At 44.4% G+C, this 563135-nt stretch overlaps 2 protein-coding genes across 6 annotated transcripts; one reads left to right on the top strand and one right to left on the bottom strand.

The window, feature by feature from the left end:
• The first annotated feature begins 27257 nt into the window (after positions 1–27257).
• Positions 27258–138246, top strand: LOC148508846 (very-long-chain enoyl-CoA reductase-like). 5 transcript variants are annotated; one of them, XM_088443956.1, is made up of 14 exons: positions 27258–27280; positions 28082–28172; positions 98633–98683; positions 106629–106680; positions 108234–108278; positions 115302–115405; positions 118790–118905; positions 118998–119103; positions 124279–124351; positions 124440–124483; positions 126373–126430; positions 130937–131025; positions 131895–131940; positions 137952–138246. In XM_088443956.1, the coding sequence occupies exons 2-14, from the start codon at positions 28170–28172 to the stop codon at positions 138077–138079; spliced, it is 915 nt and encodes a 304-aa protein (XP_088300082.1). In that variant the 5' UTR covers positions 27258–27280; positions 28082–28169; the 3' UTR covers positions 138080–138246. The 5 variants fall into 5 exon arrangements, with proteins under 5 accessions (XP_088300082.1, XP_088300085.1, XP_088300083.1 ...); XM_088443959.1 differs by lacking the exons at positions 27258–27280; positions 28082–28172 and adding an exon at positions 29341–29361; XM_088443955.1 differs by lacking the exons at positions 27258–27280; positions 28082–28172 and adding an exon at positions 71152–71193.
• Positions 138247–188424: 50178 nt separating this feature from the next.
• On the bottom strand, positions 188425–551863 carry ABCA4 (ATP binding cassette subfamily A member 4). The gene is made up of 52 exons (XM_088443970.1): positions 551799–551863; positions 511074–511165; positions 493508–493601; positions 490728–490869; positions 487428–487567; positions 480673–480800; positions 463710–463907; positions 427978–428067; positions 425798–426038; positions 425296–425435; positions 422859–422975; positions 400567–400764; positions 383421–383626; positions 379152–379328; positions 376934–377156; positions 371607–371828; positions 364941–365145; positions 343052–343135; positions 341328–341393; positions 331027–331227; positions 315131–315308; positions 309435–309566; positions 297404–297543; positions 290122–290259; positions 289747–289940; positions 289029–289113; positions 287337–287542; positions 285457–285505; positions 284190–284273; positions 278798–279000; positions 278124–278248; positions 269753–269851; positions 269216–269408; positions 266974–267068; positions 265635–265667; positions 264952–265057; positions 264790–264864; positions 262847–263016; positions 247121–247298; positions 246392–246507; positions 242762–242909; positions 239564–239687; positions 235806–235935; positions 212977–213097; positions 210565–210627; positions 207275–207381; positions 198986–199127; positions 195666–195800; positions 192130–192233; positions 191465–191557; positions 189920–190169; positions 188425–189390 (listed from the first exon to the last, which is right to left on the bottom strand). Exons 2-52 carry the CDS (start codon positions 511137–511139, stop codon positions 189274–189276), a joined length of 7071 nt encoding a protein of 2356 aa, XP_088300096.1. The 5' UTR covers positions 511140–511165; positions 551799–551863; the 3' UTR covers positions 188425–189273.
• Between the last annotated feature and the right edge of the window lie 11272 nt (positions 551864–563135).

Here is a 563135-nt window from a genome sequence, read left to right as displayed (position 1 = left end):
ATGTATGTGTATATAGGTATTTATGTGTTGCAAAACAACACATAAATACCTTTATCCCAGGTCACACATGGCGTCAGGTTCCTTTGCCCTCTTCCGGTCCAAGAAAGAGACTATGGACTAGGTCTCGCGAGACCCTGATGTCATGCAGTAGCTGCTGCTCATCAGGGTCAGTTTTACAATGCGGTGGGTGGAGCTGCAGCTCCAGGCTTCCCCATGAAAATAGGCCCACATTATACACTACAGGTTGCTTCCCGTCCGGGATTAACAGCGTGACTGTCATTAGCATCTCTAGAATCTTATGAAAGGGTACGGGGGGTGCTGGCACTGTCAGAAAGTGCACCTGCCTAGACACCCACCCTGCCCAACTCCCTGTGGAGTAGGGGAGGGGATAACGTCTGCTGTTTGAGAGAAGACACAGAGCTCAGGTCCCATCTCCATGGGCAGCGCTGTGGTTAGTTCCTGGCAGGAAGTTCCCGGCTGATGCTCGGCTGACTGGAACAGCTGGTCTGCAGCACTCCATATTGGAGTCTTTGGAGCGGAGATTGGGGACTGCCCTCCACTTACCCTAAGTGCCTGGTTGTGGTGGCAAGAGAGGTGTCATTCATACAGTCAAGCTGGGATACTGCAGTGCAGGATCTGATCAGCCGGTGTACATTGCCAGCATAGCATAAGACAGGTGTATTCCCTGTATAGCACGCTGCACAACACACTGCAACCCCTGCACAGAGCTCTGCAATCCTCAGGCTGGCTTGTTTTCCTTGTAATGTTGATATTCTGTAGAATAATAAAAAAAGGTAAATGGTTCCCACACTGTCTCCGATAGCAGCGTAGTAGAGTCTCTGCAATTTTTTCACAGAGCCCCTAGGTCAAATGTTTCCGCACATGCCAATTATGTGCCCTTTAGACAGCCCACTTGCCCCCAGATCTCCTTACAAACCCTGTATAATGCCTATGAGACCCCCACATGCTCTCAGACTTCACCATACGCCATTTATATGACTATCAGATCAAGTGTCAGCCAGCACACCCTCATCCCGCCCACCCTGCTGCTGCCTCTGCTGGTGCTCAGTGTCTGATGTTCTGATGCAGCCAGCACCCTGTGAGCTGCTGTGCTGCAGAGAAGACTGAAATGTCTCAAGTAGTCCCTCCCATCCCAAAGCCCATCCCCCTTCCTGCTCCTCTACCCAGATGCCTTTCTCTATTCTACTCGTCTCATTCCTAACCTCAGGCCTGTGCAATGTTATAGTGCAGTCATGTGGGGAGGAAGTGTAGTGAAATAGTGTGGGGATGTATCATAGTGATGTAGTGTGGCAGGGGGGGTTTCTGAGTACCCAGAACCCCCCCTGTCCGCCGATCAATAAGAATACTGTAGTGCGGACCGCACTGTGCGTTCCGCACTACACAGTAACAAGCACACCGCCGCTGGGTAGTACACAGGGGCTGGCTGGCAAATTTCAGCCTGGGGGGCAAACACAAGCAAGTGGCCCCGGCTTTTCTATCAGCACACTGTGAAGCATTCCGGAACTTGGCCCTGATAGAGTAATGCCATCTACATATGGCATTACCCTAAAGTAGCCTATGGGGTACAATTTAGCAAATTCTTCTACAGCAAGGTGCTCCGGATCTGATAGCCGCGCATGTACAGTGTTGTGCACTGTGGACCCAAACCAGGAAGCAGTGTGATAGTATTACACTATGACACTGCTTCCAGCTCTTTAACAGGACAGGCTCTTATTGGAGCACATCTTCTGGCAAGAGACGTTTAGTAAATGTAGGTGAATATATTAATATACATATTACAAATTTGCCAAAAAATATTTATCACATCCAATTTAAAAATGTGGATTGTGATAAATATGCCCCTTAATAACAGAAAATTGTGCTTACCTGCTCTCCTTAGGTTCAGTTTTGTGGCGTTGAACGCGATTGATCCTCCATCCATCCACACTAAGGGCCATAAACAATTAGCTGCGAAAAAAGCAAAAACTTAACGTCGGAGAAGTTTTTGCAAAATTTGCGTGTTTTGGTGCGATATTTTCGTGTATTTTTTTCTATGCACGCTCCCATTTTTCGCACTACAAAGACATGAAAATGCATTTCCACGACAAACTAGCGAAAAGTACAGGTGAATTTGGGGAAATCGGTCTGTACCCCACAAAAAGCCTAAATGACATAGTAAATCAATATATAAGTGTATTAGTGACCCTAAGAAAAGTATTTGGGGTTCTTAAACTGAGTTAAATGGCTGTTTTATGCATATTTGTATAACATTGGAAAAATGAAAAAACACAAGTTTTTTGGGCCAAAATAAATACTGCACTTAAATTAGGTATACAGTACATGAAAACGGGTGCAAGTGTATTTTGTGTCCTAAAGTTGCGTGGAAAAATACACCTGGTGCAGCCACCTACAATGTTTAAAATATATGTCCCATCCATAGAGCCCCCCAAAATATCTGACCTTTTACTTGAAATCCATTTTCCAATACTTTTAATATTTCACCCCAAAATTATGTAATTATTGGCCAAATTAAAAAATAATTTTTGCCTAAGTTGCCATTAAGGACATAGGGGTCCCCACATTTTTAACCAAATATAGGGATTTTGCACATTTTTTCACCTGTCCTGAGAGGGTGAAAACAGTTAGCATTTTTTTGTCTATGGAGTTTTTCCACATGAAAAAACTTTGGCAATAGGATTGCACGATACGCAGTTTTGTGCGAAAACTTTGCACCTGTGAACACTTATAGCCAAAACACGGCTTTTCGTGGCTAATTGGATATGGACTTAATTCTGATTGCAGCCACCAGCCATGCTGTAAGGGGAAAAGGGCACACATGCGGGGAGGGAGCATAGGCACATGTGCGTAAAGAGGGCAGAGGCACAGATGGGAAGGGTTGTGTAGCAGTAATTTATCAGACAATAATGAAAGACTGAAGGGGAAAAGTTGACAGTGGGAGAGACGGCAGAGGGAGAGCGGACAGTGATTGACACTGCAGGGGAAAAAGGGACAGTGAGGGAGACAGCAAGGGAAAAAGGGACAGTGAGAGACGGCAGGGGATAAGGGGACAGGGGGAGATACTGCAGGGGAAAAAGGGACAGTGAGAGATGGCAGGGGATAAGGGGACAGGGGGAGATACTGCAGGGGATAAAGGGACAGGGGGAGATACTGCAGGGGAGAAAGGGACGGGGACATACTGCAGGGGAGAAAGGGACAGCGGGAGATACTGCAGGGGAGAAGGGGACAGAGGGAGATACTGCAGGGGATAAGGGGACAGAGGGAGATACTGCAGGGGAGAAAGGGACAGGGGGAGATACTGCAGGGGAGAAGGGGACAGGGGGAGATACTGCAGGGGAGAAGGGGACAGGGGGACATACTGCAGGGGAGAAAGGGACAGGGGGAGATACTGCAGGGGAGAAGGGGACGGGGAGATACTGCAGGGGAGAAGGGGACAGGGGGAGATACTGCAGGGGAGAAGGGGACAGGGGGAGATACTGCAGTGGAGAAGGGGACAGGGGGAGATACTGCAGGGGAGAAACAGACAGGGGGAGATACTGCAGGGGAGAAAGGGACAGGGGGAGATACTGCAGGGGAGAAAGGGACAGGGGGAGATACTGCAGGGGAGAAGGGGACAGGGGGAGATACTGCAGGGGAGAAAGGGACGGGGAGATACTGCAGGGGATAAGGGGACAGGGGGAGATACTGCACGGGAGAAAGGGACAGGGGGAGATACTGCAGGGGATAAGGGGACAGGGGGAGATACTGCAGGGGAGAAGGTGACAGTAAGACAGATTGCAGAGGAGAAAGGGACAGAGAGACTACAAAGGAAAGGGAGTACCTCTGTGGTGTGGTGTGCTCCGCAGCTACAGTGCCAGCCTTCTTCTGTGCCGTGCCAATGAAAGCAGGGACTCGGAGGAAGGAAGAGAAGAGAGGAAGAGAGCTGGGGGCGGGGCTACTGCAGAGCCGAGGAAGTGGTGCTGATCTGGTGGGGGGCTGGGGGAAACATGTCTGTGACAGGGGTTTCCTCCCAGGGCAGGTTCTTCCATCATAATCCAGCCCTTCTGCAGTCACTGATCAGAGGAGCAGTTTGTAGTTTAAATCCCCGGCCACACTCCATCTGCTTCTGTCCTAAACACTTGTAACTACTGAACCCCCCTGACGGCCCCGTCTGTATAAGCCGGCCCCTTCTCAGCCTAACTTCACTGTTCCACAGCCGACACTGACAGCCAGGAGGCAGATGGGGGAACTTTCCCGGCTGTCAGGCATAGTACACAGACAGCGCTGCTGCGGCCCTAGTTCTGCACAATTGTACTGGCCTGGGGGGCAGATGGCACCCTGCCCCCCGGCCCAGCCCGCCACTGGTAGTACACTTGTACTACCCGGCGGCGGTGTGCTTGTTTTAGCAGCCAATGAGAGTCAGACAGACTCTCATTGGCTGCTGCGCCCACTGCCGGAGCAGGCCTGGAGCTCATTCATGAGCTCCACCTTCCGGCTCCTGCAGTGGGTGATGGGAGAGACGTCACAATGTCTCTCCCATAGTGCAGAGCTGGCCGGGAGGACGGAGGAGCGGACAGCGGTAGGCACTGGGATTCAGGTAAGTTTTTTTTTTGTGTCTTTGTCCTATATATGTAAGGGGCACAGCATAGGGGGGACTACTATTGGGGGCACTGTATAAGAGGCACTACTGGGGGCACTGTATTAGGGGAACTCCTGGGGGCACTGCATAGGGGGACCACTACTGGGGCACTGCATATGGGGCACTGTATAAGGAGCACTACTGAGGGCACTGCATAGGGGGGCACTGTATATGGAACACTACTAGGGGCATTGTATAAGGGGCATTATTGGGAGACCACTACTGGGGGGAGGGGGGTCTTTAATAAATCATGCTGGCTGTATTTATTTGCCTGCTGCATTCATGTTTTTAGTGATAGAGGGGTGTGTGTGTGTGTCTGTCTGTGTCAGTCAGTGTGTGTGTACCTCGTCATAGGCTGAGTAGTATATTTTACAGTAGTCCTAAATCCTGTGTAAGTTGTTTCTATCTATATATTTATTTATTTGTATCTAGATTAGGGATGTGCAGGCTCGGATAGGTTCGAGTTTGCACGTTGAGTTCGGATTTTTCCCTCCAAAAAAACGGAACTCAGAAAGAGGCAAAACGTCATCTTACATGGACGAACATCATCATTCCTGGACTTTTGTCCAGCATTTATTGTTAAATGCTGATAGGCAATATTATATTGTGGAATCAGCAACATTTTTTATAATAAATTGTTTTATATATTCAAATACCACAGTCTATATGTTATGTTAATAACTATATCACTAGCGCTACTTGTTTTATTTCATGTGATTTTGTACCCACACCGGAGCAATGATGAATTGCTGCGGTGTTAAGTATCCCCCACAGCAAGGTTGAATACGAGATTGAATATGATTTTAAATAGGCTCCAGGGGCACAGATGGAAAAGTGGGCAAAGGCACAAATGACAGAGGGGCAGTTGTACAAGCTGCATAGGGACAGCTGGGGAAAATGCATAAGGACAGCCGGGGATGGTGCAAAGGAACAGCTGGGAAAGGTGCAGAGGAGCAGCTGAGGAAAGTGGAAGAGACACAGGTGGGGAAAGTGACAGAGGGACAACTGTGAAAGTTAGCAGAGGGACAGTGGAGGAAGGTGGCAGAGGGACAGCTGTGGCAGGTGGCAGAGGGACAGCCGTAGAAGAGCGCAGAAGGACAACCATGGAAGGTGACAGGGCAGCTGAGAAAGGGGACAGAGGGACAGCCGGAGAAGTCGGACAGAAGGACAGCTGAAAAAGGTGGCAGAGGTACAGCTGGTGAAGGGGACAAAGGGAAAGCCAGGGAGAGGGGCAAAGGGACAGCCAGGGTAGACGGAAAGAGGGAAGACTGATGAAGGGGCAGAAGCACTGCTGGTAAGTGGGAGGATTAGAGCTAGGGGTGGGGTGATATGGGGAGGAAGGAAGTACAGCTGGTCTGGGGGCCCCTCAGAGATGAGGTCCCACCAGGGCCGGTGCAATGTTGTCAGACGCCCTATGCAAAGTTACAAAATACAGCCCCTGCTCCATTACCCCAACATGCATAACCTTACTGCAATTTTTAGCACATGCACGTCCCCTTACTGCATCTCCACACCCACCCAGCCCCCATTTCAGCTCCCTAGTCATACACAGTCCCAAGTCTGGCAAAAAGATGTGTACTCCATCTCCATGGGATGCTCATCATCAGTTGCAATAACATAAAGTAGCTACTGCAACAGCTTCCACATCTGAATCACCCCCTTAATGTCATAGTGATTTGTTCTATTTTAATAGAAATCAAGAGCTTGGTAAATTTAAAACTCTAAAATATATATTAGTTAAAAAAAAATAGATATTGCCCATTAATCAGTTGTATACTGTACACTCCAGTGATTTTTATTTGTTAGTTTTGAAATATATAATTCACACCACAGACACATCTCCAGCATCCTCCTTCCCTCATACCCGTTCACATCCTCTCCTCCATCATCCTCCTTCCCTCATACCTCGGCCACATCCTCTCCTCCATCATCCTCCTTCCCTCATACCTCGGCCATATCCTCTCCTCCACCATCCTCCTTCCCTCATACCCCGGCCATATCCTCTCCTCCACCATCCTCCTTCCCTCATACCCCGGCCATATCCTCTCCATCATCATCCTCCTTCCCTCATACCCGGCCACATCCTATCCTCCATCATCCTCCTTCCCTCATACCTCGGCCACATCCTCTCCTCCACCATCCTCCTTCCCTCATACCTCGGCCACATCCTCTCCTCCGTCATCCTCCTTCCCTCATACCACGGACACATCCTCTCCTCATCATCTTCCTTCCCTCATACCTCGGCCACATCCTCTCCTCCATCATCCTCCTTCCCTCATACCACGGACACATCCTCTCCTCCATCATCCTCCTTCCCTCATACCACGGACACATCCTCTCCTCCATCATCCTCCTTCCCTCATACCACGGACACATCCTCTCCTCCATCATCCTCCTTCCCTCATACCTCGGCCATATCCTCTCCTCCACCATCCTCCTACCCTCATACCACGGCCATATCCTCTCCTCCATCATCCTCCTTCCCTCATACCACGGCCACATCCTCTCCTCCATCATCCTCCTTCCCTCATACCCGGCCACATCCTCTCCTCCATCATCCTCCTTCCCTCATACCCCGGCCATATCCTCTCCTCCATCATCCTCCTTCCCTCATACCTCGCCATATCCTCTCCTCCATCATCCTCCTTCCCTCATACCCCGGCCATATCCTCTCCTCCATCATCCTCCTTCCCTCATACCTCGGCCATATCCTCTCCTCCATCATCCTCCTTCCCTCATACCCGGCCACATCCTCTCCTCATCATCTTCCTTCCCTCATACCTTGGGCACATCCTCTCCTCCTTCATACTCCTTTCATAACCCAGCCATATTCTATCCTCCTTCATACTCCTTCCCTCACACTACGGCCACATCTTCTCCTCCATCATCCTCATTCCCTCATACCTCGGCCACATCCTCTCCTCCAACGTCCTCCTTCCCTCGTACCCCAGTCACATCCTCATATATATATATATATATATACATATATATATATATATATATATATATATGCACACATAATACAACAACCGGCACTCCGCCAAAATATCCAAACCCTGCCTTGGTGCCCTTCCCGGGGGGGGGGGAACTGGGTCCTCCGTAGAATATAGATGATGAAGATAGCGGCACTCACAGGACTTTCAATCCGGTTTAAATCATGAAATACTTTCTTTTATTAGAGATTTTCCTCAGGGGACACCCAGACAGTACCCTCCTACACTTCCAGCACCCAGACAGTCCACTCCTACACTGGCAGCACCCAGACACTTTACTCATATAATACCAATACACAAACACCCCCTTCATACACTACCTGCACCCATACACCCCCTCCTATACTGATAGCACCCAGACACCCTACTCATACAATACCAATACACAGACACCCCCTCCTACACTACCTGCCCCCATACACCCTCTCCTGCACTGCCAGCACTCAGACAGCCCCCTCCTCCACTGCCAGCACCCAGACAGACCCCTACTACACTGCCAGCACCCAGACACCCTACTCATATAATACCAATACACAGACACCCCCCTCATACACTACCTGCACCCATACACCCCCCTCCTACACTGCCAGCACCCAGACAGCCCCCTCCTACACTGCCAGCACCCAGACAGTCCCCTCCTACACTTCCAGCACCCACACAGCCCCTCCTACCCTTCCAGCACCCAGAGAGTCCCCTCCTACACTTCCAGCACCCATACAGTCCCCTCCTACACTGGCAGCAGCCAGACACTTTACTCATACAATACCAATACACAGACACCCCCTTCATACACTACCTGCACCCATACACCCCCTCCTATACTGCCAGCATCCAGACACCCTACTCATAGAATACCAATACACAGACACCCCCTCCTACACTACCTGCCCCCATAAACCCTCTCCTCCACTGCCAGCACCCAGACTGCACCCTCCTCCACTGCCAGCACCCAGACAGTTCCCTCCCACACTGCTAGCACCCATACACCCTACTCATACAATACCAATACACAGACACCCCCCTCATACACTACCTCCACCCTTGCACCCCCTCCTACACTGCCAGCATCCAGACAGCCCCCTCCTACACTGCTAGCACCCATACAGCCCCCTGCTACATTGCCAGCACCCAGACAGCCCCCTCCTACACTGCCAGCACCCAGACAGCCCCCTCCAACACTGCCAGCACCCAGACAGCCCCCTGCTACATTGCCAGCACCCAGACAGCCCCCTCCTACACTGCCAGCACCCATACACCCCTCCTACACTGCCAGCACCCAGACAGCCCCCTCCTACACTGCTAGCACCCAGACAGCCCCCTCCTACACTGCCAGCACCCATACACCCCTCCTACACTGCCAGCACCCAGACAGCCCCCTCCTACACTGCTAGCACCCAGACAGCCCCCTCCTACACTGCCAGCACCCATACACCCCTCCTACACTGCCAGCACCCAGACAGCCCCCTCCTACACTGCCAGCACCCATATATGCCCCCTACATTGCCAGCACCCAGACAGCCGCCTCCTACACTGCCAGCACCCAGACACCATATTCATACAGTACACTACCAACAAAATGACATCCTGTCCCCTACACCCCCACTCACCGCCTGTTGCTGATCTGGTGTTCCGACTGCAGTGTGCAGCTCCATGGTGCTCATTGCTCCCACCTCTCCATCCAGAGCAGAGGAACTAAGAAGCAGGTGACAGGTCCCGCCTTGGGTGTAACAGGTGGGCAGAGGAGCCGATAGAGCAGGTAGGGGCATGCACTTAAGCATGTCCACAGTCCCATGGCCCGCCCCATCTTCCCCTGCTGACTGTAACAACCACGAGTCAGCCCAGCGCTCTTTCGGCAGGAGTCAGGCCCTGCTGCTGATTGCACGGGAGATGCTGCATGCCATTGTTGAGGACGGGGGAGCCCGATGCTGCTGTCGCTGAGGGGGCGGTGGGGCGCACTACTGCCGGCACTAAGGATGCGGGGGGGCCCACTGATGCAGAGACTGAGGATGCGAGGCCCGCTGCTGAGGACGCGGGGTAGGGGGCGCGCTACTGTCGGCTGTACGGATGTGAGGGGGCCCGCTGGTGAGGTGGGGGGGTGCGCTACTGCGGGCGCTAGATGTGGAGTGGCCCGCTGATGCATACACTGAGGATGCAGGGGCCCACTGCTGCCATTGACGCTGATGATGGAGTCCCAATGATGCCGCCGTTTTGGACGGGACAGGCCCACTGCTGCCAGAACTGACGAGGGGGGGGTGCTCGCTACTGCTGGTGATGAGGTCTGGGGCTTCCTTGTCACTTTGCGCCCCATTCAATATGCTGCCCGTAACCCCTGATTGTGGCCCTGCCGATAGAACCAGTCTGCTCCTGCATGTCCCCGCCCCCTGGTTAAAGTGGGCGGAGTTACAAAGCAGGAGGGCCCACCGGGGATTTACCCGACTCCTCGGTGGCCCAGTCCGTGCCTGTCTACGATGCAGTCAGGAGGCGTCTATTTACACCAGACGCCGCCTGCTACATTTGCATATGAGTTGTACGGTATTGCACAACCACAGGGAATACCATACAACTCTGAATCAAGGCCATAGTACACCGCCAAACTGCCCCTGCTTGCCCGGGAGAACTTCTCTGCAGCGCTGATCGCACTCCCTGCAGCCGCACACAATAGGCCCTTGATAAATTTCAGCTCCAGGTCCATGTGAACCTTAATCTGGCACTAGATAGTTATGAACTACTTGGGGCAATACTGAATTTTAATATATGTACAGTAAAATAGGTCTAATCACAGTTAGAGGGGCCCTTTCCCTCTTTTGGAATTACTATGATCCTGGCCTCTAAATCCTGTTGTGAGACATGATTACCATTCAGGACACTGTTGCACAAGGCAGTTAGATGAGCGACAAGTATATTTTGGAAAGTTTTAAAAGATACTACTGAAAGGGTGTCCGGACAATGCTAGGTTTGATTTCATATTTTTGATGGTATGCTCTTCTTCCTTCTCCATTTTTCCTGTACATAGCTCCTCCATCATATCTTGACACAATTACATTATCAGGAAAACTGCTGGGTAGCCTCCCTGGCTGAGTGGAGAGCTTGAGTGTTGCTCTGTATTTTATAACAGTTAATAAATTCCCAGTGATGTGTGTGGGGTCATGTGTCAATATGCCTAAGGGTCAGGGGAAGGTTAATGGCAAGAATGTTGTCTTGTGACATTTTGGCCCTCCAAACATGTTAGCAGCTGCGATAGTTGTAGCATGGTAATGCAGCACGGGACATCACGCGTCCTGCGTGCATTACTGATCTGAGCTGCGTCCTTAGACACAGCATTGGATCATCTGCCTGTCCCTCGAACGACAGAGTGACCATGGGGTCATGCAAACTGGCCATTACAGATGCCCAAAAGAGGCCAGGAAATCTCCATCTGCTGACGGTGATCCTGGCCTCTTTCCACCCCCTAACAGTGGCAACATGCCACTTGTTTGGAAAACGGAGGCCGTTGCTGCCCCTTCCCCACCCACAAACGGCAGCAGACTGTCATTCACTGACAGTCTGGTGCCGCTCTGCGTACAATCATGCAGGACCCGTTATAAATAAGCGCAAAACGGGTCCTGCGCATGCGCTGATCTGCAATAATAGGAAATGTTACCTGCACTGCTAAATCAGCCCCTAAGTTAAAATTGGAAGCCAGGATCTTATCTGTTTTGTTATTTTTTTTCCTAAAAAGTTTGGTTGAACCATTTAACCACTTACCTGGCATTAATGCATGGGATGCGACCGCAACCAACTGGGCTTTACCTGACATGGCCGCATCCCATGCATCTATGCCGACCGCTGTGTTCCCCGTATGTTATGGAGGTAATCTGTTCTGCACATGTGCATAATGGATGTCCTTTACTGTGCCGGTCCCCCAGAAGGAATGTTGTGGTATGCAACCACCGACATCACTTCCGAAATTTCACCCAAGAATATTGTGCGAACCCCACTCTGGGGTGTATGTGCCATAATAAAAGTGCGCCCCAGAGTGGGGCAAATATGCTGATCTCTGTGTGTGCAGAGATCAGCTGCAGCAGAGGAGACTGAGGATCAGTCCACCCTGCCCAATGCTCCGCTGTGCTCAGCTTTAAAATGAGAGGGCAATCGTATGGCACAGGGGGAGAAGGTAATGAGGGGGGTATCTTTTGGCATTAAGAGGGTAAGTTAGGTGGTGTGTTTTGCCCCACAAAAATTATGTTTGGCTGGTGGAGGGCATATATTAAAAATAATGCAGTCACCATCCCGGTTACCGGCGCCGGAATCCCGACAGCAGTTAAAATCCCTGCTCCAGGATCCTGACAGTAAATATTAGGGTTGGGGTTAGGCACTAGGGGGAGGGTTAGGGTTAGACTGCGGGGAGGGGGGGGTTTGGATAGGCTGTAGGAAAGGTGGGTTAGGGGGAGGGTTAGAGTTAGGCTATTTACCTTCAGGCGTCAGGACTCTGACTGTCGGGATGCCACTGTCGGTATTCTGACCCCCGGGATCCCGTACCCAACTCTACAAATACATGGGGGACATTGACATTGGGGGTGAGGTCTCTACCATTGGGATCTATTATCATTAGGATGGCTAGGGGCAATACTCCTGGGAATCTATTGCCACAGGGGTGCTATTTCCACTGGGGATTGGAAAGTGATTTTACAATGGGGCCTATACCCTCCCCTCAGAATGTAAGCTCTCACGAGCAGGGCCCTCTTTCCTCACGTGCTTCTTCTTGCCTTACTTTTACTTTCATTTACAATGGTGCCTAAAACTGCTTACTGACACCCTGCTGCTTATTTAGGTGTTATGCAGCATTGTTTATAAATCATGTACTTGTCCTGCATTGTCTGTACTGTTAATAACTGTTGTCTTGTGTGCTCATTTGTTTTTGTACTTTGTAAGGCGCTGCGGAACCCTTGTGGCGCCATATAAATAAAGGATAATAATAATAATATAGACACGTGGGTATTTTTTTTTTTTTCATAAAATATTTCATTATTTATTTAAATGTTTTTGTTTTGTTTTTTTAAATACATTCAAAACTTTATTTAATAATAAAAACATGACAATTTCTGACTGTTTTTTTGGGGAAAAATGTAATCAGTTAAGTTGTTAAGGGATTTTCTGATTTGGCTGTCAATAAGATGTCCAGTTTCCCCTTTGCTAATTTTAGTTTGTCATATTCCCTTTTGGATGTGGAAATAATGTCTACCTATTATAGACAGTTCAGACTTTGTATATTTAGCTTCAGAGATTTATGGGCCATCTAATTGCAATGTTGGGAAAAAGCATGACTTTTGAAGGTTGGAACTTAAAATAATAGTTTAACACACTGGTATCAACTTCAGGGATCAGGGGAGAAAGGGGTGGTGTTGATCGGTATGAAGGTATAGATACACAGCAGTGGCATCCCCTAGACCTCAGACCCACGGAAGGAGCAGGCTAAATGCCTAGGGTGTCTAATGCTGATCATATCAACCTTATGATGGTTATATGACATACTGTTAGAACCAAAGAAGAGATATGTCCCCAGTGTATGGTAGCCTCCTAATTGATGAATGATGTAAATTATTTGAGATGAACAGTTATTATCCAAGGGCAGTGGTTCCCAAACTTTCCTGAATAACGGTGCCCTAGAGTATCAGCATTTTTTTCACGGCACCCCTAAGCCAAAAGTTTGTTATTGAGATTCAGAAAAATTATTAAGTAACTTGTGCTTACCTGTCATCCTAAGCTTCAGTTGTGTGATGGTGGACAGTGTGGTGCTAATGTTTGACCAAATATTTTATGTTTTTTTCTCTTACATTGACCATAAATAATTTGATTTGATGCTGGACCACCAACCTGAGGCACCCCTGCAAGTTTCCCGAGGCACCCCAGCGTGCCAATGCACCCAGTTTGGGAACAACTGGCCTAGGGGTAAGGTAATATGGTGGGGAATGTATGCGGACTGTATGAGGCATAATGACATTTACAAGTATGCTAAGTAACATGACAGAACAGTTAGAGTAATAACACAATACAGTAACTTATCTCCCCACATTCAATCTACACACATGGCATATTTGATCCTATCCATTGATCCATTGAGCACACTAAGAAATACATGAAGAAAACACATGAAAATAAAGAGGTAAGCCGCCATGAATCTTATTATGCATTATGCTGGATCAGATTACAATACTACTTTATTGATGAAATAATCTTAATAAATCAACATGACATCATTATAGGTGTATAAACATACTATAGATAATATGGAATCCATTCTTGTGGTTAAATGATGGAGAACCAGCTACATCTTGAAAACAACGTCAAAAGAATCCCCCTTTATTAAGAGAGGATAACAGAAAGCAGATGTAACAAAAAGTTCTAATTCAAAACGGGCCTAAGAATATATTTCCTTTGTCTATTGGACCACAGTTAAAGCAATATGCAATATGTCTGAACCACATATTGCATATTGCATACACTGGAGTGTGATAATTAATTACTCTATTTATGGTATATGAACATCTGTGGAAATCAGCAGATGATTATAGGTCACTTAATGAAAACACATAGTACTGGTTTATCTGCTTTTCTTTACACAGATAATGTGTTTATTTTATTCTATGCTGGCTGCAGGGGATGCTGGTACAATATACACTAGTATCAAGCACTAGTATGTTTAGTGATATACAAATTATTCACGAATTGACGTATCATTTTTCTAAACTATACTATGGATGCCTTATATAAAATTATTTCCTGTGTATATAGACTGTAAAGACTGCTGCTTTAATCATTAAGTATTGAGACTTGAATACTTTATCAATATTTGCTGTATTAGCGCCTATACATTTTTATATCTGTCTATTTTCATGTTGTTTGTCTTAGTATTGACTTATTATTTTTAAACATAATTGAATAAGTTAGATTTTACATTAACTAATAAGTGTGCCCCCCAAAAAGATGATAATTCTTTTCTTCTCTTTTCCCCCTTGTGATTATAGTATAATATGTATTGTCAGAGACCCGTCACCAGTATCCCTGATGTGGGGGTGCAACTGCTATAGACAGAGCACCGTAATACAAATACCTTACTTACCAAACCGCCACCACCAATGGAAACGATTTAAAGAGGCCACCGGTCCTTTATTACCCCAATAATTGCACTGACTCGGCAACAAAATTCCCACGCAGTTAATCTGTTGCCTCCTGTTTCTAACAATTAACACAGTTATTGCATAACCTCTCCCCAATTGCGCAGACTCGGCGTCCCAGACGACCCCACAGTTCGCTGAGACCAACCCTCTGCTTCCCGTACTTAACAATAGATGTAGCGTCACCCTAGCAGACTAATAGTCTCTTCAAAGACTAGGTTTCGGAGCATATATGAAATAAACTAATAAAAAATACTTTGTTTACAAAAGGAGTACAATGCCTAAAAAGAATGTTACAAAGAAAATAATGGTTACAAAGGTACGTACATGTATAGCAATATAAAATAAAAAGGAATGCTTACAAATTAACACTCAGCTAATTTGCCTGGAAGGGACAGTAAGAAAATGCAAGGACTGCAATGTACCATTGACCCCTCAGTTTTAACCCAGAACCCCGGACTTCAATCCTTTTTATAAGAAGAGCATCATACCTAAGGTGATGTCATACCAGTCGTCTCTGATTGGTGGATTAGCTAATTGAAGGACAGGAACCTCCCAGCTAGCTTCTAAATCCCTTTAAACTTAAAGCAGAATAATCCTTAATAACTTCCCCTGCAAGCGGATTACCTAAAATATGGGGTGTTCATATTACTGGTCCTTATTTTATCTATTATAGGAGTGTAGAGATGATGTGTTTGTGATGGTGCATTCTTGAGATATCTCATATCTTTAAAACTGTATGTCTCAGTGACTTGTGAATCGCACACAACCTGGATGTTGATTCCAGTTGTGTATATGATTTTCTAACCTTACTGCTGTCACTGATACATCAATTTTATCTCATAAACCATCTGAAATATGACTGATCCTTGATCCGGCCATATCTCATCACACCTGAATGTCAGCCTGGTTACTCTTTGTTTTACACCACCTATGGTGCTTGCTTCCTATAGCCACAACCACAAAGGGCTGAGCAATCTACATGTCCTGATGACACCGTTATCATAATTGAATGACCACACAGATGGGCTCTAAGGTAGACAAATCTGTTGAGTATGTCCTGACTTCGTTACCTGAGCTATTCCGACAGACGTTAACCAAGAGGCCTTCCTGCCCTGTACACTTCAAAAGACTAATTATCATGTGACAGTCATATGTTACACCTAACAATTCTTAAAATTAAGCTGTGGCTCCGAAATGTGCAAATAGGCCCTTTCAGGAACATAAAGAGATAGGTTCCACTTGCATGTCAAATGGTTAGCTTTCCATCTTTCCTGCCTTTCATTAACCTGTAACAGGACTCAAAGGATAAATGACCTAATAAGGACAGTCAGCTCTCCTGCCCTCACATTTAGAAAAACAGTTATTCTATGGCTTTTAATTACCAATCTGTTATGACATGAAAACTATAATTCGCACTATGCGCCCTATTGCTATATTCCTCACATGTATTAATACCCTTTTGAGGTAAAAATATGTCCCAGTGTATGGGATACACATGCGCTGTAGAAGAAGGGGTGGAGTGATATGGCTGGGAGGGAGTGACTTGGTTCCTGTCAGAGGGTCTGGTTATAGTGAGGTATATAACAGCTGTCAGCAGCAGCTGACAAGTACTCAGGAGTTCCCTTCCTTGGTTGCTCAACCCCCCTGTGCCCTGCTAGGCACAGGGGGATGGAGCTGGAGAGGTAGCCTACTAGTGGGAGCAGCGCGACTCACCCTGCAGGAGAGGCGGCTGACTGGGATGCTGTATGCCAGAGCTGGTGACTGGGAGTCAGAATAGGGAGGCCAGTGTGATGCTGTCAGTGGGTCTCCTTCAGCTGCCTGCAGGTTCCGTTGAGCAGAGGTACAGTAGTAGTGAGCAGCTAGTCGCAGACTACAGTCAGGCAGCTGATCAGCTGCTACAAGAAAGTGTATATCAGCTGTCAGAGGAGGAGGCCAGAGTTCCCAACCAGGTGAGGAGGCAGCTTAATGGGAGCCACAAGAGCAGTTAAAGTATCCACAACAGTGAACCCTACCTGCAGTGGGTAACATTATACACTGCTCTAACACAGCTACTAGCAGCAGCAGCAGAAAAGAGGAGAGCTGGGAAGGAGCAAGGCACATAGAGGGCTGCTGAGTTCATATCACAGTGAACAGACACTACAAAATACTGTTTATGAGAGCTGTCCTAAATAAAACAAAAGTATATGTTATGCAGCTGGATAGGTTACAGTATAGTAAGAAAAATTAACTTATTGTAGCTGCAGCCAACGAACAGGAGGCTCTATAGTCTATAGACTCTGGATTTTTATTCTTGCTAATTCCACATACTTGGAAGTGATAACATAATCCTATGCAGTTTCTCCCTAGGGGATCGGTATGATTTACCGCTGGCGCATGTCCGGCGGTTCAAATCCCGACGCCGAAGGTCCAGCAGCAGTGAAGATCCCGACAGCAGCTAAGGTAAGTACTAACTAACCTAACCCCCCCTAACCATAACCCTCCCTTAGGGGTGCCTAGCCGTAATCTCCCCTCCCCCAAGTTCCTAACCCTAACCCCCCCTTTCCCGCAGCCTAAACCTAAGTCTCCCGGGGGGGAGCCTAACCCTAACCCCCCTTCCACTAGCCTAACCCTTCCGGGGGTGGTGCCAAACCCTAAGTCCCCCCGGTAGCCCCTAACCTAACCCTCCCCCCCTCGTGGCTCTCCACACCCGGCTTACCTTTGATCGGGATCCTGGGCGTCGGGCTCCCAGCATAGGTAAAATGACAGGCGTCGGGATTTCGGCGCCTGTCATTAGACCCTTGCCGAGATTAGACAGTCCGGATGCCGACGGCATTTAGACCGCATTTAGACCGTCGGCATCCCGACTACATACTCTCCCTAGGATATGACAGAGACTAAATACAAATGGTAACATGGTACACTGCTGCATATATTCTCTACTGCTTATAACGTAAGAGGCAGGAGCATCCAAGATACCACTTATTTTATGCTGCTGGAGTGTTAAGCAAATTAACATTACAGAAGACTTTGGGACTCATCCTGTACTGTAAGAGTATTGAACAATTAATATAGCAAAGTTAGTCATTGTTTCTGTCATTAATGACCTGTGGTACATCTTTGTTCAGTTACATTTTCATATAGTCATGTATAAATTGGTGTACTTTACATTTCCATGTAACACTGTTATGTATGAATTAACTCATTTGTTCACTTCCCTATAAAAGTGATAAAATACCTTAAAAGTGAGTATGTACTTAACCCAGACAACGGTATGAAGCAGCGAAGATCAAAGATCCTAAGTAAGATGGTAATGGAAGTGATGACCAAAAGATACTGTGCATATAACTCCCAGCCATACATACAATACTGATGTAATAGGGTTTTCCTAAGTAGGCCTATACTACTTATTTATACTTGGGTGGAGGCACTGATTTAAAGGAGGTACACCACTTAGTGGAAGGTAAATTTTGGGTACATTAGACTATAAGGGAGTAAGTAACCTGGTGTCCCTGTTAGAGAGTAAAGGGGGGTTACAATAGTTTCAATTTAATGAACTGCACCTCAGAAATTGTAAGGGAACTCCTTGGAAAAAAATAAATATACGTGTGCATGGCAAAAATCTAGAGAAATTGTACGCGATGCAAGACGTTCATGAACTGGAAGTTTCATGATTTGTATCTGTTATGATAGACAGTTCAAAACATAAGGCCATAAAGTTAGTTCCTGTCCTTGTTCGGTACTTTGTGCCAGGTGTAGTTATCATGGGGAAAATTATTCTGATTTATTTACTGATCTCCAGGGAGAATCTTCTCACCTGACTACGGGTTTGTTTATTGAAGTTCTGAAGACATACTGTACAAGCTGACAAATAAAATAATAGCTTTATCTGCAAATAATAGGAACACCAACACTGAAGAAGTCGACCGTGGAGGGAAAAAGACAATGTTTTTGTAAAACTAAAATCCCATGTAAAAAAGATAATTTTTGGAATCGAGTGTGTTGCTCACATTTTACACCACAATATTTAAAGTGCTAGTGACGTGTTACCAGTTGAAGTAGAAACAATTGTATGCAAGATATATACACATACTAATAGAAGTTCAGGATGAGCGCGCCCCTTGTTAGGAAATAATGTGGTGTCACTTTTAAACAAAGTAAAAAACTTATTATCACAGTCTCAAGTTCTTAGTTGCAAGATCTTTCTGGTTCCAATACTTGATGTAGAATGTGAGAGCACACTGTGACCACTTCTTGGGTAAGGAGAATCCCGTAAAGAAAAAACAGAAATCCCATATAGTGTAGTACTGTTGTCAATTTAATAACAAAAAATCACATTTAAAAACAACAATCAAACATCACAAAAAAAATACCCCAGATGAACGGGGTGCCTGTGTACTGTGTAGGGCCTTATGGAGCAAGGCACACTTTTAGGGTTTGAGCAGAGGCACCGAGAGGGGGGGGAGCGGGTACAGATTACCCGGGCCTGGGCTTCCTGAGGGGCCCAGCGGGGGTCCGTGTCCAATGCCCTTCCCTCATAGCAGCCCAGCACACAGCGTGTGCTGAGCTTCAGTGGGAGACTGCTTGTGGCTGCTGAGCAGCAGCCACAGCAGTCTCCTATGCCTGTGGGGGGGAGCAATCACACTGATCGCGTCCCCCCTGGCTTTGAGCCGGGCTGAGGGGGCTCAGAGCGCCACCCCTTCCCCAGCATGCAGCGGTGCTGCAAAACCTTTTTTTTTTATTTTTTCGGGTTGGGCGTGGCCACGCCTCCTGCGATTAGGCCACGTCCCCTGTTACCCGGGCCCGCCGCTGCTCTTGGCGGGCCTGGGTATGAGAAGGGTAGATGGTATGCCCGTGTAAACTCCTTCAATCCCTGTTGGAGTGTGTTCCACAATGGACCCAAACGGATATTCAGTGATCATCTCCACCCTGTTTCGGCTAACAGAAGCCTTTGTCAAAGTGTGTCACACACACACCTTGACAAAGGCTACTATTAGCCGAAACGTGTTGGTGGAGACGATCACTGAATAACCATTTGGGTCCATTGGGGAACACACTCCAAAGGGGATAGAAAATAAATACTTTTTCCTACCTGTTCCTACCTTACCGTAGCTGGAATAATTGCTGCTCATGTACCACTTCTATTCAGAGAAGCAGCGCATGCAGAGCACTGATTACAGCTGCGCTAATTGAATATATAATATATAGGGGTGAGCGGGTTCGGATTTCTGAAATCCGAAACCCCCCGATCCGAGGCCGATCCGAGTCAGGCTCGACTTTTCCCGCCTGACTCGGATCTGAAATCGAGGCAAAACGTCATCATCCCGCCTTCCGGGTCTCGCGGGTTTTGGATCCTATCTAAGGTACCCGCGTCGGCGCCATTTTCTCACTCGGCTGTGGACAGTGAAGAGGGTGGGTGGGAGTTAGGGCTGGCTGGGCTGTGTAGTGTAGTGCAGAGTAGTGTTGTGCTGTGCTGCGCTGTGCTGCTGTTGTCCATAGGGGCTGTGTCCACTACTTCAAAGTCCATAGGGGCTGGCTGTGCTGTGCTGCTGTTGTCCATAGGGGCTGTGTCCACTACTTCAAAGTCCATAGGGGCTGGCTGGACTGTGTTGTGCAGTCAGTTCTCCATAGGGGCTGTGTCCACTCCAAAGTCCTGTGCAGTGTCCCAGTCCTAAAGGGGTGCTGTAGTGTTGTCCAGGGGGTGCTCTGTCCGTCAGGGGTGCTCCCCCCAAGTGCTAAAAAAAAAAAAAAAAAAAAATATATATTTCTGTGTTTGTGAATTGTGTGCACAGTAGCCGCACGTGCATCAACAAAGTAGTGCCAAACGTGCGCCTGTGTCATAAGTAAAGGGCCGGCTGGCTTGACCGTTAAAGGGTGCTGTAACCCCCAAAGTACATTCCAAACCAAATAAAAAAATATTTTCTGTGTTTGTGAATTGTGTGCGCAGTAGCCGCACGTGCATCAACAAAGTAGTGCCAAGCGTGCGCCTGTGTCATAAGTAAAGGGCCGGCTGGCTTGACCGTTAAAGGGTGCTGTAACCCCTAAAGTACACTCCAAACCAAATAAAAAAATATTTTCTGTGTTTGTGAATTGTGTGCGCAGTAGCCGCACATGCATCAACAAAGTAGTGCCAAGCATGCGCCTGTGTCATAAGTAAAGGGCCGGCTGGCTTGACCATTAAAGGGTGCTGTAACCCCCAAAGTACACTCCAAACTAAATAAAAAAATATTTTCTGTGTTTGTGAATTGTGTGCGCAGTAGCCGCACGTGCATCAACAAAGTAGTGCCAAGCGTGCGCCTGTGTCATAAGTAAAGGGCCGGCTGGCTTGACCGTTAAAGGGTGCTGTAACCCCCAAAGTACACTCCAAACCAAATAAAAAAATATTTTCTGTGTTTGTGAATTGAGTGCACTGTGGCTGCACGTGCATCAACAAAGTAGTGCCAAGCGTGCGCCTGTGTCATAAGTAAAGGGCCGGCTGGCTTGACCGTTAAAGGGTGCTGTAACCCCTAAAGTACACTCCAAACCAAATAAAAAAATATTTTCTGTGTTTGTGAATTGTGTGCGCAGTAGCCGCACATGCATCAACAAAGTAGTGCCAAGCATGCGCCTGTGTCATAAATAAAGGGCCGGCTGGCTTGACCATTAAAGGGTGCTGTAACCCCCAAAGTACACTCCAAACCAAATAAAAAAATATTTTCTGTGCTTGTGAATTGTGTGCGCAGCAGCCGCACGTGCATCAACAAAGTAGTGCCAAGCGTGCGCCTGTGTCATAAGTAAAGGGCCGGCTGGCTTGACCATTAAAGGGTGCTGTAACCCCCAAAGTACACTCCAAACCAAATAAAAAAATATTTTCTGTGTTTGTGAATTGAGTGCACTGTGGCTGCACGTGCATCAACAAAGGAGCAGCACCAAGCGTGTGCCTGTGTCCCATAAGTAAAGAGCCGGCTGGCTCATTTCTTAAAGGGTGGTGTAACCCACAAAGTGCACTACTCTCCAGCAAAAATAAAAAAATATTTTCTGTGTTTGTGTGCGCCTTAGCCGCACGTATATATCAATATAACATAAATGGAGGACCAAACTTTCTCCAATAAAAATAAAATAGGGAAAGATCAAGAACCACTTCCTCCTAGTGCTGTTGCTGCTGCTGGGAGTTGTTCATCATCCCAGAGAGGAAGTAGAAACATCACTACTTTTACTAAACAATTGACCCTCCAACAGTCCCTAGCGAAGAGGATGAAGTACGACAGCAGTCATCCTGAAGCAAAACGTATAACTGAGGCCTTGACTGCTATGTTGGTGTTAGACGTGCGTCCGGTATCCGCCATTAGTGCAGTGGGATTTAGACAATTGATGGAGGTAGTGTGTCCCCGGTTCCAAATCCCGTCTAGATTCCACCTGCTTCCTCAAAGCAGCAGCGACAAGCGTGCGTCTGTCTGTTAAAGGGTGGTGTAACCCTCAAAGTGCGCTCCACAAACAATAAAAAAATCCTTCTTTTTTTTTCTCTTTGTGAAATGTGTGGGCTGTAGCCGCACCTGCATCCTTAAAGCAGCAGCGACAAGCGTGCGTCTGTCTGTTAAAGGGTGGTGTAACCCTCAAAGTGCGCTCCACAAACAATAAAAAAATCCTTCTTTTTTTTTCTCTTTGTGAAATGTGTGGGCTGTAGCCGCACCTGCATCCTTAAAGCAGCAGCGACAAGCGTGCGTCTGTCTGTTAAAGGATTACATCGGTGACAGCATCCAAGTAGGCATGTCAGACAGTCCGTACCTGTACTGGCAGGAAAAAGAAGCAATTTGGAGGTCCCTGTACAAACTGGCTCTATTTTACCTGAGTTGCCCCCCCTCCAGTGTGTACTCCGAAAGAGTGTTTAGTGCAGCTGGAAACCTTGTCAGCGAAAGGCGTAGGAGGTTGCTTCCACAAAATGTGGAGAAGATGATGTTCATAAAATGAATTATCAACTCTTCCAGGGAGACCAGCCTCCAGAACGTACAGAGGGACCTGTGGTTGTGGATTCCAGCGGGGACGAATTAATACTCTGTGAGGATGAGGATGTACACAACACTGAAGAGGGTGAGGAATCGGTGGATGAGGAGGATGAGGACGACATCTTGCCTCCGTAGAGCCAGTTTGTGCAGGGACAGATTAATTGCCAGCTTGTTTTGTGGGGGCCCAAACGAACCAATCATTTCAGCCACAGTCGTGTGGCAGACCCTGGCGCTGAAATGTTTGGTTTGTTAAAGTGTGCATGTCCTGGTTATACAACATAAGGGTGGGTGGGAGGGCCCAAGGACAATTCCATCTTGCACCTCTTTTTTTTCTTTGAATTATGTACTGTTTGGGGCCTAGTTTTTCAAACTGCCATCCTGTCTGCCACTGCAGTGTCACTCCTAGATGGACCACGTGTTTGTGCCGCCCACTCGTATCTCTTAGCATAGTCATCCAGCTACCTCGGTGCAACCTTTTGGATATAAAAACACTATTGTGAGGTGTTCAGAATAGACTGGAAATGAGTGGAAATGAAGGTTATTGAGGTTAATAATAGCATAGGAGCAGAAAAATACACAAATTCTGTGATTTTAGCTGTTTTTATGCTTTTTTTAAAAAAAATACAGATACAAAACCCAGAACCCAAAACACGGAAGGGTGGTTTTGGCAAAACCAATCCAGATCCAAAACACGAAGAAAGATCCAGATCCAAAACCAAAACACAAAAAGTGGCCGGTGCACACCCCTAATTAATATATTTTTTTTAACAGTACTAATCTATGCTCTGCCCGCCGATGCATGCTGCTGCTGATGGGAAGTGTCTCCCCTCTATTACCTGGTTTCACTTATAAGTGCTTCTTCAATTGTTAAGATTACTTATAAGTGCCACCGGGGAATAGAGGGGAGACGCTTTCTATCAGCAGCAGCATGCAGCAACGGGCAGAACACACAAGTCGGAGCCGGAGGACAGAGCCAGAGGGGAGACCTGGGGGACGCAGCGGAATGGAGACCCGCAGGATGCAACCAGAGGATGGTTGATATCTCCTGTGTTAAGTGTGTCAATGACTACCAATAAAACAGTAATTAAAGAAAAAGTCCTTAAAACCGTTAGCTTGGTGTTGATGAATAGGCCCATAAATCTTAAGTGGAACGTGTGTTACGGCTGCCGACACTTGAGACTCCTGGAGGGGCAGGCCTACTGGGCACAATAAACTGGGGTGGTCTTAGGAATGACCTTTCCATGAAACTCAGTAGCACAGGATAAAAGTAAAATAGAATTTCTTCACATAAAGTCTCAAACAGCACAGAGGTTCACATATGCAATAATATGTGTAGGAGAGAATCCCCAAATATATATAAGCAGTCTTTAGCATATAAGAACTAACGTGGTAGGGAACCCCGAGTCCAGAATGAGGCTAACACCTCAGGATGACATTAAGGACCTTTTCCAGGGTGGAACCCTGTAGTAATGGAAATCCGGAGCAGAGCGTGCCCTGCAGAATAGTATAGTTCCAGGACAGGGCCGTGCCCTGCGGTGCAGTGAGAGCCTTGTGGAGTAGTGAAGTCGGAGCAGGGTTAAGCCCTGTAAAACCATGAGATTCCAGGACAGGGTTGATCGCTGCAGCGTGGCTAGAGTTCGGAGCGAGGTTGAGCCCCGTGATGCAGAGAGGATTATAGCGGGGTTGAGCCCCATGATGCGGAGAAGATTGTAGTGGAGTTGAGCCCCAGGAGGCGGAGAAGATTGTAGCGGGGTTGAGCCCCAGGAGGCAGAGAAGATTGTAGCGGGGTTGAGCCCCATGATGCGGAGAAGATTGTAGCAGGGTTGGGCCCTGTAGTGTGGCTAGGGTTCGGAGCGGGGTTGAGCCCCGTAATGCAGAGATGACACTGTAATGGTGCAGTTGACAACTGTAACAAGGATGAGTTCAATATCCACAGGAACGAAAAGACAACAAGTAAGTGCAGCAAAATGATGAAAGTACAATGATGGAACAAAAAGCAACACTTAAACAATAGGAATGCTGGGCTCTGTAGTGCAGCAAATAACTGGCATCAGAAGTTCATCGGGAATATAACAAAGTCCACAGCAATCCACAGGCACAGCGGTGATCTTGCAGGAGTCCAAGAAAAGACCTGAAAGCAACGTTACACAGACACTGAGACACAGTTAAGCTGGCCACACTAGACCAACTTTCATCCAACCATCCAACTAGTTGATTGGTTGGAATGAAAATCTGGTAAGGAATGGGAGTAAATGATGATCAGCAAGTTGCTCCTAAATGCCATAAAATATATGAAAATGGTTGTTCAGACAAGTTTGTTAAATGTTTGATCTAAACAATTTGTTCAAACAACAGTTTTTGTCCATTTTCCGGTGTTTGGGAGCAAATTGCTGATTGTCATTTGCTTTCATACTTTACCAGATTTTCATTCCAACCAATCAACTAGTTGGCTGGTTGGATGTAAGTTGGTCTAGTGTGTGGCCAGTTTTAGTAACAGGCTTTATACTAGAGGTCTGTGATCCATAGGAAGTTTCAGAACATATGATCCAAATGGAATCAGGTTTGAAATAATGAGCAATCTAGGAATCCCACAACCTGACGAGACCTGGGAAACAGATGATCACTTTAACACTCTATCCCCTGAATGAGAAGCATGCCAGCAAGCAGGATAGCTCCTCCAACGACCACAATGGAACTTTGGCAAAATAAGTTTATCTTTATGTACTGAAATAGTCGCAGTCCTGACAACGTGTATTTTCACTTATGAAGTCACTATGGACAGACAAGAGAAACAGATTAGAGATTAATACAGTAGAAGCCAGTCTAGTAGTGAACACTCATTTTGCACAACTATCCTATGTGCAGTTTTACCACAAGATTCCTAAGAACAAAAAATTGCTGCAACAAATCTATGGTTCATGTAAATACTCCTACTCTGAAAACAAAAATGAAAGCGAGGGAACATCATCATGTACAGCATAATGTGTGCTTTTAAAAATATTTATTTGTTCAGTAGATTTTTTTTTGTGAATATGCTTATAGTAAGGCTAATTTGTGAACTTGAAATGTGCTTAAAATGTCCAAACATGACCAAATTATTTGTACAGCAATATAATTCCCATTTTATAGGGTTTATAGGGTGTGGTGCGAGTCCCTGGAAATGCATCCCATTGTTTTTAATTTTTGAAATACAGCACACTATATACTGTATATGACAGTGATTTTCAACCTTTTTTAAAATAAGGCACACTACACAAGATATTAAAATTGCCAAGACACACCATCCGGCGATTTGGCGTGCACGACCTATGAAAAAAAACACACTACATTGGCCCCCGCAGGAAAAAAACAAACAATCACATTTTTGGGCCCCACAGAAATAAAGCAATCACATTGGCCCCCACAGAAATAAAGCAACACATTGGCCCCCACAGAAATAAAGCAATCACATTGGCCCCCACATAACTAAAACAATCACACTGGCCCCCACATAACTAAAACAATCACACTGGCCCCCACAAAAGTAAAGCAATCAAATTGGCCCCCACAAAAGTAAAGCAATCAAATTGGCCCCCACAGAAATAAAGCAATCACATTGGCCACCACAGAGAAAAAAAACACATTGCTCCCCAGCTGAAAAAAAAAGCAGATTGGCTGACCTCCCCCCGGGCTGGAAACACTGGCTCGGTCACAAACACACGGTGGGCTGGAAGCGCTGGCTCTGGCACAGGGCAGACAGGAAGTGCTGGCTCTCTCACTGGTGCGGAGCAGGCAGGAATCGCCGGGCTGGTCACTGGCGCAGGTCGGGCAGGAAGCCATTGCTCTCTCACTGGTGCGGAGCAGGCAGGAATCGCCGGGCTGGTCACTGGCGCAGGTCGGGCAGGAAGCCATGGCTCTGTTACTGGCGCGGGCAGGAAGCCATGGCTCGGTCATTACTGCAGACAGGCGGGCTTGCAGGAGGCAACACGGCGTGCGTGACAAGTGATGTCACGCCGCCGCGTCTAGGCAGGTGATGGGGCCAGAGGAGCTCAGCAGCAGTCCGGATCACAAATTACTGTATTATGTGCCTGGCGGCTCTGACCGCCGCCACGGCACACTTCACAACTGCCCACGGCACACTAGTGTGCCGCGGCACACCGGTTGAAAACTGCTGGTATATGAAATAGAGCTAAGGCCTACCAACGCATAGCCTGCTCATGCTGACAAACTTGACTCTTCACTATTGCAGACAAGCTACAGTATGTCAGCATAAATGACTTTATCTAGTCCCAAATAAGGACTACATTATCACAGAGCTTCCCCATATACCTCAACAGGATGTCTTTTCAATTTTCTCACTCTCATCCTTAAGGCCAAACAATGCTGCCCACAGGAGCTAGTCAACTATTTTAAAACTTGCCAACCCACCATGAACACAAAGAATGCCTCCAGATGTTACAGAAGGGAGCAAATCAATTGATGAATAGGATTCAGCAGCCCCTGCTACCAAGGAAGATAATGCAACCATTATCTAATACATGAGAAGTATAATACCTGGTACACATTAGGAAGTAATTGCATGCCACCACTCTGTATGTACACGTGTCACAACATCTATCTGTGCACATTACGCAAAGCAGAAATAGCAAGAACTGCACCCCATGACAACACCTCAGTTCTTCCTACCTCTGCTCCTCTTGGGTGTACGGTTCTGGGACAGCTGTCTCCACCTTTTTTCCCAAATGCTGCACTGTTTGCAGTGGCGTCCTTACCCGACATCGCACCTGGTGCGGGTCGGGAGGACTGCCACCCTTCACTGCACTCGGCGCAGCCGCTTGCCGGAAAACCAGGGGGCGTGGCTTAATGGGTGGGCGAGGCCTCGCGGGAGGAGGCATAACCCCCACGGGCCGTACCCCCGTTTTTTTTACACCGGGGCTGCTGGAGATGCAGGCTGCCCCCGGGGACCAACCTGTTTGAGTGTTGGCTCCCTCACCGTGCTAGGAGCCGAGTGCTGCACGTTATGCAGCACCCGGCTCCTGTCACCGAGGGGGAGCTAGCACTTTGGTGTCACCCCTCAGCTGGTGACACCCGGTGCGGCCTGCATCCCCCGCACCCCCTTTGTGATGCCAGTGACTGTTTGCATCTGTCTCTAATTTTGAATATTCACCTCACCTCCCCATCTATCTCTCTTTGCCATCCTCCTTTGTGTGTCTGTTGCATTTACCCTCACACAACACCCACTTTTCCCCTGTGACCCACACAACCCACTGCTCCTTTTTCCCTGCTCCTTCTCTTACCTTTTTTTTTAATTCCTGTTTTTTTACCCCTCAATTTCCCCCTCCTCCTCTTTGGCTGAAGTTGCTGGAGTCCTACTGGCTGGTGGTCAGACCCAACGTGGGCGAATAGAGACGTAACCTTGTCCAACTGCACATAACTGACCCCGGGGATGGCAAGTAATCAGCAACTTCTTATTTTCATTCTTTTTTTTTTTTCAATTGGAAATTGTTGATACATTATGGATCCTATTCATCAAGATCAAGTCAGTAGCAGCAGAAACACTGATGGGGTTTTTAGACACTACAGATTTATTAAAGGGTAAAAAGCATCTTTGTTTTTACTATTTGAAAACAAAATTATAAGTTTGTACCATGAACTTTTTTCAAACTGTTTTTTATTTTCACTTTACTGGAAATTAAGGCCCTGATTCAGAGCCGGACGCTCTGACAGAGCGCTCACTCTGCTCTAAATCAGGGCCGTCCTTCTTAATTTTTAGAGTGACCTCCTGGCCGCTCGTGTAGCTGTGGGTGACCACCCACAGCTATAGCGAGCGGCCAGGAAGATGGTCGCGATGGTCAAGACCATCGCGACCATCGGGCTTGCGACGAGACCCTTGTGGTAGGGTCTCGTTGCCACAAGCTCTGGAGTGCTTTCGGCTCTATCAGAGCCGAGAGCACTCCCAGTGACATCACTTGTGATGTCAGTGGGGCCGGACCCAGATGGTAGGTGTTCCCATGGGAACACCTCCATCTGGGCAGCCACGCCCCCGGCATGCCCACCAAAGGGGGCGTGCTGTCACTCACCATCGACAGCACACTCCCTTTGATACGAGACCCGGAGTGTCGGCTTGCCCGTCGCTATCCGGGTCTCGCGCATGCGCACGACGGAGCCGGCTCCGTCGTGTGCATGCGCACTGGGACAACATCGACCCGCTTGCGAGAAAATTCATATATATATATAAAGGAAACAGACAGTGAGGTATTAAAATGTGTTAAAGGAAAATGTGTTATACTGCGGTGCCCTGAAGCAGATCAGCAAAGCAATCTAGGGGGACCCACACCCCAAAAATGAACCAAAGCTGCACTACACAGTCTAAATATTAGCAGGACTTACCTATTTCTTCTTACCTGTATTTCTTCTTTGTGTATATATTAATGGTCTCCACAGGTAGCACCTCCAATTATATATATATGTCCAGAATGTGCAGTCTGAGATCCATTTTCATTGTAAACTAATTCGTGCATTGATTTGCACACCTGGGAAGCCTGAGCCACTTCCCACTCAGACTAGCACTTCTACTACATTGGTTACAGCATGGAGTCTGGCAATGTAATATGCACACCAGTCAGGGCACAATATAGGTAAGTCCTGCAAATATTTAGACTGTGTAGTGCAGCTTTGGTTCATTTTTGGGGTGTGGGTCCCCCTAGATTGCTTTGCTGATCTGCTTTTGTATTTACTGCAAAATGTATTTATTTATATATAATCAGTTAATTTGGAGTTGTGCACCTGTATTTCTTCTTTGTGTATATATTAATGGTCTCCACAGGTAGCACCTCCAATTATATATATATATGTCCAGAATGTGCAGTCTGAGATCCATTTTCTTTGTAGAATTTAAATTTAGTCAGCTTCCTGGCCATTTTAATAATGCCAGTTTAAGTGCCCCATACATCTGCCTGCCGTTTCGCTGATTCCCTGATGTGACCGGAACCTCCTTGGTAAAATTCTATGATCGGTGATCCTTTGGGGAATCACTGAAATGCTTCATGTTAAAAATCCCTGATTTGCTGATCACTAACATATTTTGGTCGGGATTGTCAAATCAGGGAAATCCAACTTGTTGGATTTCACTGATACCCCAACCCCAGTATCTGGGGATTGGGGAATTGCTATTAGAGACTATGGGGTAAATTTACTAAGAATCGAGATAGGTCGAGATGACCATCTCGGGTGATTTATTCATTTTTTTCCTGCTTGCAAATTTACTAAAGGCAAAGTCGGGTGAGTTAGAGAGAGATTTCTCTCATCTCACTCGTAAAACTTGGGTGAGATAGCACTCTCGAATCAAATCACCATCGGGCCAAATCGGAAGTACTTTTCACCTAAAACATACATCTCTCAAATTTACCAAGAATCAGGATGACAAGCTCGGGAGAGATAGGAGCAAGCTCTCTGTCAAAATCACTTTCCAAACTCTCAACCCCCTGAGCTGCGAGATAGTCAGAAACATACACAAATCGTTGTGATTTGTGTATGTTTATTTCTGTAAATGGTTAAAATAGGGTTAATTTTAGAGAAAAAATTACGTGAGCTCCCCCCCAAAATACTAACCAGCCCCGGACTTGCCAGCCAGTCCTGATTCTTAAAATTACAGGGAATAAAATGTGTAGGGTTCCACTGTAAATTTAAGAACCAGCACCAGGCAGCAGGGACAGAGCTGGTTTTAAATATAGGGATAAAAATATTGGCGTGACGTTACCCCTATACTTAAAACCAGCCCTGGACCCTTTCTATAAGGGGGTTGATGCCACAGCCAGGGGTACCCTTTCACCGGGCCCCCCAGCCACAGCATCAGTCCTGACCGCTAGTCAGCCCAGGCCAGGGATCCCTGGGGAGTTGGGGACCCCTCCAATAAAGGTGTCCTCTCCAGGGTACCCTTGGCCTAGGCTGATAGCCCGGGGCTATCCCCGGCACCCTAGGGCGATGGGTGCCGGGTTGATAGTGTATGTGTAGTGTAAAAGAAATGGTTAAATATTGTCTTAGCATGCCTCCCCCCGCATGCTGGTATTTGGAGAACAACAATTACCAGCATGCGGGGCATTACGGGCCCGCTGGCACTTGTAGTTCCAGAACCAAAGCAATACGTAAATAACACAACATACACCGTGACAGTAAAATTTTATTATAACAGACATGCACACTCACACTCACTATCACACATACTCAACTAGTATCAGAAATAATCCATAGGGGTACCTATAAAAAAAAATCCATACTCACCTCTCCTATGCATGGTTCACGTCCTCTTCTCCAAGTAGGCATCCAAAGGGTTAAAACAAAAAAAGGGTGTTCCTGAATCCAAACACACTGAGCAAAGCTATGTGTTTCCACATAGCTTTACTCCACGCGAATGACCGGGGCACACGTGGGCCCCATCATTGAAGGAGCCACCAGCTAATCAGCGGGCATCTCTGTCGGAGCAGCTCGCTAATTGGCTGTGTGCGGTCAACATGTCTCCCCATAGACTTCTATGGGGAGAATTATCCATTGAAGTCTATGCAGGGAACCGCCACATTGTATCTACTGCTGTAACCACAAGGGTGACCTCAATTAACCTTGTGGTTACAGCAGTAGATACAATGTCGCGGGAACTGTCAGTCGGAGCCAATCAGCGGCCACTCTACAATTAGCAGCCGCTGATTGGCTGGCGGGGCATGCAAACCCCGGGCAGTCCTGTCAGCTGGCATTCATGAGGATTAATTTTTTTGTTTTGCCGGGGATGCTACGGAGACCAGCGCCAGACTCAATTCTTAGGGGTAAAATTACTAAGAATCGAGTCTTTGAGAGTTTGCAAACTCTGGAGAGTTTGGGCATTTTTCCCCGCTCGCAAATTTACTAATGTAAAACTCAGGAGAAAGATTTCCTTTGCTATGGGAAACTACTGGAGAGTTAGCACTCTCTTCAATTCACCATCGGCAAATCTCGAGAACCTTTTCACTAGTGAAGATAGGATCTGGAACTTACCAAGCAGAGAGTTTCTAAACTCTCATGAGATGGGAAAACTCTCCAGTAAAAACTTGTGAAATAAATACACCTGCCTGTGATCTGCGAGTTTGGCAGAAAAAATACACAGATCACTGTGATCCATGTATGTTTTTTCCTGTAAAGAGAAAAAAAAGTTTAAAAGTTTAAAAAGAAATGACATAGGGCCCCCTCAAAAGACTAACCAGCCCCGGACTTGCCAGCCAGTCCTGGTTCTTAAAATGACAGGGAACAAAATGTGTAGGGTTCCACAGTAATTTAAGAACCAACACCAGGCAGCAGGGCCAGACCTGGTTTTAAATATAGGGAGAAAAAATTGGCGTGAGGTTCCCCTTATATTTACAACCAGCTCCGGACCCTTTCTAACGGGGGACTGATGACACAGCCAGGGGAGCCCTTTCACCGGGCCCCCCAGCTGCAGCATCAGCCGTACCACTAGTCAGCCCAGGCCAGGGATCCCTGGGGAGTTGGGGACCCTCCCAATAAATGGGTACCCCTCTCCAGGGCACCCCTGGCCTAGGCTGGTAGCCCGGGGCTATCCCCACCACCCCTGGGTGGCAGGTTGATAGTGTGTGCAGTGTATATAAATTTCAATTATTCACATTGTCTTTACAGTGGAACTACAGGTCCCAGCAAGCCTCCCTCGCATGCTGGTACTTGGAGAACCACAAGTACCAGCATGCGGGGCATTAAGAAGGGGCCACTAGTACGTGTAGTTCACCTGTAAAGAAATGTGTAAAAAAACACAAGACACACACCGTGAAAATAAAGTTTTATTACATCCATACATACACACATACCTGCTGCCAGATGTTCACGTCCCCTTCTCAACGTAAAGTATCCTATGGAAGTACCTGAAAAAAAGATCCAATATTCACCATTTGTCCCATGATGTCCTCCGCAGAAATCCAATAAGGTCCACAGACACACTGTAACTGCATGCTTCAGCATGTTGTTACAGTACGCTAATGACAGTTCATGGAGAATGAGCTATCATTATTGCCGGGACACGAGCCAATCATCGGCGGCTTCCATTAGCGGCCGCTCATTGGCTGGGACCCACATGGACCTCAAAGGAGGAGCCACTCATTGGCTAAGTCCACGTGGGTCCCAGCCAATGAGCGGCCTCTAATGTTAAGCCGCAGCTGATTGGCTCATGGCCCGGCACTAATGATAGCTCATTCTCCATGAACTGTCATTAGCATACTGTAACAACATGCTGTAGCATATAGTTATAGTGTGTCCATGGCCCTTATTGGATTTCTGCTGATAGCCCAGGGCTATCCCCACCACCCCTGGCGGTGGGTTGATAATGTAATGTGGTGTGTAAAAAATAGAATTAACAACATTGGGCCTGATTCAGAGCCGCTCGTTCGCTCCGAGCGATGTTTGCCCAACTGCGCATGCGTACGGATCGTAATACGCATGCGCGAACCAGTCAGTGCGGCCGAAAATCGTTTGTTCGCTAAATAGCGAATGCCTGCTAATATGAGTGACAGGAGGAGGCGTATGTGGGTGGTAACAGGGGAAGGTGCATGAAAACGGGGAGTGGAGATCAGAACGCAGGCGTGCTTAAAGGTCAAAACGGGCGTTTTATGGGTGTGCATAATTAATACAGCAGCGTCACTGACCACGTCACTGGGTTATTTTATAGTCAGAACTGCTCGCAAATTTGTGGTAGGAAAAACCAACCACAAGAATAGCGAGCAGTTCATACGCTGGTCGATGTACTCGATTAATCTAATAAATAGCGGACATGACGTAGGATGCGAGCGGCCAGGGGGCGTAGTTATCCAAAAAGCGACCGCAAGTTTTGTTCGCTCGTTCAGACATAGAGGCGTGAACAGACTGCAAAGAGCGAACGGATCATTTGAATAGCCACCCCTTTTTTTGGAACGAACAACCACAAATAGCGACCAGCTCTGAATCAGGGCCATTGTCTTTACAGTCGAACTGCAGGTCCCAGCAAGCCTCCCCTGCATGCTGGTACTTGGAGAACTACAAGTACCAGCATGCGGGGCATTAAGAAGGGGCCACTAGTACGTGTAGTTCACCTGTAAAGAAATGTGTAAAAAAACACAAGACACACACCGTGAAAATAAAGTTTTATTACATCCATACATACACACATACCTGCTGCCAGATGTTCACGTCCCCTTCTCAATGTAAAGTATCCTATGGAAGTACCTGAAAAAAAGTTCCAATACTCACCATTTGTCCCATGATGTCCTCCGCAGAAATCCAATAAGGTCCACAGACACACTGTAACTGCATGCTTCAGCATGTTGTTACAGTACGCTAATGACAGTTCATGGAGAATGAGCTATCATTATTGCCGGGACACGAGCTAATCATCGGCAGCTTCCATTAGCGGCCGCTCATTGGCTGGGACCCACATGGACCTCAAAGGAGGAGCCGCCCATTGGTTAATTGTCATTAGTGTACTGTAACAACATGTTGTAGCATATAGTTACAGTGTGTCCATGGCCCTTACTGGATTTCTGTTGATAACCCAGGGCTATCCCCGCCACCCCTGGCGGTGGGTGGTGGGTTGATAGTGTAATGTGGTGTATAAAAAATAGAATTAACAACATTGTCTTTACAGTCGAACTGCAGGTCCCAGCAAGCCTCCCCTGCATGCAGGTACTTGGAGAACCACAAGTACCAGCATGCGGGGCATTAAGGGCCCGCTGGTACCTGTAGTTCACCTGTAAAGAAATGTGTAAGAAAACAAAAAACACACACACCGTGAAAGTACAGTTTTATTACATACATACATACATACATACATACACACACTCACCTACATTACCAGGAGTGGTCCCCATTTCCAAAGTAGGCATCCAAGGTCTTCTTAAAACAATCAAACGAAAATCGCGATCCACGCTGCAGATACCAACCAGGATGGTTGATATCTCCCAAATGAAATGCTCAGATGCGGTATCTGAGCGTTCATTGGCTGAGAGAGGTGAGTCCCCGCCTCTCTCAGCCAATGAATGGCTCCTCCATTGAAGTCAATGGTGGGAACCGCATGATAAACTTTAGTAACCTGCAGCTTTCCATTGACTTCAATGGAGGAGCCGTTCATTGGCTGAGAGAGTCGGTCGACTTTAGCAAAACAAATAATGGTAAATTCCCTATTTTTATTAAAAAAGTGAAAAGTACTTCCGATTTGAGCCGATGGTGATATCATTGCTATTGTTCAAAACGGACGAATTTGCGGCATTAAACCACCCAATTTCAACCTGAAAAATTAAGAAATCACCTGACTTTAATGATAGTAAATTCCCGATTTGCAAAAAAGTGATATTATCACCCAAGAATGCAAATCGGGACAAACACGAATCTTAGTAAATTTACCCCCTGTAGACATTGTCGACCTTTTTACTGTCTATCTATAGTCCGGAACCCGTGAAAAATGAGCAGCCAGAAGCTGTAAGATAAGTGGTCTTCAATCAATGACACTACTTTTATCAGTGCCTCTGGCTCTTAAGTGTAATGGAACTACAAAGCACAGCTTGTTCTGCCAGAGTTCAAGCTAGAACTTGTCATTCCAAAATAACTGCAGAGCCATAGGTTGCACTGATATGCTGCCAGCCACATTATATACGTGGAGCATAGTGTATAAGATGGGCCGCTGTTCATGCACTATGGGCCAGTGCTGTGTGCTTGCCTCCAGGCTAAAATGTGCAAGCCAGCTCCTGTCTGTTAATGTATGCAAATGTCTCCATTTAGTTTTGTGAAAGGTAAACACTTTCATAACAAATAGTAACATTTGTGCTTTAATATATATTGACCTTCATCATGTCTCTTTTTGTGACATAAAAAGCACAGCTGCTTAGTGTGACTTATTGATATCTGTTCAAGGATTGGATTATGCTTTGAATAAAGGGAAAATGTCAAATGTCAGGAAATCGTGGCATACAAATTAACACTGCTGACTCTGCTGCAATGGGATATGTAGAGAGAGAAAATGTATTTTGAAGGAAAAGCATCTACAGTATGTTTATCAGCAATATTTATTTAGTACTTTATTTGTTCAAATGTGTCTAGTTCAGGGGAATGCCTCCTCACATAGCTTCCATTCATCTTTTCAAGACCTCTATCTGGCCAAGTCTTACTGGCATCAGACTATTCCTGCTGCAAAAATGTTAGACCTAAATCCTTTGAATCCTTTGCCACTAGTCTATGCCCAAAAGCCATTAAACTGTAATAGGACTGTCAAGTGCCAGGGCTGATGCAAGGTTTCTAGGTGCACTTACTTTGTAAAGCTACAGAATACCGCCCCCCCTGCACCCCCAATACTCTCCTCACAAACCATTACATACACATCCACTCCTGTTCATGCCCTGCCCCCCTTGTTGTAAACAGTCCCTAGCAGTGATGGCTCATTTATGTGAGGGGGGCTGCCCATGTACTGCAGTCCGAGCAGTGGTCCGACCTCTGTTCTCTTTGGCGCCTGCCAATCGCATTGCGAATGAGCAATGCATCTGGCAGGGCTTGCGACCGGTGCATGCGCACAAATGCCGGATTCTGGGGACTGCATCGACTGCAGCCCCTAGAAATCGGATAGGGTCACGGAAAGGCAGAGGAGTGGCTTCCCATTGGAAGTGCTCTCTCTGCTAATCGCAGTCCGGACTGACAGTCCCAGGGGCAGAAAACGCCTCTCCCTAGGGTTGCCTCTCTGGCTCTGATTAGCAGATAGCTCTTCTAATAGGAAGCCACTACCAAGACTCTCTGTCTCACTGGGGTGCCAATTTCACTAGGGGGGCTGCCCCTAGGTAAAATATGCCAATGGCCACAAGTCAGAATTGTGGCTGCGAAAAAGATGTTCATGCACACTAAAAAAATGCAACTTGCAGCTGAAAAAAGTTGCAAATTCCCCGAGCCGGTCTTGGGGCCTGATTCAGAGCCGGACGCTCTGACCAGAGCGCTCGCTCTGAATCAGGGCCCTCCTCCATTAAAATGGAGCGTCCTCCTGGACGCTCGTATAGCTGTGGGTCACCACCCACAGCATATACGAGCGTGCAAAAAGATGGTCGCGATGGTCTTGACCATTGCGACCATCGGACTTGCGAGGGAAACCCTGCGGTCGGGTTTCCCAACCACAAGCCCTGGAGTGATTTTGGCTCTATCAGAGCCAAAATCACTCCCACTGACATCACTAGTGATGTCAGTGGGGCCGGCTTCAGACGGTAAGCGTTCCCATGGGAACACCTCCGTCTGGCAGGCACGCCCCCGGCACGCCCACCAAAGGGGGCGTGCTGTCAATCAACATCGACAGCACGCCCCCTTTGGTGCGAGACCCCGAGCGATGGAAAGCCCGTCGCTCGCCGGGTCTCGCGCATGCGCACGACGGAGCTCCCTCCGTCGTGCGCATGCGCAGTGGGGAACATCGACCCACTTGCGAGCGTACTGCCGCTCGCGAGTGGGTCTGAATGACCCCCTTGGATCCCACTTGGAATTGCAATGTTCGGGTGGGAACCGGACCAGCTCATCTCTACTGATAATAAAGCAGGAAGGAGTTGGTATCAGCAGGTGAAGGCTCTGTAGGCACATGCAGACCTAGGGGGTTCCGCATAAAATTGTAAATTTTATGCGGAGAGATGAAATTGTAAAAAATAAATTACCAACCAATCACTCCTAGTAACTATCAATTCATAAACACAGCCTGCAAAATGTAAATTGGAAGCTGAATGATTAGTACTTTATCTCTTACAATTTTATCTCTCTCCCAGCTTTGATAAATACCCCCCTATTCTATTGTCCATCATTGTAATGTACTTTACCTTTATTGCTCTTTTCAATTATTGTCATGTTTGGGGTCCGGTGGTCCTTTAAAATACCTGAATGAGTTCCGCACAAATCTAGCGAAATAATTTTTTAAATCAATATAAAGTTCTCTTATTATGGTAAATAGAGCTTATATTTTTTCATACTTGAAGAGAAAATTCAAATAGGCAAAAGGTGGGGCGAGTTACCATAGCAATGGCATAGAAACTCTGGCAATGGCAGCTGAACTCGCTTGCTTGTAGCCCGTTCTCACCCCGTAAATACAGCATATACCCACACTTGCGGACACAACTAAGATGCTCATAATTAAATTGACACCTTATAGTATTTAGAACCTTATATGTAAATTATAGTTTTCCTCTGTTAGCAATTTTTAAATAAAAACAATGAAACAATTCAATTACATAAAAGCTACAGTATGAAGCCAGTGATACTGTACCAAGCGTACATTTACTGTGCAGTGCTTTTCAAAGCCAACATGTCTTTGGCAGTTTTGTCTGCAAGATTAAATTGGGCAAAAATAACACATTAGTTTGTATTTATCATTATAGCTTGTTTAAATTCAGCAATCGAATCAGCGTAAAACACATTGAAAGCTGCATACAATTTCGGCCCTACTCCACCACATATTTTTTCGGGGAGGGATCCTCCAGATTCTTCTCTATCTGCCCCCACTGACGCCTGTGCATGCACAATACACTCACTAGATCCGATTCTGGAAGCAAAACGATATCACTTTGCTTATATAAATAAATAACACTGGCGCTGACAGGGTGGTCTCTCTAAGCAGCTGCTAAAAAAGGGATAGTCAGTCCCTTAGATGAACCAGAAATTTAAATGTAAATGTCTATTTTTTATCTTAAATAGTGCCTTTTTATACTATTTTTATTATTATTTTTATTGTCAATTTTCTTTATATATAATATTCATACTTGCAAGTAACAATTATAGGTTAAATGTGATTTAGTGTCATTTTATGTGATTCATGTGTTTTTGGTATTACCCAAATAAATGATTCAAAGATTTAGCGCTGCTTTTTACATTTAAATCACTTTGCTTATAGCCATTTGCAAGGACAGGGCTTTTTAGGTAATGCGGTTGATGACAATTATGCCCCTATGTCTGGCTCCACTTCTAACAATCTGCATTATCCACCTATGACTACGGAAGACAGTCAGTAGGATTTCGGCATTCAATCCCTTGGTGACAAGGGGGAAACCAACTTGTGAGCAGTGAGTGACACAGGGGTAGTGGTGCATGAAGGACCCCATGTCCAGCATTAATATAACATTGCGCTATGGCTGCAAAACACAATCACATACAGATGTCTCCTCATATGTTGATGTTCAAGTTGCGGCAAACAAGAACATGATAAACCTGCCGGTCAGTCGTTCAATTTATCTGCTAATGGATAGGCCCTGAACGATGACAGATGCGCACTCCCGCGGCCGATAAATTTTATCTTTCGTGTCTCCAACATGTTGGTCAAATATTAGAAATATCTAGGAGAAGATGGAGACCTGCGCTAAGATTAATATATGGCTGTATATGCTCAGTGCTTGCTGCGGACCTCCCTGGGAATACCCACCCCAAATACATGCAAGATTGTATCAATTATTGATGGAGGTCGGCGCTACACTTGGTGTGGTATGTAAGACTAACACAGTGGGTAAAGATGGAAATAGGTATTCTATTGGTACAATTGGGGGTCACAGTGCCCCTATAATGAGTACTTAGTGCAAAGTTTGTAAATCACAGTGTGAATAACTTGGATTCGGGACGGGGTATAGTATGAGATGGTAGGGGGGTGTATATCAGCTGGAGTACAGAATCAGTCAATGATACTACCTAAGGTAGTGCAACGTAGTGAGATGCAGCTGTAGTAGCATCCACCACAGCTCTTCTATGTCTGTGAGTCAGTGTGAAGTCTTAATACGCAGGGTGTCCAAGTCTGTGTCTGGCGGGACGGCGTCCCGTATCCCCCAGGTGCACAAAATTTACCCTCGGCGTCCTTGTCTATTCACCTCCAGGTGAACGGCGTCCTCTTCTCCCGTCTGGGATCCTCCAGGCCTTAGTTCCGCTATGTTGGGCAGCGTGTGTCTGGATACATATTTAAAACCATCACCTGGCCCAAATCGACCGGGGTGTAATGTCACAGCCCGGAGACCCTATTACTGTGTCTCCAGGGCCAAAGCATTCTCACCCCAAGCCGGTCAGACCAAGCTGGGGATCTCAGGGGAGGTGGGGACCCCATAAAAAAGGTGCCCCCCCTCTCCTGAACCCCAGGCTTGGTCTGAAGCCCGGGGCTCTTCCCCGCATCCCTTAAGTGGTGGATACGGGGGTAATAAAGTGTTAATTAGTATTAAACTATTGTACTTTACAGTGGAACTACAGGTGCCTGCATGCCTGCCCTTTGGCACTTGTGGAATTACAAAATAATTAACCCTTAAAATAAAATAAAAAACAAGCAGCCTGCCCATATTTCACTGATATGTGCAGCCTGCTTGTTTGGGAGAGAAATACACCATCAATCAAAACGATCCTGTTAAAACCGGGAGCTTGGTAAATACCTGATTTTTAAAGTGAAAAAAAACGGCCTTTTTTGATCGATCCTATGAAAAACGGGACTGGTCGGGACCAACACGAATCTTAGTAAATTTACCCCAATGTATTATCTTTAGCAGCTGGCACTCATTTTAATAAATGTAATGATGAGAGACAATAAGAATGTGTCCGGCTACTTGCCTAACCATTTTGTAAAGTTTTCTTTAAAACAAAAGAAAAAAACAAAAGAAAAATCGCATACACAAAAAGTTTGTGTAAAGAAATAAACACTGCACAATAATACAAGAATTATGACAAACTCCAGTGAGAACAGTCTTTATTGCAGTCTTTCACACCACAAAGTGGCAATAAATCCAATATTTTCTGTACGACTCATCTGTTTGTAAAAACTGCATCTGACACAGTTTAGACACTTTGGATGTCAGCACACAGGAAAGTGGAACACTAGCAAAATGCAGCAGTAGAGTGGCATGGAAGAAAGAACTATTTAAAAGAAACCATAGCCTCACTTAGAATGTATGCTGCTAGTGCAATAAAGTAATACCACTCAGCAATAATATTCCCTTGAGTTGCCCCTTAAAGGGATATAGCTAGTTATATTGTAAGATAAACAAATTGGATGTTTCATTTCATGCAGAAGTGCTTATGACACCACAACCTTCTTGCACCAGCTTAACAAGAGCCTCACATCCCTACTCTTTGCTATTGTAGATGACAATTCCACTATGTAACTCTGAAGTCTCCAATTTCACGCTTTCCTCCTCTCCTCACATTCTGGGGCCTATTCATGATCCCTTATTGGCCTGTTATACATGCTTAAACACCTAATATTAATTTCTTAGTTTGCCTAATTTCTAACTATCCACAAGTAATACAGGTTGAGTCTCCCATATCTAATTATTTCGAAATACAGAAGTTATTTAGCATGACTGAAATAGTAAAACCTTTGTTTTTTGATTGTTCAATGTACACAAACTTTGTTTAAGGCACAAATTATTAAAACTATTGTATAAAATTACCTTCAGGCTTTGTGTATAAGGAGTATATGAAACATAAATTAATTTCATGTATGTACATAAACTGTGTTTGAGCCACAAAAGTACTGAAAATATTGTATAAAATGACCTGAAGGCTGTGTGTGTATAAGGTGTATATAAAATATAAATGCATTCTGTGTTTAGATTTGGATCCCATTCCCAAGATATTTCATTGTGGTATGCAAATATTCCAAAATACGGAATATTCCGATATCCAAAATACCCCTGGTCCCAAGCATTTTCGATATGGGAGCTTCAATCTGTATTATTTATTTATGTATTACCAGTTATTTATATGGGATGCAGTCATGTCACAATCCCGACGGCAGAATGCTGGCTAGGGATTATTGCTAGGTATCGAAATACCGACGCCTATCATAATCCCGACGCCGGAATCTAGAACGACGCGGGACAGAATACGGTAAGTACGGTCCACGCATCCTTATAGCCGCGGGGGGAGGGTTAGGTTTAGGGCACCTCGGGGGGGATTTAGGGTTAGGCACCCCCACGGGAGGGTTAGGGTTAGGCACCCCCACTGGAGGGTTAGGGTTAGGCTAGGGGAATGGGGGTTAGGATTAGGCACCCCGGCTGGGAGTGTTAGGTTTAGGGTGCGGGGAGGCGGCCTTAGGTTTAGGCACCCCAGGGGGGAGGTTAGGGTTATGCACTAAGTGGGGAGGTTAGGGTTAGGCACCCCTAAAGGAGGATTAGGGGGAAGAGGGGAGGGTTAGGTAGTTTACTCACCTCCGTCGGGATCTGCGCTGTTCGGCCTGCCGACGTCGGGATTTCGACCGCCGGGCTTTCGTCCAGTGGTCATTCATACCGATCCCATTTATATAGCGTACACATATGCACACTACTGGGGCCATTGTATAAGGGGCACTACTGGGGGCACTGCATAGGGGGACCACTATTGGGGGCACTGTATCAGGGGCACTACTGAGGGCACTGCATAGGGGGACCACTACTGGGGCACTGTATAAAGGGCATTACTGAGGGCGCTGCACGAGGGAACCACTACTGGGGGCACTACATAAGGGGCACTACTGGGGGCACTGCATAAGGGGCACTACTGAGGGCACTGTATAAGGGGCACTACTGAGGGCACCACATAGGGGGACTACTACTGGGGGCACTGTATAAGGGACACTACTGAGGGCTCTGCATAGGGGGACCACTACTGGGGGCACTGTATAAGGGGCACTGAGCGCACTGTATATGGGGCACTACTGTGGGCACTGTATAAGAGGCACTACTGGGGGCACTACATAAGGGGCATTACGGCACTCTATAAGGGACACTACTGAGGGCTCTGCTTAGGGGGACCATTACTGGGGGCACTGTGTAAGGGGCACTACTGGGGGGAGGGTGGTCTTTAATAAATCATGATGGCTGTATTTATTTGCCTGCTGCATTCATGTTTTTTTTAGTGATAGAGGTGTGTCTGTCTTTGTGTGTTCTCTGTCATAAGCTGGGTGATATATTTTACTGTAGTGGTCCTAAATCCTGTATAAGATGTTTCTATTTATATATTTATTTGTGGCTAGATGTTTTTTTATTGGTTTGGTAACCAAGGATTTGGAAACCCCCCTTTAAAAATCCTGTGTTTGCCACTGGCACAAGGAATGTAAGTATCAGACCGGCGGACGGCATGCATATCTTAATCCCGAAGCGGGAATCCAGAACGACGCCAGCAAGAATGAGGTAAGTCCGGGGCGCCCTTAGCTCTTAGCCACGGGGGTGTGTGTGTTAGGTTTAGGTAGCGTAGTGGGGTTAAGGCTATGTTTTGGGGGGGAGGTTAGGGTTAGGCACCCCTAAGGGGGTGGGTTAGGGTTAGGCACCACTGGGGAGAGGGTTAGGTTTAGGCACGAAGGGGTTGACTTTGGTTTAGGCACTAACGGATAGGGTTAGGGCTAGGGTCCGGGGTGGGGAGGTTTAGGACACTAGAAGGGAGGGTTACGGTTAGGGGGAGAAGGGGAATGGCAAGTATACTTACCTGACCCCTATCGAGATACCAACCATCAGGATGCCGCCATCAGTATTTTGACAGGAGGCATCCCGACAGCCGGTATTACATACCGATTCTGCGCACACATATTCTGCAGCGCTATACAGAGAATATTTGTCCATTCACAGCAGTCCCTGCCACAGTGGAGCTTACAGTCTATATTCTTTACCGCATGTACACGCACATACTTACACACTAGGGTTAATTTTTGTTGGGAGCCAGTTACCCTACCAGTATATTTTTGGAGTGTGGGAGGAAACCGGAGTTCCCAGAGGAAACCCACACAAGCACAGGTAGAATATACAAACTCCACACAGTTAGGGATATGGTGGGAATGAAACCCACAAAGTGCATTAAATGCCCTGGGTGTATTACTTGTGGATACTTAGAAAATAGAACGTGTCAGTACATTTATTATCCTCATTAAGGTAGACATGTTCAAATACAGCATATCTTAACAGACACTAGTATATGTGTCATTATCTACATTTGCTGTCCTTGTGGTGTTTTGTATGTGGAGAAGACCACAAGGCAGTTTAAGGAGAGAATGGCACTCCATAGATCGGCCATCAGATTGGCTTTGGAGGGTAGGGAACAAGATCAGCCTATGGCACGTCACTTTAAAATCTTTAAGTACAATCTAGCTGCTCTCCGCTATAATATTATAGATCATGTCCCCAAATCCATCAGGGGCGGAGACAGGGCAAATAAATTGCTCAGATTGGAAAATAGACACATTCATTGCCTGAATATTATCTCTCCTGGTGGCTTGAATGAAAATTTCAGATTTAATTGCTATTTGTAATGCCCGGGCTTATGCATTCAATCTCATTAATTGCTATAAGTAACAAAAAAAGTGGGAACGCCTACCGTCTGGGGCCAGCCCCACTGACATCACTAGTGATGTCAGTGGGAGTGCTTTTGGCTCTGATAGAGCCAAAAGCACTCCAGGGCTTGCGGCAGCGAGACCCTACGCAAGGGTCTTGTCGCAAGCCCGATGGTCGCGATGGTCTTGACCATCGCGACCATCATTTTGGCCGCTCGCTATAGCTGTGGGTGGTCAGCTAAAGCCATGGAGGCCGCTCCAAAAAGTAGGAGGGACGGCTCTGATTCAGGGCCAGTATCCAATGCTCAAGCAGTATTTAAGAAAGGAGTGAATTATTTATGTATTATTTAAAGATAGTGATAGTGATAAAAAAGCACACAAAGATGTATATGACAAAAACTACAAACAAGATTCAGTAACACACTAGTAGGGTATGTATACATATATTCAAGCATTTTGGGTAAACAAACTGAGGACACAATATATATATTTTTTGCTCTGTCTAACTACAATCAGATTGGTACAGCAACACCCATGTTTTGACAGTGCCATATCAGCAATTGAAAATTTGTCCTATGAAAATTGTGTCTCATATTAGATATGTACATAAAATCCATATAAACCATTACAGTTGTACAATACAGATGTAAACTAGTAATTATGTAGAAACTAAATAAAGAACAAGAAATCTGGCAAGGGAAAATCCTAACCTTGAAAACATAATCCTATGGAAGCAATACATTCTGTATACAGCTTATAGTATGTACTATGGGCCTGATTCAGAGCCAGTCGCTATTAGCGCTCGCTCGTTCAGAAAAAGGGGGTGGCTATTCAAATGAACCGTTCGCTCTTTGCGGTCTGTTGCCGCCTCTATGTCTGAATGAGCGAACAAAACATGCGGTCGTTTTTTTATAAAAACGCCCCCTGGCCGCTCGCTTCCTACGTCATGTCCGCTATTTATTAGATTAATCGAGTACATCGACCAGCGTATGAACTGCTCGCTATTCTTGTGGTTGGTTTTTCCTACCACAATCTTGCGAGCAGTTCTGGCTATAAAATAACCCAGTGACGTGGTCAATGACGCTGCTGTTTTAATTATGCACACCCTTAAAACGCCCGTTTTGACCTTTAAGCACGCCTGCGTTCTGATCTCCACTCCCCGTTTTCAAGCACCTTCCCCTGTTACCACCCACATACGCCTCCTCCTGTCACTCATATTAGCAGGCATTCGCTAATTAGCGAACAAACGATTTTCGGCCGCACTGACTGGTTCGCGCATGCGTATTACGATCCGTACGCATGCGCAGTTGTGCAAACATCGCTCGGAACGAACGAGCGGCCGCTTACGAGCGGCTCTGAATCAGGCCCTATGTGTGTGCCTATCTCTCCCATTGTTCCCTTGTGACATTTATGTACTAAATACTAGACAACCTCAGCATTTCAATTAATATATAGTGTTTATGTCAATCAACGTCTTACTGCTAATCAGAGCCGGATTTAGGGCCTGATTCAGAGCCGCTCGTAAGCGGCCGCTCGTTCGCTCTGAGCGATGTTCGCACAACTGCGCATGCGTATGGGTCGTAATGTGCATGCGCAAACCAGTCATTGCAGTCGGAAATCGTGCGCTCGCAAAATAGCAAGGGGCTGCTAATTTGATTGACAGAGAGTGGAGATCCGAACGCAGGCGTGCCTAATGGTAAAAAGGGCGTTTAATGGGAGTGCATAAATAGTAAAGGAGTGTCATCGACCACGTCACTTGGTTGTCTTTTAGCCTGAACTGCTCGCAGTGATTGCGGTAGGAAAATCCTACCACAAGTACTGCGAGCAGTTCTGATGCCTTTCGATGTTCCCGATTAATCTAGTAAATACCGGAGATGACGTGTGTTGTGAACGGCAAAGGGGCGTCTTTACAAAATAGCGAGCGCATTTTTCGCTCGCTCGCTCAGACATAGAGGCATCAACAAACCGCAAAGAGCGGCCGGCCCCTTTTTTGGAACGATCGTCCGCAAATAGCGTCCGGGTCTGAATCAGGCCCTTAGACCTCATGAGGCCCTAGGCAAGATACAAGTTTTGGGGCCCCCCTCCTTCAAACAATCCATAGCACTATATTTTAATTTCTGATTCATGCCCCTATACAACACCCTGAAGAAAAGGTCTGCTGCGGCCTTGAAACGTCGGCTATGTATGCATGGGTTGGGTACGGGATGCCTGTGCTCAGATTCCTGACACCGGCATCCCGACAAAGTTAGGATAGCGATACCTGCCGGTAAGTATCCTAACCCTCCCTCCCTGCAGCCTAAACCTAACCCTCCCCATCACAGCCTTACCCTAACCTTCCATCTCCAGCAGCCTAACCCATCTCAGCACAGAACCCCCCTCCTCTCACAGCCCCCCTCTTTCCTCACATCACTGACCCATCTCCCCTCTTAGCACACACCCGCTCTTTCACTGACCCCTCTCAGCACAGACCCCCCCCCTCATAATACAAAATCCCTCTCTCCTCACATCACTGACCCCTCTCAGCACAGGCCCCCGTTTCCTCGCATCACTGACCCTACAGCACAGTACCCTCTCCCCTCACAACACAGACCCCCACTTTCCTCACATCACTGACCCCTCTCAGCACAGACACCCCATCACAGCACAACACTCCCTCCCCTCACAACACAAACCCCCTTTTTCCTTACATCACTGACCTCTCTAAGCACAGACCCCCCTCCTCTCACATCACTGACCCCTCTCAGCACAGATACCCTCTTTACTCACATCACTGACCTCTCTCCCATCAGCACAGACCTCTCCTATCCCTCACAGCGCATACCCCCTCTTTCCTCACATTATTGCCCCCCCTCCCCTCACATCACTAACCCCTCCCCCTCTAAGCACAGCCCCCTCACAGCCCAGATTACTCTACCCTCCCCTTCCCTCACCTCTCACAGCACAGCACATTTCTCCCTTCCACGCTAGCACCAGCAAACTTACCTGCTGGCCGGGGTCCATGAACATTATTTGCGCCTCGGACCTGTCCTGCATGGGTCCTTGCGCTCCGGCTCTAAGTAAGTACTGTTACTGTATAACTGCGACATTATTATTATTATTATTATTACCAGTTATTTATATAGCGCACACATATTCCGCAGCGCTTTACAAAGAATATTTGGCCATTCACATCAGTCCCTGCCCCAGTGGAGCTTACAATCTATATTCCCTAACACATGCTCACACACTAGGGTTAATATTTTCTGTGTGCCAATTAACCTACCAGTATATTTTTGGAGTGTGGGAGGAAACCGGAGCACCCGGAGGAAACCCACGCAAGCACAGGGAGAATATACAAACTCCGCACAGTTAGGGCCATGGTGGGAATTGAACCCATGACCTCAGTGCTGTGAGGCAGTAATGCTAACCATGACATGACTTGATGATGTCACGTTGCCCTCACGGAGCAGTGCTCCTAGTTAGGGATGGGGATGTTCTCAGCCGGCGGCATATCCTGTGGACCGGCCCTGTCCTGAAACTCCGCCTCTTCCTCCCCCACCTGGTAGGGGCAGGCTCTCAACGTGCTACTGCTGTGTGTCATCTCATCGGCCGCTGCCAGCAGCAGCAGCTGAAAATGCAGGTTCTCTCCAGGGTCGGATTCCGGGGGGCCCCTAGCTGTAAATCCGGCCCTGCTGCTAATTATGTACTGTGATAGCTGTTACAGATGTAAATCCAATTATGGACAAAGATGGAGTTTGAAGCCTGGTTATATGTAACTGCAGTTCACCTGTCATAGTGCACCACATAAGCGTTCTTCTCACCGTAGGCTTTCCATGATGGCATACACATGCGCGTACTAATATGTTCACAATGTCTGATGACTGATGGATACCCATACAGGCAGTGGCGTAACTAAGGCAGGGCGAGCAGGGTGCATGCCCTGGGCGCCGTGGGACCGGCGGCGCGGGGGGGCGCCGCCGGCCATGGTCCGGCCCGCCCCGCCCCAGTTAGCCACCAGTGTAGCGCCGACCGCAGTGAGTGCGGTCAGTGCTACACATTTACACAGGACCGGCGCTAGGCTTCCAGCGCCGGTCCTGTGCTGCACACCTGAGCCCGTTCCCTCCCCCTGAGCGCTTGCCCAATAGCGCCAGGAGGCGGGCTCAGGCTGTGCATAACACACGCATCGCCGCCAGCGCTGGCGGCGATGCGTGTGTTAAACAGCAGCCAATGAGAGTCGTATAGACTCTCATTGACTGCTGCAGCACCCACTGCAAGAGCCGGGCTTCCATCCGGCTCCTGCAGTGGGTAATGGGACAGATGTCATGACATCATGACGTCTCTTCCATTATGCTGAGCGCGCCAGCCCGGGAGGACTGGCGGGCGGCGGCGGCGGGAGAGGTGTCGCGGTCCGGAGCAGCAGCGTGGATTCAGGTAAGTATGTTTTAATATATTAAAAAAAAAAAAAAAACCTGTCAGCACTACTGGGGGCACAACGGGGGAGGGGGGTGGTTACTACTGGGGGGACCTCTACTGGGGTGGGGACACAATGGGGGGGTGGCTACTACTGGGGGCACCATTATTGGGAGGACCTCTACTGGGGGGGCAATTACTGGGGGCACCATTATTGGGAGGACCTCTACTGGGGGGCTATTACAGGGGGCACTTAATCGGGAGGGGGAACCTCAACTGGGGACCACTACTTGGGGGGGGACTACTACTGGGGGCATTATAAAAGGGGCCTACTACTAGGGGCACTGCACTGGGGGGACCACAACTGGGGGCAATAACAGGAAGGACCACTACAGGGACCACTGGATAGGGGGGTCACTACTGGGGCCCTGCATCAGGGGGACCACTACTGGGGGCACTGCATGGGAGGGGGGGGGACTACTGCTGGGGACACTATATAAGGGGCTTACTGCTAGGGGCACTGCGGGGACCACTACAGGGGGCACTAGATAGGGGGGGATCACTACTGGGTGCCTGCATAAGGGGGACCACTACTGGGAAAACTGCGTGGGGGGGGACTACTGCTGGGGGCACTATATAAAGGGCACTGCATGGGGGGGACTACTACTGGGGGCACTATATAAAGGGCACTGCATAAGGGGATACCACTACTGGGTGCACTGCATTGTGGGGACTGCTACTGGGGGCACTGCATAAGGGGGAACACTACATAGGGCACTGCATTGGGGGGGCCACTACTGGGGGCACTGAGTAAGGGGAACTAATTGGGGGCTGTATAAGGGGTACCATTACTGGGGATACTGTATAAGGGGCACTACTATGGGCCTGCATAAGAGGGACCACAACTGCATACTGGGGGTACTGTATAAGGGGTACTACTGGGGTTAAGGTGCATATGGATAGGAATGTTCACGTGAAAATAAAGGGGTGTGTCATGTTGACACGCCCCATTTTTAAGTGACCACGCCCTTTTTCCGTGCGCGCCTTCGGTGCGCACACATATCGGGATGTTGGGGGGGGCTCCCTTTTCAAATTTGCCCTGGGCTCCACATACCCTAGTTACGCCACTGCATACAGGCAATCAATTCACCAATCTGCACATTGCCAAATGAGATTAAATTACAAAATACATTTTTCAATTCATGATAAGGAGGATGAAGACCTTCAAGGGTACTGTGAAAGAAGGTGCTAATTCTCTCTGATTTAGCACTGACTTTAGGTTTATAATACGGAAGCAAATATAGTATTGACCATTTGATAACTATTTGTAGTTACCAACTCCTGAATAAATCAATTGCAAATGTAGTTCCCAGGTCATCATATCTGTTTAAAATATCACAAGGACAATTGTAATTATATCAAGGAATATTGCAGACCGCATCAGGCAGTCTAAGGAAGTGAACTGCAATGCATGAAACACGTCAGTTTTGGACACTTCACAGATATTATGGGGGAAATGTAACAGCCTCCTAGATGCAGGCATCAGCGTGATATGGGGGAAATTTAACAGCCTCCTAGATGCAGGCATCAGCGTGATATGGGGGAAATGTAACAGCCTCCTAGATGCAGGCATCAGCGTGATATGGGGGAAATGTAACAGCCTCCTAGATGCAGGCATCAGCGTGATATGGGAGAAATGTAACAGCCTCCTAGATGCAGGCATCAGCGTGATATGGGGGAAATGTAACAGCCTCCTAGATGCAGGCATCAGCGTGATATGGGGAAAATGTAACAGCCTCCTAGATGCAGGCATCAGCGTGATATGGGGGAAATGTAACAGCCTCCTAGATGCAGGCATCAGCGTGATATGGGGAAAATGTAACAGCCTCCTAGATGCAGGCATCAGCGTGATATGGGGGAAATGTAACAGCCTAGATGCAAGCATCAGCGTGATATGGGGGAAATGTAACAGCCTCCTAGATGCAGGCATCAGCGTGATATGGGGGAAATGTAACAGCCTCCTAGATGCAGGAATCAGCATGATTCCAGCGAGTCTTTAAAGCAACAATAATTTGCCCCCAATACTCCATGTTGCCTCATGGAACATATTGTTTCATAAAATACATATGCCATCTAAACTCCATACCATGCTATGTATAAACACACACTGTCATCAGGGCCGGTGCAAGGTTTCTTGGCACCCTAGGCAGAGCATCAGCCTAGCTTAGCTTTTGCACATGCTCATTATCTGAGCATACACAATGTAAATTCCCACAACATATGCTAAACAGGTGTACATTTAACACCGCATAAGCACAATAGTTCATACTGAATATTGGATTGATCATGAAATTATGATCTATCCGATGTTCAATGCAACTTCTGTAATAATATTATTCCACATCATGTGTGAGCTGCTCCAGAAAGTGCCTGACTGTAGTTTGGGCTGAATATACCACAAATGTTTATAAATACCTCAGGTCACCTGTGTATTTTCAAAGAGGGGGAGAGGAGAAGAGGTCGGACGCTGGTACTTGCCTGCAATGCTGAACCAGTCAGGCATGTTAAACATGAATAGAGCAGGGGAAAAGTACGGGGGCAGCAGCTGGCTATATAATCCGCTTCTTCAGCCAGTACTAAGTAGCAAAAGGATGTCTCTTTCAGACACTTCTTCAATTTTTGTGCTGGCAACCTCAGTCACCTCAATGGCACCCCTCAGGAGCCGGCGCACTTAGGCAGCTGCCTAATGGTAGCATCTGCCCTTACTGTCATCCATTTTGCTTCTCATAACGCCATAGCGTAAATGCAGCTATATTAATAATTAGTTTCACTGCTCCAGTATCAACCTCAACAGCAAAACTCCATTAAATTAACAAGCTATCATGTTCCAAAGCAGCACTTGTGTGTCCAGTCTGTGCAGGCCATATTGTCCTTACCTCAGTGTAATTTACAATGTCCCCATAGGCAGTCACATACAGACCAGATTCATCACTACAATACAATAGCATTAACCCCTAGCAACATTAACCCATGCGATTGATATTAGATTAGCCACATAGCTTTGCTGCTAACAAAATCACACTAAAAACAATCTCTATGATTAACTATATTGCACTACATTGCATCAAGCACTTTACAATATATGTACTTTAAACAGACTGACAGTTTAAACTGTAATTATCAGTGACATGTGGTGAGGTAAATGGCTGAGGAGGCACTGGCTAGTATCAGTGCCAGACTTACACATACATATATGAACCCAAGGGTACATGTGGGCATTATACAAAGGTGCAGCAGTATATAGTGCTGGAAATTTGGTGTGTTTTGATCAGGGATGCATGGAGAAGGTAGACAGGAGAGGCAGTGCCTCACCTGCCATACACTTTTTACTCCAGAGTTTTGACTATATACAATTACATTACATATTTCTTATTTTTATAGTCAAAATTTTTGAGTAAACCTAAGTAATGACAGGAATTGTTCTGCTAAGCTGCTTCACCTGACCACACATAACTGATAATTTTTGGATAGGTTGGCGGGGAGGTCGACATCATTAAGCCTTTCAAACAGCCCACTTCACTTGGGATTGGGTGGCAGCGGCGGCAGCAGTGGGTCACCTCTGGGAGACTAGCCTACTTTTCTGGGTATCTGGGAAAGCCATCTGAGATTTGGGAGTCTCCCAGAAATTCTAGGAGAGTAGACAAGTATGACTATAATATATAATAAGACACAGACACCATTACATAATCCTTACCCTAGTAAACATTTAAATAGATAAGCTAACACAAAGCATGATGGATGAGGAGCACTCTGTCACTGCTTCCATCCTCGGTGCAGACAGGTAAGCTGAGCAGGTGGTCTCTAGGACCTGTCAGAGCTCAGTGAGAGGTCTAACCTCTTTCATTTGCTACTGCACATTAGCGATCCCTCGTTCCATCCTTCATTACCAACAACGGCACCGCATTTGATATTGTCTGGTTGGCTGTGCAGTACAGCCGACCGGACGATATCGCATGCGATCCGCACAATCTATCGTTCCAATACGTGTCGGAACGATAGATTGTTCAATGGATCACATAGTATGTATTCAGCTTAAATCACATGCAGTATGGTGGCTGAAATGTTATGAAATAGTAGACTTTTAACAGGTACTTTTAATTAAATTAATAAATAACAGAAGACACTTTTAATAATGATTCTCGATAGAGCAATCTACTTATTTTTAGTCTGTAACTGGACTGAGCAACTCAGAAGACTACACAGCCCAGCATCAAAATTGCGTAAAGTGTTCATATAAAAGACCAAAAACTAAAAAAAATGGGTTTTTGAATTCAAGATCAAGGTTTGGTGGTCCTCCTGCCCAAATATTATATAATTTACATCTTTCCATAAAATAATTGAAAGTCTTCTGACCTCCTGACAAGCCCTTAGATTGGGATGTAGTCAGGAAGCTGGCGGTCGAAATGCCGACCGACGACTTCCCATCACTGAAAGCCCGGCATGGGACTAAAGATAGGCGTCTAAATACAGACACCTATCATTAGCCCCATGCCGAAATCCCGACGCCCGGCATACCGAACATAGGTAAGCCGGGCATCTGGAGCTTTTGGCCATGGGGGGGTTAGGTATAGGGACTCTCGAGGGGACTTAGGGTTAGGCATCCCCCCGGGAGGGTTAGGCACCACCGATGGAGGTAAGGGTCAGGCACACCCCCGAGGGTGTTAGGTTTCGGCGCCCCTGGGGGGAGGTTAGGCTCTAAGGGGGGAGGTTAGGCACCACTAAGGGGGGGTTAGGGGAGGGAGAGGGGTAGGGATAGCCTACTTACCTCCCCTGTCGTGATCTCCATCTGCCGGCCTTGAGGCGTCGGGATTTCAACCGACGCCTCAAGGCCGCCCCTTAGATTTATATTTGCAGTAACAGAAGTAACTAAGCCATGTCTGCTTTTATGTACTTGAGAAGTCACTCTGGTAGAGTGCTACAATTTAGCTGGTCGCACCCATGAGTTCATGCATGCCAATGAGCCACTGGGGCGCACAGAGAGCAGATTAGGACTCAACTGTGCCCTAGGCAACATACTGAGTTGGCTCTTTGTCTTAAAAATTCAAAACATAAAAATGGATTTGGGCAATATTGGTCACCCAATATCCACTGGTCTCTAGACAAGAGACTAAAGCTGGCCATACACGGGACGATTTTTAACACAATTTTGGCAGTTTCTACAGGTTGGACAGACCAATCGTTTGCAAATAGTTGTATTATGAGTCTTCTGTGACCCCGATGCGCGTCCCCGCCATCGTCTAGTTGGATCGCAAATGGTTTTGCAGAGAGATCTCAACTGATCGTGTACGATGTGATACACTTCTATGCATCTTATCTTATGATCTTAATGATCAATCGTACACCATTTGACCACATCTTATGAAGTATTTCATGGGAAATCGTACAACTGATCTTACCAACTTTGAATCTCACCGTGTATGGGGGCCTTTAGTTGACTAATGGTTGATCCGATTATGTACTTACACACACACACACATTCACACATGCACACACACGAACATAAGGCACCTAGAAGGACAACAAAAACAGTAATGGCACTTTTAAGTAGATTACCTTTTTGTATGGATAGATTTATCACTAGAACTAAGAAAAAGAAGCAGAGAAAGGGAGTGCGTTCTCCTTCTGTAGTCTCCTAAAACTGTCTGTGATTAGAAGCCATGAGCGTAACTACCATAGGTGCAAGGGGTGCAGCTGCTATGGGGCCCAGAGCTAAGGGGGCCCATATTCCTTGTCAAAGTTACGTGTTATATACATTTTTCCCCACTGGGTGGTACATAGGGGCCCTTACAAACTTTTGCTATGGAGCCATCAAATACCTTGTTATGTCCTTGGACTAGGACAGTGCTGTTTAGCGGCAGCAGATAGGTAACTTCGTGCTGACATAACGGGCCCATTTAGCCTGCCCTTATATGTGCTTGTTTATAGTTTTTAATTTTCCTTTAATTTGTTATAGAATATCATACCTCCCAACTGTCCCGCTTCTGGCTGGACAGTCCCGATATTCAGGTACTGTTCCGCCGACCCACCCGCGGGCCGCAGTGTCTCACAGTGGGGGGAAGTTGGGGGAAATGAATCTCACCACTGCTCTGCAGAGCAGAGCAATGGGTGAATAGATGCCGCGCACATGTGCACGGCATCACTTCACTATTCAGAGAGAGCCCTGGGGGCAGCCCAGCATCTCCGTGGATGCTGGTCTCGCCCCCCCCGAAGTGATGTCACCAGGCCTTGCCCTTCACTGTGAGGCCACGACCCCTTTCGGGCAGTACAGATTCTGAATTTTCAAAAGTTGGGAGGTATGGAATATTGTTTTTGGTCTAACAATAGCTATATGTTGTTTTCTGTATTATTGAAATTTATTTATTTACCAACAAAATAGGCAGGGCCCCTGAATACGGGGAGGGGGCACAGGGAAGACAGGCTGGCGGGACTGGGGGGGCGCAGGAAAGGCTGGCTGGTTATGGGTAGGGGGCACAGGGAAGGCAGGCTGGCTGAACTGGGGGGAGTGCAGGAAAGGCTGGCTGGATATGGGTAGGGGGCACAGGGAAGGCAGGCTGGCTGGACCGGGGGGGGCACAGGAAAGGCTGACTGAACATGGGGAGGGGGCACAGGGTAGTCAGGCTGGTTGGCTGGACTAGGAGGGGGGGCACAGGAAAGACTAGCTGGACTGGGGGAGGAGCAAGGCAGGGAAGGCTGGCTGGCTGAATGTCTGAGCGCAGGAAAGACTGGCTGGCTGGACTGGGGGGAACAGAGCTGGCTGGACTAGAGAAGGGGGGGGCACAGGGCTGGGTCAACATACCTGCATTCCCCTTAGAGAGATTGTGCCTGGCTAGCTGCGGCGAGGAATGCACAGGGCGGCTGGCAGGTGCCAGGGAGAAAGCATTAGCGCTGTGAAATTCAACTATGGAGTCGGACTGGAGCCGTCCACCAGCATCCGCGCCACTGCAGCATCTGAACTACGCAGCCGACCGCGAGCCAATCACAGCTCGCGGAACGGCAGCCAATCAGGAGCGGCCGCTCCTGATTGGCTGATAAGGAGCTGCTGCTCCTGATTGGCTGCCGTTCTGCGAGCCAGTCATAGCTCACGGATGGCTCCAGTGGGTACTGCATAGTTGAAATTCCACAGCCGTCAGCGCTGATGCTTTCTCCCTGCCCCCTGCCAGCCGCTCTGTGCATTCTTTGCCGCTGTCAGCCGGGCCCCCTCTGTCTCCGGGCCCGGTACTAGAGTCCCTGTAGTCCCCCCCTGATGGCGGCCCTGCTCTAGAGTGTTGGTTTGCTCCTAATTTTTAATTTGGGAATGCAGGAATCTGAAACATGTGCTTCAGAGATGTCACAGGGAATTGTTAGGCTCTCTTGTCAGTTGTTCTTAATTCTTAACACAAAATGGTTCCTTTAACTGTATGTAGCTAACAGGTACACATTCCAAGCCAAAGTGTAGCACAATCCAAAATAATTAAAGCGTGTAAGTTTCTTAATTTACAACATGGCCTTGGACAGCAAAGAGAGTAAAGGCAATCCTACCTAGGAGGATTCAAATAGAAAAGCTTAATAACCATTTTGTGGACACTGGGGTACAATGCTGAGAGCTACTCATAAATGGTGCTGTAACCAATAGCAGCCAATCAGATTCTAAAACATGTCTTGTACAACATCCTAGAAAATGAAAGTCCAATCTGGCTGGTTGAAATGAAAATCAGGTAATATATGGGAGCAAATGACAAACGACCATTTGCTCACAAACACTGGAAAACAGACAAAAATGGTCGTTCAGACAAATTGGTTAACTTAAAACACACGAATTTAACCAATTTGAACAATTGTTTTTTGTCCGTTTTCCAGTGTTTAAAACCATATGATCGACTGTCATTTGCTTCCATACATTGCCAGGTTTTCATTCCAACCAGCCAGGTTGGACAGATATCTGACAGATAATTGTATAGTGTATGCCCAGCATTAGGAGTAACAGACCCTTTTTGCAGATTTACCTTTGCACCAGTTGCCACAAATGTTCCATTTTTGTTCCTACATGTTCTAGGCATTAAATAATGAGAACAACTTCTGTTCTTTCATTATAATTTTGTTTTATTAGATACAACTGTAACAAGTATAAAATAATGTATAAATGTGCAAATGTAGTCTTATACGGTGAGCTCTTTCTAATTTCATAATGCAATGTTCTCCTAATGGTGCCCACACTCTAGGTGATCTGGTAACGATGCGATATCCTGTCCGATTTCTCCCCTGACAGCTCCCCGGCAGTCGTGGGCACGATTTGGTGTTAAAGACTATCCAAATTGACCCACGATCTATCATGCCTCCAATACTATTCCAGTGCATCGTGACTGAGATTTTCAGATCTTGCCTGCAGTAGGCAAGATCTGAAGATGCGATGTACGAAAAGCGGGGACGCACATTGGCAACGTAATCGTGAGTGGAGACTTACGATTAGGACATATTTTACACGATCTGTCGTCCCGATGCGTCAGAATCGGGCAGATCGTGTAAAATATTGCCTAGCGTGTGGGCAGGGGCTGGCTGGCAACTTTTAGCCTGGGGGGCAAATGCATGCAGGCGGCCCTGGCAGAGGAGTAGCATGTAGCCAGTGTGCCCGAAGAACGTGCGTGCTACGGCGCCGCCCCCCCTCAAGTGTTTCAGGGAGGAGGCGGGTCCATATGGGATTAATGTAAGGTAAAAATAAAGATTAGGGGCAGCCCCCTGTCGTAGTGCCCATATGCAGTGCCCCCGTGTGCCACAGGAGAGAACACCCTTATGCAGGCCTCCAGTAGTGATCCCTCCCTATGCAGTGCCCCTTGTGCCCCCAGTAGTAAAGCCCCTTATATAGTGCCCCCAGTAGTGGTCCCCCCTGTGCAGTGCCCCTTGTGCCCCCAGTAGTAAGCCCCTTATATAGTGCCCCCAATAGTGGTACCCCCTATGCAGTGCCCCCAGTAGCAGTCCACCCCCCATGCAGTGCCCCCAATAGTGGTAACCCTTATGCAATGCCCCTTAAATAGTGGCCCCAGTTGTAGTCTCCCCCCTATGCAGTACCCCCAGTATTGCCCTTTATATAGAGCCCCCAGCAGTGGTCCCTCGATGCAGTGCCCCCAGTGGTAGTCCCCTCCCCCTATGTAGTGCCCCTAGTAGTAGTCCCCTCCCTCCTATGCAGTGCCCCTAGTAGTAGTCCCCTCCCCTTGTAGTGCCCCTAGTAGTATTCCCCCCCTTGTAGTGCCCCCAGTAGTAGTAGTAGTACCCCCTTGTAGTGCCCCCAGTAGTAGCCCGCCCTTGTAGTGCCCCCAGTAGTAGTAGTCCCCCCCTTGTAGTGCCCCCAGTAGTAGTAGTCCCCCCCTTGTAGTGCCCCCAGTAGTAGTAGTTCCCCCCCCCTGGTAGTGCCCCCAGTAGTAATCCACCCCCCTGGTAGTGCCCCCAGTAGTAATCCCCCCCTGGTAGTGCTCCCATAGTAATCCCCCCTGGTAGTGCCCCCAGTAGTCCCCCCCCCCAGTAGAGAGAAACTTAATAAAAAAAAAAAACACTTACCTGAAACCCCCGCTCCTGGTCCCGACGCTTCTACCGCCTCCTCCGGCCGCTTTGCATTATGGGAGAGTAGTCATCATGACGACGTCTCTCCCATTACCCACTGCAGGAGCCGGAAGATGGCTCCCGCAGTGGGAGCAGCAACAGCCGATGAGAGTCTGACAGACTCTCAGCGGCTGCTGATTACAGCAAATACACAGCTGCCGGCTCCAGCGGCTGTGTGTTTGTGCTGTGTAGCGCTGACCGAACTCCGTCCGGTCAGCGCTACACACGCAGTGCAGTCTGTGTCACAGTGACACAGACTGCCCGCGGCCCGCATGACGCTGCGGCCCGGGGGGCACATGGCACCCTGCCCCCCGGCCCAGCCCGCCACTGTGTGTGGGCACCTTTAGTCTCACTTGTCCTATGAGAGGACATGTAGAAGAACTTGGATGATGTCTCCACTAGGGCTGTAGAAAGCTGGCCTGGGCCCAGGTGGAGGAGGTGGGCATGGCCTAATAGTGGGTGGTGTGGCCATGCCCCTTCAAAAAAATATAACTTTATCTGCACGCTGTGTAATGGGGCGCTGTGAGCCACTAAGCCCGGCGCCAATCCAGGGCGGGCACGATCAGTGTGATCGCTCCCCTCCATACGCAGAGACTGCTTCTGCTGCTCAGCAGCATGTGCTGGGCTGCTGACAGGTAAGACGGAGGGACAGGGGCATATCTATCATGGGTGCAGCGTGTGCTGGGCTGCTGACAGGTAAGAGGGAGGGGCAGGGGCATATCTATAATGGGTGCAGCGTGTGCTGGGCTGCTGACAGGTAAGAGGGAGGGGCAGGGGCATATCTATAATGGGTGCAGCGTGTGCTGGGCTGCTGACAGGTAAGAGGGAGGGGCAGGGGCATATCTATCATGGGTGCAGCGTGTGCTGGGCTGCTGACAGGTAAGACGGAGGGACAGGGGCATATCTATCATGGGTGCAGCGTGTGCTGAGCTGCTGACAGGTAAGAGGGAGGGGCAGGGGCATATCTATAATGGGTGCAGTGTGTGCTGGGCTGCTGACATTTAAGAGGGAGGGGCAGGGGCATATCTATAATGGGTGCAGCGTGTGCTGGGCTGCTGACAGGTAAGAGGGAGGGGCAGGGGCATATCTATCATGGGTGCAACGTGTGCTGGGCTGCTGACAGGTAAAAGGGAGGGGCAGGGGCATATCTATAATGGGTGCAGCGTGTGCTGGGCTGCTGACAGGTAAGAGGGAGGGGCAGGGGCATATCTATAATGGGTGCAGCGTGTGCTGGGCTGCTGACAGGTAAGAGGGAGGGGCAGGGGCATATCTATCATGGGTGCAGCGTGTGCTGGGCTGCTGACAGGTAAGACGGAGGGACAGGGGCATATCTATCATGGGTGCAGCGTGTGCTGAGCTGCTGACAGGTAAGAGGGAGGGGCAGGGGCATATCTATAATGGGTGCAGTGTGTGCTGGGCTGCTGACAGGTAAGAGGGAGGGGCAGGGGCATATCTATAATGGGTGCAGCGTGTGCTGGGCTGCTGACAGGTAAGAGGGAGGGGCAGGGGCATATCTATCATGGGTGCAACGTGTGCTGGGCTGCTGACAGGTAAAAGGGAGGGGCAGGGGCATATCTATAATGGGTGCAGCGTGTGCTGGGCTGCTGACAGGTAAGAGGGAGGGGCAGGGGCATATCTGTAATGGGTGCAGCGTGTGCTGGGCTGCTGGGACAGGGGCATATCTATCATGGGTGCAGTGTGTGCTGGGCTGCTGACAGGTAAAAGGGAGGGGCAGGGGCATATCTATAATGGGTGCAGCGTGTGCTGGGCTGCTGACAGGTAAGAGGGAGGGGCAGGGGCATATCTGTAATGGGTGCAGCGTGTGCTGGGCTGCTGGGACAGGGGCATATCTATCATGGGTGCAGCGTGTGCTGGGCTGCTGACAGGTAAGAGGGAGGGGGCAACAAGCCCAGGCCCGGGTAATTAGTACCCGCTTCCCCCCTCTCTGTGCCGCTGGTCTCCACCATCTCTCAGATAAGTGTGGTAACTCTGCTGGATTTTCTTGCCAATGATAAAGAGAAATTGAATTTGGTAACTGGAAGATAAATTACCAAAGCTGGTGGATTTTCCACTGAAATATATACTGTATAATAACAATAACACAAAGCCTAGCAGAAAGAAATATGCCTTGTACCCAATACTCATTATTGGGTTTTAATACTATGATTGATGCAAGTTGATACAAGACTTATAGTAACTTCCGTACTCTGCTCTAGTCTTCAGATGCTTATTTTATTCATTTTTGGAAAATAAAGCTCTAGTTATAGGTGACGTGCATCCCATGCCCAAAGTCTCTGTGTTTATAGTGGAACCATATCTAGCACTGGCGTTTGGTTGAACAAGTACATTTTCTTTTATAAATAAAATAATTAAAAAAGCATTGTGACACACAGAATGACATGCCTTAGATGATTTTACTGCCCAAAACATTTCCCCAAGATCTTCATGTCCACGTCCCCAGCTTCTCTGTTCTTCCAGAAGCCGCCTTAACTCTCTTCTACTCATGTTCAGTAGTCAAAATTCAAATTTAAAACGTCCAAGGCCAGAATTCAGCAGCAAGTTCAGGTACTGAAGAAACGCCACTGATGGTCCTGTGCTCTGGTGTTTTATACCTATATGATGTCCTAATGGATCAGAACCGTAACTAGACTTTTTGGTGCCCTGTGCCAGAAAGAGCATTGGCGCCCCCCCTCCCATTTTTCAAATATGGACATAAGATAACAGTACTGCGGCAACCAGCTAAAAGTCTGATTATGGTGAATAGGGGAGAGGAGGTCTACTATCAAACTCAAAAACTGTAATATATGCTTATATTGCCAGCAGAAGCTAGCAGGAAAGTTATTATGTGTGTTATTATTTTAATATGTTTTTTATTATAACATCTTAGCACACTGTACACTCTCTGATGCTTTCTGTTAGGCCTTCATTCACAGACACATACATACAGTACAGTATATCTTTATTTGTTGACTGAACAGTTTCTAGTGACTAATAGAAGCTGAAGCAAAAATAATTGTCTCTATTCCTAAACAGAAGGTCTTAATATTCCCCTCCGCAGTTCCACATGTCTTCCCATTCTTTCCATTTGCATGAGAATGGATAATTAAGCCAATATCAGTGCTGAAAAGATTAGAATATCAGCTGTGAGAAAAAGTCATCATAAAGAACCATATCACATGTAATGAAGGATTTTCCTGTATACATGACTGCCTCCAGGGGCATATCTATAATGCGGTGCACATGGGCCCCTGGGCCACAACACACACCCATATTTTCTAGTACTTACCTCTCCGAAGTCCGCCATTTTCCCAGCATTCTGCGCATGTGCAGTGGGGTAATCACTGGGAAAATAGAAGCCACGCCACTTTCCCAGTGACCTGCGAATGCAGAGTAGACTCTGGGCACGCACTAGTGCCCAGAGTCTACTGCTGCAGTCAGTCCGCTGCTGGCCACCGAGGAGAGAGGAGGGGGCCCCAGGCGGGGAATGCACATGGACCCCCTCCTCTCTTAATATGCCCCTGACTGCCTTGTTACATTATCATACCGATGAATGAAGGGGCTTACTGGGGAACAGAGCTCCAGCTCGTATATATAAATAATTATTGGAAAGAAATTGTAATTTACACCTCTAAGAGCAGTTGTGAAATGTGCTACTGAACTTGTAAATTAACACATATTTTTGGAACTCATGAATACAGTGTGATAATTATGCATACATTACTGCACATTTGTGTTATATTAATAGATGACATTCACAGAACTATACAGTATATTCCAGTTCCTTATATTTTGTTTAATGTGTGTATGTTCAAAGTGAACATTTTGAATGCACAGACATTTGCCAGCACATACAGACATTACAGCATAAAATACAGGGTATTTCGGAATGGGTAAGATATACCGCCGGCGGTTCGATTCCCGTCAGCGGCAGCCCGACAGGAGCAGAGTGCGACGCAGCGGAAGCCCGACAGCGCTGGAAATCCCGATCGTGGATAGGTAAGTATCCACTAACCTAACCCTCCTTAGGGGTGCCTAACCCTAACTTCCCCCCAAGTGCCTAACCCTAATCCCCCCTCTAAGTGCCTAACCCTAACCACCCCCTTCCCCGCTGCCTAAACCTAAGTCCCTCGGGGGGTACCTAACCCTAAGTCCCCCCCGGGGGTGCCTAACCCTAACCCTCCCGGAGGGGTGCCCAACCCTAAGTCCCCCCCCGGGAGCCCTAAACCTAACCCTCCCCCCCCCCCGCGGCTGTCCGCTCGCGTCGCCCGGCATCACTACGAACGTGATGCCGGGCGCCGGTCTCCCGGCGTCGGGGGAAATGCGGGCGTCTACATCTAGACGCCCGGCATTTCACCCTTGCCGGGATAAGACAGTCGGGAAGCCGGCTGCCGGTATATAGGCAGTCGGCTTTCCGATTGCTTCCCGGTATTTCACACGCTATTGGCCCCAAAGTTTTAAAGTAAGTGATGTAATTTAGTGAAATGTGACACAGTCATACCTTGGTCTATGAGAAATATGAGGAAGTCATAACAAGTGTTGAAAGTGTTCGCCATTAGCATCCAGGCCAGTTGTTCACACATGTGCGAAGTGAGGGCCAGCTGTCAACCCCCCCTAGTCAGCAGCGTAGTCCAAAATTCTAACAGGGGAACCACACCAACTGCCAGTGAGGATATAACCAGTGAGGATATAACCAGTGAGGATGCCAGTGAGAATATAACCAGTGAGGATGGCAGTTGGTGTGGTTCCCCTGTTTGAATTTTGGAATGTGCTGCAGCCCCACCTCTGGAGCCATCATTGCTAGTCAGTAGGAAGTCCTGCTTCTGACAGTGGTGTTGTGTAGTGTGGCGTCCACATTTATCATGTCTGTGTGTGTTGATAGAAAACATTCAGCAGGAAATTGAGACTGTGACTCCCAATATGTTGTTTAAAACCTTCCATAACATGGGGCGATGCGTTCAAGCTGGCCTGGATGCTAATGGCGAACACTTTCAACACTTGCTATGATTTCCTCATGTTTCTCATAGAACAAGGTATGACTGTGTCACATTTCACTAAATTACGTCAATTACTTTAAAAGTTATAAGAAAAACATTCTGTATTATTGACTTTAGTTCATCTTTTACTGAGCATCCTAACTAAGTTTTGCTTACTTAATGTTGCTGACTGTCAGTACATTTACTTGAGTCAGTAAAATTAGCAAAATTTAACCTGTAGGTAAGACAAAATCTGAAGTCATATGTATCATCATTAAAAGAAATTTCAGCTTTGGGATAGTCCTCCCTCCCAGACCTGCAGTTTGTGACTATGGAGAGAAGAGAGCTTTCAGAACGTTAGGACTCAGCTCTTCATGGACAGATGTTTGTGAGCATATACTGGCACCTGACTGGATGGTCAAAGCTCCTGTCCAATCAAGTATCACATTCATAACACACTTCAGGAATTCTCTTTGTGATCACAGCTGAGGTTGGCATTGATTACGCAGTAACTTTGGATGTACCAGAAAATTTCTACACAATGGAGTGCCAACATATACGACAGTTGTGTCTGATAATGGTGGAACTCTTAACCAACCATCAATTTATTTTATTGTGTTCGTTTTTGAAACCCTTACTACCCTAATGAAGTTAATTTGAGTTTTTAAGAAATGTACAATATATAGTAGCATGTAAGTATATGTGTATAACACGAGTTTGAAAAAATACTTCAGATGTTGCAGCTTTGATTAAGCAGGAATAAGTGTCATTCCCTATCAGAGACAGCCAGGTCATGTTTTCCTGTTTTTATTATTCATAGAAGGAAGGTAAGTGGCTCCGTTATTCTGGGCTGTATGATCTAAAGGGATTTCCAGGGCAGTAAGTTTGTTTACTATATACATTAATAAATTTATTGTGGTGCAATTCAAAGATGGTCTTCAAAACATAGTGGTGCTCTTCCTTGGAAGTGCCATTTCGAACTAAAAGCATGCCGCGGTTTGCGTACAGTTGAAAAAAATCTCCCACAATGTACTGTGTGATTCTGGAGTGGACTGCACATTATAGAAAACTTAGGATACAGAACCACCTACTGCCTCTCCAGTGTAGCTTCCTAATTAGTACTTAGCCTGTAGCACTTGTTAATAGAATGACCATCGCTTCTTCCCCATCTATGGTGCCATCAGCACTTTACGTCGATGGCAGGAAGTCATCAACAGCTAACCAAGGGCTCCCTTGCTGTGAAAGTGGTCAATCAGTGAAGGGCAGGAGAGAGAATGATGGTAGTAGGCCAATCGGGGGAGGGGGGGGGGGGGGGCATTGGGTGCAACGATGCAGCACAATGGGGGTAGGGTGGGGACTAAGAAGCTCATTCAGACCTGCTTGCAGGATGCGGCCGCTTTCTGGTAAAAAGGTCACGGATATTTAAATTCCACGCTCGCACTGCGTGGCGTAAGGACGCCCTCTATGTCTTAGCGAGCTACAGCACTGAGCGCTCCCTAGTGTCTAAAGACGCCCCCTTTCCCCTCACAACACACGTCATCTCCTGGAATTGTTGGATTAATCGGTAACATCGAGAGCCATCGGAGCTGCTCGCAGCCCTTGAGGTAGCCTTACCCCGCCGCAAGCACTGCGATCAGTGCTGGCTGAAATACATGCAGGTGACGTGTACAGTGATGCTACTTTGCTAATTATGCACGCCCTTTAAACAGCGTTTTGTCGGCCTGACACGCCTGCGTCCGCAACACCAATCCCCCGTTTACAAGCACCTTCCCCTGTTACCACCCACAAACGGCACTATCTGTCACTCAAAGTAGCGGGAAGTCTGTGAACTACGAATGCACGATTCCCCATCGCTGAGACTGGCTTGCGCATGCGCACTGCGAATTATACGCATGCGCACTGAGCAACAATCGCCCGGCAGCGAGCGATCGCACCTTAGCGAATGGCTCTGAATCAGGTCCTAAGCTCCATGCACTGACACCAGTGGGGGAAAAAAAAACATTGCCAACATCTCTGCCTTTGATTGTGGAGAAACATTGGAACTCACTCTGCCATTAAAAAATCAGTGACCATCAGTGGCAAGCCATCGATGGATGCTTACGGGTGAGGCACATCCATAGCTTGTTATACTCCAACAAGACAAACCTATTACCACTTAGGGCTCTATTTACTAGAATCCGCATTTGTAATGCAGATAGTAGTGTGATATTATCGACTGAATTCGCATTGCGAATTCAGGCAATACCACAGGGATTTACTACAAATCCCTTGCAGGGACAGAGCTTGCGATAAAGCTCTGTCCCTGCGAATCCCCTCCGCACACTAGTCACGGTATTTTCGCAAAAAATACAGTGACAAAGTGCCTGCGCATGAGCCGACCGTCGCTGCTACCCCCCGGCGCTAAGCCCCGCCTCCGTTGTTAAGCCCCGCCCCGCGATCGCAGACCCCCCTCCCTTAGTAGCACTTACCTGCAGTCATCGGTGCTCCGGTGATGTCTTCCATGCCTCCGGTCAGGTGATATCACATACTGCACTGGGACCCGATCACCTGATGACCGGGCCACAGTGCACCATGGGAGACCAGCTGACCGGAGGGAGAACATCACCGGAGCCCCGACCACCGATCCCTGGAGTCAGGTAAGTAATTTTTTTTTTTACTTTTTTTAGCAGAGATCAGCTTGCTGTCTGTTTAGACCACACAGCTGATCACTGGGACCGGCTCCGGGCTCTGCTCTCCCCGTTAGAGCAGAGTAGGACTCCGGTAACCGGGGGAGATCCTGGATATCACAGGGCTTTCCCCGGTATTTTTTCACAATTTATTTTTAGTAACTTTGGTTGGATCACATTTCCCATTACAATTATGGGAAATGCGATCTGATTACTAAAAAAAAGTGATACTTAGGGGTTGGAGTAGAATTTTATGAATTATACTCCAATTGCCCTATAGTAACTATAGGTGAGACTAAAATAATGTGAAAAGGGTGTGACAACACCCTTTTTCACTTTATTTTAGTAAAAATAATGTTAATAAATAGAGCCCTTAAAGAGAAACTTTTCTATTTTTCTCCTATAATATTGCTCAGTTTATTCTCATTGATGACTGACATGAATCATGATGGTGGTGGTCATAAATAACATGTGGCAACTTTTTTTTAATAAAGTTCTATATATCATCCCTTGGAATACACCTAAAAATGTGAAGTGTAACAGTGAAGAGCAAAATAGATCCTATTAAATGTATAGGACGAGGATCAGCAGTCACAGGTCTATTGTAGCCTGCGCTGAAACAGGGGTCAATGTAATTAAATGCGTTGCCGAGCATCGCTACGCACATATCAGCCATTTATGGTAGAATATACTTCACAGTTTTCCTACATCTCTACGGGATGCGAGGCAAAAAGTGCACTGATGATGGCCGCAATGTACTGTCCATGTTTTTCACTGCGCAGTGAACGTTTTGTGCTTCATATATCAAATATTCTGCATTTTTTAGGATTTTTTTTTTTTTTTTAATAAGCTTTTATATTTATTGGGATGAGGACGACAATGCAAAAGTATGTTGAACATAGGGGAGCAATTTTTTGCAGCTGTGCATGCTCCAAAGCCCACTGCACACGTGCAGCGATTGGTTAGCAACGGCGGGTCACAGAGAGGATTTATTTGCAAAATAAGTGATCGGTAGTCAGCGTTTGGGGGAGGATATGAGGGGTATCTAGAAACACACAGATGGCTTGCTCAGAGTTCAATGTGTAACCGATCTTTTAGATGTTACACGTAAGCGTCAGATGGGCGACGCCAGATGTGGGCGTCTCTGTGCACAAGACAGTGGCTGGGTCATTACGGGATTGCAGCTGTGATGGGTATTGCATGCATCTCTGAATCAGGCCAATAGATAAAACAATTGGATAAAGGGCCTGATTCACTACCGCACGCAACTGCTAATACACACGCAATCTGCCGATTGTTTTGCACTGCGCATGTGTACGCATCGCACTGCGCATGCTCGAACCGGCCACTGCGATCGGGACTGTGATCGTATCGGCTACACAGACCCATCACAGATTGATTGACAGGAAGTGCTGTTGGTGAATGGTAACGGGGGGGGGGGGGTTGGGGAAACGCAAGCATGCCAGTGCGTTCACACGCCGTAGCAGGGGCATGCACAAATTAGCCACTGTGATGCCATATGCAGTCTGAGGTCTCATAGTGTGCATGGAAGTTAGCAATTTCTGAGTAAGGTCTGGGCTTGTGCATGTGTGCGTATGGGTCCGATGTTACAGATTATTTCGCTATGTTGCTAAAGCAGGGCTTGACAAAACCAGGGGGCCAGATTTGGCTGCCTGGCGACCAGATTTGGTGCCGCAGCTGCACCCGCCGCTAGTGTAGTGCAGACCGCGATCCACGCTACACAGTTTACAAACACAGCCGACAGCGACGGCTGTGTGTTTGTTATAGCAGCCAATGAGAGACAGACTCTCATTGGCTGCTGCGTCCACGGAGTGAGCCAACTGGAGCTCACTCATGAGCTCCGCCTGCAGCAGGTGATGGGAGAGACGTCATGACGTCTCTCCCATAGTGCAGCAGAAGAGCGGGCCGGGAATTGGAGCGGACAGCGGCGGTGACATCAGGAGCGGGGATTCAGGTAAGTTGTGTGGGGTTTTTTTGTGTGTAAGGGGCACTGCATAGGGGGGGTGACTGCTACTGGGCCACTGTACATGGGGGGCCCTACTAGGGGCAATGCATAGTGGGACTACTATGGGGGGGAACTACTGGGGGCACTGTATGGGGGGGCTACTACTGGGTGGACTACTACCATGGTAAAGCAATGGATAGGGGGGACCACTTCTGGGGGCACTATATAAGGGGCACTACATAGGGGGACCACTACTGGGAGCACTGTATATAGGGACCATTACTGGGGGCACTGCATAGGGGGGTGGCCGCTACTGGGGCACTGTATGAAGTGGGGGTGCTACTAGGGCACTGTATAGGGGGGGCCGCTACTAGGGGCAATGCATAGTGGGATTACTACTGGGGGCACTGCATAGGGGGACTACTACTGGGGGCACTGTATAAGGGGGACTACTACTGGGGGCAATGCATAGGGGGGACTACTACTGGGGGCAATGCATAGGGGGGACCACTTCTGAGGGAAATGGTAATGGGGCACTGCATGGGGGGCCCCAAAGCATATTCTTGCACCTCGGCCCACCACTCTCTAGTTCGGCCACTGCTGGCGGTGGCTTTGCTTGCCCGAGGTTTTTTGGCTGCGGAGGGGTTGTCTTCCTGGGGTTTGGTTGCCTGGAGAGGGGGGGTTAGCTGCTCAGTAATTTGGCTGTGGGAGGGTGATTTACCTGGGGTACCCCGTTAGTGGTGTGGCCATGGGGGTTGGTTGCCCAGGGCGTAAGTGCTCAGTAATAATGCCCTGGGGGAAGGGGGGGGGGGTCTGGCTCCTTCACTTTCATCCTGGCTCCTAGATTTTAGAAACATTTGTCAAGCCCTGTGCTAAAGTTTATGAATGTAAGGGGTAGTGGGCGTCCTTATGTTAGTCTGTGATCACAATGCGAATGCAATAATTTGCATATCACCGCTGATATTGCTTTGCGTGCGTATTAGAGAATAGCGATCCTTGCTGAATCAGGCGAAAGGAAACAGCAGACAAAATAATAACTTTGACATAGGTAAGCCCAATTAAAATATTTGTAAAATCTTCCAATAATAATTTGGCCTCATATCACAAGCTCCTATGAAAGCAGCTGTGAATTTAGAGCCGCAAAGACACTGGTACGGCGTTTGTGGAGGAGGCTTCCAAACCATTCTATTCTGACAAGGAAGAATAACTTGTTTATAAAAGGGACAGAGGAGGAGGGCAGAGATTAATCCAATATTGGAGGATACATTTCTTAGCTACTGCTAACACTATGGTAAGGATTTTTCTACTACCCCAAGAACACCTAAGTGAAGGAGAGAGAACCCTCAAAATAGCCCACTCAAGGGAGAGAGGAGCGTATGCTACCAGGTAAGTATGAGCAAACATTGGTACCTGGAGCAAAGTCCCTCAAACAGTGATAAAGTGATGCATTCAGCTGACCATACCATACTCCTGAGTCAGAGAAACCCATTACAAATAACCCCCTACAAAACTTATTTACACTCTATACGTAGTTGCCTATACTGTGGTCAGGGGCGTTCCTAGAGAGGAGGGGGCCCGTGTGCAGTCTCCGTCACAGCCCCCTCCTCTCCGTCCGGCAGCACACTGAGCGTTGCGGCCATTTTCCAGACATTTTTTGCAGACACCTGCGCCAACATGGGACTCTGGAGAGGTAAGTAAAATATGGGTGCAGGGTGTGCGGTGCGGGCCCCACCTGGACCCAGGGGCCCGTGTGCCTTGCACACCCTGCACCCATTATAAATATGCCCCTGATTGTGGTACATAAGTATGCTGACATTTTAAATGCCTCAAGAGAAAGTTCAGGGAATGTATCACACCACTAAGAAAGTACTGTCATGACCTTAGAAAATTCAAATACCTGTCTAAGTAAACTATGATGTAGGAATATAGCACGATTAGCTGTAAGGGGCCGGCTTAATACTGGAGATGAGTGATTCGGCTTTGCTGAAAAACAAACACACCCGAACTTTGGGGTTCCCAGTTGAATCGAGTCCCGGCTCAGATCATTTTGGGCATTCGAGTCGAACTGAGACTTGACTTGGATCTCTTGCCAAGTTTGGAACTCGGATTTAAAGACTGGATCTTTTGTGTTTTGGTTGGATTGCATTTAAATCCATCCCTCGTGATTTCAGGTGCTGTGAGGTGGTCAAAATTGATTGGAAGTGACTGTTATTGATGTTAATAATTCTATAGGAACAAAAACAGGTCCAAGTTACATGATTTTAGCTGTTTTTATCACTTTTACAGAAATCCAAAACCAAACCAAAACAGTTGAAGGTAGTTTTGCCAAAACCAAAACACGACGATGATTTAAAACCAAAACTTGGGGGTCTGCCCACATCTCTACCTAATACCTGACCAATTCATTAGACCAATCAGCAGGAGTTAGGTGACCTATCCAATGTTGAACATAATGCAATGTGTGGTGAACTGCAAAAAGATAGCTTGAGGAAGGCCAATGTTAGTCAGGATGCTGTCAGCCATCAAAGAGTTACATATGGCAGTGCCTACAAATTGACGTATAGAAGTGATCCCTCCAGCAGCCCAACTAATGTTGGAAGGGGGATGTAGTCAGCATCCCGGTGTGCGGGATCCCGACGGTCTAAACACCGGTGCCAGAATCCCGACAGCGTTGGGCTCCCGGCACCAGTATCCCGACCGCCGGCAACCCGGAGGTAAGTATCGGGGGTTAGGGGAGGTTTAGGGGTAAGGCACTAGGGGGAGGGTTAGGTTTAGGGTGCGGGGAGGGGGAGGTTAGGTTTAGGCACTAGGGGGGAGGTTAGGTTTAGGCATCGGGGAGGGTTAGGGCAGGGGTTAGGGTTAGTTGTAGTATACTTACCTACCACTGTCAGGATCTCCACTGTTGGGATGCCGCTGGTCAGAATAGTGACAATGGCATCCCGAAGTGAAGATCCACACCGCCGAGATCGCATGCCCAACCCGTTGGAAGGTAGGGTTTTTTCAGGCTTTCTTGATAGGACATGAAATATCCTGCTTCTTGGGGTACATACATCCACAATATATGCAGTATTGGTGAAGGTTTGAGAACAATACTCTAACAAACCCCTTTGCTGTACATTAATTTTGTAAAATGTTAAATGAAACTTGGAGTTTACTTAAGAGCAGCATATTCGTAGTATGGTTGTCACGTGACAGTCATAAAAAGAAAAGCTCCGTAGTAACACGGGTGGTGGTGTATTTTAGAGGTGCAGTTAATCCAGCATATTCCTTACAAAGAACTATCAATCAGGCTCCCCAAGCTGGCTCAGTTCCCGTCCAGAGCTTGCTCGGATAAGCTATGTTATCCTCCCGGGATGAGGTGCAGTGCTGCTGATGCTCATCACTTTCCCACACAGAACACGGGGCTGCTGCTATATAACCTCAGGCTTCTCCTAGCCAGGATTCCCCTTGCTCCTGTGCCTGGATTGGCTGCATGCTCCTCGGGCTGTGTGCTGTGTACACACCGGCTGGATATGTATGGCTTCCTGGCGAGGACTCCTCACAGAGCAATCATGAGCAGCAGAATCAGTTTCTTTGAGGTAAGTGCCAGAATCTGCAAAACACATCCTCTATATACGCTGTGCTATCCTGTATGCTTCCTATCTGCACTCAGCATATACTTGTATACTTTTCATTGCATACATAAATACCCTGTATACAGTATGTGAGCTGCATGTACACATCACATACTACAGGAACATAACAGTTCCCTAACGAGTGCATGAAAGTTTTTGCTGCATTTAGTCTGTCAGTGTTTTTACTTTTAGCAAATACTCTTCCTCCTCTCTGGGTTCTGCAGCTGTGCAGTAAATCCCTGTATTTTATAAATAAGTCATGCTTCAAATATAGTCTGTATATGATTCTGTATGGTACAAGTTTACATTGCAAATGTTCCAGGACAGTAGCAACCATCCCTGTGATGGGTTACATATTATTACTGCACTGCCACCGGTTATGTTACTTGATTCTTCTGTCCATTTGGAAGCTGTGCAAAGAAGAGACCACAGTTGCTGCAGATCATCTTGCAATAAATTTTAGTAGCTTCAGTAAATACATTCCAGGATGATCTTCAGTAGGTCTATCCATGCAAGATTACTTATTTCACTTTAAAGGGCCTATTTATTAATGTCTGCAATTTGGTACGTTAATTCACATCTAATACTGCTTTTATTTGCAGTGATTATAAATTAATTAGCATCACTATTTATCAGTGAAGCCATGCAATGACTTTCCCCCATTAAAAGCTTCTTTATCGGTTGCCTATTGCAAATGTTTGTACTGGGCATGCGCACAGTAAAGCTGCCGGAGTGGAATCCCAAGATCCTTCTCCGGCAATACAGTAGCACATGGGCTTCAGCGGCATTAGCTAATTTATTATTTTAGGAGATCAGTACATTTCCCAAGAATGCTTTTTTTTTTGGTGGTGGTGGGTGGTAGGGGAAGGGGAGTGGACATTAATAAATAACCCCCATTTACACTGTGTATCTCTGAGTCTAGTCACACTGCTGTTATACAGAAATGTGGTGTTAAATGTGTGAATGAATATTATAAAAAGTAGAAAGCACATCGCTTATAGCAAATCAGTGGTGCAATAAAGATACAAGGGTCTATTTACTAAGCAGTGTTAGGAGACAGAGTGAAAAGTGATAAGAAAGTGATAAGGTGCCAGCCAATCAGCTCCCAACTGTCATCTCACAGGCTTTGTTTGAAAAATAACAGTTGGGAGCTGATTGGCTGGCACCTTATCACTTTCTTATCACTTTTCACTCTGTCTCCTAACACTGCTTAGTAAATAGACCCGTAAGAGGCCCATTTATCAATAAATATTTGTGGCTTATTAGGTGTTTTTGGGGGGTAACCGCAAATATTTAGTATCCCACGAATGTATGACAGAGGGGCCGCAGCAGGTATCTCCTAAATTCAGTGGTCTCTTTAACCGGTGTACCTGCTCAAAAAAGTGCTCTGGGACATGAGTCTGCAGTGTCTCATCTAAAGAGGAAGGTTCCCTTTACTTGCCAAACAAGGGGAAAGCTACAAAGCTCTCAGTGGCAAGAGTCATCAGGATCCCTTTGCCCAAAAAGATAGGGGGGCCTAGAATATTTTGGATAAGAATCTCTAACATACTTGGCTATTATTGGAATAATCCTCCCCACTTCCTAGTGAAATAGGACGGGAAAGCGATGATGCGATTCAAGTGAATTGCATTATCACGGCCTCTGCATTATGGCGCAATTCACAGAACTTCACTAAAGGGGGCAGGGCCATAATGACGTAATTCGTCCCGCACCCCACTGTGACCACCTACATGTCCTTTGCGAAAAAAACATTCTTGGAGGGTAGAAAAGTAATTTAGGCATCTATCATGGTCTACAAACTCCTTCATTGTAAATCTATGGAGGGTCCTATAACCCCAGCTTTAGCTGCAATCTTCCCCAGGAACTATGCAGCTCTATAATGTTCTTGGAAAGTTTCTATAAATCTGAGGCCACAACTCCTTTCAATTGCTGCTGTTTGTATGTTAAATATGTAATTCCTATGTGCATCCAATTATGTCATACTACACTCGCGTAATTGTTTGTCTTGTTTCTGTTTCTATGTATGTAAGAGGCATAAGCTTTCACTAGCAGAGCGAGGCCTAATATATTTGTGTTTTAATTATCTCACTGACTGCTAATTTCCTTGCTTCCTAAAAGATGTGGTTCTTAGGTGTGATTTACCATTTGCTATGCTGATGTAACAGTTTTGTGAGGAAGAAATGGCAGAAATCCAGTCAGTTAGTTTTTCTTTTCTCTTTACATGTATAAATCCTTCCAAGGATGCCACTTTATTGCCAAGTTTTTCTGCAACACATGTGTATGCCTCAGACAGAAAACGTCAATAGAATGCAGTATATTTCTATATACCTAGGAGAGGCTTGCACGGATACTGGCTGAGAATGCGGGCAGTTGTAATTCACCAATATCTGGAAAGCCACTGTTTGGCTTAGGCTAATGGTGCACAATTTTCAAAGACTAAAATATGCAGTTATCCAAAACACCCATGTGACAGGTGTTATAACGGTTACAGATCAGGGACCTTATTTAGATTTAGGAGTTAGTGCAATTTTACACCTTAGCAAAACTATGTTGAACTGCAGGTGGAGCAGATACATTAAATACGTAAACAGATTTATAGTTAGGAGTTGGGGCTTGTCCTAGCTCAATGGTAAATGAATATGGGACCACTTTGTCAACAATGTACTGTATCAAACCTAACGAGCGGAGAAGTGGAAAAGTGGATAATCTACCCATAGCAACTTATCACCTTCTACGTATTGTTTTTTCTACTTCAGGGTCCATAGGGTATCCACAGGATACCTTGGGGTATAGGTGTGACGTCAGTCGCAGGGCACCAAAGAGTTAAGCTTTCAGCCTCCCAGGATGCACTAGGTCCCCCTCCTATACCCCGCCCCCGGGCCAAGGCACCTCAGTTTAGTTTGGTGCCCGGCCGGCGTCGGGTGCACCTGTCGGAGTGGGGGCTAGAAGAGCCCCTGAAGCTTTCTTCAGTGCAGCTGTGGCTGCACATCTGGATGTACAGCATGGACAGTCAGTCCTGACGTCCATGCTGTCTTCCCTACACGCCCGCTGGTACCAGAACGCCGGTACCGATCCGGGGATGCTGGTGAGCATCTGGGGTCACAGCTAGCGGTGACCCCAGATGTTCCGGACCATGGCCGGATCCAAGGGGGACAAAGGTAAGCAGCGGGGTCCCGCGGTGGGTCCCCGCTGGTCACATGGTCCTAAGTCCCCAGGCAGGGGGCTCCCTGGGGACTGGCTGCAGCGTGGAGCCAGGTACTGAACCTGCGCTTTCCACTACCCCCTGGGACAGCGGACCGCAGCAGAGCGGTAGCGCTGCGGCGTCCCAGGGGTTAAATGCATGCCAGGGGAGCGCGCCTTCCCTGTCTCACAGCCGGCGCCTCCCCCGCTGCACACAGCCCTCTCTGCACTGTGCTGACTGGCCCTGTGTCAGCGCTCCTCCCCCAGGCCAGCTTCTCTCTGCTCCTCGGCGGCCATCTTCTCTGCAACGCATGGTGAACGCTGCTGGAAGTCTGGAAGGAAGCATCGTGGTCTGGGTCCCCCCGCATACCTCTCCTCCGCTGTGGCTCAGGTCTGTGTATGCAGCGCTGTGTCCTACCAGGCCCTGTGTCTGTGTAGTTGAGTGATCAGCGCTGTTAGTGCAGGAATTGTTATTTCTCTGCATTGTATGTGACTGTGCTAGCGCTGCCTGTAACTTTTCTTCTCTAAACTGTCAGCTTTATTACTGTCCCTGTTCTTTCTGCTAAAGCCCTTGCGGTGCGGTGCTGCAGGGTGGTCTCTCGCCTATTTAATACTTAATTGGTGAGAGAGGTCACATACGTGGTGCCATCATGTCTGAAAGTGATTTTCCCCTCCGGCTACAGTGTACCACGTGCAAAGTACCGTTAGCGGAGGGGGAGGGTAGCGCGGAGGGCCTTTGCCGGCAGTGTTTGTCCATGGCGCGGCCTATTACGGTTACAGCACCGGTACAGGAGCCGCCCTGGGCTTGTTTCGCTCAGGCGTTAACAGCTTTAGTGGGCCAGTTAGCTCCGCAGCCCGCGTTTACTCCGATGGGTTTGTCCCAGCAGTCTGTGGTGTCGTCACCCATGCAGGGGTTCCCACGACAATTGGTGGTACCCCACAGTCTCCCTATTTCCCCGCTCCCGGGTTCTCAGGAGCCAGCGTGGGTTAACTCCCTGACGAGTTCTGTACAGCACTTGTCGGATGTGTTGCAAGGGGAGTCTGTGATGCGGCCTCATAAAAGGCCGGTGGCGTCTCTGTCCGCTCCTTATGAGGATGACGAAGGGACGTCTGATGATGGTGAGATTCTGGATCCTTACGATCAGGAACCTCTCCATACTAAGGACGCTGATGCTAAGTCCAAAGTATATATTCCTGGACTTATTCGGGCGGTCCGCACAGCCTTGGTGATTGAGGACGAAGTTCCCCCAGCGGCTAAATCTAAGTATGCCTTTTTCAAAGATGTGAAGGGCGATGCCACAGTCTTTCCTCTTTCGGGTCAGTTGGTGGACCATTTAGAGGAGGCGTGGAAACAACCTGGCAAAAGATACCAGCCGCAGAGACGCCTGGCGGTGGCTTATCCGTTCGCGGATAATTATTTTGCTAAGTGGGAATCCCCTCCACAGGTGGATTCTCACGTGACCCGTCTTGTCCGTAGTGCCACATTGCCGATGCCATCCATGTCCTCCCTTAAGGATGCTACGGACCGCAAGGTAGAAATCTGCCTGAAGTCCGCTTATTCCCTTGCAGGGGGGGCAGCACGGCCGGCTATGGCCATTTGCTGGGTTGCCAGAGCGATGGAGCGCTGGGCGGATTCATTAGAGGCTTCTTTTGAATCCGACTGTCCGGCCGAACAGGCAGAGTTGATTGGCAATCTCCGTGATTCGGCCACCTACATCAACGAGGCGGCTCTAGACATTAGTACTCTGGTGTCTAGAATTTCTTCAGCAGCGGTAGCTGCTCGTCGCACCTTGTGGCTGCGATCCTGGAAGGCGGACGCAGATTCCAAGAAAGGTCTGGAAGCGTTGCCGTTTACCGGAGAAGTTCTCTTCGGTCCGGATCTGGATAAGATTGTGGCCACGCTGGCGGCAGCCAAATCTGCTTGTCTTCCGTCGGCCGCTGCTCCTTCTGGTTCTGGACCATCGTCCTTTCGGTCATCTAGGGCCCAGGGCAGGCCCAAACCACAGTCGTTTCCTCGACAGGCTGGCCCTAAGAAATCGGTCAAGCCCCGGAAACAGGCATGGAGTACCAGACGTCCGGCCCCCAAGCCAGATGACAAGCCTGCGGCCTGACGGTCCGGGTCTCCCCTTGGGGGATCCCAGGGTGGGAGGCCGCCTGCTGCAGTTCTCCCGGTGTTGGTCGTTTACTACGACAGACACTTGGGTTCTGGAGGTGGTCTCCCACGGGTACGCCCTCTCCTTCCGGCACAGACCCCCGGCTCGATTCTTCACCACGGGTCTACCATCAGACCGGAACAAGGCTACGGAGCTGCGGAAGGTATTGCACACTATGCTCCAGGCTGGAGTTATAGTGTCTGTTCCATTCTCCCAGAGGGGCCAGGGTTTCTATTCAAATCTATTTTTGGTACAGAAACCCAATGGGTCATATCGTCCGATTCTCAACCTCAAAACACTCAACAAGTCTTTGCGGGTCCCGAAGTTTCGGATGGAGACCCTACGGTCCATCATTCTGGCGCTGGAACCTGGGGACTACATGGTGTCATTGGACATACAGGACGCTTACCTGCATGTCCCTATTCTTTTGCGCCATCAAGAGTTCCTTCGGTTTGCAATCCGCAGCGACCACTTCCAGTTTCGGGCGTTACCTTTTGGCCTGGCGACAGCACCACGTGTTTTCACCAAGGTGATGGCGGTCATGGCGGCTTCTCTGCGACTGCAGGGAGTCCGCATGTTGCCGTACTTGGACGACCTGTTATTGGTGGCAGGATCTCCAGAGCTCCTGTTACACCACTTGGACCTGACCATTGCACTGCTGCAACGGCACGGCTGGCTAATCAACTGGCAGAAGTCCACTCTAATCCCGTCTCGGAGGATTCTGCATCTTGGAGCCTTATTGGACTCGGGACAGCAAAGGATCTTCGTGACGGAGGACAAGATCTCTGCTTTACAGTCAAGGGTGCGCAGTTGTCTGCACAGCCACCGGGTGTCCTTACACTCGGCGATGAGGTTACTGGGCTCCATGGTGTCGGTGTTCGACATGGTGGAATACGCCCAGTTTCACTCCAGACCTCTGCAGCACCTGTCCAAGTGGAACGGGCTGCCTCAGTCTCTGAAGTTCCAGACGATTGTGCTCACCCCGGAGGTTCGCCTGTCCCTTGCGTGGTGGTTAAAGACGACCCACCTCAACAAGGGACGTCCGTTCTGGGTTCCAAATTGGGTCCTGTTGACAACGGACGCCAGTCTTCGGGGCTGGGGAGCAGTTTCGGGTCCACACTTGTTCCAGGGCAGGTGGACGCCGACAGAAGCGGAGCTTCCAATAAATATCTTGGAACTCCGTGCTGTCTTCAATGCTCTCCTGCAGGCACAGCGGTTTCTCCAGGGTCACCCGGTGCAGGTCCAGTCGGACAACGCTACCACCGTGGCCTACATAAACAGGCAAGGAGGAACTCGCAGTCGGGCGGCTCTCGTAGAGGTCTCTCGGATCCTGGTTTGGGCGGAGCGCAATCTTCCGGCCATATCAGCGGTCTTCATCCCGGGAGTGCTAAATTGGGAGGCGGACTTTCTAAGTCGCCAGGACGTTCATCCAGGGGAATGGTCCCTGCACCCGGACGTTTTTCAACTACTGGTGGACAGGTGGGGTCTTCCAGAAATCGACCTCATGGCGTCCCGGCACAACAACAAGTTGCCGGTGTACGGGTCTCGCACAAGAGACGAAGGGGCGTCTCTGGTGGATGCTCTGTCCGTCCGGTGGACGTTCAGGTTCGCATACCTGTTCCCTCCGGTCTCCCTTCTTCCACGGGTATTCCGGAAATTCAAACAGGAAGGAGGGACGCTCCTGTTGATAGCTCCCGCGTGGCCCAGACGGCACTGGTTCTCAGACCTTCAGGGTCTGTCCGTGGACAGTCCTCTGCGGTTGCCGCTACGACCGGACCTTCTGTCTCAGGGTCCTTGTCTTCACCCGGACCTGACTCGGCTGTCTTTGACGGCGTGGCTGTTGAGACGGCCATGCTGAGGTCCCGGGGGTTTTCCAGCTCTGTGGTGCGTACCATGTTACGAGCTCGGAAACCGTCTTCCGCGAGGATATACCATCGCGTGTGGCATACGTTCTTCCAGTGGTGTCGACCGAGAGGTTATGCACCGCGGGAGTTTCGTCTGTCTCGGATTCTCGCCTTCCTGCAAGCGGGACTAGATCATGGGCTTCGGCCCTATCGGTACAGGTTTCGGCCCTATCTGTCTGGTTTCACCGTAGGATTGCTACAATCCCGGATGTGCGCACCTTTATGCAAGGTGTTCTCCGTATTCAGCCGCCCTTTGTTCCACCTGTGGCGCCTTGGGATTTGGCTGTGGTCCTGAGGGCTCTCCAAGGACCGCCGTTTGAACCACTGGGCTCAGTGGATATTAAATGGTTAACAGCTAAGACTGTTTTCCTTCTTGCCATTGCTTCGGCCAGACGTGTTTCTGAGTTAGGGGCTCTTTCTTGTAGACCCCCTTTCTTGGTTTTTCATGGGAACAGGGCAGTGCTCCGCACTCGGCCCGAGTTTCTTCCCAAAGTTGTTTCCCAGTTTCATGTTAACGAGGAAATAGTTGTTCCGGCCTTTAACTCACCGGGTCTTTCCGTGGGTGAGGCCTCTTTGGATGTTGTGCGGGCCTTAAGGACTTATGTTGACCGCACTTCTTCGTTTAGGAAGTTCGGACGCTTTGTTTGTCCTCTATGGCTTCCGTAAAAAGGGTTGGCCTGCTTCAAAGCAAACTTTGGCAGCCTGGATCCGTATGGCTATTTCTGAAGCTTATCTTCATGAAGGCCTACCGGTCCCTCCTTCTCTGAAGGCTCATTCCACTAGGTCTGTGGGTCCTTCGTGGGCAGCTCGACGTGGTGCCTCGGCAGTTCAGATCTGCAAGGCTGCTACGTGGTCTTCTGTCCATACCTTCGTGAGGTATTACAGGTTTGACACCTTCGCCTCTCAGGATGCTTCCTTCGGGCGGTGGATTCTCCTTTCTGCACAGGAGCGTCCCCACCCTTAAAGGATACTGCTTTGGACATCCCCAAGGTATCCTGTGGATACCCTATGGACCCTGAAGTAGAAAATATGAGATATGGTAAGAACTTACCCTTGTTATCTCTATTTCTACGAAGTCCATAGGGTTCCACAGGACTCCCGCCCTGTCGCACCTGTGCTGCAGATGGGCTTTGCTCTGGTCACCGGTTTTTCCGTCTCCCTCTGGTGAGAATGTGATTCTTGTATGTGTCCAGATCTTTGTTCTCTCTCTTCCTTCTCCTCCTCCGGCCTATGGCTTGGTAACTAACTGAGGTGCCTTGGCCCGGGGGCGGGGTATAGGAGAGGGACCTAGTGCATCCTGGGAGGCTGAAAGCTTAACTCTTTGGTGCCCTGCGACTGACGTCACACCTATACCCCAAGGTATCCTGTGGAACCTTATGGACTTCGTAGAAATAGAGATAACAAGGGTAAGTTCTTTCCATATCTCATATTATATAATGTACTTGATTAGTGTTCACTATAGGTCCAGCGCTGGACCTAGAAAAAGGGCACATCTGGCTCACGCGCGTCCAAAAAGGGGGCGTGGACAAGGAAAGGGGGTGTGTTTTTAAGGCACATCCCCTTTTCATCACTCTTGGGGGCGTGCCCCGGCACTTACGGACATGCCCCCAAGCGTTGCTGTCAGTGTGAATGGATGCTAGGTGCATGCACCCGGCATCCATTCCCCGACGGTGACCGCTACACCCGCTGGACACTGCGACCCCTGGGTGGGGACGGCACCTTTAGGCTGTTCCAGGTGGCGGGGGTGCTTTTTGCCCTTTAGAAATAGGGCCGAGTGCGGTGCCCCACTAAAACAGCCTAGCGGGAACGCTAGCTAGAAGATGATTGGTTGCCATGGGTAACTACACTTTTCCACTCTTTGGAAGGTATCTTACATATCCCCCGTAGTCATCCGTTAAAAATAATTTGCTACTGCTACATTGCGTGTAAATACAAAATTATTTTAGTTATATTTAAAAACTCTCTTGCCAGGACAGTGGCTCAGATAAGAGCCCATTTCAACGAAAAGTAAAAAGTAAAGTTCGAGCTTACACTATCACTTTACCGCCAAGTTTGAACCCTCCTTGTGTATTGCCAGGGACAGTTTCGCTTGGTGCGGGGCTGGCTAACTCTCTGGTTGTCTTCCCTGCCTTACACCTCCGGGGGCATGGCCCGAATAGGGCCTCAATGAGTACGCAGCTGTTGCTATTCATGCATATCTCTATTGCACAGCAGTCACTATCAGGGCCTGGTGTGAAAAGCAGACTGCAGTGCAGAGAAGCAGCCAATAACAGGTGACCTACAGGCAAGACACCGGAGGAGAGGTGGGTAGGAAAGAACAAACTGTAGCAGTACTGTAGGAGATTAATAGAATGGAGGAAGAGGGGGTGTTGGTAGGGGATAAAGTCATGGAGACTGCTTTTGTGATCGAAAACAGAGATATCTTTTATTGATGCTTCTGTACCCTCATAATATCTACCCTCCATTCTTAAATAATGTGTCAGTCCTAAGAAACTTCACTTCAAAATTATTATAATAAATGGGTCCCTAAGTGTAATGGTGCATTAAGGAGGATCAGGAAGGAGTCACAGCTATTTGAAAGATATAGCATTTACTAATGTTAATTATAATTTTCTTAAACTTTAAATTTAGTATTTCATTGCTACTATAATTATCGTAACTTAATTAGCTGTTCTTCTAATAGAACCTCCACACCTAACAGTTTTAGTTCCCAGTACTGCTATAATGAAAATAAGAAACTCATTAAGTCAAGCTTACATATTGGCAATGATTGTTGCACAAGGCCCCCCATATGCAGAGACAGACTTTGCATGCAGTCTACTTTTAGACAATGATATAGAAAATGTAGGAGTCAACTCCATATCTATAGCGTACTTGCTCACGTATTAATACTCCCCTCCGAGAGATCCCATAGCGTAGGTAGAATGAGGTTGAAGTGGTGGCTTCAGAAGGTATACTCCCCGCTGTGCAATGCTGCAATTTGAGTCAGGGTTCAATGGGGGGACGGGGCTATAATTGGGAAATTGAATTCACAGCAAAATTGTATCACCAAACCCCTGGAATCCGTGGAAGCTGGTCTACCCTCCCTGAAGCTGGGGATAAATCCGCAATATTGAAAGTGAATCTATCTGATGTTCCGAGAGGGCAGGCAAGCATGATCTATAGGAGCAAGACAAAAAGTCAGTGGACCACACAAAGTGTCGGTGTGTCCTGGCTGCCCTCACTTTGGGCACCAGTTCTTTTAGATTGTGACCTGTATCTTGAAAAGGGTGGTGCTAGTAAGGGGAAGGGGGTTTTTTCTTAAGGAATTGTTAAATGACTATTAGTGAACAGGGGAATTGGCCTTGAAGAGCTTTAAGTCTTAGGGTCAAACAAAATCTAGTTGTGAGACAATTCTTAAATGCAATTCGAGACTTTTCTGTCTCGTGTTGCGGTTTGCGACACTGCACATGTGTGAGTTTTGAGAATCTGCATCTTTTTTTTGTAACTAAGTCTGGCGTGAGACTCTGCTGTTAGGAGGGTGAGATGGGGCTGGAATAGGAGTGGAATCGCGGTAAGTGAGCGTGAATGCCACTGCAATAAGGGCATCCTATTCTGAGTTGTTGGGAACTTGGCCAAATCTGTCTTTCCATGGAATTGGGTGTTCAGAGCGGTAACATTGCAAGACTGCGGAACTTGTGGGAGTGTCGTGGACGTCTATCTAATGCTCTGTGTGAGTCGTGGGTACAGTGATGGGAAGTCTGTCTCTGACACATCTTTTGCACCTAGCATGGGGCTGGTTGAAGTGGCGATTCTAATGATGATGATTGTAGTGGCTGCGTAAAAGATATTCTCGCATTAGCGCAACATAGTAAATCTGGCTTCTGCAGCTGCCCTCACCTACTTCGTATTCCACTCAGATTCAGCCCCTTAAAGTGTATTTTGCAGATTCATGCAGATGCATTTAATACTCTATGCTGAGCATTTAAACATATGTGGTACGTAATATAACCACACATATGCACCATTTTTGTGACGCTACTTGGTTTTTGCAACAGACTTTTAATTCAAATAAGACTATTGGGCATATGTATCACAATCTGCATCTTTAATGGGATATGTGATAAATCTTTTTTTTTGCATAAAATCGCAAAGTGAATATGAATATTTTCACGGAAATTGACTAAAATCCTCTTGACAGGAGACGGCTTCCGATAAGAGCCTGCCCTGGCAAAGAGCTGGAAGCAGTGTTATGGTGTAATGCAATCACACTGCTCCCTGGTTCAGGTCCCTGGTACACGGAGGCTCCCCTTCCAAACAGGCCCCATCTGGGCCAAGCTCTGGAGTGCTTCGCTTGGTAAATCTGACAGCATGACATCCCGCACAGGAACCTATGAGGGCTGCCGATGCTGACGGAAATGGAGGGACGGCATCATATATTGGTGATATCTGCTTCCTACATTCGGAGGATCCTTAATATTTGCGGGTATCCCCGGAAAACAGGGAATCTCTTGCAAATATTATTTGATTAATTGGGCCCCTAAATGATATAACAGGCAGGGTAAATTCAATTTATGGATTTCGAATCTGTTGTATATATTTAATAATTACCACTTTGCTGTAAGTGGATGAAAACTTATCTTTTTTTCAGCAACTACTAATACAGAGCCACTTGCAAGGCATGACCAGATAACAGCGGGAGCTATGGTGAAAACTAGGCCAAAACTGTTATGACAAGTGTTAGTGTAAATGATAAATACAGAATGTAGCCCTGACATCCCTAAAAGGAAAAGCAAGATAATGTATGTAGACCAGAGTTTCTGTAAAATGTTCGGTAGAATGTGCTACAGTTGTAGCCAGTATGAAACATACACAGCAATGTATCTTATGCACAGAAGAATACACACCCTCCAACTACACGGTTTTGGTGTAATTTGGCTTAGCTCCCTATCATCTAACAATTGGAGGGACAGAACACGTTTGGACGGGATGGGTGCGAGATGCCGAGGTTCGGGATCCCGGCGGTCATAATCCTGACGTCGACATCGCGATAGGGTTAGCATATCTATACTTTGTTGGTCGGTATCCTAACCCTCCCCCTCTCCCTTCCCTAACCCTCCCTCCCCAGTGCCTAACCCTTACCTCCCCCCCTAGTGCCTAAATCTAACCTCCCCCTCCCCGCACCCTAAACGCCAACCCTCCCCCGCTACTTACCTTCGGGATTCCCGCGGTCGGAATGCCGGTGCCGGGATTTAACCGCATCCTGTTTGGACACATATCACCCATTTTAGCTCTGTAATATAATTTCATTGTCTTTATATAATAAATAGTAGGTTGTGTTTTGCATTCAGTTCTATCCAAGCGGCAGTTTTGATCCTATTACTTGGCCAAAGTGATCAGCAAAAGGAATACTGTCCAGTATGGACTATATGCCATGCCCCTTACAAAATAAAAATAGAAAACAGCAGTGTGATCCACACTGGGGCGCTGAGTGCTCCTCTGTCAGTGACATATCCAGGGGGGGCAATCAGTCTGTGTATGTGTGGTGTGTGTGGGGTAACTGGTACCCGTCCTCCCCCCTTTCAGCACCCGTTACTTGTTAGCACATTCATAAAATGACCAGATGACCACACACAGGTTAATAGGAGTTGACATATGATCCAACATGCAGATATTAATCCAGTTGATGTTGAACAGATTATTGAAGCCTTGCACACTGCAATACTGGCCTACATATTTAACATACACAAATATATACAGGGGGACTTTATTAATGATCTTTTTTCTAAGCAGTGGTCCTTATTAAAAATACCTTTACAGATGAGCTATGCTGATAAGCTGTCACGTCTTCTGTCTAATGGCACTAGCTGCATTCCCTTGCTATCCATGGTGGTGGCCATTAACAGGGTTGGAGTCAGGTATCTCTTCTATTCAGGCAAGCGTTCAATTTTGATAACTAAACTAGGCTCCATAATACTCAATATGCATGGATGTTAGGACGTGTCCATGTTCTCGTCCACTCCTAGGTAAACACAGCTGGAAAAAGTCATAGATATTAACTGTGCAATGTGCAAAAGGGCTTTCAGTAGATGTCTGATTAATCACTAATAGAACAGGCTATAGGGTCTATAGAATAAGCACTGTAGTCCTGTCACTTTATTAATCCATAAAAAGGTAAGATCCTTTTCTTCGTTCCTCTCAGCAGCTCGTCTGGTGCAATGTACGACAGTGGTTCTGTTTCAAATATTACAATGCCATAATAGCATAATTTTCTAATATAGTATAGCACCCTTCACTATAAGATAATTAAGTCAGATTATTAGCATTGTTGTTTTTGTCTTGTCAGTGTATAAGGTGATACTGTACAGCCTGCCATATGCTATAACTTTATTTAGATGTACTCGATTGATCTTGATCCTAGCATTTGTTCTGGTTATAATGGGCTCAGTTTTAAATTTAAATCCCTGATAAGCCATCCAACCCTCTCTGTGATGTTTTTATCGCAGTGACTCAGCCATTCCAATTTGGAAATTAGTAGTTGTTTCCGTAGTACGGAAACGGTGTCAGCATCAGCTTCTGAAAAATCCCCAAATCCCTGAAAGCTGACACTGTGTTCTGGGGATTTCATGGCGCTGCTGGAGCCTCTCAACCTGTATTAAAAAAATAGTGAGAAAAACACACAAGTATCTTTTAGAGGTGAGAAAATCACATAGGTATCTTTTAAAGGTGAGAAAAACACATAAGTATCTTTTAGAGGTAAATGCATGTTTTTTAAATTAACATACTTAAATTAACATCAATTGGTAATTTAGGGTAAGATTTATCAAAGCTTGCAGAGAAATACAGTGGGGAGAGATAAAGGTGTCTATGAACTAAGGGCCTGTTTCAGACCCACTCGCGAGCGGCTGTCCGCTCGCAAGTGGGTCGATGGTCTGCTCTGAGCATGCGCACGATGGAGGGAGCTCCGTCGTGCGCATGCGCCAGACGCGACGAGCGAAGGACTTTCCTTCGCTCGTTGTGTCTGATCAAAGGGGGCTTGCTGTCGATGTTGATTGACAGCACGCCCCCTTTGGTGGGCGTGCTGGGGGCGTGCCTCCCTGACGGGGGCGTTCCCAAGGGAACGCCTACCGTCAGAAGCCGGCCCACTGACATCACTAGTGATGTCAGAGGGAGTGATTTTGGCTATGATAGAGCCAAAATCAGTCCGGGCCTTGCGGTTGAAAACCTCAACCGCAAGCTCCGGCTCACAGTGGCGATGGTCGCGATGGTCAAGACCATCGCGGCCATCAAACTGCACGCTCGTATAGGCTGTGGGTGGTGACCCACAGCTATACGAGCGTCCAGGAGGACGCTCCATAATTATGGAGGGCGGCCCTCATTCAGAGCGTGCGCTCTGCTCAGAGCGTACGGCTCTGAATGAGGGCCTAAGCCTTGGAGAGAGATAAAGTGGACGGAGATAAAGTACCAACCAATCAGCTCCTAACTGTCCTTATTCAAACACACCCTGTAAAATGACAGAAGCTAATTGGTTGGTACATTATTTTGCTCCAAGCTTTGATAAATCTCCCTCATGATTTGTAGAAATAGCAAATATCACAGTTTGTTTCTAAAATTTCTACTTATGTGATAGTAAATTCATTCAACCTCCATGAAATGAGTGACATGATAGTCAGGATTCACCTATAGCTTACTTTCCTATGGACTTCAATGCAACTTGACATTCAGCCAGGTATTCCTCTACTACTCACCTGTGTGTCAGGAAAGGACAACCTTTAGTCCATCAAAACATTAGTGTGACCCATCCACTCATGTGATATTATTAGTGAGAGAACTGGGCTGCATGTGACAGGCATTGGGGGAGATGTATCAATTCTTTGAGAGAGATAAAATGGAGAAGTTGCCCTTAGCAACCAATCAGTTTGTAACTGTCATTTGACAGACTGTGTTGGATAAATGACAGTAAAGCTGGGTACACACTGACAGATATATTGCTAATTCCGTTGAAGCACCATGGACCTTGGAACAAATATCTGAATAAAGTAAGAGTAGATAAGTTTATTCATACACAAAGTGACCGGGGATGTAGTCGACATCCCTGCAAACCTGGCGGTTTCGATCCTGACTGCAGGTATCAGGGTTAGGGTTAAAGGTTAGGTTTAGGGCAGGCTGCGGCAGAGGGGGGGTTAGGCAGCCGGAGGGGAGGGTTAGAGTTAAGCTGGCCACACATCTAAAGATTATCTGTCCAACCAGCCAACTTGTTGATTGGTTGGAATGAAAATCTGGTAAGGTATGAAAGCAAATGACAATCAGCAATTTGCTCCCAAACGCTGGAAAATGGACCAAAACTGTTGTTTGAACAAATTGTTTAGATCAAACATTTAACAAACTTGTCTGACTGACCATTTTCATCTGTTTTCTGGCATTTAGGAGCAAATTGCTGATCATCAGTTACTCCCATACGTTACCAGATTTTCATTCCAACCAATCAACAAGTTGGATGGTTGGATGTAAGTTGGTCTAGTGTGTGGCCAGCTTTAGGCTGCGGGAAAGGTGGGGTAGGGTTAGGGTAAAGGTTAGATACCTACCTCCATGCGTCGGAATTTCCATCATCGGGATTCTGGTGTCGGGATTCTGACCGCTTTCTTTGTGTGTGCTGGGATCTCTTACCCAACCCCCTGATTTAGCTATATCACTTTTAAGCATGGATTATGTTATTCACACTATTGCAAGTATTAAGTATCCACCTCTTTTACAATTTCTATCATGAAATCAAAATGGATTTTTTGTGAATTCCTACCACTAATCAGCACAAAATGCTCTGAAACATCAAATTAAAGAAAAAAAAGTAAACATTTTTATTATTACAAATAAAAAAAACCAGAATGATAGATTGCATATGTATGGATATCCTTTGTTTTATATACTTGGTAGAAGCGCCTTCAGCTGCAATTACAGTTTTAAGGGGCTAATTCAGCAAGGAATGGAATTACAAGGCTACTTGCATCCTTGCACGTATGCAAATGCAGCAGGAGGTGTATGACAGACCCCTGCTTCATTTGTGATCCCAGCACTGCAACCAGCGTAGCAGGCTGGGATAACCATTGCGACCATTTCCGGAAATGCCTGCCGTCCCTGCCCCACAACGCCCATTAAATGCCTCTGCCTGTCAATTAGGCAGACGCATAGCAGGGCCTGCGTGCGATCACGCAGCACCCGTTCTGAACATGCGCAGAACGGGTCCTGCGCATAGACAGATTCCCAATAGTCGGTAATCTGCGTTCAGCCCCTGTCTGAAAGACTCTCCTGTGTGGGGGACCATTGCGCACATGACTACTGCGGCAGAAGACAGACGCACAGCAACGAACGGATCAATCATGAGGGAGGTGACGTCATGACAACTAGGGCTTAAAAACCACATTAAACATGGCCACCATACAATCTCCCTGAGGAAGGCGATCAAGTCGACACGCGTTGGAGCACATCCACTGACTATAAACTACAATGGACGTAAGAACAAACTAAAGTCTCCTCGCCACGAGGCACTCGGCGAGTCGAGCGTGCAGTGTAGCCTCCGGAACCCGTTTTCACCAGGCAAATCGTGGGCACCCGGAAGCATAAGTATCACTGCGGGGACCCGGCCAGCAAGCTGACAGCAAGTCCAGGCAGCGGTCCAGGCACATCCAGGTGACCCGAAGACCGCAAGAAGACAGCACACGGAATACCAGGTGAGGTCTCACCAGAAGTGTACACAAGTATCGATACTCATTTATTATTATCAGCCTTTTTCAACATGACGCCACCCCATGGTCCACATGAAATATAGTGGAGGTGAGGGACGCCCACCTACCACACAGGTTAAAATCTAGGGAGACCTACTCACCCCAGACTGTTTGAACATATCTACCCCCCTTTATTTAGAAGGGAGATAATGACAGGCATATCCTGACACCATTTCCCTACATAGGAATAAGAACACTTGTGGCTAGAGAGCTACCACACAGCCCCATACAAACATAACTAAACTCTGGAGCATTGTGGCTCCCAATCTGAATAAAAGATGTATGCACCATAAAAATTATTTGCCTATTTATTCCTAATATTTTGAATTTATTCAGCAACACCACTCTCTATTCAGGCGCAAATCCTATTATTGTCTTTTATGTCATTGTAAGGAGGTGGGGACCTCAGTTTAAATGTTTTTGCTGCCACCTGGCAGTGAGCGCTAAGCACCCTGTTATTTTAGAAATACGCACAGCAGAGACTTCTCTCCTCATCACATACCAAAATGGAGTCACCATTTGAAATGGATTTTATTTAATCGCCTTGAAATGAATTACTTAAAACTAACTCATATTGGGGCAGATGTATTACGCTCTGGAAAGTGATAATTGGAAAGTGATAAACCACCAGCCACTCAGCTCCTAACTGTCATGTTACAGTAAGGGTTAAATTTACTAAGATTCGAGTTTGGTCGATTTTTTTTTTTATCGCGATTTGCATCTCCGAATCTCAGGTGAGTTTCCCGTTTTTCATCTCGCAAACTTACTAAGACGTGAGTTTAGCTAATACGAGGGTCTGGATGCAGGTGCAATCATTTGTTACCAATCCTTTGATTAATTTTGTTCCTCTGACGCCTGAATGGGCTATATTTGGTGTTCTTCCTGACCATATTCGCACCTCTGCGGGAGGAAAACGTCTATTATTAGCTATGAGTGCAGCAGCTTGCAAAACAATCCGACACATATGGATAGATTCACAGCCACACCACTTGCTCTTTTCAAAGCAAATATGCACCATCTCTTTAGAATGTGATGGGTGGAAGTGATGTTGGAAAGAGAGGTCAAGATAGAAAGATTGTTCTTTATGTGGGAGAGCTATGTGGTTACTCTTTCAGGAGCTCTCCGTCTTCAGCTTCATAGAGCATTGCAGAATTCTTCCTGGTATTTATTGCAATGTGCAGCGGGAGATCCTCCAATTAGACTAGATACCTGATTTGGTTTCCTTATAGAGGAATTTCTTTTTAGTGTTTGGCGAGGGAGGGGGGGGGGGACATGGGTAGCCCATCCTTTTTCTGTTTATTAAAATATTTGAACTACAGGCTGTGGCACACAGTTCTGAAATGAAAACTCCTTATTTATTTTCTTTGCATTTCTTTTTTCATATGTATTGTTTATTCTTTCAATATGTTGGTTACTGGATGGTTAATTCCATATGATCTAATGTGACCATATTATACTAAGTAATAATTATTTGTATATTGCCTTGAGAGGTTCAGATATTATTCTCCTTTTGTATATGTGTAATCAGTGCTCGAAGTGGGAATTTAGAGGTGGGGGTATGGAGATTTAATTTTTTTCCCCCTTTGGGCCCCTGCTTCCATATCACCCCATTGTACTTCTCACCCTCCCCCACACACACTTCTCCCTGCCTGCTAACCTCTCTCACACCCTGCCAGTAGCGCACGCAGGGGGGATTTCTGAGTACCTAGAAACCCCTCCCTGCCCTCCAAGCCATCGCCACAGCTGGCTGTTTTCTGGGGGTTTATTTGAGATGGAGATCTTTGTATCCATCTCTTCAGAGACGGGCTCCTAACGGGCTTTGCTAGTGACAGCTCTGAACGGGCTGTGTTAGTGATAGGAGCTGCTGCGCATGTGCGGCTGCTCCTCTTAGCCACAGCCATGAGGGAATCTCTGTGTAACTCCTCCCAGCAAGTTCCCATGGACCTCTGCTCCGGTGGCACTGTGACTGCACTGTACTCCTCCGATGCTCCTGTCTGCTACATGGCTGCAGACCATATTAAACACTGTAGGCATATTATTATTAAGCACTGTGTGTTAGGGACAGCAGGTATAGGGCTGGCTACTGAGTCACATTAAATAGGACTTTGTACATGAAGTGCTAAATGTAGATGCTGCCTAGCAGAACCCAAACGGAAGCAGAGCAGAGGGTGTTTCAGTTTTATATGTGTTTATCTCTCCCTCTGACTCCCCATTCGTGCCTCTGCCACCTCCCCACACACAACTAGAGATGAGCGGTTCGGATTCTGTGGAATCCGAACCGCTCCGAACATTGGGGATCCGAGTCCACCCGAACCCTGTTCGGGTGTTCACCGCCTGACTCGGATCCCCGTTCGGGGCCGAACGGCGGCCGCCTGATGTCGGATTCTCACTAGAGAATCCGACATCAGGTCTCCTCGCGTGTAGGGCAGAGCGCAGTGATAGCGCTCTGCCCTACACAGACACAGACACACAGCCGCCAGCGGCAGCTGTGTGTTTGTTACAGCAGCCAATGAGAGTCACACAGACTCTCATTGGCTGCTGCACGGAGGGAGCCGGCTGGAGCTCACACATGAGCTCCGTCTTCCGGCTCCCTCCTCAGCGTGTGACAGAGCGGATGGCGCGGGAGCGGGGAATCAGGTAAGTTTTATTTTTTTTATTTTTTTACTTGTCAAAGGTCCGGGGGCGCTACTGGGAGGGGGTCTGCTACTGGGGGGGGCTATACTACTTGGGGGGGCCATACTACAGAGGGGCCTGCTACTGGGGGGGGGGGCTATACTACTGGGGGGGGTCTGCACTACTGGGGGGGGATCTGCTACTGGGGGGGGCAATACTACTGGGGGGGCCATACTCCAGGGGGGCCTGCTACTGGGGGGGCTATACTACTGGGGGGGGTCTGCTACTGGGGGGGCCATACTACTGGGGGGGATCTGCACTATTGGGGGGCCATACTACAGAGGGGCCTGCTACTGGGGGGGGGCTATACTACTGGGGGGGTCTGCACTACTGGGGGGGTCTGCTACTGGGCGGGGCTATACTACTGGGGGGGCCATACTACAGAGGGGCCTGCTACTGGGGGGGGGCTATACTACTGGGGGGGGTCTGCTACTGGGGGGGCCATACTACTGAGGGGCCTGCTACTGGGGGGGGCCATACTACTGGGGGGCTTACTACTGGGGGGGCTGCTACTGGGGCAGCCTACTACAGGGGGGCCATACTACAGGGGGGGCCCATACTACAGGGGGGGCTACTACTGGGGCAGCCTACTACTGGGGGGGCCTGCTACTGGGGCAGCCTACTACTGGGGGAGCCATACTACTGGGGGGGCATACTACTGGGTGGCATGCTAATGGGGGGCATACTACTGGGGGGGCCTGCTAATGGGGGGCATACTACTGGGGGGGGCCTGCTAATGGGGGGCATACTACTGGGGGGCATTCTACTGGGGGCACTGCATAGTGGACCCTACTACTAAGGGGACTGCATAGGGGGCACCACTGCTGGGGGACATTGTGTAAGGGACACCGCTACTGTGGGCATTGTGTAAAAGGGTCACTACTGTGGGCATTGTGTAAAAGGGGCACTACTGTGTGTCGTAACATAAATAAGAGACACTACTTTATGGTGTAATGTGAATCAGGCCCTATGTGCGGTGTAATGCTAATAAGATTGTGCACTGTGACTCCTAGGGCCGTAGCCCACTTTGTAAACAAGTACTATGACTCTGCTGGCCGTACCCCACTGGGTGGGTGCCCTACTTTTCATTTCTGCCACTGCTGTGTGGCAATGTGTCATAGATGTGCTTTATACTGTGGTGTCTGTGTCGTTGTGCCGCTGCTTTGTCGCTTAGTAACCAGTCAGCTCACTGCAACCTTTGGCCAATAATGTTGAAAACAATATTATAAGCTGTGATATGGTCTAAATTGACTGGAAATTAATGTTATTGAGGTTAATAATACTCTAGGAAGAAAAAAAAGACCAATTTATGTGATTTTAGCTTTTTTTTGTCAATTTTTGTAAAAAAATCCAAATCCAAATCCAAAGCCAGTCACCGCAGTTTGGCAAATCCAAATCCAAAGCCGGACGACGAATTAGAACCAAATCCAAATCCGGCAAAAATGGTCCGGCGCACATCCCTACACACAACACACACTTTGTATATGTGTATGTATGTTTTATGTGCACATCCCTGTCCAACTGGGGGGGTCTCACTCTGTCTCTTCTTGTCTGCCCTCCATCCACCAGTGGTTTGTGTTTCTCTTACTCCTTCTTTGTGTATGTATTTTGCCCTTTCATATCACCTATACCCCATATGTACATGTAATGGAGCTTTCTTTTGGTCAGAATTCCATCCTTGTGCTCCAAACATGCCTTTCTGATAGGTGCAAATTACATTTATTAAAAAAATTGACAAATATTTGATAGGGTTGGGTACCGGATGCCGGCATTTGGGATCCCTCGGGTCAGAATCCTGAAGCCAGCATCCCGTCAGTGTTAGGATACAGACACTTGTAAGTCAGTAATCTAATCCTCCCCCTCCCCCTACCTTAACCCTCCCTCCCCGATGCCTGATCCTAACCTCTCCCTCTAGTGCCTAAACCTAACCTCCCCCTCCCCGCACCAAAAACCTAATCCTCCCCCTAGTGCCTAACTCTAACAACTAACGCTAACCCTCCCCCCAACTCCGCTACTTGCCTTCGGGATTCTGGCGGTCGGGATTCTGAGCGCCGGAAACCCCACAGTCGTGATATTGACCGCATCCCATTTGAAAGCCTTTATTCAATTTAAAAAATCATTATTCAACAATAATACAAATTTTTTAAATATTTTACTCTGTTACTACCATCTGTAGATGGCAATGTCATAACAGTTATTGGGTGGTACAAGTACCGCTGCAATATTTGTTAAATAGGCTTCTCCATTCAAGCATCTGGAAACCCCCCTCTGGAAATCCTGCGTTTGCCCCTGCCTGCCCTTCTCACTTACTGATTCCCTCTCTTTCACCCCCTACAATACTAACTGACTGCCTCCCTCTGTCTGCCCCTCTCTCACACCCTCCCCTATCTCTAATTCCCTCTGACCTGCGCTGCTGGAATGGAGCCACTGGGAGCCTCGGTTCTTCGTTGCTGCTGGCACTGATGCGTGCCAATGAGCAGCTGCATTTAGCAGCTTTTCATTGGCTGGTGGCCGCGAGCCCTGTGATTGGCTGGCGGCCGCGATCCCGGCTATTGGCTGGCGGCTGCGAGCCTTGTGATTGGCTGGTGGCCGCGAGCCTCATGATTGGCTGGCGGCTGCGAGCCTCGTGATTGGCTGGCAGCCCCCCAGTGCGTGGTGCTTCTAGTGCAGCCGGGACCCGGTACTTTGTCCCGGCTACATGCCAGCGCCTCTGCTGCCCCAATCGAGATGTGTCCCCTGCGGGACACATCTCTACACATTGTCGCCGCTGTTCCAGCGCTGGGATGCCATGCTGGATCCCAGCGCTGGTACATTCTCCTCTGCATCTAAAATTAAGTGGGGCCGGGAAGTGGCGGTATGTCATCCCGCCGTATACCACCCCACTTCGACCACTGTGTGTAATCCATAATACTCAGCCAACTATGTAAATCCATGTTCAGTCATAATTGTATTTTTGATGTTCAACGCTTTGCGCTCTTCCCCGCATCTCTGCCGCTGATTGGCTCTGGCTCCTGACTCACTGACCAGCCCACGTGAGAACTGTCAGGAGCCATAGCCAATCAGCAGCTGCTCTACAGTTAGCAGCCGCTGATTGGCTGCCGGCTCCTGACAGTTCACAGTGATCAGCCAGGAGCCAGGTAGCGGTGTATGTGGTCACACACATACACCGCTAATGTAAGTATATGGATCAAGTGCCGGTTTGTTATTTTGCCAATACCCCTGGATGCTACGGAGACCAGCGCGAGGATGGAGGTGAGTATAAGATCTTTTTTTCAGGTACTCCAAACGGGATCTACGGGGACAAGTGGACGTGAACATCTGGCAGTTGGTAAGTATGTGTGAGTGAGGTAGGTATGTAATAAAGCCCTACTATATACGGTGTGTGTGTTCTGTCTTTTTTTAACTATTTATTTTACAGTGGGGGTACAGGTGCCGGCCGCCTGCTGGCACTTGTAGTTTCACAAGTTCCAAAGGGCAGGCATGCTGGCACCTGTAGTTCCACTGTAAAATACAAGAGTTTTCTACTATTGTACACATTATTATCCCCGTACCCACAACCCTCGGGCTTCAGACCTAGCCTGGGGTTTCGGGAGAGGGGGGGGGGCTTTTTTGGGGGGGGTCCCCACCTACCCTGAGATCCCCGGCTTTGCCTGACCGGCTTGGGGTGAGAATGCTTTGGCCATGGAGACCTGGTAATAGGGTCTCCTGGCTGTGGCATTAAACCCCGGTCGGTTTGGGTCTGGTGCTGGTTTTAAATATAGGGGGACACTTGCTGGGATTAAACAGTCGGGATGCTGACAGTCGGCATTTAGACTGTCGGCATCCCGACTGCATCCCGTTTTTTTGCCATCTTTCTGGTGTTCAGGGTGATTTCACCACTTTTCCATGCAGCTCCCCCGAGTTGCGCAATGTAGAATTACCGCGTTGGTGCCGCGTTATGCGCATGCTGAAAATAGGTTACGATATGAGCATTAAATTGACTAGTGGTAAAATCTTAACCTAATGCGGTTATTTGAATTCTCCCCTATACTGTATGTAGATCTGTGTAACTGTAGAAATGAGCCAGGTGACTGTGACGAGGGTCTTGCCATACTTTCAATTGACAAAAGTGGTGGAGAATAAGGATTTGGACGACATAGTCAGAAACCTTGTCTCACCTTAAGCTGGAAAAGTGATTATTTTTTGGTTTGAGGGGGTGAGGGTCATTCAATTTGCTAGGGGCGCTCATAAATACGGCACTGCATGTACTAATAGGCAAATGCTTTTCAGCTGCTACAGGGCATGTGCAAGTTATGTTGATGATGATGTCTTGTGAAATACTTGGCGCATATGTTGCCAATTTGGAGACCTCTCTTTTAAAGTCCTGTCATTGCTCACATCGATCTAGGGTGTAACCTATTACGGTGTCATATTATCTTGGCCGTACACCACTTATTATTGTTTATTTTTGTGCTATGGAATCGTGAGAATTTTTTTTTTAATAACGTGATTTTTTATTTTATTTTGTAAACTGCCCTTACATGTATATTGGTGATAACCACAAAGATCCCAGGCCCTCTCCCAGAGTAACTCCAACAGCGACTCCCGAAGAACCACTTACAGGGCATATTTAAAAATGACAGAAAAAACTTAGTAAATGACTGGGGCGGTAATTATCTCATGGGTTGAATAAAAAAACAATTATAAGAGCCTCATTGTGTGTATGGAATACACAATCAGATTCCCATAGCTTTTCTGACTCACATGTAGCATGCAGTCGCACCCCTCCCTAAGCATACACAGCAACAGTCATCATTATCAGCCTGTGCTGGGTGCAGAAGATCCCACTGAAGGATGAGTAGCATTGCCCACCGCATGCCCATTTCCACATTATATCATATGCAAATGCCCATTTGCAGGCCATTAACATCCTTTCACCCATGTGTGCGACTCAGAATACCACTGTACATACACAAAGTTGTGTATGTTCTCTACAAGTAACTAGGGCGCATGCACAGAGCAGATATTTGCAACTGCGGCCACTAGTTCTGCAACTCAGAATCAGGCCCCATATGTAGTCGTCTTAAATGGAACCCAAGTCGAGGTTAAGAAACTCAGCTCAGAATACATCTTATCTCAGTGTGCACTTTCACATGAAAAAAGACAAGTTGTACAATTAATTAGGTGTACGTGTAAAAAAAATAAATGTTTTCAATGCCATTTATAGTCTTCCATGTCAGTTAGCCATGCACAATGGAAGAAGCATAGAATGTGAACGCGTGAGATGAAACATTTCCAGAAAATTAAGAAATTCGAGTTGCAAAAAGTTTTCTTTTATAGTAATCTGATACACAAACAGGGCGTATTAGGAGATAAGGGGACCCGTGTTCATTCCATGTCCGGGGCCCCATCCTCTCTACCCGGCGACCGGCAACAGACTGATGCATTTGTTCGCCGACCGCAGCATTAGTAGACTCTGGGCACTGGAGTGTGACCAGAGTCTACTGCGTATGCGCAGGTCATCGGGGCACTGGCAGGGCCGCCATTTTCCTGGCGATTTCCTCACTGCGTATGCGCAAAACTGCAGAAAAATTTCAGCGGCGGCCATTTTCTGGTTTGTGCAGGGCTGACGTGGGACCTCGGAGAGGTAAGTATTAGATAATATGGGTGTAGGTTGGGCAGTGCGGGCCCCCCCTGAACTGCACATCCTGCACCTATTAGAGATACGCCCCTGTCCCCAAAGCACATTATGCATGTTCTGCAAACTTTTCGTTCAACTAACGTGCAAACTTGGGGCTTGATTCAGAGTTGGGAATAGAGTGAGATGTCTCTCTCAACTGATCATCTTGGTGAAACCATGCTGCACTGCAGGTGGGGCAGATTTAAAATGTGCAGAGAAATTTAGATTTGGGAGGAGTGTTTCCAAACTGACATCTAAATTGTAGAGTAATAATAAAGCTGTGCAGTATTTCTGGGCTACATGCAAAAGCAGCCAGTATTTACCCTACATGCTAAAAAAATTATGTATTTACACCCCTTGCATTGCAATATGGTTTGTCCAGGTACACAGTTACGTGCTATCTCTCTCTCTATTCCCATCTCTGAATCAGGCCCTTAGTACATTTCTGTCATGTTGCCATCTGGTGGCAGACACATGAATTACAGGAAATTTAAATGTCTCATTGTTAAATATTTGTTTGATGCTTGTAGATCTAGAACTGGCTCTATTAGTTGCCCATAGCAACCAGTCAGCTTCTACCTATCATTTTATAGAATGTACTTGATAAATGATAGGTAGATGCTGATTGGTTGCTATGGCAACTTCTCCAATAGTCGACTTCTTTAGGAGACTTGATACTGTACATCTCCCCCTAAATTATCACTCCACTGGTTCTTCTATCTATAGGCTCTGTGGGTGCTTGAGCGCCCCCAATATTTGTGCTGCCCACAGTCATGTCTATGTGTAGAATTTTGGTGGATGTAATGAGCACACCTCCAATAAATTACAAAAGGGGGCTCTGATGGCTATAGATAAACCCAACACTGTAGTTAATTGCTTTTAGCCCTGGGTATATGTTTTTATCCTATGGACTTGGAGATAACTGGTCATCTAAAGACATTAAACACCTTTTCAATTAATATTTTACAGAAAAAAAAATTGTAACAAAAAAATAATTTTCTTGGCTACTTTAAAAATTCAAATTAGAATGGCCTCCAGATTCAGCTGAGTGGCTTCTAAAATCGACATTTTATTCACTATTTAAATAAAGAATTATTTATATTTTTTCCCGCAGAATGTCAGAAAGACAGGAAAGTTTGGTTTTGTCACCATGCACTCTTATGAGGAGGCATTCAGAGACGCTGCCCATAATGCTGGGTGAGGGGAAAGTCTCTGAAGCGAAAGGGTTCATTACAATAGACTTGATCAAGAAATGTATTATTACTGGTGTAGGCAGCATGCATGCTCTGATGGTGCCTACACACATAGCGATGTGTTCGCGATCCGACATCGTGCACGATTTCACTTGAAAACTGTCCTCGGCAGCTCTGCACATGATTTGGTGTTTGCAGTGTCCACTCTTCAAACGATCTATCGTGCATCCAGACTTTTCTCCAGTGCATTGGGTCCCAGATCGGCAGATCTGACAATGCGATGTACCACCAGCGCATCGCATCGTGATCGTGAGTGGGGACTCACGATTTACTCACGATTTGGGTATATTTACACGATCTGCCTTTCCGATGTGTTGGAATCTGCCAGATCGTGTAAAATATCGCTATGTGTGTAGGCACCTTGAGACCATCAAAACTCCCAAGTTAAGCGCCCCATACATCTGCTGGCTGTTTCAACGATTAACAGATGAGCCCGAAACTGCCAATCCACCAGTCACTCAGTGGCCATCAATAATCGCAAATCTGCCTGGGAATCTGTTAAATTCTTCATGTTAAAAATCCCCGATTTCATGATCACATCATATATTGGTCGGGATAGGCAAATCAGTGAAATCCAACATGTTGGATTTCACCAAAGCCCCGACCCTGGCGTCTGGGAATCGGGGAATTACCCCATTCCATCACAGATGTATGAGGGCCTTAAGTTTAGTTATTACTTCAAGATGTCGTTCATATCTTTGTGTTTTTACTTTACTGTTTTCTTATTAAATAATTATTTAGTCATTATTTATGTGTTTACATATAATTTATGTTATTAGTGGCAAGCAACCATGCAAATATTTATGTCTCACTATCATTTCAGGTGGAAATTCTAGACTGCAGAACAAAGCAACAGTTATGCTTTCTAGATAAGGTAAGAGTCTTGGTAATTGCTAAATGAAAATTGCTGACAAAGGTGCAAGTTTGTAAAAGGTGAGTGAACTAAATGCAACAATTAAATCAACAATTATATTACGAGTAACTTTATTAACAGCACCACCAAATAATGGTGGACAACACTGATGGAAGCACTAAGGGGTCAATCCTATAAGGTGCGAATTGCGAGGTGCGAGTTGCTATTTTCACTTCGAATTTGCATAGCGAATTAATTTTGAAATCCAATCAGCAACTCGCACTGAATCAGTCAGACTGAATTCGCAACTTTCCACTCGCACCTCCCTGAGGGTGAGAGATGGAAAGGAAAACTTTATTTGAAGGTTAAAATGTCGTGGCACTCTGCTGAACCCATTGGACACCCCCCCTAATGACTAATTATGCTGGGCATACACTATACAATTATCTCTCAAATATCTGTCCAATCTGACTGGTTGGAATGAAAATCTGGTAATGTATGGGAGCAAATGACAATCGAACATTTGTTCACAAACACTGGACATTCAGCCAAATTGGTTAAATAAAACAAGTTTATCCAATTTGTATAATCGTTTTTGTCTGTTTTCCAGTGTTTAAAACCATGTAATCGATTGTCATTTGCTCCCATACATTACCAGATTTTCATTCCAACCAGCCAGATTGGACAGATATCTGACAGATAATTGTATAGTGTATGCCCAGCATTAGGTATTTGGAAGTTTCCAATTAGCTTAATTAGTCCATTAATTACATATAATTTTTTGGGGTAAAAAAAATGTCCTCAAATTACCCCAAAATCAACTATTTTTTAGTTTAGGCACCCCCAATTTAATTACAATAACTTTTTAGTTGAACAATAATTGTTTTATAATTTTTCAAGGTGCCCTATAAGTACTCCAAAATCACCCTTTTTCCTCCTTTATTTTGCATTTTTTGTTTAATTTGTTTCAATTAATTAAATGAAAAACTTTGTTTTTTATAATTTTCTTGCATTTAAAAAAAAAAACACAAATCAGCCATTTGACACCATTTAAAAACCTACGGTACCTTCCTAATGCCCAAAAACAGCCTTCTATACGGTCCTGCTAACAAAATTATCAATTTTGGGGGGTCCATATGGTCTCCCCACATTTTCATGCATTTCTCTCAAATCTCATTTGGCAGTCAATTCGCACCCCTTCACTGCGAGTAGTGCAAATAGGCATTTTTAATTGTATTGGAGAATTCTCTGCGAAGTCTGCGAGTTTCAAGAAACAAACTAGCTACTCACAATGCGCACCTAATAGGATTGACCCCTACATCTCTGAAAAATGTGAAGGTAATGCTGGGCTACAGGGGGTAAATTTACTAAGAATCGTGTTTGGCCGAGTTTGCAATCTCACGTGAGTTTAGCCTGTTTTTCCGACTCGCAAATTTACTAAGGGCAAACACATGTGTACTCGCTGGAAACAGACATCAAAACTCGCATGAGTTTACAAAACACAACCAAATACACCATCAGCCAAACTCGCAAGTACTTTCCATAGGAAACCATACAACTCGCAAATTTACCAAGAATCGAGTTTTGAAACTCACATGAGAAATTACCAAACTCTCAGCAACATAGACTTTTCAAATAGACGACCTCCTGAGGTGAGTGTTTGCGTGAGTTTGGATGTGTTTGCATGTGTTCACAGGTGTTTCAAGCTGCAATTAGTGCGAAAACAATGATGATGTTTTTTAAAGGTGCTAAATAAGCTGCATTGATTTGTGTGAAGCAAAAATGTCAATATATACTACCATTGGTATTCATTGCATGTGGCTGGGATTTCATGACCTCCTGCACAAGGACCATGTTCTACTCCACAGAAAAATTCACATAGCGTCCCATCTTGGTGTTGCCCCTCTGCCTGTGCGCCTCATTACTGTTGCCTGTACTGCCCTATAGGGACTCTTGAGATGCAACCTCCTCCACCTCACTCTCTCCCTGCTTCTCCTCTGCCCTGGACATATTCCTTCCCCCTCCCTATACAAATACAAAACACACAGAAAAAATTGACAAACTAAAACAAACCTCCTCTCCTACTATCCACACACATGCCACACACAAAACACACTGACAGGACACAAGAAAAAAAACACAAGAGAAGGCAGAAAAATGAGACAAACAGATATATGACAAGACAAGAAATAAGTACAAAAATATTTCCACATGCCAACCAGCAATCTATTCCAGTAGCCAAAAACTCTCCTACACCACTAAACACACTCCTCACTTTCCCTCTGCAACCTCCAACCAACAAAACCCTCAAAGGTTGGGCTGTTTGTAGTGTTTTTATATGCTTAGGCAGTGTGTACATGATGTGACTGCTTCAATCAGAACATGTTTCTAGGATGATGCATTCATTCTCCTGTGTGTTTTCTAAACACAACCATTCTCCTGTGTGTTTTCTAAACACAACCATTCTCCTGTGTGTTTTCTAAACACAACCATTCTCCTGTGTGTTTTATATAATCGCATCCTTTGCCTAAAACTCACACAACAAAACACGTTTGCATTCACCATCGAAGAACACGATTCTGCAAAACTCACTTCTTGGTAAATTTGCGAGTTTGGTCTGGGAAAATGAGTTTAATCTCGACCAAACACGATTCTTAGTAAATTTATCCCCAAGAGAGGCAAAAATGTAAGGACTGGTTGGTCCACAATGACATATCACAGTCTGCCCCAGATCCTGAGACACATTCTCTTTTCAGAAAATCGAGGTGCTACAGATGCATGAGATGCACCACATATAGGTATATTGAGACGGGCAATTATGTAGTCCATCCTCATTCGGGCAAACATATTCCCATCAAGCATATCCTAAGCTGCAACAACAAATTTGTTGTTTCTATGATAAGATGTCCTTGTAGTTTAGTGTACATAGGCAAGACTTCATGTCTCTTCAAAGAAAGGATGGCACAGCACCAGACAGACAAGCACTCAGTGGTAAGGACATCGATCAACTGGTGTCACACCATTTTAAAGAGCACAGAAATTCATTGACATCACTTACCTGCAAAGACATAAACCATGTCCCAGCAACAAGAAGAGGAGATAATGATAGAAAATTACTGCAATTAGAGGCAACCTAGATCTACACCATGAACACTGTAGCTCCTTTTGGACTGAACTTGGTCTCTAGCCTGCTTTTTTCAGACCCTCTGGGGGCACTGCTGTTGATATCAGTGGGTGAAACTGATAACATCACCTCTGCGGTGCTCATCAGCCCATTTGGAGCATTGCCCAATGTGGTTAAGATGTGCTGCTATATAAAGCTATGTCTATTCACTTATAGCATTATATTCTTGATAAAAGTGGTCAGCCTGAAACATTGAACTAGTAGTGCCCTTTCTCCATTTTATCTCTCACAAAGGTTTAATACAGTACATCTCTCCTAAAGTCTTTAGATGCATCTTACATGCATGGCCATTTCTCAGCCCCATAACAGGGCACCGGTGTGTCTTGTGCCGCACCCAGAGCGGTGCCTATAACGTCATAACCTCATGTCCCAGGAGGTGGGTGGGTGGATGCTACTACACCAGTTAACTAGGGTTCTGCGCAGGCCATTGTAAGGATGGTCCGAGCAGCAGTACAGATTCCACCGCGCTGTGGGAGATGTCATGACTTCTCTCCCCACACAGTATGGGAGCCAAAAAGATGTAGCAGGGCTTGCGGCAACAGGTGAGTATGGCCGATACCACTCCGGCATCCCGCCTTGTGCGATGGCACTGGCCGCAGTGTCTTCCTTGTGGCCCTGCCAGTTCTATATTATTAATTGAATAAATTAATGTCATCATATTTCATCATACTGAGCCAATCACATATTCCTTACAGTTATAAAATGTTGTATATATAGTATATATATATTATACTATTTTTAATATTAAAACTGATATCAACCAATGGCATCTATCAAGGTGTGGGGTATATTAGGCAAGCACGTGAACAGTCAGTTCTTGAAGTTGATTTGTAGGAACAGGAAAAAATAGGCAAGTGCAAGGATCTGAGCGACTTTGACAAGGGCCAAATTGTGATGGCTAGATGACTAGGTCAGAGCATGTCCAAAATAGCAGGTCTTATGGGGTGTTCCCAGTATGTAGCGGTTAGCACCTATCAAAAGTTGTCCAGGGGAGGACAACCGGTGAACCAGTGACATGGTCATAGGTGCCCAAGACTCGTTGATGCATATGTTAGTCAGATGCTGGAGCTGTGGGGCCGCAATGGTGCCACCCCTCGGTGACCTGCCCCCTGGGCCATGGCACTGTTCACACCCCCACCCCTACAGCCCTAAATAGAGGTTAATGTTTGCTGTGGCCAAGGAGAGAATGATCTAGCTACATTTCAGAGTTGATCTCCTAGTGCACCACCAGGCATACTTACCCTTTCTCTTAATTGTGAGCATGTACTGTATATTATATTATGTAAGTAATTGTAAGGCCTCATACAGACATTTTTGTTTTAAATCACAGAAATGAAATACTGCAGGCTAGGGATCAGATGATCTCCATGATATGTTATGCGTTGTGTCCAGTGCCGCCGCCCTCATATGTAGGCTGCAGGGTGCCATTTCAGGTACCCCAAAAGCTAAAAACAGGTGTCACCCAAGCAGGGAAGGTGCTGCCCCATCAGCCTTGCTCCCTGGGCAGTGGCACTGCTCGCACTCCCCTAGTTACCCCCATTATCAGTTGCTTTTGATCATTCACTCATACTTCCCTAGCTACTGCCCTGGTTGTGTCTACATAGATCTCATTGACCTTTACAGCGCTGACATGAACACAAGAAAAGTACAGATGTGCATTTGTTTCAAATCAGCCTTTCATAAATTCTTAAAAGAAAATATACAGTCTCGATGACATTAAGATAACTATAAATGTAAAAGGTAGGTGTAGACACTTTCTATTTGTACAAGTGTGCCTAATTGTCTACAGCACCATACACCCCCATATTTCGGTGCAGGGAATCACTCTGCACCTACCTTTTCTGCCAAAAATAATTTGGAAGCTCCAAAAGACATTGCATTGAAAGTATAAGATAAATTGGATGACTGACATATATTGAATATTTGTAAGATCCATATCCTATTATGGGGAGAAAAATACTGTGTGACCCCCACTAAACAAGAAACGCCCCCTGGAATGCCCCTTGCATCTCACTTAAATAATCTGTTCCTGGGGGCGTGGCTTGGACGAGCTAGTGATAGGAAGCTGACTCCATAGCTCCTAGGCCCAAACATCCGTCACACTTATCCTGGATCATTTGCCTGTACCCTTACACTGGCATACTGTTGTCAACTTGCTTCTCCACATTCCGGGAGTCCCTCGGCCTGCCAATCTTCATTGATTGCTGTGATAAAGGCGCTGACAGTTTCCTCCCGCAGTCTCCATCTTGGATCCGACTTTGACGTCTAATGCGGCTCCTGAGTCCAGCGCTGGCTACATCTGTCTCCCGGTCCGTGTCCTGGGTAGGTGGATAGGTGGCAAATCCTGACCCTGTCAAACTACAGCTCTCTGTAGGTTATTACAGTCCTGCAACTCCCGGCCCCGGCCGCCATCTTGGAGTGCTGCTCTGTGTCAGTAACAGTCTCTGGGCTAAAGGGATCATCTCCTGGAAGTTTTGTATTACCCTAATCTCCTGATTTTATATCTATCTATTACCTCCTTCTGTGGCTATACTATCTCTGAATAATATGGGTCGTCTATTCAATGCTATTGTTGATTCCGAAAAGAGGTTCGAGGCTTGACTGGTGAACCTACATGATATGTTGTCTCCTCCATGTTATGACTTACCGTATACCGAGACTCGGCTAGCTGATATGGAAACATGCATTACCACTCTGGAGGGTGGTTATACTCCTGTTGTTGATAGTTCATCCGTCTTCAAGTTTTGGAGAATGATATATCCGACATTATCCGATGCCATTGTTGGTTGCTTTGTTAATATTTTATCTCCCTCTCTGATCTTTGACTCTGTAGGCCTCATTTTGTCTACAAAGGCTCAATATATGGATCTATCCTCCATAGAGGTCACAATTACATCCAAGGTCGGTGATTTCTCAGTCCCTGGGTACTTCGATTCTGTGTTGCCTCTCCAAAAAGCCCATCTTTTTTCTTTGCAGGTTGTGCCGAAGATTCTGGATCTATCATTTCAGTATTATATGTTATTTGTTTGTTTTTGGGTGGGCGGGTCTGAGACTCTTTTTTTTTTATTGTCTTGCGTGAGCCCGAGGGTTGGCCTGACTAGTACTCTGGAGTTCAACGTATTTATCACACTTTTGATGCCTTTTATGTATATTTTTACTTTTCCGCACTAATATATAAATATATATCCTGATTTTCCAAATGTTCCTATTTCTCATGTTACAAGTGTACTTTATTTTGCTTCAATGTGGGAGGCCTGACTTATGGTCACTTAGCCTACTGCCCCTGTCAAGTATCCTGTGCAATTATTTTGGTATTTAGATAGATTAGAATAGTTAGTAGTGGATTAGGGGATCCAAGTATACCTAGATTGGGGTTAGGTTATACAGGGCCAGGGGTTAAGGGGAGGGTTGATTTGGGATTTTCTGGGGGGGGGGGGGGTTATGTATTATTTTAAGCTTGTTTCAATTTATATGTTGGCAGATATGGACATTTTTTTTGTTTATTTTTTAATATTTTACTGTATTTATTTTATCCTGTTATGTGGTATTTTTTGAAGATTACATAATGTCTAGATATTATGTCTGCTCATATAGCCTACTTTATATAGTTTTAGATCACGTGGGCCCAGATGGCAGCTATGGGTCCGCATTGCAATATCCGTATGGGTTGAGATAGCTATGGTCTATATTTTTGTTATTTATCATGACTTATGTTTTCTCTATATGTATCACTTGATTTGATTATCATCCTGTGATCTATCTTGAACTGAGATATATTTTATGTCTCCTGTTATTATTATTCTGCAATTATTTTTAGTTTTGTTTGGGTGTGTTTCAAAAACTGAATAAAAATTATAAGATTAAAAAAATAATCTGTTCCTGCATGAAGGCTGATCCATCTAGTTCCTCCAATCAAAAGGCACAAGAGGCCATTATCTTGCCCGCACGTCAATATGCCTCTCTGTAAATATGGATACATTTTGCACAATAACAAGAGCATTTCCACTTTGGTCTTTATTTTCACCTCTTACTAAATTACTTTTGTTATCTTTTGTCTGCTTAGCAACCACTTACTGTATATCTAGTGTTCACTCTAGCTCCGACGGCAGGCAGGGCGCCGGAGCTAGAGAGGGCACCCTTGTGTGCCCGAAAAGGGGCGTGGCCATTGAAAAAGGGGCGTGTCTGTAAGACGCGTCCCCTTTTCGTCACTCTTAGGGGCGTGCCCGGCACTTACGGACACGCCGGGCAGCCCCCAAGCGCTGCTGACAGGGAGAGTAGATGCTGGGCGCATGCGCCCGGCATCTACTCTCCGGCGGTGACCGGGTCACCACACATTTCTCCACCCACGGGACACAGCAATCCACGATTGAAGACAGCACCAGCAGGCTTCTGGAGGGCAGGGTGCTTTTTGCCCTCCAGAAGGAGGGCAGGGCGCCGTGCCCCGCTAAAACAGCCTAGCGGGAATGCTACATATCAATCTTTTAACTATCACAATATTTAAAATAGACTGTAAAACTGTAAAACCTATTTAAGTTTGGATATACTATGTCCATTTAAAAACAATAAACTTGTCTGGACAAGCCTTAAATATTAATAAAATGGTTGTACAACTCTTTAAAATACGATTATCACTCTAGACAGCATTTTAGTGTGACTGCGGGAATCGACCTGCAGTTCTGTAGAAGGCGGCGTTTTATTGGTTATGACTGTCATTTGAATTGCAAGTTGATTGCTTTTGATCACTAAGATGTTATTGTTAATTCACTCTTCATTTTTACGTAGGTAGAACCACATCTTACAGTTAATGACGTCAAATTGATGTTACACAAATGTTGTAAGTACGACTCTTTGTTAATACTGTATTTGTTTTAAGACTTGGTTGTTTTATGACAGTAACCATTTAGGGAAGATACATTCATTTCAGTCTCCATGTAGTTTTCATTTCTAAATTTGTTAAGAGTGACATGTACACCAATAAATGAGATAAACAGGATACCCATACAGGATGGCCACATTCACGTTACATTTTGACACACAGGGCCGTATTCAATTGCCAGCAAAAAGCCGAGATCATTTCATCATTTCGCCAGTTGCAGACTTTCTGCCCAATTCAATTGTATTGACTTTTCACCTAAGCAGAAAGTCAATGCATTCAGATAGGCGAAAAAGATTCGCCTCTGAATGGAGTCGGAAAAAAGTGCAATTTTGGGCTTCTGAGGTGCAACCTTGCGGGAACCCCCGTGCAGTGTTAGGACAGTCCCCCAAAGGTAATCTGCATCAAAAAAAAGTTTTTCAAAATATTTAGAACACCCCAAAAAGTACTTTCGTTTTGGGGGCGAAAAAGTTCAAACTTGGGGGACAAACTTAAAAACTAGCAAAATAGACTCCAGGGGGTCCACAAGTATGCCCCTGGTGTTTTTTACTTTGCAGGTGGTTGCGGAAGGTGGATGTTTAATGATTTTTAAAACTTTACTTTGGCAATTTTAAAATATGCTAGCCCCCATTTTCATGTACCCCAAATTTGCTGGGACTACTTATTTTCACCATAAAATACTGCAAAATGCTATTTTTCACCACTTATGCAAAGACGCAAAATAGCAGCTATTGAGAGCATTTAAGAACCCCAAATACCTTCAGCAGGACTATTCAGGGGTACCTATAGTGATCCTCCAAGTCAATGCATCTTTTGGAGGGTGTCAGGCTGATTCCCAGTTTTTGACAGCACTTTTCGCAAGTCCAAGTTTCACCGGGTCCCGTTTTCGCATCCTTTACAATTGAATAGGGCGGAAAGCGTGGACGAGCGAGAAAATGAAACCAGCGATGTAGGCGGAAAGTCCAACAGGAGAAAAGTCCGGGACTTTTCGCCGGCAATTGAGTATGCCCCTAAGTTTGTTTCTGCTTTTAAAAACAAAATGTGGAATACCTGAAGTTTTGCTTTAAATATTCAGAAATGTAACTAAATTTACTACTGTCTCATCTTACCATTTGAAGTAGCTGCATATCCAGGATTTCGGGCAATAAAGTTTATTTTCTGGGTTTGCAATATAAATCATTCCATCAGTAAAATGACGTATCTGCAGACCAAAGTGATGTCAGACAAGCATTTGTGCATGCTGCATTTTCTAGCCCACATATGGACTCACTATAGTAAACAGGGACTACAGCAATAGAGTGCTCTTGTGTGCTCGTGGAGGTGAAGATTCCACTGATTACATCAGTATCTGAGCTGTAGAACACTGCATTATATTTTTAGCAGAGAAAAGCACAATTCTGATATGCTTATCTGCCATCAATGTTAGTTTTACAAGAATGCACCACATTGTAAATAAGTCTCACTTCTCTTTGCGTTAGCAATTTGTTCACTAAGGCCTGTTTCTACTCTTGCAGATCCTCAGTGGTATCCGGCACGACAATCAATACGGTTAGACCCAAGTATGTCTGGGATTATTGAGAGCTTTAAATCTGTAATATAACTCAGTACATTCTAAAATATTGAAGATAGGGGGAAAAAATAAGGACACCTCAATTGCTAGAGCTTAATCCATACATCAGTTTTGTGTATAAAATTGTGGGTATTTTTTGAACGTCTGCAACGTATGAGTTTCTCTTATGATATTTTAATGAATACAATTTTAGTAGCTTGTATATTGCATATTAGCACTCTTTCAGATGCATTGTTTTCTATTTCATTTTGTTCACTAATGGGTTCCTTGAGAGTTGGGTGTCCATTTTTTTGCTTAAAATATATATTTCCATACTGTGCATATGTCCGCACCCAAATTTTTGCGTTTTATTGACTTGCAAATTTTGCACGTGGCAAGGAGGAGGAGGGGTAGGTTCGGGCAAGTTGTTGGACATGTTTATATAATTATGATGCATCCCCATATAGGACTATTAGGAGGTAAATCTCTCATGGGCGCTGAAGGGCTACTACAATGATTTGCAGTGATGATAATGACTCTTAGTATTAGCTAGCGCTGCTTCTGATAGGCTGTTTGTGTGTTGACCTCTACAACTGCAATACTTATATCACAAGTGTAGCTACTACTGCAGGAAAGAAGAAAACAACAGTTAAGGCAGTGTCTGTATATTTATACATTTTATATAGGAAATGTTACTTTCACGTTTACTAGTAACAATCTTAACATCTTTCTTATGTACATGGAATTTCATTACATTATTATACTGATTACAAATAAGTTATTGCAGCTTTAGCTTTTACTGCTAACACTGAAGAGGATATTTAGTTTCAGTTAAAGGTGATATCCACCTAAAACATGTTTTTCTAAGTTGCCATCTCTCCCCACCTTGCAGAGACATATCACTATAGCAAAATTAGGGAGCAATCCTTACTCTGCTCATCTGGGCATGTGCGAGGACTGAAGCAAACACAATGCAGCTTGAAGTGGGGTTCCACTGTATATGTGCTGGGTATACCAGTCTTGCAGAACTGGGAGTACCAGAGTGGATGGTCCAACACTGCCGGGACCCACCTCACCACTGGGCGTCATGGCATCCACATGGGCTTCCCCAGTGGTATATCTACCATTGCCACTACGGTGTCCGGAGAGGGTGGGCACATCTCAGGGATGTTGGAATACCGAGGATGGGATGTCCATTATTCAGCTACTGAGAGGGTGGATATATATGTGATAATATGGGCTCTCCCTTCCCACCCACGACTATTTTAAAATAAGGTTTTGAGTATCATAAAAAGTATTCTTGATTCTGAAGCTAATTTATGTCAATAAAATAAAACGCTAAATGAATCAGCACTGCATGGTGTTACTGTACAGCGGCTGGACCGGTAGCTGAAGGGCAGCTAAAGAGCCTCACATTTCTACTTCAGGGTCCATAGGGTATCCACAGGATACCTTGGGGTATAGGTGTAACGTCAGTCATCGGGCACCAAAGAGTTAAGCTTTCAGCCTCCCAGGATGCACTAGGTCCCCCTCCTATACCCCGCCCCCGAGCCAAGGCACCTCAGTTTAGTTTGGTGCCCGGCCGGAGTCGGGAGCACCGGTCGGAGTGGGGGCTAGAAGAGCCCCTGAAGCTTTCTTCTATGCAGCTGTGGCTGCACATCTGGATGTACAGCATGGACAGTCAGTCCTGACGTCCATGCTGTCTTCCCTACACCCCCGCCGGTACCAGAACGCCGGTACCGATCCGGGGATGCTGGTGAGCATCTGGGGTCACAGCTAGCGGTGACCCCAGATGTTCCGGACCATGGCCAGATTCAAGGGGGACAAAGGTAAGCAGCGGGGTCCCGCGGTGGGTCCCCGTTGATCACATGGTCCTGAGTCCCCAGGCAGGGGGCTCCCTGGGGACTGGCTGCAGCGTGGAGCCAGGCAACCAACCTGCGCTTCCACTACCCCCTGGGACAGCGGACCGCAGCAGAGCGGTAGCGCTGCGGCGTCCCAGGGGTTAAATGCATGCCAGGGGAGCGCGCCTTCCCTGTCTCACAGCCGGCGCCTCCCCCGCTGCACACAGCCCTCTCTGCACGCTGCCGACTGGTCCTGTGGCAGCGCTCCTCCCCCAGGCCAGCCTCCTCTCTGCTCCTCGGCGGCCATCTTCCTCTGAACGCATGGTGAACGCTGCTGGAAGCCTGGACGGAAGCATCGTGGTCTGGGTCCCCCCGCATACCTCTCCTCCGATTTGGGTCAGGACTGTGTATGCTGCGCTGTGCCCTACCAGGCCCTGTGTCTGCGTAGTTGATTGATCAGCGCTGTTAGTGCAGGAATTGATATTTCTTTGCATTGTATGTGACTGTGCTAGCGCTGCTGCCTGTAACTTTTCTTCTAAACTGTCAGCTTTATTACTATCCCTGTTCTTTCTGCTAAGCCCTTGCGGTGCGGTGCTGCAGGGTGGTCTCTCGCCTATTTGATATATAATTGGTGAGAGGGGTCACATACTTGGTGCCATCATGTCTGAAAGTGATTTTCCTCTCCGGCTACAGTGTACTACGTGTAAAGTACCGTTAGCGGAGGGGGAGGGTAGCGCGGAGGGCCTCTGCCGGCAGTGTTTGTCCATGGCGCGGCCTCTTACGGTTACAGCACCGGTACAGGAGCCGCCCTGGGCTTGTTTCGCTCAGGCGCTTATAACCTTAGTGGGCCAGTTAGCTCCGCAACCCGCGTTTACACCGATGGGTTTGTCCCAGCAGTCAGTGGTGTCGTCACCCATGCAGGGTTTCCCACGACAATTGGTGGTACCCCACAGTCTCCCTATTTCCCCGCTCCCGGTTTCTCAGGAGCCGGCATGGGTTAACTCCCTGACGAGTTCTGTACAGCACTTGTCGGATGTGTTGCAAGGGGAGTCTGTGATCCGGCCACGTAAACGGCCGGTGGCGTCTCTGTCGGCTCCTTATGAGGATGACGAGGGGATGTCTGATGATGGGGAGATTCTGGATCCTTACGATCAGGAACCTCTCCATACTAAGGACGCTGACGCTAAGTCCAAGGTATATATTCCTGGACTTATTCAGGCAGTCCGCACAGCCTTGGTGATTGAGGACGAAGTTCCCCCAGCGGCTAAATCTAAGTACGCCTTTTTTAAAGATGTGAAGGGCGATGCCACAGTCTTTCCTCTTTCAGGTCAGTTAGTGGACCATTTAGAGGAGGCGTGGAAACAGCCTGGCAAAAGATACCAGCCGCAGAGGCGCCTGGCGGTGGCTTATCCGTTCGCGGATAATTATTTTGCAAAGTGGGAATCCCCTCCACAGGTGGATTCTCACGTGAACCGTCTTGTCCGTAGTGCCACATTGCCGATGCCATCCATGTCCTCCCTTAAGGATGCTACGGACCGCAAGGTGGAGATCTGCCTGAAGTCCGCTTATTCCCTTGCGGGGGGGCAGCACGACCGGCTATGGCCATTTGCTGGGTTGCCCGAGCGTTGGAGCGCTGGGCGGATTCATTAGAGGCATCTTTTGATTCTGACTGTCCGACCGAACAGGCGGAGTTGATTGGTAATCTCCGTGATTCGGCCACTTATATCAACGAGGCGGCCTTAGACATTAGTACTCTGGTGTCTAGAATTTCTTCAGTAGCGGTGGCTGCTCGTCGCACCTTGTGGCTGCGATCCTGGAAGGCGGACGCAGATTCCAAAAGGGGTCTGGAGGCGTTGCCATTTACCGGAGAAGTTCTCTTCGGTCCGGATCTGGATAAGATTGTGGCCACGCTGGCGGCAGCCAAATCGGCTTGTCTCCCGTCGGCCGCTGCTCCTTCTGGTTCTGGACCATCGTCCTTTCAGTCATCTAGGGCCCAGGGCAGGCCCAGACCACAGTCTTTTCCTCGACAGGCTGGCCCTAAGAAATCGGCCAAGCCCCGGAAGCAGGCATGGAGTACCAGACGTCCGGCCCCCAAGCCAGATGACAAGCCTGCGGCCAGACGGTCCGGGCCTCCCTTTGGGGGATCCCAAAGTGGGAGGCCGCCTGCTGCAGTTCGCCCAGTGTTGGTCGGTCACTACGACAGACACTTGGGTTCTCGAGGTGGTCTCCCACGGGTACGCCCTCTCCTTCCGGCACAGACCCCGGCTCGATTCTTCACCACGGGTCTACCATCAGACCGGAACAAGGCTACGGAGCTGCGGAAGGTATTGCACACTATGCTCCAGGCTGGAGTTATAGTGCCTGTTCCATTCTCCCAGAGGGGCCAGGGTTTCTATTCAAATCTTTTTTTGGTACAGAAACCCAATGGGTCGTATCGTCCGATTCTCAACCTCAAAGCTCTCAACAGGTCTTTGCGGGTACCGAAGTTTCGGATGGAGACCCTACGGTCCATCATTCTGGCGCTGGAACCTGGGGACTACATGGTGTCATTGGACATACAGGACGCTTACCTGCATGTCCCTACTCTTTTGCGCCATCAACAGTTCCTCAGGTTTGCAATCCGCAGCGACCACTTCCAGTTTCGGGCGTTACCTTTTGTCCTGGCGACAGCACCACGTGTGTTCACCAAGGTGATGGCGGTCATGGCGGCTTCTCTGCGGCTGCAGGGAGTCCGCATGTTGCCGTACTTGGACGACCTTTTATTAGTGGCAGGATCTCCAGAGCTCCTTCTACGCCACTTGGGCCTGACCATTGCGCTACTGCAAAGGCACGGCTGGATAATCAACTGGCAGAAGTCCACTCTAATCCCGTCTCGGAGGATTCTGCACCTCGGAGCCTTATTGGACTCGGAACAGCAGAGGATCTTCGTGACGGAGGAAAAGATCTCTGCTTTACCGTCGAGGGTGCGCAGTTGTCTGCTCAGTCGCCGGGTGTCTCTACACTCGGCGATGAGGTTACTGGGCTCCATGGTGTCGGTGTTCGACATGGTGGAATATGCCCAGTTTCACTCCAGACCTCTGCAGCACCTGATTCTGTCCAAGTGGAACGGGCTGCCGCAGTCTCTGAAGTCCCAGACAATTGTGCTCACCCCGGAGGTTCGCCTGTCCCTTGCCTGGTGGTTACAGACGACCAATCTCAGCGGGGGACGTCCGTTCTGGGTTCCAAATTGGGTCCTGTTGACAACGGACGCCAGTCTTCGGCGCTGGGGAGCAGTTTCGGGTCCACACTTGTTCCAGGGCAGGTGGACGCCGACAGAAGCGGAGCTTCCAATCAATATCTTGGAACTCCGTGCGGTCTTCAATACGAAGGGGCGTCTCTGGTGGATGCTCTGTCCGTCCGGTGGACGTTCCGGTTCGCATACCTGTTCCCTCCGGTCTCCCTTCTTCCACGGGTAATCCGGAAATTCAAACAGGAAGGAGGGACGCTCCTGTTGATAGCTCCCGCGTGGCCCAGACGGCACTGGTTCTCAGACCTTCAGGGTCTGTCCGTGGACAGTCCTCTGCGGTTGCCGCTACGACCGGACCTTCTGTCTCAGGGTCCTTGCCTTCACCCGAACCTGACTCGGCTGTCTTTGACGGCGTGGCTGTTGAGACGGCCATGCTGAGGTCCCGGGGGTTTTCCAGCTCTGTAGTGCGTACCATGTTGCGAGCTCTGAAACCGTCTTCCGCGAGGATATACCATCGCGTGTGGCATACGTTCTTCCAGTGGTGTCGACCGAGAGGTTATGCACCGCGGGAGTTTCGTCTGTCTCGGATTCTCGCCTTCCTACAAGCGGGACTAGATCATGGGCTTCGCCTTGCTTCTTTGAAGGTACAGGTTTCGGCCCTGTCTGTCTGGTTTCACCGTAGGATTGCTACAATCCCGGATGTGCGCACCTTTATGCAAGGTGTTCTCCGCATTCAGCCGCCCTTTGTTCCACCTGTGGCGCCTTGGGATTTGGCTGTGGTCCTGAGGGCTCTCCAAGGACCGCCGTTTGAACCACTGGGCTCAGTGGATCTTAAATGGCTGACAGCTAAGACTGTTTTCCTTCTGGCTATTGCTTCGGCCAGACGTGTTTCTGATTTAGGGGCTCTTTCTTGTAGACCCCCTTTCTTGGTTTTTCATGGGAACAGGGCAGTGCTCCGCACTCGGCCCGAGTTTCTTCCCAAAGTTGTTTCCCAGTTTCATGTTAACGAGGAAATCGTTGTTCCGGCCTTTAACTCACCGGGTCTTTCCGTGGATGAGGCCTCTTTGGATGTTGTGCGAGCCTTAAGGACTTATGTTGACCGCACTTCTTCGTTTAGGAAGTCGGACGCTTTGTTTGTCCTCTATGGCTTCCGTAAAAAGGGTTGGCCTGCCTCAAAGCAAACTTTGGCAGCCTGGATCCGTATGGCTATATCTGAAGCTTATCTTCATGAAGGCCTACCGGTTCCTCCTTCTCTGAAGGCTCATTCCACTAGGTCTGTGGGTCCTTCGTGGGCATCTCGACGTGGTGCCTCTGCAGTCCAGATCTGCAAGGCTGCTACGTGGTCCTCTGTCCATACCTTCGTGAGGTATTACAGGTTTGACACCTTCGCCTCTCAGGATGCTTCCTTCGGGCGGCGGATTCTCCTTTCTGCACAGGAGCGTCCCCACCCTTAAAGGATACTGCTTTGGGACATCCCCAAGGTATCCTGTGGATACCCTATGGACCCTGAAGTAGAAAATATGACATATGGTAAGAACTTACCCTTGTTATCTCTATTTCTACGAAGTCCATAGGGTTCCACGGGACTCCCGCCCTGTCGCACCTGTGCTGCAGATGGGCTTTGCTCTGGTCACCGGTTTTTCTGTCTCCCTCTGGTGAGAATGTGATTCTTGTGTGTGTCCAGATCTTTTTTCTCTCTCTTCCTTCTCCTCCTCCGGCCTATGGCTTGGTAACTAACTGAGGTGCCTTGGCTCGGGGGAGGGGTATAGGAGGGGGACCTAGTGCATCCTGGGAGGCTGAAAGCTTAACTCTTTGGTGCCCGATGACTGACATCACACCTATACCCCAAGGTATCCTGTGGAACCCTATGGACTTCGTAGAAATAGAGATAACAAGGGTAAGTTCTTACCATATCTCATATTTTCCTGCTCCTGCATTTACAGATCATTTCTCGTTTTTGCTATAGAGGGCAGGTCACTAAAGGATGAAGAAATCCTGCAGGATCTTCCAGTTGGCACAACAGCTACCTTATATTTTAGAGACTTGGGTCCTCAGATTGGATGGACTATGGTAATCTATCACTGAATCTCCTTTTCTGCATATTTCAGTTACTAAGCACATGATTAGGATTGGGAATCAGCTTTGACTCCTATGAATTAGGTGTTGCATTACCCATTAATTTCTTGTCTAACGATTAAATATATTTATTAAACATAAATTACTTTATTCTCTTAGAAAATATCTTGGGGGCTTCCACTTTATTCTCCTGTTAAATTGCTATGAACTTGGTGTTCAAGAATATGAAAATTTTGCAAACTCTCAGAATTTGGTTTATTTTAATGCTGGGCATACACGGCCAGATAAAATGTCTGTCAGACCGACAGACATTTTATCTGTCCGGCTGCCAGGCGCAGATGTCGCCGGCATACACTGTGAGATTTCTCTGTGTATCAGCCCGACATCTGCGCTCCGCCCCCGGGGGAGGAGACATTTCCCTGTTCCTTCCGTAGGAAGGAACACAGGAAATGTCTGTCTGTCGGCCGCGCTGGGCATACACTGCCCGATGCGGCCGACAGTTTACCGGAAAATATCGCATCGGACGGGCATGCTGGACAATCCGGCATGCCCGACCGAGCAATATTTAACCCTCGGTCGCCCCCCCCACACGCTACAATTATCGGGGCGATCCGCCGATATCAGGCGGATCGCCCCGATAATTGTAGCGTGTATGGCCAGCATAAGTAGCGTTGTTTTGTTTACTTTTAAAATGAGGACATACTGTATTTACAAATGGATAAAAGGTCAAATATGTATCATTGTTTGATATATTCACTTTCAATGCACTTTCCCCAGTTTAGTGAATGCAATGACTATTACATCTAAATGGCAAGTTCTTTTATATGAAAGGGCTAGTTATAATAATAATTCCTAATGTGTGAACTTATTTTGGCAGGTGACAGTGCTTTTAGAGTATTCGAAATAATAAAAACAGACACTCCTTATCTAAGAAAACATATATTCTTCATTTCAAGTACCATTTAGGGGTTGATAGGAACGATTTGTCAAAGCTAACCATCATTGGTGAATTATACCAATAGATTTAAAACGGCAACAGAAATAACTTATAAACAAGCCTGGTTTAGCAATTATTCCTATTGTTGTGTTAAAACTATTGGTCAAAGCAACCCGGAATTTATGATTACAAATATTTGATGAAGTAATTACTAGATTTTGTAGAATAATACCACTTAACTGTTTTAAATAGTCTTTCTTATAAATTATGAAGATTGAGTTGCTCAGTTACAAACTAACAGCAATACAAAGAAGGCGTGGTGATCCAGAGAATGTATAATGCAGTCAGTGTCATGTTACAGGACAGACTGTATACACTTAGGGGTATATATACTAAAGTGAGAATTTTTAGAAGTGGAGATGTTGCCCATAGCAACCAATCAGATTCTAGCTTTTATCTTCTAGAAGGTGCTAGATAAATGATAAGTAGAAACTGATTGGTTGCTATGGGCAACATCTCCACTTCTAAAAACCTGCACTTTAGTAAATATACCCCTTATGGGTAAATTTGGTTGATTTTAATCGATTTTGTGTACATTTAATAATATTTAAGAGTCAATATAAAAAATTGTCTGTTAGTAAATGTGCCATTTAGCCTCGAAACACAACATCGATTTAGATTGATTTTAAATAGATGGAAATCAATTAAAATTGACCTTTAGTAATATTACTAAATTAACCAAATCTCTCTAGCACCTGAATCTCACCTGTGATACAAAAACCCTGCTACTGTTAATAAAAGAAGAAAATTGCTAACCCCACAAAAATATTACATAAATATAAAAAACTGCACTGGAAATAAAATCAGCCACCAATTGACACAGTATGTGTAGTTTATTACTTGAAAGTATTTATATCACATACTAAAATAACTATCATAAAAAGCAAGTGATTCAGTAACAGTAATTCTATTCAATAATCATGTAACCACATAATCACCAAAAAAAGATACATAATAGTAACAATAAACCTCACATATATATTGGCTAGTGCTTAGATCCTGTAAAAAGAAAGGATAAAAATTATGTCTGTATATAAGCTTGAAAAAGTCCAAAGGTTTGGATGAAACGCGTTGCTGCCCATAAAGAATTAAGTGTGTGTCCTATTGATTGGTGGAGGCTCATTACCACCATTAGCGAGATTGAAGGATCTGTGACCGCCAAAGGATTCCGCCTTACTAACAGAATAGGTGGGTCTTGCTATGTCTCTTAACTACGGACAAACTGAGGACCACAGTGGTAATATCCAACAGTCCCCTCACAGAGCCGTCGTGACCCTGTGGTGGAAGCAAGCCACAAGGAGATTGAGCACTAGATCGGATGAAAATCTGACAGCCGCTAAAGTTCAAATAAGCAGTGGATTAAAATACTGGCTTACAGCACTGACGGGATCTAATTATTGCGGTCCATGGTAACCTACAGTGCAAACTAAAGGCAAGTAAATCTATGACATTGTATATGGGAACTTTTCAATCAGTTTACCTTTGAATTGACATTCTGGAAAAGTACTTTCCCTTAACGTTGGACATTTCCCAAGATTTACTCTATTCCTTCATGTGCCTCCCAGCTGGACACATTTATATACAGAGATCATTTTTATCCTTTCGTTTTGCAGGATCTAAGCACTAGCCTATAGAAATGTGAGCTTTAGTAAATTTACCCCTCGGAGTTGGACATTAGCGCCATGTAAATACGTTGGCAAACAACTTATGCCCAAATTGTCAGTTTAACATAGACTTGTGAGAACAAAAACAGGTTGGAGGTACTTTCTCAAAGTGCACCAAAATGCATAAAACATTGGATAAAAAAAAGCAAAGGTGTAAATGTTACTGATATAGTAACATAAATTAATAAAAATCAGGTTTAAATGGTCAGTGAAAAGGATGTTGTTATTCTATCTAAAGTAAGCATTTTCGTTTCAGGGGTTCTTTGCCAACACTGTTTATAAGCTTACCCGCTCCTCTACCTTTACCCTTTCCCATATATTTTAACGGATAAGGCACTAGATTTGTTTTCTCCTTTTTCTATATTACCTGTGGAAACACGTCCATCACAGAGGATTCACTCGCAAAGTGAGTGACCGTCAGCGTTTGGGGCAGGTAATGGGGGGTGGTTAGGCAAATGCAAGCATGTCAGGACAGTTTAAACACTGTTTCATGGGCGTGCATAGATTAGCCATTGCGATCTCCATGAGAGATCGCAGCTGTGATTGCATTATTGTCCAGATCTGAATCAGGTCCAATGTTCATTTGAGTCCCTCACTGCACCTACATACAGATACAGGCAATACAGTGTACTATTTATTTTAGCTCAGTATTTTGTCATTTAGCTCATGTCATTTTCATAAATTTCTTGTAACATACTTTTTGCCCTTCTTTTCCAGGTTTTTCTAGTAGAATCTACAGGGCCACTTTTTGTATACTTTTTATTCTACTTCCGAATGCCTTTTTTCTATGGATTAGCCAAGGCTTTTACGTCAAGTCCGCACTCTGTTGTTCAGTAAGTTTCGGGTTCCCACACTACTCCATTTTATTTAGATTCAGAGCTCCAAAGTGTTGCTTTTGGCTTGCTGAAAATACTTTCTTCTACAGCTTAGCATGCTGCTGCCATTCGTTCCACTATATCAAAAGGTTGATCGAAACAATATTTGTTCATCGATTTTCACATGGGACAATGCCACTGAAGAGTATTGTGAAGGTAAGTGCATTCGGTACCTTGCAAGCATGTAGGTATATGTTCAGAGTAGATCACTCATAGACAAACCCAACTCTGCAGAGAGCAACATAACTTTAGTGTTCTGTACATCTTAACCAGTCGTAGTTGATGCCTGTCTGATGTCCTCACAGAGCACTAAATAGTGTCATGAGGTGTCATAGGATGCATATGTTATTACTGTATTTAGTATTATATCATTTGAAAACTTTCATAAGGTAGTTCATGGTCTTGATCTCTTTAGGAGAGAGGACTCTTTAACTGGACTCCCATGTTGCTTACTGTAACGGAGCCTCACATCAGTTGTTGAAATAGTCCAGTGTTTACGGTACATTAGCACTGTTCCACTGAACTGCTGCAGACGCGATGGATGTTTAGGGTACTCTAAAAATCTCGATTTGATTTCAAATGTGGCATTTGTGTTCAGTCATCTACCAGCTGGTTATTCTAAATTAAAAATGATTACATCTATGGTATGTGCATTTCATGTTGACAGCAGTTGGAGATGACAGTGCTATAGGATAGTTGTGTTTCCTCCCACCTCCCACATGTTCATCTCACAAATATAAATCAGGTAAATGTTTACAAAGTCAGTAGGAAAGCATAAGGTGGTTCCATGGAGTGTCATCACACCAAGCACACGGTGGTTCCATGGAGTGTCAACACACCAAGCACACGGTGGTTCCATGAAGTGTCATCACACCAAGCACACGGTGGTGCCATGGAGTGTCATCACACCAAGCACACGGTGGTTCCATGGAGTGTCATCACACCAAGCACATGGTGTTTCCATGGAGTGTCATCACACCAAGCACACGGTGGTTCCATTGAGTGTTATCACAGCAAAACAGACAAATCTCAGGTGCACAACTCCAAATTATTGATAATATATAAATGCAATAAAATTTTGCAATCAATAGATGTTTTTAGCATAATCTTGGCCAAGGTTATGGGCCAACCCACCATATCCAGGTAACCTCTTTAGGGTAGGTCCCTAACATACTAGGATTCAAATCCAGAGCGCAGGACACCCCCAAACTGGCCCAGCTAAGCTGCCCCAGGGCACCGCTATAGTAAGAAAAGTGCAGTGTAAAAGAAATAGTTAAGCTGCATATAAAGAATGAAAATAAAAAGTGAGGTACATGTATAATAAACAAACAGTGAAGGGTTAAAATGTGTTATAAAATAAAAATGTGTTATAATGCGGTGCCCTGAAACAGATCAACCAAAGCAATCCAGGAGGACCCACGCCCCAAAAATGAACCAAAGTTACACTACAGTATATTACTTGTAGGACTTATCTAGAATTGTGCCTATTACCAGTGTGCATATACATTACAAGACTCCATGCTTTTAAACCAATAAGGTAGGGGTGCTAATCCAGACTGAGGGCGTCTCCTTTCCCTCAGGTGTGCAATAAAGCACATTAAATGGAGTATATGGGATGGGAAAGATTCCTGGACTGCACACCCTGAAATATATATATATATATATATATATATATATATATATATATATATATATATATAATGGGAGGTGCTACCTGATGAGATTGAAAGCTGGCACAAAAACAGACAAATCTCAGGAGCACAACTCCAAATTATTGATAATATATAAATGCAATAACATTTTGCAATCAATAGAGGTTTTTAGCATAATCTTGGCCAAGGTTATGGGCCTACCCACCACATCCAGGTAACTAGGTTATTAGGGACCGTGTCTGTGTCTGTGCGTTCATTGGCTGAGAGAGGACAGGCCCCGCCTCTCAGCTAAGGAACGGCTCCCTCCATTGAAGTCAATGGTGGGAGCCGCAGGATAAACTTTAGTAACCCTGCGGCTCCCACCATTGAGTACAATGGAGGAGCCGTTCATTGGCTGAGAGGCGGGGCCTGACCCAGGGCCGGTGCCAGGTTTCTTGGCACCCTAGGCATTTCTTCAGCCTTACGCCTCCCCCACCCCCACCCTCAATAGCTACAGACGCCCTTATACAGTGTCCCCAGTAGTGGCCCCCTTATGCAGTGCCCCTAGTAGTGGTCCCACCTATGCAGTGCCCGCAGTAGTCCCCCCAGCAGTTCCCATTGTAGTAGTAGTAGTAGTCCCCCGATCAGACAGACAAACACACACGAAAAAAAAAAAAACTCCACTCACCTTAATCCCCGCTCTGGCATCTGCTCCTCCATCTGGCGTCCTCCCGGGCCGGCCCGCTTTGCATGATGGGAGAGACGTCATGACATCTCTCCCATTACCCACTGCGGGAGCTGGAAAATGGAGCTCATGAGTGAGCTCCAGCCCGGCTCCGGCAGTGGGCGCAGTAGCCGATGAGAGTCTGTCTGACTCTCATCGGCTGCTAAAACAAACACACAGCTGCCGTCACCGGTGGCTGTGTGTTTGTTCCTAGTAGTGTAGTGCGGACTGCACTTATGTGTGGTCCACACTACCGCCCTGCAGTGGCCGGTGCTCTTAGGCAGCTGCCTAAGTTTGCCTAGTGGTAGCGCAGGCCCTGGCCTGACCTCTCTCAGCCAATGAATGCACAGACACTGAGCTTCAAAGGATGAAGCCGCATCTGTGCGCTTCATTCGGGAAGGAATAATCATTCTGGTTAGAATGATTATTCCTTAAAGCGATGGTCGGGTTTCTCGTTTTATTTTTTTAACCCATGGATGTCTACTGGAGAAGGGGACCACTGGAGGTAAGATAGGTGAGTATTGTGTGAGTGTGTGTATGTATGTATGTATGTATGTATTAAAGTTATACTTTGTAAGGTGTGCGTGTGTTTCTTGCAACCTTTCTTTACAGGTGAACTACAAGTCCCAGTGGGCCCGTAATGCCACTCATGCTGGTACTTGTGGTTCTCCTAGTACCAGCATGCGGGGGAGGCTTGCTGAGACCTGCAGTTCTACTGGAAAGACAATGTTTATTTATATCTCTTTTTACACCACACCTACACAATCAACCCGCCACCCACCGCCCAGGGGTGGCGGGGATAACCCCGGGCTATCAGCCCAGGATAGGGATGCCCTGGCGAGGGAGACCCCTTTTTTGAAGGGGTCTCCAACTGCCCAGGGATCCCTGGCCTGGGCTGACTAACGGTCAGGGCTGATGCTGCGGCTGGGGGGCCCGGTGATAGGGCTCCCCTGGCTGTGGCATCAGCCCCCCTTTAGAAAGGGTTCAGGGCTGGTCCTGGATCTTACAGGGGAACCCTACGCAAATTTTTCCCTGTAAATCCAGAACCAGCTCTGCTTCCCATAGCCCAGTGCTGGTTGTACTAAGTACAGTGAGACCCTACATAATTTTTTCCCTGTACTTAGTCAACCAGAACTGGGTTGGCAAAGTCCGGGGCTGGTTGTGTTTTGGGGAGTGACCTCACGTTTTTTTTTTTTTTTTTTTACTCGTTACAACACTTTTTACAGCCAGATACAGGCACTGATGTCTGCATGTATCTGTGTGACAACGAACTGCTCATGTTGAAAGTGAAAGCATGAAGCAGTTCGTTGTGTCGGGGATTTGCAGTCTGTTTTGAAGGGTGATTTGCCGTTCGATTTGGATATGAACTTGCCAAATCGAACAGCAAATCACTCTTCAAAACCGACTCAAATCGAATTTGTTTTGCAAATCGCAAAACAAATCGACTCATAGTAAATGCAGTGAAAAAACGGTTTTGAGTCGATTTGAGAAGTGCTAAATCACTCCTCAAATCGTGCTGCAAATCGACCTTTAGTAAATTTACCCCTAAATCTCTCTATACATTTTTTTTACTTTGCACCCTGAATCCCCTTAATTTATAGGTGCCTCTATCTCGTACTTGCTAACTCTCCCTGAATGTCAGTAACACTGCCTGAAATAGTGGTGATTCCCCTGACTTCCTGTAGAGTCTAGCAATCTCCCTGAGGCTGGACTGGCATGTGATTAAAGGGATTTATTGCTACAAAGGGGATGGAGGGAAGTGTATTACTACAGAGGTATTGGAAAGAATCTGTTACTGCAGAGGTCATGGTGCGAGTTGTGTTATTACAGAGGTTATGGGGGCAATATATTACTACAGAGGAGTTGGAGGGAATGTGTTGCTACAGAGCTGTTGGAGAATGTGTTGCTACAGAATTGATGGATGGAATGTGTTACCACAGAGGTGATGCGTGGGTTCTGTTACTACAAAGGTGATGTAATACTACAGAGGTGATAATACAACACTCCAAGGGGTATATTTACTAAAATGTTGGTTTTTAGAAGTAGAGGTGTTGCCCATAGCAACCAATCAGATTATATATAATTTATCTAGCACAGTGATTCCCAACCTCGGTCCTCAAGGCACACTAACAGTCCTGGTTTTAGTGATATCCATGCTTAAGCACAGATGGTTAAATCAAAATAACTAAGGTACTAATTAAATCACCTGTGCTCAACTATGGCTATCTTTAAAACCTGGACTGTTAGTGTGCCCTGAGGACCGTGGTTGGCAACCCCTGATCTAGCACCTTCTAGAAGACAATAGCTAAAATCTAATTGGTTTCTATGGGCGACATCTCCACTTCTCAAAACTCGCACTTACATACATCTAGCCTCCTTGCACACTAAACAGCCCTTGTAGTCACGCCATGCCGTGGCGTGACTCAGTAGCGCTGAGCGTCTTTTCATGCAACTTTTTACCTTCAAATGCATTTCAGTCGCACAGCAATGCAAATAGATAGCACATGCAGCTTCTGCTGATTAAAATGATATACAGCATGCCTACAGTATATTCTGTGTGTGACTGCGGGTGTATCTGCATGCGAAATGCTACATTACAGTGTCAGTGGCTGTGACACTGTAATGTAGCCTTTCATATGCAGATACACCATCGCTGTGCAAATAAAACGCATTTTAAGGTAAAAAGTCGCATGAAAAGACGCTCGGCACTACCGAGATGCACGGAGCTCCCGCGTTATGTGTATCGCACGGAGAATAGATGTATGTGGACACATCTGTACCACTGAGTCTGGGGAGCAGAAGATGCAGCTGCCCCGCTCCATTCCTCCATTTCTGTAAGGGAAGGTAGTATAAAAATTAGCTGAAGTACATGGGTGTCACCAGGTTTAGTTTACACACTGTAGTTTGGTGTTGGACCACATGCTCTATGGAAACCTAAAATTTGTTTTAGAATATAACTGTCATATTGTTTTACAGAACTGCTTCTACTACTGGGGATTTGCAGCTTGGCTTGCGTACTATATTAATCATCCTCTATACACTCCACCCAGTAAGTCTGAGCAATACAATATTTGGAATAAAGTTTTTCAGTACAGTCTTTAAAATCCTTAATTTGTCTTTGCTTTAATGTTTTACAGCTTATGGAAAAAAGCAGATTAGCTTATCTATGATCATGTTCCTGGTGGGTATTATGTATGCTTTATAAATATACAGAGGGGTTAGATGACTTCCACAGGTTTTTTTTTTACAATAATACACTGTGCCAGTTTATAAGACTTGTCTATGCCGTTGAGTAAGGATACCATAATTGGACTCCAGGTATAGAAGTACCTATATACATACAGAACCAGTCAATGACCAGCATTGGTATTGCTATCATTTTATGTACATCGTATTCATTATTTGTGTGAGTGCACTCTGATGCCTATGTATATATGTGAGGTTACAGGGATCAGATCCTTAAAGGCCTCTGTTCGGGCTCGGAAGTGCAATGGAGGCGATAGCATGTCCACCCTGGCATACCGTGACCATGCACCATAACAATGTTCAGCACGACCAGTTATCTATAGTGGCCATGCCCCCCAATATCTGCAACTGCTAGATGTCTTGGCAGCCCTGACAGTGATTGATAGCGGGCACCCCTGTAATGCTGTCCCTCAACTAGGGATACCACTCCACTCTTCTTCCAGTTTAGAGCCTCCTCCTCACAGTATGAGGGGTCTATTTACTAAGCTTTTTTAGGAGATAAAGTGAACGGTGATAAGGTACCAGCCAATCAGCTCCTAACTGCCATGTCACAGGCTGTGTTTGAAAAATGACAGTTAGGAACTGATTGGCTGGTACCTTATCACCGTTCACTTTATTTCCTAACAAAGCTTAGTAAATAGACCCCTAAGTGTCCGCATGGCCAACTGCTTGTGCAGCTCAGCGCTGCCAGTGTGATCTGGGATCTGGGATCTGTCTGTGGGAGCAGCACAGTGTCCGATGCACCTTCTGTCTGGAGCTCTCATTGTTGCTGGTCACTCCCAAAGTTATCCTCACTCTCAGGGGACAGAGGGACCCAGCAGCTGGCATCAAGCCCTGGTCAGCATGTGTTTTGTTTGTATTTTGTATTGGTGGCCATGAGCTTATAAATATAAGCATGTAGTTGCACGATCATGACACAGACCAATTGTTACTGTGAATGTTAGGGACCCAAAGGTTAGTCGCATTATATTGTAGTACTAGTATTTTGGACCCACCAGTTGCCGGGATGCTAGGTATTGTCTCTGGGCCTGAATTAATTACTGATCGCAACTGCGATTACGCACGCAATCGGTTGATTGTTGTGTTCTGCGCATGCATCGCAGTGTTGGAACTAGCCACTGCAATCGGGACTGCGATCGCAGAGACTACACAGACCCATCGCAGAGTGATTGACAGGAAGTGCCGTTTGTGGGTGGTGATGGGGGGGGTGGTCGGGGAGATGCAGGTGTGCCAGTGCTTTCGCACGCTGTTTCAGGGACGTGCATACAATTTCCACTGCGATAGCCTACGCAGTGTGAGGTCTCATAGCGTGCGTGATTGTTAGCAGTTTCTGAGTAAGGTCAGGGCTTGTGCAAGTGTGTGTAAAGCAGCGATGGTACTCGATTGTACCGATGGTTTCGCTATTCTGCTAAGTATTACGGATGTGTGTAAGGTAAAGTGGGCGTCCTTATGTAGTGCTGAGTTTACATTGCAATCGCAACAGAGTAGCATACTATCGCAGTTGAACTGCGTCCGTACGCAATATTGCGATCCGTAGTGAATCAGGCCCTCTGTCCTCACTCTTCCAGCGCCTTCCCATGTCTCTCCTCTGTCTCTCCCTATCCTCCTTACCCCCATTCACCTTCCTATCTCCCTCTACAGCTTTTCCCTTGAGAGAGCCTTGGGGGGTGCTCCTGCTGGCTCTCACTGCTAGATAATGAAAACGCAAGCCTCTTATACAGTATAGTAGATCCTACTTTCTATATTTATCATGTACCTTAGTAAGTATTGCTTCTAATACTGTATACCTTGTACACTGTTAATTAGTTTTCTCTTTATTTTCAGATGTGTGAAACTGGCAATTTCTCCATCCATGTAGCACTGAGTAATCTGAGACTAGACGGTACTTACCTTTTGAGATTTACTCCATTTGGTTGAAGAGGCGAGTTGCTTGGTATGCTGATTGCAATTAGAGTACCCATTTGTTTCACCCCTGTCTGTTTGCCCCTCCTCTATAGAATGTAAGCGCTCATGAGCAGGGCCCTCTTTCCTCATGTGCTTCTCCTTCCCTTACTCATACAATCGTCTACTCCTAACTCCCCACAAGGGCACCTAACTCTTCGTTGCTTACACCCTGCTGCTTGTTGAGTGTTATAATCGCTAATATGTCCTTGTCCTGCATTCTTTCGTACTGTAAGTCACTCTTCATGTACTATGTAAGGTGATGCGAAACCCTAGTGGTGCCATATCAATAAAGGATAATAATGATAAAAATAATATAGACAGGACTTGATTTATGGGAAGGCAACATAGACTTGGCCCCTAGAGTTACAGAATTAAGGGGTGCCACATGGCCGGCGGTTCAAATCCCGACAGCGGAAGCCCGGCAGTGAAGATCCCGACAGGTAAGTATTTTTTCTATTTACTAACCTCCCCCCTAACCCTCCCTTAGGGGTTCCTATCCTCCCCCCAAGTGCCTAGCCCTAACCCCCCTCTAAGTGCCTAAGCCTAATTCCCCCTTCCCCGCAGCCTAACCCTAAGTCTCCTGAGGGGGGGGGAGCCTAACCCTAACCTCCCCCTTGGGGTGCCTAACCCTACCCCCCCCCTTCCCCTAGCCTAACCCTAACCTCCCGGGGGGGTGCCTAACTCTAAGTCCCCCCCCCGGGAGCCCCTAACCTATGCGCTGCTGTCCGCACCCTGCGCCCAGCTTACCTCCGATCGGTAAGCCGGGTGTCGGGCTCCCGGCGTAGATCTAATGACAGGCGTCAGGATTTCGACGCCTGTTATTAGACACTTGCCGGGATTAGACAGTCGGGATGCCGACGGTCGGCATTTAGACCGTCGGCATACCGTCTGAATGCCCCTTGGTTAATCATACTGTTAATCTTTTTTTAGTGTATGCTGTCAGAATAAAAAAAAGTGTATGATCAATTTAATAACTGGTACAGTTGTAAAATATTATATATAATGTATTTATTTTATACATGTGTCATACAATGTGTGACACGATAGAGGTTGGGCCAATGGGTACTGTAGTGTTTGGTACAAGACATGGAACCAGCAAAATCGATATAGAGGGCAAAAATGTAAATTTGTGACGTTCATCTAATTGTTCCTTGTTCTTGTAAGTGCAGCCTAATCAAGTCAAAAAGAACGAGTGACATACTTTTATTGAGTGTATTGCTTTGTTAAAATGGCTTTGCAGCCTTCGCTTCACAGTGTTTTTCTACTGTCCAGGCTCTTCATGCTATTTTTATCAGGGAAACCATCTAAATAACTTATACATACATCAAAGTTCTCCTGGCAGTAGAAGTCTCACATAGGAGCTAGTTCTAAGGAACCAAGGATATCTGAACAGTAGATTACTGTACATGATGTGTTCTATCATATGAAAATAAACATAGCTTTTACGTTTCATACTCTTGGGTTAGTACATATATTTGTATTGCATTTTATTATTATTAAATTACGCTGAAAGAAATTTATGATTGTATAATAACTTAGCCACACTGCAGTTCTTATGTTGGAATTTTTTAGGATGTTTTCTGCCCATTTTACCGGTACACGCATCCATTCATGCAGTAAAATGAGAAGCACATGTAGTATAAGTTACAGGGCCAGGTTGTCCATTGCTTCCACAGCAATGCTCTTTTTACATAGCAGGATGACATGTTCTGATGGAGAGAGTGCATGTAGGGAACCAAGCTTTGTTGTCCGCTGTGCTACTTGGATGCCCAACATGACTTCATTGTTACACATCACCTGAGGTGGCGATGATCAGCTGCACGCCATTCACTTGCAGTGAAAGCACACGCATAAGCAAATGTATGCAAAACAACAGAATCTCTGTTATTAACCGTTAGAGAGAAAAGTGTTGCCTACCATGGGGCTGTTTTAGTGTTGCATGGCGCTGTGACCGCTTTAGCGTCTTTGGCTGTAGTTGCATCTGCGACTTTATGCTAATGCTAGTATCAGCCCTTCCCTCGGGGTACAAGCGTGCGTCTGACTGTGCAAGGACTGAAACGCTACCATCAGACGCACCATAGAAACTTGGACCTGCCCTATGCTAGGTCAGATTCACCGTCAGAGTATGGCCTCCAATGTAAGTGATTATGTTTCTGAGTTCACAGCCAATTCTACCACACGCCATCGCCACTCCCATAGCACACCCATAAGACGGCACATCTCTGAATAGCCGCCCCCCAGTCACCACCCAATATCTTTCCAATACATTTCTCAGGCCACGTCTCAACCACAACTGTACCTCTGTGTGTACACATCATGAGACGCATGTGCTGTGAGAATTCAGACATCTGCGCAGTTGAAAATCATCGACCATTTGCATGAATATCGGCATTGCGTGCGACTCAGAATCAGGCCCAATGTGAACTATGCTCTAGGACTATACAGTCTAATGAAGGACAGCTGATGCTCCTGTAGGGACCAAGCGAACCACTTCATATACTGCCACCCTGGTGCTGATACACAAAGGGATGCTGCCTGACGCCACCCACACTCCACCCACATATGGCCGCAGCCTGTAAATCAGGCTGCAGCATCCGGGCACTGTGAGCAAACTCGCAGAAGGAGATCTGCACATGTGCAGTATGGCTAAGGTATGGGATCCCGGTGGTCAGGATGCCGTGGTCAGAATACCGACAGCGGCATCCCGACAGTGATAATCTCGACAGCACTAGGTAAGAAACCTAACACTAACCCTAACCTCCCCCCTAGTGCCTAAACATAACCTCCCCCTCCCCTCCCCGCACCCTAAACCTAATCCTCCCCCCTTAGTGCCTACCCCTAACCCCTGTAACGTACCTTCGGGTTGCCGGTGGTCGGGATTCCGGCGCCGGTATTGTGACCATCATCATCCCGCACCCCGGGATGCCGACTACATCCCATGCAGTACAGATGCTGTGCAACTGCAGATCTTCTAACATTGGAGTTGAACCATCAGGTTAGCGTAGAACTTTGAATCAGCCCCATAGATAGTATGGTGGTAAAAGAAGGAACACAATAAATTATATGCATTTATGCACTTGCAGTTAATTTATAGATTACAATTTAGGACACTTCTGTGGCTTCTGATTTCTGTGGCTGTCCTGCCGGGTTGGGTATGAAATCCCGGCTGCCGGGATGCCGCTGGTCACACAGCGGCATCCCAACAGCCAGAATCCCGACACCCATAGGAACAAACGGTAAATGTTTTCCTAACTCCTACCCTAACCCTCCCTCCCCGGTGCCTAACCCTAACCACCCCACCCTTAGTGCCTAAGCCTAACCTCTCCCTCCCCGCACCCTAAACATAACACCCCCTCCCCGGTGCCTAAACCTATCCTCCCCCTAGTGCCTAAACCTAACCTCCCCTTCCCCACACCTAATCCTAACACTCCCTCCCCGGTGGCTAAACCTAACCCCGCACCTTCCCCTAACACCCCGATAGTTACCTTCGAGGTGCCCATACTGGTGCCAGGATTCCAGCCTGCCGATACCAGTGGGACTTGTCACTTTTTATAACAATTCTCCAACAGGTGCACTGCCACTCCAATAACTCCAGTAGAATCAGGGTAGGTCCATATGACATGTTTCCATAGTGGAATTGTACACTGGAGGGCCTGGTTCAGACTTGCATGCTGTTCCGTAGGTGTACAGATCTACTTAACAGACTGCTCTTGCGTCTAGTTCTGAAATGCAATTTAGAGTCACTGGTGGCTGAACGGGTGTTCTTGTGCTGCAACAGATTTGCACGTAGGATAAGTGTGTCATGGGCTGGGTTATCCAGAGGTGACCATATCTGGAGATCCGGCCAACTGCAGCCGAATCTCCAGCATCAAGGATAAGACTGGTGCAAATGTGTGTTGTTGATGATGACAACTACTTTCACCAATGGGTGGATAAGGATGGTGTGGCAGTATAGATTGGGTTGACTGAATATAGGCGGAAATCATTTCCCAATGTACAAAGTGGACGAAATTGCGGCCTCTGTACGTGCAATTCTGAAATTGACCCTGGAGTATACAAATGTAGGATATGAAATAAAGACATGTTCCAATTAATCTCATGACTTTAAGGTGTTAATGAGCCTCCAACAAGCAGTAATAAAGGGTGGTTCACAAGGTAAAGTAGGCAAAATGTATTTCCTTTCATGGACATGGACAGTCCTAGCACTGATCACAGTTCCACAAAGCATCTGTATAGATACAATGAAAGAGTGGAATAGAGGTGAGCACAGCGGCCCAATAGGCACATTTGTGCACAATAAGTATACTCTGTACGGCCACACTTTACCTGATTTATACGTGACATCCACTGTTTCTCTAGTGTGTATCTGTTTGTATCCATTCTTAGGATGGCAGTGAATGGGTAATTGGTATAAATGATATCTCACTTGTTTTTGGACTCTTAGGTTCCAAATCTCGGAGGTATCCTTTCCCAACACAAAATCCTTTCACTTGGCTGTTTTTCTTTGTGTCATGTCCTAATTACACCTATGAGGTAGGTATTTGCAACTCATCACGCAAACGGAAAATGGAAGTGTAATTTCCTGCATGGAAGATATGTATAATAACAAGATTGTCCTCTAGTTGTCCCCAGTGTGTAGGAGGCAGCCATTTTGTTTAGTTGAACCAATTTGAAACTGTAAACTAATACCATACTAATTATACTAATTGATAAGCTCTATTTGCATACTAGTTGAGCCAATAAGATGGATGCCTTTGCTTAGTGCCATTGAGCGAATTAATAAGCTGCATTCTCAGGAATATTGGGGGTCTATTTACTAAGCCTTGGATGGAGATAAAGTGGACGGAGATAAAGTTCCAGCCAACCAGCTACTGTCTGTGACACGGCAGTTAGGAGCTAATTGGCTTGTACTTTTAGCTCTGTTCACTTTATTGCCATCCAAGGCTTAGTAAATAGACCCCCAAGGTTTAGGCAATGAAGTTTCCACTGTGTGCGCTTTAAATGAAGATCGTTGTAAAATAAACTTTTGATTTTTGTCATACTTCCAACCTATTATTGATTTCACCATGTTAAAGCCTCATTTGCATGCACTGACTATTGACTAATGATAGCCTTAATGGGGACAAAGTGGCTGATGTTCTAATTCATTATTCTGTAAGTGTAAGCAAAGTCACCTTTATTTCTAATAGTCTTTTTCTTATTGAATACTTTATTATATAAAACAGTCACTGTATTATCTAATTTAAGATATAAATACATGTTATTTAGGTATCAGATACAATAGTGTTGGGCCTTCATTGCCTCCATATGAGGGAGTGTTAATAGCTAATATTTAAACATGTATACTTTGCTTTGATGGTGTGTAACATTCTACAATGTAATATCATTATGGTGCCTTCTAGGTGGGAAGCTGGATTAGTTTCACGGTGATGACCCAGTGTTTCCCAGGTAAGAATTAGTTCCCAGAACTCAAACTTTGCTCGGTTTCATTAATGTCTATATCCTGACCCAAATACCAACTCTTTCTACTTCAGGGTCCATAGGGTATCCACAGGATACCTTGGTGTGACGTCAGTCGCAGGGCACCAAAGAGTTAAGCTTTCAGCCTCCCAGGATGCACTAGGTCCCCCTCCTATACCCCGCCCCCGGGCCAAGGCACCTCAGTTTAGTTTGGTGCCCGGCCGGAGTCGGGTGCACCTGTTGGAGTGGAGGCTAGAAGAGCCCCTGAAGCTTTCTTCAGTGCAGCTGTGGCTGCACATATGGATGTACAGCATGGACAGTCAGTCCTGACGTCCATGCTGTCTTCCCTACACCCCCGCCGGTACCAGAACGCCGGTACCGATCCGGGGATGCTGGTGAGCATCTGGGGTCACAGCTAGCGGTGACCCCAGATGTTCCGGACCATGGCCGGATCCAAGGGGGACAAAGGTAAGCAGCGGGGTCCCGCGGTGGGTCCCCGCTGGTCACATGGTCCTAAGTCCCCAGGCAGGGGGCTCCCTGGGGACTGGCTGCAGCGTGGAGCCAGGTACTGAACCTGCGCTTTCCACTACCCCCTGGGACAGCGGACCGCAGCAGAGCGGTAGCGCTGCGGCGTCCCAGGGGTTAAATGCATGCCAGGGGAGCGCGCCTTCCCTGTCTCACAGCCGGCGCCTCCCCCGCTGCACACAGCCCTCTCTGCACTGTGCTGACTGGTCCTGTGTCAGCGCTCCTCCCCCAGGCCAGCTTCTCTCTGCTCCTCGGCGGCCATCTTCTCTGCAACGCATGGTGAACGCTGCTGGAAGTCTGGAAGGAAGCATCGTGGTCTGGGTCCCCCCGCATACCTCTCCTCCGCTGTGGCTCAGGTCTGTGTATGCAGCGCTGTGTCCTACCAGGCCCTGTGTCTGTGTAGTTGAGTGATCAGCGCTGTTAGTGCAGGAATTGTTATTTCTCTGCATTGTATGTGACTGTGCTAGCGCTGCCTGTAACTTTTCTTCTCTAAACTGTCAGCTTTATTACTGTCCCTGTTCTTTCTGCTAAAGCCCTTGCGGTGCGGTGCTGCAGGGTGGTCTCTCGCCTATTTAATACTTAATTGGTGAGAGAGGTCACATACGTGGTGCCATCATGTCTGAAAGTGATTTTCCCCTCCGGCTACAGTGTACCACGTGCAAAGTACCGTTAGCGGAGGGGGAGGGTAGCGCGGAGGGCCTTTGCCGGCAGTGTTTGTCCATGGCGCGGCCTATTACGGTTACAGCACCGGTACAGGAGCCGCCCTGGGCTTGTTTCGCTCAGGCGTTAACAGCTTTAGTGGGCCAGTTAGCTCCGCAGCCCGCGTTTACTCCGATGGGTTTGTCCCAGCAGTCTGTGGTGTCGTCACCCATGCAGGGGTTCCCACGACAATTGGTGGTACCCCACAGTCTCCCTATTTCCCCGCTCCCGGGTTCTCAGGAGCCAGCGTGGGTTAACTCCCTGACGAGTTCTGTACAGCACTTGTCGGATGTGTTGCAAGGGGAGTCTGTGATGCGGCCTCATAAAAGGCCGGTGGCGTCTCTGTCCGCTCCTTATGAGGATGACGAAGGGACGTCTGATGATGGTGAGATTCTGGATCCTTATGATCAGGAACCTCTCCATACTAAGGACGCTGATGCTAAGTCCAAAGTATATATTCCTGGACTTATTCGGGCGGTCCGCACAGCCTTGGTGATTGAGGACGAAGTTCCCCCAGCGGCTAAATCTAAGTATGCCTTTTTCAAAGATGTGAAGGGCGATGCCACAGTCTTTCCTCTTTTGGGTCAGTTGGTGGACCATTTAGAGGAGGCGTGGAAACAACCTGGCAAAAGATACCAGCTGCAGAGACGCCTGGCGGTGGCTTATCCGTTCGCGGATAATTATTTTTCCAAGTGGGAATCCTCTCCACAGGTGGATTCTCACGTGACCCGTCTTGTCCGTAGTGCCACATTGCCGATGCCATCCATGTCCTCCCTTAAGGATGCTACAGACCGCAAGGTAGAAATCTGCCTGAAGTCCGCTTATTCCCTTGCAGGGGGGGCAGCACGGCCGGCTATGGCCATTTGCTGGGTTGCCAGAGCGATGGAGCGCTGGGCGGATTCATTAGAGGCTTCTTTTGAATCCGACTGTCCGGCCGAACAGGCGGAGTTGATTGGCAATCTCCGTGATTCGGCCACCTACATCAACGAGGCGGCTCTAGACATTAGTACTCTGGTGTCTAGAATTTCTTCAGCAGCGGTAGCTGCTCGTCGCACCTTGTGGCTGCGATCCTGGAAGGCGGACGCAGATTCCAAGAAAGGTCTGGAAGCGTTGCCGTTTACCGGAGAAGTTCTCTTCGGTCCGGATCTGGATAAGATTGTGGCCACGCTGGCGGCAGCCAAATCTGCTTGTCTCCCGTCGGCCACTGCTCCTTCTGGTTCTGGACCATCGTCCTTTCGGTCATCTAGGGCCCAGGGCAGGCCCAAACCACAGTCGTTTCCTAGACAGGCTGGCCCTAAGAAATCGGTCAAGCCCCGGAAACAGGCATGGAGTACCAGACGTCCGGCCCCCAAGCCAGATGACAAGCCTGCGGCCTGATGGTCCGGGTCTCCCCTTGGGGGATCCCAGGGTGGGAGGCCGCCTGCTGCAGTTCTCCCGGTGTTGGTCGTTCACTACGACAGACACTTGGGTTCTGGAGGTGGTCTCCCACGGGTACGCCCTCTCCTTCCGGCACAGACCCCCGGCTCGATTCTTCACCACGGGTCTACCATCAGACCGGAACAAGGCTACGGAGCTGCGGAAGGTATTGCACACTATGCTCCAGGCTGGAGTTATAGTGCCTGTTCCATTCTCCCAGAGGGGCCAGGGTTTCTATTCAAATCTATTTTTGGTACAGAAGCCCAATGGGTCATATCGTCCGATTCTCAACCTCAAAGCACTCAACAAGTCTTTGCGGGTCCCGAAGTTTCGGATGGAGACCCTACGGTCCATCATTCTGGCGCTGGAACCTGGGGACTACATGGTGTCATTGGACATACAGGACGCTTACCTGCATGTCCCTATTCTTTTGCGCCATCAAGAGTTCCTTCGGTTTGCAATCCGCAGCGACCACTTCCAGTTTCGGGCGTTACCTTTTGTCCTGGCGACAGCACCACGTGTTTTCACCAAGGTGAGGGCGGTCATGGCGGCTTCTCTGCGGCTGCAAGGAGTCCGCATGTTGCCGTACTTGGATGACCTGTTATTGGTGGCAGGATCTCCAGAGCTCCTGTTACACCACTTGGACCTGACCATTACACTGCTGCAACGGCACGGCTGGCTAATCAACTGGCAGAAGTCCACTCTAATCCCGTCTCGGAGGATTCTGCATCTTGGAGCGTTATTGGACTCGGGACAGCAAAGGATCTTCGTGACGGAGGACAAGATCTCTGCTTTACAGTCAAGGGTGCGCAGTTGTCTGCACAGCCGCCGGGTGTCCTTACACTCGGCGATGAGGTTACTGGGCTCCATAGTGTCGGTGTTCGACATGGTGGAATACGCCCAGTTTCACTCCAGACCTCTGCAGCACCTGATCCTGTCCAAGTGGAACGGGCTGCCTCAGTCTCTGAAGTTCCAGACGATTGTGCTCACCCCGGAGGTTCGCCTGTCTCTTGCGTGGTGGTTAAAGACGACCCACCTCAGCAAGGGACGTCCGTTCTGGGTTCCAAATTGGGTCCTGTTGACAACGGACGCCAGTCTTCGGGGCTGGGGAGCAGTTTCGGGTCCACACTTGTTCCAGGGCAGGTGGACGCCGACAGAAGCGGAGCTTCCAATAAATATCTTGGAACTCCGTGCGGTCTTCAATGCTCTCCTGCAGGCACAGCGTTTTCTCCAGGGTCACCCGGTGCAGGTCCAGTCGGACAATGCTACCACCGTGGCCTACATAAACCGGCAAGGAGGAACTCGCAGTCGGGCGGCTCTCGTAGAGGTCTCTCGGATCCTGGTTTGGGCGGAGCGCAATCTTCCGGCCATATCAGCGGTCTTCATCCCGGGAGTGCTAAATTGGGAGGCGGACTTTCTAAGTCGCCAGGACGTTCATCCAGGGGAATGGTCCCTGCACCCGGACATTTTTCAACTACTGGTGGACAGGTGGGGTCTTCCAGAAATCTACCTCATGGCGTCCCGGCACAACAACAAGTTGCCGGTGTACGGGTCTCGCACAAGAGACGAAGGGGCGTCTCTGGTGGATGCTCTGTCCGTCCGGTGGACGTTCAGGTTCGCATACCTGTTCCCTCCGGTCTCCCTTCTTCCACGGGTAATCCGGAAATTCAAACAGGAAGGAGGGACGCTCCTGTTGATAGCTCCCGCGTGGCCCAGACGGCACTGGTTCTCAGACCTTCAGGGTCTGTCCGTGGACAGTCCTCTGCGGTTGCCGCTACGACCGGACCTTCTGTCTCAGGGTCCTTGTCTTCACCCGGACCTGACTCGGCTGTCTTTGACGGCGTGACCGTTGAGACGGCCATGCTGAGATCCCGGGGGTTTTCCAGCTCTGTGGTGCGTACCATGTTACGAGCTCGGAAACCGTCTTCTGCGAGGATATACCGTCGCGTGTGGCATACGTTCTTCCAGTGGTGTCGACCGAGAGGTTATGCACCGCGGGAGTTTCGTCTGTCTCGGATTCTCGCCTTCCTGCAAGCGGGACTAGATCATGGGCTTCGCCTTGCTTCTTTGAAGGTACAGGTTTCGGCTCTATTTGTCTGGTTTCACCGTAGGATTGCTACAATCCCGGATGTGCGCACCTTTATGCAAGGTGTTCTCCGTATTCAGCCGCCCTTTGTTCCACCTGTGGCGCCTTGGGATTTGGCTGTGGTCCTGAGGGCTCTCCAAGGACCGCCGTTTGAACCACTGGGCTCAGTGGATATTAAATGGCTAACAGCTAAGACTGTTTTCCTTCTGGCCGTTGCTTCGGCCAGACGTGTTTCTGAGTTAGGGGCTCTTTCTTGTAGACCCCCTTTTCTTGGTTTTTCATGGGAACAGGGCAGTGCTCCGCACTCGGCCCGAGTTTCTTCCCAAAGTTGTTTCCCAGTTTCATGTTAACGAGGAAATAGTTGTTCCGGCCTTTAACTCACCGGGTCTTTCCGTGGGTGAGGCCTCTTTGGATGTTGTGCGGGCCTTAAGGACTTATGTTGACCGCACTTCTTCGTTTAGGAAGTCGGACGCTTTGTTTTTCCTCTATGGCTTCTGTAAAAAGGGTTGGCCTGCTTCAAAGCAAACTTTGGCAGCCTGGATCCGTATGGCTATTTCTGAAGCTTATCTTCATGAAGGCCTACCGGTCCCTCCTTCTCTGAAGGCTCATTCCACTAGGTCTGTGGGTCCTTCGTGGGCAGCTCGACGTGGTGCCTCGGCAGTTCAGATCTGCAAGGCTGCTACGTGGTCTTCTGTCCATACCTTCGTGAGGTATTACAGGTTTGACACCTTCGCCTCTCAGGATGCTTCCTTCGGGCGGCGGATTCTCCTTTCTGCACAGGAGCGTCCCCACCCTTAAAGGATACTGTTTTGGGACATCCCCAAGGTATCCTGTGGATACCCTATGGACCCTGAAGTAGAAAATATGAGATATGGTAAGAACTTACCCTTGTTATCTCTATTTGTACGAAGTCCATAGGGTTCCACAGGACTCCCGCCCTGTCGCACCTGTGCTGCAGATGGGCTTTGCTCTGGTCACCGGTTTTTCCGTCTCCCTCTGGTGAGAATGTGATTCTTGTATGTGTCCAGTTCTTTGTTCTCTCTCTTCCTTCTCCTCCTCCGGCCTATGGCTTGGTAACTAACTGAGGTGCCTTGGCCCGGGGGCGGGGTATAGGAGAGGGACCTAGTGCATCCTGGGAGGCTGAAAGCTTAACTCTTTGGTGCCCTGCGACTGACGTCACACCAAGGTATCCTGTGGAACCCTATGGACTTCGTAGAAATAGAGATAACAAGGGTAAGTTCTTACCATATCTCATATTGTTTTCTCGTCACAGTTGGACTATTTACCTTGATTGGTTTCATTCAGATGACAATTTGGGCAAGAGAGAAACATTACCGATATATCAGGGACTTCAAAGAATATCCGAGACTACGTATGTCAATCATCCCCTTTCTGCTGTGAAGACAGACAGCCAGCAAAAAGAACATTTGTATTACATTTTCTTATTTGATACTGCGCATAATATGTAAGAAGTATAAAAGTAATCAAAGGAAAGTATTACATTTTTAAAATATATTTTGTATGGCTCTTTCTGCAAATTTCAGCTGCCGGATCTTCCATTGTTTGAAAATGCAGCATTTATAAATTATTAAAATAACATCAAACACTTTTTAAAGGGGTCCAAGAATTCCTGATTGTAGTGACATGTGCCATTGCTTGCACTAACTCGCCTGAATGTGTGACCCATTTTGGGATTTGCTGCGTACCTTGGCTGAGTTAATAGAAACTTGTCTGATTGCTTGGTGTAAAAGACGTGTTTGAGATCAGATCATTTACAGGTTAATTCAGCCAAAAAGTCAATTTGAATCTGCGACCAGACAAATGTTCCTCATACATTGCTCACGTCTGCGCTAAAGCCCCTTATAGCAACAGTACACATTAGCCGTGGTGTCTGCTACACCTACGTTCCAGATTTCTGAATTTAATTTGATATATATTGGTCGTTTGGTTTCTTAGTAAAAAAAAAAAAAAAAGTTACTAAAGATATATCTTTATTTGACATTTTTAATTAGAGTTTAAGGAGCACAATCATCAAAATTGTAATCACTGCTTAAAGTAATTTAGAGCCAGTAATAAATACACCTGGAAGGTGCAATGTTGCACTTTCACAAATTCCATTCTATGGGATTGATTCAGAGATGGACACAGTTCACATTGCTGCTGCATCATTGCTAACTCCTGACAGCATTATAGAACCGAGTGCTATCAAGGCCGACAGCCGTAGCCTGCCAAACGGGAAACTGCGTGCGACAACACAGGGTCTATACTACATACGCGCAGAACGGGTCCTGCACAGGAGCCCTACTATTGGAGATCTATGGAATCAGGTTTGCGCACATCTCTGAATGAGGCCCTATGTTCCGAGGTAAGGGTGGTCTAGGAGTGTTTTCAGGAAATAATGGGCCGGTGCAGAAGAAAGTTGATCGTTCCCCGCCCCCCCACTTATGCATTGTCTCCTAACATTGCAGTCACATGTAATTCAGTATAGAGATTTAGGGGTCTATTTACTAAGCAATGTTAAGAGACAAAGTGAAAAATTATAAGGTACCAGCCAATCAGCTCCCAACTGTAATTTTTCAAACACAGCCTGTGAGATGGCAGCTAGGAGCTGATTGGCTGGCACCTTATCACTTTTCACTCTGTCTCCTATCACAGCTTAGTAAATAGACCCCTTAGAAAGAAAGCAACCCTGGAAATCAGAGCTACATTGCATTTATACATCTGGTCAGTGTGGGCCTGATTCAGCATGGATCGCAACTTCAACAGCGTACGCAGACCGATCTATGGTGCCTGCTGCGCATGCATATTCATTTTGCATGCTTGAGTTAGCATTGCAATCATTTTGCAATCACTCAAGCAGAAGAAAAGCCATTGCAGAGTGAGTGACAGGCTGTGAGCGTTTGGGGGTGGTGACGGGGGAGTGGTCAGAGAAACGCAGGTGTGTCTGTCCGTTTGAACACCATCTCCTGGGTGTGCATAAATTAGCCACTGAGATACATACGCAGCTTGAGTACTCACTGCGTTCAACAAGACTTGCAGTTTCTGCGGCAGTTCAGACCTGCTGTAATTCTTTGTGAGGGTCCGATGTTACTCAATGTTACTGATGTATACGCAGGACTACAATGTATTACGGATGTGAGATAGCAGTCTTTCTAATGGAAGAAACTGGCACGTCAGTTAGTGACAATAAATCAGTTAATTATAAATATGCCACATCTCCAAAATCACATAAATGAGTCACATCTCAGAGCCAAAATAATATATGTATGTTTATGTGAAATGCTACTAATATTTTATAACACCTCACAGCAAGGGTTGGGTACTGGATGCCGGAGTTCGGGATCCCGGCGGTTAGAATCCTGACGCCGTCATCCTGACAGGTTTAGGGTAAGTATCCTAACCATACCCCTAACTCTTCCTCCCCGCAGCCCAAACCTAACCCTGCCAAAATAGTGCCTAACCCTCCCCCTAGTGCCTAACCCCACCCCTAACCCCAATACTTAAAGCCAGGTTGCCTGCAGTCAGGATACTGGCGCCGGGATTCTGACTGGTGTGGGGACTCCAGTGCCGATATTCTGAGTGCCATCATTCCGATATCTGGTATTTAAACTACATCCCCACAGCAATGCCCCCAGCAGGGGTGTATCTAGGGGTCCGAGCACCCTTGGCAAACCAAGGGACTAGTGCCACCCTCCAATGACAGCTTCTACTGGAAAAAAAGCTCACACACACTGGGGGTAGTTTAATTCACACACCTGTAGAAATAGGGAGAATATATTTTTCCCCCTACGCCTACCCCTCTATATCTTTTATAGAACTTACTCTATTGCAACCCACTATTTATTTATGCAAAAAAAAAACACAGGAAAAGATTGAAAACAATGCGTCAGAAACAAATGAAATGCATTATGGGTTAAGTAATTTACATATATTCAAATAGGGCTGTCTATACTGCATTTATGCTTTTTAACAACTCCACCTTATAATTCACTAGGATAATAGCCCACAATGATCCTTTCCTAAATCTGTGAGGATCATGGCAAATCCCTCAAACTGAGGAAAGATAAATTTACTATACACTGGGGGTAGTTCAATTTACACGCCTGTAGAAATAGGGAGACAATATATATATATATATATATATTTATATATAAATAAATATATATATTTTTATATTTTTTCCAGTTATACTGTTTATTAATTTCTATATGTCAACAACACAGGAAAAGAGGGCATCAATAACAAACAAGATGCATTGTGGACAAGATCATTTGAATATATGCAAATTACTTTGCTAATAGAGTCTTGTGATTGATGTGGCACTCTTTTCTTGCATGATTGACATATGGGAATCAGTGAATATTAATTACATCATTTTAAAATTAATTAATTATGAACCTGCGAGGTTCTTCCAGCAGGTGCGGGATTTTTTGGCTATTCAAACAGCTGCCGTTTTTTTCTTTTTTTACGCGCCGTGAAGTTTTTTTTTTACGCACCTCCACAGCAAGTGTGATTTTTCCTAAAATCTGTAATTTTAGGAAAAATCACCGGGACTTGCTCTGGCACCCCGGTGGTACCCCTTACTGAGGATTAATTAAGCAATTGGCAGTTACCAATTAGCTTAATTAGTCCTTAATTGCTTACCTTCCATAGAGGTGTCTTCTTCATTCAGCGTCGGAAGCTGGGTCTTCAGCAGCAGGATGAGTATGTCAGTGTGTGTGAGTGTTTATTACTGTTTGTAAGTGTGAATGAGTGTGTGTGTGAGACCCTCCGTTTGTGTGCCCCCCCCCCTAGTGTCTGTGTGGCCCCACCGGAATGGGCGCAGGGAGAACTACATCTCCCAGCAGCCCTTGCCCCTCCAACCAGCCCCTGGAGCCTCCCAGGAGCCCCCTCTCCAGTGAGAAGATAGAGGGGAGGCCACTGGGAGCCGCAGAGACCCCCGGGCAGGTAAGTACTAAATTATTATTTTTTTTACATGGTGCAGGGTTTCCAGAGCTGAAAACCCTGCGACCACTTCTTTTTAATTGGATACCTCGGGTACCCGGAGCGCGCATTCCTGTGGTATTCCAAAATTGGGCGCCCAATTGAAACCATTGATGGTCTGCTACTGATGATTGATGTTTTTGCCGTCAAAGCAGAGATTCAATGGTTCTTCCGCTATCAATGGCACAGATGCAGCAATGCTTTTTTTTCATACCCTGATTCTGGGGAAACTGAGCTTAGCCCCATGTCTGATGTGCTGCTAAACCCCAGCCTTTCCCTAATTGGCTTGCTGCCCAGCTGGCCAAAGATCAGGGATGTCCATTGATGGGTGAAACCATTGATGGTTTCCAGTCAGTGATTTTATGCCATCGATGCTAAACACCAATGGCATCATCGAAGGAGAACATCAATGTAAACCTTCGATGACCATCCCTAGAATGTGAGGAAAAGCTGGAGGAGCCCAAAATTGGCACCAAAAAAATGGGAGAATAGGCCAAGAGCCTCTTGGGGAGCAGGGGCAGAAGGAGATTTCCTACCCAGAGTGTCCCCAGTGACCAGGGGAAGAAGGAAAGATTTCTCCAGGAGAGAATGTTGTGATCAGCTCTGATGAGATCATAAATGTGGTGGAAAAGTGATGACTGTTCCTGGGAGATGACTGGAAGGTGGCGGCTAGTGCATTGAAAAATGGTCCATTCAGTGGGCATGTTATGGGATAGTCACGGGCGTATCAATGCAAGCAGCTGCATTCACAGACGCAGGCTGAGGAGGCTATGGTTAGACAGAGAAATTGCACCTGCCATAGGGCTGGTGCAGTTTCAATGACGCGACAGATTTTGGCATATAAGGACGCACCAATCGGTATTACAGCGTGCACGGATGCTAAAAGTGAGTGTCTTAAGGGCAGATTCAATTAATGTGTATTTTTCCTCGCAGTTACAGGAGCTGCAAGGAAAAATCCATGTTAAATTCACCCACTGGGGCTTAACGTGCAGAGTAAGCCATAGATTCAGAAACTTAGGGCCTGATTCAGACCTGCATGCAAATGCAATCGCAGCTGCAATATCTCAAGGATCGCAATAACGATAAAATGCAAATGACTTGCCCACCGTACAGTGCTAAGAGACTCTCCCACTCAAAGAATCTCATATCCGCTGCTTATGCACAAAGCCGGAAACATTGAAGGCAGATCCGACGGCCATCATCCTTCTGAGTAAGTCTAAGGGACATATTCAATTGGGCGCAAGGTTTAGCGAGGAAAAAACCTTGCACCCAATTTTGGATTACTGCGAGTATGCGCGCTCCCGATACCCACGGTATCCACTTAAAAAAATAATAATAATTCTGCACTTACCTGCCCGGTGGTCTCCGTGGCTCCTGGTGGCCTTCCCTCTATCTTTTCACTGGAGAGGGGGCTGCTGGGAGGCTACAGGGGATGGTGGGAGGGTCAAGGGCTGCTGGAAGATGTAGTTCTCCCAGCGCCCATTCCGGGGGGCACATAGACACTGGGGGGGCACACACACCGTGGGTCACTCACACACAACATTCATACACACACACACTCAAGGACTCCATACATCAGCAATTGATTGCAGCAATCGTGCAATTTGCAATCGATTGTGTATAAAAATCATTCCCTTTTTCAATCGATTGTGGCAATTCTGCAATCTGCAATCGATTGAAAAAGGGAAAGATTTTTATACACAATCGATTGCAAATTGCACGATTGCTGCAATCAATTGCTGATGTATGGGGGCCTTTACTCACACACACTTACAAACACTAACAAACACTCACACACACTGACATACTCACCATGCTGCAGAAGACCCGGCTTCCGACGCTGGATGAAGAAGAAGATGCAGAAGACAGCGCTGCAGAAGGTAAGTAATTATGGACTAATTAAGCTACAGTAATTGGAAACTTCCAATTGCTTAATTAGTCCTTAATTAGGGGGGCACTGGGGTCCCAGAGCAAGTTCTGCTGATTTTGCCTAAAATTAACGATTTTAGGAAAAATCACGCTTGCTCTGAGGTGCGAGAATAAAAAGCTCCCAGAGCACAAAAATAGAAAAAATGTTCACCTAACTGAGTAGCAAAAATCCCTCACCTGCAGGAAAACCTCTCAGGTGCGGGATTGTTGCTTTTCTCGCCCCCAATTGAATATGCCCATAAGCTGTCACAGACACAGCCGGTCCCCAGACACTCAGAAGCTTTCCTGCTGCCAGCAAGAGCGCAGTGGCTAATTTATGCACTAGTGACACGGTCAGACGCACATTTTCTAACCACCTCCATTATCTCCCTAAAATACTGACTACATGTCACTTACTGTGCAAGCGATTCCTCTGTGTGCGTGATCGCAAAACGATTGCTGCACATGCGCAGTATGGCTTTCACGCATGCGCAATGCCTAACAATTGCTGAAACTGCTTAAATATCTGCATTACATGCGGATCTGAATCAGGCCCTTAATCCAATACCTATGCTATACCGTGTGTTACATCTGGGTTTACCATGCGGGGAAATTAATTTGTAATTGAATAGCTTCAGACATTAAACCCAGAGCTTTACCTGTGCGGTAAACACCACGGGCAATTGAATTTGCCCCTTAGTCCTTTCACATTCTGCTGCACGGATGAACACAAGGGAAGGAGTCTGTAGCAGCATTTTACATAAACTTGCAGATGGGCGACAGCCAATACATGCTGCGTGTGCTTTTGCGTGTGACTCAAGATCAATCAACATCGATCGATATTGTGTTTCTGGGGCTAAATCACACATTTGTTAATTCTTAAAAAAACAAATCAAAAATTGTCTGTTAGTAAATTTGTGATTCAGCCCCAAAAACACAACATCGATGTTGATCGATATTAAATCAATCAAAATCGACCTTTAGTAAACATACCCGAAGGTGGGATGTATTACAAGTGTAAAACTTTAAATACACACCAGAAGACTCAGGTAAAGGAGTGTTACATGTGAATTTGCACTCCTCGCATCAGAGAAGTTTGTCTAAGTGCAAAGTAAGTGTAGACTTTAGCTGACTCTAATTTCTTTAGTTAATACTGAGCACAAGGCATCCCAATATTACAGTATATTGTTGGAGTATTCTTGTGTTCCTCTTTTTAATTAATTCTTCCTGTCTCAAAGGCCTCTTAGTTTCAATATAGTGCTAACAAGCATAAATACTTCTTATTCTTATTATTATGATGATGATTAATTAGCTGATAGTTTCATGGTATCCTAGCCAGCTATGTGAATGAATGGATTGATCATAACTATCATAAAGTGAGACATGCCTGCTGTGCAGGACTATTGTAGATAAACTATGGGCTTGGACACAAGGGGGCTTGTGTAATAGGGGGAAATGTTACCTGCCCTCTTTTTGTAACCTTAGTAACATGACAATGCCTTATACTTCAAAGCATAAAACTTAAAAAAAATACTTTATGATCATATTGTCTCTTAGCCCAGGTGAAAAAAAAAATACTTGTTACTATAATACATTAAATCATAGCTACTGTGAAAAAAACCACCTTAAAACAATTGCATTTCTCTTTTTGCATCTCTACAACCAGTATTATAATTATAACGTGCAGCTGAATAAAAAGATATTGTGGCTTTTGTAAAAGTAGGCACAGTCAGACAACTACACTACCCTTCAGGGCCGGTGCAAGGTTTCCCAGCACCCTAGACAAAACCAGCCTACCGCCCCCCCCCCCCCACCTCCATTTATACCCCTAGGGATCGGACATCACTAGACAAGGGTCGGGCTGTGCCGTCAGCATTACACAGCTGGTGAGCGAGGGGGCTGTATCAACGCAAATGATTTGTCAGTGTCAGCGCTGTTGGGATTGTGACCAGCCAGCCCAGAGCAGGGGAAAAGAGCGAGCAGCGGCTGCGGCTATTAGGACCTGCGGTGCTCCGATCATCACGGTGCCTTCATCTGTACATTACATGAAAACACTCAGGTAGCCTCACAGGGAATCAGTATGAATGACCGCCGGCCCTATATATAAACAGACCATGGTCCGGCACTCCTTCTGTGCTGTGTGCCTTCACTGAAAAGTACATGACGTCCTGATGAAAATGTGATTAACACATTGAAACTTTGACCTGTAAATACGCTGCAAAGAGATGTATTTATTGTCTGGAGTGCCGCACTTATGACTACTAAATATATATATATATATATATATATATATACATACATAAAAAATGTCATACAAAATCGGCACTCACTCTTCAAACTGTAATTACTTTGAATACAGGGAATGTTAGTTCCAAAATATTGCAGTAATAATAACTACTTCACGGTCTTCCCATCTGGCCAGTCCCTACACTGACTCTCAGATAGATACATACATACATACATAATATATATATATATATATATATAACACATTCAAAGCTATAGCACCCAGATGCCTTATACTTATACATCTTGTGGTCACCACCCGCAATAGTGCTGCTATCACCAGCAGTAATCTGTGCTGGTCCCGTTATACTGTAGTATGTGCATGGTTTCGACACTGACAGACTTCCCTGTGCATTGCTTTGGGAAGAAGTTCAGGATGCTCATCATCAAAAAGTTAATGCAAACAATGCCTATATTTTTATATATTTTATGCCATTTTTTACATTTAGATCCAATGCGCATGCGGGAACTCGGCTCCCCACAGACTGGCCCGCAAAGCAATACAAAATTAGCCTTATCACAGCAAACTATTAAATAGATAAATAATAACTAGACTCCCAAATGTTGAGTAGTTTGCAGTTAATTTATATTCTCCTCCCAAAATGGGTTGATCAGATGATTCATGAACACTCACTTCAGTGGTAGAGAACAATAGAGGTAGATTTAGCATTTAACATTTTAAATCATTGCAAATGTGAAAATGCCCATTCAGGTAACAGTTTTTTTGTGTGTTTTAGTGTAATGACAGTCTGTCTTTATCATCAAGTTACACGTTTTATAGGTTGGGTTCAGTTACATGAAATAAAGCCATGTAGTGCATTTCATCACTAAATACATCATTATATTGTTATGCTTCCTTAGTGATATGCTTAGATGTGTTTTAGGATTCATACAGTATGCAAGGGTGCTGAAACAAACACAACCCTAGTTTACAAGTTAATCAAATCCTTTTAATTGTCCTCACTTTTACAGAGTGTGAGGCACATTTACTAAGTCTCCATGCAGTATATTGTACTATGAGCCTGATTCAGACTGTACGCTATGCCAGAGTGATTATCAGCCGTCTCTGTGCTGGCCAAGCCCCCTGACCGAGTGACCAGCGCCCGGAAGAACAGCAGTACCAGGATCATCCTCAGGATGCTCCGTGGGGCTGTATAGGCTGCGGTGTCCATGGTTGGAGCATCCTGAAGACGCTCCAGGTGGCACTGCAGCTGCGATTGTGGCTGCTGGGTAATTGACAGTTAATGGCCATTTGGGGGAGGTAACGGGGTGTGCCGCAAAAACGCAAATGTATCGGGTGTGACACTGCCCGCACCTGTAATCCTGTATGCACAAACATGGCTCCAGGCGGCCATTCTGTGTGACCATAGAGATACTTCAGGGGCCGATTATCTAAGGATCTGCATATGTGGCTGCTATTAGTATGGACTTGCGATGGCACCTGTGGCCTCTTAATACAAATCCTGGCAGCTGTGACATTAGCATATATTGGCATATCCTCTGCGTACACATGGGCAGCAGAGGCGGCATTAGCGTACATTTCTGAATCAGGCCCAATGTACGTAATAAGTATTTCTATATAACTGCTTTATATATTACTGAGCACTATAGGCAACGTTGAAATTGAAGCAAAGCAAACACTTGTCACTGAGAGTATGTACAGGTGGAATCCATGATTTCTTGCACTATTAGTGCATGCACAGGTATCTACATGGGAAGCTGAATGTGTAATATTTACACCTGTATAAAAACATGTGATGATTATACAGTAGCTGCTTCTATACAGGTGTTGATGTTTCAATAATATAAAATACGGGCATTGAAATGCAAAATGGGAGGTAAATAAGATAAAGTAAATATGTAAATAATGTTTTCTTATTATCTATATTGTTGAATGCCTTTATATTTACCCCACATATAAGGGTGATATTTCTCCTTTCAAGTGCAGTGAATGTACAGTATTAGCAGATAATGAATCCGTGTGCAGCTCATGTTCCCATTCAAGCAAAAGGAACAGAATTGAATTGACAAGAGAATGATTAGTACAGAACCAAGAGGTAGGTGCAAAAAGCTTTGTAAAACCAAATCTCTGTTAGAGGTCATTGTATAGTCCCACAAACAAAAGCCAAATCTTTTATCAGAGTATTATGAACATTGGGCCTGATACATTACGGATTACCGCGGTGCGCATGCAAGAATTAGCATTGCGATGGCACTGCGTTCACCTACACAGACAGGAATCCAGCGCAGAGTGAGTGACAGGCTGTGAGCGTTTGCCGGTGGTGACGGGAGTGGTTGGAGAAACGCAGGCGTGTCTGTCCGTTTGACCGCAGTTACATGGACGTGCATAAATTAGCCACTGCGACGGCATACGCAGCTTGAGTACTCATTGCGTGCGACGAGGTTAGCAATTTCTGAGTACGGTCAGACCTGTTGTAATTGTGCGCGAGGGGCCGATGTTCCCGATGTATACACAGGACTGCAAGGTATTACGGAAGTGAGATAGTAGGTAGTAGGTGGCAGTGGGCGTCACTATGCTGACTGTGCGACAGCATTCATTAGCATACTTTTGCAGCTGATCTGCTTGCATAATCGCAGCTGCGATCGCAATAGCAATCCGTAATGAATCAGGTCCATTATCTGATAGTAAAGCTGGGTACACACAAAGGGCCTGATTCAGAGCCGCTCGTAAGCGGCCGCTCGTTCGCTCCGAGCGATGTTTGCCCAACTGCGCATGCGTACGGATCGTTATACGCATGCGCGAACCAGTCAGTGCGGTTGAAATTCATGTGCTCGCAAAATAGCGAATGCCTGATAATTTGAGTGACAGAATGAGGCGTATGTGGGTGGTAACAGGGGAAGGTGCTTGAAAACGGGGAGTGGAGATCCTAACGCAGGCGTGCTTAAAGGTCAAAACGGGCGTTTTATGGGTGTGCATAATTAAAACAGCAGCGTCATTGACCACGTCACTGGGTTATTTTAAAGCCAGAACTGCTCGCAAGATTGTGGTAGCAAAAACCAACCACAAGAATAGCGAGCAGTTCATACGCTGGTCCATGTACTCGATTAATCTAATAAATAGCGGACATGACGTAGGATGCGAGCCGCCAGGGGGCGTATTTATCCAAAAAACGACCGCAAGTTTTGTTCGCTAGTTCAGACCTAGAGGCGTGAACAGACCGCAAAGTGCGAACGGTTAATTTGAATAGCCACCCCTATTTTCTGGACGAGCGAGAACTAATTGCGTCCGGCTCTGAATCAGGCCCAAAGATTTTCTGTCCAACCAGCCAACTAGTTGTTTGATTGGAATGAAAATCTGGTAACGGATGGGAGTAACTGATGATCAGCAATTTGCTCCTAAATGGCAGAAAACAGATGAAAATGGCGTCAGACAAGTTTGTTAAATGTTAGATCTAAACAATTTGTTCAAACAACAGTTTTTGTCCATTTTCTGGCGTTTGGGAACAAATTGCTGATTGTCATTTGCTTTCATACCTTACCAGATTTTCATTCCAACCAATCAACTAGTTGGATGGTTGGACAGAAAATCTTTACGTGTGTATGCAGCTTAATGCTGTACTATGGAAGGGCTGAGGAATAGTGCTATTATACTGGGATGGGTATTGCTGTAATGTGGAGGAGGGGGTGTAATGCTGTAGTATAGAAGCGCTGAGGAATAGTGCTATTATACTGGGATGGGTATTGCTGTAATGTGGGGGAGGTTGTGTAATGCTGTAGTATAGAAGCGCTGAGGAATAGTGCTGTTATACTGGGATGGGTATTGCTGTAATGTGGGGGAGGTGGTGTAATGCTGTAGTATAGAAGCGCTGAGGAATAGTGCTGTTATACTGGGATGGGTATTGCTGTGATGTGGAGGAGGTGGTGTAATGCTGTACTATGGGAGGGCTGAGGAATAGTGCTGTTATACTGGAATGGGTATTGCTGTAATGTGGAGGAGGGGGTGTAATGCTGTAGTATAGAAGCGCTGAGGAATAGTGCTGTTATACTGGGATGGGTATTGCTGTAATGTGGGGGAGGGGGTGTAATGCTGTACTATGGAAGGGCTGAGGAATAGTGCTATTATACTGGGATGGGTATTGCTGTAATGTGGAGGAGGTGGTGTAATGCTGTACTATGGGAGGGCTGAGGAATAGTGCTGTTATACTGGGATGGGTATTGCTGTAATGTGGAGGAGGGGGTGTAATGCTGTACTATGGAAGGGCTGAGGAATAGTGTGGTTATACTGGGATGGGTATTGCTGTAATGTGGAGGAGATGGTGTAATGCTGTACTATGGAAGGGCTGAGGAATAGTGCTGTTATACTGGGATGGGTATTGCTGTAATGTGGAGGAGGGGGTGTAATGCTGTACTATGGAAAGGCTGAGGAATAGTGCTGTTATACTGGAATGGGTATTGCTGTAATGTGGAGGAGGTGGTGTACTGCTGTAGTATAGAAGCGCTGAGGAATAGTGCTGTTATACTGGGATGGGTATTGCTGTAATGTGGGGGAGGTGGTGTAATGCTGTACTATGGAATGGCTGAGGAATAGTGCGGTTATAATGGAATGGGTATTGCTGTAATGTGGAGGAGGGGGTGTAATGCTGTACTATGGAAGGGCTGAGGAATAGTGCGGTTATACTGGAATGGGTATTGCTGTAATGTGGAGGAGGGGGTGTAATGCTGTGCTATGGAAGGGCTGAGGAATAGTGCTGTTATACTGGAATGGGTATTGCTGTAATGTGGAGGAGGGGGTGTAATGCTGTACTATGGAAGGGCTGAGGAATAGTGCGGTTATACTGGAATGGGTATTGCTGTAATGTGGGGGAGGGGGTGTAATGCTGTGCTATGGAAGGGCTGAGGAATAGTGCTGTTATACTGGAATGGGTATTGCTGTAATGTGGGGGAGGTGGTGTAATGCTGTACTATGGAAGGGCTGAGGAATAGTGCTGTTATACTGGGATGGGTATTGCTGTAATGTGGAGGAGGTGGTGTACTGCTGTAGTATAGAAGCGCTGAGGAATAGTGCTGTTATACTGGGATGGGTATTGCTGTAATGTGGGGGAGGTGGTGTAATGCTGTACTATGGAATGGCTGAGGAATAGTGCGGTTATAATGGAATGGGTATTGCTGTAATGTGGAGGAGGGAGTGTAATGCTGTACTATGGAAGGGCTGAGGAATAGTGCGGTTATACTGGAATGGGTATTGCTGTAATGTGGAGGAGGGGGTGTAATGCTGTGCTATGGAAGGGCTGAGGAATAGTGCTGTTATACTGGAATGGGTATTGCTGTAATGTGGAGGAGGGGGTGTAATGCTGTACTATGGAAGGGCTGAGGAATAGTGCGGTTATACTGGAATGGGTATTGCTGTAATGTGGGGGAGGGGGTGTAATGCTGTGCTATGGAAGGGCTGAGGAATAGTGCTGTTATACTGGAATGGGTATTGCTGTAATGTGGGGGAGGTGGTGTAATGCTGTACTATGGAAGGGCTGAGGAATAGTGCTGTTCTACTGGGATGGGTATTGCTGTAATGTGGAGGAGGTGGTTTTATGCTGTACTATGGGAGGGCTGAGGAATAGTGCTGTTATACTGGGATGCGTATTGCTGTAATGTGGAGGAGGTGGTGTAATTGCTCTACTATGGAAGTGCTGAGGAATAGTGCTGTTATACTGGGATGGGTATTGCTGTAATGTGGGGGAGGTGGTGTAATGCTGTAGTATAGAAGCGCTGAGGAATAGTGCTGTTATACTGGGATGGGTATTGCTGTAATGTGGGGGAGGTGGTGTAATGCTGTAGTATAGAAGCGCTGAGGAATAGTGCTGTTATACTGGGATGGGTATTGCTGTAATGTGGAAGACGGGGTGTAATGCTGTACTATGGAAGGGCTGAGGAATAGTGCTATTATACTGGGATGGGTATTGCTGTAATGTGGAGGAGGTGGTATAATGCTGTTCTATTGGAGGGCTCAGGAATAGTGCTGTTATACTGGGATGGGTATTGCTGTAATGTGGAGGAGGTGGTATAATGCTGTAGTATAGAAGCGCTGTGGAATAGTGCTGTTATACTGGGATGGGTATTGCTGTAATGTGGGGGAGGTGGTGTAATGCTGTACTATGGAATGGCTGAGGAATAGTGCGGTTATAATGGAATGGGTATTGCTGTAATGTGGAGGAGGGGGTGTAATGCTTTACTATGGAAGGGCTGATGAATAGTGCGGTTATACTGGAATGGGTATTGCTGTAATGTGGAGGAGGGGGTGTAATGCTGTGCTATGGAAGGGCTGAGGAATAGTGCTGTTATACTGGAATGGGTATTGCTGTAATGTGGAGGAGGGGGTGTAATGCTGTACTATGGAAGGGCTGAGGAATAGTGCGGTTATACTGGAATCGGTATTGCTGTAATGTGGGGGAGGGGGTGTAATGCTGTGCTATGGAAGGGCTGAGGAATAGTGCTGTTATACTGGAATGGGTATTGCTGTAATGTGGGGGAGGTGGTGTAATGCTGTACTATGGAAGGGCTGAGGAATAGTGCTGTTATACTGGGATGGGTATTGCTGTAATGTGGAGGAGGTGGTGTAATGCTGTACTATGGGAGGGCTGAGGAATAGTGCTGTTATACTGGGATGCGTATTGCTGTAATGTGGAGGAGGTGGTGTAATTGCTGTACTATGGAAGGGCTGAGGAATAGTGCTGTTATACTGGGATGGGTATTGCTGTAATGTGGGGGAGGTGGTGTAATGCTGTAGTATAGAAGCGCTGAGGAATAGTGCTGTTACACTGGGATGGGTATTGCTGTAATGTGGGGAAGGTGGTGTAATGCTGTAGTATAGAAGCGCTGAGGAATAGTGCTGTTATACTGGGATGGGTATTGCTGTAATGTGGAGGAGGGGGGTGTAATGCTGTACTATGGAAGGGCTGAGGAATAGTGCTATTATACTGGGATGGGTATTGCTGTAATGTGGAGGAGGTGGTGTAATGCTGTGCTATGGAAGGGCTGAGGAATAGTGCTGTTATACTGGAATGGAATGGGTATTGCTGTAATGTGGAGGAGGGGGTGTAATGCTGTACTATGGAAGGGCTGAGGAATAGTGCGGTTATACTGGAATGGGTATTGCTGTAATGTGGAGGAGGGGGTGTAATGCTGTGCTATGGAAGGGCTGAGGAATAGTGCTGTTATACTGGAATGGGTATTGCTGTAATGTGGAGGAGGGGGTGTAATGCTGTACTATGGAAGGGCTGAGGAATAGTGCGGTTATACTGGAATGGGTATTGCTGTAATGTGGGGGAGGGGGTGTAATGCTGTGCTATGGAATGGCTGAGGAATAGTGCTGTTATACTGGGATGGGTATTGCTGTAATGTGGGGGAGGTGGTGTAATGCTGTGCTATGGAAGGGCTGAGGAATAGTGCTGTTATACTGGGATTGGTATTGCTGTAATGTGGAGGAGGTGGTGTAATGCTGTACTATGGGAGGGCTGAGGAATAGTGCTGTTATACTGGGATGCGTATTGCTGTAATGTGGAGGAGGGGGTGTAATTGCTCTACTATGGAAGGGCTGAGGAATAGTGCTGTTATACTGGGATGGGTATTGCTGTAATGTGGGGGAGGTGGTGTAATGCTGTAGTATAGAAGCGCTGAGGAATAGTGCTGTTATACTGGGATGGGTATTGCTGTAATGTGGGGGAGGTGGTGTAATGCTGTAGTATAGAAGCGCTGAGGAATAGTGCTGTTATACTGGGATGGGTATTGCTGTAATTTGGAGGAGGGGGTGTAATGCTGTACTATGGAAGGGCTGAGGAATAGTGCTATTATACTGGGATGGGTATTGCTGTAATATGGAGGAGGTGGTATAATGCTGTTCTATTGGAGGGCTGAGGAATAGTGCTGTTATACTGGGATGGGCATTGCTGTAATGTGGAGGAGGTGGTATAATGCTGTTCTATTGGAGGGCTGAGGAATAGTGCTGTTATACTGGAATGGGTATTGCTGTAATGTGGAGGAGGTGGTGTAATGCTGTAGTATAGAAGCGCTGAGGAATAGTGCTGTTATACTGGGATGGGTATTGCTGTAATGTGGGGGAGGTGGTGTATAGCTGTACTATGGAATGGCTGAGGAATAGTGCGGTTATAATGGAATGGGTATTGCTGTAATGTGGAGGAGGGGGTGTAATCCTGTACTATGGAAGGGCTGATGAATAGTGCGGTTATACTGGAATGGGTATTGCTGTAATGTGGAGGAAGGGGTGTAATGCTGTGCTATGGAAGGGCTGAGGAATAGTGCTGTTATACTGGAATGGGTATTGCTGTAATGTGGAGGAGGGGGTGTAATGCTGTACTATGGAAGGGTTGAGGAATAGTGCGGTTATACTGGAATCGGTATGCTGTAATGTGGGGGAGGGGGTGTAATGCTGTACTATGGGAGGGCTGAGGAATAGTGCTGTTATACTGGGATGGGTATTGCTGTAATGTGGGGGAGGTGGTGTAATGCTGTAGTATAGAAGCGCTGAGGAATAGTGCTGTTATACTGGGATGGGTATTGCTGTAATGTGGGGAAGGTGGTGTAATGCTGTAGTATAGAAGCGCTGAGGAATAGTGCTGTTATACTGGGATGGGTATTGCTGTAATGTGGAGGAGGGGGTGTAATGCTGTACTATGGAACGGCTGAGGAATAGTGCTATTATACTGGGATGGGTATTGCTGTAATGTGGAGGAGGTGGTGTAATGCTGTGCTATGGAAGGGCTGAGGAATAGTGCTGTTATACTGGAATGGGTATTGCTGTAATGTGGAGGAGGGGGTGTAATGCTGTACTATGGAAGGGCTGAGGAATAGTGCGGTTATACTGGAATGGGTATTGCTGTAATGTGGAGGAGGGGGTGTAATGCTGTGCTATGGAAGGGCTGAGGAATAGTGCTGTTATACTGGAATGGGTATTGCTGTAATGTGGAGGAGGGGGTGTAATGCTGTACTATGGAAGGGCTGAGGAATAGTGCGGTTATACTGGAATGGGTATTGCTGTAATGTGGGGGAGGGGGTGTAATGCTGTGCTATGGAAGGGCTGAGGAATAGTGCTGTTATACTGGAATGGGTATTGCTGTAATGTGGGGGAGGTGGTGTAATGCTGTACCATGGAAGGGCTGAGGAATAGTGCTGTTATACTGGGATGGGTATTGCTGTAATGTGGAGGAGGTGGTGTAATGCTGTACTATGGGAGGGCTGAGGAATAGTGCTGTTATACTGGGATGCGTATTGCTGTAATGTGGAGGAGGGGGTGTAATTGCTCTACTATGGAAGGGCTGAGGAATAGTGCTGTTATACTGGGATGGGTATTGCTGTAATGTGGGGGAGGTGGTGTAATGCTGTAGTATAGAAGCGCTGAGGAATAGTGCTGTTATACTGGGATGGGTATTGCTGTAATGTGGGGGAGGTGGTGTAATGCTGTAGTATAGAAGCGCTGAGGAATAGTGCTGTATATACTGGGATGGGTATTGCTGTAATGTGGAGGAGGGGGTGCAATGCTGTACTATGGAAGGGCTGAGGAATAGTGCTATTATACTGGGATGGGTATTGCTGTAATGTGGAGGAGGTGGTATAATGCTGTTCTATTGGAGGGCTGAGGAATAGTGCTGTTATACTGGGATGGGTATTGCTGTAATGTGGAGGAGGTGGTATAATGCTGTTCTATTGGAGGGCTGAGGAATAGTGCTGTTATACTGGAATGGGTATTGCTGTAATGTGGAGGAGGTGGTGTAATGCTGTAGTATAGAAGCGCTGAGGAATAGTGCTGTTATACTGGGATGGGTATTGCTGTAATGTGGGGGAGGTGGTGTAAAGCTGTACTATGAAATGGCTGAGGAATAGTGCGGTTATAATGGAATGGGTATTGCTGTAATGTGGAGGAGGGGGTGTAATGCTGTAGTATAGAAGCGCTGAGGAATAGTGCTGTTATACTGGGATGGGTATTGCTGTAATGTGGATGAGGGGGTGTAATGCTGTGCTATGGAAGGGCTGAGGAATAGTGCTGTTATACTGGAATGGGTATTGCTGTAATGTGGAGGAGGTGGTGTAATGCTGTACTATGGAAGGGCTGAGGAATAGTGCGGTTATACTGGAATGGGTATTGCTGTAATGTGGAGGAGGGGGTGTAATGGTGTACTATGGAAGGGCTGAGGAGTAGTGCGGTTATACTGGAATGGGTATTGCTGTAATGTGGGGGAGGTGGTGTAATGTTGTACTATGGAAGGGCTGAGGAATAGTGCTGTTATACTGGGATGGGTATTGCTGTAATGTGGAGGAGGTGGTGTAATGCTGTACTATGGAAGGGCTGAGGAATTGTGCTGTTATACTGGAATGGGTATTGCTGTAATGTGGAGGAGGGGGTGTAATGCTGTGCTATGGAAGGGCTGAGAAATAGTGCGGTTATACTGGGATGGGTATTGCTGTAATGTGGAGGAGGGGGTGTAATGCTGTACTATGGAAGGGCTGAGGAATAGTGCTGTTATACTGGAATGGGTATTGCTGTAATGTGGGGGAGGTGGTGTAATGCTGTGCTATGGAAGGGCTGAGGAATAGTGCGGTTATACTGGAATGGGTATTGCTGTAATGTGGAGGAGGGGGTGTAATGCTGTGCTATGGAAGGGTTGAGGAATAGTGCGGTTATACTGGAATGGGTATTGCTGTAATGTGGAGGGGGGGTGTAATGCTGTGCTATGGAAGGGCTGAGGAATAGTGCGGTTATACTGGAATGGGTATTGCTGTAATGTGGAGGAGGGGGTGTAATGCTGTGCTATGGAAGGGCTGAGGAATAGTGTGGTTATACTGGGATGGGTATTGCTGTAATGTGGGGGAGGTGGTGTAATGATGTACTATGGAAGGGCTGAGGAATAGTGCTGTTATACTGGAATGGGTATTGCTGTAATGTGGAGGAGGGGGTGTAATGCTGTACTATGGAAGGGCTGAGGAATAGTGCGGTTATACTGGAATGGGTATTGCTGTAATGTGGAGTCGGGGGTGTAATGCTGTACTATGGAAGGGCTGAGGAATAGTGCTATTATACTGGAATGGGTATTGCTGTAATGTGGAGGAGGTGGTGTAATGCTGTAGTATAGAAGCGCTGAGGAATAGTGCTGTTATACTGGGATGGGTATTGCTGTAATGTGGAGGAGGTGGTGTAATGCTGTGCTATGGAAGGGCTGAGGAATAGTGCTGTTATACTGGAATGGGTATTGCTGTAATGTGGAGGAGGGGGTGTAATGCTGTACTATGGAAGGGCTGAGGAATAGTGCGGTTATACTGGAATGGGTATTGCTGTAATGTGGAGGAGGGGGTGTAATGCTGTACTATGGAAGGGCTGAGGAATAGTGCTGTTATACTAGAATGGGTATTGCTGTAATGTGGAGGAGGTGGTGTAATGCTGTAGTATAGAAGCGCTGAGGAATAGTGCTGTTATACTGGGATGGGTATTGCTGTAATGTGGAGGAGGGGGTGTAATGCTGTGCTATGGAAGGGCTGAGGAATAGTGCTGTTATACTGGAATGGGTATTGCTGTAATGTGGAGGAGGGGGTGTAATGCTGTACTATGGAAGGGCTGAGGAATAGTGCGGTTATACTGGAATGGGTATTACTGTAATGTGGAGGAGGGGGTGTAATGCTGTACTATGCAAGGGCTGAGGAATAGTACGGTTATACTGGGATGGGTATTGCTGTAATGTGGAGGAGGGGGTGTAATGCTGTACTATGGAAGGGCTGAGGAATAGTGCGGTTATACTGGAATGGGTATTGCTGTAATGTGGAGGAGAGGGTGTAATGCTGTGCTATGGAAGGGCTGAGGAATAGTGCTGTTATACTGGGATGGGTATTGCTGTAATGTGGGGGAGGTGGTGTAATGCTGTACTATGGAAGGGCTGAGGAATAGTGCGGTTATACTGGAATGGGTATTGCTGTAATGTGGAGGAGGGGGTGTAATGCTGTGCTATGGAAGGGCTGAGGAATAGTGCGGTTATACTGGAATGGGTATTGCTGTAATGTGGAGGAGGGGGTGTAATGCTGTACTATGGAAGGGCTGAGGAATAGTGCGGTTATACTGGAATGGGTATTGCTGTAATGTGGAGGAGGGGGTGTAATGCTGTGCTATGGAAAGGCTGAGGAATAGTGCTGTTATACTGGAATGGGTATTGCTGTAATGTGGAGGAGGGGGTGTAATGCTGTACTATGGAAGGGCTGAGGAATAGTGCACTTATACTGGAATGGGTATTGCTGTAATGTGGAGGAGGTGGTGTAATGCTGTACTATGGAAGGGCTGAGGAATAGTGCTGTTATACTGGAATGGGTATTGCTGTAATGTGGAGGAGGTGGTGTAATGCTGTAGTATAGAAGCGCTGAGGAATAGTGCTGTTATTCTGGGATGGGTATTGCTGTAATGTGGATGAGGGGGTGTAATGCTGTGCTATGGAAGGGCTGAGGAATAGTGCTGTTATACTGGAATGGGTATTGCTGTAATGTGGAGGAGGTGGTGTAATGCTGTTCTATGGAATGGCTGAGGAATAGTGCGGTTATACTGGAATGGGTATTGCTGTAATGTGGAGGAGGGGGTGTAATGCTGTACTATGGAAGTGCTGAGGAATAGTGCGGTTATACTGGAATGGGTATTGCTGTAATGTGGAGGAGGGGGTGTAATGCTGTACTATGGAAGGGCTGAGGAATAGTGCTGTTATACTGGAATGGGTATTGCTGTAATGTGGAGGAGGTGGTGTAATGCTGTAGTATAGAAGCGCTGAGGAATAGTGCTGTTATACTGGGATGGGTATTGCTGTAATGTGGAGGAGGTGGTGTAATGCTGTGCTATGGAAGGGCTGAGGAATAGTGCTGTTATACTGGAATGGGTATTGCTGTAATGTGGAGGAGGGGGTGTAATGCTGTACTATGGAAGGGCTGAGGAATAGTGCGGTTATACTGGAATGGGTATTGCTGTAATGTGGAGGAGGGGGTGTAATGCTGTGCTATGGAAGGGCTGAGGAATAGTGCTGTTATACTAGAATGGGTATTGCTGTAATGTGGAGGAGGTGGTATAATGCTGTAGTATAGAAGCGCTGAGGAATAGTGCTGTTATACTGGGATGGGTATTGCTGTAATGTGGTTGAGGGGGTGTAATGCTGTGCTATGGAAGGGCTGAGGAATAATGCTGTTATACTCGAATGGGTATTGCTGTAATGTGGAGGAGGGGGTGTAATGCTGTACTATGGAAGGGCTGAGGAATAGTGCGGTTATACTGGAATGGGTATTACTGTAATGTGGAGGAGGGGGTGTAATGCTGTACTATGGAAGGGCTGAGGAATAGTGCGGTTATACTGGAATGGGTATTGCTGTAATGTGGAGGAGAGGGTGTAATGCTGTGCTATGGAAGGGCTGAGTAATAGTGCTGTTATACTGGGATGGGTATTTCTGTAATGTGGGGGAGGTGGTGTAATGCTGTACTATGGAAGGGCTGAGGAATAGTGCGGTTATACTGGAATGGGTATTGCTGTAATGTGGGGGAGGGGGTGTAATGCTGTGCTATGGAAGGGCTGAGGAATAGTGCGGTTATACTGGAATGGGTATTGCTGTAATGTGGAGGAGGGGGTGTTATGCTGGACTATGGAAGGGCTGAGGAATAGTGCGGTTATACTGGAATGGGTATTGCTGTAATGTGGAGGTGGGGGTGTAATGCTGTGCTATGGAAGGGCTGAGGAATAGTGCTGTTATACTGGAATGGGTATTGCTGTAATGTGGAGGAGGGGGTGTAATGCTGTACTATGGAAGGGCTGAGGAATAGTGCAGTTATACTGGAATGGGTATTGCTGTAATGTGGAGGAGGGGGTGTAATGCTGTACTATGGAAGGGCTGAGGAATAGTGCTGTTATACTGGAATGGGTATTGCTGTAATGTGGAGGAGGTGGTGTAATGCTGTAGTATAGAAGCGCTGAGGAATAGTGCTGTTATTCTGGGATGGGTATTGCTGTAATGTGGATGAGGGGGTGTAATGCTGTGCTATGGAAGGGCTGAGGAATAGTGCTGTTATACTGGAATGGGTATTGCTGTAATGTGGAGGAGGTGGTGTAAAGCTGTACTATGGAAGGGCTGAGGAATAGTGCGGTTATACTGGAATGGGTATTGCTGTAATGTGGAGGAGGGGGTGTAATGGTGTACTATGGAAGGGCTGAGGAGTAGTGCGGTTATACTGGAATGGGTATTGCTGTAATGTGGGGGAGGTGGTGTAATGTTGTACTATGGAAGGGCTGAGGAATAGTGCTGTTATACTGGGATGGGTATTGCTGTAATGTGGAGGAGGTGGTGTAATGCTGTACTATGGAAGGGCTGAGGAATTGTGCTGTTATACTGGAATGGGTATTGCTGTAATGTGGAGGAGGGGGTGTAATGCTGTGCTATGGAAGGGCTGAGAAATAGTGCGGTTATACTGGGATGGGTATTGCTGTAATGTGGAGGAGGGGGTGTAATGCTGTACTATGGAAGGGCTGAGGAATAGTGCTGTTATACTGGAATGGGTATTGCTGTAATGTGGGGGAGGTGGTGTAATGCTGTGCTATGGAAGGGCTGAGGAATAGTGCGGTTATACTGGAATGGGTATTGCTGTAATGTGGAGGAGGGGGTGTAATGCTGTGCTATGGAAGGGCTGAGGAATAGTGCGGTTATACTGGAATGGGTATTGCTGTAATGTGGAGGGGGGGTGTAATGCTGTGCTATGGAAGGGCTGAGGAATAGTGCGGTTATACTGGAATGGGTATTGCTGTAATGTGGAGGAGGGGGTGTAATGCTGTGCTATGGAAGGGCTGAGGAATAGTGTGGTTATACTGGGATGGGTATTGCTGTAATGTGGGGGAGGTGGTGTAATGATGTACTATGGAAGGGCTGAGGAATAGTGCTGTTATACTGGAATGGGTATTGCTGTAATGTGGAGGAGGGGGTGTAATGCTGTTCTATGGAATGGCTGAGGAATAGTGCGGTTATACTGGAATGGGTATTGCTGTAATGTGGAGGAGGGGGTGTAATGCTGTACTATGGAAGTGCTGAGGAATAGTGCGGTTATACTGGAATGGGTATTGCTGTAATGTGGAGGAGGGGGTGTAATGCTGTACTATGGAAGGGCTGAGGAATAGTGCTGTTATACTGGAATGGGTATTGCTGTAATGTGGAGGAGGTGTTGTAATGCTGTAGTATAGAAGCGCTGAGGAATAGTGCTGTTATACTGGGATGGGTATTGCTGTAATGTGGAGGAGGTGGTGTAATGCTGTGCTATGGAAGGGCTGAGGAATAGTGCTGTTATACTGGAATGGGTATTGCTGTAATGTGGGGGAGGTGGTGTAATGATGTACTATGGAAGGGCTGAGGAATAGTGCTGTTATACTGGAATGGGTATTGCTGTAATGTGGAGGAGGTGGTGTAATGCTGTTCTATGGAATGGCTGAGGAATAGTGCGGTTATACTGGAATGGGTATTGCTGTAATGTGGAGGAGGGGGTGTAATGCTGTACTATGGAAGTGCTGAGGAATAGTGCGGTTATACTGGAATGGGTATTGCTGTAATGTGGAGGAGGGGGTGTAATGCTGTACTATGGAAGGGCTGAGGAATAGTGCTGTTATACTGGAATGGGTATTGCTGTAATGTGGAGGAGGTGGTGTAATGCTGTAGTATAGAAGCGCTGAGGAATAGTGCTGTTATACTGGGATGGGTATTGCTGTAATGTGGAGGAGGTGGTGTAATGCTGTGCTATGGAAGGGCTGAGGAATAGTGCTGTTATACTGGAATGGGTATTGCTGTAATGTGGAGGAGGGGGTGTAATGCTGTACTATGGAAGGGCTGAGGAATAGTGCGGTTATACTGGAATGGGTATTGCTGTAATGTGGAGGAGGGGGTGTAATGCTGTGCTATGGAAGGGCTGAGGAATAGTGCTGTTATACTAGAATGGGTATTGCTGTAATGTGGAGGAGGTGGTGTAATGCTGTAGTATAGAAGCGCTGAGGAATAGTGCTGTTATACTGGGATGGGTATTGCTGTAATGTGGTTGAGGGGGTGTAATGCTGTGCTATGGAAGGGCTGAGGAATAGTGCTGTTATACTCGAATGGGTATTGCTGTAATGTGGAGGAGGGGGTGTAATGCTGTACTATGGAAGGGCTGAGGAATAGTGCGGTTATACTGGAATGGGTATTACTGTAATGTGGAGGAGGGGGTGTAATGCTGTACTATGGAAGGGCTGAGGAATAGTGCGGTTATACTGGAATGGGTATTGCTGTAATGTGGAGGAGAGGGTGTAATGCTGTGCTATGGAAGGGCTGAGTAATAGTGCTGTTATACTGGGATGGGTATTTCTGTAATGTGGGGGAGGTGGTGTAATGCTGTACTATGGAAGGGCTGAGGAATAGTGCGGTTATACTGGAATGGGTATTGCTGTAATGTGGGGGAGGGGGTGTAATGCTGTGCTATGGAAGGGCTGAGGAATAGTGCGGTTATACTGGAATGGGTATTGCTGTAATGTGGAGGAGGGGGTGTTATGCTGGACTATGGAAGGGCTGAGGAATAGTGCGGTTATACTGGAATGGGTATTGCTGTAATGTGGAGGTGGGGGTGTAATGCTGTGCTATGGAAGGGCTGAGGAATAGTGCTGTTATACTGGAATGGGTATTGCTGTAATGTGGAGGAGGGGGTGTAATGCTGTACTATGGAAGGGCTGAGGAATAGTGCAGTTATACTGGAATGGGTATTGCTGTAATGTGGAGGAGGGGGTGTAATGCTGTACTATGGAAGGGCTGAGGAATAGTGCTGTTATACTGGAATGGGTATTGCTGTAATGTGGAGGAGGTGGTGTAATGCTGTAGTATAGAAGCGCTGAGGAATAGTGCTGTTATTCTGGGATGGGTATTGCTGTAATGTGGATGAGGGGGTGTAATGCTGTGCTATGGAAGGGCTGAGGAATAGTGCTGTTATACTGGAATGGGTATTGCTGTAATGTGGAGGAGGTGGTGTAAAGCTGTACTATGGAAGGGCTGAGGAATAGTGCGGTTATACTGGAATGGGTATTGCTGTAATGTGGAGGAGGGGGTGTAATGGTGTACTATGGAAGGGCTGAGGAGTAGTGCGGTTATACTGGAATGGGTATTGCTGTAATGTGGGGGAGGTGGTGTAATGTTGTACTATGGAAGGGCTGAGGAATAGTGCTGTTATACTGGGATGGGTATTGCTGTAATGTGGAGGAGGTGGTGTAATGCTGTACTATGGAAGGGCTGAGGAATTGTGCTGTTATACTGGAATGGGTATTGCTGTAATGTGGAGGAGGGGGTGTAATGCTGTGCTATGGAAGGGCTGAGAAATAGTGCGGTTATACTGGGATGGGTATTGCTGTAATGTGGAGGAGGGGGTGTAATGCTGTACTATGGAAGGGCTGAGGAATAGTGCTGTTATACTGGAATGGGTATTGCTGTAATGTGGGGGAGGTGGTGTAATGCTGTGCTATGGAAGGGCTGAGGAATAGTGCGGTTATACTGGAATGGGTATTGCTGTAATGTGGAGGAGGGGGTGTAATGCTGTGCTATGGAAGGGCTGAGGAATAGTGCGGTTATACTGGAATGGGTATTGCTGTAATGTGGAGGGGGGGTGTAATGCTGTGCTATGGAAGGGCTGAGGAATAGTGCGGTTATACTGGAATGGGTATTGCTGTAATGTGGAGGAGGGGGTGTAATGCTGTGCTATGGAAGGGCTGAGGAATAGTGTGGTTATACTGGGATGGGTATTGCTGTAATGTGGGGGAGGTGGTGTAATGATGTACTATGGAAGGGCTGAGGAATAGTGCTGTTATACTGGAATGGGTATTGCTGTAATGTGGAGGAGGGGGTGTAATGCTGTACTATGGAAGGGCTGAGGAATAGTGCGGTTATACTGGAATGGGTATTGCTGTAATGTGGAGTCGGGGGTGTAATGCTGTACTATGGAAGGGCTGAGGAATAGTGCTATTATACTGGAATGGGTATTGCTGTAATGTGGAGGAGGTGGTGTAATGCTGTAGTATAGAAGCGCTGAGGAATAGTGCTGTTATACTGGGATGGGTATTGCTGTAATGTGGAGGAGGTGGTGTAATGCTGTGCTATGGAAGGGCTGAGGAATAGTGCTGTTATACTGGAATGGGTATTGCTGTAATGTGGAGGAGGGGGTGTAATGCTGTACTATGGAAGGGCTGAGGAATAGTGCGGTTATACTGGAATGGGTATTGCTGTAATGTGGAGGAGGGGGTGTAATGCTGTACTATGGAAGGGCTGAGGAATAGTGCTGTTATACTAGAATGGGTATTGCTGTAATGTGGAGGAGGTGGTGTAATGCTGTAGTATAGAAGCGCTGAGGAATAGTGCTGTTATACTGGGATGGGTATTGCTGTAATGTGGAGGAGGGGGTGTAATGCTGTGCTATGGAAGGGCTGAGGAATAGTGCTGTTATACTCGAATGGGTATTGCTGTAATGTGGAGGAGGGGGTGTAATGCTGTACTATGGAAGGGCTGAGGAATAGTGCGGTTATACTGGAATGGGTATTACTGTAATGTGGAGGAGGGGGTGTAATGCTGTACTATGCAAGGGCTGAGGAATAGTGCGGTTATACTGGGATGGGTATTGCTGTAATGTGGAGGAGGGGGTGTAATGCTGTACTATGGAAGGGCTGAGGAATAGTGCTGTTATACTGGGATGGGTATTGCTGTAATGTGGAGGAGGGGGTGTAATGCTGTGCTATGGAAGGGCTGAGGAATAGTGCTGTTATACTGGAATGGGTATTGCTGTAATGTGGAGGAGGGGGTGTAATGCTGTACTATGGAAGGGCTGAGGAATAGTGCGGTTATACTGGAATGGGTATTACTGTAATGTGGAGGAGGGGGTGTAATGCTGTACTATGCAAGGGCTGAGGAATAGTACGGTTATACTGGGATGGGTATTGCTGTAATGTGGAGGAGGGGGTGTAATGCTGTACTATGGAAGGGCTGAGGAATAGTGCGGTTATACTGGAATGGGTATTGCTGTAATGTGGAGGAGAGGGTGTAATGCTGTGCTATGGAAGGGCTGAGGAATAGTGCTGTTATACTGGGATGGGTATTGCTGTAATGTGGGGGAGGTGGTGTAATGCTGTACTATGGAAGGGCTGAGGAATAGTGCGGTTATACTGGAATGGGTATTGCTGTAATGTGGAGGAGGGGGTGTAATGCTGTGCTATGGAAGGGCTGAGGAATAGTGCGGTTATACTGGAATGGGTATTGCTGTAATGTGGAGGAGGGGGTGTAATGCTGTACTATGGAAGGGCTGAGGAATAGTGCGGTTATACTGGAATGGGTATTGCTGTAATGTGGAGGAGGGGGTGTAATGCTGTGCTATGGAAAGGCTGAGGAATAGTGCTGTTATACTGGAATGGGTATTGCTGTAATGTGGAGGAGGGGGTGTAATGCTGTACTATGGAAGGGCTGAGGAATAGTGCACTTATACTGGAATGGGTATTGCTGTAATGTGGAGGAGGTGGTGTAATGCTGTACTATGGAAGGGCTGAGGAATAGTGCTGTTATACTGGAATGGGTATTGCTGTAATGTGGAGGAGGTGGTGTAATGCTGTAGTATAGAAGCGCTGAGGAATAGTGCTGTTATTCTGGGATGGGTATTGCTGTAATGTGGATGAGGGGGTGTAATGCTGTGCTATGGAAGGGCTGAGGAATAGTGCTGTTATACTGGAATGGGTATTGCTGTAATGTGGAGGAGGTGGTGTAATGCTGTTCTATGGAATGGCTGAGGAATAGTGCGGTTATACTGGAATGGGTATTGCTGTAATGTGGAGGAGGGGGTGTAATGCTGTACTATGGAAGTGCTGAGGAATAGTGCGGTTATACTGGAATGGGTATTGCTGTAATGTGGAGGAGGGGGTGTAATGCTGTACTATGGAAGGGCTGAGGAATAGTGCTGTTATACTGGAATGGGTATTGCTGTAATGTGGAGGAGGTGGTGTAATGCTGTAGTATAGAAGCGCTGAGGAATAGTGCTGTTATACTGGGATGGGTATTGCTGTAATGTGGAGGAGGTGGTGTAATGCTGTGCTATGGAAGGGCTGAGGAATAGTGCTGTTATACTGGAATGGGTATTGCTGTAATGTGGAGGAGGGGGTGTAATGCTGTACTATGGAAGGGCTGAGGAATAGTGCGGTTATACTGGAATGGGTATTGCTGTAATGTGGAGGAGGGGGTGTAATGCTGTGCTATGGAAGGGCTGAGGAATAGTGCTGTTATACTAGAATGGGTATTGCTGTAATGTGGAGGAGGTGGTATAATGCTGTAGTATAGAAGCGCTGAGGAATAGTGCTGTTATACTGGGATGGGTATTGCTGTAATGTGGTTGAGGGGGTGTAATGCTGTGCTATGGAAGGGCTGAGGAATAATGCTGTTATACTCGAATGGGTATTGCTGTAATGTGGAGGAGGGGGTGTAATGCTGTACTATGGAAGGGCTGAGGAATAGTGCGGTTATACTGGAATGGGTATTACTGTAATGTGGAGGAGGGGGTGTAATGCTGTACTATGGAAGGGCTGAGGAATAGTGCGGTTATACTGGAATGGGTATTGCTGTAATGTGGAGGAGAGGGTGTAATGCTGTGCTATGGAAGGGCTGAGTAATAGTGCTGTTATACTGGGATGGGTATTTCTGTAATGTGGGGGAGGTGGTGTAATGCTGTACTATGGAAGGGCTGAGGAATAGTGCGGTTATACTGGAATGGGTATTGCTGTAATGTGGGGGAGGGGGTGTAATGCTGTGCTATGGAAGGGCTGAGGAATAGTGCGGTTATACTGGAATGGGTATTGCTGTAATGTGGAGGAGGGGGTGTTATGCTGGACTATGGAAGGGCTGAGGAATAGTGCGGTTATACTGGAATGGGTATTGCTGTAATGTGGAGGTGGGGGTGTAATGCTGTGCTATGGAAGGGCTGAGGAATAGTGCTGTTATACTGGAATGGGTATTGCTGTAATGTGGAGGAGGGGGTGTAATGCTGTACTATGGAAGGGCTGAGGAATAGTGCAGTTATACTGGAATGGGTATTGCTGTAATGTGGAGGAGGGGGTGTAATGCTGTACTATGGAAGGGCTGAGGAATAGTGCTGTTATACTGGAATGGGTATTGCTGTAATGTGGAGGAGGTGGTGTAATGCTGTAGTATAGAAGCGCTGAGGAATAGTGCTGTTATTCTGGGATGGGTATTGCTGTAATGTGGATGAGGGGGTGTAATGCTGTGCTATGGAAGGGCTGAGGAATAGTGCTGTTATACTGGAATGGGTATTGCTGTAATGTGGAGGAGGTGGTGTAAAGCTGTACTATGGAAGGGCTGAGGAATAGTGCGGTTATACTGGAATGGGTATTGCTGTAATGTGGAGGAGGGGGTGTAATGGTGTACTATGGAAGGGCTGAGGAGTAGTGCGGTTATACTGGAATGGGTATTGCTGTAATGTGGGGGAGGTGGTGTAATGTTGTACTATGGAAGGGCTGAGGAATAGTGCTGTTATACTGGGATGGGTATTGCTGTAATGTGGAGGAGGTGGTGTAATGCTGTACTATGGAAGGGCTGAGGAATTGTGCTGTTATACTGGAATGGGTATTGCTGTAATGTGGAGGAGGGGGTGTAATGCTGTGCTATGGAAGGGCTGAGAAATAGTGCGGTTATACTGGGATGGGTATTGCTGTAATGTGGAGGAGGGGGTGTAATGCTGTACTATGGAAGGGCTGAGGAATAGTGCTGTTATACTGGAATGGGTATTGCTGTAATGTGGGGGAGGTGGTGTAATGCTGTGCTATGGAAGGGCTGAGGAATAGTGCGGTTATACTGGAATGGGTATTGCTGTAATGTGGAGGAGGGGGTGTAATGCTGTGCTATGGAAGGGCTGAGGAATAGTGCGGTTATACTGGAATGGGTATTGCTGTAATGTGGAGGGGGGGTGTAATGCTGTGCTATGGAAGGGCTGAGGAATAGTGCGGTTATACTGGAATGGGTATTGCTGTAATGTGGAGGAGGGGGTGTAATGCTGTGCTATGGAAGGGCTGAGGAATAGTGTGGTTATACTGGGATGGGTATTGCTGTAATGTGGGGGAGGTGGTGTAATGATGTACTATGGAAGGGCTGAGGAATAGTGCTGTTATACTGGAATGGGTATTGCTGTAATGTGGAGGAGGGGGTGTAATGCTGTTCTATGGAATGGCTGAGGAATAGTGCGGTTATACTGGAATGGGTATTGCTGTAATGTGGAGGAGGGGGTGTAATGCTGTACTATGGAAGTGCTGAGGAATAGTGCGGTTATACTGGAATGGGTATTGCTGTAATGTGGAGGAGGGGGTGTAATGCTGTACTATGGAAGGGCTGAGGAATAGTGCTGTTATACTGGAATGGGTATTGCTGTAATGTGGAGGAGGTGTTGTAATGCTGTAGTATAGAAGCGCTGAGGAATAGTGCTGTTATACTGGGATGGGTATTGCTGTAATGTGGAGGAGGTGGTGTAATGCTGTGCTATGGAAGGGCTGAGGAATAGTGCTGTTATACTGGAATGGGTATTGCTGTAATGTGGGGGAGGTGGTGTAATGATGTACTATGGAAGGGCTGAGGAATAGTGCTGTTATACTGGAATGGGTATTGCTGTAATGTGGAGGAGGTGGTGTAATGCTGTTCTATGGAATGGCTGAGGAATAGTGCGGTTATACTGGAATGGGTATTGCTGTAATGTGGAGGAGGGGGTGTAATGCTGTACTATGGAAGTGCTGAGGAATAGTGCGGTTATACTGGAATGGGTATTGCTGTAATGTGGAGGAGGGGGTGTAATGCTGTACTATGGAAGGGCTGAGGAATAGTGCTGTTATACTGGAATGGGTATTGCTGTAATGTGGAGGAGGTGGTGTAATGCTGTAGTATAGAAGCGCTGAGGAATAGTGCTGTTATACTGGGATGGGTATTGCTGTAATGTGGAGGAGGTGGTGTAATGCTGTGCTATGGAAGGGCTGAGGAATAGTGCGGTTATACTGGAATGGGTATTGCTGTAATGTGGAGGAGGGGGTGTAATGCTGTGCTATGGAAGGGCTGAGGAATAGTGCTGTTATACTAGAATGGGTATTGCTGTAATGTGGAGGAGGTGGTGTAATGCTGTAGTATAGAAGCGCTGAGGAATAGTGCTGTTATACTGGGATGGGTATTGCTGTAATGTGGTTGAGGGGGTGTAATGCTGTGCTATGGAAGGGCTGAGGAATAGTGCTGTTATACTCGAATGGGTATTGCTGTAATGTGGAGGAGGGGGTGTAATGCTGTACTATGGAAGGGCTGAGGAATAGTGCGGTTATACTGGAATGGGTATTACTGTAATGTGGAGGAGGGGGTGTAATGCTGTACTATGGAAGGGCTGAGGAATAGTGCGGTTATACTGGAATGGGTATTGCTGTAATGTGGAGGAGAGGGTGTAATGCTGTGCTATGGAAGGGCTGAGTAATAGTGCTGTTATACTGGGATGGGTATTTCTGTAATGTGGGGGAGGTGGTGTAATGCTGTACTATGGAAGGGCTGAGGAATAGTGCGGTTATACTGGAATGGGTATTGCTGTAATGTGGGGGAGGGGGTGTAATGCTGTGCTATGGAAGGGCTGAGGAATAGTGCGGTTATACTGGAATGGGTATTGCTGTAATGTGGAGGAGGGGGTGTTATGCTGGACTATGGAAGGGCTGAGGAATAGTGCGGTTATACTGGAATGGGTATTGCTGTAATGTGGAGGTGGGGGTGTAATGCTGTGCTATGGAAGGGCTGAGGAATAGTGCTGTTATACTGGAATGGGTATTGCTGTAATGTGGAGGAGGGGGTGTAATGCTGTACTATGGAAGGGCTGAGGAATAGTGCAGTTATACTGGAATGGGTATTGCTGTAATGTGGAGGAGGGGGTGTAATGCTGTACTATGGAAGGGCTGAGGAATAGTGCTGTTATACTGGAATGGGTATTGCTGTAATGTGGAGGAGGTGGTGTAATGCTGTAGTATAGAAGCGCTGAGGAATAGTGCTGTTATTCTGGGATGGGTATTGCTGTAATGTGGATGAGGGGGTGTAATGCTGTGCTATGGAAGGGCTGAGGAATAGTGCTGTTATACTGGAATGGGTATTGCTGTAATGTGGAGGAGGTGGTGTAAAGCTGTACTATGGAAGGGCTGAGGAATAGTGCGGTTATACTGGAATGGGTATTGCTGTAATGTGGAGGAGGGGGTGTAATGGTGTACTATGGAAGGGCTGAGGAGTAGTGCGGTTATACTGGAATGGGTATTGCTGTAATGTGGGGGAGGTGGTGTAATGTTGTACTATGGAAGGGCTGAGGAATAGTGCTGTTATACTGGGATGGGTATTGCTGTAATGTGGAGGAGGTGGTGTAATGCTGTACTATGGAAGGGCTGAGGAATTGTGCTGTTATACTGGAATGGGTATTGCTGTAATGTGGAGGAGGGGGTGTAATGCTGTGCTATGGAAGGGCTGAGAAATAGTGCGGTTATACTGGGATGGGTATTGCTGTAATGTGGAGGAGGGGGTGTAATGCTGTACTATGGAAGGGCTGAGGAATAGTGCTGTTATACTGGAATGGGTATTGCTGTAATGTGGGGGAGGTGGTGTAATGCTGTGCTATGGAAGGGCTGAGGAATAGTGCGGTTATACTGGAATGGGTATTGCTGTAATGTGGAGGAGGGGGTGTAATGCTGTGCTATGGAAGGGCTGAGGAATAGTGCGGTTATACTGGAATGGGTATTGCTGTAATGTGGAGGGGGGGTGTAATGCTGTGCTATGGAAGGGCTGAGGAATAGTGCGGTTATACTGGAATGGGTATTGCTGTAATGTGGAGGAGGGGGTGTAATGCTGTGCTATGGAAGGGCTGAGGAATAGTGTGGTTATACTGGGATGGGTATTGCTGTAATGTGGGGGAGGTGGTGTAATGATGTACTATGGAAGGGCTGAGGAATAGTGCTGTTATACTGGAATGGGTATTGCTGTAATGTGGAGGAGGGGGTGTAATGCTGTACTATGGAAGGGCTGAGGAATAGTGCGGTTATACTGGAATGGGTATTGCTGTAATGTGGAGTCGGGGGTGTAATGCTGTACTATGGAAGGGCTGAGGAATAGTGCTATTATACTGGAATGGGTATTGCTGTAATGTGGAGGAGGTGGTGTAATGCTGTAGTATAGAAGCGCTGAGGAATAGTGCTGTTATACTGGGATGGGTATTGCTGTAATGTGGAGGAGGTGGTGTAATGCTGTGCTATGGAAGGGCTGAGGAATAGTGCTGTTATACTGGAATGGGTATTGCTGTAATGTGGAGGAGGGGGTGTAATGCTGTACTATGGAAGGGCTGAGGAATAGTGCGGTTATACTGGAATGGGTATTGCTGTAATGTGGAGGAGGGGGTGTAATGCTGTACTATGGAAGGGCTGAGGAATAGTGCTGTTATACTAGAATGGGTATTGCTGTAATGTGGAGGAGGTGGTGTAATGCTGTAGTATAGAAGCGCTGAGGAATAGTGCTGTTATACTGGGATGGGTATTGCTGTAATGTGGAGGAGGGGGTGTAATGCTGTGCTATGGAAGGGCTGAGGAATAGTGCTGTTATACTCGAATGGGTATTGCTGTAATGTGGAGGAGGGGGTGTAATGCTGTACTATGGAAGGGCTGAGGAATAGTGCGGTTATACTGGAATGGGTATTACTGTAATGTGGAGGAGGGGGTGTAATGCTGTACTATGCAAGGGCTGAGGAATAGTGCGGTTATACTGGGATGGGTATTGCTGTAATGTGGAGGAGGGGGTGTAATGCTGTACTATGGAAGGGCTGAGGAATAGTGCGGTTATACTGGAATGGGTATTGCTGTAATGTGGAGGAGAGGGTGTAATGCTGTGCTATGGAAGGGCTGAGGAATAGTGCTGTTATACTGGGATGGGTATTGCTGTAATGTGGGGGAGGTGGTGTAATGCTGTACTATGGAAGGGCTGAGGAATAGTGCGGTTATACTGGAATGGGTATTGCTGTAATGTGGAGGAGGGGGTGTAATGCTGTGCTATGGAAGGGCTGAGGAATAGTGCGGTTATACTGGAATGGGTATTGCTGTAATGTGGAGGAGGGGGTGTAATGCTGTACTATGGAAGGGCTGAGGAATAGTGCGGTTATACTGGAATGGGTATTGCTGTAATGTGGAGGAGGGGGTGTAATGCTGTGCTATGGAAGGGCTGAGGAATAGTGCTGTTATACTGGAATGGGTATTGCTGTAATGTGGAGGAGGGGGTGTAATGCTGTACTATGGAAGGGCTGAGGAATAGTGCGCTTATACTGGAATGGGTATTGCTGTAATGTGGAGGAGGTGGTGTAATGCTGTACTATGGAAGGGCTGAGGAATAGTGCTGTTATACTGGAATGGGTATTGCTGTAATGTGGAGGAGGTGGTGTAATGCTGTAGTATAGAAGCGCTGAGGAATAGTGCTGTTATTCTGGGATGGGTATTGCTGTAATGTGGATGAGGGGGTGTAATGCTGTGCTATGGAAGGGCTGAGGAATAGTGCTGTTATACTGGAATGGGTATTGCTGTAATGTGGAGGAGGTGGTGTAATGCTGTTCTATGGAAGGGCTGAGGAATAGTGCGGTTATACTGGAATGGGTATTGCTGTAATGTGGAGGAGGGGGTGTAATGGTGTACTATGGAAGGGCTGAGGAGTAGTGCGGTTATACTGGAATGGGTATTGCTGTAATGTGGGGGAGGTGGTGTAATGTTGTACTATGGAAGGGCTGAGGAATAGTGCTGTTATACTGGGATGGGTATTGCTGTAATGTGGAGGAGGTGGTGTAATGCTGTACTATGGAAGGGATGAGGAATTGTGCTGTTATACTGGAATGGGTATTGCTGTAATGTGGAGGAGGGGGTGTAATGCTGTGCTATGGAAGGGCTGAGAAATAGTGCGGTTATACTGGGATGGGTATTGCTGTAATGTGGAGGAGGGGGTGTAATGTTGTACTATGGAAGGGCTGAGGAATAGTGCTGTTATACTGGAATGGGTATTGCTGTAATGTGGAGGAAGGGGTGTAATGCTGTGCTATGGAAGGGCTGAGGAATAGTGCTGTTATACTGGAATGGGTATTGCTGTAATGTGGAGGAGGTGGTGTAATGCTGTAGTATAGAAGCGCTGAGGAATAGTGCTGTTATACTGGGATGGGTATTGCTGTAATGTGGGGGAGGTGGTGTAATGCTGTGCTATGGAAGGGCTGTGGAATAGTGCTGTTATACTGGAATGGGTATTGCTGTAATGTGGAGGAGGGGGTGTAATGCTGTACTATGGAAGGGCTGAGGAATAGTGCTGTTATACTGGAATGGGTATTGCTGTAATGTGGAGGAGGGGGTGTAATGCTGTACTATGGAAGGGCTGAGGAATAGTGCTGTTATACTAGAATGGGTATTGCTGTAATGTGGAGGACGTGGTGTAATGCTGTAGTATAGAAGCGCTGAGGAATAGTGCTGTTATACTGGGATGGGTATTGCTGTAATGTGGAGGAGGGGGTGTAATGCTGTGCTATGGAAGGGCTGAGGAATAGTGCTGTTATACTCGAATTGGTATTGCTGTAATGTGGAGGAAGGGGTGTAATGCTGTACTATGCAAGGGCTGAGGAATAGTGCGGTTATACTTGGATTGGTATTGCTGTAATGTGGAGGAGGGGGTGTAATGCTGTACTATGGAAGGGCTGAGGAATAGTGCGGTTTTACTGGAATGGGTATTGCTGTAATGTGGAGGAGGGGTGTAATGCTGTGCTATGGAAGGGCTGAGGAATAGTGCGGTTATACTGGAATGGGTATTGCTGTAATGTGGAGGAGGGGGTGTAATGCTGTGCTATGGAAGTGCTGAGGAATAGTGCTGTTATACTGGAATGGGTATTGCTGTAATGTGGAGGGGGGGGTGTAATGCTGTGCTATGGAAGGGCTGAGGAATAGTGCGGTTATACTGGAATGGGTATTGCTGTAATGTGGAGGAGGGGGTGTAATGCTGTGCTATGGAAGGACTGAGGAATAGTGTGGTTATACTGGAATGGGTATTGCTGTAATGTGGAGGAGGGGGTGTAGTGCTGTACTATGGAAGGGCTGAGGAATAGTGCGGTTACACTGGAATGGGTATTGCTGTAATGTGGAGGAGGGGTGTAATGCTGTACTATGGAAGGGCTGAGGAATAGTGCTATTATACTGGAATGGGTATTGCTGTAATGTGGAGGAGGTGGTGTAATGCTGTAGTATAGAAGCGCTGAGGAATAGTGCTGTTATACTGGGATGGGTATTGCTGTAATGTGGAGGAGGTGGTGTAATGCTGTGCTATGGAAGGGCTGAGGAATAGTGCTGTTATACTGGAATGGGTATTGCTGTAATGTGGAGGAGGGGGTGTAATGCTGTACTATGGAAGTGCTGAGGAATAGTGCGGTTATACTGGAATGGGTATTGCTGTAATGTGGAGGAGGGGGTTTAATGCTGTACTAAGGAAGGGCTGAGGAATAGTGCTGTTATACTGGAATGGGTATTGCTGTAATGTGGAGGAGGTGGTGTAATGCTGTAGTATAGAAGCGCTGAGGAATAGTGCTGTTATACTGGGATCGGTATTGCTGTAATGTGGAGGAGGTGGTGTAATGCTGTGCTATGGAAGGGCTGAGGAATAGTGCTGTTATACTGGAATGGGTATTGCTGTAATGTGGAGGAGGGGGTGTAATGCTGTACTATGGAAGGGCTGAGGAATAGTGCGGTTATACTGGAATGGGTATTGCTGTAATGTGGAGGAGGGGGTGTAATGCTGTGCTATGGAAGGGCTGAGGAATAGTGCTGTTATACTAGAATGGGTATTGCTGTAATGTGGAGGAGGTGGTGTAATGCTGTAGTATAGAAGCGCTGAGGAATAGTGCTGTTATACTGGGATGGGTATTGCTGTAATGTGGAGGAGGTGGTGTAATGCTGTGCTATGGAAGGGCTGAGGAATAGTGCTGTTATACTCGAATGGGTATTGCTGTAATGTGGAGGAGGGGGTGTAATGCTGTACTATGGAAGGGCTGAGGAATAGTGCGGTTATACTGGAATGGGTATTACTGTAATGTGGAGGAGGGGGTGTAATGCTGTACTATGCAAGGGCTGAGGATTAGTGCGGTTATACTGGGATGGGTATTGCTGTACTGTGGAGGAGGGGGTGTAATGCTGTACTATGGAAGGGCTGAGGAATAGTGCGGTTATACTGGAATGGGTATTGCTGTAATGTGGAGGAGAGGGTGTAATGCTGTGCTATGGAAGGGCTGAGGAATAGTGCTGTTATACTGGGATGGGTATTGCTGTAATGTGGGGGAGGTGGTGTAATGCTGTACTATGGAAGGGCTGAGGAATAGTGCGGTTATACTGGGATGGGTATTGCTGTAATGTGGAGGAGGTGGTGTAATGCTGTGCTATGGAAGGGCTGAGGAATAGTGCTGTTATACTCGAATGGGTATTGCTGTAATGTGGAGGAGGGGGTGTAATGCTGTACTATGGAAGGGCTGAGGAATAGTGCGGTTATACTGGAATGGGTATTACTGTAATGTGGAGGAGGGGGTGTAATGCTGTACTATGCAAGGGCTGAGGATTAGTGCGGTTATACTGGGATGGGTATTGCTGTACTGTGGAGGAGGGGGTGTAATGCTGTACTATGGAAGGGCTGAGGAATAGTGCGGTTATACTGGAATGGGTATTGCTGTAATGTGGAGGAGAGGGTGTAATGCTGTGCTATGGAAGGGCTGAGGAATAGTGCTGTTATACTGGGATGGGTATTGCTGTAATGTGGGGGAGGTGGTGTAATGCTGTACTATGGAAGGGCTGAGGAATAGTGCGGTTATACTGGAATGGGTATTGCTGTAATGTGGGGGAGGGGGTGTAATGCTGTGCTATGGAAGGGCTGAGGAATAGTGCGGTTATACTGGAATGGGTATTGCTGTAATGTGGAGGAGGGGGTGTTATGCTGGACTATGGAAGGGCTGAGGAATAGTGCGGTTATACTGGAATGGGTATTGCTGTAATGTGGAGGTGGGGGTGTAATGCTGTGCTATGGAAGGGCTGAGGAATAGTGCTGTTATACTGGAATGGGTATTGCTGTAATGTGGAGGAGGGGGTGTAATGCTGTACTATGGAAGGGCTGAGGAATAGTGCAGTTATACTGGAATGGGTATTGCTGTAATGTGGAGGAGGGGGTGTAATGCTGTACTATGGAAGGGCTGAGGAATAGTGCTGTTATACTGGAATGGGTATTGCTGTAATGTGGAGGAGGTGGTGTAATGCTGTAGTATAGAAGCGCTGAGGAATAGTGCTGTTATTCTGGGATGGGTATTGCTGTAATGTGGATGAGGGGGTGTAATGCTGTGCTATGGAAGGGCTGAGGAATAGTGCTGTTATACTGGAATGGGTATTGCTGTAATATGGAGGAGGTGGTGTAATGCTGTACTATGGAAGGGCTGAGGAATAGTGCGGTTATACTGGAATGGGTATTGCTGTAATGTGGAGGAGGGGGTGTAATGGTGTACTATGGAAGGGCTGAGGAGTAGTGCGGTTATACTGGAATGGGTATTGCTGTAATGTGGGGGAGGTGGTGTAATGTTGTACTATGGAAGGGCTGAGGAATAGTGCTGTTATACTGGGATGGGTATTGCTGTAATGTGGAGGAGGTGGTGTAATGCTGTACTATGGAAGGGCTGAGGAATTGTGCTGTTATACTGGAATGGGTATTGCTGTAATGTGGAGGAGGGGGTGTAATGCTGTGCTATGGAAGGGCTGAGAAATAGTGCAGTTATACTGGGATGGGTATTGCTGTAATGTGGAGGAGGGGGTGTAATGCTGTACTATGGAAGGGCTGAGGAATAGTGCTGTTATACTGGAATGGGTATTGCTGTAATGTGGAGGAGGGGGTGTAATGCTGTGCTATGGAAGGGCTGAGGAATAGTGCTGTTATACTGGAATGGGTATTGCTGTAATGTGGAAGAGGTGGTGTAATGCTGTAGTATAGAAGCGCTGAGGAATAGTGCTGTTATACTGGGATGGGTATTGCTGTAATGTGGGGGAGGTGGTGTAATGCTGTGCTATGGAAGGGCTGAGGAATAGTGCTGTTATACTGGAATGGGTATTGCTGTAATGTGGAGGAGGGGGTGTAATGCTGTACTATGGAAGGGCTGAGGAATAGTGCGGTTATACTGGAATGGGTATTGCTGTAATGTGGAGGAGGGGGTGTAATGCTGTACTATGGAAGGGCTGAGGAATAGTGCTGTTATACTAGAATGGGTATTGCTGTAATGTGGAGGAGGTGGTGTAATGCTGTAGTATAGAAGCGCTGAGGAATAGTGCTGTTATACTGGGATGGGTATTGCTGTAATGTGGAGGAGGGGGTGTAATGCTGTGCTATGGAAGGGCTGAGGAATAGTGCTGTTATACTCGAATTGGTATTGCTGTAATGTGGAGGAGGGGGTGTAATGCTGTACTATGCAAGGGCTGAGGAATAGTGCGGTTATACTGGGATTGGTATTGCTGTAATGTGGATGAGGGGGTGTAATGCTGTACTATGGAAGGGCTGAGGAATAGTGCGGTTTTACTGGAATGCGTATTGCTGTAATGTGGAGGAGGGGTGTAATGCTGTGCTATGGAAGGGCTGAGGAATAGTGCGGTTATACTGGAATGGGTATTGCTGTAATGTGGAGGAGGGATTGTAATGCTGTGCTATGGAAGGGCTGAGGAATAGTGCTGTTATACTGGAATGGGTATTGCTGTAATGTGGAGGGGGGGTGTAATGCTGTGCTATGGAAGGGCTGAGGAATAGTGCGGTTATACTGGAATGGGTATTGCTGTAATGTGGAGGAGGGGGTGTAATGCTGTGCTATGGAAGGGCTGAGGAATAGTGCTGTTATACTGGAATGGGTATTGCTGTAATGTGGAGGGGCGGTGTAATGCTATGCTATGGAAGGGCTGAGGAATAGTGCGGTTATACTGGATTGGGTATTGCTGTAATGTGGAGGAGGAGGTGTAATGCTGTGCTATGGAAGGACTGAGGAATAGTGTGGGTATACTGGAATGGGTATTGCTGTAATGTGGAGGAGGGGGTGTAATGCTGTGCTATGGAAGGGCTGAGGAATAGTGCGGTTATACTGGAATGGGTATTGCTGTAATGTGGAGGAGGGGGTGTAATGCTGTGCTATGGAAGGACTGAGGAATATTGTGGTTATACTGGAATGGGTATTGCTGTAATGTGGAGGAGGGGGTGTAATGCTGTGCTATGGAAGGACTGAGGAATAGTGTGGTTATACTGGGATGGGTATTGCTGTAATGTGGGGGAGGTGGTGTAATGCTGTACTATGGAAGGGCTGAGGAATAGTGCTGTTATACTGGAATGGGTATTGCTGTAATGTGGAGGAGGGGGTGTAATGCTGTACTATGGAAGGGCTGAGGAATAGTGCGGTTACACTGGAATGGGTATTGCTGTAATGTGGAGGAGGGGGTGTAATGCTGTACTATGAAAGGGCTGAGGAATAGTGCTATTATACTGGAATGGGTATTGCTGTAATGTGGAGGAGGTGGTGTAATGCTGTAGTATAGAAGCGCTGAGGAATAGTGCTGTTATACTGGGATGGGTATTGCTGTAATGTGGAGGAGGTGGTGTAATGCTGTGCTATGGAAGGGCTGAGGAATAGTGCTGTTATACTGGAATGGGTATTGCTGTAATGTGGAGGAGGGGGTGTAATGCTGTACTATGGAAGTGCTGAGGAATAGTGCGGTTATACTGGAATGGGTATTGCTGTAATGTGGAGGAGGGGTGTAATGCTGTACTATGGAAGGGCTGAGGAATAGTGCTGTTATACTGGAATGGGTATTGCTGTAATGTGGAGGAGGTGGTGTAATGCTGTAGTATAGAAGCGCTGAGGAATAGTGCTGTTATACTGGGATGGGTATTGCTGTAATGTGGAGGAGGTGGTGTAATGCTGTGCTATGGAAGGGCTGAGGAATAGTGCTGTTATACTGGAATGGGTATTGCTGTAATGTGGAGGAGGGGGTGTAATGCTGTACTATGGAAGGGCTGAGGAATAGTGCGGTTACACTGGAATTGGTATTGGTGTAATGTGGAGGAGGGGGTGTAATGCTGTGCTATGGAAGGGCTGAGGAATAGTGCTGTTATACTCGAATGGGTATTGCTGTAATGTGGAGGAGGAGGTGTAATGCTGTACTATGGAAGGGCTGAGGAATAGTGCGGTTATACTGGAATGGGTATTACTGTAATGTGGAGGAGGGGGTGTAATGCTGTACTATGCAAGGGCTGAGGAATAGTGCGGTTATACTGGGATGGGTATTGCTGTAATGTGGAGGAGGGGGTGTAATGCTGTACTATGGAAGGGCTGAGGAATAGTGCGGTTATACTGGGATGGGTATTGCTGTAATGTGGGGGAGGTGGTGTAATGCTGTACTATGGAAGGGCTGAGGAATAGTGCGGTTATACTGGAATGGGTATTGCTGTAATGTGGAGGAGGGGGTGTAATGCTGTGCTATGGAAGGGCTGAGGAATAGTGCGGTTATACTGGAATGGGTATTGCTGTAATGTGGAGGAGGGGGTGTAATGCTGTACTATGGAAGGGCTGAGGAATAGTGCGGTTATACTGGAATGGGTATTGCTGTAATGTGGAGGAGGGGGTGTAATGCTGTGCTATGGAAGGGCTGAGGAATAGTGCGGTTATACTGGAATGGGTATTGCTGTAATGTGGAGGAGGGGGTGTAATGCTGTACTATGGAAGGGCTGAGGAATAGTGCGGTTATACTGGAATGGGTATTGCTGTAATGTGGAGGAGGGGGTGTAATGCTGTACTATGGAAGGGCTGAGGAGTAGTGCGGTTATACTGGAATGGGTATTGCTGTAATGTGGAGGAGGGGGTGTAATGCTGTGCTATGGAAGGGCTGAGGAATAGTGCTGTTATAATGGAATGGGTATTGCTGTAATGTGGAGGAGGGGGTGTAATGCTGTACTATGGAAGGGCTGTGGAATAGTGCGGTTATACTGGAATGGGTATTGCTGTAATGTGGAGGAGGGGGTGTAATGCTGTACTATGGAAGGGCTGAGGAATAGTGCTGTTATACTGGAATGGGTATTGCTGTAATGTGGAGGAGGTGGTGTAATGCTGTAGTATAGAAGCGCTGAGGAATAGTGCTGTTATACTGGGATGGGTATTGCTGTAATGTGGATGAGGGGGTGTAATGCTGTGCTATGGAAGGGCTGAGGAATAGTGCTGTTATACTGGAATGGGTATTGCTGTAATGTGGAGGAGGGGGTGTAATGCTGTACTATGGAAGGGCTGAGGAATAGTGCGGTTATACTGGAATGGGTATTGCTGTAATGTGGAGGAGGGGGTATAATGCTGTACTATGGAAGGGCGCCGGAATAGTGCGGTTATACTGGGATGGGTATTGCTGTAATGTGGAGGAGGGGGTGTAATGGTGTACTATGGAAGGGCTGAGGAGTAGTGCGTTTATACTGGAATGGGTATTGCTGTAATGTGGCGGAGGTGGTGTAATGCTGTACTATGGAAGGGCTGAGGAATAGTGCTGTTATACTGGGATGGGTATTGCTGTAATGTGGAGGAGGTGGTGTAATGCTGTACTATGGAAGGGCTGAGGAATCTTGCTGTTATACTGGAATGGGTATTGCTGTAATGTGGAGGAGGGGGTGTAATGCTGTGCTATGGAAGGGCTGAGAAATAGTGCGGTTATACTGGGATGGGTATTGCTGTAATGTGGAGGTGGGGGTGTAATGCTGTACTATGGAAGGGCTGAGGAATAGTGCTGTTATACTGGAATGGGTATTGCTGTAATGTGGAGGAGGTGGTGTAATGCTGTAGTATAGAAGCGCTGAGGAATAGTGCTGTTATACTGGGATGGGTATTGCTGTAATGTGGGGGAGGTGGTGTAATGCTGTGCTATGGAAGGGCTGAGGAATAGTGCTGTTATACTGGAATGGGTATTGCTGTAATGTGGAGGAGGGGGTGTAATGCTGTACTATGGAAGGGCTGAGGAATAGTGCGGTTATACTGGAATGGGTATTGCTGTAATGTGGAGGAGGGGGTGTAATGCTGTACTATGGAAGGGCTGAGGAATAGTGCTGTTATACTAGAATGGGTATTGCTGTAATGTGGAGGAGGTGGTGTAATGCTGTAGTATAGAAGCGCTGAGGAATAGTGCTTTTATACTGGGATGGGTTTTGCTGTAATGTGGAGGAGGGGGTGTAATGCTGTGCTATGGAAGGGCTGAGGAATAGTGCTGTTATACTCGAATTGGTATTGCTGTAATGTGGAGGAGGGGGTGTAATGCTGTACTATGCATGGGCTGAGGAATAGTGCGGTTATACTGGGATTGGTATTGCTGTAATGTGGAGGAGGGGGTGTAATGCTGTACTATGGAAGGGCTGAGGAATAGTGCGGTTATACTGGAATGGGTATTGCTGTAATGAGGAGGGGGGGTGTAATGCTGTGCTATGGAAGGGCTGAGGAATAGTGCGGTTATACTGGAATGGGTATTACTGTAATGTGGAGGAGGGGGTGTAATGCTGTACTATGGAAGGGCTGAGGAATAGTGCAGTTATACTGGAATGGGTATTGCTGTAATGTGGAGGAGGGGGTGTAATGCTGTACTATGGAAGGGCTGAGGAATAGTGCTATTATACTGGAATGGGTATTGCTGTAATGTGGTGGAGGTGGTGTAATGCTGTAGTATAGAAGCGCTGAGGAATAGTGCTGTTATACTGGGATGGGTATTGGTGTAATGTGGAGGAGGTGGTGTAATGCTGTGCTATGGAAGGGCTGAGGAATAGTGCTGTTATACTGGAATGGGTATTGCTGTAATGTGGAGGAGGGGGTGTAATGCTGTACTTTGGAAGGGCTGAGGAATAGTGCGGTTATACTGGAATGGGTATTGCTGTAATGTGGAGGAGGGGGTGTAATGCTGTACTATGGAAGGGCTGAGGAATAGTGCTGTTATACTAGAATGGGTATTGCTGTAATGTGGAGGAGGTGGTGTAATGCTGTAGTATAGAAGCGCTGAGGAATAGTGCTGTTATACTGGGATGGGTATTGCTGTAATGTGGAGGACGGGGTGTAATGCTGTGCTATGGAAGGGCTGAGGAATAGTGCTGTTATACTCGAATGGGTATTGCTGTAATGTGGGGGAGGGGGTGTAATGCTGTTCTATGGAAGGGCTGAGGAATAGTGCGGTTATACTGGAATGGGTATTGCTGTAATGTGGAGGAGGGGGTGTAATGCTGTGCTATGGAAGGGCTGAGGAATAGTGCGGTTATACTGGAATGGGTATTGCTGTAATGTGGAGGAGGGGGTGTAATGCTGTACTATGGAAGGGCTGAGGAATAGTGCGGTTATACTGGAATGGGTATTGCTGTAATGTGGAGGAGGGGGTGTAATGCTGTGCTATGGAAGGGCTGAGGAATAGTGCTGTTATACTGGAATGGGTATTGCTGTATTGTGGAGGAGGGGGGTAATGCTGTACTATGGAAGGGTGAGGAATAGTGCTGTTATACACTGGGATGGGTATTGCTGTAATGTGGAGGAGGTTGTGTAATGCTGTACTATCGGAGGGCTGTGGAATAGTGTGGTTATACTGGGAAGGGTATTGCTGTGATGTGGATCTTTGTAGTGCTGCTGTTTTGTGAGCGTATTGCTGTAATATACTGAGTGTTGTGATTGCTGGTATACTAATAATACAATGTTGTGGGTCATTAGGCCTATTTGCAAAATAGAAAATCTATTGATTTAATGTTGCAATTTCTGGGAGGGATTATTAGTTTTGCTGCTTATCAACAGGTGAATAGTCTATTTTAATGTTCAAACAGGGTCCCAACATTCTAGGATTTAGCCAGGAAGTAACTGTGCTTATGAGCACCAGAATGTAGAAAGAGCTTCAAAAACTGGTAGGAGAGAGACTCTTTGCCAACTATCCCAGTTGTAGTGGGACCACCTTGTCCCCACAGGTCTTTGATAGGACTATATGAACAGTGAGGAAGTATGTTCTTCTTCACACTGCTCTGCCTAAAGAAGAAGCCCCTTGCATGCACCAGTGATGTGATCAGTGTTGTCACTATATTTGGATGGGAAGTGGTCTGAGGATAGCCAACTCTCACATGATGCATGGCGGCACCCAGTTTGGTGGTCCACGTCTTGTTGATTTAATTCTACCTACTGAAAATGTGACCACACCTACCGCATGAGGCCACTTTCAGACTATTTTCCAGGGCCACTTTGAATTTCCAATCTGGCCCTGTTAATATGGACTTTTGGTAGATAGTCGCACCTCTCTTCGGCAATGTCTATTATAAAGATTAATGTATCACTATATTATAATCAATATATGACAATGGAAAAAATGTGCAGTGCAGATAATCTTTTTCTTTCACAGACAATTCTACTAGGCCTCAAGGCTGAATAGTTATATAGTGAACATTAAGATATACATTGGTTTATTGCTCATTAACCACTAAACTACCTTGATTAGCTTAGTTTAACGTAAACTAATAAATAACGACATGGACAACCACAGCTTGGCTAAAAAGGTCACAGCTTTTTATTTATAATTAATTATTAACCTAACCAGGGTGGCTAAGAGACGCTGCAAGCTCAGTTCTAGCTTTCGAATAACCCAGTAAACTCGGGACACAACTGAAACGTCCCCCCTCTAGATGCACTTACTGTGTGAGGGTCTCACTTCCCTCCTGGGCCAATCCAAAACGCTTCCATACAAAAGCGCCCGGCTTCCCCCGCAAAAATTGCACCAATCAGTCAGATTGGCTGCATAATCGCACCGTGTATGGGCCGCTTAAGTCTCTGAGGCTGATTCTGAGCTGGGCACATCTCTTAGCACAGATGCACATGGCGATTTTGTGCATACAATTCAAGTGCAGATGCAAATGTTACCACTTTTGCGTATATCAGTCCTAGGGCAGGATGTACAAACGGATGAAACGCTGTCAAAATTCAGAAAACCCACATTTCCATATGTACCAAGTTCCAGAATGCGATACATTCCGAAATTTAGACCGGGTGGGCAATAAAAGCCTATGGGCCTTATCTTCGCAACTCCCCGAGAGGGATCCAATTGTATCCATCCCAGCACGCCCCACAGCGCCGGTCATTCAGCTCATGCGTGGAAGGATGCCAGAGGGACTTCTGGGTCATAAACCCGGAAGTTCCTCTATCACAAAAGGACAGCGCTTACTGGGAGAGCTGTCCTTTGTGATTTTCTAGGTACATACCGACGATGTTATTGCTGATAATTGGCGGAATGTACAGCATCGCGGATATTATGCTTAGCACATCCCACCCCTAGTCTGAGCCGAATGCAACTTAGCCGTATCTGTCTTTCCATGAGCTAGGGCATTTTGGGACAGGAAGTGGGCGGTGACAATGCGATCACACGTAACCTCTCTCACTTGTGGTAGTGTCATATGCTCCGTGCGATTCTAAGTCATGTGTACGGGGAAGGGAAGCCTTCTGTCTGGCACAATCTGTAAGAGCCATTTGTACTGACAACTGTTCACGGTTTAGGAGATTGAATACTTTTTCAAGCCACTGCGGGCCTGATTTAGAGGTGCACACAATGCCAATGTTCTCGTGCTTGAGTGATTATTTGCTACTGCACATGCGCCCAATATTCTTAAAACCCCTACGGCCCATGCGTTACCCTGTGTGTATGCACAAATGCCCTGTTATGTACGTGAATGCTGGCATCAGAGATGACGGGGGAAAACAATGGGCAGTCCTGGGAGGTGGCCTGAATTGAACGCAAAAAAAGTGGGTGGCATTAGCGTGTTATGGGAGTGTTGCGGGCATGTCAGTGAAAGCGGCTGCGTTCTCAGAAGCCATGTTCAGATGGAGACACTGCACCTGCAATAGGGACGGTGCAAGTGTCCATGGTGCACAAGTTGGTGTAGTGTCTTGAAACACTGGCAGCAACGCTAAAATTGAATTTCAGTGCTTGCACATTCGGGTGCACGCTAGTACATGAGGGGGGTAAGGCAGAAAGTAGCATTTGCAAACAAACCCTGTATATCTGAGTTTTAGTAACATGCAATGGGTTTGAGTGCTGAAAAAGATCCTGCTCTAAGCAGTGGTATATCTATCATGGGTGCCGGCTGTGAAGTGCGCACAGACTTATGGGTCCAGAGAGGCCCATTTATCCAGGGGGACTCAGTACTGCCCCTCTACACCCAGGATGGACCACTGTGCCTCCTTTCAATGTCCACCCAACAGAACTCACCCCGGCCCCTTCAATAATTACCTCACAGCCCTCTCCCCGGCCCCTCCATTGTACACTCAAAAGCAATCCCCTCCCCCCCAATGATCACACAACAGTAGTCCTCCCCTCCCCACAGCCAATTCAATGTCCACCTCACTGCTTTTACCCCCTCCACATTCAATGTCCACCCCAAAGCACTCCCCCGGCTCCTTCAGTGACCACCCCAAAGCATTCCCCCCCCCGGCTCCTTCAATGTCCACCCCACAACACTCCTTCAATGTACACCACTCAGCACGTCCTTGGCAGCACTCCCCTCCTGCTCTGCCCCTTCAATGGACACACCACAGCACTCCACCCCCCACCTGGCCCATTCAATGTCCACCTCACAGCACCCCCTCCCTGTTCAGTGTCTACCCCCCACCTACCAGTCCCTTAAATGTCCACCTCACAGCACTCCTCCTTTCAATAACCACTTCACAGCACTCCTCACTTCAATAAGCACCTCATAGCACCCCCCTTCAATGTCCACCCTAAAGCACTCCCTCCTGGCCCCTTCAATGTCCACCTCACAGCCCCCCCTTCAATGTCCACCACACAGCGCTCCCCCCAAGCCCTTTTAATGTCCACACGACAGCTCTCCAACCCTTTCCCCCCTTTCCCAGCATATTCAATGTCTACCCAACAGCACCTCCCCCAGCCCCTTCAATGTCCACCCCAAAGCATCCCCCCCTGGCTCCTTCAATGTCCACCCAACAGTATTCACCCCCACTCCCCTTCAATGTCCACCACACTGCGCTTCCTCTGCAGCACTCCCCTCCTGCCCGGTCCCTTCAATGGACACTCCACAGCACCCCCCCATCCTGCCTCATTCAAAGTCCACCTCCCAGCACTCCCCCACCTAATGTCCACCTCACAGCACTCCTCTTCAATAACCACTTCACAGCACTCTCCACTTTAATATCCACCTCACAGCACCCCCCCTTCAATGTCCACCATACAGTACTCCCCCCAGACCCCCTCAATGTCCACCACACAAGCGCTTCCTTGGCAGCACTCCCCCCGACCCCTTCAATGTCCACACACACGACAGCACTCCAACCCTTTCGCCCCCTTCTCGGCATATTCAATATCATCCTCACAGCTCTCACCCCCTGTTCAATGTCTACCTCACAGCACTCCCACCTACCAGTCCCTTAATTGTCTACCTCACAGCAACCCCCCTTCAATTACCAACTCATAGCATTCCCTGCTTCAATAACCACCACACAGCACCCCCCAGGCCCCTTCAATGTCCATCCTAAAGCACTCACCCAGCTGGCCCCTTCAAGGTCCACCCCACAGCACTCCCTCCCGGACCTTTTCGATGTGCACCTCACACTACATTGGCAGCACCATCACACTTACCTGTGGTCTGGTCTCCCACTCTGTGGCTGTTTCGAACGGACTATTGGTTGACAGCGGCTTGCTCCCCTGCAGTCGCATGTAGCATAATGATGTCACATTCGCATATGCACATCTTCCAAAGCCTGCCGAGACTGAGATAAGTTCAGGAAGGCAGAGTTACCTGTCTGCTCCGATTGTGTTATAGCACAGAGCAGCCAGGGAGCATCCTCTGTCTGCCTCCTGCCCACAGCCTAACGGCACTGGATCACTAAAATTGTACCGCCCCGGGGGGTAGGTGGGGTACAGATGAGCCCGCCCTTAGGGCAAAGGAGACCAATGATAAGCTTCAAATGGTTACATTTCTTATATGGCTGGTGCTGTTTCTCTGCCACCTTGTGATGAGTTTTGTCAAATAAAGCTGTGTTCTTTTTTTCTCACCACATCTGAGTCAGTATAATTTGGCTACAAAAGGGATGGGGGAGGCATCTACTATGAGACTGTTTAATTGTCTTAAAGAACCAAATTGCATGGAGCCCTTTAGACAGTGGTGCCATGAACTGGCCAATCAGTGTGGCACTATTAAATCCTATGGAGACTGTCCCCGAGTGACCTCTAATACTCTACGAGTCTCCAAGAGGAGCAGTAGTGGAATTTTTTTGTGTTGCCAAGATTTAGAATGCTATATGGGCCAAAGAAGAAGTGACCCCTTCATATTGTGAGTAATACATTGGTGAACGAGGCCTGTGTGGGGGTGTTTTTATTTTAAAAAAATAATGACAGAGGCAGCTCTATTATTTTGGCGGGTTTGCCATAGGCTTTACGGTGGGTTCTAAATTCAACGCATAGTAAATCTAGGGGTTTATTCTTGTAACTAAAAATATATACATGCTGAGCCAATAAAGTCAGTCATTTGGTCAGTTTCTCATCGGTTTGGCCTTTTGTGAGCGTTTATCATAACTGCTGGAAAAACGGCCAAAACCGACCTTCAGTAAATAGAGTCTGAATCAGAGGTGCACTCAAGTGGAATGCACTGCTAATGTTCACATATTTCAGCAATTATTTGAAATTGCGCATGCATGAAAAGTCCTGCAAACCCCTATAGCACAGGCGGCACGCAGAGCTTACACACAACGATTCTATGGCGCTTGGAAGAGACGGTATCAGAAATGAGACGGCAAAGTGATGGGTGTTCCTGGGTGGTGACAGGGAGATGGCCTGAAGTGAACACAAAAAAAATCTGTTCCATGGGAGTGCTATGGAGTGTCGCGTGCATGTCAGTGAAAGCGGCTATGTTCTCAGGGGCAGAGTCGCTTCCACAGAGGCCATGTTCAGACGGAGACACTGCACCTGCTATATGGCTGCAGAAGATGGTTCTCCAACAGTGCATTGTCAGGGATCACTGGTGGTGTTATAGCTCAGAGACGCTGGAAGTGGGAGTATCAGGACTTGCACATTCAGGTGCACACTAGTGCACAAGGGAAGGGCTGACACTAGCATTTGCTGCCACAACTGTGCACAAAGACACACAAGTATCAACCTCTGAATCAAGCCCATAATGCCAAATTGCTTTCCTTGTCTAACTGGCAATAGATTGTTTACAACTAAGTGCTGATTGGTTGATACTTACTGGATACCGAGTATTTGGACAAAGCAAATAACTCACACAGTTTACCAAACCCAATAGTAACCTGAGGAGAATTTTATGGAATGCTAATGAAAAAATGTTCTAATCCAGTCGATTAAATACATAATTTCATACACTACAACACTAATAATTATTGCCCCAATAGTTCTTGTCACAATGCCATAATAACATGGTATAGAAATATTAACAAGTAAAACAAGTTCAATCCACTAAACTTTATTTGTTAAGCATAAGAACAAAGCAAATCTAGAAATCTTTGTGTGATTACACAGTCATTCATTACATTATGCAGGCAATAATGAACATTATCCTGTTCACCTGCAATTAGGGAATAGAGCCAGCATTTGGAAGCAACTAGACTTGATAGAGGTTGGAATATTGTGGGGCATATTGTACTTTGTAGAAAGCAGTATTGATTGTAGCCTCCTATGAAACACAATAAAAGAGAAGGTGCAGCATACAAAATATACATAAGGTGCATATTCATTTTAAGCCTACATTATAATAGCTGCCCTATGAGGCTGCAGAGGAGCTTCAATGGTTACATGTCATATAAGCGTTAGAGGTAATTTAGTCTGTACTGACTCCAGGCATAGTGTCACAGAAACAGCTATGGCCATTTTTATTAGTACACAGACAGTCAGGGGGCAGTACAATAGGCGATTTGTACTACACAAGATTAAGATGGTTTCTCTTAGGAGCCATGACTGGAAGTGGAAACATGATTATCACAAGCTACACATGAACCCTGTAGAACCACCAGGCAATAGTACATGACATACTGCCTGACACAAGGGAAGTTACGTGGCAGAAATGATGTCAGCCTGGAATACATATGTCAGGTGCTTCTCTGCAGATACACTTTGCATGTTGGGAACATTTTTTCTAAAACACTGTTCTTAAACATTTACAAGTTCTCAACTAGTTTTGTGAGCGGATGAACAACCTTCTTGAGTCTTGTAGCGACCATCTTCTTCAACCTTTCCCAAACCCACCGCCATGTTCTGCTATGTTACCGAGATACATAGGGCAAGCTTACATTACTTCTATTATGATTTTGGTAATGGGGCAGGTGCAACTTTGACTTCCCGTGTGGCTCCAGCAGCTCGAGGATGTAGACGGATGTCCTCATCTTCTGTCTGTTGTTTAGCAAAGTTCACAAACACCTGCAGAGGGCAATGCATGAACATCAGGCAATGACTACTATTTTATTCTATGAAGGATGCAGTTATGTATTTGATTCGTTTTTTTTTTTTTGTTTCCAGCAAACATATGTTATAGCGCTATGCCCCTGAGTAAAATAACAAATTAGAAAGAAAAAAGTCTGTATTTCACACCTTGCAACTGGCCCTGTTTTCACTTTTTTATGTAGAGAACTAGCTGGCAACCGAATGATCTATGCAGAGATCAATTGAAACAGTGCCATCTGTAGGTTAAAAGAAGGCAATGCCTGTGCTGTGGTCTCAGATCAGGGTGCATGACCCATCTGCAGGAGCAACAACAGAAGCAGCCACTGCACTATATATATACACCTATAGAGCCAATGGTCGCTCCCTCATCACTTGTTCAATGCTATGCAAACAAGTGAAAGAAGCACCGACCGACCCTTGACACACACTATAGTTACACTATGATCTCCTACTGGCCCTTGCAGTACACAAACAAGCCAAGAATACCATAAACGTTTCATCTTACCTGGTCTAATGTCGTTTGGGATACGGAGTACTCTTCAATGTTGAGGATGTCTTTGTTGGAGATGAGCAACTGAAATATCCTGGCTAGGGAGCAGGAAGAAATCTGGTACTGTAACATGTTGTAGTGTTTCTCTCGCTCTAAGCTACCAGGAAAGTTTGTCTGTATAAACTTCTCTACAGGGCCCGGGTCCGGAGCTAAACCAGGCTTCTGTGCTCTCACTTTCATGGTCACAATATAACCGTCTCCGAATCTGTAATGTCAAATAAACCATGAGTGGTACAGCTGTATTGCAGCAGGTAAGTTACTGACGTGTTATTACTTCTTACATAGGTAGGTGGCTTTCCCTTCACGGACTGCCATACATTCCCTTATGAAAACAGACTTTATTCCTTAAAATGCACCTGTCATTTACACACACATGGAAGTGGCCATTGTTTTCAGCTGATCCAACATCCTTAACAATGCAGTCATTTAATGCCACAAAACCCATGACATTATTGAGAGTCTGTATGACTAAAGGGTATATTTACTAAAGCGTGGGTTTTAGAAGTGTCGTTGTTGCCCTTAGCAACCAGATTCTAGCTATTATCTTCTAGAAGGTGCAAGATAAATGATAAGTGGAATCTGATTGGTTGCTATGGGCAACAACTCTACTTCTAAAAACCTGTACTTTAGTAAATATACCCCTAAATGTCCATAGTGCACTGGAATCTAATCAACTGATTGTCGCCATTCTCATCAATGTCTCATAAAATGGCTGCCTCTAGCCACTGAGTAGCATCAATGGATATCTGAAGAGTATAACGGGTTTCTTCCTGTTTTAAAAGACACCTACCAAAAACAGAACACATCAAAAGTAACTCTTTAAAATGCAATTTGTTTCAATAAGAGAAGTATCTTCAACCAAATACGCAGGGTGTAAATTGTATTTATATTTAGTTTAAGAAATTAAATTACAGTATGTGCATTTTAATATTTCCATTGACTTAACAATCACTATGATAAATGAGATATTGCTTTGTATTAGGCATACCTAACTTCTGCAAATATGTCTAACTCATTACTGTAGTTTATTATTACATTCATATGAACAGTCATCTGGTATTGCTGCAAATAGCTGTGATAAGAGATGACACTTAGCGGACAATTTTTGTTATGCTACATAAATAGACCCCTTATCTCCTATTGTCTTTGTTCTCTGCTGAGAAGTCACAGAAGCCAATCTCAGTATATTATAGCTGCTACAAACCCGTCTATCACTGGGAGCTCAGAGCATTTTCATTTCTATATGATAATACATCCAACAAATGTCTTATGTTTATATTGTGTGAATAACTATTATGTTGATTTAGCCATGTATACCAGACAAAATGCCGATAAACTGCTGACTAGAGATGAGCCAAATGGAATTTGATGCTGTTACATACATGTGAAGTGTCAGCAATACAATCTTCATGTATCGCAGTATGGAAAACGTCGCTCATCTCTACAGCTAACAAAACAAATGAAACATGAAATGATTACATAATGCATTAAATTCCATACTTATATTTCAGATGCTGAATGGTGCCAAGACATTTAAAGGTGCCCTTGACCATTATGGCAAGACGAGTGCAGAGAGCTTCACATTCTTCCATACTAAAGGAAAACACAGAACCAAGAAATCATTACTAGTCCGTCTTATTCACCTGCTGTACATGCAGTCAGGGCTGTTGAGAGCGGTGACGGGCCCGGGTACTGGGGGCATGGCCAAATTGGGGAGGGGTGAAAGGAATAAGTGTGATTCACCCCCCCCCCCCGTAACACTTTGTGGGAGAGAGAGGAGGGTCCTACCTCCCTGGACCCCCAGCAGCTCAGCACACAGCAGTGGTAGTCTCCTCTCTCTCCCTGCCCAATGTGTTACAGATCCGGGCCAGTAGTACAAACACTCCACCTCCCCTCTTGGTGCCCTTGGATGCAGTATTTATTATTGTTATTGTAAATAAGAAATACATTAACAAATAGCCATAGTTTTATAGTATGAGTAGTTTGCTACAAATATTATAAATAATCAATTTAATTATTTTTTTTCCTGGCAAGCACAATTGAGCAAGCTCATTTACAACAAAGTACTCCTGCATGGTTAAAATGATCATTTTAATTATATATTACTGTTCTAACGCCGCCAATGGGCCAGCAGGTAGGACGAGACAAGGCAGAACTGCAGGTACCTGTGAGATGTCAGCACAACAGCCCGACCGTCTTTGATGATACCGACAATAGAATTCCAAAGGAAGCGACGAGACTGGGGGTCCATTCCTGTAGTTGGCTCATCCTAAATATATAAATGAAGAAGACATTCACAAGAGGGGATGAAAAGTCCATAAGGGAAAAGTGTTGTTATAGTAAAAAGCAACAAATATGATTTATACAAATGGGCACATATGGCAGCGTGAAAAGTAGGCATGGTCTGTTTTATGCCAAGCCATGACACTTTCATAGTCAGACATGTGATAAAAGGGAGAAACACTAAGACGTACATGACACACCTGGCATGGCATAACAAAGGTGCAGTGTTGTTATTACTTAGAAAAAGCAAAAACGGAGAAGTCCTGGATTAAAATGTTAAAATGCAATTGATACAGCAATTATAATAATATGTTATAAAGTAATGTTTGTAATGCTAACACTGGTAACATTTAAAGAAATTATATTTTTAAAACATTTTTTATTGTGGAGTTCAATGTTTTTTTCTATTAATATCACTTGCATAGGTTATAGAGAGGAACTTCCCTTGATTGGAATGTTTTGCCTCAAAGGAAATGACACAAAGGGGTAAATTGAGAGTTTTCAGAAGTGGAGATGTTGCAGTACAGATGAAGGTTTGAAGGCGCATACACACACAACGACTTTTTGAACGATTATCGATAACAATATCGTTCAATCGTTGGCAAAATTGTTCCCTTTCTGAGTTAAACCGATGAACGATTATCATTCATGAGCGTTCACGTTTGTAGTTCAGTCAGACTGACCAACTCAATGATTTTCAGTAAGGTAATATGCAAAAATCGTTTGTAGTTCAAAAAAATGTACTAAATGTAATGAACGATTTTAGTAAACGATTTTCATTCATTTATCCCTTGAAAAAAACGAATGAAAATCGTTTACTAAAATCGTTCATTTACTAACTAGTTCTGTGTGTATGCACCTTAAGTGTTTACTGAGCTTGTATGATCTTATTGTTTCATACATGCCTAGTGTGTAGACAAGTGTCTCATTTAATCATGCATGTGTGGGTTCTCCTGCCCGTGCACGCTCTATAGTGAAACACAGATCAGGATTGGAGGGCTTTTTAGAAGTTTGCCAGGGGACCAGGATACAGCAGCAGATCGGAAGAAACCAGAAGGTAAGTATTTCTTTATGTATAACTACATATCATGGAATTATTATTGCCTCAACGGCATATATTAATTACCACTATTTACAGTGCTCGAAGTGAGGCGGTATAGGACGGTATGATATACCGCCACTTCCCACTGCCACTAAATTTCTGCCGCAGTGGAGTAGTCTCCCGGTGCTGGGATGGAGTATAGGATTTCAGTGCTAGAACAATAGCGGCATTGTTTGGAGATGTGCTCTGCTGGGGACACATCTCTGATCTGCGCTGGGAAGGAACATCAGGTCCCAGCACCGGCCAGTGCAGAATGCAGCCGCTCTGCAGTTTAAACTTAGCATCGGCTGCGAGCCAATCCAAGCTCGCGGACTGACGGCCAATCAAAAGAAGCGGTAGCCTTTTGAATTTGACGCCGGCCGTGAGCCAGTTGTGGATGAAAGAGGGAATCAGTGAAGGGCAGGGGGTGAGGATGGGGCAGTGGTAAGAGAAAGAATCAGTAAGAGGCAATAGATGGGAGAGGGAATCAGTGAGGGGCAGGGGGTGAGAAATGGAATCAGTGAGAGGGACAGGGGGTAAGAGAGGGCATCAGTGATATTGGTAGGGGGTGAGAGAAGGTGTCAGGGAGTGAGAGGTGCAGGGGATGAGATGGAAGCAGGGGCTGGAAGAGTAGCAAGCAGTGAGAAATATAGGGGGTGAGTAAAGGTGAGAGAGACACAAGTGATCAGATATAAAGGAGAGCATGTGGGGAGTAAGAAGGTTGCTTAGGATCAGGGGCGTATCTAGCCATTGGCCAGGATGGCACTTGCCAGGGGAGCTGGCCGAAGGAGAGCGCCGTCCGGTGGTGCCATTCACGGCCAGGAGCTAGAATCAGTACAGGACTGGAGTCCCTGGTTCGCCCCTGCCTGTTACCTACGGTAGATGCCTAGAGCCGGGTAGCCGCTGCCGCTTGCCGGTGGCTGCCTGGTAAACACAATTAATGAATAAAGTTGTTTATTTTACACAAGGTGCGTGCCGCATCGCTGCACTGAAGAGGAGCCGGCTGTAGCCAGAAGATGTTGTAAGTATGTGTGTGGACTGCGGGGGCTGTAGAGACAGAAGGGGGCTGACTGGGGAAATAGAAGGAGGCTGGCTGTGATGAAAGAAGGAGGAACGCTAGGGAGACAGAAGGAGGATGACTGGGGACGCTAAAGGAGGATGGATGGGGACACACAAGGTGGTTGGCTGTGGGCACACAAAGAGAATGGCTAGGGACACAGGAGGAGGATGACTGGGGAGACAGGAGGAGAATGGCTGGGGAGACAGAAGGGGATGTCTGGGGAGACAGAAGGGGGATGGCTGGGGAGACAAGGGGGATGGCTGGGGAGACAGAAGGGGGATGGCTGGGGAGACAGAAGGGGGATGGCTGGGGAGACAGAAGGTGGTGCTGCCTGATTAAACAGAAGGTGGTGCTGTCTGATGAAAAATGGGGGCTGGCTGGGGAGACAGAAGGGGGCTGGCTGGGGAGAGGTTATAAGTACAGAGTGTAATTATACTAAAAATATGGGGGGCGCCAGTCCGTTACTCTGCCAGGGGCACTTGGACCTCTAGATACACCCCTGCTTGGGGTGAAGATATGGGCACATGAGAAGAGTGACAGACAAAGAGATGTCAGCAAAGTTTGTTCAACATATCTTTTTACATAATGCTAAAAGCATATAAAATGAAACTCATTATTAAAATCCCTAAAGCTTTGGGGTGGGGCTGGGACACACACACACAAATTTCCATACCCCCACTTCGAGCACTGACTACCTATGGTAAATTCTTTATAAGTAGAGCCCAAACAGCTAGCTTCCTGCTCTGTGTCTGATCACATTTCCTCCCTTCCCCCGTCCCCTCTGTTGCCTGGACCACTCCCCTTCTGACCCTAAGCACCTTGAGTCATATTCTCATTAATTTAAAATACTGTCCTACTTGGGATTCTAACCTATCACCTCATACCTTGTAGTCAGACACCTTACCAATGAAGCCATTTGCTCCTACAAAGGAAGCCTGTGAATTTTAACCATATGAAGCTACTTCACAGTCTTATTCATTTAAAATACTTTGATACCTGGAATTCGAACATAGTACCTCATACTTTGCAGTCAAAAACCTTATCAAGAGAGCAAAATTTGCTCCTGCATTAGAAATCTGTGAATGTTATCTATATGAGGGAGCAAATTTATAGTTTGCAGGGGGGCACCGAACATCAAAGCATCGGCCATGTGCGCAGACCACCGATAATCACTCAACTGCATAAACATGGCATTGCGTCCATCTCTGAATCAGACCCATAGTCACATAAAGAGAAGAAAGGGCAAACATGAGAAGGTGATAAGAAGAAGAACCCACCAATAGCACCACAGGAGGACATCCTATCAGGGCAATCGCAGTTGACAGCTTGCGCTTGTTTCCTCCACTGTAAGTACCAGCTGGCTGATCTGCATATTTTTTAAGGCCCAATTTTTCAATTCCCCAATCTGCAACCTGGAAAAGAGAACAGTTACAACTTCATTCCAGATTTGCAATGATTATCAAGGACATATCAAATTACCTAAACTGAATTAAGCAGTTCAACATAATCCATCACACTACACCACCACTGTCTGACTAAAATGATGTGCTGCTACAGGGTGGTTATGTACAGGAAGCACATGGAAACCGGTATTCAGGAACTGGAAATATTAGTCAAACGCTATAACTCTCATATTTTTTAATCTGAAAATTAGACCCTTCTAAGGTGTCCGTAGATGACGTTCCTTGTTTTCTTTTGGCAGCAAATGTAGTAAAGCAGTTATACAGTTATATCATAGCCCCAGTATATGTGTCAGTCTAGGCATATCAGAAGTATAAATTCTATAAAAGTACTTAATCCAAGTTACAAAATTACAGCAGCAAAACTTAGTACTGACGTAGGACAACTGGAACACATCACAGTCCAGAACACATGTAGCTGCTACACAACGCTTACAATATCTCAGTGTTGGGCAGCATGCATTATGTCACATAATGTCACATGTAGCGGTCATGGGGCCTCATTCAGAGATGGACACTTTTGCCCAGCAGAGGCGTCTTTGGACAAGCTGCAGTGTAAGAATATGCTAATGCCTGCAGGAGGCGACGGAAGGAAACAGACGCCTTCTGATGGCATCTCAGATCTGATGCCTGCATCCCAAGGCGCAAGTTCAGGACCATTGATCGCGATGTTTGCATCAGCCATCTGAGTATATAAGCCTGAGCTTAATCACATGGACTAGGAGAAGCAGAGACTATGTTTAGGGCACTCTTGTAGGTGTAAAAATTTGAGAATATTTAAAACTTTACACTGGTTTTTACACTGACATGATCGTAGTGCTTAAAAGAGGGTATGGTCAACCTTAAGCTCTACGACCAGTGCCGATGGTCTCGATTAATCCTTATATGCCCGGAGATGACGTGCAATGCGTACGAGAAGGGGGCGTATTTTTTTGTCTTCCGACCGCTTCCTCCCCTTGGTCGGCCAACTACCGATCCGAACTTAGGGACGCAACTTGCGAGGGAATCATTTGAATATCCGGGCCCCTTTTTCCGTACGACCGTGCGGCCGCTTCGACCGACTCTGAATGAGGTCCATAATGTGTATGTTGTAGTATGGGGAGGGGATGAGCAATGTGGGATGAGATATCCCGTGTTGCTATGGGATGGTGAAATTAAAGGCACAACACATACACAGACACTGGCCTCATCAGGTTTGTGAACATCTCTGAATCAGGCTTATCAACAACAGAATCACACAAGTGGATGAATCACTGCTTTCCACAAGATCAGCAATCTTAACTCATTAAACACGATGGGGCCGATTCATAATAGTAGGCAAGTCAGTCGCAAGTGCGCCAGTACTGAGGGCCTGATTCAGACCAGGTCGCAAACGCTGAGCGCTCGCAACCGGGTCGATGGTGGCCCACAGCGCATGTGCATGACTGAGCCGGCTCCGTCGTGCGCATGCACGAGACCCGGCTAGCGACAGGCAATCCGTTGCTCCGGGTCACGCACCAAAGGGGGCAAGCTGTTGATGTTGAGTGACAGCTTGCCCCCTTTGGTGGGCGGGCCAGGAGGGTGGCTGCGCAAACGGAGGCGTTCCCATGAGAACGCCTGCCATTTGGGAGCGGCCCCACTGACATCACGAGTGATGTCAGTGGAGAGATTCTGGCTCTGTTAGAGCCGAAATCTCTCTGGGGCTTGTGTCCACGAGACCCTACCACAAGGGTCTCGTTGCAAGCCCGATGGTCACGATGGTCTTGACCATCGCGACCATCATCATGGCCGCTCGCAATAGCTGTGGGTGGTCACCAGCGTCCAAGCTGCCCTACTCACATCCATCCAACTCTGCTAGTGGCCATCAGGGCCGGATTACAGATGGGGCGGTCGCCCAGGGGAGGGGCCCCCACACTGCCACAAATATTGGCTGGAACCTGGCCACTCTGGACTCTCCCCGCCGGCAGCATCACTCGCACAGCACACACACTGATGGAACCGACCGTGGCTGCGTACTATGGAAGCCCCGCCCCCTCGCTGACTGGATGTATGCTGTGAAGTACCCATGTGGGGGCCCCCAAATTGTGGGTGCCCCTGGGTAAGCTGATGCTGCAACAGGCAATGTGTGCGAGCTCTATCAGACCTTTCCTCCCCCTACCTCTCCCCCTTCCTGCTCTCCCCACTCTGTCCCCTCCTACCTCTCTCTCTATCTCACTCTGTCTCCCTTCCTCTCTGTCCTACCCCCTCCCTCTCTCTCTCCCTTTACCCTCTCCCTCCCTGTCCCTTCCTCCCTCTCTCTATCCCTTTCTCTCTCCCCTCCCTCTCTATCTCACTCCCTGCCCTCCCTCTATCTCCCTCTGTCCCCTCCCTCTCTCTCACTCTTCTCCCTCTTTCTCTCTCTGTCTCCTCCATCTCTGTCTCCCCTCACCCTCATATATATATATATTATATATATATATATATCTCAATTTATATATCTATCTTATCGATCTATACCTATATATAACCCCCCACTCAAAATCCTGTGTTTTCCTGTCAGTGTACTAGATCATGTCCGCTATGCTGGCGGGAGTCGGTATCCAGCAGTGTTGCAGACATGATGTAGTATGATACCACCTTGCCGGTCAGTGGAGAGTCCGGAGACAAGGCAAGTGACATAGTAGTCACTGTTTTGAGGCCATGGCAATTTTATTGATGGGACCCCCACAACTTAGTTGCCCCCACAAGCCTTAATCCGGCCCTTGAGTCCCATCAATGCACATTTGCAGGAGCTTTTTACCTGGTGCAAGAGATCCATCCAAAATTAGATGCAACTCTGTGTTTGCACAACTCAGCATAGCCTGTAATCCTGCCTACACGCCCATGGCATGCCCTCAGGCCACTTATGTCTGATTGCACCCATTCAGATGTGACTGAGATGCCTACGGCTTTGAATTGCCCATAGTTGCTCGGCACAAAGACTGTAGAGTGCTGAAAATCGTAAGATCCGACCACAAGACAGAGTTCCTGCATCTCTGCATGAGCCCCTATGTGCTGCTTGGGTAATCTAATCATCTGATAGCTAATATGTCTGGTACAATACTGTACTTCTACTACAGTCAAATGCACCATTAAAAGGCGCTTATGAAATTTTCTGCTGAAATTGTGAATTGTTTTACCTTATCAACTTCATCCTCAGGAACTCCCCTCAAACGTCCATATAACTGCAGGTGTTCCCGGCCGGTCAGCAGCTCATCAATGGCATCAAACTGAGGACAGTAGCCCATGTTCTGGTGCACATCGGCAATCTCAGACAGGATGCTGAGAAGCAAAAGAGATAAGTGAGATGATGCAGTATTGCTAAGTGGGGCGCTGTGTACAATCTGTATAATTACAGAGGTATAAGTGTGTACAGAGGCTGTGGCAAGAATTTCTGTTTGTGTCATTTATAGTAATAGAAACAAGTATAAAAGCTGAGTAAAGTAAAATGTTTCCAAATTCACTGTGAGGGTTGTTTGTGTCTGGCATTTCTCAATTGCGCATTACAGATCCAGAGGGCTATAGATATGAGGGCATGTTAGCACTTGCGGTTGCCCAAAACCCAACAAGTCTTGACAGTATAAGTAAAAATACATTGTAGTACTACATGCACCAGCATGCCCAACCTCTGTTCAGGGGTGTAGGAATAGTCCTAATGCTATCAACACAGGGCTGGTTTGTCCTGGGTGGGAGGGTACTATTGTTTTCTGTGGGCCCAATCTACATGCCATAGCATAGCCTAGTGCATAGCCTAGTACTGGTATCTGCAATTATGAAGGGACCCCATTGTTTTTGTCCCCCCTCCCCTCAATTTTGACAAAATTAGGCTAATAGTATTAAAGCTGGTTTTACTTTAGATGTATTGACCTGTCCCCCCACCACACACACACTTTAATATTTTATTTATTTATTTATTTTTAACAGCCAATGCAAAGTCTGTGCGGATGATCTTCATACTAACAATTCTGTGGACCCTATGGCCCCTGAAGAAGAAAATAACATTTTGTCCAATTTTTTATGAGCTGCTATATGTGTAACATTGTTCAGTGTTAAGCTGTGTATTACTTTCCCATTCCTTTAGAGCAGTGATGGGCAACAGAAGGCCGCATGCGATGGCCGACGGGCCAACATATCAGGCGACAGGTACACATTACACGATCTTGTGCCCGATCGCGCCAGATATGTCTGGCACCAGCTTCGATCACATGCCTGGTGTCGGAAGCTGGGTCATTCCATCGGCCCTACATGCAGGCCGACGGAACGACTCCGATGGACGACCTGCGGGAGCACGCATGGTCCGACATAGTGGGTACACATTTGCTGATGTGGACGATATGTTTGCCTGATATGCCGGATCGGGCAACATATTGTCTAATGTGTACCCTCCTTAAGGCCCCCAACTCTTTCCTTTTTTTTTTATTGTCAGATCTGTTTGTAGTAGCGTGTGACACTTGTTTCTCTAACATTACAATGTCTTCTGATATGTTATTATAGATAGATGTCTGTTTCTTGTATTTATTGTTTTAAGGGTGCGTCCAGTTTGAAGCTTAGAGAGGTGTCCATGTGGTCCCTGAAGTGTAAAGGCTTGCCGATCATAGACATTTACTGTAACTTCAGCTACACTCTTTGTTGATTTTTGTAATACTTTTTAAAAAAAATGTTTCTGGACATGACCTGCAATTACGAGGAACTTCATATTAACACTTTCAATAAAGCTAGTTAATCAGAAGAGACTATAATGCACGCTCTGCTGTGAAAAAAATGTTCCCCGGGCACTGGGTGGCATCAACAACACCATGAGCCATTAGCCTCCCATGAGTTGAACACGTGGCATACTGTATTTTCCACACTGACAGCCTATATATGAAAAACATGTTTTCAAAATGACCTGACAGATTGGCCTGCTATGCTTTGAAAAAACAAATTAGTTTTGCTGACGGCTTTTTTTTTTCTTTAACTGCACAAATCAATGTGCATATTGACTTTCTGCATTCTGTACCCAGGACAGCAGGTTGATGTTGCTTCTGTGCAGGAGGAGGAAGGGGTGTTCACTGCTTTCTACTATATGGATCATCCCTGCTGTAGAGATGATCAGTATTACCAGAAACAATAATAATGATGAGGAGTCACCTTTACAATTGGATGTACATTAATTTCCAGGTGTAACGAGACTAATTTCTGTACTGCACATACTGTATATATAACAAAATGTGTGAGCGTGTCTTAAAACTGCGGCCTTTTATGGGGCTACTGAGTACAGTAAAGGTGTGTATGCTTACATGTACTGTAGCACAGCCACTGGCGATGCAATCTAATCATAACTGAACTAGTCTCCAGCACTATCGGGCTGTTTCTGATTGGTTGCTCGTGTATTGACTCCTCCAGCTAATAGTAATTCATAGACTTTTGTCGCAGTAATACTATTTATATTACTTATTTGTTATTTTTATTGGACTATGACAGGAAAGAAGATGACCATTAGATTTATAAAGCTGTAAAAGATGGATATACTGTTGTTTATAATTCATTACATTTTATATGGAAACTGTGACTTTTGCATAGATTTATAATCTCTTGTGTATAGGACACTTCATTATTAAATTATGTATGAATAGGGTAATAGAACTTTTGCTTTTACAATTAATACCGTCAAGCTGCATCTGTAGGCTATAGTGGACCATAAATATACACATTTGAACTGTATGCTTGATGCATGAATACAACTGGAAATTTAGTAATATATTCCACCTTTATGAGATCATATGTAAGCCAATACATTTTACCAGTATAGAGCAATCAAAATGACTGGCATACCTGCACTAATTAAGAATTTTTGAATAAGGTATTTAGGGGTCTATTTAGTAAACAAAAAAATGGCTTTAGTTTTAGGGGCCTATATATCAAGCTTTGTTTTCATAAAATTATGTACAAACTGCAGGTTCTGCATAACTTTATGAATTGTTGCTATGTGATAGAAATCTCCTACGGAGTGTTAATTAGCACTACAGATCGCAGTCCGCATTATTAGTACCAATGGCGACTTCAATCTCAGCCCTATGTTCCAAACTCCAAAAAGTTAAACTTTTCAGAATTTCGCCCCGGTAGTTTACACCATCTTTAGATGTAAACTGATTTAAGTCTATAGAGGCTTACAAACAGGGGCGTTTCTAGTGCCCAGAGTCTATAACTTTATATTGTGGTCAGGGGCGTTTCTAGAGAGGAGGGGGCCCGTGTGCAGTCTCCGTCATGGGCCCCCTCCTCTCTGCCTGGCAGCCGACAGCGCACTGAGCTGTGCGCGGCCAGCACCAGAGTTATAGACTCTGAGCACTAGAGTGTGCCCAGAGTCTATAGACTATGCACTGGTCACCGGGAAAATGGCCGCGGCGCCCATTTTCCCTGTATTGCGCATGCGCAAATGACGGGAAAATGGTCGCCGTGGGACTCTGGAGAGGTAAGTAGACGTATGGGTGCAGGGTGTGCGGTGCGGGGCCTCCCTGGACCCAGGGGCCCGTGCGCTCCACACACCTTTCACCCATCTTAGATATGTCCCTGCTTACAAGCAGAAAGGAGATCTTTTGATCCCTCTCCCACAGCCTCCGGCCGGCAGCGGAAGCTGAAACTGGTCACATGAGCAGTGCCAGCTTCCACAGGAGAAGTCTTTCACAAACATGAAGGACTTCTGTAATATGCCGGGGATATAACTCACAGGGACAGCCGTTACCGCAACTGTTGCCCATGCAAGTTTCCCTTAATACATAGCGGGGATATTTTCATTAAAAATTTAAATATCAGCTGTGATATGAAACCTTAATAATCGCGGCAGTTTTGACATTATTAATATTAATACATAGGACCCTCTAATTTACATATATATATATATATATATAGAAATACATAGGACTCTCCAATCTCCAATTTAACTGGAGAAAGCCTAAAAACTCTCTATTTGCCCCTGTTATTTCTCTCAAATATTCTCATAGCTTTTTCGCTCACCTCTTCTGATCAGGATAGTCCAATAACACATGGACTGTACTGTCATACTTATTAATATAGAGAGAAAGGGGGAGTACGAAACATAGTGAACACTGACAATAATTTGTAATGCTTTATCGTCAGTGTTACTAAATAATTATGTATTATACAATTTCATCATTACCATGGTGCATATCCATGAGATGAGGTAGGTAGGACTGTATCGCCAATATGTCTGCCACAGTGCTTTACATCTTTACCAGCCCATAAACATTATATCTACAATCACTGTAATGATTATTTAATAAGGTATTAGGGCCTGATGCAGACCCGTTTTCTAGGCTGCGTACGCACGTAGCCTGCTGATGTTTGCAAACTGCGCATGCAGTGTGCGTGCCCGAACTAGTCAATGCGATCGGGAAGCATTCGCAGCCTGTACACAGACGCTCCGCAAGCATGAGTGACAGGACGTGCCGTTTGTGGGTGGTGACTGGGGGTGGTCGAAGGTAACGGGGGTGTGGTTGTGTGAAAAGCAGGCGTGTCTGTGCGTCTGAACGCCGTTTCAGGGGAATGCATAATTAAGACGCATTGTCAGCATACACGTCACATGGCTGAAGTACACACAGCAGCACTCGCAGTAGGGTATGGTCTGTCACAAGTGCTGCGTATGGGTCTGATGTTACCGATTGTTTAATACACTTCCTGGAGATGACGTATGTTACTGAGGGAAAGTGGGTGTCTTGTGTCAGGCTGGTGGGTGTCTAATTACATACCGTGATCGCAGGGCAAGACATAGTGGGAGTGCTAATGTCTTGCTAGCATTCCTGGGATTTGCATACTTTGGCTGCTGACAGCTGCGTACAAACACAGCCTAGCAAACGGGTCTGAATCAGGCCCTTAGTTTGTAAGCTCTTTGGGAGAGGTCACTTTCATACTAAGGCCCGTATTGAATTAGAGGTGGGAAGCCGCAATCTGTGAAATTTTTTTGCCGCTGCGCAGTTTTCACCTGTTTCCGAATTTCACCCTATTCAATTCCAGGACATTTTTACCTAGGTGCAAACCCCATAGGGAAAAGAAGGCAAAAAAGTTTTTCCACCAAATGGCAGGTGAAAAGAAATGCAAAATCAATATATTGGGGTATAAATGTTGGGACTAGTTTCAGAACCATTTGAACACCCCCCCCCAATGACTAAAAAATAATCTTACTTCACCCCCCAAAAAATGTAAAAAGTGTTGGAAATGGGTCTAAAGTACTGGGACAGGTATGTTAGGGTGCTGTATGGATGGGGAAGGTGTTATTAGGATTGCAGGAGGCGGCAGCAGGTGTATTTATTTTTTTATATATATATTTTTATTCAGGCTGGAGCACAAATAGACAAATTGTAAATTATACAATCTTTGGACTAATAAGATAAAGAAATACAATATTCGGCTGAACAGAACTAAGGGGAACACACAGTATGCATATATAAAATTGTATCCTTAATGGTAAAAAAAGGCCGGCGTGGTCGGCACAATGGGCAAATCAAACAGGAGTATTTGTAGGAACATTAATTGGAGCATCTCCTAATAATTGTCTAGCTTCATACCGTTGTGAAGAATGGAAACATTTATGTAGTTGGCATTTTATGTCTCCTGATAATTAATCTATACTGTATATCCCTCCAAGTCTTGAAAACAATTCTCGGTGTGCTCCTCCTTGTGTACAGATGCTTCCAGCCAATCCATGTGGAATACATAGAATAATTTAGCTCGAAAGAGAGACAAGGGGGTCACCGTGGATCCATTGATGCAGGATAAGTCATAGCTAATTGACGGACCTGCCTCCAGAAGAGGGCTATAAGAGGACAGACCCACATGCAATGCATGAAGGTAGCATCCGGGCAATTACACTTTGGACACGCTCCAGTATCGGAAATACCTATGAAATGTCTACGATGTGGGGAGAGGCAACCATTGTGAAAAATGTTGTACAACATATCCCTGTAAATTGGGGAAAACATTACACGAATAAAATAGTAAAAAGTTTTCAATAGACAGTTTATATCAATGTGGGGAAAAGTCTGAGTCCATGAAGAGATCCCTTTCTTGGATTTCGTCAAATCTAATCAGGGCCGTAAGTAGGGTAGTGCGACTAGTGCCATGGTACAGGGCACCGCAGGGCAGGGGGCGCTGTTTGGACCTGTCAATTTTCCTGTTTATTATCATTCTCATTGGTAGCTTCCTCTTCTTTTATCCCCAGCATCTCCTGGCCTCCCCCATCTCTTCCCAGGCCCTTCCCCATGAGGCCATGGCCCTTTTTCAGGGGCACTATCTTATGTTCCTATTTAAAAATTGGGGGGGGGGGGGCAAAGCTCTCTCTGGCATAGGGCACCAAAAAGTCTAGTTACGGCTCTGCATGTAATAGCTGATAATGAATGGATATGGCCATTCATTAGTAATTATTCCCCCCCCCCCAAAAAAAAAAAATGCTGTCCATCATTTTTCCACACTTATGCAAATATGCATATAACAGCACTTTCACTCAATTTAAGTACCCTAAATACTTTTATTAGGGTTATTAATACACTTCTATATTGATTCCCCAGCTGAGTTAAGCTTTATTGGGGTACAGACTGATTTCCTCAAAAAAATGTACCTTTTCATTAGTTTCGCTATTCACTGCATTGGCCAATATGTTTTCGCCTGTTATACGATTGAATAGGGTGAAAAGCGTGTGCGCGCATTGAGTAAGCAGGCGAAAACTTTGCCTCAAAACACGCGAATAAGGCGAAAACATTGCGCTTTTCACGACAAATTGAATCGGGCCCTAAATGCTAATGCTGAACTTGTTCCCTATTTGTTAGTCATATATAAGATGGTGTTTGTTTTTATATGGGGATTTTACTAAAAGAAAAAGAAAAACTCTGAACTTTTATTTGAAAACGACAGCAGTAAAGTTAGATGCATGATGCCTTTTACCACTTTTACAGTCAGACAGGCTTGAAGGTCTTTATGATCCTCTTAGGAATAATATGTGAAAAGACAGGGAAGTGAAAATCGATGAATGTGCCCAGAGATTTATCATTTGCAGCAAATCTAATGCTTGGCTTAGTTATGACAACTCTTTCTGCAACAGTATTGCAATAACAATAACATATCTAACATTAAAAAATGGAAGCATTAGAAAAATGCAGAGAAAACTTATTATAACAGGGTTTTCTAAGGTCAAAAAATTGTATTTATTAGTTATTATGGCTGAATTCTACTTACAATGCAAATGTGGATATGCTATATATAAGAGCTGCATTATACACTTTGCATGAGGCTGTATTATATTACTAATGTTGATTCATATGGTGCCACAGTGGTCCCCAGGGTCTGAAAGTGGGGTATAAAGGACATGTATAGAAAGCAAGGGTATACAAGGTGGATAAACTAAATGCAGACATGAAAACAAAGGGTAGGGAGAGTCCTACACCTGAGAGAGCTTACAGTATATAAGCTGTGCATTGGGCTATATATCACGTTAGACATTTGGGGTTGTAGAATATACAGATTGTATTTATTTTGGGCAGGTTGGGTTTAGGGACAGGGGTTTGTGGAAGGGTAGAATATTTATCCTGACACACAGTGAGTTTTATATAGACCACAGCCTGATACTAGAGGCACATACTCACTATGTTCCCCTGCAGCATGATAGCAAAGGGAGTACATTTTAGTGCTTGATCTGTACCCAAGATGTGCCGTACCATAGGTACCAGCCTCCTATACAGGGGTGGCATGCGCCCACTGGGTAACACCACCATAGGCACTGCCCATTCTTACCCCACTTGTTATCTTGTGTGGAAAGGGCTACATATCCTCCACTTGGGAGTGTGGTGTCAGGCTATGACAGCATAGCCCAGTACCGCATTCCCACTCCACTACCAACATGGAGCAGCAGCTGTCAGATATACAAGTAAGAAGTTGCTGCCAAGGCTGGATTAGGGGCTGTGGGAGCCTCCATACATGGGGCATCAAGAGTTAACCGGTCTCATAAAAAGGAACCTTATCCTTACTGTATAAGTGTATATAGGCCAAGTTATTACACATTGTGGAATGTATTTGTCACCCAGATAGAATTGAAAAAAGGAGAAATTATTGGGCTGGCTCTATTTCTATTTCCAATATAATTGTTATTTATTTGTGCCTGGTCCTCTCTGCCCCCTACTCCATAATTTGACCATTTGGGCTTAGTTTTCTGTTACATCCATGAGAGGATGCTTTTATATACAACTCTGCACTCACATTGGGGGAACACTGACAGCTTCTCTACTCCAGAACAGCCTATTACAACAAGGTAACTTTATGAACAGAACAGGTTTCAGATGTGTAAATGTTGGAGGGAATGTGTCGCTCTCTTTAGTAAAGAAACACTAACAATGGCTGCCAGGGAAAAGTGGATAATGCATTTGAGATTCACAAGCTTGGTTTACCTATATCCAGCCACAGCTGCATCTCCTGATGTCACCTCAATATCTCCAGTCAGCATCTTGAAAGTAGTAGTCTTTCCAGCTCCATTCACGCCCAGCAGACCAAAGCACTGGATGAAACACATTTGTGCATTGAAAATTCATGCCCAAAGCATGGTAAAGGCAAAGTATCCCAAAGTATTATTTCAAATAAGGTTGCACCCAGTTTATTGCTAAACTTTATGTTTGCTGCACAGATTTTAGTGTATTGTTTGTGTTCCTGGTGGCTTTTGAAATCAAAGTTCGTATAATAGAATATCAATATAAAAGCATTTAGTTTAGCATTTACATATATGTTGAAGCTACATAGATATATAGAGGATAATGTGTGAGCAACAGGGTCATATTGGCAATGTAGATACAATATCTTGAGATATTTGATAGGATGTTCCCAAAGTCTGCATTTTTGGGAACCTTACCATAGTTCTCCTTACACTGGGGTTGTGGGCTTATAAAGGGGCAATCTGGGGCAGCTTTCCCACTTAGCAAGTTGTTGGGGACATCAAAATAAATGCATTCATTTAAACATACTAATATACTTGATTCAAAAGAAACAACTAGTGGTATTTACAAAAATAAAAGCAAAATCCTTTCTGGAACAGGTTCCTTTCTGGTGCGGGTTCCACCAAATGAAGAGTCAGTTGCAGTTCTTTAAAACACATAGTTTATTTAATAGTCGTCACAGGCTAATGATTCAATTTCATCCGTAATAAACAGAAAGACCATCAGATACATCATACAGAGAACTTGCATAAACTTGTAAGTTTATGCAACTGTATGCAAGCTCTGTATGATGTATCTGATGGTCTTTCTGTTTATTATGGAAGAAACTGAATCATTAGCCTGTGAGGACTACTAAATAAACAGAATGGGTATGTAATGCCTCCTGTCAGAATACCGACAGCGGCATCCCAATGGTTGGTATCCTGACAGGGGTCGGGTAAGTATACGTACCCTCTTCCCTTCCCCCTCTAAGCCAAACCCTCCCTTTTTGTAGCCTAACCCTACTCACCCCGCGCCCTAAACATCTCCCCTTCGTGCGTAAACCTAACCCTCCTCCCTTAGTGCCTAACCCTAACCCTCCAGTGGTGCCCAACCTTAACCCTCCCCCTTAGGGGTCCCTAACCCTAACCTCCCACCAAAAAACCTAACCATAACCCCGCTACGCTTCCTAAACCTAACCCTCCCCACCCCGCGGCTAACGCTGAGGGCGCCACGGACTTACCTTGTTTGGGCTGGCGTCCTTTGGCGTTCGAGCGTCAGGATTAAGATAGACGTTGGCATGTTCATGCCTATCTTAAGTCCTTTGTCGGTATTGAGACCTTCGGTATCGCGGCCGCCAGTCTCATAGCTGCCTCCCAAATAGACTGGTTTTACAGAACTACAACTGATTCTTGATTTGGTGGTACCTGTGCCAGTAAGGTGTTTGCTTTTATTTTAATTTTAAAGTGTTTCTGGACTCCTCTTGTTACTCTTTCAAGGTGGCAAAAACCACCAATTGACTGGACCTAGTTCCCTAGGTGAACAGGACATGGATCTGTATTCACCAATATTGCAATATTGTCAAATCTAATAAAGCTAAATCTGTACAATATGTTTTACAAAGTGCACTAAACTCATAGATAGGGAGGGAAAAGCTAGAGGACTGAGGGGCATGTGAGGGAAAAGCTTGTGGACTGAGGGGCATGTGAGGGAAAAGCTTGTGGACTGAGGGGCATGTGAGGGAAAAGCTAAAGAGAAGAGGGTCAAGAGCAACAATTGTTTTTTGTTTGCTTTGTTCCAAAATGTAAAAATGTAAACCAGTCCTATTAAAATCTAGAGCATAAAAGCCCAAGTGCCAAGTATATAATACTTCAACCCCAAATACCCAGCATGCAATACACTCAAAATGTATTAAAGCAGCTAAAAAATGCACAATGCAGGAATTCCAAAAATGCAGTTTACAGAAGATTCAAATCCCTATAATATAACAAAGCATTCCAAGTGCTCTACATACAATACAGCAGCCCTATATGCCTATATCTCTGAAAGGTACCGTGTTCCTGGGTAGCCAACCCTTCAATTTACCAGGGTATTTCCCAGGACTTAAGTCCCGAGAAATTACCCTGCTTATGTCTGAATGGTGCTACCTGGGAATTTCTCTCCCGGGCTGCACCAAGCAGCTTTTACATTGGCAGCGCAGAGTGTCCTATAGGGTACTCAGCGCTGCTGCTCATTACATTGAGTTAGCAATGCAGAGCGTCCTATACGCTGCTGCTCACCACCATCTGCGCCGGGTCCTCAGGCACAGAGAACCCCAACCGGACGTCCGGAAACACCCACCGGTGCTGGAGACCGCTGGTGGTTCTCTGCCACAGCGGGCCGCCCGGACTCCCGCTGGACTACCAGGGCAGATAGGAATTTATTTATTTTATTACCTATTTTATAATGGCTGCATTTTGATTGGACGGCTGCCTGCTGCATGATAATGACATCATCAGCGGCAGCCGAAGAGGGGATAGGCTAGGAAGGGCAGAGGAGAGGCAGGTAATATTTAAAACTAAAAAACCCAGCTTATGTCTGAAAGGGGTCTACCTGGGAATTTCCCGGGTAGACGTTGTAGTGTGAAAGGGGGGGTCTTGACCAAATAACCGGGAATTTGCAAAGGAGAAATTCCCGGGTCTGAGCAGGAAATTTCCCGGGTTGTATGTCTGAAAGGGGTATTATAGGTGTTGCTTGTTCAATACTTCTGCTCTGCCATAGGTTACTAGCATTTTGCCTACTTTTCATATGTTGAACTTTGAACAGATTATGAAGCTCCCTCAAAAAAAGCATCTAGTGTCCACTGTTTCTTGTTCTCTGACTGAGAAGCAGAGATAAAACAACAGACAGAGGGTTCTATGTACTAAGCCTTGGAGAGAAATAAAGTGGATGGAGCTAAAAAGTACCAATCAATCAGCTCCTAACTGTCAATTTTCAAACACTGTCTGTAAAGTGACAGGAGCTGATTTGTTGGTACTTTATCGCTGTCCACTTTATCTCTCTCCAAGGCTTAGAACATAGACCCCAGAGGCACATAATAAAGTCATGAATCAATTGCATTCAGCTGGATACTGTGGAAATTGCCAAAGCTTATTCATGTTCATAGTCTTTTAATGACTTACCTAAAATTCTGGAAGGGGAGATACCGAAGCCTAAACCAGTTCCAAATGAATGCGCACATGAATGAGAGCTATGTGGCTTACAGTACATATTCCCTTTTTCCTAATACCTACCTCTCCAGGCCGGACACCAATGCAGAGATTATCCACGGCCGGGGTCTGTTTACCAGCATAGATCTGTAGAGAACAAAAAGCAAATCTAATTTCAATTAAATTGATACAACTATTTATTATTAAGTTTACTCCAAGCATTACAGTATGTGCAGCATTAGAATAAATAATTATTGAGCGGATCAAGCCCTATTCATCCAGGAATAGTCTTTTTTTTTTTTAATTTACAGTTTCATGTACATTGTATATTTTTCATGCCAACATCTTTGATTACACAACAAATTATTTAACTATTATTATCCATTGTTGGGTATTTGGGTATTTCTGTGTTATGCATACTGGGACTGAATCGGAGTCACATGTATTGTGGTCATGTTTTTGACTGCTTTTAGTGAGTGGATGTTCCATGCAAATATCTGCTTGTATCAGGAGCTTTGGAATTCGGGGGAGGGGGAGGCATTTAAAGTCATTAGTATCTTAACTGCAAAAACACATGTTATGATAAGAATAAATGATAAAGTATTGTGTTGTAAAAGTATTTGTATGTTTTGTTTTTCTCTCGAGGAATAAAGTAAGTCATACAGTATATAAATTCATTTGCCAAAATGTATTATTCTGGTTCCCTATTTAATAGATGGTCACCTAGCAGATAGCGGGCCCGATTCAGACCCACTTGTAAGGAAGCGTTCGCACGCAGACTGCCGATAGGTTCATTGTGCGCATGCGTACGCATCACAGTGTGCGAACCAGTCCGAGCGATCGGGAAGTGTACGCTCGCTGTGCATAGACTGCCCGGCTGAGTGAGTGACAGGAGAAGCCATTTGTGGGTGGAGACAGGGGTTGGTCAATGAAAACGGGGGAGTGGAAGTGCGAACGCAGGTGTGCCCGAGCATCTTAACGCCGTTTCAGATGCGTGCATAATTAAGAGGCAGCGTCATAGTACACGTCCCCCGGTTGTATTATACACTGAAGTGCTCGCAGTGCTTGCGGTATGGTTGACCACTAGCGCTGCGTTCGCTTCAGATGGTACTCGATGTTACCGATGGTTGCATACACATCCTGGAGTTGACATTTATAAGTGGGCGTCTTAATACACGCTGGTGAGCGTCTGCATACACTGTTCGATCGCATGCCAAGACATAGTGGGCGTGCTAATGCCTTGCTGGGCGATCGCCTGCCTTGCTGTTAGTTAGCCGGATTTGCATATGCATCTAGCGAGCGAACGCATCTAGCGAGCGGGTCTGAATCGAGCCCAGTGCTCAATAGGCCTGACTCAGAATTGTACACTAATGCTCCCACAGGTGCAATTTTCACAGCTTTGGATTAGTGTATATATGCTAATGCAGCAGCGGCCAGGAATGTACTGAGACTCTCGTCTGAGCTATCGCAGCTGTCTGCAACTACATACACATACACAGCATCGCAATCAGCTCAGGCAAACAATGAGTCTATGGTCACTCAGAATAGCTGCCATAATGGGAAGCAGGAGCCCTGTTTCCTGCATACGGCATTGCATATGCAGGATGTTACACACCACCAAAACGGGCAAGCGTGCAGTGTTAGCCAACACTCTGACTACCCCAAATGCTCCCTGCCTGTCAATCACAGGTAACGAGTCCCCGACGAAACATGTGTCGAGTCCCTGGGGATCTCTCTGTGCACACAGAGGATCCCCCTGTACTATGTACTGTGAGCACCACGAGGACATAGCGGTAGATACTTCTTCTATCTTTCATAACCATTATTGTTAACAGCACTCTAATCTAGATCTGTGCACAGGGACACCCTGCAATGCTTTTCCTCATGGTGTGCTACAAGTGCATCCTGACAGCAGATGTCGCTCTGCTGTAACTTTCACTGAGCCTGGGCTGGAGACTCTCATCTCCCGCTTCACTGCTACAGCACAGCGAGAGAAAGCAGATCTTCAACACATAAGTGCTCAGGTTCTGCCTATTCATACTATTATATATAATTATATATATTATATATAATAGTGGATTAATATAGGGCATTTTTCAGCTACATTCCACTTATTATCTATCTTCTTTCCCGTGTGGCAGTCAAATTATTGAGAATTATCACTTATACTAATAGATAGAAGTATGTGGTGCATTTTAAAATCTATACTTTATTTTTAATTTGGAATTTTTTCTCTATTTCACCTTTTCCTTAACTATATAATAATGAAATAACACATAATATTCACTTTGTATTTTTATTATTCTTACTATTTTTCTCTTTATATTTTTTTCCTGTTTTTTCTCTGTTTAGTCTGTATTTGATATTTAATAGCATCAATTTTTTAATGTATCTCCCGAGTGTGCCCCTTTTTCTAGAGCTCCTTTTTCTGCCTGTTTTTTTTAGATCAAATGTATTCTAGAAATTCAGCCTAGCAATCTTGGTACAATCTCCTACCTTTGTTAATTCCATTACTCTTAATATATCACTCTTCCCTCCTCCTTTCATGATCCTCTGTCTCTCCTGTGCAACATCTTCATCTTCACCTGTAATTTGCCCTTTAGGAGGCTCTGAAAACCTACAATACAGATGATGGTTAATAAAACAATGATTCCCAACTTTATGAAAGATTATAATTATTTTGATAAGATGAAAGTCTGACTCTGCTAATGGTTTTGGTTTGATCAACTAACATGATCATGTCAGGATAGCTCCAGATAAACGCGCTATAAACATAGTATTGCCACCTTGACACATTGGCCATAGTCCTACTCATAGGACCTCTAATGCTTGAGTGATAAATTGATGATCCTTGTATCACTTATACTGGGGAACTCTGCTGCAGAGCTGTAGGAGCATTGCAAGAGATCCATGAGGGACCACCTGTCACAATGAATGACTAGATCCAGAAGGGATGAGACCCCCGTCTGACCAGTGAGGCATTTCAGCCAGTGGATAGATCATTCCTTTGCTGCAGCTCTCAGACGGAGGTTTCTTATACACGGGACAGTGATTATCAGCTGCGAATTCTGCAAGGATTCTTGTGTAACCAAACCCCTTCCCAACCACCACCACAGATGAAAGTCCCTGTATATCCTGGACACAATCAACATAAAAATCCAGTTAAGAGTAAACAATAATATTATTTCTGGTTCCTTATCTTTGAGGTACAAAACATGTAGATTTTCAAATTGAAGGAATGGGAAAAGGTGAAGTACCCCTGCACCAGAATAATAAGGGTAGATATTAACACCCCGTATTTGCTTACCTTCTATATTTCACTATTGACTATTGGGGTGCTACCTATGGCAACTAATACAATTCATTATTGACAGGAAGAAAAGCAGCAGTCATGTAATGGAGCACAGAAAAAAATTGGTTTAAAACATAACTTTTATTATATGACAGAAAGATGTTGTTAATTGATGCCAGTGACATATAATAAAATCATAGTAGACACAACAAAATTGTGTGAGAATTGTGAATTAAAGAAAGAAATGTGATTAAAATCAATAGTCTCGCAGTGTATTATTCACATGCTATTATCCTAGATTAAGGTGCCTACACACTTGGTGATGGTCTCACGATGTATGATTTCCCTTGATCTCTCCCCCGGCAGCTCCCCGGCAATCCTACACATGATTTGGAGTAAAAAATGTCCAATCTGACTTAAGATCTTTCGTGCATCCAGTGCATTGTGTCCCAGATTGGCACATCTGCCCTACAGCACGGCTGATCTGACGTTGCGATGTGTGACCAGCAGGGACGCGCATCGCATGGTGATCGTGAGTGGGGACTCAAGATTTGGGCATTTTTTACACAATCTGTCGTTCCAATTCGTCGGAATCGGCCAGATTGTGTAAAAAAATCACCAAGTGTGTAGGCACCTTTAGTCAGTCAGTGAGCACAATTGCTCATCATTTTATGTGTGACCCCGCCCCCTGAGTGATATCGCACAAAAGGGCCTAACTGGGCATCCTGAGGGTGCCTAGTCGGCTGCACAGATTGCAGTGTGCCCATCTGGAGTGTCTGTACAAGAGATCCTGGCTGCAAGTTGCCATTCTAGGCACCTTGCTAGCCAAAAGCAAGTGCCGTGGGGCAGCGACGGTGCTGCCCACAAGACCCTTGTGCTCTGTGCGGTGGCATTGGTCACACACCCATAGTTATGTCCAGCGTGCTGTTGACAGATTGAGCTATTCCCATCTACTGTACCTATTCTGTCTGATCAACTAATAAAATTTAAATAACTGGATAACAATCAATATAAGGATAAGTTACACTCTATAGGGTTATAGGTCCTTAATAGTTCAGATCAACGTGGTAACGACTGGTGATTGGCACCAAACAGATATTAATATATGGATTGATAACAAAGAAACAGTGGGTAGTATAATAAGCACACTCTGTCCCTTTGCAGCCTAGGTGTACCACTATGGGATACCCTTACCCAAAATACAAATATAACAACATGTCATATTGTTGCTCCTTAGGGAGCTTATTTTCTGTATATTATTTGTAGTTATCAATAAAATATGTCATATTAACATTCAAGACCTATCCTGTCATATTTGCTATATTCTCAGCGCCCAGGTAAGCCATATTTCTGCCGCAGATATAAAAATATGTATGACAGTAGTACAAATCATTATAGTGACCATATCAGGATGAGTTGTATGGCAGTGCCTAATAGGAACTTTGCCTGTTGTCTGTACTTTAGCCGTCGAAATACACCCAGTGACGGTACTAGGGCCCTCATTCAGAGCCGTACGCTCTGAGCAGAGCGCACGCTCTGAATGAGGGCCGGGCTCCATTTTCATGGAGCGTCCTCCTGGACGCTCGTATAGCTGTGGGTCACCACCCACAGGCTATACGAGCGTGCATTGTGATGGTCGCGATGGTCGAGACCATCGCGACCATCGAATTTGCGAGCCGGAGCCTGCGGTTGAGGTTTTCAACCGCAAGCTCCGGAGTGATTTTGGCTCTATCAGAGCCAAAATCACTCCCACTGACATCACTAGTGATGTCAGTGGGCCGGCTTCTGACGGGAGGCGTTCCCGTGGGAACGCCCCCGTCAGGGAGGCACGCCCCCGGCACGCCCACCAAAGGGGGCGTGCTGTCAATCAACATTGACAGCACGCCCCCTTTGATCGGACACAACGAGCGAAGGACTTTCCTTCGCTCGTCGCGTCTGGCGCATGCGCACGACGGAGCTCCCTCCGTCGTGCGCATGCTCAGTCCATAACATCAACCCACTTGCGAGCGGACAGCCGCTCGCGAGTGGGTCTGAATCAGGCCCTAGGTGCGGGCTAACAGGGCCATTGCCCGGAGTGCCGACACCTAGAGGGTGCCACTGAGTCCCTCCCCTGAAAAAAAAACCTAGAGGGAAAAAAAAATACACCGGTCCCAAACCTCCCCCCCCCCCAGCCGCCACGCCGGGAGGCTGCATTTGCCGGAGCGCCCGCTGATATTGTTATCAGCAGGCACCCGGCTCCCTCCCTGCAGCAGCAGCCGAAAGCCGGAACTCACTCCTGAGCTCCGGCTACCGGCAGAGAGAGCACTATGGGAGGGACGTCGTGATGTCATGACGTTTCTCCCATAGATCCAAGGAGCCGCGGTCAGACCGGACGGCAGCGGAAGTAGGAGCGGGAGCGGGGCTAAAGGTAAGTATTGTGGGTTTTTTTTTTCAGACGGAAGCACTGGGGGCACGATTATAGGGGCATTACTACTGGGGGGCATTACTACTGGGGGACGACTATAGGGGGCATCACTACTAGTGGGCAGAACTACAGGTGGGCACAACTACAGGTGGCATTATTTCTGGGGGCATTACTAATGGGGCACTACTACTGGGGACATTACTACAGTGGGCACTACTATAGGGGGCATTACTAATGGGGACCATTACTAATGGGGGCATTACTACTGTGGGCACTACTATAGGGGGCAAACCTAATTGGGGGATTACTACTGTGGCGCTTTACTACTGGGGGAACTAGTATAGGGGGCATTACTACTGGGGGCATTACCACTGGGGGTACTACTAATGGGGGCACTGCATGGGGGGCACCACTACTGGGGCCATTGTGTAAGAGGCACCACTGCTGTGGCCATTGTATAAGGGGCACTACTACTGTGGGCATTGTATTAGGGGCACTACTACTGTGGGCCTTGTGTATAAGGTACACTAATTTTGGCATTATGTAAAAGGGGCACCACTTTGTGTCATAACATAAGGGTCTACTCTGTGGTGTAATTTGAATTGGGGATAATGTATTATAAAGGTAATTACTGTGTGTGGCACAATGTATTATACAGGGCATTGCTGCATGTGGCATAATGTGTTAAACAGGGCATTACTGTGTGTCGCATAATGTGTTATAAAGGGCATTACTGCGTGTGGCATAATGTGTTATAAAGGGCATTACTGCGTGTGGTATAATGTGTTATAAAGGGCATTACTGCGTGTGGCATGTGTTATAAAGGACATTACTGCGTGTGGTATAATGTGTTATAAAGGGCATTACTGCGTGCGTTATAATGTGTTATAAAGGGCATTACTGCGTGTGGCATAGTGTGTTATAAAGGCCATTACTGTGTGTGGCATAGTGTGTTATAAAGGGCATTACTGCATGTGGCATAGTGTGTTATAAAGGGCATTACTGCGTGTGGCATAGTGTGTTATAAAGGGCATTACTGCGTGTGGCATAGTGTGTTATAAAGGGCATTACTGCATGTGGCATAATGTGTTATAAAGGGCATTACTGCGTGTGGCATAGTGTGTTATAAAGGGCATTACTGCATGTGGCATAGTGTGTTATAAAGGGCATTACTGCATGTGGCATAATGTGTTATAAAGGGCATTACTGCGTGTGGCATAGTGTGTTATAAAGGGCATTACTGCATGTGGCCTAATGTGTTATAAAGGGCATTACTGCGTGTGGCATAGTGTGTTATAAAGGGCATTACTGCATGTGGCATAATGTGTTATAAAGTCCATTACTGCGTGTGGCATAATGTTATGTTATCTAAAAAAAGTTTTTTGTTTTTTTTTTGTGGGGGGACGGACGGACGGACGGGGGGGAGGCAACTGGGAACTTTCGCCCTGAGCTCCACAATGTCTAGAACCGGCCCTAAATACACCATCACAAATTAACAGTAACCAGACGGCCTATCCCATGTATTGTTTGTATATACAGTTTTGAGTCTACGTAGAACTTGTTTGTATATGATCTACTGCATATCCATAATTTGATGGAAGCTGATTTATTATTATCCTTTATTTATAGGACGCCACAAGGTTCCGCAGCGCCTTACACAGTACATAAATGAGCACACAAGAAAAACAGTTAATAGTAATACAAAACAATGCAGGACAAGTACATGGTTTATAAACATTGCTGCATAACACAAGTAGCAGGGCCTCAGCAACCAAATGATAGGTGACCAATTGGCGAGTTAGGAGTAAATTATACTATAAGTAGGGGCAGTAGAAGCACGTGAGGGACGAGGGCCCTGCTCGTGAGAGCTTACATTCTAAAGGGGAGGGGCAGACAGACAGGTGCAACACAGATGGGGTAGATAGTGAGGAAGGACCATGGAGCAGTGGGTTAGGATATGTGCTGCGGAATGTGTGTGTATAAGATGATCTGATGTTATGTCAAAATTAAGTCCTTTATTCATCTATCTCTATGACAGAAAATAGATTCTGATTATGTGTTATTTACATGAGAGATGTACAAAATAAAGTTGTAGCACTGTAATTATTGTGTGTTACAATTTAGCATCTAAATACATCCTGCTAAAAATGCAGCTATTATGGGACTGTCCCGCCATCCTAATACAGTAGTGACTACTTTAATCCCAGCTGCTGGGTGCTATGCCATGCTCCTGTGAGTGGGTGCATCTCACATGCTAGACCCACCCACAAATGGGTGCAGCCATGCCCAACATGCTGTGGTCCCAAAGGATGTTGCTGTATCCGGGCCCAGAATTTCTCTTGGCAGCACTAGAGGTAAATAGCAAAGTGATTTAATTAGCAATTAATTGCATTTGGGAATATTAATTACGGCAATAAGCGCCGGTTGTATTGTCCCACCAGATTGCTAATTTATGCAATGATTTATGCACAGGTTCTCATTATTCACCTACAATAGAATGTATTCTCAAAGTGGCTTTACTTATATTGTCTGCCATTAACGGTAAGTCACAATATTAACATTCCTAAGTAGTTATCACAAATGTTGTGGGTTAATTAAATCAGGATCTGCTTATAACACAATGGGCCTGATTCAGAGCCGGACGCAATTAGCGCTCGCTCGTCCAGAAAATAGGGGTGGCTATTCAAATGAACCGTTCGCTGTTTGCGGTCTGTTCACGCCTCTAGGTCTGAACGAGCGTACAAAACTTGCGGTCGTTTTTTGGGAAACTACGCCCCCTGGCCGCTCGCATCTTACGTCATGTCCGCTATTTATTAGATTAATCGAGTACATCGAACAGGGTATGAACTGCTCGCTATTCTTGTGGTTGGTTTTTGCTACCACAATTTTGCGAGCAGTTCTGGCTATAAAATAACCCAGTGACGTGGTCAATGACGCTGCTGTTTTAAATATGCACACCCATAAAACGCCCGTTTTGACCTTTAAGCACGCCTGCGTTCGGATCTCCACTCCCCGTTTTCAAGCACCTTCCCCTGTTACCACCCACATACGCCTCATTCTGTCACTCAAATTAGCAGGCATTCGCTATTTTGCGAGCACATGAATTTCGGCCGCACTGACTGGTTCGCGCATGCGTATAACGATCCGTACGCATGCGCAGTTGGGCAAACATCGCTCAGAGCGAACAAGCTGCCGCTTACGAGTGGCTCTGAATCAGGCCCAATATCTATTAGTTGTTATGCACTGACATGGTTAACAAATCATTACTGTTCTGGCTTTTATAAAATGGTAATGTTCATCATTCACCACATCATGAGTTTGCAGGATCATATATGTACAAGATTAAATAAACATGTACTATGTAACTATCCTTATTAACTTAGCAGCATTTATGGTTATACTGTAGCTGCAATATTAGTTATGCAGACAGGCCGCATCTTCAGTTGTCGTTGTTTTCCTTTAGTTTGTGAGCATTTGGTTACACACAGATAGTATAATAATTATCTAATATTAGTCATATTACTTGGTAGATGTGTTGCATGTAAGTAGGGGGTATATTTATCAAAGTTCAATTTTGCAATCGATTTGCTGTTGATTTGGCTCACCTGAAATCAAATCAAATTGAATGCAGAAATCCCTCATCAAATCCCACATTTACTAAAATTCGATTTTAGAAGACTTTTCTAAATCAAAATTTGTTAGATTTTGAACAGAGATTTGATGTTCGATTATGAACAGTGATTTGATGTTCGATTTTGCATGCCCATGTACGAATCGAACACCACACTTTCAATTTTATCATTAGCAGGTCTAACTGACAAAGATGCATTCACAGATCAGTGAGATCCGTGCATGCATCTGTGTGTAAAAATCTTCAAAAGTTTCAAAATGAATACAAAATTATGTGGGGTCCCCTCCCAAAATCACAACCAGCCCCGTACTTTTCAGAGTCAGTCCTGGTTGTGTAAATACGGGGGACAAAAGATGTAGGAGTCCCCTGTATTTAACACAACCATCACTGGGCTCAGTGAGGCAGTCCTGGTTTTGGAAATATAGGGGACAAAATGAGTAGGGGTCCACTGTATTTTCCATAACCAATACTGGAATCTAGCGGGGGTGTTATGCGACAGCCAGGGGAATCTTTTCAAGGCCAAAGCATTATCTAATCGCAATGCAATTGCAGAGCATTGCTCCATCTGGAAAAATATCAGCTTTGCGAAAATCTCTGAATAAGGCCCAGAGTGTTCATTGATTTTAATTTAATGCCATTTAGAACACTCAGTGGGCAAATTAACTGTGAAAGGAAGTAAACTTATTATTTATTTCCATTAATTTAATGTAGAGTAAATCATTTGGTTTAACAATCCAGCATTTAGGGGGAGATTTAATAAAGCTTGGAGAGAGATAACATTGTGAGAGATAAAGCACCAACCAATCAGCTCCTAAAGGTGGGTACACATCTAACAGATATATCTGCAGATTGACTGATCTGCAGATATATCAGCAGATGATAGTTGTTCATACACACTGAACAACCAACATCTGCCTCTGGCCATCGGTACTGCTGGCTGGGGGTCGTGCCGCGACCCCCTCCCCACCAGGCCTCTGCAGCAAGTGTACAGGCGGTCAGCTGACCGTCCATACAGACAGCACAATGAGCAGATAGATCTGTTATCGGCTATGCTGCACAACCGTCACGATATGTCTAAACAACATTGTTCAGACATATCAGGCTAAATGTAATAGACTGCAAGTCGGCGACACTGTGGGAATAAATGCGAATTTGCCCATATTTTTAAAGCAGCAAGCATGGTAAATGTTAAGCCAAGCTGGTGTAGCCTTTAACATGCTCGCTGCTTTAAAAATACGGGCATACTCGCATGTATTCTCGCAGCGGCACCGACTGACAGACTATTACATTTAGCCAATTGTCTGTACACACTGGCCGATGTGTACATGATATATTGGCCATTCATTTGAACGGCCGATATTTGACCAGTGTGTACCCAGCATAAATGTCACTTTACTGTCTGTGGAGCAGATGTATTATAGCAGCAGTTACTGTACTGCTGTAACTCTTCCTGCTTTTCCTCTGAACCGAGACGAAGCAGGAAGCACTAACGATGAGATGTATTAACATCTCATCGGACAGAGCGGGGGAGTGAAAACTCCCCCCCTCCGGTGATCCCTGCTACAGAACACAGCACATCAGCCTAGTGCTGATGCGCTGTGTCTCACTTCTGGCCGGCTCCACTGAGCATTTGCGGAATCCCACAAGCATCGCGAGATCCCACATGCAGCTCTGGAGCCGGCAGGCACCGCAGCAGGGATAGGGCATCGCCAGCTGTTGATATCGATAGCTGAAGCTGGCGGCATGGTCAGGCGAACTGACCGTTCATACACTGCCCTGCCTATTGGTGCTGCTATCTTGTAGATAGCAGCGCCGATAATGACGGCGCATGGCGCCCCTGTCATTTACCGTGCAGCCCCCCCAATCATACATGGGAGAGAAGCGGAATGAGTGCACATAACATGCACTAATGGCACTTCGGCGGTTAATACATCTGCCCCTGTGTATGAAAAATGACAGTTAGGAGCTGGTTGATTGGTGCTTTATCTCTCACAATTTTATCTCTCTCCAAGCTTTATTAAATCACCCCCTCAATCCCTGTCCCCTCTATGTCTCACAGGTACTGTAATCTCACTGGCTAATCATTCATACACATTTTCAAAATAATATTTCAGTATAGAATATTTATAAACAGCGGGCATTCCACCAATGTGCGTTTCAGTGTAAAAGCTTTATCACGGCTAACCCGATTGCATTGTCTTGATGCTATTTATGGATTGTATGGGGACCAATCACTACAGTATGTTTGTTTTCGGTCATTTGACCTTTCTGACCAATCATATTCATATCTCTTTTATGCGGGAGTCTTTCTGTGTATTCGCGGTCATGTGATCCTACCTTCCAATCACAATCATATCTTTTATGCGGGAATCTACCTGAATGATGTCTTCAGTTACACCAATAGTATCGGTAGGTGTGTCTCTATTATTATATCATGGGTGTGTCTGTTCATGGACCAATCACCCTTTTTTTGTTTAGCAGCTTCAGATCCTATTCAAATAGTATAGTAGACAATAGTACTTAATAGATAATCCAATGGTAATCACGAATATAGCCACAAGTGCATTAGATTTAAAAAATCTATATAGCTCCGTTCCTCATGCTTATGAAAAATACGCTGTTACATATTATGTTACCACCATAGCACATAAAGACCATTGGTTACAACGGAACTGTGAGTGGTCTATCAAATATAATAAGTGTAGAAAATTGTAATATTATAATTTTAATATTACGAACATACTACACTATGTTACACAAACATCGTAGTAGAAAAGGGGCAAAAGATAGTCCACCAAGTGATGTTTTGGGGTCAATCCAATTAGGTGCAAGTTGCTATTTAATCTTCAAATTCTCATAGCAAATTAATTTTGCAATCAAATTAGCAACTCGCACTGAACCAGTCAGACTGAATTCGCATTTTTCCATTTGTACCTCCCTGAGGGTGAGAGATGGAAAGGAAAATTTTTATTTTAAGGTTAAAATGTTGGGAGACCGTGCTGAACCCCTTAGACACCCCCACTAATCACTAATTAGGCAATTGGAAGTCTCCAATATGCATAATTAGTCCAATAATATATTAATATATTTTTTTTGGGGGGGGAATGTCCTCAAATTACCCCAAAATCATCTTTTCCATTAGTTTAGGCAGCCCAAATTTAATTACAATACTTTTTTAATTGAAAAATATATATTGTTTTATCATTTTTTTTACAATTTTTCAAAGTGCCTTCAAAGTACCCCAAAATTACCTTTTGTCCTACTTTTTTTTGCATTTTTCGTTTAATTCGTTTGAGTTTAAACAAAAAAGTTTGCTTTTTATCAGTTTTTGCAGTTTTTTTACAAAACACAAATCAGTAATTTGACACCATTTACAAACCTTCAGTACTTTCCTTTTGAGAAAGTCGCAATTCGCATATAATTGGACTGACCCCATAGTGTTATGTAAGTATTATGTGAAAGCATAGATAATGCAGCATGTGTATTAGTGAATAAAATGACGGTGTGGACATGTGTTCAACAAAAAATCCCCCAATAAGGTGAGAAAAACTGAATAACACTAAAAAAGTGACAAAACAATTATTGGAGTAATATATGGAGAGTTTGGATGGTGACAATATGAAGTGTTGTGGTGACCACAAGGTATATAAGTCATTTTATAGTGAATATATAAAGGTGTAATAACTTATGTGATAAGTGAATTAGTGATGTAGCTAATAGTGTTAAAATAGTGTTAGCCTATGTGATTAGTGAATAATAGTGTTAAATGCATTATGATAGTACATAAAATCAAACAAAATCAAATAATTAATATAATCAAGTCTTCATTTAATCATTTATGAGTTCTAATGTTGCATGGGGACTGCACTCCCGTATCTAGTATAATGGGGAGTTCTAGGGATCAGATGATAGCTTTCTCTTCTCCACCATATTTAATTGAAAATAAATCTAATGTTATAGGAATATTTATAGAAAGAACAAGTAACTTGCTCTCATTGAGACCTATAGGATGTAAACTGTCCAGCAAGACTATCATTTTGGTTTCAAATTTCAGCAATTCTTTATCCACACCCCTCCTCTTATTCCTAATTGAATTTGTTTTATTTCCAAAACCTTGTGCTGTTGAAAAAGGGGATTTGCTACAGGAGTCAGGGTCTTGAAGTGAATCCTGTTTGGCATTTCTATTATTGTCTACAATACATGTTCAAATAACCAAACCTGCAGTGATCCTTATATTGTTATCCTGTTACTTACTTCCCTTTGATACATTTTATTTGTTGATCAGACAAGATAGGTAGATGTGAATATCTCAATCTGTCAACAGCGCACACATAAATATGATCATCAATTATAGCTCACTGACAAAATGTCTATTAATAACGAATATAGGATAATAGCGTCGGGATTAAGATAGGCGTCGGTATTTACTACCGACTACACCCCGTCTGTTATTACCCAGGTTTGTTCTATTAATGTTTCCAATTGTGAAGCGCTATATAAGAAACTGATAATAAATACATAAATAAATAAGCTGTAACATGTGTGACCTAACTGCCACCAGCATCTCTGCTGTGCAACTCACTTAACATCCTGTACACCCAGTGCACTATCTATGGTTATATACATATATTTACATTTTGCCATCTATCAAGTTACGGCCCCCAGTGTCCTTCTATGGTTACTCTGCCAATAGGTCATGTGCCCAGGAGAACTCTGCTAATAATAGCTAGAATACTTTTGTTTACTATGGGCAACACCTCCATTTATTAGATTACAAATTATATTTACACATCTTTTCTCTCAGCATTATTCATGGAATCTCATCTACAGATGTGCCCTCATCAGTGCTTAAAGTGGTCCTAGAGAAGTGGTGGAACTCACACCCCCCGACACCCCCCCCTCGGCGTTTAAAAAAAAAAAAAGGAACAGTGTGCGCCGTAGACACGCCCTGAAAAAAGGGGCATGGTCACCCGATTCACATTACACCACAAAGTAGTGTCCCTTATTCATGTATGAAACACAGCAGTGCCCCTTTCACACAATGCCCACATTTGTGCCCCTTATACACAATGCCCACAGTAGTAGTGCCCCTAATACACATAGTGCCCACAGTAGCAGTGCCCCTTATACAATGCCCATTGTAGTGGTGCCCCTTATACAATGCCCACAGTAGTGGTAGTGCCCCTTATGCAGTGACCCCAGTAGTGGTGCCCCTTATTCAGTTCACCCAGTAGTGGCAGTACCCCTTATGCAGTGCCACAGTGGTAATGCCCCTTATGCTGTGCCCCCAGTAGTGGTACTGCCTCTTATGCAGTGCTCCGCTAAACTATGGGAAAGACATCATGATGTCCCTCCCATAGTGCCCGTGTACCGTGCCCGTGGGGGTAGCCAGAAGCCGGAGCTGAAGAGTGAGCTCCAGCCCCCGACTTGCACTGCGGGGAGGGAGACAGGCGCCAACTGGTAACAAAATCTCAACGGGCGTCTGGCAAATGGAGCCTCCCTGCGGCGCCGGGGTACAGTGGGTCGGAGGAGGCGGAACTGGTTCCGTCTCCAAATAGAAGTGACGGAACGCAGTTCCGCCGCGTTCCGGCCCACTTAAACCAGTGGTCTTCATACATCTAGCCTCCTTGCGCGTTAAATAGCCCTTCTATTCGCAGCAAAATGTGGCATGATTCGGTAGCGCCGTCTTTTTGTGCCTTCAAATACGTGTTACTTGCACAGTGATGCAAACAGAATACAGCTTTTGCTGAATAAAATAATATACCGCATGCCTATATTGTATGTGCGATTGTGGGTGCTTCTTTTAATCCCAAGGAAGTTGTAATTTTATAGAGACAGCGCTTTTTGACAAAAGATTTAATACATAAAAATGACCTTACATACAAATATTAAGACATTACAATACAATAGACAAAAAGTAGTGTTTTACACAAAACCGTCCGGTGTGTACACTCATCAATCAGCTAATAGGACCATAAAAAAAGAAATTTTTGTCATATGGTATTAAGAATACACCTTATTTGGTGTCATATAGAGACCATTTTTTTGCAAGCATGAAAAAAATCAATAGCATGAGACTTTATCTGTTTAGAAAAAGCAGATTGGTTTGTTCCAAAGATAAGGGTATTAGTCGATGTTCATTGCAAATAATTCCGTGCACTGACTTGTTTAATGGTTAGTACATGCATGCATCCAAGTTTTCAGCTCTATGAATGTTAGTTGTTATACCCCAGTTGTTAGTAAGCACTTGTGCCAAGAGGGTTAGTAGGCAAGAGGACACTCAGAGCAAGCAATGAAGACAGTTTTTAAATCCCTTATTCATGCAAGCCGGAGTTTTAGACAAGTGAACTCCTTTTGGGAACTCAGGAGCGTAACTAGAACAGTTTAATGCTCCCGTACTCACAGTTCACCCGGGTGATGTGACGAGTGTTAGAGCGCCAGCTGGTTTGGATAAGCAGACCCTTAACGCATTTCTCCGCCTCCATCTATGCTCGGCGGCTTCCTCAGAAGTTCTGATGTCTGTTCCAGGTCTTCCAAATAAGGAGCCAAATATGCGACAGAACAATTATGGGAATGGATCTAAACCTAATTATCAAGAAAGAATGAGAAAGGAACCGTACTATGTCAATAAAGGAAATAGAACACGTAACTATTCCCATTATAATAGGAGGACTAGGGTTGATAGCAACAAGAAGGATTTTAGACATGGAAATAAGTTTGAACTATTAGAACACTATGGTTCCCCCCAAATTGGTAATTCCAGACCCTATCGGTATCCCCATAAACTTCATAAACCTTCAGAGACTGAAGATGAATATGAACAATCCCCCCAAAATAGTGTTTTTTCAGGGACAAACAGGAATTTCAACAGGCCATTTGGAATAAAGAGCCAAAAAAGAGACAGAACAGGAGACTCAGAGGCACAAGGGGGGGTAGAAGAAAGCAAAATAAAAAGTCTACGGCTAAACTGAGCACAATGGGGAGAGGGGTTTTCAATCTCTCATCCAAAGTTCTAACTCAAGATGAATTACTCCTTTTAGAAAAGGGTCTTAATTTCGCCCCAGTATCCAAACCTAATCTCTTTAGTCTTTTTGTCGATTTAAATCGTTACGTCAGAACTCTGTGCCGTAAACGGTACTTTGCATTAAAAAACTTAAAAAGAAATACAATTGATACTCTACCTATTATTTTAGATAAAGAGGATGAAGAAATGGTTGATATTTTACAATCACTACAGAAGGAATCAGAGGGAGGTGGTGAGGTAAATGAGGAATATGTTAAAATATTTGATAAACAAAGAAGTTCCTTTAGAAACAAATCAGATTTTTACCCACTACAATTTAAGGGCCCATATATAGAGAGTTTTTACAAAAATACACTTGATCAATTCAAAACCATGTGTGAACGTGCAGATAAAAAACCTTTAAGGGATAACCTAAATTATGGAGAGAGAAGGGCTATTAAGACTCTATACGCAGATAGAGATGTTGTAATTAAGCCGGCGGATAAGGGCGGTGGTGTTGTCATTCTGGATACTGTGGATTATACCACAGAGGCATTGAGACAACTCAATAATAAGAATTTTTATAAGAAATTGAGTGACAACCCCACCGCCCTCTTCCAAAGACAACTCAGCGTATTATTAGAAGAAGCCCTGGCGGAGAGGGTAATATCCAGGGAAACTATGCACTTTTTATTTAATTTGCAATGAACATCGACTAATACCCTTATCTTTGGAACAAACCAATCTGCTTTTTCTAAACAGATAAAGTCTCATGCTATTGACTTTTTTCATGCTTGCAAAAAAATGGTCTCTATATGACACCAAATAAGGTGTATTCTTAATACCATATGACAAAAATTTCTTTTTTTATGGTCCTATTAGCTGATTGATGAGTGTACACACCGGCCGGTTTTGTGTAAAACACTACTTTTTGTCTATTGTATTGTAATGTCTTAATATTTGTATGTAAGGTCATTTTTATGTATTAAATCTTTTGTCAAAAAGCGCTGTCTCTATAAAATTACAACTTCCTTGGGATCTTTTTTGTGGGTAGTGGCATCTACCCATCTTTTGACAGCAGCTGAACAAAGGTTAAATCAATTTTAATAATTGTGTTACAATTGGCTGGTAAGACAGCGCCTGGTCTTCTTTTTTTCTTTTATTGTATAATCTTTTGCCGTGACTAGGCTGCTCCTCTAACCATGTCACCACTTAAATGCATAGTAGATCGGATGGAGAGGAGAAACTTGTATCTTAAAGGGAAAATCCCTGTAGAAATTGATAATGAAGTAAATGATCTGGCGGATATGCACAGGTTGTTCAACAAATTGGAGAACCTGTGCATTACTGAAACCAGACATTGGTGGGATCAGGTCACTCTCCAGAAATATCTGGACAGTGATCTGATCCCTAGAGGGTTGAGAATTCTAAAAACTTCCACCTTTAAAGAAGATACTAAATTTACGGAGGATTGGAATAATATTCTAGACTCATGCTCAAAAAATTTGATAAAACTTTTAATTAAATATAGAGAGGAGCGTGTAAATGAAATACAGGTGGAGATAGAAAAAACATACAATTTACTTAAGGTCTTTGAGGGTAATCAAGACTATAGAGAGAGAGACTGTAAAGTCAACCAAAAAATAGAAGAATATGAACATCAACTCATATCAAGAAAGGAGCAAAAAATGGATAGGGATAAAAAAGATTATGAAAAAGGAGAAGTACACAATTTTAATAGATTAGACAGAACAAATAAGGAGCCAAATATGCGACAGAACAATTATGGGAATGGATCTAAACCTAATTATCAAGAAAGAATGAGAAAGGAACCGTACTATGTCAATAAAGGAAATAGAACACGTAACTATTCCCATTATAATAGGAGGATGGGTTGATAGCAACAAGAAGGATTTTAGACATGGAAATAAGTTTGAACTATTAGAACACTATGGTTCCCCCCAAATTGGTAATTCCAGACCCTATCGGTATCCTCATAAACTTCATAAACCTTCAGAGACTGAAGATGAATATGAACAATCCCCCCAAAATAGTGTTTTTTTAGGGACAAACAGGAATTTCAACAGGCCATTTGGAATAAAGAGCCAAAAAAGAGACAGAACAGGAGACTCAGAGGCACAAGGGGGGGGGTAGAAGAAAGCAAAATAAAAAGTCTACGGCTAAACTGAGCACAATGGGGAGAGGGGTTTTCAATCTCTCATCCAAAGTTCTAACTCAAGATGAATTACTCCTTTTAGAAAAGGGTCTTAATTTCGCCCCAGTATCCAAACCTAATCTCTTTAGTCTTTTTGTCAATTTAAATCGTTACGTCAGAACTCTGTGCCGTAAACGGTACTTTGCATTAAAAAACTTAAAAAGAAATACAATTGATACTCTACCTATTATTTTAGATAAAGAGGATGAAGAAATGGTTGATATTTTACAATCACTACAGAAGGAATCAGAGGGAGGTGGTGAGGTAAATGAGGAATATGTTAAAATATTTGATCAACAAAGAAGTTCCTTTAGAAACAAATCAGATTTTTACCCACTACAATTTAAGGGCCCATATATAGAGAGTTTTTACAAAAATACACTTGATCAATTCAAAACCATGTGTGAATGTGCAGATAAAAAACCTTTAAGGGATAACCTAAATTATGGAGAGAGAAGGGCTATTAAGACTCTATACGCAGATAGAGATGTTGTAATTAAGCCGGCGATAAGGGCGGTGGTGTTGTCATTCTGGATACTGTGGATTATACCACAGAGGCATTGAGACAACTCAGTAATAAGAATTTTTATAAGAAATTGAGTGACAACCCCACCGCCCTCTTCCAAAGACAACTCAGAGTATTATTAGAAGAAGCCCTGGCGGAGAGGGTAATATCCAGGGAAACTATGCACTTTTTATTTAATTTGCACCCTATTACACCTACTTTTTATTATTTACCAAAGATACACAAGTCCCTCACGTTACCCCCAGGTCGTCCCATTATTTCCGGTGTTGGTTCCCTCACAAATAATTTGTCTTTTTATGTGGATCATTTTTTGCAAGGATATGTGACAAAATTAAAGTCGCATATAAAAGATTCCAGACATTTTTTGAATTTAATTAATACAGTTATTTGGCAACCAGGGTATTATCTTTTAACTTGTGATGTAGAATCCCTTTATTCAAACATTCCACATGATATGGGCATTAATGCCGTAGATTATTATTTAAAAAGAGATGACACAATGTCACGAACTGCACAAGAATCTATTCTTAATTCAATTAAATTTATCCTGTCTCACAATTATTTTTTATTTGATAAACAATATTATTTGCAAACGTTAGGTACTGCCATGGGGACGAGGTTCGCCCCGAGTTTTGCTAACGTTTACATGGGGCTCTTTGAGGAGCGGCATGTGTGGGGGAGCGACCTCGGGGGGAGCCTCGTCCTCTATGGCAGATACATTGATGATTTATTTATTGTTTGGAGTGGGGATCTAGAATCACTAATAATATTCACAGATAGTTTAAATTGTAATAATTTTGGTTTGAAGTTTACGTCATCATATAGCACAAGTTCTATTAATTTTCTGGATATTGCCCTCACTATCCGGGACAATAAGCTTGTTACAGAAACATATATTAAACCAGTTGATCAGAGCCGATACCTCAATTATAAAAGCTCGCATGATAGAATATGGAAAAACAATATTCCGAAGAGTCAACTCTTGCGGATCAAACGCAACTGTTCGACAAAGTCAAAATTTGAAATTCAGGCTAAAGAACTTATGACATCTCTATCGGAGCAGGGATATCCAGAAGAAATCCTGAGTTTGGCATATCAAGAGGTTAGCACTATGGATAGGAAGCTTCTACTTATAGAAGGTAACAATAAAAATCAAAATAAAAATATTAATGGAGATAACGAAACCGCTGTAACACAAGCATATTCGTTGTCTTTCCTTACGCAATTTAATAATCATGCTTGGGAAATTAAAAAAATTATAAAAAATAATACCTCATTACTACTGTTGGATGATTTTCTGAAAAAGGAAATCAACCCAACAGGACGGGTGATTTTCAGAAAATCAGAGAACCTTAAATCTATATTAGGATCAAGCCATTTCAAGGGTGAGACCAAAAAAATAAATAGTAACACCTGGCTCGCTATGAGACCAATTGGGTTCCATAGATGCGGAAAAATCACATGTGGTACATGTTTACAATCAGAGAAAAAAAGTTTAGACTTTATTTCAAGTGTGAATAAGGAGTGTTTTAAAATTAAACAGTTTTTGAACTGTTCCTCCTCCTTTGTGATTTATCTCATTACATGTGGCTGCGGTATCCAATATGTCGGCAGAACAACAAGGTCGTTACATACCCGCTTTATGGAACACCGCAGAAATATTTTGAAAGGAGTTAAGACACACCCTTTGTCAAAACATGCCAGTCAGTGTCGAAATTCAAAAGATTTAAGGATAAAAGCGATAGAACAAATTAAGGCAACATGTCGCGGAGGAGACAGATATAAAACATTATGTAAAAGGGAAGCATACTGGATATATAGGCTTGGTACATTAATACCGGGTGGTCTTAATGACACGGTAGAATTAAATAATATCTGAATAATGACTATCTGCGTTCTCGTTGTACAAATCCAAAGTTACCTTGAATAGAATAATTATGAAAATAACGATCCAAGAGAGGTGTCTTTCCTCTTGAGATAGGTTGAGAATGGGTTGGTATAGGCTGGGTATTATGTCTAGGTTACCAAAGGTCCCTTTGGACCAGGGCATTAGGCCCACCATGTTAAGTCATGTAGATATATGCTAACTATCCTTTGTTACTCTGTATTACTATAATTTCTGAGTATTATATCTAATAAGGCTTATTGTCCTATGTTTTGTGGGAATATATATAGTAATTAACGAGCCCTTCAATAAATGTTGAATTTGATGATTCATCTCTCAGGGTTATTCCTCTAACCCCTTCCCCCCTTTCCCTTTTTTTTTTCTCTATGTATAGGTTAAATCTGATATATAAATCCTAAAAGGAATCTTTATGATTTTAATGTTTTAAGAGAGTTTTTTTCTCCTTGGATTAGGTTTCAAATGGGTCAATCTATGTGGGGTATTTTGTCCAGATTACCGAAGGTCCCTTTGGATCAGGGCAATAAGCCCACTATGTTAGGCCATGTCTATACGTACCAGAGGGTTAGATATATAAACAGGGTCTATTATCCTATATATCCTAGGAATTTGTATGTGAATTTATAAGTTTTTATTTAACTATTTAATTTATTTTATTTATTTATTTATACTATTAATTTTTCTTGACTTATTATTATTTTTTTTGCTGCTTTTCTCTCTCAGCATGTTAGTCTAATGTTTATAATTTATCTCTGATACTGTATGCACTGATTAGGTGTTTAAGGTATTATTCTGGTATTATATATAAATTCCCTTGCGCTTTTTATGTTTAGAAATATTTTTTTTGAGGTATACCAAGCAGCCCTTCTGAGTATTCTCTAGATTCATTTAATTGAGGCTGCAACTATATCCTTTTGAATAATCTTAGAGTGACCTGATAATGAGGTCTGATACTAATATATTTGTTTTTTATGTAAATGAATATACTGGTTTATCTATATATATCTTTTATTGGTTATATATATGTACATCAATCTCTTCTCCTCATTTTTTTATATATATATATGTATGTATGTTATTGTTTTTAATAATGTATAGGCAAATGACCTCAAGAGCACTAAAAACCATCCGATCTCGCTCTCCTCCAAGCTTGGGGATTATGCTTTGAAATTATCACAAGCAAGCTAAGCCATCATGAGTATATAATATATATTGCCCGCTGATATATAAATAATATCTAGCTGGAACGCATGACGGCTATTACCTGTATCAATATGACATGCAAACAGAGACATTTAATTATCGAGCCGCGATCACGTGACTAATCCTGAAAACGAGGCTTGGTTTATGACGTGAGGCGCATTCGCCAACCTTCGGTTTCCGAGATAAAAACCGGAAGACCTGGAACAGACATCAGAACTTCTGAGGAAGCCGCCGAGCATAGACGGAGGCGGAGAAATGCGTTAAGGGTCTGCTTATCCAAACCAGCTGGCGCTCTAACACTCGTCACATCACCCGGGTGAACTGTGAGTACGGGAGCATTAAACTGTTCTAGTTACGCTCCTGAGTTCCCAAAAGGAGTTCACTTGTCTAAAACTCCGGCTTGCATGAATAAGGGATTTAAAAACTGTCTTCATTGCTTGCTCTGAATGTCCTCTTGCCTACTAACCCTCTTGGCACAAGTGCTTACTAACAACTGGGGTATAACAACTAACATTCATAGAGCTGAAAACTTGGATGCATGCATGTACTAACCATTAAACAAGTCAGTGCACGGAATTATTTGCAATGAACATCGACTAATACCCTTATCTTTGGAACAAACCAATCTGCTTTTTCTAAACAGATAAAGGCCCTCATTCAGAGCCGTACGCTCTGAGCAGAGCGCACGCTCTGAATGAGGGCCGGCCTCCATGAAAATGGAGCGTCCTCCTGGACGCTCGTATAGCTGTGGGTCACCACCAACAGGCTATACGAGCGTGCAGTTTGATGGCCGCGATGGTCGTGACCATCGCGACCATCGAAACTGCGAGCCGGAGCCTGCGGTTGAGGTTTTCAACCACAAGCTCCGGAGTGATTTTGGCTCTATCAGAGCCAAAATCACTCCCACTGACATCACTAGTGATGTCAGTGGGCCGGCTTCTGACGGGGGCGTTCCCGTGGGAACGCCCCCGTCAGGGAGGCACGCCCCCGGCACGCCTACCAAAGGGGGCGTGCTGTCAATCAACATCGACAGCCGCTCGCGAGTGGGTCTGAATCAGGCCCAAAGTCTCATGCTATTGATTTTTTTCATGCTTGCAAAAAAATGGTCTCTATATGACACCAAATAAGGTGTATTCTTAATACCATATGACAAAAATTTCTTTTTTTATGGTCCTATTAGCTGATTGATGAGTGTACACACCGGCTGGTTTTGTGTAAAACACTACTTTTTGTCTATTGTATTGTAATGTCTTAATATTTGTATGTAAGGTCATTTTTATGTATTAAATCTTTTGTCAAAAAGCGCTGTCTCTATAAAATTACAACTTCCTTGGGATCTTTTTTGTGGGTAGTGGCATCTACCCATCTTTTGACAGCAGCTGAACAAAGGTTAAATCAATTTTAATAATTGTGTTGTAATTGGCTGGTAAGACAGCGCCTGGTCTTCTTTTTTTCTTTTATTGTAGCATCTTTTAATCAGCAGAAGCTGCTTGTGCGTCCTATTCGCATCGAAGGATGTATGTGACAACTTACCTCACACAGGGCTCTATTTATTAACATTATTTTTACTAAAATAAAGTGAAAAAGGGTGTTTTCACACCCTTTTCACATTATTTTAGTTTCACCTGTAGTTATTACAGGGCAATTGGAGTAGAATTAGTAAAATTCTACTCCAACCCCTAAGTATAACTTATTTTTAGTAAAGCAGATCGCATTTCCCATAATTGTAATGGGAAATGTGATCCGACCAGAGTTACTAAAAATAAATTGTAAAAAAATACCGGGGGAAGCCCTGTGATAATAACGCCACCTGGAGGTGGCGTTATCCAGGGTCTCCCCCGGTTACCGGGCTCCCACTCTGCTCTAACGGGGAGAGCAGAGGCGGGAGCCGGTACCAGTAATCAGCTGTGTGGTCTAAACAGACCGCAAGCTGACTGATGTAAAAAAAAGAAAAAAAAAATGTAAATACTTTTTTTTTACTTACCTGAATCTAGGGACCGGTGATCGGGCCTCCGGTGATGGCTCCTCTCCAGTCGGCTGGTCTCCCATAGTGCCCTGCTGCCCGGTCATCAGGTGATCGGGCCCCAGTGCAGTATGGGAGATCACCTGATCGGGAAGCCCGGAGAAGATCACCGGAGGCCAGGAGGATGCAGGTAAGTGTAATGAAGGGAGGGGGGGGTCGCGGGGGTCCGCGATCGTGGGGGGCGGGGCTTAGCGTCAGTGGGGGGTAGCAGCGACGGTGGGTCAGCGCATGCGCGGGCTCTTAGTCGCGGTATTTTTCTCCGAAAATACCGCGACTAGAGTGCGGATGGGATCCGCAGGGACAGAGCTTTATCGCAAGCTCTGTCCCTGCAAGGGATTTATAGTAAATCCCTGTGATATTGCCTGAATTCGCAATGCGAATTCACTCGGTAATATCACACTACAATCCGCATTCAATATGCGGATTGTAGTAAATAGAGCCCACAGAGAGGGATGCACTATACTGAAAAATGCAGTCAAACCTCCAAAATTGCCATTTTCAAAAGCCTGACAGCAATCACTGTATGCACCAAGCTCCAGAAAGATTTGTGGCTTCTTATCGTAGACTTCCCGATGCCGTGCATGCATAGAGAAACTTCCGGGTCATAATCCCTTAAATCCGCACACCACAAAGCAGAGCTCTTATCGGAAGAGCTGTCCTTTGCTTATGTGTACATGCACACAGCGTTACTAAAACCAAAATGCAATACTGTATGCATCCTGTCCACAACCTTCTAACTACCTTATGTAGTGTTACACCTATTATGCTGCTATTAGACCCAGAGTAACATGTATTTTATGTTCCACACAACTGAGGTGTTCTGCCAGTTTGCTCCCAGTCTGCCCATACCTGGCATTTGTATGGGCATGGAGGTTGCAGATGCGGGTCATCCCTTTCAACTGGCTTGACAACTTCCACCTATGGCATTTCACATTGATCTGGGTTGTGAGCCCTGGATCATCACAGAATGTAAATGTTATGGAAATACTGTTTTACATTAAAGCAACCTGTACTTTAGTGACAGACTTTTAACTGAGTACAGTATTACATATTTTAAAAGCTGTTTGATTTTATAGTTTAGCAGTCACCGTACTGGCTGCTATGTAGTACAGTGGTGACTCTTACCATGTGCGGAGAAAGAAACGGTTTTGAATAAGTAGATTAATACCAAAGTAGAAAACACCTTCTACTGCCATAGCCAATATATTTCTCCCCAGGAACTCCCACTGGAAAGGGTTTGTGATGTGCTCCTCACCTGGGAAGAGAACAGAAGAGAAACAATATTTTTGATGTATCCAAATTAGTAGAAACTATACAACTTTTAGATTCAAAATCAAACCCCCAGGGAATTTAGTGTAGCTCTCCCACTTTAATTTATTAATGAGCAACCACAGCCTGAAAAAGTTTTAATATACAGATGTTTGTACAACTAATTATTTTACCACAAACATAACTAATTTAAACATAGATGTTCCTTCATTCTTTCTAAAGCAAAATACAGCTATCAGTCAATTTTATAACTCACGGAACACAGATAGGTATATCAAACCCACATAACGCACTCCCAGATACCAACTGAAACTCATTTACGAAAATAAAAAGTAATGTAAAGGTTACGTTCAGCACACACAAATTCCTGTCTAAGGGGGTGATTTAGCTTTGGACGGAATTGCAAAGCTACACACAGGCAGCTTTGCAATTCCGTCCTTGATAATATACAAAAGCAGCAGGAGGTGTATGACACCACCTGCTGCATTTGCGATCCCAGCACTGCAACAGAGGTCACAGGCTGGGATCGCCATTGCGACTATCGGTCGTGATGGTGGCCAGCCAGCTGAGTAAACCTCAGCTTACTCAGGCTGGCCCGTTTACGAGGCCAGGAAACTGTGGGCCTGATTCAGACCCACTCGCGAGCGGCTGTCCGCTCGCAAGTGGGTCGATGGTCTGCACTGCGCATGCGCACGACGGAGGGAGCTCCGTCGTGCGCATGCGCGAGACGCGACAAGCGAAGGACTTTCCTTCGCTCGTAGTGTCTGATCAAAGGGGGCGTGCTGTCGATGTTGATTGACAGCACGCCCCCTTTGGTGGGCGTGCCGGGGGCGTGCCTCCCAGATGGAGGCGTTCCCAAGGGAACACCTACCGTCAGAAGCCGGCCCCACTGACATCACTAGTGATGTCAGTGGGAGTGATTTTGGCTCTGATAGAGCCAAAATCACTCCGGGCCTTGCGGTTGAGATACTCAACCGCAGGCTTCGGCTCGCAGTGGCGATGGTCGCGATGGTCAAGACCATCGCGACCATCATCCTGCACGCTCGTATATGCTGTGGGTGGTGACCCACAGCTATACGAGCGTCCAGGAGGACGCTCCATATTTATGGAGGTGGGCCCTGATTCAGAGCGAGTGCTCTGGTCAGAGCGTCCGGCTCTGAATCAGGGCCTGTGTCCGTGGACACCCCCCCATTTCCAGGAACGCCAGCTGTCCTCGCTCACACACCGCCCCTTTAATGCCTCTGCCTGTCAATCAGGCAGAGGCATAGCACGGCTGTGTGTGATCATGCAGGACCTGTTCTGCACATTTGCAGAATGGGGCCAGCGCACACAAAGATTCCCGATAATCGGGAATCTGCATTCAGCACTGCACATATGTGCAATGCTGAATCAGCCCCTAATTTGTAAACACAAACAGCAGCCAATTGTACCCAGGACTAATGTAGGCAACTGCCAGAGTCACAAGTAAGCTAATTGTACCTTATGTTCTCTCACTGGCTTGCTGGCTGACTGCCATCTTCTGGGAAGTCCCAAAGATGGATCTAGTAGCTGTGAGACAGCAGGTCTGTGTAAAGCTGTTGCACTGCTACCTATGTTTAAACTGTGTCAACAGAAGCTGGTAAAACTAAAACCAACACTCTGTAATCATCCAGGTTGCAAAAGTGTTGTGTTTAAGGCGCATATGGCACATGACTAAACGGGAGCACCTCCTTTGACTCAGTTTTCCTCTCCTGCTTGGCTGTTAAAAGGGCAGGTATAGATTGGGATGTGTGCCGACCCCCGTGTTTTGGTTTTGGATCTGTATCTCCTTCAATGTTTTGGACCTGGATTTGGTTTTGCAAACCACCCTCAAGTGTTTTGGATCTGGATTTTTAAAAAAAAAAATAGATGAAATGTTTTAAAAACAGCTAAAATCACGTAATTTATGCAATCCAGATTTAAGATCCGAATTCCGAACCCCAAAAAGATCAGAACCACAACCTGGATTTACCCTGATCTCCTCAGGAGATTAGAACCGTGATTCAGGTTTACCCGGATTCACAAAACTCAGGTGGATTCAATGCAGCACAGATTATTACAGGAGATTAATGTAGTTATCATATGGAAGGCCGTATCCTGTCCACGTGTTTGTGTTAGTGTGGACAAGGCTGCAGGTGACGGGCAGCATCATGATGTGAAGAGGTGAATAGAAGGTAGCAGGAAGTAGGCCTTGGTGCAGGTTCCCAAACAGTACAGAGTAGTAAACTGACTTTTATTAAACTGTTCTGGGAAGACTCTTATGCTAAATGCACATCTATATACTAGAGATGAGCAGTTAAGTTTTGATGAAAACCGAACACACCCAAATTTTGGGGTTCCGAGTCCCAGCTCGGATCTTCTGGCCAAGTTTGAATCTCAGATCTTGAAAATGGATCTTGCGTATTTTGGATTACATGTAAGTCCCTCCCTCATTATATCGGGTGCCATTTCACACAGGAGAGTGTATGGACTGTAGTTCATGCTGCAATACTACATACTAGTCACCATTAGAGAGAGTTGTAGCTAGCTCGATGGGAAGTGTGTAAAAGACTTATGGCATTTTTGTCACTGTGTAGGTTTGCTTGTCAGACACTACTGTAGCTAGCACCTGCAATCCAGTGCAACAGGCTCTTGTGTATGTTTGTTTGTCAGACACTACTGTAGCTAGCACCTGCAATCCAGTGCAACAGGCTCTTGTGTATGTTTGTTTGTCAGACACTACTGTAGCTAGCACCTGCAATCCAGTGCAACAGGCTCTTGTGTATGTTTGTTTGTCAGACACTACTGTAGCTAGCACCTGCAATCCAGTGCAACAGGCTCTTGTGTATGTTTGTTTGTCAGACACTACTGTAGCTAGCACCTGCAATCCAGTGCAACAGGCTCTTGTGTATGTTTGTTTGTCAGACAGAACTGTAGCTAGCACCTGCAATCCAGTGCAACAGGCTCTTGTGTATGTTTGTTTGTCAGACACTACTGTAGCTAGCACCTGCAATCCAGTGCAACAGGCTCTTGTGTATGTTTGTTAGAAGTGACCTTGAAGTGAGCTGCACGTACTTACAATTGTTTTCCATAGTTGCGGCATGCTGCTCTGTCGCTCAGTTTAGCCAGCCACCTCGCTGCAGCCTTTGGCCAATTTTGGGGAGAACTATAATGTGAGCTGTGAGTTGGTCAAAATTGACTGAAAATTAATGTCATTGGTGTTAATAATACTATAGGAACAAAAACAGGTCCAAATTACATGATTTCAGCTGATTTAATCAATTTTTAAAGAAATCCAGGTCCAGAACCAAAACATTTGAAGGTGATTTTGCCAAAACCAAAACAAGACGATGATTTAGAACCAAAACACAGGGTTTTGCTCGTTTTACAGTGTATGACTATGAAGATTTATCAAAGCTTGGAGAGAGATAAAGCTGAGAGAGGTAAAGTACCAACCAATCAGCTTCTAACTGCCATTTTTCAAATACAGGTTGTAAAATAACAGTTAGAAGGTGATTGGTTGGTATTTATCACTCTCCACTTTATCTCTCTCAAAGCTTTAATAAATCTCCCCCAAATCATATAGTATAATAAAGAAATCTAAGCCTTGAACTCACCAAAACGAGCGTACACGTCAGTTACTGCTTGATTCATTGCCAAATCAATGAGTCCACGGCCCAGACAGAAATGTGGGAAGATTAAGAGCAGATTCTTCAGCCTCTCATTGAACCTTAACAAAGGCTAAAGGGAATTAAATAGTAACACACTGAATCAGATCTCAGCTAAGAAATAAACAACCAAATTCTTAAACTATGTTTCAACAAGACAACGTTGGCATACAGAAGATATTTCACAACACATATTGAATAACAATAAAGGGATATGTATCAAGCCTTTGAGAAAGAGATAGTGGTGAAGTTGAATATATCAACCAATCGGCTTCTAGCTATCATTTATCTAGCAGAGTTGTCTAGCACAGTCTATGAAGTGACAAGCTGATTGGTTGCTATATTCAACTTCTCCAATTGATCTCTCTGAAAGGTGTAATACATCTCCCCCTAAGGATCATTTCTGAAATTACAATACGTGGGTATTCTGTATCCACAGTGATCCTAATGTTTTATTATTCTACCTTGTTAGTAAACTTGTATTTACAGTGCAGTTGAGTGTTTCTGCATGCTACTAGTTTAGGCTTCTTAGTTATTTTTGTTATAGTTTGCCTTAAGCTGGGTACACACAGATAGATACATTGGCCGATCATTTTATGCCCCCGACACGCCCCCTAGTTGCCGGGATTCGCAGCAAGGCACAGATGATGACCGCTCTGTGTGTATGAACGACCATCATCTGCAGATATATCTGTCAGGTGTGTACCTACCTTAAGTCTAGCTTTTGTGTACTAGATGGTAGGGGTTCCGGACTATAGATAGACAGTAATTAGATAGACAATGTCTAGATAAACACCAGATGTTAGACAGTCAATAGTTAGACAGGGACAAAAGATCAACAGGGACAAAAATCAGACACACTACAGTTAGACATGTAAAAAGATCGACAGGGTCAAAAGTTCGACATGAAAATGGTCGACACAAAAATGCTCCACAATTTTTTTTATTTTTTTGTTAGGTTTAGGCACTTACTGGAGGGTTAGGCACTTACCCCCATGGTTAGGGTTAGGCACTTACCGAGACGGTTAAGGTTAGGCACCAGGAGAGAGGGTTAGGGTTAGGCACCAAGGAAAGGGTAAGGGTGAAGATTAGGGCTAAAAAAAAAAACTTTAGTGTGTCTGACTTTTGTCCCTGTCGACCTTTTGTCCCTGTGTAACTACTGACTGTCTAACATCAGGTGTCTATCTAGACATTGTCTATCTAATTACTGTCTATCTCTTCTACCACACCCAGATGGTAGTTCTGTAGTCAAGCCACCATTTTGTATTTCTGTGTTTGCTACTTATTGATTTTAATTAGTATGGGTTCTATGCATTGCAGTACACACATGTAATGGGCACTTAAAGGCAAGTCCTAGATAATTTAATAAAATGTGTCAGTATTAGGGATGTTAGAGACTCACCTGATGCCATTCACCGTGACGTAGTAGGTGGGCAAACATCTTTGGCCAAACATGTACTAAGAACCTTATTATAAAACCATGTTAATTGTTAGAGTTTATTATATATATTTTGATAATCAGTATTCTTGGTACTTAGAGTGTGCATCTGCATTTCCCTTTTTTTCTGCATTAGCTACTTATGCTGCCTGTTAGGGATGGAACATGGACATGAAACATCGGTCAAAAAACATTGTTTAGTCCTAAACATTGGTAAGGGAACACCAATGGTTTCCAATGTTAAACAATGTTTCTACTTGTTTGAAGTTAACTGGCTACGTAACTGTCTGTTTTTGTGCCTGCAATTTGTCTCATCAGGTAGCATCTCCCATTATATATATATTCAGGGTGTGCAGTCCAGAAATCTTTCCCATATACTCCATTTAATGTGCTTTATTGCACACCTGAGGGAAAGGAGACGCCCTCAGTCTGGATTAGCACCCCTACCTTATTGGTTTAAAAGCATGGAGTCTTGTAATGAATATGCACACTAGTAATAGGCACAATTCTAGGTAAGTCCTACAAGTTTTATATACTGTAGTGCAACTTTGGTTCATTTTTGGGGCGTGGGTCCCCCTGGATTGCCTGTGTTGATCTGTTTCAGGGCACCGCATTATAACACATTTTTCTTTTATAACACATTTTAACCCTTCACTGTTTGTTTATTATATATGTACCTCACTTTTTATTTTCATTCTTTATATGCAGCAGCAGCTGCTCCTAACTATCTCTTTCACACTGCACTCTTCTTACTATAGCGGTGCCCTGGGGCGGCTTAGCTGGGCTAGTTTGGGGGTGTCATGCGCTCTGGATTTGAATCGTAGTATGTTAGGGACCTACCCTACAGAGGTTACCTGGATATGGTGGGTAGGCCCATAACCTTGGCCAAGATTATGCTAAAAACCTCTATTGATTGCAAAATGTTATTGCATTTATATATTATTAATAATTTGGAGTTGTGCACCTGAGATTTGTCTGTTTTTGTGCCTGCAATTTGTCTCATCAGGTAGCACCTCCCATTATATATATATATTCAGGGTGTGCAGTCCAGAAATCTTTCCCATGGCTACGTAACACTCCAAGCAGAGGATTTGAAAACAAAACCTCCTATACCATATACATGCACTTAACAGTGCCCTGTTCATGAGAGCTCACATTCTAAAAGGGGTGACACAGATGGGGTAAATAGTGAGAAAGGAGCATGGAGAGCTGGGAAGCTTTGAGGAAGTAGTGGGTCTTGAAAGCCCATTTGAAGATTAGGAGCCAGGAAGCAAAGTGATCAATGAATTTGGAACTAGGGCCAGGGGGACAATAAATGACAGCTACTCGAAGGTGAACAGTTTGAAAGAGGTGAAAAGCATGAACCTCAAATGGAAAGAATGAACGGGAGGGCTCAGAAGGTAAGAGTGACAAAAGGATAGAAGAACCCAACACCATCACTATGGCGACCCCCAGGCCTGGGTGTGTAAGAGAATGTGTAGCCCCCAAAAGAGAGAGCTGCAGTAGAAGTGGTGTCAGAGGGGGAAATCCAGGATTCAGTGATGGCTAGGAGATTCAGGGAGTTGGAGATGAAGCGGTCATGGATGGGGACCAGTTTATTATAGACAGATCTGGCAATCCAGAGGGCACAGGAGAGAGGGACAGGGCACAGGAGTCTCTGCAGACTGTTATACGAGTATAATAAGCCTTCCAAACTTACTCTTACTCACCCTGTTGTTTTCAAAGAGATCCAGGATGAAAGTAATAGCGCTGCTGTTTATGCCAATAAAGAGATTCATACAAGATAAAGCAACATAGGCTGTGCTTGGCACATTGAATAGATATGATGCAGGATACATCATAGGAATTACAGCCCATCTGCAAATACAATTTATTTATTTATTTATTAACAGTTTATTATATAGCTAAGCATATTCCATTGTGCTTTACAATTGTAAGCAACATTAATAGAACAAAACTGGGTAATAACAGTCATAGAGGTAAGAGGGCCCTGCTCGCAAGCTTATAATTTATCATTTGTGTTCAAACTCTCTTTATAAATCTAACAATGTGGAAATTATTTGTGGTGTTTCTGGGCTGTTGGGTTATCCATATCTTTGTTTTCAAATTTTTATTTAAATGTTTAAAACCAAAAAAATTTAACACTGATCAAAGAGACACAAATATCATTGCATATTTAGTTACCTATATCACATAAATCAATAAAACACATAATATATGGGGAAGGTTCAAAGAAGAGAGCAATACAGAAGGCAACAAATTTCATTTCATTGCAAATGCGAACCTAATGGAAAATCTTGTTTGTCTAAATTAAATAGGTTCCTCCTCCAGGATAGAGCTCAGATAGTACTTATATCACGTGCACTCTAAAACATCAATTGTGCTTATGCTGATAAAGCATGGGTGCCAAGACAGAGCTAAAGAGTGCCATCTAGAGGCCATTCTTAGACAAGCACCTGTAAATAATGCACACAAATAAACAAGTGTGACTAGTATGAAACATTAAAACTTTGATTTTTACTGAGCGGTTAGTTACCAGGTAAAATGGAGGAGATTTGTCAGAAAAAGTGTATAGGTGATGCCTTGAGTGCTGGCCCATATTGTGCATTTCTGGGAAGAAATTCACCAAACATGTTACATGTGGCCTGACACCCATAGTTAGTAGTAGTTAAATGCATGGAATAGGTATGAAATACAGATGGACGGGATGCCGGATGTCAGTACACTGACAGCGGCATCCCAAAGGTTCAAATCTCGTCAGGGGAACGGTGAGTACTGTTCCCCCGTCCTATTTACCCCCTAACCCTAACACTCCTCTCCTGTACCCTAATACTAACCCTCCCTACCCTGCACCCTAACCCCCCGATAAGTGCCTAACCCTAACCCTCCCCCCTTAGTGCCTAACCCTATACCCCCCAGGTGGTGCCTGAACCTTAGCCCCCCTGCCCGGCAGCCTAACGCTAACACCCCCCCCCCCAAGGGCACCAAAACTGTCGTCGTCCCCGCGGCTGATACTCACCTTTCCGCAGTGTCCTTACAATCGGGATGCCATCTACCAGGATCCCGACGTCGGCATTTCAGACTGCAAAATTAATAATTTGTCTGTGATTTACACTATATTGCATACTGGGGACCAGGAACTGGGTTTTATAATTTTATGACCAGCAACGAGTAGACTGTACAGGGCAGATTGGCCACCAAGGACTAATATTGTACACATAGCCACCGTGGACTCGGTTCTATTGGGCGGAACTGCTGTACAGTATAGTGACCATTAGGTGCTGGCCTCTACATTGTATACTGGTCAATAGAGAATGCTTTCCATACATTACACTGTCCACCGTGGAATAGGTATTGTACACTGGCCATCAAGGAATAGGAATTGTACTGGATGCCACAGAATAGGCATTGTACACTGGCCCTGAGGAATAGGCATTATTCACTGGCGATTGGAGTATAGGCATTGAACACTGGCCCTCGGGAAATAGGCATTGTACACTGGCCATCGGGGAATAGACATTGTACACTGGCATCAGGGAAGAGGCACTGTAAAATCGCCATCGGGGAATAGGCATTGTAGACTGGCCATTGGGGAATAGATATTGTATACTGGCCATTGGGGAAGAGGCATTGTACCACTGGCCATCTGGGAATAGGCACTGTACACTGGCCTCAGGGAATAGGCACTGTAAAATGGCCATTGGGGAATAGGCATTGTACACTGGCCTCAGGGAATAGGCACTGTAAAATGGCCATCGGGGAATAGGCATTGTGCACTGGCCATAGGGGAATAGACATTGTACACTGGCCTCAGGGAATAGGCACTGTAAAATGGCCATCGGGGAATAAGCACTGTACACTGGCCATTGGGGAATAGGCATTGTACAATGGCCATTGGGGAATAGATATTCTATACTGGCCATTGGGGAAGAGGCATTGTACCACTGGCCATCTGGGAATAGGCACTGTACACTGGCCTCAGGGAATAGGCACTGTAAAATGGCTATCGGGGAATAAGCATTGTACACTGGCCTCAGGGAATAGGCACTGTAAAATGGCCATCGGGGAATAAGCATTGTACACTGGCCACTGGGGAATAGATATTCTATACTGGCCATTGGGGAAGAGGCATTGTACCACTGGCCATCTGGGAATAGGCACTGTACACTGGCCTCAGGGAATAGGCACTGTAAAATGGCCATCGGGGAATAAGCATTGTACACTGGCCTCAGGGAATAGGCACTGTAAAATGGCCATCGGGGAATAAGCATTGTACACTGGCCCCCGGGGAATAGGCATTGTACACTGGCCATCGGGGAATAGGCACTGTAAAATGGCCATCGGGGAATAAGCACTGTACACTGGCCACTGGGGAATAGACTTTGCACACTGGCCTCAGGGAATAGGCATTTTATAATGGCCATCGGGGAATAAGCATTGTACACGGGCCTCAGGGAATAGGCACTGCACTCTGGCCATCGGGGAATAAGCACTGCACACTGGCCATCAGGGAATAGGCATTGTACACTGGCTATTGGGAATAAGCATTGCACACTGGCTTTAGCCAATCGACTTAGGGCCTGATTCAAAGCCGCTCGTAAACGGCCGCTCGTTCGCTCCGAGCGATGTTTGCCCAACTGCGCATGCGTACGGATCGTAATACGCTTGCGCGAACCAGTCAGTGCGGCCGAAAATCGTTTGTTCGCTAAATAGCGAATGCCTGCTATAACAGGGGAGGTGCTTGAAAGCGGGGAGTGGAGATCCGAACGCAGGCGTGCTTAAAGGTCAAAACGGGCGTTTTAAGGGTGTGCATAATTAATACAGCAGCGTCATTGAGCAGGTCACTGGGTTATTTTATAGCCAGAACTGCTCGCAAGATTGTGGTAGCAAAAACCAGCCACAAGAATAGCGAGCAGTTCATACGCTGGTCGATGTACTCGATTAATGTAATAAATAGCGGACATGACGTAGGATGCGATCGGCCAGGGGGCGTATTTTTTCAAAAAACGACCTCAAGTTTTGTTCGCTCGTTCAGACATAGAGGCGTGAACAGACCGCAAAGAGCGAACGGTTCATTTGAATAGCCACCCCTATTTTCTGGACGAACGACCGCAAATAGCGTCCGGCTCTGAATCAGGCTATTAGCTCAGTTTACTGCTCTGGTATATTGTGAGGGTCTCTGCTCTGTTTAATGTGAGAATAGAAATGGTCAGAAAGGTAAATGGAGCTTGAAGGTAGGTGTGGGGGCTGCACTTTGCCAGCTTGTCCATGGGTGTTAAAAGAGCTTGTATCGACTATGTATGTACAATGAAATAAATCTATATGCATCTATTACTTACCCATAGAAAAAGAGCAAGGCTATAAGTGCTGGTAGGTTTGATGAGGACGTATATGCTTTCTTCTCAAAGCCGATGAATATTATCACAACCATGGCCACACTAACAGCATAGTTTGCCTGATTAAAAAAAAAATGTTTGAATGAAACATAAAGCATTAGACAATAACAACAACAACAACAACAACAACAACAACAACAATAGATCAGTGGCCTTAGAAAAGGAACACTTCATATTTGATGGTCACAGAGCACTTCCAGCTCTGTGACGGATTTAGTCATTAGGTTGACATCTAAAATGTTTGGCTCAATGAGACCTTTACATTCAGGCTAACAACTGATCACCTGCATCTCTCTACATGTGAGCTCAGGTCTGGTCATTTAGCATTCAGGGTTTAGTTGTCTGTACACAGTTTAGCAAGTAGCTTGTTACAGTATACACTTTTATATATTTTCCCCTCCAATTTCCTGTGTTGCTTTTCATCCCAGAGATGGTGGAAGAGCAGATGCCTGGCTCGCTCTGCCTATCTATAAGTGATTAGATAGGTTACGTTGTATTCAGATGTGTTCAAACAACTCTAGCCAAAAGTAGTTTGGTTTATCTACATTTATGATTCTAGATAGAAGAGGTAAGTACAAAAGGCAGAATATAGTGTAGTGGACAACATTCATTAAACAAAAATACATGCCAAACATTATACCATGAAAGAAGGGAAGATGTCATGTTACTTACTATGTCCCAAGAGAAGTTAGTGAGCCAGTAAACAGTTGGTGTGACACCACTGACAAACTGAAGGTGCTTGGCATTAGATACCCTTTCTTGGATCAAATACAGCACAAAACTTGCTGGGATGAAAGACATGGCAAAAATAACACAAATAGCAACCACAACATCCACCGATGTAGTCAGCCTGGAAAAAATATATAAATGCAATTACAAATAATTACAAAAATACATAGTTATATAACAATTTTTTCAACTAAAATACATAGAGACTGATTTACAGTTGGACGTTGTCTGTAAAAATATGACTCACGGAAAAATTGGTCGCACCACAAATGTGCAAAACCTATGGCAGAGTCTATTGGTCCCTTGCACTTAGAGAGGTGGGTTTGAGCCTTCATATGTAAGCTTGGTAAGGGCATGGAGACATAAGTTAATCCATTGTAGATGTAACCTTAAGATACATATTTTTGGATAAATTAATCAGAGATGTGCTCCTTATTAAGTGAAACACTAAGGCTCAAAAGTACTATCCAAATAGCCGCCAAGTGTTCGAGTTGCCATTGCCATGGCGATAAAACACCGGCAACGACACCTCATCTCGCACCCCTTGCGGCCCGCCCTCAGCCCGAATTCACTCCCTTTTGCTCGCAAGTTCTATGGGGATGTTAACACTTTTGTGCAAGTTCGGGCTACCAAAAAGTGCGGCTATTGCCACGATGACTCGCACCCGCAAGTACATAGCGGCTAATTGGATTGAGCCCTAAAAAGTAACACTAAAAAGCACTTGTAACTAGGGATGTGCAGGCTCGGATAGGTTTGAATTTTCCCGCCAAGTTTGGATTTTTCCCGACAAAAAACGGGTCTCTGAAAGAGGCAAAATGTCATCTTTCATGGACAAACATCATCATTCCTGGAGAAAAGTCCATGGAAAATTATGTTTGTCTAATGTTTGGCGGGAAAAATCCGAACTTGGCGGGAAAATTCGAACCATCCGAGCCTGCACATCCCTACTTGTAACAATGTTGCTGCTCCTGGATTTAAATCATGTACACTTTCCCTCTTGATAGAATGCATATATAAATCTAGAAGTGATAGAACACATATATACAAGAGTATCACTTTCTTCTTTAAATATGCAAGTGTTCAAATTGGCAATTATCATAGTGAAAAAGAAGGTTATCAATCCTGCACATCTCATTATCAATCCTGCACATCTCACAGGTCCTATGGACATTTGTCCATAAGGCCCTGAAAACATTGACAAAGTGAAGAGATTCCTCTTACTCCGGAAACATACCCTGGTCAAAAACTACAATAATAAATCTTCCTGGTTCAAATGGAACAAAAAAAACACCCATGTCTTCATGAAAGATGAGATATAGAGAGCAACAAGACAAAGCCCCAAAGCTCCAAAGTCCATTAATGTGGAGAAAGTTAAAAAAAACTGTCTTCCAGGAAAGGTTGGAAAGAAGGGAGCAGTAAGGCTGTAGACAGCAAGTTTAGAGCTCACAGAGCTACTAATGCAGGGGTCTTCAAACTTGGCCCTCCAGATGCTGTGGAACTACACATCCCAGCATGCACTGCACATAGTTTTAGCATGCTGTTATATCAAAAAGGTGGCAGTGCATGCTGGGATGTGTAGTTCCACAGCAGCTGGAGGGCCAAGTTTGAAGACCCCTGTACTAATGGGATTCGCTGAGATGGTTACATGTACATAATTTCCTGTAACAAAATCTAAATGTCTTTTCTCTCAAATAAAAAACAAAAGTGCTGAAACTTGAACTTTCAGGGAGCTGTCTCAAGCTGCTATATGGACCTTCCTGCAAGAACAACAGAAGATCTTACCACAAGACAACTTCCAATTATTGGCTGAAAACAGACTTTCTAGCTTGATTTCAATAACCTGGGCAGACAAAACCTTAAGTATCATGACTACAACAAGCACACCATTAGAAGCCAGCCACTCTAAATCTTGGTGAAGATAAAGGCCCTCATTCAGACACGCTCGCAAGCGGGTCGATGGTGAAGGCCTGCACATGCGCAGCGCTCGCAGTGCGCGTGCCAAACCCCGGAGCGAGTGACAAATTCACTCGCTACGGGGCTCGCTACAAAAGGGGCGGCTGGCGGCCGTCGATCTTGATCGACAGCTTGCCCCGTTTTGTAGGCGGGTTGGGGGTGTGGCCGGACAAACGGAGGCGTTCCTGAAGGAACGCCTGTCATTTGTAGGCGGCTCTACTGACATCACCAGTGATGTCAATAGGGAGCTTCCTGCTCTGTTAGAGCAGGAAGCTACCTGGGGCTTGCGGTAGACAAGACCCTACCACAAGGGTCTCGTCGCAAGCCCCGATGGTCATCACCTGGTCATTTGCTAAAGCTGTGGGTGGCAACCCACAGCTTAGCAAGCGGCAAGGAGGCCGCCTTTCAAAGCAAAAGAGGCCGCCTTCATTCAGAACGAGCGCTCGCTTTTTGTGGGCGGCTCTGAATGAGGGCCAAAGTCCCTTATTTAACAGGTCATGAAAATACCAAAAGGACCAACATGGTTTCTAACAACAATGTTGTGGTTCAACTGTGATTCCATCTGGTAGATATCTGTCTGTACCCAGTTTTGTGCTTCCCAATTATACATAGCTGGAATGAATACTGCTGCAAGGGCTGGAAAATTTAGCAATGTCCATCACATGATTTTGTTGGTCTCAACGGAGCTCTTTGATCACTGAGGTATGGCATAGTTGTGGTATTATCTGCCTGGATCCTTATGTACCTTCCAACAAAAATGATGTCCTCTGTCATTTAATACCACTCTCAGGACCTGATTCAGTAGTGGACGCAAATGCAATCGCAACTGCAATTGCCTATGGATTGCAGCTGCTAAAATATGCTAATGCTTTCCAAAACACAGCCGACATTAAGACCCCACTGCTGCTCTCTCATATCTGTCCAATGTCGCTCTTCTGCGTAAACATTGGTACCATTGACGTACATCAGGCAGTCATGCAGCACAAGTCTGACCAGTTGCAGACACTGCAAGTATCCTCGCATGCAGAGAGCTCTCATGCTGAGTATGCAATCGCAGTGGCTAATTTATGCACGCCCATGAAACAGCGTTGAAACGGACAGACACGTCTGCATTTTTCCGACCACTCCCCCGTCACCACCCCAAACGCTGACAGCCTGTCACTCACTCTATGATGGATTCCTCTGAGTGATCGCTGCACACACACAGTGTGGCTTATATGCATGTGCGATGGCAAACAATCGCTTGATCTGCATCTGTAATTGCATTCACTGCTTAATCAGTACCAAAACATTTATCAAGAGTTTTTACTCCTCCCAAGTCTAAAGCCTCTGAAATTGGCAACGAATCTTGGAAACTAGCGCTCATAATCACAATGGTCTAATCCCAAAAGGGAAAGAGGTGACCCCTGTTGAGGTTGTCAAAAATTAATGATATGCACTACTGGAAGTATCCTAGTGAATTAACAGGCCAGATGCTGGTGGTACTTGTCACATTCTGATATACAGTATGTTCTTACTGAATTTTTTTTTAAATGGAATGGAGCAACCTCTAGGATTCTTCATGCAAAGAAGAACAGTTATATGAGTTAAGAGGGACTTCACTAGTTCCAGTAGGCACTCCTAGTTTGGAACATTCAAGTACCGTTCGCATCTAAAGTTCATAATAATCTAGTCCTGTTCTATACTGGATATAACACCTCAAAACTAATGGTGAGTGCTTAGAAACGTCAGGTTTATCATAGGCTAAAAAGATCCTTCTTGCTTTTAAAATAATAACAGGTCTGAGCATAACCCTAACCCCTTTGGTTTGGAAAGGCCACCAATGGCGATACCAAGGACTGAAAAACTCAAATTTTGTCCTGTCTCCAGGAACGATCTTAGAGTAAAACCATCTAGGTGGACACTTCATGAATATATGATGCATACCCATTGTACAATTCATCTCACCCAGACATTGGAGGTGAAATAGAAAAACTAGTCATGGCAGAGAAACAGACACAGGAGATTCTGGGTGCGCAGCTCAGCTGAGCAATCCAGCTTCCCTCTCTGCTAACCTGCCCAAGGAGCTGAGAACTGCCTTCTAGAAAACTGACTCATAATTATTCATGCAGAACAAAGGGAGAGAAACCTGTGGGGCCCATTTATCAAAGGGAATTGAGGTAAATTATCAGAAAACACTCGTTTTCAGGGGTTTACCTCAAATACTAAGTATCCCCAGGATGTATGAAGGAGGGACCGCAGCAGGTATCGGAGATACCTGCTGCGATCCCTCCATTGCCGCTGGCAGCCGCCTCCCCCATAGGTTTCTATGGGGGAGGCGATGTTGCCAAATGTATCAATATATCTGAAGATAGCGTTAGCCGCTGTAGTGTATGGGGACTTACCGCACGTCAGCTGGCGGAGGGATCTCCCAGATCTCCGCGGGACTGCGCATGCGCAGCAGCCTCCGGCCCCATCGTAGGAACGGGCTCCTTTCGGAGCCCGTCACCCTGCATGTGCGGGATCATACATTCAGCTGTTATGATCACATTTTGCAATGTGATCATGGGCGGTACTGCATGCCCTGATCAAATTGCAAAATGCGATCATTAATAAATGGGCCCCTAAGACCCTTATGTCAGGGTAGATTGAATATCTCTTAACTCTATGAAAAGATTGATAATCCATCTAGTTATGGTCTAAGTAGGACAATTCCTGAGAAAGGCAGGGACTCTACACTCCACTTTGATCTGCCTCTCAGCCCTAATCCAGAACACAGTAATGCAGTGATCACTGAGGCTGAATCCTTGGCCCCTTGAGCCAGCATACAGAGCCATGTCTTTAATGTAATTTGACACTTCGTGGATGTGCTTACTCAAAGAGAACCTACTTTAGTGCAGACACTCTGACCACCTCTCCCCTGCCTTACTGACACAAGCTGAAGAAAAGATGTGTCTGAGGGATGCCCGTGCTACTATTTAAATGTAGCATTTTATGCTGTCTCTCAGTCCCGCAGTATTCCGAAACATAAATGGGGTGGGCTTAGAAAAAGGAGAGTTATGGTAAATCTTACCTTTGTTAACTCTCTTTCTTCAAAGTCCATAGGGTCTACAGGGAGATAATGGGGTGTAGGTGGTACTTGGAGGACCGGACACCAACAGCAAAGATTTTTCTGTCCCAGGATGCTCCGGTCCTTCCCCTATACCCCACCCACAACCTGAAGGCAACTCCGTTTTGTCAACAAGCCCAAAGCAGGAGCAAGATAGGAGAGAAGGAAGACTGGTACACTGAAGAATCACACTCTCACACAGAGAAGAAAACAAGTGACCAAGAGAAGAAACCCATCGAAGCCAGGTGCATCAGGGCCGGTGCCCTGATGCACAGGACCGTGCCCCCTCTTGCTTGAACTTCTGAAGAACCCGAGGCAGAAGGGAGACTGGAGGAAAGAGATATGCCAAATGGAAGGTCCACCTCAAAGATAATGCATCCAGGAATGCTGCGTTGGGGTCCCTCGTCCTGGACCCATACACTGGAAGTTTGTGACTGTATTGTGAGGCCATGAGGTCCACGTCCAGTAGACCCAATTTGTCCACCAGGAGCTGAAAAACTTCTGGATTGAGAGACCACTTCCCTGCATGCATGTCGTGATGGCTGAGGGAATCCGCCTCCAAATTGAGAATCCCCGGGATGAACACTGCAGAGATGGCATTCGGCCAATGTGAGAATGCAGGACACTTCTGCTATTGCTGACCGACTTAGAGTGCCTCCTTGGGGAATGAGGTAGGCCACTGCCGTGGTTTTGTCGACTGTACTTGTACTGGCCTGCCCTGAAGAATATCCTGAGCCAGAGCGAGGGCTTTGTAAATGGCTCGGAGTTCCAGGATGTTAATTGGTAAGATCGCCTCAGGTGGAGTCCAGTATCCTTGGAAGGACTGCTGGCCAGCCACTGTACCCCACCTGCGGAGGCTTCCATCCATGGTGAGTACCCATTCCGGGATCCAAAAGGGGCAACCCTTGTTTAAGTGGGACATCTGTAGCTACCAGAAGAGGGACAGGCAAAGCTCCGGAGAGAGGCCAATCATCTGGGATCTGATCAGATGCGGCAGCCCATTCCACCTGGAGAGGATCAGGTGTTATAGGGGCCTGGAGTGGAACTGAGCAAACTCCACCATGTTAAAGGTGGGCACCATGGATCCCAAGGTCTGCATTGCAGAGTGAATTGACACTCGGTGACTGTGGAGTAACCTGTGCACTCGCTGCTGTAGTGCAGAGATATTGTCTGCTGTCAGGAAGATTCTCTGAGCATGAGAATCCAGGAAGGCTCTCAGATGCACCATTCCTGATAGCCATGCATTTGCAGAAAAGCAATGGTTACCTGTAGATGGCGGTGAAGGACCTCTGGAGAGCTTGCTAAGAGGAAGAGATCATCCAAGTATGGGAGCAGTCTGATTCCCTGATGATGAAGATGAGCCGCCATAACTGCCATAATCTTGATAAAGACCCATGGAGCTGTAGAGAGCCCAAAAGGCAGTGCTTGAAATTGGTAATGTTGCTGTGAGACGGCAAACCGGAGATATCGCTGATGAGAGGGCGCTATAGGTACATCAAGGTAAGCATCCTAAATGTTCAGAGACCCCATAAAGTCCCCAGGCTCCATAGCCAGGACAAGAGAGTGTAGGGTTTCCATACAAAACCTGGACACCCTGATACACTTGATCAGAGGCCTGAGGTTGAGGATAGGCCGATGAGATCCATTGGGCTTCTGAACCAAGAAAAGGGTAGAGTAATAACCTGTCCCTTGCTGTGATGAGAGGACCGGAATTATTACCCCCAAGTGCAGGAAGGATTGAATGGCCTTCTGAAGGAGCAGGGCTTTGCTTGCATCCGATGGAGGGACTGTGCAAAAAAACTGCTGGGGGAGACCGCCTCAGGAATGAGAGGGCATAACCGTGAGAGACAACTTCTTCTATCCAGGCATCTGTGGTGGTCTGACACCAGAACTGGGCGAACTGAAGAAGTTGGCCTCCCACCCCAGGGGAAGGCCCACCCTGTCAGGCTGAAGTCATGTCCTCAGATTTGGTAGCTGGTCGTCTAGTAGCCCAGACCTGTTTGGTCCTAGGCTTGGAGGCCTTTATGGATGCCGACTGCCATGGAAAGGACTGACCTTTAGCCTTTCCCTGGGGACAAAAGGACCAAAAAGATGACATCCGAGGCTTCATAGTAAATGCAGAGGGCAAGAACGCCGTCTTAGAAGCTGCAAAGGTAGTCACGATCTTGTCCAATTCTGGGCCAAACAGGATCTCCCCAGAGTAAGACAAAGATTCCAAAGCCTTTTTAGAGTCTGAATCTGCCTTCCATGACCGAAGCCAAATGATATGGCAGGCTAACTGGGAAGTAGCAGATGCTTTGGAAGCTAGGAGACCACTATCCAAAGCCGCCTCTCCTATATAGGAGGCTGAATCCCTATTGTGAGAGAAGTAGGACAGCTGTCCCGAGAAGCATCAGAGGGAAATGTGTCTTCTAGGGCCTCTGCCCAACTCTCAATGGCTTTTGCCACCCAGGCCGTAGCCATAGCAAGACAAGTAATAACTTCTGTAAGAAAGTATATAAACTTTAGGCAAGCTTCAATTCTTCTATCCGTAGTCTCCTTTAAGGAGGTTGCTGTATGGATAGGTAAGGTACAGTAAAGTTCTTAACCAGGCATGTCATGTGACAATCTACTGCAGGGGGAACTTCACAATTAGTGCAATCAGTAGCTGGAATAGGATTAAAAGAATCAAGTGTTTAGGCAACTGAAACTTTTTATTTGGTGTGTTCCATGCTTCACTCATTAGATCAGATAGCTGATCAGAGTGAGGAAACTCCGGCAAAACTACCTTCTGTCATTTAAAGAGTGGCTCCTTTGCCTTAGGAGTGGGTTCAGTATCTTTTATTTGAAGAATTGATTTTTACAGTTCTCACTAGTGAAGGTATATTCAGTTTAGACGGGGGCTCCTCCCCCGAGGGGGAGTCAGAGTGAGACGTCTACATCTTCTGCCTCCCAAGAATCAGAATCTGATAGCTGGATTGACTGGGAAGATAATACAGCACGTTTAGTAGTTTTACTAGGTAAGGGTCTCTCCTTTTGCAACATTTATTGAAGGCTGTAGAGGTAGCCGCTAGACTCTGTACTGAGGTAGAAAGCACATCTACCCATGGAGGAGGCAAAGGAGGGACTGGATTTGCAGGGAGTACCCTTTGTGGCCATTCCATAGGGGGGGAAACCACAGGGATGCTAGGTGGTCCGCAATTTTTGCCAACACCTGTGAAAAGATAGCCCAGGGGGGTTCCTGAGGAGAGGCTGCAGGGGCCGATGGGCCAGGTGCCGTATAAACAAGATGCACATAGACCATCTTGAATGAGATCTTCTGAAGCTAAACCTGCTAAACAGGACTTACCAGACACCAGTGTAGGAGCAGTAGCCTGCTTCTTACTCTTGACAAAGTGTGGGCACACACATATACATATACGTTTGTGGATATGTGTGTACAAGACCACCGGCTTGTACACACATATCCACATACGTATGTATATGTGTGTGCACACACTTTGTCTATAGTAGCATATCATGAGTTTAGGACCACTCACGCCATCAGGCTACCCCTTTCCTTTTTTTTCCCGCCTCCTCTCCTCCTCCCCCATACTAATCCTCTCACCGAACATTGCTCAGAGCGCTTGTCCATCTAATTGCATATTGCTTCTTACTCTTGCTTTTGCTAGACATAGCTGCAAGGATAGTATAGCACACAATCTGGCACAATGCAGTGAGCAACACAGATATACAGTATGTACAATATGGCACAGTGCAGTGCGCAACACAGATATACAGTATGTGACAGCCCTCACAAATACAAGTAGATGTGAGGTACAGTGAACCCCCTATACCTCAGTATTCCAGGGTTAAAATGAAAGAAAGGGAAAGGTATAAGTTGAGAAAAATAAACAGAAAGCAGCGCTAGCACAAGTCACATTCAATGCAGAGCATACAATATAACTGCAGTGGCCACTAAATTCAACTACACAAACCGCAGTGGCTGGTAGGAAATAGCGCTGTATAACCTGGCTCCTGGGAGAAGTATACAGGGAGACTGGACCCAGCGTCCCCAGAGACCTGTGGCTGTTGCAGAAAATGGTTGCCGTGAGTCTCTGAGGGGGTGGAGGGTGAGGGGGGAGCAGCTCAGGGGCGGTAAGACGGCATTGGAATGGCGCCCTGAGCTGAGGGAGGGGCCGAAGGGAGAGGACCGTCTCCCCTATGCTAACATCAACTACCGGGTCCCTGGCCTCAGCTATCCCATGCACCAATAAAAGTTATGCCCTGTCTCCTTGAGTCCAGGCTGAAGTCTGGGGTCCGAGGAGACCTGCTAGATAGGTCCGCCCCGGAGCCCCGCTGAGAGTACCTAGCCTATGGCTGGAGTAGCGGTGCCTTGGAGGGGTGATGGAGCAGCAATGCAGATGTCCAGAGGACCTTCTAGCACTGCTCGCTCCGTTATAGTAAATAAATAAATAAAAAAACCATAAAATAAAGCTTGGTCTGCTTAAAAGCAGCACCACTGTATAACGGTGATCCAGCTCCTGCCGGACTCCAGTGAAACTGAGTTGCCTTCAGGCTGTGGGCAGGGTATAGGGGGAAGGACCAGAGCAGCTTGGGACAGAAGAAGCTTTGCTGTTGGTGCCCGGTCTTCCAAGTCCCACTTATACCCCATTGTCTCCCTGTGGAGCCCTATGGACCCTGAAAAAGAAAGTTATGCTATGAGAGAATACACCCTAGGTGGTGGCTCCCATTTTTCTATATCCTCACATGGGACAGGATACATGGCTTGCAACCTATGTAAGACCTGGAACCTTCTAACAGGTCTGACCCTTAAGGCATACATCCACTAGCAGATATTAATGGACGACTGAACGATAGCGACATCATTATTGTTCAGTCGTCCATTAATAGTGCAAGAATCAGGCACTAAAATGTCGGAAATGACCAGCGATGCGCGCTCCCGATGGTCGTTTCCGACATCAATCATTACCCGAACATGCCGGCCATTCTGCCGATAACGACAGATTGACCATGTTCAGGTATGACGGAGGGATTTACACTGAACAACATATCGTTCAGTGTAGGCACTGCACAGTACAATGAATAACTGACTGATAACGATATAGTTATCGTTCAGTCTTTTCATTGTCGCCTAGTGGATGTGCCCCTTTACTTCACAAAATAGGTCCTAGGAAAAGAGGGGATTGAAAATATTCTCTTTTTCATCTCTTAAATTGAGAAATGTCAGGCACAGCCAAATGCTCTCCTGAAATGTTATATCTGCTGGAAACCTCTCATTGAATTCCCTATTTCCTGTTGCCAGTATAAATCCTTGCAAAGGACGTGAAAATTTCCAGGTCTGAATCTTCTGCCACTTTACCTTCCTCTTTGGGAGAACCCGTCTAAGTCTGAGACCTCCTAAGACTGAAATGAAAAAGGAGTTTGGCGACTGCTCCATCTTTTCTAGGAAAGATGAGTACTTAACAAGGTTCTGCACCAACTTGCCTTTTGACCAAGTTGGCTTATCTTCAGTGGAGGAATGGAGGAGAGACCAAAGGTCCCTGGACGTGTGCTTCAAAGGGAGGGGAGGTTCCAGCTCAGAACCCAGAGTAGAGCTACAAAAGCTCCAAAATATCCCAGTCGAATAAAATTGCCAAGGCAGTTTCAGCCATTACAATGAAACTGTAGGTTCCCAGCCTCACATTCTGTACATAAGTCATCAACCCACGAGTGGGCACTAGACAATTTTGAGTGGCATCTCTAACATGTGAATATTACAGTATATTACAGATGTCAACTTCCCAGGTTATGCCATGAGTTACTCCCTTTATCAAACAAGATAGGAGGGGTAAGGGGAGATAGAGAAGACAGCTGCAGTGCACAATGACAAGTTCATGTCACGATCTGGCTAAGGTGATTCTCTGACACAGGATTAGAAGATTTGGACCCAGGTTGAGGAGGGAACTGGAGGCGAGGGGCCTGGATTAGTGATTTCCTCATCCACCAGTACCGGATGTTGGCGAGACCTGACCAAAGACGCGGAGTCTAACTGGGAGGTGTTCACCAGTGACCCCTCCAAGCGGGATTTGGGCTTAAGCAGCACCCAGCATGCAGGTCGTGGCCCTTTGATCAGGTATCCAGCACAAGTTGGATAATGGAAGAACACTATCACAGGGAAAGCACATGAGAAAGATATTGGAGGTTTGTACTGAAGTTGTGTATTGAGTAAACACTTATAGGGGTATTCAATATGGAGCAAAAACGCAGTTTCTGCAAGGTTTTCGCTCGGATGACGTCATTTTCACCGCTTTTACTTTTACACCGTATTCAATTTGAAAACTTTTCGGTGATGCGAAAGTATATTGCATTCGACCCTGTGAAAAAGTATCACCAAGGAATGGGTGGCGAAAAAAAGTGCAGAATTGGGGTTTTGGGGTGCAACATTTCAGAAACCACCCTGCAACCTTCAGACAGTCCCCCAAAGGTAAACTGTGTAAAAAAAATAAAAAAAAAAATACTTCAGAAGACCCCCCAAAAAAGCACTTTCATTTTGGGGGCGAAAAAAAATATTGGGGGGTACAAAGTTAAAAACTAGCGAAATACAATCTAGGGGGGTCCCCAAGTATGCCCCAGGTGTTTTTTTCATTGCAGGTGTTTGCGGCAGGTGGATTTTTCAAGTTTTTTAAAACTTCACTTTAGCAACTTTTAAATATGCTCACCCCCATTTTCAAGTACCCAAAATTTGCTGGGACTACTTATTTTCTGCAAAAAAAAATTCTAAAAACTATTCTTCACCACTTTCCCAAATACCCAAAATAGCAGCTATCGAGCCCGTTTAAAGACCCCAAAAACCTTCAGCAGGGCTAATCGGGGGTATCCAGAGTAATCCCCCATGTCAGAGCATCTTTTTGGGGGTGTTAGGGTCATTTCCCCAAAAATCAGCGAAGTTTTCGCTGATTTCACATTCGCCGGGTGCCGTTTTCAACTATTTCATATTGAATACGGGTATAATCGGGGGCGCGCGTGATACCTTTTCGCCGGCAAAAGCTCCGATGTGCGGCGAAAACTTCGACCCGCATAGACGGCGAAGTTTACGTTTCATATTGAATACCCCTGTTAGTGGTTCCAGTCGCAATACCGGCACAGGAGATTAGCACTAGGAAAAAGTACTTGGATAATTTACTGAGTATACACTCGATGGCCTCAGACGCAGAGCTGGCACTGGAGAATGATTTAGTAAATGGTACTTGGATGATGTACTAAGTACGCACACTGTGGCTTCAGACGCAGCACTGACACAGCAGACTGGTATTATGAACTGGTATTTGGATGATGTACTATGTACGCACACTGTGGCTTCAGATGCAGCACTGACACAGGAGACTGGTATCACGAGATGGTACTAAGTACACATGCTGAGGATTCTGCCACAGAGCTTAGCACAGGAGATGACTAACAGATTGTACTCAAAATACGTTCTAAGTACACACATCATGGAAAACACTAGGAACAAGTCACTAGAAGGAACAGAGGGCCTGATTCAGAGCCGGACGCTCTGAACGAGCGCCCGCTCTGAATCAGGGCGTTTTTTTTTTGGAGCATCCTCCTGGACGCTCACATAGCTGTGGGTTCCCATGGGAACACCTCCGTCTGGCAGCCATGCCCCCGGCACGCCCACCAAAGGGGGCGTGCTGTAACTCAACATCGACAGCACGCCCCCTTTGGTGCAAGACCCAGAGCGACAGCTTGGCTGTCGCTATCTGTATCTTGCGCATTGCACACGACGGAGCTTCCTCCGTCGTGCGCGTGCACACTAGGGCACCATCGACCCGCTTGTGAGCACTCAGATTGGAACCTGGAATGCTGCAACAGCAAGTTTACACTAGAAGTAACGACGTTGTACAGGCAACTTCCTATTGTCCAGTGCTCGGTTATATACCCTAAGGTAGCAGTCCATTGGAGGTCAGCTGACCGCAACCAATGCTACCATTGGGTAAAGGGTTAGTCAGGTGAAAACAGACTGTCATGGCTGCCTCCATGACGGTAACCGCAGAAACCACATCACGGAGCAAGCACATGGATTTCCTAGCAGACCCCAGGTATAATCCTCAGCGTGTCACTCGCTTTTGCACCTGGTGTCTGACTGCTCTAGAGATCAGGGGAAGCCGGCACTGAGGTGAGTAACGGCCGATCCTAGGCCACAACCTGGCAGTTCACGGTGGACTGCAATACAGAAACAAAGTTCAGAACAATTGAAGGAAAAAAAAAAATCTGTAACAAATAACCCCATACCCTATACAAATAACCCACCACTGTATACAAATTATCCCCCACCCTATATTCCCTAAGCAAATAGGGAGAGCTTCTGCTTTTCCTGTCACTACAACAATGTGCACTAATCTGGTACACTTGAAAACAATAAAGTGATGTGATGAAAACATGGCAACTGGGTCCTGGGACAAACACAGGAACTTCACTTGTGTTTTAATTAGAGATGAGCGGTTCGGATTCTGTGGAATCCGAACCGCTCCGAACATTGGGGATCCGAGTCCACCCGAACCCTGTTCGGGTGTTCACCGCCTGACTCGGATCCCCGTTCGGGGCCGAACGGCGGCCGCCTGATGTCGGATTCTCACTAGAGAATCCGACATCAGGTCTCCTCGCGTGTAGGGCAGAGCGCAGTGATAGCGCTCTGCCCTACACAGACACAGACACACAGCCGCCAGCGGCAGCTGTGTGTTTGTTACAGCAGCCAATGAGAGTCACACAGACTCTCATTGGCTGCTGCACGGAGGGAGCCGGCTGGAGCTCACACATGAGCTCCATCTTCCGGCTCCCTCCTCAGCGTGTGACAGAGCGGACGGCGCGGGAGCGGGGATACAGGTAAGTTTTTTTTTGTTTTTTTTTTACTTGTCAAAGGTTCGAGGGCGCTACTGGGGGGGGGGGTCTGCACTACTGGGGGGGTCTGCTACTGGGGGGGGGGCTATACTACTGGGGGGACCATACTACAGAGGGGCCTGCTACTGGGGGGGCTATACTACTGGGGGGGGGGTCTGCACTACTGGGGGGGGTCTGCTACTGGGGGAGGCAATACTACTGGGGGGGCCATACTACAGAGGGGCCTGCTACTGGGGGGGGCTATACTACTGGGGGGGGGGTCTGCTACTGGGGGGGCCATACTACTGGGGGGGATCTGCACTATTGGGGGGCCATACTACAGAGGGGCCTGCTACTGGGGGGGGGCTATACTACTGGGGGGGTCTGCACTACTGGGGGGGGTCTGCTACTGGGCAGGGCTATACTACTGGGGGGGCCATACTACAGAGGGGCCTGCTACTGGGGGGGGCTATACTACTGGGGGGGTCTGCTACTGGGAGGGCCATACTACTGAGGGGCCTGCTACTGGGGGGGGCCATACTACTGGGGGGGCCTACTACAGGGGGGGCCATACTACAGGGGGGGCCCATACTACAGGGGGGGCTACTACTGGAGCAGCCTACTACTGGGGGGGCCTGCTACTGGGGCAGCCTACTACTGGGGGAGCCATACTACTGAGGGGCATACTACTGGGTGGCATGCTAATGGGGGGCATACACTGGGGGGGCCTGCTAATGGGGGACATACTACTGGGGGGGCCTGCTAATGGGGGGCATACTACTGGGGAGCATTCAACTGGGGGCACTGCATAGTGGACCGTACTACTAAGGGGACTGCATAGGGGGCACCACTGCTGGGGGACATTGTGTAAGGGACACCGCTACTGTGGGCATTGTGTAAAAGGGTCACTACTGTGGGCATTGTGTAAAAGGGGCACTACTGTGTGTCGTAACATAAATAAGAGACACTACTTTATGGTGTAATGTGAATCAGGCCCTATGTGCGGTGTAATGCTAATAAGATTGTGCACTGTGACTCCTAGGGCCGTAGCCCACTTTGTAAACAAGTACTGTGACTCTGCTGGCCGTACCCCACTGGGTGGGTGCACTACTTTTCATTTCTGCCACTGCTGTGTGGCAATGTGTCATAATGTGCTTTATACTGTGGTGTCTGTGTCGTTGTGCCGCTGCTTTGTCGCTTAGTAACCAGTCAGCTCACTGCAACCTTTGGCCAATAATGTTGAAAACAATATTATAAGCTGTGATATGGTCTAAATTGACTGGAAATTAATGTTATTGAGGTTAATAATACTCTAGGATGAAAAAAAAGACCAATTTATGTGATTTTAGCTTTTTTTGTCAATTTTTGTAAAAAAATCCAAATCCAAATCCAAATCCAAATCCAAAGCCAGTCACCGCAGTTTGGCAAATCCAAATCCAAATCCAAAGCCGGACGACGAATTAGAACCAAATCCAAATCCGGCAAAAATGGTCCGGCGCACATCCCTAGTTTTAATGCAATTGGGATTCTGCAGGCTCTATGGGCGCCTTAGGTCTGTGATCACATGGTTTCTGTTAAGGTGTCCACAGCCCGAACAGTCAGCCTAATCTACTGTTTTCACATCTCCAGAAACATGCTTTCACACTTTAATTACAACAAATAATAATCACAATCTTGTCTACAGAGGGCTGTAATCAGTATATGAAGCATGGCTAGAGAACCAGAATGGTGAGATAGCTATCTTTCCAATATGGCATCAGACAACACACACTTCCTAGCTCTCTGCTTACACTGTGACCTCGGACAGCTGATCTTTGGTGAGGTTGAGTGGATGGTTCATTGTAGTTATACCAAACTCTTCAGGGTCTCTTTCTTCACCTAGGTTGGCTCGGAGAATAGCATTGTTGGCAACATTGATGAAGATAACCATAGCATGCCAGCCTTTATTATTAAACCAAACCTAGATAAATAAAAACAATGTTATAGTGGTATATTTATGCATTATGTACTTGTAATTTCTGACTCCCATCGTAAAAAAATTCTATATTACAGTATAAGATATGACTTTGGATTGCTTATACAAAACCACTTTGTGTACACATAACTAGAACATGAAAAGTGGCAATTTGGAGTGATGAATATTTTAAAAACATTCCATTTTATAGATAGATCCCACACATTGTTGCTAATGTAGTTAAGAAAAAATGTAGTTGTACTGCAAGGATTTCCATATCATTTGTAACCGTGCCACTCGCAGAAGAGGAAAAAGTTCATAACTAATTTTTTATTTTTGTTTTTGTACAAATGGAAAATCTTGAAGAATGTAAATTTCTATTCTTATGTTGTCTTTCAAAATCGGTACATACCTACCCTAGCAACCTGATTCTGGCAGGAGGACATTTGAGGGGAAGTCACATAGTCGTTATGGGTATTCTTTTTTGTGGGAGAATGGGAGATGGCATAGTGGTAGACACACCCCCAAGGAGTGCCAAGAGGGGGAAGCAGGTATAAATTACCTACAGTAGGCCCATAATCTGAAGGGAACAGGGCATGTATTAGCGGCATAACCTTGCCCCTTGTGATGTCATGACCACACCATAGGAATGTATACCAAGACCCAAGTTCCAAGGCCTGTCTGATGTCTCTGTGACCCTGCACACGGAATGGGTATGAAATACCGCCGGCCGCATTCGATTCCCGTCAGCGGCAGCCCGACATCAGCAGAGTTCCGAGCTGCGGAAGCCCGACAGTGGATAGGTGAGTATCTACTAACCTAACCCCCCTAACCCTCCTTAGGGGTGCCTAACCCTAACTTCCCCCCCAAGTGCCTAACCCTAATCCCCCCTCTAAGTGCCTAACCTAACCACCCCCTTCCCCGCTGCCTAAACCTAAGTCCAATGGGGGGGTGCCTAACCCTAAGTTCCCCCCGAGGGGGCCTAACCCTAACCCTCCCTCCCCCTAGCCGAACCCTAACCCTCCCGGGGGGGTGCCTAACCCTAAGTCCCCCCCGGGAGCCCTAAACCTAACCCTCCCCCCCGCGGCTGTCCGCTCACGTCGCCCGGCTTCTCTACGATCGGGATGCCGGGCTCCGGTCTCCCGGCGTCGGGGAAATGCGGGCGTCTACATCTAGACGCCCGGCATTTCACCCTTGCCGGGATATGACAGTCGGTAAGCCGGCTGCCGGTATTTAGGCAGTCGGCTTCCCGATTGCTTCCCCTGCACACACCAGGGACATGTTCACTTCACAACCCTTATCAAATCCTTATTTAGTATTTGTGAATGCTGTGCTAATATGTTTAAGGCTGATAAATGATGATACCACTGCTCCTGCTAGTAATGGGATATAGATATATATATATGCTCACACATACTTTATCATACACTGTACAACTGTAACATGCAGTAAATGTCTAATTGTATGTTTGTACAGATATGTGCTCACACATACTTTTTTTTACCATTCGCAAATAATATACATTTTTCTAAACCAACTACTCCAGTATGATAATCCACACCCCTTCAGGGTCCAAATATTAGACAGACACTGCCAAAAACTGAACTTTTCTGGGTATGATTTCATGTATGATCTTGTGTACATGGCGGTTGTTCTTTAACATAGAATAATAGCCTTTGCCCTAGTTTAGTCAAGCCCTTAATCCAGCAACGAGTGTTACAGTCTGATAACCTCTATTAATTCATGGTAGACCCCAGATTTATCATATGGACTTTGCACCTTGATGTTGTTTTCAGTTTCCAAGTCTCTAAGGAAAGTCTGAAGTTCTTGTGATACGGACTTTGTAACGGAACCCTGCCAAAAAAAATACCAAACAATCATGACTAAGAATGTTGATAACTTGTTTGCACATTTTAACTACCAACTGCAGGATATACTCACTCCTGACACATTGGTCATGTGACCCAGGTGATTGAAAAATTCTGCAATGTCTCCTCCTTGTACATCAAGAATAGGGAGCCTTGCTCCAATAGAAATACCTCCATATCTGCATGTAATTGAGAGAAAAAGAACAAATATTTACATTCCTAACTATGAAGTATACCTGCATCTTAAAGCAAGATCGCAGAAGGCAGGGAGGGTATGGGAGGTGGCGTGACAGATTACCCAGGCCACATATTGTGGTAACCAAGACGATAAGGGGGACTTGCCTCTCTTGGGGGTATAGTTACTAAAGTGCGGGTTTTTAGAATTGTTGCCCATAGCAACCAGTCAGATTATAGCTATCTTTTAGAAGGTGCTAGATAAATGATATATATGTCTCGCAGACCCGGCTTGAATTCAATATGGTTAAGCGTATTTGATCTACCCTAAATACGCATTACAGTGTGCACAAAGCCACTTTACTGCTTCTAAAATCAGATTACAAAATAATCAGAAGCTACTTTTTAAACAGCTAGTTCTTTGTGGTTACCAGTAGAGGTCAACAGAGACTTTAATACATTACCTATTATAAGTGCAGTGCAACAACTGACAATGCTACTAACAAGTTTGCTAAAGGGCAGAGGTTGGTTTTTACATGCAGGGCTGTCTGGGGTACTTTTATATTAATATCTGGCACTTACCTTTGTTCATTAACCCAATACTTGCTCTTCATACTAAAACAGAGTGATACACAATTTGTTTTATTCAATCATCCAATGTACTAATCTGTATATACAGCATTTCCAGTGGCTGTAATACCAGTTACATTCTATATATTTTTAGTGCCGGTCTTAATCGTAAGAGATTTTCATCATGAAAAGAATGTATTACATGCACACTTGTAATGGCTAAAATCATTCATGCATCCTGTAGACATAGGCCCTCATTCAGAGCCGTACGCTCTGAGCAGAGCGCACGCTCTGAATGAGGGCCGGGCTCCATGAAAATGGAGCGTCCTCCTGGACGCTCGTATAGCTGTGGGTCACCACCCACAGGCTATACGAGCGTGCATTGTGATGGCCGCGATGGTCGTGACCATCGCGACCATCGAAATTGCGAGCCGGAGCCTGCGGTTGAGGTTTTCAACCTCAAGCTCCGGAGTGATTTTGGCTCTATCAGAGCCAAAATCACTCCCACTGACATCACTAGTGATGTCAGTGGGCCGGCTTCTGACGGGAGGCGTTCCCGTGGGAACGCCCCCGTCAGGGAGGCACGCCCCCGGCACGCCCACCAAAGGGGGCGTGCTGTCAATCAACATTGACAACACGCCCCCTTTGATCGGACACAACGAGCGAAGGACTTTCCTTCGCTCGTTGCGTCTGGCGCATGCGCACGACGGAGCTCCCTCCGTCATGCACATGCTCAGTCCATAACATCGACCCACTTGCGAGCGGACAGCCGCTCGCAAGTGGGTCTGAATCAGGCCCATAGTGCATTACAACAGGGAGGAAACACAATTTTACATCAATCTAATTGACACACTGTTACAAGGTTTTGGGAAAATCTTTTTCTTACATGGTTTAACCGTTAATTACTTTAAGTTCTGTATAGAGATGCTTGTATATTTGATAGTGGTTGATTATTAGACTAGAACTAACTTGCTTTACAAGCATTGGTTATATGAATGCAAATTAAATTCTATTTCTACTTTCAATCAGAACACTTCCTGAAATAACTACTGCCAATTAACTGAATGGAAAAGGACATAATCAGCCCAAATCAATCCAAGGTCACAATTAAGCAGGAATATATTAGTGTGTGTACAAACATTTGATAAACTCCCTGAGGTAATAACTGGCCAGTAAGCATTTGTCCATTCCAGATAACTTTCTGTGACAACATTCATTGTTGTGTAAATGATTAACTTATTATACGCAAAGTATTTGCCAAACATTTGGCATACATTTATCAGACAGGTAACTGGATAATTTACTACAATAAAGAGAAACATTTATCATTTGGAAAGAATGTTCACTGCACCTGCTTCTTATCAGACTGGGGTAGGTTTTAAGGAGATAATCTGAAATATTTCGTCCTGTGAGGTCCTGGAGAAGCTCAGAGCTTGGTTGGATCCTCTGAGAAAATAATACATAGCAATAAATATTCATCCCTTCTAATTAACTAAACTGCATGACATTTTCAGGCCATTTCCTAATATGATTTATTAATTGAAGTCAGTGACTCTTGGGGGTATAACAGCATAAATATCCTTTAAGGTGCTAATGAAATTAATAATCCAGCTAATATTAATAATAGTAGTAGCATTTATCTGTGTTATATGTGTATAAAATGACTCCTTTCTTTTTGACCAATTGATTTTCACTACAAAATAACCAGCTCCCTATTATCTATCTGTCACGTTTGTTGCCATCTATTTATATTGTCAGACGCACTGGTCGTTGCTACATGACGCTCAATGCCTTTCTGGATTAGTCACGGCAGTAGGCTGGGGAAGTCTTAATAGGAGGATTTCCGGATCCCCAGTATGTGATGCGTGCATTTGTGGCATGTTCAGCAAGGCCTTTTAATTTCGGGCCCCATCCTAATTGACTTTAAGAGACGACCAGACCTAGTAAATCCTAAGCTGCATACACACGTAAAGATTTTCTGTCTAACCATCCAACTAGTTGATTGGTTGGAATGAAAATCTGGTAAGGTATGAAAGCAAATGACAATCAGCAATTTGCTCCCAAACGCTGGAAAATGGACAAAAACTGTTGGAACAAATTGTTTAGATCAAACATTTAACAAACTTGTCTGAACAACCATTTTCATCTGTTTTCTGGCATTTAGGAGCAAATTGCTGATCATCAGTTACTCCCATACGTTACCAGATTTTCATTCCAACCAATCAACTAGTTGGATGGTTGGACAGAAAATCTTTACGTGTGTATGCACCATTACTAGGTGATTGTCTAGTGTGACCAACTAGCTCCTGATCCTTGCTCCTAAAGGTTCATACACACGTAAAGATTTTCTGTTCAACCATCCAACTAGTTGATTGGTTGGAATGAAAATCTGGTAAGGTATGGGAGTAACTGATGATCAGCAACTTGCTCCTAAATGTCAGAAAACAAATGAAAATGGTCGTTAGACAAGTTTGTTAAATGTTTGAGCTAAACAATTTGTTCAAACAACAGTTTTTGTCCATTTTCCGGCATTTAGGAGCAAATTGCCGATTGTCATTTGCTTTCATACATTACCAGATTTTCATTCCAACCAATCAACTAGTTGGATGGTTGGACAGAAAATCTTTTGGTGTGTATGCAGCTTTGGTCTTCCTGTGTGCAGATTCTTGTCTAGTGTTTCTGTTTACTCTCTCAGGCTGTCCCTATAATGTTTACCTGCCTTGTGAACCAGACCTCTGCTATGTCTACTGACCACGCTCCTTCCTAACCCCTTGGTTACTCCTGATCCTCATGGTGCACCTGACCTCTGCTTTACCCCTTTTGACTGTATAGCCCACTAGTGCATCACACCCCTGGGACTGTCCCTGACTATGCTATGTGTCTGACCCTTTTGCTACTGTCACTATTTGTCTACACATGTACCAGGACTGGAACTGATTAGACTGTGCCCACTGTGTGCTCCGCACTAAGATACCTGTACTTTCAGCATCTATATTAAAACACTTTTGCACCACTGAATCCTTATTGTCTGGGTTGCTTCTTTCACTCTACCATATCAGTTCTCAGCTCCTGCCATTGCGGTTCTTAGTGAAATTAACTAAGGTAGCTAAACTGCCCAATCACAGTATCCCATAGCCTCATTATGGACTCACAGCAATTCAAGTGCTGTAAGGACAACTGGCAGCTATGTAAATGAGAACAGATGACCAGCAAGCAGCCCATGCAATTACAAGCTACAGAAGTGGCAGCACAATTAGGAGCTGCCATGCTGGCCACAAATGCAGATCCTGAACCTAATTATACTCACTTGTATGCCTGACCTACACCTGGTGCAAATGCTGCTGTTTTACAGATGGACACACCCTGATCCATGTCAGACACGTGCATGCATATAAATAAGATTTTACTCATGTGCATCTTTTCCCATGTGCCTTTGTGGCACAAATGCATTCATATTCACATAAGCTCCCAATGTCTGCAATAAGACATTTACAGACATGTATGCCCTATGCATGTAAGTACATTAAATATGGTTGTCTGTATTTGTGAAGGAGAATCTATTTCATGTCACCTGAGAAAGCCCAGCACATTACCTGTGGCGGTGGGCGCCCCCCAGCACCGTCAGGGCATTCTGGGAGCATAATTAGTTTACTCTTCGTACTACATATACACGAAGGGGAGGGATTATCAGGAGTCCACTCAGGAGATAGCAGTATGTTGGTCACACTTGGTGACACAGAAGGGATGATCCACTCATTTGATGTGTTTGTACAAGTTAATTTTTTACTAGAAAAAAAAACATAAACACAATGTAAATATATCAGTATTATTCTTTTGTAAATGTATTTTTTAACTTCTCTACAAAAAAACAAAACTCACCCTGAAATAGTAATTGACTGGTTATTGACTAGAGTGTGTTCCACCATGCTCTTCCCGCCCACCCTATCTGTAACCCCAGCTAACAGTAACAATGGCGTAGGTAGCCCTGACCACAATGAAAATAATTCTACTGATATTTTTTACTATTAATTCTTCCTCTTTGACATTGGTAGAGGATCAAACTTCTGCTTAGCAACTGTTATGCACATCCCTGATTATAGAAACCATGAGAATATACCATTATCACTTACGACAAGGGTTGGTCTTTCATGCAGCGGGTTCCAAAGCCCGGACTGTTCAGGAACGCATCTGACATGGGCACAACCTGCTCACTGCCAGGTTGCTCGTTACTAAACCAAAGAAGGCAGAACAAAATGGCAGTCATTTCATTTCACAAACAACATTATACATATTCTGATAAATTCTCTAGAACAGTTAATACATTATTATTTGTATAAATGTACTTGGCACAAAAGGGTATTGACCTGATTTTAAATTCCTTTAATGAAACCAAGCTTTTCATTAGTCTGGAATAACATCACAGCAAACAATACCAGCACACACAGTACTTGGCAGGCTTTCAGCTGTGTCAAATTGTCACTTGCATCCCTGGGATCTACACCATCAATGACCACCTACATCTATGTATATGGTCTGTAGTACTATTTTGTCTTTTATCATGAGAATCTATTTGTGAGATATATGTGGGACTTTCCTTCTAATCAGCTTGATTTCCTCATGTTTACTTTTTTTGCAATAGATGCATTTTATTTTATGTTATTGTATTTAAGCCATTAATCTGTTTCTGCATTCTGCCAGATATGTCATTATTTTTTTCATATATTATATTGTGAAGTAATTTTCCTTTATCATTATTATATTCACCTTTGGCTGACAGGTAAGTATGTGGTGTTTATTAGTTGTTAGGAATTAATGTAAGTAGCTTTTTTAACCACCAGGTGGAGCCCTAGGTGTTTACCTTGTATTGTACATCAATGAATATCAGGGTTTCCCAAACTCGGTTCTCAAGGCACCCTAAAGGGAGGTTCTGGTCGCATTGTTCACAGAGTCAGGTAATGGATAGCCGGCAAGGACCAGCGATGCGCGTGCACACTGGGTCCTTGCCGAACCCGACTATCTGCCGAGCATGCTGGTCAACCTGACGACACTCGTCAGGTTCCACATGTTAGCAGATAGGGAGGTCGGTCTCCTGCACTGAATGACGTTCAGTGAACGCCATTCAGTGCGGGCACCCGGCGACATGAAGGACTGAACGCTAGACGTTCAGTTTTTTAGGTCGCGTAATGGATAGGCCCCAAGGCTATCTATTATAGTGCGCAGATAGTATAATGCGGAGGTTCCCGAACTCCAGATGGTTAAATCAAATTGACTGAGGTACTAATTAAGTCATATGTGCTCAAAACCTTAACCTTAGTTAAAACCTGGTCTGTAATGGCGGAATTTGGGAACCTCTGGTATAATCAAATTGACTGATGTACTAATTAAGTCACCTGTGCTTAAGGATGGATATCCTTAAAACCTGGACTGCTAAAGTGCCTTAAGGACTGAGTTTGGAAACCATATGTTGGCTTGCATAGATACACAATAACATGCAATTTGCATATGTCCCAACATGACCCATTCCAGGAGGGACAAAATGATCTGTTCCTGGACTTCCCTGGTAATTTATGATTGCTATCACCTGTGTTGAAACACCTTTCTAATCAATTAACTAGTTCAACACAGGTGATGGCAATCATAAATTAAGAGGGAAGTCCAGTAACAGAGCATTTTGTCCCTCCTAGAATGGGTCATGTTGGGAGGTATAAATTTGCATCATGTGGAGCCTGAAATTACCACTGATCTGGATTATTCAGTTGGCTATCAAGACCAGAGGAATTTGCAGTTAGAGAGGGATTTGAGCTGTATGTGGTCAACAGCACTATTTATTCTTACAGTATCCAGCTACAGTTTCTGGCCTGAACATTAAAATGTGCAGATATTCCAATTTGACCACATTTAGGGGCCTATGTATCAAGCTGATTTTTACATAAAATTATACTGCATTTTATATATCGATTCTATGTACTAATAGCACAATGCATGAGATTTCACATAAATCTCCAGAAAAGTGCTAATTAGCACTGCAGGTCACAGTCCCCATTATTATCAATGGGGAATACAATCTGACCACTATGTACTAGCACCAAACCATCTTCAGATAGTGTAAACTACTGTTTGTCTATGGGGGCTCCAGGGGAAGGAGAGAGATCTTTCGCTCTCTCCCCGGCCAGTCCCGGAAGCTGACACTGTGAGCATGCGCAGTGTCAGCTTCCCCCGTGGAAGTGTTTCACTTCTGTTAAAGACTTCTCCTAAATGCCGGGAATTTAACTCGCAGGGACATCGGTTACCGCAACCGTTGTCCCTGCGATTTCCCGGTAGTAGATTTTATTCAAAATTAAAATATCCCCGGTGAGTTGGACTGCTAATAATCGCGGTAGTACCGCAATTATTAGTACATAGACCCCTGAGTGTGTGCAGTTACACTGAATATATAAAACCAGCTGGTACTTGGCGTTAAACAGTCACACCAGCTTATGTGTGGGCACAATAAGAGTGACCCATACTTGCCTACTCTCCCAGGACTGCCGGGAGCCTCCCAAAAATCGTGTGCTGCTCCAGGCTCCCCGCAAGACTAGGTAAGTCTCTCAGTATGGCCACCGGCCCCCAGTGCCCCACCTGCGTCCGCAGGTGAAAGTAAGCGGTTCAGGGGTGCAATGATGTAATTCACGATGAATAATGTAATCATAGCCCCACCCCCTGCGTTATAATGCCAGTAATATTGGCATTATAAACTGGGGGCAGGCCACGATGACACGTTCGCACCAGCACGTCCCCACACTGCCAACTTCAGCCACCCCCTGCTGCACCGACCTGGCAGCCCCCCTCCCAGAGGGGAGGCCAATCGGAACGACAAATAGGGCATATCGTGTAGTGTGTATGCCGGATTTGCGCGCTCCCGCGGTCGCATGAGATATTGTGTGATTGGCCGTACAGCGGCGCCATACATATTAATGAAGGATGGAACAAGTGATCGTTCCGTCGTTCATTAAATTGTGCAGTGTGTACCGGCAATCATGCAATGTCCAGGGTGAAGGCAAATCGCCCTGAACATCGGCACGATTGCCGGTCGTTTAGGTGTGTACCCACCCTAAGACCCATGAACTGTATTAACACCAGAACGTTAATTGCTGACAGTAGAGGGTTGATCATCTTCCTAGCTTTTCTTGTTTAGTCCTTTAATGATGTCAGCATGGATGATGCTATAGGGTTTTGTTGAGATATGCAATTTTCTTAAATTTAATTTTTGGTGGCCACCCCTGAAACTCACACAGGACTCCAACATATAACAGCTAATTTTATAGCTGCATACACACACAACAATTTTTTTAATGATTATCGTTAAACGATATCGTTTAACGATAATTGATGGCAAAAATCGTTCACTTTCTGAGTCAAACGATGAACGATTATTGTTCATGCGCGTTCACGTTTGTAGTTTGTCGTTTGTAGTTTGTCGTTCAGTCAGACTTGTCAACTCAACGATTTTCATTAAGGGAATATGCAAAAATCGTTTGTAGTTCATAAAAATCGTTCATGACATTTAGTAAATGAACAACTTTAGTAAACGATTTTAGTAAATTTTTTCAAGGGAAACTCAAATCGTTCATTAAAAAAATCGTTGTGTGTGTATGCAGCTTTACTCTCTGCATTTTGCTCTCCATGACTGTCTATACTAATTGTATAAAGCGGTTACCCTAGTAACACAGAAACTTAATCTACATGGGAGGGAAACACTGAGATTAAATGCTGCAAATGCTGGTGTTTTGTAGCTCTACATAGCATGTGACTTGTTTATCACACAAGCTGCACTCTTGGGGCCTCATTCAGACCCACTCGCAAGCGGCTGTCCGCTCGCAAGTGGGTCGATGGTGTGCACTGCGCATGCGCACGACGGAGGGAGCTCCGTCGTGCGCATGCGCCAGACGCGACGAGCGAAGGACTTTCCTTCGCTCGTTGTGTCTGATCAAAGGTGGCGTGCTGTCGATGTTGATTGACAGCACGCCCCCTTTGGTGGGCGTGCCGGGGGCGTGCCTGCCAGACAGAGGCGTTCCCAAGGGAACGCCTACCGTCAGAAGCCGGCCCCACTGACATCACTAGTGATGTCAGTGGGAGTGATTTTGGCTCTGATAGAGCCAAAATCACTCCAGGGCTTGTGGTCGAAAACCCAGACCACAGGCTTCTGGTCGCACTGGCGATGGTCGCGATGGTCAAGACCATCGCGACCATCATCCTGCACGCTCGTATGTGCTGTGGGTGGTGACCCACAGCTATACGAGCGTCCAGGAGGACACTCCATTTTTATGGAGGACGGCCCTCATTCAGAGCGAGCGCTCTGCTCAGAGCGTCCGGCTCTGAATGAGGGCCTTGGTCGCAATATCAGGGAATTGGACAGATAACACATCCTTTGAGGCAGCACAATCAGGATTGATATACAGTAGTCTGTCTTGGTAAATACCATCAGAAGATGGCTGCTGCTAAAGTGTTAGCTCATTTTTCAACCTTAATATACTACCAAGCACCAGTGAAGCTGAAAGTAATCTGTCTGCTGTCGCAGGCATCAAACTGCTGAGCTTGCACAATTTGACCACCTTTGGCTATGGTCAAGTTGGACATTAATGATAGACTGGATTGGCCGTGTGTCGCCAAGCATAGGTTAAATATATAAAAAACTGGGTTTTAGAGGGGTATTCAATATGAAACGTTAACCTCGCCGTCGAAGATTTTGCCGCACATCGGATCTTTTGCCGGCGAAAAAGTATCGCATGCGCTCCCGCTTATCCCCGTATTCAATATGAAATCGTCGAAAACGGGACCCGGCGATACTTGGATCGGCGAAAACAAATGGGAATTTTTTGGAAATAATTGTAGGACCCCCATAAAGATGTCCAGACCTGGGGGATCACTATGGGTACCCCCGTTTTTCGGGGTTTTCAAATAGCCGCAACAGGTGTTTTTTTCCCGACTTTGAAGAAGTGATGCAGAAGAGCATTTAGCTTTTTTTTTTCGTTTTTAAAAGTGGTCCCATCAAATTTGGGGTACATGAAAATGGGTACTAGCATATTTTTAAGTCCCTAAAGTTATTTTTAAAAAATTCTGCAAAAATGCACTTGCCGCTACTTTGCGCAAAGAAAAAAACACCTGCCACATACTTGGGGACCCCACCAGAATTAATTTCGTTAGTTTGGCATTTTTTTTTCCTTTTTTTTATTTTCAGATTTTTTTTTTTAAAACAATTTTTATTTAACATTTCCTTTTAAGGGGACATTCCCAAAAGTACAGGCTATTTTTTATAAGCCTACACCCCCAAACCCCAATTCTGCACGTTTTTTCACTTGCTGTAGTGATTTGAAAAATTATCCCTGTTTTTAAAAAAATAACCCTTGACCCCATTAAGCAATACAAAAGGGGATTTTTGTGGAAATATGCCTGGGACCCCCCTAAAGATGTCCAGACATGGGGGATCACTATGGGTACCCCCATTTTTAATTACTGAAGGAAGTCGGGGTTTCTAATAGCCGCGACAAGAGCATAAATGTGACTTTGAAGAAAATGATGCAGAAGAGCATTTAGAATTTTTTTTGGGGAAAAATAACTATGCCCAGCAAATTTGGGGTACTTGAAAATGGGGGTCAGCATATTTTAAAGTTGCTAAAGTGACTTGAAAAAATTGTGAAAAACCCACCTGCTGCAATAAAAAAACACCTGGGGCATACTTGGGGACCCCCCAGAGTCAAGTTCGCTATTTTTTAACTTTGTCCCCCAACATTTTTTTTTTTGGCCCCCAAATTCAAAGTGCTTTTTTTGGGGTGTCCCGATTTTTTTTTTTTTGACACAGATCGTTTCAAGGGGTCATTCTGAAGGGTGCAGGCTATTTTTAAGCCTGCACCCCTAAACCCCAATTCTGCTTTTTTTTTGCCACCTATTCAGTGGTGAAAAGTTATCCCCGATTTTTTCAAAGACTTTTTGAACCTGCGAAAAGTCTTTGAAATTGAATACAGCGTAAAACCGAAACCTTCGAAAATGATGTCATTGGTGCGAAAACATCGCAAAAACAGAGTTTTCGCTCCATATTGAATACCCCTATTAGTCTGTTTGTGTAATAAAATATGTTCAAATAGATTTGCTTCCTATTGAGACATATTGCAAAGTTTTATTTTACACCTGATATGACACCTCTTTAAGCACTTAGAGAAGCACAAAATAGTGACAGTGTGTCCTGTATGTATTAAAACTTTTGCAGCGTAGCATCTAGTAAGCCAAATTAACCTTTTTTTTTTGCACCATCCAAAATCTGGATTCCAGATAGGTATAATAGGTATAAGATGCCGGTGGTTCAAATACCGACTTTGGAAGCCTGAACGGTCCAGAATCCTGACAGGCGCAGGTAAGTACCCTCCCTTAGTGGTGCCTCTCCCCCCCTCACCCTCCCTTAGTGGTGCCTAACCCTAACCTCCCGGGGGGTGCATAACCCTAACTTACCCCCGGTGGTGCCTAACCCTAACCCTCCCTTCCCGCACCCTGAACCTAACCCTCCCGGGGGGTGCCTAACCATTAACCTCCCCCCAGTGGTGCCTAACCATAACCCCCCTTTACTGTAGCCTAAAGCTGGCCACACATCTAAAGATTATCTGTCCAACCAGCCAACTAGTTGATTGGTTGGAATGAAAATCTGGTAATGTATGAAAGCAAATGACAATCAGCAATTTGCTCCCAAATGCCGGAAAATGGTCAAAAACTGTTGTTTGAACAAATTGTTTAGATCAAACATTTAACAAACTTGTCTGACGCCATTTTCATCTGTTTTCTGGCATTTAGGAGCAAATTGCTGATCATCAGTTACTCCCATCCGTTACCAGATTTTCATTCCAACCAATCAACTAGTTGGATGGTTGGATGTAAGTTGGTCTAGTGTGTGGCCATTTTAACTCTAATCTCCCCCGGGGGTGTCTAATCCTAACCCCCCCTTTCCCGGCTAACCGTGCAAACTTACCGCCATCCGCATGTTCGGGATTCTGGCTGTCGGGATGCCGATGCCGGTATCATGATGTCCTTCGGGATATTGGTGTCAACATTATGCCGGCCGGATTTCGGAGTCAATATTTCGACTGCCGGAATCCAGTCCACCGGCATATAAACTGCATCCCATTTAGACGTGGTTAGAAATGATAAAATATGGCAAACCACTCCTGAAGGCCAATCACACTTGTACAGCATGAATTGTGACAACACTGAATAGAGCAATGTTTGGCAAAATGGTATTCCCAGGACCCCTAGCATTTTAGTTTTGCTGATAATTGACACCAGTGGAGCACCAAACGCCTACCTAGCAACTGATACGCAAATCCTTGTTTCAGGGGCCTTAGTATTATAGTTTTGCCTCAGATCTTATGAAATTAGGGCAGCGGAATAATATGCCATAACAGTGCAATATAATGTGGTCACACAGACTAAGCAGTAACATACGTCTGTGTATATATAACGCAGGGACACTGAGTGTTAGTAGTAAAAGTGCAAGTCACATTTCCCTATCTATACATAATGTAATAATGTATTGAAATGTCATAGAGAAAAGTGATAGTAGCATCTTGACATTATTATTATTTATTATTTTTATTATTATTATTAATCAATGTGATTCCATATAAAGTGTAAATAAATTAATTGAGGCCCCCACAATACATTGTTTACTGCTTTAAAATGAAAAGGAGTCTTCTGTCCAGCATTAGTCCAACTGGAAGTGACAAATAAGTAATGCAAACAGGAGTTGTATCTGGGGATGCTTCAACATTTAATTATGTTGCATTTTCGGGGTCATGCTACACATTGGTAACATTCCCTTATTGTACTCAACTAATGTTTTCCCACCTGAAACGCCTTTCCAGTTGCAAGGAGCTGTAAAGGGGCCTATCCATTAGGCGGCCTGAATGTCTGAACGTCTAGCGTTCAGACCTTCAGGTGACCGAGGTGCGGTGCCCGCCCTGAACGGCGTTCACTGAACGTCATTCAGTGCAGGAGCCCGACCTCCTACGAGCGTCGTCAGGTTGACGGGCATGTTCAGTGGATAGTCGGGGACGGCAAAGGCCCAGCATGCACACGCATCCTTACCAGCTATCCAGTACCCGACTTTGTGAACAATGCGACCAAAGCCTCCTGGATTGTTCACAAAGTTGGGTAATGGATAGGCCCGTTAAGTCTTACATACGCACATGTGAAGATATGGAGACATTTTGGTGCACATGCTCAGTGTGGAAATATGTATATTCTTGCCACATAAACTGACACAAGCCAAATTCTAAATTAGACCTTGTGTGAGTACACTGCACCAATACTGTGATACCAGACTCACTTGGAAGAAGCCCAAAGACAACAGACTACCCCAATCCGGAGACCCGCTTGTGAGCATTGAGGACCACGTCTGTACCTGTGGCCACCTGTTGCGTGCCGCTAGTACAGTATTGTGATATGAAACAAATAATGACTAGTATGTGTTACTCTAACCTGAAGAACATAAACTGTTGTCCGTAGATCCATGGATGAAGTGTTAGGCTGGGGTATTCTCCAAATGGAGGGACAATGAGAGTAAAGACTAGGGCCAGCAGAACGAAGCTTGCAGGAAGCACAATCTGCAGAAAGGTAAAGGTAGTAAGAAGATATACGAGCTAGCTGTGTACTGTGCAAAGGCATCTGAGACATTACAATTAATACACAAAGATGGCCAGTTGGTAACTCGTTATAAAGTCCTTAAAATGCTGTTTAGTCAAGTTTCATTGTATTATTTACTGACACATATAAAGCAAGAATTGTCAATCAATGTCCCCACAGACAGGTGGTTTTGTTTAGTGTGCAGGAGTTTCCCCGAGTATAAGCATGACAACATTTGTTTCCAATGCTCCTGGCTATAGTACTCCCTCCATTGCAGAAACAAACATCAATGTGGACAGTGGATAGAATCACCTTTATTGAGCACAGGTTCTCAGACTCGGTCCTCAGGACCCCAAGCAGTGCATGTTTTCCAGGTTTCCTCATAGAATCACTAGTGAGATAATTAGCTCCACCCGTGCACCTGCTGGGTGACCTGGAAAACGTGACCTATATGGGGTCCTGAGGACCGAGTTTGGAAACCACTGAACTAGAGAGACTGTGGTATTGTTATCTCTAAGCCATGACATTACCTGAGCGAGGAAATCTTTGTGACTACGTGTTGCATGCTGGAAGCGTTTCATGATAAGCGCCTTGAACTGCTGCTGCAGAAGATCAGTGCCTTTTAACTGCCGGGATCCCTTCCCTTCAGTTTCGGGTTGTTCCTTGCAGACAGCGGGTGGGTCATTTTCAGCCGGATCTCTCTGAGACTCTTTCCTGACTGCTGGTTGCTGACCTGAGTTTGTGGATTCACAATAATAACCTCTTGTTTTATGCAGCAAAAGGCAAACCATGGACCCACCGTTTGGGCCACTAGAATCGATCAAGCTCAGATAATTGGCTGCAGCACGCATATCGACATTTTATATATTAAAGCTCACTAAATAAAAGCATAACATGACGGAGGGAGGTTAAGCAATCATAGCAGGTATGAGGCATCTATGCAGCTTATGTGTATAAAATGTACTGTATTAGTACTGCTCTTGTCTGTGCACTCTGGCCATAACATAATTCAAAATGTAATCCAATGAGAAACCCACAACAATGGATTTTTATGAAACAATTCTACTGTTAACACTATAATTGCCAGAAAATGATTACTGAGAGCAGCCAATATCACTGCAATACATACATATTTGGAGTTTCATTTCTCATTAATAAAAGCTGTCACCATCATTGAAGGTCTCAATAAGCTTGTTCTGACTCAGAAGCTCTGCCTTGGACTTGAGTCTGATTATTAAGATACCATAACAAGCACCTAAGTACGATCTGTACGCAATGCAGATATTTACGCAGATCAAGCGATTGTTGCCCTTTGCCATGCGTGTAAGCTGCACTGCGCACGCACAGCGATTGTTTTGCGACTACGCTCACACAGAGGATTAAATCTCAAAGTGAGTGACAGGTAGTCAGCGTTTGGGGGAGGTAACGGGGTGTGGCTAGGCAAACGCAGGCGTGTCTGATTATTTAAACGCCGTTTCAGGGGCGTGCATAAATTAGCCACCGTGATCTCCTTCGCAGCATGAGAGCTCTCTGCGTGTCAGGAGAGACGCTGTGTTTGAGACAGGTCAGAGTTGCGCATGTGCTGCATGGCTGCCTGATCTGTGTCAATGTTACCAATGTTTACGTTGGTGCGTGACGTCGGACCAATAGGAGATGACAGCAGTGGGCGTCCCTATGCTCGGGGAAGCTTTGGAAGCATTTGTATATTTTTGCAGCTGCGGTCCATGCGAAATTTCAGCTGCGATGGCATCAGCGTACATCTCTGAATCAGGCCCAGATTCTCTAGTTGTGAAATATTATAAACACAACACTATAGATGGAAGTAAAATTAAAGTTTAACTTAAATATGTTGCTGGTGTCATATTTTACTAACCCAATTCAATCATGTTGTATAAATGAGAACTTAATTTGAGTGACATCAGTTCATCGATATCCTCTATCCAGGGGTGTATCTAAAATGGGTGCAGGGTGTACAGTGCACACGGGCCCCTGGGTCCAGGGTCGCCCACACCGCACTCCCTGCACCCATATTTTTTTAATACTTACCTTTCCGAAGTTCCATGTCAGCTGTAGCAGTGCTGCACTAAACGGCTGGATAATGGCTGCCGCGGCCGTTTTCCTGGCGTTTTGCGCATGCAAAGCGGGGAAGTCGTCGGGAAAATGGCGGCCACACCATTTTCCTGGTGACCTGTGCATGCGCAGTAGACTCTGGGCACAGACTAGTGCCCAGATTCTACTGCTTGGGTCAGTGCGCTGCTCCCAGCCGCTGGGGAGAGAGTAGGGGGCACCAGACGGGGAATGCATTCGGGCCCCCTCCTCTCTTAATATGCCCCTGCGGCTCTATCTGTTGTTTAAGATGTGCCTAAAACTACAGATGAGGGAAGAATAACAGCTCTATATCTAATAGAGGCTGCTGGTTCGCTACATCATCCTGATGACAGCTCAAACAAGAATATATAGGTTTCTAGATTTGTGGTTTTTAAATTATTTCTTTTAAAAAAAGATAGGACTTAGCAGTATTTAATGTGAAATTAAATTCCCTGCATTACACATTGCACTATATCAGAGGTTCTCAAGTCCAGATCTCAAGTATCACCCAAAGGTCAGGTTTTCTGGATTTTCTTAAAATCGTGCACTGGTAAATTAATCTATTTTACTGGGTCAGTAATTAGCCCACTAGTTTTTACAGATAGAAATCCTGAACACTTGATCAGTTGGGGTATTTGAGGACTGGAGTTGAGAAGCACTGACCTATATAATTTGTTATGACTGTAGCACTGGACAATGGATTATAGAAGTATAAATATTACATGCTGTATTACAACTCCTATCATAAACAGTAATGTACCTTGAACTGAAGATCACTGATCATAGTCTAGATGACTGTGTGACTTGTAATTCATTTTCATTAGTAGTTTGAGTGCTTACAGTATGCTTAACATTTCTACATAGTAAGCAAGCTATTGCATCTAATTATAGTCATTACATAGAAAATAATGCGGTAACTCTGCAGCAAATATCTCCATCCAGCCTACAGACTGCATGCTTCAGCGAACATGCAGGAGAAGCATAGCCAGGATATACTCCTGGACATGCTTAGCCAACATTGTATGTCAGGTAACAGATAAGTATGGGTACACTGAGGAATGTCCAGCTTCTTACTAGCAGTTTCATGGGAATTGTTTGAAAATACTGGTATAATAAAATATTAACCTTCACCAATAGGGGAAGTAATTAGTTAATCGATGTACATGCTGTCAACAGTCAGTATGTCGACAGAATGATATCGATGGGATAATGCTGACACTGTTGTAATGTTATATAAAGCATTGTAATGGTGTCGTCATGATAATTGTAAACATGATCGTAACACATCATGTTTAAAGTTATCATGCCGACACCATCAATGCCGTAGAGAGCAGCCACGCGCCCCGGTACAGAAAAGAGGCATTGTAGAGGGCGGAGCTGGCGGCTGCACAGGGGGTGTCGGCAGCCGCACAGTAGAGGATGCACCCAGAGGACAGTGGAGAGGACTTGAGGACGGGGGCGTGTGCACTCAGGAAGAAGTCTCTTCCCATAGGTGCCGGCTGCTGTGGGCTGCCCACAGCAACCCTCCCCACAGGGGCCAATGTTCCCCTTAGTAGCCGACCTGGGCCAGGCCCCGCCGTAATTAGTACCCACCCCTCCCCCCAGGTGCCCCATGACACCATTACAATTATTTAAATAACATTACAGTGTCGGCATTGCCCTGTTGATATCACGCTGCCAAAATATTGGCTGTTAACAGCATTTCACCTTTGGCCCCACTTGGTCTAGAACTGGCCCTGTGCATGAGTCAAACATGGGCGTATGCAAGTATGGGCAATGAAGCGTCATATGCATTTTCATTGCATCTACATTTACAGGTATCTACTGTACATATACAATCAGAGAGGTGGAACAAGGGTATGATGCGGTGTTCTCATGTAGGCAAAGTTCATGAAGGACGGGTTCATGCAAATGTTGCCCATGTAGGCCTAGGCATAAGCAAATATATGCCTGCTAGTAGAAGTATATTTTGCACCTAGTATAGAACAAGATGAAGTAATCACTAATGGGGGTGACTTGTAGTAAACCAGGCACACATGCTACACACGCAGATGCACACATTTGTTCACTATATGCAAGAGGCATTTACATTTGTATTGACCAGGAGCAAAATTACTCCTTTTTTTGTTCCTTAATCAGTACAAGCCCCACATGTCAGATCCGGTGCATTAAATTTCATAAAGGCATTGGCTTAGCTATAGCTAGTGCAGGGGGTGCCATTGCTATGAGGCCCAGAGGATTAGGGGCCCTGACCCAGATTACATACTAATTTGCTGGATTTGCCTGATAAGCAACTGGGTCCGACTCATTGCTCAACCTGAATGGAGTGTCATTCCATTTTCAGTGGGAGGTGTGTGTAGTGGATGTTATAATGGTAAGGGGCACTGTAGTGTGGCATAATCTAAACTGGGCATTGTAATAAGACATAATCTGAACTAGAGAGCACTGCAATGTTACATAATATGAACTGGGGCAATGTAATGTGGCACATTATGAAGTGGATACACTACAGTATGGCATAATATGAACCAGGGCACTGTAATGTGTCACATTATGAAGTGGGGGCACTTTAATGTGGCACAATATGAACTGAAGGTACTATAGTGTGGCATGATATGAACTAGGAACACTATGTCATAATGTGAATTGGGGTAATGTAAGGCACTATTATAGGGCATACAATTAACAACTGTTGCAAAGAGGTGTCTCTCTAGAAGCATTTGCACAACAAAATGTATGTATCCAAAGTGGGCATGATCATTATCTCCCTTCTGCTTATCAAAGCCATGTGCTGTGTTTTTAGGCAGTATAAGCACTAAATTCCTGACACCCAGGCACGGCTTTGCTCTCTATGGGGTTTATTCATCAAACGATAAATGGCCTGGTAACTGTGGGGAAACACTAGTTTCCGTATATTTAGGTTACCGAGCCGTTTATTATCAGGGGTCTGAAAAGGACCCTTGATATTCAGCAAACTCTGAAAACTGAAAGTTTTCAGAGTTTGCTTGTGAAAACATCCTCGGATCCCCGCTCTTTCCTGTGGGAAGGAGTTCGGGGATGCGAAGAGGGATCCCTCCGCTGCCTTCTCACTACCTCCCTGGCGGCTTTGCGCATGCATGACCTCGCACCAACGGGGGAGTGGTAAGTAACGTAGCTACAGAACTAGCTGCACTATTAACCGCGGGGACAGCTGCTTTTCGGAGCAGCTGTCCCCACACCGGAGCAATGATAAATTGCTTTGGTGTAAAGTTTGCCCCGCTGCGAGTTGGAGCGGGGCATAAGTATAACTATCCCTCGCAGTGAGATGATTACTTAATCATCGGTGGCCATATGATGAATAGGCCCCTATATGCTGCTGACAGTGTTCCTCCATTGTCAATGTACTCACCACACTTTTCAGACATACTGTAGGGGTATATTTACTAAAGTGAGAGTTTTTAGAAGTGGAGATGTTGCCCATAGCAACCAATCAGATTCTACTTAACATTTAACTATCACTTTCTAGAAGATAATAGCTAGATTCTGATTGGTTGCTATGGGCAACATCTCCACTTCTAAAAACTCGCACTTTAGTAAATTTACCTCTTAGAGCTTAGATCTACTGCCTCAATTTTAGTTTCTACTTTGCAGACTTCAGTAAAGAAGCTTAACATAAGAATTATACAATGAAAACGTTTCTTGGCTACTGCCAATAGAGATAAGAACTAAAATATTTAGTCTGAGAAACATATTCAGGAAATAGACAAGTTCATGTAATCAATTAATTGTTGACTGAGGTAAGCAATGTTGTTGACATTCCCATCAGTTTACCCATCTTTATTGTGCCTGAGTCACCTTTATTATCGATATTGACAACTGTTGATTTAGTATCCGCTGCTAGACTGGTTCTGGGTTTCCGCTGTTGTAACATCCATTCCTCTGTTATATTGATTAGCCAAAGGAAAAATCAAAACACAGCAATTTATCAACCGTAAGAGGTGCAAAGTACTTACACCATAGGGCCGTGAAGAACATCTGCAGAAAAGTACATGCCCTGGGATGTGAACACTAATATATAATAATACATGGCTATCTAAGGTCATCTGTATTCAGAGGTGGTTCAAACGAGGGAAGGGCCTATGTGCAGCCTCCGTGCAGGCCCACCTCCTTGCCGGTACATGACCTCAGTAGACCCTGGCTCCAGCCCCCCTTTGTATCTCTCCAGCTCTAGCCCACCTTGTGCCGCAGCAGCTACAGCCTGCATGTGCCTCTGCAACCCCAGCTCCCCTTCGGTCTCTCCAGCTCCAGTTTGCATGTGTCTATCCAGCCCAAGTACGCATATGTATCTCCAGCCTCGCTGCGTCCCTCTGGCTTCAGCCCATACTTACCTATTATGTAATCTTCTAGTGGTTCCTGCTCCTCTGCCCATCTAGCTCCGAGTCCTCTGGCCTTTAGAGGTGTGGCATATTGAGGTCACGCATGCTGTGACACTCCTGGAGGCAGGCTGTGGGCGGGACTAGATCAGCAGGGAAGGCCGGCCAGTGACTTTACTGTCACTGTGTCACTGACCAATCATCTGTGCTAATCCAGCCTTGCCTGCCATTGGAATACAAAACACCACCTATCTGGTATTGGGCAGCCACCGGACAGTCTGCTGATTTCCAGACTGTCCCGGATGGTGGGAGGAGGGGTATCCCTATAAATAAAGTTTTTATGTCTTGCTCAAAAGCAGTGATACATATATTTTCAGGTAGTATATGACAGGGGTCTTGGATTTTATTTACTAGCAAATGCTAAATTGCAGTAACCAAAAGCAACTAATCAGATATTTGCTTAATTACTCTTACATAAACTGAATTGATGAAAGTTAATGGTAGATTGGTTACTACAGGAAAGTACAAATTTGCGTTGTGTAAAGAAATCACTCCTATGGTGTGGTAACATGGTTTATTTGAGATAGTTTGTGAATAAGGCCCTGTAAAAATAAAAAGTCATAATAAATTAAAGGGATTTTAGTTTCTTATTTCTAAAGGACTAATCTAAATAATTTATTATGGGAGTTATGGGGAGCTCTCAAAAATATGTGGTAATACTTGCCAAGTTATAGGGAAGGAGTCAATACCTGGAGTTTCCGTTCCGGTCACTGAATCAGCTGTAACTTTTAAAAAGATCTGCAGAAATATGGGTATAATACACATTGTAACTGAATATAATGAAGAAATATTGTACAATAGATTGCTATATTTGGACTCGGAGTGTGCTGACATCTGCATGCACCAAATAAAACAGTATATTTGAAAGCTAATGCTTACGTTATCTTCTGATCCAGTTCTGGCTCCTTATTTGGCATAATCACTTACAGCCAATTATGAAATAGAGTGACACAGTCTATTCATTATACTGGAAGTTGCAATATTACTCTGCAGATGATCAAAACAATTCTGAAAAATGAGCCAGGACCAGACCAGTGGGTGGTGGGTATCCCTGCTACCACATGAACACTGTTTAGCATGTATTTATATGTGTACGTCTGTGACTGTGTATATCTACAGCGTATCTATGTAGTGTGTAATATAAGAAATAATAATACCATATAAAACAATGATATTTTTATTTATCTCAGAATTTTATGACCTGTTCAAATTTCTCTATACTGTAGTTATGAGAGACCATCTTATAAAGGATTCCATCTTATACCTATGTATATCACAAGAAGGGGTTACATTTTCTCATTATGAGGCTGATTGATGAGTTGCGAGCAAAGCAAAAAAAAGCAAGCAAATAACTTTGCACCTGGACAAACAATACAATTCTTTTTGCATGCAGGATAAATACTGGCTGCTTTTGCGTGTAGCCCACAAATCATACTTGCCGACTTTCTGGCAGAGGGAGCAGCCAGGTAAGCACAGCAGGGGGCGTGGCAGCGGCATAGGTGGGCGGATGTGGGGGAGTGGCGGCACAATCGCATCATTGTGTCCCCGCCTCCCGCTACACAGTGCCGAGTTCAGAAATATTGTAAAGCGGGGGGGCAGAGTTATAATGACGCGATTTACATTTCTGCCTCCCACAGACCCACCCACTTTTGCTCGGTAACTGGGCGGCTGTGGTGAGGGGTGTGGGCGGCTGCGGGTGGGCGACGGCTGGCTCTGGAAAACTTGCCCACTCTTCCAGGTGGCCGGGAGAGGCACCTGCTTTTCGGGAGCCTCCCGGCCAGGGAGAGTGGGCGAGTATGCCACAAATGCTGGACAACTTTATTTTTACACTGCAATTTAGATTTGAATTTGGACACGTCCCTCTCATATCTAAACCTCTCTGCACATGTTACATCTGCCCCACCTGCAGTATAACCTGGTTTTACCAAGGTGCAAAGTTACTTGCTTTTTGCAGTCCCACATTTGTATATTTTATATAACAAAAAGTATTTCTCATCTAACAGGAAAATAATCTATATTAATTATTGTTCTGCAAAAATGACTGTCTTCTTTTTATACTGGATTATAGCTTCTGAATGTCAGCAGATGTCACTGTTGTTATTTTTGGCTATAAAGGGGTCTGCTGAGTGGCTGGATACCTACTATTTTCAATTTTAGTTGTAAAACCCCATCAAACATATAATCCGAAAAATTGCAGTTTTTTTGTTTCATTTTTGTAATGTAAGGATAATTCTGAAAAGTAGCAGATATACAGTATATTATATTTTTCTATAAGTCATACAGCAGCACAAAGTACTGGAAGTTTTTGTACAACATTTTAATGAAATATAAATTAAATTAAATTATGCATTTTTAAATAAAATAAAGCAAAATTCTATATCATAGGAGACTCTCATGACAAAATGACAATCACATATAAATGTTTTTCACAAACAGAAAATTATACTTGTATTATAACAAAAAAAACAAGATTTATAGATGTGTTCATATATATTTTTGGCACAAATACATATTGCATAGTGAAATTAAAATAACACCTAATACCGGAATATTGGTGCGATGGCGTTACCTCTTCCAGTGGAGTATCAGAGATGCCAAAACTGCTCAGCCCCAGGTCGCCCAGCGTCTCTTCCAGCTCTCTGAACAGACTGGCATAGGCTCGGTACTTGAAATCTTTACCAGGCAGCAGATAAATCAGCTCTTGCCCAATGCTTTCTATGAGTTTGGCTTCCGGAACATGGTGATGGATTAGCTCAGTCAGCCCAGCCACATCACCTATAGCATAATAGTGAATGATAAATAAATAGCGATATCTGGCAACCCAGACTTTAAAATGCACCTGACACCTGGAGACAGGTGGTTTTTGAACAGAAGCAATCTTTATGGGAAATGCAGCCTATAAGGGTTGTGCCCAGCACTGAAAAGCAAAAGGCTGCCCCTTTTTACCTTCAAATCATATTTTAAACTGCCCCACACACCACTGGCAGGTGCACATGGCTCCCCTATAACAGAGCAGCGGGGAATGGCACATGGCTCCCAATTGTCCGGCAGTATGGGCCAATTCAGTCCTGATCATGATGTTGGGACACAGCCCTGAAATTGGGACAGTTAGGAGGTATGTAGGTGTGGTGGTTTTAGTTGTGTCTTTAGATACAGTATCAACAGCATCTACCTCTGTAACCTCTCTCACATGACCACTGGGCTACCAACTCTGACCTTCCTTGGCACTATGTCCAAAAACAGACACAATATTATCTTGAATATTAATGTGGGACAAATCATCTCTAATGTCGAACAATAAAGCAACTTTTTTTTATACACCCTCCTTTTACTTTCTTGTATAAGCTTAGTTGCACACAGATAACTAAATAAAATCCATCACTTTTATACTTCTGCAAAGTGCTTAGGTGACAGTTTAACTTCAACAAACTTGTTTAATGTAGAACTCACTTAATATGTCTCTCACTTCTCAGACTATTGCCTCTCTTTCCCCAGGCCTCTCTATGCTCCTATATTCTCTCTGCAGTCCCAGCTTGTTCCTTTCCATACAGACTGCAGGGTATATTTACTAAAGGTCGATTTTAATCCATTTTGATTGATTTCTGGAGCTAGATCACACAATTACTAATATTTGAAAAAAAAAAAATTGACTGTTAGTAAATGTGTGAATTAGTTCCAGAAACACAACATCGTAGTTGATCGATTTTCATCGATTTTAAAATAGATTAAAATTGAACTTTAGTAAATATACCCCTGCCTCTCCACTTTGACACTTTCTATCTGTCTCCCTCTGTGCAATCTCATTTGCAATATGGCCTCCAATAAATAGATCTATGGCAGGCTAAGTGGCTGCACCTGCAAGCTACGGCCACCTTTTCTGGAGCCCTGATATGACCTCTCTGTCTCGGGTCCAACTCTAACTGAACTTGTGGGGGGGTGGGAGGGATGTATCAAACCTTCTAAAAAGTAGAGAAGTTGTCGAAATTGTCCAGAGCAACCAATCAGGTTCTAGCTAGCATTTATCAAGTACTTTCTATAAAATGATAGGTAGAAGCTGATTGGCTGGACTAAGCAACTTCTCCACTTGTTCACTCTTTAGAAGGTTTGATACATCTCCCCCAAAGTTCACATAATGGTTTGTCCTACGATGATAAGTCACTGTGATGAAATGACAGATCCACTTTAAACTCTTGTGATAAACCTGTCATAATATTATAATGTTGTCACGGGTCCCCAGTGTAACTGCTAATGATCATCTTACCATCTAACTCTTGCTCCAGAGGATCTTCTTTGGCTTTAGGAGCACAGCTGGGACAAGGACAGGAACAGTCAGAGCGACAGGAAGCCTTGGAGAGTGAAGATATAGCATTAATGTAGGAATGGAATTTAGAATGGAACTAAAGCTGCAAAAGAATATGGTAGTCCATGCGAGTTTGGAATTGGATTGCAAATTAAATTCGCAATGCGTGTACGCCGTGAGAATGGCTCGCAGGACCCAATTTTCACCTAACTGGATTGACCCCTATAAGTTGATATGTTGTAATGCAGAGGAGAGTTTAACGAGTCAGTGGCTACAGTATATAGCATTATAGCATTGCAGGTATTTGCCACAATGTACTCTTGCTAGATTTCTCAGTCATATTGAGCAGCTTACAAAAGCCTTGGGTGGCTGTGTGTACACCATATGTCATCAGCTTGCCAGACTTACATTTGTTAAAGCTTCTAGAAAACGAAAATTTTAGGCCATAGCACCAAATCAGATACTAGTTATTTTTTATCTAATATATTCTAGAAAATGATAGTTAGAATCTAATTTGTTGCTATGAGGTAACACTTTAATTTTTTCCATTATAGCTGTTTTAGAAAATTTGAAGATAAATCCAAGCCCCAATATACAGAGAATAGCAGAATGGTGATCAGATAGTGATGGTGTAAATCCTGCCCATGGTGGCATCTGAGGGGAGAAGCTGCCAACTTACAGAATCTTTCTTGCCTGATTCTTTGACATTTCTCATCCTCCTGACTAGAGTCAGGTAGAAGCCTGTTCCAAAGCAGTTCTTCAGGAATAAGGGAGAGCCGCTGCAGTACAGCTTTCCTTGTGAAATGATTGCGATTCTATCCCCTAGGAGATCAGCCTCATCCATGTGATGAGTAGAAAGAATAATGGTTCTGCCTGGTAAAAATAAGAGTTAGTACTGATGTGGCATGTGCTCCGTAATCCAAAACAATATAAACTTTAAAGTGGTAAACAGTAAAAGTAAATAGAAATAAATGTGAGCTGATCATTATTGAAGTTTGAATCTTAAACCTGTTAATAAATGAAGGATCCAGGTTTCAGTGATAATGGAGCCTACCTGACCGGTATTTCAACAGCAGATCCCAAATAGACCTCCTAGAATATGGGTCAACACCTGATGTGGGCTCATCCAAAATCACAACCTTAGAGTCACCAACAAATGCCATTGCAAGAGATAACTTCCTTTGCATGCCACCTAAAAGTCAAAAGATATATACATAATATTATATACTGGGAATTATTAATTAAACATAGCAATACTGATAGTGCAATGCATTATTGAATATGGTATGCGGTCATAATTCTGACCGCAGGGATACCGGCGCTCAGAATGCACAGTACCGGCATCACATCAGCCGGAATTTTGAAGGTAAGTAGCGGGGTTAGAAGGAGGGTTATCGTTAGAGGTTAAGGTTAGGCACTAGGGGGAGGGTTAGGTTTAGGTATTAGGGGGGAGGTTAGGTTCAGGCACTGGGGAGGGTTAGGGTCGGGAGGGGAGGAGGGTTAGGATACCAACTGACAGGTGTTGGTATCCTGATCCTGTTGGGATGCCGGCGTTGGGATTTTGACCCCCGGGATCCCGACCACAGGCATCCCATACTCAACCCATTGTATGTATGTATATATATATATATATATATATATATAGCATGCACACACAGTCACTGAGGTGTTCACTATAGGATCTATTGTTGCTGATTGAAGTCGTGGTTTATGGAAATATTATCCAGTAGCTGAATGAGACTTATTTGTGTTCTACATCGAATAGTGGAAACTGACATTTATTTGTGTCTTGCATCAAAATTGTGATTTACCCCTGATGAAGTCCGTTTAAGGACGAAACGTGTTGGGTCACATTTCCGGTTTATCCGTTGAAACATTCGGGTCCACTATTATGAGCTTTCAGGTATTAGGTGCAGCAGTGGATGTTATAACTAACCCGACTACGATCTGTAATAATCTGTTTTGGAAACATCGGATGTAAGCTGTCTTTTGTAATTTGTTGATGTTATATCAAATAAATATTTGAAAAATATTAATGGTGGCCTTTGGGCCTGATATGTCTGGGTGATTTCTTGGTGCGAGAGTCTATTTCAGCATGATCCCAAGGAAGGATCAGTTATCCGGGGAAACACAATATCGGCACAATCCCGATGAAGGATTAGTTATAAATTCTGTGTTTCTTATAGAGGTGTATTTAACACCACAATTTTCCTTTCACTGCTTTGAACCGTTGGGGAAAGCTGCTTCTTCCACTATCTAGCTCTCAGGGACCTATTTATCAAGTTTAACAATTCCATATGATTAAAACATCCTTGCAATTTACCTGAGGTTAAACACAGGTGATATCGAAGATATCTCCTGAGTTCAGCTAAGTAACATAGGATACCACAGTCCCTAGCGTTATTCATAATGGGGACTGCTGTCTGAAGCAATTTACCAAGCTCCAAAAAGCTTAGCTTTTCAGGGCTTGACCCTGTTAGTTATAATCATCTTCAGGTGGCATTAGTCATTGTAATATATAGTCTACATTATCTCCAGAGAGAGACCTTTGAATGTGCGTATATGGGACCCGATGGAGAAAAATTGCTTACCTTAATAAATTGACACCTCAGTCTATGGCTTACTACTCATCTTCAGTCTCTTTCTCATATCATGACACAGTCCCAGGCACATAAAGCTCTGTCCTCACTAACATAATCCCACAAGTCACTGACTCCCACAAGATCAGCACACTCATCACCAGCTGCTGTGAGCTTTACAAAGATTGATTATCAAGGATCACAAAACAAAAGAGAAGGCAACAAACCAGAATAATTTGATGTACTTTTGTGCTGCACGTATGATATGTAATCATTTATTTCTGTAATCTTCCTACGCATATGGGCCCTCATTCAGAGCCGTACGCTCTGAGCAGAGCGCACGCTCTGAATGAGGGCCGGGCTCCATTTTCATGGAGCGTCCTCCTGGACGCTTGTATAGCTGTGGGTCACCACCCACAGGCTATACGAGCGTGCATTTTGATGGCCGCGATGGTCATGACCATCGCGACCATCGAAATTGCGAGCCGGAGCCTACGGTTGAGGTTTTCAACCGCAAGCTCCGGAGTGATTTTGGCTCTATCAGAGCCAAAATCACTCCCACTGACATCACTAGTGATGTCAGTGGGCCGGCTTCTGACGGGAGGCGTTCCCGCGGGAACGCCCCCGTCAGGGAGGCACGCCCCCGGCACGCCCACCAAAGGGGGTGTGCTGTCAATCAACATTGACAGCACGCCCCCTTTGATCGGACACAACGAGCGAAGGAAAGTCCTTCGCTCGTCGTGTCTGGCGCATGCGCACGACGGAGCTCCCTCCGTCGTGCGCATGCTCAGTGCAGACCATCGACCCACTTGCGAGCGGACAGCCGCTCGCGAGTGGGTCTGAATCAGGCCCATGATTTGTTAGCTATTGTGTATAATGCTTCACCAAGTAGAAGACAACTGAGGGCCCAATTCAGACCCAGACACTAGACTGCGTTCACTCGTAGCCATAAGAAAAGAATGTATGCAAATGCCGCAATCACACGCTAAGACATTAGGACACCCCTTATGTCTAACGTGCGATCGCCGGGTGAAGTTAGATGCCCACTAGCCTATAGATAGACGCCCATTTGCACACGTCATCTCCAGGAAGTGTAAGAGAACATTGGTGCCAACCAGCACGCAGTGCTTGAGGAAGACCATGGGCTACTGCAAGCACTGCGAGTGCTGCTGTCTTTATTTCATTCATATGACGTGTATGCTGATGCTGCGTCTTAATTATGTACGCCCTTATAATGGTGTTAAAACACACTGACACGCCTGCATTCGCACATCCACACCCCTGTTTCCTTTGTCCTTCCCCTGTCACCACCCACAAATGGCCCGTTCTGTCACTCAAACTACCAGGCTGGCTGTATGCTGAGAGTGATCGTCTCCCGATCGCTGTACTGGTTCGCGTCTATTACGCATGCGCAGTTTGCAACAATCAGCCAGCTACGAGCGAACCCAGCCTAGCGTCCGGGTCTGAATTGGGCCGTGAGTGTCAATCTCCTAGCTTTGCTGTCTCACAGTACTGAGGCCATGGGTTAGATTCCAACCGGTGCACTGTGTGAAGGGTGGATTTCCTTCCACTATCCTCAAACAACACTTACAGTTTTACTTGGCTTATGACAAAAATAAACATTAGTGTGTACTTGTGATGAGGAATATAGGGCCTGATTCAGGTTGCTTCGCAAGGCTGCGTTCGCATGCACCCTGCACGCGGTGAATATATGCTAATGAATGCAATCGCACGGCAACCGCAGCACTATACCAAGATGCCAATCACTGTATAAAGCTTGCCCACTTTCCATGATATGCATCTGCAAGTCAGCGAAAACATCGGTACCATCCAGTAACATCAGAACCATCCGCACAGTTGTGGTTGACTGACCCTACAGTAGAAACTGCTAAACTTCCTGTCACCATCTAGACCTCTGCCAGCATATTCTATCGCAGGGGCTTAATTATGCACACCCCTGTAATGGCGTTTAAATGCCCAGGAATGCCTGCGTCTCTCTGACCACCCCCCATCACCACCCTCAAATGGTCACTTCCTGTCAATCACTGGGTGAAGACTCTGCATGCTCACTGTGATCACTTTCCGAATGATGTGGCTGGTTCGCGTATGTGCACTGCACAGGGTGGCAACTGGGGGGGCGGCTAAGAGGGCAGGTGACCCGGGTGCCAGACTTGAGGAGGTGCCGGGGAGAGGCTGTCGGGAGGCTAGGTTGCTGCTCTTTTGTAGGTTTGGAGCCGCATCCCAGCCTTGAGAGGCACAGAGACACCGTCAGTCTAATGTGGTACCGGTCGCAAGCCAATCAGTGCTTGTGGACCAGCAGCCAATCAGCAGAGGCTGCCGGTCCGTAAGCACCAGTTGGTTCGCAAGCCGCGCCACATTAAAATGACGGCAGTACTGACAGTTCCCAGAGTGTGGCAGCCCCGTTCCATGCCGCCCCAAGCTCACCCCCCACATTGCCCTGGCAGGTAAGAGAAGGGAGATGGGGCTTACTGTGGCTTGATAAAACAGGAATATGGGGAAGTTCATATTCCTTCAGCAATTCACAAATATATGTATGCTTATATAACTTTATTTTCCTTTGCTGCATGTACGAATATTAATTAAATTAATATTCCCCATTGGATTAACTGGAGGTATAGCCAGAATTATAGTACAAAGCTCATGAGAGAAAGAGGGACAGGGAGCAGTCGGAGAACAGAGGAGAGAGAGCACACAATGAGGGTCTGGGGGTGCCATTGCTGTTGCCATACATATGTATGAAATTGGCTGACTGGTATTCTGCACTGGGTGTCACAAATTTATTTTACAAGTATTACCTATTGCTGCTGATATAACATGTTTTTTTGTTGTAAGTCTGCATTGGCAAAATACGTGTATAATTAAGCTGTCTTTAAGTAAAAGCATTGTCATTTATTTTAGAATCTGTATTTGTGTGAATTATTTCATTATCTTTTATAACAAGTAAGGTTTATAAGTAATCCAGAACATATCGCGTTATCAGGCTTTTATATAAAAGAGGCCTTACTGTGGCATAATGTGTAAGGAGCATTACTGTGGCATAATGCATATGGGGCATTACTGTGGCATAAATTTACAGTATAAGGGGCATTACAGTGGCTTAATGTATAAAGGGCATTACTGTGGCTTAATGTATAAGGGGCGTTACTGTGGCATAACATTTTATAAGGGACATTACTGTGGCATAATGTGTTAAAAGGGACATTACTGTGTGGCATATTGTGTTGTAAGGGGCATTAATGTGGCATAATGTGTTATAAGGGGCTTTACTGTGTCGCAAAACTACACACCCTTTTTGTCCTCTATGTTGTATATTTGTTTTGGGGGGGAGCCAAATTAAGGCCTTGCCCCGGGTGACAAAAATCCTAGTTTCGACCCTGCACTGCGTTTTATACGCATGTGCAGATTGCAAACATCAGCTCGCTGCGTGTGAACGCAGCCTTGCGAACCAACCTGAATCAGGCCCATAGATTGAGAGCTCCACCTGGACAGGAACTGATTAGAAATTCTAAATACTCTCTGTAAAGCACTGAGTAATATGTGTGGACTGCAATAGCTGTTAATTAATTAATAAATAAGTAGTTTTCCATGGAAACATAAAATCTCTGTACAGAATCACGTTGGTGAAATGTCACAGCAAGATTCAAGTCAAAAGATAATGGACCTGATATAGCATGGAACGCACAGGAGAGAACGCACACACTTGGCCGATGTTTTTGTTCTTTGCGTGCACGTACTTGCCAGTGCGACCGGGTAATGGTACGCAGACTACATGCAGTATGTACGCAGACTCTTCCAAAACTGATTGACATGAAGTGCTGTTTGTGGGTGGTGATGGGGGGTGGTTAGGCAAACGCAGGCATTATAACGCCGTTATAGGGGTGTACATAATTAAGGCAGGGCAGCGGCATATGCAGCTATACTGTAAGCTGTACACAGGAAGCGGCCAAATTCGTGCGTCAGGTCAGGTCAACCACTATTATGATAATGGATCCGATGGTTCTCGATGTTTATGCTATCTTGTGTGCTGATCATGCTGTGCGTAAAGGTAGATGGGCGGCATAGTATGGGGCTGGGCGTCTGCATCTTGTCCTACGGTCTCCGTGCATATGCATTGATTTGCATATTCGCGCAGTGGACGGGTGCATGCATCTGCATTCGTGCGTTCCTTGCTGAATCAGGCCCACAGTATGCAATAATTTAAATCAGAGCTTATATTTTCTATATCAAATCTCATTAAGACAGTAAAGCCATAGACACCTAGTCTCCTGAAATGCCCAGGCGGCTCCCGATTTAGAGAGTAATCACCTGGATTCCCTCAAAAGCACATACCAAACTGCCAGATAATCAGGGGGTGTTGTTGTGATAATGCAAATATTTACCCTTAAGCCCACCTCCTCCTATGAACATGGTGGGAACATAATGACATAATAAGTTTTATCATACATACTGCTCTGCCTACTAAAGCTGGGTACACACTTGAGCGACCGGCAATCAGTCTGATGTTCCGGGCGAATTGTCTTCACCCTGGACATCACATTTGCCAGTACACATTACCCGATTTAATGAACGACAGAATGATCACTTGTTCCGTTCTTCATTAATATGTATGGTACCGCATGCGATATCATGTGATGAGCTATGCAGCACGGCGAATCATACAATATCGCATGGGACTTCGGGAGCACATAAATTGGGCATACACAACGCACAATATACCTGATTTGTCGTTCCGATTTGGTCAAATTGGGCCCCATATAGCTCTAGTGTGTATCCGGCTTTACAGAATCTCCCAAGAGGAAGGAATTTAAAGTAAACAAGTATGACTTTAGGGGTAGATGTACTAAACCTTGGAGAGAGATAACTGGAGAGAGATAAAAAAAACAACTAATAAGCTCCAAACTGTCATTTTTCAAACACAGGGCCTGATTCAGAGCCGCTCGTAAGCGGTCGCTCGTTCGCTCTGAGCGATGTTCGCACAACTGCGCGAAAGCGTATGGGTCGTAATGCGCATGCGCAAACCAGTCATTGCGGTCGGAAATCGTGCGCTCGTAAAACAGCGAGGGGCTGCTAATTTGATTGACAGAATGTACCGTTTGTGGGTGGTAACAGGGGAAGGTGCTTGAAAACTGGGGAGTGGAGATCCGAACGCAGGCGTGCCAAACGGTCTAAAGCGCATTTAATGGGAGTGAATAATTAGTAAAGGAGCATCATCGACCACGTCACTTGGTTGTCTTTTAGCCTGAACTGCTCGCAGTGATAGCGGTAAGAAAAACCTACCGCAAGCACTGCGAGCAGTTCAGATGCCTTTTCGATGTTCCCGATTAATCTAATAAATACCGGAGATGACGTGTGATGCGAATGGCAAAGAGGCGTCTTTGCAAAATAGCGAGTGCATTTTTTGAAAGCTCACTAAGACATAGAGGCGTCAACACACCGCAAAGAGCGAGCGCTCAATTTAAATATCTGGCCCCTTTTTTAGAACGACCGTCCGCAAATAGCGTCCGGCTCTGAATCAGGCCCACAGCCTGTTAAATGTCAGGATCTGATTGGTTGGTACCTCTCTTCACTTTTTATCTCTCCAAGGCTTAGTACATCTACCTCTTAGATGTCTGCAATGGACAAAGGACTTGCAAAGTTAGATCAAGAAAGTATATTTGACCTTCATATTTCATATACGAACATTTCATTTTGGGGGCTTAGTGGATCTATGAATGATAGCCGGACAAAAAAAAGTACCTGATAGGTTCTGAGCCTCCTCATTTCGTTTCTGAGGAATTCCAATATCTTCCAGCATCACCTCCATCTCTCTCTCAGCTTGCCGGATTGATTTACCTTTTAGCTGAGCATAAAACAGGATGTGCTCTGCCACTGTTAAGCTGGAGAAGTAAGAATTTTGGATATGTTTGTGATCCTAGTAATCGTTAATAAGACCATCGCTTTACTTTATATCCTCATCGGGTGATTTAAATAAACTATGGTAGTTATGTCTGCCTGGGAAGCCATCATCCCATGCATTTCAATTTCTACAAGATGCAACAACGGTTAAGGTGGGTCTCGCGATGTATGGTATATAGATGCAATATAGATGTAATTCTGTACATGCACAGTAATTCAATTCCACACATGTGCTCAAATTAGCAAACTGGACGATTTCCAAGGACTGCATCCTAGAAGCTGGTAATGGCTGCCATAATAGCAGGGAAGAGGATTCCCATTGGAAGCACTCTCTGCTATTGCAGTCTGGACTAGCAGTCCCAGGGGAAGGAGACTGCTCCCCCTGAGACTGCCTGTTCGACTGTGATTAGCAGGGAGCATTTCCAGTGATAAGTCACTGCTGCTACAGCGCCTAGGTATAATCTGCCACTGGTTCTTCCTCTTTAAAAAAAGAGTCCTCTGGAAGCAAATGAGGTCCTAGACTGATGAATTGGAAAACAGGATTACTAAGGAGGTAGAAGCTGATTGGGGGCTGGCTATGGTGGGGGTGAAATGTGCGTCAGAATGTGAGACTACAGCTGGTTGTACTAGGGCACCTTCTTACCAAAACTTTTAGTTTTCAGAGCATGAGATATCGCAAACATGAAATCCCCATGCGTTGTATGGAGACTGCGGTGTGCTCCGATAAGTACAACAGCATAAAACCAAAGAGCTCAATTGGCTTATACCATGTATACGGGCCATGGAAAAAGGAACATCTATTGCTCCTTGATCCTGCATGTCTGTTTACTTAGGGCCTGATTCAGAGCTTTGTGATGTTAGCATATGCTAATGCCGCAGGAGGTATCCGAGGACAAATTACGCCCCCTGACGGCATCACAGATCACCATTGCGACCACATTACCGGCATTGGCCATCTGAGTGAGTCGTAGGCTACTCAGAATGGTTGTCGCAGCTCCATAGCTGAGGTCAGTAAATCTGCGTTCTCAATTTTTGGTAATGCTGGCCATCGCTGACCATTTCCCGCCCCCAAACCTCCGCAGCATGCCAATCAGGCTGCGGTCGTATTCGTAGAAGGAGACCTGCATGTGCGCAGATATCCAACAATCAGAGTTGTACACAAACCATCGGGTTTGCGTATTACTCTGAATCAGGCCCTTAGTGCCTAGTTGTGTGTATGTGAAGGAACAAGGAGCATGAGGACTAGATTCAGTGGACATCTTCAACTACATTGCATTTACACATTGGCACTCTCTTCCCAAAAATAATGAATGAGGACAAAAATGAATCAGTATTTATTTTGTATCTTGAGACATATAAATGTACATAGGGGGAGGGAACTGCCTGATAGAGGTCACCTGGACGAACCTCTTATGCAATCTAGCAGTATTATTATTAGGTTCAGCATTGAGGAGTGTGCACTTGCAATCCTCTGTTTCTGCCTGTAGCACTACAAGTCTCAGCAGGTAGCATCTCACATTGTGCTTAGGGTGTGCAATCTAGGGCCCCTCTCCCTATGTATTCTGTACTATGTGTATGTATGTACATTGGAAGGACGAGACTCCTTCCACCTTGATTAGCACCCCTCTCACCTGTTCCTGGGTGTTTTTAATTAGCAAGGAGTCCTTGCACTCCAGATTGCACATCTAATGAGGCACACTGAGGGTAAAGCTGCATACACACACAACGATTGAGTTAATGAACGATTTTAGTAAACGATTTTCTACCTTGAAAAAATGAACTAAAATCGTTCACTAAAGTTGTTAATTTACTATGTTCATTTAAATGTAATGAACGATTTTTATGAACTACAAACGATTTTTGCATATTAACTTGATGAAAATCGTTGAGTTGACAAGTCTGACTGAACTACAAACTACAAACGTGAACGCGCATGAACAATAATCGTTCATCGTTTGACTCAGAAAGTGAACGATTTTTTCAAACGATTATCGTTAAACGATATTGTTAAACGATAATCGTTCAAAAAATTGTTGTTTGTGTATGCACCTTATGACCTATCATATATATATGCTGTGTGTCAGTTTTGGGACTGGTATTGGGGTGCGGGGCTCTCTGGGCTGCTGTGGTTGGCCTGTTGCATGGCATCATAATGTACACTTTTTCACTTCTTTAGTTTGTTTTTTATATATGTAGCACTTTATACACTTTTTATTATAACCTCCTACTTATGTAGGACTTAACACATAGGTTTTCTTTATTATTCTTTAACCTTCACTTTAAATCTCACACTATTGTGATGCCATGGGGTGGTTCAGTTGGGTTGGCCTGGGGGGTCCTGTGCCCTGTATTTGTTCCATAGGAGTGTTAGGGACCTGCCTGATAGAGGTCACCTGGACGCGGTGGGCAGGCCCATAATTATGGCCATTATTATGCCAAGAACCTCTTATACAATCTAGCAGTATTATTATTAGGTTCAGCATTGAGGAGTGTGCACTTGCATTCGTCTGTTTCTGCCTGTGACATATAAATGTACCATTAGATCTTCATTCTACTCATTCTCTCTATTATCATTCTCTCATACAGTATCTCCCAACTTATAGATTTCTGTAGTCAGGAGCACAAGAAGGGACTCCGGTCACGGGGCCTGATTCAGAGATGATGCTAATATGATCGTAGCTGTGATCTTGGACACAACGCAGCAGTGAGAATATGCTAATGTCTGCAAAGATCACCCGAGCATAAGGACGCCCATTGCTGCCTTCTTACCTGAATGCGACGACGCATACCTGCATAATATTGGTAACATCACTGCACATTGGCGGCCATCTTGGCAATGCGGGTTTGCCCTGCCGCAGCCTTGGGAGCTCTTCAGACACACAGAGCCACGCATGCACTCGCAGTGGCTAATTTATGCACTCCCATGTAACAGCATTTAAACGGACATACACGTCTGCGTTTCTCAGACCACCCCCCGTCACCACCCCCAAATACTGACAACCTGTCACTTACTCTATGATGGATTCCTATGTATGTCTGTGATCGCAGTATGATCGCTGCACACGCGCAGTGCAGCTTATACGCATGCGCGATGGCAAATAATCGCTCTATTGCATGCATAATCACCTTTGCCTCCCTCTCTGAATCAGGCCCACTCTGCGTAATATAATGGCCACTGTGTGCTTAATATGTGACCTGGCCACTGTGTGCTTGATAGGCCACTGTGTGCTTGATATGGGACCTGGACACTGTGTGCTTGATATGGGACCTGGCCACTGTGTGCTTGATATGGGACCTGGTCACTGTGTGCTTGATATGGGACCTGGCCACTGTGTGCTTGATATGGGACCTGGCCACTGTGTGCATGATATGGGACCTGGCCACTGTGTGCTTGATATGGGACCTGGCCACTGTGTGCATGATATGGGACCTGGCCACTGTGTGCTTAATATGGGACCTGGCCACTGTGTGCTTAATATGGGACCTGGCCACTGTGTGCTTAATATGGGAGCTGACCACTGTGTGCTTGATATGGGACCTGGCCACTGTGTGCTTGATATGGGACCTGGCCACTGTGTGCTTAATATGGGACCTGGCCACTGTGTGCTTGATATGGGACCTAGCCACTGTGTGCTTGATATGGGACCTGGCCACTGTGTGCTTAATAAGGAACCTGGCCACTATATGCTTGATAGGACACTGTGTGCTTGATATGGGACCTGGCCACTATGTGCTTGATATGGGACCTGGCCACTGTGTGCTTGATATGGGACCTGGCCACTGTGTGCTTGATATGGGACCTGGCCACTGTGTGCTTGATATGGGACCTGGCCACTGTGTGCTTGATATGGGACCTGGCCACTGCGTGCTTAATATGGGACCTGGCCACTGTGTGCTTGATATGGGACCTGGCCAGTGTGTGCTTAATGTGACCATAAAACTTAAAAACCAAGAGCTTATGCAAAGTAAATAGAAAAGACAGACTTTAAAATATCCAAATGTCGGCTATAATTATAGCTGTTTCTATGGATATCAATAGATATTATGCTAAACATAGCAATTGCTCCACCTCGATAAGGGATCTATGCCCTGTGAATACTCTTAAAAACAAACTTACATTTATTGAAACTGTAATGTTTATAGTCTTTTCAAACCAATTGGTGGAGTAGTTGATTAAAACAGCAGTGTCCCGATGTTAATAATCCGTGTAGCCAACAACTAACTGTTCCTACCCCTCCGGGGTTACCTCTGTGTGTTCACTGACCGCGGCGCTTGATGAAGGTGATAGCCGTCACGCTGTGGGACCCGCACTGATGGGGGATCGCTGAGTACTTTCTCCCTCCGGGGAATCCTCCTCGCGGCGCTGCTCTCACACTGTGTGGAGCCCGCGGCACAGGGTGATGACGTCAGACGCCGGGTGGCTTACTCGGATATGGTGACCGATCTGCTGTTGAAGATCCCTCAGTCCTCCCTTAACTCTCCAACGCGTTTCGAACCTAATGTGGTTCTTTTTCCAGGATGAGTGTGGTAGTTATTTAACTGCCTTTAAATACTAGATTTTATTATCCAAACAGGAAAGGGTAAAACTGGAAATCCTCAAAAAAGCGGCAAAGGCATGTTTTTGGGACTCCATTAAAAATTATTTTATTAGAAATTCTGTCTTTTGTCTTTTCTTGTGTTGGAAGTGTCAAGAATGTGTAAACATTAATGTTAAAAATGTATAAAAAGTATAGGAGGGATAATAAGAGGTATGTTCCTAAAAAAAAGTTTTATTAAAAATGTTTTATAAAACAGCTTTTAATTCTAGATCTATTTTCAGACCAATTGGTGGAGTAGTTGATTAAAACAGCAGTGTCCCGATGTTAATAATCCGTGTAGCCAACAACTCTCCAAATATTTGGAGAAGAATATGATCCCGAGAGGATTAAGAATAACAAAACAACCTACCTTTGAACCCCAGGGATACAGTTTCTATAAGCAATGGAACAAAATTTTGGATGCATGTTCCAGGAATCTTATGATGTTAATTATTGAAGAGAGAAAGACATCATTAACGAATATTAATGAAACCATTGAAAAGTTTGAAAAAAAGTTTGAACCACTACAATCAATGGAAGATTACAAGAATCTGATGAATATGACCAATCAAAAAAATAGAAAAACTAGAAGATAACATTATAGCACAAAAACAGAAAAAGTTTATTAGAGATCAAAAAGAAAAAGAATATTTAGAGAGAAATATAAATGAAAGAAGACAACAAATGAAGACAGAAGGTAATATGGACAATAAAAGGAGAGAATATCCAAGGGATCAAAAAATAAGGGAGAATAAAAAACCACCTTTGATCTCAACATATCCACAAACACCTAGAGTACAAAGACATTGCCAACCATATAACAAAAGGAATTTCTCATATGGAGAAAACCACCAACCCAAAAAGAACTTCATTGATAACCCATATAAATTAATTAGACAATCCTTCAATCAAGGAACAAAGGAAGAAAGAAAAAGTTATCAAGAACTCTTGCATAATACAGAGAAAAAAGATCACCAACAAGAACATCGGAAAAAACAACAGAAACTTAATTATCGAGAGAACTCAAATAGTGAGGAAGACGAGGATTTTTTAGACCTAATTTGGGACCATGGCAGACCACCAGATGTAGGACAATCGAGACAGAAAAAAAGAAGGAATTACCAAATTACAGAAAGAGGGGAACAAGAGGAGGAAGAAGAAAGAAATCTCAACAGATGTCAACAGAAACAAATATAATATTTAATTTAAGTACAAAAAACTTGACCAAACAACAAACTAATGTCCTACAAAAAGGTCTGAAATTTGCCCCCCAATTCAAGATCAATAAGTTTGATCTTTATATAGACACACACAAATTTACAAATTTATAAGAAAAGTATGTCTGAAAAAGTTTTTTGCAAAAAATTCCATCACTAGACAAACAACTGAGGTCACAAGAGAATACATACATACAAACCTGAAGCTGACATCCACGTTTTATCCCTCCCATATAAAAGGGGCCCATATAGAAACATTTCAACGGCTGGTAGAAAAAAACATTAAACTGTTACTGGATAATATGAGAAAAAAATATAATTTCACAAAAGAGGAGAAAAAAGCTTTAAAAGAATTACAACAAGACAAAGAAATCGTGATAAAACCAGCGGACAAGGGAGGAGGGATTGTGATACTAGATCGATCATCGTATGAAGAAGAAGCGAGAAGATTGCTTTCAGATAGTGAAACATACAGAAAATTGAGAAAGGATCCCATAATGGACTTTCAAAAAGCATTAAACACACAATTGGAAGAAGGTTTAAAAATGGGCATACTAACAAAAAAAGAATTCAAATTCATTAATTTAGAATTCCCAAAGACCCCGACCTTCTACTATCTGCCCAAGGTCCATAAAGACCCCCTGCACCCACCTGGAAGGCCCATTGTTTCTGCCATTGAGTCTTTAACATCAAATCTCTCCAAATATATAGATGTCTTTCTTCAAAATCTGGTAACGAAACAGAAAAGCTTCCTGAAAGACACTATGAGTATTCTTCAAGTTCTGGAAGACTTGGAATGGAACAATTCAGACTTTATGTGTACTAGTGATATTAAATCACTTTACACAGTAATAGATCACAAAATAGGATGCCAAGCCAGTAGACATTATCTTTCTACACAATCAGAACAATCTAATACCCAGATCAACTTCATTATGGACAATATCGACTTCATTCTCCGCCACAACTATTTTTGGTATGTCGGAGGTTATTTCATCCAGGAGCAAGGTACGGCCATGGGTACATCTTTTGCCCCCAGCTACGCCAACTTATTTGTGGCATGGTGGGAGGACCAACATATATGGAGTAACAATATTTTCCTAAAATACATCAAGTGTTGGAGAAGATATATAGATGACCTTTTCTTTGTGTGGAGCGACTCGAAAGAAGACCTTGAGAAATTTCTCGTTTACTTGAATGAAAACCAAATGAACCTGGAATTCACAACAATTTTTAGTAAAGAAATGGTAATATTTCTAGATCTTGAAATATTTATTAAGGATGACCACATCCACACAAGAACACATACCAAAGAGTGTAATGGTAACAACATGTTACCATATAACAGCAATCATCATCGAAGCAGGATTGAAAATATTCCTGGAGGACAATTTCGAAGGATTAGAAGGAATTGTAGTGATAACACAAATTATATGAAACAGAGTGAAGAACGCAAAAGAAAATTTATAGAAAAAGGATACCAGGGACAAAAATTGGAAGATGAAATCCGAAAAATATCCAATCTAGATCGCAAAGAACTTCTCACATATAAACCGATAAATACAGAACAAAATGAGACACAGACAATTTTCATTACACAATTTAACGGAAATCATAAAGAGATAGAAAATATTTTGACCAAACATTGGCATATATTACAACTGGATCAAGATATTAAAGAATTTTTACCTTAAAAGCCAAAAGTCATATACCGAAGAGCTAAATCTCTAAAACAACAATTAACACAAAGTTTTCTACCGGTGGTCAAGAATAATCAAAAACTAATAGGAATGGCTTCTACTACTGCACCAAATGTGTGGGCTGTAAACAACAACTAAATAGCACCAAACCAGTATTGGAATTTCAGTCCAAAGAAACAGGAGCATCCTTTAAAATTAAAGATGACATCTCGTGCGAGACAGAAGGAGCAATATATATGCTGGAATGCCCGTGTGGTTTCCAATATATTGGACAAACCAAACGAAAAATAAAGACGAGAATTTCGGAACACATCTATAATATCAAAAGAGGACTAAGTTCACATAGTGTCTCAGCTCACTTCCTGAAGTACCACCAAAAAACCCCAAAAGGATTAAAATTCCTTGGTATCCAGAAAGTAAAAGCTAAGGTGAAGACCAGGTAAACAAGTTAAAGAAAGCAGAAACCAAATGGATTTTTACTCTTAACACACTAGAACCCAATGGTTTAAATATAGATCTAGAATTAAAAGCTTTTTTATAAAACATTTTTAATAAAACTTTTTTTAGGAACATACCTCTTATTATCCCTCCTATACTTTTTATACATTTTTAACATTAATGTTTACACATTCTTGACACTTCCAACACAAGAAAAGACAAAAGACAGAATTTCTAATAAAATAATTTTTAATGGAGTCCCAAAAACATGCCTTTGCCGCTTTTTTGAAGATTTCCGGTTTTACCCTTTCCTGTTTGGATAATAAAATCTAGTATTTAAAGGCAGTTAAATAACTACCACACTCATCCTGGAAAAAGAACCACATTAGGTTCGAAACGCGTTGGAGAGTTAAGGGAGGACTGAAGGATCTTCAACAGCAGATCGGTCACCATATCCGAGTAAGCCACCCGGCGTCTGACGTCATCACCCTGTGCCGCGGGCTCCACACAGTGTGAGAGCAGCGCCGCGAGGAGGAATCCCCGGAGGGAGAAAGTACTCAGCGATCCCCCATCAGTACGGGTCCCATAGTGTGACGGCTATCACCTTCATCAAGCGCCGCGGTCAGTGAACACACAGAGGTAACCCCGGAGGGAGGAACAGTAAGGTAGGAACAGTTAGTTGTTGGCTACACGGATTATTAACATCGGGACACTGCTGTTTTAATCAACTACTCCACCAATTGGTCTGAAAAGACTATAAACATTACAGTTTCAATAAATGTAAGTTTGTTTTTAAGAGTATTCACAGGGCATAGATCCCTTATCGAGGTGGAGCAATTGCTATGTTTAGCATAATATCTATTGATATCCATAGAAACAGCTATAATTATAGCCGACATTTGGATATTTTAAAGTCTGTCTTTTCTATTTACTTTGCATAAGCTATTGGTTTTTAAGTTTTATGGTCACGTACAGTTTATACTGAGCAGCTAAATACATATATATTTACAATTTTACAAAGCGCAGCACACACACATTGTATTTCAGTGTGTGCTTAATATGGAACCTGGCCACTGTGTGCTTGATATGGGACCTGGCCACTGTGTGCTTAATATGGGACCTGGCCACTGTGTGTTTGATAGGCCACTGTGTGCTTGATATGGGACCTGGCCACTGTGTGCTTAATATGAGACCTGGCCACTGTGTGCTTGATATGGGACCTGGCCACTGTGTACTAGATGAGGGGCCATGGTCACGTCACGTTGGGGCATAACATCCCCTGCGGGCAATGCCACATCATGTTCAAGCTTGGCTTGTCCAATGCCTCCAAATCCCTAAGCCATACCCAGCCCCATTCTTCTCCCCTGAAAACAAACACCTCTTCAATGGCAGATGCCCCTGCTACATATACTGTATATAGTACCGAACCCCCTACCCAGTAAATTCTGCATTTGTCCCTTCTTTCTGAGATCTTCTTTCTGAGATCCTCTCAATGTTTATCATGGCATTGTTACATACAGTATACTTTATAAACTAAGGCATATTATCGGCAATCTCCCCATACCCCTAAACCCACATGTGGATCACCTACCTCTAGTGCCACAGCTTTTGTCCATTCTTTTACTATCAGATGAAATAGTAATAATCTCTACTGTTAACAATTTCTGGAAAATGTGAACATTTTTGAACATAAAGCAGAGGTTCCCAAATGCGGTCCTCAAGGCTCCCCAACAGTTCAGGTTTTAGCATTATCCATGGTTGAGCACAGTTAATTAAAATTTTTTTACAGAAGTACTAATTAAGGACCCTTTTGGTCAAGCATGGATATCCTTAAAACTTGTACTGTTAGGTGCCTTGAGGACGAGTTTGGGAACCTCTGACATAATGCATACCTCCCTACTGTCCCGCATTCAGCGGGATAGTCCCATTTTTCTGGCACTGTCCCTCTGTCCCACCCACCGGCCACATGTCCCGCAAGCAAACCATAAGCAGAGGTAGAACAGGTGCAATGCGCATGTGCATGACATCTGTTCACTAGTGTAGGGAGAGCCTGGGGGCTGCCCAGCATCTCAGAGAGTGCTGACCATGCCCCCACAGTGACGTAAACGGGGGTGCCGCAAGGTTCCATCCTGTTTTCATGATGCTACGCCCCTTTTACGTGAAGCCACACCGCATTTGTTGACTTTCTTAATGATTCTTAAAAGTTGGGTGGTATGATAATGTGAAGATTACTGGTACAGGGCCAGATGGGCCTATGGCAGAAAATTATCAAGAACCTATACGGAGTAGGGGAGGAGCTGTGACTGATGCTGTGTGGGTGTGGCCAGTGCCACATGTGGGCGTGTACACCCCCTACACAATCAGCCCCAATGTCTCCCTAAATAGGCAAAAGTAGAAAAACTGCATAATTGTGTGATGAATCTAGATAAACAGTTTTAATACTTCTGATTAAGGGCCAGCTGGGCGCCTGGTCGTCAACATGCTGCCAACATACGATGGGCCTATTTTTATGTGGAGGCCTGAGGCTGTAGCTCCATCTTCCCCATGGTTAATCTGGCCCTTCATTGGTAAAGAACTAAAAAATAAAAGAACCAATTTTGGATTTTTTTTTTAAATCTTTGCTCTAAAGGGCTAAGGCCCTCATTCAGAGCCACTCGCTGTTTGCGGTCGTTCGTTCTAAAACAAGGGGTGGCTATTCAAATGAACCGTTCGCTGTTTGCGGTCTGTTCACGCCTCTATGTCTGAACGAGCGAACAAAACTTGCGTTCGTTTTTTGGAAAAATACGCCCCCTGGCCGCTCGCATCCTACGTCATGTCCGCTATTTATTAGATTAATCGAGTACATCGACAAGGGTATGAACTGCTTGCTATTCTTGGGGTTGGTGTTTGCTACCACAATTTTGCGAGCAGTTCTGACTATAAAATAACCCAGTGACGTGGTCAATGACGCTGCTGTTTAAATATGCAGACCCATAAAACGCCCGTTTTGACCTTTAAGCACGCCTGCGTTCTGATTTCCACTCCCCATTTTCAAGCACCTTCCCCTGTTACCACCCACATACGCCTCTTTCTGTCACTCAAAATAGCAGGCATTCGCTATTTTGCGAGCACATGAATTTCGGCCGCACTGACTGGTTAGCGCATGCGTATAACGATCCGTACGCATGGGCAGTTGGGCTAACATCGCTCGGAACGAACGAGCGGCCGCTTACGAGCGGCTCTGAATCAGGCCCTAAGTTTAGTAAAATTGAATGTATTTTATGCACTCGCTTAAACAACTTTCACTTATCTCTTGCGAAGGCTGATTTTAGGTAACTTTCAAAAAATAACCATTAAAACAGCTACCAAAAGGTTTTATTCTTTTCTCTAATTTTTCTGTGCAAAACTTTCATTTTAAATCACTTGAGGGAAAAAATGAAAATATTATTTCTGGCTACAAACTCTTTACTCCTACTCTTGTTTCACAACATTTTTACACTTTTCCATAAAGCCACATGATGATGCCGGTAAAACCCAGTGTAAAAGGTCACTTATTGTATCTTCTGGTCATGAGCCAGATATGTATAGGTCTTGTAGATCAGCATATATTTACTTGACTTAAATACATGTAGACATCTACTTAGAAGGTGTTTTCACACTGCAGTGCAGAGAAGGAAGGACAGGGAGTTCAAAGGGACATTTTCCCAAGGACTAAATGCTGTGAAAAAAAACCCACCAAAACTCTTTGCACTGAACATGGTTTAGTGAAATATATTTTTGGGGGTTGATTAAATGCCATGTTATACTGTACTAATGTTAGGAATCATTAGTACAGTATAACATAACATATAGCACACAATCTGCTTTGTAAGTATTATTTAACTTTCTTTGACTTACTGTATATAGGTTTAAAACATGATATGTCTCTTTTTCTGTTTACTTCTACATTTGATATACTTACTGACGAAAGAGAACATTGTGTTGAGGACACATGCCAAGGCTTTGTCGGATGGAGTCCGTATGAGTCTGAATATCTCTGCCACGTATCCACACCGTCCCGGATGTAGGTGGAAATAAACCAGTTATGATGGACCTGTATGGATAGCATCAGTGTTAAAACATTCATGTATCACATGCACAGAAGAAGTCTTGGCGAATACAAGTTTTTCTTTGACAATAGTGGTGAGATGTTCGACTTTTTCTTTACTATACTGGTTTCTTGTAAAAAATGTAAGTGGCATATTTTAGTCTTTCAATTAGACACATGGAAGTCATTTCTGTAGGTGCTGGTAACCTTTGTATTTGTTTGATGACTGTATAGGGCATATGATATTATTTCTGTGATAGTGCATTACCTAGCTTATACAATAGCAGTTACTAGATTTGCTTGTAGCGTTTTCCTTACTCTAGGGGTGGCCAACCCACGGCTCTCGAGCCGCATGCGGCTCTTTTGCTTTTGAGATGCGGCTCCCCCCACAGGAACTGAGATGCGGCTCCCCTCACAGGAACTGAGATGTGGCTCCCCCCACAAGAACTGAAATGTGGCTCCCCTCACAGAAACTGAGATGCGCTCCCCCCACTGAAACTGTGAACAATGGTCTCTGATGCTCTGAAGCAATCAGAGACTAAAGAAGCCTCTGATCGCTTCAGAGGCCAGCTTTCCCAGTGATGCAGTGCACGTGTGCCATCATGACGTAACCCGTGATGTGAGGAACCTGCCCTGCGCACCTGCTGGATCTGGTTAGATCCAGTCAGAGGCAGCAGGACTCGGGGGCGGAAGCCAGCATGGTCAGGTAAGTACAGGGCTGGGGGCACAGTATAAGGGGCAGTACTTAAGGAGGCACAGCATATGGGTCAAAACTACAGGGGGCACTTCATAATGGACACAACTACAGGGGGTACTGCATAAGGGGCACAAATACAGGGGGCACTGCATAATGGGCACAACTACAGGGAGCACTGCATAAGGGGCACAACTACAGGGGGCAAGGCATAATGGACACTACTGCCTGAGAGCCAGTCGTGGGGCAGCCTGAGAGCTGGTGGGGTGATGTCTGCTTTCATGTTTATGGGGGCAGAGTGGGGCTGTTGAGATAACTCTGGGGAGGGGCTGGTGTGACATATGAGGGGCAGCTGCAATGGCATGGGGGGGCTGCAATGACATATGAATGTGGGCTGGAATTGCAAGGGAGGGGCCTGGAGTGACACATGAAGGAGATAAAGTGTGTATTATGTGAATCTTGCTTATTCAATGTATTTTATGTGGTTCTGGATTTCAAAATGTATTTTATGTGGATGTGTATTTTAAAACATTTTATGTGGCTCTGGCTTTTTCAATGTATTTTATGTGGAATTTGTTTTTAAAACATATTTTATGTGGATCTGGCTTTCTCAATGTATTTTATGTGTTTCTAGATTTCACTATATATTTTATGTGAATGTGGTTTTAAAATGTATTTCATGTGGATATGGCTTGTTTCAGTGTATTTTATGTTGATCTGGCTTGTTTCTGTATATTTTATGTGGATCTGGCTTGTTTCAGTGCATTTTATGTGAACGTGGCTTTTTCATTGTATTCTATACAGCTCTGGCTTTTTCTTTACCTTCAACAATTAATATGGGGCATGGCCTTGCGACAGCTAACCATGCCCCATTTTTGCCTGTGTGCATGCCATCGGCTCTTTAGGGTGACTACAGATATTTTTGGGCTCTTTGCCTCTAACTGGTTGGCCACCCCTGCTCTAGGGCAGTAATAACTGCATCCCCAAGTATCGGTACGCCACTGCGCTTGCGGGGAGACATGGGAGACAAGCAGCGTACCAAATTTAGAGGTGTAAGATAATACATTAGCAAAAGCATAAGACAACAAGGTTCTCCCAGGTATAGCAGAGAAGGAAGGACAGGGAGTTCAAAGGGACACACCTTAAAAAGACTTTACAAGTTCAAATGCGTTGGTGGATTGTGGGAGAGAGCTGACTGATCCAGAAACATCTAGTGGAGGGATAAGCTTGTTGTCTTATGATTTTGCTGGTTTATTATCTTACACCTCTAAAGCTGGTACGCTGCTTGTCTCCCTAATGGTGGATCTTTTATGATGTTAATAAAACTGTTATCAATAACAGTAAAGAAAAGTAGTCCAGTTAGTGGAATGCACAAGTATATGTTTGTATGTTTTTTTCACATTCTGTACGTTATATTAAATGTGAGTAAACATCGCTCCTATTTAGTGGTTCAACAGTTCTAACTACAATTACTCCTCTCAGTCTCCCCGTATATTGCTAGGCAGTGCTTGTGCAGTCCCTTAGGAACAGCTCCGGAGCCGCGGTCTGTCTGTTCATGCACACGATGCCGGCTCTGTTAATGTCCGGATACTATGCAATGGCACACTCGTACAGAGCACAATAACCTTGTGTTTCACTTGTTCAATCTCCTAGTCACCACGGAGCCGCAATCGCGGTCCGTCTCACAAATAGTGCCGGCTCTCTTAATGTTCAGATATTATATTACAGAATATTCATTATTTATTGTGGGCACAGTGTATAGATATCACAGCCAAACGCTTAAGTGCGTTTCGCTGTAGCTTCTTCAATTAGGCAAAATTGGTGCAACATATTTGTTTTGTTAATACCAAAACAAATAAGTCACACGACCAGGGTTTCGTGGCCTGGAGGTTTGCGGTCCCTACTGGTGAGGGCGCTGTGGCCCGGTCCTTCTGGCGGGGCAGCTGGCGTGTGGAGACTGGTATTGCGTGTACACAGAGGTCTGCCAGCATTGGGCCATCCTGGCAATGGTAAGTCTAGTGGCGTCTCTGCGTCATGGCTGTCTGAGTGCCACCATGTTGTTTTTGGCCATGTGACATAGCAGGCCAATCGTCTGTGGGTTACCTGCTCTCTCTGGCCTATCATGTTCCATTACTGGTACTTAAGGGTGTTTGGAGCACCTTGTAGTTGCCAGTGCAACTTGTTCACAGCGTCAGCTGTGAGAGAGAGTTCTCTGCGCTCCTGAGCCTTAGACTTGTGCTCCAGTGCTTGCCCTAGCTCCTTGTCAGCCTCCGGCTCCCTGCACCACTCTGCCCTGCCTTGCTCTCCGCTGGAGATCAGCCCTGCACCTTCCACCAGACGCACTCCTGTCTGAACCTGTCTCCTCAGTTAACCCATTCCTCTGCAGCCATGTTCACAGCATTACCGGATTCCCCATTCAGCCATTATCACAGCATTACCGGATTCTCCTTTCAGCCATTATCACAGCTTTACCAGATTCTCCTTTCAGCCATCATCACAGCATTTCCGGATATCCCTTTCAGCCACTATTCAGCATGCCAGGATATCCACTTCACCCTTACAGTCTATCTGGATTCACTTCATTCATCTCTGTCACTGATCAGGACATTTGTTTACTCCCATTCACTACAGCTCCCTCCTGCCACATAAACTTAGTCCAGGAATAACAAACTAACATATCTTATTGCTCATGTCTACCAACATTCACATTAAACAACCCACCTTTTAGATTAAACCTGTTCCGGTGTCTTAATCCTGTTACCACCCCGGGTCCACAACAAACACAGGGCCTGATTCAGAGCCGCTCGCAAAAAGCGAGTCCTCACTCTGAATCAGGGCGGCCGCTTGTTTTTTTAGTTGCGGCCTCCTGGCCACTCGCATAGCTGTGGGTTACCACCCACAGCTTATGCAAACGGCCAGGTGATGGTCACGATGGTCAAGACCATCGCGACCATCGGGCTTGCGACGAGACCCTTGTGGTAGGGTCTTGTTGCTGCAAGCCCCAGAGTGATGTCAGTAGGGCCGCCCACAAACAGCAGGCGTTCCTGCAGAAACGCCTCTGTTTGCCCAGCCACCCCCCTCCCCGCCTACAAAACAGGGCGAGCTGTCGATCAACATCGACAGCCGCCCCGTTTGTTGCGAGCCCCGGAGCGAGTGCTTTTTGCGCTCGCTCCGGGGCTCGCGCACACGCAGTGCCCACAATCGACCCACTTGCGAGTGCAATGCGCTTGCGAGTGGGTCTGAATCAGGTCCACAGTCTCTAACAACTGTATTTCACTATATTCGGTTCTTTTCTTCTTATGTGCTTATGGTTCATGTCAATTGAATGATTCTTTTGGAGCGTAAGAAGATTTGAGAAGCACTTGTTATTACTACGTCTGAGTGACTTTATCGATTTTATCCAAAAGGAGATCACTGATGATTAACTGAGTTTTTATATGAAGTTAAGAATTGTAATCTAGAAGGAAGCGCTGGATCTTATGTGTTGTTTAGTTATGTAGTTTTAGAGTTGGGGACCTCTTTGTTGGGTCCAAGCCCCATCCATTGCGGAGTGCAGAGTTGTATTTATATTTTGGATTACTTATTAACGTAGTCACTCACAGTGGGCATTTATTTGCAGTGTGATTGACAGTCAGGGAGTGTTTTGGGGTGGTAACAGGGAGTGTTGGCTAAAAACATAAGCGTGTTGTGACCTTTTCAGGGGTGCAGGCTATTTGAGTGGTGTTATGCACCCCCCCTTCCCACACACACTTACCCCATCCGACCTATCATTTCTTTTCCTACTAGCCATAGTGAGCCACCCTACCGTTTACTTTGGGTACAGTATGAAACATCGACATTCATTATATCGACACCATCATGTTCTCAGTGTCTATATATTCAAAATGTCGACATTTTGAATTTTGAGACAGTGCTATTTTGGACTTAAACTAACCCTAACCGCAGCCTATCCATAAGCCTAACATATGCCTTGTTTATGTACAGTCCTGATGAAAAGGTCTTAGGACCTTGAAACGTCGCTTTCTTCTGTACTCATGATTTTATGCATTTAAATACTTTTTTACCACTTTGGATTTGGAAGTGCCGTCTCATTTTTCCTTATATTTGTGGTGCTGCTATGCACTGCTATAGGAATTTCTACTCTACATCATATTAGGAAGGCACCCCTATTTGCTCAGCTCATCCTGAGTCCCAAACATCAAATACTTCCTATATATATATATATATATATATATATATATATATATATATATATATATAATGTCACCCAGCTATTAAGAACTGAAGAGATTGTGGGCCTGAATCGGGAGTGGACGCTAGTGCATGCCCGGCCTTCCATTCCTTTCGGATTGGCAGCTGTGGCAATATGCAAATGCTAGTCTTAGCCTCTGCATTTGAGAGCACAGTCCCATCCACTGACACGCCCGGGACACTCCCATGAGATGGCATTTTTTAGCGATCACTTCAAGCCATCTCCCAGTCACCTTCCAGGAACACCCATGGCTATCTGCTCTCAAATGGCAGCAAATGCGTTCGCAACAGTGCTCTCTGCATACACTCAGTGGTACGCATGTGGCGTAGGGATTTCCAGGGCATTTCACGCATGTGCAGTAAAAAAATAATCGCTCAACTGGGCACACATTGACACTGCAGTGACCTTTGAATCAGGCCCTGTGTGTCCAAAGGGAAAATTCAATGTTGGCAAACATTGTGAAGATTTGTTAATGTATTTCTGAAACTATTGTGGTCACACATACGTATATTTGTAATGGTTTTGCTTCATTACACAGAACAACATGCATCAATAAGTGACCAGTACTAATGCCCATGCTTAGTGTCTTTGATGCTCTTGTATTAAAGTTGTAGAATCACTTACAGTATTGTTGTTTTCCCAGCTCCATTGTGCCCTAGGAAAGCTGTAATCTGCCCTTCGTAAAATGTAATGTTTATCCTGTCCACAGCCGGCTTGTAAGAGTTCTTGTAGATTTTAACCAGATCTTGAATATACACTCCTGGCACCATCCCTGGTGGCTCTGGTTCAAAAAATGGATTTCCTGAGAGCGAAATAAGAGAAGTATAAATATTCTCACCTTGCATAAAGCTGCCTGATAATAAGCTATGTGTATAAAGACAAGTACAGTACTCCCCCTGTTTCCCGAGGGTCCGGCTATTCAGGCCATGTACCCATTTTGAGTGAGTGTACTATTATTCTCCTTTGAGAAATGGGATGATTATAATACTTTAAATATGTGGATAACTAACTACTAAACTAGACCTCTAATGACACATGATAATAACTAGTGGAAAGACTTTGGCCCTCCATAACATAAAACCAGAGCCGTAACTAGACTTTTTGGTGCCCTGTGCCAGAAAGAGCATTGGCGTCCCCCTCATTTTTCAATGGGACATAATGCACCCAAAAAAGGGCCATGGCTTCATGGGGAAGGGCCAGGGAAGAGATAGGGGAGGCCAGGAGATGCTGGGGATGAAATAAGAGGGAGCTACAAGCAAGAATGATAATAAACAGAAATTTGACAGGCCCAAACAGCGCCCCCTGACCTGTGGTGCCCTGTGCGATGGCACCGGCTGCACTACCCTAGCTATGGAACTGCATAAAACTACCTGGATGAACCTTAGAGAGTCAGAGTAACTAGAGCCTCCATTTCAACATTAATTCAGAAAACTCATATAAAATGTATATGATAGGGTATTTGGTATCTGCTAGACAATAAAATGTATCCAACCAATACACCTTTATGTTGGTAAGATAATGGCCATCATTATGATTTATTTTATATTTGGTGGACATGCCTTAAGATTTCAACTTTCTGGAATGAAGTACAAGCCTTACTGTTAGATATTTTACAAATGGTCATCCCTCCTGTGTTTACAATATCTATATATTCTCCTATTCTACTGCTAAAGAATAAAATATGGATCATTGCATCTATGAAACGATACCCAATTTACTACATGATAAAGGACATAAATATGCCCAAATTTGGGAATCCTGCTTTACCTACTCCTAAAGGGTTAGAAAAACTCAGTGAATGATCTTCAATAATTTACTATTCAAACCATTGTTTTACAGGGAATATTTTGTGCTTTACTGGTTCAGGAAAGGCAACATCAAAACTATGATGGGAGAGTGGTAGTCTGGTTATTTCAACCAGGAGGCAACAAATTGGTGTTAGTTCCAGTGGCAAACGCAGGATTTCTAGAGGGGGTTTCCAAATGCTTGATTTTAGAGTGAGTGTGGCCAGTCCATGAAGAGGGCATAATTATTACTTATCCAGCTTTAATATATTACATACAAAGTATATTGTGTTGCATAACTCGAGCATATACAGGACCAGTGATCACAGTAAGCCATTAGATGCGGAAGTAGAGCCATACTGCCTGAGCTGAATGTTTCTACAGTATGTCAGATGTGGGCACTATTCCTGAGCATTGGAGCAAGTCCGGGAGTCTGTGGGAGCAGCAGAAGAACCTAACACTGCCCTGGACATATATATGTACATATTGGTCTCCTTATGTACTGGATAATGTATTATTATACAGTATTAATAATTAACACTATTGATGGGTCTATAGCAGTGCACCACTAACAGTGCATGTTTTCCACATCTCCTAATTGGTGCACAGGTATATTTATTACTGGCTGACACATTTTAAAAGATCCACAGGTGGTGCTAATCATTTCATTTGTGATACTGAGAAGAACATGCAGCACTAGTAAAAATTGTATTATATTACTATTTCTATTGTGGTCATGGTTTGTACTGGGGAGGGGGGTTTCCAGGCAGATGGAAACCCCCCTGCGTTTGCCTATGAGTTCCCATACAATAGAGTACATTTATCGCTAATGGCAAGGGCCCTATGAGGTAATAGAGCCAGTTGTACTAATAAATTATAAACTTCATCAATCTGGATTAAGAAATGAGGAGTAAGTGTATCACATTACTCTCCTAAAGCCCTGGCAAGAGGAAAATCCAGTAACTGTGATGTTTGGAAATGGGGTTGGAAAACCTAAAGTTCACATAGTGATCAGCGTGACCTCAAGTTAAAAAGACCAAGAAGAAAAAACTGGTACACCAGAATGGAGTTGTCTTTTCTGTTATTCCTTTATTCCAAATAGCTGTAAAAGTGGAGTCTGATACAATGATTCAACTAGATTTAATTGAGAAGTCCTCAAGTGAATAGTCTAGCCCAACAGTGTTGGTTGAAAACCCAAATGGGACTACACGTTTGCAACGACTTCAGATACTTGAATAGAGTTTCACACTTTAACGCCTATGCCTAAATTGGATGAGCTAGTTGAGAACCTAGTCAACAGCAAGCATTTAACCTCCTCAGATCTGACTAAAGGATATTGGATAATTCCCTTCAGGCAGGCAGTTAAACTGAAAACTGCCTACAGCACTGTCTTTGGGCTATGCCAGTAATAGGTTCTTCCATTTGGATTAAATGACATCCTTGTCACCTTCCAGAGGGCAATGAATAAGCTTTGTTGCTGCACCTGCTAAAGGTGGAGGTCATTTTAAGATTATTAAGAACCACAGGTTTGATGGGTACCTCAGCTAAGTGTGCAATAGCCATGACAGAGTCCAAATATTCAGGTTATGTCATGTGACGAGGTCAGGTCAAGCCTGAGGCAGATAAGGCAGTAAAACAGTAGCCTTGACCTGAAAGAAAACCCAACTACATACTTTGCTGGGCTTAGTTGCTTACTATAGATGATTTATAAACCATTTTGCCACTAGTGCTGTGCCATAAACTAAGATGTTAAAAAGGAACTGCCCGGATTAATTATCTTGGACTGATGCCACAGAAGCTGCATTTTCAGATCCACGATCTGCCCTCGTCTAGGTACTACAAGCCCCAGGTTTCAGTTGTAGGCTTCATCTCATATGTAGGATTGGCGACTGTGATGGGGTGGAAATTCCATTGTTGTACCTGAGTCATACACTACTTTCTATGGAACACAAGTATGTTATAGTAGATAAACAGTTGCTAGCGATAAAATGGTCTAGAGAGTAACACAAAAAGGAGAAAGCACTTTGAGACCTTATATTATATAAGTATTATTGTTTAATAACTAATTTTATTGATATGCATTAAAATGAACTCTATTGGAAATCACACATATAGGAAAATATATAGATAAAAAAAGAATGAAATTTGTCATCTTAGAGAAGCGGACTACCGCCACCCAAGTGGTATTATGACCCATGAAATGTGGGAAATCCATTATGAAGTCCATAGACACATATAATCAGGACTTCTTGGGAATGGGAAGGAGTAACGAAGAACCAAAAGAGTTTTGGGACTAAGGTACAAGAAGTTATTGTGGTCAGTAATGATGGTAACTGGGAAGATTACTCCATTTAAGAGATGACTCCATTCTTCCAAGGCCATCTTCTTAGCTAATAATTCTTTATTTCCAATTCCAATATTTTTCTCTGCTGGAGAGAAACTCCAACAGAGGAGGCGCATACCCCGAGATAGAAAGGTCGAGATGAATATTGTTTTTTCGAGGTTGAGCACTGTGAAGAAAGCTTTCTTAAGCTGAAGTAACTCCTGTATTGCCTCTATGGGTCATAATTTAGGATTGGGAGATTTCCAGGTAAAATGCCTATAATAGTTAGAAAAATCGAATAATTATTGTGTAGCTTTCAATCCAGTTGTGTCAGGCCAGCTTGCAATTGTTTTCAATTTGACAGGGACCATTTAAAGACCTATACAAGAGTCAATATACCCTAAGGCCCGTATTCAAGTAGCGACGAAAAGTCGGAATCCGTGAAAAAGTATCGCTGAATGCGACTTTTTGGCAGGCAGAAACTTATCTCTGTATTCAATAGCAAACACTTTTCGCGTACGCGAAAACGCAATGCAATGTAATAGGCGAAATAGATTCGCCTATGAACAGGTGTTGAAAAAAAGGGCAAAATCGCTATTTTGGGGTGCAAAGGTGGGAAAACCACTCTGCACCCTTGGGACAGCCCCCCAAAGATTAAATGCGTCAAAAAATCCCCCCAAAAAAGTGAGGAACACCCCAAAAAAGCACTTTGAAAATGGGGGCGAAAAAGTGCAAATTTTTAAACTAGCGAAATAGACTTTTGGGGGGGTCAGCAAGTATGGGGGAGGTGTTTTTTTGATTGCAGGTGTTTGCTAGAGGTGCGTTTTTTAGGATTTTTTCAACTTTACTTTAGCGAGTTTAAACCATACTTGCACCCATTTTCATGTACCCCAAATTTGGCAGGACTACTTAAAAACTGCTTAATGCTATTCTTCAACACTAGTGCACTAGTGCAAATACGCTAATTAGAAGAAATTAATACACTTTAAGTACCCCAAATAGCTTTATTAGGGCTATTCCGAGGTATGTACATTGATTCCCTATGTTAGTGTATCTTTTAGGTGGTGTCAGGTCTATTCCCCAAATCTGACAGTACTTTTCGCCTGGTTTGCATTCGCCGGGTTGAGTTTTTACGTGTTTGGGAATTGAATAGGGCGAATAGCAGAGGAGCGCACGATAAGCTTCCGCAGCTAAAATACACGAAGTCAGCGATAAGTCCAGCATGCAAAAAAGTATCGCGGGTGCGAAACTAATTGAATATGGGCCTAAGAAGGAAACCGAGGCTTCATCAGAAGCATCATGAAGAATCTTATTGGTTAAGTAGGTGAGACAAAACAGTTTGGTTGGCCGCACAGGAGCTCCAATATTTTTACGTAAATCTCTTCCCCTTTAATTTAAACTTTCTATTAACTTATTTTATACGGGGAGGTGCACCTAAGAATAAGTCATAAATCTTACACAAAGAAAAAGAAAAAACAGGTATTCTCATGTAGGGCACACACAGATTATATCTTTCTAAAGATGCATACACACGTAAAGATTTTCTGTCCAAACATCCAACTAGTTGATTGGTTGGAATGAAAATCTGGTAAGGTATGAAAGCAAATGACAATCTGCAATTTGCTCCCAAATGCCGGAAAATGAACAAAAACTGTTGTTTGAACAAATTGTTTAGATCAAACATTTAACAAACTTGTCTGACGACCATTTTCATCTGTTTTCTGGCATTTAGGAGCAACTTGCTGATCATCAGTTACTCCCATACGTTACCAGATTTTCATTCCAACCAATCAACTAGTTGGATGGTTGGACAGAAAATCTTTACGTGTGTACCCAGATTTATATTGACATATCGGAATAGAAATCTGATGATAATATTAAAACATAACTTTTATTAAATTAATTATAATTGGTGAAATATAACACATAAATGTGCAAACAAAATGCTATTTGAATTAAAATTGTTACTACCTCTGTTGCATATTATTTTACAATAAACTCTTAAATAGATATATTGTTGTTTGTTTGTGCTCTTGTTGACCGCTATATACTGTAAGATATGATTTGTGACCTATTGTGTATATGAAGCCTGATCACATATAAATGGGTCTACCAAGATATCACTATCCCAGGTTTATATCAATAATACATCCAGATATATAGATATACAGTTGACACTGTGATGATGCTCAGTCTCTAGGGAGAAATCAATATTTGTTGCTTATAATTGTTCTTCAAAGCACTAGAATAAGCCAGCCATATTATAGCGATAATATGAGCAAAGCTTGCTCTTCAAACAATGTTCTCGGTCTTCAACTGCCAAACTGCATGGGCTGCCATGGGGTGAACTGTAGGTACAGTAATGCGGGGGAGCCAACTTGAAAGTATAGTATATCTCCTACTTGCTTGCCTTTTCTGTGCTCTTTCACAGAACCAGGTGTCAATTGTAGCTCATCCAGTGTGGAAGGTCACTCACTGGAATATAACTCGACTTCAACTTTATCAGCAAAACCCTGCCAAAGATAGCTAATAAGGACTCAAATCTGATGCCAGAGTCTGAAATAAAAAGGATATACTGTCCCGAGTTAGTTCCTGATGTAAGTGTAGCAGGCTGGAGGCTGCAGAAGAACCTCTACCGGGCTCATCCAGGCTCATCAAAGGTCTTCTAGAAGGTGTCCAAAAAAACTGAACATGCCAAAGTTTATGCAGACAAAAGGGAAGTAATAAATGCCACCTTTACAGATTAAGCATTTCCGAGAGCAATTCAAAGTGTATTGAACACTGGTTAAGGAAGCCCCAGCATGCTTTAGGATCATGTTATTTCTCATAGGACTCGGAATCCTGAGCCGAGAGGTAGTTGGAGCTACTGTCAATGGATATGAAGATAAAGCATCATGCACTACAGGATTTCCTGCAGATAAAATAACTTTTAAATGTAATTCAAGCCCCTGGAGGCTGTTGCAGATTCTCCTCCTGTTTCTTAGTCATTTTAAATTGAATACGTGACTTTTGGACTTCATTAACGGTCAAGACATAATTCTCACTTCTGTGCAATGACACTTCATTACAATAATATATATAACAGTAATTCAACTTTACCATTTACTGCTAAGACTGTCAAGTTGTATCTTTGCGCTATTGCTAGGTGAGAGTATACATCCTCATATGCCTGATGGGTGCCAGGCACAGACACTACTGTTTTTGAGCTGGATACTATTTAAAAGAAATGTGACTTTTTAGAGCACAAATTAATCCAACTTTAAATGAGCTCCCATAAGTATAAGTGTACTTGTAAAAAAAATGTGCTTATTTATTTTGTGTATTAGGTTATTTTATGTACAGAATATCTTTACAATGTCATCTTGAAAAAAATACGATTAAAATACCTCTGCCCCCAAGCATTCCCAGCCATTATCTCATCACAGAGGTGCGCTGTTCTGCTCTTTTTCAGAACTACACTCCCAAGTCAGTACCCTTTTGATATTGTTGTTAAAATTGTTTTGGATGACCCTCCAATGTAGAACGTATTGCAAATCATTAAGTTTGAAAGTCTGTACAGTTAAAATAGGCAATAAACAAATGTCAAAACTAGCTAATAATTCTAATGCTTATGTGGGTTACAGATCAAAGGTTGACAGTAAAAGGATCTACAAGCAATAGGTCAACACCAGATGATCGACAGTCAATAGGTCGAGAGGGACAATAGATCGACGGGAACAAAAGGTCGACGCATGAAAAGTCAACATGGTTTTAGATAGATAGGTATAAAACATTGACATGTACAAAAGGTCGACATGGTAATTGTTGACACAAAGTTGTTCAACACTCTTTTTTTTTTAGGGTTAGACACTTACCGGAGGGTTAGGGTTAGGCACTAGGACGGATGGTTAGAGTCAGGCACTAGGACGGATGGTTAGAGTCAGGCACTTACCCTGATGGTTAGGCACCAAGGGAGGGTTAGGGTGAAGATTAGATTAGGTTAGAAAAAAAATGTGTGGACCTTTTGACCTTTTGTACCTGTCAACCTTTTATCTCTGTCAACCTAAAGGTTCTCAGAATGGAGGATTTTTAAATCACCCGTCAAAGTTTTCTCCAGCCTCCAGAAACAAATATAGGGGAGTAAGTAATAGAAACCAGAATTGGCCTTTAAATAACTATCAAAATAGTGATCAATCATTGTCATTACTTTTGATTCTAACTTCAAATTCTGAACACATGATGGACAAAGCTCACGGTGATCTAACAGTGGATTGCCTCAGCTTCAGTCACCACTGTGCAGAACTGGCTGTACTACCACGCATGAATAAGCTGCTAGCACTTTTAGACTCCAGGTAATGTGCAAATTGAGGCCTGATTGTATTTACTTTAAATACAGATGTCATCCTCTGATAAAAGAATGGCATTTCTTTTAGGTTACCATATCCAAAAATAGCTGAAGTAACATACAGAAAAGACTCCTGAAGGAGATGACATAAACCTCACTTTAGTCATTGTATTCATTCCTGCTGAATTCTTCTGTGTGGTGAGAGCAGGTCTCCAGGCAATTTGAAAATAAAGGTTAGGCCCACTTGGCCAGTATTATATTGATTGAATGACTAATATATTGTAAGCACTATTCTTAAATGTCATTATTTGGGTTCATTAGGCACCATTGCCTTTTGAAATGACTACTATCTTTTGTGTTGATTGCGGTCACTAGACTACAGACTTCACAGAAACTATGAGCACAGACCACCAACAATGTTCTCGATGTCAACCATATTTTCCAGGAATGGGCAGTCAGTTGCAAGCATGATTTCACCCATATAGACTACAAGGGCTTAAGCTAGGAGGTGTTTTCCTATACCCCAATATCTGGATGATAATGTCTCTTTGTGTGAAAAAGTAGGATCCTATTGACTTTTACAAAGTTCTAGCAGACAACCCAGAGCCGAACACATGCATAGGTGCTACTGCAAATGTGAGGAATAAAGACAGGCAGGTATTAATCCTGCCAGTAGTAGCTATCTATCTAACTCTCTGTCACAAGCCACACCATCGTAGGGACCTGACTGGCCATAAAAGGGGAGTTCTTCCTGGATTTGAGAGACTTAATTCAGACAGTTCTGATTAGTGTTTATTAGGGATGAGCGTGTTCGGATTTCTGAAATCCGAACCCCCCCGAGCCTCCCCGATCTGAGCCGGATACGAGTCAGGTTCGAGTTTTCCCGCCTGACTCGGATCTGAAATCGAGGCAAAACGCAATCATCCAGCTGTCGTATTCTCGCAGGTTTTGGATTCAATAAAAGGTCCCAGCGTCGGCGCCATTTTTCACTCCGGCTGTGGACAGTGAAACAGGAGGGTGGGAGTTGTGCTGCTGTGGTCATCCATAGGGGCTGTGTCCACTCCAAAGTCCACAGGGGCTGGCTGGGCTGTGTTGTGCAGTGTCCCATAAAGGCTGTAGCCCTAAAATGGTGCTGTAGTGTTGTCCAGGGGTGCTCTGTCCACCAGGGGTGCTCCCCCCAAGGGCAAAAAAAAAAAAATTTCTGTTTGTGTGTGCGATACCCGCACGTGCATCAACAAAGTAGTGCCAAGCGTGCGCCTGTGTCATGAGTAAAGGGCCGGCTGGCTCATCTGTTGAAGGGTGGTGTAACCCCCAAAGTGCGCTCCCAAACAAAAAAAAAAATCTTTTTCTGTGTTTGAGACTTGTGTGCGCTGTAGCCACACGTGCATCAACAAAGTAGCACCAACCGTGCACCTGTGTCATAAGTAAAGGGCCAGCTGGCTTGTCTGTTGAAGGGTGGTGTAACCCCAAAGTGTGCTCCAAATAAAAAAAAATATTTTTTTTTCTGTGTTTGTGACTTGTGTGCGCTGTAGCCGCATGTGCATCAACAAAGTAGTGCCAAGCGTGCGCCTGTGTCATGAGTAAGGGGCCGGCTGGCTCGTCTGTTGAAGGGTGGTGTAACCCCCAAACTGCACTCCAAAAAAAATGTAAAAAATCTTTTTATGTGTTTGTGACTTGTGTGCGCTGTAGCCGCATGTGCATCAACAAAGTAGTGCCAAGCCTGCACCTGTGTCATAAGCAAAGGGCCGGCTGGCTCGTCTGTTGAAGGGTGGTGTAACCCCAAAGTGCTTGAAAAAAAATAAATATATTTTTCTGTGTTTGTGACTTGTGTGCGCTGTAGCCGAACGTGCATCAACAAAGTAGCGCCAAGCGTGCGCCTGTGTCATGAGTAAAGGGCCGGCTAGCTCGTCTGTTGAAGGGTGGTGTAACCCCCAAAGTGCGCTCCAAAAAAAAAATCTATATATATTTTTCTGTGTTTGTGACTTGTGTGCGCTGTAGCTGCATGTGCATCAACAAAGTAGCGCCAAGTGTGCGCCCGTGTCATAAGTAAAGGGCCAGCTGGCTCATCTGTTGTAGGGTGGTGTAACCTCCAAAGTGCTTGAAAAAAAACAAAATTTTTTTTTCTGTGTTTGTAACTTGTGTGCGCTGTAGCTGCACATGCATCAACAAAGTAGCAGCGCCAAGCATGCGCCTGTGTCATAAGTCAAGGGCCGGCTGGCTTGTCTGTTGAAGGGTGGTGTAACCCCCAAAGCGCGTTCCAAAGAAAAAAAATATATATATTTTTCTCTGTTTGTGACTTGTGTGCGCTGTAGTCGCACGCAGGGGCGCCGAGAGGGGGTGAGCGGGTACTGTTTACCTGGGTCTGGGCTTCCTGAGGGTCCCGGCGCGGGCCCAGGTCTGGCGCCGCCCCCCCTCCCTTCTCTCATAGCAGCTCAGCACACAGCGTGTACTGAGCAGCAGTGGGAGATTACTTGTGGCTGCTGAGCAGCAGCCACAGCAGTCTCCTTTGCCTGTGTGGGGTGGAGCGATCACACTGATCGCGCCCCCCTGGCTTTGCGCCGCGCTGAGGGGCTTACAGTGCCCCCTCCCCGGCGCGCAGCAATAGTGTTTTTTTTTGTTTGCTCAAGGGGGCGTGGCCACACCTCTCCTGTGATCAGGCCACGCCCCCTCTGTACCTGGGCCCGCCAGGGCTCTCTACAGCCCTAGCCGCATGTGCATCAACAAAGTAGCAGCGCCAAGCGTGCGTCTGTGTCATAAGTCAAGGGCCGGCTGGATCGTCTATTGAAGGGTGGTGTAACCCCAAAGTGCCTGAAAACAAAACAAAAAAAAATGTCTGTGTTTGTGACTAGTGTGCGCTGTAGACGCACGTGCATCAACAAAGTAGCGCCAAGCGTGAGCCTGTGTCATAAGTAAAGGGCCGGCTGGCTCGTCTGTTGAAGGGTGGTGTAACCGCCAAAGTGCCTGAAAAAAGAAAAAAATCAATTTTTCTGTGTTTGTTTGCGCCTTAGCCGCACGTGCATCAATATCACATAAATGGTGGACAAAAATGTGTCCGATAAAAATAAAACAGGGAAAGATCAAGAATCACTTCCTCCTAGTGCTGAAGCTGCTGCCACTAGTCATGACATAGACGAAATGCCATCAACGTTGTCTGCCAAGGCCGATGCCCAATGTCATAGTAGAGGGCATATAAAATCCCCAATGGCAAAGTTCAGGAAAATGTCCTTAAAAAATAAATTTAAATCGTCTGAGGAGAAACGTAAGCTTGCCAATATGCCATTTATGACACGGAGTGGCAAGGAACGGCTAAGGTCCTCCCCTATGTTCATGACTAGTGGTTCAGCTTCACATGACGATAGAAGCCCTCCTCCCGCTACAAAAATCAAATGCGTTAAGCTGGCAAAAGCACAGCAAAGAACTGTGCTTTCTAATTCTAAGAAGATATCACAAATCCCCATGGAGAGTCCAAGTGTGGCGACGGTTGAGATGCCTGACCTTACCAACACTGGACGGGAAGAGGTGGCTCCTTCCACCATTTGCACCTGCTGATATTCAAATTGAAGATGTCACTGTTGAAGTACAACAGGATGAGGATATTGGTGCAACTGGCGCTGAGGAGGCAGTTGACATGGAGGATTCTGATGGTGAGGTGGTTTGTGTAAATCAGACACCGGGAGAGACAGTTGTTGTCCGTGGGATGAAAAAGCCCATCACGGTCATGCCTGGGCAGAAGACCAAACATTCCACCTCTTTGGTCTGGAAATATTTCTATCCAAATCCGGACAACAACTGTCTTGCCATATGTACCATATGTAAAGGTGGAATAAGTAGGGGTAGGTACATTAACCACCTAGGAACATCCTCTTTTATACGTCACCAGCAGCATGTTCATAAAAAGTTACTGTCAAGTTCAGAAACTGTGGCTAAGACCGTAAGCAGTCCAGGGACACCTAAATCCCTTTTTCCTGTTGTATCCAAGCGTCTGCAAACCACACTGTCAACTCCCTCCTCGTCAATTTCCTCCTCAGTCAGGATCGGAAGTAGTCCTGCAGGCCATGTAACTGGCATGACTGACTCTCCTATCCGGGATTCTTCAGGAGGATCCTGCATTGCTACAGCAGCTGCTGTCGCTGCTGCTGTTGCTGCTGGGAGTCGTTCATCATCCCAGAGAGGAGGTAGGAACACCATTACTTCTTTTACTAAGCAATTGACCCTCCAACAATCCTTAGCGAGAAGAATGAAGTAAGACAGCAGTCATCCTGAAGCAAAGTGGATAACTGAGGCTTTGACAGCTATGTTGGTGTTAGACGTGCGTCCGGTATCCGCCATTAGTGCAGTGGGATTTAGACAATTGATGGAGGTAGTGTGTCCCCGGTACCAAATCCCATCTAGATTCCACTTAACTAGGCAGGCGATACCGAGAATGTACAGAGATGTCAGAAAAAGTGTCCTCAGTGTCCTAAAAAATGCGGTTGTATCCAATGTCCACTTAACCACGGACATGTGGACAAGTGGAACAGGGCAGACTAAAGACCATATGACTGTGACAGCCCACTGGGTTGATGTATTGCCTTATGCAGCAACAACAGCAGCATCACCAGTAGCAGCATCTCAGAAATGCCAGCTCGTTCCAAGGCAGGCTACGCTGTGTATCACCGGTTTCAGTAAGAGGCACACTGCCGGCAACCTCTTAGAGAAACTGAGGGAAATCATCGCCCAATGGCTTACCCCACTTAAGACTCTCCTGGGGATTTGTGATATTTGACAACGCCACCAATATTGTGCGGGCATTACATCTGGGCAAATTCCAGCAAGTCCCATGTTTTGCTCACATAACAAATTTGGTGGTGCAGAATTTTCTGAAAAACGACAGGGGCGTGCAGGAGATGCTTTGGGTGGGCCGAAAAATTTCTGGCTACTTTCACCATTCAGCGACTGCGTGCCGAAGACTGGAGCACCAGCAAACACTCTTGAACCTGGCCTGCCATCACCTGAAGCAAGAGGTTGTGACGTGGTGGAACTCAACCCTCTATATGCTTCAGAGGATGGAGAAGCAGCAAATACATCCACCTATGACATAGGCAAAGGAGGGGGTCTGCACCTGACTCAAGTGCAGTGGAGAATGATTTCCGTGTTGTGCATGGTTCTCCAACCCTTCGAATTTGCCACACATGAAGTCAGTTCAGACACTGCCAGCTTGAGTCAGGTCATTCCCCTCATCAGGCTTTTGCAGAAGCAGCTGGAGAAAGTGAAGGAGGAGCTAAGGCGGAGCGATTCCACTTGGTATGTGGGACTTGTGGATGAAGCCCTTCATTCGCTTTGCCAGGATTCGAGGGTGGTCAATCTGTTGAAATCAGACCACTACATTTTGGCCACCGTGCTCAATCCTAGGTTTAAAGCCTATGTGGAGTCTCTCTTTCCTGCCGACACAAGCCTGCAGAGGTGCAAAGACCTGCTGGTGAAAACATTGTCAGCTGAAGGAGAACGTGACACGTCAACAGCTCCTTCTTCATTTTCTCCCGCAACTGGGGCTGCCAGGAAACAACTTAGGTATCCTAAGCAACCCGCTGGTGGTGATGCAGGGCAGACAGTACCAAGTTTGGACATCTGGTCCAGACTGAAGGACCTGGCAACAATTTCTGACATGTCTACTGTCACTGCATATGATACTGTCAACATTGACAGAATGGTGGAGGATTACATCGGTGACAGCATCCAAGTAGGCATGTCAGACAGTCCGTACCTGTACTGGCAGGAAAAAGAGGCAATTTGGAGGCCCCTGTACAAACTGTCTCTATTTTACCTAAGTTGCCCCCCCTCCATTGTGTACTCCGAAAGAGTGTTTAGTGCAGCCGGGAAACTTGTCAGCGAAAGGCGTAGGAGGTTGCTTCCACAAAATGTGGAGAAGATGATGTGCATCAAAATGATTTAGCAATTCTTCCAATGAGACCAGCCTCCAGAAAGTACAGAGGGACCTGTGGTGGTGGATTCCAGCGGGGACAAATTAATACTCTGTGAGGATGAGGATGTACACAACACTGAAGAGGATGAGGAATCGGTGGATGAGGACGACATCTTACCTCTGTAGAGCCAGTTTGTGCAGGGACAGATTAATTGCCAGCTTGTTTTGTGGGGGCCCAAACGAACCAATAATTTCAGCCACAGTCGTGTGGCAGACCCTGGCGCTGAAATGATTGGTTTGTTAAAGTGTGCATGTCCTGTTTATACAACATAAGGGTGGGTCGGAGGGCCCAAGGACAATTCCATCTTGCACCTGTTTTTTTCTTTGCATTATGTACTGTTTGGGGCCTAGTTTTTCAAACTGCCATCCTGTCTGCCACTGCAGTGTCACTCCTAGATGGGCCATGTGTTTGTGCCGCCCACTTGTGTTGCTTAGCATAGCCATCCAGCTACCTTTGTGCAACCTTTTATCCTAAAAACAATATTGTGAGGTGTGAGGTGTTCAGAATAGACTGGAAATGAGTGTAAATTAATGTTATTGAGGTTAATAATAGCATAGGAACAGAAAAACACACAAATTCTGTGATTTTAGCTGTTTTTATGCTTTTTTCCAAAAAAATACAGATCCAAAGCACAAAACCCAGAACCCAAAACACGGAAGGGTGGTTTTGGCAAAACCAATCCAGATCCAAGACACGAAGAAAGATCCAGATCCAAATCACGAAAAGTGGCTTGTGCACACCCCTAGTGTTTATGTCTCCTGTTGTACTGGCCACGATTTCTTACAAGGAGATGAGGCTATGCTTACTCTCTATCTCTCACTCATATATATGTCCTGCAGTGTATCTTGAAGAAAATCTTACCAGGATGGAGCGCTATGTAGTAATGGAAAAGAATAGCATCAAAAGTCCTGGTGACAGAGTGACAGTTTATGAAGTGGCTCTGCCATATCATACAATATGTATCACCATTGTGTGACGCAGCATAAAGTGTGTGAAAGCCCAGTTCATAAACAGCAACTTTAGTGTTTTTATTTCCCAAAAATAAATGTTTCAAGAATGGAGGATTTTTAAAATACCCATCAAAGTTATTTCTTGCCTTCAGCCTCAAACTATAACATAATCTGCCTGTGGTATGGGTATGATGGGTTCGATTCCCGTCAGCGGCAGCCCGACAGGAGCAGAGTGCGACGCAGCGGAAGCCCGACAGCGCTGGAAATCCCAATCGTGTATAGGTAAGTATCCACTAACCTAACCTAACCCTAACCCTCCTTAGGGGTGCCTAACCCTAACTTCCCCCCCAAGTGCCTAACCCTAACTACCCCCTTCCCCGCTACCTAAACCTAAGTCCCCCGGCGGGGTGCCTAACCCTAAGTCCCCCCAGGGGGTGCCTAACCCTAACCCTCCCTCCCCCAACCCTAACCCTAACCCTCCCGGGGGGGTGCCTAACCCTAAGTCCCCTCCCCCCCGAGCGGCTGTCCGCTCGCGGCGCCCGGCGTCGGGGAAATGCGGGCGTCTACATCTAGACGCCCGGCATTTCACCCATGCCGGGATAAGACAGTCGGGAAGCCGGCTGCCGGTATATAGGCAGTCGGCTTACCGATTGCTTCCCCTGCCTGTTGTCCCCTTTTAGCATTTCAGGTCCTAAGTACATGCATAGGTTACATGCTGGATAAAGTATGCCTATTTGATTCCAAAACTTCTAAATTCATCTATTAGTACATGATATATTTAAAATTTCCTATATAAGTTTTTAGTTTTATAAACTAACAATAATAATTTAGATTGATAAAATAATAATATATGATGGGATGCGAATAAAATACAGATGGCAGGGATTCTGGCGGAGGGAGGGTTAGGGTATATAGAGGGGGAGGGTTAGCACATCGATCGACATAGTGTCGGAACTCTAACCCTGTCGGGATGCCGGCATCGGGATTCTTACAGCCGGGATCCCGAATGCCGGCATCCCGTACCCAAACCCTATATGATTAATGTTATCACACAAAAGGGAGGAGATAATAACACACGTATATATATAATCTAAGGATTCTGGTGTATCATTGGATCTACTTTCAGGTGTCATTAATCTAAACAGAAAGTATCATATTGCTAATATAGGCTTTTACCATACGCCATTTCATCCTTATCTTGTCTCTCCTTTTCCTGTTCATCTTTCTTTTGCTTCTCTTCTTTCTCCTTCTCTTTTTTAGCTTTATGTTTGCAAGTATCCTTGTCCTTAAGTTTGTTGTCACAGACTTTTTTCGGAGACACAACTTTTTCTGCTGGGTCTTCTTTAGCATACACAGGTGGGCAATCAGGAGGTTTATCTAAGAATATAAAGTATATATCAGATAATCAAATGCCACTAAAAGATATAATAAACTGACATACTCCTTTAATACTCATGCAGTAAGTCAACAGGACCCCCCCACACTGCCAGCTGAAGTGTACTTTATATGAAGGTATCTGCTACTTTCAAAGTGATCAGCACAAATGAATGACCATGCCCCTAAACTGAGTGAAGATCAGAAATGGTTGCAGAATGTTTCCCTGTTCAAGCATCAAACACACAGGGAAGATTGTGGGATATATACGTTACAGTGACCAGTACATGTAAACATAACATGGAGTATAAACAAGAAGATTCTAGAAGTACACTATCACAGCAAAGAAAGACTACACAGTAGCAAATTAATATACACTGCCACCTACTGTTCATTCAGTGTAGATTCTCAAGTAATACTTTGCCTGTAGCTGTTGTTGTTCTACAACAAGAACTGCATCTCCTGCTTTCCACCTTACAAATAAGCCAGACTTTTAATAACCAAAAATGCTTAAGGTTGTTTTAAGAAACAGTGTAATAATAGCATAGACCAACTATTTTACAGTGTGTGACCCAAATGTTGTTCACCAATTAAAATATTGGGTTCTATTTTCACTAATTATCATGCTATTTCTCTTAAGTGAAATAGGACTGTGAACAGTAAGTAAAGTGTAGGTAAGTACTCTGGACACTTTTCCAGAACCAAACCGGAAGATCAGAAGCAATGACAGATGACTCCTCAGCATGCATCCAACTAAAGGATCACAACAGCAACAACAAACTAAGGGCCTGATTCATTACCGATCACAACTGCGATTTTGCACGCAGTAGGGCAATTGTTGTCCCTGCGCATGCATATGCATCGCAGTGTGTGTGCACGAAGGTCTCACTGCGATCGGACTGCGATTACAGTGACTACGCAGACCCATCACAGAGTGATTGACAGGAAGCGACCATTTGGGGGTGGTGACAGTGGGGTGGTCAGTGAAACGCAGGTGTGCCAGTACATTTTAACGCCATTACAGGGGCATGCATAAATTAGCCACTGCAATGCCATATGCAGCTTGGGCTTTCACTGCGTGCAATGAGGTTAGCAATTCCTGAGAAAGGTCAGACCTTATGCAAGTGAGCGCGAGGCTCTGATGGTACTCCATGTTACCAATGATTTTGCAGACTTGCAAAGTATTGCAGATATGTGTAAGGGAAAGTGGGCGTCCTTATGTTAGGCTGCAATGGCTTCTTTTCCAGAGCACTGGTAATGTCATATAAATGGCAGTCTTTTCTGTGTTAGTTGCTGTGCTATGTATGGTTTAATAAGTGTGTTTTCTTTCCGCTTACCAAGCATTTTAAGCATTTATTTTATTTCTTTTTTTCATTACAGCTGTCACACTATACATTGCCAATTTCAACATATCACAAATGTGTTTTACTTTTTCAACAACATACGGTGCTGCTACACACAGGCCCGGTACTTGGGAAGGGGTGGCCAAGCATTTGGGGCGTAACCACTCTCCCATTGTGAAAATCGGGTCCCATGTATAAAAGATGCACCTGCTGAGGGGGTGTACCACACTATCCTGAAAGTGTGGTTGTACCTATAGCACCACTCAGGGCCGTAGCTAGGGTAGTGCGGCCGGTGCCATGGCACAGGGCACCACAGGTCAGGGGGCGCTGTTTGGGCCTTTCAAATTTCTGTTTATTATCATTCTTGCTTGTAGCTTCCTCTTATTTCATCCCCAGCATCTCTTGGCCTCTCCTATCTCTTCCCTGGCCGTTCCCCATGAGGCCATTCCCCTTTTTTGGGTGCATTATGTCCCTTTGAAAAATGAGGGGCGCGCCAATGCTCTTTCTGGCACAGGGCACCAAAAAGTCTAGTTACGGCTCTGGCACCACTGCAGACAAGGTACCCGCCACCTCCCTCTAAGCACCTCTGTTTGATGTGTTAACTTTGCATTTGTTTCCCCTTTTTACTTCCACATAGCCCAGCGACCCTTCTTTGGCTCCCTCAGCCATTCACCCCCCTATGGTCTCTATGACTGGCCTCAGACGCTTTGGACTCTTCAGCAAAACCCTCCCCCATAGGTCCAAAAACATGGACTAAGTCCTCCATGTTCCACACCTTTCCTACTCTCTTTTCTGCAATTACAGATAGTACTGATATTAGAAACTACATTTCTCTTAACACTGACCCTACCATCTCTCCCTTATTACTTTGGAATGCCCATAAAGTAATGATCTGGGGTGCATTAATTAGGGTTGCAGCCCACACTAGGAAAGTCAAAGCCAAGAGACTTCTAGAACTTAAGGATCTCATTGCCCAGTTAGAAAGGTTACATAAAATCTTAGGCTATAAGCACGTTTATTGCAAGCTTGTAGCTGCTAGGAGCGAGCTTGGCCTCCTACTTACGGCGAAAGCTGAGACCTCTCTTAAATGGCTTAACCAAACCTTTTAAGAAAAAGGTTACAAGGCTGACAGGTTGCTGGCGTCCAGATTATGATCTAAAATTTCACAGAACAATGCTCTGATGATCAAATCTCATTCAGGAAGATCTATTCGCTATCCTACCCAAATCACTGAGGAGTTCCAGAGGTTTTATGTTATGTTGTATATTTATAACCTCTCATCTTCCGCAGATTGGCCCTGAATCAGACCCGCTTGCTGCCGCAGGCGGCTCGCAGTGCCTGTGGGCAGTTTTTTTCTTGTCTCCAGGCCGCGCGCAAAGCTGTGGGTGTCCACCCACAGCTTGTGCGAGCGGGCTGGAGACCGTCACGATTATTGCGACCATCGGGCTTTCGACGAGACCCTGGGGTAGGGTCTCGGCTGCCGCAAGCCAGAGTGGACTTCCTGCTCTAATAGAGCAGGAAGTCCACTGCTGACATTACCAGTGATGTCATTAACCCCACCTACAAACGCCAGGCGTTCCTAAGGGAACACTTGCGTTTGTCCGGCCACCCACAAAACGGGGCGAGCTGTCAATCAACATTGACAGCTGCCCCGTCTTATTGCGAGCCCCGCAGCGACTGAACTTTAGTCGCACAGGGGGGCTCGCGCACGCCGGACATGGCACGTGCGCAGTAGGGAACCATCGAGCCGCTTGCAAGCGGCTCTGAATCGGGCCCATAGTCCTCCCCTTCTGCGGACTCTGGGTCTGATTCATTAAGGATTGCTATTGCGTTCGCAGCTCCGTAATCCCACGCAGGTCTGCTGCGCAAATATGCTAATGCTTGCAATTGCAATGCCATCACACTGTCTGCATAGAGACGCCCACTGCCTCCCAGTACCGCTATCTCACATACCTTGCAAACCTCCACAAACATCAGTAACATCGAGTACCACTGGCCCCTTGAGCACAATTACAGCAGCCTTGACCTTACTTACAAATTGCTAACCTCATTGCACGCAGTGAGTATGCACTTAAAATGGCTAATTTATTCACGCCCACGCAACGGCGTTCAAACGGACAGACACACCTGCATTTTTCCGACCACCCCCCGTCTCCACCCCCAAATGCTCACTGTCTGTCAATCACTCTGCGATTGCTGTACGTGGTCTGCTTGATCACAGTGCGATTGCAGAGGTGCCTTCGGGCAATACGCAACAATTGGCCAACTGCGAGCGCTGTTGCAGTTGCGATCCCTAATGAATCAGGCCCTCTATACATAATTTTCTGTTCCACTGTCATCTACCTAAATTATCTGCCAAATTGAGGTGCAGGAGATCTCTGATTGATGTTATTACTTATTAAGGGCCTTAAAGCTAATAAAACCCCAGGCCCTGATGACTTTATGACCCCCTGTTATAAAACCTTTATCTTCATACTCTATCCCTGTCTTGCAGAGGTGTTCAATGATGTATCTGATGGCTCCTTCATTAGGGAGGCTCTTGAGGCTAGAATTATTGTTATCCCTAAAGAAGGGAAAGATGCCTCCAACTGTGCTCACTACAGACCCATCTCATTGTTGAATGCTGACATCAAGATTTATACAAAGATCCTTACTAATCGCTTAAACTCATTCTTATCCAGCCTAGTTCACAGTGATCAAGTAGGTTTTATAAGTGGGAGGTAGGCCAGAGACAACACCAGGTGGGTGATTTGTCTTATCCACTCTATTAATACTGCCCATACCCTGTTCTTGGTGCTCTCCCTCAACGCTGAGAAGGTCTTCGACAGGATTAGCTGGTCTTTCATGATACAAACATTCCATGCATTTAGCCTTGCCGATAACTTTATTCAGGGCATCCAGGCCCTATACTCTGCTCCTTCAACCAGGGTTTCGGTGAATGGACTTCTATCTTCCCCTTTTTCTATTACAAGTGGCACTAGACAGGGATGCCCTTTGTCACCCCTGATCTTTGCTTTGATCATTGAACCACTAGCTGCTCAGATCTGCCTCGATCCGGATATTAGAGGAATGTTCTTTGGTAGGAAGGAATACAAAGTGTCCCTCTTTGCCAATGATGTACTCTTAATCCTAACTTCTCATATTCCTCTCCCAAAAGTTTTTCAGACACTGTCTGCATTTATTATTATTATTATTATTATTATTATTATTATCATTTATTTATATGGCGCCACAAGTGTTCCGCAGCGCCTTACAAAGTACATAGACAAATAAGTAATCAGTGACTTACAATACAATCCAATACAACACAATACAATACAGGACATAGATAAACATTGCTATATTAGCGACCTTTACACCCGCATAAGCAGCCAGGTGTTAGTTGCCCTAGTGGGGAGTAAGAGATAAATTAAATTACAGTAGGGAGAAGCACAAGAGGGTAGAGGGCCCTGCTCGAAAGAGCTTACATTCTTTAAGGGAGGGGAAGACAAACAGGAGTGACACAGATGGGGTAGGCGGGGAGAAAGGAAGATGTAGCAGCAAGTTAGGATGAGAGCTGGAAGGCTTTAATGAAGTAGTGGGTCTTAAGAGCTTGTTTGAAAGATTGTAGAGAGGTACAGAGTCTGATGGGGAGAGGGAGGGAGTTCCAAAGGTGAGGAGCAGCACGGGCAAAATCTTGGAGGCGGGAGTGGGAGGAAGTAATCAATTGGCATGAAAGGCGGCGTGTATTAAGTGAACGAAGAGGGCGGACAGAAGAGTGAAGGGAGATGAGATCAGAGATGTAAAAGGGAGAGGAATGGGTGAGGGCTTTGTAAGTGAGTGTGAGAGCCTTGAATTGGGTTCTGAAAGGGAACGGGAGCCAGTGGAGGGGAGGGGAGGCAGATGTAGAGCGTTTGGAGAGGAAGATGAGCCGAGCAGCAGCATTGAGCACAGACTGGAGAGGAGAGAGATGGGATTTGGGGAGGCCAGCTAGGAGAAGGTTATAGTAGTCCAAATCTGGACATGACCAGTGAATGTACAAGGGTTTTGGTAGCATCCTGGGTGAGAAAGGGTCTGATCTTGGAAATATTCTTGAGATGGAAACTACAGGACTGCGAGAGGTTCTGAGTGTGTGGTTTGAAGGAGAGGGAAGAGTCCAGGATGACTCCAAGACAACGCACTTTAGTACTCTATCAGACTATAAGATAAATCTCTATCACCTTCAACATACCACCCACGGCCTTAGATCTCCTGCACCATAATTATAACTTCACCTGGTGCTCTTGTAAACTTTCTATCATGTCGGTCCCGAACTAAGGCCTGCAATACCTATGAAATTGGACAATACAGCCATAGAGAAAAATATGTTCTGTTGAAAAATGTGACCTTATGTTTATATTGTCTTTAAACTCTTTGGTGACTTTTAAAAGCATTAAAATGCTATTTTCAATATGTTCAATGACCCAATCCTGTGAAGTGGAAACAGTTAATAGTGCTGTATGCTACTGCATTTATGTTTCTACTTTACCATAAGGCTGGGGCCTGATTTTGAGCTGTACGCTAATGTCGCAGCTGCTGCTGCAAACGTGTACACAGAAGCTATGTGTCGCAGCCGCTGGGAGATGTATTAAGATGCCCACTTGCGGCTTTGCAAGATTATTGCAGTCCTGAATGAGTCTATTGTCTTGCGGAATGGCCATGGGAATTGAGACGCCGGAGCCATATTTTTCGCGTACAGGATCGCAGATGCAGGATGTGACACTCCCCCAAAATGGTTGCGACAAGCCTGCGTTCTTTGTTGGCACTCCTTGTTACGTCCTCCAAACATTGGACTTGCGTACAACTCTGAATCAGGCCCCTGATTCAGATATGGACACAATGTCAATGTTGAACGCAGTTAATCTCTATTTATGCTACTTCGCATGCACCAAAACCGCACTTTGCACGTATAGTTATAAAGGTCGTAGTGAGGATTTTTTCGTAAAGTGATCGACGGGTAGTCAGCGTTTGGGGGAGGCAACTGGTGGTGGCTATAAAAAAGCAGGCATGTCGAGACCTGTTTCTGTGATTGCTCTAGGGAGCCTCTGCAAATACGTTCACAGCTGGAGAGTTCCCATCGTTTTAGGACAGCTGCTCTGTCTGAGACAGCATAGGATTACTCATAAATTCAATGTGTGACTGATGTTTCCAATTTTGTACATAAAAGGTGGCTTTGAGATGCTGGAGGTGGGTGCACAAGACATAAGCTAAGTCATTAGCATATTTTCGCAAGTCCGCTGTGTACAGAATCACAGTCGCAGAGGCAGATTTCGCCGTCGGGAAAGTTCCAGCTGGGCCGGTCCCTTGAACTCCTCTGCTGGCTTGGCTGACACTGCCTGCCGGGCCGGGTCGACACTGCCTGCAGGCTGCCGCGCTCCCAAGATTTGCGTTCCACTGTGGAACGCAAATCGGAAGGTCCCAGCTACACCATCACTGTACTGTGCCTGTACTGTGTACCTCCTCTCCCTCAGGGTTGCGGATAGATCCCCTTTTGGCTCAGCCCTATCCTCTCGCTGTCAGCTCCCTCAGCCTTAACCTCCCGCCGTCAGCCCCCCTATCTCTATGGAATGATCGAGGCCTGGCCATACTCCGGGGCTGCGGGAGCCGAGGCGGAGCATGCAGGGTTGAAAGGGCAAGGGGTGTGTGCAGGCTGCAGCTGTGTAGAGTAGGAGCCAGAGGAGCAGGATGTCAGGCGGGTGGCAGAAGCTAGCCACTCCCTGGCTGTTGTCAGTGTGAGAGAGGGACGGCGGTCAGGACCCATGTGGATAGAAGGTGACCCCCAGCCCAGAGTGGAGGTGATTCATGTTCAGCTTTCTACTTTCCAGCCCATCCACTTATTCCCACCACTACTCCCACCCTGCTCCTCACTACTACTCCCATCTTGCCCCTGCTTATCACTTTTTCTCTCATCCTGCCCGAACTACTACTATTCCCACCCTGCCCCCTGCTCCACACTACTATTCCCATCCTGCCCCTGCTTTCCACTATTAATCCCATTCTGCCCCCTGCTCCACACTACTACTCCCATTCTGCCCCTGCTTTCCACTATTAATCCCATTCTGCCCCTAACTACTATTATTCCCAGCCTGCCCCCTGCTCCGCACTACTTCGATTCCAAGCCTGCCCTGCATTACTACTACTTCCATGCTGCCCCCACTTCCCACTACTATTCCCATCGTGCCCCAGATCTGCACTACTACTACTCCCAACCAATCATCTGCTTCCCACTATTAATACTCCCATCCTGCTCCCTGATCCACACTACTACTACTCTCGTCCTGCCCTCTGCATCCCGCTACTACTACATTCTGATCCCAGCGGTGGCAGATTGTATGGAGCTCATGCTCCAGGAGCTGGCTTCGGTGGTGGCGATTCACTAACCAGACTACCCCATGACCTCACAATACAGTACCCACCCTAACTACCATCTCTGCCTCTGGAACATACCTGTAACCCGCCCTACCCCCAGGCCTCCATATCTTACCCTACTGTCACGCTGGGAGGCGGTTTTCTGGAAGCTGAGGCCTGAGGCTGCGGGAGAAAACGGAGGCGAGGGGCCTGAATGTACGACCTCCGCATCCACGGGTCTTGGTCATTGGCGAGACCTAGTCAAAGGTGCGGAATCTAACCCACGAGATGGTGTTCGCCAGTGATCCCACCAATCGGTATATGGGCTTGAGCTGCACCTCGTAAGCAGGTCGCGGTCCTTTGACTATGTGACCAAAGCCTGCGGGAAAAAGGAGAGACGAACACTCGTGGCCCAAAGGGTCTGTGCCAGTAAGGGGCATATAGGGACACTGTACTTGAGGTACAAGGAGGTGTGTACTGCGGACACACTCTACCGGGTTGCCGGTTAGAAAGAGTGCACCACGGTGCAATACTGTAACACGTAGGTAGGGACCACAGAGTCCAGTAACGAGATGGGTAGTGGTACTGGAGCCAGCCAGAGATTATGACGCTGGAGAGGTGGGTACGTATAACTACACTCAGGCTGTGATGGTAAAGCACTGGTGAAATGGATAGTATACTGCACACAGGCGGCGGTGGTAACGCACTGGTGGAATGGAGGTATACTGCACACAGGCGAGGTGGTAACGCACTGATGAGATGAATGATATAGCTGCACACAGGCTGAGGTGGTAAAGCACTGGTGAGATGAATGATATAGCTGTACACAGGCTGAGATGGTAAAGCACTGATGAGATGAATGAAATAGCTGCACACAGGCTGAGATGGTAAAGCACTGGTGAGATGGATGATATAGCTGCACACAGGAATAGATCACTGGAAGCAAGGGAACCTGGAACGAGAGACCACTAGTAACACTAGCAGCGACAATGGTTGTTCAGGCAACTACCTGATACACAGGAGCCGGATATATACCCCTGGAAGCCTACTGATTGGTCCACAGCGTCAGCTGACCGGCCAGACTGTCAGGGAAGGAAGGATAGTCAGAGAAGGAAGTGTCATGGCGGCGCCCATGACAGGAACTCCGATCCCCGCGCACCAGGCCGCCCGAGACACCAGCATCAGGGAGAATGCTCAGCACCTCCCACATCGCCGCACCAGCCGCCCGACTGCCCGGGAGGTCAGAGGAAGCCGGCGGGACGGTAAAGGACGGCCGATCCCCGGCTGAACTCTGACACCTGCTCCCTGGCCCCTTAGACATACAATATCACCCCAGGCCAGGGACATACACTACCCACCATACCTCCTGTTCACAGGGACGTACACTGCATGGGGTTCAATTTGTTTTTATTATTCCTGTGGGGGGGGTGGGGTGTGTGTGGGGGGGTTATTGTCAGTCTGTATTATTGCTTTCTGTAGGGGCCAATGTGATTGTTTTTTTATCTGTGGGGGCTAATGTTTTTTCTTCCTGTTGGGGGTCAGTGTGTTTTATAGATTTCTGTAGGGGCCAATGTGTTTGTTTTTTTGTCCTCTGGGGGTCAATGTGTTTTATTCTTTTCTTGTGGGAGCCCATGTCTTTTATTGCTTTCTGTAAAGGCCAATGTGATTGTTTTTTGCTGTGGGGGGACAAAGTGTGTGTTTTTTCCTGTGGGGGCCAATGTGTTTTATTTTTTTCTTGTGTATTGCTTTTCATGTGTCTGAGTTACACCTCGCATGTGCCCCGATGATGTTTGTACAGAGTTGCAGTACAGATTCAGACACAGGCACCAAGAAGTGTATTAGAAATGTTTTGGGAGTTCCTGGGCGGTTACAGGGGGTTGGCTATAGAGACGCCGAATTGCTCACATTGGAGGCCGTACACAGACGGATGATCTGCATCTAGCATAGGGCTGGGGAAAGTTTAACTGATGCGACCGATGGTGGTGTCTAAAGATGCACAAAGCATGATTGCAATGTCTGTAGACACTGGATGTCTCAGTCCTTCCATATTGGAAAGCACGTATGTACACCAGGGAAGGCCATTGTAGTGTCATTAGCATAAAGTCGCAGACCCAACTGCATAAGGCACAAGAAAGGCTGCAACTGCGTCCAATGCAGATTCAGGCCCTATGAGGAGGGGTCCCGTCCCCCTGGACAGACCCCACACCCTCAAAAGACCCCGCCTCCATTAGGGCTGCTTCCATAAATTTCCCGGGCCTGTTTTACATCCCAATCCACCCCTGCGCAGTCATGATGGGATTTACATCCATCTCTAAATCAGGCCCCATATACTGAATACTGAGGCAATTTAACCTCAATGTTTCATACATTATGTTTCCCTCTACGTGTTCTTACCTGTTCCATCTCCCTGGTTTTCCTCCATATGTTCATGGATCGAGAGCTCAGTTTCTACTGAATCAGCTATGGGTGACAAGTCAGAAAAACTTTGTGTAAGTAATGGCAACTAATACAACTGCAACATGAAATATATTATAGGAATGTTTCTCATAAGCAACATTCTTTAGGGGTATTTTCCAAAACTATATAGCAGGATTTCTAATATAAGGTTTTTGTGTTTTTACCAGTGCCATTTAAAGCTTATTTACAACCAAAATGTAAACATTAGGGAGGAGATACAATTAGTGATGAGGTTCCATCGGACCTGAGGTTAATGTATTGGCTAGGAGCTTGGTTAACTGTTTAAGATCCACGCGTAGGCGTGAGATGGCATGTAGCTTGCACACTGATTGGCATTCTCTTGCTAAGGCCACTAGGTTCACCATGGTGGTGCCGTCACTTTTTAACTTTGGAGGCTTGAGTTAAAAAAAAGGTTTAATAGAAGATGAGAGAGAGAACCAGGGTTAAGTTCTTATAATAGGAGATTGTAAAGTCATCAGGACCTGGGGCAACATTGTTTTTGTGAGTTTTTATGGTTTGATGAAAGTCCCTAGTGGAGATCTCCGTGTTTAGGAATATAATTTGGGATGCAAAATAGAAGGTGCTATGGCAGTGACCAAGGTATTTATTGATTCTATGTTCAAGCTCCCTAGGGGAGAGGCTGGCACGTATACGCCGTAAAAATCCCAGAATTGATCTGCAGTTTTTTGGAGATAGCAAGCCTATTATTTAATCAAAATATATCTCTTCATACAAGACAGACTACACTTGCCATGCATGTGCAATATCAGACATAAGATTGTTGGACTCTAATTGCATGTTTACTATACAGACTTCAATCAAATTGCTCTTGGATGAAAATTGTCATCCACATATATTGTTTAACAACGCAAGTAAAACATTTGTATTGAATGATGGGACTGATGCCTGTTCCCACCAGTCTATGCGGCGCAGTATCACCAGGGCAGCCCATTTTTGTTCAGCTGGCTCATTGTCATTTTATAGATAAATTGCAACTAAAGGTGTGTTTGCATTGCTGCAATATGGCGGTGCGGACCAGATTTGAGGCACCCTATAAATAAAGTTTAGTAATAATAACAATAATAATAATACTAAAAATAATAAGTGGAGACTAAAAAAAATATATAAATTATACTTTTCACCAGATATTGATAAATTTACTACATAGTAACATTCATACTTTCATAGTGGATTGTATTATAAATTGACAAGTCCATACAGATTAAGGCGATAACGATTTCTAATGAAAGGGCTCACTAGAATTAAGTTTTGGGGGCATTAATGGGATTTTTCAGAGTTCATTTAATTATAACCACTATACCACTAATTTTGTACCAATTGCCAGACAGAAACATGCTCTGTTTAGTTAGAATTTTCAAGCAGACTTGGAGCAATACAGTCAAGCAAGAATAAACTCTCAAGATAAGCTTATATCCTATTATTGTACATTAAAATGAGCTCACTTTCCTTGAATGTGATTCTTCTAATTAGCATCAAAGTCATTCAGATGACTCAGTTTCTAATGATTCTATAATAATAATTGTAGGCCTATTAGGAGTTCAAAGCAATCCAATAATATTCCCACTGTACAGTATCTAATCTTTTTAACAGGGCACACAATGACTCTACATTGTATTTTTATCTCAGAAGACATTGCTTACCATCCCCTTCAGAGGGGCTCACAAATGTACACCAATATGTTGGCAGGAATGCGAAATACCATGGTTTTGGGATGCCGTATTCCCCTAAAAGACATAAAATGGTATATAAATGCAGGATATGTACAATAAAATGTATTATATAACTCATATAATGGGAACTGTGTAAAGGTGCTACACACAGAAAATTTGAAATCAAAAGAATTTTGCCTATTTAGATCCATACGTATACAGTTTTGCTTGGCTCTGTAGTTCTATTGGCATACAAATGCTTGTTATTTTCAGACAGGACACAAGGAAAAATAGATATACAAAGATTACAAAGTTTTAAAATACTTTATACAAATACAAAAATAAAAATTTAAAAAATATCAAGGCAAAGCTGGTCCTAGCCAATTTGGTGCCCTAGGCAAGATTTTGGCTGGTGCCCCCAGCAGATATGTGTGTGCACATATATTTATTTATTTGTGTGAAAGACCAGCCAGAAGGAATTTTATATATATATATATATATATATATATATACTGTGTGTGTATATATATATATATATATATATATATATATATATATGCCCAGCCCCAGGTCACCAATGGCTCTCCATTCCAGTAGCACAGCCAGGCAATCACAGTCACTCAACCCCAGGTAGCCGTGGGGTAGTCGCCTGGCCAGCTGCACCGTCACTATGTCACAGCTGGCAGCTTCAGAACTGTGAGATGGCCCTTAAAGCATTTCAGATGCCCTAGGCATTTGTTTAGAATGCCTATGTCTAGGGCCGGTATACAAAAGCAAAAGACATAACAAGTGGAAGCGAAATAGAGCTGTAATTGGCATTGTGAGGTTGACGTTACATTTTGACTGTTCTCTATTCATACAAATTAGTGTTTAAAAATGCTTTATGAAGGGGCAATATTTATTATTTAATGTAGATATTTGGTGCCCATTAATTAAATAATAAATGCTGCCCCTGTCATGAAAACATTTATTTTTAAAAAATGTTATTGAGAGATTGACATACATATCAAAATACAATGTCAGGTACAAAAATTTTGCTACAAAAAGACCTTGGCCCTCATTCAGAGCCGTACGCTCTGAGCAGAGCGCACGCTCTGAATGAGGGCCGGCCTCCATAACTATGGAGCGTCCTCCTGGACGCTCGTATAGCTGTGGGTCACCACCCACAGCCTATACGAGCGTGCAGTTTGATGGCCGCGATGGTCTTGACCATCGCGACCATCGAAACTGCGAGCCGGAGCCTGCGGTTGAGGTTTTCAACCGCAAGGCCCGGAGTGATTTTGGCTCTAACAGAGCCAAAATCACTCCCACTGACATCACTAGTGATGTCAGTGGGCCGGCTTCTGACGGGAGGCGTTCCCTTAGGAACGCCCCCGTCAGGGAGGCACGCCCACCAAAGGGGGCGTGCTGTCAATCAACATCGACAGCACGCCCCCTTTGATCAGACACAACGAGCGAAGGAAAGTCCTTCGCTCGTCGCGTCTGGCGCATGCGCACGACGGAGCTCCCTCCGTCGTGCGCATGCTCAGTGCAGAACATCGACCCACTTGCGAGCGGACAGCCGCTCGCGAGTGGGTCTGAATCAGGGCCCTTGTAACATGTAAACAGCATAAGATATTATACTTGCAAAGAAAAATATGGTAGAGATACAGTTACCTCCCATAAAAAGAAAAAACGATAACACAACCAATTATACCAATTAAAAGGGTATTCCGGTACTTAGAACTTCCAAATTCTTAAGCTAAAACATTTTCTCAAGGCTTCCTTTACAACATCTGAAACCGTATGAATATAAAGAAGCCAAGTATCAAAATATTTCCCCGTTATCTTTTCCTTACATAGGGATGCTTCAGTCCAATCCATATAAAATAGAAAAGAAAATTTTGGTATAAAATAAATTTATCAGTATGGGATCAGTTGAAATCCATTGTGATAGGATAGTTTTCTTGGCAGCTGCTGCCAATTTGATAAGCAAAAGACGGTTACCCTTAGCTAGTCTACACCCATTATTACTAGGGGTGTGCACCGGCCACTTTTCGTGTTTTGTGTTTTGGTTTTGGATCTGGATCTTTCTTCGTGTTTTGGATCTGGATTGGTTTTGCCAAAACCACCCTTCCGTGTTTTGGGTTCTGGGTTTTGTGTTTTGGATCTGTATTTTTTTGAAAAAAAGCATAAAAACAGCTAAAATCACAGAATTTGTAGGTTTTTCTGCTCCTATGCTATTATTAACCTCAATAACCTTAATTTCCACTCATTTCCAGTCTATTCTGAATACCTCACACCTCACAATAGTGTTTTTATGTCCAAAAGGTTGCACCGAGGTAGCTGGATGACTATGCTAAGCGACACGAGTGGGCGGCACAAACACGTGACCCATCTAGGCGTGAAACTGCAGTGGCAGACAGGATGGCATTGAAAAACTAGGCCCCAAACTGTACATAATGCAAAGAAAAAAAAGAGGTGCAAGATGGAATTGTCCTTGGGCCCTCCCACCCACCCTTATGTTGTATAAACAGGACATGCACACTTTAACAAACCAATCATTTCAGCGCCAGGGTCTGCCACACAACTGTGGCTGAAATGATTGGTTCGTTTGGGCCCCCACAAAACAAGCTGGCAATTTATCTGTCCCTGCACAAACTGGCTCTACGGAGGCAAGATGTCATCCTCATCCTCCTCATCCACCGATTCCTCACCCTCTTCAGTGTGTACATCCTCATCCTCACAGAGTATTAATTCGTCCCTGCTGGAACCACAGGTCCCTCTGTACGTTCTGGAGGCTGGTCTCCCTGGAAGAGTTGATAATTAATTTTATGAACATCATCTTCTCCACATTTTGTGGAAGCAACCTCCTACGCCTTTCGCTGACAAGGTTCCCGGCTGCACTAAACACTCTTTCGGAGTACACACTGGAGGGGGGGCAACTCAGGTAAAATAGAGCCAGTTTGTACAGGGACCTCCAAATTGCTTCTTTTTCCTGCCAGTACAGGTACGGACTGTCTGACATGCCTACTTGGATGCTGTCACCGATGTAATCCTTTAACAGACAGACGCACGCTTGTCGCTGCTGCTTTGAGGATGCAAGTGCGGCTACAGCCCACACAATTCACAAAGACAGAAAAAAGAAGAAGAATATTTTTATTGTTTGTGTAGCACACTTTGAGGGTGTCACCACCCTTTAACAGACAGACGCACGCTTGTCGCTGCTGCTTTAAGGATGCAGGTGCGGCTACAGCCCACACAATTCACAAAGACAGAAAAAAGAAGAATATTTTTATTGTTTGTGTAGCACACTTTGAGGGTGTCACCACCCTTTAACAGACAGACGCACGCTTGTCGCTGCTGCTTTGAGGATGCAAGTGCGGCTACATCGCACACAAGTCACAAACACATTAAAAAAATAGTTTTTTATTTTTTGGAGCACTTTGAGAGTTACACCACCCTTTAACAGACAGACGCACGCTTGTCGCTGCTGCTTTAAGGATGCAGGTGCGGCTACAGCCCACACATTTCACAAAGACCGAAAAAAAAAGAACAATATTTTAATTGTTTGTGTAGAACACTTTGAGGTGTCACCACCCTTTAACAGACAGACGCACGCTTGTCGCTGCTGCTTTAAGGATGCAGGTGCGGCTACAGCCCACACAATTCACATAGACAGAAAAAAGAAGAAGAATATTTTTATTGTTTGTGTAGCACACTTTGAGGGTGTCACCACCCTTTAACAGACAGACGCACGCTTGTCACTGCTGCTTTAAGGATGCAGGTGCGGCTACAGCCCACACATTTCACAAAGACCGAAAAAAAAAGAACAATATTTTAATTGTTTGTGTAGCACACTGTGAGGGTGTCACCACCCTTTAACAGACAGACGCACACTTGTCGCTGCTGCTTTAAGGATGCAGGTGCGGCTACAGCCCACACAATTCACAAAGACAGAAAAAAGAACAATATTTTAATTGTTTGTGTAGCACACTTTGAGGGTGTCACCACCCTTTAACAGACAGACGCACGCTTGTCGCTGCTGCTTTAAGGATGCAGGTGCGGCTACAGCCCACACAATTCACAAAGACAGAAAAAAGAAGAAGAATATTTTTATTGTTTGTGTAGCACACTTTGAGGGTGTCACCACCCTTTAACAGACAGACGCACGCTTGTCGCTGCTGCTTTGAGGATGCAAGTGCGGCTACATCGCACACAAGTCACAAACACATTAAATAAATAGTTTTTTATTTTTTGGAGCACTTTGAGAGTTACACCACCCTTTAACAGACAGACGCACGCTTGTCGCTGCTGCTTTAAGGATGCAGGTGCGGCTACAGCCCACACATTTCACAAAGACCGAAAAAAAAGGAACAATATTTTAATTGTTTGTGTAGCACACTGTGAGGGTGTCACCACCCTTTAACAGACAGACGCACGCTTGTCGCTGCTGCTTTAAGGATGCAGGTGCGGCTACAGCCCACACAATTCACAAAGACAGAAAAAAAAAGAACAATATTTTAATTGTTTGTGTAGCACACTTTGAGGGTGTCACCACCCTTTAACAGACAGACGCACGCTTGTCGCTGCTGCTTTGAGGATGCAGGTGGAATCTAGACGGGATTTAGAACCGAGGACACACTACCTCCATCAATTGTCTAAATCCCACTGCACTAATGTCGGATACCGGACGCACGTCTAACACCAACATAGCAGTCAAGGCCTCAGTTATACGTTTTGCTTCAGGATGACTGCTGTCGTACTTCATCCTCATCGCTAGGGACTGTTGGAGGGTCAATTGTTTAGTAAAAGTAGTGATGTTCCTACTTCCTCTCTGGGATGATGAACAACTCCCAGCAGCAGCAACAGCACTAGGAGGAAGTGGTTCTTGATCTTTCCCTATTTTATTTTTATCGGAGAAAGTTTGGTCCTCCATTTATGTTATATTGATATATATACGTGCGGCTAAAGCGCACACAAACACAGAAAATATTTTTTTATTTTTGCTGGAGAGTAGTGCACTTTGTGGGTTACACCACCCTTTAAGAAATGAGCCAGCCGGCTCTTTACTTATGGGACACAGGCGCACGCTTGGCGCTGCTCCTTTGTTGATGCACGTGCAGCCACAGTGCACACAAGTCACAAACACAGAAAATATATATTTTTTTGGTTTGGAGTGTACTTTGGGGGTTACAGAACCCTTTAACGGTCAAGCCAGCCGGCCCTTTACTTATGACACAGGCGCACGCTTGGCACTACTTTGTTGATGCACGTGCGGCTACTGCGCACACAATTCACAAACACAGAAAATAATTTTTTTTTTGGTTTGGACTGGAGTGTACTTTCGGGGGTTACAGCACCCTTTAACGGTCTAGCCAGCCGGCCCTTTACTTATGACACAGGCGCACGCTTGGCACTACTTTGTTGATGCACGTGCGGCTACTGCGCACACAATTCACAAACACAGAAAATAATTTTTTTTTTGGTTTGGACTGGAGTGTACTTTCGGGGGTTACAGCACCCTTAACGGTCAAGCCAGCCGGCCGTTTACTTATGACACAGGCGCACGCTTGGCACTACTTTGTTGATGCACGTGCGGCTACTGCGCACACAATTCACAAACACAGAAAATATATTATTTTTTTAGCACTTGGGGGGAGCACCCCTGATGGACAGAGCACCCCCTGGACAACACTACAGCACCCCTTTAGGACTGGGACACTGCACAGGACTTTGGAGTGGACACAGCCCCTATGGAGAACTGACTGCACAACACAGTCCAGCCAGCCCCTATGGACTTTGAAGTAGTGGACACAGCCCCTATTAACAACAGCAGCACAGCACAACACAGCCAGCCCCTATGGACTTTGAAGTAGTGGACAACAGCAGCACTACACTACACTACACTACACAGCCCTAACTCCCACCCTCCCTCTTCACTGTCCACAGCCGAGTGAGAAAATGGCGCCGACGCGGGTACCTTATATAGGATCCAAAACCCGCGAGACTCGGAAGGCGGGATGATGACGTTTTGCCTCGATTTCAGATCCGAGTCAGGCGGGAAAAGTCGAGCCTGATTCGGATCGGACTCGGATCGGGGGGGCTCGGGGGGGTTCGGATTTCAGAAATCCGAACCCGCTCACCCCTAATTATTACTTGAGTAAATACCCCCCAAAAAACATTACTCATTCATTTTAAACTCCATCTTTAAAGAATTTGTGATATAAGTTTTAAGGGCTTTCCAAAATATCTGAACTTGACGGCAAGACCACAAACAGTGCATAATGTCTGCATCAGTTGCTCCACATTTATAACAATTGGAATTTAATGCCTCCCCTATAATACATTTTAGTTTGGGAGTAAAATATGCCCTATGTAAGATTTTTTTGATGCATTTCCGTTTATGATTCTGAATCTAGAAATTTTTTAAGCTTCATATAGGCTTCCAAAATACCCTTCATGGTGAGATCAGGGAAGTCCGCCTTCCATTTCAGCAATCCCACCGTACCAGTCTCTACATCAAAAACAGGGCGTGAATGGGTATAAATGGATGAAGTAGAGAAGGGATCTCTAGGTTTAAAAAAATAGTTTCCTATCTAGGGAACAAAGTTGATCTAGATTTACATTTTTTAGTACATTCTGTGCATAGCTAACAGCTTGCAAAAATGGGAATAGTGGTATTGAAAGAGAAGGAATTTTTTCTTGTAACTGGGTTTGAGTAATAGGGGACAAATTATCAATATTCAGAAATTGATAGACATAACAGAGCCCTGCAGTGTGCCATGTCTTAAAAATGGCAAAAATATAGAATTGGTTTTGGACATCTTTAAAGTTTAAACTAGATCTAATTAAACTCCATGCCATCGTGGAATGTAGCAAAATATTTTCCTTGATCAAAGCGGGAAAAGACAGTGGAGGGGTATGTAGTAGGGAGACTAGATTCCAATCAGGGATAAAAGTCTGTTTAATATGCCGCTTCATTTAAACATCACAATCCAATCAAGTGCCACTTTATAATTTGCAGCCTAATTAGCGCTTCCTAGATCTTTTGTTTGTTGCAACTTGAACAAAGACACCCTTGGACGTTGGCCTGTCCAGATAAATGTTATCATTGCTTTGTTTAGTGTTGCTAGATATCTTTTAGGCGGGATTATTGGAAAACATCTGTAAGATATAAAGAAATCTATGGAAACAAATCATTTGATATAAATGGCATCCATCAAAAAATGTTAAGGGAAGATGAGACCACCCAGAGGTGCAGCATGTGGTCAGGGTGCCCGGAGTACGAGCGTGCTACCACGCCCCCCCCCCCCCCCCCCAAAAAAAAAGTGTGTGTGCTATATAATATAACTGCCCCCCTCCCCCCCCCCCAAAAAAAAAGTGTGTGTGTGCTATATAACTGCTTCATATATACACATACATACAAGGCAGGGTCACACATACGTACATACATACATACAGGGTCACACATACATACAAACATATACACATACAGGAATGGTCACACATACATACAGCAGGGTCACACATACATACATAGACACACACATACAGGAAGGGTCATATACATTCATACATACATACACATGCAGGCAGGGTCACACATGCATACATACATAGACGCACACATGCAGGCAGGGTCACACATGCATACATAAATACATAGACACACACATACAGGCAGGATCACATACATACATGCATACATATATACACATGCAGGCAGGGTCACACATTCATACATACATAAACACACACATACAGGCAGGGTACATACATACATACATACATACACATGCAGGCAGGGTCACACATTCATACATACATACATAGACACACACAAACAGGCAGGGTCACATACATACATACATACATATAAACAGACATACATACACATGCAGGCAGGGTCACACATTCATACATACATAGACACACACATATAGGCAGGGTCACATACATACATACACATGCAGGCAGGGTCACACATTCATACATACATAGACACATACATACAGGCAGGGTCACATACATACAGGTTGAGTTTCCCATATCCAAATATTCAGAAATAGGGAATATTCCGAAATACAGAATATTTTTAGCATGACTGAGATAGTGAAACTTTTGCTTTTTATGGTTCAATGGACACAAACTTTGTTTAAAGCATAAATTATTAAAATATAGTATAAAATAACCTTCAGGCTGTGTATATAAGGTGTATATGAAACCTAAATGAATCTCCTGTATTTTTGATGCACAAAATTATTAAAAATATAGTATAAAATGAACTGCAGGCTGTGTGTATAAGGTGTATATAGAACATAAATTCATTCTGTGTTTAGATTTGGGTCCCATTCCCAACATATTTCATTATGATATGCAATTATTCCAAAATACGGAATATTCCGATATCCAAAATACCCCTCGTCCCAAGCATTTTGGATATGGGAGCCTCAACCTGTACATAGATACATACATACTAGGGATGTGCAGGCTCGGTTCTACTCGGTTCCGTTCGGTTTTTTTTACCGGATCTTATTGGGTTTCAGCTGTCACGAGTTTTGGATAGCCAATAAGATTCGGTAAAAAGAACCGAACGGAACCGAGTAGAACCGAGCCTGCACATCCCTAATACATACATACACATACATACACACACACACATACATACATACAGGCAGGAAGGGTCACACATACAGTACATACACACATACATACATACAGGCAGGAAGGAACACACATACAGGCAGGAAGGGTCACACATACACACATACAGTACATACAGGCAGAGAGGGTCACACATACAGTGCATACAGGCAGGGAGGGTCACACATACACACATACAGTACATACAGACAGGGAGGGTCACACATACAGTGCATACAGGCAGGGAGGGTCACACATACACATACACACATACAGTACATACAGACAGGGAGGGTCAAACATACAGTACATACAGGCAGGGAGGGTCACACATACAGTGCATACAGGCAGGGAGGGTCACACATACACACATACAGTACATACAGACAGGGAGGGTCACACATACACACATACAGTACATACAGGCAGGGAGGGTCACACATACACACATACAGTACATGCAGGCAGGAAGGGTCACACATACACACATACCGTACATACAGGCAGGGAGGGTCACACATACACACATACAGTACATACAGACAGGGAGGGTCACACATACACACATACAGAACATACAGGCAGGGTGGGTCACACATACAGTGCATACAGGCAGGGAGGGTCACACATACACACATACAGTACATACAGACAGGAAGGGTCACACATACAGTACATACAGGCAGGAAGGGTCACACATACACATATACAGTACATACAGGCAGGGCCGGCCCTAGCCCAAATTTTTTGGTAAGCAAGTATATTTTTTGGTGCCCCCCTATGCAGTGCCCCTTTTACAGTGCCACCGGTAGTGGTCCCCCCTGTGCAGTGCCCCTTGTGCAGTGCCCCTTGTGCCCCCAGTAGTATTCCTCTTATATAGTGCCCCAGTAGTACTCCCCCCCTATGCACTGCCTCCAGTAGTGGTACCCACTATGCAGTGCCCTTTATATACTGCCCCCAGTAGTGGTCCTCGCCCCTTGAGTTGCCCCTAGTAGTAATCCCCCCTTGTAGTGCCCCCAGTAGTATTCCTCCCCCCTTGTAGTGCCCCCAGTAGTATTACCCCCTGTAGTGTCCCCAGTAGTATTCCCCCCTAGTAATCCCCCCTTGTAGTGCCCCCCAGTAGTATTACCCCCTTGTAGTGCCCCCCAGTAGTATTACCCCTGTAGTGTCCCCAGTGGTATTCCCCCCTAGTAATCCCCCCTTGTAGTGCCCCCAGTAGTATTACCCCCTGTAGTGTCCCCAGTAGTATTCCCCCCCTAGTTATCCCCCCTTGTAGTGCCCCCAGTAGTATTCCACCTTCCCCCGCCCCCACAGTAGAGACTTAATGAAAATTTTAAAAAAACCACTTAGCTGAAACCCGCTCCTGCTCCTGGTCCCGCCGCCGATACCAGCTCCCCCGTCGCCGCTTTGCATTATGGGAGTGATGTCACGTCATGACGTCACTCCCATTACCCACTGCGGGAGCCGGAAGATGTCCGGCTCTGGCAGTGGGAGCAGCAGCAGCCGATGAGAGTCTGTCTGACTCTCATCAGCTGCTAAAGCAAACACACAGCTGCGGCGCCGGCGGCTGTGTGTTTGTGCTGTGTAGCGCTGACCGAACTCCATCCGGTCAGCGCTACACACGCGGCGCAGCTGTGTCACAGAGACACAGGGCTTCATTCAGAGGCGGTCGGAGGATACAAGCAGTCGCTCAGAAACTGGGCGGCCGCTTGCATCCTGACCGCCCGCCTCTGTTTCGGTCGTTAGGCTGTGGGTTTACACCCACAGCTCTAACGACCATCGGGGCTTACGACGAGACCCTAGGGTAAGGTCTCACTTGTCGTAAGCCCCGGAGAGCTTCTGGCTCTGTCAGAGCCGGAAGCTCTCCACTGACATCACTAGTGATGTCAGTGGGGCCTCCCCCAAACGGTAGGCGTTCCCATGGGAACGCCTCCGTTTGGGCTGCCACCCCCCCGGCCCGCCTTCCAAACGGGGCGAGCTGTCAATCAACATCGACAGCTCGCCCCCTTTGGAAAGAGACCCACTACGACCGGCGCTGTCGGTCGTAGGGGATCTCACGCATGCGCACGAAGGAGCTGGCTCCCTCGTGCGCATGCGCACTTGACAAACAGCCAGGCGGCCGTGCGGTCGTAGACCGTACGGCTGCCTCTGAATGAAGGCCACAGTCTGCACCGCGGCCCGCATGGTACGCAGCTGAGGCGCCCTTCACTATGTGGCGCCTTATGCAGCTGCGTACCATGCGTAACGGAAGAACCGACCCTGCATACAGTCAGGAAGGGTCACACATACATACACACATACAGTACATACAGGCCAGGAGGGCGACACATACATAGAATTACATACATACAGTACATACAGGCAGGGAGGGCAACACATACAGGGCCTGATTCAGAGCCGGACGCTATTTGCGCTCGCTCGTTCAGAAAAAGGGGCCGGATATTTAAATAGAGCGCTCGCTCTTTGCGGTCTGTTGACGCCTCTATGTCTGAACGAGCGAACGAAACATGCGCTCGCTATTTTTTAAAAAAACGCCCCCTGGCCGCTCGCATCCTACGTCATCTCCGCTATTTATTAGATTAATCGAGTATATCGAAAGGCGTATGAACTGCTCGCAGTGCTTGTGGTAGCATTTTCCTACCGCAATAATGCGAGCAGTTCAGGCTAAGAGACAACCAAGTGAAGTGGTCGATGACGCTGCTTTGTTAATTATGCACACCCTTAAAACGCCCGTTTTGGCCGTTTGGCACGCCTGCGTTCGGATCTCCACTCCCCGTTTTCAAGCACCTTCCCCTGTTACCACCCACAAATGCCTCATTCTGTCACTCAAATTAGCAGGCATTCGCTATTTTGCGAGCACACAATTTCTGACCGCAATGACTGGTTCGCGCATGCGTACTAAAACCCATACGCATGCGCAGTTGTGCGAACATCGCTCGGAGCGCACGAGCGGCCGCTTACGAGCGGCTCTGAATCAGGCCCACATTTCATACAGACAGGAAGGGTCACACATACACACATACAGTACATACAGGCAGGAAGGGTCACACATACACGCATACAGTACATACAGGCAGGAAGGGTCACACATACACACATACAGTACATACAGGCAGGAAGGGTCACACATACAGTACATACAGGCAGGGGGGTGATAGACATAACTACTGGGGTATAACCTCTCTTACCTTAATGTGAAGGTTGCTGCTAATTCCTATGTGGATAAAGGACCTCTGTGACGTCTCCACCACATGACCGCTGCAGGAGGCTGGACAGCTCCTGCGTTACCATCCACTAGGGCATAGAGGGGGAATAAATTTTTGTGGCAAGCGCAGCGAGCCACCGTGACCAAAGCGTGGCGAGCGCAGCGAGCCCGCGAGGGGACACTTTTTGTCCCCGGTTAGCATCCCCGACCCTCCCCCTTTCAGACCGGGTCATGTGGGTGTGACGTCACAGGTCCATCAGCGCTGTATAGTCTAGACCTAACCTTAAAGTGAATCCTGCAGCTTCTTCCTCGACATGCTGCTGTAGCCACGCCCCCTGCTGGGGTTAGATGAACATGTGCTGAGCTCCACCAATCAGAGCTCAGCACAAGCTCCTCTATAGTGACCAGGAGTCTCTCACTAGAGCAGGAAGGCAGGACAGGACGCTGCTGTTGCTGCTGCGGACCTGGCAGGCTGTCAGCTACTTGACAGCTGCTCCGGAGTCCGACTGCAGGACGCCCTCTGGTAAGTAAGGCGCCTGGAGCTCAAGCTTCAGTGGAACTGTCCTCCCTACGCCCCTGCGACCACCTATTAAATTCCGAGATGGCCTGTGACAGAAAAGGGGAATAGTAAATGTCATACAGTTTGGCAGGATATGTTGGTATTTTAATTCCCAAATAAATGAAAGGGAATGAATCCCTACCTGAAAGGGAATTAATCCTCTCAACCCAATTTCGCCTCAGGAAAGAAGGCCAGAGCAACAGTTTTGGTATAATTGATTTTGAAACCTGATCGAAATTGTCAAATAATGCTATCAAATAGGACATCGCTAGTTTTGGATCAAAGAAATATAGTAACAAGTCATCGGCAAATGCAGAACAATTGATTTCTGTTTGCGCCAGCGTGCTGCCACGCCATCTAGTCTCTTTAAAGAAAAGTCTAATAAGTGGATCCAGTTCTAAATTGAATAATAGCAGAAAAAGCGGGCAGCCCTGTCTCGTACCACTGAAAAGATTAAATCATGTGTTTAGAGCCTTCGGTGTCTGATATAAGGCATTAAAGACATGGGTAAATTCTGGGCGGAATCCCTGATAGGAAAGTATTCTTTTTAAGTGTACCCATGACACTCTATCGAAAGCTTTATCTGCGTCACAGCTGATGACTATGCTGCCTCTCTCTATGAAAAGGTAGTCAGCATTTTGAGGAGGTAACATGGGGTGGCTAGCAAAAACGCAGGTGTGTCGGTAGCATTTTAACATTGTTTTCTGGGCTTGCATAAATTAACAACTGCGTCCTTGCTCGCAGCAGGGGTGACGCAGCAGGAGAGCCCTCTGTGTGTCTGGACACCCTCTATGTCTGTGTCAGCTTAGACTTACTCAGAAGGCTGATGGCCGCCTGAACTGCATTCCATGTTTCGGATTTTGTGCATGAGCGGTGGATGCGAGATGCTTTCAGTGGGCGTCTCTAAGCACTGGACAGCAAATGAGTCATCAGCATATTTTCACAATTGCAATTCGTCAGAGATTGCAGCTGCGATGGCGGATCTGCATCAGGCCCATAGTCAATACTGGCAAAATGTTGCACATAGCAGGTTGTGGATTTTGAGGCATGGCACTTACTCCACTAATCCACTAACAGTAAGAATGCAGATCACACTCCTAAAGGGTGTTGTTCCAGCTTGGTCAACCCCATTTCTGGAATGAGGGGAGTCAATTCACACTTCGCTATCTTAGAGCAGCATGGTGAAAATGGCAATTATCATTGACATTAAATATAAGGGAACCTATATGGATGAGTCCTTTGCCAAACAAAATTTAACTCCTATAATCTGTAGGGACTCAGGGCCTGATTCAGACCCGGTCGCAAGCACTGAGCGCTCGCAACCGGGTTGATGGTGGCCCACAGCGCATGCGCACGATGGAGCTGGCTCCGTCGTGCGCATGCGCGAGACCCGGCTAGCGACGGGCACTCCGTCGCTCCGGGTCTCACACCAAAGGGGGCAAGCTGTTGATGTTGAGTGACAGCTCGCCCCTTTTGGTGGGCAGGCCGAGGGTGGCTGCCCAAACGGAGGCATTCCCATGAGAACGCCTGCCGTTTGGGGGCGGCCCCACTGACATCACAAGTGATGTCAGTGGAGAGCTTCCGGCTCTGTTTTGATAAATCAGTAGTAGTGTAACAACCTGGTGTACTCACAGTCCTTTCAAAAAGTGTTTTGTTGCAACAATACTACAGCCATAACCAAAAGTTTTGAGAATTACACAAGTATTGGTTTTCACAAAGTTTGCTGCTTCAGTGTTTTTAGACCTTTTTGTCAGATGTTACTATGGTATACTGAAGTAAAATTACAAGCATTTCATAAGTGTCAAAGGCTTTTATTGACAATTACATTAAGTTTTTGCAAAGAGTCAATATTTGCAGTGTTGACCCTTCTTTTTCAAGACCTCTGCAATTCACCCTGGCATGCTGTCGATCAACTTCTGGACCACATACTGACTGATGGCCGTCTATTCTTGCCTAATCAATGCTTGGAGTTTGTCAGAATTTGTGGGTTTTTATTTGTCCACCCATGTTTTGTTCCCCGAGCCACTTAGTTAACACTCTTGCCTTATGGCAAGGTGCTCCATCATGCTGGAAAAGGCACTGCTTGTCATCAAACTATTCTTGGATGGTTGAGAGAAGTTGATCTTGGAGGATGTTTTGGTACCATTCTTTATTCATGGCAAATTTGTGAGTGAGCATACTTCCTTGTCTCCCTTGGCTGAGAAGCAACCCCACACATGAATGGTCTCAGGATGCTTTACTGTGGGCATTACAAAGGACTGATGATAGCGCTCACCTTTCCTTATCCAGACAAGCGTTTTTCCAAATGCCCCAAACAATCTGAAAGAGGATTCATCAGAGAAAATAACTTTACCCCAGTCCTCAGCAGTCCAATCCCTGAACCTTTTGCAGAATATCAGTCTGTCCCTGATGTTTTCCTGGAGAGAAGTGGCTTCTTTGCTGCCCTTCTTGACAACAGGCCATCCTCCAAAAGTCTTCACGTAACTGTGCATGAAGATGCACTCACACCTGCCTGCTGCCATTCATGAGCAAGCTTTGCACTGGTGGTGCCCCGATCCCGCATCTGGATCAACTTTAGGAGATGGTCCTGGCTTGCTGGACATCCTTGGGTGCCCTGAAGCCTCTTCAGAACTATTGAACCTCTCTCCTTGAAGTTCTTGAAGATCCGATAAATTGTTGATTTAGGTGCAATCTTACTAGCAGCAATATACTTGCCTGTGAAGCCCTTTTTGTGCAAAGCAATGATTACTGCACATGTTTCCTTGCACCACCCTCCTTTTAAAGCTTCCAGTCTGTTATTCTAATGCAATCAGCATGACAGAGTGATCTCCAGCCTTGTGCTTGTCAACACTCTAACCTGTGTTAACGAGAGAATCACTGACATGATATCAGCTGGTCCTTTTGTGGCAGGACTGAAATGCAGTTGAAATGCTGTTTTTGGGATTAAGGGCCTGATTCAGAGCCGCTTGATAGATGCGATCGCTCGCACGATGTGTATGCAAATTGTGCATTAGCACGTCCACTATTTCTTAGAGAGCGATCACATAGTGTATGCAGACACCCACCAGCCTGTTTTAAGGTGCCCACTTGTGCACGTCATGTCCAGGAAGTGTATGCAACCATCGGTACATCGGGTAACATCGGATGCTAGCGCAGCGCTTGAGGTTGACCATACCCTGCCGCAAGCACTGCGGGTACTTCAGTGTAAAAACAAGCCAGGTGATGTGTACTATGATGCTGTCTTATAATTATGCACACCTCTAAAACACCATTGAGATGCTCAGGCACGCCTGCGTTTGCACCTCCACTCCCCCGTTTTTAATGGCCAGCCCCTGTTACCACCTACAAAAGGCTTCCCCTGTCACTCACTCTGCTGGGCTGTCTATGCGCAGCGAGCGAATGCATTGTGAACTTTCGCTAAGGTATACACATGCGCACAATGCATTCACACTGCATACCATCGGCAGCAGCAAGAGTATGCATCTTAGCGAGCGGATCTGAATGAGCTCCTAAGTTCATTGTTATGGCAAAGAGGGACTTTACAATTAATTGCAATTCATCTGTTCAGTCTTCATGACATTCTGGAATATATGCAAATTGCCATCATAAAAACTGAAGCAGCAGACTTTGTGAAAACCAATACTTGTGTCATTCTCAAAACTTTTGGCCATGACTGTACATTAAGTTTTTGCAAAGTTCGAGAAAAATAATTTTGAACAGAGTAATTGGATTTTCTTTGCCATACAGTTTCTATTGATGAATGAACTACTCTAAGGGGTATATTTACTAAGATGGGAGTTCTATTTAAGAAGTGATGCTGCCCATAGCAACCAATCAGATTCTACTTGTCATTTATCTAGCACCTTTTAGAAGATAATACCTGGAATCTGATTGGTTGCTATGGGCAACATCACTTCTTAATAGAACTCCCATCTTAGTAAATTTACCCCTAAGCGTTTACACCACTTACAAATGTTATCTAAAAAATTGGCTCCCATCACCACTTTGGTCCACAAGATTTGTACTTTCCATTGGAGTTGCAATACGCCTTTACAACTCTAAGTAAATATTTTATTACAGTATTTCTCCCGTCCTGGATCTGGACTCAGGGCCTGATTCAGAGCTGAACGCTCTGACCAGAGCGCTCGCTCTGAATCAGGGCCCTCCTCCATGAAAATGGAGCGTCCTCCTGGACGCTCGCATAGCTGTGGGTGACCACCCACAGCTTATGCGAGCGTCCATGATGATGGTCGCGATGGTCAAGACCATCGCAACCATCGGGCTTGCGACGGAGACCCTGCGGTAGGGTCTCGCTGCCGCAAGCCCTGGAGTGATTTTGGCTCTATCAGAGCCAAAATCACTCCCACTGACATCACTAGTGATGTCAGTGGGGCCGGCTTCAGACGGTAGGCGTTCCCATGGGAACGCCTCCGTCTGGCAGCCACGCCCCCGGCACGCCCACCAAAGGGGGCGTGCTGTCAATCAACATCGACAGCACGCCCCCTTTGGTGCGAGACCCGGAGCGACGGAGAGCCCGTCGCTATTCGGGTCTCGCGCATGCGCACGACGGAGCTCCCTCAGTCGTGAGCATGCGCAGTGGGGCAACATCGACCTGCTTGCGAGCGTCCAGGCGCTTGCGAGCGGGTCTGAATGACCCCCACTATGCTATAATCATATCAGATAAGACCCTACAAGTCACCCAGTCACAAAGACAGGGGCAACAAATTGTATTCCATTCCTTATTATTACTGTTTTGTTTTTTTTGTTTACAAATGAATCAAGGCCTTACGCATATCATGTTGTCAGAACAATTAGTAAGATAAAGGGCCTGATTCAGACCCACTCGCGAGCGGCTGTCCGCTCGCAAGTGGGTCGATGTTATGGGCTGAGCATGCGCACGACGGAGGGAGCTCCGTCGTGCGCATGCGCCAGACGCGACGAGCGAAGGAAAGTCCTTCGCTCGTTGTGTCCGATCAAAGGGGGCGTGCTGTCAATGTTGATTGACAGCACGCCCCCTTTGGTGGGCGTGCCGGGGGCGTGCCTCCCTGACGGGGGCGTTCCCACAGGAACGCCTCCCGTCAGAAGCCGGCCCACTGACATCACTAGTGATGTCAGTGGGAGTGATTTTGGCTCTGATAGAGCCAAAATCACTCCGGAGCTTGCGGTTGAAAATCTCAACCGCAGGCTCCGGCTCGCAAATTCGATGGTCGCGATGGTCTCGACCATCGCGACCATCACAATGCACGCTCGTATAGCCTGTGGGTGGTGACCCACAGCTATACGAGCGTCCAGGAGGATGCTCCATGAAAATGGAGCCCGGCCCTCATTCAGAGCGTGCGCTCTGCTCAGAGCGTACGGCTCTGAATGAGGGCCAAAGTTAATAAGAGTTATTTTGCATAAGGGAGCAATGAGTCTTGTAGGGACTGTGAACAGTTGTGGAAGTAGAAGCCTTGAATCACATTATAAAAGGTCTGGCCCCTCACCACGTCTTCCGCAAAGTAATTGCACTTTCCATAAATAGTTGAGCGCCTTTATTTTAGTGATTATTATTTTTGTTATGTGTGTAAATCTTACTTGCCGACAATCAGTTCCCTCCTTCCGGGGGGGAGCTGATTGTCGGATAACAGCGGGGAGCATGCCCGGCCATGACATCACATTTGGGGGCAGAGCCGGGGGCGGAGCTGCGTGATCGCGACATCGTGGCCCCGCCCCCTCTTCACAATGCCGTTATTTCGGCATTATGAAGCAGGGGGCGGGGCCATGATGACGCGATTCACCGTGAATAGCGTCACCGGGCCCCCCCGCTGCGGGGGCTTTGATATTAACTCTGCGGGGGTAGGGAGGGATGCTGGCTTCTGGGAGGCTTGCCTGCCTTTCCGGGGGGCCTGGAGCGGCACCCGAAAATCGGGAGGCTCCCTGCCAAATCGGGAGGGTAGGCAAGCCTGGTGTAAATGTATGTAACATGGTCTAGACTCACAAGTTTGTGTGGCTGTTTTTTGGAGTGCTGTGGAATTTTTCAGCCATTTGACATCGAGGGTTGGGCACCCATTACAATTCTATCAGTACCTGAACCTATTTAGGACAGAGCTGTGGTTCTGGGAAATATGTACGCATTTATGTGACCACACCGAGCCTACCCATAACCTTGATTACATAGTCGTCACCATGATCAGTGTGCACATCTGAATTCTGTCGAATGTCTTCATACGCACAGCTCAATATAGACCTCCTACTGCCGCCCTCTTACACCCATACAGCCACAAGTGGAGATCCGTCTGAGCTGTGTACGATCTTCACTTGCCCATGTATGCCTGCGCTTGGCTCTGGAGCATCTAAAAACACACAAGATCTGTCTGCAAAACAGACGTCTGTGCAACTTTGCATCAGCCCCATCTTTTGTTAATATTAACAACTTTAACATATTGGGCCTAACTCAGAGTTGTAGAGTATGCAGTGTTGATGTTTATGGAGTTGAGAGATTATATGTAAACCGCGCATGCGTCTCAAGGTACATTACCATAGTCGTATGGAGGGACTTTGTTTAGTGAAGGAGCGTTTGGCGAAGGTAACTGGAAGTGGCGGCAAAGAAAGCAGATGTGTCGCAAAAATTTTGTATGCAAGAAATATGTCTCTAGCGTCTCAGTTCCCGTGACCATTCTGCGGGACCATAGGCTCACTCAGGACTGTGACAATCAAAAGATCTGTGACTGATTTTGTGTCTTTATATGCAGATGCTAGGATATGCAAGGACGCCGTGGGTGGCTCAATATACGTCTCCAAGCGCCTGCGACATTTGCATATTTTTGCATAGCTGTTGCTGCGTATAAAGAGGCAGCAGCGTCAGCATTAGCGGATATCTCTGAATCAGCCCCATAGTGTGCAACAAAATTCCACCTCGCCTAATAGTGGGAAAAATTAACATACATAGAGTGTAACGCAAAGAATCCCAGCGCCGGCATCCCGAGGTAAGTAGTAGGGGTTAGGGGGAGTGTTAGTGTTAGGCACCAGGGGGGAGGGTTAGTGTTAGGCACTGGGGGGGAGGGTTAGTGTTAGGCACTTTGGGGGGAGGGTTAGGGTTAGGCACTAGGGGGGAGGGTTAGTGTTAGGCACTAAGGGGAGGGTTAGTGTTAGGCACTAAGGAGGAGGGTTAGGGTTAGGCACTGGGGGGAGGGTTATCGTTAGGCACTAGGGGGGAGGGTTAGTGTTAGGCACACTGGGGGAAGGGTTAGGGTTAGGAGGGTTAGTGTTAGGCGCTGGGCGGGTGGGTTAGTGTTAGGCACTAAGGGGAGGGTTAGGCACTGGGGGGAGGGTTAGGGTTAGGCACTAAGGGAAGGGTTAGTGTTAGGCACTGGGGGGGAGGGTTAGTGTTAGGCACTGGGTGGGAGGGTTATGGTTAGGCACTATGGGGAGGGTTAGTGTTAGGCACTGGGGGGAGGGTTAGTGTTAGGCACTGGGGGGAGGGTTAGTGTTAGGCACTAAGGGGAGGGTTAGTGTTAGGCACTGGGGGGAAGGTTAGTGTTAGGCACTAAGGGGAGGGTTATTGTTAGGCACTGGGGGGGAGGGTTATTGTTAGGCACTGGGGGGAGGGTTAGGGTTAGGCACTAAGGGAAGGGTTAGTGTTAGGCACTGGGGTGGAGGGTTAGGGTTAGGCACTAAGAGGAGGGTTATTGTTAGGCATTAGGGGTAGGGTTAGTGTTAGGCACTAATGGGAGGGTTAGCATTAGGCACTAAGGGGAGGGTTAGTGTTAGGCACTGGAGGGGAGGGTTAGTGTTAGGCACTAGGGGGGAGGGTTAGGCATTAGGGGGAGGTTAGGTTTAGGGTGTGGGGAAGGAGAATTAGGGGTAGGGTTAGGATACTTACCGACAGGTGTCGGTATCCTTACCCTGTCGAGATGCTGTCGATTCTCACCGCCAGGATCCCGAATGCCAACATCCCGTACCCAACCCCAGTGGACTCTGCTTACAATCTAGTGAGGAAAGAACTGAGACAGGCTATTTACAGAATATAACACCCTGTGCACTTAGCCTATACATTAACAGGTGCACTCAATATACACAGAATAAATACAAGGGCTTTCAGAAATAATAGACAAAATAAACTTCAGGTTGGCTTCTTTGCCTCCTTCAGCTCCCAATTTGATTGTCATTAGTCTTATTAATTCAGAAAGCTCTATCACAGCTTGTCATGCTGTACCATGGAGAAGGAGTCACAGAGGTGTGGGAGGTAGAAGGAGAGAGACAGTGCCTTGTAACTACTAAAGCTGACAATGCATAATAATCCGGGGACTTGACACATCTAAATGCCAAATGCTTTGTCCACAGTATCCCACAGGAATGCAGATTGACAAATGCTCAGGTGACTAGGCAGACGCAACTGGTTCTATCAGCTGGTGTGAGTGAAAAGGGATAACTAGAGTGTGGGAGGCCGGAGAGTCAGAGAATGTGTGTGGAGGAGAGTAATCCAGTTAAGTAAAAGGCTGTGGAGGGCTCTTGTATTTGGGGAGTCATTAGGGAAAATGATAAGCATAACAAGAAAGGGAGTTGTTCTGGGAATGTATAAAATGTAATCATCACTTGTAAAAACCTTTTCTCCTTTTGGCTGAGACAACAGTTACTATTGCTGAAAATAGCAGCACTCACATAAATAAACAGTTCTTTAATGTTTTGATTGATTTATTAATTTACATTTTAGCTTTTTGAGTCAGTTTTTGTTGCCAACATCCTCACGAAGATAGTGAGAAGATTTAAGCTGCATACACACGCAGCGATCAGACAACGATAACGATATCATTGTCTAATCGTCCTGCGCCCTCCCGGTTGTGCTGGATGATCAATATCGATCATCCAGCACACCACCAACAAGCCAATAATATAATGACCTGCGATCAATGATCACGGGTCCCTATAGTAAACTGGTCGATATCGACCAAGTTGACCTGCATGCATGGGCGATGGACGATATCGCTATCGTCCATACCTGCCCACGCATCGCAGGTTGTTAGTGGGTTGGAAGGGGCCAGAAATGGAACATTTGAACGATAACGATATGAACAATATTGTTCAAATCGTCCAGTTTTATCGTACTGTGTGTATGCACCATTAAGGAGTTTTACAAGCCACAAGCCAAAGGCAAATAAGTCAGTCCTAAAGGCATTTATGATACAGCCCATGGTAATACTGGCACAGAACATTCACCTGGCATTGCTCAAACAGAGGAGACCCATAGGACCCTGGGCAACATACTGACTTGGGACCTGGTCCACCTACACTTGTCATAAAACGCCCTAAAAGATAACAATGAGCCAGGATGGTACGGGCACCTCAGTACCCACTGGGTGCTAGTCAGACACCTAGGATGGTTAATGGATGGTCCGGCTATGAACGTTTGGCTTTCTTCATGCAGGACAGCATGTAAAGCTTTATAAGGACAACCCCACAAAATAAAAAAGTACATTAAAGACAGCACCAAATCCTTCTAGCTAGAGACTTACCTGGAAAAACATGGTCTATATACCACGCTAGAACCCAGTACACAAAAGCATCAAAGAGCATCATGGCTATGGATAAGAAAAAACTGTATTGATCACCCTCCATCGGGCTTTTCCGTATGTTGCCAAACTGTAGCCCAAGGCCTTGCTCTTCATATCTAGATAAATATTCTGTTCCAAACCCAAAAGCCACTGGGGACAACAAGCTCTGTAACAAGACAAAATGCATGTATAAGCTAAAATCTAAAGCAGACCTGCCAGGACCATGATCTTATTACACCAACCCAATAACAAATGTGGCCTTACATATTTTTCTCCTAAAGGAAGCGACGATGTGAAATTTGGTGCAAGAAAAAGTGTGAACTATCGAGTTACTGCCTCATTAAAATCTTGACCATGCTCATAGTTATTAGCATCAGTGATCACTGCAAATCCCAATTTTTCTCTGTGCAGAATGGGATACATGAGACTTACTTTGCATGAACCTCTTGCTCGAAGAGCAGGAGCATTCTCTAATTAACATATAGGAAAGCTGCACCCTTCATATGCTATAAAATGCTAGGGTTACTAAATCATTCTTTTAATTTGAAGTACTGAGTCACATAAATTAGTCTGTGTTCTGTCACTAGTTGAATTCCAACTGCATCTTACTTGGTTTAGTAAACAAGAAAATCTGTGTCTGTCATTACAGGGGATCAGTTAGTAAATATGTCAAAAGTTTTATTGTCATATCTTGATTGTGACAGATACCCTATAGAAATGGCAGTGACATACGGTGAGGTCAATGGCTGTGGAGGCACACATGGAGATGGGTCTGAGTGCTGGGAGCCTGTCTCACTCCCTACTCACTGTAACTCTCCCCTCACTACACTAAGCTTCAGTGTCCATTGATTCTCCTACCTGCATCACTGTGTCTTCTGTTGCTACTGCTGACTGAGTTCCGATCTCTAAACACTGCAGTGCACTTCCTGGTCACATGACACATCCAAGGTGTCCCTCAGTGCTCAACCCCCATACTTAGAGGCATGCCTCTATTAGCTCTCTTTCTGTGCTGCTTTCTGCCCATTGTGTGTCTCCGCCCCCAGCTCTGCAAGCAGTGCCTGGCTATACAGAAGCAAGGCTGAGCTGCTGCAGCCTCATCTCTAATATCTCTGCAGTCCCAGGGAGCTCCAAAAAGCTGGTGAGTGTTAACTATAAAAATTATTCTAATTCTAATAATTTTTACATCAAATCTCAGTAGTATGCCTCCCCTGACTGCACATCCCTGAGAAATGGAAGCAACAGGCAAATGTACGCATTTACTTGCTGCAGAGACCAAATCATGTCCTATCTGTACTATAATTATCAGTGCTACTTTCAGTTACCTTATATAAGGTGTTTTTATACCATGTCCATCCCTGTGATGTCCTCTGCAATTATATACTGCTTATATAAAGCACAATGGGCCTCATTTAGATTTTTCTGTAGGTTAATTTTTGTGCCAAAAATATATGCATTTCAGTTCTGGTAATGTGTACTAAAATGTATCCGTATCTAAGAGCAGGACTGTAACAACGGGTGGGTGAGTGGTGCAGCCATCCAAGGTGTTGCTGCCTGTGTGACGCAGGAGTCTGGTGGCAGGCAGATAGTGAGCTAGCCAATGGGAGTTGGATAGCACCAGAGTCTGGGGGGCAGGCTAATCTGCAGCCTTATATACCAAATATCACAGGCTCTTTTTTAAAGAAATTAAATCACAAACTTTAAAAAGGAATTAAAAAAGGACCCTCCTTTTCCAGCGGTTCTTGTTCAGGGAATACTCAGCCCTCAAAGTGGTAATCAAAGTAGAAATAAGACAGAAACACATGGAATGTAGATCTATATAATTTAGCAATAAAACACATAGTATGTACTAGGGGTGAGCGGGTTCGGATTTCTGAAATCCGAACCCAACCGAGCCCCCCCGATCCGAGGCAGATCCGAGTCAGGCTCGACTTTTCCCGCCTGACTCGGATCTGAAATCAAGGCAAAACGTCATCATCCCGCCTTTCCGAGTCTCGCGGGTTTTGGATCCTATATAAGGTACCCGCGTCGGCGCCATTTTCTCACTCGGCTGTGGACAGTGAAGAGGGAGGGTGGGAGTTAGGGCTGGCTGGGCTGTGTAGTGTAGTGTAGTGTAGTGCTGCTGTTGTCCACTACTTCAAAGTCCATAGGGGCTGGCTGTGTTGTGCTGTGCTGCTGTTGTTAATAGGGGCTGTGTCCACTACTTCAAAGTCCAAAGGGGCTGGCTGGACTGTGTTGTGCAGTCAGTTCTCCATAGGGGCTGTGTCCACTCCAAAGTCCTGTGCAGTGTCCCAGTCCTAAATGGGTGCTGTAGTGTTGTCCAGGGGGTGCTCTGTCCATCAGGGGTGCTCCCCCCAAGTGCTAAAAAAATAATATATTTTCTGTTTGTGAATTGTGTGCGCAGTAGCTGCACGTGCATCAACAAAGTAGTGCCAAGCGTGCGCCTGTGTCATAAGTAAAGGGCCGGCTGGCTTGACCGTTAAAGGGTGCTGTAACCCCCAAAGTACACTCCAGTCCAAACCAAAAAAATATATATTTTCTGTGTTTGTGAATTGTGTGCGCAGTAGCCGCACGTGCATCAACAAAGTAGTGCCAAGCGTGCGCCTGTGTCATAAGTAAAGGGCCGGCTGGCTTGACCGTTAAAGGGTGCTGTAACCCCCAAAGTACACTCCAGTCCAAACCAAAAAAATATATATTTTCTGTGTTTGTGAATTGTGTGCGCAGTAGCCGCACGTGCATCAACAAAGTAGTGCCAAGCGTGCGCCTGTGTCATAAGTAAAGGGCCGGCTGGCTTGACCGTTAAAGGGTGCTGTAACCCCCAAAGTACACTCCAGTCCAAACCAAAAAAATATATATTTTCTGTGTTTGTAAATTGTGTGCACAGTAGCCGCACGTGCATCAACAAAGTAGTGCCAAGCGTGCGCCTGTGTCATAAGTAAAGGGCCGGCTGGCTTGACCGTTAAAGGGTGCTGTAACCCCCAAAGTACACTCCAGTCCAAACCCAAAAAAAAATTATTTTCTGTGTTTGTGAATTGTGTGCACTGTGGCTGCACGTGCATCAACAAAGGAGCAGCGCCAAGCGTGCGCCTGTGTCCCATAAGTAAAGAGCCGGCTGGCTCATTTCTTAAAGGGTGGTGTAACCCACAAAGTGCACTACTCTCCAGCAAAAATAAAAAAATATTTTCTGTGTTTGTGTGCGCTTTAGCCGCACGTATATATCAATATAACATAAATGGAGGACCAAACTTTCTCCGATAAAAATAAAATAGGGAAAGATCAAGAACCACTTCCTCCTAGTGCTGTTGCTGCTGCTGGGAGTTGTTCATCATCCCAGAGAGGAAGTAGGAACATCACTACTTTTACTAAACAATTGACCCTCCAACAGTCCCTAGCGATGAGGATGAAGTACGACAGCAGTCATCCTGAAGCAAAACGTATAACTGAGGCCTTGACTGCTATGTTGGTGTTAGACGTGCGTCCGGTATCCGCCATTAGTGCAGTGGGATTTAGACAATTGATGGAGGTAGTGTGTCCCCGGTTCCAAATCCCGTCTAGATTCCACCTGCATCCTCAAAGCAGCAGCGACAAGCGTGCGTCTGTCTGTTAAAGGGTGGTGACACCCTCAAAGTGTGCTACACAAACAATAAAAATATTGTTCTTTTTTTTTCTGTCTTTGTGAATTGTGTGGGCTGTAGCTGCACTTGCATCCTCAAAGCAGCAGCGACAAGCGTGCGTCTGTCTGTTAAAGGGTGGTGACACCCTCAAAGTGTGCTACACAAACAATAAAAATATTGTTCTTTTTTTTCTGTCTTTGTGAAATGTGTGGGCTGTAGACGCACCTGCATCCTTAAAGCAGCAGCGACAAGCGTGCGTCTGTCTGTTAAAGGGTGGTGACACCCTCAAAGTGTGCTACACAAACAATAAAAATATTCTTTTTTTTTCTGTCTTTGTGAAATGTGTGGGCTGTAGCCGCACCTGCATCCTTAAAGCAGCAGCGACAAGCGTGCGTCTGTCTGTTAAAGGGTGGTGACACCCTCAAAGTGTGCTACACAAACAATAAAAATATTGTTCTTTTTTTTTCTGTCTTTGTGAATTGTGTGGGCTGTAGCCGCACTTGTATCCTCAAAGCAGCAGCGACAAGCGTGCGTCTGTCTGTTAAAGGGTGGTGACACCCTCAAAGTGTGCTACACAAACAATAAAAATATTGTTCTTTTTTTTTTCTGTCTTTGTGAATTGTGTGGGCTGTAGCCGCACTTGCATCCTCAAAGCAGCAGCGACAAGCGTGCGTCTGTCTGTTAAAGGGTGGTGACACCCTCAAAGTGTGCTACACAAACAATTAAAATATTGTTCTTTTTTTTTCTGTCTTTGTGAATTGTGTGGGCTGTAGCCGCACTTGCATCCTCAAAGCAGCAGCGACAAGCATGCATCTGTCTGTTAAAGGGTGGTGACACCCTCAAAGTGTGCTACACAAACAATAAAAATATATATATATTTTTTTCTGTCTTTGTGAATTGTGTGGGCTGTAGCCGCACTTGCATCCTCAAAGCAGCAGCGACAAGCGTGCGTCTGTCTGTTAAAGGGTGGTGACACCCTCAAAGTGTGCTACACAAACAATAAAAATATTGTTCTTTTTTTTCTGTCTTTGTGAATTGTGTGGGCTGTAGCCGCACTTGCATCCTCAAAGCAGCAGCGACAAGCGTGCATCTGTCTGTTAAAGGGTGGTGACACCCTCAAAGTGTGCTACACAAACAATAAAAATATTGTTATTTTTTTTTCTGTCTTTGTGAATTGTGTGGGCTGTAGCCGCACTTGCATCCTCAAAGCAGCAGCGACAAGCATGCGTCTGTCTGTTAAAGGGTGGTGTAACTCTCAAAGTGCTCCAAAAAATAAAAAACTATTTTTTTAATGTGTTTGTGACTTGTGTGCGATGTAGCCGCACTTGCATCCTCAAAGCAGCAGCGACAAGCGTGCGTCTGTCTGTTAAAGGGTGGTGACACCCTCAAAGTGTGCTACACAAACAATAAAAATATTCTTCTTTTTTCTGTCTTTGTGAATTGTGTGGGCTGTAGCCGCACTTGCATCCTCAAAGCAGCAGCGACAAGCGTGCGTCTGTCTGTTAAAGGATTACATCGGTGACAGCATCCAAGTAGGCATGTCAGACAGTCCGTACCTGTACTGGCAGGAAAAAGAAGCAATTTGGAGGTCCCTGTACAAACTGGCTCTATTTTACCTGAGTTGCCCCCCCTCCAGTGTGTACTCCGAAAGAGTGTTTAGTGCAGCCGGGAACCTTGTCAGCGAAAGGCGTAGGAGGTTGCTTCCACAAAATGTGGAGAAGATGATGTTCATAAAATGAATTATCAACTCTTCCAGGGAGACCAGCCTCCAGAACGTACAGAGGGACCTGTGGTTGTGGATTCCAGCGGGGACGAATTAATACTCTGTGAGGATGAGGATGTACACAACACTGAAGAGGGTGAGGAATCGGTGGATGAGGAGGATGAGGACGACATCTTGCCTCCGTAGAGCCAGTTTGTGCAGGGACACATTGATTGCCAGCTTGTTTTGTGGGGGCCCAAACGAACCAATCATTTCAGCCACAGTCGTGTGGCAGAACCTGACGCTGAAATGTTTGGTTTGTTAAAGTGTGCATGTCCTGTTTATACAACATAAGGGTGGGTGGGAGGGCCCAAGGACAATTCCATCTTGCACCTCTTTTTTTTCTTTGCATTATGTATAGTTTGGGGCCTAGTTTTTCAAACTGCCATCCTGTCTGCCACTGCAGTGCCACTCCTAGATGGACCACGTGTTTGTGCCGCCCACTCGTATCTCTTAGCATAGTCATCCAGCTACCTCGATGCAACCTTTTGGACATAAAAACACTATTGTGAGGTGTGAGGTGTTCAGAATAGTCTGGAAATGAGTGGAAATTAAGGTTATTGAGGTTAATAATAGCATAGGAGCAGAAAAACCCACAAATTCTGTGATTTTAGCTGTTTTTATGCTTTTTTTCAAAAAAATACAGATCCAAAACACAAAACCCAGAACCCAAAACACGGAAGGGTGGTTTTGGCAAAACCAATCCAGATCCAAAACACGAAGAAAGATCCAGATCCAAAACCAAAACACAAAACACGAAAAGTGGCCGGTGCACACCCCTAGTATGTACTATTGTTTTTTATTGCTAAATTAAATACACCCCCGAATAGCCCCAGCTGGTCGTGATCATGCTGCCATGATGGGCCTATTTTTATTTGGAGGCCTGGAATGTAGTTCCATCCGCCCAGTTGTTAGTCTGGCCCTGTTTGCTCCCCCTCACTTTTAAACGTGGCTACGCCATTGTGTCCAGTGAAGCGGTAAAATAATTCTTACTACTGCCAGTTATCATTGCTCAGCTGTCCCAGAGAAGTTTTTGGAGTAAATTGAGGAGACAGATTATTATCAATTGCTGTGATAAGCAGCGATAGAAAATCTATTATCTCTCTGTACCTTTATATATAGGCCCCTTAAAGATTATTTACATTTGTCTCTACAGAAGATTTCAAAGCAAAAAGAAACAAATATCCTGACATTACAATTTTCTTGTAATTATATATAGACTAGAGAGAGGTATATATAGAGAGAGAGACTTACAGCTATAGTTTTCAATTTGAAAGTCATGCGGTCCTGCCAAGCGAAGCACAGGATGTGTGGCAAGTAGAGTGTGAAATATATGACTCCGCTGCAGGCAGCTGCCAAGTTGGCTTTAGAGAAGAAGACACTCATGAGGAACGATTGCATGATGGTGGACAGGGTGAAAGCCATCAGAAAGAGGAACAGGATTATGGGATTGCTATAGTGAAGGACTCCGCCACCCTGCAAACAGAACAGGAAAACCAATCAGCATGGGATCTGTTTTGTATGGAAAAGAATAGAGTGCTGGAAAATGTGATTTTGACACAAACTAGATAAGAAAGGAGGAAAAAAAAGCAGAACTCACACATAGAACTTATTGGATGCATCTGAACAAGCTAGCACTGTTTACACTATTTAAGTAGTGGATAAAACACATATTAAGGTCACAAAAGTTACTCCCATTGTACATGCAGAACAGAAACAGTGATTTTCTTATAGTCAGGTCCGTCAATTAAATACTTAACAATCATTATGTGCTGCTCATATTCAGTGCTGTGCAAAAGAGGACATTTTCATTATTTATTTTCTTAAAGCATTGAGAAACTAAACCTGCACTTATATATAGGGCATCATGCAGAGTAGATTTGTGAATTGGTCATAATAATAATCCAAGAATGCAGTATGTAAATAAAGCATTTACAGCCATATGTTGATGCGTACACATTATGCATACAAATTAGTAACAGTAGCATGCACTTTGTTTTCACCACATTTGTGTCAGATTCGCTTACAGTCATGTTGTTGCTTGCAAAATACGCATTCACTATTAGGAATTAATAAAACTTCAAACTCATCTTTAATACAACAGAAAACCTTTGGCTTGTATGAAAAAGCACACAAAATCATAATGTACGCAACACAAGTGGTTGGCTAGCTCTGGCGACCATCACCATCATTATCATCTCCTGGTATTTGTACCTACCCCAGACCACCTTGCGCATACCTCACAACATTCCTAAAACAGGACTCGGGACTTGCACGAAAAGGGGGGGTGACACAGCCGCCCACACAGCCACATGTGTGATGTTTTGTGGATGGGCCGTATGCCATGCCATCGTTTTTCATCATGCTGGTGGCAGGCATAGTTGCCAAGTCCGCTTATGACAAGTGGAATTTGGCCTGTTTTTTTTTTTGATAGTTGCTTGTTGCTTTTTTGGGGGCTTATTTTTTTAAGGTAGCTTGTTTTTGGGCTTTGAGTAGCCAAATACCACTAAAAAGGTAAGCACATGTTTTTATATGTCTCTCTGTATATCTTTCTGTATTATCTTTCTCTCTTTATTATCTATCTCTCTGTATAAGTAGTTATATAGTTTTGGATAACTAGAACATAACTTGTTTAAACGATCAATAGAACTTATGGTTATATGGAGGCATTATCGCCAGCGAGGAATCTTCTGGACCCGCAGTGGCAGTTACAAAATGATACTGCACGTACAGTATGTGACCTTATAGCTGCACATGGGCAGTATCAGAAGACGCAGTGCAGTGGTAGTATTAGCTAGCACTTTACTCCTAAGCTCTTCACCAACATATTATTGATAAATAAGTACATAAGTTAATTCCTTATTGTTGCAATATACAATGATGATAAATAGGCCTCTGAGTGAGTGACATTATGCACCCCCTAACACCATCCCCCTAGCAGTAGCGCCAGCCATGACTGCACATGTAAGTTCTGCATTGTCTTTAGACTGCAGGCTATTGTGTGTAGATGGGAAAGATTTCTGGACTGCACACCCTGACTATATATATAATGGGAAGTGCTACCTGATGAGACTAATTGCAGGCACAGAAACAGACAAATCTCAGGTGCACAATTCCAAATTATTAATAATATATATAATTGCAATAAAATTTTGCAATCAATAAAGGTTTTTAGCATAATCATGGCCAAGGTTATGAGTCTACCCACCAAATCCAGGTAACCTCTTTCGGGTAGGTCCCTAACATACTAGGGTTCAAATCCAGAGCGCAGGACCCCCCATAGTGCAACTTTGGTTCATTTTTGGGGCGTGGGTCCCCCTGGATTGCATTGGTTGATCTGTCTCAGGGCACTGCATTATAACACATTTTCCTTTATAACACATTTTAACCCTTCACTGTGTGTTTAATATATATGTACTTCACTTTTTCATTTTCATTCCTTATATGCAGCTGCTCCTAACTATCTCTTTTACTCTGCACTTTTCTTACTATGGTGGTGCCCTGGGGCAGCTTGGCTGGGACAGTTTTGGGGGGTCCTGCGCTGTGGATTTGAACCCTAGTATGTTAGGGACCTACCCGAAAGAGGTTACCTGGATATGTTGGGTAGGCCCATAACCTTGGCCATGATTATGCTAAAAACCTCTATTGATTGCAAAATTTTATTGCATTTATATATATTATTAATAATTTGGAGTTGTGCACCTGAGATTTGTCTGTTTCTATTGTGTGTAGATGCCAGAGACACTTCTCCTATAAAAATATCTGCATAGTCTGGAATCATGTATATAGCGTAACCTGTATTGCTTTAATGGGTGAATAAGCATCAACAAGCTTTACATACTTTACAGGAAATATGCTCTGTAAATTCCAACACACATGCCCAGATCCAGCATCAATTCATTTCCTTCCTTGTCAGATCTGCAGACACGATAGAGCATGTAAATAATCTAGAGCTGAGGTAATGAACCTGTGGCTCTCCAACTGCTGTGGAACTCCTAGTGACCTAGTGCCTGAATGTCCTGCCAGCAATCTAGAGCTTCACAAAGTAGTGACACAAATAACTGCGACTAATCAGCAGTTCCCACTATTTCCTGAGTAAACCTGTAATGAAAACACACAAACAGCCACAAAAAAGTGCTTTGTTTACTAAATGAATTGACTTTTTATGACCTTTCCAACTATGCTTCTACATATCAAGTAGCTAATGGAGAGAATCTTGACTTACTGTATGCCATAAAATGAACTCGGTACTACTCCTGAGCAGGGGCGCCAAAAGGTGGGGGAGGGAGCGGGTACGAATTACCACCACCACGCCCCTTCCCCTCTTACCTGTCAGTGGGAAACTGGAAGTCTGCCCAGTGATTGCTCCCTTACCCCCCCCCCCCCCTGGATATGCGTCGAGCTGAAGGGCTCACAGTACAACATTTTTAATTTCTTTTTAAGGGAACGTGACCACTCCTCTCGCAATTAGTACACGCCCCTTTCCCTGGGCCGGCTCCCTACGGTCCTGCCCCTGAGGGTTAGTTTATAGGTGTTTATTGTTGCTGTGATCCCGTACGCAGCTGCTGTGTGAACATATGCTAATGCTGTACCCGACTGAATTTGTAATGAGACACCCACCGGCAGTAGATCCAAGCAAGAGCGTACAAATACGCAGCTGCCGTTGCAGACCATTTGATGATCACACATCTGAGTAGTCCTATGGCCTCGCAAAATGGCTGCCTCAACTGATACGCTGGGACTACTTTATCTGCGTACAGGATCATCTCTGAATCAGGCCCAAAGTCATTTGTGTCAAGGAACATATATGCAGATTACCATGCACTGTAAATACTGGAGTGTGTTTTCTTACACAAAGGTAGAATACCGCTATGAATGGGTCCACTTATTGGAATCAGGCCTGTCCAGAGCAGAGACGGACCTGGGTATAGGAGGCGTGGCCAAATTGGGGAGGTGGATCTAGAGGGAGATGGCGATCAGTGCAATCTCCCCCAGCCATAACACTTACAGGGAGAGATAGAAGCCTCCCTCGACCCTCTGCAGCCCAGCATGCAGCACCAAATGGACATCGGCAGCACCAACCCTATGGATGCACAGAATGTCAGTCGGTATTTGGCAGCTGGTGTCAGTGGAGCTGCATCCTCTGAAGCAGTCCCTGACACCCACATGCCTGCCAACTCGAGCCACCCCCTATGTCTCAGCCCAAGAACGCTGATCCGTGCAGTTCCAGTCTGCATTTGACGGCGGTAGCCATCGTGATATGTGCACTGTGGGTCTTAGACACATGCACATAATTAGAACATCGGGCGTGTCTGTATCAGGCCCTATGTATCACTATGTACATCAGTTGCAGTTGACAAATTGATGTTTTGGGCGTTTCACGTAGCCCCAAAGTGGTAAAGGACAGGAAAAGTTTCACCTGTTTGATGCTCTCCATAGTGAGCAGAGCACAAAACATAATGGGGTAGATGTATCAAATCTTGGAGAGTGATAAAGTGGATAAGTTGTTCATAGCAACCCATCAGCTTCTAACTGTCATTTTCTAGCACAGCCTGTAAGAATGCAGTTAAAAGGTGATTGGTTGGTATGGGCAACTTCTACACGTTATCTCTGTCCAAGGTTTGATACATGTCCCCCGATGTCTATATAATAGGTGCCCTGTGGACCTCATCTACACAGCCCCTAATGTCTTGGATTTCCATCTGTGCCCCCAGATCAGTGTTTCCCAAACCCAGATCTCATGGCCCACTCACAGTGCAGACATTAGGGATATCTCTGCTTCAGAGGTGGGTAAATCAAACTGACTGAGGACCTGGTTCAGAGATGGGCGTACACCGAAGCAGGACCTGTTATCGACACATGCGCAAAACGAGTCCTGCGCATGCACAGGTGACCATCAGAGCTGTATGCAAACCATCGGGTTAGTGTACATCTCTGAATGAGGCCCAAAGGTGAGATTGTTGTACTCAGGTGTGATTTAAGAGAGGAGGGGGCCAATGTGAGAGGAGGGTGCCAATGTGTGTCTCCATGCAGCCCCCCCCCCCTTCCCCTCTCTCACCAGTGCATTCACTGAGTAGACTCTGGAACTGTAGCAGGTTTCCCGCACATGCACAGATCTCTGGGAAAATGGCGTTGGTGCCATTCTCCCATTTATTTCTATGCCCATGATTGAACTGTGTGGTGTGCTTGGGCTTCTGAGCGCTGCTGCCTTCAGTAGTATTATAACCATTTAGATACTAGATATTAACTGGAATGGAGTGAAAGTGCCTGGCCCACATTTATCACATGGCTGAGAGCTGCTTCTTGTTTCATTATCTCACACATATATTATTATTGCCACAACGCGGGAGCAGAGTGAGTATTGACTGCAATTCAACTAGATCCTACCCCTGGACCACTGTGTAGCAACTAAAGGTTTTACTTGCCATTTGGGATCATTAGAATTGCCCCTAAATAGGTAAATAAGAGCTAGTTTGGCCAATCTCAGTTGGAAAGATTTGTTTTTTATTAACCTAACGGATGACTTTTCATTGCACAGTAGAATTTACTTTTGCTTTAAAACATAATGAGATGGAACTTACCACAATGGTGATGGTCAAGAGAAAGGTACTAAGGGACATAATACTAAAACTATCAATGAACCAGGTGAACCAAATGACATCATTAGTGACACCCAAGTTCTTCATAGTCTCTTTCAGGCGCAATTCCTTCTCTAGAACAATGTCCTTCACCAGCATGGATACTGAGTATATCCATGACAACACCATGAAAATGGGAAAGCAGCGATTCAGTGTTATCATAAACCTGGAAAGAGTAAAAAGAGTAAAAGCATTACAAAGGCAACAAATACTGAATAATGTAGAGCCAGAACTATTTCTTATCTGCCTATAGTCAGTTACATTAAAATCTTACTAAAGTTAGTCAAGTATTACATTGATTTTATTTCTCCAGCTGTCTCTCCATTGGAGTGTCCCACTATTACTCTGAGTTTGCACCATGTGGGAAATTGTAATTACCTGCGACTAGTCTGCCCAATGTTTTAAAGCAGCATTTATTTAAAAGGTAAAACCAACCTGTTTTTGCTTTTTAAATGATTGGCATCTGACACATACACGTCAGCTCATGGATATCACTAAGGAAGTAAACATGGAAAATAATGACCTGATTATATATAAGCCATCATCTAGCAAATCTCTGCAAACACTGGCTGACGGTGACGAGTCTGACGGTCACTGGCACTGGCTAATCGCTAGCAGTTGGCTGTTTGGGAATGCTCTGGTGACTCTGATTGATGCATTCTTTGTAGATTCTGTATTAGATCAAATGTTTAATAGTTTAATTGATGCTTATTAGCAAATGTGTTTGTTGCGCATAAATTAAATTATCTACTACATAGACCAAATAAAGCGTAAGTACCTATGACATGTATCTAACAAGTCGCATGTGCTATAGTTGCTGACTGGTGCACATTTGAGCTCTACATATAAGGTGATGGGCAGCTTATATGGTGTAGTGAGTAGTGGTTAGCATTATTGCCTCAGAGCACTGAGGTCAGTACTGGGGTTTTGGATTCGATCCCTGCCAAGGCCCTCCTTGCATGGAGTTTGTATGTTCTCCCCGTGTTTGCATGGGATCCTCTAGGCACTGGTTTCCTCCCACAATAAACCCCCCCCCCCCCCATCACTGGTATAATAAAAATTAACCGTAGTGAAAATGAGTGTATATACAGTATGTGGTAGGGAATACAGATTGTAAGCTCCACTGGGGCAGGGACTGATAGGAAAGACTAAAAATTCTCTGTAAAGTGCTGCAGAAATGTGTGTGAGCTATATACATAACTTATTGTACAGTATGTGCTTTCTCCTACACTCATTTTGTGACTAGCCCTGCCTCACACCCATATAGTAGTTAGAATATCGTGCAGTCTTTGCTGTCATACAGAACAGAAGGCTGTCCAAGTTACTGTGACTTTATATAGTAGATTTGCCTGAATTTGTTTTTAAATTTGCAAACAAAAGAAGCCATTGTCACTATATAAAAATATACAGAGAAAGCCAAGAAGAAAGCGATCCGTCGTGTAAAGGAAACGGCCAGAACCCTGTGCCAGCTGGACAGTGACTGTTATGTGTAAAGAGCTACAGTTTAATATCCTGCTTATTAAGGGGCGGGCAAAGTATGTTCATCATATTTGTTGCCATGCAGCCAGATACAAGCACTGGCTGTGCTGCAAGATAGACAACCCATCCAAAGCTTTATAATAATGTAATGCATATAAAACATGATTTAACTTTGCATTGTTTTGATTATATTTATTATTTAGAGATGATCCCCATTAGTTTCGGTATATACTGTATATACAGTATATAAAACTGTTAGTAAATAAATAATACTCCATAAGGTACCCAAGATTAAGTCAGCAGGAACAGCCTATCAAAATAAAACAAGTAACACTATGGGGTCAATTCAATTAGGTATAGCGATATACAGAAGCCAGTGTTGAAATTAATTCATGCTTTGTTTGTAAAATGTCCTAACATCTATAATGGGTATAAGAACAAATAGTACTATACTGTAACAATGTATTTATAATGTATTTGAAGCATTATCTTGATGTTAGAAGAAAATGGTATTTGCCAGGACAGGACCTCACAGGCATTTGTAGGAAGACATTCTGGGAAATTTGCAGAACATCTAAAGACCAGGTCAAAGGTCACACATTTAAACTGTGCATGTAAGAAGTGTATTACTCCATGCACCCTTTGTTTTTGTCTACAACTTATAATCAATGTTCCCACTCACACATCATCCACAAAGCAGGGGTATGGCATCTGCTGCACATATACACCAGCTGGCAAATCATTTTTCGTCTGAGTCTTGATAATGCCATGATCAATAATGTCCTGAAGGTAAGCAAATCCTCCCCAGATATATCGGAAGTCTTCTATCGGGTCAGCCCTTGGTCCTGGATCCCAGTATCTGCAGCAAAGCAATACATTTTATTTAAAGGATAAAGCATAAATTAAACTAAAAACAGCTAAAATCTTGAACAATTCACAAGATATAAACCAATGTTTTATTTTATAATAATTAGCAATAAAGATATTACCCTAAATTTACTGCACACAACAAGATGACTAACCTGAAGTAGAAGTAGGCATAGCTGAGTGGTGCAAATATGGGCAGACCATGATGCAATTATATTTTTTGCATGAAGATAAAACATATAGTACACGACCACAGTGTGGATTTATTTTTACACTGAAATAGCGACGAACTAGGATCAACAGTGCCCTCTCCCATCATTAAAGTGACTATAAATCAGTCTGACTCTGTACATATAGCATCCCCCCCCCCCCCCCCCCCGCAGGGCAACAAGGTTGTGATAAGGCGAGAAGTTACCTATTCTAGTCAGATTAACTCCTTACTCTGAAGGCGCCCACACACTGTCAGATATTTTGCACGATTTGCCGATTTCAACGCATCAGAACGAAAAATCATGCAAAATATGTGCAAATCGTGAGTGTCCATTCACGATCACGATGCCCATGTGCATACCCGGGGGTAGTACATTGCATATTCAGATCTACCCTCCTGTTGGTAAAATCTGAAAATCTCGTTAACGATGTACTGGAAATAGTTAAAGACGCACGATAGGTCGTTAGTAGATCGTTTGCCAAAAAGAAAACCCTATGCACAATATCGTCAGTCCAGGTCTGAAGGGGAGTTCAAAGGAAATTGTTAACGACATTGCATCGTTTGCGAGTCGTTCAGTGTGTGGGCACCTTTAATGTGGATAATGTGTTTTTTTTATTACTTTTTCATTGTGTCTCATATTTGCTGACATGACAGCAGCACCATGGAGGTATCGAAAAAAGTCAAAATAGACAATAATAATAGGTAATCTTGAGAGGCTACAGAGACACAATGTAAAGCCAGAAAGTAGTATGATAAAATGTAAGCAACAAATCTTGCAATATAAATAATAATAATAATTAAGAGCAAATGTTACCTTGCAATCTATTTTGGGATGTTAATATGAGGGCATGAGGTGGAGGTTGGAGAGGAACCATGACAAAAGAAGAAAAAGGTGGGAGGGGATTGTTTATATTTATACCTGCTTCCTGGGATTAAAACAATCCCTCTAAATTAATATATAGAATGTATTTGTGAAAAAATTGTAAAAAATAAAATGTTCAATTATTATTATTATTATTATTATTATTATTTGGATCATTATGCAATTCAGCTGCTTTAATCAACAGTGTCTGCCCTTATGTGTCTAAATCGGTTACAGATGTGCTGTGCTGAATAAAGCCCCACATAGGGGCACTTTTCATGCAGAGAGGACACCTGCACACTTAGGACCTCATTCAGAGTCAGTCGTTGCGGCCACACGGTCATACGCCACCGATGTTCGCTAAACTGCGCATGCGTAAAGTTCGCAATGCGCGTGCACAAACTAGCGGCTACGATCAGAAATTTCTCTCTCCTTGAACACAGCCAGGTCGGTAGTTTGAGTGACAGAATGAGGCGTTTGTGGGTGGTAACAGGGGAAGGTGCTTGAAAACGGGGGAGTGGAGATCCGAACACAGCCGTGCCTAATTATGCGAACGCCGTTTTATGGGAGTGCATAATTAACAAAGTAGTGTCATGGCACACGTGACATGGGTGGTTTGTACACTGACCTGATCGTAGTGCTTAAGAGAGGGTATGGTCAACCTTAAGCTCTACGACCAGTTCCGATGGTTACCGATGGTCTCGATTAATCCTTATATGGCCGGAGATGATGTGTAATGCATACGAGAAGGGGGCGTATTTTTTATCTTACGGCCGCATCCTCCCCTTGGTCGGCCAGCTAACGATCCGATCTTAAGGACGCAACTTGCGAGTGCATCATTTGCATATCCGGCCCCTTTTCCCTTACGACCGTGCGGCCGCAACGACCGACTCTGAATGAGTTCCTTAGAGACCAGAATACACCCAAATAACTGCCTACTGTATGCATCGCATCATCAAAGTATCATTTCACAGTCATTGATCTGGAGAGCAGTACAAGCAACTGGAAAGCTTAAGGAAGCTACGTGAAACCAAAGGACAGAAACTTAGAGTGACCATATGCCAGATAGTTTTTTTGCTCCCTTATTTTTTGTAATGCCACATGATGTCTAATCCCCTATACTGCTTTCTGGTGTCTAGTGCTACTTGATACTGTTCTGAGATTCAACATTAAACATATTAGCGATTGTCTACAGCACTTGCTAATGGAAAATTTGAAATGAAGAAAGGTTGATGCTGAAAGGAGACCACTAGAGATCACCGTTGTGGTAATATGTTTGGGAAAAGCTTGCCAAATTCACAGAGGTCAAGTTTTTACAAAGTCAGAGGGGCAACTAAGAGGATTTCAGTTCTATTTTTCTTTGATCTCATTAACCTACATACTTCAACCTGGGACCACCCAACTGAATACTCATTTGCCATAATCCTGTTACTTAGAGACCATGCATCCTAAATAGAATTTAATTTGCCTTCAGAATGCAACCATGGCACTGGTGGAACAGAAAATCAGTTTCAAGGGTCCTCAAATTAATTATACTGGAATTAAATGATGGTATAGTGGAAAGTCCTTCCCACATTTGCAATGTGAATATAATCATAAATATTCAACGCTACTTATTAATGCCAATGTTGTTGCAAATCTATTTATTTTTAGCTATGTTACCAGTAAATATATATACCAATATTATAGGTTATTTATTTATTTATTTTATCTAGAATAATTAGGCTTACCATACTATCCATTTAAACCAGGACACTCATGAATCACACAGGTTCTGTGGCTGGCTGACCTCAAGCCTGCATTTCCCCTGGTTTTAGTCAGACACAGAACCACTGTGATTCATAAGTGTCCCGATTTACAGGGATAGTATGGTAAGCCTAAGAGTAATGAAAACTTATCTGGTAAAATAAATGGCATGACTCACAAGACTCAGTTTAAAGTGGAAGGAAAGAAAAGATTTTCCATATTACATATGTAACTTTTGTATTCCTCCTAACGCAAAGGTTCTCAAACTCAGTCCTCAGGACCCCAAACAGTGCATGCGTTCCATGTTGCCTCGCAGAATCACAAGTGAAATAATTAGCTCCACCTGTGGATCTTTTTCAATGTTTCAGTGAGTAATGAATACACCTGTGCACCAGTTAGGTGGCCTGCAAAACATGGACTGTGTGGGGTCCTGAGGACCGCATTTGAGAACCACTGTCCTAACGGAATGGGACTGAAATGCCGGCGGCTGTTTAGTGACAGCGTGAGCCCGACAGCAGGAAATCCCAACAGTGGCAGGTAAGTGATCTAACCCACCTCTCTCCCCACCCAACCCTAATCCTCCCTTAGGGGTGCCTAACCCTAAACTTCCGGGGTGGTGCCTAACCCTAACCGCCCCCCAGGGGTGCCTAACCCTAACCACCCCTTACCGCTCCCTAAACCTAACACTCCTGGAGGGGTACCTAACCCTAACCTCTCCTTGGGGATGCCTAACCCTAACCTCCCCCTAAAAAAAACCTAACGCTAACCCCACTAAATGCCCTAAACCTAACCCTCCCTCCCCCGCGGCCAACAGGACGGGCGCCCCGGACTTACCTCGTTCGAGGACGCATCGTCCTGGATTCCGTCGTCGGGATTATGATAGACGCCGGTATTTCGATGCCTATCATAAATCCTCTGCTGGCATTCTGCAGTCGGGATTGTGACTGGCAGTATTCCGACGCCTATCATAAATCCTTTGCCAGCATTCTGCAATCAGGGTCACATAACTACATTCCCTCCAGTCCTAACTGCACTTGTCACCAATACACAGCAGCAGCCATATTGTCCTGTGAGACAGTGATCATGTGACTACAGCTGTATAAAGGGGAGTAAAAGCAGTTTGCCTCTATAATACCACTTGCCCCAGAAAACCAACTGGCTGAATATTGGATCAGTCCATGAATAATGGCCACTTCAGTGTATGTGGATGACAGGTGAATCATTTACTTAAACTTCAATATATATTTTAAAACACACAGAACTACCTATCTTTAATCTTGTTTGTTTTTTCCACTACATCTATATCCATGCGGATTTTGTACTTCACATGAGGTGGAATATGATTAGTCCAGGGAAACATATCCAAGAACACGAGCCCTGCCCAGAACTTATTTTCTTCTAGCAGGTAGAGAGCATGGTGGGTCAGATGGGATTCATCATCATGGCCTTCAAATTTATCCAAGTCTAAGCACTGCAAAACATAAATAAAATAATAATCAAAATACTTTATTAGAATGTACAATTATAATTGTATTTTGGTTTTCACCTTTTCTGTCCTTAATCTGTTGATATTATCACACTAAGGGGCCAATTCAATTAGGTGTGAGTTGGGTCTTGTGAGCCGTTCTCACTGCAAATTCGCACAGCGAATAGCATTTGCAATTTAATTTAAAACTCTTATTGCATTTTGCCAGCAAATTTACGTTTTCTTGTGTGCTCCCCGCAGAGCAGAAGAAAAGGGAGCGAAAATCTTCAAGGGAAATATCAGGACACTGGGCCTGAATCAGACCCGCTCACGAGCGCACAGCGCTCGCAAGCGGGTCGATGGTCCCCCACTGCGTATACACGAGATACCCGGCCAGCGACGGACACTCCGTCGCTACGGGTCTCGCACCAAAGCGGGGCAGCTGCCGATTGTGATTGACAGCTTACCCCGTTTTGGAGGTGGGCAGGGAGGGTGGTTGGCCAAACGGAGGATTTCCAGATGGAACGCCTGCCGTTTGGGGGCGGCCCCACTGACATCACGAGTGATGTCAGTGGGTTAGCTTCCGGCTCTATTAGAGCCGAAAGCTCACTGGGGTTTGCGGGTTCGAGACCACAAGGGTCACGTCGCAAGCCCCGATGGTCGCGACCATCGCGAACATCACCTGGCCGCTCGCTAAAGCTGTGGGTGGTCACCCACAGCTTAGCGAGCGGCCAGGAAGCCGACTTTAAAAAAAACAGGGATGCCCTGATTCAGAGCGAGCGCTCTAAAAGAGCGTCCGAGTCTGAATCAGGACACAGTACAGAACCTCTGGTACACCAATCTCAGTGAATGGTCATGCAATATGAGGGTTTTAATTTCATGCAATGTGAGGGTTTTAATTTCATGCAATGTGAGGGTTTTAAATAGTATAATTTGGCAAATAAAAACATGTCAGTTTTCAAGTGAGTGTATCTAAAAAGCTCAATAATAGGGTTCGGTATATTTGCTAGACATTCACAATATCGACATTCATTATATCGACATGGTCGCAATGTCGATATTAAACATATCAACATGTTCATAATGTTGCCATTGACCACACTGACGTTTTGTTAACATTGTTAGAATGTCAACATACTGTTATATTGTCATTCTGTCTCTAATCCTAATGCTAACTCTAATTCTAACCCTAATGGCAACAGTAACCAAAATGTTAACCCCAATGCTAATCCTAATTGCAGTTGGAGATGAATTAACAACAGGACAGCCAGGGGGCCCCACACATAGGGCCGTATTCAATTCTGGTGTCAGATGAACATGTGCTGAGCTCCACCAATCAGGGCTCAGCACAAGCTCCTCTGACCACGGAGTCTCTCACTAGTGCAGCAGGAAGGAAGGAAAGGAAGCTGCTGCTGCTGCTCTGTATCACAGCACCTGGCAGGCTGGGCACGGACCCGGCAGGCTGTCAGCTACTGTACAGCTGCTTCCGGAGTCCGACTTCAGGGTGCCCTCTGGAAACTAAGGCGCCTGTAACTCGCGCTCCGGTGGAACCGCCCTCCCTACACCCCTGCCTGACCCTAACCTCTCCCCCGATGGTGCCTAAGCCTAACCCCCCATTCCCGCACCCTAAACCTAACCCTCACTTGCCTAACCCTAACCTCCCCCCGGGGGTGTTAACATCCCCTTCATCTCTCACCTTAATGTGGATGCTGCAGCTTCTTCCTCGTCGACATGCGGCTGTAGCCCCGCCATCTGCTGGGGTCAGATGAACATATATATATATATATATATATATATACATATATATATATATATATATATATATATATAATATATATATATATACACACACACACGTATATATATATTTATACTGTATACATACATACATATATATATATATATATATATACACACACACATGTATTTCCTCTTAAGTTTAAACTAACCTTTCCGTAAATTTTATATTACTGTCACCCTTGTATCCAGCCCATCTGTGTCACCCCTGTCTGTCTGCTCCCTCCCCTTAGAATGTAAGCTCTCACGATCAGGGCCCTCTTCCCTCATGTGCTCCTCCTTCACTTGATTATACTTTAATATACAACAGTACCCCACCCTTGGTTGCCGACACCATGCTGCTTATCTAACTGTTATGCAGCAATGTATTAATCATGTATCTGTCCTGCATTGTTTGTACGGTTAATAACTGTTTTCTTGTGTGCTCATTTGTTTATGTACATTGTAAGGCGCTGTGGAACCCTTGTTGCGCCATATAAATAAAAGATAATAATGATAATAATTAGCGGTGAAAAGTCGGAATCCGCGAAAAAGTATCACAGATTACGTCATTTCGCCAGGCGGAAAAGTATAGCCGTATTCAATTGCAAACACTTTTCGTGTATGCGAAATGCAATGCAATGTAATAGGCGAACAAAATGTGCCTATAAATAGGTGTTGGAAAAAAGTGCAAATTTGCTATTTAGGGGACAACCCCCCAAAGGGTAACAGCGTCAAAAAAGTAATAAAAAAAAATTGAGGACCCCACCTATAAATGCCATTGCAAAAGGGGGCAAAAAAGTCCAAAGTGGGGGTACCCACATAAAAAGTAGCAAGATAGACTTTTGGGGGGTCTGCAAGTATGGGGGAGGTGTTTTATTGATTGCAGGTGATTGCAACACGTGGGTTTTTCATGATATTTTTAACTTCACTTTAGAGACTTTAAAATATGCTAGCACCCATTTTGAAGTACCCCCAAATTTGACAGGACTACTTATTTTCGCCTAAAAATACTGCTTTATGCCATTCTTAACCACTTGTGCAAAAACGCTAATTAGAAGCTATTGAAACAACTTAAGTACCCCAAACACCTTTATTAGGCCTATTCGGGGACTTCTACATTGATCCCCAATGTTAGTGCACCTTTTTGGGGGGTTCAGGCTGATTTCCCATTTCTGACAGCACTTTCCGCCTGTTCCGACATCGCAGCTTGCCGTTCTCGCGTCCTTTGGAATTGAAAAGGGCGAATAGCGGGGGCGCGCCCAATAAGTTTGTGCGTTCAAAACACGCAATGTAGGCGGAAACTAGATTACACCATCGGCGGCGAAATTATCGCAGCTGATTGAACCGGACATCATAGGTGGCATATGTGAACTGGATTTCTTTGTGCATAATGTAAATTGGGGACACTACATTTTGTTTAGCACATTGTGACGACCTGGGGTAATGTAGCGTGGTAAAGGAGTCAGTGTTGCAGTGTCTAGGACTCTAGTTTTGTGAAACTCCCTGACTCTTGTAGGTCTGTACACTGGACTCCAGACACACTGGGCACTATAACTGCCACAGTTCCAGTTAGACTGTCTCCTCTGGCAGCCTGACTGGTCTGCCTCATCAGCCCCACCTGGGCTCAGTACACAAGACACCTTTTTAAGAACCTCCAGTACTTTTTCCTTATGGTCACAAGTTACTGCTATATCAGTTATCACTTTTTCGGGGGCCAGGATGATTTCTCCACTGCTACATGCTTTTTTCCTAGGTCGCTGTTCGTAGAAGAGTCACGTGACCTCGCTGTGAGTCTCTCAGATCACAACGACTAATTGATCCTTGTATTTCGCGGGTGTGCACATTTACGCAATGTATGTGAGTTTTATGATGCAAGTTCTCTTTCTTTAACTCGCATCTAATTAAATTGACCCTTATGGGTCAATTTACTACAGGTCGATTCTGATAGATTTCAAATTATCTAAATCATTGTTGTGTTTCTGGGGCTGTGTGATTTAGCCTCAGAAACACAACATTGATTTAGATCGATTTTAAATTGATTAAAATTGATTGAAATCGACCTTTAGTAAATTTACCCCTAAAGGTAGGAAGCTAATCCGGAAGGGCTGTGGATTACACTGAATTTGCTTTTTGCTGATTTTATTTTCATGATCATTTTTTTTATAGCTGAAGTTGGTCCTGTAAATAGAGCATTGTATAGCTACTGTATGTTGATGTATGTCATGCAGAGATTAAAAGCAGCTACAAAATTACTGCTTGAAGGCAGCACCCGCAGTCTGTATACCAGGTAATTGTCTGGTAAAAGCACTATTCTGGACTATGTAAAAAAAAATGGGCCCTTTAAATGTCAGAAATGTGTGCATTTCCATATAGAGGTTATGTCACGATTAATTCAGGTGATATAGTACTGTGTTTTATACCTGGCTATGTGATCGCAGAGCGATAAACCAAATAGTGTACATGTTACCTATGGATGCAGAATATTAAATAGCATCAAGTAAAATTAATCCATATATCCAATATAAAAAGAAATGTTTCTAAAAATCATAATAAAGGAAGTTGATTCATAGGGGCTTAAATATAGGTGAACCCAAAAAATATTAGCAGGAAAAGATGTACGCATGACAAGTTCATTTACACACATATGCTCAGATGAACACATTTTAGGATACTTTCAGATCCACAACTATAGATAGTTGCCAGGTTTATATAACAAACAAAATAGAAACGGAAAGATTCTCTGAATGGTAAAAATCCAACCTTTAGCGCATTTCGGCGGACACAAAAACGCTTTCCTCATATGTTTAACTATTGGACGTTTAACTTAATTTTAGCATTTTTATTATGCTGGACTTTTTGATTTGTTGTTATTTATGTAAGAATGTCCAATTATATTACCAACAGAGACTCAAAGTTAGTGTTTGTTTTTTTATTTATTTCTATTTATTACATATGGCAAGAGTGGCCAAAGTATCATTCACAATCGACCACGGACACCCTGATTCTTATTGGCTGCTGAGCCGAAGCCACTGCTGGCTGAAGCTGCGGCTAGCTGAAGCCGTGGCTGTCATGTCTCCACTGGCTGTCATGTGTGATAGCAGTAGCCATTAAAAATCAGGCTGAGGTGAATTAAGGGGGTGGTACGAGGCCCCCTGGCCAGTCCTAGGAACTGCCACAGCAAATCCTGAGCAGCTATTTAGATAGGTGGGCAGGGATGGCATGTGAGTGATAGCTTGATGAGCAGTGGTGACTTATGAGTGACAGGTTGTTGGACAGGGATGACATGTGAGTGGTAGGTTGGCAGGCAGGAGTGGCATATGAGTAACAGGTTGTTGGACTTGGATGACATGTGAGTGATAGGTATGTGGGCAATGGTTACATGTGAGTGACAGGTTGTTGACCATGGATGACTTGTGAATGATAGGTTGGTGAGCATTGGTGACATGTGAGTGACAGAATGTTGGACAGGGATGACATATGAGTGGCAGGTTGTTGGACAGGGATGACATGTGAGTGATAGGTTGGTGGGCAGTGGTGACGTGAGTGTGAGTGAAAGGTTGTTGGACAGAAATGACATGTGAGTAACAGGTTGGTGGGCAGTGGTGACATGTGAGTGACAGGTTGTTGGACAGGGATGACATGTGAGTGATAGGTTGGTGAGCAGTGGTGACATGTGAGTGATAGGTTGGTGAGCAGTGGTGACATGTGAGTGACAGGTTGTTGGACAGGGATGACATGTGAGTGACAGGTTGTTGGACAGGAATGACATGTGAGTGACAGGTTGTTGGACAGAGATAACATGTGAGTGATAGGTTGGCAGGCAAGGGTGGCATATGAGAAACAGGTTGTTGGACAGGAATGAGATGTGAAGGATAGGTTGGTGGGCAGTGGTGATATGTGAGTGACAGGTTGTTGGACAGGGATGACATGTGAGTAACAGGTTGGTGGGCAGTGGTGACATGTGAGTGACAGGTTGTTGGACAGGGATGACATGTGAGTGATAGGTTGGTGAGCAGTGGTGACATGTGAGTGATAGGTTGGTGAGCAGTGGTGACATGTGAGTGACAGGTTGTTGGACAGGGATGACATGTGAGTGACAGGTTGTTGGACAGGGATGATATGTGAATGATAGGTTGGTGAGCAGTGGTGACATGTGAGTGACAGGTTGTTGGACAGGGATGACATGTAAATGATAGGTTGGTGAGCAGTGGTGACATGTGAGTGAAAGGTTGTTGCATAGGGATGACATGTGAATGATAGGTTGATGGGCAGTGGTGACATGTGAGTGACAGGTTGTTGGACAGGGATGACATGTGAGTTATAGGTTGGTGAGTAGTGGTGACATGTGAGTGACAGGTTGTTGGACAGGGATGACATGTGAATGATAGGTTGGTGAGCAGTGGTGACATTTGAGTGACAGGTTGTTGGACAGGGATGACATGTGAGTAACAGGTTGTTGGACATAATGACATTTGAGGGATAGGTTGGTAGGCAGTGGTGACATGAGTGAAAGGTTGTTGGACAGGGATGACATGTAAATGATAGGTTGGTGAGCAGTGGTGACATGTGAGTGAAAGGTTGTTGGACAGGGATGACATGTGAGTGATAGGTTGGTGAGCAGTGGTGACATGTGAGTGATAGGTTGGTGAGCAGTGGTGACATGTGAGTGACAGGTTGTTGGACAGGGATGACATGTGAGTGACAGGTTGTTGGACAGGGATGACATGTGAATGATAGGTTGAAATGCAGTGGTGACATGTGAGTGACAGGTTGTTGGACAGGGATGACATGTGAATGATAGGTTGGTGAGCAGTGGTGACATGAGAGTGACAGGTTGTTGGACAGGGATGACATGTAAATGATAGGTTGGTGAGCAGTGGTGACATGTGAGTGAAAGGTTGTTGGATAGGGATGACATGTGAATGATAGGTTGATGGGCAGTGGTGACATGTGAGTGACAGGTTGTGGGATGACATGTGAGTGATAGGTTGGTGGACAGGGATGACATGTGAATGATAGGTTGATGGACAGTGGTGACATGTGAGTGACAGGTTGTTGGACAGGGATGACATGTGAGTGACAGGTTGTTGGACAGGGATGACATGTGAGAGATAGGTTGGTGAGCAGTGGTGACATTTGAGTGACAGATTGTTGGACAGGGATGACATGTGAGTAACAGGTTGTTGGACATGATGACATTTGAGAGATAGGTTGGTAGGCAGTGGTGACATGAGTGAAAGGTTGTTGGACAGGGATGACATGTAAATGATAGGTTGGTGAGCAGTGGTGACATGTGAGTGAAAGGTTGTTGGACAGGGATGACATGTGAATGATAGGTTGATGGGCAGTGGTGACATGTGAGTGACAGGTTGTGGGATGACATGTGAATGATAGGTTGGTGGGCAGTGGTGACATTTGAGAGACAGGTTGTTGGACAGGGATGACATGTGAGTGACAGGTTGTTGGACAGGGATGACATGTGAGTGATAGGTTGGTAGGCAGTTTTGACATGTGAGTGAAAGGTTGTTGGACAGGGATGACATAAGAGTTATAGGGTATTGCACCGATATTCTGCATAGAACCTCATGCTTGCAATCGTGTGTGGATTCAAATGTATGTGACTGTCTCATCTTGCTTATTGCACCGATATTCTGCATAGAACCTCATGCTTGCAATCGTGTGTGGATTCAAATGTATGTGACTGTCTCATCTTGCTTATTGCACCGATATTCTGCATAGAACCTCATGCTTGCAATCGTGTGTGGATTCAAATGTATGTGACTGTATGTCTTGCATAGTTTTTTTTTTTTTCTCTTCCTGTATAGTCTGTATTGGTCAGTGAAGCATAGTTTATGGTATATATCTGGCCTGGTTTTTGCTCCAACTCAGAGCAGGTTATCTCCTTTGATCAGCAAGCCAATTGAGTCAGTTGTAGCCTGTCTTAATCAAGGGTTACCACTCCTTATATTCAGTCTAGGGGCAGCTGGGGTTAAAAACACCAAGTGTTAAATGCACAAAGTGTGATTACATAACAGTTAATCAAACAGTTGAACAAACATTGACCAACATCTAAGGTAATTTCAGATTAAAATACCATTACTTTAAAATTTGTCTAAAAAAAACAAACCTAAAACTCACCATGTACTACACATTTCTTTTTTTCAACTCCCTCCTTTGTATTAAGGATATAACATCCCTAACTCTCCCTGCATCTCCCCTCTCTGGGCACACTGCCGCCCTATTGAGTCAATCACCTCCTCTAAAAACGAATGAGATTTCTTTTCATCAAAAATTGACTATTACAGCCTCATTGTGTCACTATAAAAATTTTTTACACACCTACAACTATATCTACTTCTCCATCCTTCTGCTTTTATTATCTGGTGACATATCACCAAATCCAGGCCCCTCACACATACAGCGGATATACTATGGAATAAATATCCTGCAAACCTCACATGTCTCCCATCACCCTCCAAATCAATAAATGTGCCTTATAGAATTCACACTTAATCACAACTTATTATTTTACATCTGAACATCTCTTTACAATAACTACTTTTACCAATTTCTACATTTACCTGAGACTGCTGGTTTATACGTTAACCAAACTCTCTAAATAGCCCTTCATGAAGTGGCTTCAGCTACCCGTCAGACTTCACGTAAACTGATATAACAGCCATGGCTTTCCACAGACACCTACATATACTGTCACTACACTGATATAACAGCCATGGCTTTCCACAGACACCTACAAAAACTGCCTCTTAAAGTAGAATGTCAGTGGCATAAATCTTAATTCAAATGACTTCCACACATACTGTAAAATAGGAATCCACCCATCTGTCATCCTAACCCTCTGTCCCATGCTCACTGTCTACCCCATCCGTGTCACCCCTGTCTGTTTGCCCATCCCCTCTAGAATGTAAGCTCTCACGAGCAGGGCCCTCTTTCCTCTTGTACTTATCCTTTCTTTACTTATATTATCTGCTCTATACTCAAAAGCACCTAACCCGTGACTTTTGCCATCCTGCTTCTGTTGCAGCAGTGTTTATATACCATGTACTTGTATTGCATTGTCTTAAACTGTATGACACTGTTTTCTTGTTCTGCTCAACTGTCTATGTACTATGTCTATGTACTATGTTTGTGCACTATGTTTATGTACTATGTAAGGCGCTGCGGAACCCTTGTGGCGCCACTTAAATAAAGGATAATAATAATAGGGTGGTGAGCAGTGGTGACATATGAGTAACATGTTGTCGGACAGGGATGACATGTGAGTGATAGGTTGGTGGGCAGTGGTGACATATGAGTAACATGTTGTCGGACAGGGATGACATGTGAGTGATAGGTTGGTGGGAAGTGGTGACATATGAGTAACAGGTTGTTGGACAGGGATGACATAAGAGTGATAGGTTGCTGGGCAGTGGTGATATGTGAATGAAGAGTAGATGTGGGGATGTTTAGTACATTATCCAGCTACATAACACTTTATGTTAAAATTTATATGTTATGTTAGTTTTTGCTTCATTTGCTCAGAGCCCTAAAAAGCATACCTTCCAACCGTCCTGATTTTGAGAGGACAGTCCCCACACTCCTTGCAGTGATGCCACACCCCTTTTCAGATCCATTGCGCCCCCTTTTTTGGGTGGATGTTAATGTCTTTACTTGGTGAATCTCCAAAGATTTTCATCCTAAATCAGGGAGTCCAAAAGCCTGTCTGCCCCTGACCTATGGCATACATTTATTGGTTGTGTGCTACAGAGAACAGTGGGCCTGTTTCAGATCTGCTCGCAAGCACACAGCGCTTGCAAGTGGGTCGACAGTCCCCCACTGTGCATGTGCCACCTCCGGCGTGCGCAAGACCCGTCCAGCGATGGCAGCTCCGTCGCTACGGGTCTCGCTACAAGACGGGGCGGCTGTCGATGTTGATTGACAGCTCGCCCCGTTTTGTAGGCGGGGAGGGGGGGTGGTTAGGCAAACGCAGGCGTTCCCTTAGGAATGCCTGGCATTTGAGGGCGGAGCTACAGACATCACTAGTGGCATCACTGGAAACACTGGGCTCTGAAGCGATCAGAAGCTTATTTAGCCCTTTTTAAATAAAGTAAACACTGCCCGACCAGAGCTGAGCTCCAATCGAGGCAGGGGTGTGGGACGCATATTATATATATTTGTGCCCACACTGTCAGGCCGCATAAAATGTTTATTCGGGCTGCATGCGCCCCTGCGGGCCACATGTTTGACACACCTGATATAGACTATAGCTACAATATACAGCCACAACTAAAAATGAACAATCATGGTGGCTAGTAATATACATAATATATAGATGACAATGTCATTCCATAATAGCTCTTATAGGAATGGCAAACTACAATTATTGAGCTCGTATTAGAATGTAGAATGTAGAATAGTGCTGGCATGGTGGACCTCATGTAGGGTAAACATGAGACTCCCCTGAACATAGTAATATCTTACGATTCACATATCATAGCCTTAGCACAGTGCTCTGGTAGATCAGTTTGTGATTGTATGGTGAGGTTTTCACACCAAACTCACTAGTGTGAAACAGGTTCACCTACTGTTTGGGCTGCACAAATAAAAGTCAAATGTGTGGAAAAGGATAAACAACTATAAAAAAGTGCATCTTGAAGACTGATCTAATACTAAATAAAGAATACGTCGTGAATGCGTTGATCTGAGCCATAAAGTCATCGGGAAGCCAATTGAAATGTTACCACGCTACATATACTGGTAATTTCAATAGACTAAATGGTTTGATAATCTTTCCTGATACCCATTGTAGGCAAAAATCTAGCAATTACCTGACATCAAAGTGTACCAGTGCTCAGGTTGTTACTCTCTTGGCAGACATCTCTCAATAAGTAAAGACGCCTTTGTTTAAATATCCCATTTGCTGAAATGAGTTTTACAGTTTTATAACTTTTTTGGAAGATCTCAAAGGCAATTTTCCAGAGGAGATGAAATAGATCCATGTAGATTTGATTATTTTCATTTGGGGCCTTGTATTTCCTGACAACTAATAATAATAATAATAATAATGGTTTTGATATACAATAGTTTGGTACATTCAGATGAAAGTGCAATGAGCTTACCTTTTCATGTCTACCAAGTAAAGAAGCAGAAAGAGAATATACCAGCACAGGTTGATGTGATGAATGCTATTTTAGATACATTTAAAGATAACTTTAAAATAATATATCATTTAATATATACTGTAATAATATTTGATGTAAGAATAAACTTTAGCCAAACCATTACATGTTTCCTAGGAAGGAAAATTGATCATCAGTGGGGACAATTCAATTCAGCATGAATTGAATACAGCCAAGAAGAAGCTATTTTACTCAGATGGGAAGTAGTTAAGTTGGAGAATGGCATTTCTCGATACTTAACCTGGGTGTTTAGTCGCGAGAAGCGACATTCTCCGACTAAAGTGGTGGTTTCAAGGCTGTTAGATCTTCGCTAAGCCAGAAATCAGCCTCACGGCTGGTACTTTAGTCAGATTTCTCCTCGCACCCACAGGAGCGCGCGCAGAGAAATCATTGGTCCGGCTAAATAGCGCGTTGAATTGAATAGCTCCCGGTTCTATTTAATTAATGCTGAATTGAATCGCCGCCAATGTCAGATGTTTCAAATAGATGGCAGCACAGAGTCAAATCAGTCCCCCAATGCTGCAGTATAGCGGTAACCAGTTTCTTTTGTTTTCTTTTTAAAACGGGTTCTACTGTATTTTTTGTACAGTCTGCAAATTTTTATTATTTATTTTTTTAACAGTTATTTATATAGACCACACATCTTATGCAACACTCTACTGAGTATATTTAGTCATTCACATCAGTCTTTGCTTTATTGAAGTTCACCATCTATATTCACATGGATGCACACATACACATTAGAGCAGTGGTTCCCAAACTTTTGCAGTTCAATGCACCCTTAGGGTCTCCTTCATTTTTTCAAGGCACCCCTAAGCCAAATTAATTACCGAGCAGTACCTTTTTGACTCAATTAGTTACAGACAGTAGAAGTGCCTCTCATAGCTATCTGTTCCCCCCACCCCCTTCCTATAGTTAGTATACAGATAGTGCCAGTGTCACTCATAGCCGTTCCTCCCCAACCGCCTCCCTATAGTTAGTATAAGGGGCGTTTCTAGAGAGGAGGGGGCCCGTGTGCAGTCTCCGACACGGGCCCCCTCCTATCTGTCCGGCGGCCGGCAGCACACTGAGCTGTGCGTGGCCAGCGCCGGAGTTATAGACAGGCCTGCTGAGAGCCGCGGCGGGCCCGGGTAATAGGGGGCATGGACTAATCAGAGGTAATTGCGGGGGTGGATAGGAGGGGTGGGCGGCAGCCAAGAGGATTGCCTGCCTTCCCTGGAGGTCGGGAGCGGCACCCGATTCTCGGGAGGCTCCCGACTAAATCGGGAGGGTAGGCAAGTATGGTATACAGACAGTGTCTCCCTATAGTTAGTATACAGACAGTGCCAGTGCCACTCATATCTGTCCCCCCCACCCCATAGTTAGTATACAGACAGTATGTGCCACTCATATCTGTCCCGCCCACCCCATAGTTAGTATACAGACAGTATGTGCCACTCATATCTGTCCCCCCCAGTATGTACAGTACTGTCCCCTTGTACCTTTATTTACCTCTTATATATTGTCTTTTTTGTCTTACTTTGTCAGCCAAGATAACATTAAATGTAATCCATGTACATGAATATAACAGTGCCATCTAGTAACAAAATATCACAACACAAAACCAACATTTTCACATAAAGCATCTCACACACCAGAAAACTGACACAATGCAAAATTATACTAGTGGTTTACCAGTGGCGTACAAGGACATACTAGTAGGTTATATATTTGTGGCTGCCTCAACACACACGTTATTCATATTAGACTGAAATCAACCATTTAGGCACTGGTAGCGAATTGTAAAAAAAACACTATTGGGTACTAGTACTTATTGGGCATATATATATAGTCTTGTTACTATTTTATGGGTTCACAGTTTATAAACACCAGCTCTACATTGCTGCACATAAAGGACTGTGCTCCTCAGCAGTCATTTAATGCAAAGGTTCCCAACCTCGGCCCTCAAGGCACCCTAACCGTCCAGGTTTCCAAGATATCCATGCTTGACCACAGGTGACCTACTTAGTACTTTAATCATTTTTATTTAACCACCTGTGCTCAACCATGGATAGCTCTAAAACTTGAACTGGTGGTGTACCTTAAGGAACGTGTTTGGGAACCACTGGTCTAAAGTAAAAATATTTAATACTAAAATAGTTTGTTTTGAAAATAATTAAGCGACAGTTTATAGCCTTAAAAGGCATAACCTGGTACTGCAACTGTGCTGTGCATTTAGATGTAAGCCCCAAGTACTCTCCCTAGTTCACATAAGCTCCATTGCTCAATGAGCTAAAGCTGAATGGCTGGTGAACATGGTATTGGTGAAATGCCACTCAGAGATTATGGGGCCCATTTACCAAAGTTAATTTGAGATAAATTCCCCGAAAACACCTGTTTTCGGGGGTTTACCTCAAATATTAAGTATCCCCCGGATGTATGAAGGAGGGACCACAGCAGGTATCTCCGATACTTGCTGCGATCCCTCCATTGCCACCGGCAGCCGCCTCCCCCATAGGTTTCTATGGGGGATGCGATGCTGCCAAATGTATCAATATCGGGAATGCGAAGCATTCCCGATATTGGCCCCAGCAGCAAACGCCATCTGAAGATAACGTTAGCCGCTGTAGTCTATGGGGACTTACCGCAAGTCAGCTGGCAGAGGGATCTCCTTTCGGAGCCCGTCTCCCTGAATGTGCCGGTACATACATTCTGCCACTATGATCGCATTTTGCAAAGCGATCATGGACGGTACTGGATGCCCTGATCGTATTGCAAAATGCGATCATTAATAAATGGGCCCCTATAGCAAATATTAATTTTCCATGCCCATTATGATTTTTTTTTATCCTATTCTCTTATTTAAAGGACATATAAACATAATGTAGGCATTAAAGTCATATTAATTCCTATCTCTTAAAAGTGGCAGCTGTCTTTGATGGGTCCATGCAACTATTACTTGGTGATTGGGGCAGACTAGATGGGCCAAGTGGTTCTTATCTGCCGTCAAATTCTGTGTTTCTATGTTACTAATGTGGCACTTAAACAAGGTGAATTAAGGGATGATGGGTCACTTTATTGCTTAGTAGCTGCCAGCATCATCTAAGTTGATCGCAGATTAATATTGATGGAGAGACATTTAAAAAAACAACTTAAGTGATCGTATAAAACCCCCTCAAAGAGACTGATCTAAAGATAGCTTGGACACTATTACAAGTCTTTGCAATGCATGGATGGAGTCTCCTAGCAGCAGGTGCAGGGAATGATGCATTCTGTTGTATCACCTGTTTACAGGTCACAGCTGTACTTGGCAGTAAGCTCATGTCCCCATATTTCTCAGTATTACCCTCCCTTTAGCACTGTTTCATAATGCAATTAAGCATTGTGATGAAGGGAGATCACTTGCAAATAGAGACAGAGAGGCGCACACAATAAAATACTGGCAGGCCTGGCAGACAGTAAAGTAATTGAATGCAGTGTACAGTGACGTTCAGGATGTTCACAATTGCGACAACCAAATTAAATGATTTCAGGTTCACCAATGTCAGGTTGGATCTTATTGGCTACTTCCGATCATCAGGAAATTATTAACTGATGATCAGTAAATATACATAGATAAAAAATTTTTGACCATCATTAGAAAAATTAAATAAACATCTATTGATAGTAAAAAATATGATGTCTTTACTGATGATGATACATACCTGCATTTTACATTTACCATCCCAATGGCCTGGTTGGTATTCTTCTTTATTTACAATTTCGTGGGTAGCATGTGCTCAGGATTGCTCCTAATTTAATTGTGTATAGAATCACAACACCATCTCATGTATTCACATTCTTAATAATAATTACTGGATTCCTGTTTATCTGTTACATTTTGGCTCTTGGTCTTAGTTTTCAATGCACTTATTTTTAATGGTATATTCAATAAAGACATGTTGCATGTAAATGAGGACAAATCCCCGTATTCCAGTTCTTCATCGTTTACCAAAATAAAGCCCCATAAAAGCTCAATTAACCTAATTTCTGGTTTTGGCTTTATAAATTTTACTCTTCCCAAAAATCTAGATACCTGTCAAAAGCCATTAGCTTTTGACCTAACAACCTTTGTCAATGAAGTCACTGATATAATTATCACAGTTTTGCAGTTTTTAACAGTGACATTAAGTCAATATATACTGCCATTAAATATGGCTATTGTATTTCAGCTGCCCAATTGATCAGAAATGTGTTCTTGTATATGCCTGAATATCTAGCTGGAAGGGAACTGATTGGATCCCTCTCTGGGGGTATTGCGGAAAGAACCCCATAGGCATTACCAGCCGGATCCAAGCTGCAGTATGTATCGCATTCCAGAGCTTAGAATATATGGAAATGCAGCCAAAACTCTGAAAATAGCTTTTGTTTTTGGAGTTTTTACCACATTTCATCCTTTGGTACATCCTGCCCATAGTGTGTACACACCCATAGGTGCATTGAACAATACAGATGTGTATTTCCTGCAGTCGCACTAAAAAGTCCCTCTCGTCGTGCCGGGTACCATGAGACTCAGTCGACTTTTTTGAGTCTTTTATGCCGAAAATGCAACTAAGTTGCAGAGCAATGCATATAGGACGCACCAGCAGACTGTGCTGATTAATTTGCTATGTAACACTTGTATATCTGTGTGCGACTGAGTCTCTGAATCTGTATGCTAAGTGTTACAATATAGCTGCCGCAGCATTTTTAGTTTCTAGTTCCGTTGAGCTTCATATACAGACTCAGGTGCACACAGATATACAAGTTTTGCGTATCACATTAATCAGTACAGTCTGCTGGTGCGTCCTAGTCGCATCCCATTGTGACTTTTTTCAGCAAAAAAAGACGCCCAATACTAGCAGAGTAGCACGGGACCAAGCGGCTTACTCACGCCAGGCAAGTCGCGCTGCATGGCGTTTTGAGGCTAGATGTATGATGACACATCTGTATATCATTCATCAGCTGTATGAACGATATATCGTACAGTGTGTTCCAGGGCCGTATCTATAATGGCTGCAGGGTATGCGGGGCACATGGGCCCCTGGGTCCAGGCGGGCCCCGCACCGCACACCCTGCACCCATAGTATTACTTACCGCTCCGGAGTCCCAAGTCGGCGCGGGGGACCGGCGCTGTAAAAATGACTGGAAAATGGCCGCCGCTGGCCATTTTCCCGTCGTTTGCGCATGCGCATACTCTATAGACACTGGGCGCACTGCCGGCCGCCGGACAGAGAGGAGGAGGCCCGTGTCAGAGACTGCACACGGGCCCCCTCCTCTCTAGAAATGCCGCTGGTGTGTACCCAGCATAAATTAGATCATTGTTGCCTATTTATTAATTTCTGTTTATTAAAAAATGATGATCATTCTGAAAATAATGGAATCCACAGACACAACTAAGATAAAATTATACATTATGACTTTTAAACAAACAGATCTTTACTGATTTCTCCTCTAATCATTTACAAGTTGCTTTTTCTTAACAGAATGACCAATAACATTTACAATGATATAGTAAAAGTTTTAGGGATTTATCAGAGGTGGAGATATATGAGATAAAGCTGTCATGGATAGAGATATTGTCTTACACATACCAGACGTCTTATCAGTCATCACTTTAAAGGACACTACAACAATCCACTTTTAGCCACAGCTGATAACAGGGAACAATTACTTACAATTAGCTACATAGCCAACGTAAATACAATTTCAAATATATTACATTCTGTCAAGGTATAGGAAATTCAGCAAAACATTTGTGAATGGTTTTTAGTTGATACTTTATTATAACAGGTACAGTATCTTGTCATTTATGTTTATTGGTCCTTTAATAAATGTGTTACTTGTCCCTATTAGCAACCGTGGGTTTGCACAGGAAATTGGGACTGTCCAAAAAGTACAGGAACATTAGGAAAAGTTGTGCCTATATGAGAGTTGTAGTCCCCTTTTACAAAAGTAACATAAGAAAAACGTATTTATGGAATTACCTACCTCCATGTATTGGTTAAAGAGATGAACAAACTCATAAGTGAAGTTAAATACATTTCTCCAGTCATAGTTTGGTTTTCCAACTGGTCGCTCATCTGGATTCCCATTGTACAGAAAATTGATAATGTCATCAGCTGTTAATCCATCATCTCCAAGTTGTCTGTCAATGAAATCTTTCACTGTCGGGTTTTTAATGGAATCCTACAGGCAAGAAGTAAATTAGTTCCAGTTGTGTTTGACTTTACCACCAAATACCATATGAATTTAACAGGCCACCTATTAAATAGTGACCTGTCACATTTAGACATTAAGAGCAGTAACAAACTTCAATGGAAAATTTGGTTTCCCAGTTATTCAAGTGCTTCATATGACTTATTTTTTCATAATGCTGAAATTCATGTGTAAGGGGGAAGCAGTGTTACTCACTTAGGGGTATATTTACTAAAGTGCGGGTTTTTAGAAGTGTGGTTGTTGCCCATAGCAACCAATAGATACTACTTATCATTTATTTAGCAAATTCTAGAAGATAACTAGAATCTGGTTGCTATGGGCAACAACTCCACTTCTATAAACCCACACTTTAATAAATATACCCCTTAATGTGGTCATAAAATGAGTTTGCTACAGCTTATACAATGACACAATTTTTTATCTGTGAAAACATAGAATTTTTACACATTAGGCTGGGTACACACGAAAAGATTTTCTGTCCAACCATCCAACTAGTTGATTGGTTGGAATGAAAATCTGGTAAGGTATGAAAGCAAATGACAAACAGCAATTTGCTCCTAAATGCCAGAAAACAGATGAAAATGGTCGTTCAGACAAGTTTGTTAAATGTTTGATCTAAACAATTTGTTCAAACAACAGTTTTTGTCCATTTTCCAACATTTGGGAGCAAATTGCTGATTGCCATTTGCTTTCATACCTTACCAGATTTTCATTCCAACCAATCAACTAGTTGGATGGTTGGACAGAAATTCTTTACGTGTACCCAGCCTATGAAAGCCAACCTACGAGTGGTACATTCGCACACCTCCAGCATAGTTTTCTGAAAAAATCATGGTAACCCTCTTGCACAAACGATTTTTCAGAATTAAATAGAGAATGTGAAAATAAAACAGTACGACTTTGAATCTCACTGTTATTCTATTTCAGTGTTTATACTATTTTAAAATACCAATTTTTTTCAATAAACATTCAGCAAAATATGTCAAATAAGATATTTTGCACATTATAGACTCCACTTCAGGCATCTACATGACAAGCTTCAACTGTTTGCCTTTTTCAAGGTGGATTTTGTATGTGGATACCAATTTTCCAGTTGGCTTAATAAAAAAACACATTGTTGAAATGCATCAGTGAAGATACAGAATCTGGAGTTCCACAAGTTATCAAGTACCTACCTGGGGATTACAGCGTACAGGACTTGTGTAAGCGTAGACTGACATCTGATACTGGTTTGGGGACTTTGGGTATATGGGCTGGGATATTGTTATTTATTTTGCTATTGTTTTTAAATATAGTTACAAAGTAAGGTGCCTGGAAAAGATTCTGTTAGTATTCTTGAGGTTGGGGCTGAATCAAACAGGTCAACAGAACACCAGGGCTAGTCAGCTTTATATAGGGAAAGAGGGAGCTGTCAAACTCATGAAAATGAAGACAAGGGATTAATATCAACCAAATAGGACAGAACTGGGGTGGAGCTTGGGCTTTAAAAAGGTTCTGGTTCATGGGGGTGGGGGATGAATCCAAGACCTGCTGGTCAATCTAAAAGAAAGGTGAACTTGATTAGATTGGAGCTATGGATCGCCAAGGGAGAACTAGATTTGTGATTAAAGATATTGTATCACTGAACCTGAGTCACATGCCAAAGCTAATGCAGCAGCGTCTATTGGCAGTCGCCCGTCTGCAAGTTTATGCAAATGGCCTACAAACTCCTTTCCTTGTGTACATTTGTGTGGCAGAATGTGCAAGGACTGAGATGCCTAGTTTTAGTGCCCGTGCACATTGTAATACCGACTGGTGTATTCTTATACATGGTCATCGGTGGCACCATCAGAATTTGCACCAGCCCTATGGCAGGTGTGGTTTCTCCATTGCACCATGGCCTCCTATGCTTGTGGCTGTGAATCTATGAACACAGCTGCCTGGCCTGCATTGACAAGCCGGCGACACTCCTAGTAATTAGCCACCTTACAGTGATCTCCCAGGAAGACTCATCACTTTTCCGTCACATTTCTGATACTCATCGCAGCAGCAGCACCTTTGTGGGTAGACTCTGGGTAGTGCATGCGCCGTAGGGGTTTTCAGAAATTTTCGCACATTTATAAGATTGTATCAACAGAAACATGATGGGAGGTGTCAGATTCACAATATATAATATAAGTATTTCATTGGCTTATTGGATTTATTAATTCTGTAATTCCACATCAACATCCAATGTTTCATCTCAGTTAATATTAAGAGTTATAAAAGACTTACTTTTGTTAACTCTATTTCTTTGAAGTCCATAGGATCCACCAGGATACCATGGGTTGTGTGTGGTTGGAGAGATCTGGGCACCAAACAATCAAAGCTTTAACTCCCAGGATGCACTGGTCCTCTTCCACATATACCCCACCCCCAGCCACAGGCAGACAGTTTTGTAAACAAGCCCAAGGCAGGAGAAGGAAGAACAGTACACTCAAGAATCACTCTCCCAGAAGATTAAGGAATCAGTGATCAAGAGAAAAAATACCCAATGAGGCCAGGTGCATCAGGGTGGGCGCCCTGTGGATCATATGGACTTCAAAGAAACAGAGTTAACAAAGGTAAGTCTACCATGACTCTTAATTTCTTCTTCAGGGTCCATAGGGGATCCACAGGGATACCATAGGGATGTTCCATAGTAGTTTCCCCTGAGGGTGGGGACGCTCCTGAGCAGATAAGAGAATCCGACGCTCAAAGGAAGCATCCTGAGAGGCAAATGTATCAAAGGCATAGAATCTGAGAAAGGGGTGGATGGAAGACCACGTGGCCGCCTTGCACAATTGTTCAGCAGAAGCGCCACGTCGAACCTCCCACAGACCGAGTAGAATGTGCTGTAACCCTGTTTGGAACAAGAAGATCAGCTTGCGTGTAGGCCTGAGAGATTGTCATGCAGAACCATCGAGCCAGAGTCTGTTGGTTAGCTGGCCAGCCTCGCTTGTAAAAGCAGTACACAAAAAGAGAATCTGATTTCCTAAAGGAAATTAACCACATCCAAGGAGGCTTCACCTGCAGAAAGATCCGAAGACTGGAAGGCTGGAACCACAATCTCTTCATTCAAATGGAAGCAGGATAACACTTTAGGGAAGTACCCATCCCTGGTATGGAGGACATCTCTGTCCGGATGAAAGATCAAGAATGGGGATTGACAGGAGAGTGCTGCCAAATTAGATACCCTGCAGGCAGCAATAGTGAGGAGAATGAGCATCTTCGCTGCCAGCCACTTGAGGTCTACTGAGTCCAGAGGTTCAAATGGAGGTGACTGTAGAGCCCAGAGAACCAAGGACAAATCCAACAGAGCAACCGGTGGGACAAAAGTAGGTTGGAGGCGGAGAACACCCTGAAAAAATGTTCTAACATCAGGCAGGGGAGCGATCCTTTAATGGAACTAGATTGACAGAGCAGACATCAGAGCAGGCCGAGGTCTAACCCAGCCTGGAGAAGGTAAGCAGCCAGGAGACCCTAAAAACTGTAGGGTCATAGCCTCTGGGGGAGCACCATTGAAAGTAAGAGTGCCAAACTTTGTAATAGATGCAGGCTTATGCGCTCTAAACATTATCTGGACCACAGAGCGAGAGAAACCCTTGGCTCTTAAGTGGGATGAATCAAGAACCACGCCGTCAAAGACAGACGAGGTAGGTCTGGGTGCAGGCAAGGACCCTGTGAAAGTAGATCCTGCTGTAGAGGAAGTGGAAACAGAATGTCTATGGAGAGACACCGTAGGTCGGTGAACCAATGTCACCTGGTCCAGGCTGGGGCTATTAGTATGATCGTGCCGCCTTCTTGCTTGAACTTTCGGAGAACCCTGGGGAGTAGGAAGATTGGAGGAAAGAGGTATGCAAGATTGAAGTCCCACCTGACTGCCAGAGTTTCCACAAAAGCGACTGAGGGGTCTCTGCTCTTGTCCCCGTATCTGGGGACCTTGTGGTTGTGATGCGAGGCCATCAGGTCTTAAGCGGCCTGTACATGGTGCGATTTTTTACACAATATGCATGATTTCGATCGATCGTAATGACCAATCGTGCACATCATGTGTTGTTTTGGTATGCTTGCGATGCCGATGCGCGTCCTCGCCATCGTATAATTGGATCGTACATCTTACGTAAAAACCGTGATTGCGATCTATTGTGTAGGATGTATTATGATGTATGTATGATTGTAATGATCAATTGTACATCATCTGACCACATCGTATGAAGACTTTCAAAGGAAGAATCACAACGGCAATCACACCGTGTATAGCTGGCTTAAGTCTGGCAGACCCCATTTGTCCATCAGGAGTTGAAAGACACTGGGTGGAGAGCCCACTCTCCGGCCTGTATGTCCTGATGGCTTAGGAAGTCCGTTTCCCAGTTGAGGACTCTGGGGATGAACACTGCTGAGATTGCCGGGAGATGACATTCGGACCAGACCAGGATGTGTGCTATTTCCCGCATGGCTGCCCAACTTCGCGTGCCTCCCTGATGGTTGAGGTAGGCTACCACAGTCATGTTGCCAGACTGGATTTGTACCGGCCTGCCCCGAAGGAGATCTTGTGCCAGGTTGAGCGCTTTGTACACTGCTCACAACTCCAGAATGTTTATGGGCAGGCGACCTTCCTGGGTTGTCCCTGAAAGGTATGATGACTGATTACCACACCCCATCTGCGAAGGTTGGCATCTGTAGTGAGAAGTTCCCAATTTGGAATCCAGAAGGGGTGACCCTTGTCCAGATGGGACGTCTGTAGCCACCATGAGAGGGAAAAGTCGAACCTCCGGAGACAGGAGGATCGTCTGGGACCGGATCAGATGATACTGCTGATTCCACCATGAGAGAATCAGTTGTTGAAGGGGCCTGGAGTGGAACTGGGTATATTCCACCACATTGAAGGTGGATACCATGGACCCCAGGACCTACATTGGCAAGTGAATGGATACCCTCCGATTGTGGAGCAAGCTAAGCACATGAAAGTGCACTGTCAAAATCTTGTCCACTGGCAGAAAGATCCTCTGTATTCGAGAATCCAGGAGTGCCCCCCAAATGTACCATCCGCTGTGTCGGAATTGATGAGCCAGCCGTGTGTTTGCAGGCAGTCCATGGCTAGCTGGAGATGGTGTTGTAACACAACCAGTGAATGTGCCAAGATTCAGAGGTCGTTTAGGTATGGCAGGATTCTGACTCCCTGGCGCCTGTGGTGGACCACCATAACTGCCATTATTTTGGTAAAGACACAAGAGGGGCTGTTGACAGACTTAAGGGCAGTGCCCGAAACTGGTAATGTTGCTGCAGAACAGCAAACCATAGGAACCGCTGGTGGGTTGGAGTAATAGGAACATGCAGGTATGCTTCCTGAATGTCCAGAGAAACAATTAAATCCCCAGGCTCCAATGCCAGAGGACAATTTATTGTAGAATTTCCATGCAAAACTAGGGCACTCGGATAAGTTTGTTGAGGGGTTTGAGATTCAGAGAAGGCCGGTGAGACCCATTCGGCTCTGAATCAAAAAGAGAGTGGAATAAAACCAGTTCCTCTCTGAGCAGAAGGAACCGGTGTTATCACACCTGAACGCAGCAGGGAGTGAATGGCCTCCAGGAGGGCCAGGGCCTTGATAGGGTCTGATGGGGGACCTGTACAAAACAATTGCTGGGGAGCATGCCTCAGGAAGGTGAGGGCGTACTCCTGAAAGACCACTTCTCGGACCCAGGAGTCTGTTGTTGTTTGACACCAAGAGCAGTAAAATTGAATAAGTCAGCCTCTTACCCTGGGATCTCCTGGGGGGAGGCCCGCCCCATCAGGCAGAGGGTTTGTCATCAGACTTGGAAGCTGAACGTCTGGCCAACCAAGACTGCTTTGATCGCGGGTTTGTGATCTTGTGAGAACTAGACTGCCTGGAAAAGGCCTGTCCTATTGCTTTACCCAGGAGGTGAAAGGAAAGAGAAGAGGGCAGCCTACACTTAGGGGCAGCTGATGATGACAGAAAGGCAGATTTTGAGGCTGCCACGGTCTCCACCGCCGGAGGTAAGGCCTGCACAATACACGATACCCCGCAAGCGGGTGATTGCCTTACCTGCTCTTGTCCGGCTGCAGCCCTGGGTCACCAGTGGAGCAGATAGCAGAGCCCCACTGGTGCCCACCGCAATCACCGGACCACTCACGAGTGTTGCGGTGCCGGCGGAGGTAGCTGGAGCAGCAGCACAGGCGCACATTAGGACGCCTTGCTGCTTGCTCAGATAAACTAAAAAAAACACCTCATAAAATTAAAGCATGCGGCTGCCAAAGCAATCCCCCTTTCTAAAAAGTGTGACCGGCCCTGCCAGCACCAATAAAACTGTCTGCCTGTGGCTGGGGGCGGGGTACATGTGGAGGAGGACCAGTGCATCCTGGGAGCTAAAGCTTTGACTGTTTGGTGCCCAGATCTCTCCAACCACACTCACCTTATGGTATCACTTTGGATCCCCTATGGACCCTGAAGAATAAAACATATTTAGCTATGGAGATAAGCCATATTTATTTCCATCTGTATTAGGTTTATCCTGCGCACTGAGCTCTGAAATAGTGGCAAGCTGCTGACAACTAATAGGTACCCTCACCTATTACATAGAAATGCAAAAAAAAAGGGAAACGGGTGTAGCGCTCAACCTATTTGATGCTGGGTAGTGGGTTTTAGTGCTGTATAATGTGAATGAAGCTTCTTTGGTATGGCGGTATGTGTCCTATCCTGGTATGTAATACCTATTCACTCATAATTAGTGCACAGTACCTGAGATGTAAAAAATACTTTTACATCTAACACACAATCTTGTATCACATGAAATATAAAAATGCAATGCAATGATAAAAACAGTAGATGGTTCCTGACTAGTGACAATACAAAATCATCCAGTATTCACTAAATATAGAAGATACCCCGTATGTATGAGGGGTCTAAATGGTAATAGTCTCTAATGATGCTGAAAAAAAGTCCAAAGTAATTATATTAGTAAAAAAAGTCCAGGTATATCGCGGCATCCCGCTAGTCTGCCTTTTGTGGTGTAAGTAGCAGAAAAGGGATGGGAGCTGGGGTACTGTGGCAGTAAAGAGGGCCTCCTGGCTTGACACACCCCCTTCGGAACGGATACCCGGTGGTGTATCTGTTGCCAGACGCAATCTGGGACCTGTGACTCGGAGGGGGCCCCTCGTTGCCTATGGAGCGGATGTACCGGCTAGGGCTCAAAATAACCAGTTGCCAGGCACCCCCTCAGGATGGAGACTCACCTCTAGAATGCACTCCAGACGTCCGCTCTTACTCCTTGCTGGCTCGCTGTCCGTGTTCTGTCTTCCTGTTTCTGAGTTGGTTTGTCACATGACCAGCGGCTGATTGAAATTGTGAACTTGGTTTCTTTTCTCTAATTAGGGATTTCAAAGTATCTGTTCAGTTTATTTTTGGTGGTAGTATGTACCAACGCATTTCAGCCATCTCTGGCCTTCTTCTGGGAGATAGTTTGCTGCATAGTTTCTGAGACCTGTATTTCAGGTTGCGGGGTGGTACCGGTCTATTCAAATCAGTCTGACTTTGCCTTTTGATAGGTTGGTGTTTAGTTGACATCTGTTGACCATTTTCTCCGTCACTCTTAATGATAAGGTGTCATTAGTTGTGCTGATATAAATGAACTGTATTTCTTTGCAGGTTAACAAGCCTAAAACGTCAGATACTTTGTGTCGGTTGGGTTATGAATATGTCTTTTTATGTTATATTCAGAAACCTTAGGTCTCTATACCCATAAGGACCTGTAGGCATGCATGTCTTAATCATGCTAGATAATGAGACATGAGGTATATCTCTGTAATGTGTGCAAGGTACATAGCTGTGCTTGCATACATGGTATACATTAATTTGTTCCCTTTGTGTATAGGATCTATCTGTTATGTTTGGATATCATTTCATTCTGTGTCCAAAAGTTCACTGTGGACATGGACTGATTAGATAGGTTGTCTGGTATTGCTGTTGTATGTGATCCATATAGTAGATGTCTTGTTCCAGGTACTTTCTTCTGAATGCATTTATAGGATATGCATGCTCTGTTGTGGGAATAACGCATACAGATATTGTGCTGTGTAGCTATAGTTTTATGTAATAAACTCAAAGATTAGTAGGAATGGGAGTTCTGAAGTATTCACTGTAAATCATATGGGTGTATTAATAAGCTAATCACCAAAAATGAAATTAAATCTGGCAACCTTCATGTAATATGGGATAATGGGGTTCTGTGGTCGAGATCCTAGAAGTATCTTAATAAGCTGATGGTGACACAGTGAAATAATTGATGATGTTGTAACAAAATCAAGTAGTAAATCAATACATTATGGAACACAGGGGTTCTATGTTGGGAGTGAGGTGTTTGGTGGAGCTCAGATCCTAACATATCTAAGGGTATATGATGTCACTGGTAATATATAGTGTGTAGAATTATGGTCTCTAGCGTATGGTTTGATTATTTTTTGTAGTATGTGATGTTAGTCAGGTGTGATTCTCATAACATACCCAGCTCTCTTTGGCTGTATAGTTGGTACATCACTGTATGTATCTTGTGTTAGGTTATTATCATGTGGTACTAGTGGGCTAATTGTCTGAGGTTGTGAGACATTTCAAATGTTGACTATCTTACACTTGTTTGCATATGATTAATTTCACCTCATTGCCTTTGTTTAGTCCTCGTGGTGTAAATGTTTCCAGTTCATACATCCATCTGAGTTCCAATGTATTTATTTTGTTTATAAAATTGCCCCCTCTCCAATTAGGTTTTTCTTCTTGTATCCCTATAAACTGTAATTATCTGGGGTCACTGTCGTGGAACTCTTTGAAATGTTTAGATAAATTATTATTTTCTAGGCCATTTTTGATGTTGCTTATATGCTTGCTGATGTGTGTTTTGAGTGGTCTTATGGTACGGCCTACAGAAGAGGATGTAGGGGGGAGAAAAGATCAAAAAAGACATGGGACAACATACAGTAAAACCAGGCAAAGGGATATTTAACCTTAGTGACACTGCATTGTCACATGACCAACTGAAACTCATAGACAAAGGTCTTAAGTTCACTCTCGTGAATAAATTAAACAAATTCCAAACATACCTAGACTTACACAGTTTTGCACGTACACTAACTCTCAAGAATTCTTCCACAACCCCAGCACATATTAGAATACCACAAAACCAAAACCATACAAACACACACCTTTAAAAACACCATCCACCTTCTACCCTAGCTACATACAAGGACCTCAAATTGAGACATTTATTCAAATGGTTGAAAAAGACAATGAAAAAACAAGTGAACTATGACAAAAGAATAGAAAAAACAACCTTACAAACAAAGAGAAGGTGGCATTACAGGAATTACAAGATAATCATCAATTCATGGTGAAACCAGCAGATAAGGGAGGAGGGGTAGTGGTACTTAATAAACAGGACTGTTTTCTAGATTATTGGAAGAAGAAACAATATACAGAAAACTAAAACAGGATCCAACAAGTACCTTTCAGAATAAACTAAAAACACCTACAGAAAGATTTGAAGCAGGAATTTAAGTTTATACTGACACATCACCCAGTCATCCCCGTTTTCTATTATCTACCTAAAATGCATAAAAACAACACCACAACACCAGGCAGGCCAATTTTCCCAGGAATAGGTTCACTAACTTGACCACACAATTTATAGAAAAAAGATACGATACAACCATGGTTGAACAAGCCTTCAAAAAAGTGGCGGCACTAGACAGAACTAACCTCCTGAAATATAAAAAGAAAGGTAACAGAGAAAGACACCAAAATCCATTTCGTCACAAACTTTTCTAGACAATACAAAGACATACAACAGATAATAAATAAACATTGGCCCATATTATTAGAAGATGAGATACTGGCAGGCTGGGCCGGGGGGCAGCGTGCCATGTGCCCCCCGGGACGCAGCGCCATGCGGGTCTCTGGCAGTCTGTGTCTCTGTGACACAGGCTGCACCGCGTGTGTAGCGCTGACCGGACAGAGGGCCTGATTCAGAGCTGAACGCTTTGACCAGAGCGCTCGCTCTGAATCAGGGCCCTCCTCCATGAAAATGGAGCGGCCTCCTGGCCGCTCGTATAGCTGTGGGAGAGCACCCACAGCACATGCGAGCAGCCAAAAAGATGGTCACGATGGTCTTGACCATCGCGACCATCGGACTTGCGACGGAGACCCTACGGTAGGGTCTCCCTGCCACAAGCCCTGGAGTGATTTTGGCTCTATCAGAGCCAAAATCACTCCCACTGACATCACTAGTGATGTCAGTGGGGCCGGCTTCAGACGGTAGGTGTTCCCATGGGAACGCCTCCGTCTGGCAGGCACGCCCCTGGCACGCCCACCAAAGGGGGTGTGCTGTCAATCAACATCGACAGCACGCCCCCTTTGGTGCGAGACCCGGAGCGATGGAAAGCCCGTCGCTCCCCAGGTCTCGCGCATGCGCACGACGGAGCTCCCTCCGTCGTGCGCATGCGCAGTGGGGAACATCGACCCGCTTGCGATCGTACTGCCGCTCGCGAGCAGGTCTGAATGACCCCCAGAGTTCGGTCAGCGCTACACTGACTAACACACAGCCGCCGGCTCTGGCAGCTGTGTGTTTGTTTTGATCAGCGGCCAATGAGAGTCTGACAAACTTTCATTAGCTGCTGCTGCGCCCACTGCAGGAGCCGCTCCATCTTCCGGCGCCGGCAGTGGGTAATGGGAGAGGCGTCATGACGTCTCTCCCATAATGCAGAGCGGCCCGGCCCAGGAGGACAGACGGAGGAGCGGATGGCGGCGGCGGGATCGGGGATTCAGGCAAGTGTTTTTTTTTTATTACGTGTGTCTACTGGGGGGGGGGGTTGGCACTACAAGGTGGAGACCACTACTGGGGGCACTACAAAGGGGGGACTACTACTACTGGGGGCTCTACAAGGGGGGGAACTACTACTACTGGGGACTACTACTACTGGGGGCACTACAAGGGGGGGGACTACTACTACTGGGGGCACTTCAAGGGGGGACTACTACTACTGGGGACTACTACTACTGGGGGCACTAGAAGGGGGGCTACTACTACTGGGGGCACTACAAGGGTGGGGACTACTATTACTGGGGGCACTACAAGGGGGGGACTACTACTAGGGCACTACATAGGGGGGAGGAGACTACTACTGGGGGACTGCATCGAGGGACCATTGCTGGGGCTCTATATAAAGCGCAATACTGGGAGTACTGCATAGGGGGGAGACTACAACTGAGGCCACTATTTAAGGGGCACTGCATAAGGGTTATCACTATTGGGGGCACTGCATGGGGGGTGGACTGCTACTGGGGGCACTATATAAGGGGCACTGCATAGAGGTTACCACTATTGGGGACACTATATAAGGGGCTTACTACTGGGGGCACAAGGGGCACTGCACAGGGGGGGCCACTACTGGGGGCACTATATAAGGGGCTTACTACTGGGGGCACAGGGGGGACCACTACTGGGGGCACTGTATAAGGGGCACTGCATAGGGGGGATCACTACTGGGGGCACTACTGGAAGCCTGCATAAGGGGGTCCTCTCCTGGGACACAGGGGGGCACTACGACAGGGGGCTGCCCCTAATATTTATTTTTACTTTACATTAATCCCATATGGACCCGCCTCCTCCCTGGAACACTTGAGGGGGGGGGCGCCGTAGCATGCATGTTCTTCGGGCACCTGGCTACATGCTACTCCTCTGCAAGGGCCGCCTGCATGCATTTGCCCCCCAGGGCTAAAAGTTGCCAGCCAGCCCCTGCTGGCAGACCACTTACCCACTTTACCAAACTTAGTATTTAGAAAAGCTCCAGACCTCAAAAACAATTGGTACATACATAATCATATTCCCCAAAAACATACAATACAAACTATGATTAACAATAGAGGACCACAAAAAGTTTTTTTCAATTGAGGCACATGCTCTGTGTGCTCCTACGGAAGGAGACCAAGTACAAAATCAACTGACACCTTCAGGTCCAACCATACAGGCACTACTTATGAAATAAAAAACAGATTAACCTGCAACAGCAAAGGAGTGGTATACTTACTCGAATGCGGTTGCCGCAAACAATATGTAGGACATACCATAAGACCTCTCAAAACACGCATCAGTGAGCAAATACGCAACATCAAAAAGGTCCTATAAGACAGGGCCAAAACTAGGATTTTTGTCACCCGGGGCAAGACCATAATTTGGCACCCCCCAAGAAAATACAACATAGAGGACGAAAAGGGTGTGTGGTTTTGTGACACAGTAATGCCCCTTATAACACATTATGCCACACATTAATGACCCTTACAACACATTATGCGACAGTAATGCCCCTTATACATTAAGCCACAGTAATGTCCCTTATACATTATGACACAATAAGGCTCCCTTTACATTATGCCACAGTAAGGCCCCTTACACATTATGCCACAGTAAGGCCCCATCTCCCTTCTCTTACCTGCCAGGGCTGTTTGGTGGGTGAGCTTGGGTGACACGGAACGGGGCTGCCACACGCTGGAGAACTGTCAGTACTGCCGTCATTGTAATGTGGCGCTGCTCGCGAACCAGTTGGAGCCTCTGCTGATTGGCTGCCGGTCCGCGAGCACTGATTGGCTTGCGTCCGGCACCACATTAGATCGACGGTGTCTCGGTGCCTCTCAATGCTGGGATGCAACTCCAATCCCACAAGAGCAGCGACCTGGCCTCCCGGCAGCCTCTCCCCGGCACCCCCTCAAGTCCGGCACCCGGATCACTTGGCCCTTTAGCCCCCCCTAGTTGCGGCCCTGTATAAGATCATATCTAAACATTTGAAAGAGTTCCACAATAGTGATCATTACAGTTTATAGGGATACAAGAAGTAAAACCTAGTTGGAGAGGGGGCAATTTTATAAACAAGATAAATAAATTGGAACTTAGATGGATGTATGAACTCAAAACATTTCCACCACGAGGACTAAACAAAGATAATGAGGTGAAATCAATCATATGCAAACAAGTGTAAGAAAGCTAACATTTGAAATGTCTCACAACCTCAGACAATTAGCCCACTAGTACCACATGATAATAACCTAACACAAGATACATACAGTGATGTACCAACTGTACTACCAAAGAGAGCTGGGTATGATATGAGAATCACACCTGACTAACATCATATACTACGAAAAATAATCAAACCATATGCTAGCGACCATAATTCTACACACTATATATTACCAGTGACATCATATACCCTTGGATATGTTAGGATCTGTGCTCCACCAAACACCTCACTCCCACCATAGAACCCCTGTGTTCCATAATGTATTGATACTTGATTTTGTAACAACATCATCAATTATTTCACTGTGTCATCATCAGCTTATTTGGATCCTCCTAGGATCTTGACCACAAAACCCCATTATCCCATATTACATGAAGTTTGCCAGAGTTAATTTAATTTTTGACGATTAGCTTATTAATACACCCATATGATTTATAGCGAATACTTCAGAACTCTCATTCCTACTAATCTTTGAGTTTATTACATAAAACTATAGCTACACAGCACAATCTCTGTATGTGTTATTCCCACAACAGAGCATGCATATCCTATAAATTAGGGGTGAGCGGGTTCAGATTTCTGAAATCCGAACCCCCCCGAGCCCCCCCGATCCGAGTCCGATCCGAGTCAGGCTCGACTTTTCCCGCCTGACTCGGATCTGAGTCTCGCGGGTTTTGGATCCTATATAAGGTACCCGCGTCGGCGCCATTTTCTCACTCGGCTGTGGACAGTGAAGAGGGAGGGTGGGAGTTAGGGCTGGCTGGCTGGGCTGTGTAGTGTAGTGTAGTGTAGTGCTGCTGTTGTCCACTACTTCAAAGTCCATAGGGGCTGGCTGTGTTGTGCTGTGCTGCTGTTGTTAATAGGGGCTGTGTCCACTACTTCAAAGTCCATAGGGGCTGGCTGGACTGTGTTGTGCAGTCAGTTCCCCATAGGGGCTGTGTCCACTCCAAAGTCCAGTGCAGTGTCCCAGTCCTAAAGGGGTGCTGTAGTGTTGTCCATCAGGGGTGCTCCCCCCAAGTGCTAAAAAAATAATATATTTTCTGTGTTTGTGAATTGTGTGCGCAGTAGCCGCACGTGCATCAACAAAGTAGTACCAAGCGTGCGGCTGTGTCATAAGTAAAGGGCCGGCTGGCTTGACCGTTAAAGAGTGCTGTAACCCCCAAAGTACACTCCAGTCCAAACCGAAAAAAAAATTATTTTCTGTGTTTGTGAATTGTGTGCGCAGTAGCCGCACGTGCATCAACAAAGTAGTGCCAAACGTGCGCCTGTGTCATAAGTAAAGGGCCGGCTGGCTTGACCGTTAAAGGGTGCTGTAACCCCCGAAAGTACACTCCAGTCCAAACCAAAAAAAAAATTATTTTCTGTGTTTGTGAATTGTGTGCGCAGTAGCCGCACGTGCATCAACAAAGTAGTGCCAAGCGTGCACCTGTGTCATAAGTAAAGGGCCGGCTGGCTTGACCGTTAAAGGGTGCTGTAACCCCCAAAGTACACTCCAGTCCAAACCAAAAAAAAAATTATTTTCTGTGTTTGTGAATTGTGTGCGCAGTAGCCGCACGTGCATCAACAAAGTAGTGCCAAGCGTGCGACTGTGTCATAAGTAAAGGGCCGGCTGGCTTGACCATTAAACGGTGCTGTAACCCCCAAAGTACACTCCAGTCCAAACCAAAAAAATATATATTTTCTGTGTTTGTGAATTGTGTGCGCAGTAGCCGCACGTGCATCAACAAAGTAGTGCCAAGCGTGCGCCTGTGTCATAAGTAAAGGGCCGGCTGGCTTGACCATTAAAGGGTGCTGTAACCCCAAAAGTACACTCCAGTCCAAACCAAAAAAATATATATTTTCTGTGTTTGTGAATTGTGTGCGCAGTAGCCGCACGTGCATCAACAAAGTAGTGCCAAGCGTGCACCTGTGTCATAAGTAAAGGGCCGGCTGACTTGACCGTTAAAGGGTGCTGTAACCCCCAAAGTACACTCCAGTCCAAACCAAAAAAATTATTATTTTCTGTGTTTGTGAACTGTGTGCGCAGTAGCCGCACGTGCATCAACAAAGTAGTGCCAAGCGTGCGCCTGTGTCATAAGTAAAGGGCCGGCTGGCTTGACCATTAAACGGTGCTGTAACCCCAAAAGTACACTCCAGTCCAAACCAAAAAAAAATATATTTTCTGTGTTTGTGAATTGTGTGCGCAGTAGCCGCACGTGCATCAACAAAGTAGTGCCAAGCGTGCGCCTGTGTCATAAGTAAAGGGCCGGCTGGCTTGACCGTTAAAGGGTGCTGTAACCCCCAAAGTACACTCCAGTCCAAACCAAAAAAAAAATTATTTTCTGTGTTTGTGAATTGTGTGCGCAGTAGCCGCACGTGCATCAACAAAGTAGTGCCAAACGTGCGCCTGTGTCATAAGTAAAGGGCCGGCTGGCTTGACCGTTAAAGGGTGCTGTAACCCCCGAAAGTACACTCCAGTCCAAACCAAAAAAAAAATTATTTTCTGTGTTTGTGAATTGTGTGCGCAGTAGCCGCACGTGCATCAACAAAGTAGTGCCAAGCGTGCGCCTGTGTCATAAGTAAAGGGCCGGCTGACTTGACCGTTAAAGGGTGCTGTAGCCCCCAAAGTACACTCCAGTCCAAACCAAAAAAAAAAATATTTTCTGTGTTTGTGAATTGTGTGCGCAGTAGCCGCACGTGCATCAACAAAGTAGTGCCAAGCGTGCGCCTGTGTCATAAGTAAAGGGCCGGCTGGCTTGACCGTTAAAGGGTGCTGTAACCCCCAAAGTACACTCCAGTCGAAACCAAAAAAAATATTATTTTCTGTGTTTGTGAATTGTGTGCACAGTAGCCGCACGTGCATCAACAAAGTAGTGCCAAGCGTGCGCCTGTGTCATAAGTAAATAAAGGGCCGGCTGACTTGACCGTTAAAGGGTGCTGTAACCCCCAAAGTACACTCCAGTCCAAACCAAAAAAATAATTATTTTCTGTGTTTGTGAATTGTGTGCGCAGTAGCCGCACGTGCATCAACAAAGTAGTGCCAAGCGTGCGACTGTGTCATAAGTAAAGGGCCGCTGGCTTGACCGTTAAAGGGTGCTGTAACCCCCAAAGTACACTCCAGTCCAAACCAAAAAAAAAATTATTTTCTGTGTTTGTGAATTGTGTGCGCAGTAGCCGCACGTGCATCAACAAAGTAGTGCCAAGCATGCGACTGTGTCATAAGTAAAGGGCCGGCTGGCTTGACCGTTAAAGGGTGCTGTAACCCCCAAAGTACACTCCAGTCCAAACCAAAAAAATATATATTTTCTGTGTTTGTGAATTGTGTGCGCAGTAGCCGCACGTGCATCAACAAAGTAGTGCCAAGCGTGCGCCTGTGTCATAAGTAAAGGGCCGGCTGGCTTGACCGTTAAAGGGTGCTGTAACCCCAAAAGTACACTCCAGTCCAAACCAAAAAAATATATATTTTCTGTGTTTGTGAATTGTGTGCGCAGTAGCCGCACGTGCATCAACAAAGTAGTGCCAAGCGTGCGCCAGTGTCATAAGTAAAGGGCCGGCTGGCTTGACCGTTAAAGGGTGCTGTAACCCCCAAAGTACACTCCAGTCCAACCAAAAAAATATATATTTTCTGTGTTTGTGAATTGTGTGCGCAGTAGCCGCACGTGCATCAACAAAGTAGTGCCAAGCGTGCGCCTGTGTCATAAGTAAAGGGCCGGCTGGCTTGACCATTAAAGGGTGCTGTAACCCCAAAAGTACACTCCAGTCCAAACCAAAAAAATATATATTTTCTGTGTTTGTGAATTGTGTGCGCAGTAGCCGCACGTGCATCAACAAAGTAGTGCCAAGCGTGCGCCAGTGTCATAAGTAAAGGGCCGGCTGACTTGACCGTTAAAGGGTGCTGTAACCCCCAAAGTACACTCCAGTCCAAACCAAAAAATAATTATTTTCTGTGTTTGTGAATTGTGTGCGCAGTAGCCGCACGTGCATCAACAAAGTAGTGCCAAGCGTGCGCCTGTGTCATAAGTAAAGGGCTGGCTGGCTTGAGCGTTAAAGGGTGCTGTAACCCCCAAAGTACACTCCAGTCCAAACCAAAAAAAAATTATTTTCTGTGTTTGTGAATTGTGTGCGCAGTAGCCGCACGTGCATCAACAAAGTAGTGCCAAGCGTGCGACTGTGTCATAAGTAAAGGGCCGGCTGGCTTGACCGTTAAAGGGTGCTGTAACCCCCAAAGTACACTCCAGTCCAAACCAAAAAAAAAATTATTTTCTGTGTTTGTGAATTGTGTGCGCAGTAGCCGCACGTGCATCAACAAAGTAGTGCCAAGCGTGCGACTGTGTCATAAGTAAAGGGCCGGCTGGCTTGACCGTTAAAGGGTGCTGTAACCCCCAAAGTACACTCCAGTCCAAACCAAAAAAATATATATTTTCTGTGTTTGGGAATTGTGTGCACTGTGGCTGCACGTGCATCAACAAAGGAGCAGCTTGTGTCCCATAAGTAAAGAGCCGGCTGGCTCATTTCTTAAAGGGTGGTGTAACCCACAAAGTGCACTACTCTCCAGCAAAAATAAAAAAATATTTTCTGTGTTTGTGTGCGCTTTAGACGCACGTATATATCAATATAACATAAATGGAGGACCAAACTTTCTCCGATAAAAATAAAATAGGGAAAGATCAAGAACCACTTCCTCCTAGTGCTGTTGCTGCTGCTGGGAGTTGTTCATCATCCCAGAGAGGAAGTAGGAACATCACTACTTTTACTAAACAATTGACCCTCCAACAGTCCCTAGCGATGAGGATGAAGTACGACAGCAGTCATCCTGAAGCAAAACGTATAACTGAGGCCTTGACTGCTATGTTGGTGTTAGACGTGCGTCCGGTATCCGCCATTAGTGCAGTGGGATTTAGACAATTGATGGAGGAAGTGTGTCCCCGGTTCCAAATCCCGTCTAGATTCCACCTGCATCCTCAAAGCAGCAGCGACAAGCGTGCGTCTGTCTGTTAAAGGGTGGTGACACCCTCAAAGTGTGCTACACACAAACAATAAAAATATTCTTCTTCTTTTTTCTGTCTTTGTGAATTGTGTGGGCTGTAGCCGCACTTGCATCCTCAAAGCAGCAGCGACAAGCGTGCGTCTGTCTGTTAAAGGGTGGTGTAACCCTCAAAGTGCGCTCCACAAACAATAAAAATATTCTTCTTTTTTTTTCTGTCTTTGTGAATTGTGTGGGCTGTAGCCGCACTTGCATCCTCAAAGCAGCAGCGACAAGCGTGCGTCTGTCTGTTAAAGGATTACATCGGTGACAGCATCCAAGTAGGCATGTCAGACAGTCCGTACCTGTACTGGCAGGAAAAAGAAGCAATTTGGAGGTCCCTGTACAAACTGGCTCTATTTTACCTGAGTTGCCCCCCCTCCAGTGTGTACTCCGAAAGAGTGTTTAGTGCAGCCGGGAACCTTGTCAGCGAAAGGCGTAGGAGGTTGCTTCCACAAAATGTGGAGAAGATGATGTTCATAAAATTAATTATCAACTCTTCCAGGGAGACCAGCCTCCAGAACGTACAGAGGGACCTGTGGTTGTGGATTCCAGCGGGGACTAATTAATACTCTGTGAGGATGAGGATGTACACACTGAAGAGGGTGAGGAATCGGTGGATGAGGAGGATGAGGACGACATCTTGCCTCCGTAGAGCCAGTTTGTGCAGGGACAGATTAATTGCCAGCTTGATTTGTGGGGGCCCAAACGAACCAATCATTTCAGCCACAGTTGTGTGGCAGACCCTGGCGCTGAAATGATTGGTTTGTTAAAGTGTGCATGTCCTGTTTATACAACCTAAGGGTGGGTGGGAGGGCCCAAGGACAATTCCATCTTGCATCTCTTTTTTTTCTTTGCATTATGTACAGTTTGGGGCCTAGTTTTTCAAACTGCCATCCTGTCTGCCACTGCAGTGTCACTCCTAGATGGGCCACGTGTTTGTGCCACCCACTCATGTCGCTTAGCATAGTCATCCAGCTACCTCGGTGCAACCTTTTGGACATAAAAACACTATTGTGAGGTGTGAGGTGTTCAGAATAGACTGGAAATGAGTGGAAATTAAGGTTACTGAGGTTAATAATAGCATAGGAGCAGAAAAACCTACAAATTCTGTGATTTTAGCTGTTTTTATGCTTTTTTTAAAAAAAAATACAGATCCAAAACACAAAACCCAGAACCCAAAACACGGAAGGGTGGTTTTGGCAAAATCAATCCAGATCCAAAACACGAAGAAAGATCCAGATCCAAAACACAAAACACGAAAAGTGGCCGGTGCACACCCCTACTATAAATGCATTCAGAAGAAAGTATCTGGAACAAGACATCTACTATATGCATCACATACAACAGCAATACCAGACAACCTATCAAATCAGTCCATGTCCACAGTGACCTTTTGGACACAGAATTAAATAATCACCAAACACAACAGGTAGATCCTATACACAAAGGGAACAAATTAATGTATACCATGTATGCATGCACAGCTATGTACCTTGCACACATTACAGAGATATACCTCATATCTCATTATCTAGCATGATTAAGACACGCATGGCTACAGGTCCATAGAGACCTAAGGTTTCTGAATATAACATAAAAAGACATATGACTAAACCAACAGATACAAAGGGGTATATTTACTAAAGTGTGGGTTTTTAGAAGTGGAGTTGTTGCCCATAGCAACCAATCAGATTCTAGCTATTATCTTCTAGAAGGTGCTTGTGAAATTTTATGTAGAATCTGATTGGTTGCTATGGGCAACATCTCCACTTCTAAAAATCCACACTTTAGTAAATATACCCCAAAGTATCTGACGTTTTAGGTTTGTTAACCTGCAAAGAAATACAGTTCATTTATATCAGCAGAGCTAATGACACCTTATCATTAAGAGTGACGGAGAAAACAGCCAACAGATGTGCACTAAACACCAACCTATCAAAAGGCAAAGTCAGACTGATTTGCATAGACCAGTACCACACCGCAACCTGAAATACAGGTCTCAGAAACTATCCATCAAACTATCTCCCAGAAGAAGACCAGAGGTGGCTGAAAAGCGTTGGGACATACTACCACCAAAAATAAACCGAACAGATACTTTGAAATCCCTAATTAGAGAAAAGAAAAGTCTGCAATTTCAATCAGCCATGGTCATGTGACGAACCAACCTGGAAACACCAGCGACCCAGGAAGACGGAACACAGACAGCGAGCCGGCAAGGGGTAAGAGCGGATGTTTGGAGTGCATTCTAGAGGTGAGCCTCCACCCGGAAGGGGTGCCCGGCAACTTCTTCTTCTGAGCCCTATCCGGTACATCCCCTCCATAGGCATCGACCGGCCCCAACCGAGTCCTGGGTCCCGGAGTGCTTCTAGCAACAGATACACTACCGGGTATCCCGTCTGAAGGGGAGTGTGTCAAGCCAGGAGGCCATCTTTACTGCCCCAGTACCCCAGCTCCCATCCCTAAGAAGGCCACCCCGGGCACCGGTTAGAATTTAGTGAACTTTTCTGCTACTCACACCACAAGAGGCAGATTAGCGGGATGCCGCGGTCTACATGGACTTTTTGTACTAATATAATTACTTTTTTTCAGCATCATTAGAGACTATTACCCTTTAGACCCCTCATACATACGGGGTATCTTCTATATTTAGTGAATTAATACTGGATGATTTTGTATTGTCACTAGTCAAGAACCATCTACTGTTTTTATTATTGCATTGCATTTATATATTTCATGTGATACAAGATTGTGTGTTAGAAGTAAAAGTATTTTAAATTCATTTCCATTTATTTCTTTCATTTTGCTAGAATGCTGCTGGCAAGAAACAATAGTGAGCACAGGCTCTCCGGCAGATCTGCAGACCGCAGGGTGCTGTTCCAGGCACCCTGCACACTCAATACAGGTGCCACAGGGCTCTGAGCAGTGGTACCACTGAATCACCCCTAGTTACTGTAGTGGCTGCATTCAGGGACATAAAAATAATTACTCCGAGACTCCTCTTATTCCAACATTTCAGTGACCGCTATTCCCTTTCATCAGCCAAATTAAGAGAAGTCTCTTGGCCTTGAATCTGTCGCACAGACGCCCCAACATCTTTTCCGCAGTCACGTCATTATGCTAATGACGTGTCCGATTTTCAGACAACTGAGACACCCAATTGCAACATTTTAGGACAGTGGATTATCGTCACTGTGCGTATTTACAAGGACCATTGGTCACACTATCGAAACTTGCACCAGCCCTATAGCAGGTTAGGTATCTTTGTCAGATTATGGCATCCTGTGTGAGTGGCTGTACATCTTTGAACGATTTCAGTGACACGCCCATGTCGGCTTTGCCCCCCCATTATCTCCCAGCAACACTCACTAGATTTCTCACACATCTCACACCGTGCATCCAATTCTGTGCTGCGTCTCTGTGCGCAAGCAATCGGACGTAAGCACTGTGCACTGCAAGGGGCAAAGTAAATATATGTTTTATATATATAGTGTGACATGGTCAGCATAATTGCACTTGAAGTAAATGTGGAATATCCAGATATCCCAGGTTTGGCAAGCAAAGGCATCAGAATTATGAAATGTCCTGTTCAGGTGTTGCCTCAATCAGAGTCTGGAAAGGCAGCTGATTGCAGACACCTGTGTGAGGCTGGTTTAAGAGCTGCAGAGACACTAGGAAACTGATCCTTATGGTGAGATAGTCACCCAGGTTATAGGCCCGGGGGTGACTAATGTTAGGAGTCCTGGACCTGCAAGTCCACTGAAGAAATATATTGCTGTTTGGAAGACTTTGTGTAACATCTTGCCTGTGAAACTGCCATATCCTGTATATCTGCCAGTGGTGAGAAATAAAGCAGCTGATGGATTTTACCCGGTCTATGTGATTCTCGTCACAATATATACTGTGTGTGTGTATATATATATATATATATATATATATATATATATATATTTTGCACTAATAACAATGGTCTATCATTACATACCCGGACAATGTTCATCTGAACGCTGTTTTGTAAGAAGTACCACAGCTGGGGTCCCACTTCTTCCCAGGCTTTCCCCATTTGTCTCAGGCGCTCTAATTGTTCAAAGGTTGAATTTGCCTGAAACATGAAGAGATCACTAACACTATATATTTCTATATCATACAGTATAGGCACTCCAGCCACACAAAACAAACAAATATACTCAATTAAACATAACATATAATACACATAAGGATTTTAAGGAAAATAAAAACTTTCTATGACTAGTCATGTCCGTCTGGGAACATTCAGAAATGTGATTACAGATTATGCATTGTGAGAAGCGGTTTCCAACTATGGGCCTGATTCAGAAATTTTAATAAAGCCAATATTTACACAGATTGAGCGATTGTTTGTAATTTTGCATGCATGAAAGCCACACGCAGCAAATGCCTTGTGAATATGTTCATACAGAGAAAACGCTTGCAAAGTGAGTGGCGGGTCGTCAGCGTTTGGGGCTTAGAAAAACGCAGGCGCAAAAAAAAAGACATCACAGATGCACAACTCCAAATTGCTAAATATATATACAGTATACATTTTGCAATAAAATTTTTGCAATAAATAGAGGTTTTTAGCATAATCATGGTCAAGGTTATGGGCTTACCCACCATATCCAGGTAACCTCTGTAGGGTAGGTCCCTAACATTTATTTATTTATTTTATTTATTACCAGTTATTTATATAGCGCACACATATTCTGCAGTGCTTTACAGAGAATATTTGGCCATTCACATCAGTCCCTGCCCCAATGGAGCTTACAGTCTATATTCCCTACCACATGCTCACACACACACTAGGGTTAATTTTTGTTGGGAGCCAATTAAACCTGCCAGTATAGTTTTGGAGTGTGGGAGGAAACCGGAGTACCTGGAGGAAACCCACGCAAACACAGGGAGAATATACAAACTCCACACAGTTAGGGCCATGGTGGGAATCAAACCCACGACCTCAGTGCTGTGAGGCAGGAATTCTAACCATTACACCGTCTGTGCTGCCCACAACATACAGGGGTTCAAATCCAGGGCGCAGGACACTCCCCAAGCCAGCTGAGCCGAGCGACCCCAGGGCATCGCTCTAATGAGAAAGGTGAAGTGGAAACCAAGATAGATAAGAACAGCTACAGCTGCATGTATAGAGTAGAAAAGTGAAATTACATATATAATAAACAAACAGTAAAAGTGTTAAAATGTGCAAAAAAGCAGAAATGTGTTATAATGCGATGCCCTGAAGCAGACCAACCAAAGCAATCCAGGACCCACACCCCTAAAATCAACCCAAAGCTGCACTACAGTATATAAATTTTAGGACTTACCTATATTGTGCCTAATACAAGTGTGCATTCACAATGCCAGACTCCATGCTCTAAACCAATGGGGGTGGGGTACTAGTCCAGGCTGAAGGTGTCTCATGCCTTCAGGTGTGCAAAGAAGCAGACTAAATGGAATATATGGGAAAGGGGTCTTAGACTGCACACCCTGAATATATATAATGGGAGGTGCTACCTGTTGAGACTGTTAATGCAGACACAAAAAAAGATATATCACAGATGCACAACTCCAAATTACTAATTATATGAATAAATACATTTTGCAATAAAATGTTTGCAATAAATAGAGGTTTTTAGCATAATCATGGGCAAGGTCATGGGCCTACCCACCATATCCAGGTAACTTCTGTAGGGTAGGTCACTAACATACAAGGGTTCAAATCCAGGGTGCAGGACACCCCCCAAACCAGCTCAACCGAGCCACCCCAGGGCATCGCTGTAATGAGAAAGGTGAAGTGGAAAGTAATATAGCTGCTCTTATCTATCTTACTTACCTACCCTACAGAGTTTACCTGGAGATGGTGGGTAGGCCCATAACCTTGGCTATGATTATGTTAAAAACCTCTATTTATTGCCAAAATTTTATTACAAAATGTAATTTGGAGTTGTGCATCTATGATTTGTCTTTTTTTTGTTTCTGCATTAACAGTCTCAACAGGTAGCACCTCCCATTATATATATTCAGGGTGTGCAGTCTAGGACCCCTTTTCCATAAAAACGCAGGAGTATTAGACCATTTAATCGCTGTTTCATGGACGTGCATAAATGAGCCATTGCGTTCTCCTTCACAGCATGAGAGCTCTCTGAGTGTCAGGAGAGCTGCAGTGTATGCGACTGGTCAGACATGATTTACATGCTGTGTGACTGCCCGATGTGCGTCGATATTACCGATATTAACATTGATGCACATGGTCGGACAGATATGAGAAGGCAGCATATGCTCGTCTAAGCTTTGGAAGGCATTAGCATATTTTAGCAACTACGTTCTGTGAGAGAATGCAGTTACGATAACATTATGGTAAGTCTCGGAATCAGGCTCTATGTTATATCAACAACATAAAGACGCCTTACACGCTTCAGGATCTCTCGGACTGCAGGAGCATCGGGGGAGTAGAGAAGTTTTCCCATCAGTAAAGGTTTCATTGCACTCCAAGCTATTTTAGTTGCAGGGTTGGACTCCATACTCTGCATCAGTGCATTACAAAATGGTGCTGTTGAATAAAGTAAGGTATATATAATATATTTACATGCTGTATCCAGTTGAAGCATAATACTATAGTGCTGAATATACTGTATTACATTATAGCTATAGATAAAGTGAACAGAAGTGCATCTATTATATCTATGCTATACATGTCGTTGGGTTCTGTATAGATTAGATACACATACTGTACACATATACCTCCTAACATAAAAGATCACACACAACTGTCATCTATGATTACCTTGAGCTTGTCTCTCTACGGTCTAGGGCTTTGGTCAATTGGTATATTTCACTTTAACAGTTGATACAACCCTACAGAAATGATCCATTGGAATAACAGTTGTTACATAATACGGTGTGAGCACCTACTGGTTGTCTTGTCGTATGAATAATAGGATTCTTTCTTAGTTGAGTTTACTCCGAGGAAGACTTTGTAGTTATTATCCTCATACCAGTTGAAGGAAAACACTCTAGAACCTCCCCCTTCTGGATAACCACAAAACAAGTCTGATAGAGAACTCATGAGTTGGGTAAAAGTTGATGGTCCACCCTCCTGTACAATAGGCTGTAGCACCGATAGAAGATCTTGTACACTTTGCTTTTGTGATAACTGCAACAAAAACAAGAACACAGGTACTTACTTAATAGTTCAATAAAATATAAATATTTTCATCTCAATAACAACGAAAGCATGGGATGGTCTAAAATCGCTCTGCATAAGATTACTGCCTGAAAAAAACAACAATCAATAAAGTTTATTTAGGCGGGAAAATACTTAGGGTAGACTACATGGTAAGATATGGCATAATTTAGCTAACAGAGAGTTAATATGTCTCATTTTACAATGAAGAGTTTAGGCCTGAAGCCCTAGTTATTTACTGTAGCTCACAGTTCCTATAAGTAATATACACCATCTTAAATAGAGCATGTCAGTGTAGGAGCACTCAGAAGTTTATTTAAGGAACATCCACGTCTGGCCCTCAGCTGGCATTTAGCTTAGCCTCTTGACACCAGTATCTTAACCAGGGGAGAGCAGGGAGTCCGACTGCTCCCCCAGCAGAAAATCGTTGCCTATTCGGGTGCATATGCCAGTCATCAGTGCACTACTTTTTTTTCTACATGTTACATCAGGCTAACACTTAACCATCCACTAACCATCCCCTTCTGCAGCCTAACCTTAACCCTCCGGCAAGTGCTTAACCCTAACCAGAGCTATGACTAGACTTTTTGGTGCCCTGTGCCAGAGAGAGAATTTGGCGTGCACCTGAAAAAGGGCCATGGTCACATGGGGAAGGGCCAGGGAAGAGATAGGGGAGGCCAAGAGATGCTGGGGATAAAAGAAGAGGAAGCTACAAGTGAGAATGATAATAAACAGGAAAATTGACAGGCCCAAACAGCGCTCCCTGCCCTGCGGTGCCCAGTGCCTTGGCACAGGTCGCACCACCCAAGTTATGGCCCCGACCCTAAAAATTTTGAAAAAACATGACTACCATTTATGTGTCGAATGTGTCGACAATTTGACCATGTCAACCATTTGTCCTTGTTGACCCTTTGAACTGTTGACATTTTGCACTGTTGACCTTTTGTACCTGTTGACCTTTTGTCCCTGTTAACCTATTTTCTGTTGACCATCTGGTGTCATTCTATTGAGTTTTTGTCTTGATGCTGTCGATCTTTAATCCAGATACCTGCATAAGGATCCTTGGTGGATCACCTGGATCAATGGCCGGTTAGAGCTTTCTGCTGGGGGATAGCTCCCAGTAGTTTATTCCACTGGATAAAGTAAGGGACTCAGAATGTGGGTGAACTTCCACAGGGGTGTATCTAGCGATCCGAGCACCCCTGGCAAGGTAATGGACTGGCGCCCCCCATAATTTCAGGAAGTGCCCCCAGAAGTAGCCCCCTCTATACAGTGCCCCTAGTAGTAGTCCTCTCTATGCAGAGCCCCCAGTAGTAGTCCCCTCTATGCATTTCCCCCAGTAGTAGTCCCCTCTATGCATTGCCCCCAGTAGCAGCCATCCCAACCTTAATGTGCCCCCAGTAGGGCCCCCCGTATTCACTCCCCCCCTGTGCTGTGTCAAAAAAACCAAAACACCCAAACACACAGAAAAAAAAAAAAAGCAACTTACCTGATCCCTGCCGCTGTTCACCCCTCCGGGCCCGCTCTCGCTCTGCACTATGGGTAGGGAGAGACGTCATGATGTCTCTCCCATCACCCCTTGGGTAGTCCACCCATTGGCTGCTGGTGGCATTGCCGGATGGCGCCCCCCCTTTGGCCGGCGCCCCTGGCGAGTGCCATCCTGGCCAATAGGTAGATACACCCCTGAACTTCCATAGTAATAACTACTAATAAGGGAATGGGCAGTGAGTAAACTTGAATATTGTTTGAGGGGACATCAAAATATCTTCTTTAGGTTTAGTTCACTTAACTAAGCAACGTGAGCACTGGGGATACTAAAATAATCAGTGCTAACATTTGACAACACAAAATGTAAACATACATACATGTCATTATGAATGCGTAAAGGAAGATAAAGGCAGCTACATACCTCTCTCAGTGACTCGGACAGATTGGACATAACTCTTCCCCAGAGCCTAATGTCTATCCCATGGGTGCTGCTATCTAGTACAGTTGGAAGCTGCAGAGACCAGGGGGGGAAATTAAGATTAAATGTAAATCAGAAGCATAGAACAAAACAACAAAGCACAACACAACAGCACAGAGAGACTATCAGCAATTACCAGATGTTCATGTTTGGTAAGTTTTGTTTTTTTCTGCACAATCAATAATATTTCTCCTCATCTCCCCTTTTATATTGGGATTATTACTTTTTATGACTACATATCATCGTTGTTTGTATTATATAGGGGAAAACATATAAAACCAATTCATCCCATCATATACATTCAATAGACTCAAATCTATGAAAACAACATAAATGATTATAATAAATAATAGTACCAATTATAGTCATTTATCACCATATCAAACACCTATGGTTATATAGTAGTGAAATATAGGACAAAAGTAATGTTTTTAACCATCCTTAATTTCCTAGGACAGTACCCAGCTTTGATTGCCCATAAATTTAGAGTTATGTCCATGGGTAAGGTTAGCTAAAGTCGGGTCTTGGCATCCTAAGGAGACAGGGTCATTTGTTGGATGGTGAGACCACCACCCTTATACAGTATGTAGTTTGTTTTTCTTTGTTTGCTGCAGAGAGAGCTGGAAAAGAACAGTGGCGTTTTATTATTCCATTATTAGTACTTTATTCATCATTATTACTGTTCTTTTTTTCTTTTTGATATTTTTTACACTTGACATAGACCTGGTGCATATGCTACTGGTGCAGATCCGTCGAGAGCTGAACAGACTCCGGATGGGCAACAAATAAGAGTAATAGAGTCCAATCTGCACAATGAGTGAGCCACCAGCACGAATCACACTCCTGAGTCTTCACCAAATCACTGTCAAATAATCATAATGTTAAAAAGTTAAATGAGTGTAATTCATATAGGTGCACATGTCTCCGCAAAGTATCTGTCTGTATGTCCCTCAAAGAAGTTCAATACATAGCACCCAGCCACAAATCAATCCCGTTTGTTCATGTAAACGTTTGTCCCAACAGTACTTCCACTATTCCTCCTTCTTAGGGAGCGTTCCTCCCATCATGCAAGAAAAAATTAAGGAATATAATAGTGAAAAATCATTTTATTTAGACAAAAACAAGGGATAGCTGACTAAGGTGCATACATATAGTGCATATAAAGTTGGTCACCTAAATAAACCTGAAAGGTTGATCTTAAAAACGCTAGATACTATACAAAGTATTAATCATTTTTAACTTTATGAAAGTATTTTATTGGAATATTGGAATACCTTTTGTTATTATTAAATTAAATGCCATTTGATTGGCTGGATCTGGTTTAAATACCAGGAAGTCAGCATATACTCATCACCTTGAAAAAGACCACAAGGTGGTCGAAACATGTTAGCAGAGGAGCCATAGTGTTACCCTACCAAGGGCCAGGACAGTTGCTGAGGCTTTAGACGGTGAATACCAGGGCAAATCACCTTTAAAATCGCGGCTGTTGTGAGGCATTTTGTCTCGAATCCTTCTGGTAGGAGTCCAACGTTATATGCACTACATGTACGCACCTTAGTCAGCTATCCCATATTTTTGTTTAAATAAAACAATTTTACACTATTATATTCCCTTCTAATTTCTTGCATGATGGGAGCAACACTCCCTAAGAAGGAGGAATAGTGGAAGTATTGTTGGGACCAGGGGCAGATTTGCCACAAGACAACATAAGCAGCCAACTAAATGGCATGTAGTCAAAATCCATTACTTTGCTGTGCCTCTGTTAAAACCTTCCCAGAGGAGCGTCATGACGTCACGCGGATCCTCCACGCACACCCACAGTGTCTGCTGCACTGTAGTGAAGTCTGCTCTGCACAGAGCATTGGAAGGGAGGTGAATGGCCTCCAGGCTCCAGCCAGCCCCACTAGGGGGCCCTGCATCCACCTACCACCAGCATAATGCTGCTGGTGCAGACTGCAGAGAAAGACATGAAGGAGGAGGCTGCTGCGCTGCCTATGAGGAGAGGAGGCTGCAGTGGTGAAACTACTTCCTCTGGAGATGCAGGTAAAAGATTCCAGCAACCACCTGCTATAGTCTGGGATGTTCCCAGCACCCACCTGCTAATGCTATAGACGGTGGGGTGGGCGGGGGGAGTTGTTTGTCTCCTTGTGCTGTGTGAATGCATTATAAATGAATAAGGGATCTATTTACTAAGCAGTGTTAGGAGACAGAGTGAAAAGTGATAAGGTGCCAGCCAATCAACTCCCAACTGTCATCTCACAGGCTGTGTTTGAAAAATGACAGTTGGCAGCTGATTGGCTGGTTCCTTATCACTCTATCTCCTAACACTGCTTAGTAACTAGACCCCTAATGGTGGGTACACACTACACGATATGCTCCCTGAGCGATATCGTGTAGTGTTGTCTCCGGCAGGCTGTGCTCAATGTTGTTCATGACATTTAGCACAGCCGCTGAACGATATCATTAACGATATCGTTCAGCGCCGGGCTCTCTCCCCCATTCCCCAACATGCAGCAACCTGACGAGATCGTCAGGTTGGCCTGCATGTCAGCCGGATGAACGATAATGACGAACGACCTGCGGGAACGCGCGTCATAGTTATCGTTCATCTTTTTGGGGTTAAAAATGGACGATAAAGTGGACGACTGAACGATAACGATATCATTATCGTTCAGTCGTCCACTTTATCACCCAGTGTGTACGCACCTTAAGTCTGTGTCAGTAAGTGTGTGTGTTAGTAAAGGGTATTGGTCAGTAAGTGGTGTCTGCGTCAGTCAGTGGTATCTGTGTCAGTAAGTGTGTTTGTGTCAGTAAATTGTGTGTCCGTAATGGATATCTGTGTCAGTAATGACTGTCTGTGAGTAAGTATAATAATGTGCCAGTAAGGGGAATCTTTCAGTATGTGGTATCTGTGTCAGTAAGTGTGTCTGTTAGTAAGTGGTGTCTGTGTCAGCAAGTGTGTGTGTCAGTAAGCGGTGTCTGTGTCAGTAAGTGTTTCTGTTAGTAAGTGGTGTCTGTGTCAGTAAGTGTGTGTGTCAGTAAGTGGTGTCTGTGTCAGTAAGTGTGTGTGTCAGTAAGTGGTGTCTGTGTCAGTAAGTGTGTGTGTCAGTAAGTGGTGTCTGTGTCAGTAAGTGTGTCTGTTAGTAAGTGGTGTCTGTGTCAGTAAGTGTGTCAGTAGGTGGTTGTGTTAGTAAGGTATGTCAGTCAGGGCTCTATATCATTACATAATTATCACTTGTGATAATTATGTTTTAAACTTGCTGCAAGTTTAAAAAATGTTTTGTAGGCATTCATCATGCTCCCTAACAGAAGTATCACTTCCGAGAAGCTGCTCTTTTTGCTGAGTCGGCTTTTCGGAAAAGTAGTACCTTTCCCCCTTACACCTGCCATGTCCCTATGGATTTTCCCGCAGCCAGTGTCCCGCTATTGTGTGTAACCCCCCCATCCTTTCCCTGGTGTCTGCTCTGTCTCCCCCGTGTCCTCTCTCCTTCCCCTGCTGCTGTCTCCCGTGCACAGCATACTTTCCCAGATGCTGTGTCGACTCTGTCCCCCTCCGTGTCCTCTTTCCTCCCCCTGCCACATCTTCTCTCCCCTCTGCTCCCTCTCCCTTGTCTCCTCCACCAGGAGCCTGGACGGAGCATTCACCCCCCTGCTCCCTCTCACCTGTTGCTGCGGAGAGCTGGGGCAGTGTGTGTGTGCGGCTTTGGGCCAGTGTGTGTATCTGGCTAGGGGGGCAGTGTGTGTGTAAAATTGCGTGCAGCTGAGGGAATGGGGCCCCAAACTGATATCTTGCTTAGGACCCCATGAGGTCTAAATCCGCCTCTGGTTGGGACATACGTTTACATGAACAAACGGGATTGATTTGCGGCTGGGTGCCATTTATTGAACTTCGTTGAGGGACACACCAAAGAAACCATCTATCAAAGGACATACAGACAGATACTTTGCGGAGACGTGAGCTGTGAGCACCTATGAATTAGACTCCGGATGGGGGGTGGGGTGGACATATCAGGGAGGCATGGCCCCTCCCTACAAAAATTAAAAAATAATATATACAATGCTGCATTGCGAGCTGCAAAGGGATATATTTGTCCCCCTCAGTAGCGCTGCAAAGGTGTTCAATGTCCCCCTCAGCAGGGTTGAGTACTTCCCTCTTGGCACCTGTGAGGATATGAGAAAAATGCTCTATCTTTGTATGTCATTGTACAGCTTCTTTTGACCTAGCTCATTGACTTGTGTTACCGAGCACTGTTCCAATTTTTACGCAGTTGAAAGATTTTCGGTGAACTGCACATGCATCAAAGGATCGTAGTGTGATTGACAGAAAGGCACCGTTTGGGGGAGGAAAAGGGGGAGTGGTTAGCAAAACGCAGGTGGGTCGGTGACCTTTTGGGGCGGGTCGTAGCAGGCGTCTTTGTTCTCCTACATAGAGAAGATGGCTCCAGCGTCTCAGTCCAGGCCAATAGGGTCAATCACATGGCCGATTATCGGAGTACCGATGCATGTGCTGCAAATGTGTACGCAGTTGTGGTGCTGTATGCGATGGCTCTGGTGAGCGTCTCAGTACTGTTAGGGGAGGGTGCTATTCTACGAACAATCGCTCAACCGCAGCATATAAAATCGCAGCTGTGATTGCAACACCGTACATCTCTGAATCAGGTCCTAAATATCCTACTAGGTTTTACTGGACTGAAATCCATAACAGGCCACTTCTGCTGCTGCACAATGTTTGTTCAAACCTACGCACACATGATTTAACAGTGATGTTTAATAATCTGATGAAAGTTATGCCTCCAAACTGTCTGTGAGCCTCAGCAAAATGTAATCAGTATCTTATACCAGGAAACAATGCAGCCTCTCTACTTTGTTGGCACTTTGCAAATATTTTGCAATATTGAGCAATGTTCAAAGCAAACAACATATACTAAGTTCCTCCTCGTCATCTACCAAATGCATTTTAGTCTCATTCATAAAGTGAAAACACAAACAAACACTGTCAGATGATTTAGCTAATTGCAGTACATACAGGTTTTAAAAGTATCATCACAGGTTAAAAATGTAAGTCACATAACAGCGAGGAAGGTTTTATATGGGCACCGACTGTCCCACATTTCTTAGAACATTCACAGACACAAACATTTTTAGCCTAGAATTTGCTCTGCAAGCAATGTCCCTATTTTATGCTGAAATTTGCTCAGTACCAATACTAGTCTGAGTATTATAATCTCTTCTCTACGCTGTAAGTTATTATTAGATGAAGGGGAATGCAAGCAGAGGCGCCAAGAGGGTGGTTCAAAGGGATACCTAGATCGTTAGCGCTCCAATGTACCTTCAATTTTGCCATGCCCCCACATGTTACTGGGGCCTGACCAATCTGTTGACAATTGGAAACCACACTGTTTCCATGCTCAGGGGAAGATTAATTAAACCTACTAAAGAGTACAAGTTACCATAGTAACCAATAATAGTCTAGATATTATTTTATAGAATGTACTAGATAAATGATAGCTGGAATATGATAGGTTGCTATGAATAATTTCTCCTCTTTAGAAAGTTTGATAAATCTCGCCCTCAATGATATTGGGTGATGTATAGAATATCCAGTGTCAGACTGGGGCATGAGGGACCTTAGGGGGAAAACCGTGCTAGGGGCCCATACTTACGGGTGTGGCCAGCCTCCACAGAGATTTTGCTAACCATTAGAGAGTGCATGGTCTGGGCCCCTTTAAAAATATAAGTACTGCTAGTGCATGCATGATAATGAACCAGATTAATAACAGCAATGCATTGTAAAAAATAAACCATAGAGTTGTGTAGTATAATGTAACATATGTATAATGTATATTTCAAGTGCAGAGTTTGGAACTTGATCCCTAGCGGAGGGGTTGGGCCGCCAGAGAGTGGGGCCCACTGGGGATTTCCCCTATATCCCTGTGTGCCAGTCCGACCCTGGTACTATCCATATATCTGTGTTGATTGCATTGCATTTAGGGTAGCTAGAATTTAGAAATTTAAAAAGAAAAAAGAAAAACAGGAGATCCATTTGATGAGATCATTAATAATCCACCCAAAGCTTCATTATGTAGTGAAAAGGAAATTAAACAGTTATAGTAATGTATAATGCAGGTACTGTTAATTTGGGAGAAACATGGGTCTATATTATGGAAAAATGGACTTCTCAAACAATACGGGGATACTAAATACATATGAAATGCTTTGTTGCACCTGGCCAAATGCTGAGTTTCCTTTGATAAAGCAGCATAAAGCAGAGATTAATGTAAAATGGTTGTAGATGCTGCCTTGTTGCTAGCACAGAAAAATATGTGTATTCCTCCATTTGCAGAGCTGTACACATCTTTGTGGTACACCTGCATCCTATACATACACTTAGTCTGATTCTCTTTATCACCATTAGCAGCAGCACGCACTTGAACCAGCCTATACTTGGTGCAGGTGATACACCTGGTCACAGGCTTTGTTACACCTCCGTTATATTCAGCTATGCTAAGACAACAGTTGCATTATCACACCCTACCTGTACTCACCTAAGTCAGAACGCCCCATTACAAACCAGTTATGCCCCTTCGGTCACACGTGGAAATGTGATTGAAATATGTACAACTCTGCATAGTCCTTACATTTATATATTAGGTTACATAGCGTATGCAGTGCAAAAATACACAAGATGCGCTCCGCAAACAGGTTTAAGCTCTACTCATTATCGGGCCCTATGTCATTTCATGTCCAAGACTTGAGCCAATGATGACCTGAAAGGAGTTTGTCGATGCTCAGCCAATCTGCAACATTGGTATATATTAATATAACAAGTATCCTTGAACTATGAACCTGGTACTTTATGGAAGCTCTTTGTGATGTACGGAATGACAAATGTGCATTGCTGAATGTAGTGGATGCAGTGTTGATGTTTGCGCAGCGATTATTTGCTACTGCGCATGTGCGAAAAGTCCAGGAAACCCCTACACCACATGCACACCACTGAGTGTATGCAGAGACAAATGTTGTATATGGAATTGCTAACATTTGAGCTGGAGGCAGAAAGCCATGGACATTCCAGGGCAGTGACTGGGAGGCGGCTTAAAGTGTTTGCAAAAGTTTATGGGCGTGTCACTGCCGTGTCAGTGGTGTGTCAGTGGCGTGTCAGTGGACATGGCTGTGTTCTCAAACGCAGAGCTGCAGCCACAGAAGCCATGCTTAGAAAAAACAAGGAAGTATTTTTTTTAAAGGGATTATGAGAATCCATTTACGTAACTCATAGGGTACAGTGCCCTGGTTACTACAGTAAAACACCACTATAATGATATAATGTAAAGGTAATAATATATTGTAACTTAGAATATTGTAGTAGGTCGGGTTGATAAGTATGAGTTATTTTGAATCTATTTTACTATGTACTATTCCAGTCTTACTGTGTTTGCCAGAAACTGCTAAATTAAATTGCATACTATAATATTGTTTTTGGCACAGACTTCATAATAGTGTTACAACTAATTAAGCTGACTTCCTAAAGGGACCATAAACTAAACATGCTGAAAAGCAATATTCCATTACCCAAAGAGAACTTGTTTTAAGTGACATATGGTGCAACCTGTTTTTTTCCCAGGGTAAAAGTTCCTTCAACATTTCAGAATTTGACTAGAATCCATAACACGTGTTGTCTGTTCCACAGTTTCAATCTTGTTCTTCTACGCTCCCCAGTCATTCTAAAATAATGAGCCCATCCTCATCCTGTTGGTCACAGTCACACACATTTGTCAATGCCTTAGTTTAGCCAGAGGAACTCTCTGGTCCTGAATGCAAAGTTTGGAACCCAGTATATATCAGAAAGCAACACATTAGAGTTGTGGGGATGTAGTCAAAATGTCGACATTTAAAATGCAGATATTCACAATGTCGACAGTTATCATGTCGATAATGTTAAAATTTTTATATTGAACATGTTGGCATGTGCAGAATATACCAAATCCCGAGCTTTGCAGGGGTCTAATTCAATTGATTTGCCACTCCATTTGCATGAATCTGCAATCAGAACTGACCTGCAACACTGTTTTCCTCACTGCAGGACAGTAAGTGTTTCTCAGGGGCCCAGTACCAGATTAAGGAGCTGAAACTGACGAATGGACCATTGTGTGCAGCCGGAGGGGGTGTAACCAGCACCGCAGGGTGGTGCGACTAGTGATGTGGTAGGCATGACCAATGCTATGGGGTTGTGGCCTGGGCTGCGGGGTGTGGGTAGCACATAAATGGGATGGGGCAGTGCGGGAGGCAGACCGAGGTGACCTGGGTCTCTATACTAGTGTGCGTATTTACACTCTAGTGGACAGGGTCATAAGGAGGCCTGGGCCCGACTTCACAGACTTTAGGCTGCTCAGCTACGGGATGCAGTCAGGATACCAGCGGGCGCTATCCCACCCGCTGATATCCTGACACTGACAGCCCGACAGGAGACTATCATTAGCCCCACTACAAAATACCGACATCCGGCATACCAAACGAAGGTAAGCCGGGTGTCTTAGCATCTAGTCGCTGGGGGGGGGGGGGTTAGGTTTAGGGACCCCAGGGGGGACTTAGGGTTAGGCACCCCCTGGGAGGGTTAGGCTAGGAAAAAGGGGGGTTAGGGTTAGGCACATCACCGGGAGGGTTAGGTTTAGGGTGCAGGGTGGGGGCGTTAGATTTAGGCACTAACAGGGGGGGGGAGTTTAGAGTTAGGCACTAGGGGGGATGTTATGCTTAGGCACCACTAAGGAAGGGTTAGGGGGGGAGAGGGTTAGGTTACTTACCAGCCCCAGTCAGGAATTAGGTCTGTCGGGGTTCCGCTGTCGGTATTCCCTCAGCTACTCTGTCCCTTTAGGTGCTGAGGGGGCGCTGAGACCATATGTTGCGCATGGAGAGCTTGTGAAGCCTTTCATTTCACCGCAGCGACCTCTTTATTATGTCCTGGACCAGGGACGTAACCAAAAGTTTGTGGGCCCCACGGCAACATTTTAAAGGATTCCTTCCCCCCATACCTTTTATAAAGGCACATATCTCTGCAGTGTTACAAAGCAGTGATATGGGGGTGTGCTTGCTGCTGCCTTTCATTTTTAATGCAAGCATACAGCTGACTGTTTGAAACAGAATAACCCCATTAGTTTATATATATATATATATATATATATATATATATATATATATTAGGGGTGAGCGGGTTCGGTTTTACTCGGTTTTACTCGGATCTTTGTATTGGCTTTCGCCGAACACGTGTTTTGGTTAGCGAATGAAATCGAGCCGAAATTGCGGTAAAGTGGCGATAAGAACCGAGTAAAACCGAGTAAAACCGAACCCGCTCACCCCTAATATATATATATATATATATATATATATATATATATATATATATATATAGTCAGGTGCATAAATATTGGGACATTGACAGAATTTTCATATTTTGGCCTCTATTCACCACCACAATGGTTTTGAAATGAAACAAACAAGATGTGCTTTAACTGCAGACTTTCAGATTTAATTTGAGGGTAATTACATCCAAATCAGGTGAACATTGTAGGAATTACAATGGTTTCTATATGTGCCTCCCACTTTTTAAGGGGCCAAAAGTAATGGGACTATCAACTCAAAAGCTATTTCATGGACGGGTGTGGGCTATTCCCTTGTTATTTCATTATCAATTAAGCAGGTAAAAGGTCTGGGGTTGACTCTAGGTGTGACATTTGCATTTGGAATCAGTTGCTGTCGACTCTCAATATGAGATCCAAAGAGCTGTCACTATCAGTGAAGCAAGCCATCATTAGGCTGAAAAATCAAAACAAACCCATCAGAGAGATAGCAAAAACATTAGGTGTGGTCAAATCAACTGTTTGGAATATTCTTAAAAAGAAAGAACGCATAGCAGAGCTCAGCAACACCAAAAGACCCAGAAGACGGAAAACAACTGTGGTCTAGGACAGAAGAATTATTTCCCTGGTGAAGAAAAACCCCTTCACAACAGTTGGCCAAATCAAGAACACTCTCCAGAAGGTAGGTGTATATGTGTCAAAGTCAACAATCAAGAGAAGACTTCACAAGAGTGAATATAGAGGGTTCACCACAAGATGTAAACCATTGGTGAGCCACAAAAACAGGAAGACCAGATTAGAGTTTGCCAAACAACATCTAAAAAAGCCATTACAGTTCTGGAACAACATCCTATGGACAGATGAGACAAAGATCAACCTGTACCAGAGTGATGGGAAGAGAAGAGTATTTTAGGACTTATTTTTTTAATTTGCAAATTTTGCACTGACACTTTATGCACATTACTTATCTGATTGTATCTATTTGCACTGACACTTTACAGACTAAGTATATATTTACTTTTTAAATTAACACTATTGTCGCTTTGCACCAAGTTCACGGTCTAAATATATATATATATATATATATATATATAAAATTATATATATATATATATAGAAAGAGGGTTAAAAAAAGACATGCGCCTGATAGTGTAATATTGTTGATTAAAGTGAAGATAGGTGCTCAAAATAATTGTGCGTATCAAAAGGAAAATCTTTCTAGCTTATCTGAATCCCAGCGGTACAGGGCTTCACACTGGATGGGGTGGACAGGATGTCATCTGCTGGATCACCTTAGAAAAGAGCTCATTCAAGCCCAGGGGAAAGGGATGATATAGTGTAGTAATTTTTCATGAGTAGCTGGACAGGACTACAAAAAACTGCGTACAAGAGAATGCTGTATTGAAAGCCTGTAGTAAGCACTTCCGAAAAATTTCCCAGTATCCCTTTTTCCTCAGGAAGTCTTGGAAATGTGTGTAATGAATATACATAAGCTTTGAAATAGATACAAATGATCTCCCGTCAGTGGTTATAACACGGGTTTTAATGGGATACAATAACATACGGAGAGAGTTTTACATACAATACAGTAAACATAAAGAAATGTGCTTATCTTTTTGGGATGGTACCCAGTCCTCTTAGGTATAGTGTCCAATATCTAGAGAGCCTGGGTCAGTTGGCCTCAATGCGTTTCATCCTATGGGGACTTCTTCAGGAGTGGAGAGAAGTATAATATGCAAAATAAGGACCTCCTCCACCCACCAATACATGGACTAAAAACGGACTACTGTACTGAGTGACTGCACTACCTAGCACTTTATTGTGCCTTGTTTACTCAGCTAAGTCTTCTAAATTTTTTAGATATTATATAACGTATTCTACATATTATACTTCTCTCCTTATTTTTAACCTGTTTTTGTAATGTATCCTCCTTTTTGTGGATTTTTTATTGACTATACCCCTTTTTTTCCCTGTAAATTCCAATAAATGTATTTTACGTTTTTCTATAACTCTGTAAGAATTTTTTATCACTATTTTTTATTTAAATTATAGTAATATCCTCTAGGAAGAGGATAATATAATAACTAGTCCTAAACGTCATCACTGGATTTTAATATATATATTCTGCTTTGGTATTTTTCTTTGAAACACTGGAACCAGTGCGAGAGATCAAAAAGTGATCGCTTGTTGCGCATAGACTGTCCAGCAGAGTGAGTGACAGGAGAAGCCATTTGTGGGTGGTGACAGGGGCTGGATGCAAGGAACGGGGGAGTGGAGATGCGAAAGCAGGCGTGCCTAAGCATCCCAACGCTTGCTTTGCTGTCACTTGGCTGAATTTGCATACGATTTTACCAAAGATTTGAACAACTTGAACGTTTGAACGATTTTTGACTGCATTAAAATGAATGTAATTGTCCAAGTCTGACTGCAAACACATCAGATGTCAGATATCGTTATCTGATCATCGGTAACGCGCATCGTTCAAATAGTTCATCTGACAGATATGTCAGATATGTCAGATATTCCTTCAGATATGCTTTGGGCCCCGTTATGCAGTGCCCCCATTAGTAGTCCCCTAATGAAGTGCCACCAGTAGTGCCCCATATACAGCGACTCCAGTAGTGGCCCCGCTATGCAGTGCCCCCATAAGTGGTCCCCCCACACTGTGCCGCCAGTAGTAGTCCCCCCTATGCATTGCCCCAAGTAGTAGTCCCCCTATGCAGTGCCCCCAGTAGTAGTCCCCCTATGCATTTCCCCCAGTAATAACCCTCCCTATGCATTGTCCCCAGTAGTAGTCCCCCCTATGCATTGCCTCCAGTAAAAGTCTAACCCTATGCATTGCCTCCAGTAAATGTCTTCCCTATGCATTGCTCCCAGTAGAAGTCCCCTCTATGCAGTGCTCCCAGTAGTAGTCCCCCTATGCAATGCCCCAAGTAGTAGTCCCCCTATGCATTGCCCCCAGTAGTAATCCCCTCTATGCATTGCCCCCAGTAGTAGTCCCCATTTGAATTGCCTTCAGTAGTAATCCCCCCTATGCAGTGGCCCCAGTAGTAGACCCCCCTATGCATTGCCCCAGTAGTAATCCCACCTATGCATTGCCCTCAGTAGTAATCCCCCCTATGCATTGCTCTCAAGTAGTAGTCCTCCTACGCAGTGTCCCCAGTAGTAGTCCCCCTATGCATTGCCCCCAGTAGTAATCCCCCCTATGCATTGCCCCCATTAGTAATTCCCCCCATGCATTGCCCCCAGTAGTAATCCTTCCTATGCATTGCTCCCAGTAGTAATCCCCCCTATGCATTGCCCCCCAGTAGTAATCCTCCCTATGCATTGTGCCCAGTAGTAGCCCCCCTATGCAGTGTCCCCAGTAGTAAACCCCCCCAGCATTGCTCCCAGTAGTAGTCCCCCCTATGCAGTGTCCCCAGTAGTAGTCTCCCTATGCATTGCCCCCAGTAGTAGTCGCCCTAAGCATTGCTCCCAGTAGTAGTCCTCCCATGCATTGCCCACAGTAGTAGTCCCCCCTATGCATTGCCCCCAGTAGTAATCACCCCTATGCCTTGCCCCCAGTAGTAGTCCACCCTATGCATTGCTCCCAGTAGTAGTCCCCCCTATGCATTGCCCCAGTAGTTATCCCCCTATGCAGTGCACCCAGTAGTAGCCCCCCTATGCTGTGTCCCCAGTAGTAGTCCCCCCCTCTGCATTGCTCCCAGTAGTAGTCCCCCCTATGCAGTGTCCCCAATAGTAGTCCCCCTATGCATTGCCCCCAGTAGTAGTCCCCCCCTATGCAGTGTCCCCAGTAGTAGTCCCCCTCTGCATTGCTCCCAGTAGTAGTCCCCCCTATGCACCGTCCCCAGTTATAGTCCCCCTATGCATTGCCCCCAGTAGTAGTCCCCCTATGCATTACTCCCAGTAGTAGTCCACCTATGCATTGCCCCCAGTAGTAATCCCCCTATGTATTGCCCCCAGTAGAAATCCCCCTATGTATTGCCCCCAGTAATAGTCCCCCCTATGCATTGCCCCCAGTAGTAGTCCCCCCTATACATTGCCTCCAGTAGTAATCCCTCCTATGCATTGCCCCCAGTAGAAATCCCTCTATGTATTGCCCCCAGTAATAGTCCCCCCTATGCATTGCCCCCAGTAGTAGTCCCCCCTATACATTGCCTCAAGTAGTAATCCCTCCTATGCATTGCCCCCAGTAGTAATCCCTCCTATGCATTGCCCCCAGTAGTAGTTGTCCCTATGCACTGCCCCCAGTAGTAATCCCCCCTATGCATTGCCCCAGTAGTAATCCCCCTGTGCATTGCCCCCCAGTAGCAGTCCCCCTATGCATTGCTCCAGTAGTAGTCCCCCCTATGCATTGCTCAAGTAGTAGTCCCCCCTATGCATTGCTCAAGTAGTAGTCCCCCTCATGCAGTGTCCCCAGTAGTAGTCCCCCTATGCATTGCCCCCAGTAGTAACCCCCCCTATGTGCCCCCAGTAGAAATCCCCCCTATAAGTTGCCCCGAGTAGTAGTCCCCCCTGTGCATTGCCCCCAGTAGCAGTCCCCCTATGCATTGCTCCAGTAGCAGTCCCCCTATGCATTGCTCCAGTAGTAGTCCCCCCTATGCATTTCCCCCAGTAGTAGTCCCTCCTATACATTGCCCCCAGTAGTAATCCCCCCTATGCATTGCCCCCTAGTAGCTGTCCCCCCTATACAGTGCCCCCAGTAGCACCCCCCCATACAGTGCCAGTGTCAGTGCCCCTTACACACCAACAAAAAAACAAACAAACACACAACTTACCTGAATCTTCGCTTCTGCCGCATGACTTCTCTCCCATCACCCGCTGCAGGGGGAGCAGGAAGGCGGAGCTCATGAGCAGGGCTGTAGAGAGCCCAGCTGGGCCCAGGTAAAGGAGGGGACGTGGTCTAATTGCAGGAGGCGTGGCCATGCCCCCTTTACAAGAAAATAAACAAATCACTTTTACAGCGCCGCTGCACGCTGGGGAGGGGTCGCTGTAAGCCCCCCCAGCCCGGCGCTAAGTGTGGGGGGGGGGGGCGAGATCAGTGTGATTGCTTCCCCCACAGCCATAGGAGACAAGCTGTGTGCTGAGCTGCTATGAAGGAGGGGGAGTGCGACGCCGCACCTGGGCCCCGCCAGGGCCCTCTAGCAAGCCCGGGCCCGGGTAAACTACCCGCTCCCCCCCCCTCTTGGCGCCCATGCTCATGAGTGAGCTCCAGCCGACTTCCTACGTGGACGCAGCAGCCAATGAGAGTCTGTCTGACTCTCATTGGCTGCGATTTAAAACCACAGCCGCCGCTGGCGGTGGTGTGTTTGTTACTGTGTAGTGCTGAACGCTCTCACTGCAGTCTGCACTACACTTATGGGACCCGTGGGATACTACTGGCGGGTGCAGCGGCGGCTATGGGCCCCTGCACCACAGCGGGCCCCGATGCACGCCACCGGCTGCACTGTCGCTAGGTCTGCCACTGTGCCAGTGACTTTTCCAGTTCTAATGCTTAACTCCTTTTTTTGTGTTTGTGTGTTTCTCTAAAAAGTGCTTTTGCATGTTTTAATTATGTTTAGTCTAAAATTGGTTTTATTGAAAGATGTCAAATAAATCATATCAAACCCTAATAATTTTGGTTTGTTAATGTTAGAAAGCATTAAAATGTTATTGATCAAGGTGTCTAATACATAGCAAGATTAATTTTTTTTTTCATTTAAACATTAATGCAAAAAAACTGGTTTAAACAAAGAAAAAACGGTTTAAATTTAAACCAAAAAAACTGTTTTTTTTTTCTTTAACTGTTTAACGGTGGGGGTGGGAAGTTGCATACAGGCCACAACTGCATGCCTACTCTGCACTGTTGGAGACATTTTTGCTACCTAATGTTTGCTTCAGTGCAGTGGCGTATCTGTAATTTGTGCAGGGTGTGCGATGCACGCCCATTCAATATACTTACCTTCTGTAGCTGCTAGCACGATAGAGGAATCACCAGTAAAACAGCCCAGCCCAGTGCAAGAGTCTACCTACCATGCAGATGCGCTAGCACAAGGGAGGAGGGGCCCACTTGGACACCACACATGGAGCCCCCTCCCCTCATAAGATGTCCCTGGTCTTGAGTCGATATGAGCCAGTTATGTGATTTGCAGACTATTCCACCAGACTATCAGTAGCCAGAGCTCTCACACTGGCCTGCTCCTATCTGGATATTAGTGTGGACTACACCACCAGACCATCAGTAGCCAGAGCTTTCACAATGACCTACTCCCACTCGGATACTAGTGCAGACCAACTTCACTGAGCTTTCCATCTGCCAGGATATCAACCCAGTGTCTCTCTCATCGTGCAATTCAGAGCCGGATTTAGGGCTCTATTTATTAACATAATTTTTACTAAAATAAAGTGAAAAAGGGTGTTTTCATACCCATTTCACATTATTTTAGTTTCACCTACAGTTACTATAGGGCAATTGGAGTAGAATTCGTAAAATTCTACTCCAACCCCTAAGTATCACTTATTTTTAGTAATCAGATCGCATTTCCCATTAATTGTAATGGGAAATGTGATCCATCCAAAGGTGCTAAAAATAAATTGTAAAAAAATACCGGGGAAAGCCCTGTGATAATAACGCCACCTGGAGGTGGCGTTATCCAGGGTCTCCCCTGGTTACCGGGCTCCTACTCTGCTCTAAAAGGCAGAGCAGAGGCTGGAGCCGGCCTCAGTGATCAGCTGTGTGGTGTAAACAGATCACACGCTGACACACTGCAGAAAAAAAAAATTCACTTACCTGACTCCATGGACCGGTGGTCGGGGCTCCGGTGATGACTCCCCTCCGGTCAGCTGGTCTCCCATGCTGCACTGCACTCAGTCTGGATTAGCACCCCTACCTTATTGGTTTAAAAGCATGGAGTCTTGTAATGACTATGCACACTAGTATTAGGCACAATTCTAGGTAAGTCCTACAAGTTTGATATACTGTAGTGCAACTTTGGTTCATTTTTGGGGCGTGGGTCCCCCTGGATTGCCTTTGTTGATCTGTTTCAGGGCACCGCATTATAACACATTTTTCTTTTATAACACATTTTAACCCTTCACTGTTTGTTTATTATACATGTACCTCACTTTTTATTTTCATTCTTTATATGCAGCAGTAGCTGCTCCTAACTATCTCTTTCCCACTGCACTTTTCTTACTATGGCGGTGCCCTGCGGGGGGGCTTAGCTGGGCTAGTTTGGTGGTGTCCTGAGCTCTGGATTTGAATCGTAGTATGTTAGGGACCTACCCTACAGAGGTTACCTGGATATGGTGGGTAGGCTCATAAACTTGGCCAAGATTATGCTAAAAACCTCTATTGATTGCAAAATTTTATTGCATTTATATATTATTAATAATAATTTGGAGTTGTGCACCTGAGATTTGTCTGTTTTTGTGCCTGCAATTAGTCTCATCAGGTGGCACCTCCCATTATATAATTATATATATATATACTGTATTCAAGGTATGCAGTCCAGAAATCTTTCCCATATACAGAGCTTTCTCGCAAGCTCTGTCCCTGCAAGGGATTTGTAGTAAATACTTGCGATATTGCCTGAATTCGCAATGCGAATTCAGTTGGTAATATCACACTACAATCTGCATTACTAATGCGGATTGTAGTAAATAAAGCCCTTAGACCACATAGGGCCCTAGGCAAGATACCGGTTTTGCCCCCCCCCATCCTCAAACAATCTATAGCACTATTTCATTCCTGATTCATGTCCATGTACAGCACCCACAAGAAAAGGTCCACCACGGCCTTGAAAAGTCGGCTATGTATTTACAATACACTTAATTTTTTTCTAGCTCTCGCTAAGCTTTCCCAATTTTGACCCCGCTGATTGCCCCCTCTATAGCTCTCACTGCCAGTACATTCCATATCACACCAACTCACAGCCCTCTCACAGCAATCACTCACCTAACACACTGACCTCCATCCCAGCTCACACATGCCCCCTCATAGCACACACACTAACCCAGTTACTGAACACCTTACAGCACCACATAATGCCCCATTTTATGTCTGTCTCACAGCACAGCACCCCTCTAATGTAGCAGGAGGCGTCTTGTGTTAGTAGATGCCTCCTGTATGCTTCTGTGATCTGCTGTTGCATCCGAGGACGCACCACCAGGATCACTTGCGTGAACGTTGACCATCTGAGTAACCCTAAGGTTAATCAGGATGGCCTGGATGTTCATGCTGCCGGGGGGACATGCCCCCATTTTGTGCATGTGAGGGCAATGGACCCACATGCATAAACATCCCACCATCGGGGGTTGCGTACATCTCTGAATGACCCCCAAGGACTTTGCTGTTCTCTAGATACCCCTTAACTTTCCAACCCACAGTACAGAAGTGGCAGGATCAGGACAGAGGTGAAAAGGACAAGACAGTGGTGGCAGGGCAGTAAAGAGGTGACAGGACAGAGAGCTGGATGGGACAGGACAGGACAGCGGTGACAGTGATAGGTCAGAGGGGACAGGGCCAGGACAGAGGGGACAGGGCCAGGACAGAGTGGACAGGGCCAGGACAGCACAGAGGGGACAGAAGCGAGGGGATGACAGTGGCAGGATAGAGGTGCGGACAGGGCCAGGACAGAGGGGACATGGAAAGGACGAGGATGACAGGACCAGGACAGTACAGAGGGGAAAGGACAGAGGGGAAAGGCAAAAGCAAGCTTGGTTTAAAAAAATAAAAAAAAGCGGGAATACTCGCATGTATTCCCACAGCGGCATTGGCTTGCACTCTATTACATTTAGGTCAAAGTATTGATGGGTCAGTCGTAAAACTGCTTCTGGCATTTAATTGATTCGATCTGTAAAACAAGTAGAGATTCCATAAGTGTAAGGTTGCGTCTGTAGGAGAGATACGTATAATACTGCGTATGATTAAAAGTGGATGTATTATATGTAAAATAACATTGTCTAGCAGCCTCTGGGAGCTTCCTGTGTGCCACCCCCCCCACCCCCACTCCCTCAATCACCATGGTAACTAGTCACATACAACAGCAGTAAAGTACTGGAAAGAGTACTCGGTTATTGTTGCATGTGGTTCCTGCACACTAGTCAGCCTGGCTAGCGATTCGGGGGGCGTGTCTGAGCCTTGAGAGTAACCCAGTAGGCACACACACACTTCCATGCCAGCCCAGCAGCACCCCGTGCAGCAGCTCCACTTACCATGCTGAGCGTGCTCAGGGTCTACCTGATGCTCAAGCTTCCTCTTCTGCGGCTCCTCCCCAGCAGTCTCTGCAGTGCACGGCGCATGACGTCATGCGCTGCAACAATATACTGCTAGGATGTCACAGAGGGCTCCTCCGAACAGCGAACGCTGTGCGATCGCGGCACCCGGCCCGGCAATAGGGTGAGCCCGCCCCAATCCATGCCTAAATTCATTGTGCACTCAAGTGGCTCTGGCTCTCCTCTGCCTCCCTCCCATACAGTGTTATTGAGGGGCGGTGGAGGGTGGTCGAGTGACTGACGTGATGCTCTTACTACTCATACCCTGCCCTATAGCTCCTCCTCCCCCCTTGTGCTCCGCCTCCTCCTATGTAACTATACTGCCTGCTTGTGTGTGCTGTGCAAAACACAGTGCAGCGCAGGAACAAGATCTCTCCTGGGCCGGATTTCAGAGGGGCCCTAGGCGGCCACTTAGGTTGCATAACGGTAAATCTGCCCCTAGTACAATTTAGTGGTTATCCACCATGGACAGTGCCGACTGTCTACACCTGGTACAGGGCCAGCTCGAAGCTCGTTCCTCCGTGGCGGCACACAAGGGCACCACCCCATAGTGGGGTGCAGAGCCGTAGCTAGACTTTTTGGTGCCCTGTGCCAGAAAGAGCATTGGCGCCCCCCTCATTTTTCAAAGGGACATGATGCACCCAAAAAAAAGGAAGTGCCTCATGGGGAATGGCCAGGGAAGAGATAGGGAAGGCCAGGAGATGCTGGGGATGAAATAAGTGAGAATGATAATAAACAGAAATTTGACAGACTCAAACAGCGCCCCCTGACCTGTGGTGCCCTGTGCGATGGCACAGGCCGCACTACCCTAGCTACGGCCCTGGTGGGGTGAGTCACTGACACAGCGGCAGGGCAGGCTGAGGTGCTGAGGGCACAGTGCTGACTACGGCTGGCTTTGGTGAGGTGAAGACCGTGTCTGTGGTTCTGAGGCATCTGAGCAAGTGATGGATGATTTTTCCAATTTGTAAATTGATGTTAAATGCTTTTAACTCCAAATAATGAATGCAGGAGGGAAATGAGTGTGAAAAGGAGCAAAATGTTCTCTTATTGTGAAGAGGATCCTGGTTAGTGGGGAGCAGGCATGTTATACAGTGTAGTTCTTGAGATAAGCAACATTTTCAGAACTGTTATGTTGAATACAGGGCGGGTTCTAGACAAAGTGGAGCCCAGGGTAGAAATTTCCTTTGGTGCTCCCTACTAAAAATGTACATATGTCAGTTTAATCATAACAATAAGCGGCACAAGGCAAGGCCGGGTCACTTGTATCAGGCCTCTGACCTTTGACTTTTTTTTTTAATCCAGATTACGTACTGTTTTCTTGTATTTTGAGTCTTAATTCAATATGAGTGTTATAAATTGTTGGTACAGATGTACTTATTGTAGGTTTATTCTCAACATCCATTTTCTAATATAGTTTGAAGATTTACATTACTGCAAGACAGGTTGCTCTTTACATGTAATGTAAGGTATCCAAAATTTATCTTGCATGCTGCTAGTAGACCTATGGCCCACCCATTTATCCAAGCACCTTGCAGGATTTATTTGATAACAGGCACATTGTTATTTGACTTTTGTTCAAAGTGTCCCTTATATGCAGTTACAGTGCTTATGTTAATATAACACCACATTTTTATTCCTTTTTATTGATATTGGTTCTAATATGATCATAATTTTAAACCTGTATGATATTAACACCACTCTTGATGTTTAGAAATGTAATTATATATGTTTAGGTGGTCCCCCCCCCCAAAAGCATAACCAGTCCCGGACTTGTTAGCCAGTCCTGGTCCTAAAATTATTGGAACAAAACGAGTAGGGTTCCCCCATAATTTAGGAACCAGCACCTGGCTGCAAGGCCAGGGCTGGTTTTAAATATAGTAGGAAAAATATTGCGTAGGGGTCCCCCTATATTTAAAACCAACACCGGACCCAAACCGACCAGGGTGTAATGCCACAGCCAGGAGACCCTATCACCAGCATTAACATCCCAAGCCAGTCAGGCCAAACCGGGGACCCCCATACCCATAGCCCAGGGGTGCGAGGAAGAGCCCCGGGCTTCAGACCAAGCCTGGGGTTTCGAGAGAGGGGTACCTCTTCTTGGGGGGTCCCCACCTCCCCTGAGATGCCCGGTTTGGCCTGACCATCTTGGGGTGTTAATGCTTTGGCCTTGGAGCCCCGGTGATAGGGTCTCCTGGCTGTGGCATTACTCCCCGGGCAGTTTGTGTCCGGTGCTGGTTTTAAATATAGGGGGACCCCTACGCAATTTTTTCCCCCTATATTTAAAACCAGCATTGGCCCAGCAGCCAGGTACGGGTCTGGTTATGCTTTTGGGTGGGACCCTACGTCATTTTTAATAAAAATTAACCCTTCTTTTACATGTCTAACACACAAGCAGCCTTTACATATCTCACTGATATGTGCAGGCTGCTAGCTCGGTAGAGATTTGCAGAGAGAAAACACTTCAATCTCTGGTGAGTAACCTCATCTAAACTTGCAACTCGGGGGAGATATCTCAATCTGCTTCACCATCGGAAAACTCAATTTCAGCTAAACTCACATCTTAGTAAATTTGCGAGACGAAAAACGAGAAAATCATCCGAGATTCGGTGATGCAAATAGAGATTAAAAAAAAATTAAAAATCGACCAAACTCGATTCTTAGTAAATTTACCCCTTAGTGTCAAAGAATTAATACAGCTTTTTTATATATGTTTCTTTTCTTTTCAGTCAGATACTGTTTTGAAAATTATTAATGTGACTGGACCATCTTTTGACATTTTTCCCCTCAGCTCATTTTAAAATTGTAAAGGAGAAAAGTGAATAAAAACAATTACAGAGTAAGACCATATTCCTCATCCTGTAAACTGGAGATTTATGCAGTGGGTATCCTGTTAGTTGCTTTTCATTTTACCCTTGTATCATGTATTGTTTCATGTATTGCTAATCACACACTCTAACCTATGAAGTGCACCCAAGATGGCTGCCTCGTCTGGTGCTCTCTTGTGTAGAATAAACAATGCATGGTTCTGATGATTTAGCAAGGATCTCTCTTAGTATTTTTATCTGTAGTACTCCTAAAATGGCTGCCTTACATGGATCCTTTGTGGGTAGGACGAATAATCCTTGGAATTGATGACCCAAAATGGCTGCTATTTGTATTTTATTCATGGTTTCTGTATTTTATGAAAATCTAAACATCTGTATTATGTTCATAGTATCTGTAAAGCGCCTTGAGTTCTATTGGAGAAAAGTGCTATATAAATGTAATATTATTATTATTTTGTATTTAATTTATTATTGTTACTACTTAGCAGGAGTTTATGACCCATATATGGTATTTTTGACTTGCATTAATCTCTCACATACAAATATAATGTTTCCCTACCAATTCTTGATCACATATTACTCAGAGGCATTGACCCATTCTCATAATTTCTCCATAAAGCCCTCTCACTTGCATTGTCACCTCAGTCTTTAGGCTCTAAGCCTGTAGATCACCTTTACCTATACCATGCTTGCTGACATTCAGATTCCTCCTTCCGGGAGGGAGCTGAATGCCTGCATTCTGCGGGGTGTGTGGCTGGGCTATGATGCCGTTTTCGGGGGCGGGACCGCACAAATGCGTTGTCGTGGCCCCGCCCCCTCTTCACAATGCCTGAAAAAAGGCATTGTGAAGCAGGGGGTGGAGCCACGATGACACAATTCAGCGCAAATCGCGTCATCGGGAGGCTTGCCTCCCTTTCCGGGGGGTCGGGAGCGGCACCCAATATGAGCTTTCATCCTCTCAGCCTCCCCACCACCATTTTACTTCCATTACCAACTCTGCTCTCATTTACCTCACCAGGCCTCACTGCAGCCTCTTCTCCTTGTGAGAGCATTAATTAATGAAAATAAAGACAACTTCAAGCAACATATATTTAAAAAATAATTTAAGCTTTTATTTAAAGTAAAATGTAAACTTATTAATTATAGTATTCTGCATTATAAAATAGAGAATTCTGGACCAATATTGATCCAGAATTCTTAAAATGCATATCCACTCCATGAGTGTAGAATGACTGTACGATTACAACATAACAACGATATGTCTGTCAGTGCAGGTACCCTCCCTCATCCCCGAACATGCACACCTGTCGATAGCGGCAGGTTGGCCTGCATGCTCAGGTGATGACAAATGCCGGCAACGACCAGCGGGAGCGTGCATCACTGGTCGTTGCCGGCATATTCACTGCACATTTAATGAACGATTGAATGATAATGATGTCGTGATAATTTAATCGCTCAATTTTATTGTATAGTGGATATGCATCTTTACACTCTTGTCCTATAAGAGGAACAAGATGGCGGAAACCTCATGACTCACAAAGAATCATCCTTCAGCACTCAGGAGAGGAAAAACCCCCTGTGGAGGAAACCTCTGGGGACCCATGGCTGAAGGACTGCCCGTCCCTCTAGGCATTAAGAGACTATGCAGAGTTTGCCCAAATCACCCACCCACCACTAACCGTGCATAACCCGTCAACCCGTCATCTCTTCTGTCACCTCAATCTGCTATTTTGACCTATTACCCGACTGGTGATAAACACATTTGCACGTTGATGGTGAGCGCATGTCCACGTTGAGAGATAGAAAAGAGAGTGATCGACGGGGGAATTGGGTATGGGGGGGGGGGACAAGACAGAGAGGGGAAGAGGGGGGTGGGAAGAAAAAACCCTAGCATCCCCTTAGCATTTAGCGCTCCATGTAAGAAAGAGTCATGACCCCTTTACTACTCATTTCTGGTGCTAAAAGGGGTGATGACTGCAATGCTATATTCAGCAAACAGCTCTAACGTGGTTTCTGAAGTCCCCACAGGGTTTGTGCTCTATGCGCATACACAGACGGTCATCAGATATGTGCATTAGTCAGTGACCCATTGCTGGCAGCTTTAGGCTGCCAGCAACACAGCAGAGGATGCAGCGGAGGAGAGGGGCACCACTGGACCTTGCTGGACAGATTTGTGACTGTAAGTACCAGCGGCATATTCGTATGTAACACGAAACAAAATATGCCACCGGCATTTAGTATCACTCTTACATGGAGCCCAAAGTATAATCTAGATGTAATATTTGCTAATGACAGTATTGGATAAAAACAAATAACTAAAGCACAATATGCAGTCATTCTCTCACACCAAATTAATAACAATGGAACAGGCTGCTTGGCATACCGTATTTAGGAGGCAAAGCATAAAGAATTTAATTAGGAACAGTATAGTCCCATCAAGACTGTTTCCACCTAACACCTATAAGAGATGTCCCAGATGCAGCCGCTTTGGGCTGTAATGACTGTCCCACTAGGTGTGAGATTCTGTTTTTATCCAATACTGCCCTGTACCCAAGGTCATAAGTCAGATTATAGTAGTCACACTGTCTGCCGACGCTTGGAACTAACCTGCCCTTATCTTTGTCCAGTCACTAACCTTATGCTAGTATCTCCTGCTGGTGTGTGGTGCAGTGTCCGTGAACTGGTAGTGTATGAGAGAGGCAGCAACAGCATCTCCCTGATACAGGCAGTTACCATTATGACATCACAGCATGACCTCACAGACTCCAACAGGCAGGCCGAGACTGGTTATTTCTGGTTTGAGGCCCCTGGTGTCTTTTGCATGACTGACCTAAGGGAAGTGTGATGTCACTCCTAAATTACAGATTATTACATCAGATTATTATTATTTTTATGGCAGGGTTTCCCTGGCTATATAGGGCTTTGTATGAACCCAATTTCACTGTGGTTACATTGTTTTTTAATGTTAGAGTTGTTAGAGTGTATCGGTGATCACCTAAATTAAAGATTAAACACTGTTTATGGCACTGATCTCCCTCAAAAGTATTGTGATACTTTTAATCAAAAATCATATTGGCCAATAAACTCAACTCCCCATCCTCTCCCTTCCTCATTAAGATCTGCAGAGCAACTATGAAAAGTGTTGTAGAACTATATTTAAAAAAATAAAATACATTTATAAAAATAAAAAATAAAATATTATAATAAATAATTTATGAAGGGCCTATCGTGTGCTGCTGTGGGTGTGACCAGCGCCACAGGGGTGCAACTAGTGATGTGGTAGGCATGACCAATGCTGTGGGGTAGTGGCCTGTGCTGCGGAGTGTGGGTAACACATAAATGGGATGGGGCAGTGAGGGAGGCAGACCGAGGTGACCCGGGTCTCTTTACTAGTGTGCGTATTGACACTCTAGTGGACAGGCTCATAAGGAGGCCTGGGCCGACTTCACAGACTATCGGCTGCTCAGCTACTCTGTCCCATTAGAAGCTGAGGGGGCGCTGAGACTATATGTTGTGCATGGAGAGCTTGTGAAGCCTTTCACTGTGCCGCTGCAACATCTGCAATATGCCCTGGACCAGAGACGTAACTAGAACTTTGTGGGCCCCACGGCAAAATTTTAAAGGACCCCTTTCCCCCCCCCCCATAGCTTTTATCTCTCTGCAGTGTTCGACCACAGTGATATGGGGGTGTGCTTCCTGCTGCCTATCATTATTAATGCAAGCATAAAGCCAGACTTTTTTTGGGGGGGGATAACCCCATTAGTTAATATATAGTTATTACAATTATAAATTCTGTCCCAAAACTCAGCATTTCTGAATGTAATAATATTATAATAAATCACTCATATAGGGAAGCGCTAGCCCAGATCCCTGGTACCCATGAAGGCCGGGCCTGTCTTCCACAAGGATTTCTGCAGTGCTCAGTCTCTCTCTGACTCTGGACTCCAGTTCCCAATGAGACATAACCCCTTTAGCACTCTTAACAGGGGTTATGTTCTCCATTCAGTATTTAACAAATGGCAGTAAGATTACCTTACAGCTGTCTGTCACTGTATCGCTAACGCCAATGCTGGCAATAAGGATGAGATTTAATAAAGCTTGGAGTGAGATAAAATTGTGAGAGATAAAGCACCAGCCAATGAGATAGATAGATAGATAGATAGATAGATAGATAGACATGGAAGTTCCCTGCATATATAGAGATTTCTTGGTATCTTATGCGAGTTTCTGGAGTTGCTGCCATAGGCATGATTATATCTTCAACATTATATTATAATGTCACTGTTGTGTTTAATCCACAGCCATTGTGCTCCTACAGTCAGAACCACAGTCACGATGGCAAGCCGTGGTAATGAAATTCAGTGACCAGAGAAGTTTGAAATAACTGTAATTACGCTTTACGCCACCGGTGCTGCCGCCAACATCAAATGTAGTAAGTGCCCAGCCTGTCACTTACTGTGGGGGCCTGCTGCTGATAAACCGGCACTGGGTAGAGATCGCAGTGGGTAGAGATCGCAGGGAGGTGGCCGTCACACAGTTCCTCCCACAAGACCCAGGCAGTAGTGTTCTGTTTGATGGCGCAACATGAATGAGAGAAAGGCAGCCTTGGAGGCAGTGCTGACCCAGTAAGCAGTAGCAACTGCACCCACGCCACGGTAGTTATGCCTAGATCTCCCAAGTGGGACGACTGTAGAGGATGGGGATAGCGACAGTGGCACAGCGGAGTCTCAGTTGGTGGTGCCATGGACACCACATAGCAGCTGGCAGGACAAATAAAAATTTCTGTCTACACTGCCAGCAGATACTGTGGGCCTATTTCCATGGGTGGACCTGGAGCTGCAGCTCCACCCATCCCATTATCAATCCGGCCCTATTCATTACTATTTATTACGGTTGGTACCTGTGGTGTTACCAGTACATCACTACATATTAAATGATTGTATTTGTGCATGCAGTTGACTTACACCTACAGCTGGGAGTGTAATTACTCATAATTTCACTTTAGTGATCCTGAGAGCATCTAGTGTCCAAGAACCCTGCCATACTGCTGTTTTACCCGATTGCCAAGTAGGTGTAGGAGAATACTTGGAGACAATCACACAACAGAAATGTTAGTAAAAACAGTATAACGGGGGGGGGGGGGTTGGCATTTTGAATGTTCGATTGGCTAGAAGCTAACCTGGCTTTGAGCAACTTCTCCACTTTATCTCTTTAAAAGGCTTGATACAGCTCACCTCATATCTTTCAAAAGATTGACACATCTCGCCACTAATTTCATACAGTGACCTGGTAGTTAGCTCTTCATAGTCTACAACCTTACAAAAGTGATAAGAAACCACAAATGAGGCTAAACCTTATAGGAAATGTGGATGTAACATTTACAATTGTATTAATTTTTGTTTGCTCCTGCCCAATTTCTTTGTTTTTGCTCCGCTAAAGAGATTTTCTTGCGTATTGCTGAGTAAGCTTTTCTTTATTAATTAGTTTATTTTCCATTTTACAGTCTTCTTCATTCTTTGTACTATTTTTTTTTTAAACAAATGAGGTAATTAGTACCAAGCCCTTTACTAAAATGGACTTTTCTATTTTAGTGCTTGGTCTAGCCCAGAGGTTCCCAAACTCGGTCCTCAAGGCACCCTAATGGCCCAGGTAACTATACTTGGGCACAGGTGACTAAATTAGTACCTCAGGGCCTGATTCAGAGTCGCTCGTAAGCGGCCGCTCGTTCGTTCTGAGCGATGTTCGCACATCTGCGCATGCGTATGGGTTGTAATACGCATGCGCGAACCAGTCAGTGCGGTCGGAAATCGTGTGCTCGCAAAATAGCGAATGCCTGCTAATTTGAGTGACAGGGTGAGGCATTTGGGGTGGTAACAGGGGAAGGTGCTTGAAAACGGGGAGTGGAGATCCGAACGCAGGCGTGCCAAACGGTTAAAACTGGTGTTATAAGGGTGTGCATAATTAACAAAGCATGGTCATCAGCTACGTCACTTGGTTGTCTTTTAGCCAGAACTGCTCGCATGATTGCGGTAGGAAAATGCAACCATAAGAATAGCGAGCAATTCATACGCCTTTCGATGTACTCGATTAATCTAATAAATAGCGGAGATGACGTGTGATGCGAGCGGCCAGGGGGGCGTTTTTTACAAAATAACGACCGCATGTTTTGTTCACTCGTTCAGACATAGAGGCGTCAACAGACCGCAAAGAGCGAACGGTCAATTTAAATAGCCAGCCCCTTTTTATGAACAAGCGAGCGCAAATAGCGTCCGGCTCTGAATCAGGCCCTCAGTCTTTTGATTTAACAATCTTTATTCAACCATAGATATCCTTAAAACCTGGACCAGTAGGGCGCCTTGAGGACTGAGTTTGGGAACCTTTGGTGTAGCCTCTTATGTTTATATGGATTAGTTCCCCCAGAGGGTGGCAACTATGAGGGTGCAAACGTTTATGCTTTCTTATAAATGAATACAGGTGCTTATAGCTAGATACATGATAGCTGGATAAATGTACTGTTTATATCACCCATGTGCAATAAAGGCATTTTGTGATGCAGTTTAAGATACTTTACTTAGTTTCAGGTGAGATTATGGGCAAAATTTACTAAGCGGTGGGTTCTAAACCCCAGCGGTTTGGCGATGGTTTTGCTATCCGCAGATTTACTAAACCGCCATCAAAACAAGTTTTCAAATAGAATAGAACAGGGCTGCGCCACCGAACTCTGGGGTTTAGAACCCGCCGTGAAACCGCCACCAAACCGCAGGAGTTTAAAACCCTCCGCTTAGCAAATTTTGCACTTTGTCTTTTGACGAGCACTCTTGGCTTAGGAATGTCCTGTTTGTTTGCAAGTCTTTGGGTAGCATCCAAGGTGCGATTATTCCAAGAGAATAAAAACATTAATGAGTACTACAAATGTGACATATAACATGATAAATGAAGTACTAATGTCCACTTCTATCCTTTACTTATTTTAGACATTAATGAGGATCACATAACACAAGGGTAGGCAACATGTGGCACTCCAGCTGCTGTGGTACTACACTTCCCAGCATACCCTTCCACAGTTGTGCTGTAAAGACATGCTAGGGTTGTGGCAGTACATGCTGGGATGTATAGTTCTACAGTAGCTGGAGTGTCACAGGTTGCCTTCCGCTGGAATAAGTGTTTTTGTAGAAAAAGTGATGTTTTGAAGGATGTTTTCACTCCTATCATCAGGCAAATTCGTATTTGAGTCCACAATCACGTTAATCGTTATTTGCACAGCGACACTTTATAATAGAGGAACATGGGTATACACCTATGTAGCATTCTTCCCTACTCTCCCGGAAGTTGTGGGAGACTGACGATTTTTTGGGCAGTCCCCCAAGCCCCCGGAAGAGTGGCCGGATCTCTCGCATTCCGCCCACTTACTAGTAAAGTGATCAGAATGAGGTAGAGAAAAAGGGAATTCCAGTCCATATGGAGGGGGCGTGGCTAAAAAGGCATAATTTAGTCATCCCACTCCCCAAGGACGAATTGCGGCAGTTTGTCGTGAAGGGGCAGGGCCTAATGATATCAGAGCCCGCCCCCCAAAATTGCCTGCTGATTCTACTCTCCAGATTTCTCTCGGAGAGGAGATGAAAACAATAGGCAAACATGTTATGTATGTGTAAAACTGCATTTATGCAGATTTAACTGCACTGCACAGTGACATGTTTTGTAATTACCTGTAGAACCACTACCTTTCGTCGAAGCTGAAACTACACTACAGACCAGTAATGGGCAACATACAACTCTTACCAACAGATAAGTGTCTAAAGGTAATTTAACTTATTACTGAGATTAAGTATTATGTGCGGCCCTTTTGAAAATTAGGCTTCCGCCCAATGAGACCCCTGAAGTGTTTCAGGTTGCCTATCACTCTACAAACTGTGAGTAAATTGATACTGTTTTGTGCTATAGTATTAAATAACAGATGGATGATCACAACAAATATTCATTTATTTAATATATTTACTTGTAAGCATTTCTCAAGGTGCGTGCACTCTTGCTACAGTCAGCCTTTTCCTGGAACGTGCACAATCAGCCTCACAGCTGTAATAACAAGACGTTTCAGGCAGAGGCTCGCTTTACTCGCTACAGCTGAGCAAACCAGATATGAAATGCTAGAATCGCACTGCTTGTTCTCCACTCTGCGGGCACCAATGTGACTTTCTCTGCCCCCTGCCAAGAAAAATGTGCTTCCTTTTCCTATCAAACGTCAGTAAACACTAGTTGTTTTTCTTCTCTGGGCCTATGCAGAACTCAGAAATATTACAATTAAATTAAGCAGAAAGAAATGGCTAAAAAATGTGACTAGTAACCATAAAACCCCTTAGCACTCATTTACTTATTACCAGTTATTTATACAGCACACACACATATTCCGCATGCTTTACAGAGAATATTTCATCAGTCACATCAGACCCCGAGAATAGCCACGGAAACACGGGGAGATCATACCAACTCCACACAGATACAGCCTTGATGGGAATTGAACTCAAGACCTTAGTGTTGTGAGGTAGTAATGCTAACCACTATGCCAGTGTTTCCCCACTCCAGTCCTCAGGGACCCCTAACATTGCTTGCTTTACAGATCTCCCACACCCCTTTTACACCGGAGCTTAAACCCGGGTTATTGCAGGGTTAACCCGGGCAGCTCCTTGGTGTAAAAGGGGTGAGGGTTGGATTGCCTGGTCGAGTGACCCGGCAATCAAACCCAGGTAAATAGCAGGGTTTAACACGGGAGTAACCCGTGAAACCCTGCTGTGTGTACGGCACACTCCGCGTCTTGATAACTTGCAGTATGCCGCAAGCCGGCCGATTGGTCCGGCTTTAGTGGTGCTTGGAGATGACGTAATCTCCAAGCGTCCACTTTCACGCCGGAAAAGCCGGGTCTATGCAGACCCGACTGCGGTGTGAGCGGCATCGACTCGGGAATATCCCGAGTCGGCACCGCGCTAAATTCCGTGTCTGATCCGGATAGGAACTGTGTTCCAACTCTGGGTCAGACCAGGAATTTTGGTGGAAAAGGGGTACTAGTAGGTGCAGAGGTATATTAATCACTGACTGACACATTTTAAAAGATCCACAGGAGGAACTGATTATCCCAATTGTGATAATGAGGAGATCTGTAAAACATGCATTGTTAAAGTACCCTGCAGATTTAAACCCACAAATGTAACAATGCATAGAGAGGTATCCAGTTAGCCCCGAACATTGTTCGGGCGCTAAGTGATCCCCGCAATCGGTGAAAAACTGGGATTTTTCGCCGATTATCCCCGATTTTCGCCAATGTTTTTTTCACCCCGAAAATACATAAGAGCCGTGATAAGCTCACGGACCTACAGTATGTGTTTTCAACTTTTTTTTGTGAAAAAACGGCACTTATCGTGGATTATTTTTCAGCACACATCAGGTCCCGAAAAAAAACCCCAGATAAGTGCCGCTGTTCTTTGTCCAATGTATTTATACTTAGTAGACCATATTGGGGCGTATCCATTCATTCAGAGGATGCTATTAAAGAACTGATCAAAACACGCCCCATAGTTCTTGTCACTTGAAAACCACACACAGATTAATGCAACAGTTGGCTAAGAGAATTTTCCTACCTATCAGACCACAAGATAAACACTGCAACTTCAAATTGCAGTATGTTAAAGAAATAAAAATATTAATAGCAACGTAATAATAATAAACTTTCTCAAAACAAATTAGCAGAACAGCAGCCGTCTAAATCTCTGCTATTCAGCAGTAGCTCCCCCCTCTACAGCATGCTAATGGTCACTATTTTACCCTCAGCACTACTTCCTCTCAATAACTGCTGATCTGAAGTCATTCACGGGGACCTTATTATTATTATTACTAGTAATTTATATAGCGCACACATATTCCGCAGCTCTTTACAGAGAATATTTCTACATTCACATCAGTCCCTGCCCCAGTGGAGCTTACAATCCAGTGGCAAACGCAGGATTTCTAGAGGGGGGTTTCCAAATGCTTGCTTTTTAGAGTGAGTGTGGCCAGTCCATGGAGAGGGCATAATTAGCACTTATTCAGTTTTAATATGCGTCATATAAAGTGAATTGGGTGTCATAATTCCAGCATATACAGGACCAGCTATCACAATAAGCCATTAAATGTGGCAGTAGGACCATCCTGCCTGAGTTGAATGTTTTTGTTTCAGATGTGGGCACCATTACAGTCTTACAGAGCATTGGAGCAAGTCCAGTAGTCTGGGATAGCAGCAGAAGAACATAGAGCTGCCCTGGACACATATGTATATATTTGTCTCTAGCAGTGCAACACTAACAGTGCATGTTTTCTAGATCTCCTAGTTGGTGCACAAGTATATTTATTACTGGCTGATACATGTTTTAAGATCCACAGGTGGTGCTAACTTTCATATGCAATACTGAGAAGAACAAGCAGCACTAGAAAATTTAATTATATTACTATTTCTATTGTAGTCATGGTGTAGGCAGGGGAGGGGGGTTTCCAGGCAACCGCAACCCCTGTTGCATTTGCCTATGCAATCTATATTCCCTACCACATGCTCACACACTTAATTTTGTTGGGACCCAATTAACCTACCAGTATATTTTTGTAGTGTGGGCGGAAACTGGAACACCAGGAGGAAACCCACAAAAGCACAGGGAGAATATACAAACTCCACACAGTTAGGGCTTTATTGTGCAAACTGCTGTGTGACAGCTGACAAAGCCAGATATCTGAATTCCCAGAATGCAATGAAAGCAAGTCGGTATTCTAAGGGGTATATTTACTAAAGTGCTTGTTTTTTAGAAATGGAGATGTTGCCCATAGTAACCAATCATACTCTAGCTATTATGTTCTAGGAAGTGCTAGATAAATATTAAGTAGAATCTGATTGGTTGCTGTGGGCAAAATTTCTACTTCTATAAACACGCACTAGTAAATATACTCCTAATGGTGCATACACACGGAGCGATAAGACAGCGATAACGATATCGCTGTCTGATTGTCCTACACCCTCATGGTGTGCTGGATGATCAATATCGATCATCCAGCACACCACCAACTCACCAATGACTATAGCGACCCGCGATCAACAATCACGGGTCGCTATAGTAACCTGGTTGATATCGACCAGGTTGGCCTGCATGCACGGGCGATGGATGATATCGCTATCGTCCATACATGCCTGTGTATCGCAGGTCGTTGGTGGGTTGTAAGGGACAAAAAAATTCACGATATGAATGATAACGATATGATCGATATCGTTAACGTTCATATCGTGCATTTAAATCGCTCCGTGTGTACGTACCATAAGGCTTCAAAAAAAAAAAAAAATGTTAAACAGAAACTGTAGTGAAACCTCTGGTGCAAGTTTTTCTGGGCTTTTATTCAGGGAAGACAGCAACATAGAAAAACTGTAGGCTCCACATTCACATACTACAAAAGATACTATATGAAACAATTTATTTTATTATATTCTGTTAAATTTAAGATATACACTGCATTCTATTAAATTTAAGATATACACTGCATAACATTATACAATTAAATTTAAAACCTTCCTTTATATCCCAAACTGGAACAGTTTCTATGAGGTTATAGATAATTTTCTTATGCAGAGGTTGCTTACTGCCAGTGCCAAATTTGCAGTAGTAATAATAACCTAGAACCTAATCTTTGTATTTAATCCCCATTTAATTCTTGCCTGTCCTTGTCCTCTCAATCAGGATAATCTCAGTATTTGTTATCACTGTTACAATGATTCCTCTTATTATTGCTTTTATTTTCAACACACATTTATCTGCAAAATACTTTTTTTTTTAAATAAACATTGAGAGAAAAAAAAGTTTTCAGTTCTTCTATAAATTCCACACATTACAAGTAGCATTTGTTTTGCTAGTGATAATATATTTGTATCAGTTGATGTTGCATACTGCAAGAAATGTCATTGTGAGACTTTGAAGGTCTTAGGAATGCACTGAGGGCCTGATTCAGAGATGGACGGAATTGCAGAGCGGCACACAAGCAGCTGTGCAATTTGGTCCCTATAAAATGTAAATGTAGCAGGAGGTGTCACACACTTCCTTGCTGCATTTGGGACCCAGCACAGTGACCGAGCTCCTCCCTGAGATCATCATCGCAACCATCGCGTTTTATTCTCTGGTCAGGCTGCGGGAGCTGAAGCTTCCCGCAGCCTAGCTGGGCCCTGGTCTATCATGCTGCGGCTTGGGGGGTCTGCGAGCATGACCGCAGGACTCGTTCTGCGCATGCGCAAACTGGGTCCTGCACATGGCATACTTGTAAACATCGGAGATATACGCTACCCATCGGCTTAGCATACATCTTTGAATCAGGCCCTGACTTAAGAAACGTAAAAATATAGGGGTCAATCCAATTAGCTGCGATGTACCCACGGGTGAGAGTCATCGCTGCACAGCCGCACTTTACGGCAGCCCAGTGGAAGGCAGAAGTCGCACAAAACTGTGCATAGCCAAGTAGGGCTGTGTACAAAATTGAGCAAATTCAGCCTGAAAGAGGGCCGCGAGGGGTGCGAGATGCGGAGCCGTTGCTGGCATTTGAACGCCGATGCAAGGACGACATGCACCCGATTCGCACCCCTTTTGGCTAATTAAATTGCCTCCATAGAGCAATATTGCTCATAGCAGATAATAATAATAATAATAATAATAATAATAATAATAATAATAATAATAATGATATTATTTACTTATAATGCACCAGATTTATTATATGGAAAAAAATACGTAATAATGCAGACAGTGACATGCCTATATGAAGTGAACTGCATTTATATATGGGTACAAATGGCAGAAAGAATTTAGCTTGTGAAAGTGAAACATTTTCTATAACATAAATTATATCTATGGAAACATCTGTCTGTCTCAACATTCTGTGTACATACATTTTAGCTGTGGTTTTGGTTGGAATAATTATGGATTACTATGATTATTTATGCAGAGTTAAATACATAATCAGACTTCCATGTCTAGAGACTGTGTTTTGTTAAACACAACACCATATGGATCACTGTACATATGTCCTACTACTGTTAAGAGGACAGGAATATACACTTCTAAATGTTCCATTTAAACCCCTTTGTACAACCCTATTAGTGCACACAAGTCCCTGCACTTCTCTTTGGTAGGGATCCATCTGTCCTAACTTCCTGATTACTGTAATGCAGCAGAGGACCCTGCTGTGCTAACAGACAGGAGGAAAAGCTGGTCAAGCAGCTAGGATGGGGGTGTGCAGTGATTGTGATCTCTAAATTGACCTGACTCTTCTACTCTAGTTTATGCTAATTGCAAATTGATGCCATGTTGGAAGTAAAATGGGCATAAATCTGTAAAAAAGAGTGCGTGAAAAAAAAGCATATTTCCACATATTTGCAGAGCTGGATGAGATGCTTACACCTCTGCAGCAAATGCACCTGATTTACTACAAGTCATCAAAGTGTATGTGTACCTGCCCTATAGGAGGTGCCAAGATAGTTTCCTAAGAAGAAAATATACACTTATGTGCTAGTCTGCATGGGACGCAAATGCCCCTTCCCTAACCTGGCTGCGTCTCTGCTCGTAAAGTTTGATAGATTCAAAATGTGAGTGGGTGTGCATTGCCTCATATAGGTGCCTTCACTTTCTGTGTATCCCTAGAGCAAATTTATGTGTACACTCAAATCTACATTAGCCTCTGGGAGACAGTTTTTGCTGCCGGTGATAACAGCCCTCCTATCCCCTGGCTGTCAGTTCGAGACATTAATCTGTGAATGGTTATGGTCTCCACTCATAGAAAGGGATATATATGTAGTACATAGGGGCAAATGTATAAAGCAGTGAAACAGTTTAGAATTGGACAAGTGGAGCAGTTGCCCATAGCAACCAATCAGCTTATATCTATTGTTTATAGAATGTACCATATAAATGCTATCTCAAAGCTGATTGGGTGCTATGTGCAACTTCTCCACTTGTCCAGCTCTCCAAGCTTATCACTGCTTGATACATCTGCCCCATAATTAGGCATGGCACAGTTAAACAAAAGCTTACAATCCATTTAAGCAGTTCTTTACCAGTTACTCAGTATGAGTCTTACCCTGAGAGGCCTATACATTCATTGAACTCTTTGGTCAATACCTCAGATCAATTAGCCATTTTAATAGGTTACGTTGTCTCACACAGGTGCTGGGCTGCACGTTATAGACTCAAGTACTTACAATTTCGAACACTTTGAAGAAATCAATGTTGGCATACAACACATCTTCTATCCTCTGTAACCTTTGCTGGGACAGGATGCACATTGCGTTGCGTACTGTGTGCATCCCTCTGCGACTGCTAAATATGATGAATCTCTCCAGGAGAGCCTGACTGCACGCTATGTCCTTCAGGGACAAGTCAGGTACCCCAGATGCAAACTGAAATGAGAAAATGTAAGTCACATTAGTTACTGTCATCTTCACATCGACAGTATTCACTTTGCTTCAGTAAGCTCAAAAATTGTTGTAAATGTTGTCTGTAGGCAATGTTGACTTGTGTCTACTCAGCGAGATGGACAGAATTATGGCCATGAATGGACATCCTCAATAAGGAAATAGTACTTCCTTATCCAACCTAGTCACCAGACTCACTCCTGTAATCCTTACCATTCACCTAACATGGATGTCCACATTGTGACTTCTCCAGGTAATGCTAAATGGATAGATTACAGGAGTTCTGGCCGTGCCTCCTATCAAGTTCATTGAATCCATCAATCTAGATAGGTTGTAGAAAACATTTAAACTCTGGGAAAAACATTGCTGTAAGAATTTTACACAAAGGTGATCACGTGGGAGGATGTGCTTATAGGTGGGACAAGGTGTTTGACAAGTAATACTGTATTTCCCATTTCAGGTAATATCAAAACACACTATTGCAACATATAAAGACATACAAAAACAATTCATATCATCTGATAAGGCAATATAATAACGGCTGTGAAGTCATTACAGAGTAACTCAAGTATGACCCTTACAATACTATGCTTCAGAGGTTGGTAAATACCTCCTTATCTAGCTGACTCTGCCAATTGGGATAGTGATGTATTTGTTGTTAGATCCTTACCGATAGAGGTACTAATTATTCCTGTACTAATAATAGTTAAGATATGTCCATGTTCTACAGACACCTGAGTTAGACCTACAATTACCTGACATTTGGTGTAGATATTCTATTTATAAATCACACAAGACATTTGAAGGTGGTTACACAATAATTTTTATTTGGAAACATTGTTTTTATTTTCACATTTATGATATAATAATTAATAAAGATATAAAATAATATTAAGGTATATTTCGCTGACTCCATTTTAAGGATGAAGTAAAGTTATGTTTTATTATTTATTCTCTGGTGATAGGAAGGGTCACCATGAGTGATACACTTTTCAATATCAAAAGTGGGTAGTATGAAATAATTTGTCTGTGAGTGCCCTACTATAGGATTTTTTTCTTTTTGTTTTTTTATGTATTACATTTTTTCCTAGGTACCATCATAAATTAAGTGAATTAGTGATAATAATCCATAAGGGGAAGGACAAGTACTAATAGTACTATTTATAAAGTAGTTTGTGTGGATTTGTGTTTTCTTCTTGTAACCTATAAAGACATATCTGTGCATCTTCAACTATTTGTCATTTTGTCCAGCATCTTTGAACCCATATGGGCATGACGAGTTATAATAATGTCCTGATTAATATGATTTATCTTACGGCCTTTAGGTGTCACCAATTATGTATTTGAATCCAGATCTGGTATCTGTTGCTTGTTTGGTTTCAGTCTCTGCCTTAGATTAAGTTCCTGGCTTCCTCCTTTTTGTTATGTAGTAAGTCCTTGGCTATACATTGACTATGTTTGTACTTCTGCTGCCCTTACATTTGCAATTGAGCTATGCTCTGAATTATTTTCCTAATTAGACTGAATTGTAAGGAGCACATACATGGGAAAATCCGTCCGCTGCACATGAGCAACTGTATCTAGTGGACGGATTCAGCTATTCAGTACTGAGATAAATGGTTGCATCTCATGTGGCCCAATTAATGTGATCAGCCACTGACTGCACATAATGTCAGATCATAGTAATTATCCAATGACATTTTACACAATCAAATGGTAGATTTAATGGATCCGGGTTATATGTCGGGACTGGCAGTCAGTCTGGGCATAGACATACAAAGATTCATGGCCACTTTGGTCTAACACAACCAAATTAGCTGTCTGGTTATGGGCAGATCTTCTAAACTTATTTGTCTTTAGGTCACATGAGTCTGAGACACAAATTGAGGCAACTGTCTATGGCAGAAGGTTTGTGAGTGCAACAAATGTAGGGAATTCATTAAATATCTCAGATCTCTCAAAAATCTAATGGATTCTAAAAATGAGTAAAGTAACAATATTTGTCTATATTAATGTCCACTACCAGAAAAATGATTACAAGTTGAGTCTCCCATATCCAAAATGCTTGGGACCAGGGGTATTTTGGATATCGGAATATTCCCTATTTTGGAATATTTGCATACCATAATGAAATATCATGGGAATAGGACCCAAATCTAAACACAGAATGCATTTATGTTTTATATACACCTTATACACACACAGCCTGAAGGTCATTTTATACAATATTTGCAATAATTTTGTGGCTCAAAGTATGTGTACATACATGTAATTCATTTATGTTTAATATACCCCTTATACACACAGACTGAATGTAATTTTATACAATATTTTGTAATAATTTTGTACCTTAAACAAAAGTTGGTATACATTGAACCATCAAAAAGCAAATGTTTCACTATCAGTCATGCTAAACAAAAGTCTGTATTTCAGAATATTTGGATATGGGAGACTCAACCGTATGTTAGTTTGTATAAGATATAAAAAGGGCACTATTTTGGTTGCCCTGTTTGTGTACATTTAAATCAGTGCCCTGCCAGCCCCCTACAATCCGTAGACCAATTTATGTCTAGATTGAACAGCTAAGCCCAAGTGACCCATAAGTATTTTTAGATCTAATCAATTGGCAAATATGGGCAGAGGTCCACCCCATCTGTTCAACTCCAACTGTGGCATGATGAACTAGTACTGCAAGTTAATGATGCCAACAGGAAACTGTCATGATACTTAACAAGAACTCATTCCATTCATAAACAATGCATTTGCATTGTGTAACAAACATCTTTACAAGTGACTATTACAAATGGAAAGCAATCGTTGTGAAGAGAAAGGCAATGTAGTGATTGATGCAGGCTAGATGAAATATTCTACAAAAACAAATTCGAATAATAATCGCTGTTATAAGAGACTTCCTGGGTCTGTCCTGAGAAACCCGAAATACTTAAAGTGTCAAGAATAAAAAACTCTTATAGACTTTCAATCAGTGAGAGCGTTATCAGTATGCCACGATTAGTCTGGCAAACATGGTAATAGACTTTATGCATACAGTGGACATATTTATCTGCTGAGAACATAATGGAATGTCTTTTGTTACAAATCAATATGGGAAATGAGGAATCATCATAGGGGAACTAATGTCAAACTGGTTGGATTTAGTTACCTATTACTGGTTCTCATTTTAAGTATAAATGTATGCTTCACTGAGAGAGATGGCAGGACCGATTGGGCTGAAGCATAATGCCAGCATTCAGTACATGCTAAGAAACACAGAGACAGACAGTCATTAGACGTAGCTCAGAAGCCAGCCCTGAAACAAATCTATGCAGAACCTCACACTTGCTAAACATAATTTATCTTCATGTTGCTGAACTTTGGCAAATTTCTAATTCCACCCTACAGTCTCTTCTTAGCTCTACGTTTTTATATACATTTTCTATAGTGTCCATTTTTTGTAACATATACAGTATATCAATATCTATATACAAAATAAATTATAATCTGGTGCAGCATTTACTATAAACTTATAAAGCAATAGTGTACTGTCATTTCGTGCCAAAGGATGTTGTGTGACAAGTTTGTATTTATTGTGTAATCAAATGAACAGAAGAGAGAATGGACAAGGGGCACTGGTTGTAAAGTGCAAGGGAGGAACATGAGGGAAGAAGGCCCTGTCTGAGAGCTTACATTCTACATGGATGAGGAAAACAGTTGGTATAAGACCAGGTGGGCAGAAGGAGGTAGTGAGAGAGGATTTAAAAGGAGGGCTGGTAGGTGTCACTGAAAAGGTATGTCTTACGGGAATGTCTGAAGCAAGGTAGGCTGGAAGAGAGACATGGTGAGGGTGTTTGTTCCATAGGAGGGGGCACTGAGGAATACATTTTGGAGACGAGGATGGGAGGAAGTGACCAGAGTGTAGTTGTGATGGCAGTCAGAGGAGGAGTGGAGAGTCTGGGAGGGAGTGTGGAAAGGGGTGAGCTTGGAGATGTGGGTAGGGAGGAGTGATGATGGGGTTTATATGTAAGGGTGAGTACCATGATTACGTCATTAATCAATCATGAGTTACTAGATTTCATGTAAACCTTTTTGTGCGTATTAAATGTATGTCCTGTTATTTCCAAGCCTGGTGACCTACAGGTGACCTGTTATGTCCAGATGCAGGGTTAATTATTTTTTACTTGGAGCCAGAGAGTCTTGGCAGATGTAAGGAGACACAGATCAAGAACTAGATAACGGTTTTTGCATGCATTATCTTGGCACCGGGTCTGTGACAGTGAGTATTATGAACTGGATTCATAAGAGGATTGGTAGCCAGTTAAGGAGGTTGCAAATGGGAAATGCCAGTGCCGTGCAGCTAATGAGGAAAATGAGACGGGCAGCAGACAATGTAAGAACCATGGGAAAGATTTCTGGACTGCACACCCTGTAATATATATATATATATATATATATATAATGGGAGGTGCTACCTGATGAGACTAATTGCAGGCACAAAAACAGACAAATCTCAGGTGCACAACTCCAAATTATTAGTAATATATAAATGCAATAGAATTTTGCAATCAATAGAGGTTATTAGCATAATCTTGGCCAAGGTTATGAGCCTACCCACCATATCCAGGTAACCTCTTTGGGGTAGGTCCCTAACATACTAAGATTCAAATCCAGAGTGCAGGACAGCCCCAAACTGGCCCAGCTAAGCCACCCCAGGGCACCGCTATAGTAAGAAAAGTGCAGTGTAAAGAGATAGTTAAGAGCAGCTACAGCTGCATATAAAGAATGAAACATAAAAAAGTGAGGTACATGTATAATAAACAAACAGTGAAGGGTTAAAATGTGTTATAAAAGAAAAATGTGTTATAATGCGGTGCCCTGAAACAGATCAACCAAGGCAATCCAGGGGGACCCACGCCCCAAAAATGAACCAAAGTTGCGCTACAGTATGTAAAACTTGTAGGACTTACCTAGAATTGATTGCAAAATTCTATTGCATTTATATATTAATAATAATTTGGAGTTGTGCACCTGAGATTTGTCTGTTTTTGTGAATGTAAGAACCATTACTGTCTGCCCTCAGGTGGGAAGTTATACTGGCTTCCTCAGTATAAGGTTTGAGCGCATGCTTCACATTACGGAACTTGGTAAATCGGACAGCATCACATCTCTCTGGTGGAAATGGAGGGACCGCTGCAGATATTGGAGATATCTGCTGCGATCCCTCCGTAATACATCTGGGGGATATTTAATATTTGCAGGAATCCCCCTAAAATTAGTGTTTTCGGGAAATACACTGCAAATAATAAATGGGGCTTGTTAGTGCAGTTGGAAGATGCTCAGAACGGATGAGACCAATATCAGGCATGTTCATAACAATGGTGGGAAAAGAATCACTATTTGATGGTGCATGTGCTCATCTTCTAACCACATAAAGGATCTGATTTTGAGTGGCACCATTCTCTCTTTATAAATGCAAATGGTGAGATTTTGCATATAGTCTGGATGTATGATAGAGCGTATCCAGGCTAGGTGTATGATACAGCGTATCCAGGCTGGGTGTATGATACAGCGTATCTAGGCTGGGTGTATGATACAGCGTATCCAGGCTGGGTGTATGATACAGCGTATCCAGGCTGGGTGTATGATACAGTGTATCCAGGCTGGGTGTATGATACAGCGTATCCAGGCTGGGTGTATGATACAGCGTATCCAACTGGGTGAATGATACAGGGTATCCAGGCTGGGTGTATGATACAGCGTATCCAGGCTGGGTGTATGATAGAGCGTATCCAGGCTGGGTGTATGATACAGCGTATCCAGGCTGGGTGTATGATACAGCATATCCAGGCTAGGTGTATGATACAGCGTATCCAGGCTGGGTGTATGATACAGCGTATCCAGGCTGGGTGTATGATACAGCGTATCCAGGCTGGGTGTATGATACAGCGTATCCAGGCTGGGTGTATGATACAGTGTATCCAGGCTGGGTGTATGATAGAGCGCATGCACAGAAGCAAATGTACTAATTTTTGGGTATATATGTCTTTCCTATTCTCTTGGCCGTGATCTCTCTTTCTGTGCTGTTGGCAAATATGAAAAGCTCTATGTGATTCTAAAGGCCCCATACACAGTGCGATATGCACCTTTGGATGCGACGGCCGGTCCGATGGCCGACATATCCGGTGGGCCCCACAAATGGAGCGATCAGGTGGCCGACCACCCGATATGCCGGCACCCCCCTCACCCACCCGCATAGCGCTGCATGGGATCATACATCGCTCACCCAGATCAACTGAACTTGCAGAAAGATCTGGAGGAGCGATGCACAATCCCACGGGAGCACGCACTGGCCGATATCATACCCACACACGGAACGATATAGCAGCGATATCGGCTGCTGTATCGCACCGTGTATGGGGCCTTGAGTCGTGCGTAGTGGAACGGAAAGCCTGTTTCAGACTTATCTCTTGCACCTAGCATGCGGCTGGTATGAGTGCAGATACTAATGATGACCATTGGGGCAGTCGGTGTAAAATCAGCGGGCGTAGCAGGTTTCCACTTGCACAAGTACAATCCCCCACATTAGGTGAATGGATACTCGCATTAGAATGAAGTAGTAAGTCAGGCTTCCGCCACTTTGCATGGAATCAGCCGCAAAAAGTCTTCCAATAAGTCGGGTCCACAAAGTGATCCAGCCATTCAGACCACGTGAATGGATGGATCCTGTTAATTTAAGCCACACATGTGCTTTACCAAAATGAAAAGTGATCTTGATCTGTGATGTATTTCATTTTATATTGCAATACAAAAAGTTTTGTTTATTTTGCAACTTCCTGAACTAAATAACAGACAAAAAAAAAAATTAACATTATTTTGACTTGACAGGTAAAAAAATATTGAATGGGAAATTAATTTTACTGGCTTTAACTGCAAATTCTGAACTCAAGAAACATCTTCAAATTGTTTAAAAAAAATGCAGTAAAACAAAAAAATATATTGCATTAATATATATGTGGTATTGATTTATATAGTCAATTATGTTTTAAGTAATGTAGGACCAATTCTAAACACACTTAAATGTTTTCAGGCCTAAGACTTAATAAATACATTTATTTAATACAAATGAAATGTCCTATTGTGTTAAAATGCTCACTTTAATTTTTAAACTGTACTATAAACATGATAAAATCTGATTGGTTGCTAAGACCTTGCTGTGTGTGTACATTTACCTGTACTGCAGTTTCCATTTATTAATCATTGCTAATAATTTCTGTACTTAAAATATACAAAAACTACTTTCTCTGCATGCTTAAGGGCACAATTAAGAGTCGCTGGTATGTACAGTACCAATATAGCAATATCTCCTGCTTTATGGCCATGAGTACTCGCATCAGCCATCCAGCCAAAGCTTTGTGGATCTTGCATACTTGGGCTAACACCATCTTCAGATGATGCTAGCTTGTTAACGCTAATGGAGCAGCAGTGCCGGAGAAGGATCTTCCAATCCCTCTCCGATGGGTTGCAGGAGATCTCGACGCGCACTGCAGCCTTTTCCACATTGGGCATGCTCTGCTTGATAGACACACATATGCAGTGTCCCACCGATGTCAGTAGTGGAAGTATATGCATTCACTTTACTTTTTCCTGATTGCTGGGACAGTGGAATAAAAATCCTTATTGCAGCGATATTCTGCAATGAGGATTCTTAATATTTGGGGGCCGGATGCACCCTTGGTCTGTAGAATCCCTCCAAACTCACACTCTGAGCATTCTTCTTGTGTTAATCTGATTGTTGTGCGATCCTCATTTGGGCTACTGACATGTTACCAAAGCTGAAGTGTGTCTGATTTATACAGAGGGAGGAGGCTTAGAATGCAGAGAAGTTCATGGAAACCATGAAGAGATGGGAGTATTAGGGGTACAATTATCACATCCCGTATTTTTTAATGTAGTTGAGATGTGAAAATATCACCCATAAATGCAATGCGGTAATGTAAATAACCGCTTACAGTTATCATTCTTCAGGTACCAGGACAAAGCTTGCGAGCAAGCTCTGTGCCAATGAAGGATAAGAAGCAAAGTGATTGCTACCGCTGCCACTTTGCTTCTGGGTTCGGGCACTGGTGAGCTAATGCGCATGCGCAGCCATCCGTCAGCGGGGGCCGATGGAAAGGAATCCAGGGGATCCCTCTCTGGTAAAAGTCACAATGGAGTAGCCCATAGGCGTTAGCATTCTGGAGCTTGCTAAATCTGACAGTTTAGCAGCCCCCATAGAAACGGGCTAGGTGTGATATGTCAACATTCATGATGCATAAGCATGTCGACATGGTCAAAATTTTGACACTGACCATGTTGAAATTAATCATTTAGACTGATAGTATGTTGACATATTGTCCCTGGTGGCGCAGCGGTCATCACCTACCTGTCCCAGCATTTCACAAGTTGACATTCTGAGAATGTTGATATATTGCCTGTCGACATTTTAACAATATAAACTTTATTGTCGACTTAATGAGTACATCCCCATAGATACCTATGGGCACTTTTTTGCTGTCAAAAATGAAGTGACCGTGGCAGATATTTGCTACAGTCCCTTCTTAATATTTGCAGATATTCAGCAAATATTCTTTAATAAATAGGCCCCTTAATGTGCACAGTCAGCAAAGAATGCTGCCACCCTGCCATGTGTATAATCTTAGAAGTCTCACTTTCAGAAGTTTGTGACTGTGGACTCCAAGTACTAAAACTCCACTTATCTGGAGAAAAAGCCGCTCCTGCTTTGCCTGCTATCATTGTGAATCAGGAGGAGGCTACTGCGATTGTTACTAAGAATATTCCCACTGAGGAGAGTGAACGTTAAGTGAGCCCCTCGGCAGTGACTGCACAGATACATTTCGTACTGGCTGCACTGTGCACACTCGCCTCTCGCCCGTCCGGTGCAGCTGCAGCAGAGAGGATTATTTGTTGTCAAATCTTTATTGGCAAACAGCCAAAGTAACAGAGAGGACGCTCGGTGCTTCTTCACGTAAGGAGAGGCAGATACCGGCAGCTAGAGGCGACAAAGCCGACATTGCAGAAGACATCTGATGGTAAGTGGCCTCTCTCCTTAGTAATAGCTGGGTCACTTAGTACTGCCATAGGTGCCAATAGCAGCTCAATAATGTAGCCTGCTCTTAGCACTAGCAGGCTGAAGGCAGAGAAATCACTTTAGTACATATAGAGAAGTGTTATGTACAGGGATTTTCTCTGTCTTTTTCATTTGGCCCCCTTATCTGCCCTTAGTACATGGACCACAGTATCTGTCACAGCCCCATGTGTAGCCCTAAACAGAATGAGGTGAAGCTGGTACCCTGGGGTGTGCAAGAACTGTGCACTGGTGTGACTGCAACTGAGCACAGTAGTGAGACGAGGAAGGAAAAGTGAGACTCAGCGAGAATGTCCTCCATTATGCCAAGTGAAACTGCTGCCTATGTAACTCATGCTGGACATACACTATACAATTATCTGTCAGACATCTGTCCAATCTGGCTGGTTGGAATGAAAACCTGGTAATGTATGGGCAGGGACAGCTCGAGGCATGTTTGACCAGTGCGGGCGACCAGGGGCACCACCGCATAGCGGGCACACCCCTCCCAACATCCCATTTCCAGTGGGACAGTCACGTTTTTCGCGCACTGCCCTGCTGTTCCACCCACGGACCGAAGTGCCCCGCCGGTTGTCGGGTACCGGCCCTGGAGAAGAAGAATGGATGGTACGCGCATGCGTGCAGCATCCATTCAGTGCAGGAAGATGGCTGGGGGCAGTTCAGCTACTGACGGAGTGCTGGGCTCACACCCAGCCTGATGTTAAATAAGAGGCATGCCATATGGGCACGCTCCCAAATAGTGTCATTAAGGCGACGTGGTCTATGGAAATTAGGCCACACACCCTTTTCGACTGGAGATGGCCCTGTGTATGGGAGCAAATAACATATTTGACCATATGGTCCCATTTGTCTAGTGTTTGGGAGCGAATGGTTGATTGTCATTTGCTCCCATACATTACCAGATTTTCATTCCAACCAGCCAAATTGGACAGATGTCTGACAGATAATTGGATAGTGTATGCCCAGTATAAGTGACCTGTACTGGAGAGTAAAGTTGAAGAATGTAAATAAAACATAACTCATTTATTTTTAGCAATCAACAAACACCTGTTTGCTGTTCACATTCAGAAGCCTGAGGTGAGAGAGACTGAACCAGAACCCGAATGAGTATTACAAGAGTTTGTAATAACAAATCTGATGAAATACATCACCACCATCACCCACCAATTCAACAGGGAGTTTCTAATAGCGAGGGTGGCGTTATACAGAGAGTGATATATAAAGGTATTAATAAATGTTAATGAGGTGCTTACTGCTCTAGTTATTGACATTACTTTTACTAAAATAAAGTGGAAAAGGGTGTTTTCACACCCTTTTCACATTATTTTAGTATCACCTAAAGTTACTACAGGGCAATTGGAGTAGAATTCGTAAAATTCTACTCCAAGCCCTAATTATCACTTATTTTTAGTAAGCAGATCGCATTTCCCATAATTGTAATGGGAAATGTGATCTGGCCAAAGTTACTATTTGTAATGCAGATTGTAGTGTGATATTACCGCCTGAATTCGCATTGCGAATTCAGGCAATATCACAGGGATTTACTTATCACGGTATTTTCGCAAAAAATACCGTGACAAGTGCGACGCATGCGCCGACTGACCGTCGCCAAGCCCCGCCCCAGGCACTAAGCCTCGCGATCGCGGACTCCCCTGCGACCCCCTCCTCCCTTAATTACACTTACCTGCAGTCATCGGTGCTCCGGTGATGTCCTCCGTGGCTACGGTCAGCTGACATCCCATACTGCACTGGGACTCGGTCAGGTGACGACCCGGCACCGGTGCAGGCTGGGAGACCAGCTGACCGGAGGGAGGACATCATGGGAGCCCTGATCTCCAGTCCCTAGACTCAGGTAAGTTGTTTTTTTTTTACTAATTTTTTATTATTTTTTAGCAGAGATCGGCATGTGATCTGTTTAGACCACACAGCTGATCACTGAGGCCGGCTCCGGGCTCTGCTCTGCATGTTAGAGCAGAGCAGGAGTCCAGTAACCGGGGGAGACCCTGGATAACGCCACCTCCAGGTGGCGTTATTATCACAGGGCTTTCACCTGTATTTTTTCACAATTTATTTTTAGCAACTTTGGCCAGATCACATTTCCCATTACAATTATGGGAAATGCTATCTGCTTACTAAAAATAAGTGATGATCAGGGCTTGAAGTAGAATTTTACGAATTCTACTCCAATTGCCCTGTAGTAACTTTAGGTGATACTAAAATAATGTTAATAAATAGAGCCCTAAAAACAAATTGTGAAAAAATACCGGGGAAAGCTCTGTGATAATAACGCCACCTGGAGGTGGCGTTATGCAGGGTCTCCCCCGGTTACCGGACTCCTGCTCTGCTCTAACAGTGATCAGCTGTGTGGTCTAAACCTGAGTCCAGGGACCGGTGGTGTCTCCCCTCCGGTCAGCTGGTCTCCCAGCCTGCACTGGTGCCCGGTCGTCACCTGACCAGGTCCCAGTGCAGTATGGGATGTCAGCTGACCGGAGCCACGGAGGACATCACCGGAGCACTGATGACTGCAGGTAAGTGTAATTAAGGGAGGGGGGGGCGGCAATCGCGGGGGGTGGGGGCTTATCACCGGGGGGTGGGGCTTAGCGACAGTCTGTCAGCGCATGCGTCAGCACTTGTCACGGTATTTTTTGCGAAAATACCGTGATAAGTGTGCGGAGGGGATTCGCAGGGACAGAGCTTTATCGCAAGCTCTGTCCCTGCAAGGGATTTGTAGTAAATCCCTGTGATATTGCCTGAATTCGCAATGCGAATTCAGTCGGTAATATCACACTACAATCTGCATTACCAATGCGGATTGTAGTAAATAGAGCCCTAAGTGACTGTCCTAATAATGGTGTTATAAAGAGGGAACACTGTACATATTGCTGTCTCTTCATAGCAGATTCTTTACACAGAAATATGAGACGTGCTATAATGGTTTTGTAATAGCTGTCACTTAATTGTATCTTCCTTATCTGTTAGAATAATTGCAGTAATGTCAGTGAAACTACTGAATGAAATCATCACCTCATTAGAAACCTGACAAGCATCCTTTTCCAGTGTGTGACTGGTCAAACCAGATGTGAGGTGAAATAAAATATGTCCCTGATCGTATTCTCCTCCCTGTCACTGACTCAGTGCTGAGGATAATTCTGTAATGTTCACACTGAAATGGGCCTGTAATCAGCCCTGATTTATGTTTTCAACTCCCACACAGGACAGAAAGAATTATCCTTCTCCATTATTCCCTTTCCCAGAAGCTCAGAGGCCAGATATAAAACACTGTAGTGACAGTGAATGCTGAGTCAGTGTGAACATAATGATCACTATGTTTCCTGCATTATGTGTTATGAGTGTCAATGATGAGTCAGCCAGCCCCGATGTAAACCACTGTGAGCTCTACTTGCTGTTAGCGTGGCACCAGCTGCTTATCTGTTGTATTTTGGCCTCTAGAATGCTGACCTACTGATCTGTACTTGACCATAAATAGTTGATTTCTCCAGAAAAAGCTCCAGTGAAAAGGAGTGAGCTTATTCACATGACTAGGCTGATAATAAAACAAGAGGAACAATGATCTGTAGGCTGATTAATTGAGGTCATTGAAGACTTAAGCGGGCCACACACTAGACCAATTTACATCCAACCAGCCAACTAATTGATTGGTTGGAATGAAAATCTGGTAAGGTATGAAAGCAAATGACAATGAGCAATTTGCTCCCAAATGCCGGAAAATGGACAAAAACTGTTGTTTGAACAAATTGTTTAGATCAAACATTTAACAAACTTGTCTGACCATTTTCATCTGTTTTCTGGCATTTAGGAGCAAAATGCTGATCCTCATGTACTCCCATACCTTACCAGATTTTCATTCCAACCAGCCAACTAGTTGGCTGGTTGGATGTAAGTTGGTCTAGTGTGTGGCCAGCTTAAGACAGTTCAAATAGCTAAGTCCCTATGACCAAGTATAGTTATTTTCATAGAAGCATAGAATATTCAACAGCAGATAAAGACCAACAGGTCTATTTAGTCAATTTAAAGTGTACCCGTCGCCTCTTTATAATATAGGAGCTATTGTGGATGAAACCAATAGCCATGAGAATGCAGCATATCGATTCAGCAGGAAATAGTGACATTAATGAGGCATGAGGCACTTTCTTACTAGTGAACTAAGACAGTGGACCAGTACACAATAGATCAGCTTTATAATGTTTAGACTCAGACATTTTCAAGACCCTTATGCGGTTTTGGCTAAATAATCTGAGAGAAGGGCTATCCTGGTATCTTTATTGTTATGTATATTATTCTATGTAAATAAGCTTTTGGCCCTTGCAAATGGGATTCACAGTGAGAAAGGGAGATGGAGAGACTGAGGAAGTACCAAGGATAAAATAAAATAAAAATTGCAAGTCTTTTTTTTATTTATTTCATCTGTGTATATTTTTACATGTTCAGGTTATCTTTAATGTACCGCTGTGTATAAATGTGATGATTGAGTAGATTTGTTTGACTAAATGCCAGACTTTCTTTCAGAGAGCATTGCCCATCCCTACTGTCTCCTACACTTATTTTCACAGAAGTCTTTGTACCAGCCAATCAATCTGGAAAGGCAAGAATCTGTGTCAGCCCTAGATAATACCTGACACAATGTATCGGAAGAACATGAGTAAAAGATTAACACATATTATACACAAATGACTTATCGCTTACAGAAACAATTGGTGCAAGAGACAAATTCCAATCCAACAAAGCAATATTTTTTTTTCAAACGTGTGTGCCAGATATACAGTACACATGAGTGACAATGAAATTATCATTGAGGTTACGCAATCCTTTGAAAGTGAACACCTCCCCTTTTGTTAGCAGTTATAGATTGACTCAGCTTCATGACCTTCCCAAATACTCCCATATGATACTGTACATGACACACAGCAACCAGTTTTATATTAGCAGGTATCTATGTTTATCATCCACTGATCCATTGATGGCAAATGTAGAATTAATGAACATAATGCTGCATAGCAAGCCCAAGGCAGAAAGTACTTTTTTCCCAGTAGTTGTACCAATACGAGATCTTAAAAAAGTGCTTGCAGTTATTAGTTTGGGTAATATGTCTAGGTTTTGGTGTTTTATTTATTTTTATCTATATGTTAAGGCAACCAAAACCAAGACCAAAAGTGAGCAGTAGGTACCTAAGTGTTGACAAATACTTAAAGTTTTAAAAATGAGAGGTATTTGTTTTTTGCTTAAGTGGTGCCCAGTTCAATGATAAAAGATATGTTAAACAGCTTGGTATTCAAAAAAATCAAGGCAGCGGGTGCTTTCAAGGGGGACGCAGTCAAGAAGCCGACGGTCGCAAAGCCGACCGCCGGCTTCCCGACTGTCTAATCCCGGCAAGGTACAAATGACAGGCGTCAGGATTTTGACGCCTGTGATTAGACCTACGTCGGGAGCCTGACACCTGGCTTACCGATCGAAGGTAAGTCAGGGGCGGACAGCTGTTTTAGGTTAGGGGCTCCCGGGGGGGACTTAGGGTTAGGCACCCCCCCGGGAGGGTTAGGGTTAGGCTAGGGGAAGGGGGGGTAGGGTTAGGCACCCCTGGGGGGAGGTTAGGGTTAGGCATCCCCCCAGGAGACTTAGGGTTAGGCTGCGGGGAAGGGGGGGTTAGGTTTAGGCACTTGGGAGGGAGGTTAGGGTTAGGCACCCCTAAAGGAGGGTTAAGGTTAAGTGGGGGGGAATTAGATTAGCTATTCTTACCTTAATGGACGATCAGGATTTCCACCTCTGCCGGGCTGCCGTTGTCGGGAGCACGTCTCCGAGGCTCCAAGGAGCCTCAGACATGCTACTCTGAAAATGACCAAACTATCATGGAAAAGTCTGGCTGGCAGGGCTGGTGCTACTGTTACAAAGTTTTAGGCAGCTGCCTAAGGGCGTCAGCCACTGGAGGGCGCCGCTGAGTCCCCAAAAAAGTAAATTCAGCGGCTACTGCCATGGACACTAGCTGCTGATTGGCTGAGAGCAACTGCTGCCACGTGAATGGCTGCTCCACGGACAGGACCACGAACGGTTTGTTATTTTAGGACTAGGACTTCTACTGGAGAACAGGACCGACCTCCTTCAAGGAGTAGGTAAGTACTATACGTTATGTGATTGTGAGTGAGTGAGTGTGGGAATGTGCAATAAAGATTTACAATATTCTGTGTGTAAGTATTGTGTTTAGTATACATTTTTTTTTACAGTGGAGATACAGGTGCCTCGTGCCTGCTGGCATTTGTAGTTCTAAAAGTGTCAAAGAGCAGGCAGGCTGTTGACTGTAGTACCACTGCGAAGTACAATTTTATTACTTTAATTAATCCATTACCCCTGCATCTACCGGCCAGGGATACAAGGGTGAGCAGGAGGGGGGACCCCTTTTTTTTGGGGGGGGGGGTCCTCACTTTCTGAGGATTGCCAGCCCTGGGCTGACTAGTTTGGAGTTGGTTTAATGCTTTGGCAGGAGGACCCCATGCTGTGTGTCCTCCTGCTGTGACATTACCACACCGGCTGACCTGGTGCTAGTAATGCTAGTAAATTAAAAATAGGGGGAACCCCACACCAGTTTTTCCCCCGATTTTCCATAACTAGGCCAGGCTAAAATGTCAAGAACTGGTAATGGACTTAGGTGAGGACCCCACGCCATTTTTGTTGTTTTAAAGTTTCACTATTTTACTGCCTTAATACTCCACCTCAAACTACCTGTGCTGGCTTTGGGCCTCTGCTCTAGTTCTTTGTTAATGTAAACATTCTATAGCATTGTATAGTTTGTATTAAACTGCCATCTTGTCTGCCACTGCAGTGCTACTATGTTTCCTAGATGTGCTATATTCCCTTTAAACTGCCATGTGTTTGTGCCGCTGCTCTATCACTTAGTTTAGCTGGTCAGCTGCTGCAGCCTTTGGTCAATATGGATGAAAACAATATTGTAAGGTGTGAGGTGGTCAAAATTGTCTGGAGATGACTGGAAATTAATACTATTCAGATGACTAATACAGTAGGAACAAAAATAGGCCAAAATTACATAATTTTACCTGTTTTTATAAAAAAAAAGTTTTTGGTTTATTTAATCCAGATCCACAACCAAAATACTTGAGGGTGGCTTTGACAAAACCAAAACACAATGATGACTTATAACCAAAACTAAAAATATGGGGGTCCACGCACATCTCTAGTACTAACCACTGCATACCGGGAACACCCCACAAGACCTGCCATTTTGATGTTGTTCTGACCCCACCGTCTAGCCATCACAATTTGGCCCTGACAGGTGCCATTGTAACAAGATAATCAGTGGTGTTCACTTCACCTGCCAGTGGTATTAATATTATGGCTGATGGATGCATATTATTTGATTTTGGAGACCTCAAACTATTTATTGTCATTGTTATAAGAAATTGATATACTATACCTGTGTATTTTATTTCCTTTCTTAGGTATCAGATAAAGGAAATATACTGGGTTACATTGATAAACATTCATATGAAGGAGTCTTTATTGCTGCCATTGTCAAATAAACTGATAGTTAAATACAGTTATAGACACAAAGGTATCAATGAAAGTTGTCAGCCATTTTGTTTTTACCTGTTCAACGCGCACTTGTGCATAAATGAGCTGGAACACCACGGAGTCAGACAGTCCAATATCTTTCAGCAAGAATGATGTCAGAATTTCATCTTCCTTTAAGATGTCTTTGATCCGGATACCACGTCCTATGTAGGTAAACACCATAACATTATACATTAATACATACATTGAGCATGGGTGTGCTCAAACCTCAGGTCTCACTAAAAGGGAAATGTATCAATATTACTTCACAGAAAAGGCAACTTGCCCATAGCAACCTATCAGCTTCTAACTGTCATTTTATAGAAGGTGCTTAGTTGCTGTTGTTTTCTCTATAGGTTTGATACATCCCCACCTTAGCCACTTAACTGGTGATTTTTTTTCTTCTAAAAACTGTTCAGAAATTTTAATTTTTTTTTAATAAGTGAATTAGGTGAAGAACAGCTATTTCAACTTATACAAAAGGATTTAATAAAAAAATATATATATTTTTTAAAATATTTGTAAAAAAATAAATAAAATAAATAAATCGTTTCCCCCCAAACATCGGAACATTAGATCACCACCATCGGAACATTGGGAACATCGGAAGCATCGCAACTTACCATTTTACATTGGCTTCAGGCACAAGGTACACTTTAGAAGGTGGGGGTGGGGGGGCTAATTTTCCTATTCCCAGCTGCTGGGTGGGGGACTTGCTAGACTGACCGATCAACAGTGATCGGCAGCACGGCACACTGGGGGGGTGCAGGGAAGCAGAGGGACCGGAAGGCCCCTCTGAGAGCAGCAGCTGTGGGAAGATTCTATTCCTGCAGCCTCCCACACTGTTTATCTGACTGGTCGAAATATTGCGACCAGACCAGATAACGCACTGCCTGTTGTGGTTAAAAAAATGCGACCATGCCAGGCAAGTGGTTAAAAACAAGTTTTTAGTCTCCGCTCTTTCCTCTCAGAATAACACATGTACTGATAAATCCACCTGTTTTTCCATAACATTATATTGTCAAACTTTGATGTTGGACTGTCAGAGTAAGAAGATTGAAAAAACTAGATTAATAGAGTGGAGATTCTTCATTCTAGATAATTGTAATGGCAATATTTATTGCAGAATAAGTTTACTTGTCTTCCATGGTTATTCCACTTGTGTTTGGGGTAAATCATACATCATGGGCTGTTAATGCCACACATGGAAGTAATTAACAGATAGACGTGTAATTATTAATTGGTCAGCTGAAATTCATTACTTGTTAATGAAAACATAGTGTAACCATATTGACATCACATGAACATCTCACAGTTTTATTATACATTTGGTATGTACTGTATACTGTATATATTGCTGCAGATTGTTATTTCACCAACAGGTGCAAACTTATTAAAGTACATAGGTGTTTATTTACGCCCATTTCTGCAGCGGAATGTAAAGCTGCCATTTATGTCACGGTTGGTAAATAACTCCATGAATTTCTAAGAAATATGTTTATAGGTCAGAAACAGCTCCTGAAATAATCTAGAATGAAAGGAATTTGGCTTATAGTCTGGGATCAAGTTTCTGGCTACAATTGTTTGTATGTTTCAGTTGTCTGGTATATGCCATTCAACAGGGTATTTTGAAGTCCCACTTAACAATGACAGTGAGTGATGGATGGAGAAGTAACAGTGTAGTTTGAGAATATACAGGCGTGTGGGTCTGACTGGGTCGTTCGTACATTAATCACAAGTACAGCAACAACAACTCACAACTTCTTTCCTTTGTTAAAAGCACACAATGATCTTGTACTTCTGATTCTCTTGTTGGCAATTAAGTAAGCTGATTGGCCTTCAAGCAAGATGTTCTTAGATCGGTTGCAAAATACCAACTGGCTTCATACATTTTTAAAGAATACCTGTCACTTTTGAGCTAATAGAGCCAAAGTGTTGAGAGTGAGCATTGTAAAACAACACACCCTACGTGCAAATACTTGGCTTGCAAGTTGTACCGCTTATTGCTTTATATGTAGTACTTGGTGAGGGCCATCATTCAGCGTCTATATTATAAGGGAAAGGAGGAAGTTACTCGGGAGCATGTTAAGACAATGGCCCTCATTCAGAGCCGCTCGTTAGCGGCAGTACGCTCGTTCCGAGCGATGTTCGCACATCTGCGCATGCGTACGGTTTTTAGTACGCATGCGCGAACCAGTCAGTGCGGCCGAAAATCGTTTGTACGCTATATAGCGAGTGCCTGCTATTTCGAGTGACAGAAGGAGGCGTATGTGGGTGGTAACAGGGGAAAGTGCTTGAAAACGGGGGAGTGGAATTCGAACGCAGGCGTGCTTAAAGGTCAAAACGGGCGTTTTAAGGGTGTGCATAATTAATCCAGCAGCGTCATTGACCACGTCACTTGGTTTTTTTAAACTCAGAACTGCTCGCAAAATCGCGGTTGAAAAAACCAACCACAAGAATAGCGAGCAGTTCATACGCTGTACGATGTACTCGATTAATCTAATAAATAGCGGACATAACGTATGGTGCGAGCGGCCAGGGGGCGTTTTTATCAAATAAACGAGCGTATGTTTTGCTCGCTCGTTCAGACTTAGAGGTGTGAACAGACTGCAATGTGCGAACGGACCATTTGAATAGCCACCCCTTGTTTTTGAACGAACGACCGCAAATAGCGAACGGCTCTGAATGAGGGCCTATATGCGGCCCTGTTCTGAAGCAGAGTCCCAGCAAATGCATATCTCATGGTCTATTTTCTATGCTCTCTTAAGGCCTCATTTAGAGCTGGATGTACATTCATTATTGCGGAATAAATATATGCATATGCGTACTGTGGGCCTGATTCAGAGGCGCTCGCAAAAAGCGAGCGCTCGCTCTGAATCAGGGCAGGCACAGGTTTTTTTAGTTGCGGCCTCTTAGCCGCTCGCATAGCTGTGGGTTACCACCCACAGCTATTGCGAGCAGCCATGATGATGGTCGCGATGCTCAAGACCATCGAGACCATCGGGCTTTCGACGAGATCTTTGTGGTAGGGTCTCGTGGCCGCAAGCCCCAGAGAGCTTCTGGCTCAAATAGAGCCGGAAGCTCTCCCACTGACATCACTGGTGATGTCAGTGGGGCCGCCCACAAACGGCAGGCGTTCGCATGGGAACGCCTCCGTTTGTGAAGCCACCCCCGGCCACGCCTACAAAATGGGGCGAGCTGTCAATCAACGTCGACAGCCGCCCCTTTTGTAGTGAGTCCCGGAGCGAGCGCTTTTTGCACTCGCTCCGGGGCTCGCGCGTGCGCACTGGGCCACCATCGACCCGCTTGCGAGCGGGTCTGAATCAGGCCCTGTGTACCAAAATGCCCCTTTATATAGATATGTAAGTGTCTTAGCCTTGCAGCTCCTTTACCTGGAGAGGCGGACTGAGTATGGGCCAGAGTACCTGTATTAAAGAGTGTTGCGGCTATATTATATCAAATTGCGACCGTCTATTGGGATATCTATTTGCACTACTAGAGAAAAGAAGATCTTCTTGAAATTATAAAGCAGTAAATTATGTTGTTTGTATTTCATTACATTTTATACGGAAAATTAGACTTTTACATTTACTTATAATACTGAAGATATTACACTTTCTTGGACACCTACTTAACTTACATTGTGAACAATTTGGTTAAAGTGACTTTCTTAGTTACTATTAATACTGTCAAAACTCATCTCTACATTATTATTGGCATTATTACCTGACATATACAGTCAGGTGCATAAATATTGGGACAATGACAGAATTTTCATATTTTGGCCTCTATTCACCACCACAATGGCTTTGAAATGAAACAAACAAGATGTGCTTTAATTGCAGACTTTCAGGTAATTACATCCAAATCAGGTGAACGGTGTAGGAATTACAACGGTTTCTATATGTGCCTCCCACTTTTTAAAGGACCAAAAGTAATGGGACTATCAACTCAAAAGCTATTTCATGGACAGGCGTGGGCTATTCCCTCGTTATTTCATTATCAATTAAGCAGGTAAAAGGTCTGGAGTTGATTCTAGGTGTGACATTTGCATTTGGAATCAGTTGCTGTCGACTCTCAATATGAGATCCAAAGAGCTGTCACTATCAGTGAAGCAAGCCATCATTAGGCTGAAAAATCAAAACAAACCCATCAGAGAGATAGCAAAAACATTAGGTGTGGCCAAATCAACTGTTTGGAACATTCTTAAAAAGAAAGCGCACCAGAGAGCTCAGCAACATCAAATGACCCGGGAGACCACGGAAAATAACTGTGGTGGATGACAGAATAATTATTTCCCTGTTGAAGAAAAACCCCTTCACAACAGTTGGCCAAATCAAGAACACTCTCCAGGAGGTAGGTGTACATGTGTCAAAGTCAACAATCAAGAGAAGACTTCACAAGAGTGACTATAGAGGGTTCACCACAAGATGTAAACCATTGGTGAACCTCAAAAACAGGAAGACCAGATTAGAGTTTGCCAAACAACATCTAAAAAAGCCATTACAGTTCTGGAACAACATCCTATGGACAGATGAGACAAAGATCAACTTGTACCAGAGTGATGGGAAGAGAAGAGTATGGAGAAGGAAAGGAACTGCTCATGATCCAAAACATACCACCTCATCAGTGAAGTATGGTGGTGGTAGTGTCATGGCGTGGGAATGTATGGCTGCCAATGGAACTGGTTCCCTTGTATTTGTTGATGATGTGACTGCTGACAAAAGCAGCAGAATGAATTCTGAAGTATTTCGGGCAATATTATATGCTCATATTCAGTCAAATGCTTTAGAACTCATTGGACGGCGCTTCACAGTGCAGATGGACAATGACCCGAAGCATACTGCAAAAGCAACCAAAGAGTTTTTTAAGGCTAAAAAGTGGAAAGTTATGCAATAGCCAAGTCAATCCCCTGACCTGAATCCGATTGAGCATGCATTTCACTTGATGAAGACAAAACTGAAGGGAAAATGCCCCAAGAACAAGCAGGAACTGAAGACATTTGCAGTAGAGGCCTGGCAGAGCATCACCAGGGATGAAACCCAGCGTCTGGTGATGTCTATGCGTTCCAGACTTCAGGCTGTAATTGCCTGCAAAGGATTTGCAACAAAGTATTAAAAAGTGACAGTTAGATTTAGGATTGTTTAGTTTGTCCCATTACTTTTGGCCCCTTAAAAAGTGTGAGGCACATTTAGAAACCATTGTAATTCCTACACCGTTCACCTGATTTGGATGTAATTACCCTCAAATTAAATCTGAAAGTCTGCAGTTAAATCACATCTTGTTTGTTTCATTTCAAAGCCATTGTGGTGGTGAATAGAGGCCAAAATATGAAAATTCTGTCAATGTCCCAATATTTATGCACCTGACTGTAGCTGAGATGGAAATACTGCTGTGTTTTGACATGGAAGTGTCTTGAGATATATTTAACTCAGTAATTATACACATAAGACTGAAATCTTGCAACAGCATTTTTATGATTGGGATACAAAATGCATAAATGATGCCCTGCTTAATTAACCTTTCAACTCAAAATATTGCAGTGCATCTTTTATTTTGTGTGTGTCAATTGAAGAAAAGCTATTATTTACATCAGAACTTCCTTTATAAACACACCACATATTACATATTATTTTATAAACACATGAAAATTAAAATCTCTATTATAAACATGTCACTTTTGGTGCTTTGCATGATAAACTTGTTGAACTCATAAACAAGTTAATAATGATAATAATAGCAGTAATAATACTAATAATAACAAATATATATAAAATAACACTAAATTGAAATGTTTTAGGGGGGTGGGGGGATTTAGTGCGTATTTCTATTACTGTATCATCTCTTTTCCACTGCCGCAATAACCCGGGTTATTGCCGGGTCTACCCGGGTAGTGGCTCGGTGTAAAAGGGTCCTTGAAAAATGACCTGGGTCGGGTGCCCCGGGAATCCAACCCTGGTCGCTACCAGAGTCGAACCTGCAAAGGAACCAGGTAATGGTGCTGTGTAAACGGCGTTACCCAGGTCACGTCTCAAACCAGCGAATTGGCTGGCTTCAGTAGCGCTTGGAGATTACATCATCTCCAAGCTTCCACTGTAACGTCAGAAGACCCAGGTCACAGAAGACCCGGGTCCAGTGTGAACGGCTGGACCCGGGTATACCTACCTGATTGCAAAATGGTACAATATGCCCTGCCCCTTTTGGCGGTGCGCTGCTAAAACAGCCTGTGGGTGCTGTCCCCACCCACGGACCGCAGTGTCCCCAGGTGGGAAAAACTGCGGTGTAGCGATCACCGCCAGTGAATAGATGCTGAGTGCATGCGCCCCACATCTATTCACAGAGAAGGGAGAGCTTGGGGGCACACCCCAAAGAGTGATGAAAAGGGGAGGTGTCTTAATGACATGCCCCCTTTTCTCATGGCCACACCCCCTTTTCGGCGGAGTGCCCTTTCTCTAGGCCCGGCGTCGGACCTAGAGTGAACACTACGACCCGAGCTCAGTGTCCCAGGTTGGAGATGGGTATTTGGTGGAAAAGAGGTATTAATAACATAACCCAGAACTGTCACTTAAAGCATCTACATTTGCACAGGTACACATGCACGCACGCACACAACCCCCCCCCACACACACACACACAGTAACATGGTTTTAATAAGTGCCATATTTTAATGAACAGTATTCATGTCAATTATACTTGTAGAAAATATTAAATCATGATAATTATTTTGTACAAATAGGCAAGAAACTAATAAATACTGATAGTAAATCACAGCTCAGTAACTATAAAATTACCTGACACTTTGCCAGGGCTGGCTCGAAGTGTATCCATGAAATTAGAAATTGTATAAAGTTCTCTCCACATCCGGCCAAGGTGCTGGATTTCTGGCTTTTCCAAGAGGATATCTTGAGCATCTTTATAGGCCCTCGCAAGGCTTAGGAAAGCAAAAGAACAAATGGATATTTGTTATGGAACAAGACTAAACCTGCAAACTGATAAAACTTCAGAGACCTGTTCTGTTCGTATGAAATACACCAGTGTTACTTAAAGATTAGATTAGCAGACGCCAATGCACAGGTAAAGCCCCTTGTGTTGTGTTAGCTGGATTAAATAATTAAGTTTTGGCTCCCAAATAAAACCAAGACATCCAATTACCTTTAGGTTTGCTTTAGCTATTAAAGGATGGCCTTGGGTGTAAAATGAAGTTTATACTGTATGTCTATGTACATCAGGAGCCGTATAGTAGAAAAATCAACACAGTAAAAATGTAAAAAGAAATGGTAGACTTTCAGTGTTCTGGACAAAATAGGATAGGGATCGCCTTAATGCCCATAGTCTCCACAAAAGGAAACAAGTAACCAGCCATTTTGCAATTCATTGTGAACCAGCTAAGCACAAAAGCGCTAGTAAGTTCAAAGGATGGGGACGAGTCTAGTGATCACTGCAGAAGGACCTGCTCTGAGTCTCGTAGGCTCATGCATGAGCTTCACAATAACCAGCATAGTATTGCCACATCTACCTATGGGACAGAAAAACAGAGGTAGTATCATTACTTGTCAATCAGCCCTCGTATTAGAGAGCTGATCCAGGCTGCTTCCTGTGGCTGCTGTGTAAATACCACATGCTAAGGTATGGTCAGTACTTGTATACTTGTACAGTACAAATACTCCTAATGATTTGTGGTTGTTCTCCAGTAGTGCCCATCTATGCCCCTAGAAAAAACATACCCAGAACATTGTTCAAACGAGGACATGAGCAAGACTCCAGTGCCCAACAAATACAAAGGGTGGATGCAAGTTTCAATGAGCAAATCCAAGCTCTCTATAAATTAGAGGAGATAAACAGACAGCAGCATCTCATTGTTTATCTGTCCATGTACATAAAATGTGTCCAATGCAAACAAAATCTAAACTTTACCACAACCACCAAAAACCCAAGACTCATCACAGGGAATCCAACCAACACAACTGAGATGTCTCTCACTGAACCAATGGATCTATCAACTATTTCATCTTTGAATTACACATGCTGAACCAACATTTTATACAAGCCTATACAAAACCTGAAAGATAGTAGCAGATAAAAGGCACATAATCCCGGCGTCTAAGAACATACAATGTATAGGGTAAAGTTAACAATGAAATTTTACTAAAGTTCTAATTTCATCCAAGAACAAGTCTGCCCTTTGTCCATTCCAATGTATAAACCTCCCAAAATATCTACAATGTAGCAGAAGTAACAAAATACGTTGTTGGTTCCAATGATTCACCTGAACGATCATTAGAATATTGACAAGGAAATTCAGACATTTTAATTAAATAATATGCACTTCAATGGCTGCTTGGGTGTGCTGGGATGCATAGAAACATTGAGTCTGATATATATGAGATTCATTGCTAATGATAAAGGATATCAAGTGTCATGTATGGAATACTCAGTGTCAATATAGATCTGTTAAAGTTGTATTATGCACTATGAGTCCTAAACATGTGACCATTCTTAGGAAAAGGATAAAAGCTCTTTAATAACTTTCTACAAAGCATTTGTTAAGCTGACGGTAACCAGGACTATGATAGTTACCACAACACCTATTTTCTTATCACTCGTGTCACATATCCGGTAACAGCTGGACACAGCTCACAATGAGCTTTTTATTTGTAATGTCAAAAAAGAAAAAGGCACATTCTACTAAATGCATTGGAATCACTGTCTGCTCTCTGCAGCTCTTTCACTGGTCTTGTGTCTGCGGCCTGAAGGTCTGTTTTCTGTCATTGACCAAAGTGCTGAACTGGCATCACCAACATTATTTTAGTGGTTCCTTCTCTGGGCCGGCATCCTGACCGCCGGGATGTAGTGTATGTCCCGATCGCTGGGGTATAAACTACATCCCTTTCCTTTAATTTATCCTAAAATTATTTTGGCTATATTTGGGGAACATAACATTAAATGTACTCACTAATCAATGTATTTTTTTTACATCTATGCCTTCTTTCCTGCCAGTAGTTACATGCAAATATCATAAAGAATAGGGGGCACACAACTTCCTTTAAGCAGATACCATAATGTATAACTATATTTGGAGTCTCTGATCATCAGAGTTACATAACAGCAAGTCATTTATAACATGAAGCTAGTAATGTGGGGACAGTAATTACTACCCTTACACCTTCTAGAAAATAGGGGGCATACATCCTTTTCCACAATTGTCATATTCTCCAAAGAAAGAAACATATAGGGGTCTATTTACTAAGCAGTGTTAGGAGACAGAGTGAAAAGTGATAAGAAAGTGATAAGGTGCCAGCCAATCAGCTCCCAACTGCCATCTCACAGGCTGTGTTTCAAAAATGACAGTTGGGAGCTGATTGGCTGGCACCTTATCACTTTCTACTCTGTCTCCTAACACTGCTTAGTAAATAGACCCCAAACTCATTACTGTTATATTACATGTAAATACTGCCCTGGAAGCTTATACTAGCACTGTATACCGAGGAACCAGTTAAAGAAACTCTTCAATATTAGTATATATATATAAAATTACACTTATGTGCCAATCTCTGACTTTCAATGTGTTAATGAATTACAGATCCATGTTCTAAAATAGCCTGGGAACCTGCTGGTTACCAATGTACAATGGGATTTGTACAGTGCCAATTGCGAGCTGTAGAATGCACAATGGGAGTTGTAGTTCTGCAACAAGCATGCAGCAGATTATAAACGTCTATCTTACCTCTCATACAAACACCTCATCATCTAGTTATTGTACGCTATTCAATTTATGCTTATTTCAAGCCCAGTGCAGATAGCATCAGTAAGCTAAGGGGAAAAATATAAACCCATTCCAGCAATTTCCCCTACCTCCATACATTTGCCACACGTACTGTATTGTTTTTATTTTTCAGCGTTTATCTTTGCTTCTAACGTGCCCAAAGAATGCAGTAGAATGTCTAACCTGTGACTGAACTTTTTCCTTGACGTGAAAACATATAGTGGAATATGAAAAATCTCCAACAAGTGCAATCCCACACGGAGATATCACTAGAATGTAAATATATTGCAATCCAGGCTAATCATTTCATATAGGCATGACTGCTTACATGGAATTGTTGTAGTTTGAAACCACGCCAGGGGACTCTCCACGTGTAGGGCTTCTAAAACAAGGGTTATTGGTATTGCAGAAAATTCCTTGTAACCATGGTAACATCCCTGCTGAGGGCATCGCCTTGTTTGGAAAATGGCCTGTGTAAATGGATAAACAGAGGGGGGAAATAATAAAAATTTAGTTTGTGTTTAAAACAACACTTGTCATAACATCAGAAGTCTATGTGCTACATTCCTTTTAGGTTACTTGAAGATATATATTTTTTCTTTTTTTACTTGCGTCTGGATTTTATCTGTTGGAAGGTATGCATATCTTAAACCCATGCAGTTGAGGAGCAAATCTTGACGTCCTTTCCTCCACAATGACCCGTGGAAAGTTTCCAACTCCTGATACAGTAGTACATTATCCAAACAAATATAAATAACTGTTTCTTAAATTCCACAGGCTTAATGAAGGTGTCATGTCTTCAAAATGGTGTAAATCATAACAAGATACCTGGTGTTTTCCTATAATCTCTCTTGTAATATAACACTAATTATTGATAAATCATTGGTGTGCTATAGTAGCTATTTCAGTTGCCTCATATGAAACTGCTGCTCAGATAGGTTTTGTACAGTGTTTTCACTTTCAAATTCCAGATTTCCTGGTCTCTACCAGTTTCTTTCTGATCCAAATTTGCACTTAAAATATGTGCAGACCAAAAAAAAGCTGAAAAGGTAATTTAGCCCAATGTCAAGGGAAATTGTGTCCTGATCAAAATCAAATGTTCCTGTACATGGGAAAACAAACCTGTAAATAAACTGTAAGAGCTAGACCTGAAATGTCACAGCACTAGGAGGTTGGTGATCTGGGTCAGAACCCCTTGGGCTAGCTCTATGTGCTGGAGTGTGAGTGAAGATGGCCTAATAATGCTACTCTTCTTACAGGTCACTGGTAGTGGTAGTGGGGGACTGATGTTGCAGAGGGGCAGAAGGACAAATATTGTGACCAGAATAGCCCATGGCTGTAGCCGGTTAGCAGGATTTGCAAATAGCCAAAGGATAGGCAAGTGCAGGTTTACAGGCATATACTGGAGCAGTATGCTGGGATATCTGGTGTGGAATGCAGATTATACTGGTGCTGGAACAAAACTTGAGCAGACTGCAGGAATTTACTGGAACTGGGTGCTGACAGCACAACTGAAGCAGGCTGAAGGAATATATTGGAACTTGGTAAAGAATGCACAACTGAAGCAGGACTGAGAACTGGGAATATTCTGGAACTGGGTACTGGAAGCAAAACTGAAGCAGGCTGCCGGAAGTCCTGGAACTGGGTACCGGAAGCACAACTGAAGCAGACTGCAGAAACAGAATGCTGTAAAGCAACACTGTAGTAGGTTGCCGGAATATAGGAACAGAATGCTGGAAGCAATATAAAACCAGGAGCCAGGGTACTAGAACCTCTATGAGAGAAGTTGTAGTGGTCATGTACTGCCAGTACTTCCTGGTTTAAAATAGAGCGCCCTAGCTGCTGGAAGGCTGAACAGAACATATGACTGGAGTTGCTGAGAGCTGGTTGGCAGAGTGGATCATGTGACACTGTCCAAGAATGGCGGGAAATGCCGGGAGAAGGACGCCAGCCACATTTCAGATAAGTGACTTAAATACTTGGGGATGCTGCCTCCCGGAAGGGGCAGCCAGAATGTCGGCAAGCCTGCCACAGACATTCAATAATATGTGAGTTAATCTGCACATGATACTATGGGGTAAATTTACTAAAATTCGAGTTTGGTCGAGATTGCAATCTCGGGTGAGTTTAGGCATGTTTTTCATCTCACAAATTTACTAAAGAAAAACTCGGGTGAGATTGCAAACTCGATTAAACTCAACATCGTCCAAACTCTGAAGTACTTTTCATGAAAAAGATACAACTCGGGAATTTACTAAGAAACGAGATCACAATCTCGGGAGTAATTGTAGTAAACTTGCAGCTAATTAGAAGTTTCAAATAGACCACCTCCTGAGCTGCGAGTTTGGCAGAAACATATACAGATCAGTGTGATTTGTGTATGTTTCTGCATGTAAACCTTCTCTAAAGTGTTAATTTAAAAAAAATTACATGGCCCATGGGAACGCCTCCGTCTGAGCAGCCACGCCCCCGGCACGCCCACCAAAGGGGGTGTGCTGTCACTCACCATCGACAGCACGCCCCCTTTGGTGCGAGACCCCGAGCAACAACTTCCCCGTCGCTCGCCGGGTCTCGCGCATGCGCACGACGGAGGCGCCTCCGTCGTGCGCATGCGCATTTGGGTAACATCGACCCGCTTGCGAGCGTACAGCGCTCGCGAGCGGGTCTGAATGAGACCCAGAGTCCTGATATTCTACTTTATTGATAAGAAAAGCATATATGTGAGACTCCTAATTTCACATTGGTTTTATTTTCAACAGTGTTTTGTGTGTAGTGTAATGGTGCCTAACACTGTCAGATTTTTCTTCAGATCTGAACGATAACGATTCTAAAAATCGTTCAATCGTTCATATCTGAAATAAATATTTGACATGTGGGCAACAATGAACGGTGAATGATGCACGTTCCCGTTTGTCAGATAACGATATCTGACATCTGATGTGTTTGCAGTCAGATTTGGACAATTTCCATTCATTTTAATGCAGTCAAAAATCGTTCAATCGTTTGCAAATCGTTCAATGGACATACCCGACCGTGTGTATGCACCATAATGCTGCCTATAGTAAAAAATACCCTGATGAAACATTAACAGAATAAGTAAATGCTTACATTCATGTTGGCCGTACAAGGGATTTGCATTTCTTAGCCACACCAGGACAAGGATCAATGACAAGGGCCAGAATATTTCCACAAAAACGCGAAGCTGTAAAGATGAATGGAGAGAAAGTGAAAGTTGACATCACATTTGATGAAAAAGAAAAGCAAAGAAATCACCATAAAATATAAGAAATACAGTACATGATTGTTTAGCAAAAAAAATAAATGAAACAAACCAATATGGAAATATATTCTGAATAAAGGAAATGTCTGTCCTTTTCTCTAAATCCATTAGGGAACACTGGAGCACAGAGCCGTAACTAGACTTTTTGGTCCCCTGTGCCAGAAAGAGCATTGGCGCCCCCCTCATTTTTCAAAGGGATATAATGCACCCAAAAAAGGGCCATGGCTTCATGGGGAAGGGCCATGGAAGAGATAGGAGAGGCCAGGAGATGCTGGGGATGAAATAAGAGGAAGCTACAAGCAAGAATGATAATAAACAGAAATTTGACAGGCCCAAAAAGCGCCCCCTGACCTGGGGTGCCCTGTGCGATGGCACTGGCCGCACTACCCTAGCTACGGCCCTGCTGGAGAATGTGGTGTATAACCTCCTTAGGTAGTTGGCACTTTACACAATTATAATTATTATTATAACGATACTAGATTAGAACCTCTATACACTCCTTCCTATACCTTCTAATATCCTGCCTATACCTTCTAAGGATGACGCTAATTTGCGTACGCAGTTTATACAGTAAATAAAGATTCCAGACTTGGAACGTGTGGTTCCGAAGCACAAAGTATTATTCAAGTAAAAGTACAGTCAGTTACACGCTATTGATCCATACACAATTTGGCGCAAAGGAATTATACAGACCCAAGTACAGTATACATACGCAGTGCTTCCGGACCGGATGTTAGGCATCAGCAAGAAACCCTTCGTCAATCAGCATTCAGCATGAAGACTAAGACCCAGTGTTGGAGCACACATATTTATACCCCCCAGAAATAGACAACACAATAGAGAAGTTTGTTGCTGATGCCATTGGTCCTCAAGGGGGATGCATCTGTTACAGAGCATTTAACAGGCTGGTTCAAATAGACACAACCCAGCCTCCAACAACTGAGGGTCTCTGGTTTCCCGCCCCATGCAACATTCTAACAGTTGTTCATATAATATACATTTTGTTGCTTGAAGTCTCTGCGGTCCATAAGTTGAGAATGCATGATGCGATCTCCACACCGATAATACCGGAATTCTGTTGAAAGAGTACGCATCAGTACAAAACCAAACATGGCTTACTTAGCATGTATAAAACCTTAGTTACCAAATAATCTTTATTTCACAGCATTTATACTAAATGCACAAACTTAAATCTTATACCTTAAAGCTTATGGAACCTTGTATGTGAATATGTAATGTGTGAGTATGCGGGGTTTGATGTAAAGACGCTAGTTAACTTGGAGCAGATGCGTGCGCATAAAGCTAATGAACAGCGTTTTCATATAGGATCTTATGCATTCGCTAATATGCGATTAGTTACCAGCGCAATTGTGCGTATTAATGTGTGTATGATAAATGGTGCACTTAGATCTCACTTAAACCAAGTGAAAACCTAGCAGTGTGGAATGCTGAGCCTTATAGTTCCACATGCCCCCCCTCTCTCAGCAGCCCCCACCCTTCCCAGGCTCAAAAGTAAAGTCCTTTGTTCTCCCAGACTCTTGTGTAGATGCTAATTAGCCCAGCTACAAGACCCAAACCTAAGATAACACTCTTGGCTTTGAAGGTATTTTATTGCAGGAAGCCTGCTAATGTAAGGTGTGTATTCGAGCAGGGCAACCTGGAGTGAAAGCAGACGTTATATTCAGGAAGCTTGTCTACACAGGCTAGTTGTCACATGGCCATTTGCTCTGTTTAGCTAATGCAATATATCCTTTAGGGGAATTATAATAATATACACTTTATCCAGAGCACCCAAACTACGTAAAGTCATGAAATGGACTTTTGGTGAATCGCCGTAACTTATGGTCACAGATGCAATCGCATGATGCTAATAGTATTATCCCACATGTACTAAAGTGTGAGTTTATCTAAAATGGCGCTTAGGTGGCCATTCGCAAAATGGCGTCTTGCGGCCAGTCGCAAGATGGTGTCGCTGCGTTTCAATTTTGAACTGATCTTGTCTCAGCCAATAATCCAGCTTCGACAGTCCACCCTTTGATAGCGAACAACATGCTATCACAATCTGCTATTAGAATTTAATTTAGGCTTACATTTACATATTATTTAGTGTTATTATGTGATGGCACAAGGTGGTTCTTAATCCATCAATAATGTGTCTCTGTGTGGGTACATAAAACTACTATTATACGCACACCGCGGATCTTGGAAGATCATGTGAAAGGTGTGGGGATGCACCAGTCTTATAAAAGCAGTCTTGAAGGGGAATTTAGACTTTACATTATCTGAGGTGCTTTAAAAATAACATTTCAATAATACATTTTATGCATGTCTTAATATAATACATTAAATGATGGTATTTCCTAGTTCAGGGTTGTAATGCAGTTCTGTATTTACCTCGGTATTCATACTGGCCACCATCATAATTTCGTTCTTTCGTTTTACTCTATTTTTACATTTTCCACACTTCAACACAATAGGAACACACTGGACACATATGCCAATTATTATGATGACAATTAGTATAAGGATTAAGAATTTGCCTATGCTGGCGATCACTTCCTGGACCCATTCCCCTAGACCTGAGAACCATTTCACTGGGTCCAGCCATGAAACCCATCCTTCTATCTTCTCCCCTACTTCAGCCACTGAAGCATTATGGTTCTTACGAAACTCCCATTTTAGCTGCAGAATTTCATCCATCTTTCGGTCTATCACCTCCTTGGGGTCGCTGGTATCATTGGTGACATAGGTGCAACATTTTACTCCAAATTGGGTGGCTAACATTACGCAATACCCTCCAGTAACAGCAGTTAAATAATTCAACACCAGCCTGTGTTGCACCAGTTCTTTCTTATATGCTTGCAATTCTCTCCCTGTATACCTGAATGTGTCATCGTACAGCTCGGTAATATTATCTATCAATTTAGCAAGTTCCTGAATATATCTAAAATTTAGTGTTCCCCGAGCGATCCTGGTGGGATCCAGTGCTACTAAAACTTGAAAGCCAGTTGTCTCGCTAATTAACTGAGTGGCTTTATGCACGTCACCAGGTATCATATTTCTTTTGCCTCTGTGTTCATATTGCGTGTGAAAATATGGTGATGGTGTGTTTTTATGTATACCAAGCATTTCAACATGTGTAAGGGTCATAACTTCTGGGACTACTCTTCCCAGGTAACACAAACCTTCGGAACTCGAGGAGAGCCACTTACACGCTATTCTTCCACATATAGAATATACATTATCAGGGAGAACATAAGGGATGGTATGCATCATTATCATTAAGCACATTTCTCTTGCAAACAATCCTATTTCTGGGTCTTCCATCTGGTTCATGCAAGTCTCTAGCTGTATTATTTTAGAACAATAACCATCTGGCACCTTACCAATAATTTCTTTGGTGGAACTCAATGTATACAACCGATACCTAAAATGTTTCCCACTAGATTTAATTGAGCGTAACAGATCTTGGTTTATGGACTCATTATCAGCTCTTTGTGAGAAGGTCATCATCTGATTATTCCCCGTCACTTCCCAACTCCCGGGTTTATTGGGGTTGGTTATGTTTAAACACAAAAGTGATCTATCTACTTGGAATTGATAGAGTTTGAAATTAGTTGGTTTGGGTGAGAGGAATTTTCCATCCAATGTTTTCCCTTTTTGTAATTCTAAAATTTCCTTGATATTCAGCGGAAATGGCACCAACCCTACGTTATGCTGTCCCTGTGGCACATGTGAACACACCCAGCAATCAGTTTGATTTAACACTTTGCCTACCATGCTATGATAATCCTCTAAAGGATACCCACCCCAGTATGGGTTATATTTAGGTTGGCACCGTTGGATACATTTCTCATCAACTAGGGATCCACAAAGCTCAAAAATACAGGAGTCTTCAGACGATAAACCTCCACACTGTCCCCGAGTATCCAGAATGACAGCTCTCTTAACAATAACAGTACTAAGATTGGTCAGACACTCCCATGCATCATACAAAGTGTATAGAGTGTCATGATCACAGTAAGCCATTAAATGCAGCAGTATGGTCATCCTGCCTAAGCTGAATGTTTTTATTTCAGATGTGGGGACCATTTAAAGCCTGCACACACAGGCTTGCCTGCCACTGTAGCCTGCATATTAAGCATGTCATCTGAAGCATGGAGTTAGAACCGGAGCTGAGTTTTAATACCATCTTTTATCTCTTTCCAGGTAAACTAATGCCATCTTCCATATCTGATGCCTTTTACTGAAAGAATAATCTGTTTTGAAAGTTTGTTTTCCAACTGTGAGGCTGCATCTTCCCCCACCATTAATTAGCTTGTTGAACAAACTGCTCAAACATTCCCTCCCACTGTACCAGCTGACCTAGCCTCTCCTGCAAAAGGGAGTCATTTTAAAGCCTGCCACTGTAGCCTGCATATTAAGCATGTCATCTTAAGCTTGGAGTTAGAACCGGAGTTCGAACTGGATTTGGACTATTGACTACTTTCTAACCAAAATGTAAACAATTTTACTAACACACAGGAATGGTGCCACTCCATCTTCATTTACACTCCCCTGAGTCTGGGTTCGGTTGCTGTCTCATGCTGCAGCCAAATCGAAGTCCACAAACTGTTGGATGCGACAAACCCACACACTCGAGCGAAGGAGATGCTGTGGCTTTTTGTAGATCACTCTTATCATTTTTTAATTTCTGATTAAGTTTAACATGGTTTTAACTTAAAATGCGGTCACCATTTTTCTTTTTCTTTTTTCTCCACCTGGATGTTATACTTCCGCTACTTGCACACCCTGCCAGACCCGCTCCAGGGACAGTGGCAGGTGGGGAGTTTGACTGGGGCGGTACACCTGTCAAACCATAACGCAGGTGTCCTAAGGCGAGCTCAGGGAGGACAGAAACCTCCCGTGGAGCAGAAGTTTCCAGTTAGCCAAATAGTCTAGTTGTCAGGTCCGCATAGTGCCAGAACAATGGTCTCATAATCTCCTTTCAGCTTTTCTTCCACAATAGCTTGGCCCAAAGATTTTCCATAGCTCCGCTTGTAATGAGTTTTGATCTCTTTTAAGTCAATTTCACAACGAGCTACTAAGAGCCTGATTAAATCCTTATGCCTGTGCGCCCCAGATGGCTTATGCAGTGCACCCCAGGTGGCTGCCTCGGATGGTTCATTCTTGGGCAGGATGAACAAACACGTGGATCTATTAATTCAGTGCATTTCATTTATCAAATGTTTCAGTTTCAGTCACCCGTAAATCTCATGCCCAAACTGCAGCACTGTTTGCTGTATTTACTATTCCCTGTTTTGTAAAATGTACTTCCAGCCCACTGTATGATATACTGGTGTGCTATACATCCACTGAAGTGCATCCTCCATGGGCAGGATGTACTTCATGTGGATCTATTCACAAAGGGTATATCATACTGCCAGACATGTGTCAGTTTTCCAATATATCCCTTGGGTCCTTGTATGGTTTATCACCCACAGTGCAACCTTTGTAGTGCGCCCAAAATGGCTGCCTCACCTGGTACACTCATGGATGGGATGACAAATACATGGACCTGACTACTCTGTTGGGACCCTACTTCTAGCATCAGGATTTTGCAACCACCCATTTTGTGTCATCTCTTCTAGGCGTAACCTATTCCACCCAGGGTAATCCTACGTAGTGCGCCCAAGATGGCTGCCTTATTTGGTACCTTTGTGGGTGGAATATATAACCCATGGAAGTTATTTCCCAAAATTTCTGCACCAACACCACAATATGCTTATTGTGCTCTCTAGGTTTCGGTTGATTTTAATTTTCTCGGTGTGGTTTTCTACTCTTTTGCAACACCAAATCCTTTTACAATGTACCATGTTTTCTGATGTCTGTAAAGCGACTTTGAGTCCTATGGGAGAAAAGCGCTATATAAATAAAATGATTATTATTATTATTATTATTATTATTATTATTCCAGAGTATGGGAGCAAGTCCGGGAGTCTGGGGGAGCAGCAGAACCTAGCACTGAACCTAGCACTGCCCTGGACAGATATATACATATTGGTCTCATTATTCATTGGATAGTGTATTATTATGTAGTATTAATAATTAAGCCTATAGATGGTCTAGAGCAGTGCACCCATAACAGTGCATGTTTTCCAGATCTCCTAGTTGGTGCATAGGTGTATTTATTACTGACTGGCAAATCCACAGGTGCTGCTAATTATTTAATTATGATACTGAGAAGAACATGCAACACTAGTAAAATTCTATTATATTACTATTTCTATTGTGGTCATGGTGTGGGTTGGGGGAGGGGGGTTTCTAGGCAACCGGAAACCCCCCCCTGCGTTTGCCTATGTTACAGTTACCTCGTTGTTACCCTTCAAGTCTGGACTTATAATCAAATGAGGTTGTCTACCAAACAGTATTTCAAATGGGGACCGATTTAGAGGGGGTCTAGGAGTGGTCCTTATGCTATGTAGGACCAAAGGTAAGGCTTCTGGCCATCCTAGTTCAGTCTCTGCCATAATTTTACTTAACTTATTTTTAATAGTCCGTTCATCCTCTCTACCTTGGCACTGGCTTGCGGTCGGTAGGGGGTATGAAGTCGGCTATTAATACCCATCAGCTTACACATATTTTGAAAAACATCACCTGTGAAATGAGTACCCCTGTCACTCTCAATGATTTTAGGGATACCGTACCTGCATACAAATTCCCGAACTATTTTCTTGGCAGTAAATGCAGCAGAATTAGTGGACGCTAGGTAGGCCTCAACCCAATTAGAAAATACGTCAGTGCACACTAATACATACTTAAGATTCCTGCAGGGTGGTAATTGGATGAAATCAATTTGTATCACCTGGAAAGGTCCATCAGTCGGTGGAATGTGGGACGGTTCGGTAGGGATCGCTTTCCCTATGTTCTTCCTCAAGCAGGTCAGACAGGACATTGCTATCTTTTCTGCTTGTGAAGAAAAACCTGGTGCGCACCAGTATGCTCTCACCAACTTGCACATACCTTGTTTTCCCAGATGAGTCAGACCATGTGCTGCCTCAGCCAGGCTGGGGTAATATGCCTTGGGGGCTACTGGTTTACCTTGTCCGTCCCTCCAGAGCCCGGAGGACTCTTGCCCACATCCCTTGGACTTCCAAATGGATTTTTCCTGAATTGAACACAAATTTTGCATCTCAATTCATTTCAGCATATCAATTGTTTGGAAAGACATAATTTTTTCAGTTGGAGAAAACATTTTTAACCCTGCTGCCCATTTTGCAGCTTCATCGGCTCTGTTGTAGCCCAGTGACACCGGATCATCCTCACATGTATGGGCTTTACATTTAATAACTGCTACAGCTTTGGGCAGTTGGATTGCTTCTAAAAGATGTTTTATGTGTCTGGAATGTGCAACTGGTGTGCCTGCTGCTGTCATAAAATTTCTCAGACGCCATAGAGCCCCAAAATCGTGCACCACCCCGAACGCGTACATCGAGTCAGTGTAAATGTTAGCAGATTTGCCTGCTGCCAGTTCACACGCTCTAGTTAGTGCTACTAACTCTGCCACTTGGGCTGAGAGAGGAGGACCAAGAGGTTTTGCTTCTATGATGTCTGTGTCATTTACAACAGCATAGCCTGTACATAACTCACCTGTGTCTGTTTGTCTATGACAACTCCCATCCATGTAAAAAGTCACATCTACATTCTCTAAAGGTGTGTCATGTATGTCAGGTCTAGCAGTAAAGGTCTGATTCAGATATTTCATACAATCGTGCGTATCATTATGTCCGCTGAACTCACCTCCCGCCAGCAACTCGTCTCCTTCTACCCTTTTTACATCATGATATACATATGGTAAATACGTTGCTGGGTTCAGCGTGCTTCAACGTTTAACAGAGATGTTTGGTGGTGCAATTAGAGCTAGTTCCCATTTGGTAAATCTAGCTGAAGAGACGTGTCTGGTTTGAGCTGAGTTCAACAGAGCAGATACAGCATGAGGAGTGTAGACAATCATATCATGACCCAGTGCTACATCCTCACTTTTACTCACCAATAGAGCGTTAGCTGCTACACTTCTCAAACAAGTGGGGAGTGATCTTGCTACAGTGTCCACCTGGGCACTGTAGTACGCTACGGGCCTACTGGCATCACCATGTTTTTGTGTAAGGACACCTGCAGCACAACCATCGGCTTCCGTACAATACAAATCAAAAGGTTTTTCATAGTCAGGTATTCCCAATGCAGGAGCTTTGTCAGACTATCCTTAAGATTAAGGAAAGCCTGCTCTGATTCCTCTGTGTGTATGACACGATCGGGCTTTGAGGAAGAGACTAATTCCTGTAAAGGTAAGGCCAAAATAGAAAAACCTGGGATCCACATTCTACAGTATCCACACATTCCCAAGAAGGTACGAATTTGCTGTTGATTCTGCGGTGGTGTCATGTTTTGTATGGCCTGGATTCTATCTGTTGTAAGATGTCGTAACCCCTGGGTTAGGTAGTGTCTCAAATATTTTACTCTGGATTGGCACGGCTGTAATGTTTGTCCTTAGCCACCTTGTGTCCTGTATGTGAGAGATGAAGTAACAAAAGTTTAGTATCATTCAAACATGACATAAACGAGTCAGAACATAGCAATAAATCGTCCACATATTGAATTAGAACAGATCCATTGGCAGGTTGAAAAGATTGTAAACAGTCGTGCAATGCCTGGGAGAAGATACTGGGGCTGTCTATGAAACCTTGGGGTAACCGTGTCCATGTATATTGTAAACCTCTGTATGTAAATGCAAATAGATACTGACAGTCAGGGTGGAGAGGCACAGAAAAGAAAGCAGAACAGAGGTCAATGACAGTGAAATGGGTTGCATTTGGTGGGATCAGAATGACAGCTGGATTTGGCACTACAGGGAATTGGCTCTCTACCACCTTATTAACACATCTAAGGTCTTGTACCAGCCTATAACCACTCCCACCACTCTTTTTCACTGGAAAGATGGGACTGTTGGCTACACTAGCTGTACGAACTAAAATTCCCTGTTGCAATAATTGCTCAATTATTGGAAAAACCCCTAACTCTACCTCCTGTTTTAGTGGGTACTGGGGAATATTTGGAGTTTGCCTACCGCTCTTTAAATTTACCATTACAGGGCTTACGTTTGCCATTAATCCAGTGTCCTGTCCATCCTTAGTCCAAAGGGAATCTGGAATTTGGGACAACATTTCATCTACCTGTGATGGATTTTCATTTAAACTTGTAGAGTGATACATTATCCTTTGGGGAGTGTCCAACATATCCCGCACCTCGTGTGCAACTCTCTCTGGGATATCTAAAGATACACCTTCAGGGGTGCAATATATAACACATCCCATCTTACATAACAAGTCTCTGCCCATTAGGTTAGTAGGAGTCGCAGCAGCCAGAAGGAGAGAATGCCTGGTATGCAACGGCCCAATAGTAACCTCTGTGGACTTAAAGGATAACGTTCCACTTTACCTGTTACACCCATTGTTGGTACTGTCTCGTTGGTCACCTGTAAATTAACGGGAGTTTCATGACTGACCTGGTCGCCCCTGTGTCTACAAGAAAAGGATATTCAGTACCAGCTACATCAACCATCATGACCGGTTCTTCCCTAGTACTTCCCGTTAACCTGACTATCTGTAGACTACAGGTATGACCTGACCCCTAGCGTTGGCTACCATTCTCCAATAAAGCATTTACAGCCACAATTGGAGCTGGTGCCTGCTGAACATTTGCTGGTCTCTGTGCATATCCCTTATGGGGATGTCCAGCTCTTCCCTGATTTGGGGTTTCTTCTCTTTTTACTGTACAGTTTCTACTTAAGTGTCCTGTTTGTTTACAATTAAAACATGTTCGTGTATCGGGTGAAGACATGTGTTGTTGTGAGGTTTGAGCAGAGGGTAAAGGTGATGGATATGGGTAAGGATAGGGAGGGTAAGGGTATTGTGGGGGATATGAGGTTTGTGAGTAGAATGGGACCTGTGGTTGTATAGGGTTTGTGGAATAGAGCTGTGTTTGTTGTTGCGTGGGGTTAGTGAGGGCATATAACTGTTCAGGTGTAAGTGTGTGTGCAGGTGCGAGTGTGTCCGTTGGCTGTGATGTTATTCCCTCCAGATCTTGTATACTGACAGCCATTAGTTTTTCGCTCTGGGTCTCTCTCTTCTTTGAGATGTTTTTATCACGTTCTATGGCAGATTCTATGAGTGTATCTATTGTGACTCCCCTCCAGCCAGGTTGTGAGGTTTGAACCCGAGTCTTTAAATTCTCTTTAAGACCGTCCATGAGTACCGTGACTATCATTCCCGTGTGGTGAGTGCTATCTTTAATATCTTCTAACCCAGTGTACTGGACGATAGCCTGCAGAGCCCGATCGCAATAATCTTCTGCAGATTCACTCTCCTTTTGCTTAATGGTGAAAATTTTGTTCCAGTTAACTACTACCGGAAAATATATACCCAATTGAGTTACAATGCGGGAAATGTTACATTGGTTTACTTGGTCTGTTAAGGGAACGTCACCATCCAATACACAATCCGTGATAAATTTTGTCACGTCGGTATTGCGTGGTAGACAGGCCCTTAACACCACACGCCAATCTTTATTAGTTGGCTCATGTGAACTACCCAAATTTCTCAAAAATGTTTGACATTTGGCTAGTTCCTTTTTGGGATCGGGGAAATCATTTATGATGGAATTTAGGGCCTGATTCAGAGCCGCTCGTAAGCGGCCGCTCGTTCGCTCCGAGCGATGTTCGCACATCTGCGCATGCGTATGGGTCGTAATGCGCATGCGCCAACCAGTCAGTGCGGTCGGAAATCGAGTGCTCGCAAAATAGCAAGTGCCTGCTAATTTGAGTGACAGGATGAGGTGTTTGTGGGTGGTAACAGGGGAAGGTGCTTGAAAATGGGGAGTGGAGATCCGAACGCAGGTGTGCCAAACGGTCAAAACAGGCATTTTAAGGGTGTGCATAATTAACAAAGCAGCGTCATCGGCCACGTCACTTGGTTGTCTCTTAGCCTGAACTGTTCGCATGATGGCGGTAGGAAAATCCAACCACAAGCACTGCGAACAGTTCAGACGCCTTTCGATGTACTCGATTAATCTAATAAATAGCGGAGATGACGTATGATGCGAGCGGCCAGGGGGCGTCTTTACAAAATAGCGAGCGCATATTTCGTTCGCTCGCTCAGACATAGAGGCGTCAACAGACCGCAAAGAGCGAGTGCTCAATTTAAATAGCCGGCTCCTTTTTCTGAACGAGCGAGCGCAAATAGCATCCGGCTCTGAATCAGGCCCTTAGTTCTGCTCTTGTCCAAGGACAATGCATTACTACTTCCCTCGTGGGCACTACACCGTTAGCATCTGCATTTCCATTCAGAACAGTTATTGTCCGAATGGGATGCAGACCGGCAGCGCTGCTACCTTTGACCTTGTTACCTGGCTGGGGGTTTAATCTGTTGCTGCTACGTATGGTATTAACAACTTCCTCTACGGGTGCAGAGGGTGTTAGCACTTCCCTTGCTGTTACCGATGGAGATGGCGGCACCACTCGTGATTGTGGTGATGCAGCATCTATCATTTGCACAGCATGGGAAATGGCAGACATTACAATAGGCTCATCATCCACATCATGAACATTTTCTTTATGGTTGCTTAAGAGAGGGTACAAGTTGCTTGTTACATTTTTATGGGTATTTCTGGTAACTGTACTTGCACCTCCATCCACATAAGGTGGGGGAGGTGAGCGTGAACTGCTGACAATACTCTCCACAATGCTACATTGCCGCACGTGCACGCCATTTTGCGGCTTGCCCGTATTGCAATTTAGCGTCGCGGATGTGTTCTCTGGCAATGCGCTCGCGATGCTAGTTTGCGTCGCTTGCACATTTTTAAGCCACGCATCCCCTTCATGCTGCTACAATTTTAAACATTCATAATATTTGACCTTCTTCTCTCGGGAGCGTATCAGACTGATGTGGTCCCGGACATTATCTAGTACATTTTTATCAAAACTACCAATTCTGGGAAACAGTCTAACACTCTTCATCGTCATTTTAAACCATACATCACAATACATCATCGCATAAGTACCGTACTTAGTATGCATAATATGACGGGCCGATCCAATCAGCGCTTTCATTAGCAGCACATCATTGTCTAACATCTCTACTGTTTGCATGGCTCCCATTCTGAGACAACTCCTACGCTTTTCAATAAAGATTTAAACTGGTGAAAGACAATCAAGATACTTTCACTTACCTGTGGACGATTTAAACGGCAGCGCCCACACACCTGGATAAGATTTGAAAAAGGCAACTTCCACACACGGATAAGATTTAGAAAGGCAACTTCCACACACGGATAAGATTTAAATAGGCAACTTCCTCACTTTCTCTACAACAAAGACAACATGTACACCTGCTACTGTGTATAGAACGGTAAGCTGCTTACCGAGCAACTAGAACTTAGCCCTTAAAGGTCATACGTACCTCTAACTGTAGGGAACAAGTTACCCCTACCAACAAATACTCACTGTTACACACTTTTTCCTGCGCAGAAAAATACATGTTAACCCAGATATTGATAACAATTGAAAAATGTAAACCTCAACGGCTTTGTTTAAACACCGTGGCAGCACAACCGGAAGTACGTATACGCTATGGTGCAGTCGCATACACAATAATGCAACTACCACACAACCGTATGACAACTTTTTAGCTGCGTACGCAAAAGTGCGTCTTTGCTGTGCGCAAAACTGCGACTCAGCCGCGTACTCAATACTGCGGCACCCCTTTAAACATTAGGTTCTATCAACAAAGGAGAACACACTTTTTCCTCTTTTGTCCCTGGATTCTAGTCAGCTTCCTTGGCTCACACGGAAATGGATAGCCATCTTTCAGCACAAAGCGGTTGCAGGTAAACCCTGCATGTGGCCACTCCACCCTTTGCTGAAATATCGATAACCGTATGTACCGTGTGAATAGGTAAGTGACTTCACTACTAGCCCCCAACTAACGATACTGGATTAGAACCTCTATACACTCCTTCCTATACCTTCATATATGCTGCCTATACCTTCTAAGGATGACGCTAATTTGCATACGCAGTTTATACAGTATATAAAGACTCCAGACTTGGAACGTGTGGTTCCGAAGCACAAAGTATTATTCAAGTAAAAGTACAGTCAGTTACACGCTATTGATCCATACACAATTTGGCGCAAAGGAATTATACAGACCAAAGTACAGTATACATACGCAGCGCTTCCGGACCGGATGTTAGGCATCAGCAAGAAACCCTTCGTCAATCAGCATTCAGCACGAAGACTAAGACCCAGTGTTGGAGCACACATATTTATACCCCCCAGAAATAGACAACACAATAGAGAAGATTGTTGCTGATGCCATTGGTCCTCAAGGGGGATGCATCTGTTACAGAGCATTTAACAGGCTGGTTCAAATAGGCACAACCCAGCCTCCAACAACTGAGGGTCTCTGGTTTCCCGCCCCATGCCACATTCTAATAGTTGTTCGTATAATATACATTTTGTTGCTTGAAGTCTCTGCGGTCCATAAGTTGAGAATGCACGATGCGATCTCCACACCGATAATACCGGAATTCGGTTGAAAGAGTACGCATCAGTACAAAACCAAACACGGCTTACTTAGCATATATAAAACCTTAGTTACCAAATAATCTTTATTTCACAGCATTTATACTAAATGCACAAACTTAAATCTTATACCTTAAAGCTTATGGAACCTTGTATGTGAATATGTAATGTGTGAGTATGCGGGGTTTGATGTAAGACGCTAGTTAACTTGGAGCAGATGCGTGCGCATAAAGCTAATGAACAGCGTTTTCATATAGGATCTTATGCATTCGCTAATATGCGATTAGTTACCAGCACAATTGTGCGTATTAATGTGTGTATGATAAATGGTGCACTTAGATCTCACTTAAACCAAGTGAACACCTAGCAGTGTGGAATGCTGAGCCTTATAGTTCCACATGCCCCCCCTCTCTCAGCAGCCCCCACCCTTCCCAGGCTCAAAAGTAAAGTCCTTTGTTCTCCCAGACTCTTGTATAGATGCTAATTAGCCCAGCTACAAGACCCAAACCTAAGATAACACTCTTGGCTTTGAAGGTATTTTATTGCAGGAAGCCTGCTAATGTAAGGTGTGTACTCGAGCAGGGCCACCTGGAGTGAGAGCAGACGTTATATTCAGGAAGCTTGTCTACACAGGCTAGTTGTCACATGGCCATTTGTTCTGTTTAGCTAATGTAATATATCCTTTAGGGGAATTATAATAATATACACTTTATCCAGAGCACACAAACTACGTAAATTCATGAAATGGGCTTTTGGTGAATCGCCGTAACTTATGGCGATGGTCACAGATGCGATCACATGATGCTAATAGTATTATCGCCACATGTACTAGAGTGTGAGTTTATCTAAAATGGCGCTTAGGCGGCCATCTACAAAATGGCGTCTTGCGGCCAGTCGCAAGATGGTATCGCTGCGATTCAATTTAAAACTGATCTTGTCTCAGCCAATAATCCAGCTTCGACAATTATGATTATTATTATTAATATTTTTTTTAATGCACGTTACTCTTATAGATCCCTATCCTGCAGGGAGCTCAGTTATTCTTTTCCACAAAGATCCCAGGACAGAGCTGAAAGAAACTAAAACAAAGAGAGAGACACCGACGTCCCTGGAAAACAAACATTTAAGAACACTTTAAGCAGGAGACCTAGCGCCTGATGCAGAATTGAGCGCAAATCAGCGATATGTGCTCCCTAATCACATACATGGAAATAAATGGGTATATTCGCCCATGTGCATTGTATGGTGTACCTGCACCCCTATTCGTACACTTGGTTTCCTACTCATCATCATCAGTGCATAGTTTTCACCAATCTATACTGGTGCAATTGATACCCCTAGAAATGTAAGTTCAGCTCACGTCAACACATCTTCACTGAACCTTGCTATTGTGAGAATGCTCCATTAAAGCTCAGTTATGTCTCTCCAGTACCAAGCGGAATAAGTACAACTCTGCGTCACTGGTACTTGCATTCACTCCATTCCGATGCATGCTCAGTGCAAAAACCAGCATTTGTAATAAGAATGGTGGTTAGAAACTTTCTAAGGAAGGGAAAGGAATGTTACTCATTTTCTTCAACTTAAAGAGCATATTGCCAGACTCTGTTGAATGTTGTTGTAGTATCTGGCATACTTCTTGTACTAAATCATCCAACCCAGACTGTTTTGTAGAATGCTTGTCAAACCACTAGAAATCATCATTGAAGTCCTCCACCACCTTACCATCTTCTTATGAGGAGCACTCTCCCCAGAACCAGACCAAGATAGCAGTCTGACATTTATGTAATGACTTCACCAAACATTGTGCCAAAACCATCCTCCTTCGTAGTGTTCCTGAGGGCCCTGCAGTCCCCTGGCTGATACACATGGAGATGCATGTGGTTCTTTGCTAAAGACTCACCAAGAGAGGTGGTCTACAAGTAGAATACAAGCAACAAATTGTGTGAGAAATTGACTACTAGATTTTTAGCCCAGACAAGTTCTACAAAATAAAAGGTGACCTCTGCAGGTGTGTGCAACAGCTGGCCACCCACATCGCAAGCTGTGCATAAGCCATCCCTGCATGACTGTCCACTTGGCAACTTAGCATAACTCTTTGGCACAAGTATAAAAAGCCACAGATAATGACCATGATAGGAATAAGAGGAGAGGTAAAAGGCAGGCATAGAGTGCAGCGCAGTATTGCTTTTCAGCACATGGCTGAAAATAGTCATTTTGTCCTGTCTGTTGTCTGCGTATCAGCAGACTTTATGCTGGCGGAAGGCCCTTTTGCATCCCCCTAGTGTGGGACAGTCTTTGCTAAGGCCTCGTCACGTGACCCGACACCATGATGGGAGCCAGAGCTCTAAGCTCTTCAGCCTTGTAAGCTCCAGGTCTCCAACAGAAACCATCCACAGCTTTCCCCATCCGCTTCAATGGCAATAGGACAGAGGAGGCATCTACTTTGCTGGAAGGGTGCTTGTTGCACCTGCAAGATTGTGTGGTGGCAATGCAGGGCCTCTGGTCACTACCATTATAAGTCACCCAGAAGTCAACCCACATTGTGAGCAAGGTTACAGTTGCACGGTACTTCTTCAGCCTGTTTCGGTCTTCTGAAAGCCCAGAGAGGATGTTTGCACCAGGGGAACATTGCACTGGTCAATTCAAATATAACTTGCAGAAAGTGCAAAAGTAAGATCCAGCCTGCCAATTCAGCCTAGCAACAAACACAATTAGAAAAACTCCAGGATGGGGATGTATAAGGAGGAGCATAAAATACTTGACATTATGCTAGTTGCCAATGTACTAAATTAGGCTGTATACTCCATGGTCTCATGTGATGATAGAGAAATATATATTTGGCCATGCTTTCAAAATAAACATTTAATAAGAGGAAGCAAGCAAAAAAAAAAATTGCTTTTCATCATGGGCATAACCAGCTGTTTCCGGCTCATAGCCAGTTGCCTTGGAGATGGATCAGTCGCAGGGGATTATAGGTAAATACCCCGGATGCCAAAGACGCCTGAGGAACGTTTAGGCTTGTCAGCACAAAACAACAGCTACAGGGATGTGGAGCAAAATAAATTACGAACGGTAATTTTGAGATAACGCTCGTTGTTAAATACAACATGAAGTCATTCCTAATATGACACCAGTAACTACCTAGCGCTAGCAGCGAGGCAAAATAAACACATCAGCACCTGCATTGATAAATATCTGAACCTCAAATAACACACAAAACGAGTGTAAAAAGTCATAACCCTGAGTGTGCTGTGAGGTTGCCAGGAGACAGCTAGGGAGGGTCCAGAGTGGCCCGGTTAGGGGCAATGTTTGTGGCAGTGTGGTGGCCCCGGGCGACTGTCCTGCCTATAATCCGGCCCTGCACTTTAAAGGCTGTAGGGGTCTATGTACTAAGCTTTGGCAAGAGATAAATCAGCTCCTGTCACTTTACAGGCCTTGTTTGAAAAATAACAGGAGCTGATTGGCTGGTACTTTATCTCCATCCACTTTATCTCTCTCCAAGACTTGTACATTTACCCCTGAGTTTGAAAAATGACAGTTAGGAGCTGATTGGTTGGTGTCTTAAACTCCCCACTTTATCTTTTTGCAAGGATTGATATATCTCCCCCTTTATGTTATCTTTAAGAATAAATGTATTTAAAAAATGACAGGAGCACCAATTAAGATTAGTAACGAGTGATAACAACGTTCAATAACTCGTTATTAAATATGCCCCTAAAAATGTCTTTACAAACACAAATACATACGGTAGTACAACGTGATTCAGTTCCCGGTAATACCTTTTGTCTTTTCCTGAGTGTCCAGTTCTTCCACAGCAATAGTTTGACCTTGGCATTGAACCTCATTCTTGTGGACTTAAATTTACAGTGATCTGCAACACACAATTGGAAACAGTTATACAGTAGTTTAAGAATAATATTCTACTGTAGTGACTATGGATGAGGACTTATAGTGTCTAAGGGGGCATTTATCAAAAATCATATTTCCAAAGCTATCTGAGCGCAATGTTATCGCCAAGATCGCATTGCAAAATGCGATTTTACCGTTGCCATGTATCATCCGTCACCTGCATGGACAACCCTCCATGGCTAAATTTGCGATGTATAGCCCATAGGCTTCAGTTATGGGGGCCAATCTCTGGAATGCATAGCATTCTGGAAATTGGTAAATACGGCAACATCACGTCCCCCATAGAAACCTAATGGGGGTTGCAGCTGCCAGCAGGAATGGAGGGATACCTGCTGCCGTCCCTCTGTCATACATTTGGGGGAGACTAAATATTTGCAGCTAGCCCCCAAAGACGGGTCTTTTAATATTTATTGATAAATGGGCCCCCAAGTCTGAACTCTGCATATAGCAAAAAATTGTCAAATATCAACAAACACTGATAACAATATATCCAATATACAGGGTCATGCATGCCAGAATTACACATTTCATGTGGAAGACATTCACATGGGTCTGGGATTTTTCATTTACAATTGACTAACTGAAACTAAATGTTTTCCAGGATAGGCCTCGTGAAACAGGGACTGGCCATTGGCAACAGGGGTATCTGGTAGCCTTAGCATAGCCTTGTCCTTTGCTTTAGATACAACTTTACACCAGCATGTCTGTCTTTGCTGGTTTATTATGGGAATAGATGCCCCTTTACACCAGCATGAAGGGCCGGCTCCAGGGGTAGCTGCGCCCCTGTGCCGCCTGAGTGGTGGTCGCCTCTGTAGTCGTGCGCGGCTTCGCTGCGCACAGGGACGGATTAATGGGGGGGCGACAGGGGCGATCGTCCCTGGGCCCCCACACCTTAAGGGCCCCCACACCCATTGGGGTTAAAGTGAACCGGAGGAGGCGGAACCAGTTCTGGCTCCTCCAGCCAACTTAACCCCTGCGCCGCAGGGAGGCACCATTTGCCAGATGTCTGCTGAGATTGTAACCAGCGGGTGCCCAGCTCCCTTCCTTTCGCAGGCAGCCGGAGCAGGAGACTGGAGCTCACTCTGGCCCTGGAAGTGTGAAATAGACGGCCATCCTGAGTAACCTGAGGGTTTCTCAGTGGAACGATGGTCACGCAGAGTGATCTCATGCTGTATCTTCAGGTGCAACAGTGGATCACTAAAGCCTGCACAGTGGTCGTCTTTCTACTACAGACGCCACCTGCTGCTTTTACATATTCTCGCACAGCGGCTGCGTCCAGAGACTCAGCTGCTATCCCAACCGAGTCCGTCTCTGAATAAGGTCCTATACAGGGACGTTTTAAGAGAGGAAAGGCCCGTGTGCAGACTCTGTGTGGGCCCCCTCCTCTCTGGCACACTTGCAGGTGTCTGGGAAAATTACCCTGCACCATATTCCTGAGGACATCTCTGTTCCCATTTTACCGGTGATTTTTGGTGCTCTGCTGCGTTGGTCCGGCCCTGCAAAGCAGCACTCCGGAGAGGTAAGCAGGGGCGCCAAGAGGCAAGGGTGTGGGTACTGTTTACTTGGGCCCGGGCTTCCTGAGGGGCCCGGCGCTGCCCCCCTCCCATCTCTCTCTCTCAGCAGCCACAGCAGTCTCCTTTCCTGTGGGGGTGGCGAGCACACTGCTCGCACCCCCCTGGCTTTGTGCCAGGCTGAGGGGCTTACAGCGCCCCCTCTCTGGTGCGCGGCGCTGCAAAACTGGTTTTTTTTTCTTGAGGGGGCGTGGCCACGCCGCCCACTATTAGGCCACGCCCCCTCTGTACCTTGGCCCGCCACGGCTTTCTACGGCCCTGCACACCCTGCACCCATTATAGATATGACATTGGTTCTATATCACATGTATACATTTTAGTACATAAGTTTACATTTGTAATAGGATGGTTTTTTTTTATTTAAAGTTGCCGTTGTCATCACTAGATTTACTCGGTCAGTCTTAATAACTCTTCTGTTTCCACTGTGCTGTAAAATAGGTAGCTGTGCTGTCACGGATTAGCTGAGCTAGGATAACTGAGTGTATAAAGTAATGTACTGTATATTTCCAAGAGAGACAGATGTTCTAGGATGATGCAGAGGCCCAGACCTGCAGCGCACACAGCAATACTAAATCAATAAAAAAGATAGAAAACTACTTTTTTATTTTAAATTTGCATCATGGATTACACAACATTATTCTTTATTTGAAAGTACAGAAAATATGCTGTAAATGAAATCATTCTTATTTAATTGATTTTAGAAGTTTATTTTTATATAATGCTTTCTTTTCTATTATTTGATTTCTTTTTTATTTGTCATAAAGAGCAGGTGCTTCTGTTGCTATTATTGTTTATGAAGATGTCTCTCCTATTACTCAAATTCGTCACAGACTGTACCATATTGTAGAAGAGATAATGTAGCCAAGTAGAATTAAATTGTTTGCAAGTAACACCAACTTTTAACTTTTTATGTATTTGTTGTTAATGATTTTTTTTTTAGTTCTCTCTTAATGTTTTCCTATACTTTCCTGCTAAGCTATATGGCTGGCTTGGAAACGCACATCAGCCTCCCCAGACATTTTACTTATGTGTTACTATATGCAATCTTTATCACAAAAATGAGAAGTGGTTTTGAAATACTTGGGGGGGTTTGTTTAGATTGAGGAGTAGGTTGCAGTCAGCAAAGATATGCTGCCTACCTTGGGGTTTTTCTGACAGGTTTAGTAAAGAAACACTTGCAGAATTTTGGAGGAGGCGGATGCTGAGAATGCTAAGATTGCAAATAGTTTTGAATTAAACCAATAAGCCGTGCCAAAAGCTCCTTTTTACATCCAAGAATGTGCAAAGACATCCAGCAGGAATACAGGGTGATTCAGGTTTTGCTGCACACTGAACTTTTCAGAATAAACAAGGGGAGAAGAGAAAGAGGGGAAAGTAATAAGATAAACAGAACATGATTCATGTAAAAGGCTATTTACTAAAATTTCAGGAGTTTTATGTACTTTTCAAAAAGACCCAGTTCGCCCAGTGCATGATGGTCTGGTGAAATTTATATAATAAGCAAGAAAGTGTGTATCTGATTGTCCTTTATGCAAGGCCAAAGTTTTGTACTTAGCTCCACCAAACTTTGCATTGTGGTGTAGTTTGGCCAGGATTAGGTTTTGCCTAGGTTTGAAGTTTGTCAAGGCCACACACTGTCACACAATCTCATAAAACCAGGACAAATTACACAGGTGGGGCTGAGAGGCTGGCTTCATGCACACACTGTCATACTCTCATCATTCTCTTCCAAATTACTGTGTTATATCACTTTTCCAATAGCTGCATACATGAAATATGGAGTTAGACAGCCCTCTATGTTTGCATGATAAACCGTGTGCATTATTAGCATTTCACTCACTGTTTCATCTTACAGCAGCTGCCGCGGGGGTTTTAGTAGAGTGCCTGGCAGGCTCATGAGCAGCTCAGCACTTGATACATTCAGAATGTGGCAGACAGCTAATCAATCCACAATCTTTGATCCTGGCAAAACTTAGCATATGGAGATTACAAACAACCGAAGAGATTGATCGCTGCCACACAGTGCCACTGCAGGCAGGCCCCCTTCTGTCTGGGAACAGGACTCCAGTCCCGGCATTCCCCCCGGATGGCAGCCCTGCTAGACATGGTCTTCAATGTTGGTCTGCAGGGTGATTTCAGCGGGTGATTCAGCTGCGGACACAGTGACAGGGATCACACAGATTCCCGATTATCTGGGACTACAAGAGACTGTGTTGTTTGCAGACTAGCTGCCCCTTTATAGTCAGGGTTCAAGCAGTGAAGTAGTGCCCTGCATGAGGGGCAAGATTGTTTATTATTTTGTTCCTGAAATGCTGACAGTAAAGCACCATTTATTATCATTTAAACCTAAAGAGCTGCGTGTGGATCTTTATTATGCACCTACTCACTGCACCACTGACCTCTTTACTGAGCTAATTACCCAGTTGTCACAATGAATATATATATATATATATACTAGTACAGTGTTGGCTTACCTTGACTCTCCAGCTGTTGTGGAACTATATATCCCAGCATGCCCTGCCACAGTTTTAGTATGCCCTAATAGCAAAACTGTAGCAGTGCATGCTGGGTTATGTAGTTCCATAACAGCTGGAGTGTCAAGGTTAGCCAACACTGTACTAGTACATATATACTGTATGTACTAGTCTCTGCTCCCTACTCTGTCATGGCTCCTTCCCTGCCGCACTGTCCAGCCCCTTGCTCTGTCCCGCCTGTTCCCTCTGGTGGCATACTTACCTGTACACTGTCTCATTGTCTTGTTTTCGAGGTCTGTCCTTTCTCCCTCACAATGGGAGTCTTTCGAGCGCTCTCCCATGTTTCAACTGTGCGTGCATTGAGGAGATGAAACAGACCTTCTGCAATTATTATAGATATAAAATGTAATGTATGTGTTTGTGTAAATACAGTCAGGTGCATAAATATTGGGACATTGACAGAATTTTCATATTTTGGCCTCTATTCACCACCACAATGGCTTTGAAATGAAACAAACAAGATGTGCTTTAACTGCAGACTTTCAGATTTAATTTGAGGGTAATTACATCCAAATCAGGTGAACAGTGTAGGAATTACAACGGTTTCTATATGTGCCTCCCACTTTTTAAGGGGCCAAAAGTAATGGGACTATCAACTCAAAAGCTATTTCATGGACAGGTGTGGGCTATTCCCTCGTTATTTCATTATCAATTAAGCAGGTAAAAGGTCTGGAGTTGATTCTAGGTGTGACATTTGCATTTGGAACCAGTTGCTGTCGACTCTCAATATGAGATCCAAAGAGCTGTCACTATCACTGAAGCAAGCCATCATTAGGCTAAAAAATCAAAACAAACCCATAAGAGAGCTAGCAAAAACATTAGGTGTGGCCAATTCAACTGTTTGGAACATTCTTAAAAAGAAAGAATGCACCAGAGAGCTCAGCAACACCAAAAGACCCGGAAGACCATGGAAAACAACTGTGGTGGATGACAGAAGAATTATTTCCCTTGTGAAGAAAAATCCCTTCACAACAGTTGGCCAAATCAGGAACACTCTCCAGCAGGTAGGTGTATATGTGTCAAAGTCAACAATCAAGAGAAGACTTCACAAGAGTGAATATAGAGGGTTCACCACAAGATGTAAACCATTGGTGAGCTACAAAAACAGGAAGACCAGATTAGAGTTTGCCAAATAACATCTAAAAAAGCCATTACAGTTCTGGAACAACAGCCTATGGGCAGATGAGACAAAGATCAACTTGTACCAGAGTGATGGGAAGAGAAGAGTATGGAAAAGGAAAGGAACTGCTCATGATCCAAAACATACCACCTCATCAGTGAAGCATGGTGGTGGTAGTGTCATGGCGTGGGCATGTATGGCTGCCATTGGAACTGGTTCCCTTGTATTTATTGATGATGTGACTGCTGACAAAAGCAGCAGAATGAATTCTGAAGTGTTTCGGGCAATATGCTTCTGAACTCATTGGACGGCGCTTCACAATGCAGATGGACAATGACCCGAAGCATACTGCAAAAGCAACCAAAGAGTTTTTTAAGGCTAAAAAGTGGAAAGTTATGCAATGGCCAAGTCAATCCCCTGACCTGAATCCGATTGAGCATGCATTTCGCTTGATGAAGACAAAACTGAAGGGAAAATGCCCCAAGAACAAGCAGGAACTGAAGACTTTTGCAGTAGAGTCCTGGCAGAGCATCACCAGGGATGAAACCCAGCGTCTGGTGATGTCTATGCGTTCCAGACTTCCTGCAAAGGATTTGCAACAAAGTATTAAAAAGTGAAAGTTAGATTTAGGATTGTTGAGTTTGTCCCATTACTTTTGGCCCCTTAAAAAGTGGGAGACACATATAGAAACCATTGTAATTCCTACACCGTTCACCTGATTTGGATGTAATTACCCTCAAACTAAATCTGAAAGTCTGCAGTTAAAGCACATCTTGTTTGTTTCATTTCAAAGCCATTGTGGTGGTGAATAGAGGCCAAAATATGAAAATTCTGTCAATGTACCAATATTTATGCACCTGACTATATATTAAAGCTAACACACAGTAAAGTGTTTAGCTAGCTAGTGTCTGACAAACATACACAGTGACAAAGATGCCTGCAGTCTTTTACACGCTTCTCTCCCACTCCATTTACATACAACTCTCTCTAATGATGACTAGTCTGTAGTATTGCAGCATGAACTACAGCCCACACCCACTCCATACAATCTCCTGTATGAAATGGAATCTAAAATTATGAGGGAGGGACTTACATGCAATCAGAAACATGTTTTTGAGATCCAAGATCTGAGCTTGCCAGAAGACTCTAGTCAGAACTCGGTTCTACTCGGAATCTCAAAGTGATCTGAGCAGAGACTTGGTTCGACTTGGAACCCCAAAGTTTGTGTGTGTTCAGTTTTCACTAAAACCGAACCGTACATCTCTAATTAAAATTAGATTTGATCATCTGTTATGATAGGTTTTATAATTTACTTATCTAATCTACTTTTTATGGTGATGTAAGCATATTTGGCAGTAGATAAAGGTGGCCACTAGAGCTGCAGCTCCACAAATGAATATGAAATTAAATGAAATGTATCAATGAAGGTGTGAGGAAGTTAATGGTTGTAGAAAGGTTAATTATATTGAATTCATTTTTTATGATGGTGCTGAGTTAATGATTCTTGAGTGGTGTTAATTAATACTAAATGCATGATTGTGATGTCACAAAAATACTCTATTATTTCGCAGTCACTGGAAATTTCTCTGTATTGTATGGTGGTCACTGAGATGCTCTGTGTATTGTATGGTGGTCACTGGGATGCTCTATGTATTGTACTGTGGTCACTGGGATGCTCTGTGTATGTTATAGCAGTCACTGGGATGCTCTGTGCACTGTATGACAATCACTGCGATTTTCTTAATATTGTATGTAAATCACTAGGATTTTCACTGTACCATATCACGGTGAGTAGGATGCTCTCTGTATTGTATATCGGTCACTAGGATCTTCACTATATTGTAAGGTGGTTTCTAGGATACTTTTTGCATTATTAGGTGGTCAGTATTGTATGGTGGTCACTCAGCTGCTTCTTTATTGTATGACATCACTGGGAAATTCTCTGTATTGAATTTTACTAGACTGCCTTATGCTTTAGGTACACTTAGGCAGCAACAAATGTATTGTTAATTCTTTCTTTTACACTGCTTGGGAAAATTTATTTTATCCCAGCCTACATATGTGCTTGCCCCAGCCACATGAGGTCACTTTCATCATTTTTTCCAGGGTCACTTTAAATTCTTAATCTGGCCCTGCTGGGGTCTAAGTCCACCCCTATTCACTAGCCACATATTTTTGCACAGAAAATTCTATTTGTGTTACAGAAATAGTATACCTCACAATTTTGCTGGTCCTTCAATTTGGTCAAATGTCGGACAGATATTAAAAAGTGACCTGGTCACATGACAATGGGTGTGTGGTAACCACACAACAGAGGTGTGGTCACCACACTTTTGGGGAGTCTCTAACATTTTTAAACTGCTTATGTGCTCCCTACCTGTTACCTATCAATAGTTATAAAGGGAGCATACCACCCAATCTTCCAATCCATTAGACAAAGTATCTGCTGGACAAAGGTGGCCATGAGTGGGATGGTAGGATATAGCCTTCCAATTGGGATTGTCCCGATTAAATGTAGGCAATTGGCCGATGTGGTCTAGTGTCCCACACAATTCATCCTAGCATTCCCATTTCCTTACTTCATTTTTCTGTTAATTAAAAAAAACAAAACACTATTATTATTATTAGTTATTTATATAGCACCAGCATATTCCATTGCGCCTTACAAATGGGAATTAAACACCGTTCACTATAGTTAGAAGTATGATAGCATGTCGGTTGTCCCTAAAAGCTGGAGTTGAATTTCACTACTGCAAATCAACAATGTAAATGATAAATAATTGGAGATAAATCACATTAGCAGATGTCTGTATAGTCACTGTATATTTCATTTGCATTGATTTGATAGGTGCACCATAAAACACCATGGGACATACAGTACAAATCAAAACGTGCTCTATGGGATTGCTTAGAGTGCTGCATTTATGCATGCTACTCTAAACTTGTAGGTCACCAACTACTAAACAAGAGAAATAAAGGCTCATTTTAGAGATAATCTACTTTTAGGTGCTTTCTAGTACACAAACTAATGTTTTGGCAAGGTCTAACAAATTAGGGTATTATAATGAATAATCTTGTGTAATAAGATTATATTATGGAGAAGGATGATGTGTTACTGATGCATCTAGTCAGTGCTTTGACCTACTTTAATCTGTGCAAGTAATGTATTTCTATTTATTTTGGGTGTAAAACAGTTGACTGATATTGTTTGGGGGACCTGCTGTGCCAGTAACAGGAAATTATGCTGGAAGCAAAATGCATATTCTCTGTTTATAACTCCACACAGCTGCCAGTCCAGTACTAGATAACAATTAAGTATATATAGTACAGCCTACAGGAGGTTTCCTAAATCATATTGGCTCCATCCACTTATCCTGCTCCACCAATTTACAGTCCAATCTATTTTTATTATAATCCCCTGGATTAGATGACCCCACCCACTTTTACAATAGCCACACCCATTTAATCTCCAATAGGAGAGACAGGAGAGTTCATTTATTTGTTTTTAGTGGAGATGCCTATTTTATTATGCCTCGGTTTTGAGTCTATGCATCCTGAAAACTGTATACCAATGAATATTTGCAATTAACTAAGATTGGAGTGTCAATAAAATAAATTACTTTCATAAGCACTCCTGTAAAGGCAGGCTTTTTGTTACAAATAGTGTCACTCGGTGGCGTCCCTCCCCGCAGTGTCACCCAGTGCGGGGATGGACGCTGTGTGTGCCCCCAAAAATGGGGCGTGGCCACATGACCTGAACCTCCGTGCTTCTTACTTAGGGGAGCAGGAGGTGCGGACTGCCCTGTGTGCCGTGCTCGCTCCCTCACAGTGTCATTAGCAATTAATACTACAGTGCAGCACCCAGTTCCTGTCACTGAGGGGGAGTCTGCACGTTGGTGTCATCCCTCGGTGACACCTGGATGCGGCCTCCACCCCCTTTGTGATGCCACTGGTGTCACTATATTATAAATGAATAGATACAAATAGGAGTAACAATCTTGGTGCTCTCACATACAGATAATGAAAAAGATCAAAGGTATTTTTAAACTGAAATTAAATTTTGACTGTAGCAATTGGTGTCATCCACTTTACTGTAAATATATATGTGCAGACCCGTGTGTTTTGGGTTTGGTTCTTATAATTGTCGTGTTTTGGATTTGGCAAAACCACGCTCAAGTTTTTTGGTTGTGGATTTATTTAAAAGAGCTGGCTGACTAAAGTAAGCAACAGAGCAGTGATACAAACACATGGCAGTTTAAAAGATTATGAAATATAGTGGCAGACAGGATGGTAGTTTAATAACCTATACAACCCTATAGAATGTTTTCATTAATCAAGAACTAAAAGCCTAAAAGTAAAAGCTTACTAGAAAATATAATATAGCCTCAGGCCAGTACAGGTAAATTGAGTAATAGGCTAGTAGTCTTTACATCAATACAGCAAGGTGGGCAATGCCCATAATGTAAAGTGATGCACAATGGAAAGTCCTTGGACCCTCCCAGCTTCCCTTATGTTGCATATTTTAAAGGACATGCACAGTTTAACAAACCAAGTACTTGTGGTTGAAGTGCTTGGTTTGTTTGGGATCCCACAAAAGAAAACATCTTGGCAGTTTCATTAAACCAAGCTACCAATAGACTTAAGGTGGCTAAAAGTGCTGTTACTCATCCTCACAGTTGGAATATGTCATTATCACGCTCATCACTCTTGTTAATAGCATCATCACACAAAACTAGCTTATCCCCACTGGAATCTGCCTTTACAGAAATCTGTTTGTTGTAATTGGCAGCAAAGGTCTTCCTCATAAAATTTGTAGTTCATATTGATGAACATCAGTTTTTCTAAATTTGATGGAAGTAGGCAACTGCACTAATCTCTCACAAGGTTCCCAGCTTTGCTAAACACTCTTTCCAAGTTCACACTGGAGGGTGGGCAGCCTAAGTAAACCATAGCTAGTTTATACAAGGGACTCCAAATTGCCTTTTTCCTCCCAGTATTCAAAGGGACTGTGTGGCATGCTAATTTGTGCATTATCATTAAAGTAATCCTCGACCATTCTATTGATGTTTATTGTATCAGATTGAGTCAAGGTAGAGGTATCAATATATGTGGACAATTCTTGTAAGCCTACAAGATGTCATAATGTTTCACTTTGGTGCACTGAGTTGACTCATCATCATCACCAGTGTGTCTCTTGGAAAAGGTCAGCAACATTGTCAGGAGAAACTGAAGCAGGAGACATTGTGTCATGTGCCACTTGAGCTGGAAACTTCCTCGGCAAGAAGTTCTTTGCATCTCTTAAGATCTGTGTCTGTTGGAAAGAAAGTTATTATGTTGGATATAAACCTAGGATCAAGCATGGTTGCCAAAGTGTAGTGACCCAATTGTAAGCTGTTGCAAACCTTTCAGTCCTGGTGAAGTTAAAAAAATAACGCTTTCTTACCTATTTTGACCCATGCAGGACACCGTAGTTGTAGTCCTTCTGATGCTTGCCAGGATTCTGTATTTAATTTGTTTTGCTCAAGACAGCAGGTTGGTCTGAGGTAAGTTGCCTATTTCTCTTTAACTGCTCTTCTAGTCACTTGGTGCGCACACATACACAATACAGATTGTGTGTGTGCATTGGCATGAGCAGGTAGTACACTGCACACTCACTCCATCGTGCCTGACAGCACTGGAACTGCAGGTCATACAGAAATCGGGACAGCTGGGGTGAACAGATCACATATTGCCTGGCTCCCTGCTGATTGCACAGCACAATTACTGCTCACCGAGTATTATATTATGAGTGCTCTGAATGCTGTGGAATTAGCATACTTAAATAAGCATTATTTAAGTTATACCATGAGCATTCAGTAGTCCCTGCTTCAAAAGTTAAGGGGCAGTGGTACCTGCCAACTTATGATGGAAAACATGCAAAATGCTTTTTTTTGGGGGGGGAACATTTTTTTTTTTTGTATAAGGCTTACTGCATTGTGAAATATAGTGTTTGCCTTTTTTAAGTGATTATTCCATCCCCTTGTGTAGCAATTATTATTCGGTAACATCCACTGTCCTCCAGCATGTACAGTATATTACATTGTGTAATACAAGCTGCTTATTTCTAGGGCCAATACTGTATGCATCATAATATCACGTCCTTAGAGAGTTTGCAGAAACGTAACATTTATTTATTAACAGTTATTTATACTTTGCACATATATTCCTCAGCGCTTTACAGTGAATATTTTAGTCTCTGCCCCAGTACAGTTTATAATCTATATTTCCTAACACATGCTCACACACATTCACTAGGGTAATTTTTTTTTGTCAGAAGTCTACCAGTATGTTTTTGGAGTGAGAACATACAAACTTCACACAGATAGTGCATTGGTCAGGAATTGAACTCATAACCTCAGTAATGTGATGCTAATAACGACACCATCCATGCAATGTCTTTTTTTTTTGTGCCCATAGCCACGCCCCCTATCAGGTCAAACCCCCCGAGCTCAGGGCGCCAAAGGAAACTTTCGCCCTGAGCTCCGAAAAGTCTAGAACCGGCCCTGACCAGTAGCCCCTGTCCAAATATCTGAAGTTAAGTGGATAGTCAGTAAAATAGCATTTTATAGGCAAAGAATACATTTTTGTTTATTGGAAAAATAGAAATGAGATGAAATTTGGTAGCATGGACAAATGACCTAAACTAGGCGGCTAAAACCTGATGCATTAATGGCAGATATTGGATGTAGATCTAATGCTAACATAGCTGTCATGGCTTCAGTGATCTGCAATGCAACAGGTTGGTGGATGTCATACATGGTTCCTCTTGATAAAAACTTGAATGAACTTGCTGCAAATTGCATAAAAGGCCAGATGTGCTTAGATGATTAACGTCCCTACTTCTACTTACTTTGGCACTACAAATGCCACAGATGCTATAAAAAATGTTGCCAGGATTTGGCAAAACATATATCCACATGGGAGGAGGTGATTTTTTTGGTCTTTTGCCTAGACATGACAATGTGTTTCTCTCTTTCTTCTCCACCTTGTTGTAGAATTTCTCAAGTGAGGAAAGAAATAGACAATTATACTCCAAGCAGAGCAAATAAGTCTACAATGTGGTGAGGTAATCACCTGAAGGGACTCACCTATATAAGGTGCCCTATATTCCCATAACAGTTTCTTTAATCTGCCACACGTATTCGTATCTCCGCTGGGTTTTGTTCCAAAAATCCTCCCCGCAGGAAATAGGCTCACCTGGGATCAGGTATTGACGTTCCCCAAAAGGTTTCTTTAAAGGTTTTCTCTGGTCCCTCAGCACATGAAAAAAATAGTAAAAGTATAGCCATACTGGCTTCACCTCACAACTAAGAACTTTAAGATTAGTGTCACACTTCAATCCGGATGAAGTGACCACGAACTCTATAGGTGAACCCTGTTATTTGCTGAGAAGTGTATGGTATTTTCTTTTTGATTTTTTTCATTTTAATAATTACTTTTGGAATATAATCTCTGCATGAAGATTCCTGTTCATCCATACAAACACATCTGTACATTATGTGCTGAGGGACCAGAGAAACCATTAAAGAAACCTTTTGGGGAACGTTGATACCTGATCCCAAGTGAGTCTATTCCCTGCGGGGAGGTTTTTTTGGTACAAAACCCAGCGGAGATACGTATATGTGTGGCACGTGAAAGAAACTTATGGGAGTATAGGGCACCTTATATAGGTGAGTCCCTTCAGGTGATTAACTCACCACATTGTAGACTTATTTGCTCTGCTTGGAGTATAATTGTCTATTTCTTTCCTCACTTGAGAAATTCTACAACAAGGTGGAGAGGAAAGAGAGAGGAATCGTGAGATGTGACAGCACCTGTGGAACGCTTAATTTGTGTTTTTGTGTATTTCTGAAGGAGTGGCACTCCTAAGCGTGAATCGGGCTGCATTCACAGGGCACAGGCGGTTTGGACCATTGTTACTTATTTGTATATTATGACAATGTGCTTCTTTTTACAGACATAAAGTGCTGCCACAGCTGGCTTTGACACAAACAAAATCATCCTCCTGAATTTTATCATCTTGTTCTTGTCCAACACATTCAGCATCATCCTCACTAGTGTCAGATACACAATGATCCCCTTCATCATGTTGCACATTTACAACTTCCAAAGTTGCACCCCCAATTTCTATGTCCAAACCATCATCATCCTCACATTTGGAGAGGGTTCAGAAATGGTAGTAGGAGACTTCTCTGGGATTACACTGATAGAATCGGACTCAGACTCACACATAGAAGACACCCTTGGACTCTCCTCAGGTCTCTGTGAAGTTTGTGAAGACACAATTTGTTCTTCAGCCTTAGTGTGCTTTTTGTGCCCTGATTTGCCTGTTTTAGAGATGACACATCTAGACTCAGAGCAAGAGGGTGGTACATGCGAGGTTACAGAAGATGCCTGACTTGGTTTGGCCGTGTCATTCGCAATAAGCATTCTAGCACATTAAAGAGCAGTAGCATGACCAGAACTTGGAAATAAAGGCCATGCTCTGAGCCTGTGTGTGGTGTATGGCATGCTGGCAATTTACATTTTTCTGCAGTAACTTTTCCCTTAATAGTTAGATGTGATGTTTTCTTAAAGATTATCAAGCATTGTTTAGATTTGTAGTGCCCTTTCTTACATCTTCTCCCCCCTTGACCTCCTTTAAAAGTAGGGGGTCTATTTACTAAGCAGTGTTAGGAGACAGAGTGAAAAGTGATAAGGTGCCAGCCAATCAGCTCCTAACTGCGTCTCACAGGCTGTGTTTGAAAAATGACAGTTGCGAGCTGATTGGCTGACACCATATCACTTTTCACTCTGTCTCTTACCATACTACTCTAGCTAAAGCATGCCTGGCTGTCTGTTTGTCCTTTTTAGCTAGAGTAGTACGGTAGTTACACCACTGCATGCATGTTAGCAAACAGTGGGTCCTTTTCAGGGTCAATGCAATAGGGTTATGGGTGAGGATGATGGTAACAAATAAAGGCTGCAGGTGTACTTCAGGGTCCAGTCTTCAACCTGGGCAACACCGGGTATCCCAGCTAGTGTATATGTGTATGTGTATATATATATAAACGGCAATCCGGGACCAGGCTTACCAGATGGGGGAGGCAGAACGAGAGAATTGGCAAAACCACCATCCAACAGGAGAAAGAACTCATTTTTAATTTGTCCTCTCGGAGCCTTAGTGATATCGAGATATCTGTCTTAGATAAAGGGCTATCATTTATCCCTAGTAATTCCCATCAGGACCTCCCATGGAAGGTTGATTTGCATAAATTCAGCCGTTCCTTGAGAATTAGGGAATTTTTTCAACATAAATTAACAACACATTCAGACCCTTTTGATGAGTTCTTTCAGAGACACTCTAAGTCCTCCTTTGATCCCCCATCATCTAATGCCTCACTGAAAACCTTCACCCGCTTGGTAGATGAATCCATCACCAAATTTGATAAAGCACCTAAACACCATTATCATAATTTGTCTCGTGAACAAAAATCTGCTTTAAGTAATCTTGCAGCTTGCAAAGACATTGTCATCCGCCCCGCCGATAAAGGCGGGGGTATCATAGTGATGGACACTACGAAGTACCTCGCGGACATTGATCGACAACTAGCAGATCATGATACATATAGACGTTTACATCAAGATCCTTCCATAGAATATAAAAAGTGCTTGGACTCTATTCTTATTACAGCGTTTCAAAAGGCATTGATTGATAAAAAATTGTTAGATGCTCTTACAGTGGAGTTCCCACTGGTTCTGGTTATATATACCATCCCCAAAGTGCACAAGGATGCTAGAGATCCCCCGGGCAGACCTATCATTTCTGCCCGGGGTTCTCTGTTGCAGCCTATTTCTCAATTCTTAGATTTTTTGTTACAGCCATTAGTTATGAAACAGGCGACTTTCTTAAAAGACACTACTCAGTTTTTGTTAAAACTCAATAGTTTGGGAGATGTACCCACAGGCACCATTATGTGCACTCTTGATGAGAAAAATCTATGTACCATAATTCCTCATGACATGGGCCTGAGTTCCATGCAGAGATTTTTGCAGGCTAATAATTTCGATGCTCTGGATATGGATTTGTTCCTAGAATTGTTGGAGTTCACTTTAACAAAGAATTTTTTTCTTCATAATAACCATTTTTATTTACAGTGTACCGGGTGTGCGATGGGGTCCAATGTGGCCCCATCGTACGCCAACGTGTTCATGTTTGAGCAGGAACATCGATTTTTCTTTTTGGACTCCAGCTTTTCTAGGAACATTATTCTATATACTAGGTATATAGACGATTTGTTTTTACTGTGGTCTGGTACTGAGCAGGAGTTAACGGGGATGATTCATGCTATCAATGCCCAGGAGCAACCAGTCAAATTTTCTTAAAATTTAAGTGCGTCGGAGATTAATTATCTAGACGTTCATATTAAAATCATTGATAATAAAATTTGTATGTAAGTATTCCAAAAAACAACGGACCGTAATACTCTGTTGCACTATAGCAGTTGCCATCCCCCAGCCTTGAAAAAAGCCCTACCTAAGTCTCAAATGTATAGATCTGCGAGGATCACTTCGGATCCCCAGAGGGTCCCCGCTGCATTGGACCAGGTAACCAAGTCGTTTGAGGAACGAGGGTACCCTAAGAATATTCTTAGTAACGCTAAGGAACAGGTTCTTAAAATTCCACGCATAGAGTTATTGAATAAGCAAATAGGCAATTCTAAGTCTAACAAAATTCCGTTGGTATCTGAGTATACGTTAGCAAGCCAGGTTTTACCTAGGGCTTCACGAGCCTTGTGGCCGATTGTCTCTGGTGACCGTGAGTTACCGATCTTTAAAAACAAGGAAATCATGCCGTGTTACAAGAGGGGACGCAATTTGCGGGATATCCTGGTAAAATCTAGGATTACATCTAATACTGAACCCAGCATGCATTTTTTGGTCCAAAAGAAAAAAGCAGGTTGTTATAAATGTGCACAATAATACAAAAGGAAGATCGCACCAAGGAGAATTGTATCAATAATACATTCATGCAAAGTAACCCATATAAATGTTAATAAAAATAGCTCAATAGCATGTTTTATAATACTATGGGGTGCTATTCCTAGACCCGAGATACAAATTAATCAAGAAACCAAGAAGAAGGGGTCCTTACATAGGAATGCATCTATGATTGCATGAGTGTAATAATTATAAAACTTAACCTTTAATAATACATTTTAATAAACATATACTAAAACAAATCCAGCGAAATAAAATGGGTATAGATAAGTGAAGAAAATATACAAGTAAGGAAATAAGTATTAAAATAATGGCTGTGATAGTCACTATGTCCCATTCATTAGCTGCTAATGTAAAGAAGATATAGTAGTGCAAGTATATCAGGTTCTGTACTAGAGAATGTATCAGTCTATCAGGGAATTGTAGCAGGATATAAAGAGAAACAATGTGTGAGGACATGGGATGTGTGTTACAAATTTACTGGCAGCATCTCAGTCATTGCAGAGATCAATTTACTTTTTAGTCCTTTTGTGTCCCCCCTTCCCGTCTCCTAGTGCATGTGTGATCATTCTCAGGACAAACATTTCCATTAGCATGTCTATTATGTACTGTAATATAATAATGTAAGTAATTGTAATGTTTAATACTGGATAAGCCTTGATGTTAGCCTGGTCCATATGTCTGTGTTATTTGTAACCACTAGAGCAAGGTGACACCTCCCAGAACAAAAGACCCTCTAAGTTAATTCTCACCTCCCCAGGGGACGCTCAGGATTTACTCCTCCTTCCATTTGCCTGTTTTGTGTCTCACGTGAATCTGGTAGCCCGAACGGAACCATCCCAGCAGGTGTTCGTCAGGGAAGTAATATCAGGAGGAGGTAGGAGAAAGTGACAGCATAAGGGACCCGCACCAATCAGGAGACGGTGCAACTCCCCCTGGGTGGTCACAATATCGTGGGAAATTGGAAGATTTTAAAACATGTCACCGAAGGCAACTCCAGATGTTAGTCGCTGACTTTGGCTAAAAGGCCTCGCTCTGCTAAGGTGCTAGTGGAACGCATCACCAGTTCTGTGGATTTATACTTTGGAAATTCTGCAAGGACCTATACGCTATTCATTGCTGTGTGTTCTGTGATTAGCTTCTACGTGTGGGGTCCTGGAAACGATTGAGTGGACTTATGCACTATTCACTGCTGTGTGATCAGTGATAGTTTCTACTGTGAGGACTGAGGGTCTCTAGCTATTTCGTGGAATTGTTCTGGGACATTGTACTCTACTGGGACTGCCTCTGTCTGGACTGCTACCTGTTTATTGCCTGTTCTCTGGATTTACCCCTTGCCATTACATTTTATCTGTTGCTGTGTGCTGTGGAAAAATAAACCATCACGTTGGTTTCATCTGCTCGGTGTCTGGGTGATTGAGAGAACCCCGTATCCTCACACAATGTCTCATACTTCAACTTAACACCCCACTGACACAATATGTCTGTTACTACAGAACTATATAATTGATACACTTATTCAGCTGGATGTGATCACAGTGCTGAATATAATGAATAGTAGATGCAATTAAGCAGTCAAATAACTATGTTGATTCTAATATAAACGCTCTCATACAAAATGAATTGATAGATGAGGGAACTCAATTTATCATCTAAATTGATGGATCGTTCAATATGAAATGAACAATAGTTCCAATGACAGTTCTAATATAATATATTGGAAAGACAAAATTGTATCCTATATTGACAAACTATATCTTAATAAACTGTGGAGACTGCTGTAATAATAATCCTGCTGGTAATAAATATTTCATATATTGTCATAATTTATCAGCAGTATGCATGTGTTTTTTATATTTTAAGGGATTCCACTGCTGTGATTAATATTATAACAGCGTTCTGATATCAATTACATAGAAAATAGCAGGGATTTTGTGGCTGTATTAAATAGCAGCATGTTTCATCATTGACACTGTCCCCTTACTATAGTCTTTAGCTCCACTCATGGTCAGTATTACATGCGCTAATAAGCGCTCCCGTTTATAGACCAATATGTAGTGGCAGATAGCAGGGATCCCACACACGCACTACAAGACAGTATGTGATAGCACAATCATTGTATACTTTAGTATCAAGACACTAATCAGCTCCACTCATGGTAAGTATAACATGCGCTGGTATGCGCCGTCATTCACTGACCAATAACAAACATAAGCAGCATGTACATTTATACAGGCATAGTAATGACAATCACAGCGAGACGCCTGATGCGCGTTTCGCTGTAGCTTTATCAGAGAGGCAAGCCGACCGCTGCCTTTCCCGGTTCTTTTATACTTCAAACAACCAATTCCTATCATTAACGTTTTTCAAAAACGGCAATCCAAATTTGTGATTGGTGGTCATACATCCCATTGTTACTAACTTCTTCTATAACAATTTGGCCCATAATAGGATGAAAATAAATAAAAATAAGAAGCATCTTAAATTCTCTAAAATATATATGAATACACATTAACAAAATAACAGATATACCACTTCATATAATCTCATGTAAACAAATATTAATTAGAAATCAACTAAGGTACATATAAACATATACCAATATATATATACCTACATACCTGCACATATACACCTAGAACGCATACACAAAATTATATACTTAATGAATATGTATTAACTGTGAATAAATAAATATGAGTATAATACATAGTGTTAATATTATTTATAGTAAAATATCAGTGATATAATATAATGTAAAAGTGCACATTTAATGTAATTAAAAATGAGTGTCAATATTGTAAGTGTCATGATCTCCTAAATAAAATAATTAGTGCAAAATAATTTAACTATATATTAATAAATATAACCAACTAACATAATGTGCCATAATATCCTAAAAATAAAATTCTCACATAATTAGTGCAAATTAGTAAATATTTCTAAAATATACAAATATGTTCCACATGAAACATTTATACAAGGGTGTAAATTAGTATAAAAAAATATATATATGTACTCATATAGAATTATATGAAAAATCAATCCAGCATTTTAATCATAAGGTATTGTATTATATAAATAGTGATCAACTCTACAGATGGTTATTGATTAATCTACAGAAACATTGAGAAATTAATATTTTCATTAAGTCCTAATGGTGTGACACTATTCATCAAAAAAATCTGCCTGGCTTCTTTTTTGAGGAGTTCCTGAGTCATATCACCTCCTCTTAAACCAAGATTTATTTTTTCCATCCTGAATGCAATTAACCCATTGCTCCTGCCATGATGGTAATGCAAGAAGTGTCTGGCTACACTAGTTAAGGTTTTCATCCTGCTGCTATCCCTGTACGCATTATTGATGTTAGATACATGTTCCAGTATCCTCTTTTTCAGTTGTCTCTTTGTCATGCCAACATATATCTTACCACAGGGGCAAGTCAGACAATATATGACTCCCAATGTGGAGCAGTTGATGAAATCTCTAATCTCACATCTTTTCCCATATCTGTTTACATAGTAGTATCTTTTTACCATAAACTCACAGGCTTTACAATGCCCACATTTATGCGAACCAGTGTTTTGTTCTCTTGGTTTCTTCTTGATCTCAAAGTGACTACGTGTTAAACAATCCTTAAGATTCTGTGACCTCCTCCAACTGATATTAATTCTAGTGCCAAGAACTGCTGCCAGATCCTCATCTGTTTTGAGTACATGCAGATGTTTTTGAAGAGCATTCTGTAAGCTCTTCCATTGTTTACAAAAGGTGCCCACAAATCTTATTGGTTGTTTTTGTTCATTTTTTCTGCCAATATCATTCTGATATAGAAGTGTATCCCTATTTCTCATATGGGTCTCATGATATGCCTTTTTAATGATCTGATTACTATAACCACGAGATTTTAATCTTCCTTCTAATTCTTTAGCTCTTTTCTGAAAATTTTCTTCTGTAGAACAATTCCTTTTCACCCTCAGAAATTCCCCTTTTGGAACGCTCTTTTTAGTAGCTGGGAAATGAGAACTTTGATAATGTAGGATACTGTTAGTTGCTGTCTTTTTCCTGAAAACATCTGTAACTAGATGTCCTTCATCACTAATTTGAATAGTGAGATCCAAAAATTGTACCTGTACAGGGTTTATTTCTGCGGTTAATCTCAGATTCAAGGTGTTACTGTTCAGTGTGTTAATAAATTCTATTAGACTATTCTCTTCTCCTTCCCAAATGATGAAAATATCATCTATGAATCTGAACCACCTGATTAATTTGTCTGTATATAGAGAATTATCTTCCGAGAAGACCACCTCCTGCTCCCACCAGCCTAAATACAAATTAGCATATGTCGGGGCACATGTACTGCCCATTGCAGTTCCCTGCACCTGCAAGTAATGTCTTTCATTGAATACGAAATAATTTTTTGTCAGGATGAAATTCAATAGTTTTACAATAAAAGCATTAAATTCATCATCTCTTCTCTCCATATTCAAGAAATATCTCACTGCTTGTAGTCCTGAGTCATGACTAATGCTTGTATGTAAGCTTTCCACATCACAAGTGGCAAGTATTGTATTCTTATTAAGGGAGATACCATCTAACTTGCCCAATAAATCCATTGTGTCATGTAAATAAGATGGTAGTTGTGTCACATATCTTCTCAGATGCTTATCTACAAAGTTACTAGCTTTCTCCCCAAGGTTTCCAATGCCAGACACTATTGGGCGTCCTGGGGGATTCTGTTCATTTTTGTATATTTTGGGTAATAAATAGAATGTTGCGGTTTTAGGGTTATCCACCCATAAGAAATCAAAATCTGTTTTAGTGATTACTCCTTCTTTAAATGCATTGGTAATCATATTCTGGTATAGTTTCAAAAAATTTTGAGTTGGATTAAAAATAAGTTCTTTGTAGCACTCAACATCAGTTAATTGCCTCTTTGCTTCCCGCAAATACATCTCTTTAGGCCAGATAACAACATTTCCGCCTTTGTCTGATGATTTAATTTCAATATCATCCCAATCTTTAATTTCATCAAAAGCTCTTTTCTCTTCCCTATTTAGATTAAATTCTCTATGTTTTTCAGACATAATTAAATCTAATTCCTTAGATACCAATTTCACATAAACCTCTACTTGTGGACAGATTTTCATATCTGGTGTAAATGTTGATTGTTTTTTGAGAATAGGTCTATTGTGACAAATGTCAGTATGACTCCCAGTACTTTCCTCAGCTAAATCTTCCAACATCATAAGTGCATTGTCATCTTCTTTATCCAAAATAATAGAGGAGCGTTCCAGTGAGGTTTCAAGATGATAATCTGTTCTTTTTTTGAAAAATTTGTGTAGGAGTAATTTACGTGCGAAGAGGTTTACATCTTTCTCCCATTCAAACCTATCAAGGTTTTTCATTGGTGAAAAGGATAATCCTTTGCTTAACAAAGAAATGTGTTCTTCACTCAGAGTTCTATTTGATAAATTCACAATCCTAAGTGTATCTAACTGTTCATCTATCTTCTGTAATTCCTCCTCTGTCTCTGAGGCATTTCTTCCCACTTGGACTTGTTGTTTCTTTTTCTTAGATCTCTGACCCCCTCTACGTGTTTTTTTGTATTTATACCTATAGGTTCCTCCACAATATCTGTGTCTCTCCCTAAAAAACTCCTCCCTCCAAAGGAAGTATTATGTACCTCATTATCTGAGGATTCAACTTCTGAGGTTGAATAAATAGCTGTTGGTTCTTGTCTTTTTCTACCCCTTTCTTTATTCCATCTGAAAATTAAATTCTGTGAATAATCATTTTTATCTCTTGTAAATTTTCTTCTCTTCTGCTCTATGATAAGTTTCTCATTCTGATCTATTTCACTTTAAAATTTTTCAAATGTCTTTTGGAATTTTTCCAGATTCTCAAATGTTTTCAATTTCTCTCCTAACTTGTCTATTTCTTTAGTATATTCATCAAACATTATTATATTGTCGTGCTTGATTAGCACTTGCATCAATTCCTGAGAGCATTTCAATAAGGCTCCTTCCCATTCTTTCTTAAGATCTTCCGTTGCCAGATCATATGCTGGAAAGACCTTAGGTCTCAAACCTCTCGGAGTAAGATTATGTTTAATGTAACTTTCAAATGTCGTTTTGGGAGTGGGAGTCATACTGACATTTGTCACAATAGACCTATTCTCAAATAACAATCAACATTTACACCAGATATGAAAATCTGTCCACAAGTAGAGGTTTATGTGAAATTGGTATCTAAGGAATTAGATTTAATTATGTCTGAAAAACATAGAGAATTTAATCTAAATAGGGAAGAGAAAAGAGCTTTTGATGAAATTAAAGATTGGGATGATATTGAAATTAAATCATCAGACAAAGGTGGAAATGTTGTTATCTGGCCTAAAGAGATGTATTTGCGGGAAGCAAAGAGGCAATTAACTGATATTGAGTGCTACAAACAACTTATTTTTAATCCAACTCAAAATTTTTTGAAACTATACCAGAATATGATTACCAATGCATTTAAAGAAGGAGTAATCACTAAAACAGATTTTGATTTCTTATGGGTGGATAACCCTAAAACTGCAACATTCTATTTATTACCCAAAATACACAAAAATGAACAGAATCCCCCAGGACGCCCACTAGTGTCTGGCATTGGAAGCCTTGGGGAGAAAGCTAGTAACTTTGTAGATAAGCATCTGAGAAGATATGTGACACAACTACCATCTTATTTACGTGACACAATGGATTTATTGGGCAAGTTAGATGGTATCTCCCTTAATAAGAATACAATACTTGCCACTTGTGATGTGGAAAGCTTACATACAAGCATTAGTCATGACTCAGGACTACAAGCAGTGAGATATTTCTTGAATATGGAGAGAAGAGATGATGAATTTAATGCTTTTATTGTAAAACTATTGAATTTCATCCTGACAAAAAATTATTTCGGATTCAATGAAAGACATTACTTGCAGGTGCGGGGAACTGCAATGGGCAGTACATGTGCCCCGACATATGCTAATTTGTATTTAGGCTGGTGGGAGTAGGAGGTGGTCTTCTCGGAAGATAATTCTCTATATACAGACAAATTAATCAGGTGGTTCAGATTCATAGATGATATTTTCATCATTTGGGAAGGAGAAGAGAATAGTCTAATAGAATTTATTAACACACTGAACAGTAACACCTTGAATCTGAGATTAACCGCAGAAATAAACCCTGTACAGGTACAATTTTTGGATCTCACTATTCAAATTAGTGATGAAGGACATCTAGTTACAGATGTTTTCAGGAAAAAGACAGCAACTAACAGTATCCTACATTATCAAAGTTCTCATTTCCCAGCTACTAAAAAGAGCGTTCCAAAAGGGGAATTTCTGAGGGTGAAAAGGAATTGTTCTACAGAAGAAAATTTTCAGAAAAGAGCTAAAGAATTAGAAGGAAGATTAAAATCTCGTGGTTATAGTAATCAGATCATTAAAAAGGCATATCATGAGACCCATATGAGAAATAGGGATACACTTCTATATCAGAATGATATTGGCAGAAAAAATGAACAAAAACAACCAATAAGATTTGTGGGCACCTTTTGTAAACAATGGAAGAGCTTACAGAATGCTCTTCAAAAACATCTGCATGTACTCAAAACAGATGAGGATCTGGCAGCAGTTCTTGGCACTAGAATTAATATCAGTTGGAGGAGGTCACAGAATCTTAAGGATTGTTTAACACGTAGTCACTTTGAGATCAAGAAGAAACCAAGAGAACAAAACACTGGTTCGCATAAATGTGGGCATTGTAAAGCCTGTGAGTTTATGGTAAAAAGATACTACTATGTAAACAGATATGGGAAAAGATGTGAGATTAGAGATTTCATCAACTGCTCCACATTGGGAGTCATATATTGTCTGACTTGCCCCTGTGGTAAGATATATGTTGGCATGACAAAGAGACAACTGAAAAAGGTGTATATGTGCAGGTATGTAGGTATATATATATTGGTATATGTTTATATGTACCTTAGTTGATTTCTAATTAATATTTGTTTACATGAGATTATATGAAGTGGTATATCTGTTATTTTGTTAATGTGTATTCATATATATTTTAGAGAATTTAAGATGCTTCTTATTTTTATTTATTTTCATCCTATTATGGGCCAAATTGTTATAGAAGAAGTTAGTAACAATGGGATGTATGACCACCAATCACAAATTTGGATTGCCGTTTTTGAAAAACGTTAATGATAGGAATTGGTTGTTTGAAGTATAAAAGAACCGGGAAAGGCAGCGGTCGGCTTGCCTCTCTGATAAAGCTACAGCGAAACGGGCGTCAGGCGTCTCGCTGTGATTGTCATTACTATGCCCGTATAAATGTACATGCTGCTTATGTTTGTTATTGGTCAGTGAATGACAGCGCATACCAGCGCGTGTTATACTTACCATGAGTGGAGCTGATTAGTGTCTTGATACTAAAGTATACAATGATTATGCTATCACATACTGTCTTGTAGTGCGTGTGTGGGATCCCTGCTATCTGCCACTACATATTGGTCTATAAACGGGAGCGCTTATTAGCGCATGTAATACTGACCATGAGTGGGGCTAAAGACTATAGTAAGGGGACAGTGTCAATGATGAAACATGCTGCTATTTAATACAGCCACAAAATCCCTGCTATTTTCTATGTAATTGATATCAGAACGCTGTTATAATATTAATCACAGCAGTGGAATCCCTTAAAATATAAAAAACACATGCATACTGCTGATAAATTATGACAATATATGAAATATTTATTACCAGCAGGATTATTATTACAGCAGTCTCCACAGTTTATTAAGATATAGTTTGTCAATATAGGATACAATTTTGTCTTTCCAATATATTATATTAGAACTGTCATTGGAACTATTGTTCATTTCATATTGAACGATCCATCAATTTAGATGATAAATTGAGTTCCCTCATCTATCAATTCATTTTGTATGAGAGCGTTTATATTAGAATCAACATAGTTATTTGACTGCTTAATTGCATCTACTATTCATTATATTCAGCACTGTGATCACATCCAGCTGAATAAGTGTATCAATTATATAGTTCTGTAGTAACAGACATATTGTGTCAGTGGGGTGTTAAGTTGAAGTATGAGACATTGGCCCTCATTCAGAGCCGTACGCTCTGAGCAGAGCGCACGCTCTGAATGAGGGCCGGGCTCCATTTTCATGGAGCGTCCTCCTGGACGCTCGTATAGCTGTGGGTCACCACCCACAGGCTATACGAGCGTGCATTGTGATGGTCGCGATGGTCGAGACCATCGCGACCATCGAATTTGCGAGCCGGAGCCTGCGGTTGAGGTTTTCAACCGCAAGCTCCGGAGTGATTTTGGCTCTATCAGAGCCAAAATCACTCCCACTGACATCACTAGTGATGTCAGTGGGCCGGCTTCTGACGGGAGGCGTTCCCGTGGGAACGCCCCCGTCAGGGAGGCACGCCCCCGGCACGCCCACCAAAGGGGGCGTGCTGTCAATCAACATTGACAGCACGCCCCCTTTGATCGGACACAACGAGCGAAGGACTTTCCTTCGCTCGTCGCGTCTGGCGCATGCGCACGACGGAGCTCCCTCCGTCGTGCGCATGCTCAGTCCATAACATCGACCCACTTGCGAGCAGACAGCCGCTCGCGAGTGGGTCTGAGTCAGGCCCATTGTTTCTCTTTATATCCTGCTACAATTCCCTGATAGACTGATACATTCTCTAGTACAGAACCTGATATACTTGCACTACTATATCTTCTTTACATTAGCAGCTAATGAATGGGACATAGTGACTATCACAGCCATTATTTTAATACTTATTTCCTTACTTGTATATTTTCTTCACTTATCTATACCCATTTTATTTCGCTGGATTTGTTTTAGTATATGTTTATTAAAATGTATTATTAAAGGTTACGTTTTATGTTATAAATGTGCGTCATGTATTACCTGCAGGTATTTAGAGGTTGGTAACTATTTTAAACACCCACACACGGGCCGTAAACATGATATTCGTCACGTTCTTACATGCCAGACACAATTTGTTGTATACATAATTATTTGCCCTTGCGGGCTATATTATGTTGGCCAAACGATCCATACGTTCAGGGAGCGAATGGTGCTTCATCGATCTGCCATTCGAGCAGCCCTGGACGGACGTGACAGTGACCAGCCGGTGGCGCGTCTTTTTTAAAAATCTACACCATCCCCTAGCAGCTTTAAAATATAAGATTATAGATCACGTTCCAAAAGATATCAGGGGTGGTGACCACTGCAAGAAATTGAGTCAATGCGAGGCCCGCTGGATCCATAGACTAGATACAATATCACCCAGAGGGCTGAATGAAACACTTAGCTTGAATGTGTTCATGTGAATATTGGTAATTCGTTAGAATTATTATCTATTTATACAGGGCTGACGGCTCAGATAGGGATATTGAGTTCTTGGAAATATGCAGTTTTCCTGGTGTTAACAGTGCTGTATTTATATATTTTTAAATTTTTTGCCCGGTACCGTGTGTCAGTGCGCAATGTTTGAGAAAAGCTTGCGTATATAAGAGTAAGCAAAATGGGGTTAGTCATGACATGCCCTGTAATCTCGGGGGTTTGGCATGTTAGATAGATTTATTATTGTTGTGATTGTGTTGTATACATGTCTTTTTCTACATTTGCAGAGTGATCACTGTGTAGGTGTGTGTGTGACACACAGACTTTTTTCTCCTTTTTAATGTTTTTTAATGTTTTTAGGGTATCACTTATAACACTGCTTATTTCACTGTTGTATTTCCATGTGCTATGTACATGGTCCGTTTTCACAGTACGATTTATTTTTGTTCCCCTTCCACAGCGTTGTTAGCCAGAGAGGAGTGTGGTGTTAGGGGTTGCTAGGCAACCGCATGCGTCATCTCCCGCTATGTCCGGTTTCCGGCTAGTCAGGTGGCCCACCTCCTACTCGGGCAGCAGCGCTGAGGGGAGGAGAACTTCAACTGTATAAGATAAGACGCCTGCACACGCAGGTTTGATTTTTGTTTTCTCACATAATGTGACCCATCCTGATGAAAAGGTCTATGGACCTTGAAACGTCGATGATAACATGTGTCACTGAATCTATTTAAATATACGTTTTTTGTATCACGATTATTTGGGAGTGCCGCCTCGTTCTTGGAGTGGGACGTGAGATGACTGCATGTGCTTGGGAAGGCATCCCTCCGTTGGTCTAATCATCCAGAGTGCCAGGCTTCCATGGGAAGTATATATATATATATATATATATATAATCATGGAAGCTTGAGACTGGTTCACATCTGTTTGCTCTCAAAGAAGGGAATACCCAGGTCCCTAGAGGCTTTTGTTTAATTATGAGGAGCTTCGGACAGTTACTGTTGACTCACTAAATGTTGTAAATCTATTTGAGTTTAACTCTGATTGTTACTATGAACCCATTAGGAGTAGATATTTGATTATCAGACTTGGATCATATTTGGGCCCGATTGGGTCGTGATTAACCAATGTGGTCACATACCATGTTGCACCCCAAAACTAGGAATGGTGAGTGCCGTGGATTAGCTTGCAGCTTTTTGTTTATTATGATCAATTTTTATAATTAATCATTTTGTGATCACATTTTCTCATGCACCCCTCTTAACTAGTTATCTAACTTGTGTCAGCTGTTTTCCTAGGTGCTTTGCAACAGGTGTGCTTGGTAACTGTCTCACATTTAAAAGCAAATTTGCTGTGAGCTTTAAACCTTGATAGCATACCCTGAGTTTAACACTAATGTGATGGCTATGTCCATGTTATAATTCTAAGCAATAGAGTAGGGACTTCCAGTAAAGTGGGGTCCCGTGACGATGGGCTGCAAGCTTAAATGCATTGATCAATTCATGAACCAAAACCCCACTGTTTATTATGTTTATTATTATTAGTTATTATGGTGAGTGCAGAGCCCCTGTGATTTATATATATATATATATATATATATATTATATACTGTATATATGTGTGTATATGTAGCTATGTGTCTGTATATCTAGATATATGGCTATTTATGTCAATATTTATATAAGTCGAGCTCACGGAGGTCAGAAACCTCCCGTGGACCAGAAAGTGTGAAGAGAGAGAAAGAGAGAGATGTCATAGATATGTTAAAATGGGGGCAATTGAATCATAATTTTGTGTCCTCTGCCAGACTCCTAAAGAAAGAAGAGGGAGTAACACCTAAGAGGTAAGTGAAAATTGAGTATCATGTTTGAAGAGGTGGGTCTTAAGGACACTACTGTTGGCCTATACAACATTAAAGTGTCACAGTGCAGCTGAACCTGATGGTCACTTACCAGGTCCGGCGGCACTGGGGTCCAGGCTGGCGAAGGACAGCAGGTGGGAGATCCCCGGCGCCCACTGCCAGCTGCTGTCTCTCCCCGGCAGCTCTGTGTGCAGGCGTCCCCGGTTCCCATAGGGAAGCGCGCGCCGCTCTGTTTAATATTTAAAGGGACAGGCACAGGATTAGGGGGAAGCTGATTGGCGCTGTATTGAACCCGGACCTATATTAGGAAGTTCCTGGGAGCACTCCAGGCTGCATTACCTTACTCCAGCGTTCATACCCAAGTTACAGACTCCTCGTTCTGACCTTGGCTTGTTCCTGACCTGTCTCTGTTTCCTCCCTGGTACTGCACTTGATATTCCAATTCTGACCTTGACTCCGCTCATGACTCTGATAATGTCTGACCAATTTTATCGTTTGCTGGTTGGGATTCTGACTCGGCTTGCCGACTACGCTGTTTACCTCCATTTCATCCAGAGTTCACCAGCACCTGTATAAGGGAACCTAGGCTGAGGGCCGCGACCGGTGTGTCGATGCAGCTAAGTCCATACCTCCTTGTGGGGGTCCCTGGTGAACAGAGCCGGCACATTAGGCTCCGCGCCTCAGTTATAGGTCTAGTCAATCCCACAATCCCAATACGGGTGGCATCCGTTACCTATCTGAGAATTGCGACATTAAGGGAAGGAAAATATGTCACTACAGTGCGGGCAAACGCAGTATATGCTACAAACTGGGGCATCAAAGAATGGTATAACCAGACTTGCCTACTCTCCCTGAATGTCAGAGAGCCTCCTTGAATAGGGGTGATCTCTCTGACTCCTTCATGTTTTGTGCGTTTGGCATGTTTCTTTACCAATAAAAAAAGTAATAAAACAATGTGTTATTTTTGTTGTCTGCGTATAAACACTAATCTTGGTGGTGGGATTATCTGCTAGTGGGCACCAGCCAAAATCCTGCCTAGGGCACCAAATTGGTTAGGGCTGGCTTTGCCTGTTTGCATCACTGGATTGCAGGTGCTACTAGTGTCTGACAAACACACAGTAACCTATTTGCAGTTTGCACTTGTAGTCAGGGCCGGTTCTATGCATACACATCGTACGCAGATGAGTAGGGCGCCACTAGTGGAGGGCGTCTTGGCTGCGACCATGCGGGCCGACTGTCTCTGTGACACAGCTGCACCGCGGCTGTGTGTCTGTTTTAAATAGCAGCCAATGAGAGTCAGACAGACTCATTGACTGCTGCGACCACTGCCGGAGATGGGCTGGAGCTCACTTATGAGCTCCATCTTCTGACTCCCGCAGTGGGTAATGGGAGAGACGTCATGACGTCTCTCCCATAATGCAGAGCGGCCCGGCCCGGGAGGACAGAGGAGCAGATGGCGGCGACGGGAGCAGAAGCCAGAGTGGGGATTCACGTCACTGTTTTTTTTTTTATTACGTGTGTTTACTGGGGGGGCACTGCATCGGGGGGGCACTACTGGGGGGTGACTGGGTGAACCACTATTGGAAGCACTATATAAAGGGCAATACTGGGGGCACTGCATGGGGGGGCTACAACTGGGGGCACTATATAAAGGGCACTGCATACAGGGTACCACTATTGGGGGTACTGTATGGGGGGACTACTACTGGGGGCACTATATTAGGGGCACTGCATAGGGGGTACCACTACTGGGGGCACTGCATAGGGGGACTACTACTGGGGGCACTATATAAGGGGCTTACTACTGGGGGCACAAGGGGCATTGCACAGCGGGGACCACTACTGGGGGCACTGTATAAGCGGCACTGCATAGGGGGGATCACTACTGGGGGTCATTGTATAAGGGGCACTACTGGGGGCCTGCATAAGAGGGACCACTACTGGGGGCATTGCATACTGGGGGTACTGTATAAGGGGCACTACTGGGGGGGACTGCATTAAGGTGCATATGGAATGGAAAGGACTGTTCCCTGAGTGACGTGAAAGGGGTATGTGTCATGGTTAAGGCTTTTTCCATGAGACCATTTTTTTGGGCACACGCAACAATATGCCTGGGGCACCAAAAAATATATTTGCTTACCAAAAAATTTGGGCTAGGGCAGGCCCTGCTTGTAGTGCACTGGATTGCAGCTGCAGCTCGTGTGTCAAACAAACAAACAAACATTTAGACTGACAAAGATGCCTGCAGTCACTCTTCCCATCTACATCTACCTATTACAACTCTCTAAATCCTCATAATGGCGTATTTTTATTATTATTATTATTATTATTATTATTATTATTAATAATAATAATAATAACTACATTCCATACCCTCTCCACCCTGTGTGAAATGGCGCCTGATCATCTCTACCGGTGTCCGAATAATTAAAATAAAGAAAAATAAATCGTATAGTCCAGTAGACTACATCACAAGAACTTGCCATGCACCTTATATCAAAATCTCAACAAGTGCATGTGTAAATAGGGCAAAGAAATATGCATATCGACTGCATTCATACACGCATGTACTTTACATGTGTTTTAATATTCATTTAAAAATACATTGCCAACGCCACTGTGTATGTAGCTTTGATGCCTTTGATCTACTCCATAGGGTAGACACTCGGCATCGGTTTACAAAAAGACCATTTAAAAACAGATGTATAAGTAATTATCAAGTGACTTTCGGGCATATTTATTAATTCTGCCATTAACATATGCAGAAACTGCTGTTTCCACATACAATAATTAAGGGCAGAATTAAGCATCCCTTAAATGCTGTTATTGGAGCCCGTGTCCTGGCCATAAAAATTGATACATTCAAGTGAAAATATAATCCTTATTGCCGCGATTTGCTCCGATAAGGATTCTTAATTTTCGGGGGCACACAGCATAATTTAATAAATTTGCCCCTTGGTATCCGTTATATCAGACAATTACGATTATTTTATACTAGTCCAGTTACAGCTGCAGATTGAATATCACAGCTCCTCTACTATAGTAGGTCTTGTGGTAACATTAACTACAGGGACCTGCAGAAAAATGGGGTCCCTTGATGCTGGGCTGCAGGCTTAAGTGCTTTGATCAAATCATGACAAAATCCCCTTGTTTTATTTGCTGCACACACATAAATTTGCAGTATATTATTGTTAGCGCCGATAGCAAAAGTTTTTCTGTTTTGTATACATATATGGCATTAATATTGCCATGCTGCTGGTACCATGTATGATATGGGTAAAACCGAGCGCGGGCATATATCTTTTCTGTTTTGTTTCAAAATTTTGCCTTGTGCTATCATGGCAGCTTTCAATTAAGGCTATAAAAGGCCTAGTTGGGTGTGGCTAACAGCCAGCCCTGTATAGATGTGTCCCTCTGTATCTAGGAGGTGAGTACATTTAACTGCAATGTAATGATGTGCTAGGCATATATGCTAGTGTTAGGGCCCTGCAGAAAAATGGGGTCCCTTGATGCTGGGCTGCAGGCTTAAGTGCTTTGATCATATCATGACAAAATCCCCTTGTTTTATTTGCTGCACACACATAAATTTGCAGTATATTATTGTTAGCGCCGATAGCAAAAGTTTTTCTGTTTTGTTACCATTAACTACAGTCATTGGTTTCAGCCCTCTTGTGGGCTGAACCAAATGTGCATGAGAATGCAGACTACAAATTCTCCATGAGCTAGGGACATGACTGAGACAGAATGTACCATCTAACACAGTGGACAAGTCACTCATACATATTGGAGGGAACTCAATTAGGTACGATTATCTCGCACACATAAGTGTGGCAATTTGCCCCACTTACAGTACCTCCAGATTTTTGTCCGCACCCCCCAGTGAGCAAAAATGTGAATGTCTGGCACGAGTCCAAACCATGCGGGGGACAAGTTCAGATGCCGTTGCTGACGTTTCACGCTGTTGCAATTCCAGCTCACACCCCTCATGTGTGGGAGTGAGATAATCGCACCTAATCAAATTTCCCCCATTATGTGGGCTGAAGCAATGTTCAGCCAATTAACTCCTTAGTAACTAGTGATATCACTGAAACATTAGGCATGTAGAAAATTGATATGCTGAATATTCTTTTATCCCACAAAATGGCCACTTCAACTGTATTGTTAATAAACCCACATTTAAGATACTAGCAAAGAATATTTTGGAGCTTTACAGTGTATCTGCAGACTTGTTCATGTTTTATTATCCTCAAACTCCTCAGTGACTTGTAATAGAGTAAACTGTAATATCTTCCTGGCTACCCTCATATACATTTTTGGCTAATGGTATAGATCAGTGGTTCTCAAACTCAGTCCTCGGGACCCGACACAGTTCACGTTTTCCAGGTCACCCAGCAGGTGCACAGGTGTATTCATTACTCACTGACACATTTTAAAAGATCCACAGGTGGAGCTAATTATTTCACTTGCGATTCTGTGAGGAGACCTGGAAAACATGCACTGTTTGGGGTCCTGAGGACCGAGTTTGAGAACCTGTGGTATAGATGAATTATCTGTTCCCAAAACACAAGTCAAATAGAGACCATTTTTTTTTTTTTCCGTATTGGACGGAAATATTGTCATCTACAGTGGGACAGTAACCGGCACTTGACACCCAGATCAGTGCAAGATTTATTCTCATCTATGCAGTGCAAACAGGGCACATTGAGAAATTACAAGTCGCAGAAAGGAAAAATATGTGGCTTTGGAAATAGAGTAACAGGTTTAGGAACATTCTGCCCTTGCTGCCTACAGTATGCTAGGAATGTTGTTATAAATAGTTGCAACTTGTAAACAACTGGACACATTTGAAAGTTAGTGGTCAGTAATTCTAAGGAATGATATGTGTTGTTATCAAATAGGGGTCTGTGTCTTGCAACCTAAAATAGCCTTCTCGGGATTACCACCTGTTCAGTGCTATCCAAGTCACGTTCTGCAGCTAGTTTTTGTAGTCATACATTTTAGTGCATCTAAAAGTGGTTGAAATAAAATTTATCCCAATACCTCTAAATATATCCATGATATCCCATCATCCTCCTGACCCTTCCTTTCCTTCTATTATTTCATACAAGTACTCATTTTTAGCATAGAGTCTGATTCAGATGTGGATGGTATTGCACAGTTGCAAGGAAGTGTCTGTTCAATACCATCCAGCAAATATGTAAATGCTGCAAAAGACGCATAGGCAGTAGACACCTCCTGACAGCAATTGGCACCTGAGTGCAGCGTTCGTAGATGCTGCATCAGATTACCATCGCAGCTTTTGGTCACGATGGCGGGAGCACCGGCCAGTCTGAGTAAGCTTCAGCTCACTCATCTGGCAGCTTGTGAGACCAGGCAATCTACATCCACTGACGCAGACCCTGGCCTCGCTACTCCCAGAAAACCGGGGCGGCATGCCCGTTTCCAGGTACACAGTCCAGGCATGCCTCCGCTCCGACCCCTAAACATCGCAGCATGTCAATCATGCTGCAGCTTGGGGTATCTGCGGGCGAGATTTCAGGACCCGTACTGCACGTGTGCAGACCTCAAATAATCAGATAAGTACATAAACCACCATGGGGTTTACATACTAATCTGAATCAGGCCCATATTTTGTTAGAGAGTATTAACACGCATGCACTGTACTAGTTTTGTGTTAATATGGTTTACAACCAAACCTGTCAGTACTTTTTGTAGCTTATTGTGTTTGTCTAGTAAGCTTTTTGTCTCTAGAATAGTGGCAAATAGTGTGTGCAAGTAATACCTAAATGCTTATGCTTGGTTGGTATGACTGAAATGTAAATAGATTTTATATGGAAGAGATAACAATATGAAATATACTAAAACTTTAATACAAGGAAATAAGAAGTTGCGTGCTGTGGCTTTTGCTAGTTTTGGTTTGTGTACATACAGTATAAAATGAACTATATTTTAGCAACCAATATGTGATATAGATGAACATGCGCACACTATAAACAACACCAATGAGGTCCAACCGTCACCTGCTACAATACAGTTACATGAAATGTCAGTATATACTGTTGAAACTGCACACACAATGCACTAGGATACAATTCACAAATAATTCTAGAAAATCATACAATAAACTTAAATGAATAATTGTAATAAATCCTCAAGTACCCCCAACGGGTCATTTTTCTGTATTACTTTAATCATTGCCAGGTGGATTTATCAATTTTGTTTATAATTATCACAGACATACTGTAAATCCTGTAGGGGACTGAGAACCCCTGATCTATACAACTGCATTAAGAACATCTCCACAAAATGATCTTCTAACCGTTCACAAAGCTTTCTCCAGGAACAGATAACCTGTCTGTGCAGTGAACAGTTAGAGAATTATTCGTCTTGTGAAAAATTGCCAAGATCCTGCTCAGTTGTCCAATAAGGGTCCTGTATTGCACACACTTGTTAAGCAAATACAATGTAACTAAATTATTCCCCTTACAAAATGTCCATAAAAATGCAGAAACACAATCATTGACATAAAGATTTTCTGTATTGCTGGGATTTCATGTAAGTTATTCTGGGTACACACTACGCCGACGGATCGGCCAGCCAGTTGCTTGGCAGACCGACCGGTTTGGTAAGTATGTTGCACAGCATACACACTTACCAACCGGTATGTTTGGCGGCAGGAACTAGTGATGACGTCATTGTCACTAGTTCCTGCAGCCAGCAAATACACTGGTGGCCAAATTTGCAGACACATTTTGAAATGTGAATGTTTTTCAACGTTGAATGCTTCTAAAAACAGTTTCACTTCACACAGTGCAATGATTCATATATCAAATTAAAGGAAATGTAATGCTGAATTCAACACAATAAACAGAGGTCAAATATTTGCATTACAAGGGAAGTTATGCTACTTTCAGTCAGACAAAGAAGCACAGATGCGTGAGATTCAAGAAGCGGATTGTAGTGACAGCTACTACCAGCAAATCGGAATCGTTGTTCTGAGGTCCAATCAGCTGTCATTTATGAGCAGGTGCAAGGTCATGTTCAGAGGTGGGAAAGGTCAGTTTGCTGTTTCATTTTGCAGAATAAAGTTGGTTACTGAACTGCAATTATGGCTGGATGTTTGTGTGTATTGTTTAGTGCTACTGACGGTGTAAAAAATAAATACAACAATGTCGTCCAGGCAAATTGGTGACTGGTCACCCAGGAAGAGATCCAGGATTGTGGTGTTACATGAAAATGGTCTTTCGTATGCAGCAATTGCGGGAGAAGTTGGTGGGAATGTGACATCAGGAGTACGAAAGTTTTGTTTACACTATCAGGAAACACAATCTATACAAAACAAAGAAGGAAAAGGCCGGAAAAAGTACACAACAGCTGTTGATGATAGGAGAATAAAACTAATTTGCGTCAGGGACAGATGGATGTCATCTGCGGCCATTAGACTTTCTTTAACTTTAGAATCAGTATAGAGGCAACCTCAATGTCAGTGAAATCAACCAAACCTCCTAAAACCCGCAGAAATATTAATGTGATTAACTTTCAACAACTATCTACCTCTCTACAACAACGACTCTCACCAATTTCTGCACTCACTTCTCCTGAGACTGCTGCATCACACCTAAACCAGATTCTAGTAAAAGCCCTCGATGAAGTAGCTCCAGCTACCCATCACACTCCGCGTAGACTCAGACGGCAACCGTGGCATTCTAACTTAACAACGCATCTACAAAAACTATCACGTAAAGTAGAACGTCAGTGGCGAAAGTCTCGCACTCCACGCGACTTCCTCACATATAAGTCTATCTACAACTCTTATCGTACTGCTCTGGACACTGCCAAGCAAATATATTTCCAATCTCTTATCTCTGCTCAAGCCTCTAACCCCAAGCGACTTTTTAATACATTTAAACTGCTTCTTACCCCTCCCTCACCCAAGCCACCTGCTACTATCTGTGCACAAGATCTTGCTTCCTATTTCAAGGACAAGATTGATAATATCCAAAATGAAATGTTATTCTCTTCGTCAGCTAGTGACCTACTCAATTCCCTACCTGAACCCTCTGGCACATTCTCTTCATTTGACCCCACAAATGAAGATGAAGTATCTACACTCTTCTCATCCTCCTACTCTATTACCTCTCCTCTAGATCCTATACCCTCACAAATTAGTAAAGCTCTGTCTCCTGTGCTCATCCCAACCCTAACTAAAATCTGTAATCTCTCTCTTTCTACTGGCATCTTTCCATCACTGTTCAAGCATGCAGTGATTACTCCCATTCTGAAAAAACAAAATTCTGACCCTAACACTCTCTCTAATTACCGTCCTATCTCCCAGCTCCCATGCCCCTCCAAGCTACTGGAGAGACTTGTCTACACCCGCCTCACACTTTCTTAACACCCACAACTTATTGGACCCACTTCAGTCTGGCTTCCATTCCCAGCACTCCACAGAGACAGCACTGACTAAGGTAGTAAATGATTTGGTCACTGCCAAGGCTAAAGGCCATTACTTCTAATTCTTCTAGATCTCTCTGCTGCTTTTGACACTGTTGACCACTCTCTTCTCGTACAAACATTACAATCCCTAGGTCTTAAGGACACAGCCCTTTCTTGGTTCTCTTCCTACCTATCTGATCGCTCTTTTTCTGTTCGTTTTTCTGATTCTGCCTCCTCTTCGCTACCTCTATCAGTTGGAGTACCGCAAGGCTCTGTCTTAGCTCCTTTGCTATTCTCAATCTATACCACCTCTCTTGGCAAACTAATCCGCTCTTTTGGATTTCAGTACCATCTGTATGCGGATGATATTCAAATCTACCTATCCTCTCCAGATTTATCACCATCTGTATTGGTCCGTGTCACTGAATGTATTTCTGCCATTTCATCTTGGATGTCATCTCACTACCTGAAACTTAATATTTCTAAAACAGAATTAATTATATTTCCACCGGCCAATAACAGTTACCAATCTGATCTCTTTATCAGTGTTGATAACTCAACAATCCACCCCACCCCACAAGCTTGCTGCCTTGGTGTCATCCTTGATTCTGAACTGTCCTTTGTTCCCCACATTCAATCTGTCTCAAAATCATGTTACATACATCTAAAAAACATTTACAAAATTTGACCATATCTCACACAAGACACTGCAAAAACTCTAATCCATGCACTCATTATTTCCCGCATTGACTATTGCAATAGTCTCCTTACTGGTCTTCCCAAAACAGGCTATCGCCTGTTTTTGGTCTTCCCAAAAACAGGCTATTACAATCCATTATGAATGCAGCTGCAAGGCTTATCTTCCTTGCCAAACGTTCATCGTCTGCTGCCTCGCTCTGTCAGTCCCTCCATTGGTTGCCGGTTTTTTACCGTATTCAATACAAAATACTGTTACTTACACATAAGGCCATTAACCAAATTACACCAACATACATCTCTTCACTCATCTCAAAATATCTCCCAACCCGACCTCTCCGCTCAGCACAAGATCTGCGTCTCTCATCCCCGCGCATTACTTTTAGAATGTAAGCTCTCACGTGCAGGGCCATCTACCCTCTTGTGCTTCTCCTTACTATAGTATCATTTACTTCTTACTCACCACTAGGGCACCTAACACTTGGTTGCTTATGCTCTGTTGCTTATCTGGGTGATATGGTCACTAATGTAGCAATATATATTATCCATGTCCTGTATTGTATTGTTCTGTAAGTCACTTGTATACAATTTGTTTTTGTACTTTGTAAGGCGCTGCGGAACACTTGTGGCGCCATATAAATAAATGCTAATAATTACTTGCTCCCATTTACGGTTACAGGACTTTCTTCGGGCTGCACCCACTCTATGGAATGCCTTACCACACACAATAAGACTTACCTCTACTCTTCAATTGTTCCCTGAAAACTCACCTCTTCAGACAAGCTTATCAGATTCCAGAACCGACCACATCACCTTCATAGCTTCCATGTCTTATTACATCCCATCTCACAGTGCACACATAACCTCACATATTGTCTTTCTTTCACATACACCTGACATTTTGCCGACATTCCTGTGTGACTGGATCATGCAGCCCACCAAGAAACTCTGCATTCTGGCCGGTCCAAATTGCAATATATAGCACCTATCCTTGTGTATCAATGCCTATTTCCCTATAGATTGTAAGCTTGCAAGCAGGGCCCTCTTACCTCTATGTCTGTCTGTTATTACCCTGTTTTGTTCGATCAATGTTTCCAATTGTAAAGCGCAACGGAATATGCTGCACTATATAAGAAACTGTTAATAAATAAATAAATAAATAAATTAGCAGTGAACTGAGTGCAACTGGTGTTTTTGTCAGTGCAAGAACGGTATGGAGAAGACTAACGGAGGTTGGCATAAAAGGTAGGATTCCCCGCAAAAAGCCATTGCAGAATAAAAAGCAGCTGCAGAAACGAATACAGTGGGCAAAAGAACACATTGCATGGACAGAAGCTCAGTGGAAACAAGTGATATGGAGTGACGAAACTAAGATATCAATATTTGGTAGTGATGGGGGGAAATATGAGAGACGTCACATCGGGGAAGAGGTACATCCAGATTGCATTCAAGCAACAAAGAATCCTACAAGTGTTATGATCTGGGCATGTATGACAGCAGATGCTGTAGGCCGTTTTATGTCATGGATGGCACACTGAACAGCAGAAAGTATACTGACCTACAACCAAAACTTCTACCTTCTATCATGGATCTTTGTCCAGATAATGCCCCATTTTTTTTCCAGCAATATTTTGCTCCCTGCCACACTGCATGGATATGCAAACAGTGGTTCACGGAGAATGACATACAGGTGCTGGGATGGCCAGTAAACAGACCAAACCAGAACCCCATAGAAGATTTGTGGTTTCATTTGAAAAAACTGGTACATCTGAGGCATCCATCCAATAAAAGACAATTAACTGAGGCTATCATTTTCTCAGGGCACCACATAATAAAGAACGAAGAGCTCCAAACATTGGTTGGCTCAATGCCACGTCGCTGTGCTGCTGTCTTGAAAAATAAAGGATACCCAACGAAATACTGATAGGACAGTAACATCATATGTACACAGGGATGTTCACCCTAGGTGTTGTTTTCACTGCATAACTTCCCTTGTACTGCAAATATTTGACCTCTGTTTATTGTGTTGAATTCAGCATTAAATTTCCTTTCATTTGATATATAAATCATTGCACTGCATGAAGTGTAACAGTTTTTATAAGCATTTGAAGTTGAAAAACATTCAAATTTCAAAATGTGTCCGCAATTTTGGCCACCACTGTAGGTCGGTTGCCCGTACACATAAGACAGATACACACAATATATCTAAAAGATATATCGCATCCAGTGGTGGCTCTAGAGGTGGGGCTGCATCGTGTTGCATTATTCAAATAGGGGAACCACACCAACTGCCCTTCCAATCGCTACAAAACATCGCCGGATGGAACTCAGTGGCAGTTGGTGTGGCTCCCCTATTTGAATACTGGACTACGCTGCAGCCCCACCTCTAGAGTCGCCACTAATCACATCTGCCATGTTGCACGGGTGACTCGATTTATCTGTGAACGACGTGGTTCACAGATATATCAGGTGTACACACGGTCTGGACGATATATCGCCCGTCGGCTATAAGGACGATATATCGTCCAGTGTGTACCCCACATTAAAGCTGTATGTATGTTTCATGTAGTCCAGAAGTTTAAATATCCAGTAATGTCTGTGAAATGTCATTATGCTCCATTGCATAGTGTTCCATTTACACACACACTATAATTCCAATTTGTGCTTCATAATGTATATACCATGAAGATATATATGCCATTATATGTTACGTTACAAGAGCTGTGAAACCAGATACAAAATACAATCATATGACACGTAAAAATGATTTTGTTGTTGTTCTGTTACAAGCTTGAGACTTTTCTCTCCTAAGGCTGCTGTAAGCTTATACCTGCATAACTATCTCAGGCCTACATTATGCTGCACAGGGCTTAGCAGACACTCTGAGGTTTCATGTTTTAAGATTTAAGATATGTAGAAATAGTAAATGAGCAACTTACCTTGTGATTTGGGAAATTACAGCATTGCGAGGACATCTACGAGAAACAAATGTCTGGAATAGGCATTTCATGACAGGAATGCAATGTCCTGAGCTAGTTTCTTCCACACATGGCTCAGCCTTAATCAGATTTCTATAATCCTTTTCTCAACATGGAGCAGCCTGATGATAGAACTTACACAGTTCCTGGGAAATAAATGTTAGTATGTCGTTAAAGGACCTTACACTAAGGACTCTCAGTGTAAATTATGCTCATATACCAACTATAGGTGCGTTGGGAAATGATCACAGGTAATCTGTGTGGTACCGATGATGACCCCGTTACAATGGAAGTGTCAGGACCAATTAGGATATTAAATTATGAAAGCTAATAGTCTGCAGAATCTTAAGTCGCAGATGCCTGACTTATAGTATTACCTATTATATGACAAGTAACAAGCTTGTGTAAGAGCCAGTTATACTGTGAATACTTCTATGCATCCTGCCATTTATTTATGAGGTAAATATTGATGCAGATGGAATGTAGATACACAGAAATAACCCCTTTATTATATGTAACCAGGCTGAGTAGGTGTCCTGTGTGATTAGTATACTTACTGACGAAAATAAAGGAGTGGGGCACACAAAGCAGTGGATTCAAAATAAAATTGTAGTTTGTGTTGTATTTATTTGTCATCTTAAATTGCTGCAATTTAAGGAGAAAAAAAAATCACTCGGAAACACCAATTAAATACAATTACAAAAATATACATTGTAAAATTTGTAAATTTTAAATGTTTTTAAAATTACAATTACTGAAATCTCTAGATGTTCACATTTGAATTTTTGTTCCCAGTAAATGTAGTATGAAGACTAATTTTTAAAAAAAAAGTACCATTAATGATCAATATGTAAGTGTTGATAATCTCAGTAACCCTATTCAAAGGCCATTGTAATTTAATAGGTGCATTATAAATGTATTTGTTTTAGCCATTATAATAAATTCATGATGTAAACATTATGCCGCTGTGTAGGCCTAAGAGTATTACTATAATCCAGGAGGGTCTCCAAAATGCTAGTTTTGTTTGCCGCATTCGGTTTTCTATAAATCCCAAATAAAGGCAAAATATTACTTACCTGTGTTGTGCTGATTCACCAAATACAGCTGGTACATCTGTCACAGCCTGTATGATAAAATTCAGCCTCAAAAATAGGTATGAGACCTTCCCCGACTGTGGCAGACATCAAAGGACTCTCCTCAATCCTGCCATAGCCGCCTGTTTATAATATAGGTAGCGTTTTACAGATGGAAATGGAGCAGGTAAGTAATATTCTTATTTTATGATTAATGTAAGGTATTGCACATACCAAAAAAAGTTTTTGTTTCAGTTATCCTGTAAAACTGTGCAGGTTTTTTTTGTATTTTTTATTTATATTAATGGTTAGTTTAATACATTGGTTTGTACATACGTCCCTGAACATTTTGTTACACACTTTGCTCTTTCACCTTTTGTTCATTTCAAAAGGTAGAGCTGTTTAATTTTGATTATAATATATGTGTAAAATCTGGAGTTTGCATTATCGATACCGTTTGAACAGCATCGATATTAGAGAGATTTGATTGCACAGACCAGATTGCCCACACCTCCCATTTCAATATAAAATAACTTTGTCACACAGAAACAGTTTGCGGTTCCAACACACACAAAGGTACTATATTGTAATAAGGGTATAATCAGCCTTAATCTATACAATGCAGCTATATACAGGATAAAGACAAAGATACAATTACCAACACTTCGCCATGCGGTCTTGGATCCTAGACTAATCAGCTGTCCATCAGGATTGCTGTGTGTTTCTTTAGGGTCAGGCAGGGAGGAAGGTAGAAAAGGAAAGGGAGGGGATCCAGACTGCATGGCAATTTATAGGTGTACAATTACCTTTGAACATAAGCTGAATACTCAGAGGGGTTCCCTATTGGCCCTTTATTACTGAGCCACAATGGTTGTTGCTATTCATTTGTTAGTAAATGGTTGACGTCACTGGAGGTTGAACTGTTAAAAAAATCCCTTTGTACTAACATTTGGCATGCAAATCTACAGGGAAGGTGTACAGTGATTTATACAGTATAGAGTATAATTCTTGGCAGGTCTTCATAACTCGATAGTGATCCCTTCCATATTCATTCTGTTGGTTTCATATTCCTGTTGAGACAGAGGGAAATCGGTAGATACTACTCATGACCCATTTATCTTATTCCTAATCCCAGATATCATATAACTGCTATTTAACATGTAACATTCACTGTATACCTTTAAAACACATAGCATTGTGCGTATCTCAGTCAGTTTAGGGTTAAATGGGATATAAGTTTATTGTAAGGAAAGGCTGCTGTCCGTCGGGGTAAGGTTTCCGACAATAATACTTAAAAGCTGGCTATGCGATTGAAACGCAAAACAGTATTTAAACAGTATTGCTGTACTAACTTTATGTGTTTATGTAATGTAAAAATGGCGCTTCACTGTTGTGAGCACAGAAGCATGGCTCGCCATTCACAATATGACGAGTTGCGGGGGCATGGGATGCGTTTGCATGTATAGCGAGCATGTGCAATTGCGCGTGCGCAAGTGCATGCGCAAATGCGGCGGGAGCCTGTGTTCGCATAAGATGGCCGTGGACGATCAAATCGTCCAATGGATGTCGTGTTGCGATTCGTGCGCAATTAAGCGATCGCAACCAATTTATACGGTTTCGACAGTATGTTCTCCCAATGTTTTCGCTTCCACCAAAAATATATAAAAAATATAGCAAAAATATACTGGTAGGTTAACTGGCTGCTTAGTACGTGTATACAAGGGTGTGTCTTAGGATATTAAGGAGGAGATGTACTAAGCTCTAGAAAGTGATAAATTGAACAGTGACAAACTACCAACCAATCATCTCCTGTCAGTTTTTTTCAAACACAGCCTGTAACATGACAGGAGCTGAGTGGCTGGTAGTTTATCACTCTTCAATTTCTCTCTTTCCAGAACCTAGTACATCTTCCCCTTAGACTGTAATGTGTAGGGACCAGTGATGTATCTGCAGTGGTGCCCACCCTATAAGCAGAGCATATTTCCGGTGCTCTGTTTGGAAATATGGTGTAGGCAATTGTGCAAAATACTGTATATCAAAGACTGACATTGTGCCAGAGACTTCTTATCCTCTGAAGGGCCACCGGCCCTGCTCTTCGGCACAGAGCCCCCTTATTTCTTAATATGCCCCGCGCATAGACAAATATAATTGGTACAGCGCTGCCTAATTGTTGTCATTATACGAATAAATGAAATGTATTAATTATTTTGTGTCCTATCCTAGATGTAGATCTTAGGATACCCTGAACATAATAGAATAATCTTACAGCAGATGAGAAATGAAGGGAGAAAAAGAGGTAATAGGAAGAGGTCATGGAAAAGTTTTTCTGCGATTAATATAGGAATTCAATTATATGGCTTTTCCCTCTAAGCTAGAACAACAATAAAAAGTCAACCATTCATGATCCATCATATATTTTCCTTACATGTTCATACAGCACTCTTTGAAAGAAAACTGGGTACCAGCCACGAGTGACAAGAGATCTGATGGAATGTATAAATCCTGAGTGAACGTGATCACAAAGAGTACTTTATAATACAACGGGAAGTGGCGGGCTTGCTTGAGCGCACCTGAGGCTTCCCCAAAACGGCCTTCAAAAATATACCCAACATGCCTTAAACACTGTTCACGAATAATACATTGCCCATTTTGGTTCTAGGACATTTTGAAAGCAGCTGCTTCCGCCACTAGTCAGCCAATTGTCTGTTGGTAATTAACATCTGCCATATGGTTGCCTCTGGCAAAACGGACAAATTAAGAGAGGAATTCGCTATTATAAAACATGATTTCTCTAAACTTAGAGACCACACCATAGAAGCCGAAAGGCACATTGGGCCAGCTGAGGATATCTGCACAACAATGATGCTCAAGCATCAAGATGTGTGGTCTCAGATAATATCTGATAGTTTTGGATAAGAGGCCGAGACATAATATTTGTCTTTTGGGCCTCCCTAGAAAAGTTTACAGTTGGTCTCCAGAGATGTTCTTGGAAGCATAGCTGTTCACTACACTTAGTCCATTCTATGGCAAAATATGTTTAGAGAACATCTGTCCTAAGTCTACCTTAAGAACACGACCTCCTGGCCTGGCGCCTGCCTCCCACACCATTTATTGCAAGTCTGCTGATATATTATTATCCTTTATTTGTACAGATATACTGTATTACACAGTGTTTAGATGATCAGGATATTAAAAATTACATAAAACAGAAGGCAAAGATGGTCCTACCCAAACAGTTTTACTATCTATGAGGTGCGGGGAACACTTGGTACATAAGGTGCTAAAATTATAATTGTATATTAGTGGAGAAAATACATATAACTAATGTTAAGCCCCGTACACACTGGACGATTTTCATGAACGATATATCATTCAAATCGTCTAGTGTGTATGAACTTAAGGACGAACGATGCGCGCTTCCGCGGTACCTTAACAATATCCCCAGTCGTCTGTACATGCAGTCCAATCTGGGGATATATTTAATGATGCTCCGCTCTGCCGCCCCCCACGATCATCGTCGCTGCCGGCATCAGCAAGTGTAGATGCACTTAACAATGCCGGCACCCCCGCCGAGTCTGCTGTTGCCAATGTCGCTACATACACACGTTGTCCAGTGCCAGTGTGTACGGGGCTTAAGGCAGAATGATACCTATTTTAAAGCAGCCATAAGCATTTATTTTTCCAGCTTTTGGTGGATCTTGTATAACTGGAATGAGAAAGAACAGTGGAAGTTGGCGATATAATTGAAATTCGTGGTCGGCAGCTACTGACACCAACATGGCCATGGCGATTATCAAGTGGGAAATGGCCAAGCATAGACAATCCATTTATCAGATCTCACAGAGAAGAGTGTATACTTGTATAGTGCTAGTCCTCACATTGGTATTGGGATCTGGCCATTCAAATTCTTGGGGGTAAATGTATTAGGTGGTGGCTTCTTGTCGTGTTTAAGCAGGAAATGTAAAACTACATATTTAATAGATGCAAAGTAGTCCTGGCATAGATAGTGTGACATTATCAGTTTTCTATGTGTGAATCATAAAATGGTGAGAAGCATTGTAGGGAAAAAAAACCTTATTTTAAAACACTTAAAAGAAACACACATGTAAAGGATAAATCAAAACATGCACTGTTACACATAGAAAAAAGTATACATTGTTACAATTTTGTATTCATTTAATATAATTATATAAAGTAGGGAAACTTTGGGCCTGATTCTCTGCCAATCGTGATAATGCAGGCAGTCGATTGTTTCGTTATGGGAATGCATATTACTATGCAGACCCATTGAAGAGTGATTGACAGGAAGTGCCAGGGTGGTGACAGGGGGGGGAAGTAGTCGGAGAAACGCAGGTGAGCCAGTGCATTTGAGCACTGCTGCAGGGGCGTGCATAAATTATCCACTGTGATGCCGTACGCAACTTGAGGACTCATGGCGTGCAATGAGGTTAGCAATTCCAGAGTAAGGTCAGACCTTGTACAAGTGTGCGTGAGACTGCGATGGTACTCGATGTTACCGATGCTTTCTCAGTTTTGCTATACATTACGGATGTGTGTAAGGTAAAGTTGGCGTCCTTATTTTGAGCTACGACAGCATAGCGATCACAGTGGATTAGCATACTATTGCAGTTGAATAGCATGCATAATTGCTATTGCAGTTGCGATCGGTAGTGAATCAGGTCCTTTATTTCAGTCTGATTAGGCAGCATTTAGAAGTTTCTCATAAAATACATAAAAAATAAATAACCATTTTGCGCAGGTGACATTATCTATTCTATACAATATATTGAAAGGAAAACATGGCGAGTTCTGCTTTGAATAGTACGGCCATTTTAAGTTTCCCGCTTAAGTCACAATTTAGTAAGTTTAACCTTTGGACTTAGGAAATTGCTAGGGAACAGAAAACAAAAGGCCTAAGAAAAAATAATAACATTCCTGATTGAAAATCTTATTGATATAAAAGTATTTATCTTAGGGAATTGTAAAAGAGAGTTACATGTAGAAAACAAAGCTAATGACAGAGAAATACATTATATTTTTTTGTTAGTTATTCAAAAGCAGAGACAAACATTTGTAATTAACCAACTCAGAGAACTGAATACCGTGTTTGTCATATTGTATCCCTTAATACTCCGTGGTCTATGGACCACGCGCACAGTTCTTCACAGCACCAGGATTGTGATTGGCTGGAAACCTGGGTTAACCAAGAAACAGATCCTGTGTTAGGATTTGCGGTTAGCAATATTCATCTTGGTGGTAGTTCCCAGTCTTAGTGTTACTGGGATACTGCATCATGTCCTGTCCTTTTTCTGGCTTTTTGCAAGTAGCTGGAAAGCCTGTCATTCATGTCTGTCTGTGTGTTGTTTCATGTGTTCACTAATGAACTAGCTCTCTCTGCAGAGCTCAGGTGCACACATGCCTTTGATTAGGAAGTGCACTCTCCAGGAGTTGATTCTGATTGGACCCTGCTTCCTTTAAGTTTCAGCCAGCCTTTCACTTCACTGCCGGTTATATTGCCTGACACCCAAAGAAGTCTGAATCCTTTGCCGGTCTTACCTTGTTCCACAGTTCCTCTATGCTGAGTTATTCTTCCAGTATCCTGCACTTGTCTGCCTGTTTAGGATTAGAATGTGGAATATACCCTGCTGCTGCCTGTTGACTTTCATTCCAGAGTCCAGCCTAGCCGTGTCAGTCTGCTTCCAAACTGTGTTCCTGTCGTGCCAGAGTTCATCTGTCTGCCATATTGCTCCAGACACACCTCAGCCTGCATCTCATCTCGGCTCTCAAGCTGCTTCTCCGCTGTCATAGCCACACCAAGTAGAATTCATCTAGCAGCCCCCGTGCTGCCAACATTCATCAAACGGCTTACTTGCCGCTCCAGCGCCGCAACATCGGCACAGTTGCTGCACCATTGGCTCTCAAAGCCATTTCCAACCCCATGGCTGTTTATCTACGGCCGCAACATCGGCACTATAGCCGCACCACGGCCCGCAAGGCCGTGCCTTGAACATGTTGCTTCAGCCACTGATCCTGCCACTTCGTTGTTCATTGTCTGTCCAGTCCTTGTTTTTCTGTCACTCTTGTCATAGTCCATTCTTGTCTAGTCTTGTCATCCTGCAGTATTGAGTCCTGGTCATTCATGCTGTGCTGCCTGCTTAGGTTGTCCTCTCGCTTCTTGCCTGACTACCCAGCTGCATCATTGTCCCTAGACATTCCTGAGACCTATCATCTGCCACTGCTAGAGTACCCCGTCACTCACGTCAGTCCCTGTACTCATCATTTGCAGCCTCACTCCGCTAGTACGAGTACAGGAAGCACTGCCACTCCTCAGCAGTCCTGCAGTCTATCATTGGTAGTGTAAGCCTCTACTGCTGGAGGCGTAAATCCAGACAGCCACCTAAGTACCGGTGTGTAAATAAAGCACTAAGGGAACAGCGGGAGGCTGTTATTGGTAGAAGATCCTCTCCCTGGCTCTAGAGATCTTACACAACCGTGCGAGTATCGTAACAGATCCCTGCTGCTCAAGGTGTTTTTGGCAAGCAGTGCTGTTTACATTCTATCAATGCAGTGGGCTCCTACCCTTGTGGTTTACATCCGTTTGTTCTGATAGTTATCTGTCCTTGGCAGGGATTGGGCAAAGCACCACTTATCCTAAATTTATATTCAGGGAGTGGGTAACTTATAATTAAATACATTGAAAACCTACATATCATGTGTGATGTCCTGAACTGTAAGAGGCCTCATTGATTAATGTCAGCATCCTTAAGAAGAATGCTCCAAGTATTTGTCGCTTTATGAAACATTGTATGGGACAAAAACATTCTCCCCATCAGAAGGGTAAGGGTGGGTCATGTGTATGAAGCATCCTATTCCAAATGTCTCCTAGGGAGTTACAATATTATGAAAAAAAATGTGAACTATATCGTATATGAGATAGTAAAAGGCAGATATTTAGTTACATAACTCCCCCGTTTTTTTAATCACTTAAAGAGAGATAATGTCAACTATATTTTTACATTCAGACCACATCATTTGTATTACAGTAAAATAACTCTGGGCTAGACCCTAAACATGCTTCTTTTAATATTATTCATACTGTATGTTAAACTTAGTTGAGGTCTGATGACCCTTGAACATAACAGGATGTAGTCACAATCCCGGGACATGGGATGCAGACATTTAGAAACCCGGCGGTAAGTAGTGAGGGGACAGGAGGGTTAGGCACTAGGGGGAGGGTTATGGTTAGGCACTAGGCATCGAGGGGGTTAAGGTGCATACACACTAGACAATGGAGGAACTACTGTACGATTACAACATTGTAATTGTGCAATCGTTCAACTTCCTGTGCAGTGGGATAGTGTGCCTACACGGAATGATAGGTCGTTCAGTGCAGGCACCCTCCCTCATCGCCGAACATGCCCAAACTGTCGTTATCGGCAGGTTGGCCTGCATGTTCAGGCGATGATTGTTGTCGAGAATGACCAGCGGGAGCACGCATCGCTGGTAGTTTTCGACATTGTACTGCACGATTATTGAGCGATTGAATGATTACGATGTCGTAATAGTTCAATCGCTCATTTTAATAGGCTAGTGTGAACGCACCTTTAGGCACTACGGGGGCGTTAGATTCAGGGTTCTGAGAGGGGTATGGGAAGGGTTAGGATACCTTCCAACTGGTGTCGGTATCCTAACACTGTCAGGCTGCTGGTGTTGGGATTTTGACTGCTGGGATCCCGAGAGCTCCAGCGTCCTGTACCCAACCCAACATAACAAATAGGTATCTATAATACTACTCTTTCCAAATTATTATTTTTTTTTGCTTCCTTATACAGTTTGATCAGTACTGATGTCATCTAGATATTTATCAAGATATTTCAGACCATACTTTTGCGCTGGTCTCTTAATATCAAAAATAAGTACCTTGATAAAGGTATTTACACCATCTCTTGACCAGAGCATGCAGTTTCCAACTACAACAGCACCCTTACATCTTACCTGGATTCGGTTTCTTCGGTTGTCACTACTAAGTCTATGATTTACTCTGCCTTTCCAAGCCAAACAGTAAACTGCAAAAGTTTTTGCAGACCAAGGATTGTTGACCCTTGCAGACTACCTCTATAACACTGCCGTTTCCCCCTCCAGTCTTATTTCAAAACTTATCTCCTTCCTGTCATCCAGGCTCATGGCATCTCTTTGCTACATTCCACTAATTCCTCTGCATCCCCCCCATTCTCTTTTCACCCATGACTTTGCCACCCACTACACATCCAAAATGAAATTATCCATCAGGAAATTGTCTCCAACTGAACTACCCTCTCCTCCAGCCTCTTCCCATCCTCACCCTCAAATCTGCTCACCCTGACTTCCCTCTCTCTAGTCATTATATTGTCTGGGCCTCCATTTCCCCCCTTTGATTCTAACCCCTACCAACTCCTCGCTCCTTTTCTCCCACTGCTTATTCCCATCACTCTCATGAGACACCATCCTTTCCATGATCCCTGTCTCTCCCATCCTTAAAAACAAAAAAAACAAAAAAAACACCCTTTCCTCCTGCAAATCATTCACTCCTTCAATCTGCATGACATTGCCATCTCCGGGCTGTCCTCATACATTACTTGTCACAGCTCCGCAATAAACTGTTGGGATCCCTTTTTTCTCTTTATGCACTTCCCCAGTTCTTTTGGTCTACAATACCACCTCTCTGCTGATGATACTGAAATCTACCTCTCCACTCAACTCCTCTTTCTATATCTACCTCCCTTTCCCCTAGAGACCAGTTTAAATTTACCTGTGAAGCCCTCACCCAATACCCCCACCCCAAACATCTCTAACCACATCTCCATACCACTTTGCTCTGGCAATAACCACCACCACTCTTCCCAACTGGTTACCTCTTCCTACTCCCACCATCAGTATTTCACCCATGCTGCACCCCACCTCTGAAACTCATTCCCTCTTTCTGGACTCTTCACCTCTCTCCAACACTTCAAATTGGCTCTCAAAACCCATTTCTTAAAGCCTACCAGCTCTCATCTAAACCCATCTTTTTTTTTTTTTGTCCTTGCAAATTGACTCACTCCTTTAGAGTATGTCACTGATGTCTGCCTGCCCGCCCCTCCCCTATAGATTGTTAGATATCACAGGGCCATCTTCCTTCATATTCTTTTCTGTACCTTACTAATTCCATTTTCTCTAGCACCCTGCAAACAATGGCTCGGAATTGCTCTGCTGTGCTCATTAACTGGGATACAGGTTCATCCAGCCGATTTTTGTGGTTATGGCGACTTTATTTACATAAATGTGTAGTTCTTGACTGCACATGATGGGCAGTTTGCAATTGCGATCCTTGTAGATATGGTAATGCAGCAAGAAACAGCATCGGATAAACCGTGCAACTGCAGTTCAGAGAAAGAGGCCAGCAAATCTCCATCAGCCGACAGAGATCCTGGTCTCTACCCCCCCCCCCCCCCCCCAAAGGCGGCGACACACCTCCGTTTTGGGTAACGGAGGCTGTTGCCACCTCATCCCAGCCCCCAAATGGCAGCGTGGCCTCGCAGACCCGTTCTGCACATGTGCAGAACGGGTCAGGAATCTGCGTGCACTGCAGAATCAGGCCCTATGTACTGATATGTTTGCACTGTATCTGTATAGGAACTTTGTAAGGTGCTGCAGACCATTTGTAACAGCCTATAAATAAAGGATATTAATAACAGTTGGTTCCAGAACACAGAAATGAATGAAGGAATTGGAGATGCCATGGGATTTATTTTTCCACATGAAATAGTGAAAGGCATGTAAAGTACACATACAGGTGGTAATTTATTCCTTTGTAAAGCAAGTACATCTCAGCCAAGTACCAGAATTTAGGACTGCTACTTTCCACTACAGTAGCTCCCAGAGCACAGTCAGTTGGTGGGTGATTCTATGGAAGTCTCACACTAGCTGGTCAACCATCGCGACACATGAGCAGTGTTACTCTGTACAAAAACCATCACCAACTGCACAAACAGTCATATAATCCACCTCTGCATCAGACCTTGTGAAAATATACGATTTTCTGTCTTTCAGTTTACATGGGGTATATTTACTAAAGGTCGATTTTAATTAATTGACAATCGATTAAAATTGATCAACAGATTTTATTTATGCATTAGCCCCAGAAACACAACATCGATGTTGATCGATTTTAAATCGATCTTTAGTAAATACACCCTAGGGCCTCCTG

Source organism: Taudactylus pleione, unplaced genomic scaffold, assembly GCF_031769625.1.
Source record: "Taudactylus pleione unplaced genomic scaffold, aTauple2 ptg000341l, whole genome shotgun sequence".
NCBI lineage: Eukaryota > Metazoa > Chordata > Amphibia > Anura > Myobatrachidae > Taudactylus > Taudactylus pleione.
This window is presented reverse-complemented; position numbering and strand designations above follow the sequence as displayed.

Bases quoted from the DNA above. Each gene is read 5' to 3' on its own strand.
- LOC148508846 (XM_088443955.1), top strand. From the start codon at position 71,167: ATGAGCAGCAGAATCAGTTTCTTTGAG. The intron at 124,484-126,372 runs GTGGGTATTATG...CTTTATTTTCAG, and splicing joins TATCTATGATCATGTTCCTG to ATGTGTGAAACTGGCAATTT. The intron at 131,941-137,951 runs GTAAGAATTAGT...TTCTCGTCACAG, and splicing joins GATGACCCAGTGTTTCCCAG to TTGGACTATTTACCTTGATT.
- ABCA4 (XM_088443970.1), bottom strand. From the start codon at position 511,139: ATGAGGTTCAATGCCAAGGTCAAACTATTGCTGTGGAAGAACTGGACA. The intron at 343,136-364,940 runs GTAAGTCTCTAG...TATGTCTTTTAG, and splicing joins TATAGACCATGTTTTTCCAG to GGGAATACGGCATCCCAAAA. The intron at 279,001-284,189 runs GTGACTCAGGCA...CCACAAACTCAG, and splicing joins TGTCAATATCGATAATAAAG to GTCAGCAACCAGCAGTCAGG.